The sequence below is a fragment of the Malaya genurostris genome, chromosome 3 (assembly GCF_030247185.1).
Source record: "Malaya genurostris strain Urasoe2022 chromosome 3, Malgen_1.1, whole genome shotgun sequence".
Taxonomy (NCBI): Eukaryota; Metazoa; Arthropoda; class Insecta; order Diptera; family Culicidae; genus Malaya; species Malaya genurostris.
In genome coordinates this window covers 109,685,475-110,262,190 of record NC_080572.1, presented here as the reverse complement: position 1 = coordinate 110,262,190, position 576,716 = coordinate 109,685,475, and the positions used below count along the sequence as shown (strand labels likewise).

At 37.4% G+C, this 576,716-nt stretch overlaps 10 protein-coding genes, 3 long non-coding RNA genes and 1 pseudogene across 37 annotated transcripts; 9 read left to right on the top strand and 5 right to left on the bottom strand.

The window, feature by feature from the left end:
* Positions 1-23,633: 23,633 nt before the first annotated feature.
* LOC131437653 (ADP-ribosylation factor-binding protein GGA2) lies at positions 23,634-27,063 on the bottom strand. 2 transcript variants are annotated; one of them, XM_058607141.1, is made up of 7 exons: positions 26,909-27,063; positions 26,690-26,850; positions 26,498-26,635; positions 25,965-26,439; positions 25,717-25,779; positions 24,758-25,265; positions 23,634-24,698 (listed from the first exon to the last, which is right to left on the bottom strand). In XM_058607141.1, the coding sequence occupies exons 1-7, from the start codon at positions 26,940-26,942 to the stop codon at positions 23,963-23,965; spliced, it is 2,115 nt and encodes a 704-aa protein (XP_058463124.1). In that variant the 5' UTR covers positions 26,943-27,063; the 3' UTR covers positions 23,634-23,962. The 2 variants fall into 2 exon arrangements, with proteins under 2 accessions (XP_058463124.1, XP_058463125.1); XM_058607142.1 differs by lacking the exon at positions 25,717-25,779.
* Positions 27,064-38,262: 11,199 nt separating this feature from the next.
* On the top strand, positions 38,263-38,362 carry LOC131439728 (U6 spliceosomal RNA; annotated as a pseudogene).
* A 5,181-nt stretch (positions 38,363-43,543) lies between these two features.
* LOC131439671 (zinc finger protein 569) lies at positions 43,544-110,660 on the top strand. 7 transcript variants are annotated; one of them, XM_058610970.1, is made up of 12 exons: positions 43,544-43,780; positions 45,082-45,365; positions 89,149-89,297; positions 89,552-89,625; positions 99,438-99,662; positions 99,731-99,870; positions 99,932-100,067; positions 100,147-100,636; positions 100,732-101,306; positions 101,785-102,314; positions 102,384-102,614; positions 108,548-110,660. In XM_058610970.1, the coding sequence occupies exons 2-12, from the start codon at positions 45,240-45,242 to the stop codon at positions 108,629-108,631; spliced, it is 2,760 nt and encodes a 919-aa protein (XP_058466953.1). In that variant the 5' UTR covers positions 43,544-43,780; positions 45,082-45,239; the 3' UTR covers positions 108,632-110,660. The 7 variants fall into 7 exon arrangements, with proteins under 7 accessions (XP_058466953.1, XP_058466955.1, XP_058466958.1 ...); XM_058610972.1 differs by having other exon boundaries at positions 43,549-43,658; XM_058610975.1 differs by having other exon boundaries at positions 43,549-43,780; positions 89,164-89,297.
* On the top strand, positions 108,641-109,423 carry LOC131433926 (mastermind-like domain-containing protein 1). Its single transcript, XM_058600545.1, has 3 exons — positions 108,641-108,665; positions 108,753-109,066; positions 109,142-109,423. The coding sequence occupies exons 1-3, from the start codon at positions 108,641-108,643 to the stop codon at positions 109,421-109,423; spliced, it is 621 nt and encodes a 206-aa protein (XP_058456528.1).
* A 13,565-nt stretch (positions 110,661-124,225) lies between the features above and the next one.
* LOC131439675 (uncharacterized) lies at positions 124,226-125,404 on the top strand. The gene is made up of 3 exons (XR_009231159.1): positions 124,226-124,345; positions 125,093-125,166; positions 125,224-125,404. It is a non-coding gene; the product is annotated as an uncharacterized LOC131439675 (long non-coding RNA).
* Positions 125,405-129,973: 4,569 nt separating this feature from the next.
* Positions 129,974-131,648, top strand: LOC131439676 (uncharacterized). The gene is made up of 4 exons (XR_009231160.1): positions 129,974-130,443; positions 130,500-130,612; positions 130,686-131,194; positions 131,262-131,648. It is a non-coding gene; the product is annotated as an uncharacterized LOC131439676 (long non-coding RNA).
* A 6,531-nt stretch (positions 131,649-138,179) lies between these two features.
* On the top strand, positions 138,180-395,838 carry LOC131439673 (protein yippee-like). Of its 11 annotated transcripts, none has more exons than XM_058610981.1 (5): positions 138,180-138,320; positions 382,083-382,523; positions 382,886-383,100; positions 383,608-383,716; positions 383,779-395,838. In XM_058610981.1, exons 2-5 carry the CDS (start codon positions 382,491-382,493, stop codon positions 383,866-383,868), a joined length of 447 nt encoding a protein of 148 aa, XP_058466964.1. In that variant the 5' UTR covers positions 138,180-138,320; positions 382,083-382,490; the 3' UTR covers positions 383,869-395,838. The 11 variants fall into 11 exon arrangements, with proteins under 11 accessions (XP_058466964.1, XP_058466966.1, XP_058466970.1 ...); XM_058610983.1 differs by lacking the exon at positions 138,180-138,320 and adding an exon at positions 255,447-255,587; XM_058610987.1 differs by lacking the exon at positions 138,180-138,320 and adding an exon at positions 373,428-373,659.
* LOC131439672 (ras-related protein Rab-23) lies at positions 138,183-303,521 on the top strand. 2 transcript variants are annotated; one of them, XM_058610979.1, is made up of 2 exons: positions 138,183-138,320; positions 301,575-303,521. In XM_058610979.1, the coding sequence occupies exon 2, from the start codon at positions 301,984-301,986 to the stop codon at positions 302,653-302,655; it is 672 nt and encodes a 223-aa protein (XP_058466962.1). In that variant the 5' UTR covers positions 138,183-138,320; positions 301,575-301,983; the 3' UTR covers positions 302,656-303,521. The 2 variants fall into 2 exon arrangements, with proteins under 2 accessions (XP_058466962.1, XP_058466961.1); XM_058610978.1 differs by lacking the exon at positions 138,183-138,320 and adding an exon at positions 255,455-255,587.
* A 25,946-nt stretch (positions 395,839-421,784) lies between the features above and the next one.
* Positions 421,785-432,702, top strand: LOC131437253 (WD repeat-containing protein 35). The gene is made up of 7 exons (XM_058606478.1): positions 421,785-421,923; positions 428,843-429,242; positions 429,302-429,750; positions 429,812-430,205; positions 430,266-430,369; positions 430,429-432,250; positions 432,305-432,702. Exons 1-7 carry the CDS (start codon positions 421,900-421,902, stop codon positions 432,664-432,666), a joined length of 3,555 nt encoding a protein of 1,184 aa, XP_058462461.1. The 5' UTR covers positions 421,785-421,899; the 3' UTR covers positions 432,667-432,702.
* On the bottom strand, positions 432,676-459,557 carry LOC131437254 (uncharacterized). 2 transcript variants are annotated; one of them, XM_058606479.1, is made up of 7 exons: positions 459,120-459,557; positions 447,906-448,305; positions 447,520-447,846; positions 447,036-447,451; positions 446,744-446,975; positions 446,594-446,680; positions 432,676-433,276 (listed from the first exon to the last, which is right to left on the bottom strand). In XM_058606479.1, the coding sequence occupies exons 1-7, from the start codon at positions 459,467-459,469 to the stop codon at positions 432,695-432,697; spliced, it is 2,394 nt and encodes a 797-aa protein (XP_058462462.1). In that variant the 5' UTR covers positions 459,470-459,557; the 3' UTR covers positions 432,676-432,694. The 2 variants fall into 2 exon arrangements, with proteins under 2 accessions (XP_058462462.1, XP_058462463.1); XM_058606480.1 differs by having other exon boundaries at positions 447,039-447,451.
* An 8,887-nt stretch (positions 459,558-468,444) lies between these two features.
* LOC131433924 (low affinity immunoglobulin epsilon Fc receptor-like) lies at positions 468,445-475,107 on the bottom strand. The gene is made up of 3 exons (XM_058600544.1): positions 475,009-475,107; positions 474,689-474,932; positions 468,445-468,596 (listed from the first exon to the last, which is right to left on the bottom strand). Exons 1-3 carry the CDS (start codon positions 475,105-475,107, stop codon positions 468,454-468,456), a joined length of 486 nt encoding a protein of 161 aa, XP_058456527.1. The 3' UTR covers positions 468,445-468,453.
* An 8,936-nt stretch (positions 475,108-484,043) lies between these two features.
* On the bottom strand, positions 484,044-518,112 carry LOC131434590 (uncharacterized). 5 transcript variants are annotated; one of them, XM_058601441.1, is made up of 11 exons: positions 517,607-518,112; positions 508,694-509,392; positions 492,746-492,949; positions 492,348-492,690; positions 492,029-492,280; positions 491,812-491,946; positions 485,635-486,091; positions 485,538-485,571; positions 485,049-485,289; positions 484,900-484,983; positions 484,044-484,721 (listed from the first exon to the last, which is right to left on the bottom strand). In XM_058601441.1, exons 2-11 carry the CDS (start codon positions 509,257-509,259, stop codon positions 484,128-484,130), a joined length of 2,910 nt encoding a protein of 969 aa, XP_058457424.1. In that variant the 5' UTR covers positions 509,260-509,392; positions 517,607-518,112; the 3' UTR covers positions 484,044-484,127. The 5 variants fall into 5 exon arrangements, with proteins under 5 accessions (XP_058457424.1, XP_058457420.1, XP_058457423.1 ...); XM_058601437.1 differs by lacking the exon at positions 491,812-491,946 and having other exon boundaries at positions 485,526-485,571; positions 517,607-518,109; XM_058601440.1 differs by lacking the exon at positions 491,812-491,946 and having other exon boundaries at positions 517,607-518,109.
* A 66-nt stretch (positions 518,113-518,178) lies between these two features.
* On the top strand, positions 518,179-554,552 carry LOC131434591 (uncharacterized). 2 transcript variants are annotated; one of them, XR_009230360.1, is made up of 3 exons: positions 518,179-518,328; positions 554,246-554,363; positions 554,421-554,552. It is a non-coding gene; the product is annotated as an uncharacterized LOC131434591 (long non-coding RNA). The 2 variants fall into 2 exon arrangements; XR_009230361.1 differs by having other exon boundaries at positions 554,221-554,363.
* On the bottom strand, positions 545,184-563,001 carry LOC131434589 (uncharacterized). The gene is made up of 7 exons (XM_058601436.1): positions 562,826-563,001; positions 562,509-562,731; positions 554,180-554,347; positions 553,861-554,109; positions 553,077-553,806; positions 545,501-546,733; positions 545,184-545,439 (listed from the first exon to the last, which is right to left on the bottom strand). The coding sequence occupies exons 1-7, from the start codon at positions 562,929-562,931 to the stop codon at positions 545,209-545,211; spliced, it is 2,940 nt and encodes a 979-aa protein (XP_058457419.1). The 5' UTR covers positions 562,932-563,001; the 3' UTR covers positions 545,184-545,208.
* Positions 563,002-576,716: the final 13,715 nt, after the last annotated feature.

The following is a 576,716-nucleotide window of genomic DNA, read 5'->3' as shown; positions in this document are numbered from 1 at the left end:
TTGACAGTAGAACTGTTCGAATAAATAAAACTAAAACGGCTTGCTGGGGAAACGTTTGTTTCAGTTTCATTTATATTATAGACCACCCGTATGAATCTTGCAGCTGCTGAATTTGCTATAAAAATCCACCTGATGGTGTCTTTGAAATTTAGTTGAGAATATTTCAGAATGATTCATTGAGTGTTCCGTTCGAATTGTAACGCTTTGAATGGCATATCTCTACTAGTTCATCGAATTTTAACGCTTATATCATAAATATACTCTTAATTTACGCGCTAAGTCGGGGATACGTAAATTGAATACTGCGTAAATGAAATCAAACATCGCGTTATTTCGAAGTTTTAGCTTAAAACATGTTTTTTTTCAATTCCATTCGATCTACGTCCATGCGCAAAAGTATCTAGGGCCATCTGAATATATTCTGAGACTATGGAAATCAGTAAGAAATGTTCCAAGATCCAAGAACTACTTGGAATATAGAATAATGTCTGTTTGTAGTTCATATTTTTAGAGCCATATATTGCTTAAACGTCTATATATAGCTGTTCCAGGTATGTTCTCAGTAGCAGTCACGTACCCAGAGGGGGGGGCCCGAGGGGCCCGGGCCCCTCCCGAAATCAGAAACAAATATATAATTATTTAGAAGGTCTAAGACATGTGTTGCAGAAATAACAAGACAGTGAAGAAATGTAACACAATAACAGTTTCAGTGGAAAAGTTCAAAGTGTCCGTTAAAAACACCCGTAAAAGGCACACCGAGAATTAGGTACATAAGCAATCTTCAGTAACATTATTTTTTATCTTTGGGCCCCTCCCGAAACGAAATCCTGGGTACGGGCCTGCTCAGTAGTCCAACAACTTCGATGAAAACAAGACTTAAGATCTACACGACCAATCAATAGCTTATGAATAACTTGTCAATGCTGTTCGTACTCATGGAGCTAAATATTGCTTGTCTATTCTGATCTCTGTTTCAGGGATACTTTCAGACATCCAAGGACTTCTGTGAATCAGTGTCTGGGTGTTGATGTGAAGTTGCCTACCTCTTGTTGTTGCGTTTGGCATGTTTTTGTCGAAGCTGTAAAATAGTTTAGTTCATATGAAACAATACAGCGTTGTGAAGAACCTGAAAAGTTTCACCGATATTATGCTTCAATGAAAACCCATTATTTCTAGGTCGGGCAAAACTTGGATGTGTTCAATGTGGGTACCAATTAACAATTTGAAGAATAGAAAAAAAGATTGTTATGACATTCTAAGACAATTCTTACGAAACGACAAGAAAATTGCGATCAAAATAGCGTCAGTACTCCGTGAACTCAGAACTCGCCTTCATTGTCAAAGATTGTGATATGACACATCACTCAACAATTCGTGTGATAACTGTACAGCTTAGCAATGGCTTCAAAAGTGTTATCCCAACTCTGATCCATCGGAAAGTACCATTTGTTTTAGTTTTCTGATTTTAAACATTCCACAAATTCTTTATATCTTCCTAGGCTTTGGATGATGAGCTACAGGGCGCGTGCCCCGCTTGACGGATGGGGATGGGAGTCAATTTATACTTCGTATTGACAAAGTCGGACAACACCGAGATCGATCGCTCGCTTATAAATGTAAAAATGAGAATTTATTTCGAATATTCTTATGTCTGGAATTGGTCACCAATTTGAATTATCTTGATCCAGTTGGGATTATTGTTAATATATAACATTCGTCCTGAACTGGTGAATTTAATTTAAAAAAAAGGACTATTGTTATCAGGAATAAGAGTAAATTGACCTCTTATGAACCGTCGAGGAGCTTTCAAACCTTTCCGATCCGGTTCGGTATCGGTACTAATGTTTACAAATCGCAATGACGGCGAAACTGATTGATCAGGTGTGGATTAGAGATGGTCGGGTATAGAAATTCTTATACCCGAACCCGACCCGTATCCGAGTGATCAGCAAAAAAATTTACCCGTACCCGATCAATAATAAAAAAATTACCCGTACCCGACCCGTACCCGAAAAAAAATAAAAAATTTTACCCGTACCCGACCCGTACCTGATTAAAAATTACCTGTACCCGTACCCGACCCGAATGAGTAGTAAAAATTTTACCAAAATTCAGTATGGGAAAAATAAAGTGTTTTAGATATCGAGCCGTATCAGGCTCTAGTTGGTAAGAAAAATACATTAAAATGCTTGTTTACTTTTAAACATATAAATACACTGTGAAGCATGAATAATGTAATGTAACTTTTTTTAAACATGCAAAAAAAAAAAACAAACGGTTCATCCGAATTCAAAATTTATTTTTTCATTAAAATATGCTAAAAGGTCCTTAATAAACTTAATAAAAAAAAAATAAAAAAATTTTTTCATATTAAAGTACAATCCTTCCGGGTAATTGTGGAATATACACGGAACCACCCGCGATCCCATTTCAACCAGAATATTAGTTGATTTTCTGAATTCACTTGGTTAAAATTTGGTACAACTAATCGATTGTTGTTTTAACTAAACTGTCATTTTTGTTTTCCGATTAACAGAAACGATGGTTGAAACAACCAATTTAACTGTTTGAAAAAAAATGCTGTCAATTAGTGAGGACACATACCTTTCAATTTCAACAAATATTTTAGTTGAAATAACTGGTGTTGTTATTGAAACAAAATTCTGTTAGTTGAAAAATAAATCGGTTTCATTTGTTTTAGACATTGCAAATAGTTGAATCAACTCGAACAATGTTATTGATTTGCGAAAATAATCAAAATATACTTACTGATACACGTCATGATCTATTTGAAATAAGTTCGGTATGTTGAGATTCATGAAATAAATATCGTTTTTAAAATATAAACAGTATTTTATATTGACATGTCATATCATTAGGACTGACCGATCACTGCTGATTTCAAGTGATCTTAACCAAGGAATAAATTACATTACGAAATCAGAACTGATCTGATCTCTAAGTGATTTTGATTTTTGTCAAGTCGAGATCAGTAAAGATCTAAATTCTAAACAAATACTTCTGATTCGATCAGAAATGATTGATGTAGAAAAACGTTTTTAATCAGCAAAAGTGCTCGGAGGGGCGAGTAAATTAGCGAAATTATTAAATTTACCTAAAATGAGTATTGAAAGATGATGCCTTCAAACGGTTGAACTAAAGTTATGCACTGATAATTTTAGTCAATTTATATGACTTGGGTGCATCAACCGCTGGGAATTGGAATTTTGCGACGGTAATTCAAACGCGCCATTCAAACGCAGCCCGTGTAATTTCATTCAAATGGCTGCCTCGGCTGGCCTTGCAGTACGCCATACGGTTGGTCCAGCTTTTTAATACATTTTCGATTGTGTGCAGCTTTATTTCAGCTATGGATGCACGAATGTTATCCTTCAAGGCTTGAATTGTCTCTGGCTTGTCCACATAACACTTATCTTTGACAGCCGCTCAAAGATAATAGTCTAACGGTGTCAAATCACAGCTCCGAGGCGGCCAAACGACATCAGAATTTCGACTGATAGTTCGATCTTCGAAGACTGTGCACAGATGATCGATCGTAACGTTGGCTGTGTGGCACGGAGCGCCGTCTTGTTGGAATCAAAAGGTCTTCCTCTTCAAGTAACGGGAAGAACCAATCGCTAATGATGACGCGGTACCGCTCGCCATTGACCGTGGCGGCGGCTCCCGCCTCATTTTCTAAGAAAAAAGACCCAATGATGCCGCCAGACAAAAATCCGCACCAAACCGTCACTCTCTGAGATCGGCTTCTCCATGATGACGTGCGGATTTTCCGTCCCCAGATGCGACAATTTTGCTTATTAACATACCCGCCGAGATGAAAATGTGCCTCATCCGAGAAGATGATTTTTTTGCACACATTCCGCAACATTACCATGATTTTTAAAGTAAAACTGCACTATTTTCACGCGGTCCTCAAGGGTATACACAACCGTTTTCGTTCAGCGGAAGGATACAACTAAGTTTCTGTCAAATCAGAAGTGACATTGAGGTTACCAATGTCGAAATAACCGCTAGTTCAAAAATAAATGTTAGATGGCGGACCCTGTAGATTTTCAATGTCTTTGGTACTTTATACTCATTTACAAATGTCAACAAAAGGGAGTAATATCAACTCAAATTTTTCGAGAAGCATATTTACCGAAAATGTCGTAATACCCGTTGTATTCAATTTTGGGTAGGTATGGTTTTTACGAAACAGTGCGACTTTTGATCCAATTCTTTAGAACCACAAGTAAGCGTGCTCATTATCTTGACACACACATAAAAATTCACATTCGAATCACTTGAAAAATCACGTAAAATAGTTCCAAATGTCAAACGTGACGAAAATGAATGTTATGCGAACATCCCCTAAAATGAATAGTGTGTTATCAGTTCGTTTACGTGAATTGACCAAAGAATCAAACAATGTACGTGTATTCCCGGTGTGAAAAATTCAATTTTGAACATGGTGAACAGTGAGTCCTTCAAGTGTAAGTAGTTTGAACATTCGTAGGAAATTTTTTTGGTTACAATTTTTTACTACAAAGCAAAATTAATTATGATTTTGATTTAAATTAATCTGTCAACTATATCCGTTTTGTAAGCCTCACAAACCCACACCCACGATGTTATCGGTAGCTGGTGGTTTTTACAGCCATTGAACCGGTGGAACCCTCAACGAGTGAACACGGTGAAAATTTGAGTATTTCGCGAGAAAAGATTTTCACCCTTACTTTTGCGACTCCACGTTGTCACGCATCGAGACTTTCATTTGTAGACCAGTGAAAAGAAACGAAAATTAACTAGCAATATAGCCCAACTTGCTGTGCCATCAATCGGTGTCATTTAAAGTGAGGTGACACCACCCAGAAGTGCAGAATAAGAAGAACTTCTATGCAGATTTTCTGAAATAAATGTTTAAAATAACAGTTTTCTGGTATCTGAATGTGATATGAGTACTACCCTACATTTTATATACTGCCCATACTTGCATATCAGTCCCATATGGGAAATCGGCATGTTGAGAAAAAGACGATCAAAAGTTTATTTCCGATTTTTTTTATTTATTGTGCTGCCTAATGCTGGTCCCGGGTTGGCGGTTCAATGCATAGGACGCTGGTCTTACAAGCCAGTTGTCGTATGTTCGAGCCCCGACCTGGAAGGATTCTTAGTGTCAGTAGGATCCATAGTACTAGCCATGCAATGATTCTGTACGCTAAGAATCGGCTGCGAAGTCTGTTGAAACAGAAAGGCCAAATTCCACGAAAGGAATGTAATGCCAAGACTTTGCTTTGCTCCCTAATGCTAAATCTTGGTATTATTACATGAAATATCGGTAATACACCTTTGCTGTTCCAATATTGCAACAAATGAAATTATTGAAATTTTGCACTGAATGGGACTGATATGCGGGTACTTTAGCATATGGGAAACAGAAATGAGTTGATATTTTTTTATATTTTACTGAACAAACCCTCAACTTTCATTGCAATTTCTGAGAGTATATTGAGGAAAGACTCCATTCCTCAAGCTAACTCAAAATTGGTGAAAATCGATATGAGACTGATATGCGAGTATGGGCAGTATATGTTTTGCAATGAAAAAATCTTGTCAACGTGTAAACATATTTATGTGAAGTACAAATGGTCGGGTAATCGATCCGAAAAAAAATTTACCCGTACCCGACCCGTACCCGACCCGTACCCGAGTGAGCGGTAAAATTTTTTACGCGTACCCTACCCGTACCCGAGTGAGCAGTAAAATTTTTTACCCGTACCCGACCCGTACCCGATCGAAAATAAAAAAATTTTTTCCCGTACCCGACCAAAAACCCGTCGGGTACGGGTACGGGTCGGGTTTCGGGTAAAATACCCGATACCCGACCATCTCTAGTGTGGATACACTCTCAAATCAGAAAAGGTTTGAATGTACCTAAATTTCTCTAACTTTGAAACAGATGTCACTTTCAAACTGAAAGTGTGAGATGTGTGTTTCTGGAAGAGAACGGTTCACGTGGACCATTTCATACAATCACACCTAGTATTTCTTTACGAAATACATGTAATTCTTGTTCCCTGGACGCGTGCTCAACAGAGCCCAAAACTTAATAGAGACCTAAATTACTCAAAACAAGTCAAAATGATTGGATTCTCTCTTTAAAAAACTGTGACAGAATTACTAAAAGCTAGTGCAGTGTGCCTTAGTGCATATATCGTTAAATAAAGAATAAAAAAGATTACATAATTTTAAGTAATCCTTCCATTGTGTACAAATTGTGACTTTCCTGGGCAACCTAGTGTTAAATGCGCATCTTTACATTATATAATTTAACAAGCTCACTAACACCTTATTTTATTTTATTTTCCTGACGAGAAACGAGCCTGCTGAAATAAAAGATTATCATCGAAGATTTAAGACCAAGGAAAAAGACCCTAGAATGTCCCAAGAAAATGAAGATAAATAGGTATTTCATGTAATTACCTAATTTTTGGTAAGTTACGTTATGATAAAAGATAAAGGTAAATGCACTACTATTTTTACTATCAATTTTATTATTATTTTTGTTGTTATTATTATTATTACTATTATTATTATTATTGTTATTATTATTAGTATTATTATTATTATTGTTATTGTTATTATGCCTTTATTCTTGATAATCTATCAACTTGAGATATTAACAGGTCTCTCCGGCATAGTAAAAAAACAATGCTTCAGACATAAAAGACTAAATAGGAAAGCAGGGCCAAGACCGAAGCGGATACAAAGCGAAATTTTCCAAAGTCTCATCGACGAGGACATTTAAGACACAGAAGCAGTTGGTAGGATGACAAAATACTAATACCATACAGACGCACGACTCAATGATTGACTGGTTACAGGGTGAAGCACACACTTCCTGCCCAAGTGACAAATTCTCTGGTGAACTAGCAATAGAAGATATTCGTATGTTTAGTTGCAAATTGATAACCGTAAAGGTATCTGTCGCTAGGGTTACATGATGGGGGGAACCTATCAATGATAGGTCGGTTTCCTCCTTCGTTACTAGTGTTCATTTGGGCACCATAGCCCAGTTCGTCTGGTATGGAAGTATGTTTTTACAATTATGCCTGAACATTTGACCACGTGAAAGCCCTTTTCAAAGTGGGTGCTACGTTTTTTCATAGTGTTTATGGTTCAGAACAGTATTTGGCCATGTCTACAAGTAATAAATGAGATTTTTAGAATCGATATATTACAATGGATGAAACATGGATCTTTCACTACACTCCGGAATTAAAAACGATCATCATTTCAGTAGACTGCAGTCGATGAAGCATGTTCAAAGCGTTCAAAGGTACAACAGTCGGCTAGAAAGGTTATGGCTTCAATATTTTGGGGTGCACATGGTATAATCTTTATCGAACATGTTGAGAATGGAGAAACAATCGATAGTGAATACTACATTGCGTTGTTAGATCATTTGAATGCAAAAATCAACGGAAAAAACCCATATGTCGAAGAAAAACCCACTGGTTCACCAATGCACAAGTCGGTGGTAAAGATGGTTAAATTTAACAAATTGCACATCGAATTGATCTTTCATCCATTGTATAGTGCAGATCTGGCCTCAACGACTACTAGCTATAGCAATTACTAAATGTGAAGCCTATTTAAAGGCATAAAATAAATCCTTCTACAAGCACGGGACCAAGACGTTGAAGAAGCGGAATGATTGTATTGCTCTTGAAGGAGATTACATTGATAAATAAAATCATTTTTTGGCAAAAAAAAGGAAATTGAAAAATTTCGCCCAACATTTTCTTTAGAATAGTCTACCTGGAATTGATGATGTCGAACTCAAATTTCTGCATATATTTGGTGCAAGTTTTAATTAAGGTTAGTTAGTTCATTCCATCGCAACTTGAATTGGTTACCCACGTCCAGTAAAACTTGCTTGTGCTGGTTTTAATTGCCCTGTTCTGCTGATCGCTCTGGTTCAGCGTAAGTCGAATGTTGTGTACGTCTAGTACAGCACGTTTAATTAGATTTTGCGCTAAATAAATTGAAACATTCACCGTTCTCATCGCAACCCTAACCAACCGAATGAATTGATGCTCACAAAACTAATCATACAAAGTTATGCTATTTTTTCTAATCTATCAGAAATCAAATAATTTTGTAATACTATACATACCTCGAGTACATTGTAACAATTCTTAGGGCATATTTAGTAGTGTTCTAGTTCTAGATGCATAATTTATGTCAGTTACAAAATTTAAATCTGGATTTTATATCAAGAAAAACTGGCAACCCCAGCAGTGTTTTACTCGTATTTCAAATATACAAAAAAAAAACAGAACGGCATCGTCGACCAGTTTTAAAGTTGACAGTAGAACTGGTCGAATAAATGAAACTAGAACGGGTTGCTGGGGATACGTTTGTTTCAGTTTCTGTTCTATTTTAGATCTTCCATATAGAACTTCTAGCTGCTGAATTTGCTCTTACCCAATCAATGAATTTTCAAATACAAACCTTTGTTTGTCAAGACAACCTGCAAATGATCATTGGCTGCAAAATAAGCAGTTTTTCCGTTCGGGTCATGTCGTAGGAGGCGATTATGCAAAACAGTACGATAGAAGAATGTTGATAATGTAGATTTTTGATTGATTGACATATTCGCTTGCTCTATTCCTCTACATGATTTGACCAATGCATAATTAATCAGCCTACTCGAAGCAAAGCAATCATTGGTGGCTAGTCTTCACGAAAGTCATATGTGTTAAGTGTCCACCATGTAAGACAAGCTTAGACCTTCACTGGCTTCCCAGTTCAGCTTCCGTTTGTTTGTTCATGCCTGCCGTTCAAGACTTTACCACAGTGACTTGCATCGACTCCAAAGTGTCACTCAATGTGTGCATTCCACTTCACTTTACTCTTCCTTTTTACACCCAATTAAATTTTGACAGACCAATCAAGTGTGTCATGAAACCCGGTGTTATTACATCTTTGTGCTAAGTATCTGTTTGTGTGTTTTTGTTTTGTAAATCTCGTTGAGATTGTTTGCATCGTAAGAAGTGAAAACTTCGAATGTGGTATAGCATACGGTTGTTTTGTTTAGTAAGCCCCCCCTGAATGGCACATAAATAAACAAAGAAGATTCGAAGAACATCCAAAACATTGGGAAAATTTTTTACTCTTAAATTTATTATTTAGGTCTGACTATAATCGAGCTTGTAATTCACAGATATCTTAAAGCAGAAGCAAAGCCTTGGTGTTATAATCCTTTGGTGGAATTTGATCTTCTGTTTCAACAGACTTCGCAACCAATTGATAGCGCACAGAACCATTGCATGGACGGTGCTACGATCTTACTGGCACTAAAAAAAATTTCAGATCGGAACTCGAACAAACGAGAAATGACTTGTAAGACCAGCGCCCTATGCATTGAACTGCCAACCCGGTAAAACTAATGTAGTATACCTTAAGGGGTGGGTAGGGTCTAACACTTTTGAAAAATCATTTATTATTTTCTTTATATTTTCTTATAGTAAAACATTTCAAGAATATTCTGTGGAATTTTCAAGCCTATTGGAACGAAACTCTGGAAGTTATGGACCTTTATCTATGGCTATCTAATTCAGCGAAGACGCAAGAGCTCGACGCACTGGCCTAAGATTTCTACTTCGATTGACTTCAAAACTTGACAAAACATTCTTAAAATGTTTCATTATAATAAATTTTAAAAGAAAAATAGGATTTTTTTGAAAATGTTAGACCCTACGGGATCCCTGGAGTAATAAATTGTTTCCATTGATTTTATAGACAAAAAACTTTAAACGCGTTTTTCTCGAAAGCAGGTTTTGAAAGTCCGTGTCCATCGTCATTCAAAAATTACTGCACCGACCCCAACGTTTTCCTTTTCGTTGTTTGTTATTTTGGGGAGGTTTACCAACTACAAAATAGCGGATTTTTTTGTGAAAAATCGTAGTTTTCACTTTGAACAACCAACAAAAATTAAAAAAAAAAAACAAACAGAAACGTTGGGGTCTAGAAAAACTTCTACTCTAACTATGCTGCGTTCATTTGTTCACTTCTGATTAGTCTGCGCTGGGATACAGTGGACACCTCAAATCATGATTTTTAAGAAGCGTCATCAAAAATACCTCTTCACCGAGTTATTTTTCAATAGTTTTCAACGAAAAAATTACAAAATGTTGTTCGAATGATTCTTTTTATCATGCAAAACATTGGAATTCATTTTGTTGAACGATAATTCTGAAAAAATAGCAAAAATGATGATTTTTTTCATCGTTCAGACCCTACAACAACCAAACCCCCCCCCCCCCCCCCCCCCACCATGAAAACATTTGTTAATAATTAATGATTCAGTAACTTTCCGTAGTATGTTCGATTGAGATTGAGATCGTAAGATGAAATATCGAATTCGAAAAGTGAAGTTGTATGTATTGGAAATTCTTAGTTTTTCTGGTGGAATCTAGAGAATAATTGATAAATGATTATCAAAAGTTATTCAAGTCGTCTATTTGCTCATGTTTTGTCGCCTCAATCAAATCTATATGTAAAGTGATAATTTCAAATTTCATTCGAGATTTTCAGGTCTACGCTTGATGACAACACGTGAATAATAATGTTTTGTGTTCATGTTTGTAAGGTTATGCCATCTGCATTCGTTCCAACTCAAGTAAATTGGGAAAATCATCCAAAATGTTTCTAAATACATGGGATATGTCAGAAGAATAATCATCACGCTATCTGCCGGGTCGGGTTCAACGCGTAGAGCACGGGTCTTACAAGCCAGTTGTAGTATGTTCGAGCCCCGATCTGGAAGGATTCTTAGTGTCAGTAGAATCGTAGCACCAGCCATGCAGCCATGTTCTGTATACTCTGAATCGACTGCGGAGTCTGTTTAAACAGAAGGTCAAATTTTACTACAGGAATGTAATACCAAGGTTTTGGTGTTCTACGCGTAATTGTCCCACATCGAAATTCTATAAAATATGGGATAATTATGCGTAGAGCGGCAATATATCCGAAAAACAATTGACATATACCAGGAAAAACGGACATCGAAGTAAATTTCTTCAAATAGGGATTAACCAATATTAATAATTTAGGACTCGTTCAAGGTTAAAACTGGGCTGGGTCGGTTTCCAAGATATATTTCCGAAACTTGAACTGTCAGCAATATAGTTTCGGAGATATATGTTAGATCAGTTACCGTGAACCAATGAACTTAGTAATAATGAACTTTTATGGATCCTTCATTAATAAGCATCAATAAACATTTAAAAATGACAGTAAAATTCCATAGCTACATTACAAGATTAGAAGGAAGTAAACATATGTAAACTGCCCATACTCGCAAATCAGTCCCATATCGATTTTCGCCAACTTTGAGTTAGCTAAAATAAAATAAAATCTATCCTCGATATACTATCAGAAATTGCAATAAAAGTTGAGGGTTTGTTCAGTAAAATGTGAAAAAGGTATCAACTCATGTCTGTCCCATATGCAAGGTACCCGCATGTCAGTCCCATTCAGTGCAAATTTCAATAATTTCATTTGATGCAATATTGGAATAGCAAAGGTGTAGTACCGATATTTAATGTAATAATACCATGATTTAGCATTAGGTAGCACAATAAATCAAAAAATTCGGAAATAAAATTTTAATCGTCTTGTTCCATATTGGACTGATATACAAGTATGGGCAGTAAACATATCGCTCAAAATATATTGTTACTTCCATTCACTCTAATGCCTCGTAAGATAAGAATAGAACAATTCTTAGTAATAATTTCAATTAATTTTTGATTTCCTGTTTCAAGATACACTCGATATGCAGCAAAATACATTTGATGTTTTGTTTCAAATAAAAATTGAACTGCAACTGACGGTGAACCGAATTCATCGAGAGGTCATATTCGAATGGCACATGAGAAATCATAGACCATTCCAACTTGAGTTTATCTTTGATATAATTGTACAAGTGACGTAATCGTTATCAATTTTATCCACCTTTCTGGCAATTTATAGAAATGGTAGTCAAAAAGTGCCAAGTCAGTTGATCACTGCGGGTGGGGTAGCAGCTCCCAGTCAAGTGCTTTGACTATATCCTGAACCGTTTTTTCTTTGGTCTTTCCCCATAGCAAATCATCACATTGTGGTACAAAATTCGACATTTTTAACACGATCACAAAATATGATGTTTTTTTGTTCAATGACTTGATGTATATTAACCCAGCAAACAAAATAAGGCCCAAATGTTAATTATCGACACATTTGTATCTTCTTCATTATTTGTATCTCTCTTCATATCGGTATACCCGGTATGCGTCAGTGTTGGATATTTTCAAATCAGGTTTGTCGGAAACATCAATGTGAATGTTACAGAATAACAGGTATCGAACATAAACGTCATCGGTCGCGTCTCGTACACAATCTTGTAATTTTTCGTCACAAAAAATTGTCGATCGTTCCAGTAAAATAAATTAGCACAGTATATGATTATGGAAATTATCTCCTGTCTGATGCTGAAAATCATAAATTTCTCACTCCGAAACAGGGAAACCAGAAGTGAAAGAATTATTATATTAAACGAACATAATACTCGATTTTCCAGTTTATTGGTAATCTGGAGTAACTTCTCCAGATGAGCTGTTTAATTATAGGCACTGGACAAAAGCGTTGTCTCAATGTCAATGTTGGGATATTGCTCTCTACTCGTCTACTAAGCTGTGAATATTCAGCCCAGTCGTGATTCTTCTAATAAGCTTAATTTACACACTTAGAAAATTTCGCAGAATTCGGTAATTTTTTACCGAATTTTCAACAGCTGAACGTTCGAAAATCTGTTCAGTAATTAAATTGATTACTGATCGTTCGGTAATTGCTGAACTGTCAAACAACTACCGTAAACTGTAAACCAAATGAATCTAACTGATTGTTCGGTAATTTTTTGTTTGTTTGTTTTCCTTTGGTTAAAATTCTGGATTTTCGGATTTTAAAAAACAACACAAATTCTCAAAAACAAATTAAGTAAATTTCAACCTGTTGTGGCTATGGTTTAATTCCACGAAAAAAAGGGTCAAATGTTCCGGCTGACCGGAATTATGAGCCCTTCCAAAACACTGCACAATCCGTCGAGTCCACCAGAAATTACCCTCAAACGATTTGTGTAGGCAGCAACTGGACAAGTGATACAAAAAAAATTTCTACCTATAAGTAAACAAAAAGCTTTTAGTAATTCTAATGTTTTAAAAATTTTAGCACCTGTATCTCAATCCATTCAATGAACTCTTCAAGATTTTTTTCGTTTGGTTAATAAAAAGGCACTGAAAATTCCCTCCCGTGGTTGATGGGCTTGACGGTATTGCAAACATCATCAGATACGATTAATTATTGTTACAATTTAGTATAAATATCTGTTATAACTTTTAGTTTAATTATTGAGCTTATTGAGTGAGGCATGATTTGAATAAGATGTTGATTGCAATACGCTCCAACATCCGGGGTTGGAGAGGCCGGTAGGGCTTAACTGAGCTCTTTTTTATGTTTCATTTTCATACTACCGGCCCTTATTACCAGTGTGAAGTGGATATTAAGTGAAATTAACGTACCCCAGTCAGGTTTCACACGATAACGGAATAGTTGAATAGTGAATTAAGTTCATCTTTGACGTTTATTCTGTGAGGTTGTGCTGTGCTCGTGTGGTATCTGATGGATGAGGTGATATGTGAGTGAAGTGTAAGTGAAGTGGAATGCAAGAACGGTAATAAAGGCCACCGTTTCAGCTCAGGACCAACGATCGACCAATAGAAGAGATAGAAATTGGGTGACGGCACCTCCATTCATCTCAAATCCATTAGTCATTTCATATATAAAAACCATTAGTTAGAGCGAGATCTGTTGTGTCTGTTCGATAGATTGACTTCGAGAGTAAGATGAAATTAGGAGTATTTCGCGTCGCTATAACAGCAATATCGTACATTTTCTGAACTACTTTTATGCGGTATTGCTTATCAGAGATGAAGCAAAGATTTTGTATTTGATCTCATCACAATTCATTTATGGAAAGTCGAGTAATCGGTAGAATAATATGGTGACTCTATTAATGAAATGACTATTGGCACAATGAATTTAGTTAAAATCTATTAAAATAGAAATAGTAAATCAATGTAACAATGTTTGCGTGTTAAATACATATTTGTATATATGTATATGTATGTACACATGTGTGTGTATGTATGTATGAGTGTATGTCAGTATGCCTTGGTGCCTGTATATATTAATACATGTATGTATGTATGCGTTGTATCAAACCGTATATGGTGATACATTTCGATTGTGAGTGAATAAGATGTTGATTGCATTACGCTCCAACATCCGGGGTTGGAGAGGCCGGTAGGACTTAACTGAGCTCTTTTTTATGTTTTATTCTCATACTACCGGTGCCTATTACCAGTGTGAAGTGGAAGTTAAGTGGAGTGAACGTATCCCAATTGGGTTTCACACGATGACAACAGGTGAACGGTGAATCGAGTCCATATTTGATGTTTATTGGTGGTTTGTGTACAATGGATTACTGTGGAATGAGATAGAATATTGTAGAATAGAACGAAATAATAATGACTTAACCAATGGACAAACCACTGATAGCTGTCAAACGATGTTCATCCATTTGTATTGTGAGGATGTATCGTTTGGGACCTGATGGGTGGGATGATATGTGAGTGAAGTGTAAGAGTAACTGCATGCAAGAATGGTAATAAAAGTCACCGTTTTAGCTCAGGATTAGCGATCGACCATTAGAAGAGATAGAAATTGGGTAACGGTACCCCCATTCATCTCAAATCCATTAGTCATTTCATATACGAGAATCATTCGTTATAGTGACGTCTGTTATCTCTGTTTCATAGATTAACTACAGAAGTAACATGAAATTTGGAACATTTTACTTTGCTAAAACAGCAGTATTGAACCATTTCCGAGCTACTACTATGCGTTATTGCTTCTTAGAGAAGAGGCAAAGACTTTGTATTCGGTTTTATCACAATTCATTTATTAAAAGTCGAGTGATTGCTAAAATGACATGATGGCTCTACTAATGAGATGACTATTGGCACACTAGTTTTAGTTAGGATCTATTAGAGTAGAAATAGTAACTAAATGCTGTAATGCTTGCGTATGGAATACATGTGGGTATGTAAGCATGTGTGAATGTGTGTAACTGTGTGTGTATGTATGTGTTTTTGTGTGTATGTACAATATACATTTGACCGTGCCTTTGAGTGCGTTGTATCAAATTTGTAGTGATACATTTCGATTGGGAGTCTAGGTTTACTTGCTGCTCAAAAAGCCTGAGTTTATGGTAAACACAGATAATGAACAATCAAAGATAAGGAAATGGAAACATGTTCTAGGAGTGATAGCTAAATAATTAAAGAGTAAAATTATATTTCGTAATAGTCAAATATCACTGAGCGTTAGTGCCATGTTTACATTTCCTTATCCGTTTAACCATTCTGAGTGGCAAAACACACAAAACACTAACCCTTGATTTCTCTATCTTGCTTGCATGACACGCCGACAATGAGAGAAAGAATCGGATGAAGCAGAAGCGCTCCTAAAACTGAACAGAACAAGAGGAGAAAAAAGAATGGAATGAAGAAGAAAAGAATAAAAAAAAGAAGGAAGGAAGGAAGAAGAAAAGAGAAAAATTACCATACTCGTCCAGAACAGACAAAGCGCATCAAAAAAAAGAAGGAAAAGGAAAGAAAGAAGAGAAAAAGAAGAAAAGAGAAAAATGAAAAACTAAGAGATATCGCAATGGAATGGAATGGAATATTGGTTAATATAGTTAATATTGGAAATGTTGGTAAGAAAAATAATATTATTGCATACAACTAACTTTTACATTCAAGGACAAAATAACATGCCATCAAAGGACGGAGTGGAAATAATGTAGAAGGAAAAAATACAACGAAACTCAGTTGAATTGAACAATGGATGATAAGGTAACACAAAACTAAAGGTAAGGAAATCAACATTATTAAAAAAATGCTGGGTAACAATGTAATTTCCTCATATTGAAAGAGGCGTTTATATGGCGCGCATGCGCTAATTCGGCCTGATACAAATTAACGGGGAGGGCAATACATTTTGGACAGGGCTGTAAAAAGCTGATTGGAACCCTTTCCCCACCAAAATGTAATATAAGGAAACTATAAGGATAAGGTTAATAAAAAGACACTGAAAATTTTGATAACTACCTATGTGACAGTTAGTTTCACGACAATCAGTTTTCACATAAGTTCGGTTATTGGAAGATAATTTTACCATACGGACGGTATGGTTTTTACCGTACTCGGCGACTATTCAGATTTAACGTATGAATTGTAAATCAATTTACAGAATTCTGTAATGAAAACTTGTGTAAAACTGATCGTCCGGTAAAATTTTGCATAATTGTTGTGAAATGAAGTTCATGTACCGAGATATCGGTAATTTCTATTGATTACCGAAAGTTTTCGTCAAAAAAATTACCGAACAACGGAATCGAATCTTATGTGTATGTATATAAACAACGTACAAATCACCATGGTAATGTTTCTAACCCGAAAAAACTCAGCAAAAGACAACCGATCAAAAACCATCCGTTACTATGCGCAGTAAAGATGAACAAGCGGCTGTAAGAAAATGCACCACAAAAAGACGATTTATCCTTTAGGGTTTAAAGTGAAGTTTTTAAGTGTCATTCCCCTCGATATTAAATAGAAAATATGAATACAATTGAAGCTCATTAAAATCTCGTTTTTTTTTTTTTCATAAATACGTTTATTTCATAGGCAATATACATAAGTTTTTCTTCGCCGTGGCATCCACAATACATAGTAGTTTAAACCTAATACATTTCGAATATCATATTAGTATGTTGGTACTCATTAGTTAATCTAAACACTGTTTTTATCAAGCGAGTTGCTATTTTAAATTACATTAAATAAAATACATTTATTTTGTACATGATCTTATAACTATTTCAGGATTGTTTGTATCAGTTCACCACTTATATTCAATATCCTATAGTTGGCTATTGGTTGAACTCATGGAAGAGAAAACAGTTTAACATAAAATAAAATTTAAATTGGAACTCCAATGGATTTAATGAAATGATAAAGAAGTTTCATGTATGGAAGGTCACGACAAGCAAGAATGTCGCGAACTGGGACATTGGATAGTCTACCTTGGGTACGCAAGGAATTTATTAGTTGAGATCTGACATCACGAAACTCCACGCATGTCCAAACAACATGGTCAATATCGCGGTAACCTTCGCCGCAAGCACAATGATTAGTCTCGGAAAGTCCAATTCGAAGGAGATGTGCATCTAACGTGTAGTGATTGGACATGAGTCTGGACATCACACGAATGAAATCTCTACTCACATCCAGTCCCCTGAACCATGCCTTTGTCGATATTTTAGGAATAATTGAGTGCATCCACCGACCCAGATCATCTTTATCCCAAGAAGCTTGCCAGCTGGCAAGTGTTCTTTGGCGAGACGCGCTATAGAATTCGTTGAAAGCAATCGGTCTCTCATAAATTTCACCCTCAATAGCACCACGTTTGGCTAAAATATCGGCTCTTTCATTGCCTGGAATGGAGCAATGAGCCGGAACCCAAACTATTGTGATTAGATAATTATTATTCAATATGTCGTTCAGACACTGTTTTATTTTACCCAAGAAAAACGGTTCATTTTTGCCAGCAGCGTTTGAGCGAATGGCTTCAATTGCACTCAGACTATCTGTGAAGAGGAAATAATGGTTTGGAGATAATGTGACGATTACATTCAAGCTATAATGAACTGCTGCTAACTCTGCTATATAAACAGATGCAGGTTCTTGAAGCTTGAATGAGGCCGAAACATTATTGTTGAACATACCAAACCCTGTCGCTTCTTCCATTCGCGATCCGTCCGTGTAAAACATTTTCTCAGAGTTAATATGCCTGAACTTACTTGAAAATATTTTTGGGATTTCCATAGAGCGTAGGTGGTCCGGGATTCCACGCACTTCGCGCTGCATGGATGTGTCGAAAAATAAAGTTGAGTCAGGTACATTTAGGAGGCTGACACGGATAGGAATATATCTTGAAGGGTTGATTTCCTGTGACATATGGTTAAAATATACTGTCATGAATTTTGTTTGAGATCGAAGCTCGACTAGTCGTTCGAAATTATTAATTACCATGGGATTCAGCACATCACATCTTATTAGCAGGCGTGATGAAAGCTCCCAAAATCGATCTTTTAATGGAAGAACTCCCGCCAGAACTTCAAGACTCATTGTATGTGTCGAATGCATGCAGCCTAAAGCAATTCGCAAACAACGGTACTGAATTCGCTCAAGTTTGATAATATGAGAATTTGCAGCGGAACGAAAACAAACGCATCCATATTCCATCACTGAAAGTATCGTTGTCTGATACAATTTTATTAGATCTTGCGGATGAGCACCCCACCAAGACCCTGTTATTGTTCGAAGAAAATTTACTCTTTGTTGGCATTTCGTTATCAGATACCTAATGTGTCCTCCCCACGTGCATTTGGAATCAAACCACACCCCGAGGTATTTGAAAGTCAAAACCTGTTCGATTATTCTTCCCATCATATGAAGCTGAAGTTGCGCGGGATCATGCTTTTTTGAAAAGACGACCAGCTCTGTTTTCTCCGCAGAGAATTCGATACCAAGATGAACAGCCCAAACGGACAATTTATCTAAGGTATCTTGCAATGGTTTTTGCAGATCAATAGCTTTGGATCCAGTAACTGAAACCACGCCATCATCTGCCAATTGTCTTAGTGTACATGGGGTTACTAGACAGCTGTCAATGTCATTCACGTAAAAATTATAGAGGAGCGGACTGAGGCATGAGCCTTGCGGGAGACCCATGTAGCTAATTCTGGTTGTTGCCAAATCGCCATGTGAAAAATGCATGCGTTTCTCTGACAAAAGGTTGTGCAAATAATTATTTATAACCGCTGGGAGTCCATGTTGGTGGAGCTTGTCTGAAAGAACATCAATGGAAACTGAATCAAATGCTCCTTTAATGTCTAAAAATACAGATGCCATTTGTTGCTTTTGAGCGAAGGCAATTTGGATGTCAGACGAAAGTAATGCAAGGCAATCATTCGTCCCTTTATTTCTACGGAAGCCAAACTGAGTATCTGACAACAAACCGTTCGTCTCGACCCAAGTGTCGAGACGTCGTAGAATAATTTTTTCGAACAATTTTCTGATGCAGGACAACATCGCAATGGGTCTATATGAGTTGTGATTGGAAGCTGGTTTCCCCGGCTTTTGAATGGCGATAACTTTCACTTGTCTCCAGTCAGGTGGAACAATATTTTGCTCAAGAAACTTGTTGAACAATTCCAACAAACGTCTTTTTGCGAGGTCGGGCAGATTCTTCACCAAGTTGAATTTAATTCTGTCCAATCCAGGAGCGTTATTGTTACAAGACATGAGTGCTATGGAAAATTCCATCATTGAAAAGGGGCTATCAATGGAATCATCATTTGAAGAAGACTCCCTAACAATGCTATGCGTAGGAACGGAATCTGGACAAACTTTCCTCGCAAAATCAAATATCCATCGATTCGAGTACTCCTCACTCTCATTTCCTACGTTACGATTCCTCATTCGTCTGGCCGTATTCCAAAGAGTGCTCATTGAGGTTTCTCTTGACAAACCTTCCACAAAATGTCTCCAATAGCTGCATTTCTTAACCCGAAGTATGTTCTTGTACTTGGTTTCTAAAACCAAGAATTTTTCAAAATTCTGAGGAGTTCCTCCTCCTCGTTTTAAAAACGTCTTGAAAGCATTTTGTTTCGCGTGTTTAGCATCTGAGCACTCTTTGTCCCACCAAGGATTTGGAGGTCTTCTGTTAGACGATGGACCAAGAAATCGTTTGGTTTGGGCTTGTTCTGCGGCCTCCAGAATGGAACAAACGAGGAAGTCATATTCTTCAAGTGGGGGAAGCTCTTCCATTGAAGTTAAGACACTTGAAATATTACTTTGGTATTTAATCCAGTCAATATTTTTTGTCAAATCATATGGAATATTAACTGAATTAGCAATGCCTTTGTTACTGCTAATTGAGATGATGATTGGTAAATGATCGCTACCATGTAAATCAGGAAATACTTTCCAGGTGCAATCTAGTCGAATTGAAGTCGAACAAAGAGATAAATCTAATGCACTTGGACGTGCAGGAGGTCTTGGGATCCGTGTCATGCTACCCATATTTAGTACCGTCATGCTAAAATTGTCGCAAATATTATATATTAGAGATGATCTGCTATCATTGTAAACGGAACCCCACATCATTCCGTGCGAATTGAAATCTCCTAAAATCAAACGTGGAGCAGGAAGGGCTTCGACAATTTCATTAAGCTGTCGTTGTCCAACTTGAGCTCTTGGAGGAATATATACCGAAGCAATGCAAATGTCCTTTCCTTTAATGTTTATTTGACAAGCAACAACTTCTATACTAGAAGTCGAAGGAATGTTTAATCTATAAAAGGAATAACATTTCTTAATTCCTAAAAGCACTCCACCATACGGGGAGTCTCTGTCGAGACGTATAATGTTAAAGTCATTAAAATTTAAGGCTATGTTTGATGTAAGCCATGTTTCGCACAAAGCAAATACATCACATTTTTGACTATGCAACAAAACTTTAAATGAATCAAGTTTTGGCATGATGCTTCGACAATTCCACTGCAGGACAGTGATTGAATCATTTGCGGCGGATGATAAATTATCCATCAAATGATACAAAACCTGAAAGAGCTGGCCATTGAGCTGATAACTGTTTCAAAAAAGTTCTAGCTATTGGAAGGAATGCTGTTATGATGGTCTTTAGAGGTTCAGAAATATTGAATGCAGCGAAAATCCATTCTACAATTTCCGAAAATTTCAGTAATCCTGTTGGTGAATGTGAAATGGAGCCCACTGGATTATTGTCTTTTCTTGAGCTAGTTCCTGGATTGGTTTGTGAATTTGACAAACCAGGAGGCACAGTTTTTGGTTTTAAATTTGGCTTTTTAGCTTTAACACGGGGATCTTTTTTTGAAGGTATAATTTTAGGTGTCTTTTTTGGTATTTTGTGGTTTGTTAATCTCCTCTTAACAGACCCTTGAGGAGTGACAAACGAGGTATCTTCACTATTTCCGTCAGAGTCAGATTCCTCTGGCTCCGCAAGATTTGAAAAACCGTTTTCGGTTTCCAAAGGGGAGACATGTATGACCGTTTTGAGCATTTCTGCATATGTGCGCTTAGACCGTGCTTTTAAAGAAAGCTTCATTTTGTCTTTACGCAGCTTAAATGCAGCGCACACTGAAAGATCATCATGAGGGCTTTCCCCACAATAAACACATTTTTCAACATCTTTATCGCAAAGATTATCCTTATGAGGCCCTTGACATTTGATACATTTGGACTTATTACTACAGTAAGTAGCTGTATGTCCGAATTTTTTACAGTTCGTGCAATTCATAACATGCGGTACGAAAAGCCGAACAGGAAGACGAATTTTATCGATATAGACATGGCTAGGCAATGCAGATCCGGCAAATGTTACGCGAAACGAATCTGAGGGACGATAAGACTTTTTTCCATCGACAATAGATGCTGAGTACAATTGTTTGCACTCGAGTATCTTAACTCCCTCAAGCATGGAGTTTTTAAAACGGCCAACTCCATTTTTAAGTAAATCATCTGCTGTCAGACTTGCTTCAGTCACAACACCGTCAATTTCTACCTCCTTCGATGGAATGTAAACTCGATATTCAATAGCAAATAATTTACAGGTTACAATATCGTTTGCCTGTTTCAAGTCGTTAACTACAACTCGAATTTTATCTCTATTAACCTTACAGATTTCTTTAACTTCAGAGAAATGTGATGTCAAATCCTTTGTAATTTGCATCAAGTTTAAAATCTTTTCTTTTTTTCGAAGATAGACTATCCATGGCCCAGTGGTACCCTGTGGATAATGTTTAGCCCTCGGAGTATTTAAACTTTTACTAGTATCCGGAATCGGATTCGGATGATCTTCCATGAGATCATCCATTACATTAAATTTTTTTTTGTAAATTAATAATACCAAAATAAAAACTTATGTTTAGTAAAATTTCAGATATAAGAAATAAAAAATAAATTAAATTAAATCTACCTTGTAGCTGATGTCTCTGTTCCTTTATCGTGAAGAACGACGTGAAGCTCTTCCAACGATTTCCAATTGGCAGTCTTTTGCTGTTTCCAATTGGCAGTCTTCTGTCGTTTACTGCTATCTCAGTTGCTCTGCCGTCGTTGTGAACACCACTGCACTTGCTGTACCTGACCCCAGGTACAGTGCTTTTGCTCTTGGTGGCGATCAAATGCGATGCTTGCAGTGTAGCACCTCGCGATATATGCCGTCTCTTTTGATCCTACGCAGCGTACAAATTCTGGTACCTGGTAGATCAGCACTGGGTTGCTTTAGCACCTCTGTGCCTTTGCACCCCTTCGTCTTCGCACCTTTATGCGATGGCACCTCTGTGACTCGTCACTTCTATGCTCTCGCACCTCTGTGTCTCTACACCTCTGTGCGTATGAACGGGATGGCCTTCGTTGCTAGCTTTCCAGTCGGGAAACGCCCCGAATATTGCGTTTGCTATGGGCAGTTTAACTACCTGAAGCTTAGAATTGTCTCGGTAGCAGCCGTTAACTCACGAGCCAGTACAATCGAAACACAACCTCTTCGCTTGAATGGTTTTTACTGAATGAGGTTAAAATCTCGTTGTATTCAATATAAATATAACTCTAGCTTTGAATTCTCTATAAAACCGATAATTTGATTCCAATTCCATCAAAAAGGAAATGAGATCTTTATTATTGCAGTTTGATTATAACGAATAGTTTAATTATGAACGAACCAGTCTACTTATATTGGCGCTACCGCATGAAGAAAGATATGAACATTGCATAAGAACAGCATCTGATAGCGAAGAAGCAACCAACCAAAATTTTCGGCTTCTAACCAATTGTATGCAGAGGACAATCGTGCCACCGCGGTGGTTAAGGCGTTCACTCAAAATACTAAAATGTATAAATCAAGTTACGGATCTATATCAACTTCCTGTTTCGTCAGGGGCTTCTTTCGTTGTTCGCCATCTTACATAACCAACTCCTGAATAAGTACAATTTGAAATACTATTGAATTTCATCAATAGCTTGCTGAATATGATTTTGAAATTCTACTTACGCTAGAGGCACTATAGCCTACGGTAGAGCTACGTTTGTTTGCATTTCCGTATCCTCTAGCACACACTCGAGGCTCGACACTCGAGGAGATCTAATATAGGAACTTGTTAATTGGCACACATAATTTAATTATCCAATCAGTATGATTGAGTTTTCTCGTTGTCTTTGCTTACTATACAGTTAGTTTTCGAGCAGAATATTTAAACAACATTTCAGGATATTCAAAGCAACAAATATAAAACACAAGTATCTGAAAAAGTAACCATTTTTACACGAAAGGTTTTTCGGATATTTAAAAAAAGATTTTTGCATTGCTCATTTCAAATGTAATCTTTCCTATTTGCACCTAACTATTATAGTGTATTATCAAAATGAATAAAATGAACTCGTGACAACACATAATATACAGCTACCAAATTATTGTATATATAAACATACATCTTGAAAGAACAATAAACAATCGTTCGAAGCTAAATGCATTTTACAAGAACATATGCCAAAATAATCGTTATTAAGAACTTAGACATGAATTTGATTCGACTTCACTTTAATCCATCACATGCTGCCATTTATAGCCTTCTCAAATGATTTGAGGTTTGCTGAATTCTATGATTTGTGATTTTTCTACCAATCCCAATCCAGCCGTACTATTCTCTAGTGAATGGTACACCAGTTATAACGATTGACTCTTTAATTGGATCCGGATCGTCACCCACACAGTAGTTAAGTATACAAGTCAGATCGACTGGTTCTCCGTTAGGATTGGCCAGCAGAAGAACCTGTGTGATTCCGTCAGCAGGTGGACGGAAAGGTTTAGTACCGGGAAGACTAGAGCCCGAAGCTGGCAATAGACGAAGTTTGCACGGTTTTCGAACACTTGCATCGAAATGGAACTCCGGAATTTCGACCCGACCCTGGTTGATGGTGGAAATTACAATCACAGACACGTCCGACCGAGGATGGTCCTTTGCGAAATTCAGCGTAATTTGAAGGCCTTCTTTATCATCCCAAACGGTGCGCGATGGTTCCCGACTAGGCTGAATATTGTCTAAATCAATTACAATCTCTGCTAACGATTTGAATTGTGGCTTTACAGAAATCAATACTGGAGAATCTTCCGCTGCATTTATGCAAGATTGTGGAACTTCATGAGCAACGGTTTCCAATAATATATCGTCCACCTCAATTGCATGAATTCTGTCGGAAATAGGCTCGTCCTGGGATTCCGCTGACGTGTTGTTGGACAGTAGTGTGGACTTCATACCGCTCACCAGTAAATCCAGACCCGGAATAGATTTCTCTGTACTAGCAGATGACTCTACTATAGTAGATTTAGTATTTAAACTTACAGATCTTCTATCTACAATATTGGTTGGTGTTGTTCTACGAAAAGGTCATACATTATTATGGTTTCTTACTCTACGGCCAAACAGTTAACTTACTTTGGAGAATTTTCCATTTTCCCATTGACATTATTAGTCTGTAATAAGTTGTTTAGATCACGATATTTGTTGAGGCCATTAGTGGTTGTGGAAACACCAGGAAAAATATTACTTGGTGCAGGACCATTGTTGATCATCACTGGAGTCAGAATGGTTTCAGTATTCAGAGCAGCAGCTTTTGATGACGACAAATCAGATTTTTTATGTGATTCGTCTGTGCTGACAGACGTAGAAAATATTTCACTGAGATCCTCGAAAGTACTTCGTGCCGCATCACTATTCGAAGGAATCGTAGAGATATCGAATAGTGTATCAAGTGGATCCGATCCAACCACGTTTGCTGTGTATGATGTTTCGAGCGAAGCGTTTGACTGAGATTTAGAAGGTAACGATGATTTTGTGGGAGACGGATCAAACTTCCGTCCGGTTTGCTTATTATTATTCAGTATTAGCTGTCGATACTTATCCAACACCTGGGTAAGATTATCGTTAACCTCGAAAATTTTTTCTGAAATGGTAAAAGTACAACATTTTCATTGGTAACTTTTCGTTAATGTAAAATAATAATTTTAAGCTGTTAATTTAAAATCAATTGTATGTTAAAATTGTGCAAAAGGCAAAATATTTCTATCGATATATTTAAAATAAATTCTCAACCTAATCAATACCTAATTAATTCTCTCATTCAATCAAATCAATCAAAATCAGACATAAACTAAAACAATACTGCAGAAAATTTTCAAATTTAATTTATTATCTCTTGTCTTGTTTTCCACTCTAATCGAGCATTGAATAGTAAAAAAGCGTGCTAAAATTTTATACTCACTCCAAACTGCCAACACAAAAAGCAATATCAATTGTTCGCTTGAAGCGTAGCGAAAAGAAAATTGATTAAAACTGCAAAATCAATCACATGAAAAGGCAAACCATACAATTTTTTAATAACTGATGCTACTAACCAAAATCGCGAGCTAGAGTCCAAAATTTAGCTAGATTTTTTGCTCCGTTCGTGTGAGATAGATCTGCATTAAAATGAATAAGGTAGTGAAAATATGTGTTTATGAAAAGGGAATGTAAACTACGTACGGATAGCGATCCGAAAGTTCTTCTGTCAACTACCGAACGTCAACATTTGCAATTTTGAATCTCTTACAAGGTAATTTGGAGTGATGTATACCCAAACTGAGCCAATAAAAAAAACACTCACCTAACATCCCCTCACTGTGCTGTGTTTCTTCTGCTAGGCGAATAATTGTTGGATGCATTCCTTCGCAGGATTGGAAAATATCTCTAATTATGGCTAGCTCTTCTTCTGAACTCTCATCAGCTCGATATTGTGAAAGCATTTCGTCAAGAAGTTTGGTATTCTCCGACACCTTTTGTAGTTCAGATAGACGACGAGCCTTCATCTGTGTTCGTCTTTCGTCATCGCGATAAAAATTCTGAATCAGTAGATTTGCCATGTCGCGATCCTCCTGCTTTGAACTATTAATCAATTTTCGGAGCTTTGCGAGTTCGCTATCCTCCAAACTCCCACGGGAATCACTCTTGGGCGTACTCTTTACTACTACGTTCTGCTGTGGCTGGTGCTCTATTCCTTGAGTTTTAAGCAAATTATATGCTTCCTGAATTTTATTGCAGCTTTCATATTTATTCGTCCATGTTAATAAAATATTAAGAATCTGAAACATACAAGCTATTTTTTTTAAACATCAACTACGACCAACTAATGCCGCATACCCTTTCAGAAACTTCTCTCGGAGTTTTATCTCCATCAAATTTTCTAGAAACTAATTTGATCAATTCGTTTAAAAAACGAAATTTATTAATTTCCGACCTGAACTCTATACCACAGGTTTCCATGCATTCCTCTAGAGCCTAAAATGCCAACATTGGCAATTAGAGTAAAACTATATATTTTCGTTTTGTTACCTCTAGAGTAAATAACGCTTCCTTTGTGCTACTCGATTGGATACGTTTCGCAAGCAGCTGTGTGGCCCTGTGCATGAAACTGGGGTTCTTTTTCAAAGTAAGGCAAAATTGATCAATTGCCGAAATATCTAAATCGGTATTACTTGGGTGGACCGCTTTGCCTGTAGGTTGCGGTAGATTTAATACCTTTGATCGATAACTAAAACAGAACAATCTTACCCAAATAGCTATCGAGTGCAGTGTCAGGATCCATAATTCAATCAAAACTGAATTCAGACTATAATTAAAACTATTCTTAAAGCAAAATGTAACAATTTTTGCAATAAATCGTAGACCTGATGACCTTTTCACTGCAAAATTCGATTTTATTTCTGTCAAATCGCTTTTCGCAAAACAATGTCAAAACAAATGAGATGTGCGCCGCTTACAATCGAGAGCAGAGATGCCATATAAAAAAATCAAATATCTTTAAGAAGAGTGACTATAATCAGAGTGGCGACAGCTGTTCGTTTGGAATGACAGCTCCCAGTTCCAAACGAGCAAACGACCTGTCAATTCAATGTAAAGCTAATGGAATGATTTGAATTGTTGCCAAAATTACGGATGAGATGTCGTCACTCTGGTTATAGGCACTCTACGAGAAAGGGCATCATTACACCAAAGTCCAAGCCTTGGTATTACATTCCTTTTGTATAAATTTACCTTCTGACTTCGCCGTCGATTCAGAGCGTACATTACCATTGCATGGCTGGTGCTACGATCCTACTGACACTAAGAATCCTTCCAGGTCGAGGCTCGAACATACGACAACTGGCTTGTAAGACCTATTGACTATTCTGACAGCTCACTTACAACCACAAATGCAAATGAGATTGGTTTGTTTCATCAGGAAACGCCTGCATTAAACACGATTCAGAGGTTTAATTCAGCCTACAAGTTCCAACCGACCTGCCACTGCCGACGACTAGTTGGAGAATAGATCTCCCAAAGCTGATCTCCTCGAAATCAGATAATGAAATTGAAGAAATTACTCTAATTTTTAGTAGTTAAAAAATGCCCTCGGCATCCTATAGCTTAACGCAGTGGGCCTTAGAATATGTTATTAAATTTAAAAAATAATAATTTAATAATTTTTTAGCCGAATATTAATTATGTACCCGACGTCAAAATGTTCCGTGAACTTGACGTTGTGTCCCTTAATATTGTTGTTATAATTGCTTACAATTAATGTTGTTGTTCGATAACCGTTCCATGCCGGTGATAGTTACCTGATGCCACGTGTGGCTTTACATATTGTTTTGTTTTCATCGGGAAATATGTTGGCCACCCATTTTTCATTAGGATCGCCGTTCATTTTTTACCGGGCATTAGATTTTTTTTCGTGACGTCACAAATGAACAAGAATTCATCCTTGACAGTTCAGCCGACGACTCGACCTGCCACTCGTCTATTAAAACTGTATCGCAAATCTGACTACCCCTCAGTAACTCGAAATGTCAAAACGAAATTACTCGAAAATATGTCGAAACTGGCAACTCGATTTTATAAATTATTGATTTCGAATAACAGATACCTTGGATACTGTTGTTCAAAGGCATGTTTATGTAGATAAACAAAACTAACTCCGAATCGATATACCAGTCGCGCATTTAACCACTGTACCTAAGAACGCATTTAACCACTGTACCTAAGCTTTTTAGCATGATTTAGCAGAGAAATAACATAAATAAATACATTTTTTTTTTGTTACTGACTCAATGTATAAAGCATATTTGAAAATAGCTTAAATTTAATAATTGGGTTTCAAATCGATATCACAGAACGCAGCAATTTCATTATCGTTCTTTTCCCATTGATTTAAACTTCTGTGAGGGTTCTTCTAGTGTTACGAAATAATGTTTTTGCTCTTAATTGAATGCATAATAGACGAAATAAACATCCTGCTCCAAATTTTTTTCGAGTTCTAGAAACAGTAATTTTACTTCATTATTAGCAAATATACATGATTGAAAATTCAGTTTCGTTTTGTGTTGCAACAGATTTGGAAATACATAACTGCACACAAGAGAATATATCGCTTTATTTCGAACCTAATCCTTTTTTCTTGCATTTTCGTGAATACTGACAATGGATCGGGAAACTTTTCCTATTGGTTTGTTTATTTCTATAATTGCGGTTTCTTGACAAATAACGCATAGCAACCAGAACAGTGTTACCTAAACAGATTATTTTATCATTATCAAGGGGTCGCTATATTTGTGGTAATTGACGGAAAATCACTCACAGACACATTTTATTCTGATTTTTCTTCGGAGTGCCTGGTCGTGTCGTCGGTTCAGCGGTACTGTTTACAAACAAGTTTAAACAAAATCGAGGAACACATCTCAAACAATCATCTTTACACTTCACAACTAGCCACTTTTAATCAATAAATCTCTAAAATGAATCGTTAACAAATATTTTGAAACTCTATTTAGGCGATATGGACCGTGAACGTTCTCATCCGTTTGTCAACATACAATCAAACAAACTGTCTGTTTACAAACAGTACCGCTGAATTGCCAAAATGTGTTCATCCGATTGAGGTTAGCAGTGACGGTAAAAAAAACCTTACAGTAACCTGGGCAACAAAATATCATTAGGGTGGGTTGAAAAAGTAAACTCGAAAAAAAGCCTGTTGACTCAAGTTCTTTATTAAATGGAGCATGAAATTGGTTTATCGAGCAAAACAGAAAGGATCACGACGTGTCGTGTTCCCGAACACGTTTACTAGAAACCAATTACTAAAACTAAAGTAAAATTCACATAAGGTTTCGTGCGTTATTTATTGACTAGGAAAATATATTTAAAACATCTGCTTTACGTAGTGTTTGATGGTGGCAATATAGCCATTGTATAAAATTGAAAAAGCAGTGATCGCCAGAATAAACTACAACAGAAAAAGAAAAGCTATAACAGTTTAATACCGCGGAAAGACTTACAAGATAGCAAATGTTGCCAAGAAGTAAAACCACAGACTAACAGACATGACAGTATGAGTAAATTCTTATAAAAAATAATTTTTCGTGATGCACTAGCTCCACCTATATTGTACTGCGCGAACTATTCACTATCTGTACACCCCTTGTGTTATGTAAAAGATTTTTCACTAGTTGATTTCCCCTCGTTTGTCAACACCGATCAGCTGCTTGCAGGGATGCCTGATTTCATCAAAATATGTGAAAATGAATCGTCACAATAAATTATTGGATTACGTTGATAATATATTCAACTTTTTCGCGATGTTGGAAGGTAACCATTTATTTGACTCAACGTTGTTCATCTAGACTATTTTTTATTGTGTTGGTAGTTTTCACCCTAAATTAAGTGGCGGCAGACCAGAAGCAAGTAAATATTGTAACAAAACGGGTTCTTGTGTTGGAGGATGAGAAATAGGCACAATTATGTATATAGTTTTGGCAATATGTATTAAATCTGTGTCCTGCATGAAATTCGCATGGACGTATACAAATCAATACATTACAGGTAATTCTGTATGAATGGCAACTCTGTTGGTAAATGAAAAAAATAAACACAGTCTAGATGACAGACAGGATGTTTTGATAGGGTAACGTGGCGGCATCATGACACATGTGAGTACTGTCCCAAATAAAGGAATATTCGAAATGACCATTAAAATGATTGAAGAATCTAATTTGAGTGTCCTGTCTGTTAGTCTGTGGTAAAACTGTTGCCGGTGGAGCGCAGTCTCAAAACAAAACAGGAGCAATTTCTAAACGACCTCTAAATCCGAAGCAAAGGACAAAAAGGTTGAAGAGGAAGCCTAAAAACACAAACCAATAAGGCTGAAAGACCAATAAACACAATGATCCGGTCGATATGAACCTATAAAGTAGCCCGCCAGAACAAATAAATTGTATAGTAGACTGTGTAGTCCTTTCGTAGCTGACATATCTGAAGCCGATCAATTTTTCAATCGGAATTCCCTATCATCAAGTGACAGTGGATTAATTACTGTATGATTTAACCATTACTGTATGGTTTAAACCACTGCAAAGAAATCACAAAAGTGGGAAAATTCAGGTACAAATTAGACCTAATGATCGAAAATGATTTTGCAGAGCTCCAAAAACTCGAGATCAGCCAGAAGAACCTTGGAATTTTTTTTACTGATAAACCATAAGCAAACACTTTGCTTTGTGCCAATTGGCTTCGAGGAAGATGACTTAACAAACCACATTGAATGCGAATATCATGTTGTAAAAGTCGAGCACATTAAAAAAAGGGAAAACTCGATAAGATTGTTGACACTACGAACATAAAAGTTACTATTCAGGGACGAGAGCTTCCAGAACGTATAAAAATATACTGATGCGCTTTTAGAGTCGAACTTTATAGCGGTCCTTACACGAGAATTATTTTTGTTATTTTTAATGATGACTAAGTAATGATACATATTTCAAATTTGCATCATTACTGTACCATACACGTTCATTGAAATGATATTATTTTTTAGTAATGACACTTTTATTGATCGTGTAAAGTCCGCTTATAGCGACCCTTACAATAGTATTAATGTCATTTTTAATTTTTGCCAAAGAAATGGCATTACACAACTCCATTGTGTAAGGCTTGCTTGTATATACCCTTTCAAATAATACTTCAGGTGTTGAAAGTATGGACACACACAAAAATTTTGCCTGGGTAAACCGTCGTGCAAAAACTGCGGAGAGACACATCATCCTGAACAATGTCAAAATACGACAAAATGCAAAAATTGCAAAAAAAAAACTCACGGAGCTGCCGCCAGAGAGAGCCCAGAAATAATTGGACGAAAGGAAAAAGTGAAGGAAATGGCGAAGAAACGTATTTCCCTTATAGATGCGGAGAAACGAACTACTAATCGATTATCATAAATTTCTGATCATATTTCCGAAAGCATGGAGAAAAAATGGTTGCGTTAAGTATAACAAGAGATTTTCACGATTGATTTAAATTTTGAAAAGGTGCCCCTTAGTATACTAAGTCGTATTCACGACAAAATTACGCGTTTCCGAATTTATTGGTCGTTCCTTGGACGGTCCAACATACTGGATCAACGGGGGACTCCTGTTGGAAGTTTACTTCTTACGGGAACAATTAGTAAAAATGGAGTTTCTCTGTGAAATTTTTCAAATGATCGTAAAAGCAAGTGACAATATCTCTTTATTTGTTCTCGAAAGTATTTGTCGGTACTGGAAAATTTACACTGAAAATCAGGTTTACCTATTTTTTGAAGAGAAATCACTCATTGTCGAGTTTGGATTAGTGAGAAAATAATCTTTTTTCGCTACAGTGATTATTTCACTGTGCGTGATAGGGAAAATCAGATGAAGTGAATGTGAAAACCGCCTTCCGAAGTAGTTGCAGAATGAGAGGATGAGGGCGAACGATGAGTGCGATCTCGGAAATTCGATGTCGTAGCATTGCTGATACTTTGTTGGATGGGACCCAAGCAACCACAATTACTTAAAACCAAGGATGAATTTCATCGTGTCGAAGAACGCTCTCTACTAACTCTTTACACGATTCAATCAGTGCCATTAAAGAGAGACGGATATCATCTCAGCAACAGAAAACCGGCACGTTTATTTAACATAGAATGGACACCAGGGTGAGAGCGAATTTCTCTCAATAACCCGTTTGAGCATCACGGATTAGCACGCTGCTGTGGGGATTCTCTCCAAAGCAACAAACGGTCGCTTATTCTCGTCCGATTCTAACTATGTGCAGCTGAACAATGTATTCTAAAAGTAGCTTAGAAGTTTTGGTTAAGGGCACTCCGCATTCGGCCGATCAGAGCTCTCCGGTGTTGACTTTTTCTCTCTTCGGCTATGGCTGAGCACGGGCGTGCACATGTATAGGTATGCCGGACCCGACACAGTTGATACGGTGCGAAAAGCTCGGTGAGGAATATCGTTGCCAAAGATATGAATTTTATGTCGGGTCCGGCGTACCTATACATGCGCCCGCCGGCAGCTCAGTCATAACCGAAGATGATTATTAAATGCCTTTTCTTAAATTACAGCATCATCAACGTATGCTGCCGATACGAAATGAGACCCGATGAAGAGGCGAGATGTGAAACTCATCATCGACGTCATGAACGCTCAGGTACGCCGTGAGACAATGTACAGGCCTGCTAATGGTGCAAACATTGTCACGCTTTTAACACTTATTTTTCCTAATAATTTCACCAGATTTATACACAGCTGAACGTTTCGCAATTCAGCAATTTATCAATTTTTTGAACGATCAGTTAAACTATGACAATCATTTAACAAAACTTTCGGTGTGTTCATATATGAAAGATCAACTTCGGTAACCAACCATGTTGAAGTCGTAAATTAATGTAAGAATAGCGGAGCAGTGAAAAATATTATCACACTAAATGATCGGAAATAAGGGTATTAACAGAATGATCCATTCGATGAAATAACTATTGCTGAAATGGATTTCATATTCATCAATTTTTTCCATTTACTCATACCATTAGTTTGAGCAATACCAGCTATCGGTTTGGCAAACTGGTTCTAAGGAGAGGGATTATTTTGTAAAATTTATTTCAATTATAGACATTCTAACCATGTGTTCATTCGCCTCCTGGGCAAACAAAATGCGAAACGTAAATATAAATAAATTGACATGTAAACAAATGTACAATTTAAATAATATCTTTCAGTTATTTTTTTATCGTTCATTGCCTTGAGCGGTTCGGATATTGATTTCATTTGCTTGAGAAATAATAAATTATCTTGGTTTGAACATCACATATTACTTCGATGTAGCACTAAACCTTTCTTTTAACCTAATCGAAGAATTATAAAACCTGTTACATAACCTCATGAATGTCAGGAAATAATAGTATGTGTATATCGAGCTACTTGAGGACATCTTAAACATGATATTTTCACGCAAATAACAACCATCAATTTCAATTTGGAGCGAAGAATATATTTGAAATTGATTGCTTTAAATTAACGAACATACCAAAGAAAAGCACTGTCGTCACAATTCCAGCATGACGAACATCAGAACCGTCTGAAAATGATATAAGACATGAAGCTAAAAACCTCACTTTTTCGAATCATGCGGTCTGATAGTATAATAAGAAAAACATAAATTAGGCAACGATTAGCATGCTTTTGGCAAATTGAAGCCAAAGGTAATATCGTACGGGTCTCTTACCGGCAACAATAAGTGCTAGTTTTCCCTTTTCCTTATTTTTTATCATCTTCTGCATTTCAAGAACCAGAAGACGAAGCGAAACCCGGATTCCTGCTGAGAGATTTTGGTAAAGCAATAAATCAGGACCGGAATCTTTCGGGAAAAGATGGCACAACGAAAACATAAGATACAAAAAATTTCGCGAAAATGTGCAATCAATTTCCGTTATCAAATTAAATATACAAGCAAATATTCTGCTATTCACTGGTAACTTATAGGTTTCGAAAAAAATGTATCAAATTTTGATAACGGATTTGCCTACTTGAATGCACTGAAAAGAAATTATTGTTTGCTTCTAGGTACAATTTTAAAACTATACACGTGTACGTTTTCTGCCAGTAAAAAGGTGTTTACTTCTTGCTGTTCTCCCGAGAAGCATGTAGCAGTTAATAAAATTAAGACAGGAACCACAGGTTTTGACAGCTTCAAAATTACTTCTTCATATTTTGCTGGTAATGAATTTAAGGATTTTTTTTTGGCATGCCTTCCTGCGGCGAAGCTTGATCGCGAGTAATGATTCAAATGCACGCGGTTAGTTTCGCTTACATGCTTAAATTGGATTGCCGATTCCAGATGTTGAACTCTTGGTAAATGATCTATTGTCGAATTTGCAGCATAAAAATAAAGTTTTTTCTCTGCAATACTTAAGAAATTACTATCAATAAATGTGTTTTTTATTGTGTGGTATATTCGTCATTTCTGTTTCAAAAGCCCGTCCAAACTGTCAAAAGTCTGTATTGACGTAGGATTTATCATCCGGTACCAAACATTCAAACTTCACCCGCATCTTCATGCATCATAGTCTAGTACGCTTGTGTTTCATATCGTCATAGTTTAAACATTTTTAGTTCAATTTTTGAATGAAAACGACACTCCGTTACTTTTATCAGGTTGGAAACAATTTTGTCGACATTTTCCGGCATGTGAGTATTTCGGATTTTCACGATGTGTGGGCAAAGTTTTGACGCGTTGTTGCTCTATCAAACTTCGATGGGACCTTCTTGCTTGTAATCACATGAAAAAATTCGGCAAAATTCATCCATTCAACCGATTACCTAAAAACCATCAGGGTATCAAATTAAAGACATTATTTAACTTTTCCCATGTTCGTTTTATGAAATTTCAATACCATATTAAAATACTCTTAACAATACTCATGCACGCTGAGAAAAAAATAGAAAAAACTATTTTCATCCACCTAGTGGTGTAATGATGCCTTTCTCATATTACTAATATTTTCAAAAACATCACTAGAAGATTCAGCGAAAAATTTTTTTTGTTCAATTCTAAATCAAATAAGAAACTTTCTTTGGGTATAAACTAACATAACCTTTTAAATTTGTGAACTGTTTTGGAAATAGATCAAATCATCTTCGAGAAAATTGAGTGAGTCTCGTTTTGAACTTTTTGATCACTATTTCTCGTACTTCTGGAACCGGTAACTTGGAACCAGTATAGCCAAAGTCGGTTCGTTTAGTATAACCTACAAATTGAATCAGTTTAAAGCCAAATCTAGAAGAATTTTACCCTTCGTCGCTCTAAATGACGGTGTGAAATTAAATAGCAACCTATGGGACTACGAGACTTTTTATTTTATGAGTGACATTATTTGACATATACTCACACACATACACAAACAACCAAATGCATTATTCAGCTCGATGAACTGTGTCGAATGATACAGAACACTCCTTTCGGGTCAATTTCCACTGGTCAATTTTTCAAGTGATTGTATAAACTTTCTATATGAGAAAGGCAATAAATGCATTTCTATTGAAAAGCATCGTTATCATGATTTTATAATAACAATAACAAGTAGGTACAAATTGGATGAAAGAATTAAAAATTTACATATTTTTCATCTGAAAAATATATATTTTAATATGGCAACCCGTGCAGCTATACGAAATTGAAAAAAGCACTCTGTGAATGGAGCAAAACCGCACGTGTTGCGTACTATTTTGGCATCGTCATTTTGAATTTGAATGTTTTGACACTCATCGCCCTATAATTTCGGAACCAGAAGTCAGATAACGATGAAATTGCACAGTATATTTAAAGACAATGAGAGCTTTAATTTGAATTATGATTCGTGAAAATCGGTTTAACAGTTGATGAGAATTCGAAGTGGGTTACGTTTTTGGAGTTTTGCTTCACTATTATCGTTACTTTCCGAAGCGGAAACTGGGGACTAGTTGTCCCAAAGTAGTTTTATATATTCACTAACTAACAAGGTCTGCCAATTAGATGCATTTAGCAGTTATTTTTATAAAAATGCGCACCTAGTTCCGCCATCGCTTGTGAAAAAACTCATGAAATTGAAAATTTTCACTGATCGCGCCGTAATACCGGAACCGGAAGTCGGATCTGGATAAACTTTTCGGGAATTTTTTAAAGAGTTTAAAGACCTTTTATTTGCTCCTTAGTTTGTTGAAAAATTTCCGAGAAAATTGATTGCGCATTTTTTCATAAATTTGCACATATTTCCTTGTAATTCCGGAACCGAAACTCGGATCCAAATGAAATTCAGGAAAATTGTATGAGGTTGTTAGACCTTTCATTTCAAGCTAAGGTTGTGAAAATCGGTTCAGCCATCTTTGAGAAGCGTGTGTGACTATTTTTTCATTTTTTTGTGCATATCACCCTGTAATTCCGGAACCGGAAGTCGGATCCAAATGAAACCCAGGAAGTTTTTATAGGACCTTAAGACCTTCTATTTGAATCTGCGTTTGTGAAAATTGGTTCAGCCATATCTGAGAAAATTTAGTCACATTATTTGTCACACACACACACACACAAACACACACACACACACACACACACACACACACTCACACACACACACACACACACACACACACACACACACACACACACACACACACACACACACACACACACACACACACACACACACACACACACATTTTGTTATCTCGACGTACTGAGTCGAATGGTATATGACACTCGGCCGTCCGGGTCTCGCTTGTAGTAAAGTCGGTTTTCACTGCGATTGCATAGTCTTTCTATATGAGAAAGGCAAAAAACAAATTTGGGTTTTTACATAATGATTTTTTTAGAGAAATATTGAGAAAATCAGGTAGATATTGAAAAACCTCAAACGACAAAACTAACTAATTAGTTAATCGCATAGGATTTGTTCGTTCCAATCAGTATTTATTAGGCACAACAAATGTTTCACTTGGGTGGTGAATGAAAAAAACTCCAAAGTTTGCTTTTATAGAAGAATGTGATGAAGAAGAAAGATGAGCCAGTTTCTCAAAAAAGGTAAACAAATTCCTTTATATCACAGTATATACCGGTACCCGGAATCCGGTTTTGCATGTACCGGAAATAATGGTCAAAAACTTCCAAAATGGAAACCACAGGGAGAAGTATTTTTGTTTTGACCATTGAAAAATATTTTAATGTATTGTTATACACTATTCAATTAATTGTGAACTTGCTTTTTACAATAGAATGTATAGGTTGTTAAGTATCGTAACAATTCAAATCATAAAATTTTCTCATACATGTTTTCGTGAAAAACAAGCAAATGTACAGTTTGCATATTGTTTGAAACACCACGTGTACAATAAATTCAATTGTAGAATCGAAGAAACAATATATTGAATCGTTGGAAATGAAAAAAAAAATCTTGTCAAGATACAATAATATGCATTGTAACCCATAGATCTAATTGTGAATTAATTGTTTATGCTGTAAAATCAATGGTTTATTTTTTTTCACGGGACGTAGGGGTGTCTTGATATGTTGAAAACTTTTCTTTATGAACAATACAAACAATATCTTCAAAATCCTCTACTTGATATACTAGTTTATGATATATACTTGAAAAAAAAACTTTGGTTCTTGTTCCTGCCTTGAATTTGAAGACACAGCCGGTTCGCCCGTTTTGGACTTCCCGGAAAACTAGCCGCAGCAACTTGGTCATGAAGAGGCTATTTTGTGTCAGAGTTATGTAACTTTTTTTTTCGTTGAAGTACACTTGATTAAACACTGAAAAATAAGTTTCGATAGCTTTCACTATATTTCCGGAAAACGTTTCTGAAATTGTCCTATTTTTGAACACGTGGCCTTACCCCTCAAAACGGTTTTTTTCTATAATTTCGCTAGATGAGAAATTATTGTAATATTCATAGGAAACAACTTTTTATGATACTGCTTATTTTTAAATACCTACGATAAAAATGTTTTTTCAATTGCGGCAATGCTAAATGCTATAATTTCAATTTTTTACTACTACTTGTCTATCTGCCATGGTACGAAGATACTTTTTAAAACTCACTAGCTTCGGCTGGAAAATTACCAAAATTGGAACGATATAGAGAAGATTAAGCCCCTGCGCAAGGATAATACGCAAATCATGAAGTGTTCCTCATTTTTAATGCGGATGGTCTTGTACATTAAAAGAAACTAAAAAAACGATCAATCGAGCTTGGTCGTCTTGTTTTGTGTTGTGTCCCTTGTTGGACCAGTTAGTCATGACTTAAAACTTTATAAGACTTTTCCATTTTTTAACTTTAAAGTCATACGAAATCTACAGAACACACGAGAAGAAGGTAAATTATTTATTGTAATAAAGCACTGAAGAACCTAATATTTCTGGTATAAACCAATTTCAAACATAAACTGAATAAATTCCCGTGTATGAAAAGCTTTCTATTAAAGCTCGTACGAATACACATCAGTGTGAGCTTTCAAATACTCCACATTCAGGATTGTCTTGAAACTTGCAAACTTGCACACAATATTTAGTTCAGTTTGTTCTAAAATGCAGCTTGGTTTTACTAAGTTGCCCCCGAATAAAAGAATATTGTAGAAAATCAATACGATTTGTTGTTACAAAACCTTCCACAATTTTGCTTTGACAATTGAAAAACATTTTAATGTTATGTTACACAATATTCGATTAATTGTGAACATGCTTTTTACAATAGAATGTACAGATTGTTAAGTATCGTAACAATTCAAATCATAAACCTTTCTCATGCATGGTTTTTTTGGAAAACAATCAAATGTACAGTTTGCATATTGTTTGAAACACCACGTGTACAATAAATTCAATTGTGAATCTTAGAAACAATATATTGAATCGTTAGAAGTGAAAAAAATCTTGTCAAGATACAATAAAATGTATTGTAACCAAATTGTGAATCAATTGTTTATGCTGTAAAATCAATGGCTTATTTTTTTACGGGCCCCACAATCAAGATGATTTTTGATGTTTCTCAGATTGGAAATTTATTGCGTTGTTTAAACTAACTCGAGCCAAATTCTAAATTTATCCTGGACATTAGCACAACCTTGAGACAGATTGAATGATACTGTCACGGTCCCAGAGCTTGCCTGTATCCTTACTCAATGGAGAAGGATGCACACTAATGGTGCCTTGGGTGATGTCTGACAAAAAGAGGAAACCATACACAGAAGGGAAATAATGAAATGGATATGTTTCTTATTCTATGTATGCTACGCTTTGATATATGTAAGAGAAGCGATTTACTAATCAAATTTTATCTTTTTTGCAGTATGCAGTTGGCCATATGATCACATTCGTTACTTTCACTCAGTCCAATACTAATGCTTCCCTCACTCATCTTCAGTACGGTATTTTAAGTGCATTTTTTTATTTTGTTTATACATTTTCTGATATATTATCATGCGTAACATCAACAAAGATAGAAACAATCAAAGCAGATTAGAGAAGTTAGTGTTAATAGACCTATCATTTCTAGATAATTAAAACAATAATCATATGTATCGCTTCAGACATAGAAGGCTATATAAGAAAGCAGGGCCAGAACCGAAGCGGATACAATACAAAATTTTCCAAAGTTTCGTTAACGAAGAAATTGATAACACAGAAGCAGTTTTTAGGATGACAAAATACCGATACGATACAAACGCACGACCCAATGATTGACTGGTTACCGGGTGAAGTACATTTCCTGCCTGAGTGACAAATTCTCTGGAGAACTTGCAATAGAAGATACTAGTATCTTTCGTTGCAAATTGGTTACCGTAAAGGAATCTGTCGCTTGGGTTACAAGCTATCCTATCATCTCGATAGACGGGAACCTATCATTTCGATGATTCCTACAGCGTTACTAGTGTTCATTTGGGCACCATAGCCTAATTCGTCCGGTATGAAAAGTTTGTAGGTTTGTAACCCCACAGCCGAAGCGAATAAATTTACATCCCATTTCCAAAAACCTGGTACCGCTGACAAGAATTTTCAAAACTCTACAAAATTGTATATCGGTTTTCAGTGTAACTTCAATTATTGTTTTTTTTTTAAATCGTGAATGTTCTCGAAAACATTCATTGGGGTTGGTTGGCCGAGTTATAATTTTAGCTTAGAGTAATGTGCGCTTGATTGTTCGTGGAACGATATCTTTTTTTTACGGAATTGGATATTATTCTAATATTGGTGATAAAAAGAAAAAAACATATATGGATTGTTTGACATATTATGACTAATTTCTTCATCTGGTCGGAAAACGCATAAATTTTCTGTTGAAGAGCAGTGTTCATACATGTAGAAAATTTTCTACATATGTGGCATCACGATTTTTCATTGTCGAAGTAATCTAGAACAAAATAAATGTGAAGTCATCAGTTGGTCGCGGTTTTGCAAAAATCGGACGTCATTTCATTTCATTCATAATTTATTTTATACCTAACTGAACTATGAAAATTGAGGATCTCATTAGTTTGTCGCCCTTCTCTAAAGAAAGAATATAGAATGGCTGGAGAAACCGAGTATCCATCAGCTCCGGAGATCTGATGAATTCCATATTGTAATATACCATTCGACTCAGTTCGACGAGATAGGAAAATGTCCGTATGTGCATGAGTATGTACACACTTAAATTTTTTAGCTGAGTCTCGGCAAAAAAATGCCGAGATTCGCACAGCCGAGTAATCAGCAATCATCTCGGCAAAAATAAAATAACTGAGCGTCTCGGCACCCTGAAATTTGACAAACGTCAAATATTGCCGAAATCGTCAGTATAAGATTTACTGTTTGCTCAGTGAAACGTTCACTGAATATTCGGCAATCCAATAAAACAAAAAAATGAAAAAAATAAATTACCGAATCATCAGTAATAAAAAATCTAGTCAATTAATTTTGTTTGTAATTTCTCTACATTATAAACACGCTATTCAGGATCAAAAATTCATTTTATTACCACTTAAAGGAGGCTTACAAATTTGTTGCCAGTAGTGCTTAAAGCCTCTACCTGAAAACATGTAGCATAAAAAAGCGGCGTTTCTAGATGCGGCTACCTTGAGTCGAGCTGGAAATATGAAAATAAAAATATACATTGATTTTTGGCTTACAAAAATGTTCAATATTTAATGATGCATAGACGATATTGTTCAAAAAATAAACTTACTTTGATCTATTGAATTATTCCATGCATTGGATTATTTTTTCGCATATCCCCCAAAGTTTTGTCTCGAGGACGCTTTGAGCCCCGTGTTGGGTGTTTTTCCCTTATAATCGCGAGTGCTCTGATAAAGTCGCTTTTTATAAAGCGAAACATGTCACTATATTTATTCAATATTTTTACTTGCAAGTTTTTCCACGCTTCTTCGAAGATTATTCATTTTTACACTCGAACGCGGCAATAAATGACAGCTGTCGTGCTGAATCTCGGCAACAGCTAGCACATATTCCGAAACCTCGGCAAACGTCTCTGCTGATGTCGGCATATCTGTTGTTTACTGATAAATTCAGCAAGCAATTATGCCAAATTCCGGCAAAGTGAAGCATTTTACCGAAATATCAGTGAATACATTTAACGAAGTTCAGGAACATGCGTATTGATTACTGAGCAATCAGCAAATTTACGTGTTGCTGATCAGTTTCGGCATTTTATTATGCCGAGCTCAAGAAATGGTTTTAAGTGTGTATGTGTTCATTTTCACATTTTTCCTGTACGTTCAATTTTCTTGGAGATGACTTAACCGATTTTAATATGCTCAGTCTCGTTTGAAAGCTCCTATTGGCTTGTGGATCAAGTTTTAAGATCAAATGATTTACACTTCCAGAGTAATAGAGTAATGTTAATTGTTGGTACTTCTGGTTTCGAGAACGTTGTCGAATATGCTACGCAGGCGATGAAGTGCGCTTTTGTTAACTACCTGAATCAATTTGAATGAATTATATTTAAAAATCATCCATTTTTGCATATTCCATGATTGTCTAATGAAAAAAATCACGAATAGGAAAATTAATAAGAGGTTCTTCAACGATACATTCGTTAGCCCAATACGACGTCGAGTAAATCTCATTCAAATCAGTAACGACCGCATTCTCCCGGTTTTGTAATATCGAAACTTTGGTATTACATTTTATCTTTCACTTTTGCGAATTTTGCTCTTCTTGAAATAATTTTTGTAGGGTGTCCAATAAATTGGCACATTGTCGCGAAACTGAATTACCGGTAGCACCTATCATTGAAAAATGGAACCAAGAAAAGGAGGGTTCTTTCAAAAATGTTCATATCGGCCGTCGTGATTTGCAACGATTTTTTCGTTTATTCAATAGTACAAATAAATATCTCCAATTAAAGTAAACTCGGAGTAGAAGAAAATCAATTTCAAAGTGATTACTACTACTTTTTTTAGTGTAAACTACGATTAAACATGGGAAATCTTCAGAAATGTGTGAAATTGGGTAAGGTTAGGTTTTTTAGGATCAACATTTTTTTGAACAAAAACCAGTGTAGTGTTGATTTCTAGAGTACTATAATGTTTAGCGAGTACCATTTATTTTGGATACTTTTTTGTTATTTCCGGGCATTTGAAAATTGGTATTGAATCAAGTATAATGCTCCATTCTAAATTATGAATCTTCAAATGAATTCGCCCGTTTTTATGAGAAATCATTAAAAAGGTGAAGAAATCAAAAATTTTCATGCCGATTTTACAGCTATTGCTGAAAGTAGGGTAACAGAGGTATTTTGGCCACTTTATATATTTTGACCCACCTAAAAAACTTTATGGATTTAGTCTATGTTAAGTACCCCATGTTGCATCAATTTGAAGCTAATCATATTAAATTACCTATTGCGGAATGATTTTTCAAAGATATTACAACATTTGGTAGATAGTTTTACAAAGTGGGTCAAAATAAAATCATTCCTAAAATGGACCAAAAAACCTCTGTTACCCTATCATCTTTAAACAAAAAGCGCCTCTACACTCCATTTTTGCGTCATTGTGCCAATGAAATATTATTTACTTTGGCTTATAAAAACTATTATATAAAAAAAAGCTGCTAAGTGTATTATGGGCGTTTTTTAATTATAACAACGATTTTCAATTAAACGTTTATTACTGTTAAAGGTTTGTAGATTAAAAATTTCAACATGATAAAATACATTGGCCACACTGTCATTAGTAAGCATCATTTGACTGCCGCTTCGTGTATATAGACGCTCTTTTTATATACATATGTATAGGTAACAAGGATGATATACCGAACCGAACAACGAGTTTCTAAGCGGCGCTCCGAACACAAGAAAATTGCCCGGACTTCAGTAGTATTCGTAGTGCTGCAGACAGATCCAGTTGTGTGTAGTGTGCACTCTTCGCTAGGTGTTTGGTTCGCATATCCCGTTCAATACTATAGCGGTGATCCAGCACCAAATCCTTGGTTATTTTTTTAGTGAGTTTTTCCCCCTCGCGTTTGTACACTCTCACATGCCACCACCACCACAAGAGCTCCCTTTGCAAACAGAGAAGAACTGCAGCCGCTTTTTCAGCAGTAGGCTGCGTGAATTGAAAAAGGTATAGTGTGTATTTGCGACGCCATAGAAAATCTATCAGAGTGGAGAAGTATAGCTGCTGGGCAACACACAGCGACATTTCTCGCGCGCGGACACTCATCTGTCGCTTCGGCTGTGCACTTAGCTGCATTTTTAGCAAACGACAAAAACATACACAAAAGCAGTTTGCACTAAATGAGTTTACTCAAAGCGATATTTAATTTTAATATTTCTACCGATGCCTTTTTCCCGATTGTGCGCGCCATAGCCGAATCAGCGTCACGGGCAAAATTCTTTCATAAAATGGCGTCGTCCATGAATATATTTCACCCCGGCGACATTGCAGCCACTTTGGCCTGTTGAAAACGAAAAAAAAGTGTTATCAGTCAAAACGTTATCGGTGACGAAGCTCAGTTTGCCTGAGCGGAGTGGTATGGAGAGACCGAGTAGTTGCGTGAAAGTGTAAGTGCAAGAAAGTGAAAAATTGAATTTTCAATTTGCTCATATCGTGCGCCCATGTGCACACACAGTGAAGTGTTGATTTTTTTTTATTTTTGCTCGTTCGAATTTTGATTTTATCCTTGCACTGTCGGGGTGTGTGCGGGAAACACTACTGTGTGTTCTATTTGATCCTACCTATTTTTGCCTGCTGGTCTACCAGTACCTCGTGTATATGTGGGTTGAAATATTCGTGCGTGTACGCGTGTGGCGTAATCGATTTTTTTTTTCTTACGATCTGACGATACAATTACCTACTAAATTGTCAGTTCAGTGTGATTGTAATAAAACTATTCGCAAAATTTGCACAGTTGGACGTAGGGTGTAAACAAACATTTTTTCGATTCTTTTGATAATGAAATGAATATTGAGCTCAAGCTCTTTTAATAATGAAATGAATATTGAATGGTGCCTTCGTTTGGTTAGTCAAACAATGGGAATACAATTTTGTTTTATATTTAAACAAATTGGTTTTCTTGCTTCAATTAATTTCAATTTGATTTGAATTGATGTCAATTTTACAGGTTTTCAGATCGAAACTTTTGGCTGCAGCTTTAAGCGAAAACGCCATAACAATGAAAATAAGTAAAATTGTCTTATTGAACAAGAACTCGGACGTCGACAATGAATGATCATGTGATTTTCGAATATGTTCGATTCTTCTTCTAAAAATGAATACCTGGATTATGCTATTTGTTCCTTACATGATGTAGCATATGATGTGCAGTCTTAAAATGCGGAAACAATTATTTCAAAACCTTCAAAAAAAAAAACAAGTGTTTCGACAGCTGTTTCAATGAAATCCATCTGTTCTCTTGTTTTCAGATTATACCCACATGACACACGTCATCCCGTAGATGATTTATTGTAAACGATAAGAAAAAAGTGAATTTTGACTACGCAAAACGTGTAGGACTTGCGTGTGTAAAGTGTTCGAATTGATCGACTGATATTGAAAAGGCAACGACAGATAAGGAATCAACATGTGCGCGGCTCAAACGAATCCGCCCGCAAGTTTCAACTACACATGGGGTTTCGCCGATAACTCCCGTACTGAGTCGGTGGTAGAGATCAGCCCCAACATCAACTACACCGTGAGTGATGCGACGGTAAGTGTGCATTTTTAGCTTTGACTGAACGAGAACATGAACTGAATAATTGTGACTAGTATTGCTTTCGAATCTACTGTTCTTTCCCGCCAAAAATACTCAACATCTAAGGCCCGTCCACGATTTTGCCATTTTCCACAACATTGAAAGGCGGTAACCGATACCACATACAGGGATTAATGTTGTGAACAAGTCACTGCCGTCCACTTGTTTCTGTGCTGATGTGCAGCAAATTTCAACATTATCATATCACACAAGCACATTGTGTAACTCACACCGCGTGTATGTTGCTTTCACTCAACACCACCAACGGCGCCCTCAGGCTCGTCTCGTTTCTCGCATCTATCAATCCACTTCGTTGAATCTGTTTTCATCAGGCTCGAATGTATGGTACTAGCCAGCAGGTTCCTTCGAGGCGCGCACACACATTCCTATGCCTGGCGGCTGGATCGGCTGACTGCTGTCAGTAACGCAACAAGAAATAGTCCTCTAATACTGATGATTTCCAAAACCACAACTGCTACGGACAGAGCTCAACAGGAAAATTAATGTGGTTTGTCGTGAAATAATATCGTCGGTTCTGTGTTAAGTTTTAGGTAATATCCTATGAAACTTTCATAGGTTGGTGGTCCATTCGTCCCATATTTTATCCTCCTATATTTTAAAAAAAATAGTGCTTGATAGATCAACTACCTCAAAAAGTCCCTATGCACCTGAACCATGTTATACCCAATCAAAATTCTACAATGTTCGATCTTGAAAAATCGAAAACATGTTTTTTTGATACCAAATATCTTACAATTGCATAAAGTTACTCTCAGGACAAATTCTTAGAAGTGACGACTATTGAAAGATGCATCAAAAGCAATAAGAATATTTCAGTTACTAAAAAAGACTGGTGGGTACTGCCAGGGACATAACTGGATGACGTGAATACGAATAAAACACATGCTTTTCCGAACTTCGAAAAAATATTCGTTAGTTGGAGCGAATTCTATACCTATTTATTGAAAAAAGGTAAACAAACATAATATAAACACATTTATGACGAATCTTACCAAAAACTTGGAATAACATTTTTCATGACACTGTTAATAAAATGATCGATCATAGTAGTCAATTAAAAACACTAATGGTTTATGGCTATCTATAGTTAGGGTCTGTTTTAATAGCGAACAAAACCTTCTAGAAACTATTCCGGTTTAAATGTTGAATATATAGCTATATAAAAACCTACAAATTTAAAAACATGAAAAACAGAGTAAATATAAAACAATATCAAGAATTTTTTGTAATTATAGAATGAAATATTGTAATTTTCTGTTCATTATCTCACAAAAAAAGATTCGTGTCGATTAAGGATAAAGGGTCCCCCTTAAAGTGTCATTTAGATCTCTACAGTTTTTCTGTGGTGCTGGGTTTCACTAGGAGATTGGTAGTGTTCATCTTTCTCCGAACCGGACAAACCTCGCAAAAAAACCTTCTTGTGGAATCCGTCGGAAAAAAATAGTCAAGAATAGATCCACTCGGTTCCTGTTTCCATGACGTAAATGGCCACAGTTGCTGGAGTTTCTTTTCCCCTAATTTCCATTATCAGTTATTTTTTGTTATACTAAACCATCCCTTCGTTTAACATACATTTATGAAAAAAATATTCTTAATTCTTCGAAGAAGATTTCTATTTATTTTAAGATTTAAGATCAACCTGGCAAAACTCTTGTTCTTGTCTTTAAAGACTATATTGTGACTGATTAAAATCATCTTGCGAAATTCTGGGGACTGGTATAGCGTGATGGGTAAGTCGATGCCTTTCACGCAGCCCGCCTGGGTTCGATTCCCAACCCCGCACATAGGGTCAGAAAGTTTTTTCTGTTCCGAGGAGGTGAATGATATTAATATTAAAGCCTCTACAATAGAAACAAAAAAAAATCTTGCGAAAATCCATTGAAATTACCTTGTTTACAATGTAGATAAATCTGCTAGAGCAAGGGATCCCAAACTATTTAACCTCAGACCCCCATTAACAAATTCCTTTGAAAATAAAATTTCTTGCTTTTTTAATATTGATGTAAAATACCAATTTCTGCGGATGGTCAAAAAAACAACTTTTTAGCATGAATATTTCAAAAAGCAATTTATATCAAACAATAGGGGGTCGATTTCTAGACCTCTTCGACCCCCATAGTCAGTTTTCGTTTACATCGACCCCCGCAAAAAGGATATAGACCCCAGGGGGTCTATATCGACCACTTTGGGAACCCCTGTGCTAGAGCTTTACGTGCCACACTCCAAACTATTACAAGAATTTCTACATACATTAAAACAGATTCTCGAGCTCGGCACAATGAACTGCCGAATTAGATCGGCAACACATTTTTGACTGGTTGTTTAGTTTTCTAATCGCTCTTATATTATTTTTCATATTTTGATCACTCGGTAAAGAGCATCTTATTGCCGAATTTTGGCATAATAATTCGCTGGGCCATCAACAAGTCAGTAAATAATCAATGTACCGAAATCATCGAATGCGTTTGCCGAAATTCCAAACGCTAAGATAACTTATGAAGTTTAATAATAAACATTCCTCCATCAAGATTCTGCGTAGTTATAATTTTTCCGAGACGATTACAGAGCATACGGTTGTGCAAATTTTGGACTACCGAGAATCAGCATTAAAATTTAAGTATGTAATGATTTTTATCTCGGTAGCCGGCTGCCCTAATAAATTTATTGGAAGATATTGATTCGGAAGTGGGGTTCAACATAATGTTTCAGCGGGCTATACGATTTTTTTTCTATTTAGAGATATATACCAGAGCTTCTCCCAATACATCTCTTATCCTGTGAGACTCGTGAAGACGCAGACGGTAATTGACCATTTCATGAGAAGTTTTAAGTGCGTGGGTATGCACAGTGAAAATTATTTGCAGCTCCCAAGCATCATTGTGCATTTTCATTCATATTCGGCCTATGGCGAAGTGCAACTACGGGCTATTCTACTTCAGCTTAGCTGAGCTTATTCAGATTCAGCTTATTATTCAGATTCTACTGAAAGAAATATAGTTCTGAATCGTTCTATCGATCATTTTCATTTCTTTCTCTGGAAAAATTATGAAAGCAGCCAAGAATGTTTTATTGAATTTGTCCCTGGTTAATGATAATGGACGAATTTTCATGCAATTATTTTTCAACTATTCGTGTCAGTAATTATTTTAATCATTCATTTTTTCTGAAATCTTTGAAATTACATACAGTTTATAACAGTTAATTTTTACTTCATTTTGTAAAAATTATTCTTTTGCTTCCCCTCTACTTTTACCTAACAATATATTTCTCTAAGTGGTTGGGATCCATAAGAAGATAGATAGTATCTAAAGGAAAGGACAAGTCTGGAAGCCGTGTGGAATCCGGCGGAAAAAAAATTAACCAAGAACAACCACTCTATATTTCTCTATTGATTCCATTCAATGAATTTTTTTGTTCATCTCACAGTACCACCGAAATTTCTCTCAAAGGCAGTCGTTAGTATCCAAATCAGAAGTTTTAGAGGAAATTGTCAAACAACGCAAACAAATGTGTATCTATATGACCTTTCCTCGAGCATCGCTGCTCACTGCGGTGCCAATATTTAGGGGTCATCTCTAATTTCATAAAGCGATAGTGCTCAAAAATTTAAGCACCTTAAAAAAATTTCCGATCGAATTTTGAATACCTCTGCATGTTTTTTTGTTGCATATTTATCCGTTCTATCATTAATAGCACTTAGCTCAAGTTATCGTCCAGTAAAGTAATTTATTTCGTGTTACTCGCGACCTCCACCAGTGGTATACGCAACTGTTATTGATGGAGTACTGTAAAAAAAATGACAGGTAGGAAACACAGCAAATCAAAACATGCTAATTCATCCATAAAACATCCTGTCCACCTGCCGATCCGATTCGGTTTATTTCACAAAACTACGCCATTCTCGGATTGTTGTTGTTTTCCACAGTTTATGAATGTCTTTTTCTATGACAGGGATGACCATGACAGATCTGTGTACGTAATTTGTTTGGTGGCCTTTGATTGTTTGTGCGGCCACTACGACAGTGCTAGCCAAGGGCGTACTAATTTTGCTATTGTATCGGTTTTACAACTTTGATACCTATTTGTTGCGGCAGACAGCTACTTGGCTACTTCATTTATGATCGGTGGCAATGGTCGTGAAGGCGCGCAACGATAGAGTGGATGTGTTAATTTAAGAACCGTGGATACCGCAGAGAAATGGTTATCATTCATGCGCTTCACAGTGTCAACATGAGTGGCGGCTGAATGTGTGATGCATAATTTGCTCCAATCAACTTTCCATTAATACATCGATGAAGTCAGTATTCTACAGTCTGATTCTCGTAATGTTATTTTCATTAACAGCGCGAACAAGGTGTCAGTCAGTCTTATTCAGTTGGTCTTTGCATGATTTGAATTTCAAATAAATTCGTTTGCGTCGTAGTTTTTGACCTTTTTCCCCACTTGTGGTGGCCCACGAACACCTCTCATCATCGTCTGTTGATGCGTATGGTATCCGGTGTGTGTGTGTGCTTTGACTCGATCACAGTTTGTGTCGTTTCACAAATTCTGCTCACGGTTAGTGCGCTGCAAATTCCCTATCATCATACAACAAATTCCGAAAATTATTCATTTGAGCTGATTTTTGTTCTCGTTGTCTGCCCGTGCTATTTGGGCGCGTTCTGTTCCAAGATGGCTGCCGACGGCGTTATGTATTTGTTAGCAGCCAGCAACAAGACTCGGAAAAGTACCGAACGAACAACACAAAAAAGCTGCAGTCGTATGTATATAACCACATCAGCAAACGTTCGGCGCTCTGTTGCCATGTTTGCGGAGCTCTTGGTGCTAGTCTCTTTCGCTCGTAGAGCCAATGTGTGAAATTTCTGTTCGCTGCTGTTTCTTCCCTTCTTTATTCATAACATCCACTCGTACCTGTAAATGCCTGGCTCACCTTTCGTTGGCAACCCAACATGATGGCACATGCACTATCGATTTTCCAAAACCCATACAAAAGTTGGCTTCGCTTCGACCGATTCAATGACGAGTCCGAACCGAAGTGGGCGAGAGTGGAGTGGTGTGCAAATAGAAAACGTTGCTGCTTGCACGGAGCACAGTCTCATGCTCGGTTGCCATGTTTCGGTGTGTTGGTTCTGTTCACGCTAGCTGCGCATGAATCGAGGGTTTTTGTAGCTGCGCATTAAAAATTATCGCTTTGATGATGGTGTTATGTAAAAACTGTGTGCCTTGGCCTGGCTCCACTAGCAATCTCGAGAACGTTCGGCTTTATAAATAAAAATTTAATTGTATACGATTCCAAGATGTGATGGCGACGGCAGCTAGTTTATAATTGAACTCTGGTGTTAGTTGGATTTAGCCAGCCAACGGGTCGAATGTTTCATTAAGGCATTCAACTCGCAGTAGAATCGACTTCAAAACACATTCATTATCAGACTTTCTCTAATACGCATCGCACACACGCTATCACGTGAGAGACGACACAATGCTGAAACGCTAGACGTCAGTTGGATGGATTCAAGCGAATGTACAACAAAAACCCATGCTGTTCGACCATGGTAAAAGAGTGGTATGCGATGGTGATCTCTAACTACATTTTGCCAGCCTGTTTTGCTGCCTGTGCGAGCCGTGCGTGTGTGTTCTACCGGTACGTCAGGACATACACCGCACACCATGACCACCGCCGCCCGGCCGTTTACGACGACACTCGGAGCGGATGTTTGATTGCACTTCTTTGCCGTATGCTCTGTGCTTCACATATTATATGTTACATTTGTTATTATGGTGTTGCTTGCTATATTTGATATGCTAGGTCTTGTAACACCAATACTCGGCGTGGATTTATTTTTTCTTCTGTTTTTGTTTTCTATTTGTACCAAAAAATGTAAACATTGCAATACACTCACATCTTATTGTTGCACCGGCTTTATTATCTGCTAGTAGTGTTTTGATAGATCGTATATTCACGATTGGTAAAGACAATCCTACCATAGGTCGGATTAGTGCTAGTGTTTCATTGCTAGTTCAGTCGATTCCACAGAATTTGCTTAGTCACAATATTTGAAAGAAACCAACCCCGAGAAGCAAATTTCCCGAACACTTAGTAGAATTACCTTTTTTTTTATCAAGATCTATTGCTGAAACAGTACGTTTTCAAGTTAGATATTTCCAGAAAGAATGTTAAGTTTAGATTTCAAGAAGTCAGTTTTATCCACTTAATTTTTAGAAGATTGTTCAACAAGTTTCGATCATCTTGGGCGTATTTAAAAGCTATCTTAATTAAGTGATCAAGTTCGCAAGAGTTATGGCGAGTAGTTTCAGTCCGAGAAATGGAATCTTATTTGTGATGTAACTGGCAAATCATACTATCGGATATGCCTGAACCGATTTTGAAAATCCTAGAAAGCGCGTTTGAAAGTTACTATTAGGTTATTAGAGAAATTTTCTATACTCATGGTAAACTCTGGTAACTGACGTAACCGAAAACATGCACTTTTACTATTCGTATTCTATTTTCTCGGAGGGTTCAATGATTAAATTATGATGTATTATTGCTAATACTTTCGGTTCCGCGAATGTTACCAAATAAGCGACGCAAGCGTTAAAGTACGCTTTTGTAAATTACACGAATTATTCCGAATGAACCCAAATGAATCTAGCTGAATTTGTGTCAAAAATTAGTAAAGGCAACAACTAAGGTGGATTAGTTTGTTTATTGAATTCAAACCATAAAAATGGTTACTGGATCGCGGTGTTATTCCTTCTCTTGGAGGAGAGGTGCTCTTATCGTCATCCAATTAATTGAGAAGGAATAATAGTCACTATTTACGCCCTCGTCCATTGGTTTGGCGTCGCTGTTGTTGGTGGAAACATCAGTGGAGTTTTCTGTCTTATTACCAGTGCTGTGAAAATATCAAATTATCAAATACCATCGATGAAAAAAATCATTCTTGATTTTAGGCATCGATTATCATCACGATTCATAACGACGATTATGAGCACTCGAAGAGATCAATTTCATACTAATCTTAATATGCCATGCTGTGATTGAAAAAAAATTATAATGACAATAGTAAAAACTCAATCACAAAGCGTATTTCATGCAGTTGTATCAAAAATATTAACATTATTTGCTTAAATTTTATACAGAGAAGTAACAGAAGCGCAGGACTTTACTAGAGCGAACACAAACAAGTGTTCAAACCAGCCCGGTGAAAACGTTCTCTGCCAAGTGCTGTCGTTACCAACATGGCTTCTCAGAAGAAGGTTGGTTCAAACGCTGCTCAAAATTCATTCTAAATAGCGTTTATTTCGGCTTAATCTAACCACAGACCATGAAAGTCTTTTGTCTCTATAATCAATATTCAGATTTTTTTTGCTGTATTTGCATTGCATATTGCGTATTGCACTAACGACATCTGAATATCTTCATCTGTTAGTGAAAATCGTTGAATTGATGGTAATCGTGATAATGATCATTCATAATCGTGTGTGAATTTGAAGAAAATCACTGTAGTGATATTGAAAGAAATGAGATTATACTCAGCAGAGATTTTAAGAATGATAATGCCAACACTGCTTATTACTGCTATTTTTTTTTGCAGGCGTTAGGTTTTTTGTAAGCTTGTTTCGCTGGTGATAGTGTGTCACTGTTGATAACGTTTGTCTCAGAATTGCTGGGGTTGTTTGAGACTGGTAAAGAAGCAGCTGGGTTCACCGTAGTGAATAGGTTTTCGGTAGTATTGATATGTAACCAACTGATTGTAGTTAGTGACCAAAGATTTACATGGAAGCTTTGTGTCCTGACCGAATGTCACATTTGAAGAACATTCATCCACGCTTTCTTTACGTTGTGAAGAAACTCCGTGCTACGACATCGTTTTTTAAATAAAATCATCGCTCGCGAGGGAAGACAGATCATGCACATGTTTTTCTATGGTTATTCTGTGTGTTGTTGTATTGAAACTCCCTTGGCAATAGAATGTATACAACATTGTTTGTTTTGTTCAGCTGAAGCAAGTGCACTTGTTTTAGATCGAGTTGCATTTGTAAAATTTGCGTGAAGTAGCGATTGTATTGCTTCGCTGTTCATCGTTCGCTAGGATTGCACTTTTCGATATGGTCAAATGATTTTTGATCTACTTAATGTTGTGGAAAACTTTCCAATCAAGCTCTCGGAGTTTTTTATGAGTCAATATTAACGTGTATGGCCTGGCGTTGATTTGTTGAAACAGACTTTTGTTGTGTGGAGAAGTTTCAGGTCAATCGCCAGCATTTAGCGGTCCAATAGAGATCCTAATTTAATGTCTGGTCGAAGCTCATAATAAATGATCCCTAAACAGTGTCTCACAATGTTCCATTTAGTCAAAGCTGTCAACTTGATCCATCATATTTTCTTTGTGATCATTATGTGATACGCTTCCTTCTGAAAACAATTTTGTGCAAGTGGTTTCTGGTCGATCTTCAACTATAGGGTTTGCAGAATAGAGATCGAATATTCACTAAAGATTTGATGTTACTATCTAGACCTGCGAATGGTTCGGAGGACCGCAATGTCCAAGCAAATTTTTTACGCGTGGCTCTTCTTGCTTCGAGGCCTTTCTCTTATCTGAAAGGCAAATGATAAAATCAAGTAATAGACACCAATCTTTAAAACAAAGGGTACAGATTCGCTCAATGCTCGATAAAATGCGTCAAGTAGAAGTTAATCAATTGTTTATCGTAATACCTTTTACGATTAATTACATGCTGGTCAACTTCGATTATCTCGGTGATTCTATCGACTTTTTTGATGACACGCCCTTAACACTGAAAATTTCCAAACCATTTCGAAGAATACAAAACTTCACGTAATCAGCTGTCACAGTATCGGAGCCATTAACACAACTTACAATTTCAGTCATCTGTTTTGCATTTGTCAAAGAAAAGCTGTGGAATGTCTCTAATTTTCCGACTCTGCAACTGTCAGCTGAATACAATAATTACAAAGGTGGGTGGGTAATATCAGAGGCATAGCTGAATCAGGTGAATTTGAGTAAACTGATACGAAGTCAAAAACAGATATATAATGATTTAGAAGGTCTCAGACATGTGTTACAGAGACAACAAGACAGTAAACGTAAAGAAATGTAATACAATAACAGTTCCAGTGGAAAAGTTTAAAGTGTCTGTTAAAAACACCCGTAAAAGGCACACCGCGAATTAGGTACATAAACAATCTTCAGTAGCATTATTTTTTATCTTTGAGCCCCTCCCGAAACGAAATCCTGGGTACGGGCCTGATCACAGTCACTATGAAAATTTTATCTTCAGTATAACTAGTCCTGGTGGATAACAAAGGAGATTTCCATTTACATATTCCAGAAAAAAAAATCAGGCGATATTTATTGGTAGAGGAAAAAAGCTCAAATAATTGACCTGTCGTATAATAGTTGAGGTAAGCTGATGGTGACTAACAAAGTGTAATTGTGAATTCAAGTTAGGAAGTTTTCTGACTAATACAAATTCTCGTGCATCTCTGAACGTTTACTGAATATCAATCATTCACGTTCGGCGGATGAATCATATCAAGTAAACCATTAAACTTTCACGAGAAAAAAAGGCTCTTGAAAAAAAACCATCTTTTCGCCGTTGCGACATTATTCTCAGATGTGCTTTGAAGATCATCGAGTGTGTTGCGTGAGTTTCTAATGTCCAAAGTATGACACTCAATGCCCTTTCTTCAAATCGCCGGAGCGCGGTGGACAAAAAATGAACGACTCACGGCCCCGGTTCGACAGGAGGGCCAATTTCTTGTTTTCAATAAAGAATAAAATAAATTATACCGAGGACCATCTTCTGTTCCATTGCGTTGGGCACTGGCAAGTACGTGCCTGTATGCTGCATTTCTGATCCATGAACTGGATTTCCGTGCCTGTGCAGTGGAGCTGCAAACCAGTGCGCTTGTAAACACCGCTTTGAACCATCTGCAACGCGATTTAGTCCCAGTCCGTTGTCAATGCGCGGGGAAGGCAATAACACTAATGCTGTTGAAAGGAGCGGGACTGGGCGGGAGCAAGACACAAGAGTTTATTTCAATAACATCAGCTTTATTTTCAGTTATTCGGTTGGTATAGAGTAGTTTGCGAATACGAGTGCGCTTGTTACTGTGTGCCGTTGAAATGTGGTGCTTTTAAATGTGCCGGTCGCGACGACGACGACGATGATGATGATGATGGTGCTGTTTTTGTGTGACTAGGGTTTCACATTTATAGTTTTGAAATGTCCCGAGTTTCCCCATAATCATGCTCGATCGTCGTCGTTGTAGTGCAGGCAGCAAAACAGAAACCCATCTAACTGAACATACGAGAAATGAAATTAGACAAACAATGTCTATCATTTTCCTGGCGGTGCTTGGTAGCACAGAGCACGCGAAGCAAAGGAAATACTGGTGCGATGGTAACGATAACGATGACAACCATCACTTGGATTTCTTGCTCTACACCAACAGCGAATAGCTGCGGATGGTTTTCCTTTGTCAGCTCTGACGGGATGTATTTGAAACCTTCTACTCAGTCGATCCATGACGATAGACGGAACAAACCGGTTCGATATAGACTAACAGGAAGTCATGTGCGTGCTAGAAGCGTTTGTTATGGATAAATAATGGCCAGTATGAGATTGCTTGATGTGAGCAATGTCGTCGCGGTGGGCGTGCGGAATCCATTGAAAGCGATCTCGGTTTCATGAATATTTCAAACCACGATCAACACATTTGATAGCCTACTGATGCAGGGGCTTAAGGACATCTCCAATTTTGAATCTGTCTATGGGCAGTAGAAACGGGTAGTCGTGAGATCTATTATCCTGCTACATTTTCTAAACGCATAATCAGACACTAATTGTTTAATATATTGGTTCTAATTGGAACATCAATTTCCTGGTACGATCTCAATTCGAGTTTTTGTTGCCTATAAATGATCTGTTGTGGAACCCATTGTAGACAATTATTAATAGTTGAAATGAGATGAAAAATATTCAAGCATGAAGCAAAAAATTGCGTTTTGCATCAAAATAATTTTATCTACATAAAAACAGGGATTTCTAAACTGGTCTTGAATGGCTACCAAAGGCCACAATTCCATCTTAAGTGAACGATAATAGAGATGAATGTAAAATATTGCATTAAACAAATGGCTACGAATCTTGATTTAAAAAATGTGGAGTAATGGATCGGTCAATAAATTTAGTAATTTAACTTTTCCCAGATAGACTGGGATTTAAGATAACGAAAGATAGACTGGAATTGTTAAATTATCATTACACGGAAAATGAAACCTTCAAAAAAGATATACATGAAAACAAGACTTGATCCGGCAAACTTCTTCAATTCAAGAGTATCGATGATCTTACCCATCACGCTATGCCCGTCCCCAAAGACGAATATTTAAAATGATCCGGTTCGAATTTGTGACTCAAAATCAGCGACAGTTTAAACAGAATGAAATTCAACCGGCACGTGCTAAGTGTCATGCACGTTGTTCCGCGCTACTTAACCAGGTTGCCTTCTGAAACGTGTTCTCGAATATTTGTGGAAATTACATTGCGGAACCTGAAAGTGTCATATTTTTTGCAGTGTAAAATAATTGAAGAAACAAGTATTTAGAAACCTTTAATCAATTATGCTAATGTCACCTCGCGGTTCATCGTGAACCGTTAAGCAGACGTAGAATTGATGTTATTTGCAAACACTTTTTAATGTTTTTTCCTGGTAACATGGCAATAAACTGCTAATGAACTGAAGAATCGAGGACGAATCGTAAACATATGAAATCAATCGTGTGCACTTTTCATCCTAAATGACTTGTTGGAATTGTGATATCACTCAAAAATCCGAAATTTTTGCACTGAAAATGTTTTTCTGCTTTATTATACATCCCCTTGCTCAAATGAGGTAGTCAAGTTTATTTTTTGCAACCAAATAAGGCAGTCAACTTTATAACTCATTAAACATTATATATAAAAAAAACTGATCCCTTTTGTACTATTTTTTTATTGCTTACTATTTAGTCCAAATTGTCTATCTGAAAGAAAAAAAAACCCTTCTTAATCCACCTAGTGGTGTGATAATGCCTTTCTCTTCTTTCATAACAGTCTCAGGAAAATATATTTCATACTTTTATTAAATAATTCGGATACTAGTTTTGACATCAATTGATTCAGATTGATTCGAGTAGTTCACAAAAGCATGCGTCAGTGTTTATGCCACACAGTCAGCATCATTTTTTCAAACTAGTGCTTGACATTTGCGTTGCTTATTTGTATGAGAACAGTGATGTTAATCTAAAAAACCCTTCTTAGTCCACTTAGTGGAATTTTCATAGATCTTGAAAAATTCACCATAGCCCCCCGTACATGAAATTTCCGAAATCGAAAAAAAATTTTGATGCCAAAAGGCTTAGAATTGCATGAAACGTTGAGATTTAGTGTCATATCGAAAAAATTTTTTTTTTTGAAAAAATCGACTTTTTAGGACAAAATTCAAAATCAAAATTTCTCAAGTCCCAGAAAGTTGATATTTCCAAAAAATTTTTTTTTTGAAATGACACTAAATCTCGACGTTTCATACAGTTTAAAGAGTTTCGGCAACAAAAATTTTTTTCGATTTCCATGTACTCTCCCCTATGGTGCTTTTTCAAGATCGAATATTTTCAAACTTTAACCACCGGGCAGCACCCCTTACGCATGTCCGATTTAGCTCAAATTTTGCATGAGGACATTTTTCGAGGTGCTTTAACATTTGAGCACTTGCGCTTTACGGAATTAAAGGTGATCCCAAAATATTGGCACCTTTATATATAAGAGCGGTAAAAATCAACGTGTTTTGTCGGTTACGTCACTTATACCATATCTCTGGAACCAAAAGTCACAGCCATTTGATCTTTGAACTTGATCAATGGCCAGACAGTAGCTTTCAAACGAGTCCAAGTTTGTTGAAATCGGTTCAGTCATCTCTGAGAAAATTGAGCGCCTAAAAATACTACGCTTTTTGTCGGTTACGTCACTTATACAATCATATCTCCGGAACCAAAAGTCACAGCCATTTGATCTTTGAACTTGATCAATGGCCAGTACCTTTCAAACGAGTTTGGTAAAATCGGTTCAGCCATATCTGAGAAAACTGAGCGCGTTCATATATCTTCGAAAAGTGCACACATACACACACACACACACACACACACACACACACACACACACACACACACACACACACACACACACACACACACATACATACATACACACACAGGCATTTTTCGATCTCGTTGAACTAAGTCGAATGGGGTCTCCGAGGCTCCGTTCGAAAGTCTTTTTTTTCAGCAATTCTAATACCTTTCTATAGCGAAAGGCAAAAACTGATCCCTATTGTACTATTTTTTGTATTGCTTAGAGCAAATTCAGCAGCTAGAAGTTCTATATGGAAGATCCATAATAGAGCAGAAACTGGAACAAAGGTATCCCCAGCAAGCCGTTCTAGTTTTATTTATTCGACCAGTTCTTCTGTCAAATTTAAAACTGGTCTACGATGCCGTTCTATTTTTTGTATTTTTAAAACACGAGTAAAACACTGCTAAGGCTGCCAGTTTTTCTTGTTATAAAATCTAGATTTAAATTTTGTAATTGACATAAATTATGCATCTAGAAGTAGAACACTCCTAAACATGCCCTTACTATTTTGTCCAAATTGTCTATCTGAAAGAAAAAAAAACTAGCATACCGAGTACAACAGGATCGCGACACCGACGAAATGACAAGTAACCTGTCACCGCACTCGTTTCCAAGACCACTTTGTATTCGAATGTTCGTTATCGTGTTCGCATTGATGGACGTCCACTTTGTAATGAAACATGGCCAACTGCGGTTAACGAAAAGGTACATTGCGGCAAAAAGTTGCTTCTTTTTCATGTGACGGATCGTTCCAGAGATGATCGCTTTTCATGATAGTTCCTTTCACTTTGCTTTCAACGCCTACCGTGTCGAGGGGAAATTTGAACTCCATCAGTATTGGAAGGCGTTGATCGTTAATCTGTTCTTACGTGCAACTTTCACTGTGACGCGTTGATTTTCAAAACGATCCTGTTTAGTATTTGTTTGGCTAGTACGGAACGATGTTTTGAAGCAACCCGCCGACTATCAACAGTGTTTGTTCTATCATGAATGTTTCATCTTCTCTAATAGAAAAACAAAATCTGTGTTGGTAAACAGATATATTTAGAAATAACATGTTTAACACGTTACAATACCACCCTGTTTTTGTATGTATGATACAATTAATCATCTAGATAGCAATCGGTGAAACCAAGTTGCATACAAAAAATTTTTAACGTTTTTTTTTTTTTTCATAAATACGTTTATTTCATAGGCAATATACATAAGTTTTTCTTCGCCGTGGCATCCACAATACATAGTAGTTTAAACCTAATACATTTCGAATATCATATTAGTATGTTGGTACTCATTAGTTAATCTAAACACTGTTTTTATCAAGCGAGTTGCTATTTTAAATTACATTAAATAAAATACATTTATTTTGTACATGATCTTATAACTATTTCAGGATTGTTTTTATCAGTTCACCACTTATATTCAATATCCTATAGTTGGCTATTGGTTGAACTCATGGAAGAGAAAACAGTCTAACATAAAATAAAATTTAAATTGGAACTCCAATGGATTTAATGAAATGATAAAGAAGTTTCATGTATGGAAGGTCACGACAAGCAAGAATGTCGCGAACTGGGACATTGGATAGTCTACCTTGGGTACGCAAGGAATTTATTAGTTGAGATCTGACATCACGAAACTCCACGCATGTCCAAACAACATGGTCAATATCGCGGTAACCTTCGCCGCAAGCACAATGATTAGTCTCGGAAAGTCCAATTCGAAGGAGATGTGCATCTAACGTGTAGTGATTGGACATGAGTCTGGACATCACACGAATGAAATCTCTACTCACATCCAGTCCCCTGAACCATGCCTTTGTCGATATTTTAGGAATAATTGAGTGCATCCACCGACCCAGATCATCTTTATCCCAAGAAGCTTGCCAGCTGGCAAGTGTTCTTTGGCGAGACGCGCTATAGAATTCGTTGAAAGCAATCGGTCTCTCATAAATTTCACCCTCAATAGCACCACGTTTGGCTAAAATATCGGCTCTTTCATTGCCTGGAATGGAGCAATGAGCCGGAACCCAAACTATTGTGATTAGATAATTATTATTCAATATGTCGTTCAGACACTGTTTTATTTTACCCAAGAAAAACGGTTCATTTTTGCCAGCAGCGTTTGAGCGAATGGCTTCAATTGCACTCAGACTATCTGTGAAGAGGAAATAATGGTTTGGAGATAATGTGACGATTACATTCAAGCTATAATGAACTGCTGCTAACTCTGCTATATAAACAGATGCAGGTTCTTGAAGCTTGAATGAGGCCGAAACATTATTGTTGAACATACCAAACCCTGTCGCTTCTTCCATTCGCGATCCGTCCGTGTAAAACATTTTCTCAGAGTTAATATGCCTGAACTTACTTGAAAATATTTTTGGGATTTCCATAGAGCGTAGGTGGTCCGGGATTCCACGCACTTCGCGCTGCATGGATGTGTCGAAAAATAAAGTTGAGTCAGGTACATTTAGGAGGCTGACACGGATAGGAATATATCTTGAAGGGTTGATTTCCTGTGACATATGGTTAAAATATACTGTCATGAATTTTGTTTGAGATCGAAGCTCGACTAGTCGTTCGAAATTATTAATTACCATGGGATTCAGCACATCACATCTTATTAGCAGGCGTGATGAAAGCTCCCAAAATCGATCTTTTAATGGAAGAACTCCCGCCAGAACTTCAAGACTCATTGTATGTGTCGAATGCATGCAGCCTAAAGCAATTCGCAAACAACGGTACTGAATTCGCTCAAGTTTGATAATATGAGAATTTGCAGCGGAACGAAAACAAACGCATTTTTAACGTTGTATCTATCAATGCATGGGATACTAATGACATTTGTCTCGTAAAATTTCATGCTTCCAGCGATTTGACCCGTAGCCAACAATGCATCATATAAAAAGCGCGCACTTTTCCCGGTTTCACGTACACTAGATACGTGCCCGCCAAATCTATCACGTAGATCTCGGACTCGATAGCAGTCAGCGTCAGCAGTGTGTCTGCTTGGTTAGGAATCAAGTGGCGCTACCAAAACATGAGCATAAACGACGGATGGGGGGGTTCTGTATGCGGTGGTAGATGGTCGTGGTGCGGCTTCGTACTCTGTTTGCCTAATACACGCACGTTTGGATGAACGCTCTCTACGAAGTACCGCACCACACAGACCTAGGGCTAGCCATGCTTCTGCGTTCAAGCTGTGCATCTAGAGCTTGACTGTAGTGAAATGCTAGCGATAGAATATAAAAACAGTAGGACCTAGCAAGAAAGTGCTGGTTCGATTGAAACAACTACCGACAGCGTCGGAAGAGATGTCGTTGAAAGCCCCTCATTCTTGACCTAGTGTACAGCTTTGCATTCCACTACACTCAGAAGTGTAGGGAGCTTCGAAATGTGCAGGTTGTTTACATTTTTCTACTTAGCTTCGGAATTGAACTTTGAAACACATTTATTCGAATTAAATTATCTAAATTAATCACATGAAGCAAGTAATTGCTTTCATGTTGAAGCACCATCCCTTGGATGTCACCGGGTTTCGTGCTGCCATTATGTGTCTTCTTCCATTTATTGTGTTTGTATTATAATTCTACGCTGACTCGAACAAAGAGAAGTTATCTTCTCCAGTGGGGAGCGATCAATAATGGCAATTACTCATGATGAACTCTTGAGCCGAGGTTGACGTCAACGAACTTATATGATTAATTGATCTTAATTAGATAATTTTTATTGTTTTCCTCTTTAAGAACTCTACCGAATTTTTTTTATAGAAGAGAAAAAGGCGATTCGATGTCATATTACTTGATTGGTTAGTCATATCATAACATGGTAGTACCAAAACGTCAATATTTTTTTCATTTAGCACTTGATCTCAACGTTTCATGCAATTCTAAGACGTCTGGTTTCAAACAAAATTTTGATATCGGAAATTTCATGTACCTTCCCCTCCCCCATTTAGTGATTTTTTTTCTTGATAGTTTCATTGGTCAAAAGCTTTGGCATCCCAAAAAAGTCTATGCAAATTTAAGCCAAATCCAGGGTTGTTACGCTCGCGTGGATTTCGCTGTTTTCGCGATTTTCGCGGATTCAGCGCGATTTCTGATCAGAGTTTGATGCTATGGTGCGGATTACGCGCGAATTTCAAGGAACATTATTGCACATTGATGAATTATTTGTTCGAAAGAAAAGTTCTTTGTAAATTTTTGAAGCTTTTATGAAAGTTTTATGAAACCCCATGAATTGATGAATTTTCACTTTGATAAAACCAAAATTTACGACAAGGCGGTTCTAGCAAATGTTTTCTTCAGTAAACAAAATTATGCTCTCCGATATTGAGTGGTACAAATTGCTATTTCAGCAGAGCTGTTACTAGGAATTACAAAAACATTTCGATATATGTGACTGCGTTACCCCATTCTAATCCAGAAATCGAAAAAAGATTTTCGCACTGGACCATATTGATGTCTGATGGAAGATATCGTCACAGTGAAAACACGTTCAATAAGGCCAAGAATGTAATAAATGCAATGCTTTTCTTCAAAAACATGGTCACCAAGGCTTACGAAGCGAAGTTGGACAAGGAAAGAAACGAAGAAGAAATAGTTAAAACCGTTAAAAGTTAATCCGTTGTGATAGGAAATTTTTCTAATAGTTTGTTAGTTCCTCTATCCAACATTTTTAATTATTCTTTACGTTCTGGAATTTTTCCTGAAATATGGAAGAAATCCTATGTGAACAAAGGTATAATATCCAACTACCGTCGAATTGGTGCTTTCGAATCTGTATGAAATTATAGTTCTGGATTTTATAGCACAGTTACTCTGACTCAGCATGGATTCATGCCAAAGTGTTCAACTTCCACAAATTTAGTAACCTACACTCCCTTCATCATACCTTCTTTACTAACACGACTACAAGTAGATTCTATATACATCATTTTCGCTGCTGCGTTCGACAAAATCACATAACGATCTCCAAGCTAAGTAGATTGGAGTTTATCGGATCATTTTTGAATTGGTTTCGATCATATCTAACTGGTCATGAAATTATAGTGAAAATAGGAGACTGTATAACCTCACCATTTGCTATTACCTCTGGAGTTCCTCAAGGAAGACACCTTGGACCGTTTGTAGTTCTATTTTATCTCAACAATTCAAATTTTTCGATAAAGTCTTCCATGGAGACAGCCTTTAAATTTACCGAGTTATCATAAACGCTGCAAACTGATTATTATTTCTAATAGTACTGTTGTTGTACCGTTGAATTCCACTATGTTATATCACGTCATTACACTCTCACAAAGTCACTATTTTCACAGTCACTATTTTTCCGAAAGTGTATCAATACAGATACGTATTTCGGAATGCTATTTGCATCCTTCTTCAGTGTATCGGTTTTATAAGTTTATTGAAAGAATGCTGCAATGAAGTTCCTTTTATACAAACTTAAGTAGGTAGAAACGTAAGTAGGTAAACCACAAAATGAAAGGTAAAAACAGGTAACAGAAAACTGGAAGAGTTAAGTGTTTTCTATGTTTGTTTTTATCTTGGATATGGGTAGTAACTGGAAAAGCCAAGAAGATCTATTCCCTTGGTCTCGGTTTAATAAAGAGATGGAGTTATTTTTGAAAATTTCTAAACTTTCTGCTGAATCTAATTTCCATGGATTGGAAATTTGTCTTAAGATTTTTATGTCATTAGTAGAGAGTTCATGATCTTCAAAAAAGGCATGTTCTGCTACTTTTGACTTGAAGTGATGTGGTAGTCCCTTTTCCAATTCTTTGGATGCTTTCGCTATTTCTGAGATATGTTCCTTGAAACGAATGTCCAGTGTTCTCTTTGTTTGTCCGATGTATATTTTATCGCAATGAGGACACGAGATTTTGTATACCCCAGACTTTTTCAAATTCTCTGTAGGATCTTTTGTAGAACCTAGTAGAGTTTTCAATTGGTAGTTCATACTGCTGAACACTAAAACTAAACCAAATTTTCTTAGTTTTGATTTTAGTGGGTGTGAAATGTTTTGATTGAAGTCGACTGATATTCTTTTAAAATTTTCAGAAGGGGGGGTCAAAGTTGTAAGTGATTGTTTTTTCAACAGTCTTAATTTTTTATCGAAGATGGTTTGAATTGTATGCTCTGGATATCCATTGAACTTTCCAATTTCGAAAATAAAGTTTTTCTCTTTTATCGCAGCATCTTTTCTAAGGGGCAAGGATAGCATTCTGTGAATCATATGGTGGAATGCTGCCATTTTGTGTTGATGGGGATGATTAGAAGTATTTGGTATGACACGGTCCGTATTGGTTGGCTTCCTATATATTTCGAAAGTTAAGGATTTTGCCTCCCGGACAATAAGAATATCCAAGAAAGGTAAACTGTTGTCTTTCTCTTCCTCATAGGTGAATTTAATATTTTTATGTAAATTATTAATTATTTCTAAAAAGTTCGATAAATCGTTGCGTTTGATGATGCAAAATATATCATCTACGTATCTCCACCAGCGATTAGGTAATAATCCCTGCTTATTTAGAAGTTCTTCAAGGTTTGCCATGAATAATTCACATAAAAACGGGGAGAGTGGATTGCCCATTGGTGCCCCTTGTAATTGTTTATAAAATTCCCCCCTGAATTTGAAATAATTTACATCCATACAAAGCCGGGTTAGAGTAAGATAAGACCGTACTTTGCATTTCCATAAACTACTACTATTTTGTTGAAGTAACCAATCTTCCAACAGATTGATTGAGTCCTTCACTGGGACACTTGGGAATAAGGCGGTTAAATCGAAAGATACCATCATTTCGTCATCTTTGATATCGCCTGAATTCTGAAGTTGAGTAACGAATGTCTGTGTGTTAGGAACTGATTTACTGAAGAATTTTTTTGGCATAGATTGGAATTCTTTTACTAGCCATTTGGATATTTTTTGAGTTGGGGCCCCTACTGAAGAAATGATTTCCCTTATTTCGTTACCAGGTTTATGGACCTTTGGTAGTCCTTTTATTTTGGATAAAGAAGGGTTAGAAACTTTGAGACTACTGAGATTGATATCGAAGTTTGGGTTGCATTCATGAAGAGTTTTATCTACTTTTTTAATAATATCTGGAAGGGGGTCGGCTCTTTGTTTCCTATAAGGGCCGTCATTGATTTTTTTAATTATCAGATTATCATAATCTTCTTTGTCCATAATTACCACTTTGTTTCCCTTATCAGCCTTAACATAAAATACAGGCTTTTCCCGCAATTGTTTCACTATTTCTTTATCACCCATATTTTGTTGATTTTTCAGTGAGGTATTTTTAATGATATCAGCTACAATAGTTCTGGCATCATTAATTTGAGAAAAAGAAAGATTACAGTTATTTAGGCCTGTTTCTACGTCTATAATAACTTGTTCGAGATTTACTTTAGAAGAAATTGCATAATTTAACCCAAGATGGAGAAGTTTTGTTTGTTCGTTGGTAAAATTCTGAGATGACCGATTGATTAGGAAGTCTTCTGAAAACTGTATTGGAGGTTTTGGGGGGCGGCGTGCGGAATTTTTGAAACGTAAATTTTCGAATTTCTTGTGAAGGAGAATTCGTTTTCGCTCAGATTCGCAGTGTTCTGCAAATTTAACTTTGCTTAGGAAAATTTCGAAACCTTGGGGATATTGTTTCGCTAATTTTAAATGAAGATTATAACATTCCAAAGTTTTCACGTTCAGAATGCTAAACAATTTTTTAGTTTTCTCTTTCAGAATTTCGTGTTGAATTTTATTTTGAATATTTTTAGAAAAAGATCTCCCACCCTTTACCTTGCAGCATGTGGGAGTTAATCCAAATCTACTGCATTTTTTCAAAAATGCAATGTCTCTCGATATTAGTGATTATTATTATTATTATTGCAATGTCTCTCGAATTTAGTGATTATTATTTGTTCATCGCGATGTTTGTAAAGCTAGTTTTGTGGCAAACCTACTTCAGTCGCGAATCGATTGCTCCGAGCTATTGCAATTGTTACAATTCGACATTCGACGTCGTAATCTTCGGTCCTATTATTTTCTTCGGATTCCCTATGTTAGAACTAATTATGAATATAACGAGCCCGTTGCTAGCATGTGCCGCATATTTAACAAATGTTTCAATTCTTTCGACTTTCATTTATCACGTAATGTTATCAAAAAATCGTTCCTCATGTTTTTGTGTCTTTAGATTAAGTAAATATAGAAGCACTAGATTTAAGTAAAAGCATCATTTGGATAATTGTAATCTGTTGATGCAAAAGATGAGAAAGTTTTATGCCTGCTGGAGAGCTAGTTTGACAGATACTAACTCCAGTGGGCTTTTCCATGCTCCAAATAAAAGAATAAAAGACGAGGAGGAAAAAAAAGACATTTACAGTAAAATCCGACAACAGGAGAAGGCGCTATCTCAGAAAACAAGAGCTAATCAGTAGGCGATAAATAACTGAAACTGAAATTAAAAAGTGTAAATCAGATCATCCTGTTGTGGTTCAGCTCAAAATTCTTCTTACCGAGAAGGAAAATCTTGCCAGCAAGAAGGTGTTGAAGCAAAAATAATGCTGAAATCTGGGTGTACTTTTTAGTAATGCTTTTTAGTCATGAGGTGACTATAAATAACTATAAAAGCTAAATGCTATATACCATTCGACCCAGTTCGTTTAGATCGGAAAATGTGTCTGTAGTTGATCTTATTTTCTCCAAGCTAGATAAAGCGTTTTTCACAAACTTATATTTAAATGTAAAGTATTTAATTTTTGTTTTTTTTTCGGAATCAGTTGATATTTATTATTTTTTGATACATTTCCCCCTTCTTTAACGACATTTGATTTACGTCATGTGTGATTTTCCAATTTCAAAATATTACAAATCGTTTGTGCTGAGCCCACATAATAAATTTCTCGTTCGTGATTCGATCTGTCAATTTAAAGCAATTTCAATTGAACTGAAGGTGTGCATTTTACCAGTTCTTAAATTGGAATTGTAAGAAACTCATAATTGAGAGCTTAGTAGCTGAACTTGAAACGCTAAAGTTTTATTGTATACCAGCCAATTTTGGACGTGAAAAGCTCGGTCCGGTTTCTCTTTGTCCATCAAGTCGACCTAATGGCATTGGCATATTTGAATAAAATCATCAAATATACTCATACTCATCTTTTGTCGAACGGTAGTTAATAAAATAAAACTACAAACGGTCTCAATAGTGTTTCTCATATGGGAATCTCTGGGTATTCGTCAACCGAGAGTTTATAATGATTTTAATTATTGAAAAACAAAATTATCATCGCACAAATGTTCGATGTAGTAAGTAAAAAGTACAAATAATTTCCGAATGTCGAAGATATCATTTGAGTACGCAAAGTGTCATCTTTAATTTCGTTAAGTGGCAGTACTTAAAAGTTTCGGCAATTTCTTCTGACTTCGAGTTCCGGAATTAAAGGATGATGAGTGTAAATGTTTAAATTTCATAACACTTTCTTTCCTCAGGTATGGCTAAACCGAATCTCACAAACTCAGGTTCTAATATGTATAAGGTCTTATACTCCCATACAAAACTCCTGAATTTTATCTGGATTCGACTTCCGGTTCCGGAATTATACGACATGACACGATCAAGCAGTAATATAGAGTGGTGATAGAGAACGCGGATTTTTTTAACTGGGCTCTAATTCATTCCATTCGATATGCCTTACTAGGGTAAGGGCTCCCTATTTCATCTCATTTGTAAGGACGTTACCTTAAAAACCTGATTTAGCCACTAAAATCACCACGATTTTTCATATTTCTGCTTAATTTGCCTTGCTCCACATTGGGAATTGATTCACATTCCTTTGAAATTAAAATAATATTCAAAAAATCAGCTAAAACACTTCTGGTATGTTACCTACTGTTCTCCTAATTTCATCTCAAAGGTTTTATTTTCATCCTATCGTTAGTCCTTGATTCATCCCATAAATTAGCAATGGCGACAGCAATCAAAACAAAATATTCCACTATTACACTCTCAGGTTCAAAATGTCAGAATTTGTCTTATAAAGGGCCTAATGCCAACTATGAGACAACACACGATATTTTTAAAAACAGTTTGGAATCATTCCGACGTTTAAAATTTTTTGGATCGTTTCCGTTACCTTTCGTTTTAAATTTAAAATTTTTCTGTGCAGTTAATTTGGAGAACTTAAAAAAAAACAAAAAAAGTATTGTTACTATTTAGGCATCAGCCCTTCTAAAAACAAAATGCAGAACCAGAGATGCCATTTATTCATATTTATCTGTATTGTATAGATTTTTGCGTTCGCATATTGATTTAAATCAGAGTACAGATCTTATACAGATTTTCTAAATTTAATACAGATTTGTAAAGGTTCATAAAAAGTAAGAAGTAAAAAGTAGACTTTTCTCTGTGAGTATCTGTTAGTATTTGATTGCAGTACTTCTTTAAAAGTTTATTAATAAACGGACAAATCACATGTAAAATGGAAATCTTTTGTTCAAGTATTTGATGGTGAACACTAATAAACATTTATATAAAAATTTTAAACCAATTTGAACTGATTTATTCTATTAGTGAAAACAGATAGAGCAGATACATTTCTTCTATGAAAGTATCTGGCATCTCTGTGCACAGTCGATGAAGCACACACACTTAACAGCGTTATGTTGACATATAATGGAAGGAAACCAGTGCTACTAGATTTGCCACAATGGTTATTTCATTAGTATTTAACACGCTCTCTGGTAATATTCGAAGCTGAAACAGTTTTATTGAAATATAAATATCAACAATATAATTAAACTAATGTCACGGATACCAAAATAATACTTGTTGATGATAATTTGAAGAAGGAAAACATTTTTTTTTCTTGGAACATTATGAGAAAACTTGGCAACTTTGCGACACCAAATGAGATGAAAACAAAGCGCAATCAAGTGAACTAAGTGAAAAACTTTCATCTCATATTCTTGAAGAATTTTATTGCTTGTCGGGTAGTTTTTTAATTTTTTAATCGTTAATTACACAAGTGGCACAAGTGAACATTACAAATTGTGAAGTCATCGAGCATTCAATAGTAGTGTAATTGTGCGAAATAGTGATCATGTTTTGAGACGAATCGATTAGTAGATATTCAGAAACATGTAAATCTTGAGATGAAAATGTGTCCTAAATTGAAACGTGAGTTTGTTTTAAATGAAAAAAAAAACGATCACCGAAGATTTTAAAACCATTTCTTCCAATGAGAAAGTGTGACAATGGCTTGAATAATCATTTTAAAACATTCCACAGTTTGGTTCAGGTACGTTGTAAGATATTATTCATGTTCAAAATAATGAGGTGAAGGGATGAGATGAAAATAGAAGCTCAGATGAAATAGGGAGCCGTTACCCTACTTGATGACTAAAAAGATCAACTTAGGTTATACCGGTTCCGGAAGCATCTGAACTAGTGGTCACAAACTCTGAACTGGAACTTTTCTCAGCGATGGATTCACTTATTTTCACGAACTTAATTCCGAAATTCCTAAATTTCATCCGTATACGACTTCCGATTCCGGAATTACAGAGTGATGAGTGTTAAATATTTTATACCGTCACTTGAAGCGGCGAAGCAACAATTGTTAAAAGTTTTCACAAATTTCAATTCAAAACTTATCCAATCGGTAGTCATTGTCAGTAGATGGCAAAACAAACCGATTCCCGGGTATACTAATTTCCGGTTTCCGATTCCGGAAGCACCAGAAATAATGGTCACATGCTCCAACGTGGAACTCAGTCACTTTTCTAGGCGATGGCTTGACCGATTTTCACAAACTTAGATTCAGATGAAAGCTATTACAGCCCCACATTTAATTCCTGAATTTTTTTCTGATCCAACTTCCGGTTCGGCATTACAGAGTGATGAGCGCTTAAAATTTCAAGACGTCGTTAGGCGCGACAATGCATAAGAAAGAAAAATTCTTCCTAGTTGGGCTCGAAGCTATTCCAATTTTGTAGGATATATTTTTTGCTGGTCATTCGAATCGACTTTGGCTGTGCTTCCTGAAAAAATCTCACTCATTCTTCCCCAGAGCGAATCTTCAAAGGCCAAGAGAAAGGTAATATCGCCTGATAGACTGTAATTGCATTTTATCTAGAACCGACTTCCGGTTCCGGAGCTACAGGGTATTTCGTTTTGTAAGTTATGCTAGTTTACACCCTGCTTCTATTCAAAACTAACAATAATGTTGTTGAAAATTTTAACTAGTTGGAATTGATATATAATTGGCATGTTCCACCTCATCGCACTAAGCATTCTCTTGAACTCATTCTGTGAAAGCATGTCCCAAATCATGGTGTTGTCCTGCAGGCTTCCACTACGCCAGTCGATATTTATTGCATCGAGTTGTGCTGATAAGTTATTGGCAATCACCGATCTCGACAGTTGGCATTCATCACGCGTCTCGTGGGTAATGACGGGCAATAAAATAAACTTTTCACGTCACACAAATTCGTTTATAATGATACGGTACGGATTATTGCCACTATCTATCATTAGATGTTGTAGCCATACATAAAACGTTACGGAAGCCGGGAGGCACTATTCGCGGTACTTGTCTATTCAATGCTTGCTGCAGCACCAACCACACCTACAAATTCACAAACACAGAAGAGCCGTGAACTGTTGTGTTGTGTGCAGTGAACACTGATTTTGATGATGTTGTTGTTGCTGTTTGAAATGGAACAGTTGATTATGATGTGTACAAGCAAGCAATCCTCAACACTTTCCTGAAATGTTGAACTGGTGGTTGCCAGCGCGTTCCAACAACCACACCCCACATCAGAAAGCATAAAAGAAATGGAAATTCACTACAACAAAACCGGCCGTGTAGTATCACTTTTATGGAAATATCATATCAGAGTAATTTATATGGCAAGTGCACCATACGCAGCCAGCGGAATGTGTGTGATGGGGCTGGTTTTTGGTTTGGAGGTGTGAAACTGCAATGGAACTCTATATACGCCGGTACCACGTGGACGCACCGTTTGATTTGTTAGTACATATGTAGATACTTAGATACTTACCGCTGCAATTTCCATTCGGCCTTGAATAGCCTCCTAGTAGGTAAACATATCAAGTTCAATCACCCAGGTAGTAGCAAAGTATAAATCCGAAGAATTTTTAGTTCTACAGAGATTTGTTTGGCTTGTCTAAGTTTGAGTGTTTTCATTCAACTGCAGCTTCAATGTCTGTCGTGATTTTTTTTCTGTTTCATCGTTCAAAGCCAAATTTGACCAACTCGTGATACACGATTGATCTTATTTTTAAACTCATCACTTACCACCGCAAGTATCAGACAAGCTACACAAGTCGCACGAGACCCATCGTGAATTTGCTAAGTTTGTAGTATTTCTAAGTTTATTTTCACTTCCAGTTGTTCAGTAAAGATTCTATACACCAACGCTTCTCAGCTAAGATTAGGCTGTACAATACTAGTGTTACAGTTATCACTTAAGTTGTAGTGGAAAACTGGAGGCTCGGCTGCTACATACAGAGGCGCGTAATAACGTGTGTGATGGACTTGATAAATATTGCAAAATTCGCTTTCGTTCATTTAAAGTTGTGCAAATACTCATACTAATGGGCAACCAACGTGTGTCGGTTTGTGCACAACTTCTGACCTACATCACAGGATTCGTTCGGTTCGGTGTGCGGGACGTTGCCTTCGTAGGTTCGTTTTGGATTCGTCCCATCGTCCGTGTTTGAAAAATGTGAGCATGGCTGCTGCTGCTGTTGCTGCTCACCTACAAACACAGTCGTTCGGCGACCTTGACCCACATACAACCTTAGGTCCTCCGAGCGGAGTATGGAATAAAAGTACAGAGTGTGCTGCTGTCTGGTCAGATTATGTGGGAAACGGAACGCACATTCCTACTCTGCTCTCAATGCTGGTAGTGTGGTATGTCGATAGAAAACAGGGGTAAACGTGAAATCCCAGACTCAGAAGCACCTTATGGTAAACCCTGTCAGCATTGTGTGTATTTCGAGCCGAATATCTCACATTTTATAGGACGCCACTTACACCGCCTCGCTTGCTCTGGCTTGTCTTGCTTTGTGCTACGACGATACAAGCCAAACAAACAAAAAACCGGTCGTCGAATCTCGCTTTCTCTACTAAGTACTAGTTCGAAATCGTGATACAAAAATAAACCCTTCGATGTAACAGTTTAATTTTACCAACATTATAGGAGTAAATATAAATTTATTCGCTACATTTAAATTAATGCTATGTTTGTCGATCAACCTCGTTGCCTCTCTTGGCACACAGTGTACTACCAGTTTCGTATTTCGCTAATGTCGAGGGTTCAACAGTATGGGCCCGTAGAACCAGTATCATACCAACGAAAAGTTGTGTTGTCCCCTCAACACACATAGCTCTGCCAGAGTGCCGCTGTCTGGCTCTTGGCACTGTTTGCGTGTTTCACTATTCCGAGCCATTATCTCACGGGAAGAGCCTGGTCTGACGTTGTGTGTGGCAAACCGTTTCAGCATGTTGAATTAACATCATCATGTTTTTTGCCAATGTGTCTGAGTCACGACGATGTCGACTACAACCAGGGACCTGTAAAAAAAACAAGAGTGACCGTGATACACGGTCTTGCTCCACACCACGGCTACAAACTCACTGTAGGAGAATCGAACATTCAAAACACGACGGCATATTTCGCAATCTTGTCATCCATCGTTTTGTTTGTCGTTCGCCGTACGACACTCGAAAGCAGCGCAGCAGGCTTAGCGCGATTTGTTGAATGTCACAGTTTTCCCGCCAACGTCCGCGCGGAGGTTTTGCGGTTTTGAAATTGCATTTAACTTTACAAACAGTGACTGGTGTGGAAGGAGGTCTTGATTGACGGTTTTATATTCAATGCAAACTTTACATTGCAAGATTCGCAGTAGCCCCAGCCCATCGAAATAGCTGGCTCAAATACGAATGTTTTATTCAAGCTGAACCACATCGTTAATGTCTTTCTCTGCTTGATATTTACACACTCCCAACATTTATGACTGACCCTTCTGAAATTAATACCTGAGCGGTACAAGCATGGAGGTAATTGTCTCGATGATGGTAGGATTATTACTTAGGGGATGACCATTTTACTGAGATCTTTTTGTTTCGAAAACGTGTTTTAACAGCTAAGGTTTTGTTTATTTCGTTTTTATCATTCGCAATCCACTTTTACATCTAGCTTGAACTCCTTCCAAAACAATGAGGCTTAGCTTAACGGAAACTTCAAATGTTTAGATAGGACACAAAAGGAGGTAGCGTCTGACTGTGCAACAATATCACAATTTTGTTATTACAGTCATCAAATTTTAACAATAATTTTAATCTTTCTCATTTGGCTGTTATTCCACTATTAAGGTTTGATCTTTCGGACATGCACTCTTTCGATATTGAAACTGGTCAACAATCTAAAATGGTCTCAAAACTAACCCCGAAAACATAGTTTATTCAGCGAACACATGCAAACTTTCAAACCCGTCAGGCGTTATTTTCCGGAAGCTACTTTTTCGAATAATGGCAAATTCGGCTGAAGCCTTCTATTCTATCGTGGAATCGAAATATCGTAAATGATTGAAAAAGATTGAGCAGCAATCAATATAAATAATTTTTATCCAAAATGTTATGCATTTGGTGCCTTACGAGTTGAAACCGAGTGATGTTGAACGGAGATGTTTTATGTTCGTAGCTTTATCGATAAAAAAAAGTTGGTTTGACATAGTTTTGTGTTGTTGAACGATACGGTAAAAATCAATTACGAAGTTTAATCCAAAGGTTAAGTTCCACAAAAGAATGTAGCGTCGAGACTTTGTTTTTTTTTGTATCATTGCATTGGCCAAAAGTGAATTTATTCTGATACTTTCAAGCGTGAAAAAATCATGCGCCAGACCTCGTGTACCGGCAAAATAGACACCAAAACGAAATATTGAAGTAGAGAAGACCATTCTGTAAGTGTAACGGGATTGGAAGGATATTGCAGACTTTCAACTTTTTTCGAGTGATCAAATCAAATCAAATTCACAATGTAGAATCTACTGGTCATCTCTGAGGCCTTTTTGATTGTTTTTGTAATTTTTGAAAGGCATCCGTGACCGCCGTATGTCAACGTCGGAACCAAGCATGGCTCGGAATTTTATTTCAAAGTTACTAATGTCGTTTTCGTTTTTAAATTGCACTACACTGGTGTAGCGAAAGCTGCACTGAAACCGTTCGTTTTTACCAATTGCACTACACCAGTGCTACACTTTTTCTGCACCGATACCACTGGTGTAGCACTCATCAAAAGTTTGGTGTAGCTCTGTGCAATGGAATCGTGTATTGTAGTCAATGGTTACTGTTTATGTTTTCGTCATTTTTGTTCGTTTATTCATGCCTCAGTGTAGCACTGCACCGGTGTAGTGCAAATTAAAAACGAAAACGCCATAAGTGGCGTTTTCGGGTATGTAGTTTAATTTTACAAGTGTTGAAATGCTTCCTGCATGATAAAAATGAAATAAAACTGGACATTATTATACCTAGCGGTCGACTGTTGATTCTGGAGGGAAATGGCATTCTCTGTTGTCTTAATAATTTCAAATAACTTAAGGTCGTCGGCAAATGATAATTGTGAGACACTCAGTAAAAAGTTCACGTCGTTGAAATACAGGAGGAAAATTAGTGGTCCAAGATGACTGCCTTGTGGAAAGCAAAAAAAATCATTATTAGATACATTATCATCGATCTTAACCGTCAACCGTCGATTGCAGAGATATGATTCAGTCCATTTGAGAATACAGGAACCGAAGCCCACTCGGTCCAGTTTAGCGATAGCAATAGCGTGATTTATTTTATCAAAAGCAGCGGAGAGGTCCATATATAAAACGTCTGTTAGAAGACCATTTGACATAGCATCTGTTATAAACGTCGTAAAGCTTAATAGATTAGTAGCGGTTGGGCGTTTCGGCATAAATCCGTGCTGAATGTCTACGATGTACTGCTTACAGTGATTAAAAATGGGTTCCAGAACAACCAGTTCGAACAACTTAGGAATTGCACTATGTAAGGTTTTTAAATGATTTTTAAATTTTAAGGGACCTTGTCAACTTTGATGTATTTGAATTAGTCAAGAGTAATCAGGTACTTATCAGAATGTATCAATTTTATCCGGGAATCTATTTCTGATCACTTTTGACGTGCGTTTTGTAGTTGTTGGTTACACTCAACTCTTTTCTATGCGGAATATACGCACTGCATAAAAGAAATGTCTTCTGAGACCGACATATACGAGTTTCCAAAATAACCCATTTTTACAGTAGATGGGACAAATATTTAATGCATCCTGACATATTTTTACGTGCTGAAACACGTTAATTTACACGTCTAATTGAAAGGCGTTATATGCTTGAAACATATTTAAACCATTTTTGACGTTCTTATGAATTGAGTCATGTGTGGATTTGCGTCTCCTGTAAATTTCATAATTTTTAGCTGTGCATGAAAACCGCATAACTTCGAAAATTCACATGAAAACCCGCATAAATTCAAAATTTGCATTGAAAAAGTCGCATAAAAAGAAAGTGTATTGCATATCATTGCACTTTGGGACATTTATGGCACAATAACACTTTAATCCAACTCTCTCAAGGATCATTACTGCAATTTACTGTAAAGTTACATATCTTTGAACTGAATTCAATGCAGAGGAGTGTCCAAGATTTCACTCCGAAGATCTGATGACTTAGTCAGTTTTTGCCTTTCTCATATAGATAGATTATGCAATCACTTGAAAAATCGACTAAAAAAAATAGTGTCATATACCATTCGACTCAGTTCGTCGAGCTGAGCAATGTTCGTATGTGTATGTATCAAATAATCTTATTAGGAGATGACTGAACCGATTTTGTCAAACTAGGGATTCAATTCAAAAGGTCTGGTGGTCCAATACGGAGTTCCTGAATATCATCTGGATCCGACTTCCGGTTCCGGAGATAAAGGGTAAAATGTGGTAAATATTATATATATATAGGATGTTTCAACCCTACCGTATTTTAAATGAATTATTACATTAGAACCCGGTTTGAAAACATGGACTGAATATGTGTCTTCGGTCAAATACCATGGAAATGTGGGGTAGATTGAAATTTTAGGACGAAGGCATTGGAAATTGCGCTCTTTCTAAACCAAACTGATTTATTTATGAATTTTGGAATAATATATCTTAAGTTTAGATTTCTCAATAAAGTCTTCTATTTCAGACCTACAGTTTGACATTTCCACTCGAACCAAAGAAGTTCGATGATTGCTAATGAATGAATTAGCATAGAGTCGGTCAAGTTGTGCTTTCATCTTCGAACTAGAATGCATAGAAATCAAATGAAACTGGAACGCGCATGTAAATACCGACCAGAAATACACAAACACTAGATCTAATTGTACACGATCGTTTGAATTCCCCGACGATATGCCAACAAAAAATATAAACATCTAACATACGTCCATGTGCTGCGGTCAGGATGATGACGGAAATGAGAGATTCATAGTAATTACCCATAACTGCATTATTTTTGCATTTCCCTTCTACGATGTACCACATAACTATCACAAAAAGCCTATCTGTCATCAAGAGTTCAAAGTAATCAAGCTAGTAGTACGGACAAGATAAGAGAAGTACTCGATTCACACAGAACCAATATTTATATTCGAGAGCAAAGGGTAACGATGGTTCTACTCATAAAATATCCCGTACCACTTGGACCTCACTTAATTGAAAAAAAAAAGAAACTACCAACAAGAGGTGGCTTTCCCGTTTGCGCGGCGAATAATAATTTCCATAATACCAGCATCTCATGTTCATCGGAAGGAACGGAGTATTTCCTTCGCCTTCCCCGAAATCTCGAATGCAATTTATCACTGTTGTTCCTTTCTCTGGTGCACTTTCAAAATCCACAACCGCCGCCAGTTGGCCATTGCCCCCGAAAAAGCAAACGATGTGCCGCTCGAAATGCCTCCGATGGTATGTCGTAAAATGGGCTTCGTTTATACGCGACCCCATCATTCTCTGTCTTGAATGTTATTTGCAAGTTGCTCTTTCGCTTGTTATACCGCCGAGGATGATGATGATGATGGTGGTGATGATATTCGTGCTGCTGGCAGAGCTTTACATACAGACAGACCGTTCCCTGCCTCGGTATGCAGCACCACCGAACAGAGACAAAGAAATAATCCATTCAACCATACTGGAACCGACCGTCCGTTCCCTAACGAACGAGGAGAACACACACATTTTATGATTCCGGCTCCTGAATGTATGCGCTGTGCTTTGCTGGGTTGTGTATAAACTAGATTGGATGTGTTATAAAACTTACTCAGCATACACAAGAGAAAAAAATAATGCATACTCTTGCCTGTACACATAAACCGACTGGTTGCCCGCTGCATCGTTTCAGATTTAGATTCATGTCCGGTCGTTCCGACCCACAACCATCAACAGCACCGCCTAAAAAATACCTACATCTCTTCGGTGGATACTGGAGAGTATTGAATTCCCAATAATTTCATACTCTGCCGGTGTGGAATGCATTATTACAATCCACCGGCACACTTTGTTGGAAAATTAATGGGATCCCCTTTATTATCAGGAGAGCTGGTGGTGGTGGCAGTGATGGAAAAGCAGTGACCACCACCAGTACGAACAGCAGGATAATGATATCCTGTGCGATATTTCATGTGTTGGTTGGGGTTCTGAATTTTCAACGCCCACCATCCTCCCCACCGTTGGTACCAGTAATGGAATTTGGTCGCTACATAAACAGAAGCATACTTTCGAACTACGGTCCCTAACTCGTTAGAGTGAGAAAGAGTGGAGGCTATGTTTTTGTGTGATATCTGAAAGTATCACTGTTTTCGAATGAAAGGTTGATGTGGGAGTGTAACTCCATATCGGTCGTGCATACATTCATGACTTGCAGTTTGAAATGGGTGGGTGGTTGTGCCTCCCTAACTTGTGTATCGTGCGTACGACGCCGCCGAAAGTGATGTGTTTTGAATATCATGTGAGGGTAAGAATGAAATATACATCGTGAAGGGACGTACGCGAAAGTTCGTTTGATAAAGTACTGCAATATAACTTAATGCTGCGGGGAACAGAGTGGTTTGGCGCCAAATACACAATCAGGCTTGAAAACTTTTTAACGATTACCATTCATAATCAACATTCAATACAATTTTGTATTTGGTTGACTCAAAGCTGTATCGAATTGTTGTGAGTTTTGAAATGTTTTTAAAGAGATTTTCTGCTTGGTTCATTTGCTTTTTGGATTGGATTAATTTTCTAACCTCTAAGTCTCCCAATTTTGAGCTATGCGTTAAAAATACCATTTTCTTAATTAGATATATTCGTTTTCCCGACAATCTGTATTTAACGATTTGGTATTACGGTAACCTCAGAAATTGGTAACAAGTCATCAGACTTCACGTACTCTGATTTTTATGAAATGAAATTTTACACACGTTTTCAATACAGCAAACCATTCAATTTGCACAGATGGAGAGATCAATATTCAGTTCCAAAACCTTGAAAAAGAAATTTGTAAAAAAACGCATCGTGAAATAATAAATTTTCTCATAGTGACCTTACTCCAAGAAGTATTCGTTCTCGAGATATTTAGACTCGAAATCAACAGAAATTAGGTTTTATTGACCGTTCGGTGATTAAATTTTGGTATTTCAACCGGACTCCAAGCCCGACGGGGGAAAATAAAAACAAAACCTATCTCATATTACTCATATTTTCACAAATATTGCTGGAGAATGCTCTAAATACTTTTCTTTGACTCTTGATTACAAACAAAAACGTTGTTCGAGCATCGACAAGACAAATTAAAACAGCAATAAGTCAAAATTACGGTTTGAAATTTGAAACAAACTTCACGCTGTAGTTCCGGATCCGGATATCATGAAACTGCAACCAAAGGAACTATAATACGTCTCATTTTAACCTAAGCCACACAGCAAAAAAATGGAATTTACAGATGATGCAAATCCACATATGACACAATTCATACAAATAAAATTCTTGAAATGATTGAATTTTACAAGAATGATTTGTATACATATCCCACTTTTCAAGTAGACGTGCTTCAGCTCTTAAAACTATATCAGAATGCATTAAACATGTGCGCGATCAGTTGTAAAAATGAGTCATTTTTGATGCTCGAATGTATCAGTTCAATCATCCCTGAAAAAATGAAGTAAATTCCGTTTAGAAATTTTTGACCGCAATTTCCGGTACCTCGCGAACCAAAATCCGGTGTACCCAAAATCAAATGTTTTGATCATTAACATAACCTACAAACTGAAACAGATTTGAGCTGAACTTAGCAGAATTTTGACGTTTTTTACATCACAGTTCAAACACTCTTTATCTATGATTCCTGAAACAGTAACTATTTTGATCTAAGTTTGTAGAAATTGAGTGACAGTTTGTGAAAAAGTTTGTGAAAAACGGTTAGGCCACCTCCGAGGGAATGTAGGTCCATTATTTTCATATTTTTACATAGTTTACCCTGTAATTCCGAAACCGGAAAGAATACAATAGCAGACTATGGTATCAAAAGACCATTCATTTGAATCTAAGTTTCAAAAAATCAGTCCAACTACTTCCGAGAACATTATTCTTTGCTCCTTCTCACATACAGAAATATTTCGCGATCTCAATTAACAGATTCGAGAGGTATATGATACTCAGCCCTCCGGACTTTGGTTCAAAGGTCGGTTTGATCAGTGATGAGAATAGCAAAAATGACTTCAGATATAATGGTATCCTATTCGCCGTACTCTCCCAACCTCGCCCCGTCCGACTAGCACGAATGTGGTGTCGAGCATCGCTTCCTCAAAAATGTCGGAGTATTCATAATTTAACTGAAATATGGGTGAAAGGAGTAGAATTCGAAGTAAGGCTGAGAAGGAAAATAATTAGATTTCGCTGGAAATTGATAGACCAACACCAATAGGATGTGTGTAAACATAGTATTTCGTCTCGGTACATTTTCGCCACTAACATAGGGTTGTCGTACCAGCAGTCGTCTTATAAGTATAGCCACCACCCTATTTTGCGGATGACTCGACTACCAACAAACGAATTGTACCAGTATCGGATGCAATATCTACATTCCGGCCGCAAGAAGCATTATCACAAAAAAAAAATTCTAATCCACCTAGTGGTGTTATAATGCCTTTCTCTTGCTGTTCAAATAGTCTCAAAATAGCATATTTTTTCTGTATGATTATTTCTGACACAAATTTATTCCGATTGATTTGGTTAGTTTACAAAAGTGGACTTCCCAGTTTTTGTCGCATATACGACAACATTCTAGAAACCAAAAGTATCAGCATGCAACATTTGAGCTTGATAATTAGCCATTTTTTATTGCGAGGATAGAAAAAACACGATTTGTCGGTTACGTCACTTATCTTCAGAATCAGAGTATCTGCAATTTGATCTTCGAACTTGATCAATGAATCAATACTAACTTTCAAACAAGCTTAGAATTATTGAAATCGGTTTATTCATCTCCGAGAAAATTGCACAGAGACAAAACGTATGTTTTGTCGGTAACATCAATTATACCATTATATCTCCGGAACCTGGAGTGTCACCAATTTAAATTTCCAACTTGATTCACAACCTAAAAGTAACTTTCAAACGAGCCTAAATCTTACATGTTAAGCCTTACCTAAATGTTACAATCGGTTCGAGAAAACTGAGTGGAGAGGAAAAAAAAGGTTTTGTCGGTTACGTTACTTATACCATTATATCTTCGGAACCGGAAGCGACAATCAGTTGATCTTCGAAATTGATTCACATCCCGAGAGTAGCTTTCAAACGAGCCTAAGTTCGTTAAAATCGGTTAAGCCGAGTAAATTAGAACATACATTTTCCGATCTCGTCGAGCTGAGTCGAAAGGTACCACTAACGGTCTGCGGATCAAAAGTTGAGCTTCCCAGTAATTCTTTCAACTTTCTATAGAGAAAGAGAAAAAAATAGTTCGACAAAATCTGCAATACTGTTGTTATAGCGACGCGAAAATTCGAAACTAGTAAACCAATTTTCATCGTACTCTTTGAGTCAATGCATCGAATAGAGATAGCGAATCTTGCTCTAATGGTTTTAGTATGTAAGATGAACTTACCCTAAAATCACTTTCGGTCTTGGGTTTAAGAATGAAATACATTCTCGCGTCCCCGTGATTTTGCCCATTGGCAGTTTACTTCAATGTATCCATTTTATCTTTCGTTCTTCCGGCATTCGCGCTACATGTCCGTCTTTGGTGGAGCTTAATTTTAAAACTGTATAATTTCAACCGAATTTCGATATAATTGTGAATATTATTTTAGTTGGGACGTACAATCAAACTGTCAACCTTCGTTTTGGGAAGGAAATATGATCAAATCGTAACTAACACATTGCTCAGTTCGCTTTCATATCCGACCCAGACATTTGGCACAGTATACCGCTTACTACCTGGACTACAGAAACTAAGAACAGTGTAGTGATGTGTGCAATTGGACTACTTTGGAACGAGTAAAGGGGACGAGTGATTCCGCGACCAAAGTCAATTGATATTGACTTCAAACTGTGTTGCATTCGACCTTCGTTGCGAGAAATAGAAATCTTGCTTAAAGAGCGATTGCACATTGACCTAAAGTAGGTGATTAAGATACGACTAAACGAAAATATTTGTTCAATATACATTCAATTTGTTTACGAGGTCGAGACAAGTTGACAACAACAACAAACCCAACCGAAAGGGTACACAGACTGGGAATATCTCCCAAAAAATATTCGGTAAAATTCAGCCATTCAACCGATCATCTCCAAACTATCAGGAAATCAAATCAAAGATATTGCACGAATCTTTATCTTAACACTACTCATACAGCTGAACCACATTTTTTTTGCATACAAGTAAATGTTTTCTTCATATCTTTCTCCGATTCTACTTCCTTACGATGTTTCCGAAGCGCCTGCTTCATGATGACCCAATTGACTGTAGTTCCGATTCGTTCGGGGAATTGAAATCCTTCGGCATGAAGTTGACCTCATTAGCCTTGTACAACTCCAACACATCTTCCGAGTAATGGCATGAGGCTAAATCCGATCATAACAGCGTAGAACAATAGTGTGACTTTAGAAGTGAAAGTAGTCGCTTTTGGAGGCATTCCTTTTTGTATATCGGTTGTCACAAATATAGTACTCCGTTTTCCACATGAGCAAATTGATTGTCCAATCATATAGTTCTACATCTTCTACTGTCTAACGTCTCCTAGGACATCAAACTGATGATGGGCAGTGAGGACCGTGTGATTCGGTGCCTTTGGAACTTTGTACGTGTGTAGTCACGTTATTTCGTGTCTTGACGACGAAAGTATTACTCAAATGCAGTTTTTCGCCATAGCTCTTACACAATTGTTTGAATTCCTCTTGAAAAATTTGAACTACTCGCTTGTGATTCTATTCACTACACGCAAATTCATTTTGGACATTTTTTTCCTTCCGATCGACAGTTAGACGTTCGTTGTGCCGATTCAAAAAACAACGATATAACGCAGATTTTCCAATTTCCAGCTTGCATTGCATTGCAAAACTACTACCGTCGTTAACTCAATGTAAACATTACACACTGAACTAATGTCAATCAAAATTTCAATTGAAAATACTAAATGGGTAAAAAGTTACAAACATTTGAAAATGATGCATTTTGAGTCCGTTCACTATTTAGTGTACGAAAACGTAAAATACAACATACAACGCTCTCCCTCAAGAAGTTAAATAGTTTTCAGATACATCTACACACAAGAACAACCAAAATACTTCATCACCGGCCTCAATCAACCCCCAGTACGTCTGACACAAAATTTCGCGACAATGAAACACTCTCGTTAACACTTGCAACCAACGTACAACAAGGTCACCTCACAACGAGTCCAAAACAAGCAACGAATCTGGACAAATACCAGCGACACCAAACCAATGGAATAAGACGTGAACAGTAAACCGTTGTATTCACTTGATTCGCTGGATAACAACAAGAGTATCTCCCCTCCAGGGATAAGAATAACAGCAAGCTTCAGTATTAAAAAAAGACCAGATACATCTTGTGCAGACACAAGAAAATATCGCTTTTGTCTAGTAATGTACTACAACAGTAGCTTCAGTATAAAAACCCTTTTTTGTAATACACCTAGTGGTGTAATGATGCCTTCCTCATATCAATCATATTATCATATATAATACTGTGGTATTCTTCGAAGTAATTTTCTTCATTTCTTAAAAGAATAATCGAAATCTACTGATAAAAACTACCAAGCAGAAGATATGAGATCGATTTACAAATTTTTTTTTACGCGATTTTCGCGGAGTTGGCGCGGTTTCTGCTAAGATTTTGATGCTATTGCGCGGATTTCGCGCGAATATCAAAAAACACTTTCCACAAAATTCTTTGCAAATTTTTTAAGCTTTTGTGAGACTATTATGGAACCCTAAAAAATTAGAGATGGGCGAACGTTTCAGCAATTGGTCGAGATGGCCGGATATTCACCTTGATAGAACTAAAATTGACTAGAATGCGGTTCTAGCCAATGTTTTCTACAGTGGACAATATTTCGATTTTATGCTTTTCGATCTCGAGTAATACAAGTTGCTATTTCAACATTTTGCACTCAAGGATATTGATGTCAGATGGAAGATATCGTCTCAATAATGCAAAGAATATAATAAATAGAATGCGATTCTTCAATAATATGGTAACAAATTTTGTGTATGATAAAAATCGCATTCTTAAAGCAAAATTTACACGACATGCTTACGAAGCGAAGTCTGACAATAAAAGAAACGAAGATGTTCTGGGATTCCATCCGTGGTGATAAGAAAGTGTTCTAATAGATTGTTGGTTCCACTATCCAACATTTTCAATTGTTCTTTGCGTTCCTGAAATATGGAAGAAATCCTATGTAAACAAGGGTATAGTATCCAACTACCTTGGAATTGTTGCTTTGTGCGCTGTATCGAAGCTGTTTGAAATGATAGTTCTGGATTTTATAACACATAGTTGCTTTGACTACATATCAGAGACTCAGCTTGGATCCATGCCAAAGCATTCAACTTTCCCTGCTGCGTTCGACAAAATCAATAATCACATAACGATATCCAAGTTAAGTAGACTGGGATTAAACGGACCATTTTTTAATTGGCTTCGATCATATCTAACTGGTAATGAAATGATAGTGAAAATAGGAGCCTGTACAACCTCACCATGTGCTGTTACATCTGGAGTTTCTCAAGGAAGTCACCTTGGACCGTTCATAGTTTTATTGTATCTCAACGATCTAAATTTTTCGATCAAGTGTATGAAATCATCGATCGCCGATGATTTTCGTATTTCATATTTCAAAATGATTTAAATGCCACTAAATGCTCCGTCGTCTCTTTTTGCAGCAAAAAGTCTGTATTCAAGTTCGAACTGTTCTCGAACGCGCATCGTCTGTTAAGGACCTGGGTGTTCTGGAAACCAAGTTAAATTTTAAAGAGCACATAGTGCTTTCAATTGTTACAATTTGACATTCGACGTCGCAGTTTTCCTATTTTTTTTTTTCTTCGGAATCTCTATGTTAGAACTAATTATGGATATAACGAGCTCATTTTTAGCATGTGCCGCATATTTAACAAATGTTTCAATTCTTTCGACTTCCATTTATCACGTAATGTTATCAAGAAATCGTTTCTTATGTTACTGTCTCATTAGATTTATTTTCTATAGAAGTACTAGATTTAAGGAAATGTATCATTTGGATGATTTTGATTTTGAAAGACATTTAGAGTAAAATCGGACAACAGAAGAAGGCGCTATTATAATTAAAACTACTATTAAAAATATTGAATCAGATCATCCTGATGTGGTCTACCTTAAAACTCTTCTTACTAAGAAGAAAATGTTTGCCGAGCAAAAAGATGTCGAAGCAAAAAGAATATCTTCCATGAAATCTGTTTCACTTCTTTCAAAATCACAATTGTAAACATTTTTAATTTTACTGTAACATTTTCCGTACATCAGAGAGTATTAATTAAGGATCAAGAGTAAACCAAGTTAACTTGTGTTGGTAATTTGTGTATTGCGTACATTTTATTCTGTACGTATTGCACGTATAGATTGATATATGCAGTGCAAAGAGTTTATTAAAGTGACTTGCAGGATCGAGTTTCAAACAATCTTTTTTAACAATAATTTATTCTCAAATGAATGTTAAGCCTGACATTTTGTATGAAATAATCGATTTTGATATCGTAAACACAAAAGTTACGTAAAGTTACGTCTGCTTCGCGGTTCAAATTGAACTGCAGAGTTTTGCATTTTTTTTATGCACTGATGAGTCAAAGACGAAACGTAAACATGTGTTTGTTGCTAATCAAATGTGTCAGTGGAAGTAAGCTGAAACTGAGATAATTTTTCTCGAAAAATTTAAGGAAAACCGAAGAGTTCTAGACTAAGACACTTTTCTTGAATTGCAATTTTAAGCAGATTGAACTGATTGGTTTATTTTTCTACCATATGGAAGATTTATTTATTAAAATCAGGGAAAGGAGCGCCGGAATTTGTTTTTACGCACATAACGTTAACATTAGTCATACAAAGGGCATCGAAAAAGATGGAGAATAAAAATGAAATCGTTTTCATGGGGTTTTTCGAAGTGACGTGCTGCAAATTTATGCAGATTTTTAATATGGAATGAATTTTCAAGTACTGCGTAAAGTATCACCTGCATAAAAATAGTTGTCTAACGCTTCACTCGAATATCGCGCGTTTTAGTTTTCGACTTCGCGCGTTTTGATTTTGAAATTTTTCTTAACAACCCTGTATTTCTGAATCCGGAAGTCGGATCCAGATGAAATTCAGGAATTACGTATGGGACAACAGAATCTTTCATTTGAACCTAAGTTTGTGAAAATCGATCGCGCCATCTATGAGAAAAGCTAGAACACATATTTTTTGTACATTTTACCCCATAACGCTGGAACCGGGAGTCGGATCCAAATAATATTCAGGAATTTTGTATGGGACCACAAGACCTTTCATTTGAATCTAAGTTCGTGAAAATCGGTTCAGCCATCTCCGAGAAAAGTTAGTGCAAAAAAACGTTACATACACACACATTTGCGTACTCGACGAACTGAGTCGAATGGTATATGACACTCGGCCTTCCGGGCCTCGGTTAAAAAGTCGGGTTTCACAGTGATTGCATAACCTTTTTATATGAGAAAGACAAAAAGACCACGTTAAGTGCAAATGACAGTTTTTCTTTGATTACATTCTCTTTCAATGATTACGGAACATTTTTGAACTTTTCGATAATTTTTTAATACGGGTAAAACGATAATTGTTTTGTTTACACTCTGAAAATAGTACCGTAATGTTCATGGAGAAATTAAAAAAAAAGAATAAAGTACTACACAAAAACTATTTTTTATTGTGTCCTCCCCAGAAGATGTATCTTACAAATAACAGTTTGTGCATATTTCCTTCGTAAAAGTGAATGTTAACTGTTGTTTTGGTACACTCTTATCATAAGTTACTTAAGTACTGCTCTTCGTTTTGGTACAACTTGTAAATAGCAAGCATGCTTAAGTTCATGTTGTTAACTTAGAACTGTGTCGCTATTGAAAAATTTCCTAGAATACATGCAAGATCTTTGGACTATTAGTATAAGTGCGCACACAACCGGTGTATTTACGGTAGAATTTTCTGATGTTTGTAAACAACGCGTAATTTTGTGGAAGTCAGTAGGCATACGTCTCCCGACTTCATTGATTCAATGCAGCCCGGCAGAAGCACGTGCTTTTCACGCGATTACATGTGTTAAGTGTAGTACACATCATGCAGTTTGTGGTCTCTGTGGGAATAAACATGGCTCAGTCGACGGGCGGTCGACGTCTCTGTGTGAAGCCGTGTCTGGGGGGAAGCGTGTGTTTGTGGCACCCTCACCGCACAATGTTAATAATTAGTGATGCTTCTCCGGTGAATCTATGACGCTTGATGCTGTATCTGTGATTGCTTTAATTACAATAACTATATTATTTGGGTGTATTTTTCTGAGGTTTTCATCATTTTCCTTCCATTCCGTTGTTCCTATGACAGTCGGGATCCTACAGTAGCTGGCTGGGGATGTGTGCGGAGTCGTGGTTGTTGTATCACATCACTACTGTTGCCTTTGCGATATTTGTTGTACACGTGATTAAGGAGGGTTCCCTTTGCGTCTCTCATACAGTTGGACGGGGCGATTGTTGTGTACGCACATACACACAAGTGAGACATACAACTAGTATTACCATTACCGGGACCCGACCGTAGAGAAGCTTGGGTGAGAAAAATATCCTACACAGCACACAAGGCTGAAATCCGATGACCGAGATCTTCTCGCTATCACTGTAGTGTACTGTGTCACATAGACACCGGAAAGGCACACAGATAGAGAGGATACTCGACAAAAACAAACGTTGCGATAATGGTGTAAATAAAGCACAGCTGATCTTGACAGTTTGTTTTGCTCATTTTCACGTGTGTGCCGTACTAACAGCCGTAGTTTACGAAAGCAATACCAGTCATGTTCGTCCTGAATTGTATGCCACTGTTTATTTTTTTCTGTGTATACGTTTTGAAATAGTCCTACTTTGAATTCCAACAGAAACAGACACTCTTTCTAATAGGTGTGCTGTATTTCCATCGTGCCCTGTATTGTTGACTATGCTCGAGAGTTAAATCATACACCTAATCCTTTTACTTTTATATGGGTTGTGTTGAAACTTTGCGAATGAAATAAATAAGATTGCATTCATTTGTCGTTTGAGGCATTATTATAAAATCGTTTTCGATGCGGTTTTCTTTGGCAATTATTATAATTATTATTTCATTTCTTTATAAACTTGGTTTGGTTTGGGAAGAATTTTTACTCCTAAAACTCTTCTTAGTTACGCAATCTGTACAAATCTCAATCATTGCATTGAACTATTTATCAGTCAACCCTCCATAAATTCTATCAGCATTTGAAAACATTGGCAATTTTACGATTGGATTGGACTGTTTAAGTTAATCTCGTATGCATTTAACCATTGAAACCAATTAATTCTTGTTTTTATCTCTCATATAGCCCACTCATCAAGCTCAACCTGTTTTACCACATGTTTGCTTCTTTTTCTCTTTTTTCTTTTTCATATCGTGTTCTGTTGTCGCGTCGCGTGATGCCTGTTTTTACCGACAAAAAAAAAAACAAAATAAAATCACCAAAAAATTCACATCATCACCAAATCACCAACCAATTGGTCAAACCACAAAAAAAAACACTGAAATTAATCATCGCCGTTTTTGCACACAACACCAAAAAATGAAATCACCCAACCAACCCAATCTCCCATGCGTTGTTGTGCGGTCCGCTTGACCTCTGATACAGATGCCATACTTGCAGCTACCGGACGGTGCTAGCATTATTGTGCAGAAGGATGCCAAGGGTACGATCACGCACGCCACCAACAAGGGTGCGGTCCGGCGGATGATCGTGGTCAACGATCCGTCCGCGTTACAGCAAGGCACAGCGCAGCGGTAAGTAATCACCAATTTACTTTTTCCTTTCCATTTTCGCACATTGCAATCACTTTTCGGTACGTACTGAAGTGCATTTCGCTTGCACTCTTCCCACTTCCTCTTCCCGTCGTCGTCGTCATCAGTTCAGGGAAGATGGAATGTGGTCCAGTTTCGCAAGTTGCCGCAGTCGCTGCTAGAAGTTGATGATTTATTGTGCGGCTGAGATTGCATTTTTCGCCAATGACTCTCATCCTTTGTTTTATATTTTACAGTATCATTACCACCAGTGGTACCACAGCTACCGTTACCACCGGTCATCCGGCAGTCAAGAAACATGAGGTTATAAGTAAGTACTGATTGTACTGCAGCCAAAAGGTTTAATTATCCACTTGGGTTACTTGTTTTTTTTTTTTAATTTAAATTTCTAAAGTAGCTGTAGAATTCATTGTGTTTTGGATCAACACAATACAGGTTATCTGGTGTTACCCATAAGGAAACAGAAGAGTGTTAATTTATTTCACTTTTTATTTTGATAATGGTAATTGGAATTTTAAAACTGGTTTACAAATTGAAAAGTTTTTTTTTGTACCCACTATTTGAAGTAGTGGAGCAGAATTGATCTCCACTCGGGTAACTTTCGTTTGAAATAAACTTTCCAATCAAACGAAACTTTAAAACTGCACTTTTATAGACTTTTAACTGCGTTCTCAATTACAACAAATTACTTTTTCGATTTTCTTCTTTGAGCGTTGAAACTGGTTTCTGAGGACTTGTGAAGAACCCTAGAAATGTTTAGAATATGGCTTAATTTGTTTAGTTTTATTTTTATATCGTTTGTTTTACCCCGGCTTCAACCATTTTGGTTGTTCACCGGTTCTTTTGTTTTTTTCCTTTTTTTAATATATATTAGGGTGGGACAAGGTTGTATGAGAAAAATTATTTTCTCGCTCCACCAAACTTTTCGTGTTCCTTTTGGGTCCCATAGAAACTATGCAAAATTTTAGCTCGATAGGAGAAACTATATTTTCGCGCCCGCGGTTCAAAGTTTGTATGGGATTTAGTATGGGAAAACTAACTTTTAACAAAAAAATCATCTGGAGGTCACCCTATATACTCAAAAAATCAGCGGGCATATAATTTTTGTAGGAAATTTAATGAGGAAGAAAACCTTCGAAGACTGTAATATAATCCGATATCTGTAAAAAATGTTATTAAAGAAAAACCGACACAAGGTCCGAACGATGGCTCATTCCTTAATGTATCTAGCACCACTGCTGCTAGTGGTGGTAATATGAGTTTGCTTTCTTTCATAATGCTACAACGGTTGATCTGAGTTGTTTGATGTCATCACAATAGTTGTTCGGTGTAGTTTGAAGATTTTTTTAAACTTAAAAACCATGTTCCAAAACTCATTGCAAAGACACACAAAAAACTAACTTTTTTATTTGAAGAAATACAATTTTGAAGTCTTCAACAATATTGTTGATAAACTCAAATACTATAACTTTGTCGAAGACATAAACCATCTGCCTCATATGGTTTAGAAGATATGGACGATAGAAAAATAAGAAAAAGAAAAACTTAGAATCAATGTTATTTTCATAGTATTAAATGAAATCATCCATATCTTCTAAACCAGGTGCTTGCTCCACATGGAGAATTGATTCACATTCCTTGGAAATTAAAATAATGTTAAAAAAATCAGCTAAAACACTTCTGATATGTTCACTACTCTGCTCCTAATTCCATCTCAAAGGATTTTTAGTCATCCTATCGTTGGTCCTTCATTCATCCTATTAATTAGCAATGGCGACAGCAATCAATACAAAACATTGCACTACTACACTCTCAGGCTCAAAATGCTTGAATTTTTCTTAAAAATGGTCTGATGCCAACTGTACGACAACACACGATATTTTTGGAACCAGTTTTGAATCGTTTCGACGATTAAAAATTTTGGGGTCGTTTTCGTTACATTTCGTTATAAATTCAAAATTTTGTCTGTACAGTTAATTTGGTAAACTTAACAACAAAACAGAAAAAGGAATTGTTTTCATTTAGGCATTAGTCCTTCTAAAAACAAAATGCAGAGCCAGAAATGCCATTTATACAGATTTATCTGTATTGTAAAGATTTTTGCGTTGATTTAAATCAAAGTACAGATTTTATACAGATTTCCTAACTGTAATACAGATTTGTACAGGTTCATAAAAAGTGAGGAGTAAAAAATTAGACTTTTCTCTGATACTATTTGATTGCAGTAATTCTTTGAAAGTTCATTAATCAACGGACAAATTGCATGTTAAAGTGCAGATATGAAGAATTATCTTTTAATATCATTTTATTAGTGAAAAAAGATAGAGCAGATGTAGACTTTTATGTAGTAATACATATTTTCTATGAAAATATCTGGCATCTCTGTGCACAGCCGATGAAACACACACACACACACATAACAGCGTTATGTTGACATATGGCGGAAAGAAACCAGTGCTGCTGAATTTGCCACAATTGCCATTAGTATTTAACACGCTCTTTCTGGTAATATTCGAAGCCGAAATAGTTGTTTTGAAATATAAAGCTCAATAATATAATTAAACTAATGTCACGGATACCAAAAAAATACTTGTTGATGATAATTTGAAGAAGAATAACAATTTTGTTTTGAAACATTATGAGAAAACCTGGCAACTTTGCGAAACCAAATGAGATCAAGTGAACTAAGTGAAAAACTTTCATCTCATATTTTTGAAGACTTTTATTGCTTTTATTGCAGGTAGTTTTTGAAGTTTTTAATCGTTAATTGAACAAGTGCGTGAACATTACTAATTATGAAGTCATCCTGCATTCAATAGTAGTTAATTATGCGAAATATTGATCATGTTTGAGACGAATCGACTAGTAGATAATCAGAAACATGACGAATTGTCAATCTTGAGACGAAAATGTGTCTTAAATCGAAAAGTAATTTTTTTTCAATGAAAAAAAAACGATCACAAAAGAATTTAAAACCATGTGTGACAAGAGCTTAAATATTCATTTGACAAGAGCTTAAATATTCATTTTTAAACATTTCACAGTTTGGTTTAGGTACGTTGTAAGATATTATTCATGTTCAAAGTAATGAGGTGAAGGAATGAGATGGAAATAGGAGCTCAGATGAAATAGGGAGCCCTTACCCTATGTGATACTAATTTCGACGAAGGAACAGTTAAAAATTCTCGATGATAGGTGAATTCAAGTTTAGACTTCTAACTTCAATCATATAACTGTTGTATTACTGTATCGATATCAGCCGAATCGATATATTTGTTCACCAAAACATTGAAATTGAAAACATGCCGACATGGAATGACAGGACCTATCGTTTATTGACTGGTATTTTAGAGGAGCCAGACATGGTAGCAGTTCGGTTTTGCTAAATTTTAGGTTTATTAACTAAATTGGATTGCATTAACAATAAATGGATTTATGGCTTCTGTCAATCAGAGTATATCGAACGGAAGAATATCGTTAATGTTATTAGCTGGAATCGACTTTACGGGAACAGAGGCACTTGTAATAATGAAAATACTATTTGAATTTCTAACTAGCGGGCCTTTAATGTTTTTTGGCATTGAATTCCTTTTCAAAGCTTGAATGAAAGGAATATTGAAAAAATACTAAATGCAGGCGTTTTGGACCTATTCAAAACATCGAGAACTTTTATTTCGCAAACCGGGAAAATCAGGAAAAAGTCGGAAAATTGACTGGTCAGCATGATATTACGAAAGATGACGTTAGCCAACTGTTCATTGTCATACATACTATCAGGTGTACAACTTTGCTTCCGCCGTTTTCCGATAGGTGGCTGTAGCGGCTGAGGCTGGTCGAAATACATAGATGATAATGCCTTTAAAGTGAGTGTATACAGTGCCTAACGAATTGTCATCGCCGTTTCAGTGACAGTTGTTCTTGTTTTCGTATTATTGACGCTCGAAAATGTCTGTTTATGTGCGAAATCCTCGCCATTTGCGGGAAGTTTTACTTTTTTGTTAAAATTCGAAAAAATGCAGCTGAAGCGCATCGAATGCTTTCAGAAACTTACGGTGATGCTGCTCAGAGTAAAAGAACGCGTCGGGAGTGGTTTCAACGTTTTAAAAATGGTGATTTCGATGTCGAAGACAAACATGGTGGTGGAAGAAAGAAAACCTTCAAAGATGACCAACTAGAAGCATTGCTTGATGAACATTCGTGCCAAACAAAGAAGAGCTTGCCGAATCGTTGGGAGTGAGTTAGCAAGCCATTTCAAAACGTCTCAAGACCCTGGGCATGATTCAGAAAGAAGGTAACTGGATGCCGTACGAGTTGAAAGCTCCTCCAACACGACAATGCTCGGCCTCACGTCGCAAAAGTGGTCAAAAAGTACCTGGAAACGCTGAAATGGAAAGTATTGCCGCACCCGCCATATTTCCCAGATGTCGCCACTTCTGACTTCCACCTATTCCATTCGATGGCACACGGCCTGGCAGATCAACATTTTCAATCCTTCAAAGAGTTGGAAAAATGGATTGCTTCATGGGTAGCGTCAAAAGAGGACCCCTTTTTTCGAGCCGGAATCTGAAAATTGCCGGAAAGATGGGAGAAAGTTGTCGTTAGCGACGGACAATACTTTGAATAATACATCTGTAAGCACTTTTTCGCAATAAAGCTTTTAATTTTGGAAAAAACGGCAGAAGCAAAATTTTACACCTGATAAAATAAATGTCCTCCTGAACACTTTGTTATTGAATTCGTAGCTTTTGTTGTGCCTGAAAAATTGTGTTTGCTGCTTTACTTTACTGAAGGTTATTTCATTACTTCAACATGAAGAAAGGTGTCGCGGAAAGGCATCATATTCTAGTAGAAGTATACGGAGAAAATATTCTCATCCAGAAAGCAGATTGCACTATTAATAACTGAAAATTTTGACTTCCAAAAAAAGGAACATCCCAAACAATCGAAAAGGTGGGATCAGGTCGGTATTATAGAATATGAGCTGTTCCACCCGAGTGAAACCATCACTGGTGACCTATACATGCGACCATTGATACGTTTGAACAGAGCATTGCAGGTATAGAAGCCACGCAATTCAAAGATCATCAAGACGAAGTATTTGCGTTTCATGACAATGTAAGACCCTTTGTTGCGAAGTAAAAGGTAAAATCTGATTTGGAAACGTTGAAATGGGAATTTCTGCCCCGCCCACCGGAAATTGCTCCAACCGATTACCATTCGTTTCCATCCATGAAGCATGACTAGTTAGAACTACAGAATGACGAAAAATTGGTTCGAATTCATCGAATCTAGAGAAAAAGATTTGATTCAGATAGTGAAAAGTAACGAAAAATTGTATACCCTCTCAAAGGTTTCTCTTTCATTTCTATTGAAAAGAACAAAGAACAATCATTCTTTAATAAAGAACTCCATTTTACTCGTTCTTTTTGAAGAATTAGTTCATTGAACTAATCGCGAACGGATTTTCCAACTCTCCAAAGAAAAGTCAGGGTATTACAACCCGAAGCAAAACTCGACCTTCTGTTTCATTTCTCTCATTTAAATGTAAGCAAATATCGTAATCATTTTATTGGAATTAATCTGATGATTGTCGATGAATATGTTGATGGTATTTTGTACAAATGCCAAAATTGATCACAAAAAGATTCGTATTAGGCGAACAGCGAACAAAGCATTTTCGTATATTATTCATTCATTCATCATTTCACAATAAAACAAAATATCGTTGTTAGGTTCAATGGAACAAAGTATCATAGTTTGTTCTTTGGGATTAAATTGATGGTTCTTAAATGAATTGATCGAAATTGGATGGCTTCAAAAACGTCACCTGCCGCTACTGGGGCAGCGCAGCGAAAAACCACTATTTTGGTTGAATTTAGCCTAATGTCATTATTCTAAAAGTCACTAAAATAATTCGGCGCATTTTGTCCTCAAGGATATGAAAGATACCTTGGAACCAATCGAAAGTTAATTGGACATGTTGAAGCAGAAATTCAAATAGACAAATAAGAAATTAATGGATGCAAATAAAATGTAGATAAATATGAAAAAATGCCGGATACGACTGTACAAGCTCTCATAGATAACGAGCAGTGAAAGTGTTGTGATTTTTACCAAACATTCCCCAATAATTGATTCAATGTATGTTTATACTTTTACTGTTAATTTAAAGCATCGCCAAATAAGTCATGTGACTAATTAAGAAAAATATTATTTTTTCATTAAAACCGAATTTATACATCAACGTCATCTCCTTCAAAAGCAATACTTCTCGATGCCGTGCTTGTAGAAAGAATTGTCTTTTGCCTTTGGCTTCACATTGAGCAATTTCTTTTTCATTTGAGTTGTATTTATTACCGGTGAACATGAGATTAGCGAATAGTCACTGGGGTCCAAAGCTGGAATATACGGTGGATGATGAAGCAAATCGAAGTATAATTCGTTTTATTTAATTATCTTTATCCTCGACTTGTGAATCGGTGTACTGTCTTGGTGGAACAGGGTTTATTTCTTCGACATATGTGGTCGTTTTTCCTTGATTTTTGCATTCAATTGATCTAACGGCGCTATTTATTATTTTCCTTCCTCAATATAGCCGATAAAGATAATACCATTTGCACTCCAAAATACAGAAACCATAACCATAAGCTGGCTTTTAGGCGTTTCGGAAATGATTATTATTTTGATTCAGGAGTGAATTGATGAATCCATGTTTCGTTCATTGTCACATATCGACGCAAAAAATCTTATTTATTACTTGTAAACATCGCCAACCACTGCTCTGAATCATCGTTACGTTATTTTTTTGATCGACTGTGAGTAAATGCGGCACCTAATTTGAATAAACCGTTCTCATGGCCAAATGTTCGTGCACAATTGTTAACTGTCTTCAGATAGCTTTACGGCCTCAGTTATCTTATGCAATTTCATTTTACGGTTAGATATAATCAATTTGTGGACTTATTTACATGTTTTCTAGAATAATCACATCAACTGGACTATCGAACGTTCACCATCATCGGTATCTGCACGATTGCGTTTAAATTCATCAAACCAAACACAAATGTTTTTTTTTTTTTGGATGGAGCAAAGTCCAGATAACTCTTTTGAAACCATTGATGAGCTTGTATAGTATTTTTTACATCAAGAAGCGATAGTAGATTGACACACGAAGTTTCTTTGATTCCATTGTTTTGAAAAAGACTAAAGTAGTTTTACTTAAATGGCTGGCACTTTTTTCTGACTAGTCGAAATGTCATGAAATTTCAAACAAAGTCTTTTGAAGGTCATAAACATCATATGTAATTGACAGCGCTGTCTGTGTGTCAGTCACACGACTTATTGAATGATGTGTTAGTTATCCAATAAACAATCTGTTTTCCAATGAATTTAGAACTGGCCTTTTTTAAATTAAATTTTCTTGGAAACGGTGAAGAATGTCGAAAAATCTACCTGACAATGTCTTTGAAATCTAATTGAAAATATTCTGTGAAATTTTCAGAATAATTTATTAAGTTTACCGCTCTACTTGTATTTTTTCGGACTGAAGAAATACTGAAAATTGGAACGCTTGTAATAACATACCTCTACTTGTTCATCGAATATATTGACTTTTATGGCTTTATATCATAGATCTGACGAAGTTTAGACTATTTAACTTAGATACGACTAGTACATAAAAACATATGTTTCGTTGCGATAAAGATTAAGCATTATATTTTTTTGTGAAACACAGTAAGTTTCAATGCGTTCGCCATTTTATCCGCTTGAAATTCCTGGTAGCGTTCGGAAAGGTTCCTAAGCACACACACGCAAAGGGAATCGAGGGAGCTACATGGTCGATACAAAATCTATACGCGACCCTCTGTCCTCAGGCTTTATCGCCCCATAAATTGCTTTCTATCAACATAGAAAAGAAAAAAAATCAGAAAAACTAACAACATGACTTCTGGACTGAAATAGAACTCAAATCTATTCGATAACGAATTATGAGCTAATTGAAACGATCTTTATCTCAATAGATACAACCGTTTAATTAGTTTCTGAAACGCTGAAAACTTACTTATATACCGATATAATATTGTCTTGTCTTTATATTGTAATCGGAATTGATTTAAAATGAAGACATAGCGTTAACATCCGTTTTATTGCCCTAGAATTGTACTTCCGAAAAATCTCATATTTGAAATAACCCCCGCGACCCTAAAAGACTACTCTCTTGATTGCGTATTTTCCGTTAACTGAAAAAATATCCAATGCGGCTTCGACACATCGTTTTTGTTCGTGTGTTGACCTAACTGAAGCAAAGAAACCTAGCTTTGGATAGACCGAACAAACGAGGCAGTTACAGGTTTGTGTGTGAGTGGCCGCCGCTTCCGAAGCCAACTTGGCATCGATTACCCGAGAGGCCAAAACAAAATAAATAATAATGTGATGTTTTCGAAACTTCCCCCTCGACATATGTCCATTTCGGTGAAATGACCCTTTCGGCGAAATGGCACTTGGAGAAATGACCTGTTCTCCTAGAATACACCCAAATTGGAGCGAGTATAGTCCTTGCTACACTACACCAGTGCAGTGATAAAGACAAAAATGGCATAATTAGAGTATAAAGTATGCTTCTCTTCAAGTAGACTGATGATGTTAAGAAGGGATAAGGTCATTTCGTAGGGAAAACGGCATATTCTTCGGCAAAATCTTCTTATTAACATCAATTTCACATCAAAGAATAATACATTCGAAGAATACAATTTTCACGAAGAAAAAAGTTTTTAGTTAAATATTAGTTTTCCCCAGGTAACGCTGGGTGGGTTCTTTGGAATTTCAATTTGTTATTGTTGGATGAAAATTATTAACAAATTTGAATAAGTAATTACGTCCAGCAATAATGTTCAAACTTTTGAAAAAAATCGTTGCAGTGATTATGATGTCTTGAGGGGCACCGACTTAAAAAATTTGAATTGTGAAGAAAACGCTTTCAAAATTAAAAGAATTCTTAGTGTGGATCCTAATTGTACTTGGCCATGCACTTATCCTGTACGATGAATCGACTGCGAAGCTCTGCTTTGGAATGTATTATCCCGATTTTACTCCTTTCGCCTCAGTATCGAGTAACTGCTTTTGACATGTAGTTTCAGTCATTTCACGCACTTGCAAAACGAAATGTGAAATACATGGTTGAGAAAAAAGCGAGCCAAGCGCTTATAGAGTGATGAAGAAGAACTTATAGAACAAAATAAATTGAATTCCTTTTTGAACTCCGATCCCGTCCTCGTCGTTTTTTCAACAGAAGTAAATATTCTTTTCTTCCATGGTTAGAATGAGATCTTTCTCAACAATGCTAAAACAATTTTGTCGTACATATTTATGAGATAATAATTTCTTTTGCTTGTTGGATTTAAATATACCGCATCCTTCACATAATATGTTCACACCGGTAAATCATCCGTCCCTGAGTTTGCTGCTTGCATTCCCACACCTCACAGGAACATTTTGCTGTGACTGATTGTAGGTAGGCGCAAACGACGCTCGGGAGAGCTTAATCAATTTCTTACCACGCATTAATTTGTTGCCTAGCGTCTAGCAAAACAAAACAAAAATAAATCAGCGAAAGCTAGAATACAATTCATGAAGACGAGGGCGTAAGCAAAAGAAAGCAGCAATATTCGTGCGATCTGCTCTGTGTTTTATCGTTCAGTTGAACTATCAGTCACCGGGAATCGTTATTGATTTTTATCGGAGAAATTTACAGTTTACTGAGCAAATAGATGCATAAAAAGGGAACAAAGAACTAGTGCTTGGCAGTCGTAGATGGTTCCCTCACACTGTAAGGAAGCATTATTCAAATTGAGTTATACATATCTAAAGTTAAGACATCCGATGGTTCACCGGTGAAGATTTCGATTCTGTTTCCTTGTGGGTTGTTGGTAGCTTTTAGGAAAAAAAAGTAACAAAAAATAGCTTTAATATGTTTTGGTTATTATTCAATGGTTTTTTTTTCTCTATTTCTCTTTTTTCTAACCCTAACGCTTCAATCTAACTGCAAACACGGATCCAAACAAAACTGTATATATATATATAAACCTATGAACACACACCCCTAAACCACAAACACATCATCAGATCAATCTAATTCTGCCCTAGCCAACGGAATCCTCGATTCTAAAACAAAAACCATCCTGACTACGAGTGGGTCGGCTGGCGGTGCCACAGCATTCATGTCCCCGTTGGGTCCGATTCAGCTAACCGCCGAAGAATGTAATGACATTCTGATGAAACGAGCGGCGGCTGCTGTGGCCGCTAACAATCAACATGCCATCACGACCAACACCGATGGCCATCATGCTGGTGAGTTGTGGAACGTTTTGTACCCAAAAACTTGGCTTATCTGATGCATTGTTTAATCCTACTTCCAGCTATTGCCGTTCAAGTTCAAAAGGTTATTCAAGGACTTGAAGACGGCGATGATTCACAAGCGGCAACTTCGACACATCAACTGAAAATCGAACCAACCCTAAGTATTTCACCCAAGCTAGAAGCCGTTGAAATAGATTATGTGAGTATTGAGAGTCTTTCCGTTTGCATCGTCATATCAATAACCGTATACCGTTTTCTAGAATGAATACGTTCAACAAGAATCTGACACTCCCACACCTAATGTAGTGCCCAAGGAACGACCATATTCTTGTGACCAATGCGGAAAATCCTTTCTGCTGAAGCATCATCTTACAACACATGCTCGAGTTCACACCGGTCAGTTTTTAATGATGAATGAGCCGTCAACTTTTGTTCTGCTGCTCATTGCATATTTAACGAATTTGCTGTTTTCCAGGCGAACGACCCCACGTGTGCGTCCACTGCGGCAAGGATTTTGCTCACAAGCATTGCTTGAATACCCATCTGTTGCTACACTCGACGGATCGTCCTTATCAGTGTCAGGAGTGCAAGAAGAGCTTCACGTTGAAACATCACCTGCTGACACATTCGCGTGTGCACAGTCGCGAGCGTCCATTTGTGTGCCAGGAATGTGGTAGATCCTTCCCACTGAAACGTCATCTGGTGACGCACAGCAAGTTCCACGCCGGTGAGCGACCCTACGTATGTGAAGATTGCGGTGAAAGTTTCGCCCAAAAGGAGCATTTGGTAATGCACTCACGTTTTCACGGCTCGGTAAATCCGTTCGTGTGTCCCGACTGTGGGGCCACATTCCCTCGCAAATTCCAACTGGTGAATCATGGAAAACTGCACGGACGTATCCCGCACTCGTGTACACTGTGCGGAAAGGAGTTCCTGCAGAAAAGAACACTCGCTGCGCACATGAGGTAAGAATTGCTGGTTTGTAATGTGATTGCGGGACCCAGTACTGAAATAGGTAATGAAGTTCAATAATGAAACCCGTCTTCAATTTTCCTTACAGAATTCACACTGGCGATCAACCATTCCCGTGCATTGCATGTGGCGAAGGGTTCCGCACCAAATCCGAACTGAACGCTCACAACCGTCTAACCCATGGTGGAGTCAACCCGAACTCGTCGAACACCACAATCATAACCACCAATACGGTTGTTACAAGCAACGCTCAACAGCAAGCACAGGCACAGGCCCAGGCGCAAGCACAGGCCCAAGCTCAGGCTCAGGCACAACAGCATGCCCAACAACAGGCGGCTGCGCAAGCGCAAGCTCAACAACAGCAACAGCATCAACAACAACAGCAACAGCACATCGAAGTACAACAAATTCAGCACCACCAGGGCCAACAGACAGTGCAGGATGTTAACACTGGCAACATTATAACCACCATTGCTACCGGTCAGAGCTCACCGGAAACGTCTCCGCGCCCTCAGTACGCTTGTCGTGAATGCGGCAGTGCATTCAATAGCCGCGAAGCGCTCGCCCTGCATTTACGGCTACACACTGGAGATAAGAGTTTAATGACAGATTTGTGCGCCCTTACAGCTGCTATTCCCGGTCATCTGTTTCCTGTCAATCAAGGTATTGGAATGTTTTGAGAGTACCATTCATGATTTTGTAAATATGTAGTTGCTTTTTAGTATAGTGTTATCATTACTTCAATGACATCCAATAACGAAAACATCGAAACCCGAATCATGTTATTTATGTTAGTTATTTACTTTTTGGCCAATGGCGCGTGGTAGTAATAATGAACGAAACAATAGGGGCTCCAAATCTCATTTTACTTATATCGCTACGCTTAGGCTCAATTTATTATTTGTAGTTAGTTAAGTAATCAGACGTAATAACATTTTATATCGAATTATATGGAACAATCATTCTCATGATTTTTTGTTTCTTTTTCTCAATTTTCATGTTGCACTATCCAAACAAACAAATCAAACCTAATTGTTTGTGCTTCCTGAATCGCTTCTTACGTTACCCACGCACCTAACACCACTACCACAAAAAAAATCCTCACTGAACAACCCGCAAAAAACATTCTAATAACCATTAGAATATTCACTAATAGGAGGTGGAACTACCGTTGTTACCACAAATCCTGTAATGCAATCGTCTCCCGTTCCAGTACAAATTATCACATCCTCCGGTCAGGTGGTACAGCAAACGCTGCAGCCGCAGAGCCCCCCTCACCAGCAGATACAGGTTCAGCAACACCAGCAGCAACAGCAAGTTCAATCCCATGCCAATCATCAGCAGCAGGTGCAGGTTGTCCAACAGCAAGCCCAGGTCCAGCAGCAGGTACAACATCCCCAAACGGTTGTGGTGGCACAGGCAAAACCGAAGTCTCACTACTGCGGACACTGCGGCAAAGGATTCGCCGCTAAACACGGGCTGTTATTGCATAACCGTCGTCATCCGAATGGTGGCTGTACCGTGCGGACACACGTGTGCGAATGTGGTAAAGCATTTTTCCAGAAGAACCATCTCATGCTTCACCAGCGTCAGCATCTGGAGCAGAATCAGCGTGGTGGCCAGAACCAAGCGCAAGCACAACAGAACCAGCCCCAACAGCAGCTGGTTGTGGTAAGCATCATGAAAAATCTTTCCTCCCTGCCTTCCGGTACAAAAAGAAATCGTTTTTTTTTCTTCAAGATTCAACAAACTAATCAAGAAGCATTGGCACAACAGCAACAACAGGCAGCGCAACAGCAAGCACAACAGCAGCAGGCGGCCCAACAGCAGCAAGTTGTTCAGCAACATCAACTACAGCAGCAACAGGCTCAGCAGCAAGCCCAACAGCAACAGCAAAACCAGGCCCAGAACAACCAGCAGCACGCGATGCGCAACCTGGTTATCGCTAACCAGCCTGTGCAGGTACAATATGTAAAGTCACTTTAAGCTTCTTTACTAAAAACAAAGGGTGGAATGTCTTTTTCATTTGTGTTGGCATCAGTACATGCGTATGAGTTTTAGTAGAATTAGTTTTTCGCGAGGTTTTTATGATGGTTATGCAATTATCATCGGAATGAAATTTTGTAGTAGAAATGATTGGGGCAATATGCAAAAGAATTACTTGAGTTAACAGACGCAAAATAGCGAAGTTGATAAACATTTTTATTCCGATTCAAACAAATTTTATCTTTTCACTTCGTTACAATTCAAATATTTTGTTCACTCGTCAATGAAAAAATCTTTGTTTAAAAAATGGTTTACTCTCCTTTGGACAATACATTTTCTGACTGATTCTTTTGATATGAGCTGGACTGAACTAAAAAAACATAAAAAATATCCGCTTGATTCCGTCACTTTTATTCATCATTTTGTCTTCATCATACACCAGTACAGTTTGTTCCACAAGAAAGAATGCATTAGTATTTTGAATGTAATGAAAATTACTCAAAATAGACGAAAAATAAAGGTAACTATCAGCTTCGCTTACAACGAGATCCATGTCCAGTCCAAAGAGCTCTGATCTTCATTATATTGAAGAAAGAATGAGGATTGAAATTCGACTGAATTCACTTACAGACGATATTTTAGTTTCGTCTTGTCGTAGAGCAACAAGTGATGTTGGCATTGATAATCTCTTTTGTTGAAGTGAAAGACGAAAATGCTTCGCCTCTCTTCAGTTGTTTTGAAAGCGATCATTTAAAAATGAGACATTATAAAACAAACGACTGACAATGGGAATGCATTGAAGGAGCTTTGACGCAATCAATTCATAAACCGTGTAGTCACCAGTGGCATGATTTTGACGGGAAAATCCCAATATCTTCCAAGTTCCCCAAATAGCTGCTTCAAACTGCTGCAAACAGGGTGCATATTTACTCTTCATAGTGGCCTAATTTGATAGGGTTTGCATTGGGAGATTGGGAGAGCCAGTTCAATGTTATTTTCTTCCTTTCTGGCTTTCCTGTCTTTTGAAGGACCTAATTTATGTTACCGTATGTATTGTCATGAGTTTGCTTTTTCTCTGGCAAATTTTAACCGCGGCGCAGAGAAGAGTTATTCCTAAACATCTGCACTATCTCTTCTATCGTGTTTTGTTGATGCCACTCTTACTATCTCACGTTCGGAAAAGTCATCAACATTTTCCGTTACTTTGGTTATGTTTATGTTTAATGATAATTCCTAATAATATTCATAAAATTTGTACGTATTCTGCTTCGTGACACATTAAAATCATACCCAGATGAAACACGGTTGAACGATCTCTGTTTCCAATGAGTTCATCGCTTCGTCCGGGATTCCGCAGGGTAGCCATCGCGGGCCTTTAATCTTTTTACTGTTCTTCAACGATATCGACTTTACTTTAGATGGTCCTCGTCAATCGTTTGCTGATGACGTTAAGACCTACTATTACATTCGAAGCCCAAAAGAAGTAGGGTTTCTACAACGACAGTTGTTGAGCTTCGCCGAGTGGTGAAAAATTAACCGTATGAAATTGAATTCTAACAAATGCTCCACTAGTACGCTCTCGAAGAAAAAAGAGCCATTTCATTTCAAATACTTTCTGGATCCCCGATATTCAGGACGACATGTGTTTAAAGACCTTGGTGTTCTTCTCGATGAGCATCTGACTTTTAAGCGAAACATCAGCTATATTGTTTCTAAAGCTTCTCGCAACCTAGGATTTGTAATGAGGCTAAACATTTTACAGACGTATACTACCTAATATCTCTGTACTGCACTTGTTCGTTCAACCCGGGAGTACTGTTCTGTCGTTTGGAATCCTCACTACCTAAACGGTGTTCATAGAATCGAATCGACACAACGTAGATTCATTCGCTTCTCTCTTCGGTGTTTACCGTGGAACAATTCTCACCAACTACCATGCTGCACGTACTGTATTAATAGCAGATGTTTTGAAAGCTAAGATTAACTGCCCTGCTTTGTTCCACGAAATTTTCTTTTATTTATTTATCTATTTCTTTCCATCTGACCTGGATTGATCTCAATGGAGTTTTTGGTGGAGTGGGAAAAGCCCATTTGAAATTCATCAAATGCGCGTAAAAACCCACCATCTTTTTAACATTTTACATATTTGTGTAGATAATTACAATTCAAAAACATTAGCCTAACGAATAAAGGTACAAACATTATCCAGTGCTAAAAAATAATTAAGTTCTACTTATAATCTATCTGAGTCTCTTTTAAGCCTATTCTTGAAAACAACACTAGATAGACAAAAGTCAAAAATGTCGTACACACTATTGAAAACATTCCACATTGCCCTTATCGGTTCGGTTCGGTGACCATACTCCGTTCTTCGTAAGTCGAGTCGCAAGAAATTCTTCGCTCTCTTAGCGTTCTTAGAGGAACATTAATACATATTTGTGAGAGAATCTCACGAGTATCAGTTTGTCCATTCAGCAAATTCGCTATAAATACAGCTCTGAGTATATTTCGTCGTTTGTCTAGTGTGTCCATGTCGAACAAACGACAACGCTCAATGTATGGTGGAAGCTCTGACGGAATACGCCATGGCAGAGATCTAAGAGCAAATCGTGGGAATCGTGATTGTACTGCTTCAATTCTATTGATCCAAACATTGGCGTAAGGACACCAAATATGCACTGAGGCTTCAAGGGTAGACCGTACTAACGCGTAATATAACGCTCGCAAGCAGTATGGATCAGTAAACTCTTTCTATTTGCCTGAGCAATTATATGCGAGTAAGTGATGTCTGAAGGAGAGATGAGAATCAAGAAGCACACCCAGATCTTTGAAAACAGTTACTCTTTCAAGTGTTTCCCCAGAACTAGTGTAGTTCCAGACTATCGGGCTTTTCTTACGCGTGAAAGAAATCACAGAGCATTTGGAGTTAAGAGGTTGAGATTGCACCATTCACAAAAAATGTTTAGGTGCTGCTGAAGTTCCATGCAATCAGCTGTCGATAGCACAACGAGTCTGATATCCTGGTGGAATGACAAAACAAATGTCATTAAAAATAATGAAAACAGCAATGGTCCGAGATTGCTTCCTTGAGGAACACCTGATTCGTTAATGAGGTTGTGTGACTCGACGTTTCCTAGCTTCACTGATACAACTCGGCCTACGGGATTTAAGCCACTGAGAGAAATTAGACGATGCACCTAGACGCTCCAGGGAACAAAATTGTGTCAAGTTAGTGATTGTAGATCTGCCTGTACAAAAACCATGCTGATCATTAGAGATATATGTTTTTGTTTCACGGAATAAAACGTTCCCCACTAAAACCTCCAACAGCTTTGATCCAGCACAGAGGAGAAGTTATACCTCGGCAATTTGCAATATTTTGTTTGTCTTCTTTTTTGAAAATGGGGAACATATACGATTTTTTTCAGCATGCAGGAAACAGAGACTGCGACATTGATTGGTTGAGTGCCTCTTAGAGTGTTGGATGTTTCATTTTCAAGGAACATGGTGGAAGGAAGTCCGTTTTCTTTGCGTTTTCCATTAACAAGAGACCAAAATTTCTTAGGATTTCTTTTCAGTTAGGATTGAGTTTTTTGTACGTGCTTAGAGTAGATATAGCGGTTGTACGACCGATATTTTTTACTAGCTTGAGCGAAATCCCTCCCTGTTATTGGATTTCGTCGATTGGAATAGTGCCGAAGTGCAGCTGCTCGTAACCTTTTAAGCTCACGTAGGTTTCTTTTGCCCTAAGGTGGCTTTGGACGAGGGCGAGGTACGGGAACATGTACTAAGAAAAGGTCACGCAAAACACAGGAAAATTTGTCTAGAGCTGTATCCACGTCAGCAGCATTATCCAGTAGAGAATTCCAGTCGATAACACACAGTGCATTATTGAGTCCGGAAAAGTCAGTCTTCGAAAAGTTGAACAACGTATTTTCAGACACATCGTCAAACCGCACAAGCCGAGGAAAAGTCAAAGTGACGGAAGATGATTTACGTCAACGGCTACTAAAGACTCAAATGCTTCAGCAGTTATGCAATTCCTTGGAATTTCCTCGTTCATGAAAAGCAGGTCTAGCGTACGGTTGCACATGTTAGTAACAGTGTTATTTTGCACCATGTTCAGTAGCGACAGGTTGATTCAGATGGATCAGGGATAGCAAAACCGGAATAAGTTTCCATCCAAACTAGACCTGATTGGTTATAGTTCCCAAACAGTAAATACAGATTGAGCGATGTCGAGTGCGAAAGCACACCACCGCCGCGTTCTTTCCAGCATTTACTGGATCCCTATCGTTACGGTACATCGTGTACATCGAGCCAAATAATTGAAGTGAATTAATTTCACTATTAATTCTGACATTCTGATAATACAATAAGATGTTTTATGGAACTGGCTGAGAGCGCGAACGAGACCGATTTGTGCTGGAATCAGGAAGGAATTTAATATTAATGTCCGATTCCGTGCTCTTCGCAAGAGTTCATTTCTTCGATTTCTTTTACGACGAACTAACTACGGTCCGAACAATGATATTATTGGTTTGCAGAGATCATTCGTGTATCATTAGAATTTGACTTCAATCTATCACGCAGTAGAATACTTGAATTTTTTTTATATTTCTAGAAATTATCATTAGGACCATATGTTATCTGTTGATTATACTTAAATAAATAAACCAATAACAGAACCGTTTGCGCCATTGTTGGCGCGTCGTATGAGCAGTCGAAGAAAAGCACTGTTTCTGAGAACTCTGGGTAGCACATTAATGTTAACTTCGTTGAGCAAAACGGGACAGTCAATCATACCGTTGAATATATCTGCTATTATGAAAGATATATATCTGCTATTATTACCCTTATTACCGTTCTCACTTCCACTCGCACTTCACTCACATATCACTTCACTTCATTTTACCTATTACCAGTATCACGCATAGTGAAGTGATCACTGTAGTGGAAAAAACTCATTTTTTCAACAAAATGTTAGTGACGTGAAGTTCATAATGACATCACGTTCATCCAAGTAATTACTTTTATCTCTGAAGCGACTTAGGTAATAAGGACCTAAATTCACTTACTCGATTTTCACCGTGAAGTGATACCGATAATAAGGGTTACAATCACTTCACTTGGTTTTCACCGTGTATTGATACCGGTGATAATGGACTATGTGTCGAGACCGATTAATAAGATTAGGTCCACGGCAATCGGCCAAGAGCGAAGCAAACAAATCTGTCTGTAATCCTGTCATCCTCATTATGAATCAAAAAGCTACGGAAAGCTTTTTTTTCGCCAAGAAAAATCTAGCAACAGGTACAATGGTACAATAATATTATTAGAAAACTAAACATTGAGTTAAACATATGAAAAATAACGCTATAGTCGCTGCTATTTTTTTATTCAACAATGCGAATAAATTTATTCACTGCACTTCTGTTGCGTTTACGATGTTTTTCAAATGAACTTTCCAAATAATGATCGTAAGGAAGTTACATTGAACAAAATTGATTGTAGAGACGCTGGGTAGTTATCTTATCGATTTTTTAAAAAGATTTTAATGTTTGTATTTCTGTTCTCTATGGCTCCATATATTTCTATGCTGCCATTTATCAGTTGTGAAGCCAATTCAATATGTTCTGTTTTTTATAGTTTTATAGGATTCTGTTCAAAATGCATGCTTAATTGGTTACCGAATAATTTTATAGCCCTCCATAATTCATGCCAAAAATAACAAACAATTGTTCGACAAGAGGTTGTAATGGTAGGAACGGATTTAAAGAAAAAATACCAGTAGAAATCCCAGTGATTATGCTTTGCAGTTGAATCAAAATGTGTGAAATAACCTCTAGTGTATGAAAATTTTTGAACCGAACATCGATCACCATCAACTTATCACAAATTTCCGGCTGTCATTGCAGGTCCAGGTCCTCGAGAGCAACACTGCACAGGTCATCAAGTACGAGATCATTCACGATTCGTCGAGGCAGTCAAATGTCGAGTGAGAAGAGGCTATGCTCCGTATAACCAAACCGGATGGTACGGAGGAAATGAAGAAAGTATTCATACTGAAGAATGAGGTGGGATGAAATTTGCTGAACACCGCTGCAACAACCGCCGCCGCAGCTGCCTCCGCGGCCAATTCTGGCAATGTCGGCCCGGTGACCTCGCTGGTCGCAGTTCCATCGGCAGCATCAGTGGCGGTAACTGGTCAAACACCTCAGGCTATGACCATTACACCTACTGTAACTAGTGCCGGTGGAGGTTTTCTCATTCATCATCCGTCTGGTGCCATTATGGCCACCCAGCAATCCCATACACCAGCACAGCAATCGCATCTGCCCAGCGGGAACAATCATCAGCAGCACCATCATCATCAGCAACACATACAACAGCAGCAACATACAAATGCAGACAGTGAAGATAAGAGCGGTATTATTGTAAATATGGATCATCACCCACAGCAGCAGCAGCAGCAGCAGCATCGGCATCAGCATCATCATCATCATCAGCAGCAGCAACAACAACAGCAACATTCACAGCAGATAGTTATGGGAGAGATAATAGATTACAAGGATGCATCCATAATCAATTCGGGAGGTGGTGCTCTAAGAGGAGATAATCATCACAACTATGCGGCTGCCAATGCAATTGTAGTCAGTGAAAGTGGTGAATATCAGCATATTTATCAGCAGAGAATGATCCAGCAGCCGCCTGTCGCACCTAGTGGATCAGGTGAATATACCCCGGGGCGGCAGCCTGAACTGCCCACGTTGATTAAGAATGAAACCTTGTAACGTTAGTCTCCTAGTTGATTTCGTAGGTATTCCTAGAAGTAGATATTTCTAGCATTATTGCGGTCAAACGTGTCAATTGTTTATATTACGACAAAGAGTTTTATTTCGAGCACATTTTGTTTTCGCTCAGACACAGGTTTAATACTGAAATGGCGATTTGTCCGAAGAAAAGTTTGATATAGTTTTAGAGCAGAATTAGATGTACAACACTACATTTGTACAAAAACAGAAAAGGTTTAATTTATGGCATTTTCCTTTTGTTAGGAATGATAAGATTTAAAAAAGTGTAAAACCAACAGTAGAGTAATTGAAGCCAGTGAGCAACATGGAGATACCTATGTTTAGTTCTGAAGGGTTTGTGCCCGAACACCGTGCGTTACTTATAAAGCAGAGTTTTAACATGTGTTGCAGGTTTTACCTCTTTCGCCCTGTAAATAGTGCTACTCTATATATTATTTAGGACTCTCGAACCAATCAGAAATAGATAGGATTGAGTACAGGAGTAATTGTTGAATGCGTTTTAATAATGGCAGGCTAAAGAAACAGCAAATTGATATCTCTTATTTTTGTTAAACATGGAACGATAATATGATCAATAAAAGGAAGAGTTAAAGCAACAATCTGTAAATAGCTATCAATTTTCTTCGGGATTGCCAGGATTTTCACGGGTTCACAGATACATTGTTTGCGGCCATATTGTTTTCCGTGTTAAATCTAAACTGAAGGCAATTTCCCCTATTACAAATAATCATGCGCTTAAGTTTAATTAAATGAAAAAAAAATTCAAATCAGCACGCAATGTTGTGTTGCGTCTATTTCATTTTCTTCGAACTAAGCTCACTAGGTTAGGTGAAGTAGTACACATTCTTGTGAAGAAATGCAATCGACCCGTTTTGGAAAGTACTTTTAGTTTTGTGAGTCACTAATGTCATTCATAATAGTCTAGTATAACATTTTATTTAAGCCGATAATTTGTAAAAATAAACTTCATATACCATACAGCTTATAAAGCTTACGGTTGGCAGTAACAAGCATCCACTTTTTATGGAATATGGTGCGGTCCACGGGGAGGTAACAAAAGTGAAGTTGAATCAGACCGAATCAGTGTAAATTCCTAGAACCGCAACGCAACAGATTCCGAAGGATAATAAATCTGTACATTTTAAATGGAAATGCTTATCGATATGTAAACGCGAGAAGAATAGATTTGTGGATAATAAATATTTTAATAATGATATTTTTGTTTTCGATTTTTGGGAAAAAAAACTAGCCTATAGTAAAGTTACAATAAAAAAGATATTTTTTTAAGCATGCAGACACTCGAAATCTACATATTTTGCTCGCTTTAGCTAGAATGAAAATAGTTTATTTTCTACATTCGATTTTTTTGACACTAGTATTTTCACGAGCCCTATGGGGCTGTTCGAACTGTTGACGTAGGACTACACTACATAATTATTGTCAAAATTACTACTGAAATTTGTTTTTAATATTTAGGTAATCGTTTTTCTTTTGTATTTATTTATTTATTTATTTATTTATTTATTGTAAAATCAACAGACACGATGTGGTCCTAATGATTAATTCTAATACTATGTAAGAATTTGGTCCTTGTTTTATGCCGTGAAAGATTGAAGTCGAACTCAGATGACACTCGATTGAATGACCGCTGTAAGCCGATAATCGCACCGTTTATCCCGTAGTTAGTGCGGCGTAAAGGAAGTCGAAGAAAAGCGTTATTGCGGAGAGCTCGAGGACGAACATTGATGTTGATTTCACGGAGCAAAGTGGGGCAGTCGATTCTATCAGTCAAAGCGTCTGCTATCATTAAAGCACGCGATAGCTCCCGTCTTACTTGCAGTGTGTCTAGACCGATTAGCAATCCGCGACTTTCATAGCTCGGTAGTTGATGAGGATTGGTCCAAGGTAAACGGCGAAGAGCGAATCGAACGAATCTACGTTGAATCGACTCGATTCTATTAACGCCATTGAGGTAGTGAGGGTTCCAAACAGCTGAACAATATTCCAGAGTAGAGCGAACGAGTGAACAGTATAGGGATTTCAAGCAGTAAACATCCGTAAAATGCTTAGCCATTCTCATCACGAATCCAAGGCAGCGAGAAGCTTTAGCCACAATGTAGTTGGTGTGTTGCCTGAATGTTAACTGCTCGTCAAGAAAAACGCCGAGGTCCTTGATGCACGTCGATCTACCAATCATGAATCGCTCAATAAAGTATTCGAATTTCAAAGGCACTTTTTTTCTCGTAAACGCTATGATCGAACATTTTTCTGGATTAACGGTCATGTGATTCAATTTGCACCAATCCGAAAAGATTGCCAATTGTCGCTGAAGAAACTTCGCATCCTCTAAGGTGCGAATAACACGGTAGATCTTGAGGTCATCTGCAAAAGATATGCGCGGTCCTTCCAGAGAAAAATTAACGTCGTTAAAGTAAAGCAAGAAGATCAAAGGGTCGAGATGGCTCCCCTGCGGAATTCCAGATGTTGCAACAAATTCTTCCGAAGTACAATCATCAATTTTAACCACAAGATGACGATTCCTGAGATATGATTGTATCCATCGAAGGACGTTTGTACCAAAACCAAGTCGATCCAGTTTTGCTATTGTGATGTCATGGTTAATTTTATCGAAGGCGAGGGAAAGATCGGTATAGATTACGTCCGTCTGAAAACCATTTGACATGGCGTTGGTCACGTAAGATGTAAAGGATAATAGATTGGTGGTTGTGGAGCGCTTAGGCATAAACCCATGTTGGGAATCATCGATATACTGCTTGCAATGATTGAAAATTGGAGTCAGTATTACTTTTTCGAACAGCTTGGGGATAGCGCTTATACAAGTTATACCACGGTAGTTGTTTATATCTCTTTTGTCTCCTTTCTTGTAGACCGGAAACATGAATGAAGCTTTCCATAAGTTGGGGAATACTCCCGTAGCTAGTGACATATTAAATAAACGGCAAAGGGGGGCAATTAACCCGGTTGAACATTTCTTTAAGATGACTGCTGGTATGGCGTCTGGGCCTGCAGAGGTGGAAGCCTTCATACCAACGATTGCCGTTTGTATCGATTCCTCGTCTATATTGATCGAGTGCAAAGCATAATTGGATACAGGAACATTATTCGCGGCGCGTGCTATTTCCTGCGGAGATAGAAAATCGCAAGAGAAAACACTTGCGAACCTTTCCGAGAACAGCTGGCAAATTTCTTGAGTAGACGAACCAATACGATCTCCGAATTGCATTTGTGATGGCAAACCGAATTCTTTCCTTTGCTCATTAACATGCTTCCAGAAAGCTCTCGGGTTAGATTTCATTGTACGTTGTATATTATTTAAATAACGTGCATGGCAACGCTTCGCGGTTTTTTGTATATCTGATTTATCTTCACATAACGATTTCGCAGAACATATCCACCATGTTTGAAGTATTGTTTCAGAGCAGCTCTTTTGGAAGTTTTCAAATGTCTTAATTCGACAGTTTGCCACGGCGGATTCCGAGAATTTCGTCTGGACCGTTTTGGTACGAAGTAATCAATCGCATACATCAAAACATTACAAAAGGTCTGAACAGCGGCGTTGACATCATCGTTGTCAAGAATTTCATCCCAGTCGATGTTCGATAGGAAGTCAGTCATGCTAGTATAGTCGGCTCTTTTAAAATTATAGCTGATGATGGCAAGTGCGTCACAGTTGCTGGACAAACGTTTAGTCTCGAGAATAATATGCAGCGGAGGATGATGTCTAACAGATTTGACAAGAGGAAATGTTGCAGCACTGATCCTGGGTGCGACGTCAGATTTGCTGGAAAAGCAGAGGTCGAGCATTCGGCCGTTCTCATTAACGACATTATTTAACTGTCGTAACAAATTAAGATTGTACCCGTCGAGCAGAGTGGTAATCCCAATATGGAATGTTGATAATACGGGGTCAGCAAACGAAAATCCATCGGCAGTGGCACACCAATGTAAGCCGGGAAAGTTGGAATCACCGACAATCATGATTTCGTCAATGGGCAGCGCTTGAGCAGACGAAATTTCGTTCAACGACTCAATGTGTGCATTAATAAGCTGTAAGTCACGACAACGGTCCGGAGGAAGATAAATCGCACAAACGAAAAGTGAGAAATCAAGTAGTTTTATGCGCACCCATACCTGCTCGATACAAAATCCTGGTGTGTTTTCAACCAGCTGAGCCTTCAGACGACGATGTACCGCAATAAGTACTCCACCTCCTATGCTCTTGGGACTGTTACGAATGCTACGATCAGTACGGAAGACTTCGTAATTAGATCCGTACCCTAGAACGGATAAGGTATTTCCGTTAAGCCACGTTTCAGAGAGAGCGATGATGTCGTAACAATCGTCCGCACATGCTAGCCGATAATCGTCAATACACGTGCTTATACCGCCTACATTTTGGTAGTAGATGTGCAAATTGGATGTATGATTGCCGTTTGTTGTTGTTTGGAAGACTCCTTCCACGCCACCGCGCACAGGATCGGGACGACTGATGAACGCAGACTGCGGAAGCTCTACTGTGGGGGACGTATCAGGAGCTTCCAGAATGCGAATTTTGGTGTTTCCCGGTGTGGCATAAATCGATGCGTTGTGCTCTGCGCTAGAGCAAGACGGCTGTTGAATGAATTCAGGATGCTGACTTCTGGAAGTGCGAAGCGGGTGAACACTAGAAGGCGACGATACAAAACAATACTTGCCTTGAGAAGGCGTTTGGAAGACTCTCGTAGCACACCCACACACAGGACCGGGACGGCTGGAGAACGCTGGCGGCAGTGGCTCGACTGTGATGGGGGTTACGAGAGCTTCCATAGCACCAACTTCAGCGCGTCCCAGCTTTCTCACATCATCACATGATCATAAGTCGGGTGTATTCAATAAAGCCTGCGACGAAGTACCGGGAGACGATTCTGGAATGGTAGGCTCTTCGGGTGTTGGTGGTGAAACATCGATCGGTGGGCACCAAATGTTTTTGTTGCGATTGTTCTCAAACTCGCGGAAAAGGACACCTTGAGGCCACGTATCGGGATCGAGTGCAGCGTCGCGATATTGGGGTAGTACCCCGACTTTGAAGGAAATGAAATTCATACTATTGACGTCAATTCCTTTTTTCACCAATGGGACAACCTTAACCTCTTCGTTGCACTGAAGACCGTCTCTTGTTAGTTGTTCGACCATTTGCTTGGTGACGCTGGGATGAAACCGAGACAAATATATCCATACCAGAGAGGAAGACGTTGGAACCGTAGAAATGCTACAATTTTCAACTGGTTTCCGCCCGCAAATAAGTGAATAAGTTGATTCCGATCCTTCTTCGCGACGACGCTTTGCAGCAGGACGAGAAACGTCGTTGATTTTTACATCGCTATCACTATTACGCCTCGGAGTCGAAACGGAAACTTTTCGAGTAAGGCGCGATATTTGCTGACTGTTTTTCGTGATTTCGGCTTTCAGCTCAGCACAGACCGATTCCATTTTTTCGGAGACAGCTGAAATTGCGCATCCCAGTGATGAGATCGTTTCCCGAAAACGAACTAGCTTCATTAATTTACAGCATTCATCGCACATCCAAAGCAAATTGGGACTTTCGGCTAGTACCTTCAAGAAAGGCTTATTTAATTTGCCACATTTCATATGGACAACATGATGGCAAAACCCTGAGCAAGAGATAAAATCCTCGTCAGGTTTGACGGTTTTCGCACAACGATCGCATGCATCAGCCATAGCACTCGAGTTTGAGCCAGCCGACATTGAAACACAGTTGGCGCTACGAACGGTAAATATGACGCGCAAAACGAGATATCTTATTGATGCGTTATCTATGATCAATAATACTACTCGATAACTGAATTTCTAACGGCGGTGAAACTGCTCAATAACACTTTCTAAGCACTGCACTCCAAAACTAGATCAAAAACGGCAAGTCCGTGTATCGAATATAAGCAAAAAGCGAAAACAGAACGATCAAAAACACTCGAAAAAGACAAAAATAATTGAGCTATCTGCACAACAACAATGGCGGTAGTTTGTTTACCAACAAGTAGTGAAATAAATAAATAAATAAATTTCATATAAATTTATTTATTTATTTATTTCTTTGAGAATTTTAGATGCCCTGGTAATCTGCCCATACTTGCATATCAGTCCCATATAGATTTTCGCCAATTTTAAGTTAGGATTGTTCATGAATTCCTTTTTTTCTAATAGTCTCTGGTATTCTATGATTTACTAGATTTAGAGTGTCTTAATGTAAGAGATATACACCCTTATTCTTGTTTACGTCCGTATCCGCAATACGACGAACGGGTACTTTCGAACGAATACGAATAAGCCATTCTTGTTTTCACTCGAATGAATTCGAACGCGAATCGTTTGCCACAAAATATTCAAATATCAGTAAACTTGTTAAAATAAATGCTAAGCCTTGATGTAATCAGTCCAATTCATGTGATTAACCATATGCGAAACGCTAGAATGTATGCCATTTTAGTTTCAAACGAAACGTGTATTCGAACATCATTCGTACGAACGAAATGTCCCATTCCCGTTTACGGACGAATAGACGAAATGTCGTGGTTTCGATTCGTCAGTTTAATGTTGCGAATCAACCGTTCGAACACATTGAAAAAAGTTTAACCAATCTCTAACAAAATTATTTTCGAATCTGAAGGTGATTTGTAATCAAATCATAAATTTGTGTTTTGCATAAATCATTTACACACTTAAATTTTTTAGCTGAGTCTCGGCAAAAAAATGCCGAGATTCGCACAGCCGAGTAATCAGCAATCATCTCGGCAAAAATAAAAGTACTGAGCGTCTCGGCATCCTAAAATTTGACAAACGTCAAATATTGCCGAAATCGTCAGCATAAGATTTACTGTTTGCTCAGTGAAACGTTCTCTGAATATTCGGCAATCCAATAAAACGAAAAAATTAAAAAAATAAATTACCGAATCATCAGTATTTAAAAATCTAGTCAATTAATTTTGTTTGTATTTTCTCAACATTATAAACACGCCATTCAGGATAAAAAATTCATTTTAATAACACTTAAAGGAGGCTTACAAATTTGTTGCCAGTAGTGCTTAAAGCCTACCAGAAAACATGTAGCATAAATAAAAAGCGGCGTTTCCAGAGGCGGCCACCTTGAGTCGAGCTGGAAATATGAAAATAAAAATATATATTGATTTTTGGCTTACAAAAATGTTCAATATTTAATGATGCATATACGGTATTGTTCAAAAAATAAACTTACTTTGATCTATTGAATTATTCCATGCATTGGGTTATTTTTTCGCATATCCCCCAAAGTTTTGTCTCGAAGACGCTTTGAGCCCCGTCTTGGGTGTTTTTCCCTTATAATCGCGAGTGCTCTGATAAAGTCGCTTTTTATAAAGCGAAACATGTCACTATATTTATTCAATATTTTTACTTGCAAGTGGTTCCACGCTTCTTCGAAGATTATCCATTTTTTCACTCGAGAATTTCATTAGAAAATAATTGCACAATGCGAAGCGAAAATGTAACGCGGCAATAAATGACAGCTGTCGTGCTGGATCTCGGCAACAGCTAGCGCCTATTCCGAAATCTCGGCAAACGTCTCTGCTGATGTCGGCATATCTGTTGTTTACTGATAAATTCAGCAAGCAATTATGCCAAATTTCGGCAAAGTGGAGCATTTTACCGAAATATCAGTGAATGCATTTAACGAAGCTCAGAAACATGCGTATTGATTACTGAGCAATCAGCAAATTTACGTGTTGCTGATCAGTTTCGGCATTTTATTATGCCGAGCTCAAGAAATGGTTTTAAGTGTGTAGAAAGCATAGCAGTATAGTAAAATGCTGTTTTTTCTGGGGAGCGCTTTGAATATATGCGAGGTTCAAAGTTTTTACGCATCAATTTTACATCTATTAAGTACTTTATGGAAAATACGCCATGGGTAAACATGCTTTATTTTATATCAAATGCATGATTTTACCAATGAAATAAATATGTAGGCTATCGAAAACATGACAAAATTGCAAGAAAACATATTTTTCGCAGATACTACTGATCGGACTGCTATTTCAAATGCTTTTTTTTACTTTGCACGAAGTTTAATTTGAAAATCTCATTTACCGACTTGAATAAAATTGGTCCTGAGTACGATATTTATTTATTATGTAGCATTCGTCACTTCCTTGATGTTTGGAATCTTCCTAAAAAACTACCTGCGCTGCCGATCCTTCTTTTGCACAGGAGTCGCGTACGTACACGTTCAAGTGAAAACAAGAATGGCTTGTTCGCATTCGTTCGAAAGCATGCGTTCGTCGTATGGCCGATACGGACGTAAGCAAACATTATGATACAAAATCAGTGAAAAAATAAGTCAAATAACAAATGATATCAATAATTATTATTTACAACTCAAATCTGTACCAGAACTGATAGTTTAAAGTTGAATGGGCGTTGTTTTTATGCATGTACGATGTTTAAAAGTGTGATTGATTCGAACGTAAACGGGAATACGAATTTACTATACTTTCGAACGTATCGCATACGGCCGTAAACAAGAATGAGGGTGATAAAGTCGTTTTGGGGTTCGTTACAGATGGAGGCAGCTTCGACATTTGCTCCTTCGTTGCCTACAATTCCTTGGATGGCTTGGAATCCATTGGATTGTTATCCCTTTACCATGTGCTTGTTTCAGTTCTTTTTGTTATATCCCATGCTATGAAGTTTTCTCATACGGTGTCGTTATTTAGAAGTATATTACATGAGACTCGTAAGTCGGTGACATTTATGGCTCTTTTGTAATTGTTATCGTTGACGGCATCTCCTTCTCTTCAGATAACTAATATTTCTGCGTAGGTTGTCGAGTAGTTGTTGATTTTTTCTTCGATACCTTATTGCTTAATTCGTCGAAGACCGCAATTCTTCTGGCTGTTTTCGAGGCGTCGGTGAAAAGATAATTAAAATTGTTGTATTTTGATTTAAACATTTGGAAGATGTGCTGTTCATAGGGTTGAGCTCTTATTTCGTTTTTGTCCCAAGGGTCCCCTTGGGGTATTGAAATGGGTTTCACGTTAGTAATCCACTAACTTTCTGGGATATCCTCCAATACAAAGACTTTCTAAACATCTCGCAGATTTCAAGTTGCATTCCCAAATTGAGCGCTTTAAGAATTTGGTAGCACATTCAATAATGTTTCTTCTTCTTTCTCAATTTCGAAATTAGTTCTGCATCAGTGAGCGTCATCTCGTAGCCCTCCATGTCCGTTTTTGCCACGGAAATTACTACAAGGATCTGCTTTTTCTTATTTTAATATTAATGTGGCCTGGATTTTCTCCCCTCTTGGATGTTCATCTGGCTACTTTTCCTTTTGGACGGTTGTTTCAAGGCAGTATCAATTCCTTTTATAATGTTCCACAATTGCCGACTAGGTGTTTATTCGTCGATTGTTTCAGATATCACCGGGCGATACTATCTTTTGGTTCTAAAGGGTGATTTTTTAAGAGCTTGAGAACTTTTTTAAACAATAAAACGCATAAAATTTGCAAAATCTCATCGGTTCTTTATTTTAAACGTTAGATTGGTACATGACATTTACTTTTTGAAGATAATTTCATTTAAATGTTGACCGCGGCTGCGTCTTAGGTGGTCCATTCGGAAAGTCCAATTTTGGGCAACTTTTTCGAGCATTTCGGCCGGAATAGCCCGAATTTCTTCGGAAATGTTGTCTTCCAAAGCTGGAATAGTTACTGGCTTATTTCTGTAGACTTTAGACTTGACGTAGCCCCACAAAAAATAGTCTAAAGGCGTCAAATCGCATGATCTTGGTGGCCAACTTACCGGTCCATTTCTTGAGATGAATTGTTCTCCGAAGTTTTCCCTCAAAATGGCCATAGAATCGCGAGCTGTGTGGCATGTAGCGCCATCTTGTTGAAACCACATGTCTACCAAGTTCAGTTCTTCCATTTTTGGCAACAAAAAGTTTGTTAGCATCGAACGATAGCGATCGCCATTCACTGTAACGTTGCGTCCAACAGCATCTTTGAAAAAATACGGTCCAATGATTCCACCAGCGTACAAACCACACCAAACAGTGCATTTTTCGGGATGCATGGGCAGTTCTTGAACGGCTTCTGGTTGCTCTTCACTCCAAATGCGGCAATTTTGCTTATTTACGTAGCCATTCAACCAGAAATGAGCCTCATCGCTGAACAAAATTTGTCGATAAAAAAGCGGATTTTCCGAATGGACCACCTAAGACGCAGCCGCGGTCAACATTTAAATGAAATTATCTTCAAAAAGTAAATGTCATGTACCAATCTAACGTTTAAAATAAAGAACCGATGAGATTTTGCAAATTTTATGCGTTTTATTGTTTAAAAAAGTTCTCAAGCTCTTAAAAAATCACCCTTTACAAAAGAGCTTTTTTAACTACAGCTCTTTGTAGTATAAAATAGTTTAAAAGGGTTTTTTCTTAATTGCATCGCTTCAAGCTTATCTCGTCTGGCATTTCTTTTACCTGACACTATAGCGAATTCACTTCCGATGTCGTTAACGATCGATAAATAAATACTGCGAGTTCATGGTCTTCTACTCTCCAATTGAATTTACTAGCTATACCCGAAGTAGCGAACGATATATCCACGGTAGAGTGGTTTCTTACAGTTGATGTGATCAGTGCAGTAAAACTTCATTCAATTCAATTGAAACTGAATGTGGAGCACATTGACGATCTCTCTAATACAGTACACTTCACTCTCTGAAACACACAATGTTTGCTGACGGCCCGAACGGGCAGCATTCAGTTTTTCACTAGTTTCTCTTCAATCGAGGTTCAGTTTAATTACCGTCAGTTGATCTCTTGAAGTAACAAAATATCTCTTTCATTTCAATAGATGAAAGACAAACCAGATAGCTGAAATATCAATCACAGAATACACATAAATTAATTGTTTCCTTCTTCAGTTTTCATTTTTAGTACTTTAATCCATTTATAATTCTATTCGTTCGAAATTGCTTACTACCAAGAGCGAAGGCAATGAAGGAGCTACACTACTTGGCACTCGAAACTGAGCAAGCAAAACTTCACATGACTAGGTACGATTATTCAACTGACGATGAATTCCGGGAGCTTCACTTGAAAACGGCAGCAAAAGTCAAGTGAATTATTAGGGATATGCTGACGGTCAGCGGCCATAAATTTCATTTTCATCTTATATTATTCGATTGAGAATGAAATTTTACCGCACTGGATGTGATACAAGTAGCACTGACATCGTTGAGTAACACCAGACCCTGTCTGCTTGGAGCGATCTCAATCTTCAGTTCAGCAACGCCATCGCACGGCGTCTCATTCAACATGTCATGTCTTCTTCTTCTTCTTCTTCTGGTTTGCTCGTTTGACAATTCTTGTCAAAGAGCCTGTATAGAGATGGCACAGCAGTCGCTATATTGCCAGTGGATTTGTTTATAGTCTCATCGACTTTACTGTCAGTTGGAATTTTTTATGAATGTGTATATACGAAACTAGAACCTTGTACCGTTATTCTTTGTCAGATATCAGATTTGTGTTTTTATTTCTTTAAGAAATGCAACGATGTTGCGAAGGAGCGAGATGTTTTTAGTTGAGAAAATATGGTAGATGTTGCTGTAATGATTCAACATAAATTTGTTTCTGCTGTGTGCATATTTGTCACAAGAGAAAATGATATGCTCAGCATTTTGTATGGTATGGCAATTTTCACATATAGGATCGTCTCGTATTTTCATTTTAGATAACCAGTACGCAGAGTAATCGTGCCCTGCCAGGAGCCGGTTTAGGGTTCGGGTTTCTATGTTGCTAAGCTTAACATGTCATGTCAATTGTATGGGTGCACAGCCCTGCTATTTTGGCGCGCACGAATTTGACATTTCTCTCCTCTCCTTCTATGTACGAGATTCGATGCGGACTCACCTGAGGGCGACATGCTCGCAAAAAAAGGATGTTGCCAATGATTTGTTCGGGAAATGTGAGAGCTGGATATCTTGTTAATATGATGTCTTTGGTAACACCAAAGACATCATATTAACGAGATATCCAGCTCACAGATTTCTCTAACAAATTGTTGGCAACATCCTTTTTTGCGAGCATGGCGCCCTCAGGTGAGTCCTCATCGAATCTCGTACATAGAAGTAGGGGAGAGACATGTCAAATTCGGGCGCGCCAAAATAGCAGCACTGCGCACCGATACAATTGACATGATATGTTGAATGTGATGCCGTGCGATGGCGTTGCTAAACTGAAGATTGATTTCGCTCCAAGCTGACAAGGTCTGGTAACACGAATTTTGACTCTTCTATGAGTTTATTTATGAGGATACCTTTGGAACACGACTCGTTTAAAAAGTTCCAATCTTCTATGGTGGGCGTTCTGCCCCCTACAAATATTTCTCATTGCAATGTTTTGAGAATTTGGAAAAATTTGACAATTTTGATTTATTTCCGCGATCCTGCAGTCTGGTGGAACGGTACACCGATATAACGTGATTGGATCGAGTCCACTTGATAGTAGGTGGTTCATATCAATTTTTTTATGGTCGTGTGATTCATGTATTAGGATACCTCCATAACCTGAATTTCTCCTTTGCGATTCTAAAGTAAAATGTCTAAATAGTCTAAATCTTTCCTCCTCTTATAAACAGCTCTCGTATAATAAGACAATTTCTAAGTTTGGTTTGTGCATGAACTTGCTGATCTCTTCTCTGTAGTCACTTGGTCTTATGCTCTGAATGTTGAAATATGGATAATTTTCTACATAGGATTTCATTTACTTCGATAATATTTTGAATTTATGATCCAATTTCTATGATCAATTCATCTCTGTCAAGCTAAGAATTTGCGGTTTGTACGTTGGTGTTTTTGGTGTAGATATCTGAGCGGCTTAAACGAGTTTTTCCTTTTATTTCCACCAAGAAGTCTTGTTGAAGCTTATTCATAAATCATTCGGACTCTTGTAAATTTTTCAAGGCATCTGCATTTTATGTTAGTGCTATCCTTCCGAATCTGATCATGGTGTTGTATTTCCGGAGTATCGTTCATTTTTTGTCGGCGAATCCGAGAGTAGATATTCGATAAGATCGTTGGTGTCATTTCTTCGAGTGCCGGAAAAAGCTTCTTCTACCTCTAGCAAGTTAAAAATGATAATTTGAAGGGGAAAAAGCTTGCTTTTACCCCCAAATTTATGCTAGGTGCACATAACCATTTTAAATTAAGTTTACGTTTCGTCTTCGACTCATCAGTGCGTCAGCAGATTATGCTGACGCAAACCCCCGGATCAACATAATCCGCTGAGCAGACGTAAAGTTAATGCTATTTGCAAGACACTTTTTTTTGTACACAAGAAGTGTAACGTCTAAACTAACGTCTCGAACGAAACAAGTTTCGGCTTACTGGCCGTACAGATTGTGATAATTTGAAGGGGAAAAAGCTTGCTTTTACCCCCAAATTTATGCTAGGTGCACATAACCATTTTAAATTAAGTTTACGTTTCGTCTTCGACTCATCAGTGCGTCAGTAGATCATCACAATTGTCCCATATATTTTTGGCCAGGCAAAATTTAGAGCTGTCTCCAAAATGCCAGCACTTTCCGCAACTGTCCAAAATGCCAGCACTTTCCGCCAGTGCGGTAAAATTTCATTTTCAATCGAATAATACAAGATGAAAATGAAATTTATGGCCGCCGACCACTATTTTGGGTATAACATCATATCACGATACTTATTTTGGGTGCTTAATTAATTTGATACCAAATTTTTGTTTTGCTGTTGGTAAAATAATACATTTATTTTTGGTTTATGCCTATTGAGTTCACGTGCGAATTAAATGACATGGTAATAAAATTGACTTTCAAACATAGGGAGTCGTGTGAAAAGTATTCAAATAATTTAGTTGGAATATTTCTATAACAGACAGGACAGTTTGTTATCGTTCCAGAACATTTTGAAAGATCGCGGCGAATAGTCGAGTGCACTGAAAATTATTTTTACCTATTTTTTTTGAAGAGAAAACACTTATTGTCGAGCTCTTCTATAAGCTTCTATAAGCTTGACTGAATCATATAGAAGAGCTCTACAATGAGTGATTTATCCAAAAAAATTGGTGAACTTGTTTTTCAGTGTAGGTGGATGAATATTAATAAAAATCTGTTTATATGGCATCTCTGTTTCTGGCAGAACCCTGATTCAGATTTTTCGACCGTTTCTAAACCGATGACCGGAGTTGCCAATTTGAAATAAACGATACAAAACGAACAATCTTCCTACCTTATGTAATGCATGAAACATATACAAATTTGTGAAATTATGGTTACAATATCCTTAAGTTCTTTCAGTTTTTCGGTTTTTTTTTATCACAATTTTCAATATGTTCCACCCATCTATTACACAAACCTGTGTAGCAGAATAAATTAAAAGAAATGTGAATATGCTTATGACTATTATGTTGAGTTTAAATTTATTTTGCCGCACAGCTTTTAATTTGGCAGCTCTGACTAGGGATGTCGGAAATTTCGAATTACTCGATTATTCAATAATCGAGTATAATTTTGTAACTAATCGATTGAAATTTATTCGATTATCTGGGTTATTAATCGATTACTCGATTATTAATTCGATTATTACCATGGGTTTTTTTTAATTATTCGATTAGCTCAATAATCGAATATCAGTTTTAAACTATTCGATTAAATATTACTCGATTATCTGGGTTATTAATCGATTACTCGATTAATCGATCGATAATACGACATCCCTAGCTCTGACATCGAGTCGAATTCCTTTGAAGGGTTTGACAGATTTTCACTTAACTCAACGTGTTTCGCAGGTTTTGCTGCTAGTTAAAACATGAGAGCAAAGGTATGTTATTTCCTTTTATTTCTGTTAATTAAAAGAACTTTCGGTACAGCTGAAGCGTTGAGTAAATATATTTTGACAAAATTCTGGTCAAATACTAAATTCATGTTGCATTTCTATATGAAGTGCGTCATGCGTTTTTAGGTATAACCTAATATTAAATCAAAATTTTCACATCTACATCGGGTCGAGAATTGTTGAAATGCGGTTCTAATGTTGAAACGATTATTTTTTGTTAGATGATACTTTGAAACTTAATTGTGTTCAAAATTGAATGTATCATTTATTTTCAAAGAAAATTTTCCTTGAATTCTCTTAATTTGTGTGTATGACGCTGTAACCGGTGTCGATGTCTGCTTCGCTGTTGCGGAATGTTTGCATAAATCCTGCGATGTAAGAATGTCAATAGATTGCACGGGTTCTTATAAAATTCTATGACTAAAGGGAAGTATATGCACCCATCCATATAATACGTTTCGCGTCGGACTTTCGGAAGGTTAAAGGAAATCATTGTCATCATTATTGATTAGTTCTGATATCCAATAAATGATTGTAAAATAACATAAATTTGCATTTGTTTTTATACAAAATAACGAGAACTTCAGTTTGTAAGGTGTTTGTATTAAAACTAATGAATTTGACTTATTTTGGTATAAAATCGTTCTAAAATTATTGATCAGTGTGTTTCGTTTCATACCACAATTGAATCACTTGAATTTTATGATTAGCAAGTTTTCTTTAATTTTTCAGTGGCGTAAGAAGCGTATGCGAAGGTTGAAGCGTAAGCGTAGGAAGATGCGTGCGAGGTCCAAGTAGATTACTCGGTGAGTAGCAAAATGATAGTATGCAAGGCGTTTAGCTTATACTACTCTTTTTTGCAGATCCAATCATCCGTTCATACTAAAGAAGGATGATTGACCCATTATTCGTTCGTATTAAGCTAATTGACTGTACTCGTGGCTGTGGGACTATGTTGTCGAGCATTTAAAGTACGTTGCGATGGCTTGACTCGAGCTCATTCGAGAACCTAATATGCTAAATACAATGATGATTATGGATTAACTAACGTGTGTTTCACTAAGATGACATGTATGATTGGTTTTTTATGTCTGCTATACTGACCATACTCGCATATCAGTCCCATTTGGGATCTGGCCACTTTTGAATTAGTCCGACGGACAACGTTTATTTTTATTTTACTTTCAGAAATTGCAAAAAATAGTTTGGGGCTCAGAAAAATTTGAAAAAAATACCAACTCGTGACTGTAGAGGCTCTCCGGGCACTGAAGCCAGGAAAGCATCCCCCATATTTCCTGGGGGAAATACGGAAACATGGTTAGTCTGTCCCTAAGCATTGTTCCATTCCGGGCAATGGAAAAACAGACACAGTAGAAGGTGATATTTATGAAATCTTCTTCAATGAAGTTTTAAGTATCTCTTGTCAGAAAACTATCGAAAGTTGACAAATTTTCATTATCTCTAAGGTATCGATAAACCTCGGTTCAGAGGGATGAACGTGAGTTGTGATTTTATTCGTGTTTCTTCACGGCTCATATCAAATCACTATACATTTAACGCACATCTCCGGCGTATCGGGATCGTAGAGAGCGGTCTCTGCACTTGTGGCGGCGGTCATCAGGACTTCTTCTTCTTTCTTTGTTTGATTGAAAAGGTTGCAATAATCGCTCTAGCAGTTTCGTTTATAGTCAAACGGACTTTACTGTTTTTGACTACCGCACCGCCGAGCCACTTCAACACGAAAAAACTTTCTTTCCTTCTCGCGAATTACTCGAATTTCTAATGCACTATCCGCAAATCAACGTGCTTACACGTTGAGAGCTCCACCGGAAGTGGTTATCAGGACATCGAGTATGTCCTGTGGTCGTACGTAGAGCATCGTGGTCGGCAGGTCGTCGACGGAGTCGGGATAGTTCCTATATGCTTCTCATATACCAATACCTTAAACACATTAATATACAAGTGTGATCCGTTGTATTCGCCATAGAAAGTTCTCTTTACTCTTGTCGAGGCAAAAAATAATCTTTACCTACAGGTTCGACACTAACATCCGCTAGATTCTCACGATCATCGACACTAACAAGATCTCTTTGCTGTTACTAACTTTATCGCTTCTCCTTCTCCTGTCTCTTCACCATCTCGATGTCAACTAAATAGATCTTTGTCGTTCTTAGTCATTTCGTTCCCATATCCCCTTTTTACTCAGTTTTCCACAATATTTACTTTTCTATATTTCTTTCATTCTCTTTCGTAACATCACCATCATCATCCACGGAAGGCCGCTCTAGTCTATGACCAGCATGCGGGCCACCCCTGGGTACTTGTAGCCTGGGCACACGGTCCAAAAGATGCGGCCAACATATATACTTACCAACATCATCTGGAAGACTCTCGTGTTATATTCAATCCACTGGCCAGTGCCGCTCACCAGGCTGGATCTGACAAAACGGACCACTGTGACCCCAATACGACATTACTTAAAGGCTGAGGACAGTACCGTAAAGTGGTAGGTTTTTTGCTATTTTCACGTTTCAAATTAAATTTTCTTGGAAACGGTGCAGAATGTAGAAAAATCCACCTGACAATGTCTTCGAAATTTAGTTGAGAATATTCTGTGAAATTTTCAGAAATTTGAGTTGAGTTTAGCGGTCGTGTTGTATTTTTTTCTGACTGAAGAACTGCAGAAAAATGGAACGCTCGGAAATGCATACATCTACTTGTTCATCGAATATTTCGGCTTTGAAGGATTGTATCATCAATCTACCGTGACAAAGTCTAGATTATTTAGTTTATATGCGATTAGTACATAAAAACATATATGTTATCGCGATAAAAATAAAGTCTTGTATTTTTCTGTGAAACAAAGTCAGTTTCAATGCATCCACCATTTTTTCGCGTTGGTTTCCTGCTAGCATTCTGAAAAAGGAGAGAGAAATAAAATTGGCTCGACAAGGCCCAAACACACAGACATTCTATCTTTGTGAAAGTTGAATATTTTTTCATTGTTCATTGGAATCCATGTAATGTCCAACCTAGAGTGACTATAATCAGAGTGGCGACAGCTGTTCGTTTGGAATGACAGCTATCAGTTCCAAACGAGCAAACGACCTGTCAAATCAATGTAAAGCTAATGGAATGTTTTTAATTGTTGCCAGCATTACGGATGAGATGTCGTCACTCTGGTTATAGGCACTCTAGTCCAACCCATACGATAGATTAATGTGATAAAAATTCTCATCAAAATAAAAAAATGTATGCTAGCAACCCGGTACATTTTACTTATACACGAAAGAGTACAAGAGAAATACGTTGCGCAAAGGGAATCGAACGAGCCACGTGGTCGATTTAAAACTCAACACGTGACCATCTGTCCTCAGACCTTAATGATCGTATCCTAGTTTTAAGCAGTCCCTCTCAGCAGGCCGTTCTTTTTTGTTGGTCGTTGAGCGCTTGTTGAACGAAATACTGCACGAAATATTCGTTCAGTTTGCTGGAACGGTTTGTTGCTGTTTTTGTCGTGAATACGACCTACTTAACTATGGGGTGCCTTTTCAAAATTAGCCATATGGAAAAATGGGCAGAACTTAATCGTGAATATCTCGACTTGTATTGATGGTAGCAACATAATTCTTTCACCATTTCATAAAAAATATGATCAGGAATTTAGGATAATATTTCGAACAGTGTGAGATAACCACAAACAACTCAAAAATTAAGTTTTCTCAAAATTTGAAAACAATGCGGAAAACTCTTTACTTTCGCTTGGGTTTTTCGCGCAAGGAAGACGATTTTGAGGTAGTCAGGCACATATCTTCAACTGAATGCGTATAAAAGGGGAACCGTGGTGAAAATCGATCATTTCTTTTCGTGCGTTCGATGGAAGCAGATGTCGTGGGAGTTAAACCATGACCCAGCAGCGACGGAGAGTGCACCTTCTGAGTGGTTAAAACCTCAAACGCTCAGGTCGCAAGTCTCATTTTCTTTTCGGTAGTCGTAACGAGAAGTTCAAGTTTCAGATTTTAGTTCCGCAATATAGGTTTAGAATTCAGAGCCTGCGTTCTGAAACTGGATTCTGAAACTGTATTCTGGAACTGATTTGAGTTTTGAAATTGCAGTTCTAGAATTGAAACTGGATTCTGAGTCTGTTATTGGTTCTAAATTTAGTTCTTGAACTCAGGGTCCAGTTATTTATTCCAGACGGAACCATAATAATACTCCTAAAGAATTATTCGGAATGGCGAAAAATCGTCTTCAAGTTTCAGAGCTTAGTTCCGGAATATGGGTTTAGAATTCAGAGTCTGCATGCTGAACTAACTCAACTCTCGAACGCTTTCATAAAAAGTTCTTTTCAGAGCCACCATTATTTTATTATAAAGAACTATACTGCTTATATCATAATATTTAATTGCGTTTCAGAATGTTTAATGTAACTAATCTGTAATTTAGTCTAGGCGCATCGTTTAAATTTCTAGTAATGAAAGAGGAGAAAGTTGCACAATTCAAACAATCGATCAACTACCAATTCGAATTCGGAAGCATAAATAAAGCGTGTCATATTCGTATTCACGACATCCAGTTATGTCTCTGACATTACACACCCGTACTTTTTTCTCTTGCAAAAATAGTGTGGAAATTAGATGTTACCTTTATATAGAGTGAAAATTTGTTGTTACTCTACTTGAAGTAGAAGTATTGTACAGGTATGTAGTGTTAGCTTAAAAAAAGTGGAAAAAACTTCAGAAATTCTCCAGTAAAACTAGTCCAACGGGGCTCCAACTCCTCATAATAAAAATTGCTCAACAATGGACCTCTGTCTGCCGGGTTTGTTGAACGAAAAAAAAAATTGCATTCGGTTCAACGGTCTATTTGGCCTCCCGTTGAACGATTGATTAGACTTTCATTGGAGCAACGATCCAACGTATTGGACTAACGATAGACCACCGTTGAGCGTTTTTCCTAAGAGAGGTGTGTCTTAACAAATTATACACTCAGAAAAATATTACAGTTACCGCAACGTGCTCATCATGGTCATTTCAACTATGCACTAAAATCATAGTAACGACCATGATATCAGATTGTTTACCATTTGTATTGTAATAAGCACAAGAACAAAAAATCTACTACTTGACTTTACTATTTGTTTTCATGACTTTTCTGGCGTGGTAATTCTGACAATCATTAAAATAACAAAAAAATCCTAACCTCCCATATGCCCGCATACGCATGGCTGCCAGATGGCTGACTAAATGCTGCCAGCTAGAAAAATATGGAGGGCAGACTTTCTGGTGACCGACTGCCTCACCGCTGCCAGATATACAACTCAAACGATACAACCGTGACCACCAGGATTTTTCCTCATTGAAATCTTTGACGTTTTCAGCGAAGGTGAGAAGATGAAAACGCTCGGCTAACTTAGATACAGGCGACTTTGTTTTGTCAAATTGGATTTGACAACCGTCAGTTCACTAAATCAATTTTGGTAGCCGTCTGGTGGCCATGGCTGCCCAGGTAGCCAAAACGCTATGCGGGTGGTAGCTGTAACCATCTTATTTTTCTGAGTGTACTACACTGAAAATAATCCTCACGTTCAATCCAAGTGCGTGCTGCATTTGAACGTTCAAACGCGTATAGCACTTCATATTCAAGTGTTTTTCTCATAACTAATATGAACTCAATACATTCAATTCAACAGTTTTGGCATGTACACAGCATTCAATACATGGGATCTTGAGTGTCGTATGCAACAATCACCACTTCTAAATGCTCTGATAGTTAGAAATAAATTAAAATTGATAACATTAGAATCTATATGTTGCACACATTTTCCTCAAATAGACCGCACGTTCCAATCAAATGCACACGTGTATTCAATTTTAAATACACTTGACACTTGGAGTTTGAATACTTTTGTTTTTAAATTCATGTGCCATGCACTTTGTTTTTATGGATCATGGTGCTATAATTCAAAAAGCACCCTGTGATTAATGGAATCAAAATGGCTGAAAACAAAGCACCACAGTCTCTTGCATTTGAAAAGTTTGAATCATACGGTTTTCCGGAATATATTTGCAGAATTCTTTTGGGTAAGCTTATACCTTTTGAAATTTTTCTAATCTCACAACTCTATCAATCTTTCTAGATCGAAACATTATCCCAGATGATGGAACGTAGATTCGCCACATTTTAGCCAATTCGCAGTTAGCGCAATTGATATCAAACGAGACAGAAAATTCAACCACGATTATACTCGAGGTGAGTAAAAGATACTAATAATAATAATAATAATAATCCGTATGTTATATTACAAATGTGTCGTTACTGATAGAAAGACAAATTTCCGTCGTTCGAAGCACCGGAACCTGGTTCGTCACCTGCGAAAGCAACATAATCAGCTGCTCGTTCATCAAAAACCGTTCCCATAGATTTTGAACTTGAGAGTACAGAAGATTTTGTTTTGGATGATGTACCAACTACTTCCGGATTGTCTTCGCATTCGTTTCCCGAAGTATGTATCTTAACTGCAATGAAGATTATTATTCGTACATTGTACGAATTCAAATATCATGTTTGTTTTGCGACCGCTCAAAAAGTCGTTATTGTTATATATTTTGTGTTTACCAAAAAGAGACGGACTGTGGCAAAAACAACTTGTAGAACTGATACCTACGATTTCAGTACATGCATTAAGAAGAAGTATTTTGGGACAAGTATTATTAAAACTTGGAAAGCAAGGTGCACCCTTATCCGAAGCTCGTAAATTAGAACTTGCTGGAATTGTTGCTGAATGACACCTAGTCAATCGCTCGAAAACAACCGAGAATGATCTTCAGTCTGGTATTACCCCAACACTAAAAGATAACTGTATCAATTTCTATATTTAATTAGTTTAACTTTTTTACAGAATTCTTATTATTTTCCCAGAGGAGGAGAGAAGAGAAACCCTGGTGGGAAAATCTATAAAATCTATAAAAAAAAGTGGTCCATTAAGTAAAATGATGTGTTTTCGTTTCGAAGCAAAACACAAACAGATCAAACAATACGCCCACATGACTTCATCTCGAAAAAATATTTGTTACACAATAGCAGTTAAAGCCTCGATACAGTTTAGTTTCGATCTATGTGATAATATTTTTTTCAAAAATACTGTCACTAATAATTTTACAGCAATTGACTTGAAAGCAATTTACTATTATCAGAAATTGACGGTCCACCTGTAACAGTACATTATTGAAAGGATACATTATATTTTAAAAAGAGATGATTTTATGTTTCAAGAAAATGATTTGTGAATAAGCAATACATCTTTATCGAGGTTAGCTATAAGCATTATTCGCATTAGGAACATATTGTATTTTTCACATATGTAAAACAATAAAAAGACTTTTAAAATACTGCATATCATTATATTATTAAGTAAATTAAACAGTACCACCTGAAAAACTTTACATAAGGTTTTATGTGATCAACATGTTGCAGTCTAGTATTATTCAGTTGAAGCCAGTTTATTATGATGTTGAAACTCAAGTGTTTCGCCTATGAATGCCATGTAAGATATCATTTCACATATTTCGAAATGCGCTTTACTTGACAGATATGTGTAAATTACTTCAATTTAACATCTACGATGTTGTTCGAAATTAAACAGAAAATTTCCCAAAATAAATAAACACAACATTGATTTAATTAAGGAATGTTATTGTTTGCGGAGAGAAGGGTTCATTGATTTCTATGTGTAAAACACGATCAATGAACGTGCTTTGCTGTTGAATTAGTTGTGCCCCACGCTGGTAGATTTTCAGGTGTTTCGAATATGCATTTCAACTGGGTAATTTTATAGCACAAATTCAAGTGTAAAACCATCGAAAGCAACGTGCAGATTATTTTCAGTGTATTGAATAAAAAAAACTCGTGTCTGACCCATATGAAAAATACTCGCATATCTGTCCCACGCATTATAAATAACGTTTTTGTAACTGAAAAATGAACAGGTTGCATTATATTCTGTCCACTGTACCAATATTTAGCGCTAGCAGTGCATGCAAAAATTTAGATAATATAAGATAAACTATCTTTTAATCGATCTTTGGATTTAGATAGGATATGATTAAAAGTTTTACACGAATGAAATCATACATGAAATTGTTCCACGTGCGAGAGAAGCATAGCATGCTACGATGGGACTGGTATACGAGTATATTGTTGCGTAACAGATTTTATATCTACACCAATCTCTCCTGCGCCTTATAGTATGTTCACATTAGCGCTGATATCAAGTGATATACGGATATACTTGATATCCGATGATATCATGTGCGATATCACATACAATTTGATGTCAACGCGTATCACCATTTTGGCATGATATCAGGGATATTAGAGTGACTATAATCAGAGTGGCGACAGCTGTTCGTTTGGAATGACAGCTCCCAGTTCCAAACGAGCAAACGACCTGTCAATTCAATGTAAAGCTAATGGAATGTCTTGAATTGTTGCCAAAATTACGGATGAGATGTCGTCACTCTGGTTATAGGCACTCTAAGGGATATCATGTACGATATCAAGTCGAGTTGTCAAAAGTCGCAACTAGCAACACGGATAATGGCATTGAACGCACTCATTTATGAACGTCACTTCGAGAGTGATAATAAACAATCATTATAATTTCGAATTTTTTAACGAATACTAGCGTTCGGAGACCATTAAATGCAAGACTTCAATTATTGATTGAATTGTAGGAGAGAGAAAAGCAATATTATTGATCTTACTCCTAATGGGAACATTCAATATGACAACTTGACTGTCAAATGATATCATTTCGATCATATGTGAACACTTCCACGTGATATGCATATCATCTCGGTATATCAAGTGATATAAGCGCTAATGTGAACATGGTATTAGATAAAATTAACTATGACATCACAATACCAATTGGTTTTGGCGCAAACGTCTTCCGATGGATACAACCATGTCTCAGGAATCGTCATCTTGTGATTAAATTGACGATTATATTTCGGAAATTTTTTTTTTGCCACATCTGGAATTCTGCAGGGGAGCCATATCGGTCCTTTGATCTTCTTGCTGAACTTTCGCGACCTGTACGATTGCAGATCTACCATGTTATTCGCAGCTCAGACGATGCGTTCCTTCAGCAATGACGAATTACAATCTTTTCGGATCTGGGTAAATTGAATCACATGACCGTTAATCCAGACAAATACTCGATCATTACGTTTACTAGAAAAAAGTGCCTTTAAAATTCGAATAATATACTGAGATATTCATGATTGGTAGATCGACGTGTATCAAGGACCATGGCGTTTTCTTGGCGAACAGTTAACATTCAAGCAACACACTAAGTACATTGTGGGTAAAGCTTCTCACTGCCTTGGATTCGTGATGAGAATGGTTAAGCATTTTACAGTTGTATACTGCTTGAAATCAGTATCAGAAATCAGTTCAGTTGTTTGGAACCCTCACTATCTTAATGAAGTTAATAGAAGCGAATTGAATCAACATAGATTAGTTCGATTCTACGGGATAAACGGTGCACTATAACAAATTTTATTTTAATAAACCTTCATTGAAATGAAAAATACACTCACTGAAAGGCAAGCATGAGTCTTGGGTCCAAAGCAGTCATGTTGCAGTCGAGCTGTAACATGAAATAAATTGATTTAAACAATCTAAAAATATATAATCAAATCTAACTCCTTAGTCTTAGATTTAATCATATTGATAAATAACCATTTCTTCCTGCAATGTTGTCTGTAACTGGATCGCGTGAATAAAATTTTTGCTTCATTGCTCGGCTCTGGATGTTTTTATAATTAGGTGACTTTCGTGTTTCGATCTTGCTCTTTTGATGACTTGGTTGCTTACTTTGGATGCCCATTCTTCATTCTTCTTCTGTTTTTTGTCGATTCGTTTTGTTTATCTTGTTGTCTATATTTAACAATTTGGTTTTTATTCTACGGTAGCGAAATGAGTGCCAATTTATTTATTTATTTCTTATTTATTTATTTCTTATTCCTTCATCTGACCTGTTATAGTCTCCATGAAGCATTGGAAGGGGAAAAACCCAATTGAGGAAAATTCAATCGTCCAACTGGGCGTAAAAACCCCTTCATCTTTTCTGACGGTTGACAATAATACAATTATACATACATTTTCATATTACATTGTGGGCTAAGTGTAAGCCCAACATTACAATAACCTTCTTAGTCTATCTTTAAAAACATCACATGAAACGGAAAAATCAAAACATTCATAAGCACTATTAAAACTATTACACATTCCCCTAATGGGTTCGTTTTGTCCATAGTCAGTACGTTGATAGTCAAGTCTTAAAAAGTTCCGCGATCTTAAAGTTCTAGGTGGTACATTGATATTTACTTCAGAAAGGATATTAGGAGCGTCAATTTGTCCCATCAATAGTTTCCCTATAAATACAGCTCTGGAAATATTTCTCCTTTTTGAAAGTGTGTCCATACCCAGTAATCGACAACGATCAGTATAAGGTGGTAATTCTGTCGGGTTGCGCCAAGGTAAAGATCTGAGGGCGTAGCGGAGGAATTTAGCTTGTATTGATTCAATTCGGTTAATCCAAACGTCCGCGTAAGGACACCATATTACCGATGAAGCTTCAAGAACAGATCGGACAAGAGTGAAATACAATGATCTGAGACAGTAAGGGTTGCTGAATTCTTTTGCTATTTAAAAGATAAATCCAAGATTCCGGTTGGCTTGTGCAATGCTATGGTAGTAGTGGTCTCTGAACGACAGCTGAGAATCAAGTTCTACACCTAAGTCCCTTACAATTGATACTCTCTCAAGGAATTCTCCAAAAATAGTGTATCTCCAGAGAATAGGTTCTTTCTTGCGTGTGAATGAAATAACGGAGCATTTCGATATACTAAGCGTCAATCGGTTACGCGTACACCAGTCGCTGAAGACATCAACTTGTCGTTGTAAGGCCATGCAGTCTTCTTCAGATCTAATGATATGAAATAGCTTGAGATCGTCTGCATAAACAAGCCTACACCCTGGTGGCAAGACAAAACAGATATCGTTGTAGAACAAAGAAAATAGCATAGGTCCGAGATTGCTACCTTGAGGCACACCCGACAGATTCGAGAAGCTATTTGATTCACAATTTCCAAGCTTAACAGAAAGTGAACGGCCAACATGATACGATTTGAGCCAATCTGTGAATGTTTCCGATGCACCTAGTTTTCGAATTTTCGCAAGTAGCAGAGTATGGTCAACACGATCGAACGCTGCTTTAAGGTCTGTATAAACTGTATCAACCTGTGCTCCATCTTCAATGTTTCTGATGCAGTGTGACGTAAACTGAACTAAATTCGTAGCTGTTGATCTACCGGGGAAAAAAACCAATGTTGACATTTGAATTTTTTCTACTCATGGCACACCTCAGCTGAAATGATAGCAATGCAATTTATCTCGCGCTCCACCAAACGGTGAGTGTGGTCAGTTTAGAAAGTACCCGGTACGAACCAGATTTTTTTATAATATTTGTAGGAACATACCTTATGATCAAAAAAGAACCGGAATTTTCATTTTAAAATTCCCGCGCTTGTCCAATCGGTAAACTTTTATTCTCTCAAAGTTGGCAACATTTTTATACACATTCTGTCAAATTTTGACGCATATCGTACGATTAGTTTTTGTTTGGCGTCTATACAAAGAAGTTTAAAAATTTTCGTGTGGCGATTTTTATAATGGATGAAAAATTTAGAACAACGGCTCGCCTTCGAAGCGCCATTCGGTCGATTGTTGTGCGGTTTCGACGTAATATTCATAGATCTACACCTCATCACCAGTTATGATGCATCCGATGAATGTGGGGTCACTATCTGCGTTGGAAATCATCTCTTTGGCCACATCAACACGACGCTGTTTTTGAATGAAATTCAGCTTTTTTGGCACCAGCCGAGAAGCGACGCGTTTCAAACCCAAAACATCAGTTAAAATGTGTTCGTCTGATCCATAAGAGATGCCCAACAACACAGGAATCTCTCTAATCGGTACAGAACGATTTTGCAACACGATTTGCTTTGCCGATTCAATGTTTTCTATTTTGTGAAGGGGTTTTTCTTAACTGTGAACAGAGCAGAACACCTATGACAACCGTGACCTTATGTATACGAAACTGTCGTCTCTGTTTGTTTTCGTTTATTGGAATCGATACGTATAAAAATTTTCAAATTTTAAGTATATTGAAAATCTGTATAAAATCCGTTGAACTATAGATGTTCGAAACTTGACCAGTGTTTGTATGGTTTAAGTTTCCGTTCTTTGAATTCGCAACTCTTTATAGAAAACAAAGACGTTGTCCTGTATGAATATAATTACCAGAATGAATTAAAATTTACTCAATAAATTTAATAAAATGAAAGTAAACACATCACCCTATACTGAATCGGCAGAGACAGCAATCTACGTATGTATGGTACAGTTAACAAGACCAAAAGAGATAGCAACAATAACAACTTTGAAACATATGTTTTTCAATCGACATAGCAGTAGTTGTGAAACGACGAGTGGTCTCGAGTGTATGGGTACGTGGAGGAAAATCGCAAGCTTTTTTCTTACTTTGCCGACCCATTCGAAAAGACGTCTGGTAACTGCTGTTTTTTTTCAGGATATGGTCTGTTACTACGCAGTTGATTTTATGATTGGGTTATCGATCAGTATGGTTAATTAGGATAATTGACCGCGATACCAGGAGTCAGAATTATAACGACACTCAAACATTTCGATGAAACAAGTGACTCTTTGTTCTTATTTATATTTTTGTGCACTACCAAAATTCGATTAGGTAATAATTTATTGTATGTTTAAAATATCCAAAAACATTATTTGATTTCAATCGATTTGCTATAAAACGGGAGAAATGGGTAAAATCATATCAATTTGTTGTACATGAAAGATATAATAAATTTTCCGTTTATTACTGATGGCAACTGGATTAGCTGTGTAGGATATTTGTGTTTGTTTTTGTTGATGTTTGGAATGAAAGCGTACTAATGCGATGCGATGACCGGGCCGGTTCATATATCGGTGCGAATGTATGGAGACCCCAAGTAAAACTAACACACAGAGACGTCATCCAATACTATTATTATTCGTGTTTCGGTAGTGGGAATGTGTCGTGTAGAACATAAAGAGGAAAAAATCGACAAGATTTGATTGCTGTTGCGTCGTTGCGAATCGAAAGCAGAGAAAATTCTCGCAAAAAGAAAATTCTTTCGAATTTTTTTTTGCAAATTGGCGTAATATGAATCAAAATATCCGTAAAAGTCTCATGTGGAAAGTATTGTTAAACTGCGAGTAAGTGCTTGTGCAGAAGTGATTGCCAAAAGTGGAATTTCAATTGCACTGGTAGTTTACAGTTTTCATGTTCGGTACAAGTGAGGTTTTGTTTGTTCGATATAGTATGGCTAGTATATAGTATTCTTGGAAATGTACTTTGAATATTATTTGTTGAACCCAGTCAAATTTGACTGTAATAAGGCATTTCACGAATCGTAGTGTTCAAATGAAAAAACGAAGACTCAAACCAGTAGTCACCAAGTGAATTGGTCGATCAGAAAAAAAAATGTTTATTACAGCTATAATCCAAGAAGGCCCTGAGTGCATACAAGCGTAAGTGATTGTCCGTAAGTGGCAGAAAAGTTGAAGTGACCGTGAAACATCGAATCAAAGAAATCGTGTGGGTAAGGGTGATGATTTGATTTGGCATAGTCATTGCAATCGTGTGCAAATACTTATACACATTGCATAATACCTACCTACAGCAGGGGGTCAAGGATTAGCGGACTACGTCGCAAAGTTCTTATCTAGTGATCTGTGGAGTTAAAAATTTGTTCAACAAATTTGAGCTTGATCAGAGCCAGTTACAGCTCTTATTTGTGGAAAAAGAGCGCAGGACATCCAGGTGAGTTATTCTCTTTCATGCGGATATTATTGGTAAATTTAGGTTGTAATTGCACCTAATGAGATTCTAAACATAAACTGTTATAAAACATATTTTTGAACGGTGGTCAATAACTACATACCGAAACATTCTTAAGCCTAGCCAACTCTAATAGTTCTTAGGGGCTGTCCATAAAAGACGTCACGCTTTTTTTGACGATTTTTGACTTTCCATCCCCCCTTTGTCACAAATTGTCACAGAAGCAAAGACCCCCCACCTCCCCTATGTCACATGTCACGAATTCAAAATCAATAAAATTCATCTTAATACATTCTCAATATGTATGACAAACCATACAAATATGAGGGAAAAATCGATTTATTACATGCTGTCATTAGATTAAAAATTATGCCTAAAACTACAAAATTATCGGAATTATTTTATCAATATCAATCATATAAATTAACAAAAGTATTTGTTTGGAATTGATGAAACATTTAAAACATCTGTTTTATTCGTCCTAGGGGTACACAGATATATTATTGTTTTAGGTAAAGAATAATTTTTCCTTAGTGTAGCATACAGGGCTGAGAAAATAAAGACCAAAACCTCATCAAAACGAGATCACTGCCGGAGAATCTTTTCATGATCAGTTGATCAGTGAATTTTAAATCACATCGATCAATATCGGTACTGATCTTCTGTCACACAATGGGTAGTGATTTTGAGCTAAAATGATTCTTGATTTATGTAAGTTCAATCATTGTATGATTCGATAAGCTTTGATGTTGGTGGAGGAAAATCACATATGATCAAGATAAGACATGACATGATCTACGTCTGAAATCGTTGATCTCCTGCCTATTTTCAAATGGAGTACAATTGAATAAACTGCATCAGAATCAGATAAGAGAAAATCAAATTACTGAAAAAATTAATTACTTAAGTTAATCCGTTTGGAGGCATCTTTTTCTTTTTTACTCATTTTAGGCAAAATTTATTAATTTACTCGCTCCTATATGCACTTTTGCTGATCACAACAGAAATGATTTCCTGTATCATTCATTTCCGAATTTACAAGAAGAAGCTTTTACATCAACAAATACACGTTTTCCTATAGAATGTAAACGTTCATTGTGGAGTTTTTTTCAGGAAATAGGGCAAAGCAGTAATATAATTAGGTATTTCAAAAATGCGCTCATTGAAAATATTGGACGTCACATTTCAAAAACCTCCCCCCCTTCCCCCTGTCACAAAAGGTTTCGTTTTATGAGACACCCCCCTCCCCCTTGCGGCGTGACGTCTTTTATGGACAGCCCCTTATATTTTTTTATTCTTTGAACATAACATTTATTGTTCATGGAAACATCAAACAGTATGTTAACATTAGAAGTTATCGGGTTTAAAAGTTGACCTTAAGCGATCGCCTCTCGGGGCTACTCCGTACTTAATTGGCAGAAATTATACAGATTTTCTTGATCATCAGATCTGGAATTGCCAATTCTATTTTCATGGTGTCCGCCTCGACTCTCCCTACAATATAGCATATATGAAATAAGGAAAATTTGTCGGGAAAATGATGATGAAGATGATGATGATGTTTTGTTTGGAATTGGAAATTTCGCACACAATGTATGCTAGATCTTCAATGATTGTTTGCCGCGTAGCTTCCCCGCTGGAGAGTAAAATATGAATACTAGATCATTAGAGCAAATTCAGCAGCTGTCAGATTCATATGGGTGGTCTATAATATAACTGAAACTGAAACAAACGTATCCCCAGCAAGCCGTTTTAGTTTTATTTATTCGAACAATTCTACTGTCAAATTTAAAACTGGTTTACGCTGCCGTTCTATTTTTTTTATATAATGGAAACTCAGATAAAACGCTGCTGAAGCTGTCTGTGTATTTTGTTATATAGGGTGATTTTTTAAGAGCTTGAGAACTTTTTTAAACAATAAAACGCATAAAATTTGCAAAATCTCATCGGTTCTTTATTTTAAACGTTAGATTGGTACATGACATTTACTTTTTGAAGATAATTTCATTTAAATGTTGACCGCGGCTGCGTCTTAGGTGGTCCATTCGGAAAATCCGCTTTTTTATCGACAAATTTTGTTCAGCGATGAGGCTCATTTCTGGTTGAATGGCTACGTAAATAAGCAAAATTGCCGCATTTGGAGTGAAGAGCAACCAGAAGCCGTTCAAGAACTGCCCATGCATCCCAAAAAATGCACTGTTTGGTGTGGTTTGTACGCTGGTGGAATCATTGGACCGTATTTTTTCAAAGATGCTGTTGGACGCAACGTTACAGTGAATGGCGATCGCTATCGTTCGATGCTAACAAACTTTTTGTTGCCAAAAATGGAAGAACTGAACTTGGTTGACATGTGGTTTCAACAAGATGGCGCTACATGCCAGACAGCTCGCGATTCTATGGCCATTTTGAGGGAAAACTTCGGAGAACAATTCATCTCAAGAAATGGACCGGTAAGTTGGCCACCAAGATCATGCGATTTGACGCCTTTGGACTATTTTTTGTGGGGCTACGTCAAGTATAAAGTCTACAGAAATAAGCCAGTAACTATTCCAGCTTTGGAAGACAACATTTCCGAAGAAATTCGGGCTATTCCGGCCGAAATGCTCGAAAAAGTTGCCCAAAATTGGACTTTCCGAATGGACCACCTAAGACGCAGCCGCGGTCAACATTTAAATGAAATTATCTTCAAAAAGTAAATGTCATGTACCAATCTAACGTTTAAAATAAAGAACCGATGAGATTTTGCAAATTTTATGCGTTTTATTGTTTAAAAAAGTTCTCAAGCTCTTAAAAAATCACCCTATATATTCTAGATTTAAATTTTAAAACTGACATAAATTATGCATCTAGATTAGAACACTCCTGAACATGCCCTTAGTAATATCATTTAGCGCACAACTATCTGTTTTGTGTGAAAATTTCACGAGCCTACTTGATCCACGTGCTTCACTTGCATTCGAACTACATACCATCATCCCTGGCTCTTTATTCATTGAATCATTCCGATACGGTCCCGGACTTTTCGTCTACATCGTCGTTAGAGGCAGATTTGTTCCGTTGAAAATAAGTCACAACTTTTAGATCCAAATGAGGGTTTCCAACCACTTCTTGGGAAATCTTGGGAACTGTTCTATGATAAACTTAACACATTAATTTATTTTGCAATCTGTTTTCAGGTGGCATCATTCTTTCTTTCATTTTCTGATTTAATTCGCGATATTGTCAATACTAAGTATAGACCGGAAAAGAATGGTCCTTTTAATTCGATCAACCATACTCATGCTTCTTGTGTCAACTGGACATGTTCAAGACTTGATTTTTACTGGTTTGTCTTCTAGATTCCTCGTGATATTTTCTGTTCTAAAGCAATAGTGACCGAAAGTATGTATGAAGAGACCTATTCCTGTTACTAAATAAACGTTTCGCACGTTTTCAACTAAGAACAAATTGTGAAAAACATTCCAAATCTAATAGCAATAATTTTACGACTGTCGAATGGTTTATGTTGAACATAAGCTGTTAGGTTCAACATAAACTGTTATGCACTGACGATTCTAAGACGAAACGTCAAATCTGGGTTATTTTTATTCTCAAAATAGGGTGTCGAGATCTAGCAAAACGGGAAAAACAGGATATTTTAGAAAATTTCATTCAACCTGGAATTTTTAGAGAATCTTTACAAATATTACGAACAAAATTCGCATTTGTGATTTTCTTTACAAAGATTGTATTTGTTTTATTCTATTTCCTAGCAGTTTTGCTTAGTTCTGAAAAAAATTTCTTTATTTGAACTTTAGATTTGATATGTGTCAGACTCAACAGCGTAGACAACTTTTTGTTCTTATTATTATTGATAGTTAGTTTTTATGAGCTTTTGAACCGAATGCCTTCTAATATGTTTGAATTTCTCAAATATTATTGAATACAAATTGTAAATTATTCTACACTGGGGTCTTTTTTACGCGATTTTTAGGCGGTTTCTTTTTACGCGCATTTCTGAAGTTACGCGGATTTTTGAAGATCCCTTAGAAATGCATGAAACTTCGAGACCCTCTTTGACACAAAAAAAAAAAAAAATCAGATTACTCCAGATCTCGACGTTTCATGTATTTCTAAGATATTCGGCAGCAACACTTTTTTTCTTCCCTTTTGCGGTTTTTTTCGACGCGGATTTCCGAAGTTACGCGGTCTCAAATTCTCTAAGCCTCAAATTTTTTTTTTCATTTTTGAGGTTTTTTTACGCGGATCCGAAGTTACGCGGTTTTTTGTGCGGTTTTTTTTACGCGATAAAATGAGACCTCAGTGTATTAGAAATTAAAAAGAATTAAGCACTTGCCGCACCATGAAAATTGAGATTTGGTGTTTTTGAATCCAGAAAACTTCTCCCTCTTCTCATCTAAAAGTCTTCGTAGACTTTTCAATTTTACAAATCTTGTAAAAAAAATCTTTTCATTTCTGAGAAACGCGTTCGGCACTCAAATCAAGATATTCGACTGAAACTCTGGGACTAGTAAGTCTTAAGTCAAAGTTAGTCTAACATAATTCGTGATGATCATCTGAGAATATTTCTGTTTAGTATAACTTTAATGTTCCAATTAGATAAAGAAGACACCGTGCTCGAATCTCATGAGCAAGTCAACTAATAGATGGGCGGATTGAAAGGGAGGAAGTTTAAATCTCAAATATCAAACAAATAATTGTGTTATTATTGTGGCGGAGGTTTTAGAGATTTACTCATTTTTCATCCATCAGTCGTTTTCCACAGTGTCTTTCTTTGGGTAAAGATAAAAGCCAAACTGAATATACACGGAAGAGAATGTAAAGAAAGAGTTGTTTACTTTCTTTTTCGTTAATTACGTAACCTTAATAGACATTTCTTCAAAAAATTCATTCAAGTGATGAGAAATCATTCAGTAATAGCCGTTCAACCGAGAAGGTTGTGTATAGAAGCGTACAGTTTAATAACGCTGGTTGGTTTACACGCGTTAAATACGACAACGGTTGAACTACAGGTAGAAACCTGTTGGCAGCAGCCGTTAAAACGTATAGTCGTGCTGCATAAGAGAGCCCTAGTGCTGGGCCAAGCTGGTGAAGGAAACAACAAAGGGCGTTTCCCAAACTCTACCCAGGCCGCAATATACAGCCACAAGTGCTGAGCAGGAGATTGCAAAGGCACATCGAAGAGGAAGAGTGCAAAGGCACATAGAAGCAGGAGAGTGCAAAGGCACACCGGTGCGAAGACACTTCGGTGCAGAAGCATATCGGTGCGGAGCACTAGGAAGAAGGAGACAAGACAACTCGGTCTTTCCACTGCCATACAACACGCAGGTATACACCGGTGACCTGCGCTGGTTACAGCTGGCGAAGACGAAAGCAAATCGGAATTCGAGTGGTGCTGGATGTCAGGTAGCAGTAGCATCACATCATATTCTATCGCTACAGTGAGCTTCAGCATTGTATCAACGTCCAGATACATCCAACAAGAACATCTAGAGCAACGAGGATCTACACGGCAGTGCAACGGAGATAGACAACAATTTCAAGGTAGAAGTTTTTTCTTTTCCTTTTGATTGAGTACTGTGTAGTGTTGGTTTCAAATTTTATTTTAAAGTTTAGTTAAAAATTTTAATGTAATGGATGAATCCATGGACGTAAATCCTAGCATGAATCCGATACCCCCACGAACGAAAAAATATCAGGAGAGCTCTTCTGGGCCTTGGATAGTCTTTTTTAGACGTATATCAAAGCCATTAAACATTTTTCAAATTAATAAAGGTTTGACATCACGATACTCTTCAATCAAAGAGATCATAAAAGTAAATAACGATAAAATTCGTGTTGTGGTAAATAATTTGAAACACGCGAATGATATTGTCTCTTCGGAACATTTCAATAAAGAGTATAAAGTTTACATACCCTCCAAAGATGTCGAAATTGACGGTGTTGTTACCGAAGCGAGTCTTTCGGTAGATGATTTACTCAAGCATGGTGTTGGTCGTTTCAAGAACTCTATGCTTGAGGGTGTGAAAATACTGGAGTGCAAACAACTGTACTCAGTAGTTCATGAAGAGGAAAAAAAAGTTTATCGCCCATCAGACTCGTTTCGAGTGACATTTGCCGGGTCTACGTTGCCGTCCCATGTCTATGTCGATAAAATTCGCCTCCCTGTTCGGCTTTTTGTTCCAAATGTAATGAATTGTACGAACTGCAAAAAATTCGGCCACACAGCTACTTACTGTAGTAATAAACCAAAATGTATTAAGTGTGAAGGGCCTCATAAAGATAATGATTGCAACAAGGAAATTGAAAAATGTATTTATTGTGGAGAAAGTCCTCATGAGGATATTTCAGTATGCACTGCATTTAAAGTGCACAAAGACAAAATTAAGCTTTCTTTAAAAGCACGGTCTAAGCGCACATATGCAGAAATGCTTAAAACGGTCATTGATGTCCCCCCTTTGGAAACCGAAAACGGGTTTTCAAATCTAGAGGAACCAGAGGACTCTGACTCTGACGAAAATAGTGAAGGTAATTCGTTTATCACTACCCAAGGGTCAGTTAAGAGAAAGAAGTCTTCCTCCAAATTACCAAAAAAGACACCTAAAATTTCATCTTCAAAAAAAGATCCCCGTGTTAAACAAAAAAAAGTCAAAACCAAAGACTGTGCCTCCTGGTTTGTCAAATTCACAAACCAATCCAGGATCTAGTACAGAAAAAGATAATAATCCAGTGGGCTCCATTTCACAGCCACCAACAGGATTACTGAAGTTTTCGGAAATTGTCGAATGGATTTTCTCAGCATTCAATATATCTGAACCCTTAAAGACCCTCATAATGGCATTCCTTCCAATAGCTAGAACCTTTTTGAAGCAGTTATCAGCTCAATGGCCAATTGTCACAGGTTTTGTATCTTTTGATGGATAATTTATCACCCGTCGCAAATGATACAATCACTGTCCTGCAGTGGAATTGTCGAAGCATCATGCCAAAACTTGATTCATTTAAAATATTATTGCATAGTCAAAAATGTGATGTATTTGCTTTATGCGAAACATGGCTTACTTCAAACATAGCTTTAAATTTTAATGATTTTAACATTATACGTCTCGATAGAGACTCTCCGTATGGTGGAGTGCTTTTGGGAATTAAGAAATGCTATTCCTTTTATAGATTAAACATCCCTTCAACTTCTAGTATAGAAGTTGTTGCTTGCCAAATAAACATTAAAGGCAAAGATATTTGCATAGCTTCGGTTTATATTCCTCCAAAAGCACAAGTTGGACAGCAACAGCTTAATGAAATGGTTGAAGCCCTTCCTGCACCACGATTGATTCTGGGGGATTTAAATTCGCACGGTATTATGTGGGGTTCCGTTTACAATGATAGCAGATCATCTTTAATACAAAACATTTGTGACAATTTTAGCATGACGGTATTAAATATGGGTAGCATGACACGGATCCCAAGACCTCCGGCACGCCCAAGTGCATTAGATCTATCTCTTTGCTCAACATCAATTCGACTAGATTGCACCTGGAAAATACTGCCTGATTTACACGGTAGCGATCATTTACCAATCATCATCTCAATTAGCAGTAGCAATTGCATTGCTACTTCCGCTAGTATTCCATATGATTTGACAAAAAATATCGACTGGATTAAATACCAAAGTAGTATCTCTAGTATTTTGAATTCAATGGAAGAGCTCCCTCCACTTGAAGAATATGACTTCCTCATTTGTTCGATTCTGGAGGCAGCAGAACAATCCCAAACTAAACGCTTTCCTGGGCCAACGACTAACAGAAGGCCTCCCAACTCCTGGTGGGACAAAGAGTGCTCAGAGGCTAAACTCGCAAAACAAAATGCTTGCAAGACGTTTCTAAAACGGGGAGGAGGAACTCCTCAGAATTTTGAAAAACTTATGGTTTTAGAAACCAAGTACAAGAGCATACTTCGAGCCAAAAAATGTAGCTATTGGAGACATTTTGTCGAAGGTTTGTCAAGAGATACCTCAATGAGCACTCTTTGGAACACGGCCAGACGAATGAGGAATCGTACCGTGGGCAATGAGAGTGATGAATACTCGAACCGATGGATATTTGACTTTGCTAGGAAAGTTTGCCCAGATTCTGTTCCTACGCAGAGCATTATACGGGAATCTCCTCCAAATAATGGTTTTATTAATAACCCATTTTCAATGATGGAATTTTCTATAGCACTCTTGTCTTGTAACAATAACGCTCCAGGGTTGGACAGAATTAAATTCAACTTGGTGAAGAATCTGCCCAACCTCGCAAAAAGACGTTTGTTGGAATTGTTCAACAAGTTTCTTGAGCAAAATATTGTTCCACCTGACTGGAGACAAGTGAAAGTTATCGCCATTCAAAAACCGGGGAAACCAGCTTCCAATCACAACTCATATAGACCCATTGCGATGTTGTCCTGCATCAGAAAATTGTTCGAAAAAATTATTCTACGACGTCTCGACACTTGGGTCGAGACGAACGGTTTGTTGTCAGATACTCAGTTTGGCTTCCGTAGAAATAAAGGGACGAATGATTGCCTTGCATTACTTTCGTCTGACATCCAAATTGCCTTCGCTCAAAAGCAACAAATGGCATCTGTATTTTTAGACATTAAAGGAGCATTTGATTCAGTTTCCATTGATGTTCTTTCAGACAAGCTTCACCAAAATGGACTCCCAGCGGTTATAAATAATTATTTGCACAACCTTTTGTCAGAGAAACACATGCATTTTTCACATGGCGATTTGGCAACACTCAGAAATAGTTACATGGGTCTCCCGCAAGGCTCATGCCTCAGTCCGCTCCTCTATAATTTTTACGTAAATGACATTGACAGCTGTCTAGTAACCCCATGTACACTAAGACAATTGGCAGATGATGGCGTGGTTTCAGTTACTGGACCCAAAGCTATTGATCTGCATAAACCATTGCAAGATACCTTAGATAACTTGTCCGATTGGGCTGTTCATCTTGGTATCGAATTCTCTGCGGAGAAAACAGAGTTAGTCGTCTTTTCAAGAAAGCATGATCCCGCGCAGCTTCAGCTCCATATGATGGGAAGAATGATCCAACAGGTTTTAACTTTTAAATACCTCGGGGTGTGGTTCGATTCCAAATGCACGTGGGGAGGACACATTAGGTTTCTGATAACAAAATGCCAACAAAGAGTAAATTTTCTTCGAACAATAACAGGATCTTGGTGGGGTGCTCATCCGGAAGATCTAATAAAATTGTATCAGACAACGATACTTTCAGTGATGGAATATGGATGCGTTTGCTTTCGTTCCGCTGCAAACTCTCATATTATCAAACTGGAGCGAATTCAGTATCGTTGTTTGCGAATTGCTTTAGGGTGCATGCATTCGACACATACAATGAGTCTTGAAGTTCTGGCGGGAGTTCTTCCATTAAAAGATCGATTTTGGGAGCTTTCATCACGCCTGCTAATAAGATGTGAGGTGCTGAATCCCATGGTAATTAATAATTTCGAACGACTAGTCGAGCTTCGATCTCAAACAAAATTCATGACAGTATATTTTAACCATATGTCACAGGAAATCAACCCTTCAAGATATATTCCTATCCGTGTCAGCCTCCTAAATGTCCCTGACTCAACTTTATTTTTCGATACATCCATGCAGCGCGAAGTGCGTGGAATCCCGGATCATCTACGTTCGACGGAAATCCCAAAAATATTTTCAAGTAAGTTCAGGCATATTGACTCTGAGAAAATGTTTTACACGGACGGATCGCGAATTGAAGAAGCGACAGGGTTTGGTATGTTCAACAATAATGTTTCGGCCTCATTTAGGCTTCAAGAACCTGCATCTGTTTATATAGCAGAGCTAGCAGCAGTTCAATATAGTTTGAGTGTAATCGTCACATTAATTCCAAACCATTATTTCCTCTTCACAGATAGTCTGAGTGCAATTGAAGCCATTCGCTCAAACATGACTGGCAAGACTGAACCGTTTTTCCTGGGCAATATAAAACAGTGCCTGAACGACATATTGAACAATAATTATCTAATCACTATAGTCTGGGTCCCGGCTCATTGCTCCATTCCTGGCAATGAAAGAGCCGATATTTTAGCCAAACGTGGTGCTATTGAGGGTGAAATTTATGAGAGACCAATTGCTTTCAACGAATTCTATAGCTCGTCTCGCCAAAGAACACTTGCCAGCTGGCAAGCTTCTTGGGATAAAGATGATCTGGGTCGGTGGATGCACTCAATTATTCCGAAAATATCGACAAAGGCATGGTTCAGGGGACTGGATGTGAGTAGAGATTTCATTCGTGTGATGTCTAGACTCATGTCCAATCACTACACGTTAGATGCACATCTCCTTCGAATTGGGCTCTCCGAGACTAATCATTGTGCTTGTGGCGAAGGTTATCGAGATATTGATCATGTCGTTTGGACATGCGTGGAGTATCGTGATGTCAGATCTCAACTAATAAATTCTTTGCGTACCCAAGGTAGACTATCCAATATCCCAGTTCGAGACATTCTTGCTTGTCGTGACCTTTCATACATGTCATTATTTATCATTTCATAAAGAAAACTGGAGTTTCAATTTAATAAAGGCCCCTTTCAAGACTTAGTTCTGATCCCAGCTGCGTCCATGAGTTCAACCAATAGCTAAATTAGAATAAAAATAATGTAATGATACAAACAAACTCGAAACAGTTTATGAAATTATTAACAAAATGTCTGAAAATAACAGCTTATTTTATAATTTATAGAAGTTAATCGTTTGGTTCAAATAATATTTCCGAGTAGATTTCATAATTAATGACGAGTTACCTAAGATGATATTTAAGTAATAAGAGAATATGTTTTAATAAATGCAAAACGTTGTGACTATGTTAGAATTAAATTAGGATAAGAATATTATGTAAAAGTGAAACTACGGCGAAGAAAAACTTATGTAAACTGCCTTAAGAAATAAACGTATTTATGAAAAAAAAAAGTGATGAGAAACGTTGAGCGTCAAATATAAAATCAATCTAAAAATTTTTAAAAAAATAATAAACAAAAAGATGCTGTCATTTCCACTTAGGCCCTTTTGCTGTGAAATGGTGATATAACTCTTCTTCGAGCTAAAAATGTGCAATTTATAGCTGGAGATTTGTCGGTATACTAGTGTCTAGCAAACGACAACAAGAACCTGAGGTAAGACAGTTGAAATGTACTTTGAGGGAAGTATTGGAGAAAAGTCAAGATCATTTCGCCGAAAGACGTTTCACCGAAGTCATTTCTTCGAGATGCATAATTCTTAAAACTTCGATGCGTCAAACGGGCAAATTCTTCCTATATAATCGCTCTGTTGTTTATTCTGATTTAACGAAGCCCTAAAATCTAGCTTTGGGTACACCGAGAAAAACAAGTAAATCCACACAGATGTGATTTAAACGAAATGCGGAATGTGGTTGGTACTTCCAAGGACGGAAAACTAGAAACATTCGCATCTCGATCACCGGTGACATTCGCGGATTACGACCGTCTCACACTGAATCATCTATAAGGAATCGAAAAATAGGCTCTTTCGATGGAAAGTCACAGTCCTTTGGAGGAAGAAAAAGATTTTTTAAATATTTAATGGTGCACACCCCGTCTCCGGAACATGATCGAACGATGATGATGTAGATTTCCAGTATACTCGATTTTGAGCCGCCGTTTTCTAGCGAGGTCGAGGTCTATCCTGCAGTCGACGACCTCTCCCAGGTTCTCTGCTGAGCATCACGTAGGAAATTCTCTCTTCCGCCATTCTTGCTACATGTTCAGCGTAGTCTCAGCCTTGCTACATGTAGTCTGCCGTGTTTTATAAGCCTTCCAATATCCGCATGTTTGTATACTTGCTGTAGCTTGTGATGCATCTGCGCCACCCAAGTAACAATTTTTGTTACGCTAGCTTGTTTGTGACTAGTTTGCAACCAGATATTTGAGTGATTGTTACTAACATCTAACCACTTGCATGACTCAAAAAGCGCAGTTTCTACTAGTTGTTAAATCGGCCAAAAATATGTTGTCGTTACGTTATAATGCCATACTGAAATAACTTATCTTTTCATAACTTGAAAATAACTTGTTTCCAAGTAAACTAGTTGAAACTTAGTCACCATCGACATTATAAACATTGAAAGAATCCAGAATACTTTTCTATCATCAATAAAAAAGCAGAAGAGTACTTTAAGTCACAAACTTGATACAAGGTACAAATTTCACAACGATCCAAAAACTGTCGAGCGGAATTCAATTTTACTTCACTGTTTTTTATGCGCCTTCAATCCAAATCTGTTTATAAAGATATAAAAATTAAACAACAAAATAACCCTATGTTCAGAATGCTCAAAATTATTCCAAGTAGAGTGATTTCTCATCATTTTAAATTCATATATCATGAGAACTATAATATTATCACAATGCATAGAACAAAAATGACTTTTCTGCCTTTCACTATTTTCGGCAAAAAGTAGTTTCGAAAAAAGTAATATCCTGGTTTTATTTACGTTTCATACACTTCTTGAGACTCCATATTGTGTTCGCCATATTCAAGCCAACAAAGGTTGTTTTGTTTGCATTTTAGTTATCATAACGTTGGGAAAACTTACCGATAACTATCTGAAGTAATGAAGAAATTATATGTTATAATCTTATAATATCTAAGTTATTGCTATATCAATTCACAGTAACGATTCACATATACGTAACCGTATTTATATTGGTTTCGCAACGGAAAATAAACTTTTTTTCAACTAGTAACTAAAAACATAGTTGTGATTAAAGATATGTTAGAATCAAGTAACGATAACTTACAAATGATAGTCAGTTTAATGTTTACGTTATAAAGAAACACTGCTGTCACTTTTTTTAACCAGTATAACATAAAAAACATGTTCGTGCTCTTGTTGCAACACAGTTGGGTTAGGTGGTATCAAAACTAGTTACGGGTTGCTACTATTGAAGTCAAATAAACTTATTTTTAACTAGTGGCTAGAAGCATTGTTGTGATTAAAAATATGTTTGGATTAAGTAAAGATAGCTTATAAAATATATTTAATTCAATATGCCACAAAGATGTTATGATTGGAAATCTAAATAACTATTTCGTAACTAGTTATGTTATGATGAAACATTGCTGTCACCATGTTTTAACCAGTATAACATAAAACACATATTCGTGCTCTTGTTGCAACGTAGTTTGGACTTTGTCGTATCGGAACTAGTCGCGGATTGCTACTTGGGCATTCTCCATTCTCTTCTTCACTGCCGAGTATTGAGCGGAAGATTTTTCTCTCAAAAACACCGGGTACTAGAATATCTGTTTCCTTCAACGACCATGCCTCGTGGCTGTATAGGGCAACATGTAGCCCGTATAAAGCCCTATTAGCTGCTGCAATACGCCTTTTTACCTCGTAGCTAATATCATTATCTCATCACTAGCGTTCTCCACCAGCCACCATGTACTTCGTCTTGGTAGAGTTTATAAAAAAATTGATTGCTGAGTGTTGAATTTTCTGCAAAAAAATCGGCGTATTGGTTTTCCGCAGTGATGTCATTTCATTAGCATAATACACCAGCGTGTAAGTTTCATGTCTACAACGAAGATGCAACCGGTGGCCACCGCACAAAACGGAAAGCGACTTGTCGTCATTGTCGAGTAGACAGATTTTAGCTGTGCCATTAGGGCATATTCAGTAGTGTTCTAGTTCTAGATGCATAATTTATGTCAGTTACAAAATTTAAATCTGAATTTTATAACAAGAAAAACTGGCAGCCCCAGCAGTGTTTTACTCGTGTTTCAAATATACAAAAAATTGAACGGCATCGTAGACCAGTTTTAAATTTGACAGAAGAACTGGTGAATAAATAAAACTAGAACGACTTGTTGGGGATACGTTTGTTCCAGTTTCTGCTCTATTATAGATCTTCCATATAGAACTTCTAGCTGCTGAATTTGCACTTATGTTTTAACAAGTTGGTGCGAGTGAACCACATTCTCGCATTAATCGTTCTCACGTTCTCTCGCCTAAATGAAGATGAGAAAATGACTCCGCCGAAAAAGTAGTGAACGAACATCTCCTTCTATGTTAAGGAGCAAGACTCAACAATGTGTGCGTAAAAACAAATTCCGGCGCTTCTTTTCTTGATTTTAATCAATGAATCTTCCATATGGTTGAAAAATAAACCAATCGCTTCATTCTACTTAAAATTAAAATTCAAGAAAAGCGAAAATCTTAGTCTAAAACTCTTCCGTTTTCCTTAAAACTGCTCGAGAAAAATTATTTCAGTTTCAGCTTACTTCCACTAGCACATTTGATTAGCAACAAACACATTCTTATATGGATTTTCTCTTGCAGAAATTATTGTGATTTAAAGACTCAAGTACCTTCTATAACTAAACCCGCAAAATAGGAACCTTTAATTCAACACGTGAGGGGCAATGGATATGGAATGTTGTCGTAAAACTATTTATTTTTCCGGAAAACTGCTTTTGTAACAGAAAATGTTTAGTTTTGTTTATTTTGTGTAGCGCGATCTAAAACAAATGCATTGAAGCAGTGTAGCTAACTTTTTTATTAGGGAATTTCTACATTCATAAAATGTAAGCAATTTTCCATCAAACTTTGGTGTAGAATTGATTAAAACTGACATTTCATCCAATATGTCAGGCTTAACATTCATTTGAGAATAAATTATTGTTAAAAAAGATTGTTTGAAACTCAATCGTGCATGCCACATTGATAAACTGGTTGCACTGCATATATGAATACATAATTCTATGACATTCGTTCCAAATATAAAATGTACGTTATACACCAATTACCAACACAAGTTAACTTGGTTTACTCTTGATCCTTAAAGAAACGGAACAGTAAATATTTTTATTCTAAGAAGCCGATCCATGGAATTTTGTCAAATCTATCTGGACAATTACGAAATTTGGGTTTCAGATCTAAGTCGACCCCCTGTCGATAGTCACAATGTGTCATTTGAACTGTTCTCTTTTTGCAATTTATTTCGAGAAAGATCTTGGAAATGAAATTAAGTTGAGTTAAGGTAAGTTTATCCACTTTAAACATTTGGTAAGAATTATTTTTCGGTGACACAGCTACACTGTCCATACTTGCATATCAGTCCCATATTGGAAATCGACAAGTTAATAAGAAGACGAATACATAAAAATATCCAAGAAGAAATATCGTACCAACTATTTCCAAAGATCGATTGAAAGATAGTTTATCTTACTTTATCTTAATTTTTGCATGCACTGCCAGCGCTAAATATTGGTACAGTTGCCAGAAAATAAAATAACGCAAGCTGTTCTTTTTTTTAGTTACCAAAACGTGATTTTTAATGCATGGGACAGCTATGCGAGTACTTTCCATATGGGACAGACCCGACTTGATATTTAAAAAAAAAATTAGTGAATTAACCCCAAATTATTTTCACAGATTTCTGAATGTAGGGTAAAAATAGACGTTATCCGTCGGGCTAGCCCAAAAGTGGCCCAAACATAAACGGTGTTCTTTTTACATGGGAGCTTGACAACTCGATCGAAAGTGTGAAATAATTTCAATCCTACTTACTGATCATGTTTTCAATAAAAAGTGATATCAATACACGTAGGGAAAAATATTGTAAAAATATTCAAATTGGGGTTTTACACAACGATTTTATTTTAAATTGAAATTGAAACAAAAAAACTGATTTGATATTGTAAACATTGTTGCTTGAAACTACAAAACATGATGATTAATTTTTCTCAGTAGATTAGTTTTTCACAATCAATATTTTAATAGAAATAATATCAATTTCACTTGCGCGGTTCTGTTAGTTTCTTGACAAACAATTTAACAGTAAATTCAATTTGAAAAATCAGTTTTAAATGAGCGAACTCTAGTTTAAGTTAATTATTTTTGCGCTTTAAATTTACAAACTTTTTAGTTGAAATAAATGAACTTAAATTTAGTGATATCAACTAACGCTTTTGTTTTGTTATAATCACATATTTTTGTTTGTTTTCAGGAATGAAATTATTTCTTTTAAATTATTTTTTTTGCAAGGTTATTTTTGATACTACTTTTATTTCGATTTATGCTCGTTTTCGAATTCTTAAAAACCATTACCACATTGAAGCCCGGGTATTTTAATTAGAATCCAATGCTTTGGCGCTTCATCAGTCCGGTCAGGATCTTTGCATCAAATAATTGTTTGGTAAGAAAATGTGTTATGTAATGTTATGCAATTTTCAAGAATGAAGAATAAAGAATCAGATAAAATTTTACTTTTAAAAATCGCACAAACTTTATCCGCGGAAAAAATGCTCTGGTTTATTCATACGGAAAAAAATTGCTCTGGTTTATAAAAAATAAACTTAATAGTGTCCATTTAAATAGTAAACCTTGTTGTATCATTTTACAAATAAAATCATAGACAAATTGAGTCAATTTTTTTTTTGATATAAAGGTATATCAGGATTGAATCAACATAGACATTGCAAGTAATATCAACTCAACTTTGGTCGACGTGTAATAAATAGTTAGTTTATTTCATCAATAAAACCATCCGGAACAAATAGGGGAGACCGGGGCTATTTGACCGTGTTTCGCTTTCGGAATTTCTGTACTCTTTCTGGTTAGACATGTTAATAAACGCTTTGCTCTGTCATGAAGATACACCTTTTGAGCACATGTATGATTTTTTTCATTCCTGTATGAAAATCAAGAAAATAGTTATTAACAATCAAATGTGGAGAAAAAAATCGGCCTGTTAACCCCAGAGCCGGGGTAGGTTGGCCGAGTTTCAAAAAAATATGTGAAACACATCAATTGTATCAATAAACGTTTTTATTAGTAAAAACGTGCTTAATCCACCTAGCAGTGAGATGATACCTTTTTTTATCAATCCGCATGTGTTTTTTGCATGAATATTCTTCGGTGTTTCAGTTCTCATGACATTATTTAAATGACCGTCGAATTAAGCGGCAATTTGAGATTTTATTCACTCATTACTCTGTAGTATCGAAACTGCAAATCGGATCGAATTTGAATCTAAAAATGTGACAATCGATTGAACATTCCATGATATGTCGGAGTAAGTTCCACTTAGGGTTTACGGTAATTTAAGGTACTTCCAGGGCCGGTTTGAATTTTAAAAATTCATCATTCTGTAATTCCAGAATCGGAAGTCAGAATTGGATAAAATTAATTAATTTTGTCTTTGTAGATCTGGCTTTTTTTTAGAAAACGATTCAGCTTTGAGAAACGATTCGATACTGGAACCGGAATCCGAAAATCGATGTAGCCGAAGTCAGATAAATTTACCTGAGTAGCTGTTTAGTTTACATTTGTTTCAAAATGTTTGAAAATCAGTATAAACATATTTGAGAATTCGTAGTGCGAATTAAATCCGATTCGAAAATTGAATGCACTAAAACTAAAATAAGTTTATTTGGTTATCGACTATCCAAATCTGCAATCGCGATAAACCTGATTAATTTATGTGAAATAGATATTTTAAACTAATCATTCTGTATCCCCTAAACCGGAAGTTGGATCTGACTAAAAAGCAAAATGTTTTACAAGATCGTAAAACTTTTCATTTGAATTTTAGATCGGTTCAGCCATCTACGAGAAAAATGGGTCCACTATTTTAATTTCGTTTCACATATTATCCTGTAGTTCCGGAACCAGAAATCGGATCCAAACATAATTCAGGAACATTGTTTAGGAGCATACGACTTTTCATATGAATCTGAGTTTGTAGAAAACGGTTGAGTCATCTCCGAAAAAAATTGAGTGGAATTATTTGTCACACACGCATTTGCCGATTTCGACGAACTGATTCGAATGGTATATGGTTGTTATGTTCTTCCAGCATTTATTGCTGTAAGTAGTTTAAATCAATATAATTATGGAATTGCTTTCAACTGTAAAATGCTGCCAGCATTTGGTTTACATATGTCATATTCGAACAATTATGTTGCCAAAAACGAACCGTGCTAAAATCGGTCCGAGACAAAATGTCATGAAAAAGGATACTGTACACAGTCTACTTGGTACTTAGAAACAATTGTATGTAACAGTATTAGAAAATCGTGTTTTACATTGCTCCCAAGCATTGCTTTGTCATACAGCGCTCAAAACTCCTACTGCTGGAATAGGGGGAAAAGTCGCTTACACAAAAATATCGATATCTCCGTTAAAAATGGACGGATTTTACAATCTATGGCTTGTTGGATAGCTATTACCGTGCGGAATCTAAGTCTGGAAACATATTCTGTTTGAAAATTTTGACATAAAACTAACTCAAAAAGTAAACATCCGATCTCAAAACCATTCAATAGCGTTCTGGGTGACGGGGAGATCTTTCATTTGCGACACACAGTTTGATCAAAATCGGTCCAGCTTCTCTGAGATCTCGACCTCTTAGTTGAGAACACACACACACACACACACACACACACACACACACACACACACACACACACACACACACACACACACACACACACACACACACACACACACACACACACACACACACACGGACATTTTCTTAGTTCGTCGAGCTAAATCGATTGGTTTATGACCCTCGGCCCTCCGGGCCTCGGAAAAATTTTCCAAAGTTTGAGCGAATTCTATATCTATTTTTTATATTTATAAAAAAAGGTAAGAAAAAGTCTGTATGCATCATTTTTATTATGTAAGTACGTGAAAAAACTTCTCGGTTTTTGAGACTTTTTAACTATTCTGGAATTAGTTTCGGCAGCATTAGTGAACTTTTTCAGTTTCCCTTCTACATTTTCCTCCACCAGCGTTTGCGTTTACGCTTGGTTTCATTTTTTACTCCTCCAATGCTGCTTTTATAAGAGAATTGTAGAAAATTTGAATTAATTTGGGATTCACGACCTTGACTGATTCGGAGAGTCTTGGGGAGAGGTCTGTTATTTTCAGGATGGCTTACATCTGCAGCAGATTCTATATGATGGACGAGTTTTGTTCGGGGTTGGGTCAATCTGCGAGAAATCCTGTCAGGGACTCTAAATGCTGAAAGTTTTGATGGCATTTGATTCATAAAATATTGGAAACATATTTTCTATTATGCTTCTCTCTTATTTCTATTGTCAATGATTTCAATTTATTTCCATCACTTGTTTCTCATGTATATTTTTTCTTGTAATCATCATTATAAACATACAATCCAACCCAAGTGCACTTTACTCTAAGCTAAAATTACAACTCGGCCAACCTGCCCCAATGAATGTTTTCGAGAACAATCACGATTAACAAAAATAAAAGTAAGGTTATACTGAAAACCAATATGCCATTTTGTAAAGTTTTGAATACCCTTTCCAATGGTACCACGTTTTTGGAAATCAAATATAAATTCATCCACGTTACACGTATTACTTTACAAAAACAGAAATTTACTCACCAGTGCCGAAAAAAGAAAAAACGTGCTCCTGCACAAACGACAACACTGAAACACCTTAAATTACGTCGGTACGTGGATTACCTAATGCTCCACCAAAATCATTATAGATGTCACCACTGCGCATAACAGCCTTTTCAGAAAAGCTACTCTGCCAACCGGCCAACTAGCCCCGGTCTCCCATACTTTGTTCATTTGACAAGACCAAAATTTTGGTTCAAATCAAACAGAGAATATTGTTGATGTTGAAGGAAAAAGAATAGTTCAAAACAATCATACTAAAGCTAGAAATTATCATAAACCAAATTTAAAAATCTACTAACAGTTTTGTTATTTTAAACATGGTTCATTTTTCTGCGTTTGTGATTGTTTCGAACATCTACAGCTGTTATAATTTCCCACATAAACAAATACCATAAACTAATTATACCATATATCGTCAAAAATTCAGGAATATGGTGTGGACTATACATGGAACAGTTTATTACACTGGTCGAATAGTACTTTTACATGTGGGTTGCTCCAACAGCTTACGTTTCGATCTCATCGCATTTATATGACCAGAATCAATTACTGCTATAACGGGAGTAGAGTTTCTGTCTACTCCATTTAACTTGCACGACTCTTCCTTCTTTGACTTCCATCTATCTCTAAATAATATTGTTCAATAGTACGCTGATTTATTTGAAGGAACGACTAGTCCACATGAATAATATTGAAGCATGTTTGTATTTTTCAATGAAACAGTTCTATTCCCAAGAATAACAAAGATGAAACGGAGCATTTCTGCTCTTTGTTTTAAACAGCATAGCATCAATTGTTATTCAATATTTTAAATGATATTCATATAGCATTATCACTCCAAAGTGAAATGCTATCTGAGTATGTCGAAATTGCAAAAAGTCGGTTATCTCCAAAGCTTATTCTAAAATTACCAGCATATCGCGATATTGCGTTGTTTTCTTTGCCGCTTCGGATGTACCATATTTTGCGGGGCATTCGCCTATGTTGGTAGGTCTGTGGAGCGCAGCTAGGCGATACAACTACAGCTACCAAGTTTCATCGGACGGGTGCTCCACCACGGGCTCCCTTCGTATGGATGGAACTGCGTACGGAAAGTAGTGTGAATGTCGTGCAAATCGGATCTTCGGACCTGCGCACGGAGATTGTTATTATTATTGTTGCTGTCTCTGTCGGGGGGGGGGGGGGGGGGTTTGTTTCTGCTTATCGATTTTCCCCAACAAACTCCACCACACTGGCACCGCTCTGTCGCTCTGTTGCGCTAGGTGTGGTAGTGGTAGTGTGAACTGTGGCAGTCAGCGTGATATCGGTGTACTTTGTTTTGTTCAAGTATGGGAATGTGTATAAAAGCTTTCCAGCTGTTTTATGTTTTGCTCCATGGGGTGGTTCTGCTGATGGAAGATTATCGATACTAAATAACAAACGTTGTTCATTACGACGATTTTACGTCTTAGATATTGATTAGTTGCGATAAAACCTTAAATTATTCGAGGTTTACGGTCACCAGTGACACCCGGCGCAGGAATTTTTGAAGAAAATTGAAGCGCACCTTCAAAATTGATCATTATGGTTAATATGAAGAACGTGTTACACGGACAAAATTCCGATTCTAGAAATGAGCAAAACGAGTCATGATTTGGGGAAAATAATATATTTGCATGTTATAATAATACACCATGATTAAAATTTCTCGGATCATGATCCATTCGGACTGATTTCGATGAAATTTAAACGTAACGCACTCGAAGTTGTTGGGTATAACTTCAGGCGTGTTTCCGTTACGATGGTAATTTTTGCAACATAAATTCAGGCGTTATGTGTGATTTTTGCAACGATGGTCATTTTTGCAATATAAATTCAGTGAAAAGCACGACGAACTTCTTTTAAAATGAAAATATTCTGTTTTCTGTTTTTTGATAAACGACGACGTAAAAGATAACGTGTTTACGTGCGTTCATTACTTCAGTTTTGATTTTATGTTTCAGAATTTCAACACTTAAACGAACTGCATGAGAAAACACGAGTGAATCAAGCCTTCTTGCAAAAAAATTCGTCTTATTCATAATATTTAGGTGCATCAATACAGCTGGTGTTGTTATAAATATGAAACAAATTAATCAAAGTGATTGAACAACATATTTTCTGATTTTCGTTAGATGGTGTTCCAAATTCACAATCGAATCAAACGCTAGCTCTCGGAATATTATTCTAGCAACAACGATCACATCAAATATGTAATTGATGTTTGTCAAATGAAAGCGTAGCCGTGCTTAGTCTCTCCTGATGTCAATTTTCGGTTCATTATCTTTATTTTCATGTTATGTTTAATTCTCTATCAGCCGGTGGGTAAAACAACACGATTATTAAACAACATGCTTCAGGATCAAGTAAACTTTTTCAATAGGTCTTGCTTTTCAATGTCTGCTTTTTGCTTTACCATTAATCTATTAATCTATCACATCACTTGAAGCAGAGGGTTCAAAGTGATATCCGGATAGAAAATTAGAGTTACGAGCTTTGAAAGAAATGCATTCTTCAAGTAACACATTTTCGAACCATGATTAATTTTCGTGGGAGAAGAGTTATTGCTCATGATTTCATGATAAGGTTAAATGATTGGTTTCATGATTTTCTAATCATAACAGCAGTAACGGATTTCTTTCCGTGTAGGTTTTTTAATAAGAAAATTCAGGAAGTGTTTTTTTCTGTTTTATAAGTTAAGGGGCATTTTATAAGTTAAGGGTTGTTGCTTTGGGGAGATTTTACATCTACAAAAGGCGGTTTTTTCGTGAAATATCGAAGTCTTCACTTCAAACAACCAACAAAAATTAAAACAAACAACCAACAAAAATAATAAAAAAAAACAAAAACGTAGAGGTCCAGAAAAACATCTACTAAAACCATGTTGCTCTGATTTTATGACTTCTGATGATTTTGCGCTGAGATGCAGAGGACACCGAAAATCATGATTTCTAAAACTCTTCGAAAATACTTCTTCGCCGATTTATTTCTTATTATTTTTCCACGAAATAAGTACGGTTGTGTGATGTCAGAGACATAATTGGCTGTTGTGAATATGAATAAAACTGACACTTTGTTTATGCTTCCGAATATCAATTAGTTGATCGATTGTGTGAATTGTGAGAAATCGCAAAAATGACCAAATTTCCTGTTTTTTATCCGCACACTAGAAAGTTACTAACATTACGTTCTCCCATGCCGATATTCTCGTACTCTGGGTGGCAAGAGTGACTTCCAGAGAACGCTAGGAAAGTGCAGATGTTCAGGAATAATCCTACTCTGAATCTCAGAAAAGACTTCGCTTGTTACCTTCTCGACTGTGCCAGTCGCTTTCTGTGTCAGTGAGTTTCTCATTCATTATCAGGGTGGCAAGTGACCGGCAAAATCGGGAAAACCGAGATTTTGGTTTCACCCGGGAAAAAAACGGAAATTTTAGTGAAAAAACGGGAAAAATATTACTAGCCTAAATATTAGTAACAGTTGTTAGCATACTGATTTTTTTTCAACAAGTGACTATGTCTATGTCTCGTCCAAGAATTTTTAAGGGCTTGCAGGCAATTTTGAATCCATCAGGAAGTTTTTTTTAGTTGTTATCAATAGCAGCATAATGACAGCTCATTTTGAAAAATTAGGTTAATTTGGATGCTTCTGTTGGATTTTTATTGAGTTTTGGAAGTTCTTTTTATTACTTGCAAAATTGTTGACTAAGTCTCAAGGTAACATAGGAAATTTTTTTACTAAAATTATTATACTTTCGGAGTCTTCGTGTTTTTAAGTTTGATATTTATTAGCCTTTTTTAAACATAATTTGACTCAGTAATGTCATCTTGTCTTAGAACTCACAAAATTGGAAGAGTTATCGACTTTGATCTTATCCACCGTTTGCAGGGAGTATTTGAGTTCCTCCTTTGAGAGCTGAAACTGGTTTCTGAGGACCAGTATAGAATCTAAGAAAGAATTAGAATATGGATTGATTTGTTCAGTGAATCCATGTTTAGTTTTCTTTTAAAGGTCCTCAACTACACTGAGGTCTTTTTTTATGCGGTCTTTTTTTATGCGGTTGTTTTTCACGCGACTTTTTTTATGCGAATTTTCAGAGTTATGCGGTTTTTTTTATGCGAAGTTTCAGAGTTATGCGGTTTTTTTTATGCGAATTTTCAGAGTTATGCGGTTTGCCCTTCTGCGGTCTTTTTTTATGCGAAGTTTCAGAGTTATGCGGTTTTTTATTATGCTAATTTTCAGAGTTATGCGGTTTTTTTTTATGCGAATTTTCAGAGTTATGCGGTTTTTTTTATGCGGTTTTTTTTTATGCGGTACGTAAATTCGCATAAAAAAAGACTTCAGTGTATTCCATAGTAGGATCACAAGAACGTTGATATTGATGTAAATGAGAGAGAATTAAATTTAGTTTGAGCTTTTGGAACTGATAGACTCCTAACTTCAATAATGTACTGATTTTAATTATGTATGGCTGTATCGATATTTCCCAAAACAATTTGCTAGAATCAGCTCAATTGTAGAATGATTTCTCATAGAAGATAGATTAGTTGGACTATTTGGAAATAAAACTGGCTAAAAAACAGCGCAGAGTTCATCATGAAGAACTCGTACTTTCTGAATAGTTTTCTGATTACTTCACGAGAGATTTTTAGATTTAGAGTCCTGTTAGGGAAAAATAGATAAATATCTTGTGTGTTTCTACAGTTATCATTATATCTATTTGCTCATCAACGCATTGAAGTCGTAAACATGCTGCATTTCAAAAATGGGATCACATGACGGATGTACCTTTTGTTTATTGACTAATAGATACATTAGAAAAAAGTTGACGTTTTAGAAGAGCAAGTCAAGGCAGCCGAACGGTTTTGCTAAATCTTAGATATATGTACATCTATGGGTTTAGAATTGAGTTTTATTACATGAGAATTTAAATTTTTTGTCTGATATGACATTGTCAATAATAGGTTTTATGGTCGAAGCCCTGGCAATGACAATATTATGTAAGGTTCGCTGTGCCATCATGCCGTTTATAATTTTCCCGCCGAACTGAGATTTCCACTTTCACTTCCGGAAGGAGCTAAGGAAACTCTGTACAAAATGCTTTGAAAATGCAGGCATAGATTGTTGTTTTTTTTTTCAGAGTTAAAAGCGTTCGTTTTTGGGATTGTTGTTCCTTATTGATTTATTTTGCAATCATATGTATGACAAAAAATAATAAAAACAGTCATGTACACTTTGAAGAAATCGATTACTTATATGCTTATGTAATCATAAATATATGCTATTTATACATCGAGATGTCTGAAAAGTACTTCAATCCTCAATTGGCTTATCTTTTTTGAACATGGGCTTTCTGTTCAAAGTTTGAATTAAAGAATATTAAAAAAACTAAACTGGGGCGATTTGAGCCTATTCTAAAAACCAGGAATTTTTGTCTCGAAAAACCGGGAAATCGAGAACGGCAATTCACTTGCCACCCTGCATTAGGCTTCTGCAAGATGTGTGTCCATTCAACCATGGCAAAACTGAACTCAGTTATGTCGACTTTATGTCAAACCAACTAAAATCAATAAATCGTGGGCCAAGTATGCCGAAAAATATTTAGTTTGGCAGGCAATATGCAGCTGTGGTCGCCAAGCCAAAGCTTCATCACTATCGGAACGATAAACAAGAAAATAAGAATGCCTAAAGAAGCGATTGTTAACATTACCAGATGCCATCTCCGAGAAAAATAAACAGTTAGAAATAAAAGGTCTTTTGTTGGTTAGGTTACTTAACGATTTTATTTCCAGAACAAGAAGTAAAAGCCTTTTCAATCCTCAAACTTGATCGATGGCTTAATAGTAGCCTTCAAAGTTCAGCCATCTCAAAAAAATTCCGAATTCGATGTTTTTTATGTCGAATGTCTTAGAATTGCATGAAACGTGAAGATCTGGTGTTATCTCTAAAACTGCAACTCTGACATTCAGCATAAAAAATTTCGATTTCGAAAATCCCAGCCGCTATTTGAAAAAAAAAAATTGTTCAAAAAAAAACCTGTTTTTATCCACCTAGTGGTGAAATGATGCCTACCTCACGATTCGAGTAGTTTTGAGGCCGATTTCGAAAATTGTTTACAGTTTTAGGTTCGCCTCTTTATATCGGAAGTCGGATCCGGGTAAAATTCAAATGTTTTGTATAGGAAATTGAATTTTTCATTTGAATCAGAGTTTATGAAAAATCGGTTTATCCATCTCCGAGAAAAGCTTATTGTGCACAGCTTACCCCATAATTCCGGAACCGAAAATCGGATCCAAATAATATTGGGACAACAAGACCTTTCGTTAGAATCTACACAGTTCGAAAAAATCTTGTGATTTTACATCTTATAAGATGCACATAACTGGAGCGTCGTATTTCAAACAAATTTATATTCAAGAACATGTAAAATTGTGTGATTTGAAAACTACATGGTTTTAACTCGAATGAAATAAAAACAAAAGATCGGTAGCATCCGCGGGACTTGAACGACGAAACATTAGATCACAAAGCACATCGATCAATCGACTGAACCACAGAAGCACATATTTGGTTACTGAATAATTGATACATATAAATCCATACTGCGGTAGTAGGTAGCCTAGTGCAAATTACACTCGGAGCGTGTAAAATATTGTGCGCGTGGAATATTGTGTCATTTGAAAAATCAAGTAGCTATGAATTATATCGTTTGTAGGTTTATGTCACATGTAAAATTCATAATTTTTTCCTGTGTAAGTTTGTGAAAATCGGCCTAGTCATCTCCGAGAAAAGTTGAAAAAACCGTTACATACACACATACGCACATACACACACATACACACTAGAAGATGGTACAAATACCCGAAACTCGACCCGAACCCGTACCCGACGGGTTTTTGCTTGATTGATTGGACTGTCATTGGAGCAACGATCCAACGTATTGGACCAACGATGGACCACCGTTGAGCGTTTTTTCTATGAGGGTTGACGTTGACGAAGATTCGAGTGAAAATAATACAAATCAATCTCCAGAATAGACACTAGGATTCTATCCAAACTTTTGCAAGATAATAATTTTTTTCGCGTTTAGTTTTCGGCTCATCAGTGCTCAAAACAGTTCAGATTAAACTGCCATCTCAGCCTTGTTTAGCGGTATAAATTGAACTGCTAGGCGGAGATGACAGTTCAATTTGAACGCGGGCATAATTCCAATTCTAGAAATGAGGAAAACGAGTCATGATTTGGGGAAAATAATATATTTTTATGTTATGATAATACACTATGATAAAAACTTTTAGGATCATGATCCAATTGGACTGATTTCGCTGAAATTCAAACGTAACGCACCTGACGTTTTTGGGTATAACTTCAGGCGTGTTTCTGCAACGATGGTAATTTTTGCAACATAAATTTAGGCGTTATGTTCTAAAATATGAAGATTCCAAATATGAATTAAATGGAATGGTGCGATGAACGTTTTTTTGAATAGCCAAACCGTGAAAAACACGACGAACTTCTTTTAATCAGAATCATAAACAATTAAAATATTATGTCTTTGAAAAACGACGACGCCTAAAATAACGTGTTTACTTGCGTTCATTGCTCTAGTTTTGATTTCGTGTTTCAGAATTCAAACACTTAAACGAACTACATACCGCGAATTGATTTTTCCTCTTATGTTTTCAAAACATTGTTCGCAAAATTGTATGTATTGTTAAATCTATGAAACAAATTAATCAAAGTGGTTGAACAAATTTTTGTTTTCTGATTTTCGTTAGGTGGTGTTCCAAATTCACAATCGAATTTATTTACGCTAGCGTTCGGAATATCAATCTAGCAACAACAGTCACATCAAATATGTAAAAATACATACAAACAAAATGTAACATTGAAGTTTGTCATATGAAAAGCATAGCCGTGCTTAGTCTCTTATGATGCCAATTTTCGGTGCATTATCTTTATGTTGTCAATTCTCTATCAGCTGGTGGGTAAAACAACACGATTATTAAATGAACATGCTTCAGGATCAAGCAGTGCCGTAGTGAGGGTGAGGTATGTGAGGCGACCGCCTTGGGCGCCAACATCCAAGGGGCTCCAAAACATGATGGAATTGTTTAAAAAATGTTGTACAATTAGTTTGAAAAAACATTAATTTCTTGCCGTTTTTCCGGAAAACTATTTCAATTAGGTTAAGTTTCAGGTTAGTATTCCTACTCTTACAAAAATCCGATGAGATGCCGCCCTTATCATTATCATTCATATACATGAAAATTCAATTCTACAGTCATTTAGAATACAGAACCGTCATTCAGTGACGACCGTAACAATTATTTTTCATGAGCAAAAGACGCTCTCTTCTCGATTGTGGATGTACACTTGGACCTACCAAAGAGAGCAAACCTGGCCTCTTAAAGAGCAAAAATTAAAATTTCTAAAAGCCATTATGGAAGCTTCTCCTTCCTCCTTGGAAGGGATTACCATTTCAGAAAATTGGCTAGTGGGAAATCCAAATGTGTAAGTGCGTAGATATCTGTACTACTATTCACTGCACTGATATCGCACACCCGGGTTGGCGGTCCAATGCGTAGGTCGCTGGTCTTACAAACCAGTTGTCGTATGTTCGAGCCCCGACCTGGAAGGATTCGTAGTGTCAGTAGAATCGTAGCACTAGCCATGCAATGGTTCTGTACACACTGAATCGGCTGCGAAGTCTGTAGAAACAGAAGGTCAAATTCCAGTACATGAATGTAATACCACATTTTAACGTAGGACTACTCTTTGAATTCGAATTCGAATTCGAACTCGAAAAAACAAAAATGTGCAAGCAGTCGTCAAGTCGTATCGATTCGAATATATAAAACTATGTATTTGCGATAGTTGGTGGTCGAAACTTTAATAAATAACGAACAATGTTGATACAGAAGATGAGAAGGTTTTATGCCTGCTGGAGAAGGATAACAAAAATCTCAGCTACAGCGGGCTTTTCCCTTGCTCCTAAATAAATAAATAAATAAATAAATAAATAAATAAATAAATAAATAAATAAATAAATAAATAAATAAATAAATAAATGAATAAAACGTATATGCTTCCTCTAATAGAAACGACAATTTTTTTTTATTAAATCTCTTTGCCTTTTTCATAGAATGGACGCGACTGTTCAAACCAGACCGCCATTTTCTTGTGACCATAATCTTTTCCGTAAAGACGAAAACAACGAAGATGTATGTAAACATAAATAAAAGTTAGTTGATGCTAAATATCTGTAAGATTTGTCGAAACAAAGATGATTTTTATATGTTTGATTATAATTGTGATATCGTTAAGAAATGTGCGATACAAAATTGTAATACTGACTCTCATAATCGATGATGTGTTGTATTTTTCTTCATTTCGTTTACTTTGCTCTCACTGACTTGCTAGCTTTAAAAGCCCCAAATGCCCGAGATGTTGGCTACGATAGCACTGACTAGAGCGCCTTATTGTCGTCACCGGGCTAGTTTAAACTGAGCCTCTTCAAACTATTAAAATTAGTATTAAATCAACTTGCATTCTGTGCTGTTCGTTTGTGCCGTGGAAAAGGATTCTATACTCATCAGTTTTCGGGGGTTTTTTAGCGCCGTTTATCAGGGGTGACATTATACATAAAAGAGTAATCGACTTGTCCGTATGCAAAGCAAAGTCTTGGCATTACCTTCCTTTTGTGGAATTCGGCCCTTCTGCTTCAACAGACTTCGCAGCCGATTCTTAGCGTTCATAATCATGAATGTCCTAGAATTGTCTGAAATGTCGAGATCTATTATCATTTCCAAAAAAATATTTTTGTGTAAAAATATCGACTTTGGAAATTTTGAAATTTTCGAGATCGTAAATTTATTTTTGATGTCAAATATCGTCAAATTGTTTTAAACGTCGAGATAACTCCAGATTTCGACATTTTATGCAATTCTAATACTTTAGGAATTAGAAAAAAATTGTTATCGGAGTTCCAGAGTCGATTTATTTTTCCGAAATTTTTTTTTTGAGATGACAATAGATATCGAAGTTGAAGGCTGACATTTGCTACAAAAAATATTTCGATTTCGGAAATCACAAGTTTCATTATAGATTTTTCTAAATTATTTTCGGGAAGATACTAGATCTCGATGTTTCGTGCCATTCTACTACATTTGGCATTTAGGCATTTAGGAAAAAAATTGTTTTTGAAATTTAAGACTCGGAAATTTTAAATTCTGAGACGATTGGCGTCGAAAAAATCATAGCTATAATCAATTCCTCTTTTTACAAGTAAAATAATAGTTGTTAGGTCGTTTCGAAACCTTCATAAAACCTCTTGCATGGTTCAACAACGAAGCAAGAGCAACTTACCATATAAAATAACTAGAACGAGGATTAAATAATAATTTTTATTAGATATAATTCTTATTTTTATCTATGCAATCAAGATAGAAATTAAAGCGCATTTTTTATTTCTGAAACTTCAAAGACGTGGAGAAAATCTAATATATTCTTACTATGGAATTCATCCGAGTAATTTTAATGTTGATCGTAAAGCAGGTTTTAAAATTTTCTTGAATTTTGAATAATTTCGAAATAGGTATAGCGCTATGATATTTTGGTTCTTCATTTTGATTTATAAACCTTATAAAGAACTGCAATATGATCTTATAATGGTTCTCAACCGAGTTTACAGTTTAAATGCGAGATTTATGATGTAACACTCAAGATAGCTACGAGTATTTACTAAAATTGAGAACGTTATTTGAGATAACCTTACAGAAAAATGAAAAAAAGTGTATTCATCTTCATGGTGTTTGTTAAAAAATTGACATGGGCGACTATTTTTCAGTTCGCCTCAGGCGCCAGAAATGTTCACTACGGCTCTTGGATCAAGCAAACATTTTCAGTAGTTCTTGCTTTTCAATGTCTGTTTTTTGCCTTACCATTAATCTATTAAGCAATCTATCACAGTAACGCATTTTCGAACCATGATTAATTTTCATGGGAGAAGAGTTATTGCTCATGGTTTCATGAGAAGTTAAAATGAATGGTTTCATGACTTTCTAATCATGACAGCAGTAACGGATTTCTTTCCGTGAACTGCTTTAAGCACTGATGAGCCGATGGCGAAACGCGAAAAAATTGAAACAAAACACACAAACCAATAAACCCCTAAATGTTCAATAAAATAAAGCTTTTACCGTTATGTCTCAAGCACCATATTATTTGCAAAGTTACTAAACTGAGTCTTAGTTGCTTTCAACAATAATGGTATGACTAATTCACGTGAAATGGCTCGGACATGCATGCTCAATTTTATTTCTTATTTTTTTGAGTACTTCGCTAAGTTCATGTGAAGTTAACTTAGCTGCCGTTCTAAATAAGCTTGAAAACAAATCGAAACCCAGGGGATAGTTTGTTTCTAATTGGTTGCTAATTAGTTATGGTAATTTCGAATTTGTGAGATTTGATAGTGAATGTGGTGTAAATAATGAAAGTTCCTAGATGTCTCCTGCAAACTCTACATTTTATTTTTTTCTTACTTTTCTAATGTTCCTGTCTCCTTTTCAAATTAAGATTGTTATATGGAAGTTTTTTTGCTTCGATTATAGAGGTTTTTAGGTCATTCGCCTCTTCAGGCCAGAAAAGATTTCTGATCCTATTTACGGGGTTGGGAGTCGAACCCAGGTAGGCTGCCGGAAAGGCATCGACTTACCCATCACGCTATACCCTTTCTTCTTATATGGAAGCAAAATTACGCTTGAATTTTTAAACAATATTTTTCAAGGAACTTTCATAGCATCCAACATCTAATGGCTCATAAATTTACCTAGATAGCATTTACCCCAGCTGCGTTCTTCGAGTGATCGAGTAACCAAGAAGGGCTCTTACCGTACACCGCACTCCTTAATTGGACTATAACATCAACATGTACTACGAACAGTGACGGGAACAAGAACATGTTTGTTTCAATATGGTAAAATTTCCAGCTCGCAACATATTTTTCCGCTAGTCGCCCAGTTGTCCAGTCGTCAGTGCAAGACGCTCTTTTGTCTGTTCTCATATCAGTTGATTTGTTCCAGGAATTACCTTACCAGCATTTATAGACCTTTTTCAAAATGAGGTCGCTGTCCATCATTAACCAGTCGTTGATGAGGTCGTTCGTTGTGCTGTTCTCGTTTACATCAATTAGCTGTATTTCGCTGATATGGTCATAAGAAATATGACCTAAGGAAAATAAAAAATAAACGCATTCACCGACAACTGATGGGACCGTTTTTTACTTCTAGGATGCGTACGCTGGGTTTTGTCCTTACCTTTCAGTTGCCAATTACATTATGCTAACATTGTATTGCACGAAAGTGGTCAACAGCTCGATTCTTTTCAGCTTAGATTAAAACATTTAGGATTTTTTAGGTGTGTTGGCACGAATCGGCTTCGAAGTTGTTTGAAAAACGTGACCTTGTTTGTTGTTGGTCTTTACTAGACCGGTCGTCGTTGGACGTCAAATTCAGCAGCTGCATTTCAGCTGCGGTACGGACACCAAAGCCGTACTGTAGCACGAAGTAGATCTTAATTTATCTCAATAAATAGTGAAATATTTCGAAATCAGCGGTTTGTTGGTTTTTGATAGTCAACGGTATGTTGCTGAAGATAGAGGAGAATCCAGAAATGTGTATGAAAACAAATTAAGGCCATGTAAAGGTGCTGACTTAGTTTGACTCCCTCTGTATTAGTCGGGTACTTTGAAGGGGTTGGCTATGAAAAAAGTAAACGTGATATAGGCTCTCTGCATCTCATGGCTAATGACTCGGCAGGCTATGGGGGCACATTTAAAATGGAACAAATTTAGATACATGGCAGAAAATAGAAGAAAAAAATCAGAAGACCAAACAATTGGAAACGTGCTGAATGTGGCATTTTTCTAGTCGGTTGCACTTACAAACGGCTTGGAGCACTTTTAGTTTGTTGGAAGAGAATTAAAAAAAAACCTAAAAAACAAATCCCAACCGCATGCGAACCAAGCCTATTATGTATGGGTCGGTCGTTCGATGAATGGAAATAAAAGGTTTGGGAAACTGGTTGAGTCACGCTATGTATATCGTCTTATACGGTTTACCTCCCATTATACTACATTATTTTATATATTTTTGCTCAAATCGGAAATACCGTAATTTAGTGACACATGAATATTTTTATCCATGTACATTATTCATAGGATTAATAAACATTAAACATGTTTTAGAAAATACTGTTACGATAAGCTTCGGAACATAACATTCCATTTTGACATTGTGTTCGAAGGTTTATCGGAATCATATAATTAGCAATGGTTGCAGTATTAGTAGTACTACCTAGTTTTTTATAAAAACACATAATTGACAGAATTTATAGCCAAAATTTGCATTCTAGTACAATATTGACAGCAAAAAAAAAAGAATTTTAGAATAATTTAGGGTGGCAGTGGGATTGTGTTTACCTGAAAGCAGCATACAGTTTGTTTTTTTCTCTCGTTTGATGCAGTCATGAATCATCTATGAATTCGGATGAGCAAACTGTCTCAAAATGACACCTACATCGGCGACAAAAATAACCTCTGTGTTAAAAAATTGGACAAATATATGACCTGTTAGCAAACTGCTCTTCGGCCCTAGCTGGATTGTAATAAAAACATTACTCTTCAAGAAGAACGGCAATAGAAAGATCTTGTAACAACTGCAATGACAGACAAAACCGCGAGTTATGTAAAACGATTCAAGGGTTTAGCACATATTTATTGACATAGGAACCTTCACGTTCCACATATGCACTTTTTGCACAAACCGGTTACTATTACAAAAAAAACCTGTTTAATCCACCTAGTGGTGTAATGATGCCTTTCTCATATCAATCATACTATCATATATAATACTGTGGAATTCTTCAAAATTATTTTTCTTCGATTCTTAAAAGAATAACCGAACTAGATTTGTTTGACCGTCTACCGATAAAAACTATCAATTGGAAAAGATTTGAGGTCGATTTAGAAAACTTTTTACGGTTTTTCGCTCTTTTAGTGATGGTATAAAATTTTTAACACACTTTACCCTATATTTCCGGATCCGGAAGTCGGATCCTGATGAAATTCAGGAATTACGTATGGGACCACAGGACCTTTCATTTGAACCTAAGTTTGTGAAAATCGGTCGCGCCATCTATGAGAAAAGTTTGAACACATATTTTCATTTTTTTGAACATTTTACCCCATAACTCCGAAACCGAAAGTCGGATCCGAATAATATGCAGGAATTTTGTATGGGACCACGAGACCTTTCATTTGAATCTAAGTTTGTGAAAATTGGTTCAGCCATCTCCGAGAAAAGTTAGTGCAAAAAACGTTACATGCACACATATGCACATACATACACACACACACACACACACACACACACACACACACACACACACACACACACACACACACACACACACACACACACACACACACACACACACACACACCACAACATACACACACAGACGTTTTGCGTACTCGACAAACTGAGTTGAATAATCGAAATCGGTTTGTTTGACCGTCTACTGATAAAAACCATCAAATTGGAAAAGATTTGAGGTCGATTTAGAAATTTTTTTAATGTTTTTCCCCATTTTCAAAGATGGTATACAATTTTTAACACACTTTACCCTATATTTCCGGATCCGGAAGTCGGATCCGCATGAAATTCAGGAATAACGCATGGGACCACAGAACCTTTCATTTGAACCTAAGTTTGTGAAAATCGGTCGCGCCATCTATGAGAAAAGTTAGAACACATATTTACTTATTTTGCACATTTTATCCCATAACTCGCGAACCGGAAGTTGGATCCAAATAATATTCAGGAATTTTTTATGGGACCTCAAGACCTTTCATTTGAATCTAAGTCGGTTCAGCGATCTCTGAGAAAAGTTAGTGCACTTATTTTCACAATTTTTTGCAAATTTTACCCCATAATTCCGGAAGTGGAAGTCGGATCCAAATAATATTCAGGAATGGAATTCTTCAAAATTATTTTTCTTCGATTCTTAAAAGAATAACCGAACTAGATTTGTTTGACCGTCTACCGATAAAAACTATCAATTGGAAAAGATTTGAGGTCGATTTAGAAAACTTTTTACGGTTTTTCGCTCTTTTAGTGATGGTATAAAATTTTTAACACACTTTACCCTATATTTCCGGATCCGGAAGTCGGATCCTGATGAAATTCAGGAATTACGTATGGGACCACGAGACCTTTCATTTGAATCTAAGTTTGTGAAAATCGGTTCAGCCATCTCCGAGAAAAGTTAGTGCAAAAAAACGTTACATACACACATACACACATACACACACAGACATTTTGCGTACTCGACGAACTGAGTCGAATGGTATAAGACACTCGGCTCTCCGGGCCTCGGTTCAAAAGTCGGTTTTCACAGTGATTGCATAACCTTTCTATATGAGAAAGGCAAAAACTAAATGTTCACATTCTACGGTATCGTTACTCGTTTACTCCCGAGCCATCGGAAATAATATTGAACAAACTAAAGAGAGAGAAACGAAAAAAAATATTGAAACTGAAGAGGGTTACAGATTTTCAAGTCTGCTGTTCTGTATTGCGTTGGAACGTGTGATGAAGAGCCAGGATCGAGGATTTACAACACAACGGCAAAAGTGGATATTTTATTTCCAGAATACAAGTGGATATTTGAAATAAACGCTCAATTCTTCATTACCACTATTTTGATAGTTGTATTGATACTGTGACACGCAAATTTTAGATGAAGATGGAAACATACATCGGACTAGAGGTTTAATCTAGCTGGATTGGATTGGTCTAAATTTATTCCATGAAGAGACCTGAAGAAACAAATATCGAAAAAAACAAAGTTGAACCGCTCCTTTGGACTGGGCATGTTGAGGATAGCAGTTGACAACTTCACAGGAACAGTTCGCTTTCACATCTCATCCAAGTCAGTCGATAAAACAAAACCGCTTACGTTCGGGACGAAAGAAACCAAGTACAGTATTGTGTAGTGAACAATAGAACGACCTAAAAAATGAGTGAACCAAACAAACAAAAGCTACCGCCGACACGAAAGAATACAATTGTTGTTGACTTCAGGCAGTGTAAAATTCGACCTTCGATGCGAGAACTTGAAGGTTTGCTTAAGGAGCAAATGTATCTTGACATTAAACGTGTGCATTTACTGCAATGCAATAAGACAAATAATGTTGTTTACATCCAGTTTTATAAAGAGTTGGATGCAATTCAATTCGCAAAAGACAATAATAATGTGCACTATGTGGAGCACGAAACCATTAAGTACAACATTTCAGTACATATGAAAGATAGTGCTATAGAAGTGCGTGTGCATAATCTTCCCTCAAGCGTCATCGATCCTTATATTCGCAAAACTATGTCCCAATACGGAAAGATTCTCTCTATTTTTCATCCCTTCTATCTTCATGCCGGGTAAAGATATGTGACATTTAATTGTGTCTCCATTGCCACTTGGCTACACCAGAATAAAATAGACCAGTGAATTCTAAATGGATTTTTTTGTACGGACTCAAATTTCATCACGTACAAATGGCTGGAATATCAATTAGAATTTTGTTTTTAAATGTTTACATTGTGCAATTGACAGAAGATATTTTGCAATCGTTTCGAGTATGAATTCGAAAGAACAGCAGCGGCGTAAACCCTATTGTTTTATTATGGATGACGAGACGTACGTGAAAGACACTGTTTTTCCGACACTCCTGTTTTTTTCTTTACTTTCACATTGTTTTTCATTAGCTTGATTTTCAAGAAGACGTTGGAAAGCAGAAAATGTTGAAGTTTGCCAAAAATACATGAATTGGCAAGCACTTCATTTGTGACTACTGGTACGATCAATAGGTACGTATACGTAAAGTAATGCCACCTTTTGGTGTCTTCTTTTACTTCTAAGTTCACACAATGGTTCTACACTTTTCTGGTTGGATTTAGCCTTGTACCATTACTCGAAACATGTGTTGGAGTGGTACAAGGCTAATCAGGTTAATCCCCCGAACGCACCGGAACTGCGGCCAATTGAAAAGTACTGGGCTTCATGAAGCAGGTGCTTCGGTACCATCCTAAGTAAATAGAATAGAATAGAACGTTGTACAAAACCTTATGAGTAGTGTTAAGAGGAAAGTTCGTGCATTTGGATACGGTATTGAAATTGAATAAAAAGAATATGGAAAAAGTTACATAACATCTTTGATTTGATACAGTGGATTTTTTTTAAATGAGCAATTCCATGCGGAATCGGTTGACTGTTAGCACGATCCCCTTCGATTTGCATAAAACTTTCCATGTGTGTTCGTTAGAGAAAATGAAATATTTTTCACTGGTCTAGAGATTTTTTTCACTCAAGACTAATTTATGAAAAGGGCGTATGTGTTTTTAGCCACATTATTTTCAAACAATTATAACTAGAAATCGATAGCTTCTACAAAAAAATATGTCTTAAGAAGAAGTTGAACTTTCTAAAAAAATATACACTGAAAAAAAAATCTTCGATTTTTTGTGAAATCGAAAATAAAATTTATTTTTCAATTCTCAGTTATTTTGACGTACGATTTTTTTAAATTAAAAAAAAACGTCAAGTTACAAGGAAACCAACTTTATTATTTCATATCGGCACCAATACTTATTACAGTTTTCATGTTTTGAATATCTTCATAATAATAGACTTTAACTTAAACTAACAAGCTTTATTTTTTGTAGATTTATATATAATACGATAGCTCTGTGTCTATTGAAAATAATTTCTCAGCGGTTTTTATGCGGCTCGAAGCCCACCGCTATGAAATGAAAATTTTCCATTTCTTGAAATGATACCATTAATTGTTATTAATCCAACTACAAATTACCGAGAAACTGATGATGCAAATTGTCCTTTTTGGTCATGAATAATTATTCCCAATATTTCCGGTGGAACCGTACGGATAGTTTGAATGTCAAATTTAAAACTGGTATACGCGCCGTTATTTTTTTCTATATTTGAAACACGAATAGGGGTGGCCTGTGATACATTATGCTTCTAGAACTATACGCTCCTGAATATGCTCTGAATCTACCGTGTCAAAATCTAGATGATTTTGTTTAGATTATTTTTGTTTAGTCGTCAACACTAGAGTCCCACGAAGTGGAAACCTGGAAGATCCACTCGTATGAACTTTTAATACCTTCCTTAACTGGAGAGTCTACCAATTGTTTGAAACCCTGGGAATGACCAGAAACCTCTTCTTAATCCACCTAGTGGTGGGATAATGTTCATTCTTTCTCTCTGTTTCACTCCTTCTTTTCCGCAAAATTCACCATCACGGAGGACCGCATCAGTCGATGATCAACATGCGGGCTACCCGGGTTCTCGTTGCCCGGGGGTGTTTTCCGCGGACCCACACGAACAATACGACCACCATCGATGCGTACCAACGTCACCAGGTTAATTCAGCATACAAGTTCCAATCGACCAGCCGCTACCGATGACTAGTTGGAGACTAGATCTCCCAAAGCTGATTTCCTCGAAATCAGATCATGAAATTGAAGAAATTAATTTACTCTTATTTTAAGTAGTTAAAACATGCCCTCGGCATCTTATAGCTTAACGCAGTGTGCCTTAATGTATGTTATTAAATAAAAAAAATATTATTCTTCTGGCTAAACAAATTAAGCGAAGGGGAAAGGTTTTATTGGTGGCCAACTTATACCACTTCATCTATGGAACCAAAAGAGACAGCCATTTGATACTCGAACTTAATTCACATTTCAAGATTAGTTTTGCTCGAAAACAAGAGCTAGTTTTGCATATCAAGTGGAAAAAATGACAGTCGACTCGTTTTTAGTGTGTTTTGATAATTTTCGCTTTTGTTTGACGAAGGATTCATAACGGTTTCTACGATTGGAAACAAAACAGTTTCTTTCCAAATTAATCAGCGTATTTTTCAACAAGCTTAATAGCAACTCAATCCCAATAAATATCTCCAACTCTACAGCAAGTCTCATCTTCATAATATCACACTAGATCTGCTTTTTCGTGAAAAATTATTTTGTCGTAAGTCCGCGCATACACTTTTGTTTATGCTTTGGTACATTGGTCAAAACATTTCCAATTGACGAAAGTAGCATTAATGATTATTTTTCATTGATTTCGACATACGTCAAATGTGTTGACAGATTTTTTAGTGAATCTATAGTGAATCGAGAAACGGTTTTCGGGTAGTGCGTGTATTAGGACACTCCTAACAAAATGTAATAAAAAGCTCGGTTTGTTTACTTTTGTTACTTAGGTCGTAATGAACATTTTATACAGATTTAGTATTTTTGAATCAAAAGTTCCAATATAATATTTCGTAACTCTTTACCTATTGATCGAAAACCAATGTGTATATAATCTTGCGGAAACCGATCCAAGACCAACGAACCTTAGCTAATATATTTCAGTTAGCGCAGAATAGCACCTACCTAACAATTGGCCGTAATCCTGTGCAGATTTCAACTTGGGCGCTTTTGTTGTCTACGACTGTGAACTTCCTTGCACTTTTCCCACCGAGCGTGATAAATATGTCTGGAAGAAAGTATGTAACTGGAAAAGATTTCGCTCGGTTTATTGCCCACCAGGGAGAAGAAGAAGTCAAATACTGTGCGCTGCACACTGGTTGAATAGCAAAACTCCACTTAAAAATAACAGTAATTATTTTTCTCGGAAATTATTGATTCAGATTGGAACGCTATTGGAAGGGGCGTTATAAACTATAACTATAATTGAAACCTGGGTGGGTTTCTTTCATCTTGGATACCAACATGCAATAGTTCAATGTGCTGTCAACCAAACTGCGCTACCCCTTCTAACAACGTCTGGGATAAATTTTCTAACCACCCATAGTTGGGTGGAACTTTGTCTGCAGACTGCAACAGAAACTTTTTCCCCGTAGTCACTGGGTGAGTTCTTGGCGTAGGTTAGTTCTATCCATTACGCTTCGTTTGCTTCACTCGGAATGCTGCGTCATCTTGGCCAGAACATTGCATAATGCCATCATTGGGTGAAATCCACCGAAAATAAAATAAAATAAATGTTGTCTGATAAAATTGCACAAAGTGCTGCACGAGAAAGAATTTGTGTACCAGACTTCGTATTTCGTTGAGGTTTGCACTTTCCAGACGAATGACTTTATGTGAAGCATCGAACCAATAAAAACTTTATAGTCGTCGGTCTTGACCATCATCGAAAGCATCCGATTTTGGTATGTAACTCCTCTTCGGACCAGAATTGCAGCACTAGACGCTAGGGACGGAAAATGTCATATTCGCACCACGCCTTACTATAGTAACTTTATCGCCGCATCGCATACACTTGGCGTCGTCGGGAATAATGCATTATCGGTGTGTATATCATTATCGCTTTATTCCTTTGTGTGGTAAGGATTCTCCGGTTGATACCATGCTTGGGAGAAATTGACAAAACCCCAATGGTCGCATTACGTTTCGTGATGGGAAAAATATAGCGAGTTTGGAGCGGAACGCTGCTATTAGCTTTGCAATACTGTTAATTTTAATTGCACTTACGACTAATCACAATTTTTTTTGTGTAAATGGTGTTTGTAAATATGGTTTCTTCTCTTGAGTGAATTTCATAAAACGTTAAACAAATTTAAACTAACCTTTATTTTTTTATCGTTTTTCGGGAGATCGGAGTTGTCGATCCACTACCATATATCAGTCAAGCTTATAAAGTTGTTGAAAAATTTGATGTGCCCACGCGGCAAAAATGGCACAATAAGATATCTCGAATCTTTACCAGAATTTACTATCTTCTGCAAATAATGTTTGCATTTAATAAAATGGTTTACCTTCACCCGCACTGACGAAACTACCCAGCATCAACTAATCAAACCGATTCTGGCTATCCTGGTTCTCGGTATCCCGTTCCGGAAGCACCGGAAATAGTGGTCATATATACCAAAATGGATTTCACTCACTTTTCTCAGCGATGGTTAGACTGATTTCCACAAAATTAGATTCAAATGAAAGGTCTCATGGTCCCATACGGAATTCCTGAATTTCATCCGGATCCGACTTCCGGTTCCGGAGTTATAGGGTAAAGTGTGTTAAATATTGTACACCGTCACTTAAACCAGCGAAACAAAAACCGTAAATAATGTTATAAACTGGACTCAAAACCGTTATTCCCAATCTTAGGCTCAAATGAAAGGTCTTTTGGTCCTACCAAAAATTACTGCATATTTTCGGACACAACAAACATTTAGATCGTCATTTAGAGTGCGATGACAAAATTGTATAAAATTTTAAAAATTTGAATAAAAACGTCATGTTAGTTGGTGGCCATACGAACCGACTTCGATTATACCGGTTCTCGGGTTCCGGGGCCGAAAGTGCATATAATAGTGAAACCACTTCGTTTTCTCAAGGATGACCTACGCGAGCAAAGCACTGTTTCATTCTGTATGTTATACTAGTAAATGCACAAGCAACTCCTTGGTTTCTTTCAAAAATCAAGGAGAAAAATTTTGAATAGAATACCACAATATTATACATGAGAAAGCCATCATTGCATCACTAGGTGGATTGAAACAGGTTTTTTTAAATGGCTTAACCGATTTCAACAAGTATAGGCTGATTTGAAAACTACTATTGGATTGTGAATCAAGTTCGAATATCCGGTTCCGGAAATATCAGAAGTGACGTCACCGACATTTTTTTTTCTATATGCTCACTTGTTTTGGAGATGGCTCAACAGGTTTTAGCAATCTTAGGCTCGTTTGAAAGCTTATATTAGATTGTGGATAAAATTCAAAAATCAAATGGATGACCTTTCCGGTTCCGGAGGTATGTTGGTAGAAGTGACGTAAACGACAAACTGCACTTGAACGCGTTGTTTTTTACCGCTCAATTTACTCAGATATGGTTTAGTGGATTTCAATACGTCTAGGCTCATTTGAGATCTACTGTTGAATTATGAACTCAGCTCGAAGGCTGTGATTTCTGGTTCCGAAGATATAATGGTAGAAGTGACGTAACCGACAAAACGTGTTGTTCTTCACCGCTCAATTTTCTGATAGATGACTGAGCCGATTTTAACACGCCTAGCCAAGTTTAAAATTTACTGTTAAGTTGTGAATCAAGTTCGAAGATCAAATTGCTTCCACTTCCGGTTCCGGAGGTATTATGGTATGAGTGATCTAACCGACGAAACGAGTTGTTTTTTAACCGTTCAATTTTCTTAGAGCTGGTTTAGCCGATTTGAACACGCCTAGTATCGTTTAAAGGCTACTATTGAATTGTGGGTCAAATTCGAAAATCAAATGGTTGTCACTTCCGGTTCTGAAGATAAAATAGTATAAGTGACGTAACCGACTAATCGCACATTTTTCATCGGCTGTTTTTTCTTGACTCAACTAATTTCGATAAACTTAGGTTTATTTGAAAGCTATCAATGTCAATCAAGTTCGGAAGGGTTATGGTTAACATTTTCGGTTCGAGATATTTAACAGAGATATTGGACGTAACCGACAAATCGCAATGTTTTTCAATGCACCAAAATTTCTCGGATATACAAGAATTGATTTGGAAATACTTACACTCGTTTGAAAGCTATTAGGTTATTTGATAAGCTCAGTGGATAGTGATAAACGAGGATAAAATCTTACAAATGTTCGATTGAGACTACAGAAAGGCATTATCTTAGCACTAGCACTAGGTTGAATAAAATGGATTTTTTAAAATCAATTGTTAAGCTTATTTTTTTTCTAGCGTTTCGATGAGTGCATGAGAGAAGAACAACGGTTCTGATACTATGACTGCATGACGATAAGTACCATCTGTTTTGTGATTATTTTCCCACGCTGCTACTGTCAGCGAAGACAATTTTGAACACCAGTGTCTTGCCAACTCGTCACCACCGATGCCTCTATACGCCACCCTTCTAAGGAATTTTTCCACTGCACAGATCTAAAATCCCATATGAATATAGGGGAAACATGATAAAATGTCCCCCCTCCCCCCCAAAAAAAAAAATAGTTGAATTTACGCTGATATGTTTGCTCCTTAAATGTGGTTATTTCGTTGCATTAATGTTGAGAAGCAAAGTGCTTAGACACAATAAAAATTTAAAAAATAAAAAGGCATTTTTAAAAGAAATACATTAGAAAGTTACCTACTGTTGCGGCAGAGGATAACTGCGACCCATCTTTAGCAGAAAAATACTGCGATTGTTAAATAAGAAAAGGGCGATTCACTTAAGTGGGGCGCTTCATACTATTTCGTCTTACGTATTTACCAGTCTTTGAACGAGAAGGAAATAACATTTGGATTGTAAGAAAGGATGAACGTTGGCAAAACAGGTGATATGACAGTTTGAAAATTAGATTGAGCTCCGTTGTACCACACCGTAGTCTCTGACTGTTCATTTTGTCATTTTGCTACGAACGTTGACCTTTTGATTACGGTGACTGAAGAGTAGATAGAGTAATCGAAATCGTAACAAGTTAAATGAGCAGTATAGTCTTGTGCATTTCTTTCAGTTTATCTTTGATTCTTGTTATGTGTGTTCATTCGAGAATGACATTTTTTTCCATGGGGCACATATTCGAAAAATTGTATATGTTTCTGTACGATGAGTGCATCGGTCATACACTACGTCATCCTCTACAAGATAGGTAGAAAGTCAATTTTGCTCGTAGGATAAACATTGATTCTTTCTAATTCCAGAATTCAGTTCCAGCATGCAGGCTCTGGAACGAAATACTGAAGCAGGATTTTGAAGCTAAATTTTTAACCTTAAATTAAGTTCAGAATTCTGATGGACTAGATTAGCTTCGGAGTTCAGTTTTAGGATTCATTTACAGAAATCAATCTAAAATTCAGCTCCCGAATCCAGATCTAGTATTCAGCAGCTGAATTTGCGTCCAAATTAGAGCACGACCTGAGTGTTTGGGGTTTTGTACTACGCAAAAAGGTTTGCTTTCATTGCTGGCGACTGCTGCTCCCGACGACCGAAGTCCAAATGAGAGCAGGACCTGAGCGTTTAACACTTTATACCAGGATTGCTGTTATTGATGTTGGTGGAAGAACCTCACACCCGGGTTGGCGGTTCAATGCTAGGACGCTGGTTTTACAAGCCAGTTGTCGTATGTTCGAGCCCCGATCTGGAAGGGTTCTTAGTGTCAGTAGGATCCATAGTACTAGCCATGAAAGGCCAAATTCCACAAAAGGAATGTAATGCCAAGACTTTGCTTTGGAAGAACCTCACTACGACAACCAGTTTCGTCAAACGCACTAGAAGAAATGAACGATTCCCGATCAAAGTTTATCTTTTATACTCGTCCAGCAGAACATCAGGACTGATATGAACCTGACTACCTCAAAACCGTCTCTCTGGTGCGAGAAAGGCAAGCAACTTTGTCTTTGAGTTATGTATGGTTATCTCACACTGTTAAAAATTTAATCACAATTCTTGATAGCTTGTAGAAAAAATTATGTTGCTGGGCTAAGTACAACAAGAGATTGAGTTTTACTCATTCTATTACAGTGTAAATTTTTTAAAAGGCGCCACACATTGAAGTAACACCATTTTGTGATGTCTACATATGGTAACTGTTGATCGATAAGACCATGTACTATCGAACGGTCATAATCGGACGGCACCATGTCTGGGTATTGTGGGGGGTAGGGCAAAATTTATTTGAGCGTTCTTCTCTGTTCGAATCAGCATAATTTATTTGACGATAAAATGTGTTACCTTCATAATTTGCTTCGCCAATATATTATACATTGTTCTACAATAATAAGGTTTACGGTATTTAACACAAGAAAAATCTTTAATCTGAGAAAGCCGATTAGCGTTTCTCGTTCTGATGATATTTTCGAAGCGCATCCAATCCAATAAACAAAGGTAGCACATTTAACTCTAACTAATGATTTCAATCGGGGTTTATCTTTATCAAACTCATTGGAAAGACATTTCTTGTCGGTGTCATGTTTCGGCTTTATAATGGGATGAAAATCGCTCATATTCCATATCGTTGCATCAATTTTTATTTACTTTTTATATACTTTTTTCTTGGTAACAGAAGTACTAGTAGCCGTTGAACTGTAGCACTCAACGGTAAAGGTAAACGATACTCGCGTTTTTACATCTTAGCACTAGAATTTCAACTCTAGTCCAGCCAGTCAACAGCAGTACACCTTGTCCCCTCAAGGCAAAACACTTCAAGTCTATCAAATACCCACATCCGTCTGGGAGTGCTCGCGTTCCAATTTTAAAATATACTTCTTCTCGTGATGCACCGACAACTGCTGGCAGGGGAATGGAAGCAAAGCAAACAAATTCTAATGAGATCAAATATTTAACCACTTTCCAGACGGTCAACGGACTTTATACCAATCTGTGAATGGCACACTAATGTTCCAAAGTAACTAACCATCACCAGCAAGAACTAATCCGGTTTGATGTGCCGTGAAAAGAGACGTCTCCTTTCATAAACAGATCTGATGATGGAATTTGCAATTTTCATCAAATTAGTTCGGTGCAGTGACAAAACAACAAAGGTTGCCGGAGAATAGATTGTGTTGTTTACGGTTGTTGTCCTTTTGTATTGAACTATCGTGGAGCTGAGAACTTGAATTGTGCTTCGTCCCTAAACGATATAAAAAATTTTGCTTCGTGTCAATACAGCGGCAGTGTAGCCCAACTTTGACAATATTTGGTTAGGGCATGGATGCACCATGTCTTTGAACCGAGAGGGATGGAGAAGTAGTAATGAAAGATTTATTTCTTCTTGTATGCCTCAATGAAAACAGACAGACAGAAGTTTTTTAATATAAATGGAATTGTTGTCGGTATTGTTATACAAATTGTGTTGCTCATGACGTAATGCCATCATCAACTCATCTTTTTGCCCTTCTCTGTAGAAAACGGGTCCCATAGTGTTAACATATATACGATTCGAATCAGTTTGACTAGATTGGAAAATGCCTGTGTGTGCAACAAATTCTGTTGGCGCTCAATTTTCTCGGCGACAACTGAACATATTTCAACAAACTTAGGCTCGCTTAAAGCTACTATTGGACCGTTGATCAAGTTCAAAGCTCAAATGGACGTCACTTCTTGTTCCGGAGATATGATGGTATAAGTTATGTAACCTACAAAACACCTACGTTTTCTCTTCGCCAGTGGTGGTAAATTGCGAACCGAACACCGATGCTTCTGTAAATTTACTCAAAAATGTTCACCGAGCGTAAGCATGCGATAGGTTCAAAAACTATTCCCTCGGTTGATGCGAAGGTGTTCGGTTGGCGGACCATCGGCGAGGGCCGAGTAAACTGCGTTCAATACGATGCACAGTGATGCCTTTCCATACAAAAGTTGGCAAAAACCATAAATACGTCGAGAAACGTCAGCTGGATGATTTTTTATTAATAATTTGAAGTCTCTGAATATGTTTCCATCTTGATAATGTATAAAAATATTCGATCCACCTAAAAGTGACATGATGCACCGTTCTTTTCCTTATATCTTGAAAACATCAATTTTCTCCAGAAGTGCTTATCTTAATATTTTTATTTTCTGATATGTTGTAACATACAACTGATGTAGTTTATTGCACTATGATTGAATATGGGAGAGTAGCAATCAAAAATGTGTTGCTTTTTTTGTTTTTTAACAAAAATATTAATTTTTGGAAAATGCTCTGCATTTGCCATTTTTTAAGTTTTTCGACTTTATGAAAGAACACAAACCCAAGTACAAAATAAAATTTGGTTGAACACTACCGCTTTTCTAATAATAGTGGATTTTTATTATGTTAAAGTATCTTATTAAACTATGTAAAATGAAAAATGACGAAAAAAATTACGCTGAGCAAACATGCATAAAGTGGTTTTCGTGGTTTGAATTTGGGAATTTTTATATGGACTACAAGAAAGCCCAGGAGAATAGGAAAAATGCATGTGGTGGGATCAACTGGGTGCTATTTATTATGAGCTACTCAAATGCATTTGGACAAAGCATTGCATGAAAAGCGGACGCAATATGAAGATCTTCATGGCATAGTATTTTTGTTTCATGACAATGCAAGACTTCATGCTTCGAAAGTTGTAAAAGCTTATTTTCATAATCGCTGCAATGAAAAGTTCTGCCCAAGCCGCCATATTTTACCTGGCATTGTTCCATACGGTTGCCATTTGCTCCCATCCATGGCACATAACTTGTCAGGTCAGCTACGACACCACCAAAAATTGGATCGATTCATTTGTCGAATCTGAGGAAAAAGAATGTTTCAAACGTGGTATCCGAGTCTTAGTGGTGGTATATAACGATGGACTATACTTTGAAAAACGGTGGACTATACTTTGCAATGATACTCTCACTAAAAATCATGAAACTTTAAAAGCTTATTCCAACGCCTGATATATTATAAATAGATTTATATAACGACATTTATATAGGTGTTTTATGTTATGTATGTTATGAATATTCTGATTTTATTTATAATAAAACCGTTTATTTAAATTTTACTGACACCGACAAAAGTCTAGCCCTTGTTTCTGTGATTTTTTTATTGTCGACCCCGCAAACTATTGAAAATAACCTTTAAGGTGCAGAAATGTGCAGGATCGCATAGTGTTTTCTGAAAAGTAGAGAAAAAAATGCTATGAAATCAAATACTATTGAACAGTGGCAGCCCTTTCCTACCTATATAGAACTCTAATCGCAAAACATCGTCATTGCGCCATATATTTTGTATGGAAGGATGAAAAGAAAGTTTACAATGTCCTATCTTTGAGAGGATATGGAGAGATTATTTCTTATTCAAAAATTTTTATACTTTAAACTGTAATTCTTCACTTATCTGAGAATTCAAAAAAAATAATACAGTGCAGGAAAAAAATAAATTTATTTTTTGGATTTCTGCCACTTGGCATCACTGTGCGATGGTTTGTTGATTTAAATTCTCGCACCCTGGTTTTGAAATTATCAATGCACACGTGATCAGCACAAAAAAAAAATTGTTTTGTTCGATTGATAAATCGATCAATAGCAATTCAAATAGTATTATTTTGGACATTATCAGTGTGCGTAGGGTGGCTCGATATGGAAAATAGTAAGTTTTGGATCTTTTGCAAATTTTATGGTTTTGGTTATAGAATCTATAACAATAAGAATTGAATATTTTGGAACATTCCAGCAATCGTAGAGTGGCTCAATATGAAAAGGGATTTTTTTCACTCTTGTAAATTCGATGTTTAATAAACTGGTGAGCAAATAGCAAAGAAAATTAAGTAATTTCAGGTATTGTCAACGAGCGTATTTAAATTTGATGTTCTATTGATTGTTGAATCAATAGCAGTTCACCTTGGATAATTTTAGACATTTTCAGAGAGCGGCGAAAATTTGAAAATTTGGATTTTTTTTACTAATTCGATGATTTATTAAATAGTAAAAAATCTTTGGAAATTATCTGCCACCGTAGGGTTTTTCTATTTGAAAAATTGTAAAATTTTTGACTAATACCAATTCGATGGTTTGTTGATTGTTCGATCAATAGCAGTTCGAATTGCACAATTTTGGGAATTTTCGGTGAGTGTAGGATGGCGCAATATGAAAACTTGTAAGTATTTTGACTTTTGCTGATAAAATGTTTAATTTAATAGTGAATTAATAACAATTACAAATTGCTCATTTTTGAGATTTTCAGGGACCATAGGATAGTTCTATCTCTATAATGGTAAAGTTTTTGACTAATGTCAATTCGATGCTCTATTGATTGATGAATTAATAGCAGTTCAAAAAAGATGATTTTCATGATGATGATAAGAACATTTTCAGCGATCGTAGGGGGGTTTAATATAAAAATTTGAAAATATTTTGATTTTTGGTATTTTAATGTTGATTTTGGACGTTTCTAGCGAGTGACGTTTGTTAATTTTGGATATTCTCAGCGAGCGCTGGATGGCTTAATATAGAAATTGTAATTTTTAAACTATTTACAATTTCATGCCAGCGGTAAAGCGGGAACCGAGCACCAATGCTTTATACATATTTGTTTAGAAATGGTTTCCTAGCAAAAATATGCAAAAGCTGTCCATTCGGTTTATGGTAAAGTTCGCTTGCTGTTCGGCGGAGCAATATGTACCAAACGATTCAGTTGGCAGACCATCGGCGAAGGTCAATTGAGCTCTATTCGATGCGTAGTTTTATTATTTATGGTTCAATCAAATGCCTACCTACAGCATCAAAACTAAATTCTATTTCAGTTGATGAGCAAAGCAATAGCGCGTTAAAAATTACATTCAAAATCACAGGCACTTCGACGATTTGCATGTTTAAATCCGATGGTTCACCACCACTACTATTAATATATTAATCAATACAGCATCCGATTTGGAAAAATAGTTCACAATTTCTCATATAAAGCTGCCTTACCACAGAATAAAATGCTTAAAATTCTAATATTCCAATTGCTATCTATTAAACATTGAATTAGCAAAAGGTAAAGTATTCCTGAATTTTTATATAAAGCCATTCCACGCCCACAAGATATGTATAAAATTAGTCTATTCGAATTTAATTCATTCATCAATCAATAAAGCATCAGATCTGCAAATTCAAATACTAACATTTTTCAAATAGGACCACACTACGCTCGCTGTAAATTGAAAATCCTATTGGAACTGCTACTGATTCACCACTTAATAGGACATTGAATCGACATTAGTCAAAAATTTTAAAATTTTCAAAAATGGTCCCACCCTACACTCGTCGAAAATGTCCAAAGTTATCAAATTTACATTGCTCTTGATTCACTATTAAATGGAACATGAAATCAGCAAAAGGCTAAAAATATGCAAATTTTCATATTGCACCATCCTACGCTCGATAAAAATGTGAAAAATTGTTTCCAGAATCAACAGACCATCGAATTAGTCTGAGATACAATTTTTGTAGATTTTTAAAATAGAACCACCCTACGGTCGCTGAAAATGTCCAAAATTGTTAAATTTTAATTGCTTTTGAATCAATATTTAACAAAACATCAAATTAGTAAAAATCAAAAAATTTACAAATTTTCATATTGCGCCACCCCCGCTCGCTGAAAATGTAAAAAATTATCCATTTCGAACTGCTATTTATTCACTAATCAATAGAGCATCGAAATGAGATTAGTAAAAAATTTTCTATTTTCCATATACAGGCACCCTACGCTCGTTGTAAATGCCCAAAATTACTCAATTTTAATTGCTATTGACTCACAAATTTATTCAATATCGAATTTGCAAATGTTAAAACATTTTCAATTTATCATATTGAGCCACCCTACGCTGGCTGGAAATGTACAAAATTACCATACTCTGCTAAGCTACCCAAAAACTGAAACGTCCAGTCGCAGCTGACAAAGTTCGGTTCATCCGAAGCAACAGCCTATAGGACTCGAATCGGATGTTCATGAACATACTAGTAACGATAGGCTCACAAACTAAAGCATCGGTTCTTTCACCTTTCACCGATACCAATCATTCTAGGCTCGTTCAAGACTATATTGCAATTACAGGGTGGCAAGTGACCGGGAAAATCGGGAAAACCGGGAAAAGTCGGGAATTTGGTTTCACCGGGAAAACTGGGAGATAGTCGGGAATTTTAGTGAAAATCCGAGAAAAAAATTACTAGCTCTAATCTTAGTAACAATTTTCAGCATCATGATTTTCCTGATCCAACAAGTGAAAAGTTTAAGGCAGTACTTAATTTTGTGTTTGAGGGAGAAGTTCAGTAAAAGTTTTCAAACATCTTATGTCCCACACAGGCTATATGGTGCACAAGCCATTGAAGATGGGGCCAACATCCTATGTCTTGTTCAACGATTTCTGTAAGGTTTTGGCTGCAATTTTTAATAAATCAGAAAGCATCAGAACTTTCTTAGTTTTAATCAATAACGGCACAATGAATGCTTAAATGAAAAAATAAGAATAATTTGGATGCATCTTTTAGATTTCTATTAAATTCTGCTGGATTTCTATTAAATTTCAGAATAAGTATGTATAATATGTTTGCAAAAATAGTATCAGGTTAAATAAAATTATTACAAATTTTTACGAGCTTTCTTGTTTTTAAGTGGGCTCATGATTGCCCTAATTACATCATAGTTTGTCTCAGTAATGTCATCTTGAGACAATACTTGTGTTGTAATCTTGGTATCAATTTCAATAGGATTCACAAAATCGGAAAAGCTGTCGACTTTAACCTTAGCCACCGTTTGCAAGGAGTATTTGATTTGGTTTCTGAGAGTTTGTAAGAAACCTTAGAAAGGTTTAGAAAATTGATTGATTTGTTCAATGAATCTGTGTTTATTTTTTTAAATGTTATCAACTATATGGATTTCATAGCAGGATTACAAGAATGCGGATATTTGTTTATTTGTTTATTTGTTTGTTTTGAATCATCGGACATTGTAGTCTAAATGATTTGAGTGGGAAAAAGCCCATTTGAGTTTACCGACACATCCAATAGCATATTGATGTCGACGAAGAGTCAAATTTAGATCATCTCAGTCACTAGAGGCATAGATTGTTGTTGTTTTTCCAGAGCGACAAGCGTCCATTTTAGGAATTTTAGAATGGAATCGGTTCTACGGGAGGAGAATTGTACTTTGTTCATTCGTTTTTAACCCTGAGGAATACTTTTTTCTAGACTATACTAGGCTAAAATAGTATTTTTTGTTGAAGAATGAATGAATCTATTCTTCTCAATAGAAATTGAAGTAATTGAATTCTTTGGAGATGTATAGAAATTTGTTGCGTCTTTCGGAACGCTTGCTGGTTTGAGGAATCTAGTAGAAGTTACATACATTCGTGATCTTTGAAAACATATACAAAAGAGAATTTTTTTTTGTTTCAATTATAGAGGCTTTAACATTAATGTCATTCACCTCTTCGGGCCAGAAAAACTTTCTGACCCTATGTTCGGGGTTGGAAACCGAACCCAGGCGGGCTGCGTGAAAGGTATCGACTTACCCATCACACTATACCCGTCCTCCACAAAAGAGAATGATTATTGATAAAAATACATGCAAAAAGCATTCACTATTATTGAATCTGATTATTCCAAAATATAATTTGTAGCTTTCATGTTATGTTCGAAGAAACATACAAAATTTCAGAAGAACGAAAGAACGGTTTAATAGAACTAATTATTTCGGTGAAACTATTCAGTTTTGAGCGGTTTTTTGAAATGATCGGTTTTGTCCATCTCCAGAATAAAGACTGTCCCAGAAAGTATGGACGCACTTTGATTTCGCTGTAAATAAATCACAAGTGTCAGATATTCAAATATTCGATATACTGATAATATCAGACTACAATAACAGAACATTATTCTCAACATTTGCTACTTAGCCATTGTGGACTTGCAGGCGCACCTTCTTGCGAACGTTCCTCGTTAAATTCCGTACAGACTTCTTCACGACAAGTTTTGACACTTTTTCCCAATCTTTTTCGAACTGTTCGAATGGTTTCGGCTTCCGAGACATGTTTCCTAAGTTGTGGGCAATTTGGTGGAATCATGTCTTTTGGGACATACCGTTGATTTCGAGTAGTGGCAAGAAGCAAGATCTGGCCAGAAGACAACAGGATCCTTGTGGCTTCGAATCATGGGTAGAAGTCGTTTTTGTAAACATTCCTTGATGTATATTTCGCTGTTCATTGAAGCAGTGGTGATGAAGGGTTTCGAAATCTTACCGCAGCTACAAATTGCTTGCCAGACCATAGTTTTCAGACTAAATTTTTCGACTTCAATCGATGTCTCGAACTGGTTTAACACTTGCCCTTCTCGCACTGTATAATATTTTTTTTGTTATCCTCACCGAACTTCCTGATTGCATTTCGCACGGCTTTTTCACTTACTCCTTCCATTTTTGCTATCTTTCTCAGTGACAGTCCGCGTTCTGTGCACCATTTGTACACAATTTTTCGACGTTGTTCTGCTGAAAGTCCACACATTTCGAAACAAACTAATGAAAACGAACCATTGCGAAATGGCAGCGGTTTTTAGTTGCGTCCATACTTTCTGGGACAGTCTTTACATTCGTTGTTTGAATAAGTTTTAAGACGAAATAGTTCGGATAATAACTATTTTAATTTTCATTAAAACACCAGCAATAATTGAATTTGGTGTGAAAGCTGCACCTAAGAGCATTATTGGAAGAAGCATGAAGTCTGAATAGCATGTGTTGATTTTTGGACAAAATTGTAAGAATTTTAATGCTGTGTTTCTTCGTGAAATGCATTATCCGTTGGCCAGATATGTTTTTTTTAAATCTTACTGTTACCTCGAATTAATTGGTTGAGTTTTTTCCTTAACAAAATAGTGGATACGAATAAGATTAGTGGCGAAGTAACAGACAAAATAAGGATGAAATACATTGAGCTGGGTCGGTCCAGAAGATGAACGTTTGGACATACGGCGCATGACATTTTTAAACGTAGTTCCAAGGATTATTGAAATCTTGAATCTTCTATCAAGGAAATCCTCATACTCTCGTACTCACAATCGTATTGAAAGTCTTGTGGCTCAGTGTATTGTTGATAATGCCATATTGAATGATAAGAGCGTAATTAACAAAACAGAACTCGAATCATATACAAGGAGGCTTTCGAACAGTAGAATCAGTTTCTAATCAAGATCAGAGCTGACATTTTCACTCTGCAGATGTCTACCTCTTCATCCTCTTCACAATCGGAAATCGGATCCGGATTAAATGTGTATGACAAAATTGAGTAATCAAAAATATTACATACATACATACACGCATACAGACATATTCTGACCTTGACGAACTGGTACGAATGGTATATGAGAAAAATGAGAAAGGCAAGAAAGACTTTTTGCCATTTTAATGCGCACTTGTCATAATGAATATTTCCTATGTCTAAATCGAGGCACCCGTAGAATACTTCATGTATCAACTCTTGATGTATTTGTGGATATGAGATTTCTACTTAAAGCTTGAATGAGAGAAATGTTTTTAAAAATACTAAACATAGGCGATTTGGACCCGTTCTAAAAACCGGGAATTTTTATCTCGCGCACCGGTAAAACCAGAAAAAACGGGAAACCGAAATCGACAATCCACTTGCCACCCTAGATAAGTAATATCTACGATTTTGCGCTGAAGGAACCCTTTGGTTCATACCAAGAACGCCAAATTTCGCTCACCGTTTTTCGCTTTTCCTACTGATCGTCATTCAACTCATGAGGTACTCATTTTCTTACCATCTGAATATTTCTCACGACGTATAGATGATCAAAAATGGCTTTACGACATTCCACCATTTGTTTTTGAGTTCGGGTATTGTACTCATTCAACAACTCGTTACAGTTTGGAATGTTTCATTTTTTTGGATTGATATGTGTGTTCTTTGTCTTTTGGACTGGAATTCCGACTTTTTATCGTTTGAACGAACGTTCTCAAGTTGCGTCTTGTAGAGCATGTTCCCCGTAAACTTCTAAAATTCTGTGGAACCTAGCAGCATTTTTTTCAGAACAAAGCAGCGAATCTACACTTCCAGGAAATGCTTTTTACTTAGTAAGAATTTCGATATGTTCGCTTCACTAAATGATATTCACTTGTTATTGACAAAACAGCAATGTGTTTTTTTTATAAATATGACGCAATCACAGGTTGCAGAGACATCTTTCGAAAGATCCTGTATTATTGACTGGTACACCCGGTATAGTGCAGTATCTACTCAGCAAAAAAAGTTGCTCTTATCTCGTTTCACCACAGTATACCAGCAGCAGTTCGGTCTTTCAACAGAAACCAGAAACCATTTCGAGTTTTCTTTGGACTGTAATAGATTGTTCGTCTTGATTGAGGCTTTCCATGTACGCTGCAAAAAACGTTCGCTAATATTATTTATTCCATTCGTATGATTATGGTTTTAAAATATGCGACTCAAATGTAACGTAGCATGATCGTATTCGAAACGATTGGCATTCGAGCTGTTATTATAACAAAGCTTCCGTCGCCCATCATTATTTGGCCAGTACAAACAACATTTCGTAAAACGTCAACAGAAGACAATGGTAGTTCAACTGTATAGGACATACGAACTGCTGCTGTTGGTTACATAATTTGTTTATGGATTCAAAAGAATTGAAAGTAATTAGACTTCACACTAATGCTGATCTAGAGCAATTTTTCATTGGTAATGAGAGCATTAACACCGCATTCATTATACCATTGCATGATTGCCGGTGATCATTTTGTGAGTTTTTTTTGTTGTAAAATTCCCAATTCAATTGAATGAATCGAGAATTTGGAGATCAATTAGTTTTCGTTCGATTGCGATTGTTTCCATACTGTAATTGTGAATGTGCAACTAAACTACCGATTCCCTATCGACGAAAGTCAATGAAAGTAAGTGCTCAGGAAATGTCTGAATGTCTAAGCACGAGATATCGAAATAATGATAATTTATGGTCTGTCTAGTTCAGCAAGTCACGCACTTGTAGTATTTTAGCACGTTGCTCTCGTTGCTAACTTGATTGTTTCTTGTGCAATAATGAATTTTCAATCACAATGCTTTCGTGTTAAGGTTTTCGTTATGAATTGTATGGCAATTTCACCATCGAGAGACGTGTCTCAAACCCGTTTTCTTTTACTTAGAAAATCCTTTATAAATTTATAAACAAAACAGTTCAAACCGCACAAGGTAGCTAGTAATCGACTGTTTCAAGAGTGCACTTCGAAAAAAAAAATGTATATTTCCGTTTGTTTGGCACATACTGAAAGGGAAAAGTCAATGAAATGCATACGAACTGCCACTGGCGACTGTCTGGACCCGTGGCGGTGAGGCACATGACCGCGAGAAACAGTGCAAGGTTATCAAATGACGGTGGATCGATTGGATTGTAGCGGTGCAGTGTTTTGTTTATCTGCACTTTACGGAAGGTCAGTGTCGGTGGAGCGATTTGTCGGATTTTTTCCCCGTGACGTTGGAATGCTTGAAAGTGAACAAAGTTTTGTATTTCCAGTGGTATCATATATCAATGTTCGTTGAAAATTGAGCTCGATTTCAGAAAGCGATAAATCAAAAGTTATTTCCACGTGTGTTGACGTGAGGGAAGCTGTAAAATCATGTAGCTTGGACTTTTATTCCACTTCATGGTTATCGTTTTGAACTTCTGTGTGTAGCTCTTCATGCACAATAATGCCCGTTGGGAGATTGGTTATTCTATCATCAAACCAGGAACATTCCAATCGCAGCACATGTGAAATGAAGTGATTGGAAATTCAAATTATCTAATGCGGAATAGAACCTTATCAACACGTGCAGTGCCCATTGGCTCTGTTTACGATGTCACACGTTGTCTTTATAGGGATTTAGTTTACTTTGATAAGCTAGTAGACCAACTAGTCCCAACTGTATTTGTTGATATTTTGCTAATGGCGGTAGATACTTTACCATAATCCGCGGTGTATTGAGAATTTTCACAGTTGCTTTGTTCGTCACGTCTTTTCAATACGGTAAATTACATCAGTTCTAACATGTTGATAGTTTTGTTTGCATTACAATTTGAACTTTTTATGTAGACTGAAATAACGGTGCTAATCGGTTCGGTATTGAAGGTATCTCTCTGCTATCTTCTGGGTATTACACAGAAGGGGAACAATAAAATGAATATGTTCCTTATTCTGAATATGCCAAAATTGACAGACATTGTTCATGATAGAACAAATACCTCGCTTTGATCTATGGAAGAGAAGTGATCTACTAATCAAATCCTGTCTCTTTTGCAGTAATTTGACCATATGATGATCGAATTACATCCTCTTTGCTATCTTTGGGGGTCACAAACGGTGCGAACAACATCGTCCAATATCTGCACACCTAGTAGTTTGGTTGCATGTTAAGTGTAGCTCTCCCTTAGATTACGTTGTAGAATGCTTGGTACTTTCTCAGACATTCGTTAATTTCATTATGTTCCACTTCTATGCGGATGCAAAAATAACACTTATTTTCATTTTCAAGATTGTGTGCATTTATTTAATGTTGTTCATTAATTTTATGAAATGCTCACATATGTAACATCGTCACAGATAGAAACAATTAGAACAGATTAGGAAAGTTAGTGTTTGTTGACCAAACATTTCGATTTCATTTCAAGATAATCAAATCTGTACCGCTTCTGACGAAGAAGACTATCTAGAAGAGCAGCGCCAATACCGAAGCGGTTTCAACACGAAATTATCCGAAGCTTCACTAACGGAGACGTTAAAGTCAATAAGGCAGCTGGTAGGATGACAAAATACCGATACGATACAGACGCACGACCCAATGATTGACTCTAGAACGGGGCTACCATGTTTGGCATAATGGTTATTTGGCGAACTGATCATGACGGACAGAATATTGTGCTAGCACTAAGTGAGTTGTTTGTATAAAATGATAGTGTGCTATTTACTACAGAATTTAAAAAAATGCTATTACACCTAATATCATCGATATATTTGGATCGAATATAAAATTCACATATTTCGTTCGAGTTTTTCTTGCAAAACATCACTCGATCGAAACACAAACTAAATTTCACATTAGATTAAAATAATGCAAGTCCAATTACTGTTATGAAGAATGGCATTATGCCAAATGACCATTATGCCAAATAACTATTATGTCAAATAACCATTATGCCATCCCGAGTAGAGTGTGAGATCAAAAGGAAAACTGAATTTGATGTTGTGCTGTTCGTATATATCGATTACTGAATTTTCTATCATTTTGTTCGTTTTAACGGTTATAAGATCAAAATCGAAAGCAAAAAAATGCTGTGTGACATCAAACTGAAAACTAGTTTTGCTCTCAGTGAAAGCACATTGAAAACTTAATATGATGTAGATTTTCTCGAAATGACACGTCACGAGCATAAGCTAAAAATAAACTTGCCAAAAAAGATCCGGGATAGTATAAATTTAGTTGATTTACTCCAAGCAAAAAAAAAGATTCTATACAACCCACGGAGAGAATCCGGTTTCGAACTTTGGTGATTTGGAATGCGAACTTTTTGCGATTGCTATGGACTGTAAGTGCTAGCTATTAGGAGACGGAAAATGTTCGGTTATGTATTAAACCTTTTTTCACAGTGTATATTTTTGCCTTTCTCCTATAGAAAGACTACACTGAAAGAAATAATGAAATTTAAACGAGTTGTAAATCAGTAGTAACATGGAATATATTCATCGATACAAAACTAAATTGAATTGCATTGAATTTTCAATGAATATAGCTGTATCTTTCAATTAACGCTTATTTTGCGATTAAATTTTATTGAATCGTACAGAATTGTAAAGTAATTTTATGTTTAATTACCTGCTCCAAATATGTGCATGAAAATAGATGTAAATTCACAAAATATTTTTATCTGTGTATACAATCACTGTGAAAACCGACTTTTGAACCGAGGGCCCGAATGTCATATACCATTCGACTCAGCTCAAGGAACTGAGGAAATGTATGTGTGTGTGACGAAGATTGTCAGTCACTTTTCTTGGAGGTGGCTGGACTGATTTCCACAAACTTAGATTCAAATTAAAGGTCTTATGGTCTCATACAAAGTTCCTGAATTCCACTTGGATCCGACTTCCGGTTTCAGAATTACAGGGTGAAACATGCACCGAAAATGTGAAATTAATGTCACTCACTTTTCTCGGGGTGACTGCACTGATTTTCACCATCTTAGATTCTACAGAAAGGTCTTAAGATGCCATAAGAATATTCCAATTTTCATTCGGATCAAACCCCTGGTTAAACGCTGCTGGCAAAAATGAACCGTTTTTCTTGGGCAAAATAAAACAGTGCCTGAATGACATATTGAACAATAATTATCAAATCACAATAGTTTGGGTCCCGGCTCAATGCTCCATTCCAGGCAATGAAAGAGCCGATATTTTAGCCAAACGTGGTGCTATTGAGGGTGAAATTTATGAGAGACCGATTGCTTTCAACGAATTCTATAGCTCGTCTCGTCAAAGAACACTTGCCAGCTGGCAAGCTTCTTGGGATGAAGATGATCTGGTTCGGTGGATGCACTCAATTATTCCTAAAATATCGACTAAGGCATTTTTCAGGGGACTGGATGTGACTAGGGACTTCATTCGTGTGATGTCCAGATTCATGTCCAATCACTACACGTTAGAAGCACATCTCCTTCGAATTGGACTTTCCGAAACTAATCATTGTGCTTCTGGCAAAGGTTATCGCGATATTGATCATGTCGTTTCGACATGCGTGGAGTATCGTGATGTCAGATCTCAACTAATAAATTCCTTGCGTACCCAAGGTAGACTATCCAATGTCCTAGTTCGCGACATCCTTGCTTGTCGTGACCTTACATACATGAAACTTCTTTATCATTTCATTAAATCCATTGGAGTTCCTATTCAAAGGCTATAGCAGGATAAGCATGTGAAATCTGCCCCCAAAGGGAATTCATATTGTTATATCACATTCGAAAGGTTATAGACTGGAAACAATTTTCTCAAAGTTTCAAACCTTTAACTGCCATATTGACGGAGCTAGGGTGGTTCTATTGATTTTTATTTTATTTGATTTTTGAAGAAATTGCTCATCCGAAAAATTTGAGAAAAATCAGGTATGTTTAAGGTATTATGGGGATGCTTTACAATTTTTTTCAAAATTTTTGAATATGTATTACTTTCATTAAAAAATACTAGAAAATTTTGAAACATATTTTTTCTCTCTTCCAATTTTTGCACCACCCTGGATTTTTTAGTGATAAATAAAGAATTTTTGGACATGTTAAAATGGTATGTTTTCATATTTTTTAAAAATGTGGACGACCAAAATATTTGATTTTTTCTAAAAAATCAATAACAGTCGACCATGCGTTCCCATCAAATTCTGAGAGAAGGAAACGCATGGTGCTTTATCTTAACAGTTTCTAGTAGTAGTCGACCATGCGTTCCCATAAAGTTCTCGTAAAAGGGAAACGCATGGTGCTTTGTTCTAGTAGTTTATGATGCAACTCAAGCGCAGGGCTTAGAAATCAAACTAACGAAAAGAAGGAAATGAGTATCAACCTTTGCATAATACATACACGATCATACTTCGGGTACAACCTAGAAAGCTACAAAGCAATAACTTACTGGTATGTGGTTTTTATATGAATGGTAGTAATATATGAACGTTGCGAGTATCACACATATGCAGCTCGGTTACGGTAGTCAAGAACTAGAGCGGGTGACTGTATATAATTCGATGATTCGATAATGTTTCATGAAATGGTCAAATCGTTTTGCACTGTTGGGTCTCGTACAACGCGGTTTTCTTTTTGCCAGCTCTGTACATTTCACTAAATACATAGCGAGTTGAAACAGCAGTGAATTTAATTTTTTCTTTTTTATATTGGTGTCAAACAAAAGTGGCCACTGATGAAGGTTGGAATCGATTTCTTATAATTGTTTTTCCATAAATACGTTTATTTCTTAAGGCAATTTACATAAGTTGTTCTTCGCCGTAGCATCACTTTTACATAGAATTCTTATCCTAATATAATACTAATATAGTCACAACAATTTGAGTTTAATAAAGCATATTCCTCTCATTTTTTAAATATCATATTATTTGAACCAAACGATGAACTGCTATAAATTATAAAATAAGCTGAAATTTTTATACATTTTGTTGTTGATTGTTGTTGGAGTTTTTTTATCAGCACATCATTTTTAATAAAATTTTGCTATTGGATGAACTAATGGACGCAGTAGGAGTCAGAACTAAGACTCAAAAGGGTCAATTATTAAATTGAAACTTCAATTGTCTTTATGAAATGATTAAGAAGTTCCATGTAAGAAAGGACACGAAAAAATTTCAGAAAATTATTGACTGTATTATTCATTTAAATAGGAAATGGGATAAAAATGTTATAAAAATACATTGCTGTTTCAATGCACACATTTTCTCTCCGATTCTTTTCGTTTATTCTATAGAATTATCATCGTCACTTGGTAGCTGTTCTGATTTAAGCATTTCTGACAATATTTTCGCCGGTCTCACAATTCTGGATAAAAACCGAGCATAAGGAAAGGTAGTGAATAATGGCGGCCTCATGTGAACAGCAACCAACAGTTCTATTGCCAATAACGCATTCACACCAACGGCGCTGGATTCCCAAATATCCAGTCAAATTTGTAGTGTACTCGATATAGTACTTGTAAGCTTTTAAAAATGAGACTTATTACCGGCCCGAATAGCTTTTTTGTGATCTGTGTGTCTCAATTGGGTCATCTCGTGATAAAGCTTTACATCCAAAATTTCTTGGCAGAACATCCTTTTCAAAAGCTTCTATTCCAGAGCTACGATATTCCGATACTTGTTGCTCTCGTTCCAATCCAAGGATTGATAATATTATCTTATTAGAACTTCCCGTTCGCAATTTGAACAAAATTATTAAACCTGTAAAAACCTGGAAGCGTTCCTCTGAGAGTGAAAATCACTTACTGAGTTAATTATGTATTTTCAGATATTTTCTGGAAAATATGGAGCTTTCTACACAATATACCCAAAAATTAAAGAGATCGATTCAGCGAATCAAGTTTTTTAATAGACATGGTCGATAAATGCTTGACTTGAAATTATGCAAAGGTTATAACAAAAACGAAAAATAACGCATCACTATTTTTTATATCTGTAGTTGTTTCAAATTTTAGAATAAATATAAAAATATATAGCGCTATCAGTCTACAAACCATGAAAACCATCATGAAGATATTCGATTGACGTTTTCAAACACAAAATTCCAACTTTATCTTTATCATACATTTTTCCAGAAAACTATAGACATCCCTCGATAACATACCTTTATGATAACTTTTGACACTGTAATGAAATTTTCATTCTTTCTTTCATTATTCTTTCTTTACATCCATCAGCAACACGTAAAAAACTGACACCCGCTCTAGTTCTTGACTGCCATAACCGAATTTCATATGTGTAATACTCGCGACGTTCATGTATTACTACCATTCATATATGAACCACATACCAGTAAGTTCTTGCTTTGTAGCTTTCTAGGTTGTACCCGGAGTATGATCGTGTATGTATTATGCAAAGATTGATACTCATTTCCTCCTTTTCGTTACTTTGATTTCTAAGCCCTGCACTTGAGTTGCATCATAAACTACTAGAACAAAGCACCATGCGTTTCCCTTCTAAGAGAACATTATGGGAACGCATGGGTGACTACTACTAGAAACTGCTAAGATAAAGCACCATGCGTTCCCTTCTCTCAGAATTTGATGGGAACGCATGGTCGACTGTTATTTATTTTTTAGAAAAAATTAAATATTTTGGTCGTCCACATTTTTAAAAAATATGAAAATATACCATTTCAACATGTCCAAAAATTCTTTATTTATCACTAAAAAATCCAGGGTGGTGCAAAAATTGGAAGAGGGAAAAAATATGTTTCAAAATTTTCTAGTATTTTTTAATGAAAGAAATACATCTTCAAAAATTTTGAAAAAAATTGTAAAGCATCCCCATAATGCCTTAAATATGCCTGATTTTTTTCAAATTTTTCGGAGGAGTAGTTTCTTCAAAAATCAAATAAAATAAAAATCAATAGAACCACCCTAGCTCCGTCAATATGGCAGTTAAAGGGTTGAAACTTTGAGAAAATTGTTTACAGTCTATGACCTTTCGAATGTGGTATAACGATATGAATTCCCTTTGGGGGCAGATTTTACATGCTTATCCTGCCTTTTATTTTATTTTAGACTGTTTTCTCTTCCATGAGTTCAACCACTAGCCAACTATATGATATTGAATAAAAGTGATAGAACTGATACAAATAAACCTGAAATAGTTATAAGATCATGTACAAAATAAATGCATTTTATTTAATGTAATTTAAAATAGCAACTTGCTTGATAAAAACAGTTTTTAGATTAACTAATGAATACCAACATACTAATATGATATTTGAAATGTATTAGAGCAAATTCAGCAGCTAGAAGTTCTATATGGAAGATCTATAATAGAGCAGAAACTGAAACAAACGAATCCCCAGTAAGCCGTTCTAGTTTTATTTATTCGATCAGTTCTTCTGTCAAATTTAAAACTGGTCTACGATGTTGTTCTATTTATTATATATTTGAAACACAAGTAAAACACTGCTGGGGCTGCCAGTTTTTCTTGTTATAAAGTTCAGATTTAAATTTTGTAACTGACATAAATTATGCATCTAGTATAAGAACACTCCTGAACATGTTCTTAGATTTAGAGTAATATGTATTGTGGATGCCACGGCGAAGAAAAACTTATGTATATTGCCTATGAAATGAACGTATTTATGAGTAAAAAAAATCACTCGATTGTAACACAAACTAAATTTCACATTAGATTAAAATAATGTGAGTCTAATTACTATTTTGAAAAATGGCATTATGTCAAATGACCATTGTGCGAAATAACTATTATGCCAAATAACCATTATGCCATGCCATACCTGGGTTGACGGTTCAATGCATAGGACACTTGTCCCACAAGCCAGTTGTCGTATGTTCGAGCCTCGACCTGGAAGGATTCTTAGTGTCAGTACGATCGTAGCACTAGCCATGCAATGATTCTGTACGCTATGAATCGGCTGCGAAGTCTGTTGAATCAGGAAGGCCAAATTTCACTAAAGGAATGTAATGCCAGGACTTTGCTTTGCCAAATGGCCTTATACCAAACGATATTATACTAAATGACCTTCTGCCAAACAAGCCGCCCCCTCAAGAACAACTGCTTCTAGGGAAAAGGTCGTTAGGGGTAAATTTATTTCTTTCAATCTGTAATATTATATTCTGGTGTCGAAATCATTATTAAAATGTTTTACAAATGTTGGTAAACGGTTTTAGCTGTAACTTCGTAAATTTTCAATTCACACTAACCAAATTTACACCAAAATGCAGGCCAATAAAAATATTTTAAGAAATGCTAAGGAGACTTAAATTTTTTTTTCGGATGGTTTACTAATTCTTGAAGAAGTATTAAACCTTTTTTCACAGTGTATATTTTTGCCTTTCTCATATAGAAAGACTACACAATTACTGTGAAAACCGACTTCTGAATCGAGGCCTGGAGAGCCGAATGTCATATACCATTCGACATGGCTCGAGGAACTGAGCAAATGTTTGTGTGTGTGACGAATATTGTCAGTCATTTTTCTCGGAGGTGGCTGGACTGATTCTTACAAACTTAGATTCAAATTAAAGGTCTTATGGCTTCATACAAAGTTCCGGAATTTCACTTGGATCCCGGTTCCAGAATTACAGGGTGATATGCACCGGAAATGTGAAATTAATGTCACTCACTTTTCTCGGGGTGGCTGCACTGATTTTAACCATCTTAGATTCTACATAAAGGTCTTAAGATGCCATAAGAATGTTCCAATATTCATTCGGATCAAACCCCTGGTTCCGGAGGTAGGGTGCTTAGTGTAAAAAATCAATTTCAAGAAAAATTTTCCATATACTACCTCTTCGTAATGGCTAGTGATTTTCTCAACCAAATAAACCATTGATAGTCTCATACACTATTTACTGAATTTTATCCAAGTTCTACTTCCGGTACATTTTTTTCCAATATTCAAGTTGCCATATAAAATCTTAAAAATATTTGTAGGTTTCATTAGTGTATAGTTGAATGAACCGAATGTCACTATTGAATAGATTGAATATATTCTCATTAACTTAAATTCAAACGTAGTATATCAATGTGGTAAGCCCTTGGCATCTTAGAGCTTAAGCAGTGTGCCTTAAACATTATATTCTTGAATAAAAAAAAATATCAATGTGGTAGTATTATGCAATAGAAATCTTCAAAACTCTCTTCTAAACTGTTTTAAATTGTAGTTTTTCTGCGATTTTTTGCTGTAATATATAAGAGAAAATGAATAGTACGAGAAAGGCATTATACCACTCGGTGGATTAAAACAGGCCCAATCGATTTCCTACAGCTTCTTGGACACCATTTTTATACAATTTACAGTTTCCGATTTACCACGATTTGAAGAAAGTGCATACAACGATATATCTACCCGTTTTAAAAATCAGTCTTGAGCTGAATCGGTGAAATCCGTGCAAAACACATGGTTTGCTATTCTAAAAACGTGTGCCAATTTGAAGAAAGTCGATTCTGATTTTGCTACTTTTTCTGCTGCTAATTTCTGGAATTGCTCTTGTGAGTTAATAGTATTTTTCGAACGCATTTAAAGTTTTAGGCATTTGTACGAAAATTTGGTGTAGTATTTTGTTCAGTTACGTCATCGATAAGATTACGTTTCCCGAAACGGAAATGTTCGCCATAACCCTTCCAAAGTTGAAGCTTTAAAACGAATCTAATGTCGTTTTCGTTTTTAAATTGCACTACACCGGTGTAGCGAAAGCTGCACTGAAACCGTTCGTTTTTACCAATTGCACTACACCAGTGCTACACTTTTTCTGCCCCGATACCACTGGTGTAGCACTCATTAAAAGTTTGGTGTAGATCTGTGCAATGGAATCGTTTATTGTAGTCAATGGTTACTGTTTATGTTTTCGTCATTTTTGTTCGTTTATTCATGCCTCAGTGTAGCACTGCACCGGTGTAGTGCAAATAAAAAACGAAAACGCCATAAGTTCGTCAAAATCGGTCTAGCCATCTCGGCGAAAAATTTCTATCTCGTCGAGCTGAGTCAAACGGTATATGGCAGGGGTGTCCGTGGTTGCGATTTTCCAATAATTTATGTCTTTTATATAGATGTAAAATTATAGAAAATAGAAATATATATAAAAAACGAAACGTAACAGGAATATAAATATTAATACTAATTGTTCCCTTTGAAACTATCTGGAAACGAAAATGGAATAAATTACCGGGAAATGTAATAATTTATTGAATCATTTTTTGTGGATGCCCGGCGGTGTGAAATTGAAACGAGTCGGATACAGTGTTATAGAAGAAATGTGTCCACTGATCTCACTCAATACTTTGAATGGAGTTTTCTTGTATTCTTCAAATTCCTTTGTTTACCGTAACCATATATGGCACATGAAATGACGCATTTACATATCGGTTTCTTCTACACAGAAACGCAGGAAAATTCAAACTGTAGCTATATTCCACTGGAACAGGAACCGAACTGTTTTCTTGACCGGTAGCATGAAAATATTCCCTTATAAATAAGTTATCAGGATATTCGTTGCCATGATAACAGACGGTATAAACCAGTGGACGCAAAAAGGTATTGGAATACGTGGATGAGCTGGAAAACAGGTGCGAAACGGCAACGAGGCCGGGGTAGGACAATGTCGACTAGTTACTGCTGTGTCTCGATAGTTTAGTATCGGTAGATGTTTCGAAAATCTCTGCCAAACGGTCTTGTCTTTTTGCGGTAACCTTCTACGGTCGTGGTTGTAACTTTGTTGACAGTGCTCTGCGACAGACAGTCCAAGGATACTGCGTAACAAAGAAAACTGCTGGCTCGATATGGCGCATCTTGGCAGTCGCATCCTTTGGCAGCTGCTGTTGAATGTATTCGCGAAGATGCAGCAACTCACCAATACCAGTTCCCGTTTGCGATGGTATCAGCACTCTCACTAACAGACCAGTATTACCAACACCAGCCTTTTCGATCCTGGCACGAACTGGAACAAAGAGCATCAACATAGAGTGCACTTGCAACCAGTTTTTCTCTTGCTTGTGTTTCAGTGGTTGCCATGCGGCCCAGGTGCAGTTGCATCGGAACTGACCTATATAAGGTGGTGCGCAGGACATGCTATGTACTGGGACATCAGACGTGAAATTGGGTCAAATATTGTTGACTTGTTTTGCCCGCGCACAGAGTGTATTTGCGATGGCTGCGTGCAATAGCATTAATATTGAATGTGCTATTGCATTATGACTTCATTTTTTGCTTGCTCTGAATAGGCACTTCATTGGGATGCTATAGCAGGAGCTGCAGGTTAGCATCCGTCAGAACGATGGTTGCAAGCACTTGCTGGTGAATTTTGAATTAGGTTGGATTTTTTTTCAAACTCATTCATCATAGTTAGGTGGGAAACACCTTTTGTAATTATTATAGTGTACTGAAGTACATACGTGAGTGTTCTAGCATTCTATTGGAATCATCTAGCGATTCAAGAAAAAACTTTAGTATAAAGGGTGTTTTTATAAGAGCTTGCTGATTTGAAATTTAAATAAAACACATGCCTAATTATGAAATGGCCAAATTTTTTCTATTTGGTAGATAATTTCTTCTCTTTGCCTTTTTCATATAGAAGGGTTTTTTCTTGACATTTAACATTTAAATATGATTTCTGGCATGCGGTCGCCACGACTTTTTTCCACAAAAGTCATTCTGGACGTCCAATTTTTAATCACTTTGAGGGCGAATTTTAGCCGTTGAATCTTGTTTTTCCAAAGCATCAATCTTTGCTGATTTATCCACATAAACTAATGATTTCATGTATTTCCACAAAAAATAATCTAGTCACAATCACATGAACGCGGAGGCCAATGCACCGGTCCATTTCCAGAAATAATGTTGTCGTTGAGAAGTTCTTTCAATAAGTCGATGTTCGGTTTTCACAGTGATTACATAACCTTTCTATATGAGAATGCAAAACAAACCTACTAAAAACACCCGTTATAATCAAATAGTTCTGGTTGATGTGCATTGAAAGCTGTCAAACTGACCATTAAACACTGGTAGTTGAGCTTCAAATAAACTCATTTTGTCTAAATCAGTTCCTGTTTCAAAAACATCGGATTTGCAATTTATTCCCAGAAATGACATTACCGCTTTTCAAATCCTTAGAGTGAAATAAAAACAAATCAATGCAGCTTATTTTTATTTGTATTCGACTTCCGGCTTCAGAGTCACAAATGTATGGCGAACAAGCGCCCAGTTTTGTGTCGTTGGAAAAAGGGGAGGAAATCTTAAATAGTGTTTACCAAATTGTTATTTAATTTTTGTTTAGAGGTTTTGACTTTAAGGGCATTCGGCTCTTCGGGCCAGAAAAACGTTTCTGACCCTATGTGCGGGGTTAGGAATCGAACCCAGGTGGTCTGCGTGAATGGCATCGACTAACCCTTCACGCTAAACCCGTCCCCACGAATCGTTTCGAATTATTTGTTCAAACGATTGATACCCACACAAAGTCTCATTGCCCAGCAAGGTCTTGACACTTGCTTGTAGTACATGCCGAAGTAGCGTTCGGATAGAATCAAAATGAAACTCAAATCTGCTGTTGAATTTTGTTTATATATGTTTCCATATCTAGATTATCTAGATCCAAATTTTCTTCACACATTCATGATGTCGTCCAAATTTTTATTTGTAGAGTTGAACTAGCAAAACCGCTATTACGCCATATTGGGAATGCGGAACGAATTCCAAGAATCACTTTCTCTTGCAGAGATTATAAATCTGAAAAGTTCGTCAAAGTCGATTCCATCGTTGTCTTCCTTATCAACCTACCCGAGCGTTGGAGCGGCTCGAAACAGCGTCTGTTCTCCATGTTAGGAGCGGCTGATTACCGTCCTTGTGTCAGTGTGGGACTCTAAACTGGGCTGACCATCATCATCCGGCGAGACAGGAGGTTGGTGCTGGCCTAATAAGAAAGAAATATGACTCGGAATAATCGGCTCTATGACGAGCATTTGAATGGTGAAACACAAGATACAGAGAACGACACAGGAATCAATCTGGGTGCACGCTCAGTCGATGACAGATTCCTAGCACCTAATCTATCGGAGACAAGTGAGGAGATCGGCAAGCTGAGGAACAACAAAGCCGCGGGCAATGACCAGTTACCAGGCAAGCTACTCAAACATGGAGGAGAGGCACTGACTAGAGCGCTGCACTGGATGATTTCTAAGATTTGGGAGGAGGAGATTCTACCGCAGGAATTGATGGATGGAGTGGTATGTCCCGTCTACAAAAAGGGCGACATTGTTGCAATTACCGCGCAATCACATTGCTCAACGCCGCCTACAAAGTACTCTCCCAAATCCTTTGCCGTCGTCTATCACCAATAGCTAGGGAATTCGTAGGGCCGTACCAAGCGGGATTTACTGGAGCCCGCGCCACTACGGATCACATATTCGCGATAAGACAACTACTCCAGAAGTGCCGTGAATACAACGTACCCACGCATCACCTATTCATTGAGTTCAAAGCGGCATACGACACAATCGATCGAGGACAGCTATGGCAGATAATGCACGAATACGGTTTTTCGGATAAACTGACGCGATTGGTCAAAGCAACGATGGATAGAGTGATGTGCTACGTCCGAGTATCTGGGACACTCTCGAGTCCCTTCGAATCTCGGAGAGGGCTACGGCAAGGTGATGGACTCTCTTGTATCTTGTTCAATATTGCCTTGGAAGGTATGATTCGAAGAGCGAGGATCGACACGAGTGGCACGATCTTCCGAAAGTCCGTACAACTTTTTGGCTTCACGATATTGATATTGTGACACGTAATCTTGAGAAGATGACGGAAACCTACATCGGACTGAAAGCTGAAGTTAGGCGTATCGGACAGGCCATAAATGCGTCAAAAACAGAATACATGAGAGGAAGAGTCGCAAGAGAAGAAACACTACGCCTACCGCCACGAATATTGATAGACGGTGACGATATCGAGGTGGTTGACGAGTTCGTGTATTTAGGATCACTGGTGACCGCCGATAATGACACCAGCAGAGAAATTCATAGACGTATTTTGGCAGGGAATCGTGCGTACTTAGGACTCAGAAAAACCCTCGGATCGAGAAAAGTACGCAACCTCACGAAATTTACCATCTACAAAACGCTCATTAGACCGGTTGTTCTCTATGGCCACGAGACCTGGACTATGTTGGCAGAGGACCAACGCGCCCTTAGTGTTTTCGAAAGAAAGGTACTGAGGACCATCTACGGCGGAGTGCAGATGGAAGACGGAACGTGGAGACGGCGTATGAATCACGAATTGCAACAGCTGCTCGGAGAACCACCCATCGTACGGACAGCTAAAATCGGACGTCTACGATGGGCTGGGCATGTCATAAGGATGTCGGACGACAGCCCAGTGAAAATGGTTCGTGAATCAAATCCGGCTGATACAAGAAGAAGAGGAGCGCAGCGAACAAGGTTGATCGATCAAGTGGAGGGTGATCTCAGAAGCATCCGTGCCTTGAGTGGCTGGCGACGAGAAGCCATGAACCGAGTAATGTGGAGACGTATGCTTGATACAGCAAAGACACCCCAGGACTGTTAGGTAACTACCGTATGATATCTTTAAAATGTCAGCTATCTCATGCATTTTCGATTTACGAGTTTCAAAAACGGTTTGGTGGCATTCAGCATCTTCAGTGTCAGTACGAGCACGTTTAAACTCAGCATACCACCCGGTAAATGGCTGTTTTTTTTATGGAGCAGAGTCCCTGTAGCAAGCCGTTGTTGAGCTTGTACTTTATTTTCATAAAAAAAAACACTGAGCAAAAACCAATGTATCAGCTCCGGGACTCTTTGATCCATGTATTATATGTATGAAAATAGCAATAAAGCGAATTGTTCATGCAACAAACGAAAAACTACTTCACCAAAAAGAAAGAACACACCAAATCGAAATCCTCTTTATAAATATCCTTTCCTCGCAAACACAAAAACATAAACTGATGTTTTGTGCAGAAAATCTGGTGGATTTTTTACCATTGCAAATGCTGGTAATATCGATTGATGATAAATTCGTTCGTTTTTGTTAGTTTTTATTGAGTTAAAAAATACTTACTTTTATTGGGAAATAAAATAAACTATTGAGATGACGAAAATGACGAATTTGATAATTATACACAGTTCAAGATTTTTTTTGGTGATTTTACATCTTACAAGATGCACATAAATGGAGCGTCGTATTTCACACAGATTTATATTCAAGAACACGACAAAAATGTGTGACTTGAAAATTAGATGATTTGAATTCGAATGAAATAAAAAACAAAAGATCGATAGCAACAGCGCGACTTGAACAAAGAAACACTAGATCATAAAACACATCAGTTAATCGACTGAACCACAAAAGCACATGTCTGCTTGTTGAATAAATGATACATACAAATTCATACAGTGGCACTTGGTAGTTGAGTGCAAATTACACTCGAAACAGGTAAAGTTCTGTGCGAGTGGAATTTTGTGTCATTGGAAAGTGATTTGTATCATTTGTAGAATTATGTCCCAGGTCACATTTTTTCTTTGTTTCATTCACTATTTTTAAATATAATGTGTACTGAAAACGGACCTAAGTACTGCTAAGATGGTACCTTTTTTATCAATCCGCATGTGTTTTTTGCACTAATATTCTTCGGTGTTTTGTGTTTCCATGAAATTATTTTAATGATTTTAGAAGTATTTTATGAATATTAAATTTTTGTCCCTCAAAAATTGTGGTTAGGAAGAATGGCAATGCATTGGGCAAAGAAAACTTTAGACATAGAATTGAAATTGCCGTGAATGTATGTATTTTCTTGAACAGAGTAAAACGTTTAGAGTGAAAATGAAATTGTGTTATGTAGATAATTATAGATAATTATAGATAATATCATACTTCCTAAGTAATTCTACCGTTTTTTATTGATAGTGTGACAATCACAATTCTGGTTTGATTCAATTGATTTTTTTAAACAACCAACATTTGTTTGAAACAATCATATTCTATTCTAGTATAAAACAAGCATATTTAATTTGGATCTGCTATTAAAACAACTTTCTTTTGGTTTGATGGGCAACTAACCGTTTTGTTGTTCTGAATAACCGGAATTTTTCTGCGTGTACCATAATAATACGCCATAGCCGAACGATCACGTTGACAAAAACGTTCTGTGCCAAAAACTAAAGGCGAAAATTAAAAATGTTCAGATTTAGATTTGAAGATTTCTTTTACAGAACCATTACAGAGAGATCGCTCATCCAATTTTTATAAACTTAGATTCAAATGAAAGGTCTCACGGTGTCATACGAAATTCCTGAATTTCATTCGGATGCGACTTCCGGTTCCGGAGTGTTAAGGTGAAGTGTGTTCAATATTGTACACCGTCACTTAAACCGGCGAAACAAAAACCGCAAAATTTATTCAAAACTATCCATTATAGCCATTATCGGTAGGCAGCTAAACAATCCGATTCTGGCTATCCTGGTTCCCGGTTTTCGATTACCGACGGGGGGAAATAGTCATATGCTCATAAGTGGATCACACTCGTTTTTCTCAGAGTTTGTAGAACCGATATTTCCAATCTTAGGGTCAAATGAAAGGTTAGGTCTTATGGTCCTACAAAAAATTACTGCATATTTTCGGATTCAACAAAAATTTAAACCGTCGTTTAGAGTACGATGGCAAAATAAAAACTATAAAAACTTCAAAATTTGATTAAAAACTAGAAGGGTTTGTACGTCATGTTAAAGACTGTCCCAGAAAGTATGGACGCACTTTGATTTCGCTGTAAATAATTCACAAGTGTTAGATATTCAAATTTTATTCGATATACTGATAATATTAGACTACAACAACAGAATATTATTCTCAACATTTGCTACTTAGCCATTGTAGACCAGCTGGCGCACCTTCTTGCGAACGATCCTCATTAAATTCCGTACAGACTTCTTGGCGACAAGTTTTGATACTTTTTCCAATCTTTTTCGAACTGTTGAATGGTTTCAGCTGCCGAGACATGTTTTCTAAGATGTGCCTTCGTTAATGCCCAAAATTCCTCAATTGGTTGAAGTTGTGGGCAATTTGGTGGATTCATGTCTTTTGGGACGAAAGTGACATTTTTGGTAGTATACCATTCTACCGTTGATTTCGAGTAGTGGCAAGAAGCAAGATCTGGCCAGAAGACAACAGGATCCTTGTGGCTTCGAATCATGGGTAGTAGTCGTTTTTGTAAACATTCCTTGATTTATATTTCGCTGTACATTGAAGCAGTGGTGATGAAGGGTTACGAAATCTTACCGCAGCTACAAATTGCTTGCCAGACCATAGCTTTCTTAACAAATTTTTCGACTTCAATCGATGTCTCGAACTGGTTTAACACTTGCCCTTCTCGTACCGTATAATATTGTGGTCCCGGCAAGGATTTGTAATCGAGTTTCACGTAGGTTTCGTCGTCCATGATCATGCAGTTCAAATTTCCAGCAAGAATCGTATTGTACAGTTTTAGAACCCTCGGCCTGATCGATGCTTCTTGTTTCGGACTACGATTTGGTTGTTTCTGCTTCTTATAGGTTCGAAGATTCAAACGTTCTTTAGCACGAAGAACATTTGACTTCGAAGTGCCCACTTTTTTGGCCACATCCCGAACTGAAACCTCCTTCTTTTGCTCGAACGTCTTCAGTATACGTTTATCCAACTGAGGGTTAGCAGTACCTTTTTTATTTTTTTTTTTGAGTTATTGTTTGCACATTGAGAAACCGATATGGCGCGTGTCCCGTTAGTATGTTTGTCTCTTGCTCCTTGATATGCTGATTTTGTCGGGACACGCTTGCATATGTACCAAGCTTGGGAGCGTATGCCTGTTATGTCGTTTAACACTTTCGTATCGTTCAGGCAGAACACTAGCTTCGTTGATACAAAAACTTTCCCCAGTACTGTGGGAGAAAGCTCTGCAATTTCTGCATTTACTTTGTCCACTTCCTGCTGTTAGTTCCGTGTTTTCCTTTTGGAAGATTATTATTTTGGGCAGCGAAGGGAAACAGATGAAGGATAATTGTTGTTCCAGATTATCCAGCCTTATTGCTCAACAATCAATCGCAAGGGAACCAAACAGATAGCAAATAATGTACAGTAAGGAAGCGCAAGAGAGTCGAAATAAATCAGTTCGCAAGTATAGGCAGTTCCATCCGCAGAAATTCAATCGTTTAGTGAATCTAGAGGATGTATTCAAACGATTTCTTTCAACGTCTGATCCTGTAATAGCATTATCGAATAGAGTAACAACCAACGTGAGTGTACTTCATCTTCCCGATTATGCAGCTGAATTAGTTTTAACACGCTAGAAGACAGCAATACCTTATTTTCATATATATAGCTAATAAATGTCTTATATGAAAGAGCATTTTTCAATGAAAAAACCCAATGTTTGAACACAATTTAAAAAATTTAAAAAAATATCTCCTCCGCCATTTTTTTTTATAAACAGCTCGAAAGTATTCTCGATCAAATGAAAGAAACCGATTTTTTTTCATTTGCTCCAATGTTAGATATAGCAGTTTAAAAATGATCTGTTTTTGAACTAGTTTTGCTCATAACTTATCGCAAAAATGAAGTCTTCATACTCTGCTGGACCCGACGGTATCCCGGCAGTTATTTTGAAGCGATGCTCTAGTGGTATTATAGTACCTCTATGTCTTCTGTTCCGACTGTCACTCATGACTGGAGTATTTCCTGATATCTGGAAATCTGCTTATATGTTTCCTGTGCACAAAAAAGGAGACAAGAAGAACGTCGACAATTACCGTGGTATCACCGCTCTTAGCGCCATTCCTAAATTGTTTGAGCTTATCGTTTTGGAACCTATTTTTAATCACTGCAAGCAGTACATCGTTGAAACTCAACACGGGTTCATGCCGAAACGCTCAACGGCCACTAACTTACTAACTTTCACGACGTTTATAACGGATGCTATGTCTAAAGGTCATCAAACGGACGTTGTCTACACGGATCTCTCTGCTGCTTTTGATAAAATTAATCACGCTATCACTATTGCCAAATTGGACAGACTGGGCTTCGGTTCCAACATTCTTCGGTGGATTCAATCGTATCTTTGCAATCGACGGCTGGCGGTTAAGATCAATGAAAATGTTTCCAAGGAGTTTTTGGCTTTTTCTGGTATTCCACAAGGCAGTCATCTCGGACCACTGATATTTCTACTGTATTTCAACGACGTGAACTTTTCATTGAAAGGTGCACGATTATCTTTCGCGGACGACCTAAAGTTATTCCAAATTATCAAGACTCTTGAAGATGCCTGTCTCCTTCAAAGTGAGCTTGAAATTTTCTCCGAGTGGTGTGAAATTAATAAAATGTCGCTAAATATCAACAAATGCTCGATTATCACCTTCACACGAAAAAAACACCAATTCGTTTCAATTATTGTCTTCGAGGATCAGTGATTGATAGAGTCAATTGTGTCAAAGATCTTGGCGTTCTTCTCGACGAACAATTGAATTACAAGCAGCATATTTCGTACATCGTGGCAAAAGCTTCTCGTTGTCTAGGATTTGTCATGAGAACCGCCAAGCAATTCACAGATATATATTGTTTGAAATCTCTCTACTGCTCGCTTGTACGGTCAACACTCGAATATTGTTCGTCAGTATGGAACCCTCACTTTCATAATGGAGCTTTAAGACTTGAATCAATACAGCGCAGATTCGTTCGTTTCGCTCTTCGTCGTTTGCCCTGGAATAACCCTCACCAGCTGCCTAGTTATGAAAGCCGTGCGATGCTCATCGGACTCGATACTCTACAAGTACGCCGAGATCTGTTCCGTGCAATGCTGATTGCCGATATTTTGACGAACAATATTGATTGCCCTGCACTACTTAGTGAAATCAACATCAACGTTCGTTCTAGAGCTCTTCGCAACAACAACCTCCTCAGAATGCCTCTACGTCGTACTAACTACGGAATCAACGGTGCCGTTATTGGATTGCAGCGAACCTTCAATGGCGTATCGATGGGATTCGATTTCCATTTTCCTCGTAGCAGAATAAAAGCGAATTTTTTGAATATTCTTAGAAATAATCATTAGGACTTTGGTTTGTCTGTTGATTAAAATATATAAATAAATAAATAAATAAATAAATAACTTCGGTTCAGAAAACGCTACCTGAATCCGCTAGTCATGAAAAAATTGGTTTCAACAAACTCTAAAAGATATTCAAAGACACCAAAATCGAGAAGTGAAAATTAAGAAAGCTAGAGCAAAAAATTTGATTTTTTTAGGAACACCCTAAGTTGCTCTATTAAAATAGCTGTAACACTGAAACCGTTAGATATTCTACAATAGTGTTTTCGGCAAAGTTGCTTGATATAAATTTTCCTACAATTTTGCCGAAGGATGCAGTCCTCTATCTCAACACATACGGAAAATAATTTTTGGATCACTCTAATAATTAGAACCACCCTAATACCATATCCTTCAAAATATGGCTTATCTTTCACTGATCATTTGTTCTGAAGACATCATAGCTCTAAAATATAAGGCTCAGCCACAAATGTTTTTGTCCCCCTAAATTGTGGATCCGGACCACTGTACAATGTCGAACCTTGAATTAACATGTTATTTTAACCTTGTAAGATTGGAAAGGTAACTAGCCTTTCCGCCATTTTTCTTTATTTTACATTTGAAATTCAATTAACAGCAAAAATGAATTATATTTTGAATGAGCATTTGACCAAACAAGTTTGGGAACCACTGTTCTATATCCCATTCCCTATTCTTATGAGTTTCCAAATGCTGACATTTTACGAATTACGTTTCCACGATTTTCATCTTTGCAATGCTATTATTATGTCACCGGTAAGTGTAGGTTGATTAGAGTTTCATATACTGCACATTTTACCAAACACAATAAAAGTCACAAGTTGAGCATTTAGTGAGTTACTATTGCTACGGCTTTTCGAGTAACCTGTGTTAACGTAATTTGAATAATTTATTATTTAAATTTAAATATTAATTTAAATTTTACCGTTAATAAAAGGCTACACTTACTTTTCACACCTAACTCAATAGCCAACATTAATCATCTACTTTGTGATATAGGTCTTCTTATGGTTAGTGGTATTTCTCTGTAGAGATTGGATGTGGCCGAAAAAACTGGCAGTTTTAAGAAAAAGTTCATCCGATACATAAATAATTTCATTATTTACTATTAGGTATTTACTTATGAAGCTGATGAGATTGTGCAAGCAGTCAACTTCCAATACTTTCTCTAATCCTACGCATATTTCCCATCGGCTCTCTGGAAGGTGATAAGTGTCATGCAAATTCCATCCAAAGTGAGTCATCCCAGACGATCAACAGAGATTGAATCCTACCACAAAGACGAAGATGCCGTTACACGCGACGGTTCTCGCTCCAATCGGCTTAGTTTTAATTGTAGAAGTCTGTGTCGGACAGGCGTTTGTCATTCCGCACTCAGGTGCGAAAGTAGGAAAAGAATAAGCACACACCACATCATCGTCGGCGAGGCGCGTTGGTTAGTTTGATGAAGTCGATATGACTCGGTATAAGATGGTTGTTGTATGTGTCCGTTGCAAAGCAAATAACAAGGAAAGATCATCGACCTGATCCGACTATGGCAGAACGTGTCCGTTCCATATCGTACTTTGACCGGTTCCTGACGGGGAGGACTGGACGAGTTCAATATCCATCCATCTATTCATCCACGCCGACTGGGAAAAATAAAACGGAAGGGATTGCACTACTAAGTCTGCCAGTCAGTGCTCCCGCGCAAACCGAACACTCTACTGGCTGTGTCGGTCGCAGCGAAAAATGCTCTACGTTCCCACCAAGAACACTTGTCGGATGATTTATGGCGAGTCGCTACATATTATAAATTGAACAGCTCCTCTGGTTGTCTGGTGAAATTTGCCAACTTCTCTTCGCAGTTAATTGCGCATGATAGTGTCTAGATTGTCTTTATGATCATCGGAAAAAATACTGCATTTTTCTGTAGCATCAGAATTCTTATCGATTGGTCAGTTGGATGGAAACCGGTCATCGATCTTTCATCACATATCTGTCATGCAACCAGGCGTAATCTGTTCAACCTGTTTTCGTCATGACCGAGAAATTCCTAATATAGTCCGTCGGGACGATGACATATTTACCTAATTTCACCGCTTGTTTGTAATGCAATTATAGACCTTTTTCCAGTGGTGTCGTTCAGCAGCTAGGAAGGTTGTTCTTCATAATCACATGCTTACCATTGTCGGACGGAAATATCTGCCACTGCGAACAAACAGTTGACGCTGGGTAAATGAGTATCGGTGCATGATATAATTGATTATGATGCGACGCGTCCACATACCGAACAGTCCAGTTAGAGACGACGATGTTCTACTTTTGTCGGATGTGGGGATGATTATTTATAATCGTTGTCTTGGTCGATAATTGCAAAGGAGAAAGTAGAGCTGCATATGAATGTCGCATACTTAGTTATGTAAATGACTTGTTCCGATTATCTTTTTATCAAATTCTAACTTAAGCGGAAATTAATGTATAAAAAACATCATCTTTAAATAATAAAAATATGGCTGAGAATATGATAAGCACGGTAGATGTTTCAAGCTATTCTGTGCAAAAATCAATTAGTAGTGCTATACTGCAAGTTTACAAGGCTATGATGGCGCCAACCGGTGTTCAAGGTGGTCAATTCTCGGATTTTCCGGAATAAAGATTTCCTTTCTGGCCATTCTGCAACCTGACACTGTTTAGGCCGGATTTGGTGTTGTATTATTTTGTTCTTGTTGTTTCAAATGTTGTTTTTCTACATCAAAGCGTCATTACTCATTGCCTGCGCAACACTCACGAATGCCTGTTTCTGAAACGCTAGTGGAGAGAATAATTAGAGTATTTCGAAAGAAAAAACCTGTTTTAATCCACCTAGTGGTGTAATGATGTCTTTCTCATATTACTTATATTTTCAAAAATATCACCAGAAGATTTTGTGAAGAAATTTGTTTTCAATCTGGAATAAAATTAGAAACTTTCTTTGGGTATAAACTAGCATAACCTTTCCAAATTCTAAACAGTTGTGTCAAGATTTTTTCTTTATTTTGCATCGTCGCACTAAATGATTAAACACTCTTCGGACCCGGATGAAATTGAACAGCATCCTATGAGACTGTAGGAACTTTTATTTGATCTTATTTGTGTAAATATGAGAAAATTGAGTGAGTCTCGTTTTAAACTTTTTGACCACTACTTCTGGTACTTCTGGAACCAGGAACTTGGAACCAGTATAGCCAAAGTCGGTTCGTTTAGTAAGTAACTAATATAGCCTACGAATTGAATCAGTTTTAAGCCAAATCTAGAATAATTTTACCCTTCGTCGCTCTAAATGACGGTGTGAAATTCAATAGCAACCTACGGGACTACAAGATTTTTTTTATGAGTGACATTATTTGACACATACCCACACACCCACATACATTGCTCAGCTCGATGAACTGTGTCGAATTATATAGAACACTTAGCCCTTCGGGTCAATTTCCACTGGTCAATTTTTCAAGTGATTGTATAAACTTTCTTTATGAGAAAGGCAATAAGTGCACTATTATTGAAAAGCATCTTTATCATGATCTTGTAATAACACTAACAAGTAGGTACAAATTGAATAAAAGGATAAGAAATTTACATATTTCTCACCTGAAAAATATAAATTTTAATGTGGCAACCCTGCACGCTATACGAAATCGAACAAAGCACGCTGTGAATGGAGCAAAGCCTCACGTACCGTCGCGTGCCAGTTTTGCATCGTCATTTTTTTTCGATTATAGAGGTTTAAACATTGTTGTCATTCACCTCTTCGGACCAGAAAAGTTTTCTGACCCTATGTGCGCGCGATTGGGAATCGAACCCAGGTGAGCAGCGTGAAAGGCATCGACTTACCCATAACGCTATACCCGTTCCCCTGCATCGTCATTTTGAATCTGAATGTTATGACACTCCTCGCCCTATCACTTCGGAACCGGAAGTCGGATCAGGATGAATTTGCACAGTATGTTTAAAGACAATGAGAGCTTTAATTTGAAGAATAAATCGTTGAAAACGGCTTAACCGTTGCTACGAAATCGACGGGAGCTCCGTTTATGGAGATTTTCTGCACTATTATCGGTGCTTTCGGAAGCGGAAACCGGGGACTAGTAGTTTTGAAGTAGTTTTATATATTCACTAACTAATAAGGTCCGTCAACTAAATCAATTTAGCAGTAAGTTTTATAAAAATGTGCACCTCGTTTCGCCATTGATTGTGAAAAAATACTCATGAAATTGAAAATTTTCACTAATCGCACTGTAATTCCGGAACCGGAAGTCGGATCTTGATCAACTTTTCGGGGATTCGGAAGTCGGATCCAAATGAAACTCAGGAAAATTGTATAAGGTCATAAAACATTTCATTTGAATCTAAGTTTGTAAAAATCAGTTCAGCCATCTTTGAGAAACGTGTGTTACTATTTTTTTTCCTTTTTTTGGTGCATATCACCCTGTAATTCCGGACAGGAAGTCGGATCCATGTGAAACTCAGGAACTTTGTATGGGACCTCAAGACCTTTCATTTGAATCCAAGTTTGTGAAAATCGGTTCAGCCATCCTGAGATAATTGAGTGACATTATTTGTCACACACACACACACACACACACACACACACACACACACACACACACACACACACACACACACACACACACACACACACACACACACACACACACACACACACACACACACACACACACACACACACACACACACACACACACACACACAGATATTTTGTGATCTCGACGAACTGAGTCGAATGGTATATGTAACTCGGCCCCCCGGGCCTCGGTTCAAAAGTCGGTTTTCACAGTGATTGCATAACCTATACGAGAAAGGCAAAAAGAGGATTTTTTTTCGTGTGGTGCCGACGATGCTTTCATCGATAGTCAGTGAAAATCGGGCGGTTTTCTCTAACAGGTACAAACTTATTTTCGATGATAAATTCGCTAGGAAATTTCTCATTTGGCAAGCGATTTGTAGTTTCGAATGAAAAACTTTAGTTCTTATAGTGATGATAAAACACTATTCTATCATACATCAAGCACACAAAGGCTTTGTGAAGTTTTGGCTGGATTTTACTTGCAGCCACTTCAGTCGAGAGACACTTCAGTGGAAATGCTACTATTGAATAACATCCTCAAATGCACTCAATACTCCAGAGATGGAGAATTGTTGGAATGTAATACCGTATGCGTGATAATATTTGTGCCATCGTACAATTATAGCGCCGTTACACCTGTGGTATTGGTCGGGTTCGGGTCGGGTACGGGTGCCGATTTTTTCATTTTCTACGGGTTCGGGTTAAATTTTTTGGTCGGGTTTCGAGAATTTTTTCGAGTTCGGAAAGGGTAAAAGTATTTGTTTCCGATCGGGCACGGGTCGAGTTCGGATTCAAGGGAGGAGTAAGGCACTATTTGAATCAACAAACAAATATTTTTTTTGTAATTTTTCACGAAGAAACAGCCTAAGCAAGTTTATTGAAACTTTTTTTGCATTATAAAGCATCATTTGAAGAATATTTAGTTGAATTTCCGTATATTACTAACGAAAAATAAGGCGGTAACAGAGCGTTCCCCAAAACCTCTTTTGAAAACCACGTTGCGCGGTGAACACGCTAACTTGGCGTAGAATTATCTGGAATCAAAACTTTGCTTAAATTTACTTAAAGTACTAGTTATTTTTATCCCTCCGTATTTCTCAAGTTATTATTTTGATTTTTTCACAGTTCGTGGCATATTTAAGCAAAAAACGCGATCTTACGCTAAATTTTTCGCCAATTTTAAGGTGAAAAACTACCATAATATGAAAATTTTTCCATTCAAAAACGTAGGGGGAGGAATTTTATACCAAGAAACGCGTTTAAACATTTTTTTTTTCTAAAAAAGTGAGAAAAAATATTTGGTAACTTACACTGAATCATGACACCATACTTTTGAAATGTTAAACTACAAAAAAAATGTAACAAAAATGGTTTTCCGAAACTGTTTCTCTACAAAAAACTGTAAAATAAACGATTCTCCGAATCTGTTCCCCCCGGTTCATAAATCGTATTATATATTCAGAGTGGCAAGTGATCGGGAAAATGGGGAAAACCGGGAAAGGCTCGGGAATTTTAGTAAAAAACCGGGAAAATATTACTAGCTTAAATATGAGTAACATAATCATGATTTTTTTTCAGCAAGTGAAAAGTAGGAGACAATACCCAATTTTGCGTTTGAGCGAGATTCTCAGTAGAAGAGTTGAAAACTTATTGTCCTATACAGGTTCTATGTTAAAGATTCCATTGGAAATGGGGCCAACACCCCATATCTCGTCCAACGATTTTTAAAGCCTTAAATTAATCAGGAAGCATCAGAGCTTTCTTAGTTGTTACCATTACAGAACAATGAACATTTTGAAAAATAAGGATAATTTGGATGCTTATGTTGGATTTTTATTAAATTTTAGAATAATCATTCAACACACTTGCAAAATTGATGGCAAAGTCTCAAGGTATTGGAAAAATTTTTTGATTAAATTTCAGGTTTTACATTGCTTTCGATATGAGATCCGTATCTTAGCCGTTTGGCTCTAAGGTAGTATATGAAACTAATTTGAATAATCATTGCTTAAGGGGTTACACCACTGTAGAATTTTCAAAAAATCAGTATTTTTTTTTCATTCCAAAAGGTCATGTATAATTTTAAAAATAATATTCCAAAAGATGAAAAGCGGGAAAAATTTCTAGACGTCTTAATTTCGAGTATGAGATACGATCGTACAGCAACGAAAACTTTAAATGCGTTTATCTCAGAACCATGTTTTTGAGCTGACCGGAAACATAAGTCAAGTAAATCTTGACCAATCGATTCAAAACATTTTACAGAATATTCTCGATAGTTATCTCCACAGTGGTACGTAGGGGTTTTTGAAAATTGTGAATATTTTTATGAACAATTTTTTGATGAAAAAATGCGGTTTTATTTTCAAAGGGCTGCCATTTTACAGAATATCAATTAATTAAAAACCCCCTACGTACCTCTATGCACACTGTAATATGAAATTAGAAAATGTTTTGTTTTTTGTTCTAGATCGAAAATTGCGGGAGCTGAATTTCCGGTAGTCAAAATGCAGCACTTTCGCGGATATGCCGCCATTTTGTTTTTCAATTTTTTTGTACTTAAATTTACATATTAAAAAGTGCTTTATACAAAATTCGGATTACTCAATTTTTGGGTCCCAAAATAATTCCCCAAAAAAGTCCTTCTCATTTTTTTCTACAGTGGTGTAACCCCTTAATTTGAAACCCTGAATGTTATTGGTAGATGATCTGAATCAAAATCAGTTCACTACAAATGTTAAATTGGTCTACAAGAATCAGATCAATTGTAGAAGGATTTCTCATAGAAGATAAATTAGTTGGGCTATTGGAAATAAATCTGAATAAAAACCAACAAAGATTTCATCATGAAGAACTCGTACTTTCTGATAATGTTTCTGATTACTCCACGAGAGATACCTAGCATTTAGAATCCTATATGAGAAATAGATCGATATATTGTGCGATTTTTGCAGCTATCATTTGGTTTATTTACTCATCACCGCATTGTAATCGTAAACATGTTGCATTTCAAAAATGTGACGACATGACGCACCTATTGTTTATTGACCAACAGATACATTAGAATTGGTGTTTTAGAAGAGTCGTGGCATCCGAACGGTTTTTCTAAATCGCAGGTATATGTACATCTAATAATTTTATATTAAATTTTATAACATGAGAATTAACATTTTTTTTGTCTGATAGGATATTGGTTTTATGAATTCCATTACAATCAGATCATGACAATCTTTTCATTAGATGTGTTTGCAAGCGAATTACTATCATTGAAACAGCGTATGACAGTTTGTTGTACCATGGCCGAAGCCCTGGCAATGACGAAACTGTTTTAGGTTCAGCAAACGGGTGTGCTCCGAGAACTTCGATTGTGTGCCGATGTGAGGAAGCCCTGGAACAAAGGCAATTTTCACGATCGCGTATCATCAGTTTTCTGGCATCAAGCGAAATCTGTTTGTTGGACATTTTGAACTTTTTAAAGGCCGACGGAACCAATTTTGGCGAGAAAAAACCACATCTGTTCTGTGATTACAACCGTCAAAGAATGCAGTGTGTTTAACCTCTCTCAAGTCTCACTTTCTGCACGGAGAACCCTTCGATCATAAAATTGCGATATCGCAGTTTTTGATTTTTGCGATAGTTGATTTAACTAATTTCTTTTTGATTCAACCAATATAGTTTTTGATTTGCATGTATTCAAGTAGTTGAAAAATATGTTGTTTTGAATGCTGTCAAATGCCGGAGACAGTTGAAAGCAAAACAATAATCGCAATGCAAAATCAACAACTTTTTTAGTTGAAATCTGTTCGCGTCGCTTCAAAATGTCAATGAAAACAACATCGATGGTTAAAGCATTTGGTGAAATTGTGTTCATTCGATTTGAGAAATTTATGATAAATTAGAAAATGTTAATGAATGATCATCTCGTAATCTTTCAGGTATGCGCAAAAAATTTATGCTTCAAATTCGATCATTGATTTACTTCCAGCAGACTGTTTTACTTCCAGCTGTTTGATACCGATGATGATGTTCATGCATTAGCAATAAAACGCTTTTTGACATGAATTTAATTTATAAAAGTAACAGGAGCGAAGGGTTTCAAACACACAGAACGCGCTGCGTTTAAATGGCGCGTTTGAATTGCCGTAGCAAAATTCCAATTCCCAGCGGTTGATGCACCCAATCTCATATAAATTGACTAAAATTATCAGTGCGAACTTTAGTTCAACTGTTTGAAGGCATCATCTTTCAATACTCATTTTAGGTAAATTTAATAATTTCGCTAATTTACTCGCCCCTCCGGGCACTTTTGCTGATTAAAAACGTTTTTCTACATCAATCATTTCAGATCGAATCAAAAGTATTTTTTTTTAGAATTTTGATCTTTACTGATCTCGACTTGACATAATCATGATCATACAAAAATCAAAATCACTTAGATATCAGATCAGTTCTGATTTCGTAATAATAATTTATTCCTTGGTTAAGATCACTTGAAATCAGCAGTGATCGGTGGTTTTCCCAGCCCTAATGATATTACATGTCAATATAAAATACTGTTTATATTTTAACAACGATATTTATTTCATGAATCTCTACATACCGAACTTATTTCAAATAGATCATGACGTGTATCAGTAAGCATATTTTGATTATTTTCGCAAATTAATAACATTGTTCGAGTAGATTCAACTATTTGCAATGTCTAAAACAAATAAAACTGATTTATTGTTCAACTAAAGGATTTTGTTTCAATATCAACAACAGTTATTTCAACTAAAATATTTGTTGAAATTGAAAGGTATGTGTCCTCACTAATTGACAGCATTTTTTTTTCAAACAGTTAAATTAGTTGTTTCAACCATCGTTTCTGCCATTCGAAAAACAAAAATGACAGTTTAGTTTAAACAACAATCGATTAGTTATACCAAGTTTTAACCAATCGAATTCAGAAAATCAAGTAATATTCTGGTTGAAATGGGATCGCGGATGGTTCCGTGTGGCAACTGTTTTTCCGAAAAATAGGTTTTCATGTGTTTTGTTTATACATGCAATTAAATTTAGTGTAAATTTAGTGTAAAGAGCAAATCGTGTTCCGAGGTCAAAGGTCCATTCATTAGCCCTGTGTGCATCAAATGGATTTAAAAACTACATAAAGACTTTCGTTCTCTTGCCAGTTGCAAGCAATCGACACGTCTTTGGTTTGCGTGGTCATATTTCTTATCAAACATATCTAATCTTAGGATATAGTACACTCCAAAAAAATTTTAATTTCACAAGTGTCTTAATCCCTCATACGATGTAATTCTTAAAGACTTAATTTGTCAAATGACGGAAAATTTTATTTGGAATGACTTAATGTTAGATGAGCTTGAATTTTACTGGTTTCGACTGTAACTTGCGTTCTGCTAGCAGGTGTGACTGTATGAATTTAAATGCATCTTTTACCAGCCAAGCAGATGCATGCTTCTGTGGCTCAGTCGATTAACAGACGTACTTGCGATCCGATGATTCTAGGTTCAAGTCGCGGCTGTTGCTATCAGTATTCTTTTTTTTTATTTCAATGAATTTCATGTTATGGAGTTTTAGACACAATATTGAATGTTCTTCCACGTAAATTTGCGTGAACTGCGACGCTCCATTTATGTACATCTAATAAGATGTAAAATCATAGGGTTTTTTTTAAGTGTGTATAACATAAATACACTAATAATAAGAATAGAATGATTCTTTATACTCAAACAGTTACAGTTATTGAAGCATGAGATGAAAAATGCTATTCTATGAATAATGTGAGAAATGTTGCAGCCGGTTCTAATCAGAACAAATTACCAATAATTTGGATAACTTAAAGCCAATTTGAGGCCACATTTAGGGGTTCAAATCCATTTCAGAAATAGGACGTCAAGCCGAAATACTTAACCTATTTGAATGATTTTTAATATTTTTGGCGTTTCAAATGAGTAATAACATACAAACTAATTCGCATTCTCTCATTCTGCTACTAACGTAGAAAGCGATAGCACCCAGTCGACGCCGTTCTAATGACCAAATGTCATCGTATTTTATTTCGTATGTATGCGAAAGTGATGGCATTGGAAGCGAACACGTATCCACCGGGTGACGCCAATTGAACCCACCCATTTTCTTACTCCTGTTTAGATGTTTGGCAGTGTTGGGGAAAAAAGTAAAATTTCGAAAATCGTGACTGAAATTTTTTACAAGTGATTTTCAAACCGAAAAATTATCGATCAAACAACTCACTGCAGGAAAGTTCAGCACTGATGTTTTGCAAACGCGATTCCCACTGAAACTGATTTCACATGGAAAAAAATCAGTTGTGAAAAGATCACTACCGAACATTCTTCTCGATGATATTTAAAAAAAAAGTTTGTACAATGAATATTTCTGATATGATTCTCGATGTGAAGATATTTGATAAATGAATTATCATAGCTGTTATATCTCAACTGGAAATGTTCGTACTCGCGTAGGGTAGTTGATAACTTGTTCAATAGTGGTGATGTATTCGAAATTTATTCGGCAATACCGTGTTGGTGGAGTAATATCATCAATGGAGGCAGCAAGTGCTATGAATAATAATAGTTATAATGATAATAAAACCATTAATACAATACCGATCACCAAGCCTCTTATGTAGCTGATTCAAAAATATTTGCCTTTTTAGCTTGAATATCATACGCAGAAGTAACAGGAGTGCAGGTTATTGCTACACAAATTCAAATGATCCATTCGAACGCTGTGCCTGCTGTGTTTTTGACATGCACAATACTGCTTTCCTGTTATTTATATAAATCAAATTCATGCTTAATAGCATTTCATTGGATTTAATCTAAAAAGTGAAGTGTAATCAACTAGCTGGAATTTAAACTGCTTTTCGTTTCTATAATCACTATTTGGAATGTGGAAAAAATATTGTTATTCATATTGGCAACCCTACGTGCATAAATCATATCGCAGTCGTTATTTCTCAGTTGCAAAAAAGAGATACTCTTATTGATGAAGATATAATAAATAAATCTTGCACGAATCACTTCGATGTCGATTTTTTTTCAATCACTGAGATTTTTTTGAGAAAATCTCTTGAAATGATTTTTTCACGAGGGACAATAATAATAATCGGTCGGGTGACGGCCAGGATGTAGACCATGTTCGATGTACGTGCTACTGTGTCTGTCTGGCGTTTTAGAGTGACTAAAACAAGATTCAGAGTTGCGAAATTGTAGCGCGTATGCACGGAATGCATAAGAACGCAGGTTCGAGTCCTGTCTCTGTGCGTATCTTTTTCCAATAAATCATCTTTTCTGTTAGTTTTTCATTCATTTGGCTTCTCCAATATATGTTTCCGCTCAGTCATTGCAAAACTGAACTTAGTTATTAGCGGCTTTACGTCAAACCAACTAAAAATTAATAAATCGGCAATAATAATTGTTTTTTGTGATCATGATTTTCCCAATATTGATGCTTGATATAGTATTTATATGACCAACTAGGAATCTTTCCAATGGAATGCGAATGTGAAAAAGGAGAACGAATTAGTTAGTCTGAGCAGGTTAGCTATGATAATTAGGGACAACACCTAAAATTAGGAAAAAATGAGTCATTCGTTTTTTTTTAGATATCGTGCTCACCGCAAAATAAAAGCGTTTTGCGGCAGGGGCCGTACAATCTACAAGCTTCCGAATATAACGTTAATTTTTTTCAAAAACATAAAGCATGAACTATTCGACGCTTTTTAGGTGCGGTTCTTTTCTCGAATCGGAAGGTATGTAACCCCTTAATTGTATAGAGGAAACTGGGGCACAATGGTAAATTGTCGAAATACATAATCTGTATTATCGAGAGCGTTAACAGTTACCAACGTAAAATTTCTATTGTAGGTGACTTTTGTTATCAACGAAAGTTGTCAGTGTGGGGTACATAACCCAAAGCGTATTTTGCGCGCATTTTTTTGGACTACATTTCACTTTAAAAGTTATTTTCCGTAACGGGAATCGAGTTGATTTTCCAGGTCACTGTTGTTGAAAGTTGTGATATTGTTGCAAGAAGCATGAATCAGAAAACGTCTACTAAATTGAATTTATTGAAACTCGTGACCGAAGTGATAATTTAGAATAACCTCATGGTGAGTCAGAAACCTGGTTTAAGGCGAGGTTAGACTTGATATTATGTTATCATTCCATATGCTGCCGGCAGGGTGCCGAATAAGCTACATTCATGCACATTTTGGTCTCAATCCGAACCGGCCAGTGGTGGACCAGCTGCCCAGTACACTAACCGCAGTCATTTTACTCGCTATACTGGTTGTCTCGTGAAGTCGATTTGCATATACAAGCAACATGCAATTCGCAAAAAAGAACGGCGTCCTTGAAGTCACATTTGCATTAACGAATTTGGAACGCTGGCGGAGCGATGTGGCGTTGTAGCGATTCGCAGTGAACCGAGTCGTCGAATGCGATAGTGCCGCGTAGTAATTAGATGTACTTTATCAGTCGTTGCGGGCAAATCCGAGTAGGACGACTAATCGTATTTTGCAAGCATCAGATAGTAAACAAAAATATTTACTGATCCGCCTGTAATGGGTGCTCGTAGACACAGGGCGGTTGCATTTATTCGCTCTGACTGATTTGACGAAACTGCGTCATTTTGCACTACCTTGATCCAGTTAAAGGGGTAGTACTAGTAGCACTGGTAGCAGCGTTCGGATGAACAAGAAAGTAGATTAAAATTTAAAAAAATACTCAAATACGCACTTTCATGCTCTTGTTAAGCAGTAATCATTAAAGATTATCGGTCGGTCGACGAGGATGCATTTTGTTGTAACCATTCTCCAGCAAATTGTTCCTATACAACAAAAGGGAAATCAACTGTGAATCGAACTATAGCTTGTTAATGACACCATAATATGTTTGAAAATAACCCCATTTGAAAGTGAAATATGATTACCCAAACAATGCATGGTGGGTATTCACATATAACTTTTCTCCTTGAATATGCACATCCAACGGCGATGGATCACGCAATGCAGCGCTATCATTTTGTAGAAGTCTGTTCAAGTTACGCCTAGACGATATTGTGCCTAACGAATTAGTTCATCCCATGCATGCACTTAACGTATTTGCTGCCGATAAATAGCATAGTGATTTGCGCTTTGGACGATGGCCACATAGTGCTGCGTTTTGCCAACTATATAATTAGGTATTTCCCTCAATCATCGCCCGGATGGGTTGTACTTTCTGCCGCTATCTGGAGAAAGGATATAATTGCTGATGGCGCTAGAGATACGGTTAACGCTAACAACGCAATCTAGCTCATTGGAAGGCTGCGGGACATCTGCTGGATCTCGTCAATCATTTTACGGACTCTAATAGGAATTTACCGTTACGAAATTATTTCTGTGTAAAAATATAGTAATTTTGCAATAATTCACCAGAAAGATTAACATTGTGCCCCAATACGAAAGCTGTGGATTTAATTTCATCGTTTTTATTTTAATCAGAAGAGGTTTGAAACAGTTAACAAGAGGAATATTGTGAAGGAAATATGTGACTATTTTTGCATTTCTTATAGAAATCACTATTCGATCCGACTTTTTAACCGAAACCGAGAGGGCCGAGTGTCATATACCGTTCGAATCAGTTTTACCTATAGGTATGCCATTAAATTTTGTCCGCTTCCGACCTTCGATTCTGGTATAATGAAAAACTGGACACTCATATATGTAGGGTACTCGCATCGTCTCGATGTTAAAAAAGAATTATTCAAAATTTTATGACGATTACAAAAAATTATAAATTTGGCGATGGAGAACCCAAACTAATTCAAAACGTGCTTAATCCACCTAGCAGTGAGATGATACCTTTTTTTATCAATCCGCATGTGTTTTTTGCATGAATATTCTTCGGTGTTTCAGTTCTCATGATATTATTTTAATGACCGTCGAATTAAGCGGCAATTTGAGATTTTATTCACTCATTACTCTGTAATATCGAAACTGCAAATCGGATCGAATTTGAATCTAAAAGTGTGACAATCGATTGAACATTCCATGATATGTCGGAGTAAGTTCCACTTAGGGTTTACGGTAATTTAAGGTACTTCCAGGGCCGGTATTCAGGAACCAGCATAACCCAAACCGATTCGTATGGCCATATGACGAATAAATTGCAATAGTTTTGAATCCAACTTTCAAGCTTTTCGGGATTGTCATTTTATATACCGATTTGAATTTAAAAAATTCATCATCTTACAATTCCAGAATCGGAAGTCAGAATTGGATAATATTAATTAATTTTGTCTTTGTAGATCTGGCTTTTTTTAGAAAACGATTCAGCTTTGAGAAACGATTTGATACTGGAACCAGAATTCGAAAATCGGTGTAGCCGAAATCAGATAAATTTACCTGAGTAGCTGTTTAGTTTACATTTGTTTCGAAATGTATCAAAATTACTATAAACATCTTTGAGAAATCGTAGTGCGAATTAAATCCGAATCGAAAACTGAATACCACTAAAACTGAAATAAGTTTATTTGGTTATCGACTATCCAAATTTGCAAACCCGATAAACCTGATTAATTTATGTGAAATAGACATTTTTATACTAATCATCCTGTATCCCCTAAACCGAAAGTTGGATCTGACTGAAAAACAAGATGTTTTACAGGATCTTAAAACTTTTCATTTGAATTTTAGATCGGTTCAGCTATCTACGAGAAAAATCGGTCCACAATTTTAATTTCGTTTCACATATTATCCTGTAGTTCCGGAACCAGAAATCGGATCCAAACATAATTCAGGAACATTGTTTAGGAGCATACGACTTTTCATATGAATCTGGGCTTGTAGAAAACGGTTGAGTCATCTCCGAAAAAAATTGAGTGAAATTATTTGTCACACACGCATTTGCCGATCTCGACGAACTGATTCGAATGGTATATGGTTGTTGTGTTCTTCCAGCATTTATTGTTGTAAGTAGCTTAAATCAATATAATTACTTAATTGCTTTCAACTGGAAAATGCTGCCATAATTTGGTTTACATATGTCATATTCGAACAATTATGTTGCTAAAAACGAACCGTGCTAAAATCGGTCCGAGGCAAAATGTCATGAAAAGGGATACTGTACACAGTCTTTTTGGTACTTAAAAAAATTGTATGTAACAGTATTTAAAAATCGTGTTTTACGTTGCTCCCAAGCATTGCTTTGTCATACAGCGCTCAAAACTCCTACTGCTGGAATAGGGGAAAAGTCGCTTACACAAAAATATCGATATCTCCGTTGAAAATGGACGGATTTTAACAATCTACGGCTTGCTGGATAGCTATTATCGTGCGGAATCTAAGTTTGGAAACATATTTTGTTTTCAAGGTCAAAAAACTTTGTATAACTCAAAAAGTAAACATCCAATTTCAAAACCATTTAATAGCGTTCTGGGTGACGGGGAGACCTTTCATTTGCGACTAGTTTGATGAAAATCGATCCCGCCATCTCTGAGATCTCGACCTCTTAGTTGACAACACACATACAGACACACATATACACACACACACACACGCGAACATTTGCTCAGTTTGTCGAGCTGAATCGATTTGGTATATGACACTCTGCCCTCCGGGCCTCGGAAAAATTTTCTAAAGTTTGAGCGAATTCTATACCTATTTTTTATATTTAAAAAAAAACAAGGTTGTTGATCCTATCAATGAAACATTACTCGTGAACTATTCTTTTCACCGGCGATGCTCTACCCGTGCGACGAGCAGTTTGTATATATTCCGTGTCTGCTTTATTCATTCTTTCCTTCCACTCAGAGAATTGAACCGCTTGGCAAAGCAAGCAAGCAAGCATCTTATATGCACTCTGTTGGCTCACAGTGAGTTCGTTTCGAAGCGTTTAGGTAGAAAGCAATTCGGTGGTGCTGATGACTCGCGTTGAGTCGAATTTTCTACTCACGGTGATTCGTTCTCTGCGACGTATGGCGGTACAACTGAATGACCGCCCAGGATAAAATTTTATTCCTGTATAAAGCTTATAAGAAAGATGTCGAATCTTTTTGAATTGTCTTCACTGCACATTTCTTCGGTGTTTGCTATACTTCAATCGTGATTTGTAGCGTTAGGGACAACTTTGATACCTGCCAGAATATGTTATTGATTAACCATCAAACTGTAAAAGGGTAATTAAGGTGAAATGTAGCGGAATGCGAAAATCGCGTTTTTGATCAATTATTCAAAAACTAGACCGATTTTCGAGAAACCAAAAACACTTAAGTTTTCGAAATCAAATTTATCATAACTAAGTATTCTTAGAATTTTGAAATTTTGCTTTGGCGAGCCGTAATTGGTTTTTGAAATGTATAAACGGTTACTGTTCCGTTCCACGGGGATGATTCAAGAACTGAAAAGTAGTGTTTGTAGCAGAATTTCACAAAGAATCTGAAAATGTAACTTAAAATTATAAAATTTTAGCTAAAACAATCGAAATTTGAAAAAGTTTACATAAACTTTTCCGCATTTTTTTTATTGCTTGCGCGCTGCTGTTTCGTATTGAGGTGGTGTGAGAAATGTACGGTGGGCACGGTGGTATTATATCGTTAGCAAAAATTACATATCAAATAACGACGCGAATTTATGCAGTATTAGGTTTTGTGTTGAAATAAAGACGATTTGAATACAATAAAATGAGTATTGTAAGAAATTGTTTATTTTCTAAGTAGCTGTCATTTATAATGCTAATAATGACCAACTCTGTTGAGTTCAATGCATTGATTTTGCTGAAGTAATAATGCTTGGCTGTGTAATATCGTAAAACAGGTATTATTTTAGATTGTAGCAATTTTTATAGCAAAACTAAAACTTCATCATTGACAAACTACTGAATGAAATACAAACCAATTATTATAGTGAAACAAACAATGTGATAATCAGGCATATACATGGTTAGCAAGTTGGTCAATACATATAACCTCATGTTAGTCATTCATAATTACTCATGATTTATAGCTCTAGTGTAAGAGTAATCACTAACAATAACGATTGAATTAGCATACATTCAAATTACGAAGGATTCAAAAATCCATTACGTCCAGTCTTTTTTACAAGCCAATATAACGAGAGGTAAACCCACTGCGCTCAATCATTGATAAAAGTTCTTGTTTCTATGTGTCCGTTTTTCTTGGTATGCTTTGTGCGATGGTTCGTTCAACTGAAGCGGATAAAATTTTGCGCGCATTTTATGACGCTACATTTCACCTTAATGGAGCGTTTTTGTGTGTCGTAAATATGTAACTTTCACTCCTATTCCGTAGTTCTATAATAAATTCATTTTGTGTTCCGATCGAGTTCGACTTTTCCAAACAAATTATACCTCATTCGAAATGCCAAATTGGTATTTTTCATTCGGTCGAATGTAGGGTTGTTTATTATGCCTGAGAAGTAATAGTCCCAAGTTTTTATCAATTATTATTGTTTCTCATGATCGTGAAACTATTTATATACCGATTACAAAGCCATTCGACGATCGTTACCTTAATAATTATAAACATATGTGATGACACTAATAATTGCTTTTAATTTCATGTTAATCATTCATAATAAACTAATAGTATTTGTATTGACTTCGAGACAAGTTGTGTCGAACCAAGTCAACTACCAAAAAGATTGAGACCAACTTTGATGATAAACACTATCAGTTCGTACAAATACTAGAAGAACCATAAACACCAAATAATTCCGTCACATTCAATATACAGGGCGTTAGAGCTACAATATAATAGAAACTAAAACCGAAATAGAACTTCTATAATTTTGTATAAGGCACTAATTTGGAGGCCAACATAAGATTTTACTGAATAATGATATTTCTATTATTATCAAAAACAAACAAACTCTCTACAGTTACTTGTTGGAAACTGTGCCATGGATAATCGTGCAATGAAGACCTTCCGCAGTTTCCAATAACGAAATAAATATCTAAAAATCAAGTATCATACAATCAAACACAACAAAATTATCTGTCTCGTGACATTAGTGACGTTAAATAAAGTGGAATTAAATGCATATTTTTTTTCTTGATCCTATATTCTCCTACTATCTCCTGATTATATGATAACAGAATTATATTTCATTTGGACTCTTTGTATGTGGTCCTTGAAGTATTCACGTAAACATTTTTTTGCTCAACATAGTTTTAAGGTAAATAATACAATGAGTAGTTTTAAAACTGAATGTGTGATATGAGTAACAAAAATTCTAAATCGCACTATCTGACAAATCGATAAACCACGCGGATTGTGTTATTTTTCAAATTGAAATCGTTTCCTCTGTAATATGAATATTGTAAAATGTTATGAAATTGAATTTACAATTTCTTTTAGCGGAGGTTCTTTTTTAAAAAAAAGCTAAACCGATCACTTCGGGAGTCAATTGTAGAACATTTTATTTTCAATACATTTTTGAGAGCAATATCAGATTGTAATCTTAATTTGATTTCAGCTCATCAATTTCTCAACTGATATCACATTACGTTATTATTTTGCTGTTTGCTTTTGGAAAAAAAAACTTACGAGGCAATAGTTTTGTGAAAATCCAAAAATGATAATATTAAATGCAAAAATTTAATGAATGCATTAAAATAGGACTAAGTTAATAAGGCGATACAAAAATGCAAAAGTAAATTTCAATGGAACATCTATTCCTCCAATTTTATGTTGTGTTTTACAAAATGCTTCGACATTCTGTGGCAGTTGGCCGGAACCACAAGCGTGATTCTCAATTTAAAAGTCTAAATTTCCTGATCGTAGTACAGTTATTCTAATCGATAATTTGCGTAGATGTGTGGTAAAAGATGCTGAATGAGTATTTAGTTAGTAATGACTATTTCTTTGTTAGCCATTCTTCTTAATTGCTTTGATTTTTGCAGAGCAAGCAGTTACATGGCGTCTCAGTAGGTTCAAACTTTGTGGAAAACCCTGCACTCCTATTACTTCTATAAATCAAATCTATGCGAAGAAGCGTTAAATTGTGTTTAATATAATAAAAACATGAGAAAATAAATCATCCCTGGAGTTAAAAGATTAGACTTGCCTCTATAATCAATATTCTGAATATATTTTTGTCATTCTATTTACATTGCATATTGATATTGCGTATTGGACTTGATCATTCATAATCATATGTGATTTTAAAAAATATCACTGTAGATATTTCAGTCCATTTTCAAAATCATAAATAAAATAAATATCAAACCAACCCGAAAGAGAATCAAAAGTGTTGCTACAGTTATATGTGGAAAATAATTCCTTTTATTTTATTTCTTATATAAGCCATATAAACTGCAAAATTTTCACTTTACAAAAGTGATTGTCCTCAGGTGATTCAACTCCAGCTTTTTTAAAATCTATCTGCCATTATTTGCCGCAAAATTTCAACAGCACGGAGTACGAACGTGAGAATACTATTCGGTGAAATCTGAATAAACTGTTTCATTAGTTTTATTGCAGTAGGAAGTACATTATATGTACATTAGTATACGATTTTAAATGACGTTTTGAAGTGGACTATCAGTTTTATTTATCAGTTTAATTTTTATCCAACCCAATCGTTTCGCCATCTTCCAATGATAAGTAATGATATTACGTTTAAAGTTTTCCAAGCTAATTTGTGATGTTCAACGCACACTTTTTATCAGGGCAATATCTACGAGACAATTAAACTAAGCAAAATTAAAAATTGCTTCCATCGCATCGCTAATTTTTGTCTTCAATTTTTTTCGTACACTTGCATTCATGATTGCTGGCATTTTGACTCGCAGTGAGTCAAAAATTGACTCAATGTAAGCGCTATTCGTGCCTGATGATACCTGCTCTTGAAATGGTAGAGAATGGCTCACGGCGGAATAGCAACCAGCATGAAAAAGCAAGATCTCTTCTCTCTTGCGAGTCGCTCAGGCAGTCACATATTAAGCATAGCTTTTGCCTCGTCCGGCATTACATGCTTTGCTGTCTCCGTTCTTGAATCGTTCGCAGGCGGTGAACGTTAATGAGTTGCGTGAGGCGAATTTCAGCAACCCTGGGTAAAAACCCTTCTTAATCCACCTAGTGGTGTGATAATGCATTTCTCTTTCTTCAAAACAGGCTCATATTTTTTTAAAATCTTTTTATTAAATAATTTGTGACACTAATTTTGGTTCATTTTCGACACCAATTGATTCAGATTGAATCGAGTAGTTCACAAAAGCATTCTTCAGTGTTTATATCACATAGTAGCAGAGCCGTAGTGAACATTTCTGGCGCCCGAGGCGAACTCAAAAATAATCGCCCCTCCAATTTTTCATCAAACACCATAAAAACGAACACACATCATTTCATTTTTCTGTAAGGTTATCTCAAGTAACATTTTCAATTTCAGTAAATACTCTCCTTTGAGTGTTACATCAGAAATCCCGAATGGAAAGCTGAATGCTGAAAATGAATTATGAACCTGAGCCCTAATGTTGAACTCTCGACTTACTCCTGCATTCTGGACTTGGATTCTGGACCTGAATTTCAGATTCTGCACTAGAATTATAGAATTTGATTATATATCTGAATCATAAATTTGTATGCTGGAGCTGTATTCTGGTTCTGGGAATGAATTCTGGATCTTAGATCTGAGCTTTTCTTCAGGTCCTGGATTCTGCATCCGATTTCTGGACTTGAATTATGGACCTTAATTAGGAGTCTGGGTTCTGGACCAGAATTCTAGGATTGTATTCTGTATCCGAATTCTGGACATGAATTTTAGTTCTGTATTCTGGAGTAGGATTCTGCAAATAAATTCTGGATCAGGAACTGAACTTTACACCTGGATTCTGGTTTTAGCGTCTGGGAAATAATTGTGGACCTGGGTTCAGAGCTTTAATACAGGACCTGGATTCTGCATCTGATTTCTAGACCTGTAATAGAGACCTGAGTTCTGGAAAGGTATTATAGAACTGGATTCTGGACATGAACTCAAGAGCTGAATTTTGGATACAAATCTTATGTCGTTTTCGTTTTTAAATTGCACTACACCGGTGTAGCGAAAGCTGCACCTAAACTGTTCGTTTTTACCAATTGCACTACACCAGTGCTACACTTTTTCTGCACCGGTACCACTGGTGTAGCACTCATCAAAAGTTTGGTGTAGCTCTGAGCAATGGAATCGTTTATGGTAGTCAATGGTTACTGTTTATGTTTTCGTCATTTTTGTTCGTTTATTCATGCCTCAGTGTAGCACTGCACCGGTGTAGTGGAAATTAAAAACGAAAACGCCATTAGATTCTGCACCAGTACTTGGATTCTGGTAATGTTTTTTGAACATGAATTCTGGAACTGGATTTCGGACATGAATTATGAAATTGGACTCTGCACTTGGATTTTTGAAATGAATTCTGGATCTCAATTCTAAACATTAACTCTGGATCTGAATTTTGGGTCTGAATTCTACACGTACACTTTGGACCTGCCTTCTGGGCCTATATTCTTAACTAAACTTCGGAGTAGAACTCTGATCCTGAATCCTGAATTTTGATTCTGCACACTTAAATTTTATTATTGAATCTCTGAAAATAAATGCCGAGATTTTCACAGCTGAGTGCTCGATAATCGTCTCAGCAAAATGTATAATTACTGAGAATCTCGGCAATCCTAAATTTGTGAACTATGAATTACTACCGGACTAGCCAGTAGAAAATTCGCTTTTAATTCGGCAAAAGCGATTATGAATTGCCGAGTTATCAGTAGTTGAACGAAGAAAGAATTGCTCTTCTTATTTGTATAAAATAAATATCATAAAAGCTTAGGTGGAAGAAAGAAGGTGTTTTATTAATGTTGATTTTAATCTAGTATACATAAAAGACAAGCAAACCGAGTTTCAGTAAAAGCTAACTCACTGTTCGAAATCTCGGCAACTGGATTTGCTGATTTCGGTATATTTGTTGTTTACTGACAAGCTCAGCATAGCATTATGCCAAACTTTGGGAAAAGAATGCGCTTTACCGAGATATCAGCATATTACTTTAACGAATTTCGGAAAAGAGCATGTGAAATACTGAAGAATCAGTAAAATGTCGTGTTGCCGATCTAATTCGGCATTTCAATTGTCGAGCTCGAGAATCGGGTTTAAGTGTTTGGACTTGGATTTTTAACCAGAATTCTGGATTCTGGACTTGAATTCTAGATCTTAAAAATAAATCTGGATTTGGTATCGGTACCTGAATTCTAGACCAGAATTCTACAACTGGATTCTGTATATGAACTCTGGACATGAATTCTAAATTTGTTCTGGAATTGGATTTTGTAAATAAATTTTGGACCTGGATTCTGAATTGAGAACTGAATTTTGAACTTGGATTCTGGTTCTAGAATCCGGAGTTCCGAACTTGACTCCTGAACGTTAATTCAGAACCTGGACTCTGTATTTGATTTCTGGACTTGGATTTTTAACCTAGAATCTGGACCAGCATTCGGGACCTGGGCTCTGGATCTGAATATTAGAACTGGATTTTGGACATGAATTCTAGATTTTCGCCCAATACTAGGATTCTGGAAATGAATTTTGGACGTGGATTATGAACCTGAATTCTGCATCTTGAATCTGTACCTAGGTTCAGGGAATGAAGTCTGGAACCTAGATTCTAAACCCAAATTCTGGAACTGGATTCTGAACCTGAGTTCCAGAGCTGAAATTTCAACCAGGAGTCAGGACCAAAAGTTTTAGAAAGCTTTCAAACGTGCCTAGACTTATTAAAACCGGTTAAGTCATCTCCGAGAAGCATGCGCGGTAAAAAAACAACACATTTTGTCGGTAACGTAACTTATTCCATTATATCTCCGGAACCAGAAGTCACAGCCATTGGATCTTCGAACTTGATCAGTGGCCTAACAATAGCTTTCAAAAGGGCCTAGACTTGTTAAAATCGGTTAAGCCATCTCCGAGAAACATGCGAGGTAAAAAAAACAATACTATTTGTCGGATACGTTACTTATTCCATCATATCTCCGGAACCAGAAGTCACAGCCATTTGATCTTCGAACTTGATCAATGGCCCGACAGTAGCTTTTGAACGAGCCTAAGTTTGTTAAAATCGGTTCAGAGCCATCTCTGAGAAAATTGAGCGGTAAAAATGTCCTCGAAAAGTGCACATACACAGACATTTTCCGATCTCGTCGAACTGAGTCGAATGGTATATAATACTATGGGTCTCCGAGGCTCCGTTCGAAAGTCGGTTTTTCCAGCAATTCTAATACCTTTCTATAGAGAAAGGCGAAAACGTGTATTCTCATGAAATATCCATTTATTCGATTTAGTTAGATTTAGAAAATGACTGCATTTAGGAAGTAGCGTGCTATGAGCTTTTTCGTTGAACGTAGCTTGGAAAATAATTTTTTATTACTCAGATATATTTATTCCTATAAAACATCGTTTTTCGAAAATTGTTAAAAAACAAACTTTACTATTTATCATTTCTCCAAGTTTCTATATAATATTAAACAAAATCGTGCGGTAAAATAACTGGGAATTTTGAACAATAAATTTTATTTTCGATTCCACGAAAACATTCAAACATTTTTTTTTCAGTGTATATATTTTTTTTAATTGGCTGCGAAGTCTGTTAAAACAGAAAGGCCAAATTCTACAAAAGAAATGTAATGCCAAGACTCGGTCACGCCATCTTTGAGAAAAATTAGTACACATATTTTCATTTTTTTGCACATTTTACCGCATAACTCCGGAGCCGGAAGTCCTATCCAAATCAGATTCTATACTTTTGTATGGCATCATAAGACCTTTCATTTGGATCTGAGCTTGTGAAAATCGGTTTAGCCATCTCCGGGAAAAGTTAGTGCATAAAAACGTTACATACACACATACACACACAGACAAAAAGGCGCCCCATGGTAATTCACGACAAAATCGGTTGACCGGTCTCCTAGAAATTTGATTGCACTTTTTCATATTTTTGAATATTTTACCTTGTTGCTCCCGAGCCGAAAGCTCGATCTGGATAATATTCAATAACATGCTATGTGACCAAGAGACTTTTCATTCGAATCTAAGATTATAAAAACCTATTCATTCGTTTCTAAGAAATTGGAGTGATTTCCCGTTTGGAGTATACGATCACTTTTTTTCGATATCAATGTATTTGGTCATCAACTAAACAAATCTGTTCAATTAAAAATCTATACGGCTATTTGAACGAATTTGATTGAATTTTCCGTGTACACATCCCTGAAAATGAAATTTTTATACCTATCAGTCTGTAATTCCGGAACCAGAAGTCGTATCCGGATGAAATTTGGTAGCATTATATGACCTTTCATTTGAACCTACGCTATTGAAAATCTCGACTCTCGAACCGGAAATCGGATCCAGATATTCAATATCAACCTATGGGACTACAAGGCCTTTACTTTGAATCTTAGTTGAATAAAATCGGTTGAGCGGTCTCTGAGAAAATCGAGTGCACTTTGCATTCATTTTTTTACACTTTTTTATCCCGTTACTCTCGAACCGGAGGTCCGATCCGGGTAAAATTTAATAGCACCCTATGTGACCAAGAGATCTTTCACTTGAATCTAAGTTTGTGAAAATCGGTCCAGCCATCTCCGAGAAAATCGAGTGTACATTTTTGTTACATACACACAGACATTTGCTCAGTTTGTCGAGCTGAGTCGAAGGGTATATAACATTCGGGCCTCAGGGTCTCGGTTAAAAAATCGGATTTCACAGTGATTACAGAACCTTTCTATATAAGAAAGGCAAAAAGATAAATTTTAGGAAAAAATATCGAGATTTTTTGTGAAACAGCTCTTTAGTTAGTTTCCATATAGTTGTGTAGTCTTACGTCAACAGTTTGAACAATAGCAAATTGCAGTTTCTTTTAGTAGTTATAAAGACACCATAACATGAAAATCATAAAGAGAGAGATCGGGGACGGGTATAGCGTGGTTAGTCGATGCCTTTCACGCAGTCCACCTGGGTTCGATTCCCAACCCCGCACATAGAGTCAGAAAGTTTTTCTGGCTCGAAGAGGCGAATGACATTATGGTTAAAACCTCTATAATCAAAAACAAAAAAAAAATAAAGGGAGATTCTGTCAGTGATCCTCGGTTGGCCATCGAATATTCAGACGATTCAAGGCACTTATTTTTACTCTGGTTAAACTGTGATCATACCCTAGCTTCAACCACATCTTGGCGAGGCACATTGCGGGAACAACGCCAACGGCGACTATCGTCACGGTCATTATCGGCATTGTCTAGTTTGCTATGGGCAAATCCACCGCACAGTCAGCGTCGTATTCGTCAAAACCCATTAGTCAGCTCAGCTTTCGTGTGTACTCCGACAGGGAGCGACTCTGGTCTGCTGGGAATGAAATTGAATTTTATGGCACTTTGTTTGCTAAATTAAATTGAGCCTCTTGAGTTGCGCGCGTAATTTTCACTTTTTACTTCCTGGACTGGAGCTTGTAATTTAAATCCAGTGCAGCTGCTGTATGCATTTCACTTGATATGCCATTCTTTAGGTCCCGACTGGCACGTTTCTGCTATACATCCACACACAGTATCGTTGCAAAGTGCTCGCGGGGGCGTGTCGTGCGGCTGCATTAGGCAAATTTTCCTGCGAACGTTGCTTTTGTAGTTGCGAAATGTATGTAAATTGTGCAGTTTTTCATGCAGATGCAACAACAGCAACAAAAAAGCAAGCATGCACGCACTTTTGCGTGCACGTGGAAAACACCCTATTTGTGACATGTTTCCCGGTTTGGCATGCAATGCTCTAATCAACAGGAGAAATTTTAAATGTGGGACCACCCAGCAGCCGACTTCATTGTGATTGAAAGCTAGATTTCGCCTGTTTCAATTCAATTTCAAACTATTCGATATGTGAGTCTTATTCGCGGTACAACTAAACAGCTGACGAATGACACGGTTTTAATAACATAGTTTAAACAATTGGACAAATTTTCACGTTAGACATGTACCACGAATATTCTGTTTTGAGTTGTGGGTGGTTAGAAAATAATCATGGAAGTTCGAATCTATAGATCAATGCGGAATAACATTTACCATATTGGTTTTTCTGTCCCAGATGAAACATGTAGCTTGTGGATACTGCACGCGTATCGTAGTTGGCTTATGTTTTAGTTTACCGAATAAAACCTTCACAGCTGTTGACGCTTTTGTTTTTTTTTTTGCTGCAGAATGGAAGTAAAATCCGTCTGGCACCAAATCTGTCTGGGACTAATAACAAAAAAATACGTCTTCTTTTTATGCAATTTTATCAATCGTTTATCTTCAGGCTAGCAGTGTGAAGTCAATGTTGACTTATCAGTCAGTCTATCTATAGTCGCTATGAAGATGAAGTAGAGCGAATCTTTCAGACATAAAGGTAACAGACGAACGTGAGTTTGTACTGACAAAATGTTTGTTTATGAAGCTACGTTAATAAAAACTGGTATTTAATTATATGTATTTGGGTAGCTCTTGACGAAATCAAGCTACGAATAACGATTGCATAAGAAATGAACTTTTTTCGGATGGTGATAAAAAACAGCTAAGACCGATGATTGCTTTTGATAAATTTCTCATGGAAGGTAATTATTTAAGTTTACTTGAAAAAACATCTGCACCCTTGCAAGCGGCTTCACTGTTTTTGTCATCACGGTTAGAATTCGACTGATAGAGCTGTCAAATTTTGTCTGCTGACTGTTGGGTTACTATGATTGATGCTGCATGGGTAGTTTCGTCAGTGGTAAATCAGTGGCGTCTCGTGACAATATTTACTGGTTGTGCACTACTTATGTGGTATGCTATCAGATGTAACAGTTCGTTGTAAGTGAAAACTAAAGATTTAGGAATGGAGAGCCGCCTGTGTTTTTCAATACAATTAAATAACGATGTACTTTCGGAGAGGATTTTTTATTAAACTTATTTCGTATCATCGATACAATAGAAGAATTCGACGCCAATAGCTTCATCAATGAAACCGCTCCGATGTTGCAACTAAGACAGCAGTTTGTTTTCAACTGCCATAAGCATAAGCCTTTTCTATAGTTGTGCATACAAGTTCCCATTGAGCCAAATGTGACAGAGAGATCAACAAATTTCAGAACTGAGCTGAGTAATTATTTCTCTTCTTGAATGTGTTGATTAAAAAAAATTGATTTACTCGCAACAATATGTTGGTCCAAACGTTGTACAAGACCTTATGAGAAGTGTTAAGGGAAGGTTCTCAATTGTTATTACCCAAAGATAAATTTTCATCGCATTCTGTATTGGAATTACTGCTAACTATTTCTTTTTCTTTTCAGGTAAGAAAACACACAAATTCATATAAGTGGTACGTATTTCAAAACAAATAAATCCAAAGTTGCGTTTAATGGCATTAAATATACTGCATAATCTATCGCTTTAAGATGCTCGATGAAATCATCGAATCTGAATAGATTTTGATATTGAAAGCAATAAGTTGATAGTTCGTGTTTGATAATTCCTTAATCAACTGTTCATAAAACAAATGAATGGTGTGTAATAGAACATTGATAACCCAATCGTAATAGTCGATTCATTTAGGGTTCTCTGTCTTGATATTTTCGTATTATTTATATGTCAAAAGTTGAGATAAAATAGAGCTATTGGTTCACTGGCTGCGCCTTTGTCTATTGATTTGTCGTCACTGCTGTTGCTTTGGTTTTTGTAGCTGAGTATCGCTGTAGAATTTTTTGTTTCATTTTCGCTGGTTGAGCATTATTTCGATTTCTTGTATTGTTGTTAGCAACAACAGGCGTACTTTTTTGTACATTGGTTATAGTTGATGACTTAATAGATACTAGTTTTTCAATGCTTTTGAATGGAATCGGGGTAGTAGTAGTTCCGGTGTCCCTTAATACAGATACATCCTTGTCCAGTTTCTTGCAATGCTTAACATAGTGAATCAGTTTCTGTCAATATTGACATGTGGTCAGATGATTGTCTTAGGTGACCAGCGATTTCTATGGGTACATTGTATTCTTACCAAAAAAAAAATTGTTTACCTTAGGCGCATGTACAACACACGAACGCCGATCTGAATGTCCAGACTAAGATAAGTATTGAGCATAAATTGCACCGCAACTTTTGTTCAATTAAATTTCACGCATCTCTAGATTGAGATGCATTCTCTTCTTAATCAAAACTGCAAGGTCGAATTGAATCACTTCGGAAATCTGCATAAAAAAAAACACAGAACGATAGAAATTTTTCTTCGTTGCCCAAATATCTTCAAAAATTCATTAAATATCGGGATCTGGTGTTATCTCGACAAAAATTTATTTATTTGATAATTTAAAATGATATAATTTATAGAATATGTCACTACAATAAATAAACTATTTTGTCTAAATCCTATCTCGTTAATTTTGTAGCAGGTAATTCCATTTAGAAAAAAAAAGTTTTTATTCGTTGCGTGATAGTATTAAAAAATTTCTTCCCACGAATATGAACTGTTAATCAAGACTTCCTGGAATTTCAATATCGGATATTGTTGAAACGTTCACTCGGGAAGTCTACCACTACTACCATTACTGAAAATTATCCTAACAAATATCCTTCTCCCGTGACTCTTGTGGAGTGCGCAGTAATCTAACAGTTCGGTTGAAAAGTTCGTATCGTTTAATAGAAACACACATTTTTTTGCCAAAATTCGTTTTTATTATTCAACATAATTGCCATCAGAGGCGATACAGCGATTATAGCGGTCTTCCAACTTTTCGATACCATTTTTGTAGTACGATTTGTCCTTTGCCTCAAAATAGGCCTCAGTTTCGGCGATTACCTCTTCATTGCTTCTAAATTTTTTACCAGCGAGCATTCTCTTGAGGTCTGAGAACAGGAAAAAGTCACTGAGGGCCAAATCTGGAGCATACGGTGGATGAGGGAGCAATTCGAAGCCCAATTCGTTCAATTTCAGCATGGTTTTCATCGACTTGTGACACGGTGCATTGTCTTGATGAAACAAAACTTTTTTCTTCTTCAAATCAGGCCGTTTTTTTGAAATTTCGTCCTTCAAACGCTCTAATAACGCTATATAATAGTCACTGTTGATGGTTTTTCCCTTTTCAAGGTAGTCGATGAAAATTATACATTAAATTATGCGAACCCCAAAATACAGACGCCATAACCTTACCGGCCGATGGTTGAGTCTTTCCACGCTTTGGGTTCGATTCATCGCGTGCAGTCCACTCAGCTGACTGTCGATTGGACTCCGAAGTGAAGTGATGGAGCCATGTTTCGTCCATTGTTATATATCGACGAAAAAATCGGTTTTATTTCGATATAACAGCTCCAAACACTGCTCAGAATCATCAATTCGTTGTTGTTTTTGATCGATTGTGAGCTCACGCGGCACCCATTTTGCACAAAGCTTTCTCATATCCAAATATTCGTGAATAATATGTCCAACACGTTCGTTTGATATCTTTAGGGTGTCAGCTATCTCGATCAACTTCACTTTACGGTCATTGAAAATCATTTTGTGGATTTTGTTCACGTTTTCATCGGTAACAGCCTCTTTTCGACGTCCACTGCGTTCATCGTCTTCGGTGCATATATGACCAGTACGAAATTTTGCAAACCACTTACGAATTGTTGCTTCGTCCGGTGCAGAGTCTGGATAACACTCATCAAGCCATTTTTTGGTATCGGCGGCACTTTTTTTCATCAAAAAGTAGTGTTTCATCAACACACGAAATTCCTTTTTTTCCATTTTTTTACAATAACAAAAGTAGCTTCACTCAAAATGCAATATCTCACAAACTAAAAATCAGACAGCTGTCAAATTTATACACGTATCTTTTGAAGGTTGGTACTAACTGAAAATGGTATGGATTTAATTCTAGTGGCGCCCTCATAGAAACGATACGAACTTTTCAGCCGATCTGTTATTCCAAAAAAAAATCGAGGCAGCTTACAACTGCAGTATTACAAACAACTTCCTCCTCCCTTTTCGGATTTGCAACGTAGTTGGGTTTGTTTACTTTTATTTGACAACATTGTTGGGATCTAGATCACGTGATTTAAAACGATCCGTAATGTCAAAGTTCAAAAATAATTGTTTCGAGATCCATAATGCCTGGATTTCCAGGCAAAATGGAAAGAAAACTACACAGTGAGTATGCACCATGCGTTCTTTCTTCGGGTTTGCTACTTATTAGAGTAATCTGTACCTCAGGGGGATACTGAATGTACAAATTTAATTTTCGTTATTTTCCTTAATCTACACAGTAAAAAATATGAAATTTACAGGTGACGCAAATCCTCAACTTGACATGACTCAATTCATAAGTACTGTAAAAATGAGTCATTTTTGATGAGCAGAAGACGTAAAGTTACACGATTTTTTCTAGGTGTGTATTTCAAACCAAGAACTGATAAAAAGTGGATTTGTTTTATGACTACATTCCATATCGTATTATTTTTGCAATTGCAAATATTCAGCGCCTACTATTTTGTGCTCTATGCAGTTGTTCAATATCTCATGATATGTTTATCAACCGGCATACAGGAACAATTTTGTCCATGAAAGTTACATAGTAATAAACGACTGATCAATCAAAACAATGATGATTTGAACTGTTATACTGATTGCGCAATAAACTCGGTACGCAATGGCCTCAATAAGTATACTCCAAGTACACCGACGACCGCATCCTTCAATGTTTACTTGTTTGCCCATCTAAGCTATGGTTAACCAGACACCTACTTTCCGTATGGAAAAATCCAGTTTCTCGGTTGCGTTTGCCGCCATCGTTGGCCTCACGAGTCAAACTTCTCATCTATACAAAGGTGTTCCAGCCTGCGTCGTTGGAGTTGATGGTGAACAGATGTGGATATACATATTCGAATTCACTATACACTTTTAATCAAAGAACAAAGTACTACCGATGTCATTGTTTGGCATCGGTCATTCAATTAGGGAACCAATTCCCTTGTTGAAGGGCTTGTGCAGCAACAGCATATTTGTTCTATGGTAATTGAATGGGCTTGTAATGTCATGCACATACTCACGTCATGCATTACTCATACATTAGAAGAAGATAGCTCAATTAATATTACCGAGCGGTACGTCCGGGTTTGTACGTGCTGAATGCCCACCTACTGAGTTGTGGCTCAGCATGGGAGCATCGAGGAATATGCATCTCCTCCCGCTGCAATAACCTGTACGAACATCTCGTTTTTTTCTCTACCGTGTTCAAGTCTAGCAAGTATGTATCAGTAGCGATCCTGAGGTATAGACAGTAATTGCGTATCGTAGCGTATGTTAACATTGTTGGCTGAAGTCGATTTTGATGAAATTTCATGATTCCCAATAAAAAATGTGCGAGCCGCTAGTGCGACTGCCAAGAATCTCTTTGTTTACTTGGTACCAGAGTGCTTCGAACGCATGTGTACTATTAGCACCATTCCAGAGTCGATTATTCGTTGGTTGGACGGGAAGCTGGATCGGAAGAAGAGTGCGTGTGAAGCAGGCTAGGTGCATTCGCAAATGCATTCAGCTGTGTATTGCAGAACCAGCAGACCAACATAATTGCTTGAATAGTTGTGTGAGGCATTTTGTCGGAGTGAGTGTGTATCTCCAAAGTTCGTATCGAAAAGCGAGCGAATCAGACATCCCTTGGTGTGTGTTCAAAGGTTCGTGGTATGAGTTGAGCTGTTACAGTGACGGTAGTAGAAATATTGGTTATTATTCCATAATATGGTTGTTATTGCATCAGATGCTAGCTTCCCAATCCCATGCTGGTATTATTTTTATACGCAATTTTTGCGTTTCGTTATAACTGATTCAACGGAAATTTATAGTTCTGCTTTTTTTCAAATTGAGTAGGATCAATAGTAGAAACTAACAGTAGAAAAATTGGAAAACCAGGATCTAGATTCTTCGATTTGGAGGAAACATTGTACACATCTTTAGTATGGTAAACCATTAATTTTTCATCGATAGAGAGACCGATTTGACTTGAGAGTAATTTGAATAAAATGTGCATGCACTTTTTTGCATGCATTTTCTATACTTTCGAATTCGAATTAATAGTTGATCGATTGTGTGAATTGTGAGACTTTCCCCCTGTTCACTACTAGAATTTTAAACGATTTTTGACGTCGATTATCTCATTTCGGATTTGTACAGGATTCATTTCTGCCTTTTAGAAGGACCAAATTGTGGAATTCTCTACGATATTTAGCACAGTTCGGAAAATTTTTCCTGAACGATTTTCGCACAGCGAAAAGTGCACGAAGCAAATCAAATTATTTTGGATTTTCACTAAACTGGTGATTTTTACCTTCGATTTGAAAAGAAGTAATCTTAATAGTTCTTTAGAATTAGAATGGCTGATTTTATATAATGTTGTAAATATTTCGTTTTCTTTCTCTTAAATGCAAACGACCAAGAGCTCTGTTGTATGATGCAATCGCTCTCGTTTGAGTTGAAACTAGCTTTGCGCACAAACCGCAACACATCCGCTCGCAGTGCCAAATGATGCGAAACTGGTTTAATGCGTCTTCTCGCCTTGACGACCGGAAGGCAAATGAGAACTACGACCTGAGCGTTTGAGGTTTTCAACCACGCAGAAGGTGCGCTCTCCGATGCCGCTGTTTGAATGCGTCTGCTCGCCCCGACGTCTGCTTCCATCCAACGCACAAGAAGAAATGATCGATTTTCGTCCGCGGTTTCCCTTTTATAACGTTCAGTTGAAGATATGTGCCTGACTACCTCAAAATCGTTGTCCTTGCGCGAAAACCCCAAGCGAAAGTTAAGAGTTTTCCGCGTTGTTTCCAAATTTTGAGAAAACTTAATTTTTGAATTATTTGTGGTTATCTCACACTGTTCAAAATATTATCCTAAATTCCTGATCATGTTTTTGATGAAAGTCGAGATATTCACGATTAAGTTCTGCCCATTCTTCCATATGGCTAATTTTGAAAAGGCGCCCCAAGTCGTATTCACGACAATAAAAACCTTTTCGTAATCCACCTAGTGGCGTGGTAATGCCATTCTCTTGCAATTCAAACAGTCTCATTGATACATATTTTTATCATTGAGATAAGCTTTGACATGAATTTGGGTAAATTTTTCACTCAAATTCATTCCACCTGATTCGGGTAGTTCACGAAAGCGTGCTCCAGCGCTCATGTCGCATATTCGGAAACCTTTCACAAACCGACAGTATCAGAAATAATTCATCTGAACTGTATCATTGGTCAATTTCTGATAAAATTACTCGGATACAAAATGCGATTCGTCGGTTACGTCACTTATACGAAACTGACAATGTCCTGATACTTTGATTTTCGAGCACAAATTTGATCTGTAATCTAATACTTAGTAGCCTTCAAATGTGTCTAAGACTGTTGAAATCCATCTTAGACGTATTGAGAAACATTCGGTTTGTAGGTTACGTCATTTCTTGAACTAGATTTTTGATCTTCGGAGCCGGAAGTGTTAGCTATTTGATCTTCGAACTCGATCAACAATTCAATAGTATCTTTCAAGACTGTTAAAATCGTTAGTCTTCTCCGCGAAAAGTAAAAACCTGTTTTAATTCATCTTGTGGTGTAGTAATGCCTTTCTCATATCTCACATATTCTCATATATGAATGTGTGGTATTCTTAAAAATAATTTTCTTTGATTCCAAAAAAAAAAAACAAAAAGGTTTGTCCATAAACTAGTATAACCTACAGAGTGAAACAGTACTCAGGTCGGTTATGCTATATCTGAGGAAACGAAACCGGAACCTGGAAACCTATATAAGCGAAGTTGGTTCGAGAAAAACGACTGGGATACATTTTTGAGTCTATGGCTACAATCTTCGGTCGTTCATCAAAAACTCAAGAACAAGGAAAGCCAAATTAATGTTTGGCCGTCTACTGACAATGACTACCGATAGGAAAAGTTTTCAGGCAAGTTTAAAAATTATTTTACTTATTATTTCCGGTGCTTCCGGAATCAGGAAACTAGAACCAGCATAGCCGAAATCGAGTTGTTTGTTTGTCTATTGACAATGGCTATCACTTGGAATAGTTTCGAGGCAAGTTTAGATTTTTTTACGTATTTTGTTTCGCCGCTTCAAGGGACGATATCCAATTTTTAACACACTTCACCATATATTTCCGAAGGTCGGATCCGGATGAAATTTGGAAGTAAGTGCACTTTTTTAATTTTTTTTGCACATATCACCGTGTAATTCCGGAACCGGAAGTCGGGTTCGAATAAAATACAGGAACTTTGAGTGGGCTTACCTTTCATTTAAATCTAAGTCCATGAAAATCAGTTCAGCCATCTCCCAGAGAAGTGAGTGCAAAAAATACACACACACACACACACACACAGACATACATTTTGCGTACTCGACGAACTGAGTCGAATGGTATATGACGGGCCTCGGTTCAAAAGTCGGTTTTCACAGTGAAAATATATATGAGAAAGACAAAAAGCGGTTTTTTTTCAACGATATATTTTATAAGGCACGCTGTCTCAGCTGAAAAAAGCAATTTGTTATCTACGTAATTTTTAAGCCTATATATCCGGAACCGGAAATGTCAACCATATTATTTCAGTAGCCTCCATACGAGTCTGAGACTGCTGAAATCGATTCAGCCATTTCTGAGAAAATAGAGCGGTGAAAGAAAATGACGTTCTGTCGGAACTACAGAGTAAAGAGTAGAGAAAAAACTGCAAATTCAATAGTTATCCTTTAAAGAAGAAGAGGTAAAGATGAGCTTATCTCTCAAGAATAATAAGAAAGCATATTATAAAAACACACCTCATTAAAACATTTTAAACTTTTTTGCATCATTGCTCTAAATGACGGTGTGCAATTTTAAACACACTTTACCCTTTGAAAGTATGATTTTTATTTGAGCCTAAGTTAGTGAAAATCGGTTAAGGTCTCTGAGCAAAATGAGTGACATTTTTTAACATATAATCACACACACACACATACACACATAAACATTGCTCGGCTGGATGAACTGTTTGGAATGGTGTAGGACACTTAGCTCTCCGGGTCAATTTTCACTTGTGAATTTTTTAAGTGTTTGCATAAACTTTCTGTATGGGAAAGGCCATAAGTGATTTTTAATGTTTTTTAAAATTTCTTTTGATGAGATGGAAAGATGGTGGTCTTGATCATAATGTAAAATAGTAAAAAGAAATGATTGCCTCTTACATTACAAATAAACGCTTCTTTTGTTGCACTTTAATTTCTTATCATTTTCATATACAGGTTTTTAATACAGAATTTTGATCTCCCGATACAGATTTACAGATTTTGTTCCTGTAAAACGTAGATTTAAATGTGGCAACTCTGTACGCTATACGAAATTGTGTTTTCTTCTTCCGATGCGTAGAGGTTTTGCATCGTCATTTCGTATGACGGTTTGAAAGTCTAGACACTCATCGCCATATAATTTCGGAACCGGAAGTCGGATCCGGTTTAAATTGTACAGTATTTTTTTAGACAATGAAAGCTTTCATTTGAATCATGAATTGTGAAAATCGGTTAACCCGTTGCTGGGAAATCGAAGTAAGTTTCGGTTTTGAAGCTTTTCTTCAAAATTGTCGGTGCTATTGGAAGCGAAAACCGAGGACTAGTTGTCACAAATTAGTTTTACCTATCCATTAACTAACAAGATCTGCTAACTTGATGAATTTACTAGTAAGTTTTATAAAAAATTGCACATTGTTTCGCCATAGCTTGTAAAAAAATAATCATGAAAATGAATTTTTTTCACTAATTGCGCTGTTATACCGGAACCGCAAGCCGGATCTGGATAGATTTTTCGGAGACTTTTTAAAGATTTGCGAAAAGTGCGTGATAGTTTTTTCCATTTTTTTGAATTCCGGAACCGGAAGTCGGATCAGGATAAAATTCAATGGTGGCCTATGGGACCATAAGACCTTTCACCTCTGCCGAAGATGTGTACCAATGTCAATCCAAATCGGATTTAGCGAAGTCTGAATCCTTATCTGGAATTGTTCATAGTTGAAAATCCGTTCTAAGTCTTCGTAATTTTAACTCTGGATCACCATAAATACATCGTTTTTCTTTGTATTTCAAAAATAGAATACTACTGAGTTATCTTTGTCGGTTTTATAAGATAAATCAGTTTTATTTTCGAAAAATAAATGATCCCATTTTTCACATTTGGAGATGGAATAAGAAAAAAAAATGAAAAATGCTAGGACATTCTTTCTGACGAAAATTTAATTTTCAGTGAGATGATCAACTTTAAAAGCGAATTTCAGAGAAAATCAGAAATTAATATTCGGATCACTCGGATTGTCCTGCTGAAAAACGATGTCTTCATTATCGTTACTTCCTATATGACCAATCAGAACATCGTCCAAAAACTCCACATACTTTCCAGAATTCATCTCGGTTGATGTGAAACAAATCTAAAACTTGACATGATAGGATATAGTACCCAACTTCTCCTAAAATTTTACTTCGATCTAACGACGCTGGTTTCTTTTAAGTCTTGCCAGTAGCAAATTGTAACAGTCCGATAATTTTAAATTGAACTTTTTCTCGTCAGAAAGTACAACATTTCGCCATTCTTTCGTAAAATTAATGTACTTACGAGCAAATTTTAAACCGATTCTGTTTATGAATGAGATTGAGAATTGGGGTTTCTGGTAGCTTCTTCCATATTATGTCCGGGGATTTGTTCAAAATCTTTGAAAAACAAAAAAAAACATGTCTGTTTCCAGGAAGTATATAGGTTTGTTTTGGGACTTTTCGAGTTATACATACTTTTATTTCAAAATTTGCAGCTTTTTCACAATATCTATCACAATTGATTTTGAAAACTAAAAATTGTTCCGAATTTCGATACCCTAGCTTAATACCAATCAAACGAGTCGAACATTCTAAGAATCAATCACCTATTCAGGAAGATATCGATTTTTTTCGCGGGGTTTAGAACGAAGCACGATGAAATGACGCATGGAACAAAAATTAGACACAAATTTCAATACAATCATTTCTGAGTGATTGAAAATTGAATACAGTACTCTTTAGCATAGTATTTTGACTCAATTTATTTTTAACACGGTTCCTTTTTGGCAACATAATTGCTCGGTTGTGACGTGTTAATCCATATATTGGATATTCTGCATTATCTTCGAATTCAAAGTAATAACCCATACATTTTTTATAACTAACATAAAACTAACTTTCTTCAACTACATGTAGTGTACAAAACGAAATTTTTATATCACTCAAATATATTAAAAAGATTGTACACAGGGGTATCTTTTTACGCGATTTTTTTTAATGCGGTTTCCTTTTACGCGGATTTCCAAAGTTACGCGGTTTTTTTACGCGGATTGAAATTGTCCTGATTATTTTAATAAATATTTTGTCATATTTATTCTAACAAAGTAATCGATGACCAGTCTTTATTGACACAATTTTTGAAAGAGGCACAAAAAGTTTGCGGATCGATAGAAAAAGGTATCATCTCGCTGATAGTTTGCCTAAGCACGTTTTTTCCAACATTTACATAGTTTTTGCTACTCTGCTAAAGAAATGTCTATTGCTGTATACATATTTTTTCTAATTTATTTTAGTTTGTTTTGTTTTTGCCTTTCTCATATAGAAAGGCTATGCAATCACTGTGAAAATCGACTTTTTAACCGAGGCCCGGAGGGCCGAATGTCATATACCATTCGACTCAGCTCGACGAACTGAGCAAATGTCTGTGTGTGTGTGTGTGTGTGTCCGTGTGTGTGTGTGTGTGTATGTGTGTGTATGTAACAAAAATATGCACTCACTTTTCTCATAGATGGCTGAACCGATTTTCACAAACAAAGATTAAAATGAAAGGTCTCATAGTCCCATAGCCTGCTATTGAATTTCATTCCGATCCGACTTCCGGTTCCGGAGATATAGGATGATATGTACCAAAAAAGTGAAAAAAATATGCACTCACTTTTTTCAGAGATGGCTGAACCGATTTTCACAAACTAAGATTCAAATGAAAGGTATTATGGTCCCATAGCTTGCTATTGGATTTTGTTTGAATGTGACTTCCGGTTCCGGAGTTATATGGTAATATGTGAAAATTTGAGAAAAAGTTTACACTCAATTATCTCTGGAACAACTCAACCGATTTTCGCAAACTTAGATTCAAATGAAAGGTCTTATAATACCCTAAAAATTTGTGGAACATTTTATCTGGATCCGACTTCCGGTTCCGGAACTAAAGCGTGATAAGTGGAAAATTACCAATTTTATTAATTTTATTATTTTCCCACGAACGATGGTTAAAAACAGGTACAAATCCCATAAAACTGTCTGATAAATTCTTCTAGTTTGCAGAGCTTGTTAGTTTGTGGGCATAAAATCTTAATTCGGCACTACTGGTCCCCTCTTTTTTGTTCCGAGAGCACCGAAAGTGGAGAAGAAAAACTCCTAAAACTAAATTCACTTTGATTTCTCTGCGATGCTTGAACCGATTTTCACAAATCTTGATTTGAATTAAAGTTCATACTGTCTTTAAACCTACTGTGAAATTTCATCCGGATCCGACTTCCGGTTCCGCAGTTACAGGGCGATGAGTGTCAAAGTTTTCAAATCGCCATATAGAGTGACAATATGTACAACACCGAAAGAAGAAGAAAACACAAAACGAACAAGGCGTGCTTTGTTCTATTTCGTACACGTTGTGTAGTGATGTCAATAATAATAATAATAACAATCCTACTACATGTTTCATTCTGTTTAGCACGCAGTAGTAACAGAAACGCAGGTTCGTTTCGTTAGATTTAGTTTAATTAGTTTAAACGAAATAGAACATGAGATAGTAAGTATAAGTTTAACTACGTTCAAAACTGTTCCAATTTGTAGGTCATATTTGTTGGTAGCAAACGAACCAACTTCGCCTATTCCGTTCATCTGAATCCGGTTTCGGGAGAATTGGAAATAGTGATTAGAAACTGCAAAAAGGATCTCACTCACTTTTCTTGGAGATTGCCGAATAGATTTTCACAAACTTATAGGTTCGAAAGAAAAGTCTTACAGTTTCATACGGAATTCCTTAATTTGTTGTGGATACTACTTTCGGTTCCGGAACTACAGGTTAAACAGGATTTATAGAGTTTGTGAGATTAGATCCGAACAAATTATCCTATTCCTATTCAATAAACAGTTGTTTTTGCGAATTTCACGGTTATATTTACGATGTAATAAGTAATATGAGAAAGGCATCATTACACCACTAGGTGGATTAAAATAGGTTTTTTTACGTGAATTCGTCAAGCGTTGAGTCACCAATATTTACTACGTTTATTTCATTCATTTATTTTACACGGCCAAGATCCGAGAAGCTTAACCACTTTGTGAAATTTGAATTTCACAAATTTCCTCATAAGTGATATTCGTTAATGAGTCGAAAACGTAAAGTGAATTAAAATACACAAATTAGTTTTTATCCAATATCACTAAATAGAGTAGTAGAATTTAATGAAGAAAACCAACAACTAAGTTTATCGCCATAAAGTCACGACTCGACGTACCGTCGCAGCAATTCCTCCACTCAGCCGGTATATTAGGTATCGCAATCCAAACACACCCCCATAGTTGCGCAAAGTAGCATATTCTGCTTAGTGCACATGTTTTCGTGACCTCTTATTGCTATTGCGCTCCGTGGGACGGTTTGTTTATGCCATACCACCATGTGCCAGTGTATCTGTTACGGATCGCTTCGCGAACACCGTGAATGTGTTGGATTTATTTTGGTTTTTGTTTGTTTATTTCTCGATCTTTTCAACACATCCACCATCACCACCATCAGCTCCGGTCAGCCATAAGTCAGTCCAACCAAAGCAAAAACAAGGCCAGGCCAGGTTTCATTCTAGTTTTCCGTTCCGTCTGGACTGGAAGAAGTTAGATGCTGTTGGTCGTGGTCATGCTGTTTATGGCACGCTCTTTGTAGGGGGTAATAAATAGAAAACAGGCGACAAAACGGGAACTATCGGAGAACTGAGAAAGGTGAAGTAGAAGTAACGAAAAAAAAAAGGAAATTCAGGTGAATAGAATTTAAGAGCGCAGCGCGCGTGGTGAAAAAAAACTGGTCGAACAGGTTTGGCATTCCATGTGTGTTGATCGGAACGGAATCGTTTGGTTAGTTAGGAAGCTGTTGTTCGAAACTCCAACGTTTGGGGTTCGCGTGCGCCAGTGTGCGTCGTGGTCGCAGTCGCGGTTTGCGTGCACAGAGAGAAAGGGAAAAAGTCAGTTTGTTCACACTGCCACAGAGCCAGCACACGTCTGGAGAGTTGAAGACTTTAGAGTTGGCCAGACAGTCGAGGTGAAGTCAGTTGTAGTTTGGAGTTGGCATGATTAAGATCTCCAGTTTGTAATAAAAATAGATCGTTTTTGACTTAAACCTAGTGTTATAGCAGCTGCTAGTGATAGAAGTGAGACCTTCTGCCAGAGTGACTTTGGAGAGTAGGAACATGCTGTGAGGAAAATTACGCATTGCAATCGACACACAGTGCGGCTTCATGAGTCTGACAGAAGTCACCAGCTAACGAAGATTTTCTGCTTACCAGTATCAGGCTAAATTTTGTCTTGATTTTGTTTTGAAAGCATCGTCTGTTGACGGAATTTTTATGTTCAGTCGGAAGCTAATCACTGTGCGTGCCAGTCATCAATTCGAAAAGAAAATTATATGTTCATGCGAATCTGAATAGTGATTGTTTTCGTAGCGTAATAAGCGGAAGCAAACGAAGAAAAAGCAAAACGTGGAAAATTTGCTTTCGTATTTTTGCATCGAGACTCCGTGCACTGATCTTCGCAGGAAAGGTGGTGAAGAGTGTTTCTGTGTGTAAGTGCTAATAGTGTGAATCGGAAGAGGTCCAAACAGAAATTCCCCCCCTTTTCATCGAACAAACAAGCAAGTTGCTTTGAGTTGGTCGAAGCAAAATTCCGAGTCTGGTGAACGGAGCAGACATCAAGCGCCATCTAGAAATTTAGTATCGCGGAACGCCGAGCGCCATTCTGGCTCCAATTACAGTATTTTTAGATGCTCTATAAGCTGCCGTAAAACGTTCAAGGCCTTCAGAAAGATTATCAATATAACTCTACAAGTAGCAGTAGCTGTACGACAAAAAAAAAAAACCAAACTCAGGTAATTTGTAAACCATGTTTATATATTACACTTTACTTCAAGTTTCCTCTATCTAACATGTTGTATATTCTATACTACTCCGGTGGTCCGGATAACGTCAAATTACCTCGCTACACTGGAACGTTTCTCTACGGTTAGTGGACTGCACAGTCTCAGATTCTCTTACTACACTATTAGATCTAATTTGCTAGCGATCCCTTCACTCTTTTTCCACTGAAACTTTACGCTGCCACATGTTCTTCCGCAATTAAAGTAGTAATAAATTTCCAATCGAGGTCTTTGCATGAACACACCACCAATCAGGGCGTGTTAAAGCTACACTTTATATATTTTTATGTATTTATTCATTTGATTGTGGTGAGGTGCATCGGGCATAAAATAATTTTTTTCATTGAATCCTCTAATTTCTATAATCTCCAATGGAACGGAGTTTTCTGGTTGTAATTTTGTAGATAAAATTTGAGAAGACACCTATTCGGATTTATAATATTGTCGTCCAACAAGATTAATCGAAAATAATCATCGATCAACACAACGTGTCTGGTTCTTTTTACCCCATATTACCCCACCCAGAAACTTTACCGGATGGTGCAAGAAATCGACCTTTACGAATATTTTTAGATTCGTACAAATTCATCATTGCAATGAAATATGTGGAATCTACGGGTTGACTTGTCACTTGGTGACATAATGGCTTCCAAAAGTATAGTAAAATAATTGCTGGCTGAGCTCACTAACATTGGGCAGATTTTTTTTTAATTGTGAAGTTCGTAAAACAGTAACTTGTCTGTTTCGGAGCGGGCTAAGTAAACGAATTTCTTCATGAGTTACTTTAACTGGCAGTCAGTTAAAAAATCGCTTGCAGATCTACAGATTTGATTCAGACAATATCGAAGTATTTTGTACAAACTTTATGTGAAAAGTGTGATCGCAAATGTAATCAAAGAGATCGCTTGTTGAGGAACTTACTAGCGAATAAATCTAGAGAGTTTCTCACAGTAAATGCCAGCGATGAGCGTGGCTTCTAAATAACGACCAGGATATCTATTGGCCTTCTGCAATGAGCTAAAAATTCTCAAACATTTCTCGTAGAGAATCGAGATCACCGTAAGAGATAAACATAAATAAAGACATGTCAATAAAACGATAACGCTCAGATAAGCTTGGGCAAGTGTTGAAACGTGAATGAAGTTGCTTGAATGTCACTGTCATCGAAGCCATTTCGCTGAAATTCCGTGATTCTACAGATACATTTCTCTACATTCTTCAGTTACAGGTAATAAACTCTGTCGGTGCATAGTCTTAGTCTGGATCAAGGAGCGAGAACAGGATTCTATACGTTTCACACTGTATTTTTAGCGTTTTTTGTTATATGAATTAACTTTCGGTTAAACGAGTTTCGGTAACATGGTCAATTCGGTGAAATGGCTTTCGGTTAAATGACTCACTGTTGCTGACGGATGACTAACGAAAAGCGATTTTATCAGCAGAGCAAATGAAGGAATTGAAAAATACAGTAATGGAATAATAATAGATCGGTCGACACTCTGGTTTCTAGGATAGTCAAAGTCTTCCGATACAGAACTTGTTCCACTGTTTCAACAGATTTCGCTATCATTTGTTAGTGTATAAAATAATTGCATGACTACTGCTATGATTCTATTGACACTAACAATCCTGATCTCGCTTTCTTGTGACAACAGACAAGTGAAATCAGCGCCTCATGTTATTAATCACTGACCGAAGCTACACGGAAAACCCTCCAATCAAAAAATTACGATCTCGCAATTTTTGATTTTTGCAGTTGTTGTTTTAACTAATAATTAGCTGATTCAACCAATTTGCTATTTGATTCGCACATATTAAAGTAGTTGAAAAATATGTTGTTTTTAATGCTGTCTAATGTCAGTTCAGTACAAAGCAAAACAAAAATCGCAATGGAAAATCAACCATTACTTTAGTTGAAATTTTCGTTTGAGAAACATTTTCATTCAAACGAAATTCGCTTATTATACGTTTGTAAAACTCGTGAAGAGTAACTTTTGAATGATAGTAAATTAATGTTTATCATAACACTAGTTGTCAGAATATTAATGTGATGATAAATTATCTACATCTTTACTGCTCTGGTGTTACAAGTAGAAACGATTGATGAAAAGTAATGCCGTTATAGATATACCAATTAACAAAACGTGTTTAACCAAAACTAGAACCCAGTGAATTGCATGCGTTTGAATTTTGGTCTCAAAATCAACTTGATTCTCCATCGTGAAATGCATGTTAATGAATGATCATCATGTTATCTTCAAGTCGTGTACAATAATTTTATGAACAAAGTGAATAAATTGAAAATGTTTAATATTCATTCATATAATCTGTTGAAACTGTAAGTTGCAATGGCTCAAAAAATAAAAATCAGTGCATTCGGTTCGACTTTTTGTTCGTAAGTAATATAGTGGTCACAATTAGAAAGTTTCGTTGACACCAGCACTACTAACAGACAGTATATTAAAAACAAAAACAAAAATGGTTTCAATGAATAATTCATTTAATATAAAGCAAGGGCTGAGAAAGGTTTTATCATACCGATAGATGGAAGGTAATATCTTAACATACCGAATTTTCATTTAAAAACTCAGAACGTATATCAAGGAGGAATATTTTATTATCATTCAAAATCAATAATTTTGCTTAAGTTGAAATAACTAATCGTAATATCTAAAACAACTAAAACCGATTTGTTTTTCAACTCACATAACTGTTAAATCAAAAACAAGGTCGGTTGTTGTAGCTAAAATCTTTATTGAAACTGAAAGGTGTGTGTCTTGACTTACAGAATGCATCTTTTTTTCAACCATAAGTTTTGTTATTTCAACCATCGTTTCTGTTGAACGAAAAACAAAAATGACAGTTTAGAAAAAACAACAATCGATGAGTTGTACCAAATTTTAACCAATCAAACTCAGAAAAACAACTAATATTTTGGTTGTTTCACGATCGCGAGGGGTTCCGTGTAGCATACCGATACAATTAAGAAACAAATTATCGATCGTCTAATATCCTTATCGTCACTTGATCGGCATTCATTCTATATATAAACTAGTCCAGTGTGAGCTTTGGATTCGGACTAATTAATTTTTTGCCAGTTCACACATATGCTGAAATTGAGAAATTTAGCGGATGCTTGACTCATTTGTTATCATTCAGAACAGCATTTATGACACAAGAATATTAGTCAGAGTCTTTGAATCTTATGAAGAACGAATCGACCAGTAATGCAAATCCGTATTTCGCGGCATGTCATTCCATGGCGTATTGCCCTTAATGGCTAGATGCCAAATCCCACCAAAACAGAACGGAACAATTGTGTTTCTGAAGGTACTTTTGCACGAAAATTTCCAGGTTGATGATCCCAGTCGCGAAGTAAATGTCGCTCTTCAAGTGATAAATAAAGCCTGCCACACGAGATATTTATTTGCGAAATTAGACAGCCTAATGCATTGGATTATTTCTTCAAGTTGCCGTATGATATTTCCTTACAGGAAGCTGCTTGAACTTTATCTCGTAGGATTTAACATCGTGTAGTAATTCGGATTTCCACGATGAGCTAGCAAAAATTTGACACGTAGATATTCTTGATATGCCATTTATACAACTGTGAACAACTGCTTCTCTTAAAGTGATAATCTACTTAAAATGGATCCTTTGTTATGTAAAATGTATCCTTTGTAGTCTTCACCTGACAACTGCTGGAAGTTTACTTGATTGTGCTATATGTCATCAATATTTGGACAAATGATTAGTAAAATAAAGCTCTCTGGTGCGACTAGTCATGCAATCGTTCTGTGCGCTATAAATCGACAGCAAAGTCTGTTGAAACAGAAGGTCAAATTCCACAAGAGGAATGTAATGTCAAGGCTTTGCTTTATGTGTGGAAATCGTGTACCTCTTTTTCCCGGATGAAACTTAGCGTGACTCCATGCTGTCACACTACACCTGTTCGACTTTGATCTACAATTAATGAAATTGAAGCTTTACTCGCAGAACAAATGCATCTTCATTTAAAGAAAATTCAGTGAAATCAACAGAACATCTCAACTTTTCGACCAAACCTTCAATTGTAACAAGAATAGATAAAAACAAGAAGAGAAACAATGACCTAGAACTACAAAGCCAATAAAAATAACAAAAACGACGATGATAAATCAAACAAAACAATACAAAACGCAATCAATCATGCCCAATTTAAAAAAAAAGTTTTTTGCAACGTCGCTCTGAACGGCGGTTTGAAATCTTTGGTTGATGTCAGAGTGCGCGCGGAACTCGGACCGAAGCGAAGCGATTCAATGCGATGTACTGTTACAGGCTTGCTTTGATCAAATGCAACTAGCTCGCACGCGCGCCTAGACGCTACGCGTGACGCTTTCACTCTGACAGCAACATTAAACACGCTTCACCATGCCATTCCAGAATCGGATCTAGAGAAAATTCAATTGTATTGAGACCTGCCGTTTGAACCAAAGTTTGTGAAAATCGGTTTAGATAACTCTGAGAAAACGAATTGAGTTTCGTTTCGAAAGTCTTGAATTTGGTTTTGTTATACTCATCAGGCAGTTATTTCGGATCCGGAAGTCGCATCCGGACAAAATTTGATGGCTTCCTATTGGAGCATAAAATCTTTTATTTGATTGTGAAAATCGGTTTAGTGGTTTCTGAGAAAAATGAGAACACTTTTTCCAATTTTCTGCACATATAACACCGTTACTCCGGAACAGGAAGTCGGATCCACATGAAATTTAATAGCATACTGTAATCATTTGAATTAAAGTGGCCTTTGTGGAAATCAAGTGCTCGTCTTTTTATTTTTTATTTTAACATGCTATCCGGGACCGCGAGACCTTCCAGAAAATCTAGCGTATATTTTTGTCACATACACACATACATACAGACATTTTGTGGTATTGATCAGAGCTAAAAGAAGTCATTTTCGTTGATTCAAAATAAACGAAAAGGACAAAAAATAAATGTCACTCTCAGCTGCACTTGCAAATTTTGAGAACGAGATCCATGTCTAGTCAATTGCGGTTCTCAGTGAAAATCCCACAGTATGCAGTGTCGATACACAACCGAATCTTTGAGAATCGATAGTGACAGAAAACGATTCACAATGACTTTTACCTGTTGGTATTCGAATTTGTAGTAGTTTTGGATTCCAGAGCGCTTCTTCGTAATTACTTCAATTTATCATATTTTAGACACTCTTTATAGTCAAACGTCTTAGATTCTCAACATATCGATGAAAAAAATGAGAATTGAAATTCTACTGATTCTCCCTGCAGACCATAGTTTGGTTTCTTCTTGTCATAGAGAAACGACAAATTTAACTGAAATGAGAACCATCTTGCCGATACATAACACGGATTAAAAATAGTTCATCGATATAATATAAGGTAATATTTCATGTAGACTTCAGTCAGATGGAATCAAACAATAAAAATAAATAAACAGTGATCCTCTCTTTTTTTGCAATGAGAGATGAAAATGTTTCGTCTCTTTTCGTTTGTGTTCGATGCGGTCATTTACGAATCAGACAGGAATAAACGAATATGAGGTTGTTGGATTACATTCTTTCATCGAGAATGCGTGACTATTTTAAGCTCTGATCTCGACGCACTGAGTCGAACGGTATTTGACGATCGACCCCTCGGACCTCGGTTAAAAAATCGAAAATTTATAGTAATTGTATAGCACAGTTGCATGGTGATTACTTACGAAACCAACTCCACGCTTCATGTCGGTGGTAGGTTCAAATTGGTTTTGATCGGATGCACAAGAAAGTTTATGATCTGGCAAGATATTTGTTGCAGCAGACATAATAACTTAGCTTTTCGTGACAAACAACACTAAGGATTCCCTATTGTTCAAGCAGGATTTCCTGAAATAGGCTATTCTTCCTTACTTTGTAGCTCAAAACACAAGTAAAATTTTTATTGGTTTATGAATACTTGTAGCAGTTTTTAGTGTTACATCATAAATCTAGTATTAATGTTTCAAACGCCACAAAAGCTTACTGAAAACCACTGTAACATTCAAGCCAAGTGTAACATGCTACATAATAATAAACCAAATGAAGAATCGACATAAACCTGCGTTAAATCTATTCCAAAATAATTCGAGAAAGCTTTAAAACCAGTTCTATGAGCATTATTAAATTTATTCGGATGAAATGAATTCCATAATGAATAAACTGTTATTTCGATAATATTTTGCTTGAGTATGTGTGTTTCATGTCAATTTTGGGAGATGATGCGGCTTTCTCTGAACTTAAAAAAAATTTCGTGAATGTATAGATAAAAATTAGAATTAACACTAATCGCTGTTTTCGTTGAAGTCTGCATGGTTCATAAAATTAAATTTTTCTTATTCATGATCATTTGGATATAAATCAGTTTTGTTGCATTAAAAGTTGAGCAATGAAACATGAAAATCATTCATATTCTCTCCTTTTTGTGTTTTGAAATTTATTTGATTTCAACAAATGTTACGGTAGAACATCAAAATGGTGGCCGGGCAATTTTCCCTAATGCAAACTACACTCGATCTAAGAAGTAATAATTCCTATGGTCCACAACGAATCAGGGTCATTTCGTCAAAAGCCATTTCTCCGAAAGGATTATTTCGCCGAATGGGTCACTTCGCCAAATGCCATTTCGCCGAAAGCCATTTCGCCGAAAGGGTCATTTCGCCGAATCCTGAAAACGTCTTAAAATCGTAATTAGAATTGATTTAAATTGAAGACAAACGAAAGATGATAGCGTTAACGCCCGTTTTGTTGACCTACCATTGTACTTCTAGAATAATGATTGATTGTTGTACTCTTGAATAAAGATTGGTTCACGAACCTCAGAAAGTAGTTCCCAAGAGGCGGTTACAGGTTTGTATGCAAGAGGCCGCCGCTTCCGACGGCGGGTCGGCGGCCGACTTAGCTGGCGTGGGCTCGGCGGCTTTGTGCCGCCGAGCCATCTTGGCTTCGGTTAATGACCCTTTCGGCAAAATGACCTTTTCGGCGAAATGACTCATTCGGCAAAACGATTTTCGGCGAAATGACCTATTCGGCGAAACGACTTCTGGCGAAATGGCATTCGGCGAAACGACTTTCGGCGAAATGGCTCTCGGCGATATGACCCGCTTCCGTCCACAACAAATATGTCATAAAAGTACTTCCAATGAACACATCAACATACGCTCTCGTGCGATACTTGCTCTGTGAAAGAATTGAATTGACAACAATGTTTTAATAAGGTTGTTTGAAAGCAATGTTGAGAGTGTATGCATAGGTAATTTGGAGGAGAAAATTGATAATTTTTTGCCCCCAAATGTATGCAAGGTGCATATATCTATTTTTACTATTATTTTACGTTTCGTCTTAGACTCATCAGTGCGTCCCAGTTTATGTTGAACTGCTGCTTAACATAAACCGCTAGGCAGATGTAAAGGTAATGCTACTTGGAAAACACTGTTTGTTATTACACCGATGTTTACTGTCTAAACTGAAGTCTCGGACGAAACAAGTTTCATGATAAAAATGGGTATATGCACTTAGCATAAATTTAGGGGAAAAAATTACCAATATTTAGGCTAGGTACTAATGATGCGATGTGAGCCCATCGTGTTTACTCTGTTATGTATGCTGCGAAAAACTAGCGAAGATCGCTTGCGTCTTGTCAAATTTACATTACACTTTCACAAACTAAATAAATGAAAACCACCGACTGACCAGAAGCCATAAATAAAAACTAAAAAGTTCTGGTTGTTGATAGAAGATGCTTCTAGTCAAAGCTTGTTGGTGCGTTGTTGCTCGAGTTGTCAAAATCATATCGCCTCACGAAGCACGATTTAGGCACATACCTAAAGCGTCGTTTCCTGTTTTTTAAATGTCGAAGCCGTATTATCTTTATTGGAATAATGATTCGGAACAGAGCCAAACTTTGCTCACAACCCGAAAAGGTCAGCAGTATGAATTTTAAATCTTACCTAGTTCGATTCAAAGTTTGGACACGAATCAACATTTCTACAAATACGCCTGCATGGAAGCAGCTGTGACTTCTCGAACCATACCGTTTGTATCTACTATGCTGCCAAGATGTGTCTCGTGTCTGACATTCTCAGAGTACAAAAACGGAACAATAAAAAAAAAAAAGAAAAGAAACATCGCGAGGACGATTTTGCCAATGTAGATCCTTGTCGTTGTTTAATTTTGCTTGTTGTCAAATATTTCTACTAGTTTTGGCTGAATTATTACATTTTTGCTTAACATTTTAAATGTGCGGATGGAAAGCTTCATGGCATTGTTGTTTGTTATTTTACATGCATCAATAACGCAAGCAATGTTTCGTCATAAAATCAAAAAAAGCTGGTTATATATTTCATTATTCAAACTTGACATTTAATGACCGTTTGTTTTGTGTATAATATCTAACATGACATCTTACAGAAAAGACGTGTATATTTTTGTTAAGAACAAGCCTCTAGATGGCCCAATACCAAATTTCATGACAATCTATCCACTAGTGTTTGAATAACAGCTGATCGTGTCAGGCGAGTTCTAGTTTTCTTCGAACTATAGAAAAAGACGCACCAGCGCATTCACGCATAAATGCAACAGTGAAATTGAATGATTTGTGGTACGAATTAGTCCAGAATTCCCCGTATTCTCCAGACCTAGCCCCCAGCTACTATTATCTATTTCCAAACCTGAAAAGGTTTCTCCAGGAAAAGAAATTTTCGTCGAATGCTGAGGTCATTGCAGAGACGGATGTCTATTTTGAAGGCTTTGACAAATCTTTTTTTTTAAAGGGTATCAAAATTTTGGATAACCGATGGGTCAAGCGTATCGCTCTAGATGGAGATTATACTGAAGAATAAAAAAGTTTTCACGGTAAAAAATCGACTTTGTTAGGCCTCATTCCATGTAGTAAAATAGTGCCTGATGGATCCCGTAAAATTATTATTGAATCTATAACAATTATACAATTGTCCCCTTCCAGAACTGGTGGTTCTAGAAGAGATTGACATTGACGTTTTTTCTTTGTTCGATAAACACGAAATGGACGAACAGGGCAACGGCTGGAACGTGAACCCATTGCCTTTTTTGTGGCTATCGGTGTACTCGAATCACACACATACACACCGAACTGCTAGAAGCCCCAAAGTAGGTATATTGTGTCGTTTATTTCCATTTCATTCGTTCCCAACAATGGCCACGGTCGGGAACATCAACCCGAACCAATTTACCACACGTCTGACTGGTTACAATGAAGTGGCACCAGGCGTGAATGCTGATAATGAAGCACTTTTTTTCTCTCTCTCGGTGCTTTTATCGTGTTTTCCTCCAGGGGGATAATTCTGACTTCCCAAATTGGAATCTAATCTCCCATGAGTAGTATGGTATGCTTTTAGTTATTTACGTCTTCTATTTCAGAGAATAATTTTGCTGCGAGGGAATGTACGACAATCCTTAGCATTGACCTTTAAAAGATTAAGTGCCGCAAGTTGGTGGTGTGAAACGTTTTCTTTTATGAAAGCGGCCAGCTATTAACTATTCTCTTTGCTGCCTTAGTCAGTGTTTACTTTCAAACTAGGATAGCACAGAAAGGCCTCATCTCGACCGAGTACCAAGGATGTTTGGCGTTTGCGATTGGCGAACAACCAAGGTTCAAGTAGAAACATTTTGCCGCCAGTCAGTTGAAGGAATATCTAAAAACAGACCACCAACTGCACCGCAGATTGAATTGTGTACCCGACTGAACGCGAGTTCGACACGAATTATCTAGTTGACATGGATAGAAAAGGCCACCCGGAGGTTCCGAGTATTGGTTTTGTTGCATTTGTTTTGCATCATGTACTATTTTCATATCAACTCCCAGAACCAGATGCTAGTACGCAATATATTAGGTATTCAAAAGAGGGTATTCCAATGAGTGGATAAAAAGTGCGGTTTGTCTTTCACGTGACTTATGCCGTTATATCTGAAGGGTCTGGAAGGGTCAGTCTGGAATCTTGGAACTTGGAACCAAGAAAATTGAGTAAAAAAAAGTGCATTTTGTCGTTTGCGTCATTTATATCAATATATCTCCGGAACCTACAAATTTCAGCCATTCAATTTCGAAATTTTGATCAATTAAATTACGCAGTAGTTAATATTCTGATTTGGATCGTGAATGAAATTAATCTCAAAAAATAAAAATAAAACGATTCCATATGTGACAATTCAACAAACAAAATATCCCTATGCATGTTGACATATGCTAAGCTCAAAACTAACTAGTGCATTCATGTTGTTGCTGTTTATTCATGATACTATGATCAATGAACGTAAAGCTTTCTGGAACACGAGGTGCCCGGGTGATATTCAGTTCTCGGCCGTTGGACCGTTTTGTCGGTTTTTCCATAGCAAGTAAAAACAAAAAATCGTGTATTGTGATAAACTTGTTCGAAACAGTATTCGTGAGCTTAGATCACTTTCCTTGGAAGAAGTACATGAGTTGTCAACCATCACAGAAAGAAATTATGAATTTTACAGGCGACCTAATTCTACAAACGATGCGATTAAAAAAACAGCGACTGTAGTTTGCACTTCACTAGTGAGTGCAACTACTAACTGGTCTAGCAAATATTTGCATCTGCTGCTGAGTTGATTAACGGGGGTACTTTGTGATCTAATGGTTCTCTGTTCAAATCGCAATCTGCTGCCGATTTTTTATTTTATATTCCCTTGATTTCAAGATTTTTTATATATTCCTGAATTCAAATTTTCGTAAACTGTGACGCTCCATGTATATGCGCCTGAGAAGACGTTAAATCCTTATGCCCGTTAAGTTTCGTTAAATTACATAAATTTCGGTAAATTTCGGATATTAAATTTTCATTGTAGATTTTGAATTATTTCACGGATTGCAGAAACGTTTCACTCATATGACAGCTGAAATTCTCCACTTTATTTCGTGGTACAACATGTTTACATTCTTGTTACATACAATAAAATGATGTCGGATCAAGTTGGAAGTGCGCAAACGCATGTTTCACGAATGGAAGCAAAATCCGAATTTATCGGTACGCAATCTTGCCTATAAACTAAAATCTGATAACTGAAGGAGAAAAGAAGCTCCAGCCATTGTCGCATTTTACGACATGGAAGCAGGAACCCAGTGGATCTATTCTTGGTGAAGTTTTTTTTCCGCCGGATTCTACACGGCATCTAGAATGGTACTGTCCGGAAAAAGATAATAGATACTATCAATCTCCTCTAAATCATACGTACAAAAAGTAATGCTGATGCAAAACCTAAGTGAGTACAAAGTGGAAAAGACACCTAAATTCTTGGCGAAATACGAAGGAATGCCGTTATAGAGTATCCCCGGGCAAAGAAAATGTAAAAATTCCTCAAGAAATACTTAATTTGGCAGATCATATGCAGTTGTGGTCGAAAATTTAGAACAGTTTAGTTTCTACCGGCACTATCAATAGGTATGTGTACGAGAGAGAGAGAGAGAGAGAGTGTGTATGCGAAAGCTCTGTTTTGGCTTGATTTGGCTTCGGAGCGGAGTGAGCTATTGTAACATAAGTATTTTCCCAACTTTCACGTGATTTATGAAATTCTAACCAAACACATGTTTCGTCTTTTAAGTTCAAGAAAGAATCGATTCAAGTTTTGGTTTCTTTGACTGGAGCGTATTTTGGAAGAGAAATTTGGCATTTATTAAAACAAGAGTTAATCTAATGGGTCAAAATTTGGACCATATCGCTTGCACCAGCTAGTATTTATCATTCATTATTCTCCAAATAGCTGTCCATTGGAGTCGCAGCATGCGATCGAGCGTTGGCATTATGAAAAAATACTAGTTTACGCTCTCATGGTCTCATATTATTCTTCACATAAATTAGTTGGGTTCGATACAATGGTCCACTAATGTTCGACCATTCGTAAGAAGTTTGTAAAATGCATGCACCCCGACTCCCTTGTAACTTTTTTTTCTTACGTTTAGGATATTTATGCAAATAAAAGGAAATGTCGATCCTTACGTGTGGTACCAAACCCCTGGATGACTACAATCTGTTGGCGACCGGTATGCCGTCAATTTGTTTCGCTATTTCGGTACGTCAGGATAGATATTATACTTCGGTGCAAATAAGTGATTTGAAAATAGCATAAATTCATCAAGCAGATATGTGCTTCAGTGGTTCATTCGATTTACTGACGTGATTTGTAATCTAATGTTCCTCGGTTCTAGCTGTAGCTATCGATCTTTTGTGTTTTTATTTCATTCGTTTCCAAGCCATGTAATTTTAAGATCACAAAATTGTACATGTACTTGAATATAAATTTGTAAGATGTTAAATCACAAGATTTTTTCGAACTGTTTGGTAACATTTTGGATATCCAACATCGCCGTTGGAGATCGATCTGTTTTATTTAGTAAGGCACCCAATTTCCAACCTTTTGGATGAGCTCCATTGCACAGTAATTACAATCATATCAGAACACGCGTTTTCTAGCTTGTACTTCAATGGTTGATTTCGGAGTTTTCATGTTTTCAGAAGAGTTTCAGTTTCGAACAATCTGCTTATTTTGATATAATAAAAGTTGTCATTACTTCACTTAGAAGTGAGTTAATTTTTTTTGTGCATACATTACGAGATAGAAAATGCATGTCTTCAAAAGAAATGCTAGCATTCCATCGCAGAAAGGATTTTTATGGGACGTCTTGTGATACAGAAAACTCGATTTGCATCTGGCACGAATTTGGCGTGCAGTAAAGCTAGTAGTTTAATCTTCTATAAAATTGTTGTTTCTCTTATATCGAAAGGCCGTGCAATATTTGTGAGAACCGATTGTTGAACCGAGGTCCGGAGTAGGGATATCGTAATATCGATCGACTAATCGAGTAATCGATTAATAACCCAGATAATCGAATAATTTCAAAATTATACTTGATAATTGAATAATCGAGTAATTCGAAAATTCCGACATCCCTAATCCTGAAGGCCGAATGTCATATACCATTCGACGCAGTTCTTCAAATACCTAAAATGTGTGTGTATGTGTTTGTTTGAATGGAGATGGCAGAACCGATTTTCACAAACTTAGATACGATCGAATGATTTTACCCATAGCCCACATTTGACTTTTATCCAGACCGAACATCCGGTTCGAGAGTAATTGGGTAAAATGTTAAAAAAAATTTTTTTTCAGATACCGCTCTACCAAGCGTAGATTCAAATAGAAGGTCTTATAAATCCATTGATCTGTATTGAATTTTATCCGGATTTGACTTCCGGTTCCGGAATTACGGGTTGATAATTATAATAATGTCAATTTTTCTACATGACACTGAAAAATTGAGCAAAATACTTTCAACTAACCTTATTTGATTGGATAGGTCTGCTTAGTTGATGACCAAATACATTGATTTCAAGTTTATCGGTTCGTTGTTCACGGTTCCCGAGATACCGAAAAAAAGTTCGTTCGGCACGTCAAGAAGGACTTAGCACTTCGGTGCTAAATAAAAGTGTGTTGCAAATAGCAATAACTTTATGTCTGCTCAGCGGTTTATGTTGAACCATTAGGTGGCGTTACTGACGCACTGATTTACTGAATGCAAAACGAGAAAATAACGAAAAACGTGATCGCATACTCTAAACCTCCCCTCTAATGACTCCCTTTTCCCAGAAACTACTGGAATGATATTCATGTTTCAAATGAAAGGTATTATTGTTCCATTAGGTAATGTTAAATTTTGTCCGGATTCGGCTTCCAATTCTGGAATTACATGGTGAAGTGCATTTTCGTACATGCAAACCAGTTATTTAAAGCGATTGATCCCGTTCCCGGTTTCGAAACAGTGGTCAAAAACTCAAAACCTCTTTTCATTTTCTCCGAGATGGCTGAGTTGATTTTCACAAACATAGACTCAAATGAAAGGTCTTCCGGTCTAATAAACTGCCATTGGCTGTTGTTCAGATTTGATTTCCGGTTCCGAAACAACAGATAGAAGGATGTTTAAAATTTCATAACGTCGTTAAAAAGTCCTTCCAAACTTGGCTGAAAACGGTCAACAAATTGAAAAGGTTGTCCGAATTAACTTTTTTGTTCTTATTCAAGAATCAAAGAATAGTTCCTTCAAGAATCCCTTTGTAATATTCATGGAAATTTGAGTTTTATGAAAAAGGCTAATCTGATCCGGCCTATAAGTAAAATGAGGAGGAAATCGGAATTTGTCATGATTTTCCTGAAAAAATACGTTCCAATACCGACGTTGTTGACAGTTTTTAATGTGACACACGAAATGTAACATGTGTCCTGCCCGAATTCTGCTGGTGGTGCCATCTTTTGTAGAGCATTGGAAATTCATATATAAACTTAAACAGTTCAAAATTTCAGCAGAGGTACAGATAATTAGTGACTGAAAAATTTTATTAAGTATAAATTTTCGGTATCGCAGTTTTAATCTTCGTCGATACTTCGGTATGGAATTTATCTCATATTTTACTGTAATTCACTGAACTGACAACAATTCCACAATGAATTTTAGATTCAATTCCTGGTGTTGGCCTCTCAGTGCAAAAGGTTTCAAAAAATATATGTTAAGCAAATTTGCCGTCGTGTACATCACAGTTTCCTAGATTGTGGAAAAATCCTCAAATGGTTGGATCGTTTTAAATGCTTTGATATTTACATTGAGTGAGTAGGAATCATTTCATACATTATGATATTTCAACAATTATTATAACTTCAGAGTCGAAACACCAATCTGCTTTAATCAAACATCAATTATGTATGGGTTGCTGTTTTTAATCAAATCGACTGCGTCTCCCGTTGAATATAAATTTAGGCACGATTAAAACATATTACAACTTACAGAATTGTTCCTTTTTCCGAGAACTGTGAAGCATTTTTAATAATTTGCTATCCAATAGCTTCCCTTTGTGTTGAACGGAACGAACGCGAACGTTCTGACGAAACCTCTCAACTGTCGCGATGTGGAAATATTACTTGATTTGATGTATGCAAAGACGCGCTAGCCTCGATCACACCTACCGCGAATTAAGATTCAAGGAAAGCACCATATCCTTTCCGCTTCAATACCAACACCGGCGTCTGTCACTCGAAGACATCCGTCGGATCCTCTGAGAAATGCGTGGGAACGTAAATAGAGACTGTATTCCGGTATATCCACTTGCTTCCCTCCACGTTCTTACTGCTGAAGTTTGTTTGGCCGAGATTCCTAGGCTGGCGTTTCGGGCGGTTAGAAACCCGCCCACGTAGGCCAACAAAGTAATGGTTGCTGATGGCAATCTCTAAACCGTATCACACGTAAGATACTAGCAAACGATATCTACTCCCACGTAAAAATGATTGCCCTGATCGATAATATACGCAGTCAAATCTGTAACGAGTCCGTTCCCCACTAACTGCGTCGTTTGCTTTATTCGTCAATTCCCTCCCACTAGCGGTTTATTTTGTCTATTATGCTGTGGGTTCCATCCAGTCTCACGCATAGTCGAAACTGATAAACCCAGATGGGGACGGTAAGCGAAGCGACGCGATCCAGTTGTGACCTTTTTTTTCGCATGCCGACTAGCATCTGGTGGTTCATTATTTTCAATATTCGACAGTCACTAACTTTCGGTTTCAGTGTGCCGGTCCTGCCATCAGGGAAGGTTTCACCATTACATGCAGCTCGGTGAATGTCAAAGTATAACCCATAACAGCTGATTGTCGGCTTTGGGTCGTTGACGATTCGTCCGTGTTGAGCACATGGAATGGAACGGTACGAATTTTTATTGCGCTGTCGGTTTTGTGTGCACGGACAACGCTTTCCGAATCTCACCGAAGTCGCCGTTCCGTGACGCGGATTCCTTTATCAATTTTGCCGTGTGAAGTCTTATTTTTATTTCGCATTTTCTGGTTTGTTTGAGAAGCTTTTGACCGTCGCGTCATGGCAACCAAAAAAAAAAAGAAACCATCGAGAGCTTGAGATCGCGCAATTTACATGTAGGCATTTTTTTATACGCACGAACGAACGAACGAACGAACGGTCGGTCGGTCGGTTAGTTGGAGCCGATCTGGCCAGAGGAAGACCTTGAGTGGCTGTTATATTTTAGCTTCTATTTTACCTATAAAGTAGAGAGTTTCACGCCTACTTAAGGGAACGGTATGGCCCTGATTCGTTTGAATTTCGCAACGTGAACGTGATTATGCATCTAGCTTGTTAGGTTGTTTTTTGCGTCGTGGGCAGAAAACTCATAACAACAAAACTGGCCATTTTTTTAATACATTTTTTTCCAAGTCAACTAGCTTATTCGCTGACATAATGAACATTTGTTTACACCGATTCACTTTCAAATCAATGAACGCAACATTTATGCAACTAGTAGATTTTTTATATGCATGTGCTTCAATATTACCTCTTCACGTGTTTTTGTCGGGCAATGTAACTCTTTGTGTTTGAAAAGACAGACCGTCAGATTTGAGCAGGGTGATGAAACCCTGTTTGCAAAACATCTTTTGTGTGTTTTAATTATTGGATCCCTTTGACCGATCGACTTGATTTAGTTTTGAAGATGCAGCATATGCACGATGCGCACAAAAATTTTTGCTCACACTTGACCACCGTCTCCTATGGTTAAGCTTGTAAACGTTGAATCGTACTCAAGTTTGTACACAAGCACTGTGTACTAGTTTGAACATCGTGTTTTAATCTCATGCCCAAAGCTGAGTACAAACATCATGTTTGTACCTCAGTGTGCCTTTTGATGCGGACAGTTGATTAGTGGATTTGAGCTTCTTCCTTTATAAAACTATTTCAATTAAAATTTCAGAACACCTCTTTTGAGTGAAATTAGATTTTTTTACTAAAAAAATGTCGAATTTTGTAGCGAATTATGTATTTTTGCGAGGAGTTCTTCATTGCTATTTTTATAACACATGGGCTGAACATCAAAGCAACGCAATCATTCCAGTGCACAGTGGTTCAAAAGCGCAATTTCACGCTCTTAATTGATAACTCATAGAAACGTGGCTTTTGAGGTACAGTATTTTCAGCAAAGCTGCTCAGAATGATAGATACCATCTTTTGGCAAATTTGGTTCCCCCTAAAGGTGAGATAAAAATATTATTTTTGCTCAGGGCCAAGATAGCGGCTAAGTTACTTCGCCAAAGTTATGCAGAAACTTAGATAAGAAGCCATGACTTTGAAAAACGGTAATCATCATGTCGAATTACGTTATGTCATTTTTGGTAAGTTTTTCTATAGAAAAGCTCTGCGGATAATTATCCTCTATTCATCAATCAAAGTGGAGATCGATAAACGCTTGCTATATTGTGCTGTTTATAGCGATTAAGAAGTTTCTTTTATACACATGTCGGGAGTATTATACGCGCAAGCAGTCCATATCACTTACAAACCGTAATCCCATGAATTGATTATTAGTTTCATCGGATCCTTTGGTTAAAAATATTCGTGAATGGCCAAAACAGGCCAAGAAGAATCTGTCGGACGATGCAAAGAGTCTTTTAGCTGTTTAAGAACATTGTCAGCTATCATAAAATAAATACAAATAACTAAAAAATGAGTTTAGATTATACTTTTCTCTACCAGAAGATAACATAACTTAATTCGAATTGATGATTGCTTTTTTTTAAAGATCGTGACAAAACAGTTACTAAATATACAACGAATCTTACCATTGCAAATGTCAAGGACAAGAATATTTGAAAAGAACATTTCTCGCCTGCAGACGATCGCAGACGAGTAATTCAACCACGGTATGAAAGCTCTTTTGAAGTAGTTTAATATGTAAGAAGTCTCATCTGTACCTTTATGCGCCTTTTGATGATAGACAAGTTGAAATTTTGTTAAAAAAATCATGAAAAAGCTCTATTTTATTGAACTGAAATGATAGCAGCATAGTATGTTTGAGAAAGTTGTGTAGTTTTTAATGATAAAAAACTTTGTAGAACATGAAAAACTCATTTAAATTGAAAATATGTATGTTTTCTTACACTGGTTTTAGGATACCCTTTTCAGAAAATACACCATATCATGAATTACACTCAAGTTACGGGAATAGTACCTTCAGCAAATTTGTTTGCAATAACTTTGTCGAAGTAACTTAGCCCCTGCATAACTTTGTCGAAGTAACTTAGCCCCTATCTTGGCCCTGAGCAAAAATAATATTTTTGTCTCACTTTTAGGGGGATTAATCACAAAAAAAAAATTGCCAAAAGATGGCGTCTATCATTCTGAGCAACCATGCGTGCAAAGTCGTAAACAACGGTGATTTTTAACTTGTATACTTTACACAGCTTTTTTGAAAAAGTCATTTCTTAGCAATTTCAGTCCTCAAACGCTCCAATAACACTAAAGAATACTCACTTATATTGGTATTGCGTTTCTCAAGATAGTCGATAAATATTACACCACACATATCCCAAAATACCGAGGCCATAACCTTTCCAGCCGATTGTTCACCAGTTGCAGTTCACTCAGATGACGATCGTTTAGATTCCGGAGTGGAGTGATGAATCCATGTTTCATACATTGTCACATATCGACGCAAAAATTCCGGTGTGTTACGTTTGACCATGGCCAAACACTGCTTAGTATCTTCAGCACGTTCTCGTTTTTGGTTCACAAACGCGGCACCCACTTTGAACAGAGCTTTCGCATAGTCAAATGCTCATACAATATAAAGCCTTTGATATCTTTACGATGTTAGCTAACTCACGTAACGTCACTTTTCGATCATATAAAACGATTTTGTGGATTTTTTTATGTTTTCTAGTGTTACCGCCTCATTTTGACGTCCACTGCGTTCTGCATCATCGGTGTCTCTACGACCAAGCTCTAGCTGAGCGAACGTGTCGAGAGTGGTTTGCACGTTTGGAAAGTGAAAATTTTGCTTTGGAAGACGAAGGAAGAGTCAGAGCACTACCAAAGTTTGAAAATGAAGAATTGGGGGAGTCGCTCGATAAACACTCGTCGCAAACGCAAGAAGAACTTGCAAACTAACTCGAAGTTAACATACGACAACTGGATTGTAAGACCAGCGCTCTATGCATTAAGCCGCCAACCCGGGCTAAGCCAGCCATTTGCTCACTACTGTGGGCATAAAATAGTAGGATTATGTTCATAATTTCAAAATTCTTTATTTTTTCTTCCAAATCTATTTCGTCCCCCTCATAAAACTCCCTTTCGACTCCAATACACTTGTGTCGACGTTTTTTTCCAATCCTCGAAACAGTGTTAAAGTCAATCTCGGGAATTACCTTTCATGCGCATAGCGATTCACGTTTGATGTCTTCAATTGACTCAAAACGGTTTCCCCGAAGCGGTCGTTTGAGTTTGCTGAATATCCCGAAGTCACACGGAACTAAAGCAGGCGAATATGTTGGTTACGGAACGATATGGGTTGAATTTTTGGCGAAAAAATCACGAAGAATCAATTCAATATGCGACGGTGCATTATCGTGGTGCAAAAACCAAGAGTTGTTGGTCCATAATTCCGGCCTCTTTTTACGAATAGCTTCGCGCAAATGACGCATAACACCCAAATAGTATTCCTTGTTGACAGTTTGGTCGGTCGAAAAGAAATCGGAGTGCACCACACCTCGATAATCAAAGAAAACTGTCAACATTACCTTGATTATGGACTTGCTTTGACGTGTCGCGTTCTCGACCCTCTTTGAACAACTTGTACCATATAATTATCATCCAAGGCCTTTTGCAACATTCTGAACGTTTCGTCACCAGAAATTTAATTCCGCACACAAAGTTCAATGTAACTTGCTTGTTGAATAATTTCACTCATTGTAAAAATAGCCGATTGCACTTTGAATTCTTCAGAAAGACAGACCTATACTAAACACTAATGAATCTTTTAACGTGACACTTGACACAGATATCACTGATAGTCATAAAAGGTGATTTTTTTGAGGTTAGGATTTTCATGCATTAGTATTTGCTCAGATTTTTTGAGGTTATGATTTTCATGCATTATTATTTGCTCAGTATGCTCTGACATTTCATCATGAATAGACTTACTAACGAGCAACGCTTGCAAATCATTGAATTTTATTACCAAAATCAGTGTTCGGTTCGAAATGTGTTTCGCGCTTTACGCCCGATTTATGGTCTACATAATTCTGGTTGAATGGCTACGTAAATAAGCAAAATTGCCGCATTTGGAGTGAAGAGCAACCAGAAGCCGTTCAAGAACTGCCCATGCATCCCGAAAAATGCACTGTTTGGTGTGGTTTGTACGCTGGTGGAATCATTGGACCGTATTTTTTCAAAGATGCTGTTGGACGCAACGTTACAGTGAATGGCGATCGCTATCGTTCGATGCTAACAAACTTTTTGTTGCCAAAAATGGAAGAACTGAACTTGGTTGACATGTGGTTTCAACAAGATGGCGCTACATGCCACACAGCTCGCGATTCTATGGCCATTTTGAGGGAAAACTTCGGAGAACAATTCATCTCAAGAAATGGACCGGTAAGTTGGCCACCAAGATCATGCGATTTGACGCCTTTAGACTATTTTTTGTGGGGCTACGTCAAGTCTAAAGTCTACAGAAATAAGCCAGTAACTATTCCAGCTTTGGAAGACAACATTTCCGAAGAAATTCGGGCTATTCCGGCCGAAATGCTCGAAAAAGTTGCCCAAAATTGGACTTTCCGAATGGACCACCTAAGACGCAGCCGCGGTCAACATTTAAATGAAATTATCTTCAAAAAGTAAATGTCATGTACCAATCTAACGTTTAAAATAAAGAACCGATGAGATTTTGCAAATTTTATGCGTTTTATTGTTTAAAAAAGTTCTCAAGCTCTTAAGAAATCACCCTGTATTAACGTAAAAAAAAACATTTTGACGAATAAGGTTCCAGCGCGAAATATAATTTAAAAGTCTTACTACTTTTTGCCCACAGTAAAGACTGTCCCAGAAAGTATGGACGCAGCCAATAAGCGCTGCCATTTCGCAATGGTTCAGAACCACTTGTGTAATTGTTTATTCGTTTTTATTAGTTTGTTTCGAAATACGTGGACTTTCAGCAGAACAACGTCGAAAAATTGTGCACGAATGGTGCACAGAACGCGGACTGTCACTGATAAAGATAGCAAAAATGGAAGGAGTAAGTAAAAAGGCGTGCGAAATGCAATCAGGAAGTTCGATGAGGATAACACCTTTGAGGATAAACTGAAAACGGGTCGAAAAAAAGACCCTGCTGACCCTCAGTTGAATAAAAGTGTACTGAAGGCGTTCGAGCAAAAGTAGGATGTTTCAGTTCGGGATGTGGCCAAAAAAGTGGGCACTTCGAAGTCAAATGTTCTTCGTGCTGAAGAACGTTTGACTTTTCGAACCTATAAGAAGCAGAAACAACCAAAACGTAGTTCGAAACAAGAAGCATCGATCAGGCCGAGGGTTCGAAAGCTGTACAATACGATTCTTGCTGAAAATTTGAACTGCATAATCATGGACGACGAAACCTATGTGAAACTCAGTTACAAATCCTTGCCGGGACCACAACATTATACGGTGCGAGTAGGGCAAGTGTTAGACCAGTCCGAGACATCGATTGAAGTCGAAAAATTGGGTAAGAAAGCTATGATCTGGCAAGCAATTTGTAATTGCGGTAAGATTTCGAACCCCTTCTACACCACTGCTTCAATGAACAGCGAAATATACATCAAGGAATGTTTACGAAAACGACTTCTACCCATGATTCGAAGCCACAAGGAACCTGTTGTCTTCTGGCCAGATCTTGCTTCTTGACACTACTCGAAATCAACGGTAGAATGGTATACTACCAAAAATGTCACTTTCGTCCCAAAAGACATGAATCCACCAAATTGCCCACAACTTCGACCAATTGAGGAATTTTGGCCATTAACGAAGGCTCATCTTAGGAAACATGTCTCGGCAGCCGAAACCATTCAACAGTTCCAAAAAGATTGGAAAAAAGTGTCAAAACTTGTCGCCAAGAAGTCTGTACGGAATTTAATGAGGAACGTTCGCAAGAAGGTGCGCCAGCTAGTCTACAATGGCTAAGTAGCGAATGTTGAGAATAATATTCTGTTGTTGTAGTCTAATATTATCAGTATATCGAATAAAATTTGAATATCTAACACTTGTGAATTATTTACAGCGAAATCAAAGTGCGTTCATACTTTCTGGGACAATCTTTAGTATGTTTAAAAGCAATATGAATTATCCGAGAGGTAGGCAATTGGGTATCGTATGAATTGAAGCTAAGCGACGTGGAACATCGTTTCTTCAAGTACGAATAATTACTCTTACGGCTTAAAAAAAAGATATCAGCATCGAAATATTACTGACGGTCTATTATGATACTTCAGGCACAAATCTCCAGTTTCTTAGGGGAACGTGCTAACTGAGTCAAATTGTTCTGAACGCTCAAATGAAAAGTCCTATCCCACCCATCGTTTAGCCCAGATATTACTCCCTCCGATTACTATTTCATCGTAGCCTGGTTAACCGGCACTTCTCCAATTACGATAGATGGATCGATTCGTGAATTGCGGCCAAACCGTTCGAATTTTTTAAAAAGGATATCCGTGAATTGCCAGAAAGATGGGAAAAAGTAGTGGCTAGTGATGGACAATACTTTGAATGTTGAATTAGAAACCATTTTTTGACGATAAAGTTTCAATTTTTTTCAAAGACGGCACGAACTTATTATATATTATCGATCAGGACCAATTGAGGATGCAAAAATGAAACAGAAAGGCCAATTTCCACAAAATGAATGTAATGTCAAAACTTTGCTTTGCTTCGGCTTCCGATTCCGGAATTACACAGCGGAGTGTGTTTCAAATTACAACTCGTCATTTAGAGCGACAATCCAAAAAGAGGTAAAATCTTTTAAAGGGGGAGTAAGGATGATTTGAATCAAAAAACATTTTTTTTTGTAATTTTTTACGGAGAAACGTCTTAAGCAAATTTAATCTAACTTTTTTTTAATTATAAAGCATTATTTAACGAATATTTTGTTAAATGTCCGTATATTAATATTGACAAATTAGGCGGTAACAGAGCATTCCCTAAAAACTCTTTTGAGAATCACGTTGTGCGTTGAACACGATACCTCGGCGTAGAGTTATCTGAAATCAAAAATGTCCTTAAATTTGCTTAAAGTACGAGTTGTTTTTCCCCTCTCCATCGTTATCAAGTTATTATTTTGATTTTTTAACAGTGACATATTTAAGCAACGATCTTACGCAAAATTTTCCGTCAATTTTGAGGTGAAAAACTACCATAACAGAAAAATGTTGTAAAAATCTCAAAAACGTTTAAAGGAGGCCTTTTATACCAAGAAAGTATGTTCCTAGTTTGAAAAGAATCGGTTCAGTAGATTTTTCAAAAAAATGCGTTTAATTTTTTTTTCTCAAAAGGCTTGCTTCAGATAGAATTGGAACAAAGACAATTGCCCGTATTTCAGTTATTTATTATTGAATTCAAGATCTTTTTTCAATAGAATGTAGCGTTTTCTTTATACTTTTAAGAAAAAATACGGATAAAATTATTCGTCACGGTTTCGAAGGAATTCTCGAATTTTTCCTGTAACACGGCTCATTAGGCGGCGCACATCTTCTTCGTTCATCGAAGAATCTTATTCCACCAGGTCGTCATCTGATTGATATCTTTCACAACCTTTCCCTTAGCTTTGAGTCTCCTCTTCATGATTGCCCAGTATTTCAATAGGGCGGAACTGGGGGCAGTTGAGTGGATTAAGGTTTTTCGGAACAAACGACCCCTTTCTCTGCATACCATTCTTGAACGACTTTGCTGTAATGACAGCTTGCCAAATCTGGCCAAAACATTACGGGATGGTCGTGGGATCGAATGAACGGCAAAATTCGTTTTTGGAGACACTCTTTTTGGTATAGTTCCGATGTCATTGTCTTATTTGTAATGAAAATTTTCGTTTTTTGCCACAGCTGCAAATACCCTGCCAAATCATAAATTTCCCTGCAAATTTGTCGGCAAAAACAAATTTAAATTTGGCTGGAACATCCCCCCGAGCCGTTGCCAAGTATAATTTTTTGGCCTGGGATTTGCCCGAAGTCAGCCTTGACATAGGTTTCATCGTCCATCAGAAGACACCCGTCGAACTTGGTCAGCACCTGATCATATAGTTTCCGAGCACGAAGTTTGACCACACTATTCTGTTTTATGGTCCGATTTGGCTGTTTACTAGCTCGATACGACTTGATTCCTTCCCGGTGTCGAGTTCTCCTCACGGTACTATGGGCAGCACCGAATTTTCTGGCCAAATCACGGTCCGACAGATTAGGATTCCTCTTAATCGTCTTCAAAATCTTACCACGCAGTTTCCAATTCCACTCCGACGATTGGCTTGAGGCTTCCGAATCGTCGTCAATGTTTCCTTATACCGTTTGATAACGCGCCATACGGTATTTCTGGGCAATTTTAGCTGTTTAGCTAGCCTAGATGCAGACCACAATGGATTTTCCAAATAACTGTGCACAATTTTTTCCATTCTTTCGGCTTTCATGTTAATTGTTTACAAAGTACAGTCGATTTGCGGAATGTCAAAATCATACGTGAAACTGATAGAATTCCCGACACGTGGGCGCCAAGAACTTCCAAATTCGTCCACCAGGTGCGCCACAATATGAGCAAAAGTTTGTTCCAATTCTAAATGAAGCAAGCTTTAGAAGAAAACGTAAAACAAAACGATTTTCCGAAACTGTTTATCCCTTATTCTTAAATTTGGCTTCATCCTTAAATTTGACTCAAAACTTACGCTAGTTTATGCTCATATAAACTTTCTGTTTTTATTCCAATATTCAAAGGAAAAACTTTTGAAGAATTCATTGATAATATTAATGAAAATATTAGTGATATTAGAAAAGCGTCATTATACCACAAGATGGATTAAAACAGGATTTTTATGCAAGAAATCGGTATTTCGATGGCGAGTCACCGACAATTTTAGCAAAATTGAACGCAAATTTACATTACAACTTATGAATTTTCAGTACATTTGGTGTAATTTGATAGTCCTAATTGAGGTCATACACTACGTGATGTCGGATATGTCAAATCAGAACTTTGAATTTCGAATAATTAGGCTAAACGAGACTGTTATAATATCAAAGATACTCAATATTCTAACTGAATCCATTTCATTCGAGGTTACGAGCTAATCTAGACTGAATTATGCCTTGACTTTAGCGGTAAACTACTGGATCAGTTATACTCAATTGGTTTAGCTGTACTGTCACCCGTTATCTTTTGCTTCTTAGACTGTCGTAAAGTTTTATTATCTCTTCGTTTAGAAACGTTTTTCGTGTTTATGGATCGGTACAGTCGACGGTCTCTCTATTAGAAAGTGTGGTATCTCGAAAAGAGTGCACAATCGGAACCATTTGCTTAAAAAACTGCTTTCTTTATTGTCTTCCCGTACAGTCCTGTCATCTTGTCCAGCAGCCGACCGAATTCTCAGCAAGAAAATTCATTAAATTAATTTGTCTCACCATTCCATTACGAACCAAATCGCTTCCAGAGGGGGGCAACTGTAAAAGCGTCGACCGGGGGCTGCTCCCTTGATTGGGGTATTCTTTTTTCAGTGCGAAGCAAGAAAAAGCGATCTGACTCAAGTGTTCGCTACCTAATTATCAGCATTCCAGGAGGGGACACGAGGTTGCGAAAGAAAATGATTTTGCACCAATAGTTTATTGCTATGCTTTCTTGTTCTGAGCTAACTGTTTCTGTTCTAGTTTCTTGCTGTTGATGCTTGCCTTGCATCAGAGGTTGCCACTTCGACCGCTGGTGGTTCCTCGGTCGTTTTCCCAGCAATTTATAAGTTGAGCACCGGTGATGGTGATGTCATGCCATCTTTCTTATCGAGGAACTTCCACTTCTTCGGACACCATTGACGTCGATTCCAAAGAGAATTCCGAAAATGGTGTCAAGTTTTGGGTTTTGTTTTTCATTTCACTGGTGGTCCAAATTAGTGACCGCTCGTAGTTTTAAAGCAAAGCAATTAGTATTTTAATTGCATTTCGTAATAATTGTTGGAGCACACATGGCCCCCCTACTTTTCCTTTGATGTTCAGTGTTGTTTTGATAATTGATAACAATTATTCAAATGATTTTATAGATGTAACATTCGTCTACATGCTTGTTTTTGGTTTTTGTGATTTACATATTCTGACTCCGCTCGTGTGCCCCAAGGGTTTGCTTAGTTGTTGTGGTCTGTTTTGATTATACGAATATATATATATATATATGGAAATCATGTTCATGTTGAAGTGACCTATTCCTATAGGTTGTGAGTATTTTAAAATTGCTTACGCAATTACGAATTCAACTCTAGGAATTCTCCATCCAAAACATGAACGTAATTCCCCAAAAAACAGCAGTTTCGTGTTTTCTCCCTTCCTTCTAGCATTCTGAAGTGTGACAAATACAAACGACCGTGCGGCATTCTTCTCGCTCCAGAGAGGTCCCATGCCGGCGAGAATCAATCCGACCGGGCTCGACTGTCGGTGCCATTGAACTTGACTTTCAAATGGCACCAGTTGGCCACAAAAATACCGACTTTTTCGAGTACATACTCAGTATTGCTGCCGCGGTACGGCCACGAGGGCCCCGGCGAAACGTGCGTTGCTTGGCAGTCAGCCTTGGGTTGATTTGTTTGGCAGCTCGCGGGAAGGCAAATTACGTAAGGCACTAGAGACGGCTTAATGAAGAATAAATTTTCTCTCAACGTCGGCTTTCGCATGTATGTAACAAATTACCGACCTACAGCATAGAAAGGTTGCAGTTTTTTCTTAGTGCTTCGTTCCAAAATGAAAATTTCCTGTTATTTCGCGTTAAGGAGGTCTGATGTTTTAATTCGTCCTTCATTTTATTTTCTAATTATCTTTTCATTATACAGACTAATTACTTTAAAAGTTTTCTACTGTCAAAATTGAAACAGCAACTTTCAAGCAACTCAGAGGCATTAAGGTGTGCCTATCGTTGAGCGCATTTAACTGTTTTAAACCCATGGGTTCATATATCTTTCAGCCATTTGGTTTGAGCTTATCTCAAGTGAGAAGAATCTAAGATTTCCGAAAAAGTACCCGATATATAAGTATCAAAACAAAGTGAGGAAAAATATTAAAAAAAAACAAACTCTTATTCAAGAAGCAAAAATAGAGGTTAGTTTATACAGTTTAGTCGGCTGCTCGGCCATCCATGGAAGTTGACCATCAATGTCAACTTCCCTCTCTGAGCAGCCTAGATAGCCGTGTAGTGTCGGTAGCGGTTTCCCAACTGGCTAAGAATAACGCTACGGTCCACCTGTACCGGTGGTATAAGTCCACTAAACAGGTAAGCCGTGTGGCATCCGGCGGAATTATTTTTTTACCAAGAATTGATCCACTGGTTTCCTGTTCCATGTCGTAAAAGGCCACAAAAATAGGAACTCCTAAGCCAAGGTGTATTTCCGTGCCGATGGCTGAATGGCTACAGGAGGTTAAACAATGCAGTCGTGAACGGAATATCTTGGGGTGTTCCCTTACTGTGTTAAGCGAAACTCTGGCACAGTGGACGACTTCTTTCTTCGCAACTCGTGGGATTTAAATGATAATAACATTTAAAAAAATCCTTACATGGTTCGCTATAGGCGATTATAAGCCAATATATTTGGTTTCTTGTAGTTGTTGTACGGTTGGTGCTGGAGGTGGAATGTTCGTTACTCTAATTTATAATGGTTAGAGTGGCACAAATCAATCTTCAGCATAAACGTACAGCAACTATGAATCTATCCAGACTTCTTCAAGAAGGTAAAGCTTCTATAGCTTTGGTTCAAGAACCATATTTCCAAAAGGGAAACTTCTACGTTGGAAAATTGTTAAACCCAGTCTTTGTTGCCTTCAACAAGATCGGTATGACAAATCCACGTGAAATGCCTCGAGCATGCATACTTGCAAATAGTGCTCTCTATGTTTCGCTCATATCGGAGCTCACAACTCGGGATATTTGTGCTGTCACAGTTAGTATGACTATTGATGGCATAGACAGGAAATATGTCTATTGTTCGGCATATTTACCGCATAACCAACCTTCGCCAAGCGATGACTTCAAAAAGGTTGTATCATACTGCTGCAAGAGTGATATACCGCTTGTAATCGGCAGTGACATAAATGCTCACCATATCATTTGGGGCAGCACAGATATAAATTCGAGAGGCTCTGATATGATGGAATTCGTGAGCAGTACAAACCTGCACATAGTCAATGCAGGAAACCGCCCAACTTTTGCGAGATCTGGAAGAGAGGAGGTTTTGGACGTAACTCTCTGCTCTGATAGAATTGCGCATGAGTTGGTGAATTGGCTCGTCTCCGATGAGCTCGAACCTTCGTTGTCTGATCATAAGTACATATTCTTTGATCATTCAAACGTTAAATTTGATATTGTCACATATCGTAATCCCAAATCTACAAACTGGGACCTCTTTGAAGAGGGCTTGGCGACTAGATTTTACGGGTACCAACCAACAATTGAAACCCCAATTGATTTGGAAAATGTTATCGACGAGACAAATTCACTCATAGTTGCAGCATATGAAGAGGCTTGTCCACTTCGGATTGTGCGAGCTACTAGAGGAACTCCTTGGTGGAATGCTGAACTTGCTAGACTTAGGAAACTATGCAGAAGAGCTTGGAACCACCGACGCAGAGATGGGTCGGAGGCATTCGTGTTGGCTCGAAGGGCTTACAAAAATGCTCTTCGATCGTCTGAGCGAAGTGGTTGGAAAAGCCTCTGCACAAATGTCTCTAGTCTCAACGAGGCTAGCAGATTAAATAAGTTACTTTCGAAGTCTAAGGACTTTAATGTCAGTTTCTTAAGAACTTCAGATGGTGAACACTTGTCTGATGAAAGTGATGTACTTCACTGCCTTTTTAACACTCACTTTCCAGGATGTATGGATCCATCACCGACAGCTCTTCCCGAGACTTTTTCAGGTAGTTACGATTCTTGGGCCCTTGCTCGAAGCGTTGTGACGATTGAATCGGTCAAATGGGCAGTTGAGAGTTTTGCTCCGTACAAATCTCCTGGAAAGGATGGAGTTTTCCCAGTGTTACTGCAGAAAGGGTATGAACATTTCAAACATGTTTTGAAGAAAATACTTACTTTTAGTCTTGCGACTGGATATATTCCAAGAGCCTGGCAGGAAATAATTGTCAAATTTATTCCCAAAGGCGGTCGCGACACTTATGAGGAAGCGAAGAGTTTCAGGCCTATCAGTCTTAGCTCATTTCTTCTTAAAACAGTGGAACGCATAGTCGATCACTATATCAGGAATGTTAGTCTGGGCGTGCAACCGCTACATGGAATGCAACATGCTTACCAGCGTGGAAAGTCCACTACAACCCTGTTACATGATGTTGTGTACAACATTGAAAAAGCTTTCTCACAAAAGCAATCTTGCTTGGGAGTTTTCCTAGATATTGAAGGTGCCTTTGATAACGTGTCTTTCAATTCAATTCTGGAAGCAGCCCGTGGTCATGGCATACCTTCAAGTATCACAAATTGGATACACGCAATGCTTAGCAATCGACTTCTTTGTTCATCGCTTCGGCAAGCAGAGATTAGAAAGCTGAGTGTCTGTGGGTGTCCTCAAGGTGGTGTACTATCCCCACTTTTATGGAACATAGTCGCTGATGGTTTGTTAAGGAAACTTAATAACCTTGGATTTCCGACTTATGGTTTTGCCGACGATTATCATATATTGATGACCGGTATAAGCATTAACACTCTCTTTGATTTAATGCAGCAAGCCCTGCGATCTGTTGAACAATGGTGTTGTCAGGTTGGATTGTCTGTAAATCCGGGCAAAACATCAATGGTGCTTTTCACTCATCGTAGGATAATCACAGGAGCTCGTCCGTTACAGTTCTTCGGTTCAGAGGTCACTGTGGTCGATCAAGTTAAATACGTCGGGGTTATTCTTGACTCAAAACTGAATTGGTCTGCTCACATTGACTTCAGGATTAAGAGAGCTTGTATGGCTTTCGGCCAATGCAGACGAGCTTTTGGAAAATCATGGGGACTCAAACCCAGATATATTCATTGGATCTACACAACTATTGTTAGACCAATTTTAGCATATGGTTGTCTTGTATGGTGGCAGAAAGGAGAAGTCGCGACAGTTCAGTCAAAGCTAAATCATCTCCAAAGGATGGTCCTAATGGCGATGACAGGAGCATTCACGACAACTCCTACTGCTGCTCTAGAGGCGCTACTGTGCATTAAACCACTACATGTGTTCCTAAAACAAGAAGCATTATCTTGTGCATACCGTCTTAAGGTTACAGGGCTTTGGAATAGTAACCCATTAGATTATGCTACCAGCCACACTCGCTTGTGGTCTCAAATGGTTACATGGGATGAGTATTTACTCGCTCCTAGTGACCTAACTCTCACATGCAGTTTTCCTTTCAAAACATTCCATGTGAGCTATCCTCTTCGTGAGGAATGGTTGTCTGGTTGTCTGGAACGACAACTTGATGAACACATAGTTTGTTATACGGACGGTTCTCTGTTGAATGGTCGTGCTGGTGCTGGTGTATACTGTCGTGAAATGAGGCTGGAGCAGTCTCATTCACTTGGTAGATACTGTACTGTGTTCCAAGCAGAAATCTACGCGATTCTGTGTGGAGTACAATCGGCACTTCAGCAGAGGATCTGTGGTAAACGAATTTATTTTTGTTCCGACAGTCAGGCAGCCTTAAAAGCACTCAGTTCGAATGACTCACGGTCGAATCTAGTGATCGCATGTCGAACTCAAATTGAAGACCTCAGCATTTCAAATGCTGTTTACTTCTTATGGGTACCCGGCCATTCTGGTATTACTGGAAATGAATGGGCTGATGAGTTGGCTAGAGCTGGTGCAACGAATGATTTCGTTGGTCCTGAACCAGCTTTACCACTTTCAACTAGTTGGATAAATCACAAGATTCGTTCTTGGGCTGCATCCAAACATGCCAGCTACTGGCGCAGCTTGCAAACTTGCGCTCAGACAAAAGCATTTCTACCAGATTTAAATCTGAAAATGTCAAAGTGTCTACTGCATTTCTCCAAGCAACATTGCAGTATTCTGGTCAGAGCTCTGACTGGACATTGCAAACTCAATTATCACATGGCTACTATTCAACGTGCTGAGTATTATTCGTGTGATTTGTGTGAATGCGATTATGGTACTTCATATCATCTGATATGTAACTGTCCCGCATTGACGCAGCTACGTATCCGGGTTTTTGGTTCTCCATACATGTTTGAGTCTGTGTATGTGGAGCTAAAATTGAAGGATATTCTCTCGTTTCTCACCCAATGTGGTAAGGAGCTATAGGCAGAAGGGTTCATCGTTCTTCCTGGAGTGAATGAATCCCTTCTGTATTCACCTTAAATAGGGTTTAGCAGATTGTTTGGCATTCTTTAGGGGGTGTCGAATTTACTTCTGCTCGTACATACTGCGAATCGTTCTGCATTCTTCCGGGAGTTCAGAATGGTGTCGCTTTTGTAAGATCTCTAAATCCTCTCGTGGGTTGGAGGTTTTATTAACAGCAGACTGTTCGGGACCTCGTAGAGGTTCAGAATTTACTTCTGCTTCCACTAAATGTGATCCTCAGCAGATTGTTCGGCATCCCTTAGGGGTGCAGAATTTACTTCTGCTTTTATGTGTTTTTGTGTTGTCAATTTTTCCCATCCTCCTAGTCCAACCCTTACCATTTCCTTTCAATCCTTCCCTCTTATATATCGGGAAAATGATGCTAAAAACAAATTGATGGCAAGGCACAAATCTCCAAATATCAAGGGGAACGTGCCATTTGAGCCAATTTGTTCTGATTCCTGATTCCTGATTATACAAAGTATGGGTCATTAGTTTCTAGAAATTCGTGGATTCCGGATGTCTGAGGCACAACTGGAAGACGTGAATACGAACAAAACTGGTTTGCTAAAGTATGACTTATTTCCGAGGAACTTATTCTACCGCACAAATAACGCTAAACAAATGAGAGTAAAACAGTATAACAAACAATGCCATTGCTATTGTTTTTTTATGGATATATGTTATGATTCAGTGGAGGAAAACTTCGCATAGTTTTTTGGGAATATTTTAATAGTGGTTGAAGAACCAATTTGTGAAACTGTTGAGAACTATTTTCCACCATGCATATATCTACACCAGATCCAGAATTTATTCAGGAAATGAAACTGAGTTAAAAAATTAAATTCGAAGCCTGGGACTGGTTCCGACTTCAGTTGCTGAATTCAGGTTTGGAATCCACATCAATAATTCAGTTCTTCAAATTAGCTCTAAAATTCACAGCAACAGACTTAACAAGAACTCCGAACTTGAATTAAGGAACTGAATTCAGTTCCGAAATCTAATTCTAGAGCCATTCGAATTCATTTCCAGCATGCAGATTCTGAATTCTGGAAATGAAACTTTTTCTGTTTCGGAGTTCAGATTTAAAGTTTTTTTGCAGAATCCAGATCTAAATTTCATATCTTGAATTGTGTGCCAGAAGTTTTGCTGAATCAGAACTCTGGATACGTATTCAGAATTTAAATTAAAGCATTAAATTCAATTCCAAAATCTAACCAAGAAACCAGTTTCATAATCTAGAATAATAATTCAGTTCCAGAGTCTCAGTTTTGAACTTTTGAATCTGTATTTTGGAACTAAATTCTTAAAATAAATTCCAAATCTAAAATTAGGTTCAGAATTCAGGTGGATCAGAATCCAGGTTCTAAATTAAGTTTCAAAATTGTTCCTGACTACCTCAAAACCGTCGTCCGAGTGCGAAAAAGGTAAGCAAGTGTGATGAGTTAGATTTCCTCATTGTTTTTGAAAGTTTAAGAAAACTAAATATTTAGTTTATTTATGGTTATTTCACTCTACTAAATATTTAATCATAAATTGCTGGAGAATGAGTTATGTTTTTGTATTTAGTATAACTCGAGATATTCACGATTGATTTGTACCCATTCTTCCATAGGGCGAACTTCGAAAAAGCGCCGTATTCAAAACGTATGCAAAAAGAATCGACCTGTTCTGACTTTTTTTGAAGTTAGCGGAGTGCTGTTCACCGAGTGCGTGTCCCATCGACGCTAATGGGATAGCAATTTCCAAGGGATGGTGGATAAACCGCATGCGATGGCACTTCCCATCCGAATTCCTGTATAGGCTTTTGGATCGGTGTGTGAGACGGAACATTGTCTTGGAAAAGAAAAATTTTCCTCTATCTGGTGTCAATCTTTTTACATCGCGGACCTCTTTGAAACCATTAATATAACTCCCAATTTAAAATTAATTTTGTGCGCAGTAAGTATATTTACACGCTATTTTGAAAATTACATAGCACCAATGGAAAATGACACACAATTTTGAGAAAATAACTTGTTCATGAAAATGATTCGCGACCCTAAAAAAACAACATCGCTCAGGGATCCTCGGATTACAGGATGGGAATAGCTGCACTAAACAAAATCATTCATATCAGTGAGACAGAAGGTAAATTGCGTATGAAGTGATCTCTTCCGGGACAATTTTACAGGAGCGAGACTGAAAATTGAACCTCACTTGTCGTGCACAGTCTAAACGTATACGGAATTCGGTTAAATCGGGTTGCTTATCAAGCCGTTTTACATCACATTGACAGTCGTTAAATCGGCAAAACGAATTGAAGAGTTCGAGTTTTATTTCAGAGGTAATTCACTTATCTTTTTCTTGTTTATCTTTCGTTGAGTATCGAGTGTCCGAAACCTGACGGGTGGGATTCGGGGTTAGAAATGAAACATTTATAGGAGTCGGATCGGGTTCCGTTAAAGATTTTTATTTTTGAATGGTTATGGATCGGGTTCGAGTTTAAGAATTTGCATAAAGGACAAGGGCAAGCTTTGAGTATTTAAAACTTGATCCAAAAATGTTTTCTACGGGTTCGGAATCAGACAAAAAATTCGGGCTCGGTCAAGTATGGGTAACACTTTTTATGTTAAATCGGGTACGGGTGGGGCTTGGGTTTAACAGTTGACATGAAAACCGACTTCTCAATCAACGTCCGGAGGGTCGAATGTCATATACCATGCGATTCAGCTCGACGAACTGAGCAAATGTCTGTGTGTGTATGTAACACTGAACCGATTTTTACAAAGCTAGATCTATATTAAAGCTTTTACGGGTCCATGGCCTGCTATTGAATTTCATCCCGATCCGATTTTCGGCTCCGGAAATACAGGGATACAGGGTGATATGCATCAAAAAATGGAAATAATATGCACTCATTTTTCTCGGAGATGGTTGAACCTATTTTTACAAACTTAGATTCAAATGAAAGGTATTATGATTCCATAGCCTGCTATTGAATTTCTTTGGCATCCGACTTGCGGTTCCGGAGTTATAGGATAATATGTGAAAATTAAGTATAAAACGTGAACTTAATTTTCTCGGAAATGACTTAACCGATTTTCACAAACAGAGATTTAAACGAAAGGTCTCGAATAGTCGTCAAAAACTGCAAAAAAGATCTACCTTTCACAAACTTATAGATTCAAAGGAAAAGTCTTTCGGTTTCATACAGAATCCGTGAATCCGTTGTGGATAATACTTCCAGTTTTTGAAGTATAGGGTGTTTTGATGCGTATATTTTGCTAAATCGCGAACTTTACTGTTTCTATTCAATGAACGGTTGCTCTTAGAAGTCCACTGTAATATTTGTGATGGTATGAGTAAAATGAGAATGGCATTATTAAACCACTAGGTGAATTAAAACAGGTTTTTATGGAGTTTTTTTTTAATTTTTTTCACGTGCACTAATAAAATAATGAAACATGTCTTCTTATGAAATCATGCGTTATTATTCATGATTTAATGAGCAAAATGATTGATATCATGAAACTTATCTCTCATGAAAATGTTTCCGGATTTCATGATTTCTAATCATGGCACCGGCAATGGATTTTTATCCGTGTGGATATTTGAATATCACGGCCTTGAATCGCGTGTATTTAATTTAAAAACTTTTACAAAAAAATTAATCGCAAGAAACAGACGAGTAAAATATTACGTTGTTTTAAAAGCACCATTTTTGATTATCACATATTTAGGAAATCAGTACACTTTCGTGTCTCGTTTGATACAGTTATAAAACGCATCCGGTCGGGCCGATCGTTAGCATAGTATAGTTACATAACAATACAATGAGGTCTTTTCTTACGTGTTTTTATGCGGTTTTTTTACGCGGATATCCGTGGTGTTACGCGGTTTTTTATGCGGATTTCCGAAGTTACGCGGTTTTATTGTTTTGTCTTAGAAATGCATGAAACTTCGAGATATGGTGTTATTCCGAATTTTTTTCAAGGCAACTCTCTGATACTTTGAAAATATTCGATTAATTTTTTTTATTTTAGATTACACCAGATCTCGACTTTTCATGCATTTCTAAGTTCCAAAGTCAAATTTTTGAGTTTATTCCAGATCTGGGCTTTTTATGCATTTCTAAGACATTTGACATCAAAGAATTTTTTTTATTTCGCGGTTTTTTTCTACACGGATTTCCGAAGCTACGCGGTCGCAAGTCCTAAAGTCGATTTTTTTGGGATTACACCAGATCTGGATTTTTCATGCATTTTAAAAATATTTGGCATAAAAATAAATTTCTTTAGTTTCGAAGATTTTTTTAAACGCGCATTTCCGTATCAGCCGCGTAAAAAGAGACCTCAGTGTATTTTCGATAAAATTTAGCGGAGAGAAAAATATATGAGAGGTACACTTTTTCCGATCACATCGAGCTGAGTCGGATGGTATGTTACGCTTGGAGTCCCAGTGGCTCTGATCAAAAGTCAATTTTCCAACAATTTTTTTTATTTAAAAGATATTTTTATTCAGGCCTATTTGCGTACAAGCTTTATGTGGCCGATTGAGCCGATTTTTTGAATAAATTTTTTTTTTAGTTGGATCTCGTTGTCACCCTTTTTCTATGGGGAGAGGAGCTTCCATTTCCCTCCTGCGAGGATTGAGGAGCACTTCGTTCGTGGTTCGTCTCGTCATCCATTGCCACATCGATGGTATTGTTGTTGATTTCATTGCTAGTTGTTGGAGATGAGCCTTGTTGTACATTGTTTGCAGTTGCTGGTTGGTTGGATGGTAAGTTGTTCACTGCAGCTAATGCACTTTGTTCTATAAGGGATACGTTGGATGGTTTCGTTGAAGGGGATGCTTCACTGTTGTTGGTGGCTGTCACAGGTGTACTGGGGTTGCTTTGGATTGGTGTGACGGAAGCACTGTTGTCCTTTGGTGTAGTTGTCTCCTTGTCCAGTTTATCACATGGCTTACCGTAGTGAACAGCCTTTTGACAATACTGAAATGTGGCCATCTGATTGTCATAGGTAATAAGTGATTTGCACGGAATTCTTGTATCTTGACCGAAAATCACATAAGAAGGTATAGGCTTCTTCAAGTGTATGCGTAATACACGTACGCCATTTAGAATACCGGGGAAAAAATTCTTCCACTTTTCTTTTTCGATAGAGAGAATCTCTCCGTATTGGGACATAGTTTTGCGAATATAATAATCGGTGACGCTTGAGTGAAGATCATGCACACGCACTTCTATAGCACTATCATCCATATATACTGGAATGTTGAACTTAATTTTCTCGTGCGCCACATAGTGCACATTGTTATTGTCTTTTGCGAATTGAATTGCATCCAACTCTTTATATAACTGGATGTAAACAACATTATTCCTCTTATTGCATTGAAGTAAATGCACACGTTTAATGTCCAGCTGCATTTGCTCCTTAAGCAAACCTTCAAGTTCTCGTATCGAAGGTCGAATTTTGCACTGCCTGAAGTCAACAACAATTGTATTCTTTCGTGTCGGCGGTAGCTTTTGTTCGTTTGGTTCACTCATTTTCGAGGTCTATTGTTCACTACACAATACTGTACTTGGTTTCTTCTGTTTCCAACGTAAGTGGTTTTGTTTAATCGACTGACTTGGATGAGATGTAAAACCGAACTGGATTTTCCAGCAATTCAATATTGTTTCTATGTAGAATGATTTTTTGAAGAATTATAAAACTTAAAATCAAAACCACATCTTTAATATTATTTCAAACTTCAAAACAGTGCACGAAACCCAATTAATTTAGGCTAATAGTGCAATACATCTACTGTTCAACTCTCAGCAGAAATCAGTTAGTTTGGCAGTGAAAAATGATATTCTGCCTAGTACTGAACATGGAAACGCGACACAGGGGAGAGGTGGCGATTATTGCGCACCTAGGCTTATAGAAGTATAATAATTTTTTTTTAAAGACGGTGGTTAAACTGAGACGGTGGTTAAACTGAGCTTTGATATGAAGAGCATTGATTGAAGAACTGAATGCTTTCCGTTCGGAACTTTAGCGAATGTTGTGTGTGTCAGAGTTTGAAGTTTACTGCAGTAGAGCGATCGTCATTTGTTTCACATTCGGTTTAAATTTAATTGAATGAAGTTTTACTGCACTGCTCGGAATACTGGATGATAACTTCGTTTGGGTAGAAAAATTTTTACCAAACCCAGAAAAATGTGATTCTATTAGAAACAAATTTAAAACTTATTTTCCACTGACAGAAAAGATATTGACGCCTGTCGTATTGATATTAAATGAACAGGGAAGTTGAAATGTAGCCGAATGAGGTTAATAGGGTCAAATATCAATGTTTATTGCAAGTAATTAGTGGCAAACATTAACAGGAGCTCACAATAAGATGTGCACTAATATATACCGCGCACTATTACTCATCTTTCCCCTACAAAATCGTAGTATAAGTGAAATATTTAGATGTGCTGAAATTTCATTCGAACACCAGTGATCGTTATTTCCGAACATTTTTTCCACGGTATCTGGGATCGTGTACGGGTGTTGCGCTTGCACTTAAATATATTCCTTTTTACGTGGTTACTACGAAAATCAGCTGACTGGTTGCGAAGCTTGCGAAAAATACTTGATTAGAACAGCTCTTCTCCGAGAAGAATCGGATGATCGAGAAGTGGTATATAGCGAGACGCATATAGCTTTAATCACAAATAAAATGATATTATGTTGTGTCAGTTATCATTTTGTGAGAATTTTTTTTCTAAATTTATAATTTTTCATGGTTTCGTCGAATTCCTAGGAACCTTCACTCTACAAGAAGCCAATTAGTCTTGCAATTGTCGTTTACACTTATAAATCGACTACCAGTCTATTAAAGAAAATGATCAAGTTTGTTTAGATCCATGTTTAGACATGGATGATTCTGATTTTGCCTGATTTTTTTCCGGGACGTCCCGGAATAGTGTGAATAGACTTTTACATGTGACAGTACGACATGTATTCCAATGAGTAAAAAGGTCATAACAATGGATGTGTGACTTTTATCGGCAAGTTTGATTAACCTTGTATTTGTAAACAATACATTTTTTACTAAAAACATGAAATTGTTATGGCTGAAATTCATCCAGTATGTTTAAACAATGTGAATTTCCGCCACCTATAAAATTCAATGGTTTTTTTTACGATAAGCTGTGCGGGTTTCGTTTAACCGTTTTCAACGACGGTAGGCTGAAATAGTTTTGTTAACTTTTTTTAAACCATCCCACGTCATAATGAAGCTTTAATGCATCAGGGCTTCCTGAAAGAAAGATACACTTACAACAGTCGGCCTTTACTGCGGACAGTGAACCAAAAGCGATCCATCCTGTGGTGTTCGCTTAAACAATTTCTCGAAAGTAAACACCTTTAAAGAAAACGTGAACGGAAAATGCGCTCGTATGGCTACTCAAACTGTCAGCGGTAATTATCGGCTTCTATTTGGAAAATCAATCACCGTCAAAAAAGATTAAAACGAATTAAAACCACCCATTTTTCATTCAGCTACGAATTTGCTCATGTGCTGAGAATCTGTCGTCATCTGACACTGCATCCGCACAAAAGGCGTTTTTTCTTTTCGTTCGATTTCTACCCGGGATGGGAAAACAGTGCAGTGAGGCGGAAATGATCACAGTCTGCTGATGATTTCCTCCTCCGCGGAGGTTTGCCTCGTTTTCCGCTTCTTTCGATCGGATAGAAGGCATTTTACTGCTTACACCGTCATTCCTCGAATGGGTCCCGGCATTGCAGCACAGACCCGCCCCCGATCAATGGTCGGTTATTTTTGTTATCTCGCGGATTTTTAATTAAATTTCATAAACACATCATACTCACTTTCGTATTCGACGCTGCGGACAGCTGTTGCGCTTTCCGTCTGCAGGCTGTCTCATCGTAACCAACCGGAGGTGAACAAAAGGGTGTTGAAAGAGGTTCATTGTTCCGTGCAGCAACGATCAGATTGTATGGAGCGAAGTATTTCCACATGGATCATCATCGTTGGCCGGAAGACTAATTGTTTGTTGGCTTTTCGCAGCTCGTTGTTTTGCAATATCGTCGTTCGAAGGTGTCTCATTGCAAAGTACTGGCTTGTAATGAGTAGCTACTACATATGAGATGCCTAGCTCACCCCCGCCGACAGTCAGTATTTGCGTAATGATGATTTCAATAGGCTGTTGGGAAATTGATTTGAATTATGCAATTTCCTTATTAATGAGAGCCATCACAAAAAGTTAGTCGATATGAGGTATGTTGCACTACTTCTTCAAGCACATGCGAACTCAAAAATCATTCGAGGGTGGTCACATCTCTAGGGTGGCACTAAAACCTTGCAATTGTAACAGCTCCGTTTGTTTTGATTGGTTGAAAGTACGAATGCCTTGCTGAATACTAAATTTTCTGAACCCGGCACCCGCTTTTGAATAATCAAATTTAGACGAATAGACGAATTTTGAACACACTTCACCCGGTAGCTCCGGAACCGGAAGTAGGATTCGGATGAAATTCAACAGCAGTATATGGAGCCAAACATTTTTAATTCCGGTCATCACTGCAAAAATGAAATGAGCTGAGGGTTGTTTGACCAGCAACTGACATAGCTTTCAAATAAGAACAGTTTTGAGACAAATTTAGAAGAAACTTTCTTCTTTTTGTTCCGTCGCTCTGAATGACGGAGATTTGGCTGCTCGACCACCCATGGAAGTTGACCATCAATGCCATCTTCCCTTTCTGAGCAGCCTAGATAGCCGTGTAGTGTCGGTAGCGGTTTCACAACTGGCGAAGAATAACGCTACGGTTCACCTGTACCGGTGGTATAAGTCCACCAAACAGGTAAGCCGTGTGGCATCCGGCGGAATTATTTTCTACCAAGGATTGATCCACTGGTTTCCTGATCCATGTCTTAAAAGACCACAAAAATAGGAACTCCCAAGTCAAGGTGTATTTCCGTTCCGATGACTGAATGGCTGCAGAAGGTTAAACAATGCAGTCGTGAACGGAATATCTTGGGGTTTTCCCTTACTGTGTTAAGCGAAGCTCTGGCACAGTGGACGATTTCATTTTTCGCAACTCGTGGGATTTAAATGATTCAAGCATTTAAAAAAAATCCTTTCATGGTTCGCTATAGGCGGCCAATATATTTAGTTCCTTCTAGTTGTTGTACGATATGTGCTGGAGATTTAGTTTTCGTTGCTTCTATCGATAATGGTTAGAGTATCACAAATCAATCTCCAGCATAAACGTACAGCAACTATAAATCTATCCAGACTTCTGCAAGAAGGTAAAGCTTCTATAGCTTTGATTCAAGCACCATATTTCTAAAAGGGAAACTTCTACGTTGGAAAGTTGTTAAACCCAGTCTTCGTTGCCTTCAACAAGAACGGTATGACTAATCCTCGTGAAATGCCTCGAGCATGCATACTTGCAAATAGTGCTCTCGATGTTTCTCTCATATCGGAGCTCACAACTCGGGATGTTTGTGCTGTCACAGTTGATATGACTATTGATGGCATAGACAGGAAATATGTCTATTGTTCGGCATATTTACCGCATAACCAAGCTTCGCCAAGCGACGACTTCGAAAAGGTTGTATCATACTGCAGCAAAAGTGATTTACCGCTTATAATCGGCAGTGACATCAATGCTCACCATATCATTTGGGGCAGCACAGATATACATTCGAGAGGCTCTGATATGGTGGAATATGTGAGCAGTACAAACCTGCACATAGTCAATGTAGGAAATCGTCCAACTTTTGCGAGATCTGGAAGAGAGGAGGTTTTGGACGTAACTCTCTGCTCTGATAGAATTGCGCATGAGTTGGTGAATTGGCTCGTCTCAGATGAGCTCTAACCTTCGTTATCTGATCATAAGTACATCTTTTTTGATCATTCAAACGTTAAATTTGATATTGTCACATATCGTAATCCCAAATCTACAAACTGGGACCTCTATGAAGAGGGCTTGGCGACTAGATTTTACGGGTACCAACCAACAATTGAAACCCCAATTGATTTGGAAAATGTTGTCGACGAGACAAACTCACTCATAGTTGCAGCTCTTCGATAGTCTGAGTGAAGTGGTTGGAAAAGCCTTTGCTCAAATGTCTCTAGTCTTAATGAGGCTAGCAGATTAAATAAGTTACTTTCGAAATCTAAAGACTTTAATGTCGGTTTCTTAAGAACTTCAGATGGCGAGTACTTGCCTGATGAAGGTGATGTACTTCACTGTCTATTTAACAATCACTTTCCAGGATGTATGGATCCATCACCGACACCTCTTCCCGAGACGTTTTCGGGACCCTTGCTCGAAGAATTGTGACGATTGAAATCTCCTGGAAATTATGGAGTTTTCCCAGTTTTACTGCAGAAAGGGTATGAGCATTTCAAACATTTTTGAAAAAAATACTTACTTTTAGTCTTGCGACAGGATATATTCCAAGAGCTTGGCAGGAAATAATTATCAAATTTATTCCCAAAGGCGGTCGCGACACTTATGAGGAAGCGAAGAGTTTCAGGCCTATCAGTCTAAGCTCATTTCTTCTTAAAACAGTGGAACGCATAGTAGATCACTATATCAGGACCTAGTTTGGGCGTGCATCCGCTACATGGAATGCAATATGCGTGGAAAGTCCACTACAACCCTGTTATATGATGTTGTGTACAACATTGAAAAAGCTTTCTCGCAAAAGCAATCTTGCTTGGGAGTTTTCCTAGATATTGAAGGTGCCTTTGATAACGTGTCTTTCAATTCAATTCTGGAAGCAGCCCGTGGTCATGGCATATCTTCAAGTATTACAATTTGGATACACGCAATGCTTAGCAATCGACTTCTTTGTTCATCGCTTCGGCAAGCAGAGATTAGAAAGCTAAGTGTCTGTGGGTGTCCTCAAGGTGGTGTACTATCCCCACCTCTATGGAACATAGTCGCTGATGGTTTGTTAAGGAAACTTAATAACCTTGGATTTCCGACTTTTGGTTTTGCCGACGATTATCATATATTGATGACATTAACACTCTCTTTGATTTAATGCAGCAAGTCCTGCGATCTGTTGAGCAATGGTGTTGTCAGGTTGGATTATTTGTAAATCCGGGCAAAACATCAATGGTGCTTTTCACTCATCGTAGAATAATCACAGGAGCTCGTCCGTTACAGTTCATCGGTTCAGAGGTTACTGTGGTTTATCTAGTGGCGACAGTTCAGTCAAAGGTAAATCATCTCCAAAGGATGGTCCTAATGGCGATGACAGGAGCATTCACGACAACTCCTACTGCTGCTCTAGAGGCGTTACTGTGTATTAAACCACTACATGTGTTCCTAAAACAAGAAGCATTATCTTGTGCATACCGTCTTAAGGTTACAGGGCTTTGGATTAGTAACCCATTAGATTATGCTACCAGCCACACTCGCTTGTGGTCTCAAATGGTTACGTGGGATGAGTATTTACTCACTTCTAGCGACCTAACTCTCACATCCAATTTTTCCTTTCAAAACATTCAATGTGAGCTATTATCCTCGTGAGGAATGGTTGTCTGGTTATTTGGAACAACAACTTGATAAATACATAGTTTGTTATACGGACGGTTCTCTGTTGAATGGTCGTGCTGGTGTCTACTGTCGTGAAATGAGGCTAGAGCAGTCTCACTCACTTGGTAGATACTGTACTGTGTTCCAAGCAGAAATCTATGCGATTCTGTGTGGATTACAATCGGCACTTCAGCAGAGAATCTGTGGTAAACGAACTTATTTTTGTTCCGACAGTCAGGCAGCTTTTAAAGCACTCAGTTCAAATGATTCACGGTCGAATCTAGTGATCGCATGTCAAACTCAAATTAAAGACCTCAGTATTTCAAATGCTGTTTACTTCTTATGGGTACCCGTCCATTCTGGTATTACTGGAAATGAATGGGCTGATGAGTTGGCTAGAGCTGGTGCAACGAATGATTTCGTTGGTCCGGAACCAGCTTCACCACTTTCAACTAGTTGGATAAAGCACAAGATTCGTTCTTGGGCTGCATCCAAACATGCCAGCAACTGGCGCAGCTTGCAAACTTGCGCTCAGACAAAACATTTTTACCAGATTGGAATCTGAAAATGTCAAATTGTCTACTGCATTTTTCCAAGCATCATTGCAGTATTCTGGTCAGAGCTCTGACCGGACATTGCAAACTCAATTATCACATGGCTACTATTCAGCGTGCTGAGTATTATTCGTGTGATTTGTGTGAATGCGATTACGATACTTCATATCATCTGATATGGAACTGTCCCACATTGACGCAACTACGTATCCGGGTTTTTGGTTCTCCGTACATGGTTGAGCCTGTGTATGCGGAGCTAAAATTAAAGGATATTCTATCGTTTCTCACCCAATGTGGTAAGGAGCTATAGTCAGAATGAATCCTTTCTGTATTCACCTTAAATAGGTTTTTTATCAGATTGTTTGGCATCCTTTATGGGTGCCGAATTTACTTCTGTTCGTACATATTGCTAATCGTTCTGCATTCTTCCGGGAATGCAGGATGGTGTCGCTTTTGTTAAATCTCTAAATCCTCTCGGGGGTTGGCGGTCTTATTAACTGTGCATTTTGGAACCTGCAGATTGTTCAGCATCCTTTCGGGGATGCAGAACGATTTGTTTCTTTATGTTTTGGGCTGTTTTCCCACCTCACCCATCTCACAATTCCCTTCCATGTTCCTTTTATCCTTCCCTTCCCATCAGGAAATTGATGAGAAGCTACGGTAAGGCACAAATCTCCAAAGAACTAGGGGAACGTGCCACTTGAGCCAATTTGTTCTGATTCCTGATTCCGTCGCTCTGAATGACGGAGATTTTTAACTACTATTCAGGATACTTCCGGAACCGGGGGCTGATAACCGATATCTCCAAAATCAATGTTCCAACATATCATTCAGGGGTTAGCCAAATTTGATATGTTTACGTTCAGTATCGTTATCAGTACGTTATCAGTGCATAGCAGTTCAAATTGAGCTACTTAATACCAAATTCGGCAGTTCAATTTGAACCACTAAGCAGACGTTAAGTTTCTGCCAAAATTTCCCCAAAAGCCTTTCACCGACGTAAAGATCATTTCACTGCGTGACATTTCGCCGAATATCATTTCGCTAAATGCCATTTCGCCGAAAGGGTTATTTCGTCGAATCGTACAGCTCACTTAATATCGTGCTGGAATTGATTTAAAATAAAGAAAAATGAAAGATGATAATGTTAACGATTCTCGTTCTCGGAAGAAGAACATTCTGTGAAATTGTAAAAATATTTTTAAACATGTATACCTCTAATAACACAAGTGTATTAAAAATAACAAATAAACGTATTAAAAATAACAAATATACGAGGTTTATTTTAAATAACCTCTTTAGTAAGGATATAGCAACGTTTGCTTAGAGGGTACGTTTGATTCCTTTTTTCCTACATACTTCAGAGGCACCAAGTTTTTACGTTTTGGCTGGTTTCCTTGTTTCGCTGAAATTTTCTTCAGTCATGTTTTCGCTAAAATTTTCTTCAGTGTTGTTTTGAAAGTTAATATTTGGTAACAGTTATATCAGGCGCGATTCAGTTATACATACGCATGTTAATCATTAAAACAATTTCGAGTTTAACTTTAGTAGTAGTATTTTCTATTTTTGCAACAGTATCTATTTTGAGAGTAGATTTTGTTTATGATGAAATCGTAGCTTATTTGGAACATTTTCTTCAAATGAATATTGAACGTTCGAACAAATGCAGCCATCGAACGTGGCTAATGCTACTAATAGTCATTATCATTACTGCGATACCATCACCTTTGTCATTTCTGTTCGTCATGTCTGTTGCTTAGTGCCTATTGGAATCTTCCGTTCCTGGTTGGAATCCGGGTGATAGCGAACACCGCAGGTGGAAATCGATTGCCGGGCTTTATCTAGAAATCTATTTAGTAATTTGTATGTCGAGTAAATAAGTATCAGTATATAGCAACGAACAGCAACAGGAGATCCAAAGCGTCGATGAGTGAGGACAAACATTCGTGTGCATTGCAAGTGAATGACGTAGCTGTGGGGTGGGAGGGGGTCTCAGCGACTCAAATATGTATGAGCAGCTTGAAGCGGCAACGCAACCGGCGCCAGACTGGAAGTTCAAACGAGAAAATTACATTTGTGTTACTCTGATTCTACCTCCTCGGTTATTAAGGGTGGCTGGTTGTCGGTCGTGATGTAAATTGGTTATATTTTTAGTACTTGGACTGTGGACCTATCCTTAGTATTTTAGTTTATTATTGGTCATTTTGTTTTCTTTTTGAATTTCGGTTTCAGTTTCGGTTCGGTTGTTATCCTATTCATCTAATTGGAAGGTGGTTTTTCGGTTTCCAAATAATTTTTGCTTTATTTCCATTTCTTTTCCTATTTTTTTCGATTTCTGATATATTGCCTGCTTTTGATTTTAGATAGTTATCACAACGAGTAATGTGTCTCATTTGGATTTGCAGGTGGCCCGCAGCCTAGTACTGACTTAGAACCAAGAACACACGCACGCACGCACCGACGAACACGGGTCCCAGTACCGCGCCGGTAGCGCCAGGGATTCTTAGAGAACGTAACGAAACGTGACGCACTACTCATGCGACAGTAGAATAGAAGTTTTAGATCTTGATATCGAGTTGAAAATCTCGTCCTTGCCCCGACGAAAACATGCGATTCGCGTGACGACGCCTAGGCAGGCAGGCAGTTTGAATGCCTGAGAACAATGACTTACTAGATTTCTGGGTTTAGTGTTAGTATGTTCGAACTTCACTCGAAAAATGGATCAACACGCACGCATTTGGATTAGAGAGATACACTGCTTGCAATGCGAATTGAGAGAATAGTGTAGGTTGTTTTTATTAGAAAGCTGTCATAATGTTTGAGGAAGAATTGGAAATAGCGCTGAAGGTGATCGTGGTCGGAAATGGCGGCGTCGGAAAGACGTCGATGGTGCAACGATACTGTAAAGGTATCTACACCAAAGATTACAAGAAAACAATTGGAGTAGATTTTCTCGAGCGGCAGATCGAAATCGACGGCGAAGATATTCGAATCATGCTGTGGGACACGGCAGGTCAGGAAGAGTTCGATGCCATCACGAAGGCGTACTATCGAGGGGCGCAAGCCTGTGTGCTAACGTTCAGTACGACAGATCGGGCATCGTTCGAAGCGATCCGCGACTGGAAGGTCAAGGTGGAAAACGAGTGCAGCGAAGTTCCGACGGTACTAGTCCAAAACAAAATTGACCTCATGGATAAGGCCGTAGTGTCGTTCGATGAGGCCGAGGCTCTGGCTCAATCCCTCGGTTGTCGACTGATACGTACCTCGGTCAAGGAGGACGTGAATGTGGCTAGCGTTTTTCGCTATCTAGCAAACAAGTGCCACCAACAGATGAAGCAGCAGTACAGTGCCGCCATGCCAATCATGCAACCGACGATCAGTGCATTTAGTCCCACGTTCCAGTCAAAAGTCACCAGCAACACAATTCAACTAACGAGGCCATCTGTCAAACGAAAACCATTACAGAAGAGGTGTGGCATATTTTAGGCAGAATGCGCAGGGCGATAGAAATTATTTATTTACCTGTGAGTTAGTTTTTTCATTCCCCCGGTAGGATAGCAGAATCTGCGCTTTTGTTGATGATTGTTAAATGGCACAACCGGAATAGCCCTCGAAATTGTTAATAATTATTAGCATAGTAATGTAATAAAAAACGATGTACTTTTAGTATCATTTAGAAGATGGACATAACAAATCTAACATTTAATCTTAGATAGGAACTATATGAAATTTGTGCCGCTCAACGAATTTTGACAAAGATGTAACTGTAAGACTTGACCTTAGAATGATCTGAAACTCTGATTGAATCGAATTTTTGAACATACTAGAAAATCAACTTAAGCCAACATACGATTCAATTGTCTATCTCTGTTGCTCGTTAATTAAATTAAAATCATTGTTGCAATATTGTACAATTTTAATTTCGTCGTATGACTGACTGCATCGTTCGATGCCAATCGGTTTTGACGTTGGTTATACTTTAAGATATTCAAAGAATCACAATTCAACTGGAACCTTCTATGACACTCCATGAGGAGACAGCTCTTCGCTGTAATCGTTACTGGTGCTCAATTACTGAATCGAAAGTGAATTTATTTTCTTTCTATTTTTACCTAGCTATTATTAATTGACGTTCACTCGTACCACGTGGAAGAATGTTGCAAGAGCGCTAGGAGAAAAAAATGTGTGTGTTCGTGATAGCGCTATTGTGAGAAAGCTCATCTAATGAAAATTGTTTCTATCAGGGAAAGATAACTATAGCAGTAAGACAGACAGGAGCAAAAACCTTGTGAATAATGCAAATGATTACGATGTTAATAAAAATGCGAACTAAATCCGATATTCAAAAGAAATCCGTTTGCTTTCAACGCTTTTGTTTTTTCTATCTGTTGCTGGTTTCGGCAGATGAGTAGTCGATCACATTTCCCATCTTTTCTGACGTTTGCTGCGCCATCCGGTACCTAAAGAGTTGGTGTGATTGTATCAGGCAACATTTACTGGCTCCACCTCTGCTGGCTGGCCTCTGACAAGTTTGGAAAGAGCATGATCAGGTTCGTTTGCAGCAATGTTGCAACATCAAGCTGCGAAAGTTGATAATGGGCTATTCGAGATGCAACTTACCGAAACTTATGTGCTCTGTTGGGAAAGTCACGAGTTAGGATGTTAGGTCTAAACAGTTGCCTGATTGTCGACATTGTATGCCTAATTGTTAAACCACTGTTTTTTTTATTGACACGGCGATTTCTTCACACACGTAAAAGCAAACTGTTCCTCTTTTTATGAATTTGTTTGGAATGGTCACAATCGTTGGATGATTTACTACTTTTTACTGAATGAATTTATCGTGATTTTTGATCATGATTACGTGACTGACGCGCGTAATTTATCTAAATTCAGCCAATAAATGCAAACTTTCTCAGTTTAATTCGAATTGATTCTTCAATTGGTGTACGGTAACCATTCCTTTTTATGTTTGCGCTACTTTAGTGAATTTGCTGCTGAGTGATTTTTAAATTTTATTGTAGACTTTGTTAAAACCGTTCTGAAATCAAATTGGGCTTGATCAATTTTGCTTCGTATATTACCTTATGATAAAAAAAGAACCGGATTTTTCATTTTTAAATTCCCGCGCTTGTCCAATCAGTAAACTTTTATTCTCTCAACACTTTTATACACATTCTGTCAAATTTTGACGCATATCGTACGATTAGTTTTTGTTTGGCGTCTATACAAAGAAGTTTTCGTGTGGCGATTTTTCTAATGGATGAAAATTTAGAACAACGTGCGTGCATCAAATTTTGTGTTGCAAATAGATTTAAGTGTTCCGAAACGTTGAAAATGTTAGAAAAGGCCTTTGGTGAATCGTGTCTAGGAAAAACACAGGCATACGAGTGGTATAAACGCTTCAAATGTGGTCGTACAAGCTTGGATCATGATGAGATCCTTGGCCGCCCAACAACATCTGCTACTGAAGAAAACATTAAATCGGCGAAGTAAATCGTGTTGCAAAATCGTTCTGTACCGATTAGAGAGATTGCTGTGTTGTTGGGCATCTCTTATGGATCAGCCGAACACATTTTAACTGATGTTTTGGGTTTGAAACGCGTCGCTTCTTGGCTGGTGCGAAAAAAGCTGAATTTCACACGCTCACACAGCGTTGGTTGTGTCGCAGTTTTTGGCCAAAAACTCAACCAATATCTTCAACCAAGCACCGTACTCTCCAGATATGGCCCCGTGTGACTTTTTCCTCTTGCCCAGACTCAAATTGCCATTGCGGGGAACACGTTTTGAGACCATAGAGACCATAAAAGAGAATTCGCTGCGTGAACTAAAGGTCATACCTTCGGCGGCCTATAAAACTTGTATGGAAAATTGGATCAAGCGTTGGCATGCATGTATTGCCGCAGGAGGAGAGTACTTTGAAGGTGATAATAAAGAAATTTATTAAAAATTGAAACTTAGCGTTTTTTAATAAAATTCCGGTTCTTTTTTTATCATAAGGTATAACGATGTCATGCCGAACTAACTGGGTTGTGACATGCATAACTATTCACAATCTCTCATTTTCGTATCCAATATTATTATTGTATTATTCTCGAGAAGTCATGAAGTCAACATGCAAGTATCTAGTTATCTCTGCTCTGTCCGCTCGCCTCGTACACATACACATACACATACACATAAATAAGGAAACTGACCCAACGCCGCAAGGTAGGCTTCGGTTTCAGCATGCAACACATCGGTCAAAAAAACCCCTGACTGACAAAAACATCTAACACATAATCTTTTTCAAGAGCAATTCATTCATTATAACGCTACTCTAACTTTTCGATGCCATGCTTGCAGAAGGATTAGTCTTTTGCCTCTAAATAGTATTCACATTCAGTAATTGTTCTTCATTTTAGTGTTTTATCGGCGAGCATTTGTTTTAGATCAGTAAATAGCTAGTAGTCACTAGGATCCAGATCTGGACTATGAGTTGGATGAGGAAACAATTAGAAATGTAATTCGTTCAATTTAACCATCGTTGCCATCGACTTGTGAATCGGTGTATTGAAACAGTGGTTTTTCTTCGACTTCTGAGGTGGTTTTTCGTAGCTTTTGCATTCAAGCAATCAATTACTTTTCCTTCCTAAAATTAGTCGATGAAAATTATGGTGAAGCCATAGCCTTCCAAGCTGACTGTTGTGCCTTTGGACACTTCGGAAGTGGTTTACCGACTGCAGTACACTCAGATAATGATGCTTTTTGATTCCGGAGTGAAGTGATGGATCCATGATTCATCCATTGTCACATATCGACGCAAACAATGTGTTTTATTACAGCTCTAAATCATCAACACGACTGTGAGTAAGCGCGTCTCTTTAGAAAGGCCGGCAACTTTGGAAAGAACTTTCTCGTGGTCAAATGTTCATGCAAAATTGTAGACACACTGCTTTCTGATAGCTTTGCGGCCTCAGTCCTCTCGCCGTCTTTTAGAAGATTTTTGGATTAAACACCTCAATTGGACGAGCAGAATCGTCGGCGTCTGTAGAACCACGTTTAAATTCAGCAAATCATTACCAAACGGTTTTTTTTCGGTGAAGCGGAATCCGGATTACACTTTTGAAGCCATTGCTGAGCTTGTGAAGTGCTTTTTTCATCAAAAAGCATTGATAAATTAACACACGAAATTGTTTTGAATTCATTGTTCTGAAAATCACCAAAGTAGTTCCACTTAAATGGCTGTCATTTTTATGGATTTGACAATGATAGCGCCTCCTGTGTGTCAGTTACACGATTTACTGAGTGATGTGTTATTCTCCTTAAAGAACAATACGATTTTTCTAACTCCTTAACCTCAAAATATGATTCAGTCTCGGTGAATGATCATAAGACCTTTTCGTTTAACATCAGTTTGTAAAAAAATTGTATAAATATCTCAGAGAAGGCGAAATGAGTTTCGTTTTTTTAAGTTTTTGGCCATCGTTTCCGGTACTTCCGGAACTGAAAGCCAGAGGGACTGGTATAGCCAGAGCTCAGGCAAGATCTATGTATATATTGAAAGTCGGATCCGGATAAAATTTCACCGCCTGCTTTTTGACCATGAGATCTTACATTTAATCGAATTTAATCTTAACAGTTAAATTACAGTTACTTAATTTGGCTGAATGAAGAAACATTAAGAACTTTTGAGATTGCTCCAGCCATTAGAGTCTGTGCAGATTTCTCTGCAACCGATTAAGCTGATTTCGTTCAAGATTTCGATTTTTTTCTGTTCTTGTTGCTTGTTGTTTATATACACCGCGCGATAGGTCGCAACTTTGTGCAGTTTGGTGGATTCGCCACTCTCGATACATCATGGACTCCATTCGCTTTATACCATTCCAAAACATCTTTGGTGTAGTGGCAAGATGCTAAATCGGCCCATAATAGTGAGGGAGCATCATGGCTGCATATGAATGGTAATAATTGCTTCTTTGGGTATTCTTCACGGTATATTTTTTTATTTATTGTTACAGTAGTGATGAAGCTTTGACTTGATCGATCATAGCTGTATATTGTCTGCCAAACTATTTTTTTAAAGAAACTTGACCTCTTTCTTTATCCTGAAATACTGTTATACGTCATTTCGTTGCATTGCAATATAATAAGATATTTTAGGAAGCTGCTTGAAGTCATCCCGTACATAATTTATATCGTCCATTATTACGCAGGAAAACTTCGTCAAATATTCGCGATACAACTTGCAAGTCCGAGTTTCAGCCGTCACATTCTGTTTATCATTATGGTTCGGTACAGTTTTCACCTTGAACGACTTCATACCTCCCTGATGCTTGAAAGTATGCACCGAAGTTGGAGACATTTTCGTGTTACTAGCCACAGTACGTACCGAAAGATCTGGTCTCTTCTGAAATATTTGCTTCGCCTTCGCGTCCTTCAGAGATATACGATTAAGTGGTGTCCGAGAATAACACACGAAATGCTTTATTCTCCATAGTTTCTATTTTTCCAAGGGGAACGTGCCATTTGAGCCAATTTGATCTGATTCCTGATTCTATTTTTCTAAATGTAGCTTCATTGAAAGAACATAAACTTTTAAAATACACTGCTGTGTATGAAATTATTATAGTTGACACCTGAAGGATGTCTCTATGGTGGAACGCTAGTGAGATTTTTAATGTGTGACACCATCTATCTGTCAGACCGGGAAGCCCATTAAAGGGTCAAGATCGGTTCAAAATAGTAGATTCGTAATTTTTCATCCGGAAAATTGATTCCAAATACTTTGATCAACTTTATCTTTTAGTGAAGCGACAAATTTAAAAATAATTTTAAATAAAAAACCATGTACTGCGATTCTGTAGAGCGTTTTTCTACAAAATTGGCTTGAAAATTTAACAAAACATTCTTGAAATGTTTTATTATAACAAAATAAAAAGAAAAAATGATTTTTCGAATGTGTGCCCCCTAGAAAAATAAATTGTTTCCTTTGATTTTATAGACAATAAACTTCAAACGCGTTTTTCTCGGAAGCAGGTTTTGAAAACCCGTGTCCATTGTTTTTCGAAAACTTCTTTACCATTTTTTCAAATTTTGCACCAATTATCAATTGTGTTGAAAGTCGAAACATTTCAAGAATATTCTGTGAAATTTTCAAGCCTATTGAAACGAAACTCTGGAAGTTATGGACCTTTATCTATGGATATCTCAGCTCGGCGCACAGGTCCAAGATTTCTACTTCGATTGACTTCAAAACTTGTCGAAACATTCTTGAAATTTTTTTATAATAAATTTTCCAGCGTTTTTCTTTTCCGTTGTTTGTTACTTTGGAGAGGTTTAACAGCTTCAAAATGGCGGATTGTTTCGCGAAAAATCGTAGTTTTCACTTTGAAAAACCACCAAAAATTAAAAAAATTAAAAGATATCAAACAGAAACGTTGGGGTCTAGAAAAATTTCTACTCTAACTATGCTGCGTTCATTTGTTCACTTCTGATCAGTCTGCACAGTGGACACCGCAAATCATGATTTTTAAGAAGCGTCCTCAAAAATACCTCTTCACTGACCTATTTCTTAATATTTTTCCACGAAAAAATCAAAAAATGTTGTTCGGGTGATGCTTTTTATCAGGCAAAACATTTGAATTTATTTTGTTGAACGATGATTCCCTCCCCCCCCTCCTCTTAAATGTCCGGTAATTTGTTAAAAATTGGAGCAACTCGTGGGGGGGGGGGGGAGGTCACCGGAACATCCAGGGTTTGTTTTATTCGGGAGCAGAACAGTCGATTCATTGTGGCTTCGTGTTTGATTTGTCCTTTTAGCCTCCAAGAATCTTTGGTACGACCTTTGGTAAGGCATTCAATGCCATAATTTGAGCCTTACCCGATCAACAGAGCATAACAAAATTCTATCAAAATTATATATGAACCTAATATGTATATCTCACTTTGTTATAAATATGATTCCAAGTCAGAAGCAAACATTCAAATTTTATTAAGATTATAGCAAGTCCAGATAGTCCCCTCACTATCACCCCCCCCTTCCTTGGTCATTCATATGCCGGTTGGAAGGAAACGACGAAAGAGGGAGCGAGAAGAGCGTAGTAATATGGACTTACACTAGTTATTATATGATGCTAATATATCCTTACAACTTCAGTTGGTTCTCATGCCCCGATGCAATCGTAGCGTATGTTGGCAACTCAAAACTTCCCGGTTCGGAAACAGTCGCTTAACTGTGCATGACTTTTTTTATTGCAAATCAAATCGCCTAAAGGTATGCAATTTCATCTCACTTCGCGAAATCTATTTTTAGAATTGCACGGTAAAGCCTTTCCCCCCAGAAAATGGGTAATAACAGCTGATAATTCGTACTAAATTTGTTACAAATTTAGATATAATATTGATATTTACATATCAAGGTTTGTAACAAATTTGTTATCACCTAGGTTAAATTGAGATATAATTTTTGTTATTTCAACTATTAACGAGGCCAAGATTATGACTAATTTAGATAAAGAAAACGAAACAACCCCAGATACAATTTTGTTCTCCCTTGTTGATCGGGGTTTTTTTAGGAAATTGTGTATTACTTTTTCAGATCGAACTATTTTTCGTGCAAGGGAGACATTGGAGTGGTCCTCTTCTTTCAATTACCATGTAATTCGCGTTCTTCCTGCGTCAGTCGGAATTCCCCTTCGCCGTTCCTGAAATTCTATGGAAATTAAACTCAGCTCTATTAAGGCACCTTGTTGAATGGGAGTTGTTCAGTTGATATGCTCTAAAAAGACATCTGACAACTACAGTAATTTAATGAATACACTATTTTTCACGCACCTCGGCTAGGGTTAAAATGCTGTTTATATGTTTACATCTACCGCTACCGGTTCGGTGAATGTGTGCATGCGATTCGACTCTTTCCCATGAAAGTGGTTCAGGTACACTAACACTTCGACAAAAAGTATGCCGATTTAAATGCATATTTAATATATTTTTTTCAAATATTTAGAAAATATTCGGTGTTCGGTTAAACGAATGTCTCTCACTATAGATTAAAACAGATTTTTACTAGAGCTCTAAGATGGACCAAAACGAATCAAATGCAGTCTAATGAATCACGAAAGTGATTTGCTGATATTTCAGCAAATTCGCATTTTTATAAGTACGTATATTTTACTACTACTACTTCAAAATATTTTCTTGTTCAAGGTTTTAAATCAGCTTTTCTGATAGATAAAAAAAAAACTAACGAGGACGGAAGAAGAGCATCCGTTGGCGGTAATTGCTGTCCATACCATCACTTATTATTTTCTGATTGTCGATCTAAAATTTAAATTCTATATGTGCTTTTTTTCAGGTAAGCACGATCATTCTGGGAGATCGATTAGGATTTTTGTCTCTTTCTCGGGGTCTATACCGGTTTAGGATACCGTACATTTTACTCGCTTTGAGGTGGTTGAGCTTTCGAAGTATTGATGGTTGTGATAATAATTCAATCGCAAAGTTATCCTTCAACATTATTATGAATGAATTTTGTCATTTTCAACTGTAAATGTTTTCGGAGATTTGTGCATAAAAAGTTGTTTACAGTGAAAATTTGACGTAGCTTACATCCGCTGTTCAAGTGATATACCAGTTTAAAATAGGTAATTCTTCATATCCACCATTTATTCGATTTCATGTAATTTGCCTGTATACGAGAGAAAAAATTTCTCTCTTACTCATACGTAAAAAACTCGGAATGCCTCTCGGGAACGCATAGGTAACTAGTCGCGTTCCACAGCTCGGTGCAGTAAAGGGTTCAAAATCCGGAATGGTAGTTCATGCAGACACTCAGTACGTTACCAACATTGCGAAAGCATATTCTGGGAATAGAAGCAAGCGAACAAAGATGAATAAACTTTTGCGATTGAATCATTCTCGGCTGTCTCTCATCTGCCTCGTTTTTTTTCTTTTTGGATGGCTTTGGTGTTGAGCGGTTGCGGTTCACCTCAACTCCGCGGTTCGTGGAAGTCCATTTTTACACTGAATTAAGTTCGAGGCGAGGCTCGCAAACAATGACTTACAGCAATACCAAAAGCAACAAAAGGCAGGTTTTCCGTAATAATGCTTTCCTTGTCATGTTGGACGTGCATAAAATTTCAACTCTCCGGTTGAAATGGTCTCCCTGTCAATCATCGTTCAAGGGCGTTCAGATGCCCAGTGTTGAGCCAGTATCAGAGGGCCGTAAATAACGATCAGTTGCAATGAGCTGAGGTTTTGTTTATTTGTGTCAAAATCGCCCTGATGTGTGGGAAAGTATTCGACACAATTTGCTAATTAGAAAAAATGAAAAAAAAAACAAACTATTATCAATGAATGAGCAATGCTTTCGGAAATGATACCTTTTTAGTTCGCAACGTTCTTTGCCTTGTGCCAACATTCAACATTCGCCATCTGCAGAATGTTTTAGTTTAAGGGATCGGTCTCACAGCTGAATTAGTTTGTTAATCACTGAGTGACCTTTTGTTTTCATTTCCAAGCTGCCATTCCGTATGAGCGTTGTGCTGTAATAATTAATTCAAATACCCAATTTCCCAGTTATGTACTCGAATTCCTATTCTCTTGTACAATCAACAGTTGCTCTGTTCCACAATTAGATGGAAGTCATTATCATCATTATGTGTACACGAATGTAATTTTTTTTTTTGGGGTGTTGGTTTGGGGTTCGGTTGCAAGCAGCATGAAGCCTGAATTTAACGAAAAACAAAGACGAAAAAAAGTGGAAGCCAGTTGATCAAAACTTATCTGACCACGGAAGCGAGTTCTCTAGTAGTAGGCAGAAGAAATGGAATTGTACGGGCCCACACTAACACATGCAGACCAGAAACACCGGTGAAAAAACACGATCGCAATCAAGAGTCGGTTAACGACCTTGGCCGAATCCACCTGACGCCGGTTATATTCGCTTATTCCGGCCGGCTTGGCAAGAAACAAGCCGATCCATTCGGCCGTCTTACGAAGGAACGAGTTTTATTTCTTTTGTTACTTTCTGAAAGAAGTAACAACTGGTATCTGGGGCTAAGCTCGAAGTAGAATAATTTCAGCTGGTAAGAGCTAAAAACGTTAGAACAGGCTTGTGTGATAAATTGAGCGTCTTTCGGATGTAATGTTTTGTAGCGGAAAATTATTTGTCCAATATTTGATTCATCTTGAAGTTTTTTTATGCGTCTCAAAATGCGGGAATATTGCTCAACATAGTTTTAAGGTAAATAATACAATGAGTAGTTTCATAACTGGTTGTGTGATATGAGTAACAAAAATTCTAAATCGCACTATATAAAAAAACAATAAACCACGCGGATTGTGTTATTTTTCAAATTGAAATCGTTTCCGCTGTAATATGAATAGGAGGTTCATTTTTAAAAAAAGGTAAAACAATCACTTCGGGAGTCAATTGCAGAATATTTTATTTTCAATACATTTTTGACAGCAATATCAGATTGTAATCTTAATTTAATTTCAGCTAATCAATTTCTCAACTGATATCACATTACGTTATTATTCTGCTGTTTGCTTTTGGAAAAAAAAACTTTCGAGGCAAAAGTTTTGTGAAACTCCAAAAATGATAATATTAAATGCAAAAATTTAATGAATGCATTAAAATAGGACTAAGTTAATAAGGCGATACAAAAATGCAAAAGTAAATTTCAATGGAACATCCATTCCTCCAATTCTATGCTGTGTTTTACAAAATGCTTCGACATCCTGTGGCAGTTGGCCGGAACCACAACCGTGATCCTCAATTTAAAAGTCTTAATTTCCTGATCTTAGTACAGTTATTCTAATCGATAATTTGCGTAGATGTATGGTAAAAAATGCTGAATGAGTATTTAGTTAGAAATGACTATTTCTTTGTTAGCCATTCTTCTTAATTGCGTTGATGTTTGCAGAAGCAAGCGGTAACATGGCTTTTCAGTAGGTTCAAACGCTGTGGAAAACCATGCACTCCTATTAATTCTATAAATCAAATCTATGCGAAAAAGCGTTAAATTGTGTTTAATATAATAAAACCATGAGAAAATAAATCATCCCTGGAATTAAAAGATTAGACTTGCCATTATAATCAATATTCAGAATGTATTTTTGTCACTGTATTTGCATTGCATATTGATATTGCGTATTGGACTTCTGACATCTGAATATCATTATCTGCTAGTGAAAATTGCTGCATAGATGATAATCGTGGGAATGGTCATTCATAATCATATGTGATTTTAAAGAATATCACTTGTAGATTTCAGTCCATTTTCAAAATCATAAATAAAATAGATATCAAACCAACTCGAAAGAATATCAAAACTGTTGCTATAGTTATACGTGGAAAATAATTCCTTTTGTTTTATTTCTTATATAAGCCATATAAACTGCAAAATTTTTACTTTACAAAAGTGATTGTCCCCAGGTCACCATATGTGATTCAACTCCAGCTTTTTTAAAATCTATCTGCCATTACTTGCCGCAAAATTTCAACAGCACGGAGTACGAACGTGAGAATAGTATTCGGCGAAATCTGCATAAACTGTATTCATTAGTTTTATTGCAGTAGGAAGTACATTATATGTACATTAGCATACGATTTTAAACGACGTTTTGAAGTGGACTATCAGTTCTATTTATCAGTTTAATTTTTATCCAACCCAATCTTTTAACCATCTTCCAATAATAAGTAATGATATTACGCTTAAAGTTTTCCAAGCTAATTTGTGATGTTCAACGCACACTTTTTATCAGGGCAATATCTACGAGACAATTAAAATTTTTAACTTCAGCAAAATAAAAACGGTGAAGGTTAATGAACTTGAAATTTCGAATATATCTGTAAATTGTTTCAGCGGTAACTTCAAAAGGCACGCATGGGATAGCCATTAATATGTAGGCTTTAATGAGAGCTTTAAAATAAAAATTATCAAAAAAAAATCGAAACTCTGATTTATTTTTAATTTAATGTTTTTGGTTCATTTTGAAGTTATTGAGAAAAAAATCAATAGTTTTTTCGGTGTATATTTTTTTAGAGTGCCCAATCGATTCCCTACAACTTCTTCCTGAACGCCATTTTTGTACAATTAACAGTTTCCGAGTTACAGCGATTTGAAAAAGGCAATTTTTGGGAAATGCAAAAATACATACGCCCTTTTTAAAAATCAGTCGTGAGACGGATTGACCTCTCCATCGGTTCAAAACTTATGGTTTGCCATACTGAAGCCATGTGCAAAGTTTCATCCAAATCGGAGAAGGTCGATTCTGATTTTGTCAATTTTTCGTCTACTCATTCCTGGAATTGCTCATATAGAATTATTTTTCGAACCAGTCACGATCACGATTACCACTAAATCAATCTTTTTTAAGGCTATCTGGAAATCAGTCTTACTGAAGACTTAAGTACGATTTAGACGGTCCGGCTTCTTCCGTCACCGGAACGTCAACGTCCGTCACCGTCATTCTTATCGGTTTCCTATCCGTGTCCGTCATGTCATTTTCTTACACGCAGAATTTGAAGACCTTAGTTTCGCACAATTTTATTCCTCTAAAACAAAATCTGGGAGCTTTTGAAGCCAATCGATCTGTTATTTTCCTACCTTTTAATCGAATAAGTTTCAAAATTAACTAGAAAGAGGAAAAAACAAAACTATCAGTTCCACTCAACAACATAACGTACTTTGTAAGTCTACTGATAAGTTCAATTACTTATATGTGGTATATTTCGTTTAAGAGTGGGATCTTCACACCGAATACATACATAACAAACGTCAGCTCAATACCGTAATCATATGAATCGTGCATGTGTGCGATAATCACAGTCCGTCAAATATTCTTTCGGAGAAATGTTGACGGAGCTTGCCGTTGACGTTCTGGATCTCTGCTGGATCGTGTGAATGCGCAAAGGGAAAACTCATTTGACGAATTTTGACGGAGGCTGACGTTCCGGTGACGGTGACGGAAGAAGCCGGATCGTCTGAATCGTACATTATTCAAACTAGGAGGGTATACCAAAACTTATTTAGTCTAATTATTACTTAAGATTAAAATAAAGGAAAATGTATGATGATATTATTTCTGTATCGGATTGTAGTGACTTAGAACACAATTCTTTGGAAATTCCTGGAATGAGCACTTGTCGTTATAAAAAAAACACCTATTTATGGATCCAGTGACAGGTCTTACAATTTTACACATTCATAGATGACATAACTCTATAAACGATACAATCCATAACTACTTAACTTTCAAATGACGCAATATTCCACTCGCACAGAATTTTACAGGCTCCGAGTGCAATTTGCACTCGACTAGCAAGTGCCGCTGTATGGATTTTTATGTATCCATTATTCATCAAGCAGATATGGGCTTCTGTGGCTCAGTCGATTAGCTGATGTGTTTTGTGACATAATGTTTCTCGGTTCCAGTCGCATTGTTGCTGTCAATCTTTTTACCTATTTTTATAAATATAAAAAATAGGTATAGAATTCGCTCAAACTTTAGAAAAATTTTCCGAGGCCCGGAGGGCCGAATGTCATATACCAATCGATTCAGCTCGACGAACTGAGCAAATGTCCGTGTGTGTGTCTGTATGTGTGTTGTCAACTAAGAGGTCGAGATCTCAGAAATGGCTGGACCGATTTTGATCAAACCAGTCGCAAACGAAAGGTCTCCCCGTCACCCAGAACGCTATTGAATGGTTTTGCGACCGGATGTTTAATTTTGAGTTATACGAAATTTTATGTCAAAAAGTATCTGTCACAATTGACCTTGAAAACGGAATATATTTTCAGACTTAGATTCCGCTTGGTAATACCTATCCAACAAGCCATAGATTGTTAAAATCCGTCCATTTTTAACGGAGATATCGGAATTTTTGTGTAAGCGACTTTTTCCCCTATTCCAGCAGTAGTAGTTTTGAGCGCTGCCTGGCAAAGAAATGCTTGGGAGCAACATAAAACACGATTTTTTTATACCGTTACATACATTTGTTTCTAAGTACCCAAAAGACTGTGTACAGCATGATATTTTGCCTCGGACCGATTTTAGCACGGCTCGTTTTTGGCAACATAATCGTTCGAATATGACATATGTAAACCAGATGATGGCAGAATTTTCGAGTCGAAAGCAATTCCATTATTATACTGATTTAAACTATTTACAGCAATAAATGCTGGGAGAACATAACAGCCATATACCATTCGAATCAGTTCGTCGAGATCAGCAAATGCGTGTGTGACAAATAATTTCACTCAATTTTTTTCGGAGATGACTCAACCGTTTTCTACAAACTCAGATTTATATGAAAAGTCGTATACTCCCAAACAAGGTTCCTGAATTACGTTTGGTTCCGACCTCTGGTTCCGGAACTACAGGATGATATGTGAAATGAAATTAAAACTGTGTAACTCATTTTTCTCGTAGATGGCTGAACCGATCTAAGATTCAAATGAAATCTAAGAATCATCTAAGATTCAAATGAAAAGTTTTAAGATACTATAAAACATCTTGTTTTTCAGTCAGATCCAACTTCCGGTTTCAGAGATACAGGGTGATTAGTATAAAAATGTCTATTTCACATAAATTAATCAGCTTTATCGGGTTAGCTGATTTGGATAATCGATAACCAAATAAACTTATTTAATTTTTGGTTGTATTCAGTTTTCGTTTCGTAAGGCACCCAAAAATTTAGTTCGCACTACGATTCCTCAAAGATGTCCACATTGATTTTCAAACATTTTGGAAAAAATGTAAACTATACAGCTACTCAGGTGAATTTATCTCACTTCGGCCATACCGATTTTAGAATTCCGGTTCCAATATCAAATCGTTTCTCAAAGCTCAGTCGTTTTCTCAAAAAAAGCCTAATCGAATTTCAAAAACAAAAGTTCAAATTAAAATAAATCCAATTTTATCCAATTCTGATTCTCGAATTGCAGGATGATGAATTTTTAAAATTCAAAGCGATATAGAAGATGACAATCCCGAAAAGCTTCAAAGTTGGACTCAAAACTATTGCAATTTATTCGTCATATGGCCATACAAATCGGTTTGGGTTATGCTGGTTCCTGAATATCGGCTCTGGAAGTACCTTAAATTACCCTAAACTCTAAAGTGAAAATTACTTCGACATATCATGGAATGTTTAATCGATTGTTACACTTTTAGATTCAAATTCGATCCGATTTGCAGTATCGACATTACAGAGTAATGAGTGATTAAAATCTTAAATTGCCACTTAAAACGACTGACATTAGAATAATGTCAGGAAAACTGAAACACCGAAAAATATTCATGCAAAAACACATGCGGATTGATAAAAAAAGGTATCATCTCACTGCTGGGTGGATTAATCACGTTTTTTTAATTTAAATCGATTTCTTGCCATGTAATTATCAAATCACACAATTTTACATGTTCTTTTTTACACGATTGAATCATTCATACACGGAAAGACCGAAATTAGCATTTTGGCGAAAAAATTAGTTGATTTTCTGATTTTAGTTAGTTATTTTTTGAGACAACTAAAAAAATCTTACTTTTGCGAATTTAGATTTTTTAATTCTAATTTTCTTAATAATAATAAAATATTTGTTGAAATGGCTATTTTTTTAGTTGAATTCACCAATTAAACGTGCTGTCATTTCTTAGCTAAGGCACGCTTCATATCCATTCAACTAATTTTTTAGTTGAATTAGAGAAATAAAACGTTGTTTTCAACCAACATAAATGGTTGAATTGGTTTCTGCAATTAGCAGCTATATGGCGCTCGTTAACACGTTAATGACTACTAGCCACTAGATGGCACACTACTACCGTAAAAAATTTCAGTCGCGGTTATCTTTTCTATATTTGCAGGTATAAATACGATGTTGTATTGGAGAAAAAGACATAAGCGAAACATAAACTTCTTTTTGAAAATTTTACTTCTAAATCGCTGTTTTCTTCTTTCGACTTCGCGAAATCGACTCTCTCATTGAAAACTTTGAGCACTCGGAAAACAAAAACCGAATACAAGTAGTACACCGGACGGCGTAGCCCGGAATGAGAAGATACAAAAAAACATCATTTGACGTGTACAATTAGAGTGCAACATTCGAAACTCACTTCACTGTTTCGCGTAAAAACATTATTACCCACAATCGCTTTAACTGCGCACAAATTCTGAATAAATACACTTTCCACTAACAGTTTACGTCATTTTTACATATCGGTTTAGAAAATTATATAGGGATATATCGTAGCACATGCGAAAAACATCTAAACAATTTGCGAGCAGTTTCAACAAGACTGTCCCTTTTAGCTTTTTAATGGATTGTTTTGCTTTGACACTGCTGTCCTTCAGTAATGACGGTGATAGATAAATAGAATCAAAGTTTCTGATTTTAATAACGAAATTAGTTGTCAATGAGAATTTCGTGTTGGATTGAAATATTGCTGGTTTGTGTCCAAAATATTCGCTAACTAAACACTTTCTCTAAAAATAAGAGTTTTTTTCAGCACAGTAAATTCTAAATTTCAACTAATTTTATAGTTATTTTGGAAATTTTGTTGTTAAAATCAACTAATTCAAAAACAGTAATACGAATTAGGCGCAGAGCTAATTTCGGTCGTTCCGTGTAATTAACAGTTGTTACCGATTCATGTTTATTATTATTTTATATCGTTTATGTAGACCCGCCTTCAACTTAAGTATGGTCTTATGTTTATTTTATGCACCGCACGACGTTAAAAGATAAAATGAATTGTTCTGATCTGAATATATCTCACAGTGTTGTATTTATCGTATTTTATCTCTATTTGGTCGGCCAGACGTCAACAAAACAAAAACACTTGGGCACATAGCGAGCAAACTAATTGCAATCGTAATAAAAGGGGGTGTGGATCAAAGTATAATAATCCGCCAAGCCATGTTGACATACAGCATCATTACTGATGTTCGTTTTGGTCGTGTTTATGTCATGTTACCCGAAATGCACTGCCGGAAAACCTTTACAAACTTGTTATCTCTTTTCCGAAAGTCAGTACAAGTGACGGATAAATCGTCGCGTTGATGGTGTCTCACAATTGCTATGAAATTTGATCGTGTTCATTTTAATGACCCTGTGTGAGTGAGGTTTTGATCAATGAAAAAAAAAACGACTGATCGCTCGGTAAAAGATAGATAATAATTTTTAGTAGCTTGTTGCGCATAATACATCGTGAAGTGAGTAACTGTACAGTAATATCACGAAAAGTTAACAAGAAGACATGTAATATAAACAATAAACTATATCAAATAGTTATATTTATTTATATTTCTTCAACTGAAATATTGCCTGTTTTGATAGCGCTCTGAATAGGAAAATATTTCAAATGTGGTCCTTTACATGCTGAGAGGTTGGCTTATCTATATTTACTCACAAATTAAGAGCAAAGCCTGCTGACGTAGATATTTCATTGATTGTATTGTTTGTGTCTCAACACTGCTACTGAAACAAGCAACACTGACTATTCAAACCTCATCAGAAGCCAGAAAATAAAAAAAATATTATCAAAGGGTTTTTTTATTGGAATGTTTTTCTAGAGTTGAAGGAAATGGAAAGTTCACCCTTGTTTACCACGCGATACGAGAATGTTTGTCCAAAGCAAGGGGGGAGATTAGAATTATCTTTGTTTGCTGGGTTGGCGAAACAAACTGAACCCAGACTTTATCGTATCTAAGGAACTTCCACTTGGAAGTCTTTACATGCATGTGGTAAAACAGGTTTCCGAAAATGTCGGCAGTTGTTTTGTCGTTGAGTTGTTCTACTTGCCACATTTTTTTTCTCTTGCACCGACACAACCGCGGCTTTTTGGTGGAAAGTGTAAACTTGTTTGGTCGGGGTTACTCTGCTGAAAACACTAACATCGTAATACCAACGACTGTTACGAACAGTGTGCTGAAAGAGGAGATACCGTATCTGTGGAAACAAAAACCTGCCTTTCTGCTACGATAACGATGTGCCATCGGCTTGTCAAAACAGTATCACATATTGAAATGAAACCCATTGAAAAGTATGTGGTGTTGGCTACGCGGACCGATAAATTATCGGTGACTTTTTGCAAAAGTGACAGTTTTCCTTTGTTTGCTTTCTCTGTTATCATCTTATCAGCTGTTCTCCGGTTAACGTTGTAACTCTCACTATGAAACCAGACTTTCCGTCTGCACAGTAAAATTAACAAATAATTTTCTAGTCGTAGCGAAACAGAGTTTGTGTTTTTTTGGTTTTTAAGAAAATGTTTATTGTTCAATTTTATTTTGTCTCATTGTGGCAATATCTACTTTAAATTGCTTTCAAAATTTGCAAAACTAAATCGAGCTAAATCGAGCATGGTTAATTGGTGTCACCAGGCGGTAAAATTTTGAACATTTCCAATTCAGTACCATAGATTAAAAAAAACATGCCTTATCCACCTAGCAGTGAAATGATACCTTTTTTTTATCAATCCGCATGTGTTTTTTGGCTTGAATATTCTTCGGTGTTTTAGTTTTCATGAAATTATGTTAATGATCGTCGTTTTAAATGACGGTTTGAAATTTCAATCGCTCATTATCCTATAATTTTGAAACTGCAAGCAGAATAAATAACTGCAAGCAGAATAAAGAGAGAAATTATATGAATCATTAAAATTATTCCTTTGAATCTAAACGTGTGACAATCGATTAAGCATTCCATGAGATGTCGAAGTGAGTTCCACTTTAGAGTTTTTGGTCATTATTTACGGCAGTTCGCTTTCACATCTCATCCAAGTCAGTCGATAAAACAAAACCGCTTACGTTCGGAACAGAAGAAACCAAGTACAGTATTGTGTAGTGAACAATAGAACGACCTCGAAATGAGTGAACCAAACGAACAAAAGCTACCGCCGACACGTAAGAATACAATTGTTGTTGACTTCAGGCAGTGCAAAATTCGACCTTCGATACGAGAACTTGAAGGTTTGCTTAAGGAGCAAATGCATCTTGACATTAAACGTGTGCATTTACTTCAATGCAATAAGACAAATAATGTTGTTTACATCCAGGTTTATAAAGAGTTGGATGCAATTCAATTCACAAAAGACAATAATAATGTGCATTATGTGGAGCACGAGAACATTAAGTACAACATTCCAGTATGTATGGAAGATAGTGCTATAGAAGTGCGTGTGCATGATCTTCCCTCAAGCGTCACCGATTCATATATTCGCAAAGCTATGTCCCAATACGGAGAGATTCTCTCTATAGAAAAAGAAAAGTGGATGAATTTTTTCCCCGGCTATACCTTCTTATGTGATTTTCGGTCAAGATACAAGAATTCCGTGCAAATCACTTGTTACCTACGACAATTAGATGTCCACATGTCAATATTGCCAAAAAGCTGTTCACTACGGTAAGCCATGTGATAAACTGGACAAGGAGACAACTACATCAAAGGACAACGGTGCTTCCTTCACACCAACCCCAAGCAACCCTAGTACACCTGTGACAGCCACCAACAACAATAAAGCATCCTTTTCAACGAATCCATCATCATCCCCTATAGAACAAAGTACACCAGATGCAGTTAACAACGTACCCTCCAACCAACCAGCAATTGAAACCAATGTACAACAAGGTGCATCTACAGCAATTAGCAACGAAAAGAAGATGGAAATCGACAACAATACCATCGTTGCGGCAATGGATGATGAGACGAACCACGAACGAAGTACCCCTCAATCCTCGCAGGAGGGAAATGGAAGCTCCTCTCCCCCTAGAAAAAGAGTGACAGCGAGATCCAACCCAAAAAAAAAATATTCAAAAAATCGCCTCAATCGGCCACGTAGAGCTTGTACGCAAATAGGCCTGAATAAAAATATCTTTTAAATAATAATTATTTACGGTACTTCCGGAGCCGGTATTCAGGGACCAGCATAACCCAAAAGGGTTGTATGACCATGAATTAACACGAAATGGAATAGTTTTGAGTCCAACTTGGAAGATTTTTCATCTTCTATAACGGTTCGAACTTCAAATACTCATCTCCCTATAATTTTAGAATGGGAAGTCGGAATCGGATAAAATTCATAAATTTTGTATGGAACCATATGTCTTTTAATTTGAATTTTTGTTTATGACTTATTTATCCTCTGTTTATTTATCCTCTATTCCAGAAACCTTTGGAACCGCAATTCGGTGTAACCGAAGGCAGTTAAATTCACCTAAGGGATTGTCAACCATCTGATTAGATTCGAAATTTTTGAAAATTTGAAAATCAGTGTAGCCATTTTTGAGAAACCGTATTGCATTCCAAATAAAAATTTTTTATGCCTTTCGAAAACCGGTAAAACTGAAAAAAGTTCATTTGGTTATCGCCTATCAAAATATGCAAACCCACTAAACCCGATGAATTTATGTGTGATTTTTACACAAATCACCCTGTATCTCTTGAACCGCAAGTCGGATCTGATTAAAAAACAAGAAGTTTTTATGCGATCTTAAGACCTTTCATTTGAATCTTAAATGGAGGAAATAGGTTTAGCCATCTACGAGAAAAATGAGTGACTTGAAGTTTATCTTGTAGTTCCGGGACCACTAACAAAGAAAAAGATGTTTTTTTTTATTTTTTTTTATTTTTCTGTATAATCTCTATCTCTATCTAGAACGATACCCTTGACCTATTGGTTCTCCAACATGCTGGTGCCCTAAAAAAAGAGATTTGTCAAGGCCTTCAAAATAAGCTTTCGTTTCAGCAATGACCTCAGCAATCGACGATAATTTCATTCCCTGAAGAAACCAGTTCAGGTTTGGAAACGAATAATAATAGTCGCTGGGGGGCAGATCTGGAGAGTACGGGGAATGATGGACCAATCCGTATCAAAAATCATTCAATTTCACCGTTGCTTTTATGCATGAATGTGAAACTTGTTTTTTACATAGCTTGATGAAAACTAGAACTCATCTGACACGATCAGCTGTTATTCAAACACTAGTGGATAGATTGTCATGAAATTTGGTATTGGGCCAGGTAGAGGCTTCCCGATCAGATGCACATAATAAAATCATAACACAAGTATATCAATAGTTGATATGTATTACAATTTGTGTTATTTTGAGATATTTAACAAATGAAAACAGTTGAGAGTTAAAACTTATGATAATAAGAATAATAATAACAATAACAAAATCAGTTATGATGTTTTATTTTCATTCATGAGTCTTGCATCATGATGAATTTCATTAATTTAAAAAATGAGTTCTTCCGTTGCTTTATATCGAAATATAATGATCAGAATTTCAAAAAACTTAAAGAAGAAATCAGATCATTAAATAAATTATTCATTTAATAAAAAAAATCATTCAACAATTTTTAATTGGAACGATGCTAAAAGTTAGCTGTGATATAGTTGTTCTGTGTGAAATTTGCTATCTTATTTTTTACAACTGTTGTTATAAATTTCTACTTTCGGACTTCTGTAGTTAGATCAAATTCAATAATAATTGTGATACAAACGTTCCAAAATCTGTTACGATTTTGTTCCCGCTAGTGTCTTTTTGTTATTTTTGTTATTTTAAAAGCTTACCAGCCAAAAATATTTCAATTTTTTAAATAAATTACTCCAGTTGTTATAATTCTGTTATTACCATCTGATCGGGTTATTATCAACAAAAATATACACAGTTCGAAACTATTCACGTTCTTTTGTCTTTCTCATAAAGAAAGGTTCTTCAATCACTGTGAAAACCGACTTTTGAGCCGAGGCCCAGAGGACCGAGTGTCATATACCATTCGACTCAGTTCTTCGAGTACGCAAAATGTCTGTATATGTGTATATATGTATGTAACTTTTTTTTTTGCACTGCCTTTTCTCAAAGATAGCTAGACCGATTTTCACAACCTTAGATTCAAATGAAAAGTCTTGTAACCCTATACAAAGTTCCTGAATTTTATTCGAATCCGATTTCCCGTTCCGGAATTAAGGAGTGTATCGAAAATAAGCTATCCACAAATTTGTCTTTCAAATTATGATAAAAACCGATATTTTATACAGACTAAAAATTTATCCTAAAACCGCATGATGAAAACCGGATGAAATTCAAGTTATTCCTTCATGAATTTTCGAACTTTTGATCGAACGTTCTTCATCAAGTTCCGGACAAGTGTTGCATCGAATTTTTTTAGCCGCTTGAGCCCAAATTTTTTTTAACTCCTGCATGTTCCCAGCTGCCTTACCAGTCTTCTTGAAGACCCTCTTCACGATTTCCAGTAACGTTCGATGGGTCGAAGCTGAGGGCAATTTGGTGGATTGATATTTTTCTCAACAAAATTTATACCCTTTTCCGCAAGCCAATTGAGAGTGGTTTTGGCATAGTGAGCCAACGCTAAATCCGGCCAAAACAGTGGAGATGTACTATGCTTCTTATATAAAGGCACCAATCTCTTCTGGAGACACTCAGATCGATGAATTTCTGCATTCATAGTTCCGGTAGTGTACAAAATGGTCGACTTCAAACCACGGGCACATATAGCTTGCCATACCAGTACCTTTCGACCGAATTTCTCCACTTGAATCAACCAGCTCGCGTCGCTCACATCCTCCCCAACGACGACATTAAAGTATTGTGGACCTAGAAGGGTTTTTGAGTCCTCCTTTACATAAGTCTCATCGTCCATCAAAACGCATGCATTCGGATACTGCAAAATACGCGAATACAATTTCCGGGTACTTGTTGCTGCTCGCTTCTTCTGTTCTAGACTTTGTTTCGAGATTTTCTGCCTCTTGTAGTTTTTCTGGTGATTTCGCCTCTTGATACGCTGGATCATTCCGACGCACGTTCCTGCTTTTTTGACCAAATCACGTATTGACATTGACTTGTTCTTCATGAGTAGAGATACCACTTTTTGGTCCAGTTTTGGGTGGGAAGAACCGGGTTTTCTGCCTCTTCCTGGTAGCTCACCCAAAGAATAGTGTTCCCCAAACTTACTAATGATGGTTTTAAAACTGGCATGATGAATTCCGAACCGCTTCGCCAATTTTCGCATAGTAGTACCCTTCTCACTTAGCCATGTGTCCAGAACCTTAATTTTCACTTCTTTTTGAATACGCGACATTTTGAAAACGCAGAATTTCAACCGCACAAACAAGTAATCAAACGAAAGCTGACAGCCAAACGCACAGCATGCTGTGATCTGAACATAAAAAACCATCATAAATAGATGCGTTCAACACAAATGTATGTGGATAGTTTATTTTCGATACACTTCGTACATGATATGATATGGGCAAAAAAATGAAAATATGTTCAGAGATGGCTGAACCGATTCTCACAAACTTAGATTCAAATAAAAGGTTTTAAAATCTTATACAAAGTTCCTGAATTCCATTTAGATCCGACCTCCGGTTCCGGAATTACAGAGTGATTATTGTAAAAATCACTATTTTATATTATTTCGTCACTTTGGACTATGGTCTCATAGTCCTATATAAAACTCCAAAGTTTCATCCGGATGCGACTTCCGGTTATGGAATTATAGGGTGAAGTGTGTTGAAACAAAAAAAAACCGTTTTAATCCACCTAGTGGTGTAAAGGTGCCTTTCTCATTTTCATTTTCTCCTGTATAATACAGCAGAAGTTCCCCGAAATACTACAATTCAAAAAAGTTTAGAAAATAGTTTTAAAGATTTCTGTTGCATAATACTACTACATTAATATACTATTTCGAATTTAAGCTAGTGAAAATCTATTCAATCATGTGTGAGAAAGTGAAGTGAGCGACATTTTATTATATTTAATTACTACTTGTTGGTACTTCCGCAACCACAATCTGGATATCGGCATAGTGACATTCGGTTTATTCAACCATACACTAATATGTCGTACCAATTTATTTACGATTTTCTAAGAAGATTTGAATTTTGGAAAAAAATTTACTGGTAGTCGGACTCGAATAGAATTCGGCAGATCTTTTATGGTTTTCAATAGTTATCAATGGTTGGTTTATTTGGTTACAAACTCTCATGGTCGACAAACTAGAGAAATTAACTAGCAAATATAAAGAGGCAGCGCATGAAAAAAAATTCTTGAAACTGCCACTTTTACACTATGCACCCTACCTCCGAAAGCAGGGGTTTAAGCCGAATGTAAATTAGAAGTTTGTGGAAATCGGTTCAGCCATCTCCATTTGAGTGACATTATTTTCACATTTTTGGTGCATAACACCATGTAATTCCGGAACCGGAAGTTGGGTTTTAATGAAATTGTGGAACTTTTTTTTTTTTTTTGTTTCGATTATAGAGGTTTTAACCTTAAGGTCATTCGCCTCTTCGGGCCAGAAAAACTTTCTGACCCTATGTGCGGGGTTGGGAATCGAACCCAGGCGGGCTGCGTGACTTTGTTTGGGATCATAAGACTTTGATTTTGAATCTAAGTTTGTGAAAATCGGTTATGCCATCTCCGAGAAAAGTGAAATTCAGGAACTGCCATATTAGAACGATTATGTTGCCAAAAACGAATCGTGCTAAAATCGAAATGTCATGAAAAAGGGTGCTGTACACAGTATTTAAGTGCTTAAAAACACTTGCATACAACAGGATTCGAAATCGTGTTTTACTTTGCTCCCAAACATTTTTTTATCATACAACGCTCAAAACTCCTACTGGTGAAATAGGGAGAAAATCTCCTGTTAAAATGGGGCACTTCAGAATCTTTCACTCCTTTCCATTAATATAAAGCTATGTCTATAATGAATGATAAAATTATCTGTATCTCGTTAACGAATTAACGTACAAATAAGGGTAATACATCAAAACAAAAGTAATTTGCTGTACTTTAAAGAAAAAATATCAATACAAATCATTTCTCTTCGTTTCTAACGAAAATTCGCACTTTTTTCTTGATTCCTCCCATTAAACTCGGGAATCAACTTCCTTGGCACATTTGTTCCATATTTGATCATCTGAGTCGCGTCCCGAGCCATTTTTCACTTTTTCTTAAGCTTCCATTTTATTATTGCCTAAATTTTCTCAATGAACCGGAGCTGCGGGCTGCTGGGTGGATTTATATTTTGATGAAATCTACACACTTAGAAAAATTTACATCTTCATAGATGCACACAAAAAGGAGCGTTGCGATTCACTTACATTCACAATTCAAAGCATGGGTTGTTACGCTCGCGCGGATTTCGCGGTTTTGATGTTTTTGATTTGATTTTGATTGGATTTCGCGGATTTCGCGCGAATTTCAAGAAACATCATTTCACATTTGTGAATCATTTATTCGAAAAAAAATGTTCTTTGCAAAGCTTGTGAGTTTTATGAAATGAAGTTCTTTGAAGCTTGTGAGTTTTATGAAATCCCAAAAAATTAAGGATGGGCGATCGTGTCAGCAATTGGTCGAGCTAGCCGAATTGGTGAATTTACCTCTATAAAACCAACATTTACGATTCTAGCAAATGTTTTCTTTAGTGGACAATATCTCGATTTTATGCTCCCCGATCTCGAGTGGTACAAATTGCTATTTCATAAGGAATTGCAAAATATTTTCGATATATGTGATTGCGTTTCACCATTTTGATGAGGAATGGAAAGAAGATTTTCGCACTCAAAGATATTGATGTCTGATGGAAGATAACGTCTCAGTGAAAACACATTCAATAATGCAAATAACGTAATAAATGGAATGTTATTCTTCGATAATATGGTCCTAAATTTTGTGTGTGATAGACATCGCATTCTTAAAGCAAAATTTGAACCACAGGCTTACGAAGCGAAGTTGGACAAGAAATGAAACGAAGAAGAAAAAGTTAAAACGTTCATCTAGTGCTGGATCTGACGGGATTCTATCGGTGATAAGAAATTGTTCTTATAGTTTGTTAGTTCCTCTATCCAACATGTTTAATTACTCTTTACATTCTGGAATTTTTCCTGAAATATGGAAGCAATCCTATGTGCACAAGGGTATAGTATCCAACTACCGTCGAATTGCTGATTACATATATGAGACTCAGCATGGATTCATGCCAAAGCGTTCAACTTCCACAAATTTAGTAACCTACACTCCCTTCAACATATGTTACCTTCTTTACATGTACGTTTACAAGTAGATTCTATATACACCGATTTCACTGCGTTCGACAAAATCAATAATCACATAGCGATCTCCAAGTTAAGTAGACTGCGATTTAACGGATCACTTTTGAATTTTGGTCATGAAATGATAGTGAAAATAGGAGACTGTGCAATTTATAATTTATAATTTGATTGTATCTCGACGATCTGAATTTTTCGATCAAGATCGATAGTTTCATTATCGTTCCCCGATGACTTTGAAATATTTCATATAATCCAATCTGCAGCTGACTCAGAGTTCCTACAAGAATAGTTGGATAATTTAACTAATTGATGAAACATCAACAAAATGGTTTTAAAACCTACTAAATACTCCGTCATCTCTTTTAGTCGCAAAAAGTCTGTATTCAAGTTCGACTATAAGATTTCACAAACTGTTTTCGAACACGCATCGTCTTTTAAGGACCTGGGTGATCTACTGGATTCCAAGTTAAATGTTAAGGAGCACACAGGATACACCCTCCCCAAAGTCTCTGAGCTATTAGGATTTATTTTCCGCGTTACTAAAAAAATCTCTGATTTACATTGCTTGCGAGCTCTGTATTGCGCTTTAGTTCGTTCAAGTCTCGAATATACTGTTGTTAACTGGTTATCTTATTACAAAAACGATATCCAACGCATTGAAGCGATTCAACACAAATTTGTCCGATTCGCTTTTCGACGTCTTCCATGAAGATATACTTTCAATTTTGTGGCAGACCTACTTCAGTCGCGAATCGATTGCTCCGAGCTATTGCAATTGTTACAATTAGACTATCGACGTCGAAATCTTTGAGCCTATTTTTTTTTCAGATTCCCTATGTTAGAACTAATTATGAATATAACGAGTCCATTGCTACCATGTGCAACAAATCGTTCTTCATGTTATTGTCTGATTAGATTCAGTTACTATAAAAGTACTAGATTTAAGCAAATGTATCATTTGGCTGATTGTGATCTCTTGATGCAAAAGATGAGGAGGTTTTATGCCTGCTGGAGAGCAAGTTTGACAGAAACTAACTCCAGTGGGCTTTTTCTTACTCCAAATATAAGAATAAAAAAAAGGAAAAGAAAGATATTCAGATAAAAAAGCGACAACAGAAGACGCTGTCTCAGAAAACTAAAGGTAATCAGAAGGCGATAAATAGTTGAAACTGAAATTAAAAAGAGTAAATCAGATCATCCAGATGTGGTCTACCTTAAAATTCTTCTTACCGAAAGAAAAGCTTTCCGAGCAAGAATATGTTAAATCTGTTTAACTTCTTCCAAAATCACAATTGGAAGAATTTTCGTACATGCGGACTTATTTGTTGTGTTTATATAACACATTTATGCAGATTTTTAAATTATATTTAAGTGAATTTTCAAGTTTTTCGGAAACCATAACCTGCATCAAAATAGTGGTGTAATGTTTCGCTCGAATATTGCGCGATCCAGTTTCCAACTTTGCGCGGATTTCGCGCGTTTTAGTTTCCGACTTCGCGCGGATTTCGCGCGTTTTGATTCTAGAATTTTTCGTAACAACCTTGTAAGTCATATCGTTAACGCGGTCGTACATGGTTTTTAAGCAGCTTCCTTGTAAGCTTCGAGTCCATCGTCTTATTCGTCACGAACACTTTGGTCTTTACTCCGCAGCTGCATATCCCTTACCAAATCATCAGTTTTTTGGCGAATTTGTCTACAAAATCAAACTTGAATTACGCAGGAACATCTTCTCGTACCGTCCCCATGCAGAATTTTTGACCAGGACGCTGTCCGAAATCCATTTTGACGTAGGTTTCATCGTCGATGAGCAGGCATCCTTGGTACTTCATCAAAACCTGCTAGTAACCCGAGTAAAGTGTGAGGTCAAAAAGAAAACTCAATTTGATGTTGTGCTGTTCGTATATATCGACTACTTAATTTGCTATCGTTTTGGTCGTTTTAACGGTTAAAAGATCAAAATTGAAAGCAAAAGAAATGCTGTGTGACATCAAATTGGAAACTAGTTCTGCTCTCTGTGAAAGCACATTGAAAACTCAATATGATGTAGATTTTCTCGAAATGACACGTCACGAGCATAATCTAAAAATAGAACTGCCAAAAAAAGTCCGGGATAGTATACATTTAGGCGATATTACTCGCAAGCAAGAAAAAAGATCATTTAGGGGTTAGCCAAATTTTGTGCTAGGGCACATAACCGTTTTCATTATTTTTACGTTTCGTCTTTGACTCATCAGTGCAGAGCAGTTCAAATTGAACTGCTTAGTGCTAAACTCGGCAGTTCAATTTGAACCGCTAAGCAGACGTAAAGTTTCTGCTACTTACAGAACACTTTTTGTTTGACCATACCTGCATCGGCCAGAAATAGTCGAAAACACGTTTTCGTTCGGCACGTCAGAAAAGACATTGCACTTCGTTGCAAAACAAAAAGTGTTCTGTAAGTAGCAGAAACTTTACGTCTGCTTAGCGGTTCAAATTGAACTGCCGAGTTTAGCACTAAGCAGTTCAATTTGAACTGCTCTGCACTGATTAGTCAAAGACGAAACGTAAAAATAATGAAGAAAAAAGATTTTATGCAATCTCCATTTTAGTCGCAAGCAAGAAAAAAAAACTTTCATGCCATTTTCCAACACTACCGCGGAGAGAATTGGTTTCGAACTTAGGTGATTTGGAATGCGAACTTTTTGCGATTGCTATGGACTGTAAGTGCTTGCTATAAGGGGACGGAAAATGTTCGGTTATATGACAAGCAGTGTTGGTTCACAAAGTTGTATGAAGGTAGTTTCTGTCAGTGCACACTCGTTGCGTCGCTTCCATCCCGCATCCACCGTGAATAGCAGTGTGGCTATTTGAGCACAGTATGAAAATGTTCTCTTTGTCCTTCTCATATCCAAAGCTGTAGCATTCAAACATTATAACATTAAATTGAGTTAACTACTTGATCTCACACAACTCGCACATCTAATCACTTTGAAATATGAATTTAGAGGCTCTGAAGATCGAACGTTTTACAGTGAAGTCTTCTACAACACAGGAAACGTGAATTAGGAATCCGGCCATAAGGTATCCCAGATCATTTCGACCGTCCCACGACAAAAGGGCCTAACTGCAAATGACCGTTTCTCTTTGTTTACTTTTTCTTTCACGATTTACCAAACCGATTTTATTTTCGACGCTTTAGTCTTCGCAAAACTTTCAAGGTAAAACAACAAGCTTTCGATTTATATTGGAAAATTAAACAAATATTTTCTTGGTGGCTCCTCTAAGCCACTAAAGTATTATTAAGAATTAGCTCTAGGTTCTGAAATCTGAGACATTCAATGTTCGATGTTCGAACTTCGTAAACAATGAATTTTTCCATACTGTTGAATATAAAGTTATGGGTATTTTCAGACCGGGTTTGGCGAGTAGATTATTTTCGACATCCAGGTCCCCGATTTCTAAATACACTGAAAATAATGATCAAAAAACTTTGGAATGAACTTCGCGGCGTCGTATGATTACAAATATCGAAACACTATACTTAACGTATTTAGAAGGAAGTCGATGACGTCAAATATATTTCTCATATCAAATTCTGAAATAAGCTCCTTCTACGGCAGACGTTCAGCGAGATGGAAATGCCAAAGCCACTATTCAGATTGACCTGCTTCAGACAAACGTGGTACCGATGATCGCCAATTTATCTAATGCCTCCCAGACAATTCTTCCATTGAAACTTAACTTTGTATTTTTGTGCTGCCATTTGAAATATGCTCAGTTTCAATGGATTCACTAAGTTGTTGATTTTAATATTTTCATTTTTTGAGTTTCACAAAACTTTTGCCTTTATTCCTTTTTTTGCCATTAAACAGCAAAATGATAACACAATGTGATATTAATTGAAAATTTTATGAGTCGATATCATATTAGGATTTCAATCTGATGTTACTATCATAATCAAATATCAATTTGTTCTAATTTTGATGTTAGACTTTACTCGGGAATAGTTCGAGTTTTGGTGGCGAAACTCTGCTTCAACGTTCTGTTTGGTTGTTTACTGGCTCGATAAGAACGATATCCTGCTCGCAAACGAATTTTTCGAACGATACTGCAAGCAGCAGCGTATTTTTGTGCGATTTCATTATCTGATTGTCCAGGGATTGCTCTAACGGTTCTCAACACCTTCTGGTTCAGCTTTCGGTCATATGTTCCACTACGATGCTTACCTTGAAGCACTCGATCCACGCTCCCTGAAACGTTTGAGCATATCATACACGGTTGATTTGTTGATTTTCAATGTTTTTGCGATTTTTTATTGCGGATCTCGTTGGATTATCAAAGTGGGCTTCCGGTTTTTTTTCTCTACTCTCGGCTTCCATCTGGAGTAGCTGGAGACTAAATTGACTCACTGCACGAAACACCTTGAAATTTATACCACTTAAAGTGGGCGCCTATGTAAATAAACCGCCGTAAAAGAATTCTTGCAGCGGTCACTTTCTGTGCCGCTGCAACACAATAAGTGATTCTGTATTCTAACTGGACAGATGAAGGAATAAATAAATAAATACCATGAATTATCGTCATGACTTCATAAGAAGACAAAGTTGAGAGGAAGCTTTTTTAATCATGACATCGGTAACGGATTTCTTTCCGTGTAACAGAAGAAAGAATCTGATGAGTGTGACTCAAAATTAATATTTTCCTTGTCTTAATTTTAATTCTTCTCTATTTCCAATGTAGATGAGAGTGACCATGATTTGGGTTGGAATGAAACTCTCGTTTACTTACAATGAGATGTTGTGAGCAATCTGCGAGTTATCGTAAAATATAGAAATGTTGATATTGTATAATGATCTTATTTAAATATTTCATTTCGTTTGGTGAATCTAGAGGAATTCTTGTATTCTTGAAAAATGAACGCTGCCATTTTATTTTCAACTTGTTGTAATGCCGCAATTGGAACGGAATTTATCAATTCAGTTTAATTTTTGATTGCATTTTGCTACGACACAATAAGTCGTATAAGTAACTAAGAAAAACACTTTTTTTGCCAAAATTAGATGTTCTTAATGTTCTTAGTTTAGAAATGTGAATCAAGATTTCCGATTGTGAATCATAAAACCGAACACCGTGAATCAAAAAATTGTGTAACAAAACTAAAATTGCGATTTTTTAAGTTGTAGGAACTCTATATTACACAGAATACCAGCATGTACACTCTTTTTTTTACGCTGAGAACAAGTTTGCCTCATTCTCAGAAGACAACCATGCGCGGGCGAACAGCAATTGAGCAAAGACACAATCCCTGCAAAGTTACTTGTATGCATGAAAGCAAAAAAATGTGTTTCAACCAATTATTCAGTTATTTGAACTTAAGACGCCAATTGCAATAAATATTTTTTATTGCTAGCCTCTTCGGGGGGCAGCTAATCGTTCACTGCTTGAACAACGAAATTTTACCTAATTAACTGCTTATATCTCTATCACTAAACTCACAAAGGATATAGAAATGAACCAAAAGATTACAATTCTCAAAAGGGAACTCACCAGAAAAATGGTCACAGGGAATTAGGAAATTTTTCCTTCACTTGCAGAATGGCTCGCTGCGGTAAACCTAATGCTACAGATACACTTTCAAAAAAATACAAATAGTACCACTATTTGTAGTAGTACTTAGCAGAAAATTTTTAAGCGTTAAGCGATTTTAATAACATTGACATGAACTGTCCTAGAATACATAACCCTCAGATGAAATTAAAACATTTATACTGTAAGAATATCTATTTAGCACATGGAAAACTTGTTTTACAATTAACTGTTATATTCTTCTGCATACTTTCACTTACATAAAACGACCACTATGTAACTAACATAAATGACGTTCATTTACCATTGAAAATTTTCAATATGAAACGCTTCTGGTGAAATGAAGAGGTTTTTTGTTCTGCTTTTTGCTGTCTTTGTTCTCCGCCAAGTGACAGCATTTGAATACTACAATTTCAGTTACTTGAATGGTTATGATAAAATCAACAGATATGTTAGTTAAATCAACAACATTTTAGTTGAAACAACCAGGGCGTAAAACAACAATTGCAATATTGTAATTTTGTGATCTGCGGGTTCTCCGTGTGTGAATCGAAAAATTTGCTTGTTTCCACCCCTGGTTTGAACAATATTTGGCACGTTACTCCTGATGAAGCATGATCACCGTATGCCTCAACAAGCATTCGATGTGGACTCTGCAGCACTTTCCTTGACAAAAACGAAACAAAAAAATAATGCTGTCCGTAAATTGTCACAGTTCGATATTTTAACTCGATGAAAAAATGTAATGTTGTTTGTTCAATGAATTGATGTATATTAAATATGTTTGACATATGTCACCACGCTCATATCATACCGATATACCTGGCCGAGTTGCCAGATCGTTTTTTTCGAAAATATTGTATTCGACGCAAAAATCTATCTGTACCACATCTGTACCAGGATCTCTACTACATATGTACTACACAGCACGAAAAAATCATGTAAATTTACGTCTCGATAGATGCACATAAAAGAAACATCGCAATTTATTTAAATTTGCATCCCAAAAGATGTAAAAATATGTCATGTCAGTAATTTCATAGCTACTTTAACTGAATTTGTCATCAAAGCAGACAGAAAGCTCACATTTAAATGTTAATCGATGTGATACAGTCTGTTGCATAAGAGCGTGGTCACGATTACTCGCGATCGGTAAAGTGGAATGATATATTTTTTAAAACAGAGGGCGGTAGTGTCCTTGATGCAGTGCGAGAATATTTACAATTCGATTTGAGCATTTTTTCAAAATACCACGTACGCTGCGCGCTTTGAAGCAGTTTTTTGTGCCGAAGGTCCCAAAATGACCCAAGCTGCGCGGCGAAATACATGAAAAAGTCGAAACAGTTTGTGAGTAAGTGGGTGAATCGTTTTAAAAAGGTGACAAATGTGGAAAATTTTCCAATCGCGGCTCTGTCAGTGTATTGTCGGAAAAAGACGAAAGAGTGACCTGTTTTTAAAGAATCCGACATTAACTTTACGCGAAGGTGCTTCAAAATTGACCAAAAAAGGTTTAAATATGTTATATCGTACGGAACTGTTCGCAGACATTTGATCGCAAATAATCTGAAATTTCGAAGTACTTTGCAAAAATCCTCGTTGAGTGAAAAAACATGTGCAAAACTGTTATGAATGGGCAAAGGAGCAAAATGATGTCGTGACCTTGGATTAGCCCGCTCAGTCGCCCGATGCCAATCCAATTGAGAACGTTTGGGCCAGTGTCAAGCCACTATTAACGTTGAAGGGGATTGGACTTGCTATTATTGTATTTGCATGCAAGTATTTGATTTAATGAAACAATATTCAAAAGTATTTTCATGTTGAGTTTTTTCATTTTCTGTATCAAGTATTCATTACCAAAAATACGACATGCTTTGTCATGTTTAATTTTCATTTTATAGTAGAGTCTAGTAAACTGTGACCGGGGTACCACCACCACCTTTTGTCATGCCAACCCAAGCCAAAATCGAAAATCGGTATTTATCTGCATGAACAATGAATTATCGGTATTTTAGAAGAACATATATGTATCACGGTATAGAGGTCAAAAAGTTTACCCGGATAAATCGGCGACCATTAAGCTTTTATATTTTCGGTAGTAAGAACGGATGTGCGGTTTGGTCTATGTGTAGCTGTATTTGAAAAAACGTGTCATTGATACCAATTTATTCTAGCCTGTTTTTATTCTTCGTATTCTGGAAGGATTCGTGATTTCGTTATCTGCTTGCAGGCTAGTAGACCAGATATGTGTATGTTCCGAATACAATGAATGAGCAGTAAGGATTTTCGATGTTTTGCTTTTTACTATAGCTATCTTCTATGATCTTTTTGAGTTTGTTATGTTATGATTCCTAATTTTTGAAGCTGATGTAGTAAAATGTTCGATCTTAGACATTGTTCTCGCCGTTGACGTTAAACATTGATTTCAGCTGTCCAACGTCACAGAGCCAACAAAAATCAGTTTAAAAAAAACCAGTGACGGTTTGATTTCCGGTTGAAATTGCCGTTTTATTTCCTATCTAATGTCTGAAGTAAAATAATTTCTTTTAGTATCAATGTATCGGGAGAGAGGTAATTAAAGTGAGAATGTTGAAAAAGTGTCGTCCAGGAAGTAGGATCGTTAGTAACTTCACGGACAGTGCAAAAAAAATGCACGGAATATGGATTGCCAAAACTGATTAGCACCGTTGCGTAATGCTGCAGATAATTTTCGTTATTTAACTCAAATACCGTTTGTTGATGTATTTCCGTCATTAAGAATGAACTAAAACGTAATCCATAATGTTTCTAATTCTATTTTTTCCGCTTTTCTTACAGGTAACCTACGTGCAAATGTCTACCCAATGAATGTGAACAGGTGAAACATTTAGTGAACGCAGACACTAGGTCAATTATCTAATATTCTATTTTTCAGTACAAGTAAAAAGTTCGAATCAAACAGGGTTGAACGGATGCAAATGAATGTCACAACAAAACTAGAACAACATTAAATTGATGGTTGACATTCATAGCAACGCGAGTTATATTTAGATATGGCAATTCCACTTCTAATCTATAATCTATAAGAGTATGTAGTGAAGCACTGGTCTGCTTTGCCTCACTGCACTAATAATAAAATAATAATTCAACTTGTTAGAACAATATCGTATTGATTTGCTGGATCAATTTGTGATGTGTAATATCCTACTGCAATACTTACGAACAGCGAGGAGACCGAGGAGTGTGATGCTTTTGGTGTCGCATATTTTTTTTAGGAATATGCTTCATGTGAAAAAATATGTATCGATACTTGTCATATCGATTTCACTGAGTGACATTCCATTTTTTTATGCTTTTTGACTATTGAAATTCGTAATATATGAATAAATTGTTAGGACTTCTTGTGTTTCTCATATAGAAAGGCTTTTCAATCATTGCACAGTGGTCCGAAACGGGAAATTATCGTGACAAAAATATTTTCACTATCAAATATTAGTTTTTTGTAGTTGGTGTCTTCACAAAAGTTGTTTGTAATCAAATGACGCTCCTTTTGATGAAAAATGTTACTAGGGTGGTCTTTATTTAGAATGAAATCTGAAATCTAACTTTCTTAATTGAACTCAAAAACAAGAACAAAAAAAGTGATTTTCAGGAGCCACCCTACTTTTACTCTGGAAAATTGATGTAACTCGATCAAATGAAAAGCTAGAGAGGTGCTTTTTTCAGCAAAGTTGCTCAAAATAAAATTCTATAACTTTATTGTACAGCAAAATCACTTTTGAGTTCAATTAAGAAAGTTAGATTTCAGATTTCGATCTAAATAAGGACCACTCTAGTAACTTTTTTCATCAAAAGGAGCCCCATTTGATTACAAACAACTTTTGTGAAGACATCAACTACAAAAAACTAATATTTAATAGTGAACATATTTTTGTCACGCTATTTTCCCGTTTCGGACCATAGTGCATTGTGAAAACCGACGTTTGGACTTTTCTCGAAGATGGTTGGGTCGATTTTACCGAACTTAGATTTACACGAAAAGTCTTGCTGTTGCATAAGTTCTTCAGTTGTATTCGGATCCAACTTCTGTGTCCGGAATTACAGGACATTTATTGCAAAAATCGGTCGAAAATTCACCTTCATATGGTTCACTTCACACCACTCAACGGAGAATAGAAAATTGGTTTTGTGAAAAGCCTGCATTTTCTGAGCTGCGAATGTTGTAGTTGATCTTGACAGATCAGCAAACGATAGACAACGATCACACAGAGAAAAGTTTACGTTGTTGAAGTACAGTAAAAATATTAAAGAGATGCCTACCCTGCAAAATTCCGGATGATGAGGAATCTTTTCGGTAATGTGAATTCCTCGCAGAGTAGCAGCGCCAAACTGTTTTTTTCTTTTATCATACAGAAAGGCTACACAATTGCTGTGAAAACCTACTTTTGAACTGTCATATACCATTCGACTCAGTTCGATGAACTGATCAAATGTCTACGTGTCTGTATGTGTGTGACAAATATTGTCATTCACTTTTCTCGAACATGGCTCAACCGATTTTCACGAACTTAGATTCAAATAAATGGCGTTATGATCCCATACAAAGTTCCGGTATTTCATTTGGGTTCGACTTCCGGTTCCGGAATTAATGTCACTCACTTTTCCACAAATTTTGAGTCAAATGAATGGTCTTATGGTTCCATGCAAAGTTCCTAAGTATTTTTATTACTAAAATTGTGAAAATAATGTCACTTACTTTGCTCGGAGAGGGGTGAACCGATTGTCACAAACTTATATTCATATGGAAGGTCTTAAGATAATATCTCAATTTTCATTCGGATCAAACCTCTGGTACCGAAGGTTGGGTGCTTAGTTTAAAAATGTCAATTTCATGGATATTTTTTTCATAAGCTTCATAAGCATAACCTCTTTAAGTTAGCTAATGAATTTCTCTTGTTTGCAGATCATGTGAGTCTGTAACCAAATAATCCATAGATAGTTCCATATAAAGCTTGCTTCAGATAAAATTGGAACAAATACAATTGCCTGTATTTCAGTTATTTATTATTGAATTCAAGATCTTTTTTATAAAAATGTAGCGTTTTATTCATACTTTTGAGAAAAAATACGGATAAAATTATTCGTTACGGTTTCGAAGGAATTCTCGATTTTTTCCTGTAACACGGCTCATTAGGCGGTGCACACCTTTTTCATCCATCGTTTTAGCTATCTTATTCCACCAGGTCGTCATCTGATTGATGTCTTTGACAACCTTTCCCTTTGCCTTGAGTCTAATTTTTATGATTGCATAGTATTTCTCAATAGGACGGAACTGGGGGCAGATGGGTGGGTTAAGGTTTTTCGGAACAAACTGGACCCCTTTCTCTGTATACCATTTTTGAACGACTTTGCTGTAATGACAGCTTGCCAAATCTAGCCAAAACATTACGGGATGGTCGTGGGATCGAATGAACGGCAAAAATCGTTTTTGGAGACACTCTTTTTGGTATAGTTCCGATGTCATTGTCTTATTTGTAACGAAAACTTTCGTTTTTTTGCCACAGCTGCAAATACCCTGCCAAATCATAAATTTTCTTGCAAATTTGTCGGCAAAAACAAATTAAAATTTGGCTGGAACATCCCCCCGAGCCGTTGCCAAGCAAAATTTTTGACCTGGGATTTGCCCGAAGTCAGCCTTGACATAGGTTTCATCGTCCATCACAAGACACCCGTCGAACTTGGTCAGCACCTGGTCATATAGTTTCCGATCACGAATTTTGACCACACTATTCTATTTTATGGTCCGATTTGGCTGTTTGCTAGCTCGATACGACTTGATTCCTTCCCGGAGTCGAGTTCTCCTCACGGTACTATGGGCAGCATAGAATTTTCTGGCCAAATCACGGTCCGACAGATTAGGATTCCTCTTAATCGTCTTGAAAATCTTACCACGCAGTTTCCGATCAACAGTTTCACTCCGACGATTGGCTTGAGGCTTCCGAATCGTCGTCAATGTTTCCTTATACCGTTTGATAACGCGCCATACGGTATTCCTGGGCAATCTCAGCTGTTTATCTAGCCAATTTTTTCCCTTCTTTCGGCTTCCATGTTGATTGTTTACAAAGTACAGTCGATTTGCGGAATGTCAAAAATCATACGTGAAGCTGACAAAATTTCCCGACACGTGGACGCCAAGAACTTCCAAATCCGTCCACCAGGAGCGTCACAATATGAGCAAAAGTTTGTTCCAATTCTAAATGAAGCAAGCTTTATGACTTGCTGAATTGTATCCAACTCCGAGTACCGATACTTTTTTTTCTCCAAAATTCAAGTCGCCTTAGAGAATTGTTAAAATAATTTGTAGATGATATTAGCTCATGGTTAAATGAACCGAATGTCACTATGCCGATATGCAGCTTTCGCTTCCAGAAGTACCGACAATAGTGATCAAATGTAATGAAATGGAGCTCACTTAACTTTCTCACATAAGATTGAAAAGTTTTAAATTCAAATGTAGTATATCGATTTAGTAGTATTATGTTACAGAAATCTTCAAAACTCTTTCCTGAACATTTTTAAATTGTAGTATTTCGATGAAGTTTTGCTGTAATATATAGGAGGAAATGAATAATATAAGAAAGGCATCATTGGTGGATTAAAACAGGTTTTATCTTTTCTTACAGTCAACCCGAAAATGTTTACCCAGTGAATATGAACAGGTGGAAATAAGGAGTGTATCGAAAAGTAGTTAGCAGCATTGATTATTGAAAAAAAAAAAGCTAAAAAAAAACATATTTTGACATCAGTTTTCGATGTATTGTAGAAATATTACATTTTTATGCATTTCAAAATCTTGTCCTTTTCTACGAATTGTACATTATTTTTTGACAACCACTGTAGAACGGAGTAGGCGTAGTGGGCAGAAGCCAAATCCGGCCAGAAGAGAGGAGGAGCCTTATGCTTTCTGTACAATGGCAGCATTCTCTTCTTCAAACATTCTTCCTCGTACACCTTGGCGTTAATTGTGCCCTTCGTGAAGAAAATCGACGACGGCCAACCACAGGTACAAATTGCTTGCCAGACCAACACCTTCTGCCCAAACTTTTCCATCGCCACCATGGTGTCAGCGTCGTACAGGTCCTGGTATACCGATTTCGTATAACATTGCGGTTCGGGCAGCGCTCGAGAGTCTTCCTTGGCGTAGGTTTCGTGGTCGATCAGGATACATCCGTCTTTATTCTGTAGAATCCGGTTATACAGTTTTCGCGCTCTTGTTTTGGCCTGAACTTGCTGTACCAGGGACTTTTTCGGCAGCTTCTGTTTCTTGTACGTTTTCAGTGAGTTCCGAACTTTGATCCGTTGAATCATCCCGATGCTGGTGTTAAACTGCTTGGCCAAATCCCGCGTCGACGCCGATGGGTTTTTCCTGATGTACCTGAATCCTGAACCACTTTTAAGTCCCGGCCGGGCTGGCTGGGACCCGTTTTCCTATCGGATCGGGGCGAATCCTTCATGGAAAGGGTCTTACCGAACTTCTCGATAATATTTTTGACACTGGTGTGGTGCATTTTCACCCGTTTTGCAATTTCGTTGTACGTGACACCACTTTCTGAGCACCAAGTGTGCAGAATTTTCTTTCGCGATCAATTCGACTCATCATTGGAACGATAAACCGTACCGAAACCAATCGATTGCGCGACTCTTGTTGACATGTAAACAAACATGTCACCGCAAAACACGCTGCAAAAAATTAAGCCATTTCAGAGTAATAACTGTTTGAATGTTGCTAACTACTTATCGATACACTCCTTAGATGTCCTGAAAATAACTATGCATATTTGTTTTCACGCCATTACATATCATGTTAATCTCATTGACTGATATTGGTTTCAACGAATTTATTACAGGGTCCGGCACTCGAAGTGTAACCAATTAAAAAGGCCATAAATTCAGTTTGGAAAATTACTTTTACTTAATTCAAAGTACAAAATGTGTAAAAATAATACAAAATTCAGAATCAATTCACTTTTGCTCGATATGACCACCTTTTGCCTTGACTTGATGACTTGAGAGAGCGAAGGAATTGCTTCGTTTGGCCGAAAGCGGTCAATTTCCGAACATTGTATTTTCTGACGAGAAAATTTTTCCAACTGAGCAATTCGTAAACTCTCAAAACGATAGGGTTTACTTGACTGACCGTTCATACGAGAATTTGAGTCATCGATTGGCCACCAGGAGGCAGCACCCGCAACAGATAATGGTTTGGACCGCTGTAACCGCAGATGGGCGCTCTCCAATCGTTTTCATCGAGCCTGGCGTCGAGGTAAATGCGACATATTATCGGGAAAGTATTCTGGAGGTTGCTTTGTAGCCGTGGGCAGACAAACATTTCGGTGGCAGACCATGGACGTTTCAGCAGGACTCGGCACCGTCTCACAAAGCTCGAGTGAACCAAGAATGGCTGAAAAACAACGTTCCGAACTTCATCACGTCCACACAATGGCTCTCGAATTCACCAGATGCGAATCCAATGGATTATTCTCTTTGGGCCATTTTGGAGAGCAAAGTCCGAACTAAAAGATACACCAGTCTCGAGGCGCTGAAAAAAGTTATTGTCCGCGAGTGGGCCAAAATACCTGCAAGTCACATTCGGCCAAACGAAGCAACTCCTTCGCTCTCTCAAGTCATCAAGTCAAGGCAAAAGGATGTCATATCGAGCAAAAGTGTATTGATTCTGAATTTTGTATTATTTTTACACATTTTGTACTTTGAATTAAGTAAAAGTAATTTTCCAAACTGAATTTATGGCCTTTTTAATTGGTTACACTTCGAGTGCCGGACCCTGTATTATTCTTTCTAATTATTCCAATTTTTAATGGATGAAAAAATTGTCGGAGTTTACTACTCTGTGGATAATGAAAGATGGCGTTGTAGAAAGGCTGCGTTGTCGTTGTTGCGAACATCAACAGCAAACGATAGACAACGATCCTTCAGAGAAAAGATGACATTGTTGATGCACAGTAGAAATATCAATGTTCCGAGATGGCTGCCCTGCGAAGTCGGAAATGTGAAAAACTTTTAGGAAATGTGAGTTCCTCGCAGAGTAACTGCGCCAAACTGTTTTTTTTTGCATTAGTTACACCACTTCCAGTTGCCACTTAAGCTTTTCCGGAAATAGAATAAGTACGTATGAGAAAACAATCCCATGAAACAGCGTGATTCGTTCAACTCACTTCCTCAAATCCCATTACAACACTATGCATTATTTCACTCTATCATTCATCGGGTAAAGATAATTGAAATTTCAATTTGATTTGCTTCGTCTCTGGAGCCCTTATCAACATGATATACTATCAACTGGCGTGTATTAGATGCGACTAGTGACGACTGTCCTATCGGGATTGTTTTGATGGATCATGAAATTATCTTGATTTAATGATCTGATTTATTTTCACTTTTGCCTTTATCTACCTTTTCCTAGAAACTCGATGAATGACTGGAGAATTGAATACGTAGTAAAATCGATGAATATAATTATAATAATCGCCAAAAAGGCCAACAACATTACAAATTGTTTTGAAACACAGAGTTGTCCGTGTTTAAGTTGGCTGGCTTCGCGGGAAGTTTATTGCACTTCACAATTCACTGACTTCACTGCATTATAATTCAACTTCACGAAACTTTAATATAGGTCCACGAACAAACAGAAACTGACTTTCCATACTGGACATGGCCGGGCACTTTTTCGTCCTGATAAATAGACCAATTTGTTTTTTTTTATAAATAAAATAAATAAGCCAATCAGTTGAAAGTAATCTGAATAGGATATGAAACCAATGTCGAAAGCATGTAGTACATTCAAAATCGCACCGAAACTCGGGCTTTGCACTTTTTCGTTACTGTACTGATACTTAAACCGAGAATAAATAAATCGCTGCAAATGCCTGAAAGTGGATCATTTTCTTCTCCAAGCACCGACCGCTGAAATAAAAACTGAGAAGGTTGCAAAGAAACGCCATAATTAACGGTACCCCCTGTCTAAATTTCACAAGTCGTTAAAATGAGTTTCGAAGGAAATTTGAATTTTTAATTTTATAATCTACACTAAACTACATTATTTATGGTTGTTTCGGTTATACTTCTCCTTTTGCTGCGGCAGGTATGTTTTATCTTTTCTTGCTTTGGTGAAAAAGCGTCGATCAGGGCAAAATTATATCCGCAATGTTTCGTTGTATCATTCTGAGGTGCTATTACGAAAGTGGCGCTAACCGAAAGAAACTGCGATTGCTCGAAAGAGCACTGCAATGGTGGCGAGCAGCATTGACATTTAAGCAGACCAATGGCAGTCCAAGACAATCTCGTAAATTCATCGTTCGGCGCTCTGGTTGAGGCACAAACCATGGCATTAGCCGAACAAAGTGTGTCACCAAGCATGGAATTGTCTGCGTTCCTCATTCGAATGAAGCCGACTATAAAACTTCATCACTGTTGGTTTATTGTGTTCAATTCAATACCGGCTATGTATGCGGAAGTTTTAATATTAACATTGTCAATCGATATTGCAATCAATTGTAGTTATTGGTAGATTACATTGGGAACTTTAAATGATAAAAAAGGCTGAAAGCTAGATTACCGGTATTCAGTCAATCATTACTAAAGTATACTGCCGTTCTACGCATAATTGTCCCATATCCTATGAAATTTCCTATACATAATTCCTATGGAATTATGCTTGGAACGGCAGTATGGTAGATTTTACTTACTTAGGTTGTTTCTGAAGCGCCTACTTCATGATGGGCCAGCACTTCTCAATTTGTCGTAGTTCTGATGCGTTCGGAGGATTGAAGTCGCAGCAAAAAACGTCATTAGCATTGCACAACTCCAAAACATCTTTGGAGTCAAGGTACGAGGTAAAATCGGGTCAGAAAAGCGTAGGACCATTCTGTGACTACGACTATCACTTACACAATGTAAACATTACACGTTGAACTACTTTCACCCATTGGGTAAAAAGTTACAGCCATTTGAAAGTGAAAGTTCCAGTAGATTTGAGCGAATGTATTGATATTTTTTACTAATTGATGAGTGGTTCAGAAAGTGCGTGGTAGTCGAGTGGGACCAGATATGGTGAGTAAGCCGCATGGTCAAGCACTTCTCACAGAATCCTTTACTGCGCGTTGTGAACACCTCTTTCTATCCTTTTCACCTTTCTCATATCGAAAGGTTTTGCAATCACTGTGAAAACCAGTTTCTGAACAGAGGCCCGGAGGGCCGAGTGTCATATACCATTCGGCTCAGTTCATCGAGTACGCAAAATGTCTGTGTGGATGTAAAATTTGTTTGCACTAATTTTTCTCAGAGATGGCTAAATTGATTTTCACAAACTTAGGTACAAATGACAGTTCTTATGGTCCCATGCACAATTCTTCTGAATTTTGTTTGGTTTGACTTCCGGTTCCGGAGTTGTGTGGTAAAATGTAAAAAAATGAAAATATGTCTACCAACCTTTCTCAGAAATGGCGTGACCGATTTTTGCAAACTAAGATTTAAATGAATGGTCTGATGATCCTATACATAAGATTTGAATTTCATTCGGATCCGACTTTCGGTAAACTGGCCTCAAAACTATTCCATTTTATCGTCATTATCAGTAGACGGCCAAACAAACTAATTTTGGCTATCCTGGTTCTTGGTTGCCGTTTCCGCAGGCACCGGAAATAGTGGTCATATGTTATGATTGAAAAAGCGTGTATTAAGATGAAATCATCTTCCAAAACTGGACCGGATGCTATTCCTTCGTTAGTATTAAAAAAGTGCTCAAAGATTAGTATTAAAAAAGTGCTTATTCCACTGTCGATGTTGTTCAATATTTCTCTTAGGTCAGGAACATTTCCAAAATTTTCCCAGTTTTCAAGATGTGCCGTATCTAAATTATTTGAAACTATAGTTCTTGAAACACTCCCGACGGATTCATGAAACTCAACACGGATTCATGCCGAAAAGATCAACTGCAACAAATCCCCTCTGCTACAGTTCTTTTATAGTTCCATCTCTACAAGCACGCCTACAGGTTGATGCAATCTACACTGGTTTCTCTGCAGCCTTTGACAAAATAAAACACCAAATAGCAGTAGCAAAACTCAATAGACTTGGTTTCAGTGGATCGTTTCTAAATTGGCCCGAGTCGTATCTAATTGGTCGCGAAATCTCTGTGAAAATCGGAGACTTCATTACAGTGCCTTTCGCTGTCAACTCTGGAGTTCCTCAGGGCAGTCACTTGGGACCATTTTTATTTTTACTCTACCTCAATGATCTCAACTTCATATTGAAATGCCAAAAACTATCATTCGCAGACGACTTCAAGCTTCTTTATTTAGTTAAATGTCAAGAAGACACTATATATTTGCAGTCACAGTTAGACTTATTCACAAACTGGTGTCAGGATAATAGAATGGTTTTGAATGTCTCGAAGTGTTCCGTTTTGTCGTTTACTCGTAAAAGCTCACTGATTACCTACACACTTAAAAAAATCCCTGTGATTTTACATCTTATTAGATGCACATAAATGGAGCGTTGCAGTTAACGCAAATTCACGTGGAAGAACTTTCAATATTGTGTCTAAAACTCCATGACATGAAGTTCGTTGAAATAAAAAAAGAACACTGATAGCAACCGCCGCGACTTGAATCGAGAATCATTGGATCGCAAGTACGTCTGTTAATCGACTGAGCCACAGAAGCACACATCTGCATGGCTGGTAAAAGGACCATTTGATTGCATACCGTCACACCTGCTAGCAGAAGGCAAGTTACAGTCGAAACCAGTAAAATTCAAGCTAATCTAACATTAAGTCAATACAAATGAAATTTTCCGTCATTTGACGAATCAAGTCTTTATGAATTACATCGTATGAGGAATTAAGTCACCTGTAGTATTCAAATTTTTTTGGTGTGTACAACTATAGCATCTCGCACAATATACTGTGAATCTTCCGTGAAAGATTTGGGTATCATTCTTGATTCCAAGCTGGACTTCAAAAGTCACATCGATTATGTGATTTCAAAGACCTCCAAGCTCTTGGGTTTCGTCTTTCGTGTTACCTAGAGCTTTACTAATGTACACTGTCTTAAGGCATTATATTGTGCTCTTATCCGTTCGACGCTAGAATATGGAGCTGTAAATTTGTTAGATTCGCTCTGCGCTATTTACCTTGGAGGGATCCCACTAATCTTCCTAGCTACAAAGATCGTTGTAAGCTTATTGACCGGGATCTGCTATCTGTGCGTAGGAATGTCTCTAATGCCGTTTTTGTTGCTGATTTATTACAATCACGTATCGATTGTCCCGAACTTCTGCAATTGATTAATCTGGACATTCATCGACGTAATCTACGCTCTCATAGTTTCTTGAGTTTACCCATTGCACGAACAAATTATGGTTACAATGAACCATTTTCCAGTATATGCAGAACATTCAATAGCTGCTCCAATGTTTTCGACTTTCATCTATCTCGAAATATGATCAAACGATTGTTTCATTGTCACTTGCTAGGAATTCGCTCGCTCATACTAACCCTTTCGCTTTCCCTCTCATTTTCTTCGTCTTCTTTATTTCTATTGGAAACTAATCAGATTCGCTTGCAAATACTAACCCGATCGCACTTCCTTCTTTTCTCCGTCTTCCACCATCTTTTCGATCACTAATTAGATCTACTTGCCGATTCTTACTCTGTCTTTCTCTCCGTCTTCCACCATCTTTTCGATCACTAATTAGATCTACTTGCCGATTCTAACCCCGTTGTTCGCCCACGCTTACTTTCCACCCCCTCCACCTACCTTCATCATCCATTTACATATCCATTTTTCTCTTCTCTCTCTGGCCGTTTAAGCAAGAACACTATTGCTGCCCTGTAATGCTTGGTGTCATCATTTAGATATAGGGTTATAGGTTTATTTTCAATTATTAGTCTTTATTGTTAGTGTTAAGCCTTATTGTATCTGTTGGATCATTGTAATCTGTTGATACGAAAGATGAGGAGGTTTTATGCCTGCTGGAGGGAGAGATTGCCAAATTTCATCTCCATCGGGCTTTTCCCTGCTCCCAAAATAAATAAATGTTTTTCCGGATGGATCTCACTCACTTTTTTCAGCGATGGTTTGACCGAAATTAAAGGCTCTGTGGTTCCATACGGAATCCTTGAATTTCATTCGGATCTGATTTCCGCTTCCGGAATTATAGAAGTTACAGTTTTGTGTGGTGTTTGTGCGAATATGGTGATTTATTCCAAGACGATGATGGAGCATCGAAAATTGTTAATGGCGATCGTTATCGAGTCATGGTGAATGATTTTGTGATGCAGAGTTGTTCGTAAAAATTGTTTGAATGGCTACTGGTTTTAACAGGACGGTGCCACGTGCCATACAGCTTGACTAATAATTGATTTGTTACGACCATTGTTTCCCGGACAAGTCATATTTTGACTTTGTGTGGTTTTGACTGGCCCCCGAGATTACTCAAAACGACACCATCAGACTTTTTTGTGGAGCTATTTGAAATTCAAGGTAGGCTGATTAGTCAAGAACCATAGCTCAACTCAAGGACAACATACGACGTAAAATCGCCGCCATATCGACCGATACATTGTACTCCAGCCCAAAGGTGACGCCATTTACGCGACAACATTTTCAACAAAATAGCTGTAACATATCTCCTTGAGCTAGAAAGAAATTATAATCGAAATGAAAATATAAAAAATATATTTTTCATATATTTTGTTCAGAAACAAATGCTTCCATTTTAAATGGCTCACCCTGTATGTGGTTTTCTGTTAAGTAAGTTTGAAACCAATTCTTTCTTGCTTTTCTATGATGATCATAAAACTGGATAACATTGTTATGTCATGTAAATGGATAGTTTTACTCGGTAGAGATATTTTTCATCCTCAAACATTCGCGCAACCAATTCATGTCACCACAGCACAATGAAAACATGAGAATCTTTAATGTTGCACTCAACGAATCTCACCGTGTTTCCCGAAGCAGTGAAATTGTTCGGAATCGTTGCTGTTTGGTTTTCGAAATTAGTAGAATAAAATTTATTCCTTCGAATTATATATATATATATATATATATATATATATATATATATATATATATATATATATATATATATATATATATATATATATATATATATATATATATATATATATATATATATATATATATATATGAAACGTGTTCAACTTAAGTATCTCTCAAATCTCTGGAGCCACTTGAACTTTTTCAACCGGATCCTGTATTTGGCATTCAATATATAATCCATCAGATTTCGACACCCTCCCGATGGAATTGAAAGTTGTAAATCTGGTTTCTGTTCGTGCCGCTAGTAAAGCAGAGCGCATCATACCTCGTTACCGGCTTGCTCTTTGACACATCCAGTGGAGCCTTTCGACTACCCGACTTGTTTACCAAGGGTCTATACCAGAGGGGAACCCCCGAGGACCAGTTTCCTTTGTATTGGCGCACCGATGGCAGGCGGGTGGCTTCATGACTGGGCTTGGTTTGGCTTGGCATGACCATCAGAAGCGGTGTGTTTATTGAAATGCTTCGGCTAGGCGCCCAACGATTTATAACTCACAACAGCGCGAAACGTGTGTTATTACGCCGTAATGTTTAAGTGGTGATTAATTACTTCAAACGGTTGTAGCCCTTTTTCTAATATCGCGGCGACTTGCCGCTTGAATACTGATGTGTCTGCTCGTGTTACATTCAACTGTGGTGCGACCATCGCTAGCTTTGAGAATGACGGTTTGTTGACGCCGTAACCCAGCAGGAAACTCGCGCAGGGCATTGGTTTTGTTATAATCTGATTAAATTTTTGTTGTTTCAATAAAGCTCGTGAGAAATGTAGGTGATCGAATATTACTTTCGGTCACGCAGAATATATAACAATAAAGTTCATAAATAATTATTGAAAACACATTCCGTATTGAAGTTCTTGTTCAAGTTAAATTTTTTCAACTGCACTACGAATCGTCGAGCACAGAATTCTATTATAAGATAACGGTCCTCTTAGTCACCTTAGTTTCGCTGTTCATCGTATATAGAACAAACATTAGATAGAGTGAGACCTGCTGCCTCTGTTCAACGCACTGCTCCGTTTTTCTAATCGGTTATGTCCTTATTTAGCAGATCACGGCACCATTTGCTGTCAGTTCTTGAGATCCTCAAGGTAGTCATCTCGGACCATTCATATTTTTCCTTTATTCGAATGATATGAAAATTTTGCTAAAATGCATGAACTTATCGATTTTACGCTCTTCCACCTTATCAAAACCCCAGAAAACGTCTACAGTTACAGTTGAAAATCTTCACGATTTGATGTAGAGTAAAAAGAATGACTTACAAATGTTCAGATGTATCATTTACTCGCAAATATTGTACCCTTGAAATCGATTTTATTAAAGACTTGGTAGTTTTCATGGATAATGATGCCTTTCGCATATTCTCATATATAAATGTGATATATTCTTCAAAATATATTTTTTTTTGATTCTTGAAAAACAAAAAGGATTGTCTATAAACTAGTCTACGGAGTGAATCAGCACTCAGATCGGTTTGACCATATTTGAGAAAACGAAGTGAGTCCCACTATTGCAGGTACTTTCAATATCGGAATTCGGGAACCGGTATAACCAACAGGAATCAGAACAAATTGACTCAAGTGGCACGTTCCCCTTGAAATTTGGAGATTTGTGCCTCAAAGCTATTTGTCGGTTACGTCACTTATAACATTATATCTCTGGAACCAGATACACTGGATTCAAGCAAAGTCTTGGCATTACATTCCTTTGGTGGAATTGGGCCTTTCTTTTTCAACAGACTTCGTAGCCGATTCTTAGTGTACAGAATCATTGCATAGCTAGTACACTAAGAATCCTTCCAGGTCGGGGCTGCATTGAACCGCCAACCCGTAACCAAAAAATTTGGTATAACCGGAACGAGAAAAAGTATTGGGGTCCATTTTCAAGTCTATGGTTACAATTTTCGGACGGTAATCGAAAACCAGGAAAGAAATTTGTTTGGCCGTCTACTGACAATGATTACCGATTGGAATAGTTTATGCGAGCTTAGATATTATCGTTCTTATTTGTGGCTTTCTCAGTCTAATATGAAAGCCAGACGATGTATTTGTTAAATTGGCCGACGTTTCGGCCGTTTTTGTTGGCCTTTTTCAAGGGAAACTAGAATGAGTGTATATTTATTCTGGTGGATATTTTGCACAATATTAAATGTATACTCACTCCAGTCTTTTCGTCTTTGTCGGTGTCGTTTATTGCCAACAATAGGATGTTGAGTCAACATATATTGTGCTGGACGGTAATTAATGGATTGATTGTAAAAAAATCACTTGGTTTATTAGCACATTATTTTTCGTCCACTGTATCTCAGTGCAGACTAATTAAAAGTGAACAAACGATCGCAGCATAGTTAGAGTAGAAGTTTTTCTAGACCCCAACGTTTCTGTTTGATTTTTTTTTTAATTTTTAAAATTTTTGATGGTTGTTCAAAGTGAAAACTACGATTTTTCACGAAAAAATCCGCCATTTTATAACTGTTAAACCTCTCCAAAGTAACAAACAACGAAAAGGAAAACGTTGGGGTCTGGTTTTTTATATGTAGAAAGTGTATGCAAAATTTGAAAAAAATTGGTGTAGTTTTTGAATGACGATGGACACGGATGGCTTTCGAGGAAAACTCGTTTAAAGGTTTTTGTCTATAAAATCAATGGAAACAATTAATTACTCCAGGGAGCCCGTAGGGTCTAACATTTTCAAAAAATCATATTTTTTCATTTATAATTTCTCATAACGAAACATTTCAAGAATGTTTTGTCAAGTTTTGAAGTGAATCGAAGTAAAAATCTTGGGCCAGTGCACCGAGCTCTTGCTTCTTCGTAGAATGAGAAAGCCATAGATAAAGGTCCATAACATCCAGAGTTTCGTTACAATAGGCTCGAAAATTTCACAGAAAATGTTTTACTATAAGAAAATATAAAGAAAATAATAAATGATTTTTCAAAAGTGTTAGACCCTACCCCCCCTTAAGTGATAGTATCAAAATTTTAACACATTTTACGCTGTAATTCCGGAACCGGAAGCCATATCCTGGTGCAATTTAGGAGTTTTGTTTGGGACTATTTCACTTTTCATTTGAATCTAAGGTTGTTAAAATCGGTCACGCCATCTCTGAGAAAAGTGTGGAAGTATTTTGAAATAGGATATTTTTCACTAATCACCCTGTAACTCTGGAACCGGAATTCGGATCCAAATGAAATTCAGGAACTTTGTATGGGGCAGTTATACCTTTCAATTGAATCTAAGTTGATGAAAGTCGGTTCAGACGTCTCTTAAAAAAGTTAGTACACTTATTTTCCTTTTTTTGCGTATGTCACTCTGTAACTTCGAAACCGGAGGTCGGATTCGAATAAAATTCAGGAACTTTGTATGGGGTCTTGTTTCATTTAAGTCTAAGTTTATGAAAATCGGTTCAGCCATTTCAGGGAAAAGTAAGTGCAAAAAATGTTACATACATACACACACATACATGCATTTTGCGTACTCGACTTACGACGACGAACTGAGTTGAATGGTGTATGACACTCGACCCTCCGGGCCTCAGTTCAAAAGTCGGTTTTCACAGTGATTGCATAACATTTCTATATGTGAAAGGCAAAAAGATGTTTCAATGTGCTTCTATATTAACATATGTGAAAATATGAATGATTTAATTTTGATCGTAATACCCCTTAATTTTCAATCTGCTCAACTTCGGTTTTCTTCTTTAGAAATCTTACAAAAATTGAATTAACTATTGTCATTATATTCGCAACTAATAGATTGGCTTGATCCTGGATTGCACTTTGAAATGATTCATTGAAAAGTTTATCACAAGTCTATATAAACTTGTAATAAATACATTTACTCAAAGCCTTTTTCAGATAGATTTTGTTATGTAGCGAAGTCCACTATTTGCAATTCATTGTAAAAACAGTAACTTTATGTTGGAAACAACTAGTAATCCTATCAATGAAAGGTGTCATTTAGGTATTTGTATTTTGTTGGTACAAAAGATGAGGTGGTTTTATGCCTACTGGAGATGTAGTGAAAATTACTTTGATGAATGTAGATGATAACTTCTGTGAGGTTTTCCCTGTTTCGCAAAAATAATAAAGTAAAATAATCATTCATGAATATCATTCTCATTGAAGAGAAATCATCTACGATTAGCCAATATGCTGATACTGAGTATTGTTGAATTGTATGAATATTACTTTAGTAAGAAAAATGGACCAATAGTTAGTGAAGCTACTTTTTGGGTTTGATAAATCAATAGTCAGAAAAACTCGTTCGATCATACACATACACACAGGTTGGAGCTCGAACGCAGGTAGCCTAGCTGTATGAAAGATCTTCGTCTTGCCCATCACGCTGTGTCCGCACCCATTTTTCATCGTTCTGAATAGTCGAAACCATGTGAAAACCGCTCGAAAGATTTTGATTACTCAATTGTCAACGTTATTACTGTTCGCCGTCGAAAAACAAAACCGCAAGCATTAACTAGCGTAATTTTGTTTTTGCTGTAGTTCAATAGCTTTTTTATTCATTCGTTTTTTTTTGTGTATGTGATATAATACGACACCGCTGAGTGCCGCTCACATTTATAGCTATCACTTAATTTTTATTCCCTGCCTTTATTCGATCGTTGCGTGTTGGAACTTAAACTTGCGAAGCCACTGCGTTGTGCGTTAATTGATCGATTTATTTTCAGATTTGCTCGCGTGGGAATATCGACGGAATACATTTTCTACTGCGTATCAAGTTGCGAGCACGAAAGCAATAATTTTGTCGTCACGAAATGCGTCCAGTTATGTCTGTCTGTAGCAGATTGTACGCGGAGGGATGTAGTTGACATGGCGTTTCACTAGCTGTTGAGTGTTTACGCAGCGTAATCATTGCGTGCGACAAATAATTTTATTTTGGTTTAGTTACAGATTTTGCTTGCTTTTTTATACTTAAATTGTATCGTCGGAAACAAGAAGTGTTTTGCTTTGCACCTGACAAGTGGAGGTCTGTTTGCCGTACAATATAAACGACCATTAACAAACGTCAACTTTGTCATTGTGTATAAGATTTCGAACATCTCTTACGTTGATCCTGCGTGTACCCCGTCGACAATGCTTGATTGCTTACTGTATAATTGGAAACAATTCACGTATCCTAACAAAAGAAAAAAAACCTATTCACCATGTATAAAACTAGATAAGCTTTCGCCGGTATGTCGATGCGTGTTTACAATGAACCGTAATTAATTTGAATAATTATTTCATCTAGTTCTGCATCACACAATCAACAGGACATTTGATGTTCTGTTGATGTCTGGGCTTTTGTGTGCAACCGTTATGAAGTAATTCCTACAACCTACAGCTCGACCGCTTGAAATCAGTGCTTGACTGCTGCGAAGCAAACGGACTTTACTCTTTCATAACTATAGTAATTAACACGATTCCTCACGCTATCGACTGTATTTGACCTTGAGAACGTGATTGGTAGTGTTATGTTTACAGCATAGTGTGAAAACTCTCTATTTATAGCAGTTTGTAGTACCCAAGTAAATAAATATTGATTTTCAAAATTAATCAACTCGAAATGGAATAAGTTCAATGTGTTTGAAGCTATAACTTCTACATAAATTAATACTTTCGAGTGATTTGTTTATATATTATTTCTGCAGTACGTTTTCCAGTTGATTATTGTTATCGAAACCTAAAACATATTCATTAACACGTTGATTGTTTGTTAATCGGTAACAACTCTGAGGGAACTGAGGGTGAAATGAAAATAGGTGCACTCGCTTTCCATGTCAATTTAGCAGCAGTGTGGCACATTTGTCGATTTAATTGTTCTGTGCTTTTTAGAGCCAATGCAGTGATATTATGTCCCATTCAATTTTATCGTTTTATTGGTTCATTACACGGAACGACCGAAATCAGCATTTTCGCGAAAAATTTAGTTGATTTGCTGATTTTAGTTAGTTATTTTTTGAGACAACTAAAAAAATTTTACTTTTGCTGATTTAGATTTTTTATTCTCATTCCCTTAATAATAATAAAATATTTGTTGAAATGACTATTTTTTTTAGTTGAATTCTCAAATTAAACGTGCTGTCATTTCTTAGCTAAGGCACATTTCATTTACATTCAACTAATTTTTTAGTTGAATTAAAGAAATATAATGTTGTTTTCAACCAATATGAATGGTTGAATTGGCTTCTGCAATCTGCAGCTATATGGCGCCCTGTCACCGAAACGGTAACACCGTAATGACTACTAGCCACTAGATGGCACACTACTGCCGAAAAAATTTCAGACGCGGTTGTCTTTTCTATATTGGCAGGTATAAATACGATGTTGTATTGGAGAAAAAGACATAAACGAAACGTAAACATCGTTTTGAATTTTTTTCTTCTTAATCACTGTTTTCTTCATTCTCACTGAAAACTTTGAGCACTCGGAAAACAAAAACCGAATACAAATAGTACACCGGACGGCGCAGCTCGGAAGGTTTGAAGATACAAAAAAACTTCATCACAATTAGAGTGAAACATTCGAAATTCACTTCACTGTTCCGCGTAAAAACATTATTACGCACAATCGCTTCAAGTGCGCACAAATTCTGAATAAATACGATTTCCACTTTACGACATTTTTACATATCGGTTTAGAAATTTAAATAAAGATATATCGAACACATGCGAAAAACATCAAAACAATTTTCAAGCAGTTTCAATAAGACTGTCCTTTTTAGCTTTTTAATGAATTGTTTTGCTTTGACACTTCTCATGAGTTTTTGGCTAATAAACTTGTTAATAATACCCATTTCAGTTTTGGTTTCTTTGTGCTGTCCTTCAGTAATGATGGTGATAGATAAATAGAAACAAATTTTCTGATTTTAATAACAAAATTAGTTGTCAATGAGAATTTCGTGTTGGATTGAAATATTGCTGGTTTGTGTCCAGGATATTCACCAACTAAACACATTCTCTAAAAATAAGAGTTTTTTCAGCAAAGTAAATTCTCAATTTTAACTAATTTTATAGTTATTTTGGAAATTTTGTTGTTAAAATCAACTAATTCAAAAACAGTAATACGAATTGGGCGCAGAGCTAATTTCGGTCGTTCCGTGTATTCAACTTTTCATCCATCGATTCATCGTTTTCAAGCTAGGGCAGGTGTCCTTGTTTCAACATTGGAATATGATTTTGTTGGCTATAGTGTTTTATTGTTGTTAAATTTTAGAGCTCGAACCATCAATGAATCGACTCTCTGTCAATAAGTGTAAATAGCGGAGCGTCGGAATATCTGTCGTCTGTCGTGCTGTTCTATTTTTGATCTTTTCGCCATTTACGCAGAATATAGAAAAAGCTTTGTCTTAGAAATACTGGTATTGCTTGGGGCGAACTTAGAAGAAGTACCGTTGACAATATTGATATGTAGCCTGCTGATTGTTCCAGGTGACTAGCGATTAATCTGGGTACATTGTGTTCCACACTTCCTGTTCAGTGGAATTTCTCTTCTTCATTTCTGTAGTCGCTTTAGACGTTAGAGTTTAAATGCTTCAGTCGGCTTTCATCTGCGGACTGTCAATTTGATTCAAGCGTGTAATGATGGATCCCTGTTTCATCCACGTAACGTATCGACGTAAAAACTCCGATTTACAGTGGGGTCTACTACAACGCGGATTCGATCCAACCGGTATCTCTCTTGTTGCAGAAAATCCGCGTTGTAGAAGACCCTGAGCATGTGGGATTTCGACTGGTTGGAGTTGGTCGATTTTGTTTGAAAATTTTTACAATTTGAATCTTTTCGGAGCAATCTAGGCGATCAAATTTACAGGGTCTGAAGTTGGTTACACTCGAAGTGTAACCAACTTCAGACCTTCGAGCCTGACGTCAAGGTAAATGCGACATATTATCGGGAAAGTATTCTGGAGGTTGCTTTGAAGTCGTGGGCAGACAAACATTTCGGTGGCAGACCATGGACGTTTCAGCAGGACTCGGCACCGTCTCACAAAGCTCGAGTGAACCAAGAATGACTGAAAAATAACGTTCCGAACTTCATCACGTCCACACAATGGCTCTCGAATTCACCAGATGCGAATCCAATGGATTATTCTCTTTGGGCCATTTTGGAGAGCAAAGTCCGAACTAAAAGATACACCAGTCTCGAGGCGCTGAAAAAAGTTATTGTCCGCGAGTGGGCCAAAATACACCTGCAAGTCACATTCGGGCAGCTTGCGATTCGTTTTTTGACCGTCTCAAGGCAAAAGGTGGTCATATCGAGCAAAAGTGAATTGATTCTGAATTTTGTATTATTTTTACACATTTTGTACTTTGAATTAAGTAAAAGTAATTTTCCAAACTGAATTTTTGGCCTTTTTAATTGGTTACACTTCGAGTGCCGGACCCTGTAATCCGATGTATTGTCGTAAAATCTTTCGAGAACACTGACGGCGCGTTGGTCCTCTGCCAACATAGTCCAGGTCTCGTGGCCATAGAGAACAACCGGTCTAATGAGCGTTTTGTAGATGGTTAATTTTGTGCGTTGGCGTACTTTTCTCGATCGAAGAGTTTTTCTGAGTACGCACGATTCTCTGCCAAAATACGTCTATGAATTTCTCTGCTGGTGTCATTATCGACGGTCACCAGTGAGCCCAAATATACGAACTCGTCAACCACCTCGATATCGTCACCGTCTATCAATATTCGTGGTGGGAGGCGTTGTGTTTCTTCTCTTGAGCCTCTTCCTCTCATGTATTTTGTTTTCGACGCATTTATGGCCAGTCCGATACGCCTAGCTTCAGCTTTCAGTCCGATGTAGGTTTCCATCATCTTCTCAAGGTTACGTGTCACAATATCAATATCGTCAGCGAAGCCAAAAAGTTGTACGGACTTTCGGAAGATCGTGCCACTCGTGTCGATCCTCGCTCTTCGAATCACACCTTCCAGGGCAATATTGAAAAGATACAAGAAAGTCCATCACTATCGCCCTTTTTGTAGACGGGACATACCAGTCCATCCATCCATTCCTGCGATAGAATCTCCTCCTCCCAAATCCTAGAAATCAGCCAGTGCAGCGCTCTAGCCAGTGCCTCTCCTCCATGTTTGAGCAGCCTGGCAACTGGTCAATGCCCGCGGCTTTGTTGTTCCTCAACTTGTCGATCTCCTCACTTATCTCTGACAGCTCAGGAGCTGGGAATCTGTCGTCGGCTGAGCATGCACCCAGATTGACTCCTGTACCGTTCTCTGTATCTTGTACTTCGCCATTCAGTTGCTCGTCATAGTACTGCTTCCACCTGTCGATCACCTCACGCTCGTTCGTGAGAAAGTTACTACTGGTATCTCTGCACATTTCGGCTTGTGGCGTGTAGCCTCAACGTGAGCGGTTTCCCTTCTCATTGAACTTCCGTGTGCTATTTGCGCGGTACAGCTGTTCCATCGCTTCGCGATCTTGGTCTTCCTGGTGGCGCTTTTTCTTCCGGAGAACCGTGTTCTGTCTGTTCCGCGCCTTTCTGTATCGTTCCTCGTTCGCTCTAGTGCGGTGTTGTAGCATCCTCGCCCTTGGTGCATTCTTCTCTTCGACCAACTGCTGACATTCGCCGTCAAACCAGTCATTTCCTCGATTCGATAACCTCGAACCTAGAACGGTTGCAGCAGTCCTACTCACGGCGGACCTTATGTTCCTCCAGCCGTCTTCAAGAGTCGCCGCGCCAAGCTGCTCTTCCGTTGGTAGCACAAGCTCCAGTTGTTGCGCGTATTCCTCTGCAGTACGAATGCTACGTAGCTGCTCGAGATTTAGTCCCGGCGTTCTTGTGCGACGAGTATTGTGCACCGTCGATAGTTTTGAGCGCATACAAACCGCGATAAGGTAGTGGTCAGAATCAATATTGGCACTGCGGTAGGTGCGGACATTGATGATGTCGGAGAAGAATCGCCCGTCGATGAGAACGTGGTCGATTTGATTTTCCGTATGTTGATCAGGTGATCTCCAGGTGGCTTTGTGGATATCTTTGCCGGGGAAGAAGGTGCTTCGAACTACCATTCCTCGGGAGGCTGTAAAGTTTACACATCGTTGACCGTTGTCGTTTGTTACCGCGTGCAGGCTCTTCAGCCCGATCACGGGCCTATACATTGCCTCCCGGCCTACCTGAGCATTCATGTCGCCGATGACGAGATTGACATCCCGCCGTGGACAGCTGTCGTAGGTTCGTTCCAGCTGCGCGTAGAATGCTTCCTCCTCGTCATCGAGTCTCATCTCATGTGAGCAGTGCACGTTGATGATGCTGTAATTGAAGATACGCACATTCTATCACTGATTGGCTGCCACCCAATCACGCACTGGCGCATCTTGCCCACCACTACAAATCCCGTTCCTAGAACGTTGGTTGCGCCACAGCTCTCGTAGAAGGTAGCCACTCGATGCCCACTTTTCCACACCTTCTGTCCCGTCCAACAAAGTTCCTGCAGTGCTACGACATCGAAGCCGCGGATTTGAAGCTCATCATGCAGCATTCGGTCGTATCATAGGAAGCCAAGCGATTTGCAGTTCCATGTGCCAAGCTTCCAATCGTAGTCCTTTGTTCGTTGCGTAGGTATTTGCCGATTATCCCGAGTCGTATTTCTTTCTCGATCGTACGTAACATGTATTTTCCGGGCGGCTTGTTAGGCCTGCACCAACCTCCTGTCTCGCCGGAGGGCCATCGTGTCAGCACTGTTTGGAGTCCCACACTTACACAAGGACGGTAATCAGCCGCTCCTAACATGGAGAACAGACGCTGTTTCGAGCCGCCCCAACATGGGGAACAGACGCTCGGGTAGGCTCGCTCTCTGTAAAGAGAAGACAACCCCCCCCCCCTCCTTCCCTGTCAGCATACGACCAAGGTCCCACCGGGTTGGTTAGCCGATCTTTCCTATAGTTACTCGTACCCCAGCTGGCACCGCAGGGAGGTAGAGATAGGAGTTATTGGACAAGAGGTGTTAAGAACCACATTGGGGCCTGAGTTACGCATTGTCCAGTCATTTACCAACCCAAACCTCATATAATACTACCAAATTTCATCCGGGTATGACTTCCGGACCCGGAATTACAGGCTGATAAGTATAAAAAATTCATTTTCCGGAGCGTGTTTTTATACTACAGAAAATGAAAAACGTAAAAAACTCTTCTAAATTTTATCCAATACTGTTTCAATTTATAGGTTATGCTATTTGCTGACCAAATGAACCGATTTCAGCTATGCTGATTCTCAGTTCCCGGTTTTGGGAGTACCCGAAATAGTAGTCGAAATGTATTCCCAAATCCTTTATGAATCCCTTAGTTATATTAATGAAAACATGAGTTATATGAGAAAGGCATTATAGCACCACTGGGTGGATTAATACAGGTTTTGTATATTGCAAGTAAATGTATTATTTCATGCTCTCTTAAAAGCACCTCTGGTTGTGTAGTTCTAACTAATCGTGTAACAAAAAACTTCACATTGTGGATTCTATCTGTTTACAGAATCGGGAGAATGGCTCACAGCCCCAATCAGTTGAAATCCCATGTGCTCTGACCCAGAGACCCTCATACAATGCGGATTCGTTTTTCACGTGCCCGGTGAACCGAGTTGCAGAAGACACCACTGTATTATGCTTAAACATGGCCAACCGCCCTCCTGCACCACCGATCCGTTGTTGTTTTCGATCAGCTGAAAGAAAACGTGGCATTCAAGTGCTCATCCAAAACTGTGAATAGACTACCTTTTAAATTTTTTACGATGGCAGCTATCTCAACTACACTTTTCGCTTTTCTATATCAATGAGAAAACTTTTGTGACGATTTCCTTGAAAAAAAACTTAAACTATGGAGATCTTCCGTCATTTAAATATTCTGTGCTCAGATGAGATCACGTGAAAATTTCCGATGAATCGATTTGCTCAATTCGTCCCACTCACTTAAATTGCTCCACTTTCCTCTGTTGACATGTGTTGCCTGTTAGCAAACCGATGCCTCCATCCGTAGATTGCAAAATGATGCGATAAATTTTTACTGGAATAGTGTTAGAAATTCAAATGTCAAAAAATCAGTTTCATCAAACATCCGCCTCGACAGTCGTCGTCGTCGTCGTCGTCGAAGTGGACGCCAAAGTCGCCAAGGCAGCACGCGAAAGTGAAATGAATTGGCCGAGGAAACGGTTCCGAAAATAGACTCTGGGGAGCTGAACGCCGTCGTTTGTTTTGTAAACAAATCGTTTATTAATATATCCCACCGGTTTGACCTACGAGTAAATGTCTAGTATAGTGGCAGCGACTGTGCATGTTATAAGTGGCTCGCGTTGCTTCAATTTGCTAGTATATATTGCATAATAAATGATGACCTATAGCTGAAAAGTTCAGCTTTATCATATTTGTGTTTACCGCTGTAGGGAAATTATTATAGTGCAGTTATATTCTGTGGAAAAGGAAAGAGACGGCAAACGATGGGAAGCTCCGACTAATACCGATTGATCTTACGTTGTCTAGGGATTGGTTGTGCGATGTTTTTTGCATGTATTTTTTTCGACTCGTTTCGATTTCTCAGAAATGTTGTGCTGGAAATCCTGGGGAAATATACAAGTTGAATACTGAAAATGGAATTTGGAAAACTAACCGAAAAACAAACTGAATACAATAAATAACGTGTTTTTAATGTTTTTCGCATCTTTAATTTTGTTTCAAATTTATTGTTTAAACTGTAGTTCATCGAATTGTATGTCTAGATATCTCAACATTGTTGAAAGTTACAATGACTTGAAGAAAGTGCATGCATAAAATAGATCGAATCTGCAGTCTTAGCTTTCTTCCAAAAATTATTCTATAGTCGAATCGGGCTCTCTTTCCGTGAACATTTTTTTTGTGTGGTCAGTCACAAGTGCTGAATTTTCAGTCCTATCACTATGATATGATTTGATTATTACCATCAGGACATCATTTACTTTACAATTCTGTAATTTTTCGTAGGGTGAATTGTAAACCTACTCGTAATGTGTAGCTAATAAAGCTTATAAACTAATATAAAGAGCGAATCAATTGTATTTCATTTGTACTAAACGTGCAATATAAATGGTTTGCCATACCGAAGACGTGTACAAGGTTCATCTAAGTCGTAGAAAGTCTTCTATTTTGTTTGTTTGTTTTTCGCCTTTCTCATATAAAATAGCTCATGCAATCACTTTGAAAATCGCTTTTTGAACCATGAATCATATACCATTCGAATCAGTTCGTCGAGATTAGCAAAGGTCTGTATGTGTGTATATGTGTACGTATGTGTGTATGCATGTAAGATTTTTGTGCATTCAATTTTGTCAGTTAAACCGATATTCATGAACTTAGATTCAAATGAGAGGTCTTGTGGACTCAAACAAAGCTCCTGAATTTTGTTTAAATAGGATTTTTGGTTCCGGAATTGCGGGGATTTTTCAGGAAAACTTTTATTAGAATCTTGAATAAGAATAAAAATTTTTGTTTCGCTCTACATGACGTTATAAACACACTGTTGTTCCGGAACCGACGGTCGCATCCGAATAAAAGTCATTAGCAGTCTCTGAGACCATAAAACCATTCATTTGAGTCTAAATTTGTGAAAATCTATTCAGCCGATTCTGAGAAAATGAAGAGAGTTTCGAGAGTTTGAATTTTTGACCACTATTTCTAGGATTTCCGGAGCCGCAAACTGGGAACCGGCTTGGCTGTAATTGGTTCGTTTGACCAGTAACTAACAAAGCAAAGCCTTGGTATTACATTCTTGTAGTGGAATACCCAAAATCAGTGTATTTGGGCATCAACTAACCAAACCTGTTTAATTGAAGAAGCATATGCCCTTGAAAATGAAATTTTAATTCACATCAGCCTGTAATTCTGGAACCGGAAGTCAGTAGTCGTGAAATCGATAGGATTTTATGAGGTTGTAAGACCTTTCATTTGAACCGAAGCTTGTGTAAATTGGTTGAGTGACCTTTGCTAAAATCGAAAGCGCTTTTTTATTATTTTGCACATTTTTACTCCGAAATCGGCAGTTGGAATGAAATTCAATAGCAATAGCAGGGTGAAATTCAATAGCAGGGTATGGGACTATAGGTCCTTTCATTTGAATCACTTCACCCCGTTACTCCCGAACCAGAAGTTTGATCCAGGTAAAATTCAGTAACAATCTATTGGACCAAGAGACCTTCCATTTGAATCTTAGTTTGTGAAAATCGATCCAACCATCTCCGAGAAAATCGAGAGCACATTTTACATACACACAGATATTTTGCGTTCTCAATGAAATCAGTAGATTGGTATATGACTCTTGGCTTTCCGGACCTCGGACCTCGGTTCTAAAGTCGATTTTTACAGTGATTGCATGGTATTTCTATAAGAGAAAGGCAAAAATGAAAATGAATTTATTTTCGCAAACCGTCGATTAAGCGTGAAGATGCGAAAAACGGAAAAGTCTTCTAAATTTTGTTCAAAACTGTTAAGAAAATGGAAAGGTTATTCTTTTTTCTACCCAAATGAACTGTCTTGGTTTTTTCTGGATTAAATGAAAAGTTTTTTGAAGAATCCCCTAGTAAGATTTCTGAGTGCGTGAGTGAAATGAGAAAGGCATTATTACATTATTAGGTAAATTAAAACAGGTTTTGGTTTTACATTTCATCTTCGATTCATTAGTGCATAGCAGTTCATGTTGGACTGCCACGCCACTCTACAGTTCAACATAAACCGTTAAGCAGATGTTAAATTATAACTATATATTTTGGATTTTACCACCTTTTCTGCTGTTAATTGCGGGAGCTGCTTAACATCAGATTTCAAATATTGTTATGGCATCAAACCTGAGATGGTCGTGTTTCGGGTACAACTACCGGATTCGGATTCGAGTCGAGTACCGGAATCTTAGTGAAAAACAGGGAAAAATGTTACTAGCTCAAATATGAGTAACAGTTGTTAGCATCATATTTGTTGGATTGTTATTCAGTTTTAGAATAAGTATTCAACACTCGATGGCATAGTTTCAAGTTAACATCGGGAAAATTTTGAATAAAATTATTTAACATTCTTAGGAGCCTTCATGTTTTTAAGTTTACAAATATTTTATCTCAAAAAAAATTGTCGCCTGAAACTGGTTTCCGAGGGCCAGTATAGAATCTTAGAAAGATTTAGAATTTGGATTGATTTGTTTAGTGAATCTTAATTTAATTTTCATTTAAAGATCCTTAACTATTCCATAGTACGACCCCAAGAACGTTGATGTTAGTGTAGATTAAGGAGAATTGAGTTCAGTTTGAGCTTTTGGAACTGGTAGATCAATAATGTAATGACTTAACTTATGTATGGCTGTATCGATATTTTCCAAAACTATTTTAGGGTTTACATTGCTCTCGATATGAGATCTGTATCTCAGCCGATTAGATCTAAGTTGATAGAATATATAATAAACTGAACTAATCATTACCTAATTTGAAGTTCTGAATGTTATTAGTAGATGATCTGATTCAAAGTCAGTTCACGACAAATGTTACATTGATCTGCTAGAATCAGATCAATTGTAGAAGGATTTCTCATAGAAAATAAATTAGTTAGGACTATTTGTAAATAAAACTGACTAAAAACCAGCAGAGAGTTCCTCACGAAGAACTCATATTTTCTGATTACTTCACGAGATATGCCTAGCATTTAGAATCCTATAAATTTTGCTAAATTTTAAGTATATGTACATCAAATAATTTTAAATTGAATTTTATTACAAGAGAATATAAAATTTCGGTTTGATAGGACATTGTCAACAATTGATTACAATGAGAGCATGACAATTCATCTGAGGGTATTTGCATGCGAATTAATATAATTTAAACATCGTATGACAGCATGACAATTTGTTGTACCATGGCCGAAACCCCGGCAATGACAATATAAGTTCGCTGTGCTATGATGCCGTTTATAATTTTACCGCCGTACTGAGATTTTTACTTCCGGAAGGAATGAAGAAAGTTCTGTACAAAATGCTACGGTTACGTGTAACCCAAATCCCTAAATGAATATCAAAAGGCTTTATGTTTTTCTTATATGCACTAGTACTAATGAATATTTCTTATTCATACATCGAGATGCCCGTAAAGTACTTCAATCCTTTATTAGCGGGCCCATCATAATGTTCTTTTTTGGACATTGCATATCTGCATTAAAGCTTGAATTAAAGGAGTAATTAAAAAAACATAACAGATGCAATTTGAGCCTATTCTAAAAAACCGGAAATTTTTATCTCGCAAACCGGAAAAACCGGGAAATTGAAATCGGCAAATCGCTTGCCACCCTGAAGGTTATTGTCGGGTTCGGGTCGGGTACGGGTATAGTACACAGTTCGAAAAATTCTTGTGATTTTACATCTTATCAGATGCACATAAATGGAGCGTCAAATTTTACACAAATTTATATTCAAGAACATGTAAAATTGTGTGATTTGGAAATTACATGGCTTTAAAACGAAAGAAATAAAAATCAAAAGATCGACATCAACGACGCGACTTGAACCGACAAACATTGGATCACAAAGCACACCAGTTAGTCGACTGAGCCACAGAAGCACATATCTGCTTAGCTGGTAAATCGTGCATATAAATTCATAAGCGGCCCTTACACGATCATTAAAAGTGTCATTACTAAAAAGTAATGGCACTTTTAATGATCGTGTAAGGTCTACGAGTTCAGTAATGACACGAGTAATGATGGAATTCCGGATTTTCCATCATTACCAACATTATTTCTTCTTCTTATTTTTTGTGTGGAAGTGCTGAATATCTTCAGAACTATACGCGAAAAAATGACAAAGTGTAGATTTAAATTGTTAATATTTCATTAACCTAAACGTTTCAATGGCAAATCAAATTTATTTTCAGCTGAACGAAAATAAAAATATTGCTATTGCTATTGCTGGAGTAGTAACAAATACTCATCATTAATAATGAACGTGTAATGCTAAAAAGTAATGATGTACAGTAATGCAGTAATGACGAGCGTTTGAGCAGAAGTGTCATTACTTAGTAATGATACTTTTAATGATCGTGTAACGGCCGCTATACAGTCTTACTTGCTAGCCGAATGCAAATTACACTCGGAGCCAGTAAATTTCTGTACGAATGGAATAATGTGTCATTTGAGAGGTTCAGTAGTTATGAATTGTATCGTTTGAAGGATTATGTCACCTGTAAAATTCATAATTTCTTTCTGTGTATTTTTATTTTCGATCGGGTACTGGTCGAGTTCGGGTTTGAAAAAAAGCTTACCGACCTTCTCTACTTCGAACCTCTGCGCCGCGATGTGCTTTCGAGGGTTATCGTTATGAAAAAATTGCGTATTTAAACCTTTCATATAAATTTTTCTTTTCGATTCCCATTTCGAACACATTCGACACTTCAAAGCTCAGTAGTGTATCCGTTTCCTTCGGGACGTCACACAGTGGTTCGAATCAATAAAAACGTGGACATAAATCAGTAGCTGCCAAACCGTTCTTTTAATGCATATAGTTGCTTTTAAGAAATTATTTACAAATATATACCGCGTAATTTGATTCTATCCCTAATTGTTCATGGCCTACTTTGACAAAAAATATAACCATAACTTTTTTTTCTGAAGAGATAGAAATGTTTTTCTTTCGACAAACTTTTAGAACTATTAAAAATAATTTACTTTGTCAAATATACCAAAAGTGTAGGTCGCACCATTTCGGATATACAAAGCGTTTTTGTGGCAACCCCCTTAAAATCAATTTTTTATTCATAACTTGTTTCAAGTAATTTTTTTATGCGTATTTTTTTTATAATAATTGAGGAAAATAAAAAATCCCATATTTTTGTTGAAGGTAGTGCATAGGTTTGTTGTTTCCTGGCAAAGTTATACAACATTTTACCTTTTTGCCTTTCTCATATAGAAAGGTTATGCAATCACTGTGAAAACCGACTTTTGAACCGAGGCCAGGAGGGCCGAGTGTCATATACCATTCGACTCAGTTCGTCGAGTACGCAAAATGTCTGTGTGTGTGTGTGTGTGTGTGTGTGTGTGTGTGTGTGTGTGTGTGTGTGTGTGTGTGTGTGTGTGTGTGTGTGTGTGTGTGTGTGTGTGTGTGTGTGTGTGTGTGTGTGTGTGTGTGTGTGTGTGTGTGTGTGTGTGTGTGTGTGTGTGTGTGTGCGTATGTGTGTATGTAACGTTTTTTTGCACTAACTTTTCTCGGAGATGGCTGAACCGATTTCCATAAACTTAGATTCAAATGAAAGGTCTTGTGGTCCCATACAAAATTCCTGAATATTTTTTGAATCCGACTTCCGGTTCCGGAATTATGGGGTAAAATGTCCAAAAAATTGTGAAAATAAGTGCACTAACTTTTCTCAGAGATGGCTGAACCGATTTTCACAAACTTGGGTTCAAAGGAAAGGTCTTGTAGTCCCATACAAAATTCCTGAATATTGTTTTGATCTGACTTCCGGTTCCGGAGTTATGGGGTAAAATGTGCAAAAAAATGAAAATATGTTTTCTAGCTTTTCTCATAGATGGCGCGACCGATTTGCATAAACTTAGGTTCAAATGAAAGGTCCAGTGGTCCCATACGTAATTCCTGAATTTCATCTGGATCCGACTTCCGGATCCGGAAATATAGGGTAAAGTGTGTCAAAAATTGTATACCATCACTGAAAAGGACGAAAAACCGTAAAAAGTTTTCTAAATCGACCTCAAATCTTCTCCAATTAATATTTTTTTTATCAGCAGACGGTCAAACAAACCGATTTCGGTTATTGTTTTTAGGAATCGAAGAAAATTATTTTGAAGAATACCACAGTATTATATATGATAGTATGATTGATATGAGAAAGGCATCATTACACCACTAGGTGGATTAAAACAGGTTTTTACCTATCATGGGTTGTTAGAGCAGCAAAACTACAAAATGAGCAAAACTTTGATCTATTTATTCATCGAATCTAAAGAAAAGAATTTTTTAATGCGGTATCCCAATTTTACCAGAAAGATAGTAAAAAGTAGTGAATAACGGTACCGTAATAATACTCTCATAATAAATCGCGAAATTTCACAAAAAAGTACTACGAATTAATTCCAACATCTGATATGAACTTGATGGTTTTAGTGATTTTTCGAGAAAAATTGTAACATTATTGCATTGTCAATATAGTGCGAAAATGGCATGAAAACGGTACGATACTGTAAATTTCTGTTTACTTTGTGCTCTAAATGGCTGTTGATGTAATCGCCGTTGACCTTTTTGTGACTACGGGGTCTACTTCCTGGGCTATATTTATCCGGCTGAAAGTCGAACAGCTGTAATAAATTACGTTTTTGCTGCTGATAGATAGCAACCTCTTCCATTAGAGAACACCCGGGTCGACGCAATTCATAGGATTTTTTTTCTATGTCTCTTTCTTCTACACTCCACTTTCTTTTCAATAAACCTTGTTGCATGGAAAAGTAGCAAAAAGATGGATTTTCTCATGGACCCACCACAAAGGAAGTACTTCGACATGGTTAGTTCAGTAAGATAAACAGTGTGAAACTAAACGGGTCAAGGTTTAATCGTGAGGAAGAAGATTTTTTTTTGACTGAAGAATTCACTTTCCAACGGTCGTCTAGCCGTATTATGCATCGAATGTTTTGAGAATACCGAAAAATGTTTTTAATATGATGATGCTTCACAGGCATGCCAGGTCGAGTGGTAGGGAGAGTGCAGTGTACCAAACAATAACAATAATAATCTCGATCATAACGAAAGCTACGACGCAAAGCAATCAGCCGGTTCTTTGTTGTTATAATTTCACACCCGATTTCCACCTTTGGCGACGCACTACTCTGCAACGGACGAATGAAGTACAAGTGAAGATAAGATTGCATGAACCTACACAATGAGATAGAAGCTGCACACTAACAAACATTTGGAAATTGTTCACAAAATCTGCCTTCCACTGGCTTGGGGTGGTTCGTAATATTGCCTGGTTCATTTCGGTTTTGCGTGGGTTCTTGGGCGATGATAGGTTCGTTGTTTCATTGTTCGACCACGCGATGACTTGGTTCATTAGCAGTTGCATTACTTTACGGAGCTGCCTAACAATGTGCGAGACAAGGCTTTGACATCGCTTGATTCGTTGCGCTTGATAAAAAAATGGGCGGCAATAGAACTGTATTAACGGTGATCAGACTCGGGTTTCAGGGATCGAGTAGACTTTCTTTTTTCGTAACATGCTTATATGGATACTGTCAAGTTAGAGTCTCAACATTCTTACTAAGCCTACAGGAATTAAGGATGACCTGCACTGAACAGTGGTCCGAATCGAGCGAAACAAAAATATTTTTGCTACTAAATATTATTTTTTTTTGTGGTTTGTGTCTTCACAAAAGTTGTTTGTATTCAACTCACGCATCATTAGGGTGACATGTTAGTTAGAATTAGTTAGAATTCAGATTTAAATCCAAGAATTCTAACTAATTCTAACTTGATTAAAATTGTAACGCGAAAAATCTATTTTCGGCTGTAGTTTTCTTTCTTATCATTTTTCGAAAAAATGATGTATGAGACACTTATAGGGCACATTAGAAACCATCTTTTTGCTGTAGGTAGTATGTTTCTACGTTTTGGCGTTTAAGAGTTATATGACTTTTTAGGCGTTTAAGGGTTACATGACATTTTGTGAGGCAATACGAACACTAATTTAAAATAATTTGACGAAAAAACAATCATAACTTTTGAATGGTAGCTTATGTTGAAAAGCTTAGCTGAGCAAAATTGTGCTCAAGAATTAGCTCGAGAAATCTTTGGAATACAATTTTCCTCGTAAAACTGTCCATAAAAATGTTAGAACAAAAAAAGGTTTTACTTTCAAAGATCGATGTTACTCGATACCCCCGAGTACGCAAATGCGACATCACCACTATTATTGAAATTATCCTAGTTTTAAAAAAAATATTTATTAAAAATTAGAAAATGCCCTCGGCATCTTGGAGCTTAATCAGTGCGCCTTCAAAATCACACACTTCGAAAAAACCCTGTTATTTTACATCTTATTAGATGCACATAAATGGAGCGTCGCAATTCACGCAAATTTACGTAGAATAACATTTAATATTGTGTCCAAAATTCCATAACATGAAATTCATTTAAATAAAAAAAAATGAATATACTGATAGCGAGCGTCGCGACTTGAACCGAGAACCATTGGATCGTAAAGCACGTCTGTTAATCGACTGAGCCACAGAAGCCCACAACTGCTTGGCTGGTAAAAGGTGCATTTAAATTCATACAGTCGCACCTGCTAGCAGAATGCAAGTTACAGTCGAAACCAGTAAAATTCAAGCTAATCTAACATTAAGTCATTAAAAATGAAATTTTCCGTCATTTGACAAATGAGGTCTTTATGAATTACATCAAATGAGGGATTAAGTCACCTTAAAAATTCAGATTTTTTTGGTGTGTAGATTGTTCAAATTAAAAAAATATATGTATATATTTCGAGATTTGATTTCAAGATTCCAGAGCATTATTACTTTCTTTTTGGGATGATCACGCGTAGAGTGCATGTTAGAGCCGCTCGCTCTCGACTTTTAGATAAAGATACAGTGCTGCCTTTGTTTCATGTAGCGTGGGTGGTTCCACAGATTGTCATCACCCTAATTATGTTCATGCTATATCTAATCGATTATTCATTCAAAAGAAACTCAAAGTGTGCGAGCGAAAGCAGTTGTATGACGCAATTCACCATGCGATCAGTATGACCAATATTTGTTTACAAGAACCAGAGTTCCGTTCTGTATAATCCTTTATAGGTAAACGACCTCTATTTCGATATGGACAATCAACGACGAATCAGAGGTTCTTCTGGCGACAAATCCCATCCCTGAAATACCATTAGTTCAACGATTCGGAAGAAAATCAACAAACCCTGAGAACCCGTCTTCAATTTTAAAAAGCTTTTAAGCATCATTGAAATTTGGAAACGTAATCCTTATATGTTTTGGAGGAATAATGAATAATCCGTAGATTTGCGAAAAAATCCGTAGGATTTGTATCGCTAATAATCACTGAAATACGCTTGTACATTTATACATTTCCGTTTTTGTTGGTCGAACAGTAGTATACAAACTTCTTCCAATGACTTACATTATTGGTTCTGGGAATATAAAGACTGTCCCAGAAAGTATGGACGCAACCAAAAACCGATGCCATTTCGAAATGGTTCAGAATCTGTCAATTTTTATGGCTGCGTCCTGTTGTTTACACTCTTCTCTAACCACTTGTGCAGTTGTTTATTCGTGTTCATCAGTTTGTTTCGAAATGCGTGGACTTTCAGCAGAACAACGTCGAAACATTGTGTACAAATGGTGCACAGAACGCGGACTGTCATTGAGAAAGATAGCAAAAATGGAAGGAGTAAGTGAAAAAGCCGTGCGAAATGCAATCAGGAAGTTCGGTGAGGATAACACCTTTGAGGATAAACCGAAAACGGGTCGGAAAAATGGTCCTGCTGACCCTCAGTTGGATAAACGTATACTGAAGGCGTTCGAGCAAAAGAAGGAGGTCTCAGTTCGGGATGTGGCTAAAAAAGTGGGCACTTCGAAGTCAAATGTTCTTCGTGCTAAACAACGTTTGAATCTTCGAACCTATAAGAAGCAGAAATAGCCAAAACGTAGTCCGAAACAAGAAGCATCGATCAGGCCGAGGGTTCGAAAGCTGTACAATACTATTCTTGCTGGAAATTTGAACTGCATTATCATGGACGACGAAACCTACGTGAAACTCGATTAAAAATCCTTGCCGGGACCACAATATTATACAGTGCAAGAAGGGCAAGTATTAAACCAGTCCCAGACATCGATTGAAGTCGGAAGCTATGGTCTGGCAAGCAATTTGTAGCTGCGGTAAGATTTCGAAACCCTTCATCACCACTGCTTCAATGAACAGCGAAATATACATCAAGGAATGTTTACAAAAACGACTTCTACCCATGATTCGAAGCCACAAGGATCCTGTTGTCTTCTGGCCAGATCTTGCTTCTTGCCACTACTCGAAATCAACGGTAGAACTTTCGTCCCAAAAGACATGAATTCACACAATTGCCCACAACTTCGACCAATTGAGGAATTTTGAGCATTAACGAAGGCACATCTTAGGAAACATGTGTCGGCAGCCGAAACCATTCAACAGTTCGAAAAAGATTGGAAAAAAGTGTCAAAACTTGTCGCCAAGAAGTCTGTACGAAATTGAATGAGGAACGTTCGCAAGAAGGTGCGCCAGCTAGTCTACAATGGCTAATATTATCAGTATATCGAATAAAATTTGAATATCTAACACTTGTGAATTATTTACAGCGAAATCAAAGTGCGTCCATACTTTCTGGGATAGTCTTTAATTGCATAAGTGACAAAACCAACTAACCGGACTCTTTTCTATGCGCTCAATTTTCTCAAGTGACACCAACAATCTTAGGTTGGTTTGAAAGCTACTACTGCGTCATTGATTAAAATCGGAAATCAGCATATCCGGTTCCGGAGATAGAATCGTATAAGTGACATAACCGTCAAAACGTATTTGTTTTCTACACGTTTAATTTTCTCGGAGTATTATTTTGCATTCAGAAATGTTACAGAAAACGCGATATACGAAAATTTGAATCAATCCGGGAAATTTTGGAATATGTTTAAAACTGTTTTTCGTTTCAAATAATACGATGTTCTGTCATCACTAGCATGTGCAACGGAAAAACTCAGTTGATATGCGAAGGTTACCGGAGGACGAACGAATCTTTTGTGTCATTTCGATTTGGCTGCCAATGTTTTGCGATCATGTATAAGCGAAGAGTGTGTAAAACAGATGGGTTGTGATTCTTCTGGCTTGGACAAGTTTTTTAGTGGCATCCGGGTTTAGTGCTGTTAGAAAAAAAATGCATTTCAAGTAATAATGCTTTCAAATATATCAATTCTCATGCCATGAGTGGCAAACAACGTATAGAAATAGTAGTTTATTGTTGTTCACTTCAAGCTAGTAGCTGTGTGATTAGTGAACTTACTTATTACTTATTACTTATTGCATCGAACTACCAGACGGTATTATGTCATGTAAACAAGCTGCAAAACTAAATCGACCACCCTAAACCGTCTTCTCACACGCATAAATATCGACAGTACACAGACGTTTTGATTGTGTTTTTTTTCTATGCTCTCTGACTTGCACGACAACATCTGCCGTAGACCTATATGTAATGTATTGTACGAGGTTGTGGCACAACACCTACAACCGATAATGCTTCCGTACACTTTGCCGCCTCTGGTCTGTGTTAGCTAGCAAACAATCAACGATGGTGTTGTGTTTGGTTCGCAAAAATGGACGTGAACCTCGCCAGGAAAACCCATCCGAGTAACGAGTAAAGACGCAACGGGGAAAACAACACCACCGCAGTCGCAGCCGCCACCCGCAGACCGTTGTTTGACTAAAACAAACCGGCCGAGATACCAACCGATCGGACCAACAGCTTTCATATCAAAGCCAGCTGTTGCCGTAAACAGACCGCGTATTATTGTTGCTCCTCACGAAGCCAGCCAGCATCAAACACAACCGTTCTATTTTTGTTTACATTTTGTGGCTGCTCCCCTCGATGCCGTTGGATTGGTTTGGTCGTGGTTGCTAATGTTGTTGTGAGTGCGCTGTCGAAGATTTGATAGAGACGGCGTAAGGGTTCGCGGTGTGTTCTTGGCCAACCCGTCGGTTAGTATGCGCCAAGAGTTGCGCGAGAAAGCATTTGTTCTTCACAAAGCGAAGTGAAATAAAGGGAGCTCGCCAGAGCTAGAAGCTGTATTTTGCACTAATTGAGCAGGATTTTCCCTCCGAAGTATGTGGTTAGTTGAAAGTGTTACACGTTTTGTTGTCTATCGTCGAACAGGAAGACAACGACGCGTTGTAATTTATCTACGGATTTAGTGAATCAGTTAGCGAATGTGGAGCAAAACGTCACAATCTAGTGCGCCGTGGTTTCGGTCTCAAAGCAGAGTTGGTGCGTAGTTTGTGCTTGTGAAGTCGATTTTGGCGTTTCTCGATAACTGTTGTTTCCTCGGGCAGGAAGTGCAAAACAGCGAAGATCCAAATTCAGCGGAACACAAATGTGGTGAACCGCCGTCCAGTAGTAAGACGAAATACAATATAAGTGTACAGAAGTAATGAACCGTTAAGTCACTGCCCGTGCCAAGTGTCGTGCTTTTGTTTTGTTGTATACAACAACGCGCAGACAGCACCACCGTCTCAGGCTACTTTCTGCGGTGAAAGTTTCGGATAATGGGATTTGGATTTTGCGCCTGATGGGTTTCAATTTCCTGTGATGCAAAGAAGGTGCTAGGTTTATTGTTGTGTTTTTTTTTGTTTTTCGATGTCATGCTAAGACTCTAGATACGCAGTTAATGACTTTTGCGTTTCCTATGATTTACGCATGATGCGGTCCTTTGTGACGAAATGCTGGGAGCTGTGACTTTTTATCGTCAACAGTTGCACAGATTGCGATATGTTTCGGTTGGCACCCCAGGTTTGTAGATTCATTGATTCGAACAGTATTCGTTGTCCTGAGCTCCAGCAGTAAAGCGATAATTCGAAACCACTGGAATTACTGACTGTCTCAAGAGCAGGGTAATGATTTTGTTATCAATTTTGCGGAACTTTTCGCTTTCAGGTGGATCATAAATTTATTTAATTCTATTGTATTTCACTAGAATGCAATACATCTTACGTTTTAGATGTCTCGTTACTCTACCTCAAAATAACAGGAACTTGTTAAGTTAAATTTAATTTCTACACCAACATAGAAAAAGTATTGATGTGGCGATCAAAAATGGATTGAACCATAATGTGTGTTATTCAGTTGAACTTTCTACTCAAAAATCTAATCATGTCATACATTCAGTCTGAGTTACTTGTATGGAAGACTTTCTCATTTTTCACCAAAATCATTCTCATTATTTACCTGTTCTTTTGATTTTCCCAGGTTTTGCTTCACAATGTCCCTAAATGTTTCTATAGGAAGATATTCTGAGCTGTTCGGAGGATTGTAGTCCTTTGATAGAAAGATGCCAATTGAGCATGACGCTTAGAATTGCATGAAACGTCGAGATTTAGTGTCATCTCGAAAAAATTTTTTTTTGAAAAAATCAACTTTTTGTGATTTTAAAATATCAAAATTTCCCAGAAAGTTGATTTTTCCAAAAAAATTTTTTTTTAGATGCCACTAAATCTCGACGTTTCATGCAGTTTGGAGACTTTTGGCATCAAAAAAATTTTCGATTTTGGAAATTTCATGTGCTCCCCCATATGATGCTTTTTCAAGATTGAAAATTTTCAAAACTTTACCGCCGAGCAGCACCCCTTACGCATGTCCGATATAGCTCAAATTTTGCATGAGGGCTGTATATATATATATATATATATATATATATATATATATATATATATATATATATATATATATATATATATATATATATATATATATATATACATATATATATATATATATATATATATATATATATATATATATATATATATATATATATATATATATATATATATATATATATATATATATATATATATATATATATATATACATATATACATATATATACATATATACATACATATATATATATATATATATATATATATATATATATATATATATATATATATATATATATATATATATATATATATATATATATATATATAAGAGCGGTAAAAAACAACACGTTTTGTCGGTTACGTCATTTATACCATCATATCTCCGGAACCAAAAGTCACAGCCATTTGATATTCAAACTTGATCAATGGTCCGACAATAGCTTTCAAACGAGTCTAAGTTTGTTAAAATAGGTTCAGCCATCTCTGAGAAAATTGAACGGTAAAAATATCTTCCAAAAGTGCACACACATGCACACATTTTCCGATCTCGTCGAACTGAGTCGAATGGTATATAACACTATGGGTCTCCGAGGCTCCGTTCGAAAGTCGTTTTTTCAGCAATACTAATACATTTCTATAGAGAAAGGCAAAAACTCGAAAAAAAAGGGTATTCGGGTTCGAATACCAGAAATCCGACCAAATTGTTGAACCCGAACCTGACCAGTTTAGTGTAGACCACATGGCTTGCTAGCATTGGTAACCAAAAGTTTCTAAACAGTTCAGTATGACGATATGTAAAATAAGCATGCTTTGACTCAATGCCAAGTAGTTCGAAGGGTGTGACGAAAGTAACCACGAGGTTTTTACAGGGTCCGCCATTTAACTTTTTTTTTATCTAGCGGTTATTTCGACATTGGTAACCTTAATGTCACTTCTCATTTGACAGAAACTCAGTTTTATCCTTCCGCTGAACGAAAATGGTTGTGTATACGCTTGAGGAAGGCGTGAAAATAGTGCAGTTTTACTTTGAAAATCATGGTAATGTTGCGGAATGTGCGCGAAAATTACGTATGAAAATGGGAAGAAAAGAGGCGCGTTTTCTTTTGAAAATATTGAAAGAAACTGGCACTATTATTGACGAACCAATGCTTGATAAGCCCAAAACAGTCCGCACAACCGAGAATATCGCTGCTGTTGCCGAGAGTGTGCGTGAGACGCCAGGAGCATCAGTGAAGCATCGATCTCAACAATTGAACATTTCGGAGACATCGCTGAGACGAATTTGGCATAAAGACCTTGGTATGACACCGTACAAAGTTCAATTGGTTCAGGAGTTGAAGCCACGAGACCACGTTAGGAGTTGAAGCCACGAGACAGCGTTATCGCTTCGCCAACTGGGTTTGCGATCAGCTTGAATAAGACACCGATTTTTACCAAAAAATCATCTTCTCGGATGAGGCTCATTTTCATCTCTGCGGGTATGTTAATAAGCAAAATTGTCGCATCTGGGGGACGGAAAACACGCACGTTATCATGGAGAAGCCGAGGCATCCTCAGAAAGTTGGTGCGGATTTTGGTCTGGCGGCATCATTGGGCTATCTTGATGTGGAACACATCTTTATTTTCTATATAGGGGTGCAAATCAGAAACTCAAGAAAAACTACACGTAGAAATGTGGTCAGGTTTTAAACACTTACAGCTCAGTCTATTTTGTATCAATTATGATTATTATTTCATCATTTGATAGGACAAATTTCTACGTTTCGATTTGAATGTATCAAGCCACGTATTTTCAATTATACATGATTGAAATTTTGATTAGTAGCGAGCAGTGTCTTATTTGGCTGCTAAAAATCTTTGGCATACCGGATTTCCCTGCCATAGACGACGGTTTTGAAGGAGTAAGCGATGTATCAAAGAGAGAGCATCGCTCTGATTGGTCAATCGATGCAAAAGCGAAGCTGCTGGAAGCACGCGAATCTATAAATAGAAGCGAAATTAAAGCTAACGCTTCAGTCCTTCTCGTAGCAAGCTAGAGGTAGGTTGCTGCTAGACAGCAAGAGAGAAACGCCATAAAAACGATTTGGAGCTTTAAAAGCTCGCTGTGCGTATTACATTTCTCTCCATACTCTCTCGTAAAAAGACTCACGATGTGGCCGGGTGGCCAAGAAAGTTTTGATATTTTCGGTTACAAGTTTGATTACATCACATAAAATCCAATAAAGCTACCGCCTGTTTGGCAGCCTTGCTGAGCCGATTCTATTCCTCTCTCATGTTTCGTTACGTTACCAGGGAACTAAAATGGCGCCACCATAGAAATCGACTTACCTTTACAAAATAATTTTCCCTTCACTTTTATCGCGACAACATATATGTTTTTATGCACTAATCGCATCTAAATGAAATTATCTAGACATTGTCGGGATAGATTTTTGATTCATGCTTTTGAAGGCGAGATATTCAGTGAACAATTTGAAAGACGGCGTTTTCAGCTATGCAATTCTTCCTTCAGAAAAAGACTTTCCCGACCGCTAAAGTCAAACAATCATTCTGAAATTTTCACAGAATAATCTAAACTAATCTTCTACGAGATTGTCAGTTGGGTTTTTTGATATTCGTCACCGTTTCTAAGAAAATCAGATTTGAAGCGTGAAAATAGCCCTTTTAAACGCTCTAAAACACACTGGCCTCAGCCCTTAATTGGTATGCTCTGATCTTGTGTCATGCAAGCTCGGAATTCCATGTTATGTCATTTCCCCATGAGAAATTGACAACTACCCCTGGATAAATTTTGAATGCTTAAGATTAATTTCTAATTTTTATTAGATGATCTCGATTGATAATGAGAAATAGTTTATCGCTTCAACCGAAATCGCAGAATGGCAGAGAAACTTAACGCTAAAAAAACTGGTTCGGATTAATTGAACTTTTTGATTGTAGATCAAGTTTTGGTTGCCTTGTTCCACATCAATGGCTCGAACAACCCCATGGGGCTGATCCTTGTAGTTTTTTACATTTCGAACGCCGATTTCTTCACTTTTTGGATGAAAAAATACGACGTTTTCACTTTTTCAGTTACATGTGGGATGGAAAGCCTAGATGCCGTGTGGAATCCGGCGACCAAAAACAGTTCCACAGGGTTTCTGCTTCCATGGCGTAAAAGGATGTAATTGCAGGAGTTTCTTCAGATTTTTTCAACGTTTCACATCTGATTACTTTATTTTACTGAATTATCTCTTCATTCAACTTATCCATTTCCGGATAGCTTCGGAGAAAAGCTTTATTTGTTATTTTTTCGTTTTCCATGTTATTGTTTATCTTTCAAGATGTAAATTGAATGATAAAATCAAATCTGATAAACAAAAGTCGGAATCTTCTTAACCAAATTCAGTCCGCATCGGTTTCAAGTACTGTAAAACTGTACGTAAAGGCGTGAATTGGTACGCCTCTCGCGCGTCATTAGTACGCCTCTCGTTTTGGAAATCGAAAATCTTTCACAATGGTTTGTTTACACTTCTAGGGGCGGCAATTTCGATGAAATATTTGGTGGAGGGGTGCACAAAAAATTATTAAATATATAAAGCATTTTTATAAAGGAAGTTAGAGCAAATAAAAAGCAACCAAGTAAAAATCACAAACATTTTCCCTACTATTCCAGTAATAATAAATATTCGAAAGTAGTACAGTATAGCACATTTCACATTATAGTATAATCGTTTAAAATTTTTAGTAACTTAGTTAAGAAATGTGAAGGATTTCGGCGACGAACTACGGGGATAACAGAAAAAAAGTTTTATATCATAAGATGTTCCTAGCAAATTCTCTAATAATTATTCCAGTTGCCAAAATTATGGGGGGGACATGCCCCCCTATCTAATCTTTTGGGGGGAGGGGGGGGGGGGCAAAAAGGGCTTTGCCCCTCCCATAGTTGCCGCGTCTAAAGAGAGCCACCGTTGCCATTTTGATCAAAGTAGTCGATCGTGTTCAGAAATAACGGCAAATCGAATTCGAAACATGAAACAATGTTTTACCCAAATCTCTGTAAAACCCGGAGTAGCCAATGGTAACAGTCATTTTGGCCACATTCTATAATTGCGCCTACTTTGCGTGCGAATAGCTGAGATTTTCCAAATGCGCGCGCAAAATTCTGACGCATTGCTACTCTTGTTTCCATGCCACAACCAAACAACCGCGACGCAAATATCAAAATTTAACAGTATGCATGGTGCTTGTGTTGAAGGTTGAAGGTGGCATAGAGTGATCTAAGTACTTACGTCAGCTTGTAATTGGAACGTGATCAATTTAATTAGAACAAAAACTTTTGGGTCACACATATAAACTTTTAAAATTTAAACGCAATGCTGGAAGTTTACACAATCTCCATACTTCGGTCAATGACACACTGAAGATTGGAGACCAGCAGGAATTCTACGCACATTTAGAATTGTCTCAGAAGAACTTTATTTCGAGATTTGACAATATCTTAATTCCTGTTTGTTAATGTGTGGAGTTATGTTTTAAGGAATCTATTAAGCACCTATGAAAAATACACAGTTTTGACAACATATTAATGCGTTACCCAACGGAAAAGCAGACTGCAAAACATGACTGATAAAATAAAAATAACGAAATACGAATCCTGCCGACATAAATTTTCAAAGACAGTTCATAATTCGCAACCTTTTCCAATTCGGGTCTAATCGTTCTGCCAATTGAATTACTCTGGATGCGATGAAACACAAATCAGAGGACTTTCCGGTAAAAAAAATCTCATCAGTATTGTTGTTAACAACTCAAAACATTTAATCCACATTGTTGGCTGTTTTGTTAACTTTATATTGTATTTGACAGGCCGTTTGTTCGTTTGAAATGATGCTGTTAAAAATGTTTCACTTTGGTTTTGGGTACTATATTCTCTTCTATTTTCCAACTGGGCAATGATATGTGAGATTTTCTTGTGTCTCTTTTGCTGTCTATTTTTCTTACCCAATGTTTGCTGGACAGGATCTTGAACTAACAAGTTTGTTTTTATAGATGGTCGGATCTCGGATATTTGTTCCAGATCCGACTGGTCGGTTCAGGCTGGGTACAGGTGACGATTTGTTCAAAAATTTGATCGGGTTTCAGTAAAAGCTTTTTTTTTGATCGGGCACGGGTCGGGCTCGGTTTTAATAAATTGCTTACCCGATCATCTTAAAATAACAAAGCTTTGTAGGATTATAAAGAACACAATTCTTTTCGCACATTTTTCTCTATATTTAAAATTCAAGTGAATTTGTTGGGCAGTAGAAAGAATAATATATCCAAAAATTCAACCAGAAAATTTTGGAAACCACAAATCTACGTAGACATGGGACAAACCTCCGCCTTTCTAGACTTTCACGACATACTTCCTTTCCCACAATGTGTCTACGTAGTTGAAGAATGATCCCATAAATAAACTCACAATATAAGCACAGACTAACAGACATGACAGTATGAGTAAATTCTTATAAGAACAATTTTTCGTGATGCACTAATTCCACCTATATTTTACTGCGCGAACTATTTACTATCGGTACACCCCTTGTGTTATGTAAAAGTTTTTTTTACTAGTTGGTTCCCCCTCATTTGTCAACACCGATCAGCTGCTTGCAGGGAGGCCTGATTTCATAATAATATTTAAAATTGAATCGTCACAATAAATTATTGGATTACGTTGATAATATATTTAACTTTTTTTAGCGATGTTGGAAGGTAACCACTTATTTTTCTCAACGTTGTTCATCTCGACTATTTTTGATTGTGTTGGTAATTTTCACCCGAAATTAAGTGGCGGCAGACCAGAAGTAAGTAAATATTGTAACAAAACGGGTTCGATTTTGTTTTGCGTTGAAGGATAAGATAGTTTTGGCAAAATGTATTAAATCTGTAACCTGCATGAAATTCGCATGGACGTATACAAATCAATACATTACAGGTAATTCAGTATTAATGGCAACTCTGTTGGTGAATGAAAAAAATAAACACTGTCTAGATGACAGACAGGATGTTTTTGATAGGGTAACGTGGCGCCATCATGCCTTGTGCGAGTACTGTCCCAACTAAAGGAATATTCGAAATGACCGTTAAAATGATTAAAGAATCTAATTTTATTGTCCTGTCTGTTAGTCTGTGATATAAGCTCGATGAATGTCATAACAACTTTGATAGCAATCGGTGTATTTTACTTTTGAATTCGACGTCGAGTCTTCAGTGCATAATTGTTTTATGTTGAACTGTTATGTCACTTAGTATGCTTAGCGCTTAATGTTGAACTGCTAAGTGGCATCGATGAAAACTGAACTAACGAATCGAATACGACGTTTGTTCGTATATTCACTCTATTCGTGTTACAAGAAATGTAAACAAATCGCCGATAGATGTCAAATATGAAATAAATATTTATGATGAGTTCACTCGTGTCGTCATCTTGTAAAATCTGATAAAATATAATTGGTAAGATCTTTTCACAAAGCGATGAGTGCTGGTGACGACGATGCTGCGAAATAGGTTATTTTGACTTTTAACAGGAATACTTTCCATTCACCACAATATAGCGGAATCGACACAAATCGTTTGCTATTCCGGTCTTATCTCGTATTTTCCAGCATTTTAATGCGCATTAACAGTTATCAAATTAACAAATTTGCTACCAGAACAAAAGGTGGCAAAAAACGTGAGTCAAGTTGTCTGACGCTTTTGCTTGTTTTGTTTCGTTTCAGCTTTCCGACAGCATTACCGACACCAGCAAGATTAACGTAAACATCAACAAATAAACCATTATCAGCAGCCATACAACAATATTCGGGAATTGGAAAAAAGGCTTATCCGCCAAGTGTGTTGTTATTGGGGCAGAATAAAACTATAAGTTCAGACAGGAAGTTTTTGCTGGCATCGAAAAGCCAAGATTTGCCTCTTGTTGATTGTGGAATTTTGAATTGCCAACAGGATAATAGTTCGGGTTTAAACAACATTCAATGGTGGAGTGATTAATCGGCAGTCGATAGATTCGCAACCCCAGATAAATCGAATGATGGTGTAGCAGTTGTTCCGGTTGATTTAACGTGGAAGCAAAACAGAAGTAGATCCATAGAAAGCAGCAGCGTTCAGCAGCTGGGCCTCTAAGACGGATGCACATATCCTTGTTTAACCTGCTGTTCGAAGTAAAGAACCAACCATTTTTTCACTTATCGCAGTAAGGTTTAGGGTAACAAATACTAACCGTTAAATTTACGTAGGAGGTTAAGAGGGTCAATAACAGACAGTCACCGGAAACTGAATCCGTGGTTGTTTTTTTTCTCATTACTAACCAACACCGCCGTCTACTCAGCGGCTCTGAACCAGAGTCACGCATTTCACCACTCACCTAGTTTTAAACACCACTTTCGGCCTGGACTCGAATCGAGAACACGATCCAACCCAGGTAGAATAGCTGGTCCAATTAGGAAAATCACTTTGACGGTTTAAAACATCCAAATGTTCTAATTCTTATTTTTTTCGCATCCCCCTTGTCACTGTCGAACAGGAAGCGGCCAACGGAGGGCACGCAAACGGGCAATCGTCATCGTCGTCATTATCGTCAGGAAGTAGCAATATGGTGAAAACGTTCCAAGCTTACCTACCGCCAGCAAATCGAACGTATTCCTGTGTCCACTGTCGGGCACACCTAGCTAGTCACGATGAGCTTATATCGAAATCGTTCCAAGGAAGTCAGGGACGGGCGTATCTGTTCAACTCGGTGTAAGTACATTGCCCTATGGATGTGATTCTTCATCATGCTAATTGACAAGCAATTTTTTTTTGTACCACCTTTACCATAACATCAGCCAGTGGGACATTTGTGTATCGTTCAATGGGGCTAAATTCGTGTTAGTTTGTTCATCTCTAATTGAATCTGCTCACAGGACGAAAAATGACATTTGAAACATTACCGTGAAAACGAACGAAAAGTGAAAAAACTTTGGCCGATTCAACTGAAACTTTTTCGTGTTTCCAGAAATAAGAAACTTCGCGTTTGATTGCAGATTGCGGCATTTTCATTATCTGGCATTAGTTACTGGTCCATTATTCCTTGCTCGTTATTATTCTAGTACTTTCTAACTACCCAAGGTATTCATCTGATACCGAGCATATTCATATGTCAGCACGAATCAATCATCAATCCCATCGATATGTAAAACAATAAACTATAAGTGAATTACAGGCAATAACGAAACATACTGATGCATAGATATGCTTTCTATACAGGGTCAACGTAGCGTGCGGCCAGGCCGAGGAACGCGTCCTACTAACAGGCTTACATGCCGTAGCCGACATATATTGCGAATGCTGCAAGACACCTCTAGGATGGAAATATGTAAATAACCGCTGTATGTTTTCCGACTAAGTTTAATTAATTAATACGCCCCCCCCTTGCAGGAACACGCCTTCGAGTCTAGCCAAAAATATAAGGAAGGAAAGTACATCATAGAACTAGCTCACATGATCAAGGAAAACGGCTGGGATTGATCGCCGAGCCATTTCGAAAACCGCGTAAATTAGAATAGTGAATATACACTGCAACAGCAAACAAACAAACAAAACAAAACACATAACATGCGGAAACCGAAACGTTGCCTCACCGTGGCCATCGGGGGGCATCGTAGTCGGTCCGCAAAGCTACGCGCATCTACTTTCCATTCACAGTCAGTGTGTCCTAACATGTTCAGCCGTCAGTTTCTTCTGTCCATTCGCAAATCATCTTGTCAAACATGTGTGTAGCCGTGTTGTCATTTCCTATCCACGTTAGACTTACTTTTTCTAACGTGTTCGTCTCATCGCGTGTGATCAATCATCGAACGGTGTCGTCATTTTATTAGAGTTGATTTCTGTTTTGGTTTCAAACTTTTGTATCGAACATTCTGGAGGTCCATTCTTACTTTTCACCTGTGACAACCACGTACACAATTTGAAAACAATATTTAGTTTATAACGATGATCTTATTCCTTTGAATCCCTTTACTAGTAGAAGGAAACATTTACTTTCCTCCATAAGATAGAGAAGAAGAAGAAGAAGAAGAAGAAAAAAAAGATTAACACTACTTTATTGATTAGTGAGAAAAACTGAACGATCGATAAGCGCGAAAGAAGCGGCATATTTGAAGTGAGCAAAGGTATGCGTATGTGCTTCAGTTAACGGTGGGACTGGGATGGGACATGGGTTGAACCTTTGTCTCCCGCTCGCTTGTTATCACCCTTACTCGCGGTGGTGAAATTTCTAAAGCAGCAAAGGATGTTCTAGAGAAGAAAGGAAAAGGTACGCGAGAGAGAAAATGCGAGAGTGATATTAGTTTTACGAATGTTTCAAGTGAGGTAACATTTATAAAGAATCGTATTTTAGTCGAAATATATACACGTCTTAGAATCTAGATTTAGTTCTGCGAGAGAAACAAAAATAAAACTGAATGAAGGAAGACATACACTTATGGTTTTATAAATCAGAAGTTAGATAAATGCGAGGGTAACGAATGAAATGAACACAGCCTGAGCAGTACTTGTAATTTCAGTTTTCAGTTTTTTTTATAGCGAATGTGATCAATATAATATTACAGTTATAATGTATTTTTTAATAAAACAAACTATTTTTAATATACGTATCTGTGTTTCTTTTGAATCTGTTCAGCTATCAGAGGGCCGCTGCACGAGTGCAGAAAATAATGTCATTTAGTTTCAGTTCAACGAAGAACACACCAAGGATATAAGGCTATCTCAGTGAGATTCATCCCGAGAACAAAACGAGCAACTAAAATAAAAAAAAAACATAGAAAGCATTTTACTGCCAACGATATGAATGAAGAACAAGAGAGAGAAAAAAACAAACAAACAACAGTAATAGAACTAAAACCTCAAAATTCACTTTCTCAGAACAATAGCAGCAAAACAAGCAGAACAAATACTGTGGAATCGTTTTAATCGATTCGAGAACATTTTTATGCGAATAACTACGACCGACTCGGCGCGTTTCGTGTCTCGAGCGATCGTAAAAATACAATTTCGAATTAGTCAAGCGACGATACTAAATAGTGATAGTTACTAAATAGCAAAATAAATAAAAAAAACTCGATCAAAACAACCGCTTAGTCAAAATAATGAACGGAAGATGATGAAAATATATCTAGCAAATTTACTATCAATTCACCCGTGCTGTAAATTGTGAGCCTAAAATACAATTCGAGAGAGTAAAAACTACTAATGGTCGATCATTGCGGACGAATGCAAACCGGAGTTGAATCAACCACAACGGGTTGCAGATTATCTCGTCTGATGGTATTGATGGGTGCATTATTTTTTTCATTCGAAAGTTACTTATTAGCCGATTCGATTTGAAGGATCTTGATAGAAGTAGTGATTTAGCATGTCCAAAATTTCGACAAACTTTTTTCGCTATGGTAGGGTACTTATTTGTACAAAGTTCAAAAATTGTTAGAATCAACTCGATTTTCGAATCTTGCTCAATATACAGAATATTCGTTCTGAAGAAAAATGTTCGCAAGTAGTAGCAGTAGTCTTTTGTCTAATTCTATTACACATTTTCTCAACATAATAGGATAAACGTATTCCCATTAATCTCAGCTCCGCCCTTCATTTGGTCTAAAAACCGTTTAAAAAGTAAAGGATGATAAATGATCTATTAGTTTCGAGTTTTTGTGTCAAATTATTGCACACTTTTCCGTAGATTTTATGTGAATCTTAATATCTAAATTGCGGTTCTAAAGATCTAACTGAAAAAAAATTAGTCCTCAAAACTGGAATGGATTTGGCGAAAAATAGAATTCCTCATAAATTTCGATGAAATGGTTTTTTTTTACTTTGAGTGGCCTCATAAACCCCCCTATTCTAAGATTTAAGTCCTACGGAAATATTTCTAAAATATCCTTTCTCTGCATGCTTCTTTGGAATGAGGGTGGATATCTTGTCAAGACATTTGACGCATTGTTTGAAAGCTGCAAATTAGATTGGTGCCTGTATGAATATTGAATACGCCCCAGGGAGGAACCTGGGAATTGAACCACACAGTGATCGCCTAAAACTTTGTACATTGATGGATGGTTTGTTCAATGGAGTAATTTTTATTTTAGTTGTACTTTACGATTATAATAGTTCAATTTGATGTGGAAAAAAATTGCGGGATCGCGCTCAGCCTATGTTAATTTTTCGCTAATTTTCATTGCTACAATTTCATTCATCAGTCTTTTTTTGATTATATACGTTTTAAGTTTTTTTAAACTTGTCTCTCGGGCTATAAAAATCATTTCTGAGAGCTCATAACAACATTAGTAGGAACTGTTAGTTTAGAGAGAAAAAAAAAAGGAATCTTTTGAATCGGACATTTTCAACAATTATTTTCGTATTGTTCTTAATAAAATCTTAATTGAAACTTAGTAGATCCAGAAATTTGTTTGAAATGGCTCATTTAAATCTGTTTGGTCACTACTTTGGAAGGCTCGCAAATCAGCTAATGTATGTTTGTGAAGACACTTCTATTTAAATTTTCATATAGTTTTGCGTCGTGGCTGACCTGTTCATTTACACGAATAGGATGGAAAAAATATAAGAATATTTAAATTCAGAAACCAAGAGTTGTTGGTATTCGATTCCAACATTAATTGATTTAGTGATGTTTTCATTGATTTTACTAATTGAGGTAATGCAGCCAGAATGGATACTTTGAACACATTTTTTTAATAAAAAAAGTAACAAATTCCAACTACCAAATTACACAACCTTTTCGTAAGATCTTTCTGTTATATAAGTTTGGCAATTACAGTCTGCTACAAAGTATCAATAGAATGAAAAAATTCCAAGTAAAATTTGCATGGTCTCATTTCAATAAACTACGAAAAGTTTTTAGTTTCGTTATTTTCTTCCTGCAGTGCTAAGTTTTCTATTTTAATATTCAAAACAAGCAAACCAAGCCATAGTTTTTATATATTCACCTTTATTATGTACTTCGATCGATTCGGAATTCTGTAACACGATTGAATTATGCTTTTGTATAAAAAACTCGAACTCAACATTCACTGTGTGGGCCAAATACTCCATTCTCGATTCAGTAGTAAGCCCCGATTTGAAATATGATTTTTTGATTTTTAATGATTATCTGACAAATGTGTATTGAATATACAGTTTTGTCATTGCGTGCCCCAATCAAAGTTAGAAAATGCCTGAAATAGGTTACAGAACTTTGTTATCGATCCGGAATGAAGGGTAACGCTTTGAAAGATCGAGGCGAACAATTGCTTAGAAGGTAGAAGATAGCTTCCTATATCAAACGTATCGCAAATTTAAAATTTACAGAGCTTATGAAAATTTTTGTTTAAGTCTGTTTGTCTATTACCTTTGCTATAACGATTGTATAACACTTTTGTTGGTTTGGCAGCCGCTGGTTGTTGCCAGAACAAAATTTTTATCGTTTTGAATATCACGATAGCAAGTGGTGCAGTAAAAATAATGAACAGATCCAAGATGGCGACGAACAGAAAAGCATGTGCTTATCCAGATCCTGTTAGCTTGAAGAGAAATTAGAATTCAGTTCAGCTACGTTATCGCACGGTATCCCTTTGAACCGGCCCCCTGTCACGACGCCATCTTGATGAGATCCAAATCGGAACTTCAAAATCAGCTGATTGAAACGTAAACAAACAATCAGTAATGCAATTGCTTTACGGGTTACTTCGTGCACGAAAATTAACGAATTTTGGGTCGACTCTCTCACAATAACTTGTCGGTTTAGTTAAATTACATCAGACAGTGTTTTGGGACATCAGGTGCAGGTAATTTTCACAATTTGAGTATCGCGATGAGTATCAAAACACAATTTGAGAATCGCGATGAGTGTTTCCCGCATACGCATGGCTGCCAGATGGCTGACTAAACGCTGCCAGCTGAAAAATATGGCTGGCAGACATTCTGGTGACCGACTGCCTCACCGCTGCCAGATATACAACTCAAACGATCCTACCGTATCCACCAGGATTTTTCCACATTGAAATCTTTGACATTTTCAGCGAAGGTGAGAAGATGAAAACGCCCGGCTAACTTAGATACAGGCGACTTTGTTTTGTCAAATTGGATTTGACAACCGTCACTGAATCAATTTTGGTAGCCGTCTGGTGGCCATGGCTGCCCAGGTAGCCAAAACGCTATGCGGTGTACTTTCAAATGGCTGGTGCTCACATACCGGTGTCAGATGGCTGCTTTGAACATATCATGTCAATTGTAGAGGTGTGCAGTGCTGCTATTTTAGCGCGCACGAGTTTGCCAGTTTTCTCATCTACTCGTACTTGTACCTACTTGTACGAGATTCGATACGAACTCACCTGCGGGTACCATGCTCGTAAAAACGACTATCGCTAATGATTTCTCGATGAACATTATAAATTGTCACAAGTGCAATTGACAGTTTCTCCGTGTTAACTTCAATTATTACGGTCTTCTATATTCCTGTATTTTCCAATGGTTTATGGTTTCAGTCATTTTTCTTTATGAAGTGTTAGATGGAAGGTATACAGATTGGAGAGAAAGTAGTCAAAGAGAAACTGTCATTTGCACTTGGGACCTTTCCTAATGTTTGGCTTCATTTGTTCGTAAAATGTGAGAGCTTGGATATCTTGGAAATATGATGTCTTTGGCCTATCGTCATATGGCTCTCGTCCATAAGCAATCGTTCGAAAAAGATGTTGTTTTTTTAGATTTCGGTACATTGCAAGTCAGCCGCTGCTCACTTGGTTAGAATCTCGGCAACCGTAAGAAGCCTGGCTAGATTCTGGGCAATATCTTGGCGTTTCATTTTTTTGTGGAATTTCGTCCCAACAGATTTCGCAACGGATTCTTATCGCACAGAACCATTGTCGATCCGGTTGACACTAAGAATCATTCCAGATCGGGCTCGAACATACGATAGATGTTGTGTAAGATGAGAGCTCTATGGATTCAACGACCAACTCAGGGCTTTGACAGTTTTCAAAAACAATGTCGTCAATGTCGGTTATGTCTTGCATAATTACTTTTTATTATTTTTTAGGGTAACGGTACACCCATTTATCTAGACTCCAGTAGTCATCATCATCAATGATTCGCTTGAAGCGAAATCAGTCTTTAACTTAGAAGCGCCATCGCACGGCGTAACATTGAACTTCGTATGTCTAATGATTACTTACTGATGAGAGTGTAGTGCTACTGTTTTCGTACTCAAATTGGACAACATTCTCACATACGTGTATGGAAATTTGACTGAAGACATTATGCTCACAGAAATGGTAAGTAGCTCATATTTTGTTTGTAAAATCTGTGAGCTGAATATTGTTAATATAAAGTAACGGAGGAAATTTGGCCACTTTCATATGTTTTGGGCCGGCTCTCTTTTTTTTGCTGCAACTAAATAGAAGTAAATATTCATATGTAATATGTTAAAAAAATGGATGATGTTGAGACATGCGCCATTATTTCAATAACGTTTTTTGGCATGATTGGGTTTGCTATAAAGAATGCCGGCAGATTTCTTAAAGTGGTCGTCTGCTTGATCCGTACTAGGGCCTACACTGAAAAAACTTGCACGTTGACATTATGAGCAACGCTTGTAAACCATCAACACACATTGTTTGATTTCAATTTGATCACAATTTGAAAATCAAGTGTATACATTGCCTGTACATTTGTGCTGTACTCAGTCCCACTTGAAAATTATGTGTTTAACACATATCAAAACATATTACATTATGTACAAAAACTGAATTAGGGAACTATATTCGGAACCATTTCATATTCATAGCCTACGATATCATATCAATTTCTGTTCCAGAAAACACATCTAGAATTCATATCTTGAATTTTGCGACAGAACTCTTGTGTTGAATTCCTGCTGTAGAATTCTAGATACAAGTTCCGAACTTAAATTAAAGCTCTAAACTCAGTTCCGAAATCTAGACAAGAAACTAGGTTCAAAAATCTAGTTCCTGAATCTAGAATTAAGAGGAAGCTTGTTGCTTTTAGTACAAGTTGAGATATTCACAATTAATTTCTACCCTTCCACCACAAGGCGAATTTTGAAAAGGCGCTCCATAATAAAGTAAGACTTTTCACGTCAACAACACATTAAATTGAAGTGCTATTTTTATCAGTGTATCCACATATTGGAATGCATGCAGATTCGTTGATGTTTGAAGCGGGGAACTATGCAAGAGAAAACCGCTTACGACCAGAAAGACAGAAACAAAGAAAACAGTGTTGAAAACAAATATACGATTTCGAAATGAGTAAAACTTGCAAATAAAAGGCACCGTTACTAAAACAAAAGAATTCCTTCGTTGTCGACTTTAAAAAGAATTTGTTTCAGCTGAACAAAAGAAATAGTGTTTTATACATTCAATTTCTGAAGGAAGGCAGAGCAATTGAATTCGTTTAACAGATTGATCCTTAGAAGTGCGTATGTATCATGAAGCACGTCGCAGTATGAAGTAATTCAATCCATTGAAATGGAATAGTGAGATTTTTTTCAATATCGTACGTTTGATACGAATGCGCTTAAATAAGGCTATACCTGCTTATGTAACTTTCGGTCCGGACTCAACGATTCCATGTGAATCGCTTGTCATCTATGACCATCAACTGGTTACATGTCAATGTCATCAATCAGTTCACTATGATAGGTCAGGCGCGAAATTGGACGCTCAAAGATCAAGATACTTCTAAGATAAGCTCTAATCAATGAAACACAGCGTCTGATACAGCTCAAAACGAAACTAATCTATGGAAAAAAAGATATTGATATCGGTAAATCCCAACGCTCAATTTCAAACAACAGCAAGGCGGATACTGTGATGATATCAGTTTCGGAAATATCCACATCGATGTCCTGTCCATCATTCAGCATATAAGCCTACACGCTAACCTAATCATACTCAAACTCATTGTAACTCATAACTCAAAACAGCACAGCTACTACGCTGATTTATCGAGTTTCGGTTGTCTGAAGGCTGTTTATTCCAGCTAATTGATAATCTCCAAGTTGAATGGTTTATTTTTCCAAGTGTGGAATTGGGTTACAGTTGTTAGAAGTTGATATGCGAAATTATTCGAAAATAAAATCATCATCAAATTTGAAAGCAAAATATTTTAGTTATTTTACATATCCCAACATGTTCGTTAGGTTGTTGCTGTTTTATTTGATATGGGCTGATCCATTTTAGATCTACGACTAGTTTTATTTTTCAAGCACAAATTCGAAACAGATTTAAAACTGATCGACGAATTTGTTTCAAATTAATGAAACTTTGAAACACGAATAGAACACTATTTTAAATTTCTTGCTTGAGTGTTTGTAATGAAATCTGACAGACGAAATTTCAAAGTGCCGAATGACATTTCAGAAATTGTAGAAATATAAGCTGTAAATGTTTTGCACTGAATGATACAGTATCACTAAAAAGCACTCTTGCTCACTATCAACCCGAAATTCTTTTAGAAGTTCGTGACAAAAATTCATATCGTTTTCGAAATCATTATTTTGTTTTTTTCTTTTCTCAATTGAAACATCACAGTGAGTGTGCACAACACCAATACAATTACTTCGCGTTGATATCATCAAGCTGACCGCAAAAACCCTCTTAGAAAAAAACGTTCAACGGTGGTCCTTCGTTGATCCAATACGTTGTATCATTGATTCAATGAACGTCCAATCAATCGTTTTACGGAAGACCAACACGGGAATTTCGTTTGCTGATTTTGAAACAGAATGCCATTTTTTTCGTTCAACAAACCCGGCAGACAGAGGTCCATTGTTGAGCAATTTTTAATATGAGGAGTTGGAGCCCCGTTGGACTAGTTTTACTGGACAATTTCCTAAGTTTTTTCCACTTATTTTTTTTAACGAACACTACATACCTGTACAACAAAGCTTCTTTCTATATGAAGGTAACACCTAATTTTAAGGACAATAAATCGACGAAAAATGCTATTGGCGGTAGAGTAAAAATATTTCAACTGAAAAAAGGAAATAGTATGAACGATTTGGAACAGATAAAGAAGTGGCGAATGAATAATGATTTGGCGAACAATTGAAATCGTTTTACTTCAGTCATTAGTCATTAGAAAAGAACAAATATAATTTTCGTATTTTCGATGACGTGCTTCTCTGGAAAGAATTAAAAAATAAAGCCAAACCTTAAAGTACTTTTGATTCGCTGTAAATGAATATTATTTGCATTTCGTAGAATAGTATTGTTATACCGATTTTACTCCACTTTATCATTTATGTGTACTAAATTTTGATTATTGGACAGAACTTCACCACCTTTAAAAACTTATTAACAAAGCAGATAGTCTTGATAAATCTAAGTCGTTAAAACATAACCTGATACCAACAATACATTGAAAGTATCCAATACAATAAATATTGGCCACATACGGCAACCTGATAGCACTGGGTTCAAAGACATTTTTCGCATGTTCGAGCCCCAGCCAGCGCTCAAGAAAGCCTCTATCTGATTAAACTGATCGATCTACGGCTCTAACAGGTGATGAAACTGGAGAACTTGCAACTAATCTCAAGTCTTCAATATGCAGTAACCAAGGTGATAATAACTGTTATTCAAAATCAATATATCATCATCTTGAGTTGCCAGTTTCAATAGTTTTTCCAACGATTTCATTTTGACATTACCAGTTACTGAGGGGTAGTTAAATTTGCGATACAGTTTCGATAGACGAGTGGCAGGTCGTGTCGTCGGTAGAATCGTAGATGCATTATTCTGTACACTCTAAATTCTCAGGTCTTAACGAAATGTTGGAAAGTAGTTGAGTTAAATCAGCGCATTTTCGGCTCCATTGCGAAAACAATAACTAAACAACGAAGCAGTAGATCTTGCCGACTCGTTTTGTAGTCGAGAAGCAAAGGGTGGTAGTTCATCTTGGGAAGCGAAACAGGAGTTTGTTTTGTATTTGTATTATTGTTTTGTATGAAGGCGATGATGAGATTAGCAAATATTTCCCGTTCGTTGAATAGATGGAAATTGGTTAACTCAATATGATTTATCATAGTTGAAGAGATGTGAATAGATTGTATCGTATTAGTATGTTATGATAGCGGTTGAATTTACCTTTTTCCAAAGACTAGAATGAATAGCAGCAAATGCAGTCTATCACTTTATTGGACCATTATATTCTTGTTTTCCAAAGAATACTACTATTCTGTGTAGAATTTTCATTACGACCTAAGTGCAAATGACGAATTATGTTTGTTTAAGTTTTCTTACAATTATTACGGAATATTCCAGTATTTTTCGATAATTTCCTCAGTGCAGACTATAGGTTGATAGTTTTCATTTTTATTAGTTAGAGAGCAGGATTGCTAAGAGCCCCGTAATAATCGAAAGACAATCTGTCATTTGCACTTGCGCTCTATGAGCAGTCCAGCGAAAACTTGCAGATGTCGTCGCGATTGACACAATTTTGGGTGCTTCTTCCATCATGCTGGGAATGTTTCAACTGCTGGGTTATGTGTCGGATTCAGTGATTTCAGATTGTTTGATGTACATGTTAATATGCATTCATTTGTATCAAGAAAATATTCAGCACCCCGACAAATGTTATTTGCCAATAAATTCCATTTTATGGAAGACAATCAATTAATAATGGCTGATTTCGATAACTCCGTTTAGGCAATTCATGCTAAATAAGAATATTCTAACACTCAAAGTAAAGCAATCTTTGTATTGAAAGTCGTAAACTTAACCTTTTGTTTCTTTCTACGTTACACAAAATTATTATGGTTCCAAACAGCTGCATAATAGAACTCGGTTTTATTTTCTAGACTGCGCTTTTTCAATCCATTTAATTATAGAACAACTCTAGCAGTGAATATAAATTAATACTTGGTCGGTTGTCAGTAGAAAGAAAATTACTCTATACGGGAATACTTGAATTACACAGTAATAGAAGTTATATTAAAAATACTGATTATTATTATTTGACTTTGGAATGCAAAAACCTTTGATGAATTAAAGATATAGTAATTTATTCAATACGTCTTTGATTGATTTCCCTTATACTTAGCAACACTGTCTATAAACCCAACCGGAGCATTTATTATCCTGGTTTTCCAGACGAGATTATCACAATTGACCAATCATAAACTGGAATATTCTAACATAAAATGGAAAAAAAACCAGCCCTTCCACCGTTGTCAGATCTAGTTTTCTAGTGATTTGAAAGAAATTGATTAGTCTAGTCTAGTGATTTGAGCGACTGGGGAATAAAATGCAACAGTCGAGTAGGTGGCAGTAGTGGGCTTCTTATATCGAGCGGACAGTCAATTTAAAATTTTCACAGAGGGTGAAAAAACTTCGTTCGAGTCTCTTTATCTGCTATGTGTGGTTTTGATAAATTTATAAATTTTAAAAAAAGTTCATCCATGTTTAGGACCATTTGATGATATGCTAATTCTAAGGTGGGGTCAATGAGAGTCAGATAATATATGATATTCATTTAGAAATAAAAATTTTAATTTCACCTCGAATTCCAACCAAACAAAAGCTTTACTCACAAAAAGTTGAAACGGTTTAAATACATATTTCTTATCTCTGAAATAAAAAGAAACCATTATGTAAGATTCAAATATTTACACAAAACATATAGTAAAAATATCTCCTATCAATGCCATCAGATCGGATCAGATGACGACCATATTCAACAACAAACAACCTTTTGGGGGATATGTCGGTAATATCCTCCTTAAGCAATAGAACCTAGAGAAGCTAACATCCACAGGCAACGTAAAATCTAATAACACGAGTAAACTAATTTTCCTAAAAAAAGTAAGAAAAAAAAAACTTATTTGTTAATGCGTCAAAAACCGTGATTCTCGGATCGTTTGTGATGACGTTTTATGTCAGTTTGTAGTTTCTAGTTAAATTTGATTGGTTTCATTGATTGCAAACTGGCACGTGGCGAATGTGCGCGCAGAACATAAGAGGTTGCAACGAAAATGTGTCAGCACGAGAGTGGGCAGCGTGCAAGATGAAAGAGAAACACCTGATAAAAAATGCAAATTGATGTGAACAGATGTGATACGTAATATGTGAGTTCGGTTAAACTGAAATGTGGTGGTCTAGTGATATAAGATTGATTGAAGAATTGATAAGAGAAAATTTCGAAAGATTATGTTGTAATGCGACGGAAATTCCGTCAACAGATACGCAAACCATCAATGCAATTTAAAATATGTTTTTCCCCTCTCACCGACAAGGGTGATACGATATGTTTCTGTTTTTTTACGTAGAACTTCTCTGTTTCTTTTCTGTAGGACTTAAGCCTATGTTCGCAATAGAAGAAATAAAACAAACCAACAAACCCTACGTAAGGAGTATTTTTGTAAGTGATTATTACCAGACATTATAATGTGTACTATTATTGCTATTATTAAATTGAAATGGTTATTATATACACTATAGTGAGTAAGGCAATTATACAAGCGGAATAAAACGTAAGAATAATAGTAAAAATACTAAAACAATAAAATTCTTAACTGTGAAAATGGCTTTTTAAGTTGTTTCATTTACGTTATCCTCCATGATTTTTGTTGTTGCGTGAAAGCAGCATCTTATGATTTTTAACTGGTTAATAATTCAGTTTGGTCGTAAGAAACTGAAAGCATCGGAAAAAGTATGTCCACATTGAAAGTGTAAACTATATTTGACGATGAGGAAAAAAACCCCGAGTGTTCGAGTTCAAGCCAAGTTTTCTATGTTTGAAATTAAATTTTCCTTAAGAAAAATCATTACCCAGTCGTTTATACGTAGTGATCTTACAACCAGAGATCAATGGAGAGGAAAATCGTAGATCTGGCAACGAGAAAAGCATAACCAAAAAATCTGCAATCGCTTGCATTTGTATTTGTATGCGATTGACGTTTTGAATGTTTGGGTTTGTTTGCCTGTAAAGTATCACACTCGTTACCAGAAATGAAGTGTATCCACCAGTGTTGCTCAAATTCAGTGAGAAAAAAGCATAAAGCATGAATTATTTAATGTTTTTTTCAATATCATATACTCACTATATAAAAACTTCCCACTTATGACGAACAACGAGCAACAAGACATTTGTAAACATAAAGATTGGAACCGCTTTTGACAGTTCAAATGGAATCTCTGATTTTAGGATCATTACTTATAAGTGCTTACGTTTGAACTTGCATACACTTTTCTTTTTACTTTCCTTACCTTACCTAATAGCTATAGTCCTGGGGTATCTTTTGCTGTATCAAGCACAAGTGTCCACATAACTCGGTCCATGGCTCCTCGTCGTCAGCCACTCAAGGCACGGATACTTTGTAGTTCGGACTGTCGTTCGGTGTCTTTATGACATGCCCAGTCCATCGTAGTCGTCCAATTTTAGCTGTTCCTACGATGGGTAGCTCCCCTAGCAGCAGTGGAAATTCGTGATGCAAACGCCGTCTCCATGTTCCGTCGCTATAGATGGTCTGCGACCTTTTTTTTCGAAAACCCTATGGGCGCGTTGTTCCTCAGCCAACATAGTCCAGGTCTCGTGGCCATGGAGAACAACCGGTCTAATGAGCGTTTTGTAGATGGTCAATTTCGTGCGGTTGCGTACTTTTCTCGATCGAAGGGGTTTTCTGAGTTCAAAGTACGCATGATTTCCTGGCAAAATACGTCTCTGAATTTCTCTGCTGGTGTCATTATCGGCGGTCACCAGTGCGCCAAAATACACGAACTCGTCAACCACCTCGATATCGTCACCGTCTATCAACATTCGTGGTGGGAGGCTTAGTATTTCTTATTTAGAGCCTCTTCCTCTCATGTCTTTTTTGGTTTCGACGCATTTATGACCAGTCCGATACGCCTAGCTTCAACGTTCAGTGCGATGTATGTTTCCATTATCTTCTAAAAGTTACGTGTTGCAATATCTACGTCGTCAGCGAAGCAAAAAGCTTTCGGAAGATCGTACCGCTTGTGTCGATCCTCACTCTTCGAAAGTATTATTTATTTATTTATACATATTTTAATCAACAGACAAACTAAAGTCCTAATGATTATTTCTAAGAATATTAAAAAAATTCGCATTTATTCTGCTACGAGGAAAATGGAAGTCGAATCCCATAGATACGCCATTGAAGGTTCGCTGCAATCCAATAACGGTACCGTTGATTCCGTAGTTAGTACGACGCAGAGGCATTCTGAGGAGGTTGTTGTTGCGAAGAGCTCTAGAACTAACGTTGATGTTGATTTGACTAAGTAGTGCAGGGCAATCAATATTGTTCGTCAAAATATCGGCAATCAGCATTGCACGGAACAGATTTCGGCGTACTTGTAGAGTATCGAGTCCGATAAGCATCCCACGGCTTTCATAACTAGGCAGCTGGTGAGGGTTATTCCAGGGCAAACGACGAAGAGCGAAACGAACGAATCTGCGCTGTATTGATTCAAGTCTTAAAGCTCCATTATGAAAGTGAGGATTCCATACTGACGAACAATATTCGAGTGTTGACCGTACAAGCGAGCAGTAGAGAGATTTCAAACAATATATATATCTGTGAAATGCTTGGCGGTTCTCATGACAAATCCTAGATAACGAGAAGCCTTTGCCACGATGTACGAAATATGCTGCTTGTAATTCAATTGTTCGTCGAGAAGAACGCCAAGATCTTTTACACAATTGACTCTATCAATCACTGATCCTCGAAGACAATAATTGAAACGAATAGGTGTTTTTTTTCGTGTGAAGGTGATAATCGAGCATTTGCTAATATTTAGCGTCATTTTATTAATTTCACACCACTCGGAGAAAATTTCAAGCTCACTTTGAAGGAAACAGGCATCTTCAAGAGTCTTGATAATTTGGAATATCTTTAGGTCGTTCGCGAAAGATAATCGTGAACCTTTCAATGAAAAGTTCATGTCATTGAAATACAGTAGAAATATCAGTGGTCCGAGATGACTGCCTTGTGGAATACCAGAAAAAGCAAAAAACTCATTGGAAACATTTTCATTGATCTTAACCGCCAGCCGTCGATTGCAAAGGTACGATTGAATCCACCGAAGAATGTTGGAACCGAAGCCCAGTCGGTCCAATTTGGCAATTGTGATAGCGTGATTAATTTTATCAAAAGCAGCAGAGAGATCCGTGTAGACAACGTCCGTTTGATGACCTTTAGACATAGCATCCGTTATAAACGTCGTGAAAGTTAGTAGGTTAGTGGCCGTTGAGCGTTTCGGCATGAACCCGTGTTGAGTTTCAACGATGTACTGCTTGCAGTGATTAAAAATAGGCTCCAAAACGACAAGCTCAAACAATTTCGGAATGGCGCTAAGAGCGGTGATACCACGGTAATTGTCGATGTTCTTCTTGTCCCCTTTTTTGTACACAGAAAACATATAAGCAGATTTCCAGATATCAGGAAATACTCCAGTCATGAGTGACAGTCGGAACAGAAGACATAGAGGTACTATAATACCACTAGAGCATCGCTTCAAAATAACTGCCGGGATACCGTCGGGTCCAGCAGAGTGTGAAGACTTCATTTTTGCGACTGCTGCTTTACGGAACTTGCGCTTATGTTAATTGTATTCATTGACTGTCCCAAAACAGGAACGTTAAGTGCCGCCTGGGTGATTTGGGAAGGTGCTAAGATTTCTCTAGAAAATATCTCAGAAAATTTTTTCATGAACATTTCGCAAATTTTCTGCATGCTAGAACTTGTCTGTTCATTGTAAAACATAGATGAAGGAAGATCTGACTCCTTCCTTTGCTCGTTGACGTGCTTCCAGAATGATTTTAAATTAGACTTTAATCTCCTCCGTACACTGCGTAAATAGTTGGCATAGCAACGTTCAGCTGTCTTTTTGTAAACTTTGTTGATTTCTACATAGTTTTGCCGGAGCAACAAACTTCCGTTCTTAGAATATTTCTTTAATGCTATCCTTTTTAAACTTTTCAGTCGTCGTAGTTCTACGGTTTGCCACGGTACTTGTTCGGATGGCTTACCAATTTGTTTAGGGACATATTGGTCAATAGCGTACATCAGAACGTTGGAAAATGTTTGAGCTGCAAGATTAACATCGCCATTGTCAAGAATTTCACTCCAGTCAATGCTTATAAGAAATGCAATAATACTATTGTGGTCAGCTCTTTTAAAATTATATCTGACGATGTAAGATTATTAAACAACAGACAAGATAGTCCGTAATCTTTCTGTAGCTGTCTCCGAGATTCGAAGGGATTCGGCAGCGTCCTAGTTACTCACACGTAGCCCATTACTCTATCCATCGTTGCCTTGACCAATCACGTCAGTTGATCCGGAAAACCGTATTCGTGCATGATCTGCCATAGCTGTTCTCGATCGATTGTGTCGTATGCCGCTTTGAAGGCAATGAATAGGTGATGCGTGGGTACGTTGTATTCACGACACTTCTGGAGTACCTGTCTTATCGCGAATATGTGATCCGTAGTGGCGCGGGCTCCAGTAAATCCCACTTGGTACGGCCCTACGAATTCCTTAGCTATTGGTGATAGATGACGGCAAAGAATTTGGGAGAGTACTTTGTAGGCGGCGTTCAGCAATGTGATTGCGCAGTAGTTGCAACAGTCAAGCTTATCACCCTTTTTGTAGATGGGACATACCCACCTTCCAACAATTCCTGCGGTAGAATCTCCTCCTCCCAAATCATAGAAATCATTCAGTGCAGCGCTCTAGCCAGTGCCTCTTCACCATGTTTGAGCAGCTCCCTTGCAATTGGTTATTGCCCGCGGCTTTGTTGTTTTCGACCTGTGGCGTGTGGCCTCTACATGAGCGGTTCACCTTCTCACAGAACTTTCGTGTATCATTTGCTCGGTACAGCTGTTCCATAGCTTCGCGATCTTCGTTTTCTTGGTGGCGCTTTTTCTTCCGGAAAACCGAGTTCCATCTCTTCCGCGCCTGTTTGTATCGTTTCTCGTACGCTCTGGTGCGGTGTTGCAGCACCCTCGTCCTTGCTGCATTCTTCTCTTCGACCAACTTCTGGCATTCGCCTTCAAACCAGTCATTTCCTCGATTCGATAACCTTATACCTAGTACGGTGGCAGCAGTGCTACTTATGGCGGACGTTATATTCTTCCAGCTAGCCATCAAGAGCCGTCGCGCCAAGCTGCTCTTCTGTAGGTAGCACTAACTCCGCCTAATGCGCATATTCCTCGGCAATGCGAACGCCACGTAGGTGTTTTGAACTACCATTCCTCGGGAGGCTGCAAAGCTCATGCATCGTTGGACGTTATCATTTGTTGCCGCGAGCAAACTCTCCAGTCCGATCACAGGCCTGTACATTGCCTCCCGGTCGTCTTGAGCGTTCATATCGCAGATGACGAGTTTTACATCCCACCGTGGAAAGCTATCGTAGGTTCGCTCCAGCGGCGCGTAGAATGCTTCCTACTCGTCATCGGGTCTTGTGTCACGCGGGAAGTGCACGTTGCTGATACTGTAATTGAAGAAGCGGCCTTCGATCTTCAATACGCACATCCTGTAGCCGCTCGATACCCGCTTTTCCAAACTTCTGCCTTGTGTAACAAAATTCCTGGTTGTTTACTTCCCGCTGATTTACCTAAACCACAGAGAACAGCTATTCAAGTTGTGATTTCGATTTGTGTAAGAAATTTACCGGTTGTTTGGCAATGTAATATCGATACCTTAAAATAAAAATAAACCCTTTATACACAATGTCTCTATTAAGAGGAAAGTTATCAGTCTTCAGCAATTTTCTGGCAGTTTAAGAGTTACCAACATTAACACATTTCTCGCTCGACTATCACAAAAATTCGAGGAAAATCATTCGTAGAGCAAAATCTTGGTCCTAAAACGTGGACCAATAAGTCCTTGGACTAGCTAAGGAAATCATATTTTATGGCAAAACTCAACAGTATTTATCAGCATAATATCCTTCAAGAGCAATACGAGGTCTGTTCAAAAAGTACCCGGAATTCTCATTTTTCTAAAAAAATATTTATTTATTCGTCTACATCTATATGGTCCCCTTCAAAATACTCCCCCCTAGTTATAATACACTTATGCCAGCGTTTTTTCCAGTCTTCGAAACACCCCTGATAGTCACTTTTTGTAATGCTCTGTAGCACTCTCAGCGATTCTGCCTTTATCTCTTCAATCGATGAAAAACGCTGTCCTTTCATGGGTCTCTTCAACTTTGGGAACAGGAAAAAATCACACGGAGCGATATCTGGTGAATAAGGAGGTTGGGGCATGATTAAAGTCTTGTTTTTAGCCAAAAAATCACGAATAAGCAGAAGCAGTTTTGGAACGAATTTTGCTGCCACTCGTTTCATGCCCAAAACATTTGAAAAAATATGATGGCATGAGCCAACTGATATGCCAACTTCATCAGCAACTTCTCTAATAGTGATTCGGCGATCATTCATAATCATTTTTTCCACTTTTCCCACATTTTCATCGATTATTGACGTGCTGGGTCGACCGGAGCGTTCGTCGTCTTCAACGTCTTCGCGGCCATCTTGGAAACGCTTCTACAACTCGTAAACACTTGTTTTTTTCATAGCAGACTCACCGTAGGCTCTCTGTAACATTTCGCACACTTGGTTACACTTTATTTCATTTTTCACGCAAAATTTAATACAAATTCTTTGACTCTTCAATTCTTCCATTGTTTAAACTAACAAAAATCGCCGAGCTCAAAAAACACGTCTACACCAGCCGCTACAAGACAGAATGTAAACAATGAATACAGCTGAAAATTTCACCATACATTAGGGACATATGTACCAACACAATAAAAAAAAATTTTGACCACCGGACTCTCCAGTCGCGCGCAATTAAAAAATTCCGGGAACTTTTTGAACAGACCTCGTACAATTCCAGTGATTCTGTAACATTTCAATGTCTTTCTTGTAGAACGATTAATTCTTTGCCTTGAAATAAGCGATTTTTGTTAGCGATGACTCCCTCGTTGGCCTTGAAGTATTTTGAAGTCCTGCAAGTAGGAAATAGTAATTGGGGGCCAGATTCGGTAAATATGGAGGATGCGGCAGCAGCTCGAAGCCCAATTCACTCGCTGGGAATTAACGACACGTTATTGTTTCTGGTCCACCTTGAGCAAACGCGGCAACTTCTTCTCCATAGATAAATGTACTCGCGAAATAGTGTGTACATTGCCGTATGATACCTTTAAGACGTCAGAAATCGCACGCAATCTTGGTTTACGGTTTTCAAAACCGGTTAGGTGTAATTTTGTCACGGTTTTCGGTGTAATTTGCTCGTTTGACCGAACGAAGCGTCCAGCAGAATTAAGTATATCAAGACTAGCATCACTTAAATCACTCTAACTCGTAGATCAAACATCAGAATGTCATGAAATTTCCATAGAGTGGCGAATTTTGGAGGGTAGTTCTCATGAAAAATAATACGGAAATTTAGTTGGGAATGTATCAGTCCCGGAACTTATTGATCCACGTGTTACATTCTTTATGTAAAATTTGACTGTTACGTTTTAATGGACTTTGCAGCCTAAAGATTGTCCCAGAAAGTATGGACGCACTTTGATTTCGCTGTAAATAATTCACAAGTGTTAGATATTCAAATTTTATTCGATATACTGATAATATTAGACTACAACAACAGAATATTATTCTTAACATTTGCTACTTAGCCATTGTAGACTAGCTGGCGCACCTTCTTGCGAACGTTCCTCATTAAATTTCGTACAGACTTCTTGGCGAGAAGTTTTGACACTTTTTTCCAATCTTTTTCGAACTTTTGAATGGTTTCGGCTGCCGAGACATGTTTCCTAAGATCCTAAGATCCTAAGAAGACAGCAGGATCTTTGTGGCTACGAATCATGGGTAGAAGTCGTTTTTGTAAACATTCCTTGATGTATATTTCGCTGTTCATTGAAGCAGTGGTGATGAAGGGTTTAGAAATCTTACCGCAGCAACAAATTGCTTGCCAGACCATAGCATTCTTACCAAATTTTTCGATTTCAATCGATGTCTCGGACTGGTTTAACACTTGCGATTCTCGCACCGTATAATATCGTGGTCCCGGCAAGGATTCGTAATCGAGTTTCACGTAGGTTTCGTCGTCCATGATTATGCAGTTCAAATTTCCAGCAAGAATCGTACTGTACAGCTTTCGAATCCTCGGCCTAATCGATGCTTCTTGTTTCTGACTACGTTTTGGTTGTTTCTGCTTCTTATAGGTTCGAAGATTCAAACGTTCTTTAGCACGAAGAACATTTGACTTCGAAGTGCCCACTTTTTTGGCCACATCCCGAACTGAAACCTCCTTCTTTTGCTCGAACGCCTTCAGTATACGTTTATCCAACTGAGGGTTAGCAGGACCTTTTTTTCGATCCGTTTTCGGTTTATTCTCAAAGGTGTTATCCTCATCGAACTTCCTGATTGCATTTCACACTGCTTTTTCACTTACTCCTTCCATTTTTGCTATCTTTCTCAGTGACAGTCCGCGTTCTGTGCACCATTTGTACACAATTTTTCGACGTTGTTCTGCTGAAAGTCCACGCATTCCGAAACAAACTAATGAAAACGAATGAACAACTGCACAAGTGGTTAGAGAAGAGTGTAAACAACAAGACGCAGCCATAAAAATTGACAGCTTCTGAACCATTGCGAAATGGCAGCGGTTTTTGGTTGCGTCCATACTTTCTGGGACAGTCTTTAATAGAACTATTCGAATTATAAGAAAAGATTTGCATGCTTCAGTACTATATTTCAAAAGAATTTTTTTCCAATCCCATCTTATCATCTATCTTTCGTTGGGTATTGATAAGGTTAGTGAATAATGACTACTTCACGTTATAACGAATTAGCTCATACGAATCTTCAGGAGTCATCGTTCGCTCTGAGGCCCGGCGGTTTTTTTTCTGACACTGTTTGGCGAGACCCGTGCAGGTGGCAATCCTATATGTCAGAGCGTAAAGGTAAAGGTCGTTTAACATTTACGATTCGAACCGGCTGCCGGTTTTTTCCATATATTCGCTTCCGACCAACAGCACGTTTTATGATATCAGACACCGATGAATTCACGATTCCCAACTTTTTTTTCGGAAGGCGCGGTGCGACAGATATTTATTCTCAATGTATTCGTGCAAAACTTTTTTCGCGCTCGTACTGTTATTTCGTTCCCATTTTGAACATTTTTTCGCACCTGATAAAGTCAACTCACAGAAAGTAAACAATACATATTAGACATTGTCGACGCAAAATTTCAATTGATTTTACTGAACGGATTAAAACTTATAGAAATTTGAGTGTGTGTGGATTTTGAACTGTGCGCACTTTATTTTTAGCATCTCAATTGAATTTTTTGTGGTTAAATTTTTCGAATTATTTTGTTAGTGTTGTTGGTTGTTTGGAAATTTAATGAGTTAGTCCGGAAGTTACTTCCAGTTTTTCAAAAGAAAATTACGCTTTTGGATGAGAAACGCGTCCATGATGGCAACCTCAAATAGTTGTTGTCAGCACTGATAGAAACGCTGTTCTTAGCGAGCAACCCAATTTCAGACTGGAAGAGACGAAAGTCTTTTTAAATCGGTCGACAGAATACGTTTTCGAATCAGATAAACTATGACTGGCCGTGAACAGAGGTTGTGTGATGACACCTTTTTTTGAAAAAAAAAAAAAAGATTTTTGCAAGCAAAAGTGTAAAACCGACTACTAAATTGTCAAGATCGATTAAAAGCTTTGAGTTTGAAGTAGTGTTTCGGTTTGGAATCGAATAATCGGTGATGGTTTTTCCCACAATTAAGTGTTTTTTTCAGTTTAGAAATTTCATAAAAGTTTAGTTTAGGCCATTATGAACAGTTGAGCGTTAGAAAAGCTGCATCCACTAACAATTCTAATAATCTAGCAGAATTAGTGTGAACTTTTTACACACGTGTCGTTTTTATAGAATAACAAAAGGAAAATGTCAAGAAAACTAGCAAAGTTAGATTTTTAAGGCAAAACTTACTCTTAATCATATTCATCATTCATGTCGTCATAAAACTCGCATAATCTCGTACTCATCTCTGTGTTTTCTAGTGCATCTAAGCCAAAGTGCGTAGCACTGTTCTCCATTGAAACAGGAAATAAAAGAAACTTTTAATTTTCAATGCTAATCTAGGACTAGATGAAAAGCGCACATTTCACGCTTCAGGCTCAGAACGGCTGGAGCTCGAATAGGTTACTTTTCATGCGAGAACAGTTGTCACATTAGATATGAGCAGTATATGAAGTTTAACAAAAATGGGCCGACGTCTTTTCTCGAATTGTTTCCAAGCTTTTCGGTTTGAATTTATTATTTTTTGTGAAGGACATTGACAACTGATTTGCAATTCCATGTTATATTTTTTAATATCAGACCGTTCAATTTAGAATAACTATTGGCATATGGTTCAGTATACATTAGTTTATATCAGTTTTTATCTAAGAAACTTAACTGGGGGCTTAGAACAGGGTCTTGAACATTCAAAAACGCCCACTTCATCTATTTGTGGCTGCATTCATATAAAAAAGGCGAGTGGGTAGTGTTGCAGACATAACTGGTGGACGTGAATACGAACAAAACTGACATCCCGAGCCCAAGTTCCGAATTCAATTCCAGTATACTCATTTCTGTAACTGAATTCAGGAACTAACTTCTGAAACTGAATTCAGAACTTAAATTCAGATTCAGAAGTCAGTTTCAAAATTAAAGTTGAAAATTTTTATTTCAGATTTCAAATCTAGAATTCATATCTTGAATTTTGTTCCAAGAATTTTGAATTTTGTTCCATAATGAGAGTTCTGGATACGAATTCCGAATCTAAATTACGACACCAAGTTCAGTTCCAAACTCTGACCAGTTCCAAAACTATAGTTCCAGAATTTAGAATTCAGGATTCAGTTTCCGAGTCTTAGTTTTAACTTTTGAACCTGTGATCTGGAACTAAATTTTGAAACTAAATTCTAAACCTTAAATTAAGGGCTGGGGCCAGCAGGTCGCGTAAAACCACGTGGCTCGCTGTGCGTATTACATTTCTCTCCATACTCTCTCGCAAATTTGCAAAATGACTCTCGATGTGGCCGGGTGGCCAAGAAGGTTTTGATATTTTCGGTTACAAGTTTGACTACATCACATAAAATTCAAAAAAGCTACCGCTTGTTTGGCAGCCTTTTTGAGCACTCATGTTTCATTACGTTTCGACTTACCTCCACAAAAATAACAATGACTTCATTTTTATCGTGACAACATATATGTTTTCATGCACTAATCGCATCTAAATTAAATTATCTAGACATTTTCAAGTTAGATTTTTGATCCATGCTTTTGAAGGTGAAATATTCAATGAACAAGTTGAAAGTTGCCGTTTTTTTATGCAATTCTTTCTTCAGAAAAAAGACTTTCCCGACCGCTCAAGTCAATGAATCATTCTGAAATTTTCACCGAATAGTCTAAACTAATTTTCTAAGAGATTGTCAGTTGGATATCAAAATATTCGTCACCGTTTCTGAGAAAATCAGATTTGAAGCGTGAAAATGGCCCTCTAAATCACCCTAAAACACACTGGACTCAGCCCTTACGTTCAAAGCTCAGATTGACCAAAATAAAAAATAGGCAAAATAGCGTGATGGGTTTTTCTCGTTGTTTTCAAAAGCTCAGGAAAACTAAAAAAATAGTAATTTATGGTTATCTCACACTGTTGAAAATTTAATCATAAATTGCTGATCATATTTCTGAAGGCATGGAGAAAGAAAATTGTTGTAGCGCTGTTTTCCTTCTAAGGATTATTTTTCTGAAAGTCGATCAAATTTAGATGAAATTCAATTTTATGTTTATATTTACTACAGTGGCGTACCGAGAAAATTTGGCGCCCGGGGCAAAATAAGGTTTGTCGTCCCCATCGTTGGTTTAGTGAGCAAAAAGCTCAACCATGTCCGAAAACCTTGAAAATAGGCTTCCGTTTCTGCAATGACCGTAGGCATTCGAAGAAAAATTCTTTCGCTGGAGAAACCTTTTCAGGTTTGGAAATAGATAATAGTCGCTGGGGGCCAGGTCTGGGGAACACGGAGGATGGTGGACCAATCACCGCAAATCATTCAATTTCACCGTTGCTTTTGTGCATGAATGCGCGCTGGTGCGTCTTTTTCCATAGATTGATGAAAACTAAAACTGTTCTGACATGATCTGCTGTTATTCAAGCACTAGTGGCGCATTAATCCAGGCGCATTATTCTGCATCATTACTTTTACTCGTCCTGTTTAAAATGTACCAATAGCGATTTGTTTTGTGTTTCAACGGTAAATCTTTTTTGCCTGTTACTTGCAGAAATGCGAAAGTAGTGCTAAAATGAGAGCTTTGATAGGAAATAAGTTTGCGGACTCTGATTGAAAACCCGAAATGTAACGTCAGTTATAAATTGTCAGTTATAAATTTGTTTTTTGTACTTCACACAACCCGTATACGAAGTATTTTTGTCGTGAATACGACTTACTTTACTATGGGACACCTTTTCAAAATTTATCGAGTACAAGAATGGGCAGAACTTTATCGCGAATATCTCTTGATGTACTCAACCCAACAACATAATTTTTTCTACAAGCTATCGGAAATTTGATCAGGAATTTGTGATTAGATTTTCAACAGCGTGAAAATAATCATAAATAATTGAAAAACAAAGTTTTCTGAAAATAATGAGGAAAAGTCATCACGCTTGCTTGCCTTTTTCGCACCCGCACGACAGTTTTGAGGTAGTCAAGCACATATCAGTTCCGATTATCTAGTGGACGAGTATAAAAGGTACACTTTGATTGAAAATCCTTCATTTCTTCTAGTGCTTCAGACGGAACTGGATGTCGAGGTGAGATTCTCCCAACAACATCAGTAAGAACAAACCAAGTATAAAGCGCGAAACGCTCAGGTCGTGCTTTCATTAGGACTTCAATCGTCGGGAGCAGCAGACGCCAGTAATGAGAGCAGACCCAAAGAACTATGCAAAATTTTACTTTACTGTACTATCAGGTGTACAACTTTGCTTCCGCCGTGTTTTTCCAAAATTAAAAGCTTTATAGCGAAAAAGTGCTTACAGATGTATTATTCAAAGCATTGTCCGTCTAGCGATAACTTTCTTCCATCTTTCCGGCAATTTTCGGATCCCGGCTCGAAAAAAAGACTCCTCTTTTGACGCTATCCATGAAGCAATCCATTTTTCCAACTCTTCGAAGGATTTAAAATGTTCATCTGCCAGGCAGTGTGCCATTGAACGGAATAGGTGGAAGTCAGAAGGGGCGACATCTGGGGAATACGGCGGGTGGGGCAAGACTTCCCATTTCAGCGTTTCCAGGTACTTTTTGACCACTTTTACGACGTGGGGCCGAGCATTGTCGTGTTGCAGGATGACTTTGTCATGTCGCTCTTGATATTGTGGCCGCTTTTGGCATTAAAAATGCCTTACTCTTCACTATATGGGGCCGGGTGTCAATTAAAAGTTTCAAAAGTAGTCGCGTAACCTTTTTGTGTCATAATTTTGAACGTTAATAACTAGGTCATTTGTTGATGGATTGTTATAATTTAACAACCAATCGATTCATAAACTTTCAACTTAAACATGTATGACGACTTCGTTTCAGTATTTCAATAGCATACTATTGAAAAAATGGTTGGAATCGACCTATATTTTCATCCACCAATCCCTGTTGTACAAAATGACGTCAACTTCTTGTTCGGCATAGGAGGCTTTGCGTCATGCATAAAAAACACCGCATCGTTATGCGTAGTATGAAGCGAAATCTATAAATATATGCTGCACAATATTTCTTTGCCTAGTTGATGTTTGACTGCGAATGAAACAAGTAGCTCGTCCAGTGAGCTGATGACTGGATTGTATATGCGTTCACTTGCTGGATAGTCGCTTTTGCATTATGTGTTGGTGAAATTTCCTGTTGTCTGCACAACACCGCTTCGTGTTCGCTTGAATATCTTATATATCATCTAGCTATTGAAGAACCGAATCAGCGTGGTTATCGGTTCTTTTGAAATATCCTGTGTATTTATCAAATTGTTGGTCGATTTTGCCATTAAAAATGCCTTACACTTCGCTTCCCGAGGCTGGGTGTCAATTTAAAACATGCAAAACTAATCACGTAACATTTTTCTGTCATAATTTTGAACGCTCATACCTCAGTCATTTGTTGATGGATTCATACAATTCAACAACCAATCGATTCGGAAACATTTAACTTAAACTTATGAGAAAACGTCATTTGAATATTTCAATTGCATACTATTTAAAAATTGGTTTGAATTGAGTATTTTATTTTGGTTCTCTGGTAGCTATCAGGCTAATTTAGAATTTTCGGCGATAGATCTAATTCGGATCTAATTTGTAGCGCTTGTTCCTCGATAATTTGTTAATGGATTTTTCTAATTTAAATGATTCCATAGCTTTAATATTGTAAGCTTAAAAATGTTTTAATATGTCAACGGATCGGTTTGCATACTTAATTCTCCATTTCCATACTAACAAAACGTGACAATGTGACTGAACAAGTTGTTGTCCCACCAGGAATTAAACGCTTCAAAAGATTCAAAATTAAACTCTGAAACTTATCTAAAAGCGGCCTCCTCGGTTTGGTAGTATAAATGAGTTCCACAGGCTCACATATACAGTACAATTAGATGCAATATCATATAGTATCAAAGATAAACTAAAGGTAAGTTTACCTGCGATTTTACATGTATCGTTTGAATAGGAACCCGTAGAATTTGGTTAACCGCCAGTTTCAGTTCAAGTATTATTTGCTTCAAAACAATAAGCGTGTGATGGCTACACGCGTTGTAACTATGACAATGTTCATTCATGTGTTAATAACATCAAGTTACAATATTAACAAAATTTCGGAATTTCGTTGCGTATCCATTCCGTATATTCCTAATATGCCAAAGCGAAAACCAATGTAAGTAACTAAATATTTTATGCGGACTGTTTCACATTTTTCTTCCTCGTATTATTGCCATATTATTTACCGGAACTTTCCGAAGATTATAGACGATTTTGAAGAAGGATTAATAAAATTACACTATTACTGAGTTTACTGGTACAGCATTTTTCGTTAAAATAAATGAAATCTTCTCTTGGATCGATTAACTGTTTATAAAATTAATAAGTTTGTACGTTTCTCGAAGATTATTATCATAGAATAAAACAGTTTCATTTGTTCAGATTTAAATCTTTAGGTTGTTTGTATCTAAAATTGAGCTTTCAAGTAACTTTGAATTCTAGTTAAAGGACGTTATTCAAAATCTTAACAATGTAAAAAATTGTGGAAAGGGATCAAAATTGAATAGAATTAATTATCAAGAAAGAATCTAATTGTCAATTTTATCATTCGCTAACAAAGTTTTTAGTTTAGTGTATCATCATCATTATCATCTTTATTTTTGTATATATTATGAGGACCCTAGAAACGTTCCATTTTTAATGTTATTGTGCTCGGTCGTGTCTTGAATACAACCCTCTAATTTTTTTTAGCGCGCGACTAAGGCGCATCAATTGCGTTCGGTAGCGATCTCCTGTGATGGTTTCACCCGGTTTTAAGAGCTCGTAGTAAATCACACCGAGCTGATCCCACCAAATACAAATCATAACCTTGGCGCCGTGAATATTCGGTTTTGTCTTCAACGAAGTTGCATGCCCGGGCTTTCCCCATGATTTTCTGCGTTTCGGATTATCGTATCGAACCCACTTTTCATCACCGGTTACGATTCGATGTAAAAACTCCTTACGATTTTGTCTTTGAAACAGTTGCTTACATACAAATAGACGGCGCACGATGTCCCTCGGTTTCAACTCGTACGGCACCCAGTTTCCTTCTTTCTGAATCATGCCCAGGGCATTGAGACGTTTTGAAATGGCTTGCTGACTCACTCCCAACGATTCGGTTAGCTCTTCTTGGGTTTGACACGAATCTTCAACAAGCAATGCTTCTAGTCGTTCATCTTTGAAGATTTTGTCTCTTCCACCACCATGTTTGTCGTCAACATAGAAATCACCATTTTTAAAACGTTGAAACCACTCCCGACACGTTATTTTACTCAGAGCAGCATCACCGTAAGTTTTTGAGAGCATTCAATGCACGTTAGTTGCATTTTGTTTCGAATTGTAACAGAAAAGTAAAACTTCCCGCAAATGGCGAGAATTGGGCACATAAACAGACATTCTCGAGCGTGAATAATACGAGAACAAGAACAACTGTCACTGAAACGGCGATGACAATTCGATAGGCACTGTACAAAATCACTTTTAAGGCATTATCATCTATGTATTATGACCAGCCTCAGCCGGTACAGCCACCTATCGGAAAACGGCGAAACCAAAGTTGGAGTTCGTAGTTGTAGGAACTTTCTATTAAATTGCTATATAAAATGCATAGCACCGGATCAGTTTAGGTGTATCGTTTCAAACTCTAGTAGTGAAAAAGGGGAAAGCTGGCATAATTAATACAAGTAATCAACTAATTGATATTCGAAAGTAAGAAGAAAGCGTTTCAGTTATATTCGTATTCACGACATCCAGTTATGTCAGTGACATTACACATCCGTACTTTTTTAAATTTTGATTCGATTTATGTAATGTAATTTGTGTACTAGATTCCAAATAACGTAATCTTTTTTACAAAGTTTTTTAGCATTAGCATTAGGGACCGTCAGAACCGATTGAGCTTGCAAAATGTTGTTCCACTTTGTATAAAATACATTGATCTCTGCATGCTGATCAATATCAATGCCAACCACGTCCGAATGCAGATCCACTTGGGAAGGGAACGATTGCTAGTTCGGTGCAAGTTGGTGTTAGAAACCGAAGAATTTTTTGCATTATCACATGCGCCACAGAAAGAGAGAGCATTTTAACATACTTTGAATACTCTGGGTAGCCGGTAACCGAGAACGTATAGAAACTTAATTCTGCTTTGTGTTAACACGTACTTCCTACTAAAAATACGTTTATACATGTAATATTCCGCGTTCTTCAATGTTTGAGTTTTGCGATTTACCATAGAAAATAAACAATCCATATGAGGCACGCCCAGAAATTAAGTGTGTTGGTACTCTGACAGCTGTACACGGAACGATCGAAATTAGCTCTGTGCCTTATTCGTATTACTGTTTTTGAATTCGTTGATTTTAATAACAAAATTTCCAAAATAACTATTAAATTAGTTAAAATTGAGAATTTACTTTGCTGAAAAAAACTCTTATTTTTAGAGAATGTGTTTAGTTGGCGAATAACCTGGACACTAACCAGCAATATTTCAATCCAACACGAAATTCTCAATGACAACTAATTTTGTTATTAAAATCAGAAAATTTGTTTCTATTTATCTATCACCATCATTACTGAAAGACAGCACAAAGAAAACAAAAATGAAATTGGTTTTATTAACAAGTTTATTAGCCTTTTGGCGAAGTGTCAAAACAATCCATTGAAAAGCTAAAAAGGACAACCTTGTTGAAACTGCCTGCAAATTGTTTTGATGTTTTTCGCATGTGTTACCATATATCCATATATAAATTTCTAAACCGATATGTAAAAATGACGTAAACTCTTAGTGGATTCTCTTATTTATTCAGAATTTGTGCGCATTTGAAGCGGTTGTGCGTAATAATGTTGTTACGCGGAACAGTGAAGTGAGTTTCGAATGTTGAACTCTAATTGTATATGTCAAATGATGTTTTTTTTTGTATTTTACAACCTTCAGGGCTACGCCATCCGGTGTACTACTTGTATTCGGTTTTGGTTTTCAGAGTGCTCAAAGTTTTCAGTGAGAGAGTCGATTTCGCGAAGTCGAATGTAGAAAACAGCGATTTAGAAGAAAAATTTTCAAAATTATACAACCAATACAACACCGTATTTATACCTGCCAATATAGAAAAGACAACCGCGACTGAAATTTTTTTCGGTAGTAGTGTGCCATCTAGTGGCTAGTAGCCATTACGGTGTTAACGTTTTTTTGGTGACAGTGCGCCATATAGCTGCAAATTGCAGAAGCCAATTCAACCATTTATGTTGGTTGAAAACAACGTTCTATTTCTCAAATTCAACTAAAAAATTAGTTGAATGGAAATGAAGTGTGCCTTAGCTAAGAAATGACAGCACGTTTAATTGGTAAAAAAACTAAAATTAGCCATTTCAACAAATATTTTATTATTATTAGGGGAATGAGAATTAAAAAATCTAAATTAGCAAAAGTAAGATTTTTTAGTTGTCTCAAAAAATAACTAACTAAAATCAGAAAATTAACTAATTTTTTCGCCAAAATGTTGATTTCAGTCTTTCCGTGTAGGGAATACTTTTTTGACATGCTGGTAACACTATCCCTCTCCTTGAAAACGAGACCAATCCGTGGGTAGTGTGTGGAAAACTCTTGACATAGTAACATCTCTTGCGAAAAATGTCGATCATATCCCCTGCCACGTGCAAAATTCGTGACGTCATTCGGTACCTAGGAAGGAAAAGTTCTTGTGAGACGCTTAAAATCTGTAAAAGATGATTCAGAATAAAAGGAGGAGCCTGCTGATTAAGGGAGTCTGCCTGCTGCACGACAATGCCTGACTTCACTTGGACGTTTTGAATCGCCCACCGTATTCCCCTGACCATGCTCTTCCAGATTTACATTTCTACACTGCTCTTAAGGTGCAGATGGGTGGGAACAAGTTTTCAACGAACAGATTGGTGAAGGGAAAGTTGAAGAAGTGGGCGAATGAGCTGGCGGGAGATTTCCTCGAGGCAGGCTTGACAAAAAAACAATCCCGTGGCTCACCACTTGCATCGAGAGGGATGGTGACTATTACTTACATATGTACAAGTGTAACAAAGTATGTATTTGTTTTAATAATTTGTTTAACCCTACATAAATTGAGAACGTTTACTCTCTTGACGTGCCTCGAAAAATTGAAAAAAAAGTACAAAGGATAGCCCAATTTGTATTCCATGCAAACTTATTTGTATCTACGCGAAAATAATTCTTTAAGAATTTTGAATGCCCTGAAAAGAACCGTTTAGTTTGTTGGTGTTCATGATGCAAGGTGCTGATCACGTTCGTCCAGCACTTCATAATCAAGGCCATCTTGCGTTTTCCTTCAATACGAAGAAACATCAGAACCTTCTCTACGGCATTATTGAACCGCACAGAGTGCAAGGAGGTTTGATACTGATTTTAGTGTGTTTTAGAGCTCTTGTTTTTCGAAATGCGACTGCACACGTTCAAGTGCGGAAACCTAATGATAGCCGTGAACTTAGGTATACTAAACCGTCGTTTCTGTCGTTTCTGTCGATGCTAACAAACTTTTTGTTGCCAAAAATGGAAGAACTGAACTTGGTAGACATGTGGTTTCAACAAGATGGCGCTACATGCCACACAGCTCGCGATTCTATGGCCATTTTGAGGGAAAACTTCGGAGAACAATTCATCTCAAGAAATGGACCGGTAAGTTGGCCACCAAGATCATGCGATTTGACGCCTTTAGACTATTTTTTGTGGGGCTACGTCAAGTCTAAAGTCTACAGAAATAAGCCAGTAACTATTCCAGCTTTGGAAGACAACATTTCCGAAGAAATTCGGGCTATTCCGGCCGAAATGCTCGAAAAAGTTGCCCAAAATTGGACTTTCCGAATGGACCACCTAAGACGCAGCCGCGGTCAACATTTAAATGAAATTATCTTCAAAAAGTAAATGTCATGTACCAATCTAACGTTTAAAATAAAGAACCGATGAGATTTTGCAAATTTTATGCGTTTTATTGTTTAAAAAAGTTCTCAAGCTCTTAAAAAATCAGCTGAAGATGTTCAATACCTGACCAATATTAGTTCGATTTTAGTTTGCGTATTTTAAATTCGCACCACTATCAAGAAAACAAAGACGTAGTCCTACGTCAAAAAATGGTTACGGTTAAATCGGTTAAACATTCTCCGGAGAATCGAAGATGTTTAGAAGAGGTACCATTGTCCTTGGATGTAAATGTTTCCTTGTCCAGTGTTTCACAAGGCCTATTGGCTATACACCCAAACCTCGTACCTTATATATGTGTATATGTATTAATATACTTACGCATGTGTGCAAATATTTGTATTTCTTAATACATATAAATATTGGTAAAAGTAAAATAAGTAAAAACGATCATTTATATGTTTAAATCTATACACATATATGCAGACGGGTGAGTGCGTAAGTATACTTATATACATATATAAGGTTCGTAAATAGAGGTTTGGGTGTATTTAAATGTTGCCAGTTGATCATTGTGGGGAACCAGGTTACCTTACTGTTGACCTAAAGTCACACAATACGGTATAAGTATGTTATTACTTAAACGCATGTGAAATAACCGTTTGTGTTCCAGGGTACAAGCAAGAAATTTTTCCGAACTTCGCTTTCAATTAATAAAACAGCATACTGAGCGAAGATTTTTTTAAATAATTTCTCCGGATAAAAGAGGATTATACACCAGCACTTCTATAGCATATATAGCTATAGTCTGTCATATGAACTGGAATGTTGCTCTTCAGCTATCTGAATTGTTTGGATTCCTATCAACAGCTTGTGATCATTTTCACTATTCGGAGATCCAGTTGGGGCACTTATATTTTCTTTTGATCAGCAATTAAACGTTCATTGAACCAATTAAAACCATAAGATATCGTATATTTTACAATTTCCAGCTTCCTGTCGATGGTGCGATGAGAGAGATCCGGATTTTCAAGGTACGAGCGCAAAATTATTATTTTACGCCGCTACTGTTCTTTCGATTACATCTTCACGCCGATGGCAAAAGTTTTAACTTTTGGTTTAAATTTTACATTTTTATTCAGTTGTCAAATTTAAAAAAATTTAACCTATGGAAAGTTATTTGAATTTATTTTACACTGAGAATAAAACGGTAGCAAGTAGTGTAATAATTGCATTAATGAAAACGTTAGAAATACTTCGTGAAAAACTCACTTCGTTTAACAATATATTAACACTTTTCATTGGGTCTGATCAAAATTGACCCGGACTGAAAAGAAAAAGACAATTTTTTTAGATTTTTGTACATTTTGCCTTCAAAGTAGGCTCCTTTTGAACCAATACAGACATTCCAGTGGTCAATCCAATTCTACGCATACCTGACACCACGGCCGGGATGGCCTTCAGTTTCTCCAGCGAATTACTTTTTATGTCCTCGATAGAATCATCGCGCATTCTCCGGAGAGGTTTTAGTTTTGGGAATAGGAAAAAAGTCACAGGGGGCCAAATTTTGCGAAGTCAGTGGATGATTTTCGTTTCTTGTTTGGCAAAAAATTCAGTCACAGTCATGCAAATAATTCTGTTCTTTCGGTACGAACTTGGCATCGACGCTTTTCATACCCAAACCATTAACTAAAATGTGCTGAGTCGTTCCATAAGAGATGTCAAGATTCTCTGATGTCTCTCTAATGCTAACACGACGATTTTCAAGCACATTTTTCTTCACTTTTTCGATGCTATCGTTGTTAACAGAAAATTGGCAAATTTCTACGATCTCACGACCCTTACTGAATGCTTTATGACACTCAAATATTTGTGTTCTCGATAGAGTAGAGTCCCTAAAACACTTCTGCGACATTTTTAATGATTCCGTAGCCGAAATCCCATTTGAAACACCAAATATCAAGCTAAGTCGTTGTTGAATTTTGTCGTGAATACGACTTACTTTACTATGGGGGGCCTTTTCAAAATTTAACATCTTAGAGAGTGGATAAGTTTTTGATCGTGAATATATCTTGTTGTATCTAACGTATCAATATAATTTTTGCTACATGTCATCGGAAATGTGATCAGCAATTTACGATAAAATTTTCAGTTGTAGGACATAACCATAAATAATACAAATTTAAAGTTTTCTGAAATGTGTGGTAATTGCTATCAACAAGCATAAAAAGAATAAAATCATGACGCTTGTTTACCTTACTCGTGCCTGCTAGTCACGACGAAAGTTTTGAGGTAGAATTTTCAGCACCAAAGATTCAGTTTATGAAAATCATTACAATTCGAATTTCCTTCCAGACTCTAGCATTCAGTCCCAGATTTCAGTTTCAAAAGAGAAAGGTATTCTACTATTCCTGCGTCGTACATTTGAGGGAAATGGTTTCAAAGAGACATGATTAATCAGTTGTTTTCAGAGCCTCCACCAGTTTTCGCAAACAATTTCTACGATCTCTAGTTTTTCCTTTAGTATTAGAAAATCGGAGTTTTACTTAGGAATTTTTCACGCACTTCTATCGAAGTTTTTATTAGAGTCTTTTGTTTATTGGATTGAATGTGTTTCGCTGACTTCAGGATATACAACTGGTGTCAGATATTTTAATGTGCATCACATCTGCATTACATTTGAAAAATTTGTTACATACGTAGTTGATTCGTTCAGTTACGACCAAAATCTAGGTCGTCCAGAATCCAATTCGGCTCCTCGTCAGAATTCAAGGGCATAATTCTGGAACTGAACCCGAGTTCCAGAACTTGTTTCTGAGCCTGGAATTTGAAATCGAAGTCTGGAACTGAGGTCTGGATTGTGATTCTAGACCTGGACGAAGGAACTAAATTTTAGAATTGAATTCTGGGCTTGGATCTGAATTTTGAAACTGGATTCAAGAGCTGAAATTAAGGTTCATACCAGAATTCGGTTCAAAAATTCTTGTCAGGAATTTAGACTTTGAAATCAGTTTCAGAAATCAGGTTCAGAATTCTGAAACTGAGTGCTGAGTTTTAAGTTCTGGAACTTCAGACCAAAATCTAAAAACTCAGTTTCACAAGTCTAGAAGTGTAATTAGATTGGATTCCAAAGCTGAATTTCGAAGCTCACTTCCGGATCCAATTTTGAAAACTGAATCCTGAATGCAGAGTTCAGTTTACAAATTCACATGCAAAATACAGGCTCAGTGATCCGTTTGAAAGTACATTTTATTCGTATCCACGTCATCCGGTTATGTCTCTGACATTACCATCCCGTCTCTTTTTCCAAACTAAAAATAACCAAACAAATTTTTCGTGTCGTAAACAAAGAGCTGCCAAACGCACATTAATTGACATATTCTGCTCAAACTTAATAGGAATGTCAAAAAAGGTTGTACCAACCTAAAAAAAAACAATTACCGATTGGGTTTATGCGCATTGATTAAATGGACCAGTCTGGGTTAATTTTGATCAGAAGGTATTTTTTGGCTGATAGTATAAAAAGAAATGACATTGAAGTAATTCCTACTAGAGATTTTAATTTGATTTATATCGTTTATTTATCCCCGTCTTTAACCTCACTAGACATTTGAAACTTTAACATTTTCCGGTGTCGAAAAATAATTGTCAAACTGTCAAAAACTGTGCTATCGGGCAGGGTTATTTATGACAATGAATTGAATAACTACTCGACTGTTAGGTTTTAACCAATAGTTAAAATAACTTTCGACGCTGGTCTTACAAGCCAGTTGTCGTATGTTCGAGCCCCGACCTGGAAGGATTCTTAGTGTCAGTAGGATCCATAGTACTAGCCATGCAATGATTCTGTACACTAAGAATCGGCTGCGAAGTCTGTTGAAACAGAAAGGCCAAATTCCACAAAAGGAATATAATGCCAAGACTTTGCTTTGCTAAAATAACTTTCGAAATGGTTCACAACATAAATACAACTTATGGAAAGCTGAAAAAAATATTTAACTTGTATTGAAACAAACTCAACGCTCAAGAAAACTTCTTCATTTTTGTTCCAGCCAGGACAAGTTGAAACGAGACATGTTAATAACTAATGTGTTGTGCTCAGGGATGCCAGGTCATTTTTTTCAAAAATCTGTGATCAAGCCAAAAACCTGTCTGTGAAAATCTGTGCTCGTATCCCGTACCATTCTAGCAGATTGGAATTAATTTGGTGAGCAAAAAAAGGTGATCGAAACCATTTTGGTGAGCAAAAAAAAAACGTCTCACTACCAACACGCTCTTCACCTTTATACTCAACCGCTCTGTACTTTTTGGTGCTAAACCGTGCTCGATTTAAAAAATCTGTGATTTATTTAAAAATCTGTGATCATTTCCAGAAATCTGTATAAATCTGAGCCATTTTTTAAATCTGTGCAGAAAGTTCAAAATCTGTGAAACACAGATTAATCTGTGAACCTGGCATCCCTGGTTTTGCTTTGTCATGTCGTATCTGATCCAGGCGAGAGGTTTTTCAAGTGTTGAGAATCTATTGTTTTTCCCTCTATTGTTGTCCCCCGGGTCAGGACTTTTTTAGGGGGCCCGGAAATTCGAAGATTACAAATGTTTCTATTTTTTATTTAATAATTTAATTTCAAAGGCACACTCCTTTAGCACTAAGATGCCGAGGACTTTTTTTCAACTTTAATTAATAAATTACTTAAAAGTAGGATAATTTCATTAGGTAATGGGTCGTGGTGGTCGATATCTGACAGATCTAGCCTTCAACTGACGATCGGCAGTGGTAGGTGGGTTGAATATTACATGAGAGCAGACCCTGTCAGCTTGGAGCGAAGTCAATCTTCAGTTCAGCAACGCCATCGCACGGCATCACATTCAACATATCATGTCAATTGTATGGGTGCGCAACCCTGCTATTTTGGCGCGCACGAATTTGACATTTTTCTCCCCTACTTCTATGTATAAGATTCGATGCGGGCTCGCCTGGGGGCGACATGCTCGCAAAAAAGGATGTTGCCAATGATTTGTTCGGGAAATGTGAGAGCTGGATATCTTGTTAATATGATGTCTTTGATGAGAGTCATCTAGATGACGACGTTGGTACGATCGATGTTGGTCACATCCTTCGGTCCGTGTGGGTCTGACGAAAACACCGCCGGGTTACACAGAACTGGTAAATGACCCGAAATGTTTCTTATTGTTCATAATCAAATCATACCTTTTTTTCTCTCGATACTAGGAACTTTTAGTCGATTGTGATACTATGAACTGGAGACGCTTAGGAAACTGCAAGCTTACGCTCTACCTTTGAGGTAGACCAGAGAGTTATTGTTACGAAATTAGAGGACAAAAACTAAATTAATAGAACTTTGATTTTTTTTCTTAATTTTTTGCATATTACGAATAATATTAAACATCGAGCTGAAATTTCAAATGGAATAAGTTGTCTTTGTCCTTCCAGTTGCTTTATTGTTAACATAGAAAATTAAAAACCAACAAGAAAACATTTCCGATACCATCTAGACAGAAAATCAGATAGTTTATAGGGAAATTTTTTGGAACCGAAATACTCATATATTTACTTAGGATAACGCAGAGAAATTTACACCATAAGGTGAAAGACACATGTCAAATAACAAGTGCAAATTCGAACCAATAAACGGCGATTTATTTTTCTATATAATCTATTAACACAAACAAAACGGAATGATTTTTTGCTAACTGGAATGAGATAGGAGATGGAATGTGAATCAGAGTAATAATTGTTTGAGTGGTGCACAGCAAGGACAATAGACAAAAAAGGCGTAGGAGCTTGGGACAATTTTTATAGAGCTATAATTATCAAACATCTAGTGATAGAAGCTCTGGCTTATGGAGGTGTATGCGAAGATATTTCATATGATTCAAAGTACTTGAACCAAAACAACCGTTGCATTTTTGGCAACTATTATCATTATTATAACAGAGAGTAGTAAACCGTGTTTAGATGAGTAGCTCTCTTGTAAACATTGCCAATATCCCCGAAAGTTTTACATTTTCGTTTTGTTGCCATATAGAACCAACTAAATCAATAATTTTTGCGAGATTTCCCAAAATGATGGAAGTCAATGAATAAGCGCACACATTATATTTGTAATACTCATAATCTTCATTTTAAAATTGAAATGTTCTGGATGTATTAAAATCCCTAAGTAAATTAGTATCGGTCTGTTGTATTTTGTAGAGCATGAATATTAAATTTGCAATTTACTTACTTGAAAAATATGATCCGTAATATGAGAACGAAAAGCGTATTGTAAAAATGAAACGGATTGCATTCGTTACTTTCGTATGAATGTTAATATGAAGTAATGATCATGGAAATAAATGGATCGGATTCAGCCAAGTCACCTACCGTGTTGAATTATTTCACATTTCATCGACTTCATCACACTTGTTGCTTACCTTTTCTTTCTCTACATTTCCTTCTACTCGATTCAGTGGACTTGACCCTTATTTTGACTCGTTTGTTTTGATACCGCCGTACGCGAGGCGACTCTCCACCAGCACGTGGAATTTATTTTGACTGTGTTCGTGTGCAACTTTTTGCGTCTCTTCGTCGACTTTTACATGTTCTCCCTTCTGGTCGATTTCACTGCCGCCATTATTGCTATGGCAACCTGTTTGAAGTAAACAATCAACAACGGGATACTGCCAATGGCAGGTGGAGTAGTGATTTCTAGTGAAAATGTGTTGATTGTAGAAATTAATGCTTTTACAATGCAGTAGAACATTATTACAAAATAGAACGCAATGTTTATTTATCTGAGCAAAAAGGTAAGTAGACAGAAATTTCATTTAATTGTCATATTAGCGATAAACGCGCAATTTCTCGCAGGTACCGTTATGCTAGATGGTTGAAGATAGTACTTTTTTCTTCTAAAAAGACAGATGTGAAAGTGAATGATTACACAGGGTACCGTTCAGTATCACAGTGATCGACTGAAACCGATATTTTTAAAATGCTTTGTATCAAATTAATTTGTTACTGTTAGAGCACATACCAGTTAAATAGTTTCATTTCTAAGCAAATTATACAGAATTTATTTGGGTTGATAATGTTAATATTGAACTGGTATGTTTGCTCTTGAAGTATACGAGTAAACATGCGGTGTTCATCACGAGTTGACCGAGGCGAATATATTTTACAAATTTTGTCTTAATAGAAAATAATGTAAATTGATGGATTTTGAGGCTTAGCTTGAAATTTGTTCAAGCAGTAAATTTGATTAGTTTTTAAATATACTTAAAACCATAATTTGTAAAAACAAAACCAATTCAATCGTTTCGTTTATTTGTATTAGAACTAGTTCTTGTACGGTCTTGCCTTCGGCTCGTCAGAGTATAGAGTGGAAGCAACTCTACTTGAGCAACAATTTTTGATGGCGGCACTAGTGTGTAATGTACAAACTGACGTGCCGAACGAAATCTAGTGTCAACAACTTGATGGATAAAACATGAGTGTTGGAAATGCTAGAAGTTCATAAATAATTGAAGTATTGGAAGTTTCAATAATTAGCTCGTCAAACTAGATTTAAAAAGTAATTGTTGACAGTGTTGAGAAAAAGTCAAAATTTCGAAAATCGCGACTGAAATTTTTCAGAAATAATTTTCGGACAAAAAATCATCAATTAGAAAACTTACTGCAGAAAAGTTCAGTACTAATTTCTTGCAAACGCGATTCTCACTGAAACTGATTTCATATGGTAGAAAATCAGTTCTGAAAAGTTCACTAGCGAACATTCGGCTCGATGATATTTGAGAAAAAAATTCGCACATTGAATATATCAGATATGATTCTCGAACAGAAGATTTTTGGGAAATGTGTTTTCATTGCCGTTAAATCTCAATCCATTGCAGAATATATGATGAATAAATTCGCCGATGAACAACAACTGAACCTTTCTGAAAATGTTCAGTGCGCGTAGGGTGGTTGATAAGTGGATCAATAGTGGTGATGTATTCGGGATTTACTCAGCAATACCGTGGTGGTGAAGTAACATCATTAAAAAAGCTGCAAGTGCTGTGATTAATAATAGTTAAAGCAATCACGGAGCATGTTATGCTGCTGATTAAAAATATTACCCAATTTAACTTGAATATCTTACGCAGAAGTAACATCACTTCGAAAATTTAAACGCACCAGGCGCAGGTGCAGAGTTTCAATGTTTCAGTCATGCTGACAATGCTGCACTCCTGTTACTTCTACGAATCAATTTCATGCTAAATAACGTTTTATTCGAATTTATCTAAATAGAGCAGTGTAATCAGTCAGCTGGAATGAACACAGCCTTCTGTCGCTATAATCACTATATGGGATGTGGAAAAATATTGTTGGTCATATTGACCACCCTACGTGCATCGAAAATATTGCAGTCATTATTTCTCAGTTGCGAATTTATTCAGGAGAGATTTTATCAGGGTGGCAAGTAAATTAGTGATTTCAATTTACCGGTTTTCCCGGTACGCTAGACTAAAAATTCCCGGTTATTTTAACAGGCCCAAATAGCCTATGTTCAGTTTTTTAAAATATTTCTCTCATTCAAGCTTTAAGTTGAAATCACATGTCCAAAAAAAAACACCGAGAGTTGAGAAATAAGTATTTTTCGGGTTCCACAGTTGTCCGAACGTTCATATTCTGAACTAACAGTAGCATCCAGCCCAATGTATTCCATCTTTATTTTATCTTTTATTTTGCCAGTAACTTCGATGTAACAATAGGATTAAAACAAGAAACATATCTAGCCAACGATGAATCAGTCTTGCATTTCATTAAGGAATGAAACATCAAAATTCTTGCAATTTTCTTGAATAATCAACACATTTTGTTTAAACTTCTTGCTTTTTTCCAATAATGCTCTTAAGCGCAGCTTTCACATCATATTCGATTATTGGTGGTGTTTTGTAGTTTTCCAAAAATATCATCAGTTATTTTAAAGCCTAATGATGAAGAATTAAATTTAAAGTCTTACAATTAAAATTGAAATAATTATTTTTCGAACTATTCAATCTTTTCCAAGGCTACCACTGAATCAGTCTTTTTAAGGTTATCTGAAAAATCAGTCTTTCTTAAAACTTATGCAAGTTAGGGGTGTATTCTAGAAATGGGCAAAACTGTCCACTTCAAAGAACTGTTGAAAACTTAATAGTTGTACCGAAATAATTAGTTGTACTGAACCGTTCTTTTGTTTTTCTATTTTTTGTATGTTTCTTCGAAAATAACCTGTGAGCTATAAATCATATATTGTAGTAAACAGATTCAATAATAGTGAGTGCTTTTTGCATGTGTTCTACCAATAATCATTCTCTTTTGTATACATTTTCAAAGTTCGCGAAGTTCTACCAGATTCCTCAAACCAGCAAACGTTCCGAAAGACGTAACTTTTTGTATACATACTCAAAGAACTCGATTACTTTCATTTCTATTGAGAAGAATAGAGAGCTATCATTCTTCAATAAAGAACTCCAGTTCACTCAATCTTCGAGGAGAACTAGTTCTTTTGGTCCGTTCGTGGACTGATCATCTCTAGTGTATTCCAATACAATTTTAGCCTGGTATAGCCTGGAAAAAAATACAAGGTTGAAAATTAAAAATGAATGAACTAAAGAACAACACTCCTCCCGCAAATCCGATTCCTTCTAACAACCAGTCGTGTCTCGTGACAAAATTTACGGGTTGTGCACTGCTTATATGGTATGATATCAGAACCGTTTCGTTGCAACTGAGACAGCAATTCGTTTTCAACTGCCATAAGCATAAGCCACCGAAGCCTCTCCTGAATGTGTGCATACAGGTTCTCATAGAGCCTATTTGACTAGTAGTGCAGTGCACGAGATGCACATGAGGACGAGACGCCACTGCTAACAACATATACGATATTCTTTCAGTGTTGGGTTTTGGCGAGAGAACAAAATTCTTCTAGAATTCTTAAAATGTACGCTTGTCACTTTGGAAAAACAACAACAAGCTATGCCTCTAGTGACTAAAATTATCTAAATTTGATTCGCCCATCATCGACAATCTTCGACTGCTCCTTCGTCGACATCAATTTCCTCATCATAACTGATAATCTTAAAAAAAAAATTAACAGAGATTCACTGAACAGGCTCTTACGAACTCTGAAAAATCAATTTTAGCTGTCAAAGAAGCAAATCAAATACTCCTTGCAAACGGTGGATAAAACGAAAGTCGACAGCTTTGTCGATTTTGTGAATCCTATTGAAATCAATATTCAGAGTTCTAAACAAGTCACAGTTTGACATTACTGAGACAAATTTTGGTGAAATTAGGGGAATCATTAGCTGGCAACTAAAAACACGGCTCCTAAGAATTTTTTAAAAAAATTATTAAACATGTTACCTGATGTTACTTTTACCATTATGCATACTTATTCTGAAATTTTTAGCATTAGCATTAGCATTAGAGACCGCCCGTGTGTTGCTACTCCGTTATTGATCTGGACCAATTGAGATTGCAAAATGATTTTTTGAAGTAACATGTTTGGGAATAACACATTGTTTCACACAGTGCAAACTGTATTGAACCATGCATGCTGATCAATACCGACGCCGGCCACGTCCGAATGCAGATCTACTTGGGAGGGAAAGGATTGTTAGTTCGATGCATGTTGCTACTAAGAACCGAGGAATCCTCTGCATTCCCACATGCATCACAGGAGAGGATACTTTGTTAGTAAATGTTTTAATAATGTTATCATATGTTTATTGCTCTGGGTAGCCGGCTACCAAGAATGTTTTAAAGTATTATCGTTTTATGTGTTACTTTGTGCTGGCAATATAATGCACGAAACAGTCAATCTCCTAAATTGACAAAACTCCGGACAGCCGCCTGTCGAGTATGCAGTCACTCGTTTATGCATCTACCTTTCGCGTTTTTTTTAGTCATGCAAAAAAACACATGCGGATTGATAAAAAAAGGTATCATCTCACTGCTAGGTGGATTAAGCACGTTTTTATAAATGAAACTACGTGATACAAAATAAACGAGCGAATAGGATTTGGACAAAAAAGTTGATTCATTGCATTGAAATATTCTGAACAGTTATTATAAAATCATTTTAAATCACCAAACAAAAGTCAACAGATTTCACACGCGTCTTGATTCTTCATTATTTCCGCTTTATTATTTTAATTATTTATTAAAATTATTAATTGATTATATTAGTTGATCTGGGCAGCCGGCTACCGAGAAAAATATTAGTTTACTGTTTGAAATATTAATATCAAGTGTTTTTTACTATGTATTCAATATACCGATATATGTTATCTCTGTTATTAACTTTGTAATATAAACGGATTTGCGCAATGGTTGATTTTTATCATTCGTTTTATAATCCTGAAAGACAATCAATAACATGGAAGAAGAAATCATTCCTAATAAAACTTTTCTCCGAAGCTAGACGGAAATTGATAGGTTGAATAAAGAGATGATTTAGTAAAATAGAGTAATCAGAAGTAAAACATTGAAAATATTTGATAACTGGAAGGAAAAAGAAACTCCTGCAATTGTCGCCTTTTACGACATGGAAGCAGGAACCCAGTGGATCTATTCTTGGTTCATTTTTTTCCGCCGGATTCCACACGGCATCTAGGCTGGTACAGTCCGGAGAGAGCTAATAGGTACTATCAATCTCTTCGTGGACCCCAGCCCCTTATGCATACTTATTCTGAAATTTGAAGACAAACACTCGAAAAGGTCCTAAGTGCAAATGACAGTTCCTCTTTCTTACAATCATTACGGTCCTGTCGGTGTCATCGAACCCCTCGTCACAGATAGCTGATAACACTGCCATCTTTCCCGGAAAGTCTATCCGTTAGATTTATAGCGAAAGATAACGGCCATACAGAGCGAAGACAGATATAAGAACGAAACAATCGTCAGTAGAGAGGACTATTGTTGTTAGTTTAAAGCACGTTTTGATGCTGCGCGAATTTATTCCTTATATATTTATTTACGAAAAAATCTATACTACAGTTTCTTTGTTGAGGTTTGTAATTGATTCATGCATTTTCTATAATTCTAATTTGTAATAACCTATGTTTAGAGATACACTTACAATTAACGTAAATCTAAATCGTCACAAAAGAGTAGTGCGCCTCTTGAACTCTAAAAGCGAAGGTAATATTCATCACTATTCTTGAATTATAATGCTAATCAATAAATTAATTTAGTGATCAAAGGTCCGTTATACCCGTTATACCGATCAGAATCTTACCTGTATAAACGACGAGTAAAATCACTAAACGTAAGAAATTATTATAACCTCAATTAAAAAACTCAAATTGAACTCAATTATTGTTATTAGGAAATTAAAGTTCGGCGTGAAACGAGTGAATCTACCCATTATTGCTCCGGACGGAGATATAGGGCCGCCTGCTAAAATTTCGGAAATTCCGATCTCGAACTCTTGTTACCTGGAGAATACGCCGTAATAATTGAAAGAGAAAATAAACAAAGAGAAACTGTCATTCGCACTTGGAACTTTTTCTAATATTTGTCGAGATTTAATAGAAATCCAGCAGAAGCATCCAAATTATCCTTATTTTTCATTATGAGCATAATGTTATTGATGACAACTAAAAAAGCTCTTATTGATTTAAAATAGCTGTCAAACCCATATAAAAACCGTTGAAACATGAGGTGTTGGCCCCATTTTCAATGGATTGTGCACCATTGAACCTGTTTGGGACAATAAGATGTTTCAAAACGTGTACTGAACTTCTAGTTCAAACATAAAATTGCCTCCATCTTTTCATTTATTGTATCAGGAAAAACATGATGCTGAAAATCGTTACTAAGATTAGGACTAGTAATTTTTTTCCCGGATTTGCACTAAAATTCCCGCCTTTGTCCCGGCTTTTCCCGGTAAAACAAAATTTACGACTTTTTCCCGGTTTTCCCGATTTTCCCGGTCACTTGCCACCCTGTTTAATTATTGCTGAAAATATAATAATTAAATCTTGCACGAATCACTTCGGTGTCGAGCTGAAGCGTAAAGGAAATTCGGCATCGAAATATCATCGGAGACTCCTCTCTCTTTTGATCATCTCATTTGCGATATTTCTGTGGGTGAAATTTTTTCATTAAGTTTCGCTGACACAAAAAATCACTTATGAACTTCGAGGTTCTGAGTTTTGTGCATGAATGGGCATCTCGGAAGTGATTTTTTCAGTCACTGAATTGTTTTAAAAATCTCTTGAACTGATTTTTTCACAAGTGGTACTGAAATGAACATTTTCTGGTCATGATTTTCCCAACACTGATTGCTGATACGTATGGTTTGAGAAATGTTTCCGAATATGTGGCATAAGCGCTTTTGTGAACTATTTGAATCAATCTGAATAAATTAGTGTCAAAAATGAGCCCCAATTAGTGTCAGAAATTATCTTAATAAATGATAGAAAATATGTTTATGACTTTTTAAACCACCTAGAGGTGTGATAAGGAAATAGATTATCACACCTCTAGGTGGTTTAGGAAAAGGTTTTTTTTTCTCGTTTTACATTTCGCTAGCACTTCACCGATTATAAAAATCATAGACATTAACGACCTTTTTATAACGATGATCGCAATGATCTTTTTCTACATGGCTACGCTTTTAAGTAACAGAGTGTGACTTTACCTTGCATCAGACCAAATTTAAAAACATTTCAGACGCAAAATTCTAATCCACAGATTGCCATCCCGAACAACACCCGGTTGAATTGCATAGCATGGAACAAGGAGCACGGATACGTGGCCGTTGGTGGCGAAGACGGTTTGTTGAAGGTTCTAAAGTTGGAACAAGCGACGACGGTGGCGAATTCCGGCAAAGCAATGCTGCCCAGCAATCTGTCCATGAACCAAACGTTGGAAGGCCACAAATCATCGATTCACGTGGTAACATGGAACGAGTCTCAGCAGAAGCTCACCTCGTCGGATAGGGATGGAGTCATCATGGTTTGGATGATGTACAAAGGTTCCTGGTACGAGGAAATGACCAATGACCGGAAGAAGTCGACTGTGAAAGGGATGGCGTGGACTGGCGATGGGCAGAAAATTTGCATTGTTTACGAGGATGGCACTGTCATTGTTGGTACGCTGATGAAGTGTGAGTGGTAGATTGGTTTAATACAACTTTTTCTTTTTTCCTAGGTTCGGTCGATGGTAACCGAATATGGGGCAAAGAACTGAAGAATGTATCGTTGACCGGAGTTCAGTGGAGTCCGGATGGGCGTCTTCTGCTGTTCAGTGTCAAAACTGGAGAGTTGCATCTGTATGATAATCAAGGAATTTTCGTAATGAAATTGAATGTTCAGTGTGTTTATTTGACTCCTTCGAAGAGCATTACTGTCATTGGACTGTGTTGGTATCACGAAACTGTTTCGCCGAACAGACCCGTGCTTGCCGTTTGTTATGAGAATGGAAAAATGCAGATTATGAGGAATGAAAATGATGATGATCCCATTATTGTTGACACTGCTATGCAGGCCATTTCCTGTATGTGGAATCATGACGGCACGATCATGGCAGTGTGCGGAGTCAAAACCAATTTTAACGACAAGGAATCTAGTCAGGTTCAATTTTACACTGCCTATGGAGTGGTAGGAACCTTTTGTTGATTGCTTCGTAGATTTGAAATTTAATGTAAATTAATCTTTTTAGCACATAAGAACTTTAAAAATCCCAGGCAAGGAGATTACTTCTCTGTCCTGGGAAGGCAAATCACTTCGGATAGCTTTAGCCGTTGATTCCTTCATTTACTTTGCAAACATTCGGCCCGATTACACCTGGTGCTACTTCAATAAGACGGTTTGTTATTTGGAAGCAACAAAAAATGAGGATACTTCGCTGGTAACATTCTGGGATACGAGTTCCAACCAGTGCTACTCGAAGCATGTTGACCCCATAATCGTGATGGCCACTACCATCGATCATTGTGTGTTGGCCGTCGAGACCAAGATCAGTGCTAAGGAGTTTAGCTTCATGAGTGACAGCAAGAGCAAGGAATTCATGTATCAGCTTTTGGTGTGCAATTCAATTAGCACAACCGTGGATTGTAAGTTCTGGTAGCGTTTTACGAATTAATTTAATTTGCAGATCACTTATGAAATTCCAGCTAGATATGTTGACATTCGACCCAATTTTATCACCATGAACTCAACTCATGTGATTGTGGCCTCCAAGGATCAATTTATGTTGTGGCACTACCACACTCCAAAGGTAACTGGGAATTTCGCAATTTGTCTAGTACTATATTAAACCTGTTTTAATTTCTGTAGGGAGCCTCTTCGTTGCACGGTAGTGTGAAAGTCAAGAAGGACAGGAAGTACCACATTGATGACACACCTGCGTTGGATGTACTGAATGATCTGGACTCAAACGGAGCATACGATATTCCTTTGAAAACTGAACCCAGTCAGGATCCCATCTGTTGTATGGCAATATCTGAGACTCTACTGCTCATCGGCAGGGAATCGGGGCTGATCCACGAGTATACGTTGCCCAATTTGGTTTTGAGAAATCGACACTATTTACAAACTCGTTGTTACAAAATGGCTATCAACTGCAACTCAACTCAAGCTGCTCTGATCGATTGCAACGGAGTACTGACAACGCTGGCCTTGCGTGAGGACTCGGATGAAGGACAAGCAACGGAGGGTAGAATAGAGCGAAAGGATGTTTGGGCCATTTGCTGGGCTCGCGACAATCCCCAGTTGTTGGCGATTATGGAAAAAACTCGTATGTATATTCTGCGAGGAGCCGATCCGGAGGAACCGATTTCATGTTCCGGATACATATGTAATTTCGAAGACCTGGAAATCACTGGAGTGTTGTTAGATGAAATCATCAAAGGGGGAGCTACTCCGAACATCAAGGAACATGTCCTGCAACTGAGAGTGAAGTCATTACGAGACACCGAAGATCTATTGTCGCATGTAGGAATCGCAGAGGCGAAGCAGTTTATTGAAGACAACTCACATCCTCGTCTGTGGCGATTATTGGCTGAGGCATCGTTGAAAAAGTTGGATTTAGAAACGGCAGAGTCTGCATTCGTTCGGTGCAGTAATTATCCAGGCATTCAACTGATCAAACGGTTGAAAAACATTCAGGTTGAGGCTCTACAAAGGGCTGAAATATGTGCTTTTTTTGGAGAATTCGATGAAGCCGAAAAGCTGTACATTGACGTAGATCGTAGAGATTTGGCAATTAGTTTGAGGCAAACTCTTTGTGATTGGTTTCGCACGGTCCAGTTGTATAAGATGGGTCCGGGTATTTCGGACCAGCAGATGGAGTTTGCGTGGCGCGAGATAGGGCATCATTTTATGAATATGCGCGCTTGGGAAAGTGCCAAAGAGTACTACGAAAAAGCACATCACATCGAAGGCCTCATGGACACGTTGTACCACCTGGAACAGTACGATGAACTGGTAGGATGTATGCACAAGCTACCGGAAAAGAGTGCACACCTGGCCAAGCTCGGTCAGATGTTGGCAACCGTTGGGATGTGCGAGCAGTCCATTGCTGCTTACCTTAAATTGGGAGACGTCAAATCGGCTGTTTCGACCTGCATCGGACTTCGTCAGTGGGGTTTGGCCGTTGAGCTCGCTCAAAAGTACAAAATGCCTCAAATTAGTGCCTTACTTAGTAAACATGCTGCACAGCTACTGCAAGAAGGAAAGCTTCCGGAAGCTATAGAGCTACAGAAAAAAGCTGGTAGATTCCTTGATGCTGCGAGATTATTAGTTAAAATGGCTGAAAATGAGGTGACCAAAAAATCAAATTTGATCAGAATTAAGCAGTTATACGTTTTGTCGGGATTACTTGCTGAAGAGCACATTGATAAGCAAATTTCTCTGACTGGAGGAAACAGAGCTTTGGTACTGTCGCAAATGAACCCCGAAGATTCGATGCTAACCGAGAATATCTGGCACAATGCAGAAGCTTATCACTACTTATTATTGGCTCAGCGACAGCTTCGTTCTGGAGTTATGCACAGTGCCGTAATAACGGCATTGCGCCTGCGAGAATATGAAGATGTACTGGATGTCGAAGCTGTGTACTCGTTACTTGCATTGTGCTGTTGTGCAGATCGATCTTTTGGTAATATCTTTTCGAAAGTACCAGAATGATAAACTAATCTTAATTTCTCTCCAGGAACTTGCTCCAAAGCCTTCATCAAGTTGGAAGGACTCGAATCAATTCCGGAGGTACGCCGTCAGCAGTACGAGGAACTTGCCATCAGCATATTTTCTCGCTACGAGCCTCGAGATGGTAAATCAAAGCACGTCGCTTGCTTTACCTGTGAGACTCCTGTAACCGATTGCAGTACGTTTTGTCCGAACTGTGGAAGCCATTTCCCACCATGTGTGGCTTCTGGGCAGCCTTTGACGAATCCAACCGGGGCCTGGCAATGCTCAACTTGCTACCACGTGGCAAATCCGCTAGAGATAACCTCCAGAATTACCTGCCCACTCTGTCACACAGTTATTGCCACAAAAGGAAGTGTAGAAGTTTGAGAAATAAAGTGTGTTAATATACTTTTTATTACTCCACTAAAACATAATGATCTATGTACTTATCGTAAAATCTTTCCTTGTCTTGCTGGTTAGCAAAATGTACCTTATACTTAACGCCGTCAATCACAAAGTTTAACCTCGTATCAGTCTTTCTACTACGCCTCATCCTCATGGGAGTACCTCGGCCACCGAATTTATCAATGAAAACAATTCTAACATAATTTTCTTTATTTTTGTCATGTTCCTTAACGATCACCTGAATGCTTACGCAGATCACCGCCCGTTCGTTGATGAACAGTCGACAATACAGGCCTTCTCCGTCTGTTTGCAGTGTGGTGACTTCACTGTACTTCACGAGGCCACAGTCAACTGATCGATCATCCAGATGGTACAGTTTGTAGTTTTGTCTAACGTTATGCGCAAATTTGTTCAGTTCTGTCTGAGTGATGGCTAGCTGACGGAAAAGTTCCATATCGATCGGAATGTTGGCACTGCTGTCCTCTGACATTTGGCATGTTGCACTTTCGAAGAATCGACAATACTCCTCCAGATGATCGATACACAGGAAAGCAAAATCTTCCACCGTTGGAGCCACTTGGTTGTTGAAGTTCTACGAAAATATAGGAACAAAAGAATATTATTAGGTACTTCTTTCTATTGGAAATTTTCCACTCAATCAATCTGTTTATGTGCAAATTTTTCTGTGCATACTTGATCCACGTGTTTAACTATTTCGAACCTTATGCTAAATTAATGTCGTTTTCGCTTGATACCAAACCTAACCGAGTTTCCACCCCAACTGCTGTCAAACCGTTTGTTCGAAGCTAGTTTCGAACCTAGTTTTAACGTTGTTGAACTGAAAATCGAGCCAGTTTCGAACCTGGTTGTTATATCAGGTTTGCTCAAATCTCCGTTGCTAAGTGCGAAATCAACACAGTTTTGTGAAGTGTTTGTTTGATGAAACTACCCTGGGTCAGTTTCAGTTTTCTCAAGCGAAAACGACATAAGTTTCGAGGTTCTTTCTTAAAATTCTAGAAATAAGAATCTCTATTTCCACGATGGATGCAATTATTTCTGGCACAACGCGCTGAAATTACATTCAGCGATAACAGGATTGAGATGTGCAAAGTCAAATTATCCCCGTTAACTCAAACACCAAAACTGTATAGCAGTCAACCTTATGGAGTTATTCTGTTTGAATTCGAAGGATGTTTTTTGTTTTTTTTGTCGGCTTAAATTTTGCTGTTACAAATTACAAATTCGGTTATTAATTTAAGCCCAAACGTAATTAGTTAGTACAAAGCGGCAAAATATCTTATTAATTGACCCCAAAGGTGGTGGAGAGATGAGGAAAGGGAAGAGCGAAAAGATTAATGACATCATAAAGATCGAGCTAGTTCTGATAAAGACGGTGGACAGCCGGGGGATTGAGAGGGTCGAGCGGATGTTACAGACGAACCTAAGGATGACTATCATTCTTAGTATTGGTTGAAGTATCGACGAAGAATTGGAGTAGACTTTGACTGTTTGAAATTGTGTTCAAAAATGAACTTTTTATCGCATTGCGAGATAGGACAAAATCAAATATACGAGAACATCGATTGAATAGATGACACTGCAGAAGGGTTCATTATAGCCGTTATTAGTGCGAGCGGATTAGATTGAGATCGAAGATTTCGGAAATGGATATCTAAATTTAGTTTGCATAACAATTCAGGGTAATCAATTCGAGATTGCAACAGATCTACCATGAAAATTACCCTGAAAGATCACGGCGTACGGATAGCAGGTCGAGATCGATCAGTTTACAGCGTTCCTGATAGCTTTGAAGATTATTGGTATCGCTCCAAGGAAGACTACGAAGAATGATGTGAAGGAATTTATTCTGAGTAGCTTCGATATGTTAAATGTCGAGTTGATTATGGGGGGCTGAAGCGTATTCCAGAATAGAGTGTGTTCGACGTGATCCCTTAAATTAAGTTTAGAGTTCCACAGGACTCCTAAATTCTTAATTCACCCTTAAGGACAGTTTAGGAAGTAGCGTAGTCAAATACTACGGTTGAGCGTTTGCGAGTCAAAGAAATCACGGAACATTTTGATGGATTTAGTACCATTCTATAGAGGTCACACCAGTTGGAGAAAGTATCCAACAGTTTTTGCAGGAATCTGGCATCTTCGTGATCTTGAATAAGATGGAAAAATTAAAATCGTCAGCGAAAGACAATTTTAAGCATTGTATCAAAAGGTTCAAATCGTTCAATTAAAGTAAGAACAAAAACGATCCGAGATGGCTGCCTTGAGGTACCACCGAGGTAACTCGAAAAGGTGATTCATACGCCGTCTCCACGTTTCGTCTTCCATCTGCACTCCGCCATAGATGGTCTTCAGTACCTTTCTTTCGAAAACACTGAGGGCGCGTTGGTCCTCTGCCAACATAGTCCAGGTCTCGTGGCCATAGAGAACAACCGGTCTAATGAGCGTTTTGTAGATGGTCAATTTCGTGCGGTGGCGTACTTTCCTCGATCGAAGGGTTTTTCTGAGTCCAAAGTACGCTCGGTTCCCTGCCAAAATACGTCTCTGTATTTCTCTGCTGGTGTCATTATCGGCGGTCACCAGTAAGCCCAAATACAACAACTCGTCAACCACCTCGATATCGTCACCGTCTATCAATATTCGTGGTGGGAGGCGTAGTGTTTCTTCTCTAGAGCCTCTTCCTCTCATGTATTTTGTTTTCGACGCATTTATGGCCAGTCCAATACGCCTAGCTTCAGCTTTCAGTCCGATGTAGGTTTCCGTCATCTTCTCAAGGTTACGTGTTACAATATCAATATCGTCAGCGAAGCCAAAAAGTTGTACGGACTTTCGGAAGATCGTGCCACTCGTGTCGATCTTCGCTCTTCGAATCACACCTTCCAAGGCAATATTGAACAAGATACTAGAGAGTCCATCACCTTGCCGTAGCCCTCTCCGAGATTCGGAGGGATTCGAGAGCGTCCCAGATACTCGGACGTAGCACATCACTCTATCCATCGTTGCTTTGACCAATCGCGTCAGTTTATCCGGGAAACCGTATTCGTGCATGATCTGCCATAGCTGTTCTCGATCGATTGTGTCGTATGCCGCTTTGAAGTCAATGAATAGGTGATGCGTGGGAACGTTGTATTCACGACACTTCTGGAGTACCTGTCTTATCGCGAATATGTGATCCGTAGTGGCGCGGGCTCCAATAAATTCCGCTTAGTATGGCCCTACGACTTCCTTAGCTATTGGGGATAGACGACGGCAAAGGAATTGGGAGACTACCTTGTAGGTGGCGTTGAGCAATGTGATTGCGCGGTAATTGCAACAATCTAGCTTATCGCCCTTTTTGTAGACGGGACATACCACTCCATCCATCCATTCCTGCGGTAGAATCTCCACCTCCCTAATCTTAGAAATCATCCAAAGCAGCGCTCTAGCTACTACCTATCCTCCATGTTTGAGCAGCTCGCCTGGTAACTGGCCATTGCTCGCGGCTTTGTTGTTCCTCAGTTTGCCGATCTGCTCACTTATCTCCGACAGATCAGGTGCTGGGAATCTGTCGTCGGCTGAGCGTGCACCCAGATTGATTCCTGAGTCGTTCTCTGTATCTTGTGCTTCGCCATTCAGATGCTCGTCATAGTACTGTTTCCACCTGTCGATCATCTCCCGTTCGTTCATGAGAAAGTTACCACTGGTATCTCTGCACACTTCGGCCTGTGACGTGAAGCCTCTACGTGAGCGGTTCACCTTCTCATAGAATTTCCGTGTGTCATTTGCGGGGTACAGCTGTTCCATCGCTTCGTGATCTTGGTCTTCCTGGTGGCGTTTTTCCTCCGGAAATTCGTGTTCTGTCTGTTCCGTGCCAGTCTGTATCGTTCCTCGTTCGCTCTAGTGCGGTGTTGCAGCATCGTCGCCCTTGCTGCATTCTTCTCTTCGACCAACTGCTGACATTCGCCGTCAAACCAGTCATTTCCTCGATTCGATAACCTCGTCCTAGTACGGTTGAAGCAGTACTACTCACGGCGGATCTTATATTCCTCCAGCCGTCTTCAAGAGTCGCCGCGCCAAGCTGCTCTTCCGTTGGTTGCACTTGCTCCAGTTGTTGCGCGTATTCCTTTGCACCGTCGATAGTTTTGAGCGCATACAAACTGCAACAAGGTAGTGGTCAGAATCAATGTTGGCACTGCGGTAGGTGCGGACATTGATGACGTCGGAGAAGAATCGCTCGTCGATGAGAACGTGGTCGATTTGATTTTCCGTATGTTGATCAGGTGATCTCCAGGAGGCTTTGTGGATATCTTTGCGGGGGAAGAAGGTGCTTCGAACTACCATTCCTCGGGAGGCTGCAAAGTTCACGCATCGTTGGTCGTTGTCGTTTGTTACCTCGTGCAGGCTCGCCAGCCCGATCACAGTCCTGTACGTTGCCTCCCGGCCAACTTGAGCATTCATGTCGCCGATGACAAGTTTTACATTCCACCGTGGACAGCTGTCGTAGGTTCGTTCCATCTGCGCGTAAAATGCTTCCTTATCGTCATCGGGTCTTGTCTCATGTGGGCAGTGCACATGATGCTGTAATTGAAGAAACGACCCTTGATCTTCAATACGCACATCCTATCACTGATTGGCTGAAACCCAATCACGCGCTGGCGCATCTTGCCCAACACTATAAATCCCGTTCCTAGAACGCTGGTTGTGCCACAGCTCTGGTAGAAGGTGGCTGCTCGATGCCCACTCCCGTCCAACAATGTTCCTGCAGTGCTACAACATCGAAGCCGCGGAGTTGAAGCTCATCATGCAGCATTCGGTCGTATCCTGGGAATCCAAGCGATTTGCAGTTCCATGTGCCAAGCTTCCAATCGTAGTCCTTTGTTCGTCTCGTAGGTCTTCGCCGATTATTCCGAGTCGTATTTATATCCTATGAACCACATTGGGGCCTGAATTGCGCATTGTCCAGTCGTTTACCAACCGGTACGAATGCAATCAATTCAAAAAGTTTAATTGAATCCAAGTTTGTCTAGTTTGACATTAGCTATTTGGTGGTTTATTTTGTCAAAGGCAGCAGAGAAGTCTGTATATACGACGTCAACCTGCAGTCGTGGCTGTAGCGACTGATTTAAGTAGTCTTATTAGGTCTTCTTCTTTCATCTCCGAGAAATATTGCTGCATTGGAAAACACTGAGATTTGTCGCTTACGTCACATATAAAATTACGTCTGTCATACCGGAAATGTCCCTGCCAAATTGATATTGTTTGCTTTCAAATAAGCCTAAGTTTATCGAAATTCATGAAATCTTCGAGAGGAAATATAGTCGATGAAAAATATGGGGTTAGTCGGTTACGTCACTTATACTATTATATCATCAGAATCAGAAGCGACAACCATTTGATTTTCATCCAAAATTCAAACGAGCCTAGGCTTGTAGAAATCAGCTCAACCATTTGAATTTCGAGCTTCATCCAAAATTCAAACAAGCCTAGACTTGTTCAGGCTCTGCCAACTCTGAGATATCTGAGCGGTACACAAATAGCTTAATAGTAGCTTTCGTAATTTCGGTTAAAATCGATTAAACCATTTCTGAGGAAATTGCGCGGTAAAAAACTACGCGTTTAGTCGGGTACATCACTATCATTATATCTCCAGAACCAGAAGTTACAAACCTTTAATCTTTGAACTTGATCCACAATGTAATGTTAGCTTTCAAACGTGCCTGAGCGTGTAAAAATTGACTCAGCCACCTGTTAGAAGATTGAGCGGTACAAAAAAAAAGCATTCTGTCGGTAACGTCACTATCACTATAGCTCCGAAACCTGATGTAATATCCATTTGATCTTCAAACTTAATTCACAATTCAGTGGTAGCTTTCAAACGAGCCTAAGTTTGTTAAAATAAGTTAAACCATCTTTGAGATAATTGAGCGGTTAGAAAACCATGCTTTTTGTCGCTTACGTCACTTATAGCATTACATCTTCGGAATCAGAAATGACAGCCATATGAACTTTGAACTTGATCCACAGTTCAATAGTAGTTTTCAAATGAGCCTAAGCATGTTAGAATCACCCCGGTGATGCGATTGTCATCTGCATATAATTGGCTTGAAGCCGAAATTATTGGTTCTTTTGGTTCTAGTTCGCTGTCAAATGCTGTGTTTAAGCAGTGTTCACATCTTTCTTCATGCGGTTGCACCAACATAAGGAAATGATTTCGATGGAATATAATCAAACTATAACAAACCACTTTTTTCCTTATTCAAAAAGAGGTCAAATTACTTGTTTTGCAGAGAATACTAGACAAGAGTTATATTTATATTGGGTTTGAAGAAATTAACTTTTGACACCAGTGTGGTTTGATTGTATGGTATGAACGTAGCTTAAAATATTGTTGACAACAACGCCACCAAAATAAAATGCGTCGGTTTCAGGAACCAGCTTCCATAGCAGGGGGGTGGTTAGAATCGGCTCAGCTATCTGTGAGAAAATTGAGTCGTAGTAAACAACGCGTTTTGTTGGTTACGTCATTTATACCATTATATCTCCGGAACCTGAAATCACAGTCATCTGATCTTCAAGCTTGATCCACAGTTAAAAAGTAGCTTTCGTACGAGCTTTGAGCTCGGCTGAACCAACACGTTATGTCGGTTACGTCACTATCATTGTATCTCCAAAACTAGATGTAACAGTCATTTGATCTTCTAACTTTATTCACAATTCAATAGTAGCTTTCAAACGAGCCTAGATTTGTTAAAATAATCTAAACCATCTTTGAGAAAATTGAGCGGTAAGAAAACAACGCGTTTTGTTGTTTACGTCACTTATATCATAATATTTTTTGGTTCAATAGTAGCTTTCAAACGAGCCTAAGCTTGATGAAATCAATTCAACCATCTCCGAGAGAAATTGTGCGATAAAATAATCTTTCAAAAGCACACACACACACATACAGACATTTCTCGATCTCGTCGAGCTGATTCGAATGGTATATAACACTCTCCGGGGCTCTGTTCGAAAGTCTGTTTTCGAAAAAATTTATTACCTTTGTATAGAGCAGGGGTTCCCGAACTATTTTGGGTCATGGACTAAAATTAACTTAGGCCTCAGACACCCATCAAGAAATTCCTTTGAAAATTCAATTTCTTGCTTTTTAATATTGATGTAAAATAGCTAACACCAATTTCTGCGGATGGTCAAATAAACACAACTTTTTTAGCGTGAATATTTCAAATAACAAACAATAGGGGTCGATTTCTAGACCTCGTCGACCCCCATAGTCAGTTTTCGTTTACGTCGACCCCGGAAAAAGGATATCGACCCAAGGGGTCTATATCGACCATTTTGGAAACACTTGGTATAGAGGAAGGCAAACATGGTTCAAGAGCACCTGGAAAATCCGGAGTGGTCAACGTCTAAGCTGGCTAAAGCGCTAAAGATGGATATGAAGTAAAAGCAAATACTGATCTTTCGATCTAAAATATAATCATTCTCGCTAGAGAAAGATACAAGTTGTACAAAGCCAGTACACCTAAACCTCCATTTATGTAACTTATATATGTATATATGTATTAATATACGTAAGCATGTGTGCGAATATTTATATTTCTTAATACATATAAATATTGGTGAAGTAAAAGCGATCATTTATATGCATAAATATATACACATAACGTAGATGGGTGAGTGTGTAACCATGCATACATACATATATAAGGTTCGTAAATGGAGGTTTGGGTGTAAACGTCTGAACTTGCACATGGAGCGGGATTCTTTGACCAAAAAGTGTTCAAGGATTTTGCACGGCCGTGTTTTGACAAAAACATGAGCTGCACTTTGATCGATGACAACAATTAATGCAAAACTGGTATGCGTCGGTAAGTGCGGCTTTGCTCCGTTCACAGCGTGCTTTGTTCAATTTCGTATATCGTGCAAGGTTGCCACATTAAAATTTATTTTTCAGGTGAAAAAAATGTAAATTACTGATTGCTTTTCTATAAAATTTCACTTATTGTCTTTCTCATATAGAAAGTTTATGCAATCACTTGAACAATTAACTAGTGAAAATAGGCCCAGAGCGGTAAGTGTTCTATATCATTCGACACAATTCATCGAGCTGAGCAATGTTTGTGTCCGTGCGTGTATGTATAGAGTAATATTCTTCTAGATTTATCTTAAAACTGATTCAATTTGTAGGCTATATTAGTTACTTACTAAACGAATCGACTTCGGTTATACTGGTTTCAAGTTCCCGGTTCCAGAAATACCAGAAATAGTGGTCAAAGAGTTTAAAACGAGACTCATTCAATTTTCTCAGATATGATTTGATTGATTTCCACAAACAGGCTTAAATATAATTTTCTATAGTCTCATAGGCTGCTGTTTAATTTCATCCGGGTCCGAGTTCCGGCTCCAGAACTATAGGTAAAGTGTGTTCAATCACTTAGTGCGACGATGAAAAAAAAAGAAAAATTCTTATTAACTTGACATAATTGCTCACAAATTGAAAAGGTTATGTTTGTTAATACCCAAAGAAAGTTTCTTTTTTTATTCAAGATTGAAAAAATAATTCTTCATAGAATCTTCTAGCGATATTTTTGAAAATATAAGTAATATGATAAAGGCATCATTACACCACTAGGTGGATTAAAAAAGATTTTTGTATACCAATTTACTTGTAGTCAGCTTGTAGGAAGTGTAGTTTTTTTTTCTTTTCCCTAACAACATTGATGACTATAAATCGAAAAACTTCTTGGGAATGCTTCAATAGGGTGCATTACTACTCCACCAACAAGGAACAGAGATGGCTCACAAACCCCAATAATACACGGATGAAAATTCATTGCCGGTACCATGACTTTTGGCATTAAAAATGCCTTACTCTTCACTATATGGGGCTGGGTGTCAATTAGAAGTTTAGAAAATAGTCGCGTAACCTTTTTGTGTCATAATTTTGAACGTTAATAACTCGGTCATTTGTTGATGGATTGTTATAATATAACAACCAATCGATTCGGAAACTTTTAACTTAAACATGTATGACGACGTCGTTTCAGTATTTCAATAGCATACTATTGAAAAAATGGTTGGAATTGACCTATGTTTTCATCCACCAATCCCTGTTGTACAAAATGACGTCAACTTCTTGTTCGGCATAGAAGGCTTTGCGTCATGTATAAAAAACACCGCATCGTTATGCGTGGTATGAAGAGAAATCAATAAATAGGGCAACGGCTCCCTATTTCATCTGAGCTCCTATTTCCATCTCATCCCTTCACCTCATTACTTTGAACATGAATAATATTCTACAACCTACCTAAACCAAACTGTGAAATGTTTTAAAATGATTATAAAAGCTATTGTCACACTTTCCTATTGAAAGAAATGGTTTTAAGTTCTTCGTGTATCGTTTTTTTTCATTTAAAATAAACTCACTGTTCAATTTAGGACACATTTTCGTCTCAAGATTTACAGTTCGTCATGTTTCTGATTATCTACTAACCGATTCGTCTCAAAACATGATCACTTTTTCGCACAATTACACTACCATTGAATGCTGGATGACTTCATAATTAGTAATGTTCACTTGCCACTTGTTTAATTAACGATGTAAAACTTCAAAAATTACCCGACAAATAATAAAAGTCTTTAAAAATATGAGATGAAAGTTTTTCACTTAGTTCACTTGATTGCGCTTTGTTTTCATCTCATTTGGTTTCGCAAAGTTGCCAAGTTATCTCATATTGTTACAAAAAATAAATTGTTTTTCTTCTTCAAATTATTATCAAAAAGTATGTTTTTGGTATCCGTGACATTAGTTTAATTATATTATTGATAATAATATTTAAATAAAACTGTTTTGGCTTCGAATATTACCAGAAAGAGCGTGTTAAATACTAATGAAATAACCATTGTGGCAAATCTAGTAGCACTGGTTTCATTCCTCTATACGCTAACATAACTCTGTGAAGTGTTTGTGTGTTTCATCGGCTGTGCACAGAGATGCCAGGTATTTTCATAGAAAATATGTATTACTTTGCATAGAAAGTCTATATCTGTTCTATCTGTTTTCACTAATAAGATTATGTTAAAAGATAGTTTTTTAGATCTCCGTAAGTCATTGCCCTATTAATTAGATAATTCAACGAGTAAATTTTTTACCAATAATAATGTGGAAAAATCCTGGTGCATACGGTTGTATCGTTTGAGTTGTATATCTGGCAGCGGTAAGGCAGTCGGTCACCAGAATGTCTGCGAGCCATATTTTTCCAGCTGGCAGCGTTTAGTCAGCCATCTGGCAGCCATGCGAATGCGGGTGAGAGTGTAATAGTGGAATATTTTGTTTTGATGGCTGTCGCCATTGCTAATTTATAGGCTGAATAAAAGATCAACGATAGGATGGATAAAAATCCATTGAGATGAAATTAGGAGCAGAGTAGTGAAAACATCATTAGCGTTTTTAGCTGTTTTATAAATATTAGTTCAATTTTCAAGATATGTGAATCAATTTTCAACGTGGAGCAAGGCGAATGAAGCAGTAATATGAAATAGTTACAGTGATTTTAGTGGCTAAATCGGGGTTTGAAGGCGACGTCCTTACAAATGAGATGAAATAGGGAGCCCTTACCCTATATGCTGCAAAATATTTCTTTGCCTAGTCGATGCTTGACTGTGTATGAAACAAGCAGCTCGTCCAGTGAGCTGATGACTGGATTGTATATGCGTTCACTTGCTGGATTGTCGCTCTTGCATTATGTGTTGGTGAAATTTCCTGCTATCAGCGCAACACCGTTTTCGCTTGAGTATCTTATATATCATCCAGTATTGAAGAACCGCATCAGCGTTATTACCGGTTCTTTTGAAATAGCCCATGTTTTTAGTAAATCATTAGCAATAAAAATGTCTTACTCTTCACTATACGGGGCCGGGCGTCAATTAAAACTTTCAAAAATAGCCGCGTAACCTTTTTGCGTCATAATTTTGAACGTTAATTACTCAGTCATTTGTTGATGGATTGACATAATTTAACAACCAATCGATTCGGAAACTTTTAACTTAAACATGTATGACAACGTTGTTTCAGTATTTCAATAGCATACTATTGAAAAAATAGTTAGAATTGACCTATGTTTTCATCCACCAATCCCAGCTGAGAAAATTGACGTCATTTTCTTGTTCGGCATAGGAGGCTTTGCGTCATGCATAAAAACACCGCATCATTATGCGTAATTCGAAGAGGAATCTATAAATATATGCTGCAAATCATTTCTTGATTTCAGTTGATGCTTGACTGTGAATGAAACAAGTAGCTCGTCCAGTGAGGTGATGACTAGATTGTATATGCGTTCGCTCGTTGGATTGTCGCTTTTGCTGAATCTTCACTGTACGAGGCTTGGGTGTCAATTTAAAAAAATACAAAAATAACCGCGTAACCTTTTACTGTCATAGTTTTGAACGCTTAGAACTCAGTCATTTGTTGATGAATTTTTATAAATTAACTACCAATCGATTCGAAATCATTGAACTTAAACTTATGCGGTAACGTCATTTAAGTATTTCAATTGCATTGGATGGAATTGACCTATGTTTTCACGAGCCAATGACAGTCTCAGTGAATAATGTCAAACTCTCGTCCGATTTGCGCAGTATGAACTATAGCACAAAAGGGAATCTAAAAATATATGCACGAATACATTTCTGCTTTAGTTTACCCATGGCTTATCTTGATTCTCCGGTAACTAGCAGGCCAACTTAGAATTATCGGCGATAGATTTTTCGAACCTAATTTGAAGCACTTGATTCGAAAAAGTTTAAAAATGTTTTAATTTGTCAACGGGTAGTTTGCCTACTGAAATCTCCATTTACATACGAACAACAGTATAAAGTTGTGTTATGATGATAATCATAGATAATTCTTTTTCATTAAATATGGCTAAATACAAAGAACTATCTCTCAGCATAATCCCTCAGACCCTATTATTAAACCAAACAATAATCGTGTAACCTAATTGAAGTATAAAGTATAATATTTTGGTCTAATCTTGCTTCCAAGAATCTTATAGAAGGGATCCAGACTAAGTGTAGCAAAAATAATGCAATGCAAATCGTTATGCAGTATCGATTTGAACAAGCTGTTGTCCCACCAGGAATAAAACGCTTCAAAAGATTTGGAACTTAGTACAAATAAGTTGCACCGACTCACATATATAGAATTATCAGATGCAATAAAATACAGTATTAGAGATAAACTCAAGACAAGCTGATCTGCGATTTTACATGTATCATTTAAATCCTTACTAAACTCGGGTCACCGCCAGTTTCAGTTAAATTATCATTTACATCAAAACAACAAGTGCCTTATCACTACATGCATTGTAACAATGGCAAATTCGTTCATGTATTAATAAAATCAAGTTACAATATGAACAAAATTAAGGAATTTGGTTGCATATGCATTGGTTCCTTAATATGCAAAAGTGAAAATCAATGTAAGTAACAAAATATGTTCTGCGGACTGTGTCACATATTTTTTTCCTTGTATTGCTGCCATTCTATTTTTAGACACTTTCCGAGGATTATCGACGCTTTTTAACGAAGGATCAATAAAATTAAACTATTATACTGAGTTTATTAGTTGACAGTTATTCAAATGTTGCACATTCACATTTTTCGATCAAAATAATTAATATCTTCTCTAATCGCTGTTTATAAAATGATTGAGTTTGTACGTTATCTGTCTTGAAAATTATTATGATATAAAATCGTTTGTTTTGTCCAGATTTATATCCTGAGGTTGTTCGTATCCAAAATTGATCTTTTAAGTAACTTTGAAATCATCATAATTGACTTTCATTTAAAGGATATTTTCCAAAAATTGTCAAATGTACAAATTTGTCGAATCCAACATCATCTTTATTATTGTATTAATTATGGGTACCTTAGAATTATTTCATTTTTAATGTAATCGTAATCGGTCGTGTCTTGCATGCAACCCTCTAATTTTTTAATCATGAAATCATGAACCATGTCTTCGCATGAAATTTCATGAGCAAAATGATTGAAATCATGAAAATTTTCATGAAAGATGTATTTTTGTTCATGAAATCAATCATTTTGCTCATGAAATCATGACTTATTATTCATGATAGACATTATTCGTGATTTCATGATTTTTAATCATGGTACCGCAATGGATTTTTATCCGTATAGTTTCTTAATTTTCGTTACAGGCATTCTGCTCGTAAGTCTGATTATTTATACTCTGCTAGATATAAAACTATAAATTTCTTTGTCAAAAACTATAAATTTCTTTGTCACGTATCGAACCTACCCGGGTAGGTGTAAATAGCAAACATATAACAACAAAATAATAAAATAACAACTTTTACCATCATATCTTGGCTTGATGTTTTTGTGTTATCACAGCGATACTTGATATTTTCGTGATATTGCATCCAAGAAATCAAGAAATTATACAATATCTGTTTAACATCAAAATTAGTTATAATATCTTATTTAGTTATTGATGAGCTATTCCAATTTCATTAAGTAAATTGATCCAGTAGTTCTATCTTCAAATAAAATACTATTGAATAAACTGCATCAGAATCAGATAAGAGAAATACTTATGATATTAGTCTATTCTGAATGCTAGAATATAAAATAATTGAGAAATTCGTCTTCTATAAATATTTTGTTCTTGGTTTCATATTACAATGACAGAATTTTTTATTTTGTAGCTATTTTCTCATGCAAGTTTTGTTATGATTTTTGATATTTTAACTCTTATTTCAAACTAAATAATGTTAATTTCTACCATTGAGATGTTTGGTTTTAATAACAGAATTTGTTATTGGTTTGCAAATCACTTCTACCCGGGTATTCATCATCTTATTCACAAAGTAAGAAGATTAAAACTTACAGCCGCAGTTCTACGAATTTTCACGGTTGCTATTGCTCTTTTGAAATCTTTTAAATACGCATAATAGATTGAAGGCATCACTTCGCTCTGAAAATGAAATATAATAAAATACCAGTTTCACCAAATTTGTCAATATTCCAGCGAAAATACCTTTAAATACGAAAGAAATAATTCACAAATGCCGAGCAGGTCGACAGATTTCGACAAGTCACCGAGAATTTGGTGGTTATGCAAGCTGTACATGTTTCTAAAATTATTATGAAAAGTGATCGTGAGGTCGTCAGTCGATTGACTCGCTAAGTAGAAATTATAATTTGCTTGCAAGACATGACAGAAACGTTCTTGGCATGTGACCAACGTGGACAAGTGCTCGTCAAAGTTCCTGTAACGGTAAAATTTTTTTTCAACCGCTATTCCAAATAAATTTCAATCTCAACTTCACCACTGAAACTCCTGTTCTTCATGCGATGATTGACCGGTATCGATAATTTTGTTAACGTCAACAGATCCTCTGTGTTTTTTATCCGAGAAAAATTCTTTGGCTTGGTTATGAACAAAATCTTCACGCATTTTATCTACACAGTAAATCATGCCATCGGTATTGTTTGAGTGTACAAGAATGTCTTGGTTTCCGCGATGTTTGCAAAACAGCAACAATTTGTTGCGAGATTCTTCCCAATAGTTTACTTCCGAATCGAAATAATGCCCTCGATATTCCAATTTGCCTTTCTGAATCTCGGTGTACAGAATCAATTTTTCGAAGAAAAAAATTTTCGACGAATATTTGCGCCGTTCGTTGTAATCGTAGACTTCCAAATCCATGCAACCTCTCAATTTTCCTTGATAAAGCAAGTTGATCTGTAATGGTATCGTACAGTTAAAGATGGTTAAACCCACCTATGGGTACCTAGAATAAAATCACATACAGGATCCTTTTGCACGGCACTTTTATGCTGTTCCGGTCGTAAAACTAGGGCTAGCGGTAGATCTTCGTGGTAGTTCAGTGTTTTCGATTCAGTGGATCGTGGTTCCGGACAGGGAAGAATATCACTCAGACTCACTGCAGCATCCACAAGTTCAATAAGCCGAGAAAGTATGGTTTCCGCTCGGCAGAGGATGGCTGTTTCTCCATTAATAGCGTCTCTGTTTTCAAACTTGGCATTATCTTTCAGAATTTGGTTTAGCAGAAGCTTGTATCTCGGTAACCGCTGTACTGGTTCCAGTAAAAATTGGTCCAAGTCGCCTTGTGCATTCTAAAAAAAACATGTTCATCGGCAATAGTTAAATGTTGTATGTATAACTGCTACATTACCTTCAAGAAGTCTGAATTTGAGTCGCATATTCTCCCGGATTTGTGCTTATTCAGCGCATACAGAACGTAACAGTAGAATTTATCGTTTTCGATAAACTCCACGATGGTGTGCATGATTTTCTTTGCGTCTGTTCCACATTGTTCCAGAGCAGGAAGGAACTCGTCCCTGTGCATTGCGTGGATCGCTTCAATGTTTGCGAAAATGTTATTCTTCTGAAATCTTAACCCGGCTGGCAAATTGTTCTGATACATTACCGGTATCAGGGTATTGATGTAGTCCTTCAGTCTATCAACGTATTTCCGTTCATTTTGGAGTAATTCTTCAACCGCATTTGTAGGGTGGCAAGAGATGGGAAGCTCTTCGAATGATGTCGATTCGTAGCACCCTTCGTCGTTATCACTTAGAATCGTAAATTTTCATCTTATTGATAAATAGTCTGATTTTGCAATGGGATGATAGTTATATTAATGTAAATGTAAATTGTAAACATTAAGAGGGTAGTAATTTTATTGTTTTCATATTCAATTCAATGCATACTTTATGTGGCATATGAGGAACTGTATTTGTTTTATTGTAAAAGAAGTCATATCCATCGGGTGTCGTAAATCGAACTTACTCGAGCTGCTGTCAAAAGTATGGATTTGATTGTATTTAGTGTGATGCCTCGTGTTGTTAACCAACTACAAATCTGTCCGATAAATGTAATAATAAGTAGGAGAAATTCTTATTAGATAGTCTGAGAGGATCTCTGGTCTTTCGAATGGTTGTTGTTGCTAGCAGCTATAGTCCTGTATCAAGCATACGTCTACACATAACTCGGTTCATAGCCACTCAAGGCACGAATGCTTTTTAGATCGCCCTCCATTTGATCAATCCACTTTGTTCACGACACTCCTCTTCTTCTTATCCCAGCCGGATTAGATTAAAGTCTAAATTGATCTACTGGTATCACTATCGGCGATTACCAGTGAACCTAAATACACGAGCTCGTCTACTACCTCGATATCGTCACCGTCAATTGGTATTCGTGGTGGGAGGCGTAGTGTTTTTTCTCTAGAGCCTCTTCCTTTCATGTTTTTTGTTGTTTTAGACATTCATAGCCAGTCCGATATCTCTAGTTTCATCTTTCAGTCCGATGTATGTTGCCATTATCTTCTCAAGATTACTTGTCATAATGTCAACGTCGTCAACGAAGCCGAAAAGCTGTACCGGCTTTCGGAAGAAGTGGTACCTCGTGTTGATCCTCGCCCTTCGAATTACACCTTCCAAAGTCACATTGAACGAGAGACAAGATAGTCCATCACTCTCTAGATTCGAAGGGATTTGAGAGCGTCCCAGTTACCCGGATATAACACATAACTCTATCCATTGTTGCTTCGACCAATCTCGTCAGTTTATCCGTATTCGTGCATTTTTAGTGTCAGTAGGATCCATAGTACTAGCCATGCAATGATTCTGTACGCTAAGAATCGGCTGCGAAGTTTGTTGAAACAGAAAGGCCAAATTCCACAAAAGGAATGTAATGCCAATACTTTGCTTTGCATAATCTGCCACAGCTGTTCTCGATCGATTGTGTCGTATGCCGCTTTGAAGTCAATGAATAGGTGATGCATGGGTACGTTGTATTCACGACATTTCTAGAGTACTTGTCTTATCGCGAATATGTGATCCGTAGTAGCGCAGGTACCTACTAAAACCGGATTGGTACGGCCCTACGAATTTCTTAGCTATTGATGATAGACGACAGCATAGGATTTGGACCTTGTAGGCGGCGTTCAGAAATGTGGTAGTTGCAACAGTCAAGCTTATCAACTATTTTGTAGATGGAACATACCATTCGTTCCATCTATTCCTGCGGGACAATTTTCTCCTTCCAAAGCTTAGAAATCACCAAGTGCAGCACTTTAGCCTTTTTTCCATGTTTGAGCAGCTCGCCTGGAAATTGGTAATTGCCCGCGGTTCTGTTGTTCCTCAGAAGGGTGATGATGCGGTAATTGGAGAAGCGGCTCTTGATCTTCAACACACATACACTGTTACTGATTGGCTTCCACCCAACCACGCGCTGACGCATCTTGGCCAGCACTAAAAATCGCGTTTCTAACACGTTGGTTGTGACACAGTTCGATTTGCAGTTCCATGTGCCGAACATCCAATCGTAGTTCTCTTTGCCGATTATTCCAAGTCGTATATCTAGCTTGTTATTTTTGTAACTCCTTTTTTACGGGCAACTTGTTCGACCTATATCAAAATCCGTCTTCGACTCGTTAGTAAATTAAGATCTTGTGCATAGAAACTGGAAGACTCACACAGACGTAAAGTTCGACTCAACTTGAGCAAAATTTTGGAATTGTGCTGTATGCTGTATTATGATTAAGGAATAAGCCATTACTCGGACTTCTTCCGTTAATAACTTTTTCTACAAATATTGGATTGTTTTGCAGTCTTCGAGGTGTTTATGCTTTATAGCCTTATGCATGGGCAATTTTCAAGATCGATTCAAAAATACACTATGGATATTTCCCAGAATTAGCTTATAAGGAAATAGAAAGAAATGGAACTTGGAGTAGGTAATCTCAGAGACACAAACGGCGAGATTGACGTAGGACTGCATTTGAGATGTGTATAGATAGCAATTGATTTGATACCGTTTGACCGTTTAAGAATAGTAGTATTGAAAAGGACCATTCGGTTTCAAAAGATTGCGTTTGTATTTTATTCTTTCTGTGACGCTTAACGCGTTCCGCAATTGACATGGCGGGCCCCGACGAATTATGCGAACGTTCGTTATCGCGCTTCTTCTTGACCTTTGCGCGTCGTATTTTGTCTGTATGTATTGAGACTTGTTCAAACTTTAACCAATATTTTACAAAGATAAAACTAAACGATTGGCTACATTTCTTTTATATCTTCGAAATAACTGCTTTAAGTTCCGCCTATTTTAGGCTTTCAAAATTAAAGCATTTGGAAAGTTGCTTCATGAAAGATTTCCAATATGAAACTGTCATAATGAAATTTGGGATTCATTTCTAGTCTCTAAATGTGCCATATTGTGGAATACTCTCCAATATTAAACACTGCTCGGTGTATTTTTCTTGAACTCAAAGCTGTTTGTTCTATTTGATTATTTCATTAGATTTTTTCTAATCGGATTATTTTAATTTCCGACTAGCCTTATTCAAAGAAGAACAATTCTAATACTTCGGCGAATTTTGTCAGTGAGCAATGTGTGTGAGTGTGTGTGTGTGTGTGAGTGTATGTGTGTGTATGTTTGTATGTTTCAAATAATCTCATTAGGTTTTCTCGGAGATGGCTGAACCGATTTTGATAAACTTAGATACAAATGAAAGGTCATGGTCTCATATGGAATTCCTTAATGTCATCCGGATCCGACTTTCGGTTCCGGAGTTATAGCGTAAAGTGTGTTAAATATTGTACACTGTCACTTAAACCGGCGAAACAAAAAACGTTAAATTTTTTCTAAACTGGTCTCAAAACTACACATATCAATAGTCATTATCAGTGGGCAACTAAACAAACCGATTCCTGGTTCCCGGTATTCGGTTCCGGAAGCACCGGAAACAGTGGTCATATATACCAAAATGGATCTCACTCACTTTTCTCAGCGATAGTTCAACCGATTTCCACAAACTTAGATTCAAATGAAAGATCTCACGGTCCTATACGAAATTGCTGAATTTCATTCGGATCCGACTACCGGTTCCGGAGTTCTAGGGTAAAGTGTGTTCAATATTGTACACCGTCACTTAAACCGGCGAAACAAAACACGTAAATTTTTTTTCTAAACTGGTCTCAAAACTACACATATCGATAGTCATTATTAGTGGGCAACTAAACAAACCGATTCCGGCTATCCTGGTTCCCGGTATCCGGTTCCGGAAATACCGGAAATAGTGGTCATATACCAAAATGGATCTCACTCACTTTTCTCAGCGATGGTTTGATCGATTTCCACAAAATTAGATTCAGATGAAAGGTTTTCCGGTCCCATATGGAATTTCTGAATTTCATCTGGATCCGACTTCCGGTTCAGACGTTATAGGGTAAAGTTTGTTGAATATTGTACACCGTCACTTAAACCGGCGAAACAAAAACCTTAAAAAATATTGTAAACTATACTTAAAACCGTTATTCCCAATCTCAAAGCCAAATGAAAGGTCTTATGGTCCTACGAAAAATTACTGCATATTTTCGGCTACAACAAACATTTTAAACCGTCATTTAGAGTGTGATGGCAAAATTGTATAAAATCTTCAAAATTTGAACAAAAACTAGTAGAGTTTGTGCGTCATGTTAGTTGGTGGCCGTACGAACCGACTTCGATTATACCGGTTCTCGGGTTCCGGTGCCGGAAGTTCATATAATAATGAACCCACTTCGTTTACAATATTATACATGAGAAAGGCATCATCACATAATGGTGTGATAATGCTTTTCTCGTACCATATAAATAGTCTCAATAAAACATATGTAAGATTCTATCATCGGCTATTAGTATTGTGAACTTATCAAATACACCGAAGCCTCCATTTATGAACTAAACGGGGGTTCGTAAAAAAAGTTTACGTTATTTGGAATTTACTTCGTAAAAAAAGTTTTTTGTTATTAATGTGCAAACCGCACGTCATATGGTTATTTTCGGAACGGATGTGAAGAGTAAGTGCAAGAAAATGATGTTTGGGCTCGTTTCAAAATTAAAGATGGCGGCTTCCGATTTATTGAGATTGCCTAAAGCCCCTAACAATATGAGTATCTTCGGAACGGAATTGATGAGTAGATGTCGGAAAACGATGTTTGAGGTAGTTTTGAAATCCAAGATGACGACTTCCGGTTTGTTGATATTTCTTGAAAACCCTTACAATATGAATATTTTCGGAACGGGATTTATGAGTAGATGTCAGAAAACGATGTTTGAGGTGGTTTTCAAATCCAAGATGGCGACTTCCAGTTTGTTGATATTCCTTGAATTCCCTTATAATACGGGTACTTTCGGAAAGAGATTGAAAAGTAGACGTCGGTGACTTCCGATTTATTAGTATTTTTTTGAAAGTTTTATCCATTTTCCTTGAACTTGGTATTCCTTTAAAACACTATACCGGAAGTCACATCATTGAATTTTGAAACGAGCTCAAACATCGTTTATTGGTATCCAATATGTTTCGGAAATTTTTTTTTGTTTTAAGGGCTTATGAGACATATCGATAAACCGGAGGATGTTATAGTTTTGCGGCATCTGTTTATTAAATACTTTCCAAAAGTATCCATATTGTTAAGGTTTTCAAGGAATATCGATAAACCGGAAGTCGCAATCTTGTAATTTTGAACCACCTCAAACATCATTTTCCGATATCTACTCATTAACCCCGTTCCGAGAATACCTATATTTTAAGGGTTTTCGGGGAATACCAATCAACCGGAAGTCGCCATCTTGGATTTCAGAACCACCACAAACATCATTTTCCGGAATCTACTCTTTAAACCCGTTCCAAAAAATACCCATATTATAGTAGTTCCATGGAGTCGGAAATCGCTTTCGATGTATGCCAAAACCTCTTTTTACGAAGCAGGTTCGTAAAAAAAGTTTACGTTATTTGGGATTCGGTTCGTAAAAAGAGTTACGTAAAAAGAGGTAACGTATAAAAAGTGTTCGTAAACGGAGGTTTGGGTGTAACCAAATTGTTGCCTTCAAACGAGTCGAAGCCTTTCAAAATCGATTCTTTAATTTCCGAGAAATTTTGGTGCATTAAAACACATATGAGAATTCATCTCTCGAACCGGAAATGTTCGACATAACCCATCCAAATTTGATTAACATTGTTAGCTTTCAAATAAGCCAAAGTATATCAAAATTCGGTGACCCATGAATGAAATTCGATGAAATTTTGTCGATGAAAACTATGCGTGTAGTCAGTTACGACACCTTTGCCATTATATATCTCCAGAACCAGAAGTGACAACCATTTGATCTTCGAACTTGATTTACAATTCAATAGTAGCTTTCAAACGAGTCTTGAATTGTTGAAATCGGTTCAGCCATCTCCGAGAAAATTGAACGGTGAATGAATCTTTGAGAAATGCATGCACATACACTCGTACATTTTACAATCTCGTTGAAATGAGTCGAATGGTATAAAACCCTATGTGTCTCCAGGGCTCCGTTTTAAAACCGGTTTTTGCAGCAATTTTATTACTTTTCTATAGAGGAAGGCAAAATCAAGCCGCAGACTGAAATAGGATTATAAACCGATTGGAATGCAGACGCATGAATCATCAGTAAAAAGCATAAAAAACAATGCGATGGTTAAATGATAAACCACGAGCAGTCTACGTTCCCGATTAGTGTTGGTAACGTACGATAACGTTACTTACTTACTCTTTCAGTCGTAGACCACGGGGGTCTCTGCTGTATACAGGAGGCGTCTCCGTTACGCCTCACAAAACAGATAGATCGTATGGCATCCGGAGGAATGATATATTAAGGGGTCACTTCGTCGGGACTGATGATTTCCAACTTTTTGATTTCGCCCGAATACCTTTGATAGCTGATAATAATTTAAAGGGGCCAAAATCAGGCGAACAATATGGATGATGGAGAATTGGAACCCTAAGGGCATATTCAGTAGTGTTCTAGTTCTAGATGCTTAATTTATGCCAGTTACAAAATTTAAATATGAATTTAATAACAAGAAAAACTGGCAGCCCCAGCAGTGTTTTACTCGTGTTTCAAATATACAAAAAATAGAACGGCATCGTAGACTAGTTTTAAATTTGACAGAAGAACTGGTCGACTAAATAATACTAGAACGGCTTGCTGTGGATACGTTTGTTCCAGTTTCTGCTCTATTATAGATCTTCCATATAGAACTTCTAGCTGCTGAATTTGCTCTAAATCGTTGATTTTAGCCTTGATGGCGATGCCATTATATGCAATAGAAATGTCTCGTAAATTCAAAATTGTGCTTACTTCGTGTAAGGCTTTTTCGAAGCGATGTCGGCCTTCAATTGCCCTAGTGATGGGAACTCACTGTGAATAGTACTTCTATTGTGCATGTAAGTAGGGCAACAACAACTTTTCGATTGAAACACACATTTTTGTCAATCTCGTTCTAAACGATCATGCGACCTGTCACAAACACAATATAAACCTTTCGAATCTGCCAACAGTCATCTCATATACGAAAACCTTTATTTAGAGTGAGATCTGCAACATCTGTTCGGTAAATTTCCTGTTATCGAAAGATGACAATAGGTACAGTTGCATCGAGTTGCCGCGTCGTTATATCAGCAGTAATTTATAATTTTCGAACTATTTTTGCCGTGGTATTGCTTTTTAGTAAAGATATTGTATCCATTTTTATCATAATTCGTTGATTGAAACTCGAGTATTCATAAAATAACATGGCGGCTATACTAATGAGATGACTTTTGGTACAATAGCTCTAATCGAAAAGGAAAGAATTCTACAAAAACTGTCATCCATACAGACTTTCAAGCGATCAGTATGGGCCCGAGTTGTCCTAGTCCAAGTTGAGATCTTTTTTTTTTGCAAGTTGTTATACTTTTATTGATCGAGAATCTCATTTGCAAAGCGTTAAAATTGATTATTTTTGATCTGCACAAAAAAAAACAATTTTGCTCTATCTACTCAAAGCTAGGCTAGGTACATTTACCTTAGTTAGGTCCGAACGAGCGACTGCAATATCGAACAGAGTATTTTCTCTTGTGCCATTGGCAGTTCTCTTAACTTTCAACGAAGACGCATCAGGCATATATTTTTAGAGGCTGGTTAACAGAAAAGAACCTTTCCCGATTTCGATTACACTTATTTCAAACATTGTAAAATTTCCTATTGAGAAACTTGTATATCAGAATTTTTGAATTTAAGACACATTTCTACAAATAATGCCAATTCAATTAAATGTAGTCTTTCGGTATTCAACGTCATACTTTGTTGCTCACCTCATGTTCGCCATTTTTAATAATCCGAACCACTCACTAAAACTTTTTTCTTTAAGAAACAGCATCTTTAATTGCTTTTATAACCATTTGATGCGCGTCAGCTGTTCAGATACGACCTAATAAAGACTGTTCCAGAAAGTATGGACGCAACCAAAAACCGCTGCCATTTCGCAAATGGTTCAGAATCTGTCAATTTTTAATGGCTGCGTCCTGTTGTTTATACTCTTCTCTAACCACTTGTTGCAGTTGTTTATTCGTTTTCATTAGTTTGTTTCGAAATGCGTGGACTTTCAGTAGAACAACGTCGAAAAATGGTGTACAAATGGTGCACAGAACACGGACTGTCACTGAGAAAAATAGCAAAAATGGATGGAGTAAGTGAAAAAGCCGTGCGAAATGCAATCAGGAAGTTCGGTGAGGATAACAAAAAAATGGTCCTGTTAACCCTCAGTTGGATAAACATATACTGAAGGCGTTCGAGAAAAAGAAGGAGGTTTCAGTTCGGGATGTGGCCAAAAAAGTGGGCACTTCGAAGTCAAATGTTCTTCGTGCTAAGCAGAAACAACCAAAACGTAGTCCGAAACAAGAAGCATCGATCAGACCGAGGGTTCGAAAGCTGTACAATACGATTCTTGCTGGAAATTTGAACTGCATAATCATGGACGACAAAACCTACGTGAAACTCGATAAAAAATCCTTGCCGGGACCACAATATTATACGGTGCGAGAAGGGCAAGTGTTAAACCGAGACATCGATTAAAATCGAAAAATTTGTTAAGAAAGCTATGGTCTGGCAAGCAATTTGTAGCTGCGGTAAGATTTCGAAACCTTTCATCACCACTGCTTCAATCAACAGCGAAATATACATCAAAAAATGTTTACAAAAACGACTCCTACCCATGATTCGAACCCACAAGGATCCTGTTGTCTTCTGGCTAGATCTTGCTTATTGCCACTACTCTATATCAACTGTAGAATGGTATACTTCCAAAAACGTCACTTTCGTCCCCAAAGACATGAATCCACCAAATTGCCCAAAACTCCGACCAATTGAGAAATTTTGGGCATTAACGAAGGCACATCTTAGGAAACATGTCTCGGCAGCCGAAACCATTCGAACAGTTCGAAAAAGATTGGAAAAAAGTGTCAAAACTTGTCACCAAGAAGTCTGTACGGAATTTAATGACGAACGTTTGCAAGAAGGTGCGCCAGCTAGTCTACAATGGCTAAGTAGCAAATGTTGAGAATCATATTCTGTTGTTGTGGTCTAATATTATCAGTATATCGAATAAAATTCGAATATATAACACTTGTAAATTATTTACAGCGATATCAAAGTGCGTCCATACTTTCTGGGACAGTCTTTACGCTCGGATTGAAAGAAGTGAATCTACACGGAAAATAAAAACTACCTATTATTTGACTTCTTTTTTTAATTAATTTTGAGTTCTTTTGAATCCTTGTTTCCGTTCGCTCCTTCCATTGTTGTCAAAATAGAAAGAGCATAACCACCCAACAGCGAGAGTTTCGTTCAATAAACCGAAATAAAGTAAACCGTATCAACTTGAAATTGAGTCAATACGGCTCAACTATAGAGTAAATATAATAATATAATATAAGTAAATATTGAGTAGATATACAGGGTCCGGCACTCGAAGTGTAACCAATTAAAGAGGCCATAAATTAAGTTTGGAAAATTACTTTTACTTAATTCAAAGTACAAAATGTGTAAAAATAATACAAAATTCAGAATCAATTCACTTTTGCTCGATATAACCACCTTTTGCCTTGACTTGATGACTTGAGAGAGCGAAGGAGTTGCTTCGTTTGGCCGAATGTGACTTGCAGGTATTTTGGCCCACTCGCGGACAATAACTTTTTTCAGCGCCTCGAGACTGGTGTATCTTTTAGTTCGGACTTTGCTCTCCAAAATGGCCCAAAGAGAATAATCCATTGGATTCGCATCTGGTGAATTCGAGAGCCATTGTGTGGACGTGATGAAGTTCGGAACGTTGTTTTTCAGCCATTCTTGGTTCACTCGAGCTTTGTGAGACGGTGCCGAGTCCTGCTGAAACGTCCATGGTCTGCTACCGAGATGTTTGTCTGCCCACGGCTTCAAAGCAACCTCCAGAATAATTTCCCGATAATATGTCGCATTTACCTTGACGTCAGGCTCGATGAAAACGATTGGAGAGCGCCCATCTGCAGTTACAGCGGCCCAAACCATTATCTGTTGCGGGTGCTGCCTCCTGGTGGCCAATCGATGACTCAAATTCTCGTATGAACGGGCGGTCAACTAAACCCTATCGTTTTGAGAGTTTATGAATTGCTCAATTGGAAAAATTTTCTCGTCAGAAAATACAATGTTCGGAAATTGACCGCTTTCGGCCAAACGAAGCAACTCCTTCGCTCTCTCAAGTCATCAAGTCAAGGCAAAAGGTGGTCATATCGAGCAAAAGTGAATTGATTCTGAATTTTGTATTATTTTTACACATTTTGTACTTTGAATTAAGTAAAAGTAATTTTTTAAACTGAATTTATGGCCTTTTTAATTGGTTACACTTCGAGTGCCGGACCCTGTAACTAATCTTTATGTATTTTCTTGCACGTGTCTTACGGAAACTACCTAGAGCCACTTTACCAAAAATTAGTTTATTGAACGGAACCCCCAAATTGGGTGGAATGTACTTAAAATTAGAGTGTTTTGCGGTTCCGTGTTATGTATCCTTAAATGACACATACTTGGACCAAATTGTTTTTCCTGAGGCATTCTTCATTCCACTGGTTTATCATTCATATGGGATGATACTGACAGAAAATATTTCTCTTATGAATAGTTGTCGGAACTCTATTTGTATACACTCGTTTATTTACCAATACTTCATGGTTATATTCTTGCCGGATGACAGAGATGGCGATAAGTACTTTTACACCTTACAATTATAACAAAATATCTGGTACAGACAGCTACCAAACTTATATGTTCATAGTTCTATGTTTCAAGACCGAATATCTGTTTTCTTATACTTTTGTCGATATTTGAGAATATTATTTTGTTTCGGATTGTTGATTTGAACTTTTTAACGATGATTCATAAACTTTTTGTTTTCTTGAAGAGTCCAATATTCTAACACTGTACTGGTTTCATGAGTATAGTACCGATGCTTCGTTAGCAATTGTTTAAAAGATTACATTGCAAAAGCTGTCCTGTCAATTGCCAATTCTATCAAACTTACCTCACAAATACATCATCATAGATATTCTCATTGTCTACGCTATTTTCGTCACAGATCATAAGATAATTGAATTTTTCAAAACATTGCACTGGTTTTGCTGGAACGGTTGGTTTTGTTTTGGCATTTCCGGAAGTCCGGGCAATGTGGGCAAACTGTTCCGCCAACATTCTAACGCTTTGGGAACCAGAAACATGACGTTTAGATACTTCGGGTTCACTTTTACTAACACCGGTTACTTCGATTGATATTCCACTGTCCCGAAGCAGCTTGGAATCCGTTGAAGGTGCTAGTTTTTTCAGTTGACCATCAGAATTCGGCTTCGGAGGAACGGGAGGACCTTTTCTGCTCATTTTGAATACATCGATTTGAAATCATTTGACTGAATTGAAAGAAATTTGACACATAACTAAGAGTCCGAGTTAGTTCGATGCGATCTGAAACGATAATGGTTCGGCTTTTGATATGGCTACCGAGCGATAACGGATGGATTGTCCCGAAGTAGGTAGATAAAATCACTCTGGAAGTTATGGGTGACGAATCATAACATAACAGAATCGTATGCTTTATAGATAAGACAATGACAGCTGGAGCGTTAATACACTTCCTTGTCCAGTAGAATACGTTTCAGCTAATATATAATTTTAGAGTATAATGCATTTTTTGTTTCACACTCAGTTGCCATTTTGAATCACACGTAATTAACAGTAGCAAAACCACCAGAGCACAGTTTTTTCTGTTCAAAAACTGATTTCGCAGCTGATTTGTAGCGAAACAGAACCATTGCATGGATAATGAGGCTATGGTCTCATTGTCTCTAATAATCTTTTCCAATCGGGCCTCCGCAATCCGACAATTGGCTTGCGTGTCCAGGACAAACAAAAATCTTTTTAATCAACCTAGTGGTGTGATAAAGCCTTTCTCTTGCCATTTAGATAGTCTTATTACAACATTTGTTAGATTTCATCCTCGACCATTAGTATTGTGAGCTTACAAGTATAATTCTTTCGCAATCGAAGCTTTTATCTCCGAGAAATTTTGTTACATTGAAAAACACTAAGATTTGTCAGTTATGTCACATATAACATTGCATCTCTCGAAACGGAAATGTTCGCCATTACCCACCCAAATTTGGTTGACATTGTTACCCTTCAAATAACACATGGGCTGAAAAGTCCTGGTCCTAACAAAAAGAACACATTTTTTTGTTAAGAATTGACTTCATCCATCAACGTAATCTCCATCAAGAGTAATGCAATGATTCCAGCGCCGCTCTCGCATTTTTATACCACTTTCGTAGAACGATTTATCTTTTGCCTCAAAAACGATCTCAGTTTTAGCAATAACCTCTTTAGGTCTGCTCTTTAGGTCAGTCAGTAGTCGCTGGGAGCCAAATCTGCCAAATACGGTGGATGTGGGAACGTTTAAACATGGTCAAACAGAGCTCAGAATCATCAACACGTTCTCGTTTTTGGTCAACGTTTAACAGAGTTTTCTCATAGTAAAATGCTCATGCATTATAAAGCCAACACGTTTTGTCGTGAATACGACTTGCTTTACTATGGGGTGCCTTTTCAAAATTTACCCTCTGAGAGAGTGATAAGTTTTTGATCGTGAATATCTCTTGTTGTATTTAACGAATCAACATAATTTTTGCTACATGCCATCGGAAATATGATCACAATTTTATGATAAAATTTTCAGTTGTGTGACATAATCTCAAATAGTTCAAAATTAAACTTTTCTGAAATGTTTGGTATAAACGAGTATCAAAGAGGATAATTCATATGGCGCGTTTGCCTTTCTCGTATTTTGAAAGCTCATAGCTCAGTGATCTGTGGAAGGATTTATATAATCTAACTACCAATAGAATCGAAATTTTTCAACTTAAACGTGTAGAGCAAAAGCATTGAAGTATTTCAATAGTATACTATTGAAAAACCTATCTCATTTGACCCATGTCAACATCAGCCAATCAGAACGCGTTCTGAGGAAGAGAAGAAAATAGCTGCTGCTGTACAACAAATCGTTCAAGAAAAATGTTCCGAAAAGTGGTGAATATCGTAGTGAGTTCCTCAATTTGGTCCTTCTGAATGCTAGAAACGAATCTCTACAGCATATTGATAGTTTCTTTCAATAAATTATGCAAATCCGTAATGAAATAATCGACATTAAAATTCTATATGCGGCTATTTTTATAGCCGTTAGGACCGCCCATTAGTGAAAAAGCTACAAACGAAATCACATAAAAGGAAATCTCTTAACAAAAATTGAATCAGTTTGGATTCTATCGCCACTGCGAGCAGATGTGCTTTGTGTCGTCTGCACAGCTAGTTTCGCTTTCGACAAGAGCGATTACCCCGCAGCTGCCAGTCATTAGCATTGGGAAAAAAACAACGGTGGAGAGCATTACACAATATCAGCCGTTCTAATGGCTCTAAAATTTTTCTAAAGAACTATTAGGATTTGTTGTTCGCAAATCGCAGGTATTTATCCTCAGTTTAGTGCAAATCAAGAACAATTTAGTTAGATTTGTGCACTTTTCGCTGTGTGAAATTCACAGTAATCGAGATCAAGTGAAGCCTTTTTTTGCGAAAAATGTTCCGAGTTTATTATCGTAGAGAATTACGCAATTTGACCCTTCTGAATGCTAGAAATGAGTACCTACCTGATAATTTTTTCAATAAATTATGCAAAACCGAAATGAAATAATCGACATAAAAATTTTGTATGCGGCTATTTTTATAGCCGTTAGGACCGCCCATTAGTGAAAAAGCTACAAACGAAATCTCTTAACAAAATTGAATCAGTTTGGATTCTATCGCCACTGCGAGCAGATGTGTTTTGTGTCGCCTGCACAGCTAGTTTCGCTTCCGACAGGAGCGATTACGTCACAGCTGCCAGTCATTTCGATGGATGAAAAAGCAACGTTGGAGAGCATTATAAAAAATCAGCCGTTCTAATGGCTCTAAAAGTTTTCTGAAGAACTATTAGGATTTGTTGTTCGCAAATCGAAAGGAAATATCCTCAGTTTAGTGCAAATCTAGAACAGTTTGATTAGATTTTTGCACTTTTCGCTGTGTGAAATTCACAGTAATCGAGATCAAGTGAAGCCTTCTTTTTTGCGAAAAATGTGAAAAAGGGGAATGCTAGCATAATTCATACAATTGATCAACTAATTGATATTCGGAAGTGTTAGGGAACATGTCATTTGTTTTCGTATTCACGACATCCAGTTATGTCTCTGACATTACCCACCCGCCTTTTTTTATATCTTTACGATGTTAGCTAACTCACGCAACTTCACCTTTCGATCATTCAAAGCGATTTTGAGATTTTTTTTGTTTTCTGGAGTTACTGCCTCATTTGAACGTCCACTGCGTTCTGCATCATCGAACACCGTTTGAAGTCAGCAAACCAACGTTTTATTGTTGTTTCTGATGGAGCGGAGTCTTCATAACACTTTTCAAGCCATTGCACAGTGGTTCAAAAGCGCAATTTCACGCGTGAAAATGAGCTTTTGAACCACTGTGCATTGCTTCGCTTGAACGGTATTTTTTCCCATGAAGAAGCAGTGTGAAATTAAAACACGAAATTGTCCATTGTTCTGGAAATAACAAAAGTAGCATCACTTTTAGCACAATAACTCACAAGCTAATGAATAGAATGTCATGAAATTTTAACAGCTGTCTTTTAAAGATCAGTGTTAACTGCAAAAAAGCCTATGTTTATTGAAATTTGTTGAGTCATCTTCGAGAAAATTCAACCGATGAAAAATGTTTGAACGTCACTTATATATAATGGTATAACCAGAAATGATAACCATTTAGTTAGCCATCTTTGAGAAAATTGAGCGGTAAAAAATCTTTGAAAAGTGCACACTTATACACATATACATACACATATACACACACAGACATTTTCCGATCTCGTAGAGCTGAGTCGAATGGTATGTAACACAATTGGTCTCCGAGGCTCCGTTCGATAGTTGGTTTTTCCAGCAATTCTAATATCTTTCTATAGAGCAATTCCAGAAATGCTTAGCAGATCATCAGACTCGACCTTCTCCGATAGACGAAACTTTGCACATGGCTTCAGTATGGCAAACCATAAGTTTTGAACCGATGGAGAGGTAAATCCGACTCACGACTGATTTTAAAAAAGGGCGTATGTATTTTTGCATTTCACAAAAATTTTTCAATTCATTGTAACTTGGAAACCGTTAATTGTACAAAAATGGCGTTCAGAAAGAAGTTCGATTCCCTATTGGGCGCTCTAGAAAAAATATACATTGAAAAAAATTTATAATTTTTACCTTTTTTTTCTCAATAATTACAAAATAATCCGTAAAAGTTAAATTAAAAATAAGTATGGTTTTAATTTTTTTTGATGTATTTTATTTTAAAGCTGTTATTAAAACCTACAGATTGATGGCTATACCATCCGTGCCTTTTGAAAAATGAAGAAGTTACAGCTAAAACAATTTACAGATGTATTCGAAATTTCGAGTTTTCGTTGAAAGATAATCATGTAAACAGTATAATATTATTCTGCAGATTAAAGGCAATAAATTTGTTCATGAAGGTGCGCCTTCTTGCGAACGTTCCTCATTAAATTCCGTACAGACTTCTTGGTGACAAGTTTTGACACTTTTTTCCAATCTTTTCCGAACTGTTGAATGGTTTCGGCTGCCGAGACATGTTTCCTAAAATGTGCATTCGATAATGCCCAAAATTCCTTAATTGGTCGAAGTTGTGGACAATTTAGTGGATTCATGTCTTTTAGGACGAAAGTGACATTTTTGGTAGTACACCATTCTACCGTTGATATCGAGTAGCGGCAAGAAGCAAGATCTGGCCAGAAGACAACAGGATCCTTGTGGCTTCGAATCATGGGTAGAAGTCGTTTTTGTAAACATTTCTTGATGTATATTTCGCTGTTCATTGAAGCAGTGGTGATGAAGGGTTTCGAAATCTTACCGCAGCTACAAATTGCTTGCTAGACCATAGAAATGGCAGCGGTTTTTGGTTGCGTTCATATTTTCTGGGACAGTCTTTATCTCTTGCATTCCAAAATTATTTAAAAAAAATATGTAAACGAGAAACTTTTTCATCAACTGAAGAATGTAGTAACAAACGAACAGCATGGCTTTTTGGAAGGCCGCTCAGCTACAACAAATCTCCTAGAATTTGTGACATTCACTCTGAACGCAATGGACGCCGGTAACCATGTAGGAAATCTTTACATCGACGAGCAAAGCCATATTAGCCATATTGACACACCATTACTTCTATTACCTTACCTTACCAGCTATAGGCCTGGGGTGTCCTTTGCTGTATCAAGAATACGTCTCCACTTATCTCGGTCCATGACTGCTCGTCGCCAGCCACTCAAGGCACGGATGCTTCTGAGATCACCCTCCACTTGATCGATCCACCTTGCTTGCTGCGTTCCTCTTCTTCTTGTACCAGTCGGATTACATTCAAGAGCCATTTTCATTAAGCTGTCCTCCGACATCCTTAAGACAGGCTCAGCCCATCGTAGACGTCCGATTTTAGCTGTCCATACGATGGGTGGTTCGTGATTCATACGCCGTCTCCACTTTCCGTCTTCCATCTGCACTCCGCCATAGATGGTTCTAAGTACCTTTCTTTCGAAAACACTGAGGGTGCGTTGGTCCTCTGCCAACCTAGTCCAGGTCTCGTGGCCATAGAGAACAACCGGTCTAATGAGCGTTTTGTAGATGGTCAATTTCGTTCGGTGGCGTACTTTCCTCGATCGAAGGGTTTTTTTCTGAGTCCAAAGTACGCACGATTCCCTGCCAAAATACGTCCCTGAATTTCTCTACTGGTGTCATTATGAGCCCAAATGCACGAACTCGTCAACCACCTCGATATCGTCACCGTCTATCAATATTCGTGGTGGGAGGCATAGTGTTTCTTTTCTAGAGCCTCGTGTATTTTGTTTTTGGCGCATTTATGGCCAGTCCGATACGCCTAGCTTCAGCTTTCAGTCCGATGTAGGTTTCCGTCATCTTCTCAAGGTTACGTATCACAATATCAATATCGTCAGCGAAGCCAAAAAGTTGTACCAACTTTCGGAAGATCGTGCCACTCGCTCTTCTAATCACACCTTCCAAGGCAATAGTGAACAAGATGCCAGAGAGTCCATCACCTTGCCGTAGCCCTCTCCGAGATTCGAGATGCTTTGACTAATCGCGTCAGTTTATCCGGGAAACCGTATTCGTGCATTATCTGCTATAGCTGTTCTCGATCGATTGTGTCGTATGCCGCTTTGAAGTCAATGAATAGGTGATGCGTGGGTACGTTGTATTCACAACTCTTCTGTAGTTCTTGTCTTATCGCGGATATGTGACCCGTAGTGGCGCGGGCTTCAGTAAATCCCGCTTGGTACGGCCCTACGAATTTCTTAGCTATTGGTGATAGACTACGGCAAAGGATTTGGAAGAGTACCTTGTAGGTGGCGTTCAGCAATATGATTGCGCGGTAATTGCAACAATCCAGCTTATCGCCCTTTTTGTAGACGGGACATACCACTCTATCCATCCATTCCTGCGGTAGAATCTCCTCCTCCCAAATCTTAGATATCATCCAGTGCAGCGTTCTAGTTAGTGCCTCTCCTCCATGTTTGTGCAGCTCGCCTGGTAACTGGTCATTGCCCGTGGCTTTGTTGTTCCTCAGCTTACCTTCTCCTCACTTATCTCCGACAGATCAGGTGCTGGGAATCTCTCGTCGGCTGAGCGTGCACCCAGATTGATTCCTGTGTCTCTCTCTGTATCTTGTGTTTCGCCACTCAGATGCTCGCCATAGTACTGCTTCCACCTGTCGATCACCTCACGTTCGTTCGTGAGAAGGTTACAACTGGTATCTCTGCACATTTCGGCCTGTGGCGTGTATCCTCTACGTGAGCGGTTCACTTTCTCATAGAACTTCCGTGTGTCATTTGCGCGGTACAGCTGTTCCATCGCTTCGTGATCTTGGTCACGAGGACGCTTTTTCCTCCGGAAAACAGTGTTCTGTCTGTTCCGCGCCTGTCTGTATTGTTCATCGTTTGCTCTAGTGTGGGGTTGCAACATCCTCGCCCTTGCTGCATTCTTCTCTTCGATCAACTGCTGACATTCGTCGTCAAACCAGTCATTTCCTCGATTCGATAACCTCGTACCTAGAACGGTTGAAGCAGTGCTACTCACGGCGGACCTTATATTTCTCCAACCGTCTTCAAGAGTCGCTGCGCAAAGCTGCTATTCCGTTGGTAGCACAAGCTCCAGTTGTTGCACGCATTCCTCTGCAGTACGACCTCTACGTAGCTGCTTGAGATTGAATCCCGGCGATCCTGTGCGACGAGTATTGTGCACCGTCGATAGTTTTAAGCGCATACAAACCGCGACAAGGTAGTGGTCAGAATCATTGTTGGCACTGCGGTAGGTGCGGACATTGATGACGTCGGAGAAGAATCGCCCGTCGATGAGAACGTGGTCGATTTGATTTTCCGTATGTTTGTCAGGGGATCTCCAGGTGGCTTTGTGGATATCTCTGCGGGGGAAGAAGGTGCTTCGAACTACCACTCCTCGGGAGGCTTCAAAGTTCACGCATCGTTGACCGTTGTCGTTTGTTACCGCGTGCAGGCTCTCCAGCGCGATCACGGGCCTGTACATTGCCTCCCGGCCTACCTAAACATTCGTGTCGCCGATGACGAGCTTTACATCCCGCCGTGGACAGCTGTCGTAGGTTCGTTCCAGCTGCACGTAAAATGCTTCCTTCTCAAAATGTAGCGTTGGGAGGATAAAAAATGTTGGTTTTCAATTGTAATTAATTGAATATGCTACTGATTCCTGATGCAAAGAAAACCTTCTTTATCTGCTATTCTTCTATATCGAGATTTCAAGGGGCATATTGCCTCTTTGTTGTGGGGCATATTATACGATTGCTGGGACATTATGTTTATGGCAAGCGAAAAACTGAGAATGTGGTCGTTTTGGAAAATGTGTTTGTGCCAATCAATTCTCATCACTTTTACCTAAATCATTGAAAATTATGTTCCTTTGGTGTATTTCAAAAAGGCGGGTGGGTAATGTCAGAGACATAACTGGATGTCGTGAATACGAAAACAACTGACATGTTCCTTAACACTTCCGAATATCAATTGTATGAATTATGCAAGCATTCCCCTTTTTCACATTTTTCGCAAAAACAAAGAAGGTTTCACTTGATCTCGATTACTGTGAATTTCACACAGCGAAAAGTGCACAAATCTAACCAAACTGTTCTTGTTTCACTTGCTCGCAGTGGGGATAGAATCCAAACTGATTCAATTTTTGTTAAGAGATTTCCTTTTATGTGATTTCGTTTGTAGCTTTTTCACTAATGGGCGGTCCTAACGGCTATAAAAATAGCCGCATACCGAATTTTAATGTCGATTATTTCATTTCGGATTTGCATAATTTATTGAAAGAAACTATCAGGATGCTGTACGGGATTCATTCCTGCCTTTCAGAAAGACCAAATTGTGGAACTCACTACGATATTAAACACTGTTCGGAACATTTTTCTCGAACGATTTGTTGTACAGCAGCAGATATTTTGTTTTCTTCCTCAGAACGCGTTCTGATTGGCTGGTGTTGACATGGGTCAAATGAGACAGGTTTTTCAATAGTGTACTATTGAAATACGCCAATGCTTTAGCTACACACGTTTAAATTGAAAAATTTCGATTCTATTGGTAGTTAGATTATATAAATTCTTTCACAGATCACTGAGTTATGAGCTTTAAAAATACGAGAAAGGCAAAGCTCTTTGATACTCGTTTATACCAAACATTTCAGAAAAGTTTGAATTATTTGAGACTATGTCACAAAACTGAAAATTTCATCATAAAATTGTGATCATATTTCCGATGGCATGTCGCAAGAATTATGTTGATTCATTAGATACAACAATAGATATTCACGATCAAAAACTTATCACTCTCTCAGAGGTTAAATTTTGAAAAGGCACCTCATAGTAAAGTAAGTCGTATTCACGACAAAAATACCTACATTCTCGAAGAAAATATATCAGTACATTTAGGAATATCTCATTTTCTTAAGGGGGGTATATTATAACACTTCACCCTAATTCTATTCATTCTACGAACGAAGCTTACTTCGAACAGACGTGTCTTCTCTAGGTGCTTTGGTTTGGTGGTGAATTTTAAACCCATATTCAATTCCGATGCTGACGAAAAGTTATATAAATTATATTTGTTAGAGAGTTAATGTACTCGTATTATTCTACGCAGTTACAATCGAATTACAATTCATTTGCCACAGAAGAGTTCGTTAAAAATTAGTCACACAATCGTTGTCAACTTGCTCACAAATGAAATAAAGGATTTTTTCTGTGCATATATTATCGTTCCAGTGCCAAATATAGTCCGATTTTGGCATGTATACCAATTGAAGACAATCCTCGTTTTCATTCAGTAATAGCCGTTCAACCGAGAAGGTTGTGTATAGAAGCGTACAGTTTAATAACGCTGGTTGGTTTACACGCGTTAAATACGACAACGGTTGAACTACAGGTAGAAACCTGTTGGCAGCAGCCGTTAAAACGTATAGTCGTGCTGCATAAGAGAGCCCTAGTGCTGGGCCAAGCTGGTGAAGGAAACAACAAAGGGCGTTTCCCAAACTCTACCCAGGCCGCAATATACAGCCACAAGTGCTGAGCAGGAGAGTGCAAAGGCACATCGAAGAGGAAGAGTGCAAAGGCACATAGAAGCAGGAGAGTGCAAAGGCACACCGGTGCGAAGGCACTTCGGTGCAGAAGCATATCGGTGCGGAGCACTAGGAAGAAGGAGACAAGACAACTCGGTCTTTCCACTGCCATACAACACGCAGGTATACACCGGTGACCTGCGCTGGTTACAGCTGGCGAAGACGAAAGCAAATCGGAATTCGAGTGGTGCTGGATGTCAGGTAGCAGTAGCATCACATCATATTCTATCGCTACAGTGAGCTTCAGCATTGTATCAACGTCCAGATACATCCAACAAGAACATCTAGAGCAACGAGGATCTACACGGCAGTGCAACGGAGATAGACAACAATTTCAAGGTAGAAGTTTTTTCTTTTCCTTTTGATTGAGTACTGTGTAGTGTTGGTTTCAAATTTTATTTTAAAGTTTAGTTAAAAATTTTAATGTAATGGATGAATCCATGGACGTAAATCCTAGCATGAATCCGATACCCCCACGAACGAAAAAATATCAGGAGAGCTCTTCTGGGCCTTGGATAGTCTTTTTTAGACGTATATCAAAGCCATTAAACATTTTTCAAATTAATAAAGGTTTGACATCACGATACTCTTCAATCAAAGAGATCATAAAAGTAAATAACGATAAAATTCGTGTTGTGGTAAATAATTTGAAACACGCGAATGATATTGTCTCTTCGGAACATTTCATTAAAGAGTATAAAGTTTACATACCCTCCAAAGATGTCGAAATTGACGGTGTTGTTACCGAAGCGAGTCTTTCGGTAGATGATTTACTCAAGCATGGTGTTGGTCGTTTCAAGAACTCTATGCTTGAGGGTGTGAAAATACTGGAGTGCAAACAACTGTACTCAGTAGTTCATGAAGAGGAAAAAAAAGTTTATCGCCCATCAGACTCGTTTCGAGTGACATTTGCCGGGTCTGCGTTGCCGTCCCATGTCTATGTCGATAAAATTCGCCTCCCTGTTCGGCTTTTTGTTCCAAATGTAATGAATTGTACGAACTGCAAAAAATTCGGCCACACAGCTACTTACTGTAGTAATAAACCAAAATGTATTAAGTGTGAAGGGCCTCATAAAGATAATGATTGCAACAAGGAAATTGAAAAATGTATTTATTGTGGGAATAGTCCTCATGATGATATTTCAGTATGCACTGCATTTAAAGTGCACAAAGACAAAATTAAGCTTTCTTTAAAAGCACGGTCTAAGCGCACATATGCAGAAATGCTTAAAACGGTCATTGATGTCCCCCCTTTGGAAACCGAAAACGGGTTTTCAAATCTAGAGGAACCAGAGGACTCTGACTCTGACGAAAATAGTGAAGGTAATTCGTTTATCACTACCCAAGGGTCAGTTAAGAGAAAGAAGTCTTCCTCCAAATTACCAAAAAAGACACCTAAAATTTCATCTTCAAAAAAAGATCCCCGTGTTAAACAAAAAAAGTCAAAACCAAAGACTGTGCCTCCTGGTTTGGTCAAATTCACAAACCAATCCAGGATCTAGTACAGAAAAAGATAATAATCCAGTGGGCTCCATTTCACAGCCACCAACAGGATTACTGAAGTTTTCGGAAATTGTTGAATGGATTTTCTCAGCATTCAATATATCTGAACCCTTAAAGACCCTCATAATGGCATTCCTTCCAATAGCTAGAACCTTTTTGAAGCAGTTATCAGCTCAATGGCCAATTGTCTCAGGTTTTGTATCTTTTGATGGATAATTTATCACCCGTCGCAAATGATACAATCACTGTCCTGCAGTGGAATTGTCGAAGCATCATGCCAAAACTTGATTCATTTAAAATATTATTGCATAGTCAAAAATGTGATGTATTTGCTTTATGCGAAACATGGCTTACTTCAAACATAGCTTTAAATTTTAATGATTTTAACATTATACGTCTCGATAGAGACTCTCCGTATGGTGGAGTGCTTTTGGGAATTAAGAAATGCTATTCCTTTTATAGATTAAACATCCCTTCAACTTCTAGTATAGAAGTTGTTGCTTGCCAAATAAACATTAAAGGCAAAGATATTTGCATAGCTTCGGTTTATATTCCTCCAAAAGCACAAGTTGGACAGCAACAGCTTAATGAAATGGTTGAAGCCCTTCCTGCACCACGATTGATTCTGGGGGATTTAAATTCGCACGGTATTATGTGGGGTTCCGTTTACAATGATAGCAGATCATCTTTAATACAAAACATTTGTGACAATTTTAGCATGACGGTATTAAATATGGGTAGCATGACACGGATTCCAAGACCTCCGGCACGCCCAAGTGCATTAGATCTATCTCTTTGCTCAACATCAATTCGACTAGATTGCACCTGGAAAATACTGCCTGATTTACACGGTAGCGATCATTTACCAATCATCATCTCAATTAGCAGTAGCAATTGCATTGCTACTTCCGCTAGTATTCCATATGATTTGACAAAAAATATCGACTGGATTAAATACCAAAGTAGTATCTCTAGTATTTTGAATTCAATGGAAGAGCTCCCTCCACTTGAAGAATATGACTTCCTCATTTGTTCGATTCTGGAGGCAGCAGAACAATCCCAAACTGAACGCTTTCCTGGGCCAACGACTAACAGAAGGCCTCCCAACCCCTGGTGGGACAAAGAGTGCTCAGAGGCTAAACTCGCAAAACAAAATGCTTGCAAGACGTTTCTAAAACGGGGAGGAGGAACTCCTCAGAATTTTGAAAAACTTATGGTTTTAGAAACCAAGTACAAGAGCATACTTCGAGCCAAAAAATGTAGCTATTGGAGACATTTTGTCGAAGGTTTGTCAAGAGATACCTCAATGAGCACTCTTTGGAACACGGCCAGACGAATGAGGAATCGTACCGTGGGCAATGAGAGTGATGAATACTCGAACCGATGGATATTTGACTTTGCTAGGAAAGTTTGCCCAGATTCTGTTCCTACGCAGAGCATTATACGGGAATCTCCTCCAAATAATGGTTTTATTAATAACCCATTTTCAATGATGGAATTTTCTATAGCACTCTTGTCTTGTAACAATAACGCTCCAGGGTTGGACAGAATTAAATTCAACTTGGTGAAGAATCTGCCCAACCTCGCAAAAAGACGTTTGTTGGAATTGTTCAACAAGTTTCTTGAGCAAAATATTGTTCCACCTGACTGGAGACAAGTGAAAGTTATCGCCATTCAAAAACCGGGGAAACCAGCTTCCAATCACAACTCATATAGACCTATTGCGATGTTGTCCTGCATCAGAAAATTGTTCGAAAAAATTATTCTACGACGTCTCGACACTTGGGTCGAGACGAACGGTTTGTTGTCAGATACTCAGTTTGGCTTCCGTAGAAATAAAGGGACGAATGATTGCCTTGCATTACTTTCGTCTGACATCCAAATTGCCTTCGCTCAAAAGCAACAAATGGCATCTGTATTTTTAGACATTAAAGGAGCATTTGATTCAGTTTCCATTGATGTTCTTTCAGACAAGCTTCACCAAAATGGACTCCCAGCGGTTATAAATAATTATTTGCACAACCTTTTGTCAGAGAAACACATGCATTTTTCACATGGCGATTTGGCAACACTCAGAAATAGTTACATGGGTCTCCCGCAAGGCTCATGCCTCAGTCCGCTCCTCTATAATTTTTACGTAAATGACATTGACAGCTGTCTAGTAACCCCATGTACACTAAGACAATTGGCAGATGATGGCGTGGTTTCAGTTACTGGACCCAAAGCTATTGATCTGCATAAACCATTGCAAGATACCCTAGATAACTTGTCCGATTGGGCTGTTCATCTTGGTATCGAATTCTCTGCGGAGAAAACAGAGTTAGTCGTCTTTTCAAGAAAGCATGATCCCGCGCAGCTTCAGCTCCATATGATGGGAAGAATGATCCAACAGGTTTTAACTTTTAAATACCTCGGGGTGTGGTTCGATTCCAAATGCACGTGGGGAGGACACATTAGGTTTCTGATAACAAAATGCCAACAAAGAGTAAATTTTCTTCGAACAATAACAGGATCTTGGTGGGGTGCTCATCCGGAAGATCTAATAAAATTGTATCAGACAACGATACTTTCAGTGATGGAATATGGATGCGTTTGCTTTCGTTCCGCTGCAAACTCTCATATTATCAAACTGGAGCGAATTCAGTATCGTTGTTTGCGAATTGCTTTAGGGTGCATGCATTCGACACATACAATGAGTCTTGAAGTTCTGGCGGAAGTTCTTCCATTGAAAGATCGATTTTGGGAGCTTTCATCACGCCTGCTAATAAGATGTGAGGTGCTGAATCCCATGGTAATTAATAATTTCGAACGACTAGTCGAGCTTCGATCTCAAACAAAATTCATGACAGTATATTTTAACCATATGTCACAGGAAATCAACCCTTCAAGATATATTCCTATCCGTGTCAGCCTCCTAAATGTCCCTGACTCAACTTTATTTTTCGATACATCCATGCAGCGCGAAGTGCGTGGAATCCCGGATCATCTACGTTCGACGGAAATCCCAAAAATATTTTCAAGTAAGTTCAGGCATATTGACTCTGAGAAAATGTTTTACACGGACGGATCGCGAATTGAAGAAGCGACAGGGTTTGGTATGTTCAACAATAATGTTTCGGCCTCATTTAGGCTTCAAGAACCTGCATCTGTTTATATAGCAGAGCTAGCAGCAGTTCAATATAGTTTGAGTGTAATCGTCACATTAATTCCAAACCATTATTTCCTCTTCACAGATAGTCTGAGTGCAATTGAAGCCATTCGCTCAAACATGACTGGCAAGACTGAACCGTTTTTCCTGGGCAAAATAAAACAGTGCCTGAACGACATATTGAACAATAATTATCTAATCACTATAGTCTGGGTCCCGGCTCATAGCTCCATTCCTGGCAATGAAAGAGCCGATATTTTAGCCAAACGTGGTGCTATTGAGGGTGAAATTTATGAGAGACCAATTGCTTTCAACGAATTCTATAGCTCGTCTCGCCAAAGAACACTTGCCAGCTGGCAAGCTTCTTGGGATAAAGATGATCTGGGTCGGTGGATGCACTCAATTATTCCGAAAATATCGACAAAGGCATGGTTCAGGGGACTGGATGTGAGTAGAGATTTCATTCGTGTGATGTCTAGACTCATGTCCAATCACTACACGTTAGATGCACATCTCCTTCGAATTGGGCTCTCCGAGACTAATCATTGTGCTTGTGGCGAAGGTTATCGAGATATTGATCATGTCGTTTGGACATGCGTGGAGTATCGTGATGTCAGATCTCAACTAATAAATTCTTTGCGTACCCAAGGTAGACTATCCAATATCCCAGTTCGAGACATTCTTGCTTGTCGTGACCTTTCATACATGAAACTTATTTATCATTTCATAAAGAAAACTGGAGTTTCAATTTAATAAAGGCCCCTTTCAAGACTTAGTTCTGATCCCAGCTGCGTCCATGAGTTCAACCAATAGCTAAATTAGAATAAAAATAATGTAATGATACAAACAAACTCGAAACAGTTTATGAAATTAATATCTGAAAACAACAGCTTATTTTATAATTTATAGAAGTTAATCGTTTGGTTCAAATAATATTTCCGAGTAGATTTCATAATTAATGACGAGTTACCTAAGATGATATTTAAGTAATAAGAGAATATGTTTTAATAAATGCAAAACGTTGTGACTATGTTAGAATTAAATTAGGATAAGAATATTATGTAAAAGTGATGCTACGGCGAAGAAAAACTTATGTAAACTGCCTTAAGAAATAAACGTATTTATGAAAAAAAAAATCCTCGTTTTCATTACCATCGTTCGGTTCTCCACGTCTCCAGTTGTTGTAGGTCAGTGGCTCTCCAGTTGCTGTCCAGATGAAGGTACCTTCTTCAGCTAGATCTGTTGCACCCATCCAGAAGCTGCAACCTTCTTCAGTAAATTTTTCCGTTGTTTTAACATACCTTCCGACGGCATCGTTTTCATCCTTAGACTTTACGATGAGCAGTCTCATGTGTAGTGAGTTACAGAACTCATTTGCTTTGAACCAATTGGCCTTAAATGTAGAAGACTAAATTTTCACAAGCTCCCGGAAAAATCCTTCCTCTAAAACAGATTTGTGTAATACTTACGCGAATACTAGGGATAAAATATTTAGTTTTGGCGCAATATACTGATAGACTGAAGAAATTTGTTATAATTATCAAAAGTGTTACTATTCTGATGTACATTCTCGAAATGAACCCGTGAATTGATCACCAGAAATTCCGATGAACAACGGTTTATGAAATTATATACAGTCAAATAAATGGTTTGATAAGACTGTGGCTGTCTCTCAACAGATTGTTAGGTTGAATTACACGAAAGGCGGTATGGAGATATAGATGTTTATGTTGGTGTGGAATTTCGTCAAATTTCCATTCACTATCCTACGTGTACAAATAGCAGTGATTACACACACTGATTTATTGATTTGGTTAGTTGATAATGATGATATTGTTGTCAGTAAAGATGACTTCTTATCTCTTGGCATGCAATTGACAGTCTGAGTTGTTAGTCTCTTGCAGTTGAGGATCAGAATATAATCCTAGCTGGTTGAACAATGTTCCGTACTAATCTAATTCGATTGGTTTTTGTCGCAGTTTTCGTTGCACTTTTTCACGTTGGACTGCAAAAATCACCGAAAAAGTATCATATTCCAAATTTTCGAGTGAGTACCCACTTTTTCTAGTATTATAGCCAAGCTAGTAATATTTCAGACTACATTGTAGACAAACTGGCATAAAGCAAATGAATTTTGCAACTCGATCGGGATGCAACTGCTGACGATTGAATCTCGCGAGGATAATGATGCTGTAGCTCAGTTTATTCAAACTACGGATAAATTCAATGATGTGCAATGCTTCTTTTGGATCGGTGGATCGGATTTAGGCGAGGAGGGTGTATTTTCATGGACAGCCACCGGAAAACTGATTACGTTTACTAACTGGTCATCGGGAGAACCAAACAACAACAACGGAACGGAAGATTGTATGCAGCTGGTGTTTATTCCACGCTTTGAGCAACGATGGACATGGAATGATAACAACTGTAAGCAAGGATATATGTATTTCATCTGTGAAAGTGTCACGTTTGATTGTGTGGCTCAATTTAAGTAATAAATCCAACATGAATCCAACATACAGGCTTCTATCCTCATGAACATTGAACGTGGAAAGTTCGAGATAGCTGTGTCATTATGATAATCGAGAAAGGTACCGACGCAGAACCGATTTTCACAAACTAAGGTTTAAATGAAAGGTCTCATGGTCCCATAGCCTGGTATTGAATTGAATCTCGATCGGACTTCCAGTTCCGGAGATATAGGATGATATGCACCAAAAAAAATGGAAAAAATATGCTCTAATTTTTTTTTAGAGATGGCTAAACTGATTTTCACAAAATGATGCCATAGCCTGCTATTGAATACCATTTGGATCCTACTTCCGGTTCCGGAGTTACATGGTTATATATGAAAATTAAAGAAAAAGTGTGCTCTCAAATTTCTCCAAAATGGCTCAACCGATTTTCACAAATTAAGATTTAAATGAAAGGTTTTATAGTTTTCTAAAAATATCTAGAGAATTTTATTCGCATGCGACTTCCGACTCCGGAACTAAAGCGTGATAAATGAAAAATTACCAATTTCATTAGTATTTTTCACGACTGATGGTCAAAAACAGGTTCAAATCCCATAAAACTGTCTGATAAATTCTTCTAGTTTGCAGAGCTTGTTAGTTTGTGGGCATAAAAACTTAATTCGGCACTACTGGTCCCCCCTTTTCCTGTTCCGGAAGCACCGAAATTGAGGAAGAAAAACTCAAAAAAAAGAACTTCGGTTTCTCTGCGATGCTTGAACCGATTTTCACAAATCTTGATTTGAATTGAAGCTCATATTATCTTTAAAGCTACTGTGAAATTTCATCTGGATTCGACCTACGGTTCCGCAGTAACTGGGCGATTAGTGTCAAAGTTTTAGTTTTAAAAACGCCATATAGAATGACAATATGTACAACATCGGTACATGGTTGTGTGATATTGGTAGAAGACGGTGGTGCGGTTGATACAAAGTTTAGCTATTCTATGATAAGTGCGACCGCGAGAATAAACGAATGTCATTGAATTCAAATTTATTTGAAAAAATATGCAATTTTCAAAGCCGGTAGTGCAAAAGTACCATTTCAGTTCCGGTTTCGGAAGAATTGGAAATGGTGATTAAAAACTGGCCAAATCGATTTTCACAAAGTTATAAGTTCAGAGGAAAAGTTTCACAGTTTTATACGGAATTCCTAAATATCTTGTGGATACTACTTCTAATTCCGGAACTACAGAGTAAACAGGATTTTTAGAGTTTGTTAGAGTAGGTCCGAACAAACTATTTTTATTCAATGAACAGTTGTTTTAGCGAATTCTACAGTAATATTTATGATGTTATAAGTAATATGAGATTCTGTTAATGGCTTTGATACCTACAGTTAAAACTTTTTTGAAGCAGTTGACTGCAAAATGGCCCCTTCTTTCAGCGATCGTTTCCTTCGATGGCTAACTCATCCACCGAGGTCACGAATTCAATCAATGTTTTACAGTGGAATTGTAGAAGTATTATCCCAAAATTAGATTCTTTCAAAATTCTAGTGAATAATCTGAAATGTGACGAATTTGCATTGTTAGAAACTTGGCTAACTTCTGATTTATCCTTAAACTTCCACGATTTTAACATTATTCGCCTGGATCGAGACGATTCATACGAAGGAGTACTTCTGGGGATCAAAAAGTGCTATTCCTTCTATCGAATTAACCTCCCCTCGATACCAGGTACTGAGGTTGTCGTATGTCATGTCACAATGAAAGGCAAGGACCTTTGCATTGCTTCCATCTACAATCCACCAAGAACTACGGTTGGGTACCGCTGGCTTAGCGATATCTTGCAGCTCCTCCCCGCGCCGACATTAGTTTTAGGAGACGTTAATTCTCATGATACGGGATGGGGTTGTCTTCATGATGACAACAGATCAATCGCGATCTATGATCTTTGCGATAACTTCAATATGACTATTTTGAATACCGAAGAAATGACACGGATTCCCGCACCACCAGCAAGACCAAGCGTGCTGGATTTATCCTTATGCTCGACCTCGCTTCGGTTGGATTGCACGTGGAAGGTGATTCCCGATCCCCACGGTAGCGACCATCTACCTATCGTAGTTTCAATCGCTCGCGGATCAAAACCATCGGAGACAATCAATGTTTCGTATGACCTCACACGAAATATTGATTGGAAATACTACGAAAATTCGATGTCTGAAAAACTAGCAACAGCACAAGAACTTCCTCCGGAAGAAGAGTACACGTTTATGGCTGGCTTGATTCTCGATACTGCGATTCAAGCTCAGACGAAACGTGTACCTAGCGCGAAAACCAACATCCGTCCTCCTAACCCGTGGTGGGACAAAGAGTGCTCATCACTCAACGCGGAAAAAAGTTCAGAAAAAATGGAACACCCGATAATTTTCGGAATTACGCGGCGTTAGACAAGCAAATGAAGAACATAGCCAAAGCAAAGAAACTTGGTTATTGGAGACGGTTGGTTGACAGATTATCAAAAGAAACATCGATGAGCCTCTTTGGAACACAGCCCGACGAATGCGCAACCAAAACGCCACGAATGAAAGCGAGGAATATTCTAACCGCTGGATATTCGATTTCGCTAAAAAAAGTATGCCCAGGCTCTGCTCCGGAACAGAAGATCTCCCGCGCCGCGACATCAAATACAAACGAAACACCGTTTTCGATGGTAGAGTTCTCACTCGCACTCTGGTCGTGTAACAATAAAGCCCCGGGACTAGAAAGAATTAAATTCAACTTGTTGAAAAATCTCCCTGACCCTGCCAAAAGGCGCTTGCTGAATTTATTCGACAAGTTCATTACGAGTAATATTGTCCCACACGACTGGAGACAAGTGCGAGTGATCGTCATCCAAAAACCAGGAAAACCAGCCTCCGATCACAATTTGTATCGGTCGACTGCTATGCTTTCCTGCATCCGGAGATTTTCCGAAAAGAATGATTCTCTTTCGTCTTCACAATTGGGTGGAGACTATTAACTTGCTTTCAGATACACAATTTGGTTTCCGCAGGGGCAAAGGAACGAACGATTGTCTTGCGTTGCTCTCGACAGAAATTCAAATGGCATTTGCTCGTAAAGATCAAATGGCATCAGTTTTCTTCGACATCAAAGGGGCTTTTGATTCAGTCTCAATAAATATCCTATCTGAGAAGCTGCATCAGCATGGTCTTTCGCCAGTTATTAACAACTTTTTATATAATCTATTGTATTTCGCGCATGGTGATTTGTATGCAACACGATTCAGCAACATGGGTTTTCATCAGGGTTCATGCCTAAGCCCCCTTTTATACAATTTTTACGTGAACAACATTGATGAATGTATCAACACATCTTGCACGCTAAGACAACTTGCCGACGATAGTGTTGTTTCTATTATATGACCCAAAGCTGCTGATCTTCAAGGACCATTGCAAGATACCCTCGACAAGTAGTCGGCATGAGCTCTTCAAATGGGTATCGCGTTCTCTACGGAGAATACTGAGCTGGTTGTATTTTCAAGGAAGCGAGAACCAGCACAACTTCAGCTTCAACTAAGGGGTGAAACAATAGCTCAGGTCTCCACATTCAAATATCTCGGGGTCTGGTTTGACTCCAAAGGCACATGGGGATGTCACATTAGGTATCTGAAACAAAAATGCCAACGGAGAGTCAACTTTCTTCGTACAATAATCGGATCGTGGTGGGGTGCCCATCCAGGAGACCTTATCAGGTTATACCAAACTACGATATTGTCCGTGATGGAATACGGATACTTTTGCTTCCGATCCGCGGCGAACACTCATTTCATGAAGTTGGAAAGAATCCAGTATCGTTATTTGCGTATTTCCTTAGGTTGCATGCAGTCAACTCAAACGATGAGTCTCGAAGTGTTGGCGGGCGCTTTACCGTTGAAAAATCGATTTTGGGATCTCTCACATCGATTGCTAATCCGATGCGGTGTTTTGAATCCGATGGTGATTGCAAACTTCAAAAGGCTTGTCGAGCTTAATTCTCAGACCCGTTTTATGTTCTTGTATGTTGATTACATGGCTCAGAATATTAACCCTTATTTGTTTGTTCCCAACCGTGCTCATTTCTTGGATACTTCTGATTCCACTGTGTTTTTCGACACATCCATAAAAGAAGAGATTCGTGGAATTCCGGATCGCGTACGCCCTCAAGTTGCCCCCAATATTTTTTATAAAAAATTTAGAACAGTCAACTGTGAAAAGATGTTTTACACTGACGGATCAAACATCAACGAGTCCACAGACTTCGGCATCTTCAATCAAAACATCACCGCTTCTTACAAACTCAGTGATCTGGCTTCGTTTACGTCGCAGAATTAGCTGCTATTCAGTACACCCTTGAGATCATTGAAACCTTGCCCAAAGACCATTACTTCAATAGAAGCAATGAAGCCAGGAAAGTATCCCCCCTATTTTATGGGAAAAATACGGGAAGACATGAGAGCCTCATCTGGACGGTCTCATTCGATATCGTTAGTTTGGATCCCTTCGCATTGTTCCATTCCGGGCAATGAAAAGGCAGACTCGTTGGCTAAGGTGGGCGCATTACAAAGTGATATTTATGAAAGATCAATATGCTTCAATGAATTTTTCAGTGTCTCTCGTCAGAAAACTCTCGGAAGTTGGTAAGCTTCAAGGAGCAATGGCGAACTGGGACGATGGCTACACACCATTATCCCTAGAGTATCGACGAAACCTTGTTTCAGGGGGATGAACGTGAGTCGCGATTTCATTTGTGTTATGTCGCGGCTCATGTCAAATCACTACACTTTCAACGCACATCTCCGGTGTATTGAGCTCGCGAAGGGCGGTCTCTGCACCTGTGGCGACGGTTATCAGGACATCGAGCATGTCGTGTGATCGTGCGAAGAGTTTCGCGAAGCCAAACCAAAAATAACCTCACAATAATTATTTTCGGAATCACTGATAACGAACAAAGTATCATTTAGTAGCATGTTATTATCAATATATTATTAAGCAAAACAAAATATAGATTGCAATTAAATTCACTTTAGTTAAATTCATTTTAAACTTCTAAAAAAAATAGTTATCAATAATATATATAGTTTGAAGCTGCCGGACTGACTAGTCCGAGCCGAACGGGAGATCAGCAGATAGGGTTCTCACGTACCTTGATGAGCGACTCGTCGGTCGCGATGGTGGTGGTGGACAGTTGGGCTTTGCAGCTTCCTATACAGCACCGGTCTCGAGTGCCGCAATGGGACGGAGGTATCTGGAGGCCTTTCTGAGTGATAAGGCCATTCCACGTGTTTTCGTCCGCAGACGTATTATTCGTCGACCATGAGGGGAAAATCGACAAAGTTTACTCACCCACTCGGAATGATCACTCGGCGGGAAGCGGGATCGTGTGTTGATGTACGATCAGGCGTACTCGAGCGGACACTAGATTTTTCAGATGCACTATCCGAACTTTCATTTCGGGAGGGGGATTTCTTACTAAGAACGGAAATCCGGGCATGCGACTGACTATAGGATCTCTAACTTTACGACACGTCCACTGCCGATCCACATAGTCGTGCTTTTCTATGGTCCTGTTGACCTCGCTACACGAAATCCCACCTCTTTTATCACTTAAAATACTGGTACATTATCACTTCGCCCGAATGTAACGTTTCGGTTTCAGTAAACCCTCGCTCGAGGAACCGCGATCCCGTCACACTAGTGTCAAACTTTGCTATTAGCAAAAAAGAGACCGTGTTGAGTCATACTACCTCCTTTTATATCCTTGACTCTCCGCCTCCAAACCGAAACTCTCACTCTCTCATCCAGAAAGTAATAGAACGCACTATCTCTATCTGCAGCATCCAGTTGACGCCAACTTCCACAGGTAAACTCCTTCTCAGATAGCTTCTGCGACAAATTTCAAATTGACGGTTATTCTACCCTAGCTTATTTCTTAAATATTCATAGAGAGAGTGATTTTAATGATTTGATTTGGTTTCGCTCCTAGCTAATAATTATCAAGAATTAACGAGTTTTTCCAATTAAATTCATAAACATTTCAATTATTATTCTACCACTCGTATACAATCAAAAAAAGAGTTAGAAGTTTGCCCGTAGAATATTTAATTTTATCTAACCTTAGATCACTCTCTAATTTCTATTTCAACGATTCAATAAAATAATATATAAAGGAAACATATACTTTCTTTTTTTTATTTTGGGTCATTTTTGGCGAGATTGGAACCCATTGGTTACAAGGGCCCGAGGTAGACCGCCTGATGTTCCGGTTCGGGATGTGTTGACAAGTCGGGGTAGTTTATATACGTTTCTCATATACCAGTAACTTAAACACATTAATATGCAAGTGTAATCCGTAGTATCCTCTCTCTTGTCGAGACTAAGAATAATCTTCACCTACAGGTTCGAGACTAATATTCGCCCGATTCTCCAAATCCCTCGCCTGTCCACCATCTCTGTAGAAAATAACAAGGTCTTTTTTTGTCACTAACTTTTTCGTTCCCCCTTCCTCTGTTTCTTCACCATCTCGATGTCAACTAATTAGATCTTTATCGTTTTTAGTCATTCGTTCCCATACCCGCTTTTTCACCCCGTTTTCCTCAAAATTACTAATTTATACTTCTTTCATTCTCTTAGGCAACATCACCATCATCGCCCACGGGAGAACTGTCCCAGTCTATGACCAACATGCGGGCCACCCGCCGTGACCTGGGGGTGTTTCTCGCGGACCCATTGAAACGTATAATCGTCATCTGGAAGACACTAGTATTATATTTAATCTACCGACCATTGCCGATCGCCAGCTGCAGGCTAAATCTGCCAGAATCGACTATTGCGACCGAAATACGCCACTACCCTAATGATAATATCCTAGTTTTAAGTTAGTCGTTAATTAAAAATAAAACATGCCCTTGACATCTTAGAGCTTAAGTAGTGTACCTTTAAATATGTTACTATTGAATAAAATAAAAATAGTGAGAAAGGCATCATTACACCACTAGGTGGATTAAAACAGGCTTTTCTTAAATTATCATTTATTAATTTTTGTATCGTACTATTCACCACAATTGCTGGTGCTGCAAAAGTCTACTCCAACTTAATGTAAAAATGTAATGTAAAAATGTAACTCAATAACAGTAGGAAAAGCGTAACCCTTCCTGTAGAAATATTTTTAAGTCAAATAGTAGAAAAAAATAGAATTGTACGAGATTTAGGTGTAATCTTGGACTTCAAGCAAACATGTGTAGCATATTACAATACAATAATCAATAAAGCAAATAGTATGCTGAGCTTTATGAAACGCTTCAGTCATAACTTTTAAGACCCATATACTATAAAATTGCTATTTAGTAGATAGGTTAGATCCATTTTGAAATATGGCTGCCTAGTATGGAATCCATAAAATAGTATTCACGAAGAATGCATTGAATCGATCCAAAAACAATCTTTTAAATGTAGTTCTTAAATTAAACTGATTTATTTTATCAGCGACAATCAGCTCCATTATTAACGTAATTAAATTTTTACCAAGAGACCTAGCCTAGTCAATTACGAACCAGTAAATTATTTTTAGACAGATGTACAACAATAAATTATGCAAAATATAGTCCAGCCAATCGAATATTGCGCCATTACAATCAATACTGCGATCAATACATCTTGATCTTACTGTCAACAAATCAAATGATATCTTAGATTTGTCGTAGAAATAATGCGTAGTATGTAAGTGAACATTGTAAATCATTTAGGTATATGTAGTGTGTATTTGCTGGACGAAATAAATAAAATAGCTGTTCCTTAACACAGTTCCACTGGATTACAATATTTACCTGTTACGACGTATCGTGCGATCTGATTTTAAATGATATTTCGAAATAACCATTGAGCTCAACTAATTTGTCAAAAAAAAAAATTTAAATAAAAAAAATCCTTCTATTAATTAAAATTCGTCATTAAGGAATTAAATCTCATTCACGCAACATTTGCGCTTGCATACAAGTGATGTAAGACCATTTTTCATTCTACAATTTTTATTTTACAATTTGTCTCGTTGATGTAGTTAATGAACTGTCACTGGCTTTTTAATGGGTTTCTATTTATTTTTTACAATATCTCTCATAATGCATGCAATAATTGCCGAAAAACTTATCTTTGTGGGCTTTGTTTCCGAAATCCACAGAATGCTTGTTTCCATTAAGTTCAAAATTAACTCTAACATCAGACTTTTTGCTCAATTTTACCACCGGAACACCTCTTCGAAATTTGTCCACGAACACAATCCGATTGTATTTTTCCGCTTGTCGATCGATTTCCTTCACCTGTTGAACCTTTACGCAGACAGTGCCTTTCTCGCACAGCAGTATCCTGTGGGAACTGAGCGTCTCATTGGCGTACCGGACCCGATCGGAATACACCACCAGACCGAGACTGGAAGCGGTGACATTTTCGTCTATGTTGAACAAACGATAATTTTGAACCAAGCTCTTGCGGAACGCATTGATTTGAACTTCGGCGAATGCGACTTTGCGGAACAGATCCTTGTCGGCTGCATTGACTTTGTCGTTCATTTGATCCGACATACGCACGATTTGGGTTTGCACGAAGTTTTGATATTTGGTCCAGATGTCAATAGCCAGAAAAGTAAAGTCTTCGATTGTTTGGGCCACCAAGGTACCGCTGAGAGACGTGCGCTGTTTGGAGGAAAGAATATTGAAAAATTTTACGCTGTCAAGCTAAAGTTGGTCGAAGATAAAAATGCTGATTTCTATGATTCAAAGAACTAATACAGTCATTGTAAATCAAAAGCTTTATAACGGGGTTAATTTGTTCTAAGCATTTTTAATATAGATTGTAAATAAAACCCCTTACCGATGCTCGATGGATATTCTTCATTATTCCAGCCGCCTTCTTGAAATGTTTCAGATAGGAGTTGTACGGTTCGAAAATATCTTCCTATCGAAAAAAGAAACAATTATCGAATAAACCGCATTTATAATCGTCAAAACCATTTTATCTACCTTAAAGTACTGAATAAACAGTTCGCAAAACTCGTCAACGCTGAGATCCTTACGAGCTAGATCTTCGTAGACTCGTTTGGTATGCAGCTCTAGGATTTGATCATACACATTGATGAAACGATGAATTTTTTCCGACAGCTCCTCCGGCAGATGGCAGAAGTAATATTTTCTGTTCACCGCCAGTATCTGACAAAAATGTTTCTGTGTGGATACCAAATTCTGAACCGGATTGTCAGTATCCCTGAAAGAAGTAGTCTCATTCGATATAGTTATTTAATTAATTATTCCTACAGATTACCCTTACCGACACAAAGTAACCTTCACCAACCAAGACATAAAACATTAATTATTAGCGAATTGCAACAAATTCAACAATCAAACACAGAACTTGTTTTGTTTCTAGCACATGTATTTATTTAAATATCTAAGCGTACTGTCAGATCGTTTGACGATGATCACAAAGCGTAATACACTTACAATACAACATACCACGTTGTTTGAGAAGTTGATTCGAAGCTGTCCCCTGTAAAATACCACTTTTAAGTCTCGATACAACGGAAAGTCCGAAAACTTTACGGATACTTACGACTACTGGCATTACTGATGATCGACAAGGTGCTCTGCGTACTGGCCATACTCCCCCGGTTGATGGTCTTCACACTCGGCACTCGTTGCTCGTTCCACTCCCGTTTTGTGGTGAGATCGTTAATCCGTTGCCGTTCGTGCATTGCGTAGCCCCTCATCACGTTCTCGATATAACCGGCCATTTTTTGAACGACAGAAATTTCACTGCCGGAAACTTCCACCTCTTGAATTCCACGTTTTTTGGAAAAGACGCATAGCTTACTCTTGCCATCGTTATACAGACCCACTTCAGAGTCGATGTAGTGGCCGCGGTATTCCAGGTATTCTTTGAATTTTTCCGTGTAAATTATGCATTTTTCAAAGAAAAATATCTTTCCCGGGTATCGGCGCCTCCGATCCCAATCATAGATATCCATTTCGAACATTTTGCGGAATTTTCCCTGGTGAAGCAAATTTATCTGCAATAAAAATGTAATATCAGAACGAGATTCGTCAATTATCTGAAACACTGGTACATCGACATAGCATGGAACATTTTGTTAGTACATTTTGCATACACAAACCCGAAAATCCATTATTCCATTTTCATAGTTGAGTTTAGATTAAATAATTTTTGAGCTTGAGTCATCACCCCTGTCTGCTATTCTGTTACTGATCGTTATCCGTCGAATTTGTTCAGAGAATTTCTAGATGATCAGTCCCCGGATTGGCAAATCATTCTTCATTGTACATTGACAAAGGAACAGGAAGTGTTGTTAGTCCAACATTTGTTGTAATTAAGCAGTTCCAGAAATTAACAGCAGAAATGGTGTGCAATCAGGATCGACTTACTTCGATTTGGATGAAATTTTGCACACATCATCAGTATGACAAGCTATTTGGTTTGAACGTATTTTTGAATAAATATTTGTTCCAATCATTGGAATTGTCATATACTATTCGATTTAGCTCGTCGTTTCTTTCAGTGGCTTAAATCATATCTCGTATGCCGAGTTTTATCAGTGAAGCTAGGAAATGTCGAGTCACACAACTTCATTAACGAGTCAGGTGTTCCTCAAGGAAGCAATCTCGGACCATTGCTGTTTTCATTACTTTTTAATGACATTTCTTTTGTCATTCCACCAGGATGCAGACTTATGTATGCGGACGATTTGAAACTGTTTCTTGTTGTGCAATCGACAGCTAATTGCATGGAACTTCAACAGCACTCAAACAATTTTTATGAATGGTACAATCAACCTCTTAACTATAAGTGTGTCCAAATGCTCTGTGATTTCTTTCACACGTAAGAAAAGCCCGATAGTCTGGAACTACACTATTAGCCTCAGTGTATATTTGGTGTCCTTACGCCAGTGTTTGGATCAATAGAATTGAAGCAGTACAATCACGATTCCTACGATTTGCTCTTAGATCTCTGCCATGGCGTAATCCGTCAGAACTTCCACCATACATTGAGCGCTGTCGTTTGTTCGACATGGACACACTAGACAAACGACGAAATATACTCAGAGCTGTATTTATAGCAAATTTGCTGAATGGACAAACTGATGCTCCTGACATTCTCTCACAAATATGTGTTAATGTTCCTCTAAGAACGCTAAGAGAGCGCAGAATTTCTTGCGACTCGACTTACGAAGAACGGAGTATGGTCAGAACGAACCGATTAGGGCAATGTGTAATGTTTTCAATAGTGTGTACGACCTTCTTGACTTTTCTGTATCTAGTGAAGTTTTCAAGAATAGGCTTAAGAGACTTGGATAGATTATAAGTAGAACTTAATTATTTTGTAGCACTGGACAATGTTTGTACCTTTATTCGTTAGGCTAATGTTTTTGAATAGCAATTATGGAAACATACATGTAAAATGTTGAAAAGATGATAAGTTTTTACGCGCATTTGATGAACTCAAATGGGCTTTTCCCACTCCACCAAAAACTCCATTAAGATCAATCTAGATCAGATGGAAAAAAATAGATAAATAAATAAATAAAAATAAATAAATAACTCGCTATTGAATTTTGTTTTTATCCCACCTCCGGTTACGGAAATACAAGGCAATATGTGCAAATCTATGAGAATATGCGCTCTAAATTTGCTCAGAACTTCTCAACCGATTTTTACAAACTAAGAAGTAAATTAAAGGTTTTTCTTTAAATTCTTTAAAAAGTTCCCGTTAAGTTGATCCAAATCCGTCTTTTAGTTCCGGTATTATAGCGCGATAAGTGAAAAATTTTCGATTTCATGCGTTTTCTCTCAAAAATCATCTAAACTTTGGGACTACTAGTCCACGTTTTCGCTTTCGAACGCACCAGTAATAGTGAAGAAAAGCTCCAAAAATGGAACTCACTTCGAATTCTCAGTAACGATAAAACCGATTTCCACAAATCATGGTTCTAATTAAAGCTCTCAGCATCTTAAAAGATACTGAGCAAATTTAAACCAGATCCTATTTCCGATTCCGAACTTATAGGGCGAAGAGTATCAAAATTTTCACTGTCATACAAAATGATGCAAAACCGGTACGCATCGGGACGTGCTGGTACGGTAGAAGAAAACACAACCGCCTAGCACACATCGTGCTTTTTTCAATTTTGTTTAGCGTGCAGGGTTGCCACATTTAAATCTATATTAATTTGACATGACTGTTTACAAATTGAAAAGGTTATAGTTTATACCTATAGAAAGGTTTCGTTTTTATTCAAGTTTTAAATAAAAAATATTTACAGAATCTTCTAGTGATGTTTATGAAAATAAAAGTAACATGAAAAAGACATCATTACACCACTATGTGGATAAAAAAAAGTTTTTTTTTCAAGAATACCACAGTAAAATTTCTGAGAATACAAGTCACAGGAGAAAGGCAACATCAGGTTTTGCACTTAGAACTCTGGAATTCCGGAACCGGAAGTAACTTACTTTACTATGGGGCACCTTTTCAAAATTTAGCCTCTGAGAGAGTGATAAGTTGTTGATCGGGAATATCTCTTTTTGTATTTAACTAATCAGCATAATTTTTGCTACATGCCATCGGAAATATGATCACAATTTTATGATAAAATTTTCAGTTGTGTGACATAATTTCAAATAATTCAAAGTTAAACTTTTCTGAAGTTTTTGGTATCAACGAGTATCAAAGAGGACAACGCCGACGCGTGTTTGCCTTGCTCGACAATTCAAAGCACTTTTCAGTTCAACAGATCATTATTAAGAATTAATTTAATTTTTCCTATTTCGTACCAAAAGCATTCATCAAAATGGAAGTAGACGAAGTTTGTACCGTCACGTCTTCTTCTTTTTGTGGTTGGCGTCACCTCACTTGCGATGACGCCGATTTGATGGCACAGCAACTAAGGCTATATTGCCAGTTAATTTTCGTTTATAGTCCAATAAACATTCTTTTCACTAGACTACACACAAAAATCTCGCTGTGTACTGCGTCGAGTCGTCAAAGTACGGATGAAAATTTATTCTTTCTTGCGAAATACTCGAATTTTCTCTTTAAGGTTTAAACAACGAAAAAAATCATAAGTTTTGCGATTTTTTTTCCAGAATTTTCGTTAAACAAAATAAATTCATATGTTTTGCATGATGAAAAGCATCATTCGAACAACATTTTGTATTTTTTTCGTGAAAAAATATTGAGAAATAAGTCGGTAAAGAAGTATTTTTGAGGACACTTAAAAATCATGATTTGCGGTATCCACTGTATCTTAGAGCAGACTAATCAGAAGTGAACAAATCAAAGTAGCATTGTTAGAGTAGAAGTTTTTGAAGACCCCAACGTTTCTGTTTGATTTTTATAAATTTTTGGTGGTTGTTCAAAGTGAAAATTATGATTTTTCACGATAAAAAACGGCCTTTTGTAGCTGCAAAGTAACAAACAACAAAAAGGAATACGTTGGGGTCTGGTTTTTTTATATGTAGAAAGTGAGTGATGCAGTAGTTTTTGAATGACGATGGACACGGACTTTCAAAACCTGCTTTCGAGAAAAACGCGTTTAAAGTTTATTGTCTATAAAATCGAAGGAAACAATTCATTACTCAAGGGAGCACGTAGGCTCTAACATTCTCAAAAAGCCATATTTTTATTTTTGTATTTTGTAATAATGAAACATTTCGAGAATCGATTCGTCCGAGACGTCAGATAGGATATCGCACCTAGTGTCATATCCTTAAAGGGTCACATAAATAGTGTGGACTTCGCGTCTGCTTAGCGGTTCAAATTAAACTGTTAGGCGAAGGTGGCGGTTCAATTTGAACTGCTTTAAGCACCGATGAGCCGAAGGCGAAACTCGAAGAAATCGAAACTAAATATGTACTTTACGTACAAACCAAAAAACCCCTAAATGTTCAAATTTCGAGAATGTTTTGTCAAGTTTTTAAGTCAATCGAAGTAGAAATTGTGGGCCTGTGTACCAAGCTCTTACTTCTTCGCAGTATGAGATAAGTGAAGATAAAGGCCCATAACTTGCTGAGTTTTGCTTCGATAGGCTTGAAAATTTCACAGAATATTCTTGAAATGTTTTACTATACGAAAATAATAATCATCGGTTCCAAACAAATGATACAGAAATTTTGATCCTCATTATCATCAGAACAGGTTTGTTTTTTTTTTCGTGGGCAATCTCGTTTAGCAGGTGTATTCGTATCGGATTTTCTCACGTTCGATATTTGACGGTTTTGAGGTGTCTTCGAAGCGTCAAGCTTTTGTTGTTTTTCACGCAACTCTTCACGGCTCTATGGAGAAGTTAAAACAGTGCTTTTCATCGGGCGGCGTCCCCGATTAGATTCAAACTATGGCGCGGTCGCTTGCAAAGGCTCAACCAATGACATAATCATAGAAAAGGTACAATCATAAGACGAAGACGTCGAAGGCAGAGAAGAACTTGCTACTTCTTCGTGCGTATCAGTAGAACTCTGGTTCCGTTCTGGTTCAACTCTGTGGGTATTCAAAGCTGTAATACTACCTTGATCAAAGAGCTCCCGGAATCACCACGCGCTCTCAGTCAACCAATAAAATATTTTGCATTAAATTTTGCGATAAGAACGGTTTCAATGGTGCGACGACAATGCAAATGTTAGAACAGTGTTTTGGCAACGATACTCTGAAGAAAATATGTAGTCGTTTATCAGTGGCACGAACGTTTCAGAAATGGCCGAGAGTCTGTAAATGATGATGAGAGAAGCGGTAGGCCTATAGCAGTTCGCTCATGTTTTTCACTATACACAGTTTGGATAAAGTCAGAATCCGTGAAAATATCAGGATTTTATGGGCAAATCCCTGTAGCAAGAAATTCTACTTTCACATTGTACCGCTTTGCAGCAGCTTTTATGGATTCGTTTTCCAACATTACAGACTTGATAGCCCGAGAAACGTTGTTCACATAAAATTTAACCTTTTCAGATGTACCGTTATTCTGAAAGCAAGCGAAAAACGGTCTCAAGTCACTAAACGAAAAAAAAGTGATGTGACCCAACCCTGACTACACGAGTGGCCCAACCTACATGCGAACAGGTTAAAGAAGTACAATTTTCTCTTGAAAAACGTGTTAATGGTTAACCATATAATGGAAATATATATTTACTTTGAAGGTGATATCATTTTTGTTTAGGCTTTGAGCTGTTTTTCACGGTTATTCCGAAACTTTTAGGACTACCAAAAACAAGACAAATGCACAAAACATTCTTCGTGACAAACAATGCCCTGAAAAGTTTGCTGTAATTGAGAATCATACTTGTATGATAAAACACCGATGGCAGCACGTGTCATATAAAAGAAAAAGCAATGGCCCAACGTAGACAGTGGCCCAACCCTGACGGCATTCCCCTATATAAATCAAATTTCTCACCCAACATTGGCATTTTAATTCCACGATCTGACTGTTTCGACTGTTTTGAAATGAGAATGTTTTCTAAACACATTTTTAATGCTATTTTGACAGTAACCTCACCTCGGTGATATTTGTTGTGGGGCTATAATTCGATAATGCCACGATACTACTTTTATCGCTGTTATGGTTGAAAGATGATAAGTTCTAATGTGTATTGTCGCGAAAGTTGAGTACATTTGATCCATGTTAAAGTATTAGTAAGTGCATTGAATATCGTTGATAAGTGCGTAGCCATGTAAGTGTTCACAATGAACCGTGGCCAGGAAGATAATAAAACCGCAACTCACAGCCTTATTTTTCTCGGAATTTTTGTTATTCCTAGCCCATAGGATTAACACTGGGGGCGATTCGACAATTTGGTTGAATACATTGAAAGCAATCGATAGTGGACTCATCAGTTCTGTCTGGATCGAAATCAGTTTCTTGGTTGTCGGGGAAAAATCGCCAGCCGCTGTTAGATGCTTGCCAAGCAAATGAACGTTTCGAACTAGAAATGATACTCACCTCATAACATTCGCGAATGTCGTTGATACTCATCGCTTCGTTAACTACGTCGATGAAGCGCTCGAGACGTTTTTCAGCCTTGCACAACACGCCGATCTCATCTTTGACGGAGTCAAGTAACGAGTCGGCTATCAACTTCAAAACTTCCTTGTTGATCTCCGCCAATAGCAACTTATACCGTGGCAACCGTTGAATCGGTTGCAACAGAAAGCTGTTCAGTCCTAACTTATCACCGACTTCATTTTGGCGTTCCTGAAATGTAAGTGAACGCTAGTTCAGTCAGTCTTACCAACGTCAACGAAACCTCAACAATACCGACTTGGAAAAATTCTAAATTTTTGTTGCATATCTTCTCCGACTTGGGCCGATTGAGTGCAAACAGAATGTAGCAGTAAAATCTGTCATGTTCGATAAACCTGATGAATGTTTCCGCTATGCCCTGAATGCTGGCACGGTTTTCCCGTAACTTTGGTAGGAACTTTTCTTTGTGGAAGTCGTAAATACTTTCAATGTTGCCAAAAATATGATACCGCTGACCGCGTAATCCCGGAGGTAGGTCCTTCTGGTGCATTATGCTTATGTAGTCTTCTATGCCCTTTGCGAGTGTTTGGACATAATTTTCTTCGTTCTCCAACAGCTCTTTCATGATACTGGTAATTCGTCTAGATTAGATGAAATTATTAATAAAATTAACAGTTACTCATTAACGATCCGTACTCGGATTTGATGGAAGAATTCGAATCTGGCCTAGTGTTGATAACCGCTTGCTCTTCATCATCACTCGAATCGAACGAATCGGTATCACTGAACTCATCATCGTCATAGTAGTGATCATGGTGGACAGGTTCTTGTGATATAATCGTGTTCCTTGCTTCCGCTACTATCAAAGTTTCGGTGGCTTCCTCGGCATACTCAATAGCTCTGGAAAATAGAGAAAAAATGAAAGATGTTTTTCAAGTCACCGAACCATATTTATATAACCAGTCACGAAACATTGATAACAAATAATCGCGTTATGAGCAATAAGTGACATAAGTAACGCCTGCATTGACGTTCGCACTTGGGCTAACTAGACGCGGCTCACGTTCAGTGAGTTCTCAGCTGATGGAAATATAATTCTCAGAAATAAACGATGAATCATTCATGTCGAAAATAGAGCGAATTTCGGTCTGTCGACTTCAAACAACATGCAGAGTATTTAAGAATTCAGCTGGTTCAATTTTTAAAGATAGTTGATTTCTGAACGGTTTATAATACGGATCTTTGTTGGGAAGTCAATAGCACTACCCGCACCTTCATATGTGTGTGCTGATAAAGATTGGTATGTTGTTTTGAGCGACATCATAGTTAGTTAGCTACGATTTGACTTGATTATTATAAACAATCGATTCGGCTACTAATAATCAGCGTTTATAAATACGATTAGACAGCCTAATTTTAAGGCCATCGTCCAAGTACCATGCGCGCGGGTGGTTTTAGGTAATTTTCGATGAAAATTTCGAAAAATTTGCCAAAACCAAAAACATACAGACCGTTGAAATACATTTATCTATCTACAGGGTGAAAATGGCTGGAAAATTCGGAGGATTTTCCAAGTCTTATCAAAAATAGCTCTGAAAAATGAGTGTTTTTGTGATCTTTCACAATTATCTGGAAAAATAAAGCGATGACATAAACTTTTTTTTTCAAATAAACTTTATTATGAATACACAGATTACATTCGGACACATTTTTGGAAAACCTTTTCACGCTTTTCATAGAAAATCCACGAATTTCAAAAATTTCCACGAAATCGGTTATATGAAATTCTTACAGAAATGTGGTCATAGGTCGGTTTACCTTTCTCTTAAGAAAGATGATATAATTGACAGAGAAACCGACTTTTGATCGGAGCTCTGAAGACCCCTACCATTCGACTCAACTAGACGAGAACGGAAAATTTCGGTGTGTGTGCACCTTTCACTCTGCTCAATTTTCTCGGATTTTCTGATCCGATCGCCAACAAGGGACCGTTCATAAATCGCGTAGACCAAATAATGGTGCTTTTTAAACCCCCCTTCCCCCTCGTAGACTCTCGTAGAATATTCAAGTAGACCAACATTTTCATTTTTCTAATCCATATTTCGTTGAATAAAACGACTCTGATAAAGGCTTCACATCAGAACAAAAATATGAAAAACTTTTTAGAATTCCTCGCGAATCGGTATTTTCATATTAAATTTATATTTTTTATTCATGATCAACTATAGATGAATGATAAATTCTGACCATTTTCTCACTCTACTATTATCGGTTATAGAACACCTGGCTAACGACCAAAAGGTTATAGCCGGGTAGAAATGAATTAAACGTAGGAAAATTAATTTATCCGCTATTTTAAATATGAGATATTTCAGAAGTACAATTGTAGGTCAACAAAATGGGCGTCATCTCTCTTCTGTCTTTATTTTAAATCAATTCCAATTACGATATTGAGACAATCACAGGATTTGGTGAAATGACCCTTTCGGCGAAATGACTTTCGACGAAATAGCATTCGGTGAAATGGCATTCGGCGAAATGTCATTCGGCGAAATGAACCTTTCGATATCGAAGATCATATGGCTAACATTTCAGAGACATAATCGTACAAGTGACGTATTTGCCAAAATAAGTTTTTCTATACGGATTTCAAATATTTGATCACTGATACGCTTTGTCTGAAATGTCTTGCCTAATACGTGACATAAACACTAAAGCATGCTTTTGTGAACTACTCGAGTCAATCTGAGAGAAACATGAACCAAATTAGTGTCAGAAATTATCTCAATAAAAAGAAAAAAAAATTTTATACTGAGTCGATGAAAGAGAAAGGCATTATCACACCATTAGGTGGATTAAGAATAGGTCTTTTATCATAAAATTCTTTTGACACATCGAATTTCGAAGGTCAGAGAGAAATTGTTTAGACTTTATGTAGCGAAGAAACTTATTTTCATCATGCGGTAATTCTTTTCGCCGATGTATCATTTTTCCTAAATTTCCAAAGCTCATGAAAAATTTGAGCCGCTATGTGATTTTCATATATTTTCTTCTGCAGTAATAGTACTAATCGAAGCAAGAGGAACTACGCGTTAAAAATTTGCTCGTACATTGCGAAAACCCAAACCGAAATAGGGTAAGGGCTCCCTATTCCATCTCATTTGTAAGGACGTTACCTTAAAAACTTGATTTAGCCACTAAAATCACTACGATTTATTCATATTTCTGCTTAGTTCGCCTTGCTCCACATTGGGAATTGATTCACATTCCTTGGAAGTTAAAATAATATTAAAAAAACAGCTAAAACCTCTTCTGATATGTTCACTACTGTGCTCCTAATTTCAACTCAAATTTTTTTATTCATCCTATCGTTGGTCCTTTATTCATCCTATGAATTACAATGGCGACAGCAATCAAAACCAAAATATTGCACTATTACACTCTCAGGTTCAAAATGTCAGAATTTTCCTTAAAAATGGCCTAATGCCAACTATGACACAACACACAATCATTTCGACGTTTAAAATTTCTTGGATCGTTTTCGTTACTTTTCGTTTTAAGTTTAAAATTTTACTGTGCAGTTAATTTGAAGAACAACAAAAAAAAAAGAATTGTTACTATTTAGGCATTAGCCCTTCGAAAAAAAGAATGCAGAACCAGAGATGCATCAGATTTATCTGTATTGTATAGATTTTGGCGTTCGCATACTGATTTAAATCAGATTACAGATTTTATACAGATTTCCTAAATTTAATACAGATTTGTAGAGGTTCATAAAAAGAGAGAAGTAAAAAGTTAGACTTTTCTCTCTGAGTATCTGTTAGTATTTGATTGCAGTACTTCTTTAAAAGTTTATTAATCAACGGACAAATCACATGTTAAAATGGAAATCTTTTGTGCAAATATTTGATGATGAACACTGATAAACATTTATATTAAAATTTTAAACCAATTTGAACTGATTCATATTATTAGTGAAAACAGATAGAGCAAATACATATTGTCTATTAAAATATCTGGCATCTCTGTGCACAGCCGATGAAACACACACACTTAACAGTGTTATGGTGACGTATAGCGGCAAACACCAGTGCTACTAGATTTGCCACAACAGTTACTTCATCAGTATTTAACACGCTCTTTCTGGTAATATTCGAAGCCGAAACAGTTTTATTGAAGTATAAATATCAACAATATAATTAAACTAATGTCACGCATACCAAAAAAATACTTGATAATTTGAAGAAAGAAAACAATTTTTGTTGTGGCATTATTAGAAAACTTGGCAACTTTGCGAAACCAAATAAGATGAAAACAAAGCGCAATCAAGTGAACTAAGTGAAAAACTTTCATCTCATATTCTTGAAGACTTTTATTGCTTGTCGGGTAATTTTTGAAGTTTTTAATTGTGAACTAAACAAGTGTCAAGTGAACATTACTAATTATGAAGTCATCCAGCATTCAATAGTAGAGTAATTGTGCGAAATATTGATCATGTTTTGAGAGGAATCGATTAGTAGATATTTAGAAACATGACGAACTGTAAATCTTGAGACGAAAATGTGTCCTAAATTGAGAAGCGAGTTTGTTTTAAATGAAAAAAAAAAACCATTTCTTCCAATGAGAAAGTGTGACAATAGCTTGAATAATCATTTTCAAACATTCAACAGTTTGGTTCAGGTACGTTGTAAGATATTATTCATGTTCAAAGTAATGAGGTGAAGGGATGAGATGGAAAGAGGAGCTCAGATGAAATAGGGAGCCGTTACCCTACTCACCCGCCAAGTTGGATAAAATGATGAACGTGACCAAATCAACTATCATCAGTGCAATTCCGAAAACGTTAGTTGAAAGCTACAGTCTACAGTCGATAAAATTACACTATTATTGAGCCTACTAGTTCATGATTACGGACCCAACATTTTTCATTGATCGTTTGGAACATTGTAATCTTGAGTGAAAGTGAAATCGTTGAAGTAATATTCTAATATTTGGGTAAAAATAAGCATTAATGGAAAACCTCTTCTCTCCAACCTTAGCTTTTGTGATAGTTGTTTTATATAATAAAATGTATACTGCAATGTTCTTTTCTACTTTGGCTATTCCTATTAAAAGTTATTGATTCAATTGACATTTCTGTTGATATCATTTTAATGGGATACTTGTTTTAAAAGGTTGAAAATTGTTTCAGAATGGAAACATCAAAATGGGAAACATACAAAATATGCAGGAGAGTTTCATGTCCAGTTTTTCAAATTGCGATCGAGTGACAGTTTTTTTACTGATGAAAAATGAGTTTTTTTTTTGTTGACTATTTTCTGTTTCATGAGGTGAGAAGGCAATAACTGTATTTTTGAGCACCTTAAGACATTCGTCATTTGATTTTTATTTTTGAAAGTGAAACATAAACTCAATGGTGGGTAAGGGTTGGTGGGGCAATTCAGACCGAGTAAATGGTTTTGGCAATGAAATGGTTTTTTTACATCGAATCAAGTCGTTATATAAACTAAACTAATACCGATTTAATGCCTTCCTAAAAATTTTCCATGTATGGCATTTAAAATAAATTGAAATACAAGCGTTTTACGTGAAAATTCATTTTTGCTATTTTCAAAAAAAGGTGGGATAAACCCGACTGTTTATGTTTTTGGTAGGTTTAGTACTGATATTATCTAAATATAGTGATTTTATGTTATTGTTATGTTATTGAGTGGCAGTAAAAGATCATGAAAATAAAACAATAAATGAAAATAGCAAAATAATCAATCAACCAGTAATTAAAGACATTTCCATTTCCATCGCAGAAACGCGGGTTTTTGTATCTTGCGTATGTTATTACGAACCATTACATTCCTTTTGTGGAATTTGGCCTTTCTGTTTCAACAGACTTCGCAGTCGATTCTCAGTGTACAGAATCATTGCATGGCTAGTACTATGGATCCTACTGACACTAAGAATCCTTCCAGGTCGGGGCTCGAACATACGACAACTGGCTTGTAAGACCAGCGTCCTATGCATTGAACCGCCAACCCGGGCGCCCCCTGGAAGGATTCTTAGTGTCAGTAGGATCCATAGTACTAGCCATGCAATGATTCTGTACACTAAGAATGGGCTGCGAAGTCTGTTGAAACAGAAAGGCCAAATTCCACAAAAGGAATGTAATGCCAGGACTTTGCCTAAACAATATAACGGATATTTATTTCAATTTGAAAAATGTATGTCACATAAAAAAGCATTAAAAAGCTATCGAATTCACCCCACTATTTAGATGTTGGATTTGTCTTACGCAGGCTTCCCAAATGTACCGCCGCGCGACATTATTATTGAGGATGTCATGCTACTCTTTCCATGACAGCCTTGTGATAGGTTTCATCACGACAGCCCTTAGACAAATAGTTCTGTACAGCCAACGTTGCCGTCATTCACTTCGTTCGACAGTTCATTCCATCGTAAGACATTTTGTCATGGTCCACGACAGCCGAAGAAGCATGAAGTTCTCGCTGTTGCGACAGTAAGCTTCGGGTATCAGTCACTGCGTTGTTTCTGTCGAGAGCAAAATATTACTCTCCCTTGACCAGGTCTGCGACAGTAACCGGTGCGGTTCAAATTTGTTGCTCTTGGTTTGCTATGAAGATTCGAGGCAAGCATGTGGGTTTTAGTTTTGCCTTTGGTGATTGCTTTGCGCAGCGGTTGATCATTGCGCATAGCAATCACCGTTGGTAGGGCATTGATAACAATATAATTGATAATTAATAATATACGAAACTCCTAATACGAAACGGATTGAAGAACGGACTTTGGTTTTAATGAAAGTTAATTTTTATATTTTGGTCGATCTTCTATGAATTGATAGATCGATTAATTAAAGAGCAATGTTTTTTAATAGCTGAGTCAGTTCGGCGTGCTCCTTTCAGGCAGTTTGCGGTCGGTTTGTGGGCTGTAACATTCATAGTGTATGCGCGTACTGATGTGCGTGGAGCATTATTTTCATCCTCTTTATCTCTTCCTTCAGGATAGTAAAGGCGCAATCGTTCCTTATATAAGAGTGTAAAAGCCAATTGAATCAGATTTTAGATTTATATGTTAACGGTAAATAAATGTTCGTAGCGAAAGATATGTTCAAATCAAAGATTCCGTATTCGATACTCGTTAGCGTTAGCTTTGCAGTCGACTTGTAAGTCTACGGGATTTTTGCATGGCCAGTGCTGCAATACTACGGACACTAAGAATTCTTTCAAGTCAGGAATGAAACATACAAAACCTGGCTCGTTAAGTTCGTTATACGTTGAACCACCAATCGAATAAAAACCTTGAGTGAAAAATTTGGAGTCGGAATTTGCAAGGCAAAAATCATCCAGAAACATCTTATTTTCAGGTACCGTACAACAAAGCTTTGAATGCAAAAACTGAATGAAAAATTCCGGTTCTTCAAAAAAATATGTTTCCAAGCGTGGAATGCAGCATGGTTGCCCGTAACAGATTCGAATGTTTATTTTGTTTTATTTAGAAAAAAAGTTTTAATTCCCCAAGTTATGTAATAATGTCTTTCTTGAGTAATGTGGTCTCAAGCTTTCCATACATATCAAGTTCTCTTCTATATATGAATAGTATGGTGTTTCTATTACCCTGGAATATATTCCAAAAAAAAATCGGATATAGTACGGTTACTTATATGATATAGGGTTGTGCTGATAATCTGCTGAATCATTTTCTTCCTGTTATGCATAGAATTATCTTATTTCCAGAAACAGCATATTAACTATTACATTATTTTGGTCATAGCTACCAGAAGTTCGCGACTTTTACACACGTTGAAACTGTCACTTTACATTGTAAAATTTAAAACTCGGTTAAAGCGTATCTTTCATCAAGTAGAAGCTTGTGTCAGTATATTTTGAAATCTTTAACTTAATGTCGTTGTTTACCACAAAACTTGCTATAAAAGTAACTGAGGCCCAAATTTATATCTACAGTTAAAAGGACAATTTCATGTAAACTTCTAGAAGTATCTCAATCATTTCCTTTATGTGCTTTTACGCTCAATCCAATTTTGGAAATGTAGATGTTGCAATCACGAGCCGCACGCAGAAGAAGATGCGGTGCATTGAAATTTCAAACAGCACATCCAGTTTATATGCGCTCGCTACAATTCTCGTACACATTTTTCGTTTTCTGTTTGAGTCGACTCTCACGCCCTCACGGAAAAGGAAAGTTATTCGTGAATAGCAAAGCGAACTATTGAATTTAATTCGGATCCGACTTCCGCAGTTAAAAGTCTAATAATGTCGAAAATTTTCTAAAATCTAATTGCCTTAGTAGCTTGTGTCTGCATTTAAAAAAATCAAACGTTTGGAACTATAAATATTGTAACTAAATAGTCAAACTTTCTGAGAGCCGAGTTCTTTGCACATATTTAACAGTTTTCTTTCTAAAAAGAAATTATGTTCTGAAAAATGTAGGTGTAAATCCCCGGTGAACAATTAAGTTTGAAACCGGGAATAAATAAAAGATATAATGAAAATAATAATAATAATAATAATAATAATAATAATAATAATAATAATAATAATAATAATAATAATAATAATAATAATAATAATAATAATAATAATAATAATAATAATAATAATAATAATAATAATGATAATAATAATAATAATATTGTAGCAGTCATTTCCGACCCTAAGAAACTCATTGTTTTAGTTATCCTAGGAGAAACAGAATTTAAGAGCTGTATATGACACGAATTTGTCTTTCATTTATTTAAAATTCAAAAATTAAATTTTTAAATTCCCAGTTTTGGTACTGATCATCCCTTAATTTCGAAACAAGAAGTCGAATATGGATGAAACTAAATGGAAGGCTTTTAATTAAATGATTTGCGATGATTAAATGATTTGCGATGAAAATTTCTTCTTAACTTTTCTTCACATAAACAACCATCTGTTGAACTACTTTTTATCTGCGAGCTCCCCCAATCAACTTCATGGTTGCGGACCCTGTATTTGTGTAGATGGTACTAAAAGATCTACCACCTCAACGAAAAAGAGCTCAATTACAAGGTCCGGGGAGTACTTAGAAACTTGCAATGAGAGCAAAGGGAAAGTCAATTTAAGCCGCAATGAAGCTATATTAATAGGCACTGAATTCCATAAAAAAACTTATAAACTTATTTTTCTAGTTTTGTGATATTTATGAAAACAAAAGAGGTTTATTGAAGATCTGTTCTCAAAGGTAGTAACAAATTAAGAACTCAACGTTTTTTATATTCTCATTCCTTCAACTGCTGGCAAAACCTATGTGAATGTTAAATGAACAACTAAATTTAAGCTATTTTAAATAAATTTAAGCTATTAGTTGATTGATTCCTATGTGGAAAAGAACAATTGAGAATACTAAATTTGTAACAAAGTTTGGGGTAAACCAAAAAATTTGATGCTTTTGGGAAAAATAATGGTTTCATTATATTTTTCTTTTTAAAACACTTTTAGCGAAAATCTGAAAGCACATGTTCACATATAAACATAAAAGTTGCCCATTCAATTTTATGGTCGAAAACTATTCAAAGTGCACCAAACATCTTATTTGGGTTCAGAGTATCATATTCTATAGTTTCAACGAAATCGGTGAGGCACGGGTACCAAAGTGTGCCGACTATTGGTGGAGTAACGTTAAATACACTACATAATTAATTAGTTGTGAAAAGTAGCTACGATTCGATCCAAAAATCAAACGTCATTATTCAGAATAAGGGTGCATAAGACATTTTCGGAGTATTGTTAATGAATGGAAGTGTATCTGTTTCTTTAGGAATAAGAAGGAAGCAGTAAGGATCAATACTTTAGAAATTCATATATACATATGAGCCGTTACACAAAACTCAGTGTTTATCTTTTAATATTCGTTAGTTATTAAAATTCATTGCCTTCGCCGACAGTATATATAAATCTAAAACAATTTCTTTATTTCACAATGGTATTGTAATGAAACGTTACTAAAGTTTCCTGCAAAGGTAATCCCAACAACGCAATCGTATGTACTAGTACCATTTCATTGAGGCAGCCGAAATAGTGCGAGCGCACTATGACCCACGGCTCGTCTCCAGAAACAGCCGGTTCATTGCTTCAAGAGACATTGATGAGACAGCCGGCTTGCGACAGCCCTTCGTAACAGTAATGCCCTTAAAATCAAAGGATGTCTTCGATTTTCAAAGGCTGTCTCCGTAACATTTTATGCGAATGAGCGAACAGAAAGAAACAGGATACAAACAGCCCGTTCGGTTTGACTACTCTCCGGATAGAATACTCTCATCAAACTGGTGAGTAGAAACTGTCTCAGTGACAGCATTCATTTAGGCATGCGAGCGCTGTTGCCATTACAGTTCGGCATATGCTTCACACATATTGTAGGCTGGGCTTTCGACTTTGCGCTCCGACAGTTCATGCTATCTCGTGGCGGATGTCATTGAAAAGCAGTACTGCTGGGAAGCCTGGTCTTACGGTACCAATTTGTATTACGACGCAAGTAGAAAAGAAAAATTATGAGAAATGAGTTAAATTTATATGCAATTTGTAGGACTTATAAGAATCTAATTCGACTTCACTTTTTTCATGTGATCAAGAATGCGATATTTCAGGATATAAAATGTAGCCATTTTTGAACAAAATCCTAATCCAAAAATGGATAAAAGACCCTTGTCGTTTGAGCATCTCTATACTCTACACGACAACAAAAATATTAGTTTTGTGCAGTACTTCCGATTTTAGATAACAGAAGGAGGTTGGCTTTACCCCATCTTAGCCTACTATTAGAGCAAATTCAGCAGCTGGAAGTTTTTTAGAACTGATACTGAAACAAACGTATCCCAAGCAAGACGTTTTAGTTTTATTTATTCGAACAGTTCTTGTGTCAAATTTAAAACTGGCCGTCCTTTTTTTATGTTCGAAACACGAGTATAACACTTCGGGGGTTACCAGTTTTTCTTAACTAAAAAATCATAATCATTAAAGTTTTTCTTAACTTAATATGATGTAGATTTTCTCGAAATGACACGTCGCGAGCATAAGCTAAAAATAGACTGGCCAAAAAAGGCCCGGGATAGTATACATTTAGGCGATATTCCTCGCAAACAAAAAAAGCGATTTTATGCAACCCACTACCATATCACGGAGAGATTCGAATTCGAACCTAGGAGACTTGAAATGCGAACTTTCTGCGATTGCTATGGACTATAAGTGCTAACTAAAAGATATCCACAAAGCCACATGGAGATCACCTGATCAACATACGGAAAATCAAATCGACCATGTTCTCATCGACGGGCGATTCTTCTCCGACGTCATCAATGTCCGCACTTACCGCAGTGCCAACATTGATTCTGACCACTACCTTGTCGCGGTTTGTATGCGCTCAAAACTATCGACGGTGCAGGAACGCCGGGACTCAATCTCGAGCAGCTACGTAGCGTTCGTACTGAAGAGGAATACACGCAACAACTGGAGCAAGTGCTACCAATGGAAGAGCAGCTTGGCGCGGCGACTCTTGAAGACGGCTGGAGGAACATACGGTCCGCCGTGAGTAGCACTGCTGTAACCATACTAAGTACGAGATTATCGAATCGAGGAAATGACTGGTTTGCCGGGGAATGTCAGAAGTTGGCCAAAGAGAAAAATGCAGCAAGGGCGAGGATGCTGCAACATCGCACGAGAGCGAACGAGGAACGATACAGACAGGCGCGGAACAGACAGAACACGGTTTTCCGGAGGAAAAAGCGCCACCAGGAAGACCAAGATCGCGAAGCGATGGAACAGCTGTACCGCGTAAATGACACACGGAAGTTCTATGAGAAGGTGAACCGCTCACGTAGAGGCTACACGCCACACCCCGAAATGTACAGGGATACTAGTGGTAACCTTCTCACGAACGAACGTGAGGTGATCGACAGGTGGAAGCACTTTGCTGAACGCCGCCTCTTCCAAATCCTTCGCCGTCGTCTATCACCAATAGCTAAGAAATAGGTAGTGCCGTACCAAGCGGGATTTACTGGAGCCCGCGTCACTACGGATCACATATTTGCGATAAGATAAGTACTCCAGAAGTATCGTGAATACAACGTACCCACGCATCACTTATTCATTAGAAATCAAAGCGGCATGACATACGACGCAATTGATCGAGAACATCTATGGTAGATAATGCACGAATACGGTTTCCCGGATAAACTGACGCGATTTGTCAAAGCAACGATGGATAGAGTGATGTGCTACGTCCGAGTATCTGGTACGCTCTCGAGTCCCTTCGAATCTCGGAGAGGGATACGGCAAGGCGATGGACTCTCTTGTGTTTTGTTCAATATTGCCTTGGAAGGTGTGATTCGAAAAGCGAGGATCGACACGAGTGGCACGATCTTCCGAAAGTCCGTACAACTTTTTGGTTTCGCTGACGATGTTGATATTGTGACACGCAACCTTGAGAAGATGACGGAAACCTACATCGGACTGAAAGCTGAAGCTAGGCGTAGCGCACTGGCCATAAATGCGTCAAAAAGAAAATACATGAGAGAAAGAGGCTCTAGAGAAGAAATACTACGGCTCCCATCACGAATATTGATAGACGGTAACGATATCGAGGTGGTTGACGAGTTCGTGTATTTGGGCTCACTGGTGACCGCCGACAATGACACCAGCAGAGAAATTCAGGGACGTATTTTGGCAGGGAATCGTGCGTACTTTGGACTCAGAAAAACCCTTCCTTCGAGAAAAGTACTCCACCGCACGAAATTGACCATCTACAAAACGCTTATTAGACCGGTTGTTCTCTATGGCCACGAGACCTGGACTATGTTGGCAGAGGACCAACGCGCCCTCAGTGTTTTCGAAAGAAAGGTTCTGTGGACCATCTATAGCGGAGTGCAGATGGAAGACGGAACGTGGAGACGGCGTATGAATCACGAATTGCAACAGCTGCTAGGAGAACCACCCGTCGTACGGACAGCTAAAATCGGACGTCTACGATGAGCTGGGCATGTCATAAGGATGTCGGACGACAGCCCAGTGAAAATGGTTCTTAAATCTAATCCGACTGGTATAAGAAAAAGAGGACCGCAGCGAGCAAGGTGGATCGAGTGAAAATGGTTCTTAAATCTAATCCGACTGGTATAAGAAAAAGAGGACCGCAGCGAGCAAGGTGGATCGATCAAGTGGAGGGTGATCTAAGAAGCTTCCGTGCCTTAAGATGAAATGCAGCGGAATGCGAACGTCGCGTTTTTGATCAATTATTCAAAAACAAGACCGATTTAGAATTTTGAAGTTTTGCTTTGCCGAGCCGTAATTGGTTTTTGAAATGAATAAACGGTTACTGTTCCGTTTCACGAGGATGAATTTAATATTGAAAAATAGCGTCTGAAGTGAAATTTCTCAAAGAATCTGAAGAGGCAACTCAAAATTATCAAATTTTAGCCGAAATAACATAAATTTGAAAAAGTTTCAATTGAATCTCATAATCTTTTCATCGTTATCTGTATTGCTTGCACGCCGCTGTTCCGTATGATGGTGGTGTGAGAAATACACTGTGGGCTCGGTGGCGTTATATTGTGAGCAAAAATTACATATAATCAGGAATCAGAACAAAGTGGCTTAAATGGCATGTTCCCCTTCTTGTTTTTTTAATATTTGAATATTTGAAATACTTGCCAATTTCCGCGGGTAGTGCCTTAATAAATTATATAATTGAAAAAAAAAAAATCCGCGGATGGGCAAATGAACACAACTTTTATAGGGTGATATTTTAAATGACAACTTATTTCAAACAATAGGGAGTCGATTTCTAGAACTCGTCGACCCCCATGGTCAGTTTTCGTTTACGTCGACCCCCACAAAAAGGATATCGACCCCAAGGGGTTTATATCGACCACTTTGGGAACCCCTGATTTAGAACATTGAAACATATAATACTCATATAACCTGATACCACAATCACAATTCAAAATTATATACGTTTATAGAAAATGTATTTATTTGGTACATTTCGATGGCTAGTGAATGTCCAGTAATTCCTTATTTCAATAGTTTTTCAATCGATAATGGAATTTCACTGCACTGTCTCATGCGATGAATTACTATTTGGTACTGGTAAAGATACCGAAAAAACTTGAATATTTTCTTGTTTTCAATCGTTTTTAGAAAAAGCTTGCTATTGAACTCAGGCATATACATTGTTAGCATGCTAGTCAATACATATGCATATAATCTCATGTTAGTTAATTATAAATACTAATGGTTCATAGTTCTAGTGTAATACTAATCAATAATAATAAAGATTGAACTAGGAAATATTCACAAATCCATTACAAAACAAATCAATAACAGTTTCTTTTTTTCTTCAAAACGTGTGGTAAGCCCACTGCGCTCAATCATTGAAAATATTCCTGGTTTCGATGTGTCGGTTTTGCCTGTTATGATTTGTGCGACGATTCGTGTACCTCAAGTGGTTAAAATTTTGCGCGCATTTTCTGGCACTACATTTCACCTTAAGTGGCTGGCGACGAGCAGCCATGGACCGAGTTATGTGGAGACGTATGCTTGATACAGCAAAGGACACCCCAGGACTGTAGCTGTTAGGTAAGTAGGTAAGTCTAGGTTCAGAAATCTGAGACATTCAATGTAGTAATAATTCGAATTACTTAAACAATGATTTTTTCTATACTGTTGGATATAAAGTTGTGGGTATTTTCAGAACGGGTATGGCGAGTAGAGGTTTCGTATTTTTGTTTTCCGCATGTAGAAATTCGATGACGGTACCACCATTCATCTCTGCTTCAGGAATCATTTCATATACTAGATCTCTGCTTCAGGAGTCATTTCATAGCTAGAGTGAGATCTACTGTCTCTGTTCGAGAGCTACTTTTGACTCTACGAGTTAGATGAAAATTTGCTTCAAATTTTCTCGGCTATAACAGCAGTATCGTACAATTGTCGAACTATTTTTTCTTCGGTATTGTTTCTTACAGTCGGAGCATAGACATTGCATTCAATTTTACCATAATTCGTTGATCGAGAGTCGAACAGTCCACAAATTAACATGACGACTCTACTGATGAGATGACTATTGCTACAATAACCCTACTATGCTGGGTTAAAATAAACGATATTCAATTCAATTCAACCCTACCATGCAATCACTGTAAATACCGTATTACGTATGATTTGCATATTGAAAGATCCATTATTCCATGAATTGAATTTTGATTTTAAAAATTACGATTTAAAGACGAGAGAGTTCTTTAGAAGTGATTTAATTTAATTTAATGAACTTGTTGGTGCACAAAAATTATTTTGGCTCCGATTTTTGGATTTCTGGATTCTTTCCCCGATTTCTGTATTCACTGAAAATAATGGTGAAAAGACTTTAGAATTGAACTTCGCGACGTCGTATGACTACAAATGTCGAAACATTTTTTTGAACTGAACGCAAAAATTGTTACAGGACCGAATATTTAACGTATCTAGAAAGAAATCGATAACGTCTAATATATTTCTCATATCAAATTCTTCTCCTTCTACGGCTGACGATCAGCGAGATGGGAATGCCATAGCCACTATTCAGATTGACTAGCTTCAGACGTGGTACCGATGATCGCCAATTTATCTAATGCCTCCCAGATGTGTGGTTCGACACCAATATTCTCGTGGTTGAAAAGAAGGAGCATTATTGGCGTAAAAGCAGAAAAAAATGTTGAAAAAAATCATTTCTTCACGGTTATGGTTGCGGTCAACTGCCACAAGGCTACTCGGCAGGGTGTCAAATCTTCTTTTTTTCAAAGGCAACATAGGATTGAAGGAATACTTCGTCCATTGAAACTTAACTTTGTATTTTTGTGTTTCCATTTGAAATTTGCCCAATTTCAATGGATTCTTTAAGTTGTTGTTTTTAATACTTTTCTTTTGAGTTTCACAAAACTTTTGTCTTGAAATTTTTTTTTCAAACGCAAACAGCAAAATGATAACATAATGTGATATCAATTGAAAATTTGATGAGTCGATATTATATTAAGATTTCAAACTGATGTTGCTATCATAATCAGATTTCAATTTGTTCTCATTATGATGTTAGACTTTACTCGGGTAGCTGGCCTTATATTTTGAAAGAACTAACCGTCTGGCTTCTACCGTTATATGAGAAATTTTTTTTTCTTCATTTAAGAGGTTTTCGAAACCTCTAACTTCGAAACTAAATAATAACAAAAGCCAGTCAATAATAAAATTACGAAATTTGTTTTCTTAATGATTATTATTTTTTTAGATTGTGCAAGTCAGCGTATTCAAGCCTATGTACTAAGAATTTAAATTCAATAGTTATAATAAAAATCTACACTGGAATTCATTTTAGTCATTAAAATCATCGCACTAAAATGCTTATGGCATTAAACTCATGCAGCTTTCAGAATTACCATCTACATTTGCTGAAACTCAATTGATTTCCCGAAACCCCTGGAACAATGTTCAACGATTTCGTGGAACCAGGAGGTAAGTATTGGAATAATTTAGAAACAAGTTAACAAATGAATGGACAAGGACGTTTACTATTGATATCGTGATAAAAAATTATAGCAACACCTGCGTATGTGTCGATCAAAATGGTACTAACCTTTTCGAATTGTTATCGCGTTTGACTTTTGATAACGTATCGCCATCGCCGACGGTCCCATTATCAGCATTACGATTAATTCCGAATTCCACCGTCGACAGGTGAGTGTGTTGTCTATCCGCAAGGTTGGACAAGACTGTTTTACCGACCAGAATTTCCTCGTAGATATTTTCAATCACTTCCACTGCGTCATCCATCCTCTCACCTTTTTTGTCACACTCATTTGCACTTGGCACTTGCAGTTCAACTTCCGCCGGTGTCGCTGCCGTGGTTGCACTTAAATTCCAATCGGAACTAAAAGCTGCTGACGATCGCTCTTCGGAGGTGGATGACGTCGGTGTGCTTCGGTCACTCTCATCGTGGCAGGTCAGATTTTCGAAGTGCTGCGTTAGGCGGTGAACGTACGACGAACGGCCACCGGTTTTGCCACCTCCGCCAGCTGGGAAACGCTTTTTCACTGCACTTTCACTACCCAGAGGCGATTTGCTGTGTCCGCCGTCTTCCACGCAAATGCCACTGTCACGCGAAACGCGATTCAACTTGGTCGTGCGCGGTGGATTGCTCATTATTTGCAGTATATACTTAGTAGAGCTCTGGCACTTTGTTGTTATTGTTGTTGCTCAGTCTCTAGAACAAAACACGACAAACTATCAGCGGAAGAGGAGGGCATAGAGTTTCTCGATTAGGCTTATGTAACAGCTGGGAAAGAATGAATATATCGTTTCTTGCGGATGTTGGGGATGTTCAGTTCGAAGATGGAAGGTATTCATTTATTTTGATGGTTGGCTTTTCTCATTGTGTATGAGATCATTCAAATCTCTGGTGGGTTAAAATCATTTAACGAACTTATGTTCGTCTATTAAAGTTAAAATTTAATTCATGTACTTTGAGGTCTCTTTTTACGCGGGGGATACGTACCGCGTAAAAATACACGCAAAAAACTCACGCAGCTTCGGAAATCCAAAAAAAAAAACGCATAAAAACCGCATTAAAAAACCACGTAAAAATACCTCAGTGTACTGAAATCATACTTGAGTATGAAATTTTTAAATAGCTTTCATTTACAGTAAAAAAATCAAGTAAAAAATGGCCCCAAGCTGCCGACACTCTCCAAATTATTTTGAACTCGAATATACTGCCATCTTTGTTGAATATCTTGATTACACCATACGACATTCAAACGATAATGTTGTCAAAAAATAAAAGAAATGTTAAAATTGTTTCAAGTTCTTAGAAACAATTTCATACAAGAGCATTGCGTATTGAGTTTAATGTTGCTCAAAACTGCTATTGTTCAGATAGGGTGGAAAAGTTGTTCACGCAAAAAGTTCGATAGTTTAATTTCGTTTCATATATCATCCTTTGGTTCTGCAATCAGAAGTCGGATCCAAACGTAATTCAGGAACCTTGTTTGGGAGTATACTACTTTTCATATGAATCTGAGTTTGTAGAAAACGGTTTAGCGCATTTGCTGATCTCGACGAACTGAGTCGTATGGTATATGGAAGTTATGTTCTTCCAGCTTTTATTGCTGTAAGTAGTTTAAATCAATATAATTATGGAATTACTTTCAACTCGAAAATGCTGATATCATCTAGTCTACATATGCCATATTCGAACGATTATGTTGCCAAAAACGAACCGTGCTAAAATCGGTTTAAGGCAAATTGTCATGAAAAAGGATGCTGTACACAGTCTTTTGGGCACTTAGAAACAATTGTATGTCATAGTATAAAAAAATCGTGTTTTCCGTTGCTCCCAAGCATTGCTTTGTCATACAGCGCTCAAAACTTCTACTGCTGGAATAAGGGGAAAAGTCGTTTACACAAAAATTTCGATATCTCCGTTAAAAATGGACGGATTTCAACAAACTATGGCTTGTTGGATAGCTATTATCGTGCGGAATCTAGGTCTGAAAACATATTCTGTTTTCAAGGTCATTTGTGACAGATACTGTCAAAAAACTGAAAATTTTGACATAAAACTTCGTCTAACTCAAAAAGTAAACATCCGATTTCAAAACCATTTAATAGCGTTTTGGATGACGGGGAGACCTTTCATTTGCGACTAGTTTGATCAAAATCGGTCCAGCAATCTCTGAGATCTCGACCTCTTAGTTGACAACACACATACAGACACACACACACACGGACATTTGTTCAGTTCGTCGAGCTGAATCGATTGGTTTATGTTATTCGGCCCTCCGGGCCTCGGAAAAAATTTCTAGTTTGAGCGAATTCTACACCTATTTTTTATGTATATAAAAAAAGGTAAAAAAATAATGACTCTCTCTCACACACACACACACAAACACAGTATTGGTGGCTTTAAGAGAACGAAAAATGAGAATTCGTAGAGTTCATTGGGGTCGATGAAACTCACTAGCAGAATTTCATACTTGTGGCGGAAATTGCGAAACTGCTGAGGTTTGAAGGCTATCACAGTATCTCGATGGTGGAGTAATTACTGCTCGATGATATTACTTTTCAATGTTGGTCAAGAAAAATTTAAACTAAACATCAGATCCCCCAGATATGAACCCCGCGACCCATATTTAACAATGCAACAACTCATCAAATTTTCCTAGTTTAAAAAAATGTACACACTTCGAAAAAACTACTAGGATCAGCCATTGGTGTGGAACAAGGCAACCAAAATTTCTAATGATCTACAATCAAACAGTTCAATCAATCGTCACACTTTTGAATCCGCAATTACACGAGAATCTAAATTACACCAATATCCCAAATGTATGCAATTATATCTTTGTACATACTTGCGATACGGATTTCAATATTTAAGCTTCTCTTTGCCAAGCTTGTGTTCAAATTTTGTATGCAAGCAGTTGTTTTTATAGCGTTAAGTTTCTCTACCATTATGCGATTTCGGTTGAGGCAATAAACTTTCTCTGATTATCAATCGAGTTCATCTTATATAAATTAGAAACTAATCTTAAGCACTCAAAATTTACCCTGGGTAGTTGTCAATTTCTCAGGCAAAACGACATAACATGAAATTTCATCCGAGCTTGCATGACACAACATCAGAGCATACCAATTAAAGCTTCAAATCGTTTTATGGCACTTTTTGTCTTGCTGTCTAGCAACAACCAACCTCCAGCATGCTACCCGTAGGACTGAAACGTTAGCTATAATTTTGCTTCTATTTATAGATTCGCGTGCTTCCAACAGCTTCGCTTTTGCACCGATTGACCAATCAGAGCGATGCTTTCCCTTTGATATATCGCTTACTCCTTCAAAACCGTCGTCTATGGTAGGGAAATCCGCTATGCCGGAGATTTTCAGCAGACAAATAAGGACACTGTTCGCTACTAATCAAAATTTCAATCATTGATAATTGAAAATATGTGGCTTGATACATTCAAATCAAATCTTAGAAATATTTCCAATCGAATAATGAAATAATATTAATAATTTATACAAAATATACTGAACTATAAGTGTTTAAAACCTGACCACATTTCTGTATTTTTCCTTGAGTTTCTGATTTGCACCTCTGTATAGAAAATAAAGATGTGTTCCACATAAAAAAATCGATTCTACATCTTATTAGATGCACATACAAGGGGCGTCGCAGTTCACGCAAATTTACATGGAAGAACATTCTATATTATGTCTAAAATTTCATGATATGAAATTAATTAAAATAAAACAAAATGAATACTGATATCAACCGCGGCGAATTGAACCGAGAACCATTGGATCGCAAAGTACATCTGTTAATCGACTGAGCCACAGAAGCACACATCTGCTTGGTTGGTAAAAGGTGCATTTAAGTTCATACAGTCGCACCTGCTAGCAGAATGTTATTAGTTACAGTCGAAACCAGTAAAATTCAAGCTAATCTAAGTAAATCATTACAAATAAAATTTTCCGTCATTTGACAAATTAGGTCTTTATGAATTAAGTCACCTTGGCTATGAATCGGATGCGAAGTCCGTTGAAACAGAAGATCAAATTCTACAAAAGAAATGTAATATCAACACACTTCGAAAAAACCCTGTGATTTTACATCTTATTAGATGCACATAAATGGATCGTCGTAGTTTACGCAAATGTACGTGGAAGAGCATTTAATATTGTGTCTAAAGCTCCATGACATGAAATTCATTGAAATAAATAAAAATAGAATACTGATAGCAACCGCCGCGACTTGAACCAAGAATCATTGGATCACAAGTACGTCTGTTAATCGACTGAGCCACAGAAGCATGCATTTAAAGTCATACAGTCGCACCTGCTAGCAGAACGCAAGTTACAGTCGAAACCAGTAAAATTCAAGCTCATCTAACATTAAGTCATTACACATAAAATTTTCCGCCATTTGACAAATTAGGTCTTTATGAATTACATCGTACGACGGATTAAGTCACCTGTAAAATTCAAATTTTTTTGGAGTGTAACATTGAGTCATAACAAATGAAATTATCCATCAATTGACAAATTAGGTCTTTATAAATTAAATCATATGAGGGATTAAATCACCTGTAAAATTCATTTTTTTGTGTGAAGGCTTTGCTGATGCCTAGAATTCATCTTTTGAAAAATCTATTTCCCCACCGTGACCGATAGAGTATGTGTCCGGAAAGCTCTAACAAGATTTTAATGAAATTCAGTAGCACTTCTTTCAAATTAATGTAATGAGTCAACATTTCCCATAAATGCTCTTTACTTGGTACGAATTTCGACATGTTCATTTCTTTAAATGTAGAGCTATTGTACCATTAGTCATCCCATTAGTAGAGTCGCCTTGTTATTTTGCCCGATTACTCGAATTTCAATGAACGAAATGTTACAAAATCGGATATACCATCTTTGTTTCGACTCTAAGAAGCAATACCACTGAAAAAATACTTGGAAACAAATTTTCAAATTTTCTTAATTTGGGATTCCAATCAAGTTCAGGAAGAAATTTTTTTGATTCTTGAAAATGAAAAGGAAATAATTTTCTCTTTAACATAATCTCAAAAGAAATTCAGCAAGACAATTCTTTTAGTGATAAAATTCAGCAAAACTAATAATTAGTTATTACGTAGGAGCAATGGAGGTATTCTTTGTGCAATATTATCTGCAAACGAAATCGTGGTGATTCGGAGAAACCGTATGAAGATTATTTTGCTTGCGCCAGTCAAACGGATAAGTACCCAAACTTTATTTGTATTGCTTTGGTAATGGATCAGAGAATGTTTCGTTTTGTTAAACTAGGGGAAACTTTTTTTAAGTTGATCAGTATCTTACGAGGAAAATAAACTGGAAATATGACAAGCGAATGCAACTATCAGGTGTACAACTTTGCTTCCGCCGTTTTCCGATAGGAGGCTGTACCGGCTGAGGCTGGTCAAAATACATAGATGATAATGCCTTTAAAGTGAGTGTGTACAGTGCCTAATGAATTGTCATCGCCGTTATAGTGAGAGTTGTTCGTGTTTTCGTATTGTTCACGCTCGAAAATGTCTTTTATGTGCCCAATTCTCGCCATTTGCATTCTGTTACAATTCGAAAAAAAATGCAGCTGAATCGCATCGAATGCTTTCAGAAACTTACGGTGATGCTGTTCTGAGTAAAAGAACGTGTCGGGAGTGGTTTCAACGTTTTAAAAATGGCGATTTCGATGTCGAAGACAAACATGGTGGTGGAAGGGAAAAAACCTCCAAAGATGAACAACTAGAAGCATTGCTTGATGAAGATTCGTGCCAAACCCAAGAAGAGCTTACCGAATCGTTGGGAGTGAGTCAGCAAGCCATTTCAAAATGTTTCGCTAAAATAAAAGCGGCCACAATATCAAAAGCGACATGACAAAGTCATCCTTCAACACGACAATGCTCGGCCTTACGTCACAAAAGTGGTCAAAAAGTACCTGGAAACGCTGAAATGGGAAGTTTTGCCCCACCCGCCGTATTCCCCAGATGTCATCCCTTCTGACTTCCACCTATTCCGTTCGATGGCACACGGCCTGGCAGATCAACATTTTCAATCCTTCGAAGAGTTAAAAAAATGGATAGCGTCAAAAGAGACTCCATTTTTCGAGCCGGAGATCCGAAAATTGCCGGAAATATGGGATAAAGTTGTCGCTAGCGACAGACAATACTTTGAATAATACATCTGTAAGCACTTCTTCGCAAAAAAGCTTTTAATTTAAAAAAAAACGGCGGAAGCAAAGTTTTACACCTGATATGTAATGGAAAGCTAGCTAGCTCTCAATCGGGGAATTTGTATAGCCAATTATACTACCCTGCATATAAAAAAAACGTGAGGAGATAATCTATTTGACTAGAAGAACCAAGCATGCTTCGCTTTTCTTGGCCGCCACGACATTCAATTATAGTTCTATCTATATGTAAACCCACCGCGTCATAAGTCTATCTTTTCACTTTCTGCTTTGTTGTTGGCTGAGATACAAAAACGGTTGAAAAAAACATTATTTTTGAGAAATTTTTTTGAGCTATCATTCAATAAAATAAATTTAAATGTTTTACATAATTAAAAGCATCATTCAAACAACATTCCGTATTTTTTTCGTATGAAAAAAGTAGGAATATAACCCGGTGAAGTATTTTTGAGGACGTATCTAAGAAATCAAGATTTGCGATGTTTATTTTTTCGGGGATTGCGTAGGATCTAACTAACTTTCGAAAATATCTATTTTTTTTATTATATTTTGTCATAATAGAACATTTGAAGTATGTTTTGTCAAATTTTCAAGTCAATCGAAGCAGTATTCTTGGGTCTGTACGCCGAGCTCTTGCCTCTTCTCAGTATGAGATAAGTGAACTTCCAGAGTTTTACTCCGATAGGCCTGCAAATCTCACAGAATATTCTTGAAATGTTTTACTATAAGAAAATAAAAGTGAAAAAATAATGAAAAAATAAAATAATAAAAATAAAGAGTGCTAGACCCTATCCGCCCCTTAAAAAATATCAACGTTGTAAGAAATTGTAAATTGAACAATTTTGTTGTAGTTCGTGGTGAAGCAGCGTACTTTTCTCTTGCCGGTGATACCAGCGTTTCTTTTGCGATAATATTATACAAGAAATGATTCCATTGCTCTCATGTAATAGTTTTTGAACAGTTGAGCTGTATTTTATCACGGAAGGAACTTTACGATAGTTACAAATTAGGAAAATAGGCGATTTTTTTTTTGCAATTTCGTTTTCTTTTAAGAAATTTTGTGATCGAAGCTCTGCAACTGAAGTCGATGAGAAGTAAAGACAACTTTGTGAAGAGAAAAATGTTTCAAGATTTTCTACTCTTCAAAAAAATTGTAATGAATTTCTTCTGCCACCGGAATTTGGCTGCCGGTATTATAAAAGCTTTATAATTGAGTTATTCAGAAACCGTTACGTTATGACTCAGTTTGCCTTTCTCATATCAATCGCTTGAAAATATGAAAATATTCCTCGAATTGAGCAGTATTTTTCTGCACGTGTGTGCAAAACAATCTCACTCAATTTCTCCAATTTCCGTAAACATAGATTCAGCTGAAAGATTTTATAATCATATCATACGAAATTCCAAAGTTATATCCGGAATGTAACTTTCATACCGTCGTTTAGAGTGTCGATATGATTATTCATATCGACACTCTAAACGACGGTATGAAAGTTACATTCCGGATATAACTTTGGAATTTGATAAGTTGCAGTTAAAATTCTAAACTGGGCTCGTAACTATTCCAATCGGTAGATCTTATCATTTGACGGCCAAACGAATCGATTTCCACTCTAACGCTCATCTGTTCCCGGTGCCGGAAGTACCGAAAGCAGTGGTCGAAGATTACAAAATGATACTCACATCCATTTCTCAGAGCTGTCCGAACAAAAGTTACAAATGAAAAGTCTTCTGATCCCATTGGTTGCTATCGACTTTTATGCTGATCAAACATCCAGTGTGAGTGACGATGCAAAAAAATTTCTTCTTTATCTACTTTGATGTGGTATGATAACTCTTTTCTCTTGTCATTCAAACAATATATTACACTAGAAGTATCTGGAGCTACGATCAACAGTCGGGTTTTTCCAGAAAATCAATTACCTTTCTATAGGGAAAAGTGCAGCCTCAATTTAGAGAGTTCAAAACTGGTTCAATTTTGATTGCCTGCTATTTGTTCTTTAATTTCCTCTTCTCTGGTAAATTTCCAAAGGAGATTTCCTTAAGGGGGGGGGGGGGGGGGCACCCTATCTGTTGCCTAGTAAGCAATGAAGACGCACATTTGAAACTCTCAAGAGTGTTAAAATTGCGTAAACAGAAATAGTTATGATATTTTTATCTACAGCCGTGTAATTTGTTGTTCCTTTTAAAATAACTCGATGGAATGCATAACTATAACTACCATAGTATTCTTCTGTGGTATGATTGGTATTCGTTTGATATATTGCATTGATTTTTCCGCTAATTTCGTAATATAGTCCTTTGATAACACAACTAATGGCATATTTACTGTATGCTTCGATAAGTTTCATTGCTTTCCGATTTGAACGTGTTAAACTGTGCGATATTTAAAATAGATTTTCAAATTGATTGAGTCAACTGTGGAGAACTAACAACGATTAGCTTCCAGCAGAAACACAATGCTAAATTTGTTGGTTAGGCCTCTTGTTCACTCTTCACTCTTTGATACGACGACATAAATGGCAATAACAATAGATATTGGGTTTAGGAAATGCTCTGTGTTCTCCAGAGGAGCTGGATCCGTTCGTTTTATCCAGAAATCGAATGCTGAGCAGCCGATATCGGTAAATCTTCTTTCGAACTTAGGATTTGGTTTTCCCATTGAACCACTACAGTAACTTGAAAATGCTATTTGAAGGCAATACTGCCGAGCTAACCATGATCATGCTAGAACGAATTCCATATTCACAATACTGAACACCCCCACCATCGGCGAACACTCACACTATTGTTGCTACTGTATCCAACCAAGTCACCAGATTGTTTGTCTTTTGTAGGCACGAAGTTGCACAACTCGGAACGAACGCGACGAGCAACGGCGACACCGACGGAGAACGGAGAACTCTTCAATTTCGACTGAAAAGCAGCAGCTGCCGTTGGAACTTTCGTTATCATTGGCAGCAAATGTATCAGGTTGGGATGATTGTACAACTGCACATTTGCTCCGCCAGTGCTTGTAACAACAACGATCCAGTTCCAAAACGGGGTAAATAGCAAAATTATTTCTCCATTTTCGCTTTAACTGCTGCTTCCATGATCACTTCCTCGTTGTAACGAGTGTGTTTGTACGATATGTACCGGACCGGGCTGAATGTGCACCAGATTTCTTGAATGAAATGCAATCAAGCGAGGCCGAAGACCAAAGCCGCCAAAGGAAGAGAGACCTTCAACCGCCCGAGCCAAAATGGCTTATATTTTGCGAAGCACAGCACGAACGAACGGACGCTATCAAGGGTACGGACTGACTAATGCAATTGCGACAAAAATACACCTGATATGTTTTTTTTTCACCTTCGTGTACTCGAGGAGCCTACCTGCCCGTGCTACGAGGGTTCGGATTCCACTACCAACACGCGAACTGGCTCATAATCATCACTATCAGTTCCTGAGTGATTAGGCGTGCTGTATAGGAAAACATTTCGTTGTGTTGATCATTCGTGTTAGCGGTATGTATTTCTGCTGAGTAGAAAAAGTATTTGCTTATGATTGATAATGCGGTGAGGGTAATTTAGTAAATGAAAATAATGGCATGCCCAATCAATATGAGGAATGTTGTGTGAAATTTGTTGGCGTAAGTTTACTCATAATACCAAACAACTGAACTTATCAAATTCCCGAAATATGTTATAGATAATACACGACTGAATCATTCTAAGAATGGTTTCGAATCGTACTTTGATTATGGAGTAATGATTCATTCACTATCGCTTATGATATTGACCCATTACTACCCATTGAGTGAAAACTCCTGCCGCATAAAGAACATAGGATCTTTCTCTAAAATCATTTAGTTAAATGTATCGAAAATGAATTAAAACCAGCTTTCATTAAAGTATTGTTTGAAAATGTGTTTTGTGTTTAAAAATGGCTGACACTATAGTAACCTCTACCTCGATGAGATCGGAAAATTCCTGAGCCTGAGCCCTAATATTGAACTCTCGACTTACTCCTGCATTCTGGATTTGGATTCTGGACATGAATTTTAGATTATGCACTAGAATTGTAGAATTTGATTCTATATAGCATTAGCATTAGAGACCGCCCGTGTGTTGCTACTCCGTTATTGATCTGGACCAATTGAGATTGCAAAATGATTTTTTGAAGTAACATGTTTGGGAATAACACATTGTTTCACACTGTGCAAACTGTATTGAACCATGCATGCTGATCAATACCGACGCCGGCCACGTCCGAATGCAGATCTACTTGGGAGGGAAAGGATTGTTAGTTCGATGCATGTTGCTACTAAGAACCGAGGAATCCTCTGCATTCCCACATGCATCACAGGAGAGGATACTTTGTTAGTAAATGTTTTAATAATGTTATCATGTGTTTATTGCTCTGGGTAGCCGGCTACCAAGAATGTTTTAAAGTATTATGGTTTTATGTGTTACTTTGTGCTGGCAATATAATGCACGAAACAGTCAATCTCCGAAATTGACAAAACTCCGGACAGCCGGCTGTCGAGTATGCAGTCACTCGTTTATGCATCTACCTTTCGCGTTTTTTTAGTCATGCAAAAAAACACATGCGGATTGATAAAAAAAGGTATCATCTCACTGCTAAGTGGATTAAGCACGTTTTTATAAATGAAACTACGTGATACAAAACAAACGAGCGTATAGGATTTAGACAAAAAAGCCGATTCACTACATTGAAATATTCTAAACAGTTATCATAAAATCATTTCAAATCACCAAACAAAGGTCAACAGATTTCACACGCGTCTTGATTCTTTATTATTTCCGCTTTATTATTTAATTATTTATTAAAATTATTAATTGGTTATATTAGTTGATCTGGGCAGCCGGCTACCGAGAAAAATATTAATTTACTGTTTGAAATATTGATATCAAGTGTTTTCGTCGAAATATTTTTTTTCTAGGTTGGTATGACTGACAGTGACATATGTGCCAAGTATCACGTCAAAATATTCCTTAGTGCTTAGTATACGTATGTCTTTCTGAAGTATTAAAAGTGCAACCGGCGATTTTGTTTGTAATAAATTTTGTTTGCGGTGCCGAAACGTTCAGAATGTTGCAAAAGGCCTTCGGTGATAATTGGATATCGAGAGCAAGTGTTTTTGATGTGCACGCGTTGACCACGAACCGTCCAGGACGGCCATGTTGACTGTTTTGCCTTTCTCTATAGAAAGGTATTAGAATTGCTGGAAAAACCGACTTTCGAACGGAGCCTCGGAGACCCATAGTGTTATATACCATTCGACTCAGTTCGACGAGATCGGAAAATGTCTGTGTGTATGTGTGTGTGTGTGTGTGTGTGTGTGTGTATGTGTGTGTGTGTGTGCACTTTTAGAAGATATTTGAACGCGCTCAATTTTCTCAGAGATGGCTGAACCGATTTTAACAAACTTGGGCTCGTTTGAAAGCTACTATCGGGCCATTGATCAAGTTCGAAGATCAAATGGCTGTGACTTTTGGTTTCGGAGATATGATTATATAAGTGACGTAACCGACAAAAAGCGTTGTATTTGAACGCGCTCAATTTTCTCAGAGATAACTGAACCGATTTTAACAAACTTGGGCTCGTTTGAAAGGTACTATCGGGCCATTGATCAAGTTCGAAGATCAAATGGCTGTGACTTTTGGTTCCGGAGATATGATTATATAAGTGACGTAACCGACAAAAAGCGTTGTATTTGAACGCGCTCAATTTTCTCAGAGATAACTGAACCGATTTTAACAAACTTGGGCTCGTTTGAAAGCTACTGTCGGGCCATTGATCAAGTTCGAAGATCAAATGGTTGTGACTTTTGGTTCCAGATATATGATGGTATAAGTGACGTAACCGACAAAACACATTGATTTTTACCGCTCTTATATATATATATATATATATATATATATATATATATATATATATATATATATATATATATATATATATATATATATATATATATATATATATATATATATATATATATATATATATATATATATATATATATATATATATATATATATATATATATATACAGGGTGATTTTTTTAAAGCTTGAGAACTTTTTTAAACAATAAAACGCATAAAATTTGCAAAATCTCATCGGTTATTTATTTTAAACGTTAGATTGGTACATGACATTTACTTTTTGAAGATAATTTCATTTAAATGTTGACCGCGGCTGCGTCTTAGGTGGTCCATTCGGAAAGTCCAATTTTGGGCAACTTTTTCGAGCATTTCGGCCGGAATAGCCCGAATTTCTTCGGAAATGTTGTCTTCCAAAGCTGGAATAGTTACTGGCTTATTTCTGTAGACTTTAGACTTGACGTAGCCCCACAAAAAATAGTCTAAAGGCGTCAAATCGCATGATCTTGGTGGCCAATTTACCGGTCCATTTCTTGAGATGAATTGTTCTCCGAAGTTTTCCCTCAAAATGGCCATAGAATCGCGAGCTGTGTGGCATGTAGCGCCATCTTGTTGAAACCACATGTCAACCAAGTTCAGTTCTTCCATTTTTGGCAACAAAAAGTTCGTTAGCATCGAACGAAAGCGATCGCCATTCACTGTAACGTTGCGTCCAACAGCATCTTTGAAAAAATACGGTCCAATGATTCCACCAGCGTACAAACCACACCAAACAGTGCATTTTTCGGGATGCATGGGCAGTTCTTGAACGGCTTCTGGTTGCTCTTCACTCCAAATGCGGCAATTTTGCTTATTTACGTAGCCATTCAACCAGAAATGAGCCTCATCGCTGAACAAAATTTGTCGATAAAAAAGCGGACTTTCCGAATGGACCACCTAAGACGCAGCCGCGGTCAACATTTAAATGAAATTATCTTCAAAAAGTAAATGTCATGTACCAATCTAACGTTTAAAATAAAGAACCGATGAGATTTTGCAAATTTTATGCGTTTTATTGTTTAAAAAAGTTCTCAAGCTCTTAAAAAATCACCCTGTATATGGGTGCCAAAATTTTAGGATCACCTCTATTTTCGTTAAGTTCTAGTGCTCGAAAGTTTAAGCACCTCGAAAAAAGCCTTCATGCAAAATTTGACCTAAATCGGACATGCGTAAGGGGTGCTGCCCGGTGGTAAAGGTTTGACAATTTTCGATCTTGAAAAAGCACCATAGGGGGGAGTACATGAAATTTCCAAAATCGAAAATTTTTTTTGATGCCAAAACTCTTAAAACTGCATAAAACATCGAAATTTAGTGTCATCTCAAAAAAATTTTTTTTTGAAAAAATCAACTTTCTGGGACTTAGAAAAATTTTCATATTTTTTCTAAGTCCCAAAAAGTCGACTTTTTCAAAAAATTTTTTTTTCGAGATGACACTAAATCTCGACGTTTCATGCAATTCTAAGCCTTTTGGCATCAAAAATTTTTTTTCGATTTCGAAAATTTCATGTACTCCCCCCTATGGTGATTTTTCAAGATATATGAAAATTCCACTAAGTGGACTAAGAAGGGTTTTGCCTTTCTCTATAGAAAGGTATTAGAATTGCTGGAAAAACCGACTTTCGAACGGAGCCTCGGAGACCCATAGTGTTATATACCATTCGACTCAGCTCGACGAGATCGGAAAATGTCTGTGTGTGTGTGTGTGTGTGTGTGTGTATGTGTGTATGTGTGTATGTGTGTGCACTTTTCGAAGATATTTGAACGCGCTCAATTTTCTCAGAGATGGCTCAACCGATTTTAACAAACTTGGGCTCGTTTGAAAGCTACTATCGGGGCATTGATCAAGTTCGAAGATAAAATGGCTGTGACTTTTGGTTCCGGAGATATGATTGTATAAGTGACGTAACCGACAAAAAGCGTTGTATTTGAACGCGCTCAATTTTCTCAGAGATGGCTGAACCGATTTGAACAAACTTGGACTCGTTTGAAAGCTACTGGCGGGCCATTGATCAAGTTCGAAGATCAAATGGTTGTGACTTTTGGTTCCGGAGATATGATTGTATAAGTGACGTAACCGACAAAAAGCGTTGTATTTGAACGCGCTCAATTTTCTCAGAGATGGCTGATCCGATTTTAACAAACTTGGGCTCGTTTGAAAGCTACTGTCGGGCCGTTGATCAAGTTCGAAGATCAAATGGTTGTGACTTTTGGTTCCAGATATATGATGGTATAAGTGACGTAACCGACAAAACACGTTGATTTTTACCGCTCTTGTATATATAAGGGTGCCAAAATTTTGGGATCAACTCTATTTTCGTAAAGTTCTAGTGCTCAAAAGTTTAAGCACCTCGAAAAAAGCCTTCATGCAAAATTTGACCTAAATCGGACATGCTTAAGGGGTGCTGCCCGGTGGTAAAGGTTTGACAATTATCGATCTTGAAAAAGCACCATAGGGGGGAGTACATGAAATTTCCAAAATCGAAAATTTTTTTTGATGCCAAAACTCTTAAAACTGCATAAAACATCGAAATTTAGTGTCATCTCAAAAAAAATTTTTTTTGAAAAAATCAACTTTCTGGGACTTAGAAAAATTTTCATATTTTTTCTAAGTCCCAAAAAGTCGATATTTTCAAAAAATTTTTTTTTCGAGATGACACTATATTTTGACGTTTCATGCAATTCTAAGCCGTTTGGCATCAAAAATTTTTTTTCGATTTCGAAAATTTCATGTACTCCCCCCTATGGTGATTTTTCAAGATATATGAAAATCCCACTAAGTGGACTAAGAAGGCTTTTTGCCTTTCTCTATAGAAAGGTATTAGAATTGCTGGAAAAACCGACTTTCGAACGGAGCCTCGGAGACCCATAGTGTTATATACCATTCGACTCAGCTCGACGAGATCGGAAAATGTCTGTGTGTGTGTGTGTGTGTGTGTGTGTGTATGTGTGTATGTGTGTATGTGTGTGCACTTTTCGAAGATATTTGAACGCGCTCAATTTTCTCAGAGATGGCTCAACCGATTTTAACAAACTTGGGCTCGTTTGAAAGCTACTATCGGGGCATTGATCAAGTTCGAAGATAAAATGGCTGTGACTTTTGGTTCCGGAGATATGATTGTATAAGTGACGTAACCGACAAAAAGCGTTGTATTTGAACGCGCTCAATTTTCTCAGAGATGGCTGAACCGATTTGAACAAACTTGGACTCGTTTGAAAGCTACTGGCGGGCCATTGATCAAGTTCGAAGATCAAATGGTTGTGACTTTTGGTTCCGGAGATATGATTGTATAAGTGACGTAACCGACAAAAAGCGTTGTATTTGAACGCGCTCAATTTTCTCAGAGATGGCTGATCCGATTTTAACAAACTTGGGCTCGTTTGAAAGCTACTGTCGGGCCGTTGATCAAGTTCGAAGATCAAATGGTTGTGACTTTTGGTTCCAGATATATGATGGTATAAGTGACGTAACCGACAAAACACGTTGATTTTTACCGCTCTTGTATATATAAGGGTGCCAAAATTTTGGGATCAACTCTATTTTCGTAAAGTTCTAGTGCTCAAAAGTTTAAGCACCTCGAAAAAAGCCTTCATGCAAAATTTGACCTAAATCGGACATGCTTAAGGGGTGCTGCCCGGTGGTAAAGGTTTGACAATTATCGATCTTGAAAAAGCACCATAGGGGGGAGTACATGAAATTTCCAAAATCGAAAATTTTTTTTGATGCCAAAACTCTTAAAACTGCATAAAACATCGAAATTTAGTGTCATCTCAAAAAAAAATTTTTTTGAAAAAATCAACTTTCTGGGACTTAGAAAAATTTTCATATTTTTTCTAAGTCCCAAAAAGTCGATATTTTCAAAAAATTTTTTTTTCGAGATGACACTATATTTTGACGTTTCATGCAATTCTAAGCCGTTTGGCATCAAAAATTTTTTTTCGATTTCGAAAATTTCATGTACTCCCCCCTATGGTGATTTTTCAAGATATATGAAAATCCCACTAAGTGGACTAAGAAGGCTTTTTGCCTTTCTCTATAGAAAGGTATTAGAATTGCTGGAAAAACCGACTTTCGAACGGAGCCTCGGAGACCCATAGTGTTATATACCATTCGACTCAGCTCGACGAGATCGGAAAATGTCTGTGTGTGTGTGTGTGTGTGTGTGTGTGTGTGTATGTGTGTGTGTGTGTATGTGTGTGCACTTTTCGAAGATATTTGAACGCGCTCAATTTTCTCAGAGATGGCTCAACCGATTTTAACAAACTTAGGCTCGTTTGAAAGCTACTATCGGGGCATTGATCAAGTTCGAAGATAAAATGGCTGTGACTTTTGGTTCCGGAGATATGATTGTATAAGTGACGTAACCGACAAAAAGCGTTGTATTTGAACGCGCTCAATTTTCTCAGAGATGGCTGAACCGATTTGAACAAACTTGGACTCGTTTGAAAGCTACTGGCGGGCCATTGATCAAGTTCGAAGATCAAATGGCTGTGACTTTTGGTTCCGGAGATATGATTGTATAAGTGACGTAATCGACAAAAAGCGTTGTATTTGAACGCGCTCAATTTTCTCAGAGATGGCTGATCCGATTTTAACAAACTTGGGCTCGTTTGAAAGCTACTGTCGGGCCGTTGATCAAGTTCGAAGATCAAATGGTTGTGACTTTTGGTTCCAGATATATGATGGTATAAGTGACGTAACCGACAAAACACGTTGATTTTTACCGCTCTTGTATATATAAGGGTGCCAAAATTTTGGGATCAACTCTATTTTCGTAAAGTTCTAGTGCTCAAAAGTTTAAGCACCTCGAAAAAAGCCTTCATGCAAAATTTGACCTAAATCGGACATGCTTAAGGGGTGCTGCCCGGTGGTAAAGGTTTGACAATTATCGATCTTGAAAAAGCACCATAGGGGGGAGTACATGAAATTTCCAAAATCGAAAATTTTTTTTGATGCCAAAACTCTTAAAACTGCATAAAACATCGAAATTTAGTGTCATCTCAAAAAAAAATTTTTTTGAAAAAATCAACTTTCTGGGACTTAGAAAAATTTTCATATTTTTTCTAAGTCCCAAAAAGTCGATATTTTCAAAAAATTTTTTTTTCGAGATGACACTAAATCTCGACGTTTCATGCAATTCTAAGCCTTTTGGCATCAAAATTTTTTTTTCGATTTTGAAAATTTCATGTACTCCCCCCTATGGTGATTTTTCAAGATATATGAAAATTTCACTAAGTGGACTAAGAAGGCTTTTTGCCTTTCTCTATAGAAAGGTATTAGAATTGCTGGAAAAACCGACTTTCGAACGGAGCCTCGGAGACCCATAGTGTTATATACCATTCGACTCAGCTCGACGAGATCGGAAAATGTCTGTGTGTGTGTGTGTGTGTGTGTATGTGTGTGTGTGTGTGTGTATGTGTGTGCACTTTTCGAAGATATTTGAACGCGCTCAATTTTCTCAGAGATGGCTCAACCGATTTTAACAAACTTAGGCTCGTTTGAAAGCTACTATCGGGGCATTGATCAAGTTCGAAGATAAAATGGCTGTGACTTTTGGTTCCGGAGATATGATTGTATAAGTGACGTAACCGACAAAAAGCGTTGTATTTGAACGCGCTCAATTTTCTCAGAGATGGCTGAACCGATTTGAACAAACTTGGACTCGTTTGAAAGCTACTGGCGGGCCATTGATCAAGTTCGAAGATCAAATGGCTGTGACTTTTGGTTCCGGAGATATGATTGTATAAGTGACGTAATCGACAAAAAGCGTTGTATTTGAACGCGCTCAATTTTCTCAGAGATGGCTGATCCGATTTTAACAAACTTGGGCTCGTTTGAAAGCTACTGTCGGGCCGTTGATCAAGTTCGAAGATCAAATGGTTGTGACTTTTGGTTCCAGATATATGATGGTATAAGTGACGTAACCGACAAAACACGTTGATTTTTACCGCTCTTGTATATATAAGGGTGCCAAAATTTTGGGATCAACTCTATTTTCGTAAAGTTCTAGTGCTCAAAAGTTTAAGCACCTCGAAAAAAGCCTTCATGCAAAATTTGACCTAAATCGGACATGCTTAAGGGGTGCTGCCCGGTGGTAAAGGTTTGACAATTATCGATCTTGAAAAAGCACCATAGGGGGGAGTACATGAAATTTCCAAAATCGAAAATTTTTTTTGATGCCAAAACTCTTAAAACTGCATAAAACATCGAAATTTAGTGTCATCTCAAAAAAAAATTTTTTTGAAAAAATCAACTTTCTGGGACTTAGAAAAATTTTCATATTTTTTCTAAGTCCCAAAAAGTCGATTTTTTCCAAAAAATTTTTTTTCGAGATGACACTAAATCTCGACGTTTCATGCAATTCTAAGCCTTTTGGCATCAAAATTTTTTTTTCGATTTTGAAAATTTCATGTACTCCCCCCTATGGTGATTTTTCAAGATATATGAAAATTTCACTAAGTGGACTAAGAAGGCTTTTTGCCTTTCTCTATAGAAAGGTATTAGAATTGCTGGAAAAACCGACTTTCGAACGGAGCCTCGGAGACCCATAGTGTTATATACCATTCGACTCAGCTCGACGAGATCGGAAAATGTCTGTGTGTGTGTGTGTGTGTGTGTATGTGTGTATGTGTGTATGTGTGTGCACTTTTCGAAGATATTTGAACGCGCTCAATTTTCTCAGAGATGGCTCAACCGATTTTAACAAACTTGGGCTCGTTTGAAAGCTACTATCGGGGCATTGATCAAGTTCGAAGATAAAATGGCTGTGACTTTTGGTTCCGGAGATATGATTGTATAAGTGACGTAACCGACAAAAAGCGTTGTATTTGAACGCGCTCAATTTTCTCAGAGATGGCTGAACCGATTTGAACAAACTTGGACTCGTTTGAAAGCTACTGGCGGGCCATTGATCAAGTTCGAAGATCAAATGGTTGTGACTTTTGGTTCCGGAGATATGATTGTATAAGTGACGTAACCGACAAAAAGCGTTGTATTTGAACGCGCTCAATTTTCTCAGAGATGGCTGATCCGATTTTAACAAACTTGGGCTCGTTTGAAAGCTACTGTCGGGCCGTTGATCAAGTTCGAAGATCAAATGGTTGTGACTTTTGGTTCCAGATATATGATGGTATAAGTGACGTAACCGACAAAACACGTTGATTTTTACCGCTCTTGTATATATAAGGGTGCCAAAATTTTGGGATCAACTCTATTTTCGTAAAGTTCTAGTGCTCAAAAGTTTAAGCACCTCGAAAAAAGCCTTCATGCAAAATTTGACCTAAATCGGACATGCTTAAGGGGTGCTGCCCGGTGGTAAAGGTTTGACAATTATCGATCTTGAAAAAGCACCATAGGGGGGAGTACATGAAATTTCCAAAATCGAAAATTTTTTTTGATGCCAAAACTCTTAAAACTGCATAAAACATCGAAATTTAGTGTCATCTCAAAAAAAAATTTTTTTGAAAAAATCAACTTTCTGGGACTTAGAAAAATTTTCATATTTTTTCTAAGTCCCAAAAAGTCGATATTTTCAAAAAATTTTTTTTTCGAGATGACACTATATTTTGACGTTTCATGCAATTCTAAGCCGTTTGGCATCAAAAATTTTTTTTCGATTTCGAAAATTTCATGTACTCCCCCCTATGGTGATTTTTCAAGATATATGAAAATCCCACTAAGTGGACTAAGAAGGCTTTTTTTAGATTAGCATCACTGTTCTTATACAAATAGGCAACGCAAATGTCAAGCACTAGTTTGGAAAAATGATGCTGACTGTGTGACATAAACTCTGAAGCATGCTTTTGTGACCTACTCGAATCAATCTGAATCAATTGGTGTCAAAATTAGTATCCAAAATTATTTAATAAAAGTATGAAACATATTTTCATGAGACTGTTATGAAAGAAGAGAAAGGCATTATCGCACCACTAGGTGGATTAAGAAGGGTTTTTAGATTAGCATCACTGTTCTTATACAAATAGGCAACGCAAATGTCAAGCACTAGTTTGGAAAAATGATGCTGACTGTGTGACATAAACTCTGAAGCATGCTTTTGTGACCTACTCGAATCAATCTGAATCAATTGGTGTCAAAATTAGTATCCAAAATTATTTAATAAAAGTATGAAACATATTTTCATGAGACTGTTATGAAAGAAGAGAAAGGCATTATCGCACCACTAGGTGGATTAAGAAGGCTTTTTTAGATTAGCATCATTGTTCTCATACAAATAGGCAACGCAAATGTCAAGCACTAGTTTGGAAAAATGATGCTGACTGTGTGACATAAACACTGAAGCATGCTTTTGTGAACTACTCGAATCAATCTGAATCAATTGGTGTCAAAATTAGTATCCAAAATTATTTAATAAAAGTATGAAACATATTTTCATGAGACTGTTATGAAAGAAGAGAAAGGCATTATCGCACCACTAGGTGGATTAAGAAGGCTTTTTTAGATTAGCATCATTGTTCTCATACAAATAGGCAACGCAAATGTCAAGCACTAGTTTGGAAAAATGATGCTGACTGTGTGACATAAACACTGAAGCATGCTTTTGTGAACTACTCGAATCAATCTGAATCAATTGGTGTCAAAATTAGTATCCAAAATTATTTAATAAAAGTATGAAACATATTTTCATGAGACTGTTATGAAAGAAGAGAAAGGCATTATCACACCACTAGGTGGATTAAGAAGGGTTTTTTAGATTAGCATCACTGATTACAAATAGACAACGCAAATGTCAAGCACTAGTTTGGAAAAATGAGGCTGACTGTGTCACATAAACACTGAAGCATGCTTTTGTGAACTACTAGAATCAATCTGAATCAATTGGTGTCAAAATTAGTATCCAAATTATTTAATAAAAGTATGAAACATATTTTCATGAGACTGTTATGAAAGAAGAGAAAGGCATTATCGCACCACTAGGTGGATTAAGAAGGGTTTTTTTTAATTTTCTGTCTACAAGTAATACTATTTGAGTGTTATGCGTCATTTGCTCGAAGCTATTTGCAAAAAGGTGCCGTAATTATGGGCCGACAACTCTTGGTTTTCATACCACGATAATGCACCGTCGCATACTGCATTGATTTTTCGTGATTGTTTCGCTAAAAATTCAACCAATATCGTTCCGCAACCACCGTATTCGCCCGATTTAGCTCCGTGTGACTTATGGCTATTCAGCAAACTCAAAGACCGCTCCGGGTTTTGAGTCAATTGAAGACATCAAACGTGAATCGCTACCCACATTGAATACTGTTCCCGAAATTGACAACAACTGTTTCAATGATTGAAAAAAACGTTGGCACAAATATATTGGAGCCGGAGGGGGAGGAATTACTAGCATTGCTTGCTCAGATCAGGACTGCTCGCCAAATGTACCACACCTAAATTGGATTACCAATTTCAGAAGCTCAAATCGCGTCAACGTTTCATCACACCGATATCTAGCGGTACTGCTGTCAACAAATATTTATTCTTGCTGATATTTCCATGGATTAGCAATATTCGGTAGTTCGGTTTCTTTTCTTTCAATGTGCCCATCTCCCAATGTGTGAGCGGTTGGTAGAAAACAAAATCTTAGGACAAAATTTCATCAAAATCAAAAATGAAGTTTTTTGCAAATCGACAATAAAATTTTAGAATAGTTTTTTTCCAGTGTAGGACTCATTTTGGATTTTTTTCAGAGTTTTGCCTTACTCATAAGGAAAGACTATACAATTACTGTGAAAACCCACTTTTGAACCGAGGCCCGGAGGCGAAATGTCATATGTGATAAATTTTATCACTCACTTTTCTCGGAGATGGCTGAACCGATTTTCACAACCTTAAATTCAAGTCTCTTCCCAATGTTAACTTCCCTCTCTGAGCAGCCTAGATAGCCGTGTAGTGTCGGTAGCGGTTTCCCAACTGCTAAGAATAACGCTACGGTCCACCTGTACCGGTGGTATAAGTCCACCAAACAGGTAAGCCGTGTGGCATCCGGCGGAATTATTTTTTACCAAGAATTGATCCACTGGTTTCCTATTCCATGTCGTAAAAGGCCACAAAAATAGGAACTCCTAAGTCAAGGTGTATTTCCGTGCCGATGGATGAATGGCTGCAGGAGGTTAAACATTGCAGTCGTGAACGGAATATCTTGGGTTTTTCCCTTACTGGATACACGCAATGCTTAGCAATCAACTTCTTTGATCATCGCTTCGGCAGGCCAGAGATTAGAAAGCTGAGTGTCTGTGGGTGTCCTCAAGGTGGTGTACTATCCCCACTTTTATGGAACCTAGTCGCTGATAGTTTGTTAAGGAAACTTAATAACCTTGGATTTCCGACTTATGGTTTTTTACTATGTATTCAATATACCGATATATGTTATCTCTGTTATTAACTTTGTAATATAAACGGATTTGCGCAATGGTTGATTTTTATCATTCATTTTATAATCCTGAAAGACAATCAATAACATGGAAGAAGAAATCATTCCTAATAAAACTTTTCTCCGAAGCTAGACGGAAATTGATAGGTTGAATAAAGAGATGATTTAGTAAAATAGAGTAATCAGAAGTAAAACATTGAAAATATCTGATAACTGAAAGGAAAAAGAAACTCCTGCAATTGTCGCCTTTTACGACATGGAAGCAGGAACCCAGTGGATCTATTCTTGGTTCATTTTTTTCCGCCGGATTCCACACGGCATCTAGGCTGGTACAGTCCGGAGAGAGCTAATAGGTACTATCAATCTCCTAGTGGACCACAGCCCCTAATTGTAGAATTTGATTCTATATATTCTATATATTCTAAAATTATAAATTTGTATGCTGGAGCTGAATTCTGGACCTTAGATCTGAGCTTTTATTTAGGACCTGGATTCTGCATCCGATTTCTGGACTTGAATTATGGACATGAATTGGGAGTCTGGGTTCTGCACCAAAATTCTAGGACTGTATTCTGTATCTGAATTCTGGACATGAATTTTAGTTCTGTATTCTAGAGTAGGATTCTGTAAATGAATTCTGGATCAGGAGCTGGGAATGAATTCTGAACTCAAGCTTTAATTCAGGACCTGGATTCTGCACCTGATTTCTGGACCTGTTATTCAGACCAGAGTTTTGGAAAGGTATTATAGAACTGAATTCTGGGCATGAACTCAGGAGCTGAATTTTGGACACAAATCTTAGATTCTGCATCAGTACTTGGATTCTGGAAATGTATTTTGAACATGAATTCTGGAAGTGGATTTCGGACATGAATTATGAAATTGGACTCTGCACTTGGATTTTGGTAAAGAATTTCGGATCTCAATTCTGAACATTATCAGGAATCAGAACAAATTGGCTCAAATGGCACGTTCTTCTTGATATTTGGAGATTTGTGCCTTGCCATCAATTTGTTTTTAGCATCATTTTCCCGATATATAAGAGGGAAGGATTGAAAGGAAATGGTAAGGGTTGGACTAGGAGGATGGGAAAAATTGACGACACAAAAACACATAAAAGCAGAAGTAAATTCTGCACCCCCAAGGGATGCTGAACAATCTGCTGAGGATCACATTTAGTGGAAGCAGAAGGAAATTCTGAACCTCTACGAGGTCCCGAACAGTCTGCTGTTAATAAAACCTCCAACCCCCGAGAGGATTTAGAGATCTTACAAAAGCGACACCATTCTGCACTCTCGGAAGAATGCAGAACGACTCGCAGTATGTACGAGCAGAAGTAAATTCGGTACCCCCCAAAGGATGCCAAACAATCTGCTAAACCCTATTTAAGGTGAATACAGAAGGGATTCATTCACTCCAGGAAGAACGATGAACCCTTCTGACTATAGCTCCTTACCACATTGGGTGAGAAACGAGAGAATATCATTCAATTTTAGCTCCGCATACACAGACTCAACCATGTATGGAGAACCAAAAACCCGGATACGTAGCTGCGTCAATGCGGGACAGTTACATATCAGATGATATGAAGTACCATAATCGCATTTACACAAATCACACGAATAATACTCAGCATGTTGAATAGTAGCCATGTGATAATTGAGTTTGCAATGTCCAGTCAGAGCTCTGACCAGAATACTTCAATGATACTTGGAGAAATGCAGTAGACACTTTGACATTTTCAGATTTAAATCTGGTAGAAATGCTTTTGTCTGAGCGCAAGTTTGCAAGCTGCGCCAGTAGCTGGCATGTTTGGATGCAGCCCAAGAACGTATCTTGTGCTTTATCCAACTAGTTGAAAGTGGTAAAGCTGGTTCAGGACCAACGAAATCATTCGTTGCACCAGCTCTAGCCAACTCATCAGCCCATTCATTTCCAGTAATACCAGAATGGACGGGTACCCATAAAAAATAAACAGCATTTGAAATGCTGAGGTCTTCAATTTGAGTTCGACATGCGATCACTAGATTCGACCGTGAGTCATTCGAACTGAGTGCTTTTAAGGCTGCCTGACTGTTGGAACAAAAATAAATACGTTTACCACAGATCCTCTGCTGAAGTGCCGATTGTACTCCACACAGAATTGCGTAGATTTCTGCTTGGATCACAGTACAGTATCTACCAAGTGAATGAGACTGCTCCAGCCTCATTTCACGACAGTAGACACCAGCACCAGCATGACCATTCAACAGAGAACCGTCCGTAAAACAAACTATGTGTTCATCAAGTTGTCGTTCCAGACAACCAGACAACCATTCCTAACGAAGAGGATAGCTCACATTGAATGTTTTAAAAGGAAAACTGCATGTGAGAGTTAGGTCACTAGGAGCGAGTAAATACTCATCCCACGTAACCATTTGAGACCACAAGCGAGTGTGGCTGGTAGCATAATCTAATGGGTTACTGTTCCAAAGCCCTGTAACCCTAAGACGGTATGCACAAGATAATGCTTCTTGTTTTAGGAACACATGTAGTGGTTTAATACACAGTAGCGCCTCTAGAGCAGCATTAGGAGTTGTCGTGAATGCTCCTGTCATCGCCATTAGGACCATCCTTTGGAGATGATTTAGCTTTGACTGAACTGTCGCGACTTCTCCTTTCTGCCACCATACAAGACATCCATATGCTAAAATTGGTCTAACAATAGTTGTGTAGATCCAATGAATATATCTGGGTTTGAGTCCCCATGATTTTCCAAAAGCTCGTCTGCATTGACCGAAAGCCATGCAAGCTCTTTCAATCCTGAAGTCAATGTGAGCAGACCAATTCAGTTTTGAGTCAAGAATAACCCCGACGTATTTAACTTGATCGACCACAGTGACCTCTGAACCAAAGAACTGCAACGGACGAGCTCCTGTAATTATCCTACGATGAGTGAAAAGCACCATTTGATGTTTTGCCCGGATTTACAGATAATCCAACCTGACAACACCATTGTTCAACAGATCGCAGGGCTTGCTGCATTAAATCAAAGAGAGTGTTAATGCTTATACCGGTCATCAATATATGATAATCGTCGGCAAAACCATAAGTCGGAAATCCAAGGTTATTAAGTTTCCTTAACAAACCATCAGCGACTAGGTTCCATAAAAGTGGGGATAGTACACCACCTTGAGGAAAAACCCAAGATATTCCGTTCACGACTGCAATGTTTAACCTCCTGCAGCCATTCAGCCATCGGCACGGAAATACACCTTGACTTAGGAGTTCCTATTTTTGTGGCCTTTTACGACATGGAACAGGAAACCAGTGGATCAATTCTTGGTAAAAAATAATTCCGCCGGATACCACACGGCTTACATGTTTGGTGGACTTATACCACCGGTACAGGTGGACCGTAGCGTTATTCTTAGCCAGTTGGGAAACCGCTACCGACACTACACGGCTATCTAGGCTGCTCAGAGAGGGAAGTTAACATTGATGGTCAAATTCCATGGATGGCCGAGCAGCCGGAAATTCTGCATCAGTACTTGGATTCTGGAAATGTATTTTGAACATGCATTCTGGAAGTGGATTTCGGACATGAATTATGAAATTGGACTCTGCACTTGGATTTTGGTAAAGAATTTCGGATCTCAATTCTGAACATTAACTCTGGATCTGAATTTTGGGTCTGAATACTACACGTACACTTTGGACCTGCTTTCTGAGCCTATATTTTTAACTAAACTTCAGAATAGAACTCTGGATCCTGAATATTGATTCTGCACACTTAAATTTTATTACTGAATCTCGCAAAAAATGCCGAGATTTGCACAGCTCAGTGCTCGGTAATCGTCTCAGAAAAATGTATAATTACTGAGAATTTCGGCAATCCTTAATTTGTGAACTATGAATTATTGCCGGACTAGCCAGTAGTAATTTCGCTTTTAGTTCGGCAAAAGCGAACATGAACTGCCGAGTCATCAGTAATTGAACGAAGAAAGAATTGCTCTTCTTTATTGTATACAATAAATATCATAAAAGCTAAGGTGGAAGAAAGAGGGTGTTTCATTGATGTTGATTTTAATCTAGCATACAGAAAAGACAAGCAAACTCCAAAAGAAAACATCACGGCTAAACATAATTGTTTCTAGTGCTCATTAACGCCTCTATCTGTAAATAAGCAGATATTTATTAGTATGTATGGGGCGTTTCACGCAAAATCAGCCACCCAAAATTTCTTTTTCATCCAACTATGTTTTTTAGGCAAAGAACTCGAAAATATTCGACACGTATTTTTTAATTTCAATATGGTATGTGAAATTTTCGATATATGATTTTTTGAAGTTTCGCGTTTTCAAAAAAAAAAAGAACCCTCAAAACAGCCTATACTGTAAAATCTAATAAAGATACAAAAATTCGTCTAAGACGTGAAATGTACGTTATTTCCTTAGCTTTTTTTCTTTTTTTAGTTGAAAATAGAAGCCTTTGGGGCTTAACTCAATCTTGGCAAAGTTTCAGAGTGGAAAGATTAATACTTTCGAAGCAGTGAATTTTTCAATCACGACCCGCACGCGCGAAGTGTACCGTTTTTGATTTTTGAATTCATTTTCACACCGCAATCTTAACTGTAACGTTGCTAACAATAAACCTTCAAAGTTGGGATTCGATCAGTGATGCGACATGTGTCGTCGAGTTAAGCCCGTATTCGAGTGAGTTGCGCTGCGGTACACTTCGCGCGTGCGGGTCGTGATTGAAAAATTTACTGCTCCGAAAGTATTAATCTTTCCACTCTGAAACTTTACCAAGATTGAGTCAAGCCCCAAAGGTTTCTTTTTTCAACTGAAAAAAGAAAAAAATAGGCCAAAGTTGAAATTTTTTTATTTGTTCATTAATTTTTAACTTTTTTCCTTAAATAAACTATTAAGGTTGTTTTATAGAATCGCTTATTTGAAAGCTAAGGGAAAGACGCACCTTTCATGTCTTAGACGAATTTTTGTATCTCTATTAGATTTTACAGTGTAGGCTGTTGAAAAAAGGTTTTTTTTTGAAAACGCGAAACTTCAAAAAATCATATCTCGAAAATTCCACATACCATATTGAAATAAAAAAATACGTGTTGAATTTTTTCGAATTCTATACCGAAAAAACATAGTTAGATGAAAAGAAAAAAATTTGGGTGGCTGATTTTGCGTGGAATGCTCTATATGCATTGTAGATAGCTTTTTATTTCACTTAACTTTGCACGCAATATACAAATCTATTTCCTCACTCCCATTTTTTTCTAGCTCCACGAGCAACGGCGACGTGGTGCTTTGCAAAATCGAAAAGAGACATTAGATGATAACTGCCTCACTGAGTTTCAGTAAAAGCTAACTCACTGTTCGAAATCTCGGCAAATGGAGTTGCTGATTTCGGTATATTCGTTGCTTACTGACAAGCTCAGCATAGTATTATGCCAAACTTCAGCAAAAAATGCGCTTCTCCGAGATATCAGCATATTACTTTACCGAATTTCGGAAAAGAGCATGTCAATTACTGAAGAATCAATTAAATGTCGTGTTGACGATCTAATTTGGCATTTCAATATGTCGAGCTCGAGAATCGGTTCTAAGTGTGTGGACTTGGATTTTGGACCAGAATTTTGGATTCTGGACTTGAATTCTAGATCTCTAATAATAAATCTGGATCTGGATTCGGTACCTGAATTCTAGATCAGAATTCTACAACTGGATTCTGTATCTGAACTCTGGACATGAATTCTAAATCTGTTCTGGAATTGGATTTTGTAAATAAATTTTGGACTTGGATTCTGAATTGATAACTGGATTTTGAACTTGGATTCTGGTTCTAGTATCCGGAGTTCTGGACTTGACTCTTGAACGTTAATTCAGAACCTGGACTCTGTATCCGAATCGAGACCTAAAATTTCAAAATTGATTATAAAACTCAGGAAAAGGTTGAGGTTGAAAATTAAAATAATAAAATTGCAAGAAACATCGAGATCTAGTGTCATCTCGAGAAAAATTTGAAGAAATTGACAATGGGCAGTTTTGAGATTTCAGAAATCTAAATATTTTTTTATGGCAAATGTCTTTGAATTGCAAGAAACGTTGAGAACTAGTGTCATATAAAACAAAATTATTTCTTAAATCGATTTTATGGAACTTGGAATTTTGAGATTTCTTTATCGTACTGGAATTTTGAGATATCCGAAATTGAAAATTCTATTTTTTGATGTCAATGTCTTTAAAATATCCTAAACTTCGAAACTAGTGTTACGTCAACAAATTTTGTATGAAAACAGTCGACTCTGGAACTCCGGAATCGATTTCTTCTGTCGAATGTGTTAGAATTGCGTAAAATGTCGAGATCTGGTGTTACTTTGACGTTTAAAGGAGTTTCAAGATATTTTGCATCAAAAATAAATTTACGATCTCGGAGATATCAAAATACCCAGCGTTCAGCATCTCGAAAAAAGAAACTATACAGAATTCAAAGTGTAGTCCTACGTCAAAACGTTCGATATCGGTTCAGTGAACAGTAGTATAGACATCTACGCACTTGCACATTTGATTAATAGTCAACTTTCGGGAATGTTATTCCCTTTCAGGGAATCTTTCAGAAAATCTAATTTTTGCTTTTCGCAGGTTTGCACTCTGAGAATTAGATCTTTGGTAGGTTAGGTGGTCCCGGGTTGGCGGTTCAATGCCTAGGGCGCTGGTCTTACAAACCAATTGTCGTATGTTCGAGCCCCGACCTGGAAGGATTCGTAGTGTCAGTAGAATCGTAGCACCAGCCATGCAATGGTTCTGTACACTCTGAATCGGCTGCGAAGTCTGTTGAAACAGAAGGTTAAATTCCGCTACAGGAATGTAATACCAAAGCTTTTTAGGTTAGGTGGTATTCTAAATGACACACCACAATCAAGAAGAGAGCGTCTCTTGCTCATGGAAAATAATTGTTACGGTCGTCGCTGAATGGCGATTCTGTATTCTAAATGACTGTAGAATTGCCTTTTCATGTTTATGAATGATAATGGTCATGGATTATCTGAAACTTAATCTAGCTTAAATAGTTTTCCCGAAAAAACCTCATGGAATACATTTTTCATAAAATAATTGTACGTTTGTACTGCTGTTGGCGAACATTCCGTAAACGTTATGCCGAGCAGACAGTAAACTTTTTGCTGACAATTTCGGTAATAACTGATGTTTGTCAAATTTGAGATGGCCGGAACTCTGCAATTTAACCTTTTGGCGAGATGATTACCGTGGTGTACTTGGCGGTGCAAATCTCGGCAATAATTTTGCCGGGATTAAAAAAAAAAACATTCAGGGAGTACATAGCAAAAGACTAAATTCCTATGCATGTTTATTTTTGCCTTTCTCATATAGAAAAGCTATGCAATCACTGTGAAAACCGACTTTTTATCTGAGGCCTTGGAGGTCCGATTTCCACTAACTATGAATCTATCATATGAAATGCTTATGGTCCCATAGTTTGGTATTGAATTTCATTAGGATCCGATTTTCGGTTCCGGTGTTATAGGGTAATATTTAAAAATGTAGGAAAAAATGTGCACTCAATTTTATTGGAAATGGCTTTACCGATTATCACAAACTAAGACTCAAACGATAGGTATTGAAGTTATTCATTCCGGTGATGCAAACACAGATTTAAATCCTATAAAACTGACTGATCAATTCTTTTAGTTTGTTTAGATTGTTAGTTTGTGAGCATATAAACTTAATTCAGCAGTACTGGTATCCCCTTTCCTGTTCTGGGAGTGGTGAACTCACTTCGATTTCTCAGTGATTCTTGAACCGATTTTCACAAATCTTGATTTAAATTAAAGCTCATGTTGTTTCAAACCTACTGTGGAATTTCATTCATATCTGACTTCCGGTTCCGCTATTACCAGGCGATGAGTGTTAAAGCTTTCAAACCGCCATATAAAATGACGATACAAAGCCGGTACGCACCTGTGCGTGCTGGCATGGAAGAAGAAAACACAACACGCCTTTACAATGTACTCAACGGTTGTTCAATTTCGTACACCTATTTTGGTCCCATACAAAGTTTATAAGTTCATCCGAATACAACTATTGGTGAAACATGTTAAAAACGTTATATCGCCACTTTAAGCGGCGAAGCCAAAAACGTAAAGAGAATTCTTATTTGGGCTCGAAACTATTCCAATCGTTAGTCATTGTTAGTAGATCATCAAATCAAATTAATTCCGTCTATGCTGACTCTCGATTTCCGATTCCGGAAGCACCGAAAATAGTAATGAAATACTCCAAAATGTAACTATTTTCTTAGAGATGGTTACGCGTTAAAAAAACGCAGTGAAAGGAGGAAACATTTTTTAACTAGGTTCAAAACTGTTTCAATTTGTGGGTCATATTTATTGCTGGTCATACAAACCAACTTCGACTATTCCGGCCCTCGAAAGTAGATTTCGGAAGTATTGGAAATAGTGGTCAAAAACTGCAAAGAGGATCCTACTTACATTTCTTCAAGATGGCCAAATAGATTTTCACAAACTTATAGATTCAAAGGAAATGGTACTACCATGGATTCGTTGTGGATAATATTTTCGATTCCGGAACTGTGGGGTGTTTTGATTCGTAGATTTTTCTAGATTACATTCGGATAAACTTTCCTGTTACTACTCAATGAACGGTTGTTTTTTCAACTTTACAGTGATATTTATGACATTATGAGTAATATGAGAAAGGCATCATTTTACCACTAGGTGGATTAAAACGGGGTTTTCAAATAAATTTCAATTCATTGATATTCTTTTATTCTTTCGGTCGCACTTATGAATAAGCTACAATATTTATCAACCGCAGCACCGTCTTTCACCAGCAGCAGATATCCGTAACAGTTTCGTTTTCTTTTTAGCGCACATCTTTCGTGTTGTGTTTTCTTCTTCCACGTGCTGTATTGTCATTCTATATGGCGGTTCGAAAGCTTTGAGACAAATCGCCCTGTAATTGGGGAATCGGAAGTCGGGTGAAATTTCACAGTAGCTTTTGAGACAATGTGAGCTTTAATTTAAATCAAGACTTGTGAAAATCGGTTTAAGCATCGTTGAGAAATCGAAATGAGTTCTATGTTTGGAATTTTTCTTCACATCTTTCGGTGCTTCCGGAAGAGAAAAAGGTGTAGCAGTAGTACCGAATTAAGTTTATATGCTCACAAACTAACAAGTTCTGCAAACTAGAAGAATTTATCAGACACTTTTTATGGGAATCGCACCTGTTTTTGACCATCGTTCGTGGAAAAATGCTCATGAAATTGGTAATTTTCCGCTTATCACGCTTTAGTTCCGGAACCAGAAGTCAAATCCGGATAAAGCATTGTAGAAATTTTTAAGAAATTATAAGAGCTTTCATTTGAATCTTAATATATATAAATCGGTTAGGCCGTTTCCGGAAAAAATGTGTGCACATTTTATCTCTAATTTTCACATATCACCCTGTTACTACGAAACCGGAAGTCGAATCGAAATGAAATTCAATAGCTGGCTATGGGACCATAGGATCTTTCATTTGAATCTGAGCTTGTGAAAAAGTGAGTGCTTATTTTTCCATGTTTTTAGTGCATATCACTCTGTATAGCTAGAACCGGAAGTCTGATTGAAATGAAATTCAAAAGCAGAATATGCACGGAACCACCCGCGATCCCATTTCAACCAGAATATTAGTTGATTTTCTGAAATCGATTGGTTAAAATTTGGTACAACTAATCGATTGTGGTTTTAACTAAACTGTCAATTTTGTTTTTCGATTAGCAGAAACGATGGTTGAAACACCTAATTCAACTGTTTGAAAAAAAAGCTGTCAATTAGTGAGGACACATAGCTTTCAATTTCAACAAATATTTTAGTTGAAATAACTGGTGTTGTTATGGAAACAAAATTCTGTTAGTTGAAAAAAAAAACGGTTTTATTTGTTTTAGACATTGCAAATAGTTGAATCAAGTCGAACGATGTTATTGATTTGCGAAAATAATCAAAATATACTTACTGGTACACGTCATGATCTATTTGAAATGATTTCGGTATGTTGAGATTCATGGAATAAATATCGTTGTTAAAATAAAGCTTGCTTCATTTAGAATTGGAACAAACTTTTGCTCATATTGTGGCGCTCCTGGTGGACGGATTTGGAAGCTCTTGGCGCCCACGTGTCGGGAATTTTGTCAGCTTCACGTATGATTTTTGACATTCCGAAAATCGACTGTACTTTGTAAACAATCAACATGGAAGCCGAAAGAAGGAAAAAAAATTGTGCACAGTTATTTGGAAAATCCATTGTGGTCTGCATCTAGGCTAGCTAAACAGCTGAAATTGCCCAGAAATACCGTATGGCGCGTTATCAAACGGTATAAGAAAACATTGACGACGATTCGGAAGCCTCAAGCCGATCGTCGGAGTCGAACTGACGACCGGAAATTGCGTGGTAAGATTTTGAAGACGATTAAGAGGAATCCTAATCTGTCGGACCGTGATTTAGTCAGAAAATTCGGTGCTGCCCATAGTACCGTGAGGAGAACTCGACTCCGGGAAGGAATCAAGTCGTATCGAGCTAGCAAACAGCCAAATCGAACCATGAAACAGAATAGTGTGGTCAAAATTCGTGTTCGGAAACTATATGACCAGGTGCTGACCAAGTTCAACGGGTGTCTTCTGATGGACGATGAAACCTGTGTCAAGGCTGACTTCGGTCAAATCCCAGGTCAAAAATTTTACTTGGCAACGGCTCGGGGGGATGTTCCAGCCAAATTTAAATTTGTTTTTGCCGACAAATTTGCAAGAAAATTTATGATTTGGCCGGGCATTTGCAGCTGCGGCAAAAAAACGAAAGTTTTCGTTACAAATAAGACAATGACATCGGAACTATACCAAAAAGAGTGTCTCCAAAAACGAATTTTGCCGTTCATTCGATCCCACGACCATCCTGTAATGTTTTGGCCAGATTTGGCAAGCTGTCATTACAGCAAAGCCGTTTAAGAATGGTATGCAGAGAAAGTGGTCCAGTTTGTTCCGAAAAACCTTAACCCACTCAACTGCCCCCAGTTCCGCCCTATTGAGAAATACTGGGCAATCATGAAGAGGAGACTCAAGGCAAAGGGAAACGTTGTCAAAGACATCAATCAGATGACGACCTAGTGGAATAAGATAGCTAAAACGATGGACGAAGAAGGTGTGCGCCGCCTACTGAGCCGTGTTACAGGAAAAATTCGAGAATTCCTTCAAAACCGTGACGAATAATTCTATCCGTATTTTTTCTTAAAAGTATGAAGAAAACGCTACATTTGTACAAAAAAAGATCTTGAATACAATAATAAATAACTGAAATACAGGCAATTGTCTTTGTTCCAATTCTATTTGAAGCAAGCTTTATAAACAGTATTTTATATTGACATGTACTATCATTAGGGCTGGGAAAACCACCGATCACTGCTGATTTCAAGTGATCTTAACCAAGGAATAAATTATCATTACGAAATCAGAACTGATCTGATCTCTAAGTGATTTTGATTGTTGTATGATCATGATCATTTCAAGTCGAGATCAGTAAAGATCTAAATTCTGCAAAAAAATTCTTCTGATTCGATCGGAAATGATTGATGTAGAAAAACGTTTTTAATCAGCAAAAGTGCCCGGAGGGGCGAGTAAATTAGTGAAATTAGTAGGGTCTAACTCTTTTGAAAAATCATTTATTATTTTCTTTATATATTCTTATAGTAAAACATTTGAAGAATTTTCTGTGAAATTTTCAAGCCTATTGGAACGAAACTCTGGAAGTTATGGACCTTTATCTATGGCTATCTCATTCTACGAAGAAGCAACAGCTCGGCGCACAGGCCCAAAATTTCTACTTCGATTGACTTTAAAACTTGTCAAAATATTCTTGAAATGTTTCTTTATAATAAATTATAATAGAAAAAATATGATTTTTTGAAAATGTTAGACCCTACGGGCTCTCGGAGTAATTAATTGTTTCCATTGATTTTATAGACAAAAACCTTTAAACGCGTTTTCCTCGAAAGCAGGTTTTGAAAGTCCGTCATCGTCATTAAAAAACTACTGAACCACTACTTTTTTAAATTTTGCACACACTTTCTAGATATAAAAAACCAGACCTCAACGTTTTCCTTTTCATTGTTTGTTACTTTGTGGAGGTTTAACAGCTGCAAAATGGCGGATTTTTTTTGTGAAAAATCGTAGTGTTCACTTTGAACAACCACCAAAAATTTAAAAAAAAATCAAACAGAAACGTTGGGGTCTAAAAAAACTTCTACTGTAACTATGCTGCGTTCATTTGTTCACTTCTGATTAGTTTGCGCTGAAATACAGTGGACACCGCATATCATGATTTTTAAGAAGCGTCCTCGAAAATACCTCTTCACCGACTTATTTCTCAATATCTTTCCACGAAAAAATTACAAAATGTTGTTAGAATGATGCTTTTTATCATGCAAAACATTTGAATTTATTTTGTTGAATGATAATTCTGGAAAAAAATCGCAAAAATGATGATTTTTTCATCGTTTAGACCCTAAGCCCCCCCCCCCCCCACCATATTGGTTGAATCAAAAAGAAATTAGTTAAATCAACCATCGCAAAAATCAAAATCTGCGATATCGCAATTTTATGATCGAAGAGTTCTCCGTGTAGTATGAGAATCATCAAGTCGAATCATTCGATTCGATTTTCTGCGATAATTTTCAACTTGCGATTCTCTCTTGGTAAATTCCACACAGCACCGTTCATTACTAAACTGTGAATTTTTTTAAGGGTTGTGGTATACTTAGAGAACAATGATCGGCATTCTTATTCCCAAAAAATGCCCACAACAAATAATTGAACTTGACGACGATTGCCACGGTGAGCCATCCAGGGCTGTGAATTTATCATTTATATACGACACACATCTTGCAAACAGAATGCTAATGATTTCGGTCACTAGGCTCTTATTTTTTACACTTCACAGCTGCAATCCAAAGCTTCCAATAGAAGCTCAAAATACTTGAGAATAACACGTGCTGTCAAACTTAGATTACACGTTTTGTTATGGTAGGATTATTTTTTCTATTTGCCGTCCCGTGCGCTGTCGTCGCCGGGCCACTAAGCCACTAAGCCGTGCGCGGTCCCTATATCCGTCCCCTAAATTGCTGTCTTTTGTTTTTTTAACGCTTTTATTTTTAACACCACCTCACAGCTGCACGCATAGAACAAATCTTGTTTCATGCGAAATGTCATTTTGACAATTGTGGGGTGTACACCTGACTTGATAATAATACCATCTTTCCAAACGCATTAATATCCGTCAACAAACTGGAAGCACTGCACTGACGAAATGGCATAATATTGGATTTTCTCAACAACGAGCATGAATTGTTTGATCAATGATTTACGAAATATGATCGATCATAACAGTCATCTATTGGAAATGTAGAGGAAACGCTGGAAAATCAGACAAATAAACTCAAATAATCCGAAATATTCCCACCTATTCCCGCATGATCTCCCCTAAACTTGTATAATTCTTCACCCTTAGAAAAAATGAACAATCACGCCTAAACTTGCTTTTCCTTGCCAATCTCACACAATCCCTCCTTGAAGCACGATTCAGATGGTCCGTCATCTGCCGTCATCGTAAAAATTAGCTATATGCATTCTTATGGAAACATTCACACGTAACGTCACCGTCAGGGAACGTTTTGACGGGTGGAACGTGTGAACATTCCGCTGAAGAAAGTATTAAACTAATTTTGACGTACATAACTTTTCTAGTCCCGAAATGCGAAGTCTGTGGCCTTGTGTTTCAACAGACTTCGCAGACGATTCTTAGCATACAGAATCATTGCGTGGCTAATACTACAATCCTACTGACACTTTGTATCCTTCCAGGTCGGGGCTCGAACATATGACAACTGGCTTGTAAGTGACAGAGTGATGTGTCCCTTGGTTTTGCGGCGTTCAAAAACGAATAAGGTCGAGTTCCAAGGACTGTTCATGTAGCCTGGAAAACGTGTTTCAAAGTATAATAAATAACTAGAATTTTATCACATTTATTTTTATCAGTCGGAAGATTTGAAGAACGATCGTTTTTTCACGCGCATTTGCCCCGCCAGTGTGATGTACCGACTATTTACTAAATGCCGTGCCTGCTTGTTTCCGAAATTCAACGTTGTTTTGCGACCATCCAAGTAAACTGACCATCTCGTGGAGCTTCGGAGACTATTTCTCGCCGTTGTTTTGGTGTAGGGGCAGTAGAATGTTACACTGCTGTAGCTTTCCGGCTGATTATTCTGAAAGAGAAACGTTTTGGGTGTGGATTATCTTCTAACAATACAGGATCACGATTGTTACCTTTTCAGCTTTGATTTTCATGCAAAGCAAACCTGTTTTCATTAGAAATAATCGATAACTCGAGTAGGAACCTTCCAGTTTCACCGTTTCGGAGTATTGTACCAGTCCGATTTCGTTCAAGAACTCAGTGTCCATGATCAGCTGTCGGATGTAATAATTTTCATTGACTCGCTGTCGTAGCAAAGAGAGCTGGCTGTGAATAAACTTGATCTTGTAATGTAGCACCGTATTCCTGAGAGTCACTTCTTCATCGATGCCATTCACATCGTTCCAAACCGCATCGAAGAACTCGTAGCATCGGTTCACATATTCCACGGGTAGAAACAGAAACGCATCGATCGACAAACAGATCGTATCATTTTCCCTCGGTTGTCCTGTGAAGTACTGTTCAAAGCTCATCAAAATAGCTTCGGCGCCTTTTGATTTCTCGACATATCGGAGGAAAATTTCAAAATCCGATTGCTTGAGACTGTCATGGAAGATATCACAGAGGATGTTTATTTCCGATCTGGAAGCCAGGTCTTCGTCGTGGTCATCTTCGAACAAACGATAATTCAAGCAGTTTTGAATTTTGAGCATTTCAAGAATAATCTCGTTAAGACCCGTCAGTTGCTGTCGCACATCACTCGGAAGGCAGCATATATAAAATTCAACATTATCTTTCAAAGCTTTCTGGTAATAATGGTGAAAACTTAGAATATGTTCGACTGATGAAGCATTTTCATTGCATTCCACTTGCTGATACACTGAATCCTCCGGAATACTCTCCGGCCCATAGGTGTTGTAATAGCTGCAACTGCTTGTCAAACTTGACATACTACTTCGGTTGCTGCTGAAACGATTCAACATGGTGTTTCTAATAATCGTTAGTTCGGTGCTTTCAATAATAAAGCCTTCCTTCTTCCGATGCCTTACTATCATTGATTGCAGAAGGTCAACTATCACAGCCAAATTAGTAGCGCCGGGATTTTGAATGTCGACCTTGACGTTGACTGTATGACGATTATCTTTCTCCGATATGATTTTCAGTATTTGTTGATTACTGAAATCGTAACTGACTTCCTGCTGGTCGAAATGACCTCGATAACTGAGCAGATGGAGTTTTAGCTGTTCTGTGTAAATAATGCTTCGCTCGAAAATGAACAGTTTGCCTGGGTATTGACGTCCTAACCGAATGTCATGCAAGAATACTGGAAATACTTTTTTGAACTTTCCTTGGTGTAGCAGGTTGATCTGAAAAATGCATTTCAATTAACAACATTGGTCACAATTGGTTTAGCTTTAAGGGAAGCTCTGCTGCTCGGAGCCAATAAAAAATGTGCAAATATTTTGAATTTTAAGCCCAACTCATCTAACATCTTAGAACAGATATACTAATTGCGATGGAAACATATTTCGTTCAGAAATTCGTTGCATGAATAACTAGTCTCCATTTCGTGTTGTAGTACCTATTCTTTCCCCATATGATATTGTAATCTATATAGCAGATTGGTAGCAGATTTAGTGCTTTAAACTTTGTATCCTAGAACAAGGTGTAGTTTTAGAATTGTACACGTCTTCAGTATAGAAAACTATAAAATTGAACTGTCTAAGTTTTTGCACTAAGCAGTTCAATTTGAACTGCTCTGCACTGGCGAGTCGAAGACGAAACCTAAAGAATAGTGAAATCGGTTATGGGCCCAAAGCACAAAACGGCTTTTAGTCAAACCCCCAAATAACCAAAATCTGTGGTCGACCAGTTCTGTCACCTATTCGTTTCCTTCGGGACGTCAGAAAATACATTGCGGTTCGGCGCAATATAAAAAAAACCCTTTTTAATCCACCTAGTGGTGTGATAATGCCTTTCTCTTCTTTCATAACAGTCTCATGAAAATATATTTCATATTTTTTTTTAAATAATTTCGGATACTAATTTTGACACCAATTGATTCAGATTGATTCGGGTAGTTCACAAAAGCATGCTTCAGTGTTTATGTCACACAGTCAGCATCATTTTTTTAAACTAGTGCTTGACATTTGCGTTGCCTATTTGTATGAGAAGAGTGATGCTAATCTAAAAAACCCTTCTTAGTCCACTTAGTGGAATTTTCAAAGATCTTGAAAAATCACCATGAGGAGGGACATTTCCGAAATCTAAATTTTTTTTACGCCAAAAGGCTTAGAATTGCATGAAACGTCGAGGTATAGAGTCGTCTCGAAAAAAAATTTTAATTTGAAAAAAAAAAACGACTTTTTGGGACTTAGAAAAAATATCAAAATTCCCAAAATCAAAGTCCCAGAAAGTTGATTTTTTCAAAAAATTTTGTTTTTGAGATGACACTAAATCTCGACGTTTCATGCAGTTTTAAGAGTTTCGGCACCAAAAAAAAATTTCGATTTTGGAAATTTCATGTACTCCCCCCTATGGTGCTTTTTCAAGATCGAAAATTTTCAAACCCTAACCGCCGGGCAGCACCCCTTACGCATGTCTGATTTAGCTCAAATTTTACATGAGAACATTTTTCGAGGTGCTTAAACTTTTGAGCACTAGCGCTTTACGAAATTCGAGGTTATCCCAAAATTTTGGCACCCTTATATATAAGAGCGGTAAAAATCAACGTGTTTTGTCGGTTACGTCACATATACCATCATATATCTGGAAACAAAAGTCACAACCATTTGATATTCGAACTTGATCAATGGTCCGACAGTAGCTTTCAAACGAGCCCAAGTTTGTTAAAATCGGTTCAGCCATCTCTGAGAAAATGCGCCTTCAAATATCTTCGAAAAGTGCACACACATACACACACAGACATTTTCCGATCTCGTCGAACTGAGTCGAATGGGTTGTATACCATTCGACTATGGGTCTCCGAGGCTCCGTTCGAAAGTCGAATTTTCCAGCAATTCTAATACCTTTCTATAGAGAAAGGCAAAAAGTGTTTCGCAAATAGCGTTAACTTTACGTCTGCTTAGCGATTCAAATTGAACTGTCAAAGTTTTAGCACTAAGCAGTTCAAGTTGAACTGCTTTGCACTGATGAGTCGAAGACGAAGCGTAAAGAATAGTGATCTCAAAATCGTTGTAACCTGAAAAGTATTTATTGTGAAGAAATATTATCCAAGAAAAAGTAGTAGAAAATCAAGTGAGTACTTAAATACACAAAGAAATAAAAAGCCAAACATTTCTTCATTGCTGAGCCTTTCCTCTTTTTACCTTTTTTCATAAATATAAAAAGATAGATATAGCATTCCCTTAAATTTTGGCAGACTTCTTTGCATGTGTGTGCAAAAGTGAATCTCAGAGAAGGCTGTACCAAACTAGGTCTTCCAGGTATATCGTTATTGTTTTTGTTTTTGGATTTGATGATTATTTTCTTAGTTATCTAAAACCTCTTTTAATTTATCTAGTGGTGTAATTGTGCCTTTCTCATATCAAACTTACTATCATATATAATACTGTGGCATTGTTCATAATAATTTTCGTTGATTTTTGAAAGAATTACCGGAATCGGTTTAGTTGAACGTTTACTGATAATGACTATTGAATGGAGTAGTTTTGAGGTCAGTTTAGATTTTTTTCCTTTTTTTTTGTTTCGCTTCTCTATGTAAATAAAAGTTGGCATAAAAGTTTTACACACTTCACCCTATATCTCCGAAACCGTTTCAAAAGTTTTATATGGAAGACAACTCATTAGAGTCTTATTGAAATCGGACATCGTAATGAAATTGGAATTTTTATATTAATCACCTTATGATTCTGGTACAAAAATCCGGATCCAGATACGATTCGGAAATTTTGAGAAGGACCGTAAGACCATTTATTGGAATCTAAGTTTGTAAAAATCGGTTACGCAATCGATTAGGAAAAATGGTACACATATTTTGAATTTTTTTTGCAAATTTAATCACGTAACTCCGAAGCCGGAAATCACATCCAAACAAAATTCAGAAAGTTAAAAAAAAATCAAAATATGTGCACCAAGTTGGGGTTGGTGGTAGGGTCTAAACGATGTAAAAATTAATAATTTTTGCGATTTTTTCCCAGAATTATCTCTCAAAAAAATAAATTCAAATGTTTTGCATGATGAAAAGCATTATTTTTGATAACGCAAAGTGAAAACTACGATTTTTCACGAAAAAATCCGCTGTGGCTTTTAAACCTCCCTAAAGTAACAAACACCGAAAAGGAAAACGTTGGGGTCTGGGTTTTTATATGTAGAAAGTGTGTGCCAAATTTGAAAACAATTGGTGCAGTAGTTTTTGAATGACGATGGACACGGACTTTCAAAACCTGCTTTCGAGAAGAACACGTTTAAAGGTTTTTGTCTATAAAATCATGCCCCTTAAACAGTCGAAACAAAAACCGTAAAAAAATTTCTAAACTTACTGCATATTTTCGGATACAACAAAAATTTGAATCGTCGTAGCGAGCAAAACACTGTTACACTCTGAATGTTATACTAGTTAATGCACAAACAATCCCTTGGTTTCTTTCAAAAATCGAAGAGAAACATTTTGAACAGAATACCACAGTATTAAATATGAGAAAGGCATCATTACCCCACTAGGTGGATTAAACAGGTTTCTTGATATAATTTTCACACTGAAAACATTGATTAAACCAACAGAAAATTTAAAGAGAATTTCAGTAGTGTTACACGTCCGCTTAAAACCAAACTGAAAAAGTTTGGTTTGGATTTGGTTTTCAGTAGTATGAACTGTCAATTGAAAACTGTACTAGAATCTACAAAAATCATTTGAGAATTTGAGAAAATCCGGATTATATTAAATTTGGTGCTTTCATTGCGAGAAAAAATATATTGAACAGACGAAGAGGAATTTGGAAATCCGGTTTAAAGAGCACATCGCAGAAATAACGAAAACCTCTATAGAATTTGAAAAGGGTTTACCATACCATTTCAAATCAAAAGTGATATAGCGGCGTAAGTGACGTAAACGTCAAAACTTATGTTTGCACATTTTTTTTTGTGTATGAAATAACCGATATCAATAATTTTAGGCTGGTTCTAGACTAAAATTGGGCTGTGTTTCAGATGTTTAATCGTACAAGGAACGTAATAGACAAAATATTATTTTCTCTCCGTATAATTATTTCAGATTCAAATTGAATTATTGCTGTTACGCTTGGTCTGCGAAATGTTTCCGAATATGTGACATAAACGCTGAAGCATTTTGTGAACATTTGATTCAATCTGAATAAATTCATGTAAAAAATTTGATTTGATGAAAGAAAAAGGCATTATCACACTAATAGAGGATAAGTTTTGTTATATGAATTCATTGGAGAAGGGTGGGCATAAGCGGGGACATTTTTGTTCAATGATTATTTTCATTATTTAAATGGGATATTTATTGCGCATAATTTAATAATATAACACTTCTACGAGAAAATCACGTTTTTATGTTCACACACACTTACACATGCAGACATTTTACGATCTCGACGAACTCATTCGCATGGTATATGACATCCGACCGTACCGACCCCAACTCAAAAATCGGTTTCCATAGCAATTACATATCCTTCCTATATGAGAAATGCAAATCGCATATTTTTTTCAAATGAAAGGTCTTATAACTTCATATAACCCTACCGAATTTCATCCGGATACGACTTTCGGTTCCGGAATTGCAGGTGGATAAGTATTAAATTTACATTTCCTGGAGCGTGTTTTCATACATGACACGGAAAAAATCAAGCCAAGTACAATCAAATAGCAGTATAATTCTTCAATTATTCAGGTATAGATAGTTGATGATAAAATACGTTAATTTTTGGTATACCGGATCATAGTTCTTGGTTCCGGAAGTACAGGGAAAGTGTTCGGAATACTCCAATTTCGCTAAAACGGCATGGTCGATTTTTGCAAATTCAGATTTAACTGAAAAGTATTATGTTTTCATAACTTTATGTGGCATTTTATCCAGATCTGACTTCCGAAAATTTTTTTTAATACCAAAAGTCTTAGAATTGCATGAAACGTCAAGATTTAGTGTCATCTCAAAAAAAATTTTTTTTGAAAAAATTGACTTTCTGGGACTTTTGATAAAAAAAATTTTATTTCGGTAACTGTACTCCGCCCTATGATAATATTTCAAGATCGAGCATTTTCAAACCTTAACCGCCGAGTAGCATCCCTTACCTATGTCCGATTTAGCTCAAATTTTGCATGGGAACTTTTTTCGAGGTGTTTCAACTTTTGAGCAATAGCGCGTAATGAAATTAGAGGTGATCCAAAATATTGGCACCCTTATATACATTAAAGCGATATAAAACAACGTGTTTTGTCGGTTACGTCACTTATACCATTAAAAGTGCACATACACATACATACACACACAGGCATTTTCCGATCTCGTCGAACTGAGTCGAATGGTATATAACACTATGGGTCTCCGAGGCTCCGTTCGAAAATCGGTTTTTCCAGCAATTCTAATACCTTTCTATAGAGAAAGGCAATACTGTTTTTGACTTTTGTTAGGATCTGACTTCTGGTTCCGGAATAACAGAGTGAAGTGTGTTCAAAATTGTAAATCGTCATTTAGAGCATAAATACAAAAAAAAAAGAAGAATTAGTATTAACTTGGGTCAAAACTGTTAAAACGGTTATGCTAAAGTATGCCCAAACATTTTTTTTTGTTTTTATTCAATATATAAAGAAAAGTTTTTTGAAGAATCCCTTAGCAATGTTAATGAAAATATGAGTTATATGAGAAAGGCTACTAGGTGGATTAAAACAGGTTTTTCATATTTCTTTTTAAAAAATCAAGAATTTTATTATGCAATGATATTTTTCATGTGCGTAACAGTTGTAAGATATCAATAAGGCCAAAACATTCATTCACACGTAATATATGGTCATGTTCGATTGTTTCCTGCGTCACAATGTGGCTGGCCATTTTCGCCCATTTTGAGATTTTCGAATGACATAAAATAATTTTTTTTTGTTCAAACCAAATGCGGTTTTGTAAACGTTTTTAGATCGTTCTGAGTAATTGCTAATCGTAACGAATATTTAAGATAAAAATAGTTTTCAGTCGGGCTATTAGTTACTAAAGACAACGCAAGTTTTTTTACGCAATAATTTTCTCCTTAAAATAGTTTAAGTAATCATTAAACCAAAATGTCCTTGCTTTGACTCACACCTCCCCCCCCCTTCCGTAATTTTTATTCAAAAATTTGACTGATTTTGTGAAAATCACAACTTCAAAATTTTGTTGCTGGATTTGTCATTTTCAGCAATAACTATTTGAAAAAAATATTTCAAAAAGTATGACCCTTTTCAAAAGAAAGCTCAGATCAATTTTAGAAAAACAAGCGTGCTTTGTGGAATTTCGTGACAAAATCTAATTGTTCAGCAAGAGTCATTAAAATCTCAGGGGGACTGTAAACATATGCTAAAATTTTCAACAACATCATAAGGGGGAAAATTGAAAGTTTTGTAGTTCAAACGATTCGAAAAAAGTTCATGCAAAATAAATGACTTGTCTTACTCAAACCTTGTACAAAGTTCATCACGATCGGAGTATTTCCATGATTTGCTACCCATTGCTAGAACTGCTCTACTACTTACCGGTCTACTCCGCTCTGGGTTCTCATGATCCTTGGGATACAGAAAGAGTATTTGGTTTTCACTGTTTTGTTCCCGCAGCACTGTTATCGGTTTCGGTACACCGAATCCCATCTCGATCTCATCTTCTTCGGTGTTCTCACATTCTTCGATTTCGTTAACTTCCATAGAATCGTTCATAGTGTTAATAAAATTTTGTAGTTCACTTTCCGCCTTTCGCACCCGCTGATACTGTATTACAATACAATCGTCATCCGAAGATGGTTCGTTTGGTCGAAGAGCCTTTCCAAGATTGTTCAGCAGTAGAAGGTAGCGAGGAAGTCGTTGAATGGGTTGCAGGATAAAACTTTTAACCCCTAGCTTGTCACCGCTGTAGTTTTGGTGATCCTCGAAAAAACGAGCAAACTGTTCACACAGTCGCTGGGATTTTGGATGGTAAAGGGAGTAGAGCACGTAGCCGTAGAATGAGTCATTTTCCAAGTACTTGATGAAAACATCCGCAATTTTACTGACATCCTTACCACAGCCGACTAGTTTAGGTAACAGAATCGATTTGTGAAATTGATGGATGTATTCGATGTTCCCAAACAGATGGTATTTCATGTTGACTAGATCCGTAGGGATGGGAACCCTATAGAATACGCCTTTGATGTACGTGGAGATACCTTTTTCCAGGGTGTTGATGTAATTACGTTCCGTATCGAGTAACTCTTCTATCAAGTACGTCAATTTACTGCAAAAATAGTCAATAGAGCACATATAGGAAATAAGCGAAAATCAAACCTACGGATTTTTTTCACCAATAACAGTTGGCAGGACCGTTGAGCTGATGACGTCATTCCTTTCCGATTCTTTATAATTTTCCAATTCACCGTCGTCATTCTCATTGTGTAATGAAATATCATAGCTTTCCGTAGGCAATGACTGATAATAGCCAAAGATCAGATAGTGAATGTAATCTCCTGGATATTTCAGTGCCAGTAAGGTGTTACTAGTTTCAACGTGGTTGTCACTGCTATCCGTTTCTTCAAAGTCGCTGAGTATAGTAATTCAAACATATTTTTTTACTGAAATAGTGTTTCTGTGGTTTTGATAAAGAAACTTACGAGTCGTAACTGTTTAAATAATCTGCATTTTGTTTTGTCAGCCCAAGGTATATAAACTCGTTATAGCTCTCACATAGGTCCGCAGAATCAGGGAGAGATATCCGGCCGAACAGATCGTCCTCAGTTTCGAGTTGCAGTTCCAGCCTGTGTGATTGTAGGACGATTTCACTGTAAACGTCAAAAGGTAATGTTAATGTAAAATTTAGGCTTCTGATATGTAATTTTAATGTTTTGATTTCAGATGATCCAGCACTCAGTTTTGAGAGGCACCGCAAATCTAGTTACGCATACGAATAATGGCTACCTTTCGTGAAAGTTTTACAAAATAATCTTCGAATGTTATGCTTCTATGTGTCATTGATGATAATAAAAAAAATTTTGACTGTGTCGTTACAAAAACTCGCAAAAGCATACCGTTTTTCGTGCGAATGAACCTAATTCCCCCTTAAGTATGTTATGTTTGCTGATTTACGTTCTACGTGCGATCACTAGTTTCGACCGTGAATCATTCGAACTCCGTACTTTTGAAGCTGCCTGGCTTTCGGTACACGTCAATCACAGATTCTATGCTGAAGTGCTGATTGTACACCATACATAATCGTGTAGATTTCTGCTTAGAACATAGTACAGCGTGCACAAATGAATGCGACTGATCTAATCTCATTTCATGATAGTAGACACCAGCACCAGCAACATAGAACCGTTCGTATAACAAACTCTGTCGTCGTCAAGTCGTCATTCTAGAAATCCAAATAACCACTCCTTCACAAGAAGAAGATATCTCTGAATATTTTGAAAAGATAACTGCCTATGCATATCCATATGCTGAAATTAGTCTAGCCATAGTTGTATACATTCAATGAATACAGCTGGGTTTGAGTTTTCTTGACTTTCCAAAAGATCGTTTGCATTATCCCAAAGCCATGTATGCTCTCTAAATTCTGAAGTCAGTGTGAGCAGATGAATTCAGTTTTGAATCAAGAATTATTCTTAAGTTTTTAACTTGATCCGTTATAACATCCTTAGAACCGAGGAACTCAGATTGTTGTTACAGTAAATTACCTTGAGGACACTCCCAGACACCCACACTTTTAAAAGTTGGTTGCTTAACTTTAAGCATTGCTAATGTCACTATTGTCGTTTAAACATGCAAAGAATATTTTAATTTTTTCTCATAAAAATATAAAATATTATTTTATAAATTTATAATGATTATGAAAACAAAATGTAGCATTCGAAAGATTGAAAATGTAAGTTCCAAAATGCAATTAGTTGATTAGGCAAATAATTTCTGATGGAAATTATATTTCTTCTTCTTTTTTAATTTTTCTTTTTAATGTCTTTTGTCCTGTCACATTTTTGAAGGCACCTTCAATAACTAGAAAAACACCCAAGCAAGATTGCTTTTGTCAAGCGAAAGTAGAGTAGAAAGTAGAGATGGTCGGATTTCGGGTATTTGTACCCGAAACCCGACCCGAACCAGTACCAACGTATTTTGGTCGGGCACGGGTAAAAACTGTTACTTCTTATTCGAGTAAAGTTTTTATTGTTCATTCGGGTTTGGGTCGGCTACGGGTAAAGTTTTTTATTGTTTAATCGGGTCCGGGTCAGGTTCGGGTATAAGATTTTTTTACAAGGTGAAATGCATTTGCGCACAGAGTGTGGGAGTTCTGCGATCGGGGAATAGTACATCCTCTGGACTAGGTTCTCTGGTGTAGTTTCTCTGCCACATACATCCAGTAGACCATTCCTTTGTGTCGCAAAGCGGGATAGGCAAACAGGACGTATTCTGCCGTCTCAAGCTCATTTGGGCAGCCAGGGCAAACAGAAGATGTCGCGTGGCCGAACCTGTGGAGCCTAAAACAACCGTGACCTGTGAGGAACTGCGTCAGGCTAAAGTTTACTTCGCCGTGGGGTCTGTCGATCCATCCGGAGACTCCTGGAATCAGCCGATGTGTCCACCTGCCTTTGGTTGAGCTGTCCCATTTCCTCTGCCACTAGGGAGGCTGCGTTGGCTGTCCTACGGGTGTTCCTGTCCCTACGCATATCGTAGCACTCCGCGTCCTTCTTGATGAGCAATCCAATAGGCATCATGCTCGCCACCACGCAGGCTGCGTCTCCAGATACCGTACGGTATGCACTGATCACACGAAGCCACATCAGTCTGTGCGTGCTCTCCAGCAATTTTGCGTTGCGTTCCACCCGGAGTGCCGACGCCCATACCGGGCTGCCGTACCTGAGGATCGAAACTGCCATTCCTGACAGTAACCTACGTTTGCTAGAGCTATTGGCCATCATTCCTCAATCGTCATTGAAGCACGTTTACAGGCATGTTCCACGTGCTTGTTGTCAAGCAATTGTTTCAGTGATCTCTTGGAGGGGATCATGCAATAACCAGCATGTGCCGACGCCTCTTGCTCTGATTTTCTGTTGTTTACCATCATCATCTTTGTTTTATGATTGTTAGTTGCAGTTTCCGCAACCAGTGATGCGCTCAGTTCGACCTCTTCGATGGATTCTCCGTAGACTACTAGCGTGATATCATCTGCCAACCCGACTATCTTGACGCTCGTGGGGAGCCTTAACCTCAGTACGCCATCGTACATTATATTCCACAGGAGCGGGCCCAGGATGGATCGCTGTGGTAATTCGGCCGTGATAGAAGTGCTGCGTCAGCCTTTCTTGGTCTCGTAGAGCAATACCCGGTTCTGAAAGTAGCTTTCCAGAATCTTGTACAGCCCTTTTGGTACTCCCAGTCGAAGGAGGGAGTCAGCGATATCCGCCTAACAAGCACTATTGGACGCGTTTTTGACGTCAAGCTTTACTACAGCGCAGTAACGAATTCCACGCCGCTTAGGTTGAATAGCGACCTTCGATTGGTAACTACCAACGATTTCATGGCATCCGCCGTAGACCTGCCTTGCTCTATGTTCAGAAGTATTTTTGAGCAAAAATATGCGAAAGCTGTTCTTTCGTTTTACGCGAAGGAGATATTTGCTTGCTGTTCGGCGAAAGAATTTGTTCCGAACTATTGGGTTGGCAGACCATCGGCGAAGATCAACTGAGCTCTATTCGATGGATATTTATTAATTATGGTTTGACGAAATGCCTACCTACAGTATTAAAACTAAACATCTATTGCAGTTGATGAGCAAAGCAGTAGCACGTTAAAAACTACAGTCGAAATCTCAGGCACTACGACGATATGCATATTAGAAACCAATAGTTCACCACCACTGCTATTGATATATTAATCAATATAGCATCCAATTTGTCAGAACAATTCACAATATTTCATATTCACTCTTCCTACCTGGATGGCTACAACGTGCCTTCACGCCAGTGCCGGGCGTATTTTAGAGCTCCATCTTCGCGGGTCTTCGACTATGGTTCTTCAGTTCGCCCGAACGTTTAGGGATCCCAGGTCCTCTTCCACTGCATACAGCCGCCGGCCTCTACCTGGTTCTCTACTGAATACTATTTTCGCAATTCTTTCTTCCGGCATTCGCACTAAGTGACCAGCCCACTGAAGTCTGCCGTATTTAAATAATTTTCGTTTCTCTATATACTTGATACAACTCGTGATTCATGCGTCTGCGCCACACACCATTTTCTTGTTTCTCACCGAGTATTGTCCACAGCACTTTGCACTCAAAAACTCCGAATGCGTTCCGGTCTATCTCTCGTAACGTCCACGCTTCGTGTCTGTATAGAGCCACCGGTAGGATCAGTGTCTTATAAAGACACTCAGCTGGTTACGTAATTAATAATAAGCCCTATTAGCAGCTGCAATACGTCTTTTCACTTCACGGGAAACATCATTGTCACATGTCACAAGTGTTCCAAGGTAAACGAATCACTACCTCAGCATCAACACCATTAGACCTGCTTTTGTCTCTACTCGCAACCATATACTTCGTCTTGGTAGACGTAATGGTCAAGCCTATCCTCGCCGTCTCCTTCTTCAAAGGACTAACAGCCTCCTCCACTGCTCTACGATCGATGCCGATGATATCAATATCATCTGCAAAGCCAAGAAGCATATGCGACCGTGTGATGATAGTGCCATTCCTCTGCATGACAGATCTCCTGATCGCACCTTCAAGTGCAATGTTAAACAGTAAATTTGACAGCGCATCACCCTGCTTTAATCTATCCAAGGTCATAAACGAGGTTGACACTTCGTCTGCGATCCATACACTTGATTTTGACCCTTCCAGCGTTGCACGTATCAGCCTAATTAGTTTCACCAGAAAACCATGTTCGAGCATTATGTGCCATAGCTCATTTCTTTTTACTGAGTCGTACGCTGCCTTGAAATCAATAAACAGATGGTGAGTCTGCAAGTTGTACTCCCGGAACTTATCTAAGATCGTCCGCAGGCTAAACATCTGATCCGTCGTTGATCGACCCTCGCGAAAACCAGATTGGTATTCACCGACAAAGGACTCCTCAAGCGGTCTCAGTCTGTTAAACAGGATGCGCGACAGTAATTTGTACGCCAAATTCAGAAGGGTAATCCCTCTGTAATTGCCGCACTCTAGCCTGTGCCCTTTCTTGTATACTTGGCATATGCGGCCATCCAACCAGCCGGTAGCAATTATTCATCCTCCCATATTCTTATGAGGATATGGTGAATCGATTGGTGCAGCTGCTCACTTCAGTGTTTGAGAAGTTCGCCCGGGATCTCATCCTTCCCAGCAGCCTTACTGTTTTTCAGCTCGATCAGAGTCTTCTTATCTCATCCAGTGTTGGTGGTTCCACTGCTCGACCGTCCTCTTCTACATCTATCCTGTTTCTTGATACGCCTACATCTGCACCGTTCAACAAATCTTTGAAGTGCTCCTTCCACCTGGCTGCCACCATTGTCTTATCTGTCAGCAAATTTCCCTCGCGGTCGTTGCACATGGCGGGCACTGGCGCAGTCTTGTGCCGCGCGCCATTGACAGTTGCATAAAACCTCCGCATATCGTTCTGGTCCATTCGTTCTTACGCTTCAGCTATCACACTCTCTTCGTGCTGCCTTTTCTTCCTGCGGTGGATTCGTTTCTCCTCTGATCTTGCTACCCTGTATCGTTCTCTATTGAGACGGGTACCAGCCACTAGCATTCGGCTTCTGGCGGCGTTTTTCTCATCCGTCACTCGCTGGCACTCCTCATCGAACCAGCCATTTCGTTGGCGTGGCTGAGAGGTATCGATCACATCTTGCGCTGTTGTAGTCACAGTTTCATGAATAGACTCCCATAAACTATTGATATTCCTAGACCCGCTGGTTTCTCCTATCCTCTCATTCAACTTCTGGCGGTACTCTGCAGCTACCCCTTCAGTTGACAAGCGTTGGATATTGTTGTTTCTTGAACTTTTGACGCTGGATAGTCGCACCCGAATTTTTGCAACAACAAGATAATGATCTGAGTCGACGTTCGGACCTCTGAAAGACCTCACATCAATAACTTCCGAGAAATGTCGACCGTCGACCAGCACGTGGTCTATCTGGGAGCAGGTGTCACCACTCGGGTGTCGCCAGGTGTGTTTGCGGATATTCTTGCGTGCGAAGTAGGTACTGCTGATTACCATCCCCCTAGCAGCATCGAAAGTCACAATCCGCAGACCATTATCGTTGGTAACGGAATGAAGGGTTTTCGTACCAATGACAGGGCGAAATAAGTTTTCTTTCCCGATCTGCTCGTTTGCATCTCCGATGACTATCTTTACGTCTTGTTTTGGGCACTCACCGTAGGCCTTGTCCAGGCACTCATAGAACGCATCCTTCATGACATCGGGTTTGTCGTTCGTTGGCGCATAAATGCTGATCAGGCTGTAGTTGAAAAATTTGCCCTTGATTCTCAACAAACAGATTCGGTCGCTTATCGGCTTCCACCGAATGACTCGTTTCATCTGCTTTCCGATCACTATGAAGCCAAATATCGCCGCCGCTATAGTAGATGTGGTACTCGAATGAAGTGTTGGCGATGGGTTCCACCACTCGGAATTCACGTTCTCCGGTTCTGGGCCAGCCAATTTCTTGAATTGTTGCCACACTCACGCCCACATTCTGCAGTTCACGAGCTAAGAGCCCAACACGTGCGGGTTCATTCAAAGTTCTCACGTTCCAAGATCCGACTTTCCAATCATTGTCCTTATTTCGATGCCGGGTCTGAATCAATTCGTTTGCTCTACTGCTGCCTTTCGTGGTTGGTTAAAATTTCGGTAGGCCACCTTACCAATGCTGGCACGATGCAGCACTTGCTGTTCGCTTTGTGTTTTACGTGATGACCACGATCATAGCCATCACAACCATCCTTCTTTACCAGGTCTTTGGACCTGTACCTCAGGTTCTCCAAAGTTTCACGTTTTTTCAGACATGCTACTATAGAGATCCGTCATTGGTAGCGGAGTTATTCACTCTTCCATTGAACATTAAAATGGTAGAAGTCAAAATATTTTCCAATTTTTATATTGAGCCCCCCACGCTCGCTAAAAATGTGCAACATTATCTTGTTCGAACTACTATTGATTCACCAATCAATAGAGCATCGAATTGACATTAGTCAAAAACTTAACTATTTTTCAGATAGAACCACTCTACGATTGCTGAAAATGTCCAAAACTATCAAATTATAATGCAAAAGTCAAATTATCTACGAATTTTCATATTGACCCACCATATACTCGCCGAAAATGTGCAAAATTATTCAATTTGAACCGCTATTAATTCCACAATCAACAGGTCACCGAATTCGTGTTAGTCAAAAATTTTACAATTTTAAAAATAGAACCACCTACGGTGTCTGAAAATGTCTAAAGCTTTTTCACTATTTAATAATACATCGACTTACTAAAAGTTAAGGAAAATTTCCAAATATTCATATTGATCCACCCTACGCTCGCTGAAAATGTCCAAAATTATTCAAATCAAACTGCTATTGATTCATTAATAAAGTTGACATTAGTCAAACAAATTTCAATGTTCCATATACAGGCACACTATACTCGTTAGAATTGCCCAAAGTTACTCAATTTGAATCACAATTTATTCAACATCGGATTTGCAAAAGTCAAAACATTTTCAATTTATCATATGGATCCATTCTACGCTCACTGACAATGTCTAAATTATAGTCGAAAAGTTTGGCATATTGAGCCACCCCACGCTCGTTGGAAACGTTCCAAGTTATTCAATTCTTGTTGTTATTGATTCTATAATTAAAAGACCATAAAACTTGCAAAATATGAAAAACTCACTGCTTTCCATCTCGAGCCACCCTACGCACACAGATAATGTCCAAAATAATTCCATTTGATTTGCTATTGATCAATTTATCAATCTAACAAAAAATAAATTGTTGTGTTGATCACCCATGCCTTGGTAATTTCAAAACCAGGATACGAGAATTGAAATAAACAAAGCATCGTATCGAACGCAGCGACCCTAGCTGATGGTCCGCCAACCGAACGGTTCGAAACAGATTGCTTCGCTGAACACCGAGTACAGAACGCCTTCCCATTAACCGAGGAATTAGTTTTCGAACCTATTGCTTGGTGAACACTTTCGAGTAAACATGCAAAAGTATCGGCGTTCGGTTCGCAATTCACCACCTGCATAACTCAAGTTCATGCAGCCAGTCAGTCATCGGCACGGTAATACACCTTGACTTGTGTGCTCCCGTTTTAGTAGCCTTTTACGACATAGAGCAGGAGGCCAAAGGATTAATTCTTGGTTAAAATAATTCCGCCGGATGACACATGGCTTATCTGTTTGGTGGACTTAAATCGGAAAGAGAAGATGACATTGAAAGTCAATTCCCATGAGTGTACAAGCTACCTGTAGTAATTGAGAAAATATAGCTTACTTGTTGAGTTGCGAGATGTACCAATTACCATAGAAAGATGCCGAATTTATTTGTGGACCACATACTTTGTTTGAGCATAATCGCAGTATCACCATGGATACAAACAAAAACTTACGCGGAGGCGGTTTCGTATTATTATAAAGGGTTATATCGTTTTTACTGTACCATTTCTATTGTTTGTCTAGATAACAAGAATTCGCAACCCCACAAACCTTTGCGCTAGTAAATGTAGTCACCGGGAAAATCTAGTCGGCTTCCGATGTACGATGCGACCATAAGCCGATATTCGCACTTGCAGTATTATGGAATTTTGGCACTGAAATGCACTTGGACGGGTTTGTCAAACTGATAGCTTATAACTTTCAATGATCAATTCACATGATAGAGAAACTGCTCGAACAAAATATTCATCGTAATGTAGAACACTGTCATTATCAACAAACCACCTGTCACGAACAAATCTGCTGACTATTTACCGTTCATCGCTATCTTTGGTTATCTTATCGCTCTCCAGATACCAAGTCGTTGATGATGAACACTTTTCTGCTGGATTCGCGTCAGCCTCTTCATTTTCTTTGGAGATTTTCGATTTTTTCCCTTTCGATGAAAACCGTCCACTGATGGTGCGTTCGAAATGCTCACTGGCACTGGCCTCGAATCGTTGCGCCAGCTTCCGAACGCTAAACCGTTTTTCATTTTCTGCAAATGAATAATCAAATGAGTATAATTATTCACACTAGCTGCTTCACTAATGGCATCATCGTTGAAAATAATCCTAGCACTTGAAACTGACCCTTTTTCAGATATCTATTCGGCTTGGACTCCGAGGTGACAGTTTCGACATTTTCCCTTGAAACCGATTGCAATAATTCTGTAAGGCTTTTGTACCGGGCACTCATCACACTTTGAGAGCAAAATAAAAACTAAAAAACATTGGACGAACCACGAACTTCCGTCTTCTGTGCTCAACGGTCATCATTTCTGTGAGTGAATTACTTTATCGATAACTGACGGCGGCGGTGAACGTTTGTGATAGCTACTATCAGCCGAACTTTATCTTCTGCATGTTTTGCTGCGCACAGGCTTTTTACTTCGTGGACACAGGTTAAATTGCAATGTTCATTCGGAATACAAAATAGGTCAAATTCGATTGATCTTTTGAATTGATTAGGAGATATTCATAATATTCAGTTTAATAATAAGTTTTCGTCAAACATTCGCATTGTTGCACACGTGATGGGGAAAATACACACATGCTATAAAACATACATCCAAAACTCAACTTATTTAATATATATACTTTTTCGCAGAAATTCAATAAATTTTCTATGCTTGTGCAGAAGTAGTGTATTGTATATAATTAACATAATTCCTCGGCGAAAACATGTATTATATTGCGAAATACTGTGTATAGCACTTAAAATATAAAAGTAGGATATTTGTTAGTATAAATTTCAGTAATGTATGTTCCGGGTTTTTAGTGGTATTCGCGCGCGACTTAGTATGCTTCGGGTTCAAGATGCTCGGATACACTACAAAACTTATGGACTTCCCGAGTGAACGTTTCAACAATATCCGATATTGAAGTCCCGGAAAGTCTTGATTCACAGTTCTTATTCGTGGAAACTGAGGGAAAATTTTAAACGCTATCGTGGAACGAATAAAAACTTCATTAATTAAATGAAACTGCCTGCTACAATATAAACGAATGAATGGGGCTTAGACAAAATAGTTGTTTAATTGTAGTGACATATCAAAATCACCCGAAAACTCTATATAACAGATAATTTACATGTATTAATTATTCTATAAATTATATAAAAACATTTGAAATCACCAAAATAAGGTCAAAAGACTTCACGCGCGTCTGGATTGTTTATTATTTGCACTATGTATTTGCCGCGAAAAATTGTTAATTTAATTATTTATGTATTTACTTCAAATCTATCGGAGTAGCATTTTCCTACACGGAACGACCGAAATCAGCATTTTCGCGAAAAATTTAGTTGATTTGCTGATTTTAGTTAGTTATTTTTTGAGACAACTAAAAATATCTTACTTTTGCTGATTTAGATTTTTTATTCTCATTCCCTTAATAATAATAAAATATTTGTTGAAATGACTATTTTTTTTAGTTGAATTCACAAATTAAACGTACTGTCATTTCTTAGCTAAGGCACACTTCATATCCAGTGAACTAATTTTTTAGTTGAATTAAAGAAATATAATGGTGTTTTCAACCAATATGAATGGTTGAATTGGCTTCTGCAATCTGCAGCTATATGGCGCCCTGTCACCGAAACGGTAACACCTTAATGACTACTAGCCACTAGATGGCACACTACTGCCGAAAAAAATTCAGACGCGGTTGTCTTTTCTATATTGGCAGGTATAAATACGATGTTGTGTTGGAGAAAAAGACATAAACGAAACGTAAACATGTTTTTGAATTTTTTTTCTTCTAAATCACTGTTTCTTCATTCTCACTGAAAACTTTGAGCACTCGGAAAACAAAAACCGAATACAAATAGTACACCGGACGGCGCAGCTCGGAAGGTTTGAAGATACAAAAAAACTTCATCACAATTAGAGTGAAACATTCGAAATTCACTTCACTGTTCCGCGTAAAAACATTATTACGCACAATCGCTTCAAGTGCGCACAAATTCTGAATAAATACGATTTCCACTAACAGTTTACGACATTTTTACATATCGGTTTAGAAATTTAAATAAAGATATATCGAACACATGCGAAAAACATCAAAACAATTTTCAAGCAGTTTCAATAAGACTGTCCTTTTTAGCTTTTTAATGGATTGTTTTGCTTTGACGCTTCTCATGAGTTTTTGGCTAATAAACTTGTTAATAATACCCATTTCAGTTTTGGTTTTTTGTGCTGTCCTTCAGTAATGATGGTGATAGATAAATAGAAACAAATTTTCTGATTTTAATAACAAAATTAGTTGTCAATGAGAATTTCGTGTTGGATTGAAATATTGCTGGTTTGAGTCCAGGATATTCACCAACTAAACACATTCTCTAAAACTAAGAGTTTTTTCAGCAAAGTAAATTCTCAATTTTAACTAATTTTATAGTTATTTTGGAAATTTTGTTGTTAAAATCAACTAATTCAAAAACAGTAATACGAATTAGGCGCAGAGCTAATTTCGGTCGTTCCGTGTACTATTTATTCAACACATCATCTCTATTATCAAAAATCTAGTATAAGCGGATCATCGCGATAGTTGATTTTTATCATTCAATTTATAATGTTTCAAAATAAGTGGAAGTGGAAGGAAAAAAACGGATAAAACTCAGAAGCTAGATGGAAACAGATGAGAGATCACAGGCCCGTACCCAGGATTTCGTTTCAGGAGTGGCCCAAAGATAAAAAAAAATGTTACTGAAGATTGCTGATGTACCTAATTCTCGGTGTGCCTTTTACGGGTGTTTTATACTATGTTCACACTGGCCGAAAATAACATGTTTTAAAGATAGTAATATAAAGTTAAAACCGCTTTGATCACACTAAGAAAATTGGTTGTACCTATCTGCGTTGCCAGGTCATTTTTCCAAAAATATGTGGTCGGTGCAAAAATCTATCTGTATCATATCGGTATCAATATCTCTTCTACATAAGTAGTAGAAAAGGTGAGCGAAAAAAAGGGCCCACGACAACCTTTTCTCATGTCTATTCAAGCTAAAAATCAAAATCGGTACTTATCTGTGTGATCCGTTAATTATCGGTATTTTGGGAGAACATATCTGTATTGTGATATAAAGGTAAAAAATCTGTATAAATACCGAGAAATCGGTATACCTGGCAACGTTGGTACCAGTTTTCATTTTAGTTTTATTATGATTACATGGCTACTTTGATGGAAAACTGCTGTTGTTGAACAGCTTGTCAATTGACATAGTCGAAAAGTGAAGGAAAATGCTAGCAGGGTTGTGCTTTACTGACAATTATATCATGTTATTTCGGGAAAACATGTTTTAATGTGACGTTTATGAATATGAAATAACGCAAAAGTAAAACATGTTATTTCGCTTAAAACATGAAATCGAAGTTATAACATGTTTTAACTCATAGTGTGAACATAGTATTAACCGACACTTTAAACTTTTCCACTGGAACTGTTATTGTATTACATATCTTTACGTTTACTGTCTTGTTATTTCTGCAACACATATCTGAGACCTTCTAAATAATTCTATATATGTTTTTGATTTTGGGAGGGACCAGGGTCCCTCGTCCTCTCCCCACTGGGTACGTGACTAAGAGATCATATTGTCGTAAAATGATAAGAAAATATTTTTGAACAAAACTCTTTATTGAATGAAGAGATGATTTAAGGAGTGTATCGATAAGTAGTTAGCAACATTCGAGCAGTTATTTCTCTGAAATGGCTTAATTTTTTGCAACGTGTTTTGCGGTGACATGTTTGTTTACATGTCAATAACAGCTGCGCAATAGATTGGTTTCGGTACGGTTTATCGTTTCAATGATGAGTCGAATCGATCCGGAAACGCGAAAGAAAATTGCTCAGAAAGTGGTGTCACGAAAGTGCACCACACCAGTGTCAAAAACATTATCGAGAAGTTCGGTAAGACCCTTTCCATGAAGGATTTGCCCCGATCCGGTAGGAAAACGGGTCCCAGCCAGCCCGGCCGGGACTTAAAAGTGGTTAAGTACATCAGGAAAAACCCATCGGCATCGACGCGGGATTTGGCCAAGCAGTTCAACACCAGCATCGGAATGCTTTAACGGATCAAAGTTCAGAACTCCCTGAAAACGTACAAGAAACAGAAGGTGCCGAAAAAGTCCCTGGTACAGCAAGTTCAGGCCAAAACAAGAGCGCGAAAACTGTATAACCGGATTCTACAGAATAAAGACGGATGCATCCTGATCGACGACGAAACCTACGCCAAGGAAGACTCTCGAGCGCTGCCCGGACCGCAATAATACGAAATCGATGTACCAGGACCTGGACGACGCTGACACCATGGCGATGGAAAAGTTTGGACAGAAGGTGTTAGTCTGGCTAGCAATTTGTACCTGTGGTTTGCGGTCGTCGATTTTCTTCACGAAGGGCACAATTAACGCCAAGGTGTACGAGGAAGAATGTTTGAAGAAGAGAATGCTGCCACTGTACATAAAGCATAAGGCTCCTCCTCCTCCAAAATATGTTTTTTTTTCGCTTTTTTATTCAATAATCAATGTTGCTAACTACTTTCTGATACACTCCTTACTGCATCACATTATATCATATTATATTGTATTATATTGTATTATATTACATTATATTATATTATATTATGTTGTGTAATGTTATATTACATTGCACAGTGGTCCAGGAAGCAAAATTAGCAGGAAACAATTGTTTACGCTTTTATTATTGGCCTCAGAGATTTGAAGTCTTCGGCACATTAGTTCCACTTAATAAACTGCGTGTTTCGGCCATTGTGGTTTTAGGGTGGTCCTAAAACAAACTATGAATTAATAAATTATTTCAAAATCTGGATGAGATAGAACAATGCATCCTTCCACAATAATTTAGAATAATCAATTTAAGGCAACTTTGTGGAAGATATTGGTTGTGTATCTTTAACCGTTTTTATATTAGAACGGTTAACATATCCTTAATTAGGGTGCTTCTTAAAAAAAACAGTTTTTATTCAATAACTTTTTCATTTGAATATTCTCAATAAAGTAATGTTCTAAGAAATTCAGGACCCTAAAAAGACGCAACTTTTAGTGAAAGAAGATTTTTTTTATACTACCTGGTTCAAAAGTTATGTAAGATTTTAACAATAGAATACGCCTTTTTTAAATAACGGTTTCTAAAAATGGCGCAATCCGAAAAAAAAATTTTTGATTGCATTTGATAGCTTGTACTTTTTTATATAATATGAGAAAAAATTGGAAAACAGTTATTTTTCTATCTCATTTAAATCAAAACTTCGTGCAAGTATTTTTGTACGTTATCATATAACATCTAGCTTAGTAATATACTAAGGAGTGTTAGAAAAAGGAATTGATAGTGTATTTTCATAACAAATATTTAAAATCTATTCTTTGTATTTTTTAAACTTTTTATCTTTCTCATAAAGAAAGGTTTTACAATCACTGTGAAAACTTATTTCTGAACAGAGGTCCGTAAAGCCGAATATCATATACCAATCAAAAGTGTTTGTGTTTGTCACATTTTTGCGCACGAATTTTTTTCGGAGATGGTTTAACTGATTTTTACAAACTCAGTTTCAATGGGGATCTCAGAGAAATCTCCTAATTTTCATTCCATTTATATGCAATTACATGGTGAAAAGCGTCAACAAATCAATTTCCTAGTGTTTCTTATAAGTGGTAATGCAAAGGAAGGGGATTTTCCTAAACTACTTAGTAAAATGATTGGAACAATAAGTATATTAACAAGTATCATATTACAACATTAGATGCCGCGTATTTTCTGGAAGGAAAACTTTGTTAGTATTTTTGTTTGTTTTGTTTTCCAGAGAAATTATGGGATCGGAAGTCATTAGAAGCCTTAAGAACAGATCTTCCAAGTTGACCTTTCTGATGAATTTTCTTGTATTATTTTTTCTAAATCTTCGAATGCATTTGTTTCTCGTTTCTGCTGATTCTTCTAAGAACATTCCAATTGGAAGAATTGCATATTGTACAATAGTCACTCCATGCACGAGTAATTTTTGTACAGTTGGTGACAAAGCGTACCAACCATACAACTTGCAGTATAGTTCATGTGTACTGTTCGTATATATTCTAAAAGACAACACATCGATCTCCATTTGCTGTAAATTAGTGATAGTATAACATAAAATCTTTCCAATAAATCATGATCCAGTCCTGTAATTTTAGCAACTATCTCTCTTCTTTAAAAAAAACCGCCTCACAACATTACCGCTGTTTCCTTCCCCTGGCCGAGGTTCACTGATTCGTAGACCTAATTCCTCTTGATTTTCCTTTGAAATTTTCCACGTTGGTTTCTCCAAGCACAAACGAAAAGAAATCTTGAGAAGCAACTCCATAGTGCGAATATACACATGAAGCGGAGAGAGTCCGTATTGGTACTGAATCGCCAAAACTGATGAAACTGACATGAAGACAAAACGCAGAACTAACCTGACGCAACACTTGCTCAGTTAAAAAAATCGTGCAGTTTTTTATTCAGAGTTTTTATGGAAAACTGAACGTGTATGGGCCGCTTTAGGTTTCACACGAACATAACATAATCACACAAACTACGCTGAATGAACATCATTTGACAGATAACGGTGGTATTGTTAATTTAAGCATCGGTATATGTTAAACAAAAACTTGATTCATCATGAAGTTGTCATGTGATCTTTTTTTTTTATTCAATATTATAATATAATTTTAAGGCACACTGCTTAAGCTCTAAGATGCCAAGGGTATTTACTAATCTTAATTACGACTAACTTAAAACTAGAATAGTATCATTATGTAATGTAGCGGTAGCGGATTCTCGAGAAGCGATCGGTAGTGGCCGGTGAATTGAATATTGCATGAGGGTCTTCCATATGCCGTTGGCGAAGATCCATGTTGGCCGCATCATTCGGTCCGTGTGGGTCCGCGGGAAACACCCCCAGGCTACGAAGGCCCGGCGGGTGGCCCGCGTGCTGGTTTTCGACTGGGGCGGCCTTCCGTGGACGATGATGGTGTTGTTACGGAAGAGAATGAAAAAAAAAGTAAATATTGTGGAAACGGGGTAAAAAGGGGATGTGGGAACAAAATGTTTGAAAACGATAAAGATCTAATTAGTTGCCATCGAGATGGTGAAGAGACAGGGAAGGGGTAACGAAAAAGTTAGTGACAAAAAAAGATCTTGTTAGTTCCAATGAAGATGGTGGACAGGGACGGGGATCGAGAGAATCGGGCGGATGTTAGTGTCGAACCTGTAGGTGGAGTTTATACTTTCTGAGCGAGGGATAACACATTACACTTGTATATCAATGTGTTCAAGGTACTGGTATATGAGAAGCATATATAAACTATCCCGACTCGCCAACACATCCCGAACCGGAACCTCAGGCGGTCTACCTCGGGCCCTAAGGGATTCCAGTAGCTTCGACCTGGCGTCACGATACTCTACGCACGACCACACGACATGCTCGAGGTCCTGATAACCGTCGCCACAGGTGCAGAGACCGCTCTCCGCAAGCCCAACACGCCGGAGATGTGCGTTGAAAGTGTAGTGATTTGACATGAGCCGTGACATAACACGAATGAAATCGCGACTCACGTTCATCCCCCTGAACCAAGGTTTCGTCGATACCCTAGGGATAATGGAATGTAGCCATCGTCCCAGTTCGCCATTGCTCCATGAAGTTTGCCAACTTTCGAGAGTTTTCTGACGAGAGATACTGAAAAATTCATTGAAGCAGATTGGTCTTTCATAAATATCACCTTCTAATGCGCCCACCTTAGCCAATGAGTCTGCCTTTTCATTGCCTGGAATGGAACAATGCGAAGGGACCCAGACTAACGATATTAAATAAGACCGTTCAGATAAAGTTCGCAAGTGTTCCCGTATTTTCCCCAGGAAATATGGGGGATACTTTCCTGGCTTCATTGCCCGGAGAGCTTCTATTGAGCTTAGACTGTCCGTGACAATGTAGTAATGGTCTTTGGGCAAGGTTTCAATGATCTCAAGGGTGTACTGAATAGCAGCTAATTCTGCGACGTAAACTGAAGCCGGATCATTGAGTTTGTGAGAAGCGGTGATGTTTTGATTGAAGATGCCGAAGCCTGTGGACCTGTTGATGTTTGAACCGTCAGTGTAAAACACCTTTTCACAGTTGACTGTTCTAAATTTATTATAAAAAATATTTGGGGCCACTTGAGGGCGCACGTGATCCGGGATTCCACGAATTTCTTCTCTCATGGATGTGTCGAAAAACACAGTAGAATCAGAAGTATCCAAGAAATGAGCACGATTGGAAACAAACGAAGAAGGAGTAATATTCTGAGCCATGTAATCAAAATACAAGGACATAAAACGGGTCTGAGAATTGAGCTCGACAAGCCTTTCGAAGTTTTCAATCACCATCGGATTCAAGATGTCGCATCGGATTAGCAATCGATATGAGAGATCCCAGAATCGGTTTTTCAACGGTAAGACGCCCGCGAGCACTTCGAGACTCATCGTATGAGTCGACTGCATGCAACCTAAGGCAATACGCAAACAACGATACTGAATTCTTTCCAGCTTGATGAAATGAGTGTTCGCCGCGGATCGGAAGCAAAAGCATCCGTATTCCATCACGGACAATATCGTTGTTTGGTATAACCTGATCAGGTCTCCTGGGTAGGCACCCCACCATGATCCGGTTATTGTACGAAGAAAATTGATTCTCTGTTGGCATTTTTGTTTCAGATACCTAATGTGACATCCCCAGGTGCCTTTGGAGTCGAACCAGACCCCGAGATATTTAAATGTGAAGACCTGAGCTATGGTTTCACCCCCTAGTTGAAGCTGTAATTGTGCTGGTTCTCGCTTCCTTGAAAATACAACCAGCTCAGTTTTCTCCGTGGAGAACTCGATACCCATTTGAAGAGCCCATGTCGACAAGTTGTCGAGGGTATCTTGCAATGGTCCTTGCAGATCGCCAGCTTTGGGTCCTATAATGAACACAACGCTGTCGTCGGCAAGTTGTCTCAGCGTGCAAGATGTGTTGATACATTCATCAATGTTGTTCACGTAAAAGTTGTATAAAAGGGGGCTTAAGCATGAGCCCTGAGGAAGACCCATGTAACTGAATCGTATTGTCGACAAATCACCATGCGCGAAATACATGTATTTCTCGGACAACAGATTATACAAAAAGTTATTCAAAATTGGTGAAAGACCATGCTGATGCAACTTCTCAGATAGGATGTTTATGGAAACTGAATCAAAAGCCCCCTTGATGTCTAGGAAAACTGACGCCATTTGTTCTTTACGAGCAAATGCCATTTGAATTTCGGTTGAGAGCAACGCAAGACAATCGTTCGTTCCTTTGCCCCTGCGGAAGCCGAATTGTGTATCTGAAAGTAAGCCATTAGTCTCGACCCAATTGTCTAGACGAAACAGAATCATTTTTTCGAACAATTTCCGGATACAGGAAAGCATAGCAATCGGCCGATACGAATTGTGATCGGAGGCTGGTTTCCCTGGTTTTTGAATGGCAATAACTCTTACTTGTCTCCAGTCATGTGGGACAATATTATCCTCAAGAAGCCTATTGAATAAATTCAATAAGCGCCTTTTGGCAGAGTCAGGCAAATTTTTCAGCAAGTTGAATTTGATTTTGTCTAACCCCGGAGATTTATTGTTACACGATAAAAGCGCAAGTGAGAACTCGACCATCGAAAAAGGTGTTTCGTTTCTGTTTGATGAAGCGACGCGCATGATTGTCTGTTCCGGAACAGAGTCAGGACATACTTTTTTAGCGAAATCGAATATCCAGCGGTTAGAATATTCCTCGCTTTCGTTTGTGGTGTTTTTATTGCGCATTCGTCGGGCTGTGTTCCAAAGAGTGCTCATTGATGTTTCTCCGTCTACGAATCGACGCCAATAACCGCTTTTCTTCGCTTTAATCAAGCTTTTCATTTTAGCGTCTAATGCCGCGTAGTTTCTAAAATTATCAGGTGTCCCGTTTTTCCTAAACTCGACAAATGATGAAGTTCTCTCCGCGTTTAATTCTGAGCACTCTTTGTCCCACCACGGGTTGGGGGGACGGATGTTAGTTTTCGCGCCGGGTACACGTTTCGTCTGAGCTTGAGTCGCGGTGTCGAGAATCAAGCCAGCCAAAAACGTGTACTCTTCCTCCGGAGGAAGTTCTTGTGTTGTTTCTAGATTCTCAGATATCAAATTTGCGTAGCATTTCCAATCAATGTTTCGTGTGAGGTCATACGAAACATTGATTGTTTCCGATGGTCTTAATCCGGTGGCGATTGAAATTACGATAGGCAGATGATCGCTACCGTGGGGATCAGGGATTACCTTCCACGTGCAATCCAACCGTAGCGATGTCGAGCAAAGGGATAAGTCTAGCGCACTTGGTCTTGCTGGTGGTGCAGGAATTCGTGTCATTTCTCCCGTATTCAAGATTGTCATATTGAAGTTGTCGCAGATATCATGGATCATAGTTGATCTGTTATCGTCGTGAAGACAGCCCCATCCCGTACCGTGTGAGTTAAAGTCTCCTAAAACCAACGTCGGTGCGGGAAGAAGCTCTATGATATCATTGAGCCGCCGATGCCCAACCGAGGCTCTTGGGGGAATGTAGATGGAAGCAATGCAAAGGTCCTTGCCTTTGATTGTAACATGACATGCGACAACTTCAATACCTGGTATCGAGGGGAGGTTAATGCGATAGAAAGAATAGCACTTTTTGATCCCCAAAAGTACTCCTCCATAGGAATCATCTCGATCCAGACGAATAATGTTAAAATCGTGGAGGTTTAAGGGTATTTCAGAAGTTAGCCAAGTTTCGCACAATGCAAATGCGTCACATTTCAGATTATTTACTAGAAATTTGAAAGGATCTATTTTTGGGATGATACTTCTACAATTCCACTGTATAACAGTGATTGTATCCGTGACCTCGGTGGGTGTCTTAGCCATCGAAGGATACGATCGCTGAAAGAAGGGGCCATTTTGCAGTCAACTGCTTCAAGAATGTTTTAACTGTAGGAATAAAAGCCATTATCAGGCTTTTAAGAGGTTCAGAAATATTGAAAGTAGACATGATCCAGTCCACAATATCAGAGAATTTAACAAACCCAGTATTTGGTAAATTTTCTGACTGATCTTTAGGGACTTTCGGGGGTTTTGAAGTCCCAGGAAGTGATGGAAATTCTTGCTCGGAATTTAATTTTCCAAGGCCTGGAGCTTTTCTCTCTGGTTTTTTGCCATCACTACCAGTTGTTGTAATTTTTTGAGACCCATCAGAGGACATCTTCGAACCCTTACTAGGGAGCTTTTGAAAAGATTTATTTCTTCTCTTTCTGTATGATGAGCTAAGAGGGACAGCCGAAGATGTACCTTCGAGGGGGTCATCATATTCGCTCTCGTCAGTTGCCAAACAAGCGTACAGGTTTACTGGAGGCGTAGCACTCTTCAACATTTCAGCAAAAGAACGCTTTGAATGTTGCTTAAGTGAACGCCTCATCTTATCCTGGCGCAATTTGTACGCGGGACAATCAGAGAGGTCATGCGGCCCCTCCTTACAGTAGAGACACTTTTCATTGTCTCCACTGCAGGAGTTATCCGCATGACTCCCTCCACACTTTATACACCGGGATTTATTGCAACAATGGGATGCTGTATGTCCCAATTGTTTGCAATCAGTGCAGTTCATGACCCGCGGCACAAAAAGGCGAACAGGTAAACGAATTCGATCCAGGAGGACGTAGTTAGGCAAAGCCGAGCCAACGAAAGTCACCCGATACGAGTCTGATGGGATATAGGACTTAGTGCCATCCTCAGTGGTCGATACTGAACGCAATTGCTTGCAGTCCAGTATCTTAACGTTCTTGAGTAAGGGGTTTTTAAAACCGCCTGCCCCATGCTTAAGAACGTCCCCGCAAGTCAGACTCGGATCGGTGATCACGCCGTCTATCTCGACTTCGCGAGCTGGTACGTATACGCGATACTCCCGCGTGAAATGCTCATTTTGAACGATCTCATTAGCCTGTTTTGCACTGGCTAACAAGACCCTAAGCTTGTCCGGGCGTACTTTTTCAATTTTTTGTACGGTATTGTATCGCGAGGACAGGTCTTCAGAAAGTCTTAGAAGATTCAATTTTTTACCGTTGGCTTTGGTCCGGATGTAAACCGCAAACGGTCCGGCCGGGAGTGCAAGACCATCGGGATAATTTTTTACACGAGATATTTGGCTATAAGATGATTCCATTTTGTCATCTGGAGGGAGGTCAGGCAATTCTGTGCCTTCTGTCATGGCACGGAGATGTGTCCGTGCGGGTAAATATTGGAGGACAAATGTAGTGGTATTGAAGAACAGGGGGAAAAAAGAAAAAGGCAAAAATACTTAGCTTTAGCTCTCAAAGGGTGAACGGCAGACAAGGCCCGGTCCTAGGCAATCGGTGGATATTCCTGATCAATAAAGTGCAAAAAACCTCCTAGAGGAAAAAGCACTTTTTTGCAGTCTCTTTCTGCACTGTACAATGGAATCTTATACGTTTTTTCACTATACACTGTCCAATGTATTTGTTAACAATATAGCAGCAGCGCCCAGCTGGGCGCTGGCTAACGGTACCACACAGTGCTTCTTTACACAACTCACAATTGACCTTGAAGACGGATTAATTCGAACTATCACTCGACCGCACTGATTCAGACAATAGAATACGAAATGACCTTGAAAGCGGAATAAAACAATTTACCGCACCACTGGAGAAACACGAACTTGCGTCCGATCAGCCCGATAGTTGCAGTGGAACTGACATCATGTGATCTTGTAAAGCTTAATTCGTTTTTGTTTTCACCGCAGTCAAACGAATGAACACGCTTTAACAATTTAGTAGTACTGTCACGTGTTTTTCTCGCGCAAAACGAAACTTTTAACAACTTTTTCGTAGTTGAGCCCATGGTATGAAAGCAGGGTTGATAACCTTGTTAAAATTTACTTTTCTTTACGTTTCGTCTTAGACTCGTCAGTGCAGAGCACTTCAAATTGAACTGCTTAATAAAAACTTAAACAGTTCAACTTAAACCGTTGAGCAGACATAAAGTTAATGGTATTTGCAAAACACTTATTAATCGGCACCGAAGTGCCATGTCTTTGCTGACGTGCCGAACGGAAACGTGATTTTCGGCTAATACTGGCCGATTCAGGTATGATCATTCGGTGCCAATTAATAAGTGTTTTGCAAATAGCATTACATTTACGTCTGTATAGCGGTTCAAGTTGAACTGTTTAAGTTTGCATTAAGCAGTTCAATTTGAACTGTTCTGCACTGACGAGTCTAAGACGAAACATAAGGAAAAGTGAAAACGGTTATGTGCCCTAAGCACAAACTTAGGTTAATCCCTAAATGGTAACGTACAAAATTACTTGCATGAAATTTTGTTTTAAATGAGATAGAAAAATAACTGTTTTCCAATTTTTTCTCATATTATATAAAAAAGTACAAGCTATCAAATGCAATCAAAATTTTTTTTTTTCGGATTGCGCCATTTTTAGAAACCGTTATCTAAAAAAGGCGTATTTTATTGTTAAAATCTTACATAACAATTGAATCAGATAGTACAAAAAAAATCTTCTTCCTCCATTAAAAGTTGCGTCTTTTTAGGGTCCTGAATTTCTTAGAACATTACTTCATTGAGAAAATTCAAATGAAAAAGTTATTGAATAAAAACTGTTTTTTTAAGAAGCACCCTAACTAAGGATATGTTAACCGTTCTAATATAAAAACGGTTAAAGATACACAACCAATATCTTCCACAAAGTTGCCTTAAATTGATTATTCTAAATTATTGTGGAAGGATGCATTGTTCTATCTCATCCAGATTTTGAAATAATTTTTTAATTCATAGTTTGTTTTAGGACCACCCTAAAACCACAATGGCCGAAACACGCAGTTTATTAAGTGGAACTAATGTGCCGAAGACTTCAAATCTCTGAGGCCAATAA

Excerpts from the sequence above, each read along its gene's own strand:
- LOC131437653 (XM_058607141.1), bottom strand. The coding sequence starts at position 26,942 with ATGGATCCTGACACTGCACTCGATAGCTATTTGG. Across the intron at positions 25,780-25,964 it reads GCACAGTGAGGGGATGTTAG|ATCTATCTCACACGAACGGA; the intron begins GTGAGTGTTTTT and ends ATTTTAATGCAG. Across the intron at positions 24,699-24,757 it reads AAAATGGAAAATTCTCCAAA|AACAACACCAACCAATATTG; the intron begins GTAAGTTAACTG and ends ACCTTTTCGTAG.
- LOC131439671 (XM_058610970.1), top strand. The coding sequence starts at position 45,240 with ATGTGCGCGGCTCAAACGAATCCGCCCGCAAGTTTCAACTACACATGG. Across the intron at positions 99,663-99,730 it reads CACCGATGGCCATCATGCTG|CTATTGCCGTTCAAGTTCAA; the intron begins GTGAGTTGTGGA and ends TCCTACTTCCAG. Across the intron at positions 100,637-100,731 it reads ACACTCGCTGCGCACATGAG|AATTCACACTGGCGATCAAC; the intron begins GTAAGAATTGCT and ends TTTTCCTTACAG.
- LOC131433926 (XM_058600545.1), top strand. The coding sequence starts at position 108,641 with ATGCTCCGTATAACCAAACCGGATG. Across the intron at positions 108,666-108,752 it reads CCGTATAACCAAACCGGATG|CTGCCTCCGCGGCCAATTCT; the intron begins GTACGGAGGAAA and ends CCGCCGCCGCAG. Across the intron at positions 109,067-109,141 it reads AAGATAAGAGCGGTATTATT|CAGCAACAACAACAGCAACA; the intron begins GTAAATATGGAT and ends CATCATCAGCAG.
- LOC131439672 (XM_058610979.1), top strand. The coding sequence starts at position 301,984 with ATGTTTGAGGAAGAATTGGAAATAGCGCTGAAGGTGATCGTGGTCGGA.
- LOC131439673 (XM_058610981.1), top strand. The coding sequence starts at position 382,491 with ATGCACATATCCTTGTTTAACCTGCTGTTCGAA. Across the intron at positions 382,524-382,885 it reads TGTTTAACCTGCTGTTCGAA|GAAGCGGCCAACGGAGGGCA; the intron begins GTAAAGAACCAA and ends ACTGTCGAACAG. Across the intron at positions 383,101-383,607 it reads GCGTATCTGTTCAACTCGGT|GGTCAACGTAGCGTGCGGCC; the intron begins GTAAGTACATTG and ends CTTTCTATACAG.
- LOC131437253 (XM_058606478.1), top strand. The coding sequence starts at position 421,900 with ATGTTTATTTATCTGAGCAAAAAG. Across the intron at positions 429,243-429,301 it reads GGATGGCACTGTCATTGTTG|GTTCGGTCGATGGTAACCGA; the intron begins GTACGCTGATGA and ends CTTTTTTCCTAG. Across the intron at positions 430,370-430,428 it reads GGCACTACCACACTCCAAAG|GGAGCCTCTTCGTTGCACGG; the intron begins GTAACTGGGAAT and ends TAATTTCTGTAG.
- LOC131437254 (XM_058606479.1), bottom strand. The coding sequence starts at position 459,469 with ATGAGCAGAAAAGGTCCTCCCGTTCCTCCGAAGCCGAATTCTGATGGT. Across the intron at positions 447,452-447,519 it reads GTGCCGTGCAAAAGGATCCT|ATCAACTTGCTTTATCAAGG; the intron begins GTATGTGATTTT and ends ATACCATTACAG. Across the intron at positions 433,277-446,593 it reads AAATTCGTAGAACTGCGGCT|AACTTCAACAACCAAGTGGC; the intron begins GTAAGTTTTAAT and ends ATATTTTCGTAG.
- LOC131433924 (XM_058600544.1), bottom strand. The coding sequence starts at position 475,107 with ATGTACATCAGAATAGTAACACTTTTGATAATTATAACAAATTTCTTC. Across the intron at positions 474,933-475,008 it reads ATTTTATCCCTAGTATTCGC|GCCAATTGGTTCAAAGCAAA; the intron begins GTAAGTATTACA and ends TCTACATTTAAG. Across the intron at positions 468,597-474,688 it reads TGGAGAACCGAACGATGGTA|TGAATGAAAACGAGGATTGT; the intron begins ATGAAAACGAGG and ends AACGGCTATTAC.
- LOC131434590 (XM_058601441.1), bottom strand. The coding sequence starts at position 509,259 with ATGAGCAATCCACCGCGCACGACCAAGTTGAATCGCGTTTCGCGTGAC. Across the intron at positions 492,950-508,693 it reads CGCGATAACAATTCGAAAAG|AGCTATTGAGTATGCCGAGG; the intron begins GTTAGTACCATT and ends TCTATTTTCCAG. Across the intron at positions 484,984-485,048 it reads TGTTTATTCAGTACTTTAAG|GAAGATATTTTCGAACCGTA; the intron begins GTAGATAAAATG and ends TTTTTTCGATAG.
- LOC131434589 (XM_058601436.1), bottom strand. The coding sequence starts at position 562,931 with ATGAGTGCCCGGTACAAAAGCCTTACAGAATTATTGCAATCGGTTTCA. Across the intron at positions 554,348-562,508 it reads ACCAAAGATAGCGATGAACG|TGAAATCGTCCTACAATCAC; the intron begins GTAAATAGTCAG and ends TGACGTTTACAG. Across the intron at positions 546,734-553,076 it reads ACCCAGAGCGGAGTAGACCG|ATCAACCTGCTACACCAAGG; the intron begins GTAAGTAGTAGA and ends TGCATTTTTCAG.